The 576,716-nt window shown below is 43.6% G+C and overlaps 2 protein-coding genes across 2 annotated transcripts; both read left to right on the plus strand.

Annotated features, from left to right (window-relative positions):
* Nucleotides 1-238,856: 238,856 nt before the first annotated feature.
* LOC123428674 (60S ribosomal protein L27-3-like) lies at nucleotides 238,857-244,389 on the plus strand. Its single transcript, XM_045112862.1, has 2 exons — nucleotides 238,857-239,245; nucleotides 244,290-244,389. Exons 1-2 carry the CDS (start codon nucleotides 238,857-238,859, stop codon nucleotides 244,387-244,389), a joined length of 489 nt encoding a protein of 162 aa, XP_044968797.1.
* A 193,693-nt stretch (nucleotides 244,390-438,082) lies between these two features.
* Nucleotides 438,083-439,807, plus strand: LOC123427421 (B3 domain-containing protein Os02g0683500-like). The gene has a single exon (XM_045111464.1). The coding sequence runs from the start codon at nucleotides 438,392-438,394 to the stop codon at nucleotides 439,583-439,585; it is 1,194 nt and encodes a 397-aa protein (XP_044967399.1). The 5' UTR covers nucleotides 438,083-438,391; the 3' UTR covers nucleotides 439,586-439,807.
* The last annotated feature ends 136,909 nt before the right edge of the window (nucleotides 439,808-576,716 follow it).

Raw genomic sequence — 576,716 nt, forward strand, 5'->3', positions numbered from 1 at the left:
GGCGTGCATGCGCCATGCATGGCATGCGCGCGTGAACCGACCGATCGATCGCTGCTTTCTCTGATAGCACTAGCACTACGCACTGCTGCGGCCTCCCGAAAAGCTCAGGCGACACCGCTGTCACCGGGCCGGCCGCATGGCGACTTCATTGCTTCGATCTTCTCGTCCGTACGCGTGCATGCATGCATGCATCTCGCCGCGCCATCATCTAGGCGCGCGACCCCGGGAAGAACACCTTGTCAGTGCTCCCTGTACTGATGCATGCAAACGCAGGCATTGGATTCGACTGACTGCGCGGAGCATGCATGCACGCTGCCTCTCGATCTCTGTATACAATTGATCGTTAATCAGGCAACATCTTTTTTACCGTCTGGGGGCGAATGTGTAATGCTCGGCTTCTAGTATAGCAAATCCGTAGATACGTGTATGATAGCAAGTGTATCCTCCAAAATTCCTATAAAAACCCTTTAAATCTAAACCCTTAGAGCACCTATGGTCGGATTGGGCAAATCCGACAGCCTATACGCCTGGGGGCGCGCTTGTTCTATGACCAGGTGTGTTTTTTATTTGTCCGTTCGTATAGTCACACTCTTTATTTATTTTTATATATTCGATCACTTGCACGTGGTTAATGAAGAGAAAAAAAATGAATAATGAAAAAGAAAAGATGGTCCGGTATGGGATCGCGTCCTATATGACAGACTGAACGGACGCGTCCGCGAACCCTCATATCTTTCCTATATTTGTCCTTAATACGGGGATTCATGGATAGCCTAACCGTGTATGAATGATATAAGGGATCAGTTGTGTCGCTTTTTTCTTCTCTCTTATCAGGTCACTTTGCATACACTAGTGGGGACGGGGCCTTTAGCCCAACCGGGACTAAAGGGCGGGACTAAAGGCCTAACCTTTAGTCCCGGCCCTGTTACAAGCCGGGACTAAAGGTGCTCCACGTGGGCGCCTCGTAGCGCCCCAGGGGCAGGCCCTTTAGTCCCGGTTCGTACGGGGACTAAAGAGTTTCAGGGTTTAGGGTTTTTTGTTCATTATTTTAGGGTTTTAGGGTTTCAGATGCCTCGTTTGGTGTTCGGGAATTAGTTTTCATATAATTTAAATAGAAATAATTATGCATATATATAAGATTAACTTATCTTACAAACGAGCATATATATACAATTATATGGAGATCTGAATTATCGGGACTAGAGCCCGTCTATTCGATTACATGGACGAACATCAGTAATGGCCCCTAGCTACACTAAATCGTCCTTTGTCATCTATAGCTTCCGTCCTCAGAAAGGTCGCAAGCTCCTCTGCAACAGCAATCGCGCGTTGCTCTGGTATGACCTTCGTCCTCATGGCCGTGTACTATATAAGAAGAGGAGATGAATATGAATATCAATCATGATAACAAAGAATGACGGGTAAAAATAGAGGTGTGAATGTTCATTGCTTACGTCGAATCTGTGATCCTTGTGCTCACAGGTAAACGTGCGAATGGTCTCGCAAACATATTACAAGTGATTGTCGAACTTCATATGTATACCTCGCCGGACTTTATTATTTCTTCACCGGCTTCTCCACCGGCTTCTCCATCAGTGGAGCTATCACCTTCTCCGTCATTGGACCTATCTCCTGCCCCATCGGCTTCATCTTCGTGTCGCTCGACCTCCATTCCATATCCGGAGGGGTTTAGATATGATGACGGAGATTCAGCTGGTCCAACGTCGGGGCCGTCTTTGATTATATCTTCGAGAAGTTCTTCCTCTTCGAGGTTCCTGATATGTGGATCCATAGTTCTGCAAAAAATGGACATTTGATTAACTAATAAACTAACAAACTATATAAGAGGGGTTGGAAACTTCGAAGTGTCGTTTTATATAGGAGGATCTTTAGTCCCGGGTCTTGGCTAGAACCTAAACTTCGAAGTTCTATTAATTTTCTTACTAAAAATAAACTATTAACACTTAAGCATATACAATAACAAAATTAAACTATGAACACTTAAGCATATACAATAGAAAAATTAAGCAATAATCTAAGAAACACTATTAACACTTAAGCATATACACTATACAATAGCAAAATTAAATGACAAAAAATATATTTCTTCTTCTTGTAACCCTAAACTAATTTTTCCTCTTCTTCTATTTCTCCTCTTCTTCTACTTCTTCTTCTACTTATACTTCTCCTCTTCTTCTACTACTTCTCCTCTTCTCTTCTACTACTTCTCCTTTTCTCTTCTTCTACTTCTCCTCTTCTTCTATTTTTCCTCTTCTTCTCCTCTCCTCCTCTTCTTATTCTCCTTTTTCTTATTTTCTTCTCCTCCTCTTCTTATTTTCCTTTTTCCTAATTCTACATATTACTAACCCTAATAATCTAGCACAAACCTAATAACAATAGGAATTAAATGACAAAAAAATATTTTTCTTCTTTTCTTCCCTTTTTCTTCCTTTCTTCTCCTTTTTCTTCCTTTTCTTCCCTTTTTCTTCTTTTCTTCTCATTTTTCTTCTTTTCTTCTCCTTCCCTTTTTCTTCCTTTCTTCTCCTTTTTTCTTCTTTTCTTCTCCTTTTTCTTCCTTTCTTCTCCTTTTTCTTATTTTCTTCTCCTTTTTCTTCTTTTCTTGTACTGGCCGGAGTGTTGGGGAGGAGGGGGCGGGGGGCTTACCGGCCGGAGGTGTCGACGGTGCGCGGCGAGGAGGACGACGGCGCGCGGCGAGGAGGGCGGCGCGCGGCGAGGAGGACGGCAGGCGGCGGCGAGCAGGACGGCGGTCAGCCTGGCGACGTCGAGTTCGTCGGTGCCTCGCCGGGCAGGAGAGTCCGAGGAAGAAGAACGAAATGGCGATTTGGGTTGGAAATTTCCAACTCCCGCTTATATATTAGGATCTTTGGTCCCGGTTCGGTGCTCGAACCGGGACTAAAGACACCCTTTAGTCCCGGGTGGAGCCACGACCTGGGAATAAAGGCCCTTTTTCGGCAGACCAGAAGGCGGGAAGCAGGGGCCTTTAGTCCCGGTTTGTGGCAAGAACCGGGACTAAAGGTTAGGCTATTAGTCCCGGTTTTAGACAAAAGTCGGGACTAAAGTGTTGCCTATATAAACCCTCGCCCCTGCCCACCATCTCCCCTATTTTTTGGTTGTTGAAGTGTGACCATGCCATGCTCTTGCCACTCTAGTTCATGCACATGACGTGTTCGATGAAATGCCCGAGCCACTCTACTTAAGCTTTCTCCTCTCCAAGCTCGACCTCCAAGCTCCATTTTCCTTAATATTTGTCTAGGTTTGGTCGTGCACCAACTGCACAAGTGTTTTAAAAGGTTAGCTACTTCATCCTTTCATTTGTCACTGCTAGTGTAGCTCATTTGAAATGCTCAAATTAACTTTTTAGAGTTTGCACATGCGTAGGGTGTCGTCCCGTGCCCGTCCTCACCATTGTCGATCGCCCCGCGCCGATCTCGTCGCGAGCACCACCGTGGTGAGCCTCTTGTTCTTATCTTCTTTTTAAAAGAAAAAAATCTTACTTGTATGATTTAGATACATACTTATATAAATTACTCACTTTCATTATTTTTTGTTATTATATAGTGCGATGGTTTTGGTATCCGCCTCCGTCGGCCCTCGCCCTGTCTATGATTCGGATGTGGTATGTATTATCTTTTATAACTATTTGTTTTATTTAGTGTTTATGACAATTATGACAACCAACGTGACATATATGTTTTAATCTAGGAGGTATGTGAACCGGAAATTCCAACCCACATAGAAATTCTAGTCGAGAAGTTAAATTTGGTTGAAAAAGAAAACAAATACGTGAAGAAAAAATTGAAAATAATTGAGGATAAGAATATGGAACTGGAGTTGCATGTCGCCGATGTCATCGATGATCGCAAGATGAAGATCGATGCGATGCGGTTCAGGATGGATGCAATGCGCTTGAAGATGGATGAAATGCGCTTGAAGATTAGGAATATTAGAAAATATGTCATTGATAAAGAGGCTTGGTATCATTATGCCGTTGGGTCAATTGTTACCTTAGTTGCGATTTTGATCGCATTTTTTGTTTTATTTAAATGTTTTACATAGTTGTATGTTGTTTTATGAGAGAACTTTATGTATTTATTTTTTGCAATAATAACATTTGATCACTACTATTCTTTGGCTTTAATGTGATGATGAACTTGTATTAATTTGGTCATATGTTCTGCAATGGTTTTTTGATATATTTAATTTCATAATAGAGATGAATCGCCAATGATAATATTTAATTTCATAATATGGTTTTTTGAACTTATTTGAACTCCATACTTTTTGTGTGTTCAAAATGCACCATTCAAAGGCACATCACAAAATTTCAACAATTTCTGACTTCATTTGGTATATTTCGTGCATTTACTTATTTTTTTAAAAGTTGAGAGGGCTACGACAAAAACTGGATGCACTTCGTGTACAAAACGGACAATCTCTCTCGAAGTATCAGGGTTTCGAACGAGAACTCATCTCTTACAAAGGTTTATTAAAATTATTTTTGCGTATTTGAGAATTTGACAAAACTATGAAAATGAAAAGTGTTTGAAATTTAGTACATTCCATACATGCATTACATAAAAGGTTTAATACATTATTACATTATTGCACCAATATTCCTATCTATTATTTCTGTTTTCTTCTGGGTCGTAGCCATGGAGAATCTTCATCATTCAATAGGATGCTTGGGTCAGTTTTTACTTTGAAGGGCGAAATTTCATGAAACTTATTATAATCTTCTAACATGTCTGTCTTGTCATCTACTCCCACGATGTTTCTTTTCCCTGAAAGAACTATGTGGCGTTTTGGCTCATCGAACGATATCTTCTTTTGCTGATTTCTTTTTCTCGTTTTTGTAGACATGTCCTTCACATAGAGAACCTGAGCGACATCATTGGCTAGGACAAATGGTTCGTCCATGTACGCAAGATTGTTGAGATCCACTGTTGTCATGCCGTACTTTTGGTCTACAACTACCACGCCTCCTGTCAGCTTCACCCATTTGCACCGAAACAAAGGGATCTTAAAAGTAGGTCCATAGTCAAGTTCCCATATCTCCTCTATGTACCCGTAATATGTTTCCAAACAGTGCCCATTCTCGTCTGTTGCATCAAAGCGGACACCACTATTTTGGTTGGTGCTCTTTTTATCTTGGGCAACCGTGTAAAATGTATTCTCATTTATCTCATACCCTTGGAAAGTACATATAGTCGAAGATGGTGGCCTGGCCAAACAGTACAGCTCATCTCCAACGGTGTCGTCATTCATGAGATGTGTCTGCAACCAACTGCCGAAAGTCTTCTCGTGTTCCCCTTTAATCCAAGAGTCAGCCTTCCCCGAGTTTTCGGAGCGTAGAATATTCTTGTGTCTCACGATATACGGAGCCACCACGGTGGAATTGTGTAGAACTGTGTAGTGTGCTTGAGAGAAAGAATGCCCGTCCATACATACTTTTGCTTTCCTTCCTATTGTGCCTTTTCCTGTCAGCCTACCCTCATACCGAGATTCAGGAACACCAATCGGCTTAAGGTCAGGAAGAAAGTCCACACAAAACTCAGTGACTTCCTCTGTTCCATAGCCCTTGGAGATGCTTCCTTCTGGCCTAGCACGGTTACGAGCATACTTCTTTAAGACTCCCATGAACCTCTCGAAGGGGAACATATTGTGTAGAAACACAGGACCGAGAATTCTAATCTCTTCGACTAGGTGAACTAGGAGGTGTGTCATTATATTGAAGAAGGATGACGGGAACAACAACTCAAAGCTGACCAGACATTGGACCACATCAATCTGTAACCCTGATAGACTTTCTCGATCGATTTCCTTCTGAGAAATTGCATTGAGGAATGCACATACCTTCACAATTGTCAGGCGAACATTTTCCGATAGAATTCCCCTCAATGCAACCGGAAGCAATTGCGTCATAAGTGCGTGGCAGTCATGAGACTTTAGGTTTTGGAATTTTTTTCTTTCATATTTACGATTCCCTTTATATTCGACGAGAAGCCAGTCGGGACCTTGATACTGAAAAGGACTTCAAAGAAGATTTCCTTCTCTTCCTTAGTAAGAGCATAGCTGGCACGCCCTTGAAATTGCCCTGGATGCATGCCATCTCTTCCTTTATGACGTTCCTGGTCCTCCCGTGCTTCCGGTGTATCTTTTGACTTCCCATACAAGCCCGGGAAGCCTAGAATATTCACGCAGAGATTCTTCGTCAGGTGCATCACGTCGATTGCCGAGCGGACCTCGTAGACTTCCCAGTAGGGTAGCTCCCAAAATATAGATTTCTTCTTCCACATGGGTACGCGCTTATCAGGGCCGTTAGGAACAGGTTGGCTGCCAGGACCCTTTCCAAAGATTACTTTTAAATCTTTGACCATATCAAATACTTCAGCACCAGTACGGATGACAGGCTTCCCCCGGGGTTCCGCTTTGCCATTGAAATGCTTGCCTTTTTTCTTCAAGGGATGCTTGGTCGGAAGAAAACGACGATTGTACGGGTACATATTCTTCCTACATTTGTCCAGATATATACTTTCTGTCTGATCCAAACAGTGCGTGCATGCATTGTATCCCTTGTTTGACTGTCCTGAAATGTTACTAAGAGCAGGCCAATCATTGATGGTTACGAAAAGCAACGCTCGAAGGTCAAATTCCTCTTGTTTGTGCTCGTCCCACACACGTACACCTGGTTCGGCCCACAGCTGTAAAAGTTCATCAACTAATGGCCTTAGGTACACATCAATATCGTTGCCGGGTTGCTTTGGGCCTTGGATAAGCACTGGCATCATAATGAACTTCCGCTTCATGCACAACCAAGGAGGAAGGTTGTAGATACATAGAGTAACGGGCCAGGTGCTGTGACTGCAACTCTGCTCCCCAAAAGGATTCATGCCATCTGTACTCAGACCTAACCATAAGTTCCTTGCGTCAGCTGCAAATCTCGGGAACTCTCTCTCGATTTTTCTCCACTGCCGACCATCAGCGGTGTGCCTCAACTTATCGTCTTTCATACGATCTTCCATGTGCCATCGCAACAACTTCGCATGATATTTATTTCTGAACAGAAGTTTCAACCGTGGTATTATAGGAGCATACCACATCACCTTGGCAGGAACCCTCTTCCTAGGTGGCTCGCCCTCAATATCACCAGGGTCATCTTTTCTGATCTTATACCGCAATGCAGTGCATACCGGGCATTTATCCATATTCTCGTACTTCTCACCGCGGTAGAGGATGCAGTCATTAGGGCATGCATGTATCTTCTGCACGTCTAATCCTAGAGGGCAAACAAGCTTCTTTGCTTCGTACGTGCTGGCGGGCAATTCGTTCTTTCTTGGAATCATCTTCTTCATCAGTACCAGCAACTTTTCGCATGTCGACTCAGTCACACAGGTCTCTGCCTTCCACTTCGGCAATTCCAGTGTGCTACCCAGCTTCTTCTGGACATCTTCACAAGTTGGGTACAACAATTTGTTGTGGTCCTGTAACATCTGCTTGAACTGCAACCTCTCATTTTCTGTGTCGCAACCTCGCCGTGCATCAGAAATGACCCGGCCAAGATCATCAGCGGGCTCATCTGGTTCCCGTTCTTCATCCTGATCTTCTTCTTCATTGTCTTCCATTGCGGTATCAGCATACTCAGGGAACATAGATTGGTAGTTGTCATAATCGTTCTCTTCTTCTTCATCGTCGTCTTCCATCATAACCCCTCTTTCTCCGCGCTTGGTCCAAACATTATAGCCCGACATAAAACCGGACCGAAGCAGGTGGCTCTGAATGACTCTTGAGGAAGTGTAATCCTTCTCATTCCGACATTCAACACATGGACAAAACATAAAGCCACCACCATGCTTGTTCGCATCGGCTGCATCTCGAAAAGAATGCACGCCTTCTCTGTAAGCGGTTGTGCGTCGATCACCGTACATCCATGGATGACTCATCTGTGTTATACGACAGTATATCAAATACAATCACGATCCTAAAAATTAGTACCGCACGGTCTAAACGAGGAAATATAGTTGCTAACCTTTTAGAATAAGTAGAAATAAAGAGGAAGAGGTTTAAGCGTGGCTCAGGCATCTCATATCGTAGTTGTGTTCGGTGAACTGAAGCGGCATCGCTCTAACACACATTTCAACAAACACCTCTAGTGCATCAAAAAAAGTGGAGAGCTAGCACACACCCACAATCCTCCGTCCAAGAAAAATGCAAGGAAGAGGGGAGAGGGGGTTGTGCTATATATAGACAGAGGACTTTAGTCCCGGTATGAGACACAAACCGGGACTAAAGGTGGCGCACATGCGGACTGCCCACCGCGTAGCCCTTTAGTCCCGGTTTGGAACACGAACTGGGACTAAAGGATCCTTACGGGCCGGGACTAAAGCCTCGAGGGAGGCATTGAGAATTGGGGCGACGTGGCCGGGCCTTTAGTCCCGGTCCAGAGGCAGGCCGGGACTAAAGGGTCCCGGCCAAAGGCCCGTTTTCCACTAGTGATACCATGCTGGTGACAAAGCGGGGCTCATTAAAATGCAAAATCTAAGACTGCTATAAGAATACTAAAAATATAATAAGATACTCTTGAATATTATTGTGACAAAGCGGGGCTCACTAGAAAACCTGAACGATTTAGTTATTACTCTTGAATATTCAACTGACCGTTCTACTTCTTATAACATACTCAATTTTAGTTTGGCAAATAAACTACTACCTCTGTGTTGCGGTGTATAAGTCATTCGCGTAGTTTTACACCGACAATTTAAATATCTAAATATGTATTATACGTGACCAAAAATATATATATTGAAACTACTGTGTAGAAATCTAGTGATATAATTTTCATGACATATAACATATATTTAATTACTTAAATTGATGACCTAGAACTAGAAAATGACTTATACATCGGGACACCGGGACGAAGGTAGCAGCATATGTTGATGTTTTTACGCAAGGATTTTTAAGTTTGGAGCGAAAACATGTATTATTGTGCCTGCAAAAATAAATAGCATTAAATATACAAAAAGTTGCTATCCTATGTAAAATGCTTAATGGAGACACGTGGAGCCCGGTATTTCAATACCTTATATTTACAATGCAAAAGTAAGAAAGAAAAAAGTACATATAGAAATACATGTATAACACATTCATGAAAATTGTCATAACAATATATTTTTGTACGTTGCATGCATACGAAAGACAAATAATACATGAAAATGGGCCAACCTTTTCGTTGTTGTTAGGTTTAGATTTTTGTAGCTTACAAATCATAGTATTTTTGAATGAAATTTTATTGACCTATCGTGAACATATAGAGTTTTCATGATTTCTTTAAACAACAACAACAATAATAAAGCCTTTAGTCCCAAACAAGTCGGGATAAGCTAAAGATGAAATTCATAAGATCTCGCGATCAACTCATGGTTCTGGCACATGGATAGCAAACTTTTACGCACCCGTGTCCGTGACTAGTTCTTTGGTGATACTCCGGTTCTTCAGGTCTCTCTTTACGAACTCCTTTCATGTCATGTCTGGTCTATCCTGATCTCTTTTGACATTATCAGTATAGTTTAGCCGTCCGCTTTAAACTTGAAAATATTTTGTACAAATTTTAATTTAAAAAGCCCCTTGAGCCTGGGTGCTATAACTTCACACTCCTATTCTAGCCGCTTTCCACCAAAGCTAACTGCATATTTTCTGATGCAAACTTATAGGTTTGTAGTATTCTACCATATGTACATTACATATACTTTCTCCGTCCTAAAATAGCTGTCTTAATTTTATACTATCTCTAGTACAAAGTTATATTAAGCTTGAGACACTTATTTCGAAACGGAAGGAGTACCTTTTAAGCATTTTTTTGTAACTTTTAATATGTTTTTCTATTTTTCTAAACTGAAGGGCACAAGGGCATCCCGGAAGCACAAAATCCACTCTACTGGTGGAATATCACTATATGAAAGTCCCCATCTCCTGACATGATCTTACTCTTAATCCATCTACATGGCACACTGCCATTTTCTTACGCAACCATCTTTTTATTTGCAAATAAGTACGGTCTAAAACGAGTCTAGCTCGTACTTACTATTAGGCCGTTTGTTTAAAAAGTCCTAGGACTTTTTAGTCCCAATTAAAAAGTCTGTAGTTCCTACCTGTTTCTTTCGAGTGACTAAACAGAGATTAGAGGTCATTAAATGACATGTAAAAAGATCATGTTACCCTTAATAATGTACTAGAAGTTATTAAATGACATGTTGAAAGTAGAGACACTGTTGGAAAATGTGCCAAAAAAGTCCCAAAAAGTCCCTCCCATAGGGACTTCTTCCTTTAGTCCCAAATACCCTCTTTTAGAGCATCTTCAACAGACCGTATGTTCAATCGTTGCTATAAGTGTCAACATCAACAACCAACAGTACATCATACAAGCTCTTTAATGAAGTGTATGTTAATCGTATGTAAAATAACTAAACGGGTCCACTAAACATGAAAGAAATAACCATGCTTGCCTCGGAGCTTGTGCGTGAACCGTTGTTTTAAGTTCATACGATTTCATTCTCTCTCTTCTTTTATTATGTACCATGTCATCAAAATCATCTATGTGGTTATTTTACCAATGATGATCATACAATCATTGGAGATGCCCTTAGTCCTTAAAAATTCCTCCTATTTCTTTCATATGAGACTAAAAGAGACATTTTTAGTCCCTACAACAAAAAACAGCCCCTATATGTGCAGGCCGACGAGCAAACAGAGTCCTCATGCATGCATATGTACGTACTGTTACTTTGCGCTTAATAACAGGGCCTATATACTCGGGTTCTGGCCCTATAAGTGCTAGATCATAGATGTTTCACTTTCGAGAGCCTTGTTTTCCCCCACTCTAACGACCGGCATCATGTAAACAATCTTTGTACCAGTACCACTTCATCAGCTTTTTGCCCCACCCTTTATTTCTTTTGTTTTAAGGACCATCTTGAAGAAAGACAACAAAATAGGCCGGTTGTCAGCTAGGCCTAGATGACAAAGTGGTTATTTTACTAATAACACTAGCAGCGATCTTTACATGTCAAAATTGCTCGTTGCCCCTCAAATTAACAAGTTGCACAAAAATATACTTAAAAAACAAGTTGCATAAAAAATTATAAGGCTGTTTACATATTTCTCTAAACTGAAAAGGCAGCCAGGATTAGTTTTGTCTATTCCTCTAGCAAGGCAGCCTCCCCTCTAAGGAGCAAGCAGGTCCTAAGAATTCGATTCTTCAGCATACACATATAGCGCATTTCTGAATCCGATAGTAATTTTTGCCTGCATCACATACACTTTTCAGTTGAGCCGCGACCGAGAAAAATATATTAAAAAACGAATATATGCACCTAGTATGGTTGCATGCATACCCTCGAGGCTGCATGGGGCGTAACGAAAGGTAGTGTGTTCGGTTGCCCCCTTGTTTAGGCGCAAAAATAAGGCAATGCAATACTTGTTGTCTTTTAATCTCTTCGATGAGGTGGTGAGATTACCATCACACATGGACGTGTAGTACAACCTAAATACAAACAAAAGATGGCAATTAACATCATTCTAAACCATAGCAAGTAGTTTTAAACATAGTACCACACTCAAACATAGCAGTTTTGAAACAAAGCAGTACAATATAGTCGATACTAAACCAGCTAGAGCAACGAAGAGTTGTCCTAGACGGTCACTACGAAGACGTCGTCGTGCGTCCCGCACTTGGTCACCACTTCAATGTTGTCGTCGTCGACCTTGAGTGTGTCGGGAGTTAGCAACTTGAAGGTCACCATGTACCCGATCTTGATCTGATGGTCGGCGACGAAGGTGGCCCAACCCTGATCGAGAGTGTCTTTCCGTTCATCAGCCGGACAATGGTCCTCCATGAGCACCAGATATTCGTCTTCACCTTGAACTCTATCGACATGACCAGGAAGTGCTTCGTGAAGTCTAGGGGCATTAGTATGGCCTAGAGCTTTGGGTTCATGTTCACCTTATATAAGTGACTTGGCCCACCCTCCTCTTGGTAGTGCACGTAGTTCTGTTGCTTGCCGCTGGGGGGCTCCTCCAGCACCACATCCTCATCCATGAGCAGCACATGAACGGGCGTGTGTGGAACCACCTCGAAGGGCGGAATCACATCCTTCCCTTTGTCCATGGGCGGCACCATTTATTTGCCCTTCTCCATGGGCGGCACCACCTCTTTGCCATTGTTCTCTTTGTCGATCTGCATTATGAAGAGCACAAAGTTCAAAGGTTGATCTAGATTAAAACCTGTCATCCATAACCCATATATTAAAACCACATCACTCACTTAACTCTCTCTGCCTCTCACTCTTTCTCATATCCATCGCCATGAACTACAACAACAACTTCAACCCCCATCCCCAACCACTTCCCTTGGGCCATTCGATGGAGGGTTTTCATCCTTGGGTTCTCGTTTCATGACCACACGAAGTTTGAGAACACCATGGAAGCCTACTCAAACTTCAGCAACATGGAAGACATGCAAAAGGAGGTAGATGTTGTGGAGAAGAATGCGATAATGAAGGAGTTGAAGATGTTGATTCCCGACCCAAAAAAAGGGCGCTATGCCACTCGACATCCTTCGTTGGGTCATGAATCAGGCCAACTCCGGTGTCACTAGATAAAGGGAAAGGTGGGCCAAGTACATGCAGTACACACGTCTTCATGACTAGTGTGTCGTAGCGTACTGCATGACAAGGACTATGGTGGTGCCGGAGGAGGAGGAAGAAGCATTGGCGATGATTCTCAAGGCGCCATAGCGAGGACACTGAAGTATACCAATCCATCTAGACTCGGGCGAGGAAGACGAGACGATGGTCCAACACGAGGACAAGAAGAAGGCCAAGGGCACTAGTGCTGAAAAGCCTAGATATGGTGTGGCAAAAACAGCCTTGCTGACATGGACACCCGACGCTTCCAATATGGCACCACAGTAAAAAAAATGGTCCCATTGGGTGCCATACAAGCAGTATTTTTAATACCTATGGTGTTTTACAAAGTTACACGCCGACAATGTCATATTTACCTAATAAAATAATTGACAGTAGTGGAAATTTATTTCATATCTGTCGTAATATAAACATGTATTCAATATCTGCGGCGATGTAAACATATATACTAAGTTTCAACTTCACAAAATGTTAGTACTAATGAACTACCTAGTTCACATACTAAACGTTTCACTTCACAAAAGATACGTAATAGTTATAAACTACCAACTTCACAATCTTACTTTGAACTTTACTAATAGTTATAAACTACCAACTTCACAATCTTACTTTGAACTTTACTATCTCAGCACTATATTGTAAGGATTATCTTCATCTCATGAAGCTTATTCCTATGACTCTTTGCCTACCTTATGTAATGGACATTCTTCGTCAGTTGAGTCCTCTTGGCCTTTAGGAGTTGTATGCCCTTCTTCAACTCACCCATCTTGTGGATCAATGTGTCCTTCTGCTCTTACAGCTTGAATATCTTGTAATAGACATGAGCATTAACATCGATAACCTGATCCCTATCCTTTCGCAGGGAGTCATTCAACTCTATGAGGGCCTTGACGTTACTATCATGTGACGCGACCAGCTCCTAATTGAGCGCATCCATGTCACATGGCTGCTGCTCAAGGGGTGCTCGAGATGGCGGACGTTATATGTATTCCTAACAAATGTTTGAAATCATCAATATTTAATGCTTAGATATATGGATGTGTTCGCAATGCTCATGCATGTATTTTATAACCATACTTGGTTGGTGCTCATTTTTCCTTTCTCATCGGAAAACCCCTCAAAGTGGCTAGAGGACCAGTGGCTGCTCTGGATACTCATTGTATGTAACTACAATACAATAACAAATCATATGAGCAACTAAGGAATTAATCGCGTGGATTGCCTAAAAGTGATGTGAGCAATTGCCAACATTCAGAATTAATTCTATCAATGTAATTATCAACAATGCTACTCTGAATTGTACAATATCATGAACTTCTGATTTATAACTTCATAATTGCCATTCCATCGCAAAGGCAATATTTTTTTTGTTTTTCACAATGCTATTCTAAACAAAATATCAATGCTAATCTAAACTATTTGATGTTTCACTTTTGCTAATATTTCTTTTGAAAATACAACATAATTGCCAATCCATGGCAAAAGCAATAATTTTGGGGCATGTTTGGTTGGCATCCACAAGTGTGGCATGCCACAGTTTTTGTGGTGGACAAATTGGTCACCACACTTGTGGCAAAAGTTGGCTAGCAACTGAGTCTATGACAAGTGGGGTATGTGCCTAAAAAAGTATGGCAAGCCACAATTGTGGCTACAACCAAACGTTTTCCTCAATTTGCAACACTTGTGACACAATTATAAAAAAATCCCAACCCTAACCCTAACAATGCTACGAGGTTGCTACTATGAATTTAAGTTAATTACCTAACCTTAAACCTAACCCTAAGAAAAATGGGGAGGCTATCGAAGCAGAGAGAGAGAATAAAAGGAGAGAGGGAGGGGGCGCCAAACTTACAAAGGAGATGCTCAGTTCGAGGAGGTGCTCGGGGGCATGCGGGCGGTGGCAGCGTCCGATGGGGCGTTGGGGGGCGACGTCGGGGATTGAGAGGAGGAATGGGAAGGCATGGGGGATCAAGAGTGAGAGTGAAAAAGGATAAGATTCTTTCTTTACTCGGGTGGGCAGTAAAAATGGACTAGTGCTCGCGTGGGCCTAATGGGCCTAATGTGAAATGCCAGCACTAAGTAAGTAGTTATGGCATGAGAATTTAGCCAGCATCGGTACTATTTGAAAATATTAGTGTTGGCGTTGGAGGGAAATGATGCGACACCAACAAGCGTTGTGGCTTTCCATTTCTCCACTAGTGGGGCACCCACCGCTCCAACCGCGTGCAAGGTCACAAGGCTAAGATTTGAGACTATTGTGTAAGATTAACACCAATCCCCATTCCCCTTGTACTCAATCTGTATCAGATCCCTCAAATCCATCACTACTATGCACCCATGATGATTTTACGATCACTCATATGGCTATTTACCCAGATTCCCCATAACCTTAGAACACAGAGCGATTGCGAGATAGTAAGTAAGGAAGAGAAAAAAGTGCTTACTACCATTTCCCTAGTGTTGTGGGTGATGTGGAAAATGCCGGTGATGGAGGCTGGTGGCTGCCTTGCTGTTCTCCGATCTACTAGACGTTGCATGTGTCGTTAGTAAGAGTTGGGGAGTGGAGAGAGGAAAGAGAGAGTTGTCAGGGAAGGTGAGAGTAATTTTTGCTGACGCTTCAGGAAGCAACGCGGCTTCTCGAGTGTGGCTCCCCACGTGCAACCCTCGTCGCCCCCATGCATCGTGCGGGCCTTGTTCTAGAAAAACTGCCAATTGCAATGTTCCCAACAGGCCTAACAAGGAGGTGCTTTGAAGTCAATGCGATGCTGAAATCACAACTTCTCCTTAGATATTTTTGGTAGCTAACAACAACACGTAGTTCATTGAACCAATGAACCTAAAAAGTATTTTACAGGAATTTTTAATGAATGGATTGGCTAGGAATTATGAGGATCCTCTAAGATGCAAAGAACACCTATTAGCAAAAGCTTCAAGACTATACATTTTGTCTTATGCAAGCAATAGCAATTGATTCCATAGGAAAGCCAATACTATTAAAAGGGGATGAGGTAATGATGATGATCTGGTTTCTCAAGTGCTTAGAGATATGCCACCAAAAACCTCAAACAAATTCTCACAAAATATTCTTTCCAAAACCCTAAACTACCAAAATTGGTGGAACAAATATTTACACTTCGGTTCCACCAAGTTAGCCCCATCCAGAACCTATTCCAAATCCTAACAACTCGGTAGAACCGAGAGTGAGTTCGATGAAACCAAAAAGTAGTGACCAAGTTGCTAGAATCAAATTGTTCAAATTCGGAATTTCCGAGTTTTGCATTTCGACGCCACCGATGTACTGGATCTGTTTAGGTTAAGTCGAACTGGTCCCACCGAGATGTTTCCTTCGGTCTCACCAAAAAGCCAAAAGTTAGGAAAATTTTCACTAGTCCGTACAACCGAGTTTACACTTTTGTTTCACCGAGTTGGGCGACAATGTTGTAACAGTTGGATTTTTTGAGATGGCTATAAATACCACCCCCTCTCTTTTATGGAGAGAGGAATCGGAACGTAGCTATACTTCCAACATTCATTTTTGAGAGAGAGACACCCACTCATGTGTTGAGATAAATATATTCCATTCCCACCATATGAATCTTGATTTCTAGCGTTCTCAAGTTGTTTTCCACCCAATCAACCTCGTCTCCCGAGCCAAATTCCGTGAGAGAGTGTTTGAGTGTTGAGGAGACTATATTTTGAAGCACAAGAGAAAGGATTTCATCATCCATACACCATCTATTACCTTTTGGAAGGTGGTGTCTTCTAGATTGGTTAGGTGTCTCTTAGGATCCTTCAAATTGTGTGGAGTTGAACCAAGAAGTTTGTATGGGCAAGGAGATTGCCTACTTCATGAAGATCTACCTCGAGTGGGTATATCCCTTCATGGACGTAATCCATGGTGGAATAGACAAGGTTGCTTCTTCGTGGATCCTTCATGGGTGCAACCCTCCATGAACTCATGCAACCGTTACCATCCGTGGGTTGAATTCTCCATCAACATGAACGTACGATAGCACCACCTATGAGAACCACGCAAAAAATCTTCGCGTCTTCACTCCGTTTGATCTTCCTGGCCCTCCTTTACTTACACTTGCAATGTCACTATTTTCCGCTGCTATACTTGTAGACTTGCATGTGTAGGGTGTGCTAGACTTGGTAAAACCGCTAAAACTTCCAACCAATTAAATTGGGAAAAGGTTAAGTTTTAATTTCCTGAATTAGTATAATCACCCCCCTCTAGACATACTTTCGATCCTATAGGTGCGGGCCAAATAGTGGACACATGCAAACAAACAACCCATCTTTTCCCATGTGGGTCTGGTTAATCTATATGCAGGTTACCAAACACGCCCATATAGTTCCATTTTGATTAGGTATTGATTTGCATGGCAATGATGTTGGGGTGGCATTGGCACATGCTTCATGGTGATGGAATAAATTCCCTTGACCTTTCTATTTTTTTCATTCAGGCTATTGTGGTGATGTTTTCTGAAGCTGGCAGCATGCTTGTGGAGGCGCAATCACGTGTATCTTTACATCCACATCTATTGGATTCATAGTGTGTCAAGAGTTTCGTTCCAGCTAGTTCGACCTCTATGGATTGTGAGGACAATGGCACTCCAAATCAGATCTGAAATATCTTAGAGTGTTCCTCTAAAATGATATATGTTTTCAGATTTTAAGGTCCCGTACTTTCAAGTTGTTATATTGAATAGTCTCAAGGAACTAGTTTGGCCTCTTAAGGCTCGTCATAGTGGGAGTAACTTACATAGTAACATAACGTATTTCATCACAAATTTGCTTATGTGTCAGGTAGTTAATGAGGAGAGAGGTGTTTAGAGTAACATAATATGTTATTGTAACATAACACTTCCAGGGAAAAGATGAGTCTACAAGCTAATAAATAAATCTATATATGACACTACTATTATGTTACTTTGCACCATGGTATACGCCCCGCACGGCTATCAAGTCCCAAGCATTGGTCGACTTCGTCAATGATTGGACCGAGTTGCAGATTCCCGAAGACAGGCCTGATCTCACGTACTGGATCATTTATTTTGATGGGTCTAGGCAATTGGAAGGCTCGGGAGCTGGTGTGGTGTTGATTTCACCCCAGGGAGACAAGTTCTGTTATGTTCTCCAACTCATGTTCCCGTGTACCAATAATGCTGCGGAGTATGAAGCCCTACTTCATGGTTTGCGACTCGCCAAGGAGATGAACCTCACACGCGTTAGATGCTTGGGCGATTCCGATCTGGTGGCTCAACAAGTTTCAGGTACATGGGATTCCCGGGACCCCCTGATGGCGGCTTACAAAAGGGTTGTGTCTGATGTGGCAGGTCATTTCCATGGTTATCAAGTTGATCATATCGAACGGTGACTTACCGAAGCAGCTGATGCCCTCTCGCGTCTCGGCTCGCAACGTAAGCCGGTTCCTCCTAACGTCTTTCTGGATATTCTGCATAATCCTTCCGTGAGGTTGCCTTCAGAAGAGGAGTTGGCGATACCAGATCCTGAGTCCCAGTTTGTGGCGGCTCTCTGTGTTACATCAGATTGGGTTATTCCTAACTTGGCGTACCTCACACGAGGCGAGTTAACTTCGGATGAGGTGTTGGCCCGTCAAATCGTTCGTCGGAGCAAATCCATGGTCGTCATCAACGGCGAGTTATATAAGCGAAGTACTTCTGGGGTATTTCAAAGATGTGTTTCTTCTGATGAAGGGTGCGTAATTCTCAACGAAATCCATGTAGGAGATTGTGGGCATCATGCCGGGTCACGTTCCCTGGTTTCCAAGGCGTTCCGACATGGGTTCTTTTGGTTGACAGCTCATGCAGATGCAGAAGAGATAATTCGTCGATGTGATGGCTGTCAATGTTTTGGACGACAGGCTCATGTGCCGTCTCAAGAACTAAGGATGATCCCCATCACTTGGACTTTTGCGGTCTTGGGGTTAGATATGGTTGGTCCTTTTAAGATGTCATCCAATAAAAAAACTCATCTACTGGTGGCGGTTGATAAATTCACCAAGTGGGTCGAAGCAAAGCCTGTTGGCAGCTGTGACGCAGAAACGGCCATCAAATTCTTGAAAAAGTTGATCTTTCGGTTTGGATACCCATAGAGCATTATCACTGATAATGGTACCAATTTATCACAAGGGCGATGGAGGATTTTTGCAACCAGGAGCATATCCGGCTTGATGTGTCTGCGGTCGCTCATCCACAATCTAATGGGCGGGCAGAATGGGCGAATCAGGAAGTGTTGCGAGGAATCAAACCCTGACTTATGGTTCCCCTGGAACGCACCCCAGGGTGTTGGGTTGAGGAGTTGCCTTCGGTACTATGGAGCATTCGAACCACCCCGAATCATTCTATGGGTTTTACTCCTTTCTTCCTGGTGTACGGAGCAGAATCCGTTCTTCCCAGTGATATTAGGCATGACTCGCCCCGAGTCGCCGCTTATGTGGAATAGGATAATGAGTTGGCACGTCAGGATTCTTTGGATGCTTTGGAGGAAGCACACGATTTGGCTGCCTCCCGATCGGCTATCTATCAGCAAGACTTGCGGCGTTATCATAGCCGCCGGGTCAAGCGCCGAGCTTTTCACGAGGGCGACTTAGTGCTCCGTTTGATCCAAGACCGTACTGGCATGCATAAGTTGTCACCGCCATGGGAAGGACCGTTTGTCGTCAGCAAAAACCTTCGCAACGGGTCATATTATTTGGTGGATCTTCGGCCTGATCGGCCAACCAGGGAGGCTGAGTCAACTCGCCCCTGGAACATAGCCCATCTACGGCCTTACTACACTTGAGCTATTGGTTCCCCTTTTTCCTTTCTCTCCCATCTTTGAAAAATTGTAAGTCTTTCATTTATATAAAGCAATAAAGTCGATACCCACGAATTTTGGGTCTTTCCTGCCACTTCATCTTCTTGAAAGCATGGATCTTTATTGTTCTTCGACAAGTCGCCCAAACATGGACGCTATCAATACCACAGAGCATAAGTCGCCATGTTGCACTTATTACAACACTGGATATCGATAAGCCAAAGAGGATCAAGTCGCTACAAGCGCACGATTCAAACATGGGCGCCTTATATGATTCTGAGGATTAGGCCGGCTTACTTGGGGGTTATCAGCTCCCAAGTCATTTTGTGGTAAGAGCGTATACGCTTCTATAATCCTATGACCGGTCTTTCCCCTAATCATAGGTCACTTGGTGGCTTCCTCTCACTGAGATCAGCCTAACTACCCATTTGGCTAGAGAAAAATTACCGCACTACAAATGGTTATACTAGACTGTGTGTTGGCCAAGTCACCTTATGGACCCATGAACTCTTGGCGAGTCAATCCGCTATTTGGACCCTGAACTCACCTTGGTTAAAACATGCATGGTACCGGCTAGCGCCCCACATGGAAAATAGAGAAACCATTGGTCCATTCAACCTGCTTCACCGAAGCTTGACTCGCGCCTGATCAGCCGGTCTAAATACTTGAGCGTTTTTATACAAAAAGTCTCCCTTGGGTAGCAATTGAGTTTTTCTAACTCGTCCTATCCTGTCGCGACTTGAACGAGCCGACGAAATTCTTACTCTCACCTTCCTGGCACTGCCACAAGGTTTCACAGATTTATAAGACTCGCCGGATCTCGTTGAGCCGGGTTTCTTCATATTATTCGCCAAGACACCTTGAGTCGGTTATTATTTATTATCATCCATTACTCATTGAGATGGTTTGATGTATGCTTTTATTAGCCAAACAGGTTGGTGATCGAATCTTTACTGACATGGTAGGTCAAGCATCATGGCACCCCAAGGGCGGCACAAGGTTCTTCAAGGATCACAGAAGAGTTCCACAAACAGGCATAAGCAAGGGATTGTTTTCTACAATGACCTATTACATGGCTCAGATGGCCAAATCAGTAAGGTCTATTCTGCTGGTGCCTCCAGGTCAACTTGCCTCGAGTTGTGGCCGACTTCAAGTTGTAAATCACCCAGTACCCAATTACACTTGGATAGAGCGGCAAATTCGTCTTCATCATTCAAAAATGCCGAGAGATCCGACTCCAAATCAAAAGGGTTCTTGGGCCGACGAGGAGTTAAGTTGGTTGTCACAAATGCAGGCGGGTTTATTTTCTTGTTCTTGTCATCATAAGTGGCTTGGTACTTTGATAAATCCAAGCTTGCTGCTAGCTGAGTCACCGCCGAGCATGATTCCCTGACGACGCGCTGATAATCTTCTTGAGTAAATTCTGACTCGTCATCCTTGAGCTGTGGAAAGCCTGCTGCTACCTCTTCGGGCTTCAATTCTGGAGCATACGCCAAACACCCACTCAACGTAGTCATCGCCCACTTTCGGGCGGCGGATCAGGTTAGCTCACCTATCTGAGGCGGAAGGGTGGATAGGAAACCAAGCATCTTTTTGATTGACATGATTGGTTCCTTGGTACCCATCACTGCCTTCATGGTCAGCATGCTCCCAGTATACAGCTGCTCAGTCAGTGTGTAAATCCCCTTTAACTTCAAGATGCAGTCGTCCTGAAGGTTGGCGGCTCTCGGGTCTTTTTTGAGAGACAATGATGGTTAGTACTTTGTTTTTCACACTAATCTTTTCTTTCAGAGATACAAAACCAGGGATTTCTTTCTTACCAAAGATGGCATGTGTCATGCTGGAAATATGTTTCTTTAAACTGGCCAGCTCTTGTTGCACGGCTCCCAGTTTTGTTTCAGCCATTTCTGCTCGCTTTAGCGCGGTGACCTGATCAGCTTGAGACTTCTTGTTGGCGGCTTTCAACTTTTCCATATTAGCTAAGATCGCCTGGTATTTTTCTTCTGCTTGAGCCCGCGCGTCTTGCTGGTCGGCTAAACTTTTCTTTAAGTCGCCCAACGTCGACTCAGCTTGGGCCAGAGGTTCCTGTCAACATATTATCAAGGGACAAGTCTAAGAATTGTTGCAAGCAACATCCCTCACACTTGGGGGCTAATGTATAATTTTTTAGAGAAAATTATACTACAAGCAAGACCCGGCTCATCTTTCAAAAGATGAACCGGCCCTTGGGGGTTACAGGTCGAAGGTTTTTTCTACTTCAAGATCCGACTCATCTTTCAAAAGATGACCCGGCCCTTGGGGGTTACACGTCGAAGGTTTTTTTCTGTTGGATAACGTAACATAAATTCAAAATTTTCCTACGCATATTCAGATCTTCCTATGGAGAGACCAGCAACGAGAGAGGGGTAAGATCATCTTCATAACTTTGAGGATCGCTAAGCGGAAGCATTGCTAGAACGCGGTTGATGGAGTCGTACTCGCAGCGATTCCGATCTAGTGCTGAACTACGGCACCTCCGCGTTCAACACACGTGCAGCCCAGTGATGTCTCCCGCACCTTGATACAGCAAGGAGGAGGGAGAGGTTGGGGAAGAACTCCAACAACACGATGGCGTGGTGTCGATGGAGAGACGAGGTCTCCCGGCAAGGCTTCGCCAAGTACCGGCAGAGAGGAGGAGAAAGAAGAGCAGGGCTGCGTCGAGGGAGAGGGAAAAGCGTGTTCCCAATGGCCAAAGTGCCCACTATATATAGGGGGAGGGGAGAGGGGGTGCCACCCCTAGGGTTTCCACCCTAGGGGGTGCGGCAGCCCCCCCCAGATGGGAGGTGCGGCGGCCAAAGGGGGGAGGAGGGGGTGGCGCACCATCTGGTGGGCCTTAGGCCCACCTGGTTAGGGTTTGGCCCCCCTTTTCTCTCCCCTGCGCATTGGGCTAAGTGGGGAGGCGCACCAGCCCACCTAGGGGCTGGGTCCCACCCCCCTTGGCCCACCTTACCTCCCGGGGTCGTTGCCCCCCTTCGATGGTCCCGAGGGGCCACCACCGGTGGTCCCGGTACGTTACTGGTGACGCCCGAAACACTTCCGGTATCCGAAACCATCCGTCCTATATATCAATCTTTACCTCCGGACCATTCCGGAGCTCCTCGTGACGTCCGGGATCTCATCCGGGACTCCGAACAACTTTCGGTAACCTCGTATAACAATTCCCTATAACCCTAGCGTCATCAAACCTTAAGTGTGTAGACCCTACGGGTTCGGGAGACAGGCAGACATGACCGAGACACCTCTCTGGCCAATAACCATCAGCAGGGTCTGGATACCCATGGTGGCTCCCACTTGCTCCACGATGATCTCATCGGATGAACCACGATGTCAAGGATTCAATCAATCCCGTATAAGATTCCCTTTGTCTGTCAGTATAGAACTTGCCCGAGATTCGATCGTCGGTATGCCTATACCTTGTTCAATATCGTTACCGGTAAGTCTCTCTACTCGTTCCGTAGCACGTCATCATGTGACTAACTCCTTAGTCACATTGAGCTCATGATGATGTTCTACCGAGTGGGCCCAGAGATAACTCTCCGTCACACGGAGTGACAAATCCCGATCTTGATTCGTACCAACCCAACAGACACTTTCAGAGATACCCGTAGTGCACCTTTATAGTCACCCAGTTACGTTGTGACGTTTGATACACCCAAAGCACTCCTACGGTATCCGGGAGTTGCACAATCTCATGGTCGAAGGAAAAGATACTTGACATTAGAAAAGCTTTAGCATACGAACAATACGATCTATTGCTACGCTTAGGATTGGGTCTTGTCCATCACATCATTCTCCCAATGATGTGATACTGTTATCAATGACATCTAATGCCCATGATCAGGAAACCATGATCATCTATTGACTGACGAGCTAGCCAACTAGAGGCTTGCTAAGGACACATTGTGATCTATTTATTCACACATGTATTACTGTTTCCTGTTAATACAATTATAGCATGAACAATAGACGATTATCATGAACAAGGAAATATGATAATAACCATTTTATTATTGCCTCTAGGGCATATTTCCAACAGTCTCCCACTTGCACTAGAGTCAATGATCTAGTTACATTGTGATGTATCGAACACCCATAGCATTGTGGTGTTGATCATGTTTTTCTCGTGGAAGAGGTTTAGTCAACGGGTCTGCAATATTCAGATCGGTGTGTACTTTATAAATATCTATCACTTCACTCTAGACATGGTCCTGGATGGAGTTGTAGCGGCGTTTGATGTGCTTCGTCTTCCGGTGAAACCTAGGCTCCTTGGCTATGGCAATGGCCCCAGTGTTATCACAAAAGAGTGTCATTGGACCCGATGCGCTTGGAACCACTCCAAGGTCGGTGATGAGCTCCTTCATCCAAATTCCTTCATGAGCCGCTTCTGAAGCAGCTATGTACTCCGCTTCACATGTAGATGCTGCCACAACTTCTTGCTTGCTGCTGCACCAGCTCACTGCCCCACCATTCAACACGTATACGTATCCGGTCTGTGACTTAGAGTCATCCGGATCTGTGTCAAAGCTAGCATCGACGTAACCCTTTACGACGAGCTCTTCATCACCTCATAAACGAGAAACATTTCCTTAGTCCTTTTCAGGTACTTAAGGATATTCTTGACCGCTGTCCAGTGTTCCATACCTGGATCACTTTGGTACCTCCCTACCAAACTTATGGCAAGGTTTATATCAGGTCTGGTACACAGCATGGCATACATTAGAGAGCCCACGGCTGAAGCGTAGGGGACATAACTCATCTTCTCTCTATCTGCTGCCGTGGTCGGCGACTGAGTCTTACTCAATCTCATACCTTGCAAAACTGGCAAGAACCCTTTCTTTGAGTTTTCCATATTGAACTTCTTCAATATCTTGTCAAGGTATGTACTTTGCGAAAGACCTATGAGGCGTCTTGATCTATCTCTATAGATCTTGATGCCTAATATGTATGCAGCTTCTCCAAGGTCCTTCATTGAAAAACTCTTGTTCAAATAGGCCTTTATGCTCTCCAACATCTCTATATTATTCCCCATCAATAATATGTCATCCACATACAGTATGAGAAAAGCTACAGAGCTCCCACTCACTTTCTTGTACAGACAGGCTTCTCCGTAAACCTGTATGAACCCAAACGCTTTAATCACCTCATTAAAGCGGATGTTCCAACTCCGAGATGCTTGCACCAGCCCATAGATGGAGCGCTGGAGCTTGCACACTTTGTTAGCACCCTTAGGGTCGACAAAACCTTCTGGTTGCATCATATACAACTCTTCTTTAAGGTTCCCGTTAAGGAACGCTGTTTTGACGTCCATTTGCCAAATTTCATAATCATAAAAGGCGGCAATTGCTAACATGATCGGACTGATTTCAGCTTCGCTAAGGGAGAGAAAGTCTCTTCGTAGTCAACTCCTTGAATTTGTCGAAAACCCTTTGCGACAAGTCGAGCTTTGTAAACGGTTACATTACCGTTTGCATCAGTCTTCTTCTTGAAGATCCATTTATTTTCTATGGCTCGCCGGTCATCGGGCAAGTCCACCAAAGTCCATACTTTGTTCTCATACATGGATCCTATCTCGGATTTCATAGCCTCAAGGCATTTGTTGGAATCCGGGCCCGCCATCGCTTCTTCATAGTTCGAAGGTTCACCGTTGTCTAACAACATGATTTCCATCACAGGGTTGCCGTACCACTCTGGTGCGGAGCGTGCCCTTGTGGACCTTCGCGGTTCAGTAGTAACTTGATCCGAAGCTTCATGATCATCATCATTAACTTCCTCTACAGTTGGTGTAGGCGCCACAGGAACAACTTCCCGCGCTGTGCTACTATCCTGTTCGAGAGGGGGTGTAATTACCTGATCAAGTTCTACCTTCCTCCCACTTACTTCTTTCGAGAGAAACTCTTTCTCTAGAAAGGATCCGTTCTTGGCAACAAAGGTTTTACCTTCGGATCTAAGATAGAAGGTATACCCAATAGTTTCCTTAGGGTATCCTATGAATACGCATTTCTCCGCTTTGGGTTCGAGCTTTTCTGGTTGAAGTTTTTTTTCACATAAGCATCGCAGCCCCAAACTTTAAGAAACGACAACTTAAGTTTCTTACCAAACCATAGTTCATACGGTGTCGTCTCAACGGATTTAGACGGTGCCCTATTTAAAGTGAATGCTGCAGTTTCTAATGCGTATCCCCAAAATGATAGCGGTAAGTCGGTAAGAGACATCATAGATCGTACCATATCTAATAAAGTGCGATTACGATGTTCAGACACTCCATTGCGTTGCGGTGTGCCAGGCGGCGTCAGTTGTAAAACGATTCCACACTTCCTTAGGTGTGTGCCAAACTCGTGACTCAAATATTCTCCTCCACGATCAGATCGTAGACATTTAATTTTTCTGTCACGTTGATTCTCAACCTCACTCTGAAATTCCTTGAACTTTTCAAATGTCTCAGATTTGTGCTTCATCAAGTAGATATACCCATACCTACTCAAATCATCGGTGACAGTGAGAACATAACGATAACCACCGCGAGCTTCAACGTTCATTGGACCACACACATCAGTATGTATTATTTCCAATAAGTCGGTTGCTCTCTCCATTATTCCTGAGAATGGAGTCTTAGTCATCTTGCCCATGAGGCACGGTTCGCATGTGTCAAATGATTCAAAGTCAAGAGACTCTAATAGTCCATCAGTATGGAGCTTCTCCATGCGCTTAACGCCGATATGACCAAGGCGGCAGTGCCACAAGTATGTGGGACTATCATTATAAACTTTACATCTTTTGGTACTCACACTATGAATATGTGTAACATCACAATCGAGATTCATCAAGAATAAACCATTCACCAGCGGAGCATGACCATAAAACATATCACTCATATAAATAGAACAACCATTATTCTCTGACTTAAATGAGTAGCCGTCTCGCATTAAGCAAGACCCTGATACAATGTTCATGCTTAAAGCTGGTACTAAATAACAATTATTAAGGTTTAAAACTAATCCCGACGGTAGATGTAGAGGTAGCGTGCCGACGGCGATCACATCGACCTTTGAACCATTCCCGACGCGCATCGTCACCTCGTCCTTGGCCAGTCTCCGCTTATTCCGCAGTTCCTGCTTTGAGTTGCAAATGTGAGCAACAACACCGGTATCAAATATCCAGGAGCTACTACGAGCGCTGGTAAGGTACACATCAATAACATGTATATCACATATACCTTTAACGTTGCCGGCCTTCTTGTCCGCTAAGTATTTGGGGCAGTTCCGCTTCCAGTGGCCCTTTCCCTTGCAATAGAAGCACCCAGTCTCAGGCTTGGGTCCGTTCTTTTTCTTCTTCCCGGCATCTGGCTTACCGGGCGCGGCAATAGCTTTGCCGTCTTTCTTGAAGTTCTTCTTACCCTTGCCTTTCTTGAAACTAGTGGTCTTGTTGACCATCAACACTTGATGTTCTTTCTTGATTTCTATTTCTGCAGACTTGAGCATCGAGTACAACTCGGGAATGGTCTTCTCCATCCCTTGCATGTTGTAGTTAAGCACAAAGCCTTTGTAGCTTGGTGGGAGAGACTGGAGGATTCTGTCAATTATAGCATCATCCGGAAGTTCGACTCCAAGTGAAGTCAGACGACCGTGTAACCAGACATTTTGAGTATGTGTCACTGACAGAACTGTTCTCCTCCATCTTACAGCTAAAGAACTTGTCGGAGACTTCATATCTCTCGACACGGGCATGAGCTTGAAAAACTAGCTTCAGCTCCTGGAACATCTCATATGCCTCGTGTTGCTCAAAACGCCTTTGGAGCCCCGTTTCTAAACAGTATAACGTGCCACACCTAGCCAGAGAGTAGTCATCACTCCCCGTTTGCCAGACGTTCAGAATGTCCTGGGCTGCTGCGGGAGCAGGAGGGTCACCTAGCGGCGCATCAAGGACATAGGCCTTTTTAGCTGCTTCAAGGATGAGCTTCAAGTTGCAAACCCAGTCCGCATAGTTGCTACCATCATCTTTCAGCTTGTTTTTCTCTAGGAATGCGTTGAAATTGAGGTTGACGTTGGACATCTACAATATTTATAAAGACAACTTTTAGACTAAGTTCATGACAATTAAGTTCATTTAATCAAATTAAGTATGAACTCCCACTTAAATCGACATCCCTCTAGTCATCTAAGTGATACATGATCCATGTTGACTAACCCGTGTCCGATCATCACGTGAGACGGACTAGTCACCATGGTGAGCAACTTCATGCTGATCGTATTCAACCATACGACTCATGTTCGACCTTTCGGTCTCTTGTATTTGAGGTCATGTCTGTACATGCTAAGCTCGTCGAGTCAACCTAGGTGTTTCGCGTGTGTAAATCTGGTTTACACCCGTTGTATGCGAACGTTAGAATCTATCACACCCGATCATCACGTGGTGCTTCGAGACAACGAACCTTCGCAACGGTGCACACTCAGGGGAATACGTTCTCGAAATTTTAAGAGGGATCATCTTATTATGCTACCGTCGTTCTAAGCAATAAGATGTAAAACATGATAAACATCAAAATGCAATCATATAGTGACATGATATGGCCATTATCATCTTCGCCCTTTCGATCTCCATCTTCAGGCATCGCATGATCATCATCGTCACCGGCGTGACACCATGATCTCCATCATCGTGTCTCCGTGAAGTCGTCACGCCAACTACTACTATCACTACTATATAGCTAACCGTTAGCAATGAAGTAAAACTAGTAAGCACATGGCGTTGCATCTCATACAATAAATTAAGACAACTCCTATGGCTCCTGCCGGTTGTCATACTCATCGACATGCAAGTCGTGAAACCTATTACAATAACATGATCATCTCATACATCATACATGCAACATCACAACTTTGGCCATATCACATCACATGTCAAACCCTGCAAAAACAAGTTAGACGTCCTCTAATTGTTGTTGCAAGTTTTACGTGGTTGATTTGGGTTTCTAGCAAGAGCGCCTTCTTACCTACGTGACAGCCACAACGATGATATGCCAAAGCTATTTACCCTTCATACGGACCCTGTCGTGGTTTTGTCACGGCAGATGTCCTCGTGAAAGGACTTAGTACTGGAGCCATCGCACCTTGGTGGCGACTCAAAGGGGTTAAGCGGGAGAGACACGGCGATTTACCCAGGTTCGGCCCCTCGAGAAGAGGTAATAGCCTACGTCCTGCTTTGTGTGTATTGATGTGGATTCGATTACAAGGAAGGCGTAACTCGCCCTAACCTAGCACTCGATGATTTCTCACCCATCTCTCCCCCTCCAGACTCGCCTTTATATATAGGTCGAAGCCTTAGGGTTTACAAGAGTCCCTTCCTTTTTACAAATCGTGACCACCGCGATCTCTAAGTCGCCGTCTTGTCGAACCCAGAGTCCTTCCATAAATCATAACCATCCTGCAACTTCGAACCGCCCGGGCAGAGGCCCAAATAGCCTTAAAGGATGAATCGCCTTAAGAGTAACCCGACCCATATTTGGCGGGTCACAACAATAGGCAATATCCCCAACATTAGGCCCCAAATTGACTTGAATCTTCATGCCAATGCCTCCATTTTAGTCGAAGGCGATTCACTCTTCTGTGTTCCTCCTCGCATCAGAAATCTTAACTCGCCAATTGGTGCCGGAAAAAGTCTCTGAGCCGCCAACGCATTTCCCATCAGTACTCTCCTTAGCCCTCGATTTTCGGGAACTCCAACACAATCTCAACGGATCTTTTGGTGCGTCATTATCCCGAAATTTTCGGGCGCCATCATAGCGAATCTTTCCTTCCTCGACGGTTCCCGCTCATAGCGCCTCGATCTCCGCGCCTGCCCTGATAAATAGGCGGAAGGGACAGGGCTGACACCGGCCACCTACCAGTCCCATCAATCCCTTCACCATCATCTCGGCGAGAAGAAAACGTTCCGCATCCCGAAGGCTTTGCCGCCGGCCGCGAACTCCACCTCCGTCCGAAGAACTCCAGGGCTGCCCGCAGGCCGTTGCCGTCCGAGAAGCTCCGGCGCCGCCCGCAAACCGTCGCCGTTCGAGGAGCTCCGGCGCCACCCGCAAGCCGCTGCCGTTCGAAGAGCTCCGGCGCCACCTGCAAGCCGCTGCCGTTCGAAGAGCTCCAGCGCCGTTCGAGGAACTCCAGCGCCGCCCGCACGTCGTCGCCATCGCCAGGCTCCATCGTCACCAATCTTCTTCGACCAAGATCTTCAGGTTAGGCCACTGCTTCCTTCTTTAAGGGTAGATTTAGTTCTTGTTCTTGCCGCCACCATTGCCATAGCTCCGAAGCTCTATGTTCGCCACCATCTTAACTGTTGAACTGATTAGTCCGAGCGCCATTAGGGCACCTAGTGTTTCGGACAATGCTATCCATCTGTGCCGTTGCGAATTTTCGCAACAGACTAGTCTTTTTAAACATGAGGCACCATCCTGATCACACACCGTTCATGTTTTAGCCACGTTCGTAAGATTTTATATCTGTTGGATAGATCCATTCCTCTTTCACTGTTTGCAAAAAACCTGTTTGGAAACCTCGTCCTTCCCTTAGTGTTTCGGAAAGAATAAATTTTACCACCCACAGTAGCATCGCTTCTGAGAATAGCCCTGCTCCGATAGGTCGCCACATCAGTCCAACCCGGCCTCCCAATCCGGCGGGTTAAGCAAGAAGCTAGTCCCGACTCACATAATAAATGCTCGAGACACGTAATACCATTTTCTTGCCTATTTGTAGCATGGGTGCTGTTTTCAAGAGCGATTGGCTCCCCACCAAAGTTGACGATGCTGTTTTGGCGAATTACGTGAAAGCGGGCTGCTTGGATCCTCAAGACGTCATTGGATGGCACACCGGGTTAGGAGAAGACCTACCCAACCCTAAGGAAGGAGAGATAGTAGTTTTTGTGGAACACTTAGAACGGGGTTTTAAACCGCCCGGAACTAAATTCCTTAGAGACGCCCTGAATTTTATGAACGTCCGACTCCAGGATTTGGGACCCAATTCCATAAGCAACCTGAGTCAATTCCAAGTCCTTTGCGAAGCTTATTTGCGGATCGAGCCTTCCGTCCCTCTGTTTTGGTACTTCTTCCACTTGAATCGCCAGACGGAATTCCACAATGGCCCCAGTTTGGAACTCGACGGGGTCAACGTTCAGTGTCGCAGGGACAGTCCGTTCCCTGCACTCACTATGCCTAGCCATCCCAAAGGCTGGGGTGAATCTTGGTTCTACCGCAAGGAAACATCCCCTGCTGGCGAAAAAAACTTTAGGGTTACAGGCCAAGCCGCCTCCCAATCAACTTCAAGCTCCCTGACAAGCTCACCGAGGAAGAAGAGTCGGAATTCGTCCCAATTCTGTCCGAACTGAGATCCTTGACGAATAACGGTCTCACCGGGGTTGACTTGATTCGCTGCTGGGTCGAATGGCGGATCCTTCCTCTAAGCCGCCGAGACGGCCTGATGTGCGATTTTGACGGTACTCTGGATCATCCCCAATGCTACTTCCACACAGCATTAACGGAAAAAGACATAGCCACCATCATCAGGAAGCTGACCGGCGAACCTGCAGCGAAATGCGGCCAAATCGGCCTTAAGCCCTTCTGCAAGATTAACCCGGCACCCAAGGTAACCAAAGCTAACTTGCCCTCAACTTTTATTTCATCTGGTTTACTGTCATCATGACTTCATGCCATATCCCCTTCCAGAAAGGCGACAAGTTCTGGTCTAGGAGACCTAAGAAACAAGCCATGAAAAGTGCTAAGCCGCCTTCCAAGAAAAACAAAGGCAAAGGCAAATCGGCTGCGGCCGAGCCATCTGAAGTCGACGAATCTCAAGCTGGCGACGCACTCTCAGAGGTACCAATCCGTCCTCATTTTCACTCGCCACTCATCACCTTTTTAACTTTTACTTATCTCTCGCTCCTTTTATAACAGAATGAAGATAACGAGAGCCAGGAAGACTCTGTCGAGGTAATTTCCGTCTCTTCCGATTCATCTCCTTCTCCACCTAAGCCGGCCCGGCGAATATGTGGGAAAGTACCTCTCTCACATCCAAATGCCCATTTGGACCCAAATTTCTTACTGAAGAAAACGCAGCACGCCTCAAAACGGAAAACACGAAGTCATTCTGGCGACCTAACACCTGGCTTGCCAACAAGGAACAAAAGAAAACCAAGCGAGGTACCTCCTTTTCTTATTTGAGCAACCATTGTTCGTGTTGCTTTGGATCACAGTCCTAACCCGCCAGTATTATCAATGTACCAATTCTGCAGGATTCTCCCCCCACTTCTGGCGACTCAGTGATGTCGACCCTTCCACCAATGATCCGAGTCCCCGGGTAAGTTCCTTGTCCTGATCCTTGAGAATGATACTCTTTTTAATATTTTTTTAACATGCCTATCTCTGGTTTATTAGGGCGCAAGCCAAAAAGAGGAAAACCAGTGGATCAAACCCTGACACCACTCCTGAACCTCCAAGGAAAGCTACTCCGACTCAAGAGGATCCAAGTCAAAATAAGCCGACAATTCAAGCAAACCCTCCTGAGTCGCCCAAAGGATCAACGGATGTCCCTAGATCACCGGTCGTAATGGCGACAACTGACGACCCAGATGCTGTGGTCATTACTGGTTTTGGTTTCTCCAAGCCGGTAGATACAATCCTCTCCAAACATACAGCATCCCCTTCTCCATCAATTCTCGAGTCTGGGCCTTCCAAGGCGAAACTTTCTGACTATGCAGGTCTGGAGTTTAAAGAACTCTGTTCTGGCTTCGCAAGTCGCCTGGAAGCGAGTTACGAGATGGAAAAGAATCTGCTGAAGATGTTAAATAACAAACATGAGGTAAAATTTTATACTCTATATTATTCTCAGCAACCCCCAAGGGCCGGGTCATCAGTAAAATGATGAGCCGGGTCTTTTAAAAGCTTCGCGACCAGTAACCCCCAAGGGCCGGGTCATCAGTAAAATGATGAGCCGGGTCTTGATTTCTGTATAATTTCCCTTGAGAAATTATACATTAGCCCCCAAGTGTCAGGGGTATTGCCTTGCAATAATTCTGAGACTTGTCTCTGTTTTTAAATTTTGAACAGGAAAGCCTTACCCAGACCGAACTGGTCCTGGGCGACTTAAGGAAAAACTTGGCTGACCAACAAGATGCCCGAGCTCAGTCGGAAGACAAATATAAGCTGGCTCTGGTTGAACTGGAAAAGCTCAAAGTCGAGTTAGAAAGAACTCAGGCTGACCACAGCGCGGTTTTGACGAGAGCCGAAAAAGCAGAAGCAAAGCTGGCAACTGTGCAGCAGGAGCTATCCGGCTTAAAGCGCCATATTTCCAACATGACACAAGCCATCTTTGGTAAGCTTTACCTAACTCGCCAATCTTATCCTCTTCCTTGGGCGAATTCTTTAATGTTTAACTTACCGGTTATTTAATCACAGGCTCGAGAGTCGCCAATCTGTAAGACGACAGCGTGTTGATGCTGAAGGCGATCTATACACTGACGGAACAACTGTACACAGGCAGTGTGCTGACCGTCAAAGCTGTGATCGGTGCAAAGGAGCCCATAACTTCTATCAAGAAGGTGCTTGGATATCTATCCACACTGCCTCCCCAGATCGGCGAGTTAACCCGATCAGCCGCCTGGAAGGGTGTCCTGACGGCTCTGAGTCGCTGCCTGGCATATGCTCCAGAAATTAATTTGGAAGAAGTAGCTGCCGGCTTCCCTCAGCTTAAAGATGACGGCTCGGAGTTCGTGGAAGAAGACTACCAGAAGGTTGTCAAGGATTCTCGACTGGCCGCGACTCAACTCGCCGCCAGCCTTGACTTGACAAAATATCACGCGGCTTACGATGATAAGAATAAGAAAATCAGCCCGCCAACCTTCGTGGTGACCAACCTTATCCCTCGGCGACCCAAGAATCCCTTTGACTGGGAAACAGACCTGGCATCAATCTTGACCGATGAAGACGATTTTGCCTCTTTGTCCAGATGCAATTGGGTCTTGGGAGATTTACAAATCGAAGCTGGTCAGAGCTCACGCCAGAACTTAGCGGAATAGGTTTTCCTTGAATTTGGCCCAAGAGCCATGTTACAGTGAGTACTATCTTTTGATGACATCTTCTGCAAAAAAAACCCTTATACCGTTTTTGAGGCGGTTTAAAATATTTTGTTAACCCTTATCAGAATCGCGTGAAATGCTCAACCCGCCAAGGATGAAAACCTTGAGCACATCATCTGTGAAAAATGAAAGAACCACAAACAGTTTCAACGAGTAAGCAGTGAGGATAAAAATTTCCAAAGTCAAATCATAACACGAGCAATTTTGTTGGCTCATACGGTCACGACAGGGGGAGACGAGTCAGAAAGCTCGTGCACCCACCCTTAATGCAGGTTTCGTCGGCTCATACGGTCGCGACAGGGGGAGGTGAGTCAGAAAGCTCGTGCACCCACCCTTAATGCAGGTTTCGTCGGCTCATACGGTCGCGACAGGGGGAGGCGAGTCAGAAAGCTCGTGCACCCACCCTTAATGCAGGTTTCGTCGGCTCATACGGTCGCGACAGGGGGAGGCGAGTCAGAAAGCTCGTGCACCCACCCTTAATGCAGGTTTCGTCGGCTCATACGGTCGCGACAGGGGGAGGCGAGTCAGAAAGCTCGTGCACCCACCCTTAATGCAGGTTTCGTCGGCTCATACGGTCGCGACAGGGGGAGGCGAGTCAGAAAGCTCGTGCACCCACCCTTAATGCAGGTTTCGTCGGCTCATACGGTCGCGACAGGGGGAGGCGAGTCAGAAAGCTGGTGCACCCACCCTTAATGCATGTTCTGTCGGCTCATAAGGTCGCAACAGGATGTCATGAAATTGCTCTTTCTTTTTATTAAAGAAGAAGCCCCCCGAGTCAGGGAAACATTATATTATTCCATAATGAAAAACTGAAAAACTTACAAAGCATGGAGTTTTAAGAACTCAAGTGTAATAAGGCCGCAAATGGGCAATATTCCAAGGGCGAGTTGACTCAGCCCCCGTAGTCGGTCGATCAGACCGAAGATCCATCAAGTAGTAAGAACCATTGCGGAGGTTCTTGCTGACAACGAAAGGTCCCTCCCAAGGGGGCGAAAGCTTGTGCATGCCTGCCCGATCTTGTATCAGTCGAAGCACCAAATCGCCTTCCTGGAAGGTCCGACTCTTCACCCGGCGACTATGATAACGCCGCAGATCCTGCTGATAGATCGCCGAACGAGCCGCTGCTAAGTCACGTGCCTCTTCCAAGGCGCCCAAAGAGTCCTGACGCGCCAGCTCGTTGTCCTGCTCCACATATGCGGCGACTCTAAGAGAATCATGCCTTATGTCAGTAGGGAGGACGGCCTCTGCACCATAGACCAAGAAGAAAGGGGTGAACCCCGTGGACCGATTCGGGGTGGTTCGGATGCTCCATAATACCGAAGGTAACTCCTCCACCCAACATCCTGGAGTTCTTTCCAGGGGAATTATGAGCCGAGGTTTGATCCCTCGAAAAACTTCCTGATTCGCCCGCTCGGCTTGTCCGTTTGACTGCGGGTGAGCAACCGCAGAGATATCAAGCCGGATATGTTCACGGCGACAGAAATCCAGCATCGCTCCTTGGGACAAGTTAGTACCATTGTCTGTGATGATACTGTGCGGATATCCAAAACGGAAAATCAGCTTCCTCAGAAATTTTACCGCAGTCTCCGCGTCGCAAGCCCCAACTGGCTCCGCCTCAATCCACTTAGTGAATTTATCAACCGCCACCAATAAGTGAGTTTTCTTGTTGGAGGACATCTTAAAGGGACCGACCATGTCCAGCCCCCAGACCACGAAAGGCCAAGTAATGGGGATCATCCTCAATTCTTGAGCCGGCACATGAGCCTGTCTCCCGTATCGTTGGCACCCCTCACACCGCCGTACTATATCTTCTGCATCTGCGTGAGCCGTCAACCAGAAGAAACCGTGTCGAAAGGCTTTTGATACCAAGGAACGTGACCCGGCGTGATGTCCGCAGTCTCCAGAATGGATGTCATTAAGGATCGTGCATCCTTCCTCGGAGGAGACGCATCGCTGAAAGACCCCTGAAGCACTTCGTTTATATAGCTCGCCATTAATGATGACCATGGACTTGCTACGCCGAACAATCTGGCGAGCCAAAACTTCGTCAGTGGGTAACTCGCCACGGGTAAGGTAAGCTAGATAAGGAAGAGCCCAATTCGGAGCGACATGGAGAGCCGCCACAAGCTGAGACTCGGGATCCGGTATCGCCAATTCCTCCTCCGTGGGTACAGTCACGGACGGTTTATGCAAGATATCCAAGAAGACATTAGGAGGGACCGGTTTTCTCTGTGAGCCGAGTCGCGAGAGGGCATCAGCTGCTTCGTTGAGTCGCCGATCAACATGATCAACCTGGTATCCATGAAAATAGCCCGCCACGTCAGATACGGCTCGCCTGTAAGCCGCCATGATAGGATCTCGAGAGTCCCAGGTGCCCGAAACCTGTTGCGCCACCAGATCTGAGTCCCCAAAACATCTGACTCGGGTTAGGTTCATCTCTTTTGCTAGTCGCAAACCGTGGAGCAGAGCTTCATACTCTGCCGCATTATTTGTACAAGGGAACATGAGCCGGAGGACGTAGCAGAATTTATCTCCTTGAGGGGATATCAACACCACACCAGCCCCCGAGCCCTCCAACTGCCTGGATCCATCAAAATAAATAGTCCAATAGGTAAGGTCAGGGCGATCTTCCGGAGCCTGAAGCTCCGTCCAATCATTGACGAAATCAACTAGTGCCTGGGACTTGATGGCCGTGCGGGGGGTATACTGAATGTGATGTGACCCAAGTTCTATCGCCCATTTGGCGATTCGCCCTGTTGCCTTGCGGTTTTGGATGACGTCGCCGAGGGGCGCGGAACTGACCACGGTGATTGGGTGTTCTTGGAAATAATGTTTAAGCTTCCGACTCGCCATGAACACCCCATAGACCAATTTTTGCCAATGGGGGTATCGTTGTTTGGAGAGAGTTAACACCTCACTGATAAAGTACACCGGGCGTTGTACCGGGTATTCCTTTCCTTCCTCCTTTCTTTCGACGACCACAGCCACGCTGACCGCTTTGGAATTCGCGGCGATATACAGGAGCATAGGCTCCTTTTCAGTCGGGGCCGCCAGGACCGGCGGGTTAACCAGTTGATGTTTCAAGGCCTGAAGTGCCTCGTCGGCTTCCTCTGTCCACACGAATCGGTCAGACTTCCTCAACAATTGATAGAGCGGAATCGCCTTTTCTCCGAGGCGGCTTACAAAACGACTGAGAGCCGCGATACGACCCGCCAATCGCTGAACTTGGTTAACATTCGTCGGCTTGCCGAGGGAGGCAACCGCTTCAATTTTGTCCGGGTTAGCCTCGATGCCGCGCTCCGATACCAAGAAACCCAGTAGTTTTCCCACAGGTACGCCGAAAACGCACTTGGTAGGATTTAGCTTCATCTGATATACCCGTAAATTATCAAAGGTTTCCTTAAGGTCTTCCAGAAGTGTCTCCTCCCGGCGGGTCTTGATCACAATGTCGTCAACATAAGCATGGACGTTGCGGCCAATTTGGCTGTGAAGACAATTCTGGATGCAACGTTGGTAAGTCGCCCCTGCGCTCTTGAGCCCGAACGGCATGGACACATAGCAAAAGGCCCCGAAGGGGGTTATGAAAGCAGTATTTTCTTGATCTTCCACAGCCATTTTGATCTGATGATAACCTGAGTACGCGTCCAAAAAGCACAATCGTTCGCATCCCGCCACCGAGTCAATGATTTGGTCGATGCGGGGAAGAGCAAAAGGATCCTTGGGGCAAGCTCTGTTGAGGTCCGTATAGTCAATACACATACGGAAAGTGCCATTCTTCTTGAGTACTAACACCGGGTTAGCTAGCCATTTGGGGTGAAAGACTTCCACGATGAACCCGGCGGCTAAAAGACGGGCGACTTCCTCTCCAATCGCCTTCCGTCGCTCCTCGTTAAACCTGCGGAGGTATTGTTGGACAGGTTTGCATTTTGGGTCAATATTAAGATGGTGCTCAGCGAATTCTCTCGGTACACCCGGCATGTCAGAGGGTTTCCATGCGAAGATGTCCCGATTCTCACGGATGAATTCGATGAGCGCGCTTTCCTATTTGGGGTCCAGACCCGTCCCAATGGTAAACTGCTTGGATGAATCGCCAGGGACGAAGTCGACTGTCTTCGTGTCATCCGTTGGTTTGAACTTGAGGGGCGACTCAGAATCTGTAGTCCGTTTCTTGAGTGGTGTCATGTCCGCCGGGTCAACATTGGCCCGGTGGTTTTTGAGCTCTTCCGCCGCGCAGGCGACTTCCGCGTAGGCCGCGTCTCCTTCCTCACACTCCTTTGCAATCCTTCTATCTCCGTCGACCGTGATGGGCCCTTTAGGACCAGGCATTTTGAGCTTGAGGTAGACGTAGCATGGGCGGGCCATGAAGCGAGCGTAAGCCGGTCGTCCGAACAGCGCATGGTACGGGCTTTTTAATTTGACCACCTCGAAGACCAGAGACTCCGACCTGTAGTTCTGTGCAGTTCCAAACGCTACTGAGAGCGTGACTCGGCCAATCGGATAAGCGGATTTGCCCGGGACGATGCCGTGGAAAACCGTGGTTGAAGGCATCAAGTCTTTTCTCTAATAGATTCATCCTCCGGAAGGTGTCGAAGTATAGGATATTAATGCTGCTGCCGCCATCCATCAGTACTTTCGATAGAGTGTAGCCCGCCACTTGGGGAGCCACGACCAAGGCCAGGTCGCCTGGGTTATCTATTCTCGGCGGGTGATCCTCTCTGCTCCATGTTATGGTCTGTTCGGACCAGTGGAGATATCTGGGAACTGCCGGCTCAATTACGCTGTACGCCCGGTGATTTACCTTTTTATCACGTCTGCAAGCATTAGTGGTGAAAACATGGTATTGCCCATTACTTAGCTGTTTAGGATTGTTGCGGAAGCCCCCATGGTCATCCTGGTCCTGCGGAGCCCCCTGAGGGGGCGGCTGCTGGAAGACTCCTGGCGGGTTGTACCGCCGGTGGTGGTGCACCGGGTATTGGCCACCGCCTGGCTGCGGCCCCCCCTGAGCCTCTTGTTCGGGAAAACCGCCGAAGGGGTTGTGCCTTTGGTTGGGCGCGGCGAGTTGGTCTTGGCGACGGTTCGGGTCTTCGCTCTGGCTCTTCTTGATCGCCTCGGCCTGAAATTCCCGCATCACGAAGGAGTTCTCCCAGGAGTGGCCTGCCGGGCCGTCGGCCGTGGCGTGGTGCGGGCAAGGGCCTTTGAGCAGCTCTTCGTAGTTACACGGTCTTTTCCCGCTGAAGCCTCGATTCTTCTTTTTGCCGTCATTGGCGTTGGTGTTGGCAACCAGATCCGAGGGCTCCTCATGCGGCCTACGCTTGCCGTTGGTCCCCTGGTTATGACGGTTGCGGCCTTGGAGGCGGGTATGCTTATTCATTGAATCGCCCTTCTTGGGCGAGTTACCCTTACCATCCTCACCGGGATCCTTGGTATCATCGGCTTGGCGTACCTAGTGAGGGTATCCATCAGCTCGCCCATATCCTGAACTTTCCGTTTGAGTCGCCCCAGCTTCTGGACCAGCGGTTCGTAGTGGCAGTTGTGCTCGAGGATAAGCACAGCTTGCGCTGCCGTGATGCCATCCGATGAATGGATAATTTCCGCGACTCGCCGCGACCAATGATGCGCCGACTCATCCGGGCGTTGCACGCAGTGTTGTAAGTCGACGATTGTCATCGGTCATTTGCAGGTTCCCCGGAAGTTTTTGATAAAACGTTCCTTTAACTCGGCCCAGGACTGGATAGAATTGGGAGGTAAATTCTTCAACCAAGTGCGTGCCGATCCCTCGAGCATCATGGTGAAATATCTGGCGCAAACCGCCTCGTTTACGTCGAGCATGTCCATGGCGATCTCATAGCCCTAGATCCAAGATGTTGGTTCGAGGTCTGGTGTGTAATTAGGCACCTTTCTTGGTCCTTTGAAGTCCTTGGGCATTCTTTTGTTTCGAAGGGCCAGGGACAAGCAGGGCACCCCAACTCGCCCTCCGGTCCTCGCGGGAGGAGTCTGAGCCTCTTGAGTGTTGGGTGGACCTCCGCCCGGCGGGTCCCGCTCGGGCGGGTTGTCCTGCGGGAGGTGTCGCGGGGCGCTGTTTACGGCTGGCTGATCCTCCGCCCAACCCCTGGTATAGCTCGCCTGAGGGGTGGAGTGTAGCCGTTCGGGGCTGTGTGAGAACTGCGCGTTTTGGACCACCGCCGTTTTCAACATTTCAATGGCGTTCCTTGCTTCGATCTCAGCTGGGGTGTTGCCGTGGATCGGGAGGGACTCCAGATGGCGAGTTGCGGCGAGCACGTTATCCACCGGGTTAGAGAAGTGGCCTCGGGGGGTACGGAAACGAGGGATTTGACCCTCAGTCGGCTGAATCGGCAGGTTAGGAGGGCAGCCCATCCCTCCTGCTGGAGCGGCTCCCATCCCGGGCGTTTGGGGAGTGTCGAACAGGCGAGTCGGATTGAGATCATGGGGTAGGCGTCCCTGGTGCCTCCGCTGATGGACGGCGTCGGATGCGCGCTGCTGTCTTTCGAGCCGCCAATTGTCGGTGTTCAACCGCATCCTTTCGGCCGTAATCTGGGCCTGTCGAGTTTCCATCCTGGCGGACTCCGTCTCAGCATCCTGATGGGCCTTTGCCACCGCCTCCCTCAGTTTTGCTATCTTCGCATTTATCTCTCCTTGGTTCTCTGGCGTGGGGGGGGTTGACATTAGTCTTGTGATTTTCGCCGCTAAATCCACTAGGACTGCTGACGCACTTCTGGACGTCCCGCCGGTTCCATCGCCCCCGGCGGGGTTCGGTGCGGGTTGAGTCGCCCCAGCCAAGTAGATGGCGATCTGGCGGCGGGTTCGATCGAGGATTTCCGGATCCATGGCCAATGACAAGCCCCCAAGACCGTCTCCGTGGAGGGACTGGATGGAATCGGAATTGCCCATGGATGACTCGTCGTCAGAGTTGACGGGGGTGACCTCCTGAGCCGCCGCGCGCTCTCGCTCCTCCGACCCCTGTGTGAAACCCACAAAGACCGGGCGGGTCAGATTCTGGGTTATGACTGGATGAACGTACCTGGCCGGCTCGACGATGTCGGAGGAGGTGTCCGGCTCAGGAACGGATGACCCGATCATGCCGATGAAGACGTTGATCTTGCCGAAGGGGACCCTGTAGCCTGATTCGAGAGAATTTGCTTCAGGTCCCCATCGCCGGTTGTCGATGTAGGCTATGCCGCGTCGGCTCCAAGTCATGAGCGCCGCCGCATAACTCCCAGACCCTGGTAGGGCTCCCTTTGAGAACTCAACTCCACCGTGCGGAGGCCCCACGGTGGGCGCCAACTGTCGTGGTTTTGTCACGGCAGATGTCCTCGTGAAAGGACTTAGTACTGGAGCCATCGCACCTTGGTGGCGACTCAAAGGGGTTAAGCGGGAGAGACACGGCGATTTACCCAGGTTCGGCCCCTCGAGAAGAGGTAATAGCCTACGTCCTGCTTTGTGTGTATTGATGTGGATTCGATTACAAGGAAGGCGTAACTCACCCTAACCTAGCACTCGATGATTTCTCACCCATCTCTCCCCCTTCAGACTCGCCTTTATATATAGGTTGAAGCCTTAGGGTTTACAAGAGTCCCTTCTTTTTTACAAATCGTGACCACCGCGATCTCTAAGTCGCCGTCTTGTCGAACCCAGAGTCCTTCCATAAATCATAACCATCCTGCAACTTCGAACCGCCCGGGCAGAGGCCCAACTAGCCTTAAAGGATGAATCGCCTTAACAGTAACCCGGCCCATATTTGGCGGGTCACGAGAACAGGCAATATCCCCAACAGACCCTTTTCATCAAATCCAATCCGACTAGAGTAGGAGAGACAGACACCCGCTAGCCACCTTTATGCACGGTGTGCATGTCTGTCGGTGGAACCAGTCTCACGTAAGCGTACGTGTAAAGTCGGTCCGGGCCGCTTCATCCCACAATACCGCCGGAAAAGAATAAGACTAGTAGCGGCAAGCAAATTGACAAATCATCGCCCACAACTTTTGTGTTCTACTCGTGCATAGAATCTACGCATAGAAAACCTAGCTCGGATGCCACTGTTGGATAACGTAGCATAAATTCAAAATTTTCCAACGCATATTCAGATCTTCCTATGGAGAGACCAGCAACGAGAGAGGGGTAAGAGCATCTTCATACCTTTGAAGATCGCTAAGCGGAAGCGTTGCTAGAACGCGGTTGATGGAGTCGTACTCGCAGCGATTCCGATCTAGTGCCGAACTACGGCACCTCCGCGTTCAACACACGTGCAGCCCGGTGATGTCTCCCGCACCTTGATCCAGCAAGGAGGAGGGAGAGGTTGGGGAAGAACTCCAACAGCACGACGGCGTGGTGTCGATGGAGAGACGAGGTCTCCCGGCAGGGCTTCGCCAAGCACCGGCAGAGAGGAGGAGAAAGAAGAGCAGGGCTGCGCCGAGGGAGAGGGAAAAGCGTGTTCCCAATGGCCAAAGTGCCCACTATATATAGGGGGAGGGGAGAGGGGGTGCCACCCCTAGAGTTCCCACCCTGGGGGGTGTGGCAGCCCCCCCAGATGGGAGGTGCGGCGGCCAGAGGGGGGGGGGAGCGGGTGGCGCACCATTTGGTGGGCCTTAGGCCCACCTGGCTTAGCGTTTGGCCCCCCTTTTCTCTCCCCTGCGCATTGGGCTGAGTGGGGAGGCGCACCAGCCCACCTAGGGGCTGGTTCCCACCCCCACTTGGCCCACCTTACCTCCCGGGGTCGTTGCCCCCCTTCGGTGGTCCCCCGGGACCACCTCCGGTGGTCCCGGTGGTCCCGGTACGTTACCGGTGACGCTCGAAACACTTCCGGTATCCGAAACCATCTGTCCTATATATCAATATTTACCTCCGGACCATTTCGGAGCTCCTCGTGACGTCCGGGATCTCATCCGGGACTCCGAACAACTTTCGGTAACCTTGTATAACAATTCCCTATAACCCCAGCGTCATCGAACCTTAAGTGTGTAGACCCTACGGGTTCGGGAGACAGGCAGACATGACAGAGACACCTCTCTGGCCAATAACCATTAGCGGGGTCTAGATACCCATGGTGGCTCCCACTTGCTCCACGATGATCTCATCGGATGAACCACAATGTCAAAGATTCAATCAATCCCGTATACGATTCCCTTTGTCTGTCGGTATAGAACTTGCCCGAGATTCGATCGTCGGTATGCCTATACCTTGTTCAATATCATTACCGGTAAGTCTCTTTACTCGTTTCATAGCACGTCATCGTGTGACTAACTCCTTAGTCACATTGAGCTCATGATGATGTTCTACCGAGTGGGCCCAGAGATACCTCTCCGTCACACGGAGTGACAAATCCCGATCTTGATTCGTACCAACCCAACAGACACTTTCAGAGATACCCGTAGTGCACCTTTATAGTCACCCAGTTACGTTGTGACGTTTGATACACCCAAAGCACTCCTACGGTATCCGGGAGTTGCACAATCTCATGGTCGAAGGAAAAGATACTTGACATTAGAAAAGCTTTAGCATACGAACAATACGATCTAGTGCTACGCTTAGGATTGGGTCTTGTCCATCACATCATTCTCCCAATGATGTGATCCCATTATCAATGACATCTAATGCCCATGATCAGGAAACCATGATCATCTATTGAGTGACGAGCTAGCCAACTAGAGGCTTGCTAGGGACACATTGTGATCTATTTATTCACACATGTATTACCGTTTCCTGTTAATACAATCATAGCATGAACAATAGACGATTATCATGAACAAGGAAATATGATAATAACCATTTTATTATTGCCTCTAGGGCATATTTCCAACATTTTCTACTTCAAGACCTGGCTCATCTTTCAAAAGATGACCCGACCCTTGGGGGTTACAGGTCGAAGGTTTTTTCTACTTCAAGACCCGGCTCATCTTTCAAAAGATGACCCGGCCCTTGGGGGTTACAGGTCGAAGGTTTTTTCTACATCAAGACCCAGCTCATCTTTCAAAAGATGACCCGGCCCTTGCGGGCTAATGAGGAGGGTATGCATTAAGGTGTACCTCATGTTTATTCTTCATCATATGGAGCAGGTTCTTCTCCATTTCATAACTTGTTTCCAGGCGACTTGTGAAGCCGGAGCAGAGTTCATCAAACTCAAGTTTTTCATATTGAGGAAGTTTGGCCTTGGAAATCTCATGTCTGGTGGAAGGATGGGACGATGTTGATACATGCTTCGATAAGATTGCCGAAGCCGGCTCAGAGAAGCTAGTACCAGTAATGACCACAACATCAGGATCTTCAGCCGCCTTCAACGGATTTGGCGGGTTGGGCGCTTCCATGCCTTCCTTGGGAGAACTTGGAAGGTCAACTCGGTCATCAGGTATATCTTTTGCCAGGTCAGCACGAGCCGGTGCTGGGTTTTCCTTAAGTTCTGGAGCAGGAGTGGAAGTTGAGCCGCCGGTTTTTCTCTTCTTCGCTTGCGCTCTAAGAAAAAGAGGGTCATGTTTAAAGCAAGTATTATTATCATCAGGAAAAGACATAAGTATTATAAGGACTTACCCTTGTACGCGAATCATTGGCGGAAGGGCCGACATCACTGAGTCGCCCGATGAAGGGGGAGAGGTCTACAAAAGTAATATCTCAAAATGTGAGCGAATTACAAGTGTGATCCAAAAGAAGGCGAAGGTAGAAATTGATAGAGGGTACCTCATTTTGCCGTTTCTTGGTAGGGGTTTTTACTGGTAACCCGGACATCAAATCCCCTTAATGGCTTCGAGTTTTCTGAAAGGAAGTGTGTTGTGCCTTCTTCAAGAGGAAATTAGGGTCCAGACAAGCATTCGGGTGAGACATGGGAACTTTCCCACAAATTCGCATGGCCGGCTTAGGCGGGGGAGAAGTTGAGTCGAAAGAAATGGAAATTACCTCTACGACGTCATCCTGGCTTTCATTATCATCATTCTATACATGGAAATAAAGAGATATAAGCACAAATTAGAGTAAAAGGGCGTCAAGATAGAAAGGGTAAAATTTTACGTCTGAAGACGCTTCGCCGACTTGGGATTCGTCCACATCAGATGATTCAGCGACAGTGGTTTTGCTTTTACTCTTGGACTTCTTTTTTGGAGGCGGTTTGGTTTGCTTCAGGGCAATCTTTTTAGGCCTTTGTGACCAGAATCGGTCGCCTTTCTAAGGAATTGTCATTATGCAAGTCAGAATCCGGGTAAGTCGGAAAGAGTGAACCAAGGGTGGGTCAAATTATTTACCTTAGGAGCCGGGTTAATTTTGCAAAATGGCTTAAACCCTATTTGGCTACACTTGGCCAAAGGCTCGCCGGTTTGCTTTTTGATGATGCTCACAATGTCTTCCTCTGTGAGTGCTGTGTGGAAGTAGCATTGGGGATGGTTCAAAGTACCATCAAATTCGCACATCAAGCCGTCTCGGTGACTCAAGGGTAGGATGCACGATTCCACCCAGCAGCGGATCAGATCAACTCCAGTAAGACCATTGTTTGTTAAAGATTGTAACTCGGATAGCACTGGAATGAAATCCGATTCTTCTTCTTCGGTGAGCTTGCCAGGAAGTTTGAAATTTGTGGGCACACGCTCCTTCCTGTAGCCTAGGCGTTCGTTTTCACGTGGAGGAGAAGTGTCCCGGCAATAAAACCAAGACTCGCCCCAGCCTTTGGGGTGGTTGGGCATGGTGAGTGATGGGAATGGGCTGTCTCTGCGTCATTGAACGTTAACCCCTCCAAGTTCTAAGCTAGGGCCATTGGAGAACTCGGTCTGGCGATTCAGGTCGAAGATGTACCCAAACAAATTGACCGACGGTTCCATTCGTAGGTAAGCTTCACAAAATACCTAGAATTGGCACATGTTGCTGATCGAGTTGGGGCCCAGGTCTTGGAGGCGGACATTCATGAAGGCTATAGCATCTGTGAGGAACTTTGATCCTGGCGGCTTAAACCCTCGTTCGAGGTGTTCAACAAAAACAACTATTTCCCCTTCGCTCGGGTTGGGAATTTTGTCGCCTATTCCAGATCGCCATCCGATGACTTCCTTTGGCTCAAGGTTCCCTGTCTTTACGCAATCCTCGAGGAAGGCATCGTCAACTTTGGTCAGGAGCCAGTCGGCCTTGAAAACGGTACCCATAGCTACAGAGGAAAAGGTCATGGGTAAGTTAACCCGCCAAATTCTTGTTGAGTGGCTAAGAGAATCCATTAACCCGCCGGACACTTGTCGAGTGGCTAAGAGAATCTATTAACTCGCCAATAAGGGACCATATTTGGGCACAAGGGCGACTTAGGAATTTCCTATTACTCATAGAAGGTATACGAGGGCATCAAAGACGTGCGGAAAATGATGAAGTTTGTATCTACAAACAGTTTTCTACACTGTAGGCAGTGCAATGCGGATCTACGGGAAAGGTAAAATAACGGAAAAGGCTTGGATGAAGGAAAACGAGCTGTGACTAAGAATAAATATGGCAGAGATGATTTGGCCGAAGTTTTTTTTTGGTTTTCGAATAAGAAACTATTTAATCAAGGATGCGGTTAACGCTATTACATCAGCTATTACCATTGACTTATCAACATGCAAAGGGAAGCTCGAAGTGTTCTAAGAACATAGCAGGTGGCGAATGCCGAAGGATACGAATCTGATTGCAACTGATGAAGAACTGACCTGCTAATGGCGTCCGGAAGCGGCTGTGCGGGTCCGTGGCGAGGACGGCGTTCTTGCTAGGTTGGAGATGCGTCAAACACAGTGGGCGGCGATGGAGTCCCTCGAGCGGCGACAGAACTTCGCAGGCGGCGGCGGAGTCCCTCGGGCGGCGGCGGACTCCCTCGATCGGCGACGGAGTCCCTCGAGCGGCAACGGAGATCCGCAGGCGGCGGCGGAGTCCCTTGGGCCGAGACGGAATCTTTTGGGCGGTGTAGAAGTCCTTCGGGCAGCGACGGAGCTCTTCGGGTGGTGTCAGATTTCTTTGTGTGGTCGCGAGGAAGAATAAACTAATGGGACGAGTAGGTGAAGATTCCCTCCGCTCCTGTTCCCGAGCCTATTTAATAGGTCAGGTGCGGGGATCGAGGCGCCTCGCGCGGGAACCAAAGGGTAATCTAAAGATTCACACTTACGGCGCCAATATTTTCGGGATATTTGCACCACGAGATCCGCTAGAGATTGCGTCATCATTTTCCGAGGTTAAAGGGATAAGGTGATGTCATCAAGAAACGGTTCGGCAACTTGGATATTTCCATGGACGATGGCGGCTTAAGCGTATGATGCATGAAAGGAATGGAATGAGTCGCTCCTAAACTAGGTAAGAGTTTATTGGCGTGAACAGGTTCAAGTCAATCTGGGGCCTAATGTTGGGGATATTATCTGCGGCGTGACCCGCCCTAGTTGGGCTGGGTCACCAAGTGGGCGACTCATCCTTTGGCGGTTCATGCTTTGGCCCGGAAGGCCCAGGAGCTGGATGGCGGTTCAAGATCCACATGGAGGATAAATTATTGGGGAGTTCTCCAGTCTTGGAAAGCACGACGATTTAGAGATAGAAAGAATCACGACTTGTGTTATGGCAAGGACTCTTGTAAACCCTAAGGCCTCGACCCGTATATAAAGGAGAGTCCCTGGAGAGGAGAGGTTAGGTTAGAAATCATCGAGAGTTAGGTCACGCGAGTTAGGCCCTCCTTGTAATCGAAACATCATCAATACAACACAGAGCAGGACGCAGGCTTTTACCTCCTCACGAGGGGCCGAACCTGGGTAAATCTGAGTCCCGCTCCCATTCAACCCCTTTGAGTCACCACCAAGGTGCGATGGCTCCATCATTAAGTCCTTTCACTAGGACATCTGCCGTATCAAAACCACGACAGAGATAGTAAGTTAGACCAGTGTCATAAGCATGACATTAGTATAAGTTACTCCCCACTTTGACCATCCTTATTTTGAGAAATGTCCTCATATTGATCATGCATGGTTTACCCAACCTTCAAGATGATTAACATCAAAGAATTGTTGAGTTATGCTTGAACAATTCATATACTAGGTAGTGTAACTCAAGGTAATGGCCCGACGATAGTAATTGCTTTATACAGTTCATGTTTGGCTAGTACTTGTTCTTTACCTCAATTGTATCGTAAAATGTGGTGCATATACTATCAAATTTATAAAACGAAAATCAATTTCAAAGCATGAATTATTATGCTTGGTTTAGTTGAACTCTAAACTAGGAAATTGTCATATTAAACCCCACACTATCTTGTACTTTGTAAAATTGTTTTCAACATGCTCGTGTCTCAACCGATCTCACATACTGCAGGAATTCCCAGTAGTGGTGGGCACCAAAAGCCTAGATATGGCGGGCGAGGCTCACATGGACGCCTGTCACTGGTAACATTCCATCACTGGCGGTCATGGTGCCTGCCAGTGATCATATATGTACCCGTGGCAGGCGGTCATGAGCGTCCACCAGTTATATCTTATGCGAGAAAAAAATTGCTTCCATGACAACCTTTTTGGCTATCATGGCATCTTTTTTCAGTTTTGTAGTAATATTAGTATCTAAATTCATAAATAGAACAATTTAAATACACATTTTAGTTAAACAACTCTAATGTTTAATACTTACACACGGTAGCATAATTAATGATCAACACCGAAAATGCTATAATGACGGGGGGCTATCGTACCATAGATATATTGTGGTGGCCTCCTTTAATTCACGAAGAATTAGTTAGAACGACCTCCCAGCTTGCATCCTTAAATCTATGACAATCTCCATCCAACTTGAACCATTCAACTATGTTCTGTGTGCCTCGTTGGTGATACTAACTGTCGGTGTCAAAGCCGTCATATCTCAGTTAGGGGGGAGGGGTTGTTAGATCAGATCGATGGGTAACATGAGGCAAGGGACACGGTGTTTTTACCCAGGTCGGGACCTGTTGAAGGAGGTAAAACCCTATGTCCTGCTCTTGTTTGTAGTATGAATGTACATAGTTGATCTACCTCGAGATTGTAAGTTGTGGTATAAACACTAAGGATGATGATGACCAACTGATGTAGATTGTCATAGATAATACCACAAGTTGCATAGTTAAACCCTAAAGATGGTATAAACTGCACGTAACCAGTTGATATTCAACTAATGTAGTATCACATTTTAACAAGGGATCAAGCCGTCCAACCATGTGTTACCTCACAATGCGCCTCCGTCCATCCAAAGTGCGTAACTTCCTTACTCCTGAAGACTATAAGCGTAAGTGTGTTCGGCAGTAAATTACTGAAAACTTTTCCCGAAATGTCACTGATATATCTCCAATGTATAATCTCTCCAAACACTTTTGCTCTTGTTTTGGACTCTAATTTGCATGACTGGAACGAAACTAATGCAAACTCACGTTGTTTTCAGCAAAACTAACATGGTGTTGTTTTTGTGGAAAAATTAAATTCTCAGAATTGGATGAAACATTATGGAGATTTTTTCTGGAATATAAAAAATACTCAAGTGAAGATCCGCTAGAGGGGGCCACCAGCTGTTGCCAAGGCAACAGGGCGCGCCCACCCCCTAGGGCGCACCATGCTACCTTGGGAGGCCCGCGTGGCTATGCCGAACCTAATCCCAAGACTTTAAATTCCTATTTCCCAACAAAAAATAGGAGAGAAGTTTTCATTCTGTTTTAGGAGATAGAGACACCGCCACCTCGTGTTGTTCCTCGGGAAGGCTTGTCTGGTGTCCATTTGGGGCTCCGAAGAGGGAGATTTGTCACCGTCGTCATCACCAACCCTTCTCCATCAACACCACCATGATGCTAACCATCAGGAGTGAGTAATTCCTTTATAGGATTGCTGTACGGTGATGGTATGGGATGCGATTTATCATGTAATCGAGTTATTTTCATAGGGCTTGATCTCTAGTATCCACTATGTTTTAAGATTGATGTTGCTATGACTTTGCTATTCTTAATGCTTGTCACTAGGGCCCGAGCACCATGATTTCAAATCTAAACCTTTTATGTTTCCATGAATATGATAGTAGTTTTTACCCTATCTTGCAAGTTGTATGCACCTATTACGTTTCATGGTCTGCATGCCCCATGGTGACAATAATTGGGATTCTTTCTGATGATTACCGTAGTTTAAGGAGTTAATGTATTCACTATGTGTTAATGCTTTGTTCCGGTTCTGTATTAAAAGGAGGCCTTAATATCCCTCGGTTTCCTTATGAACCCTGTTGCCATGGGACGGTAGGACAAAAGATGTCATGCAAGTTCGTATTATAAGCACGTATGACTAAATACGGAATACACGCCTACATTAGATTGATGAATTTGAGATAGTTCTGTGTCGCGCTAGTGCGTAAATATTACACGATGAATGTTACCCATTATATTTATCGATCACCGATCCAAATGCCTATGCTTTTCATATATTCATTCTTGCTAAATTACTATTGATGCTCCTATTGTTACAACATTACAAAATTGTTGTTGTTACTATTACCGTACTACTACCATTTTGCTACGCTACTATTATTTTTTTACTACACAGGGATATCCCAGGTGTTTTGGAATTGAAAACTCAACTCCTAAGACTAATAAGTATTCTTTGGTGTGTCTAATCCATAAATTAGGATGTAATACTACCCGGGAAGACTGTTGCGATCCCCTACACTTGTGGGTTATCAAGAAAATTTTCTGGCGCCGTTGCCAAGGAGCATAGCTCCATTTATTTTGTTCACTTGAGGAAATCCAATTATCACTATGAATAATCTGAAAGATACCAGAAACAACATCATACCCACTAAGACGAGGGGAGGCAAGGAACTACCATCTAGCTCTGATTTTGATTCACCCACTGTTCTAAATGAGCTTATGACACCTCCACCCGTGATTCAGTCTGATACTGCTGTACTATGGAGGATGTTTATAATGATTCTTATACTATGCTCGATAACCGTGAAATATGCCACTTGGTGAATTGCTTGATGCTCATATTGCTAGATCTATAGAAATCGGAAATGTTGAAACTGATGAAAACTATGATTCACCTATTATGCGTAGCTCTCCTAATAGGTATGATATGCCTGAAGTAGCTGAGTGTTATGTTATGGATGGGGAGATAGCTAGAGACTTTCTTTCTTTTAAATATAGAGATGATTTAAAAAAATTGCTATATAAACTCAAAGAAAAATATATGTTGGAGAAAACGAAACATGATCTTGAATTTGCTACTTCTCCCATATGTGTTACTCATAAGAATTATGAATTGTGTGTTTATCCTAAGTTAATTACTTCTATAGAATCTAATCCTTTCCATGGTTATGAAACTAGAACTGTTGTTACACACCTTACCAAGTTACATGATATTGCCACTCTGTTTGCTCATGAGGAAAAGATGCACTACTTCTATATACTTATTTTTTCCTTTCCCACTAAAAGGTGATGCTAAGAAATGGTTTCATACTCTTGCTCCTCGTTGTGTGCGTAGCCCCCTAGATATGATTCGTTACTTCTGTGAAAATTATTTTCCAGCTCATAAGAAACAAGCTGCTTTACAAGAAATATTTAACTTTGTGCAAATTGAAGAAGAGAATCTCCCTCAAGCTTGGGGGAGTCTTCTCCGGCTACTTAAAGCTTTGCTTGATCATATTCTTAAGAAAAATGAAATAGTTGATGTCTTTTATAATGGACTAATAATTGCTTCTAGGGACTACCTAGATAGTTGTGCTGGTTGTGTTTTCAAGGAACAAACTATTGGACAAGTCAAAGAACTATTGAATAATATATTCTAGAATACCGATGATTGGACACTCCTTGAACCACCATGGGAACCTATCCAAAAGAAGAGAGGTATTCTATTCGTAAGTACAAAAGATACGCAAGAAGACAAGAAATCTATGGAAGAATAAGTTATTAAATCTGAAGATACCAAGAATTTACCACATATTGAAGAAATACATGGATTTGATATCCCTCGACAAGTAATAGGGGTAATTTCTCTCCGTAGATTTGATGAAAGTGATATAGCTTACACTAAAACTCCTAGTCCATGCATGAATGAATTTGATAAATACATTGTTAGGCAAGAACATTTTAGTAATTATGTTAAAGATCAATTACAACAAAATGCTATGATGATTGATCATTTGAGTGACTTAATGTATATAATTTCTAATGACGTTAAAGGTCTAGGTAAACATGCTTCTATGGTTCATACTCAACTAGGTTTGCTTGGTGAAATGAATGATAATATGAAAAATCATAGGACTTTGTATGCTTCTAGTGAACGTGTTAAAGAAAAACCTAGTGAGAAGCATAATGATGTTTCTATTTCTAATGTTGAGACGCAACCTAGTAGTGAATAGTCACCTTGAGACAGTGATAATAATGATATTATTGTTGAAGATCAACCAGAAAATGATAAAGAACCTAATGACAATGTGGAAACGGAACCTATTGAAGATCTTGATAACCCACATCTTAAAATAAATGTTTTGATAAGACGGACTCTGTTGCTAGAAAACATGGTCGAGAAAGAGAGCCATGGGTTCAAAAATGCATGCCCATCCCTCCACTACTGGAATTAGGGAATTTTCCATGAGCCAGTTCTTTGTCGTGTGCTGGCTGATGTCAAAGAGCCTCTTTGCCGTCAGCTGACAAAGAACGGACGACAAAGTAATGGCTGTTGGCAAAGATCCTATCTGCCATCAGCCAGCTCTTTGTTGTGAGCCAGCAGACGACAAAGAAGGTGCAGGAACACGACAAAGGCTTGGCTGTTGGCAAAGAATCTATTTGCCATCAGCCAGACCTTTGTCATTTGCCAGCGGACGACAAATAAGGTCGATGCAGCCGACAAAGGGGACGGCCGACGCCAACCCTAATGGCCGGCACCAAACCCACCCACCCCTTTGCCGTCTGCCTCCACACCTTTGCCATCCGCCTGCAGACGGCAAAGGGGACGACCCCCATAACGGTAAGCTCTCTCACACTCTCTATCTCACTCTCTCCACCCCAACCCACTCGCCTCTTCCCCACGCCACACCCCCCTCGCCACCGCAGCCTAACGGATCTCTCCTCCACCACCGCGCACCCCCTCCTCCCCGCGACCCCCTCTCCTCAACCACCGCCGCGACCCCCTCCTCCACCACCACGCTACCCCTCCTCCACCACCGTGTCGCACCTCCCCGAACACCCCATCCTCCTCTATGCCTTGTGCCGGCGGCCCTGCCCCCTCCTCCACTACCGCCGTGGCGCCCTCCTCCACCACCGCACCACCCCTCCCCATGCACCCCTCCTCCTCTACGCCCTGCGTCGGCCCCCACCCCACAGATCCCTCTCCCTGCGCTAGTACCCCTACCCTCACATGGCACCCCTGCCGCAGCCGTCGCCCTGCCCCCGCCCGATGCCCTTGCCGGCCACGGCGTCACACCGGCCAGGCCCGTGATACGTCTCCAACGTATCTATAATTTTTGATGGTTCCATGCTATTATCTTGTCAAACTTTGGATGTTTTGTATGCCATTTATATCTTTTTTGGGACTAACTTATTCACTCAGTGCCAAGTGCCAGTTCCTGTTTTCCGTGTTCTTGACCCTTTTCAGAGGAGAATTTTAAACGGTGTTCAAACGGAATAAAATTTCCGAAAATATTTTTCCGGAATAGAAGATACGCAGGGGACGTGAGAACCAAGGTAGAGTCCACCAGTGGAGGCCACAAGCCCCCTAGGCGCGACTAGGGGGGCGCGCCTAGCAGGCTTGTGGGCCCCCTGTGGCTCGTCTTCCCTACCTCTTCCGCCTATAAATTCCCGAAAAATCCAAAACTGCGGGGGAGATCAACGAAAATAGTTTTCCGCCGGCGCAAGCTTCTATCTCCGCAAGATCCCATCTGGGGCACAATCTGGTGCCCTGCCGGAGGGGGGATTCGGATATGGAGGGCTTCTTCATCAACACCATGGCCTCTCCGATGATGCATGAGTAGTTTGATACGTCCATTTTGCATCATGCTTTTAGGTTACTATTTATCGCTTCTTGGGCTGTTATTTCACTTCACGGTACAATACTTATGCCTTTTCTCTCTTATTTTGCAAGGTTTACTTGAAGAGGGAGAATGCCGGCAGCTGGAATTCTGGCCTGAAATTGGAGCAAAGTTGAGATACCTATTCTGCGCAACTCCCAACGCCATAAAAATCAGCGATGATTTTTTTCGGGAATTATAAAAAATACTGGGCCAAAGAAGTGCCAGAGGGGCGTTGGCAGGTGGCCACAAGCCTGCTAGAGGCGGCCACCCCCCTGGCCGTGCCTAGGGGGCTTGTGGGCACCCAGCTGGCCCTTTGCCCCCCCTCTTCTGCTATATGAAGGGTTTCGTCCGGAAAAAAATCAAGGGGCGTATTTTTCATGGATTCACCGCCGCCACGAGGCGGAACTTGAGCAGAACCAATCTAGAGATCCGGCAGGACGATCTTGTCGGGGAAACTTCCCTCCCGGAGGGGGAAATCGTCGCCATCGTCATCACCAACACTCCTCTCATCAGAGTGGACTTGTCACCATCAACATCTTCATCAGAACCATCTCATATTCAAACACCAGTTCATCTCTTGTAACCAATCTCCTCTCGCGACTCCGATTGGTACTTGTAAGGTTGCTAGTAGTGTTAATTACTCTTTGTAGTTGATGCTAGTTGGATTACTTGGTGGAAGAGTTTATGTTCAGATCCTTGATGCTACTCATTACCTCTCTGGTCATGAATATGATTATGCTTTGTGAGTAGTTACTTTTGTTCCTGAGGACATGAGATAAGTCATGCTAATAGTAGTCATGTGAATTTGGTATTCGTTCGATATTTTGATGTGTTGTATGTTGTTTTCCTCTAGTGGTGTTATGTGAATGTAGACTACATAACACTTCACCATTATTTGGGCATAGAGGAAGGCATTGAGAAGTAGTAAGTAGATGATGGGTTGCTAGAGTGATAGAAGCTTAAACCCTAGTTTATGTGTTGCTTCGTAAGGGGCTGATTTGGATCCACTAGTTTAATGCTATGGTTAGACTTTGTCTTAATTCTTCTTTCATAGTTGTGGATGCTTGCGAGAGGGGTTAATCATAAGTGGGATGATTGTCCAAGTAAGGGCAGTACCCAAGCGCCGGTCCACCCACATATCAAACTATCAAAGTAACGAACGCGAATCATATGAACATGATGCAAGTCCTCGGGAGCGTTTTACCTCCTATAAGACTTTGTCCAGGCTTGTCCCTTGCTCCAAAATGGATTTGGACACTTTGCTGCACCATTGCTACTTTGGTTAGTTGTTGCTTGCTACGAATCATCTCACCACACAACCACTTGTTACCGATTATTTCAGTGCCTGCAGATATTACCTTGCTGAAAACCACCTGTCAGATCCTTCTGCTCCTCGTTGGGTTCGACACTCTTAGTTATCGAAAGGACTACGATAGATCCCCTATACATGTGGGTCATCAAGACTCTTTTCTGGCGCCGTTGCCGGGGATTGAAGCGCCTTTAGTAAGTCAATTTGGTAAGGAAACATTCATATAGTATGTTGAATTTTATTGTCACTTGTCACTATGAAAACTAATCCTTTGAGGGGCTTGTTCAGGATATATTCACCTCGAATGGAAGCACAAAGAGTTGCTCCTCAACCTGCTGCGCCTACTGAAAATATTTTCTTTGAATTTCCTTCGGGTATGCTTGAGAAACTGCTGGCTAATCCTTTTACAGGAGATGGAACATCACATCCAGACTTGCATCTAATCTACGTAGATGAAGTTTGTGGTTTATTTAAGCTTGTATGTTTGCCCGAGGATGAGGTCAAGAAGAAGGTCTTTCCTTTATCTTTGAAGGACAAGGCGTTGACATGGTATAGGCTATGTGATGATACTGGATCATGGGACTACAATCGGTTGAAATTGGAATTTCATCAAAAGTTTATCCTATGCATTTAGTACATCGTGATCGGAATTATATTTATAATTTTTGGCCTCGTGACAGAGAAAGCATCACTCAAGCTTGGGGGAGGCTTAAATCAATGTTATATTCATGCCCCAACCATGAGCTCTTGAGAGAAATTATCATTCAGAACTTCTATGCTCGACTTTCTCATGATGATCGCACCATGCTTGACACTTCTTGTGCTGGTTCTTTTATGAAGAGAGATATTGACTTCAGATGGAATTTATTGGGGAGAATTAAACGCAACTCTGAAGATTGGGAGCTTGAAGAAGGTAAGGATTCAGGTCTGAATTTCAAGTTTGATTGCGTTAAATCCTTTTTGAAACAAATACCTTTAGTGATTTTAGCGCTAAGTATGGACTTGACTCTGAGATAGTAGCTTCTTTGTGTGAATCATTTGCTGCTCATATTGATCTCCCCAAAGAGAAGTGGTTTAAATATCATCCTCCTTTAGAAGTCAATGTAGTTAAACCCAATCCAGTTGAAGAGAAAGTCATTGCCTATAATGATCCTATTGTTCCCAGTGCTTACATTGAGAAACCACCTTTCCCTGTTAGGATAAAGGATCATTCTAAAGCTTCAACTGTGATACGTAGAGGCTACATTAGAACACCTACACCCCCTGAGCAAATTAGAGTTTAACCTAGCATTGCTATTATCAAAGATCTCCTGTCCGATGATGTTGAGGGACATAATATTCACTTATGTGAAGATGCTGCTAGAATTGTTAAACGTCACGCTAGAGACAAACATAGGCCTGTTGTTGGCACACCTGTTTTTTATGTTAAGATAGGAGATCATTTTTATCATGGTTTATGTGACGTGGGTGCTAGTTTTAGTGCAATACCTCAATCCTTATATGATGAAATCAAAGATGAGATTGCACCTGTTGAGATAGAGCCTATTGATGTCACTATTCAGCTTGCCAATAGAGATACTATGTGCCCTGTGGGAATTGCTAGGGATGTTGAAGTCTTGTGTGGTAAAACGAAGTATCATGCTGATTTCCTCGTTCTTGCTACCGCACAAGATAGCTTTTGTCCCATCATATTTGGCAGACCTTTTCACAATACCGTCAATGCTCATATTAACTGTGAGAAGCAAACTGTCATTGTTGGCTTTGAAGGTGTGTCACATGAGTTCAATTTCTCCAAGTTTGGTAGACAACCTCATGAAAAAGAGCTACCTAGTAAGGATGAAACTATTGCCTTAGCTTCTATTGCCGTGCCTCCTAATGATCCCTTAGAGCAATACTTGCTTGAGCATGAAAATGATATGCATATGGATGAAAGGGATGAGATAGATAGAGTTGTCTTAGAACAATATCCTATCCTTAAGAATAACTTGCCTGTTGAACTGCTTGGGGTCCACCCCCACCAAAGGGTGATCCTGTGTTCGAGCTTAAATAGTTGCCTGATACTCTTAAGTTTGCTTATCTTGATGAAAAAGAGATATATCCTGTTATTATTAGTGCTAGCCTCTCAGATCATGAAGAAAAGAAGTTACTAAAAAATCTGAGGAAGCACAATGATGCTATTGGATATACTCTTGATGATCTTAAGAGCATTAGTCCCACTCTATGCCAGGACAGGATTAAAACTGATCCTGATTTCAAACCAGTTGTTGATCGTCAAAGGAGATTAAATCCTAAGATGAAAGAAGTAGTGAGAAAAGAAATACTAAATCTCCTGGAAGCGGGTATTATCTATCATGTTGCTCATAGTGATTGGTGAGTCCGGTGCATTGCGTCCCTAAGAAGCGAGGCATTACTGTTGTCCCTAATGATAAGGATGAATTGATCCCACACAGGATTATTACTGGCTATAGGATGGTGATCGATTTTAGGAAATTGAATAAAGCCACTAGGAAAGATCATTACCATTTGCCTTTTATCAACCAAATGCTAGAAAGACTATATAACACACACACTTCTGATTTCTATACGGTTATTCTGGTTTCTCCCAAATACCAGTTGCACAGTCTGATCTGGAGAAAACCACTTTCACCTGCCCTTTTGGTACCTTTGCTTATAGACGTATGCCTTTTGGCTTATGTAATGCACCTGCCACATTTAAAAGATGTATGATGGCTATATTCTCTGACTTTTGTGAAAAGATTGTTGAGGTTTTCATGGATGACTTCTCCGTTTACGGGTCTTCCTTTGATGATTTCCTCAACAACCTTGATCGAGTCTTGTAGAGATGTAAATAAACCAATCTTGTCTTGAATTGGGAGAAGTGCCACTTTATGGTTAATGAAGGCATCATCTTAGGACATAAAATTTCTGAAAGAGGTATTGAAGTCGATAAGGCTAAGGTTGATGCGATCGAGAAAATGCCATACCCCACAGATATCAAAGGTATAAGAAGTTTCCTTGGTCACGCTGGTTTCTATAAAAGGTTCATTAAAGACTTCTCTAAGATTTCTAGGCCTCTTACCAATCTCTTTTAAAAGGATATTCCTTTTAATTTTGATGATGATTGTGAGGAAGCCTTCGAAATACTTAAGAAGGCTTTGATAACTGCACCTATTGTTCAACCACCTGATTGGAACTTACCTTTTGAAATCATGTGTGATGCTAGCGATTATGCTGTTGGTGTTGTCCTAGGGCAAAGAGTTGATAAGAAGTTGAATGTTATTCACTATGCTAGTAAAACTCTAGACAGTGCCCAAAGAAACTATGCCACTACGGAAAAGGAATTTTTAGCAGTCGTGTTTGCATGTGAAAAATTCAAGTCTTACATAGTTGATTCCAAAGTCACTATTCACACTGATTACGGTGCTATTAAGTACCTCATGGAGAAGAAGGACGCTAAACCTAGACTTATTAGATGGGTTCTCTTGCTACAAGAATTTGATTTGCACGTTGTCGATAGGAAGGGTGCTGATAACCCCGTATCAGATAACTTGTCTAGGTTAGAGAACGTTCTTGATGACCCACAACCTATTGATGATAGCTTACCCGATGAGCAACTGAATGTCATCAATGCCTCACGTAGTGCATCGTGGTATGCTGATTATGCAAACTATACCGTTGCCAAATATATACCACCTAGTTTCACATACCAGCAAAAGAAGAAATTCCTCTTTGACTTGAGACATTCTTCTGGGATGATCCTCACCTTTATAATGAAGGAGTAGATGGTGTTATTAGACGTTGTGTACCTGAACATGAACAGGGACAGATCCTACAGAAGTGTCACTCCAAGGCCTACGGAGGACACCATGCGGGAGATAGAACTGCACACAAGGTATTGCAATCAGGTTTCTATTGGCCCACTCTCTTCAAGGATGCCCGTAAATTTGTCTTGTCTTGTGATGAATGTCAAAGAGTAGGTAACATCGGTAAACGTCAGGAAATGCCTATGAACTATTCACTTGTAATTGAACCATTTGACGTCTTGGGCTTTGATTATATGGGACCTTTTCCAAAATCCAACGGGTATACTCACATCTTAGTTGCTGTTGATTACGTCACTAAGTGGGTAGAAGTTATCCCCACTAGTAGTGCTGATTACAACACATCTATTAGGATGCTTAAAGAAGTTATCTTCCCTAGATTTGGAGTCCCTAGATATCTAATGACCGACGGTGGTTCACATATCATTCATGGTGCTTTCCGTAAAACGCTTGCTAAGTATGATGTCAACCATAGAATTGCGTCTCCCTATCACCCTCAGTCCAGTGGTCAAGTAGAGCTAAGCAATAGAGAAATTAAACTAATTCTTCAAAAGACCATCAACAGGTCTAGAAAGAACTGCCTATAAGAATCCCATGGGCATGTCTTCGTACAAAATGGTGTACGGCAAAGCATGTCATTTACCTCTTGAGCTAGAGCATAAAGCTTATTGGGTAATCAAAGAGCTCAACTTTGATTTCAAACTTGCCGGTGAGAAGAGGTTATTTGACATTAGCTCGCTTGATGAATGGAGAACTCAGGCATATGAGAATGCCAAGTTGTTCAAAGAAAAGGTTAAGAGGTGGCATGATAAGAGGATAGAAAAGCGTGAGTTCAATGTAGGTGATTATGTCTTGCTATATAATTCTTGTTTAAGATTTTTTGCAGGCAAGCTTCTCTCTAAATGGGAAGGTCCCTATATTGTTAGGGAAGTATATCATTCCAGTGCTATCAAGATCAACAACACGGAAGGTAATTGTCCGAGAGTTGTAAATAGGCACAGAATCAAGCATTATATCTCAGGTACTTCCATAAATGTTGAAAGCAATATTATCAATACCATAACTCCGGAGGAGTACATAAGGGATATTTATCAGCCTGTTTCAGACTCCGAAAAGGAAGAGGTATGTGATTCGGTAAGAAAACAGACTCCAAAAGTTTTCCAGTAGGAATTTTTCTCCGTTTTGGAATATTTGAAAAAAATAGAAAAATTGGAAGTAGTCCGGAAAGCGTGCGAGGAGGCGACAAGCCTGCTAGGCACGGGCCCACCCCCTGGCCGCGCCTGGGGGGCTTGTGGCCACCTCATGTGCCTCCCAGACTCTGTTTTCGTGCAGAGTACTCCTTCTGGTCTGGAAAAAATCATTATATATTCTCCCGTGAGGTCTGACCCTCGTATCACGCGGATTTTCTTTGTTTTAGTTTCGAGCCTGTTTTCTGCCGCAAATTTAGGTCAAGATGTCTTCTCAGGATTCAGAGGGGGAGAGCTATGTGGCTGATTACCTCGCTAACCCCAAGGTCTATGGGGACTTGGATCCTTATGGCTGGACCACTTATGAGGAAGAAGATTATGATCCCAAGGGGAAGGAACAAACAAGTTCCTATGAAGAGGAGGCTCCTCTACCTCAACCTGGACACACACATGTGGAGTTCAAGAAGTCGAGCCTCCCTGATTCAAGGAAGAAGCCTAAGACTTTCCTTATCCCTTCTCGTTTCTTGCAGGAGAGTAAGCAGGAATTATGATAGAGGGTGTCGAAGCTTGAAGAGGAAAGTGATGATTTGAGGGAACAAAATTTTATGCTCAAGTGGAAATTAAACAAGGTCAAGACCTCTGCAATAACTCCACGACCATCACCTCCAAAGGAAGACAACTGAGCATGGGTATGGGCAATCCCCTTGGCTTGTGCCAAGCTTGGGGGATTTGCCCCGGTATCGTATCACCATCACATCTTTTGCCTTTACCTTTGTTTTAGTTTGTTCCTTTTCAGTTTTCTTTTTCTCTAGTAGTTTAAAACTCTTAGTGTTTTAGTCTTGAGTTTTGCTTTGTGTCACCCCTGATGTATTCGAGCTCGTGAGCCATATAATAAAGTGTGTCTTAGTTGAGGGCTTTGCCTCTTGCCATGATCAAAAGAGTGAGAAAAGAATAAAAGCATGAAAGATCATGTAATGATCTTATGGGAAGTGATGGCTTCACATATAAAAAGAATGTTGATTGAAACTTGTTGAGGGTAGACAAACGTAGACCTTGGCATTGTTGCAATTAATAAGAAGTGATAAGGAAGGAGAGGTTCACATATAAATACATCATCTTTGACACCATGTATGATTGTGAACACTCACTAAACTATTGCATGCCTAGAAGTAAATGTTGGACAAGGAAGACAACATAATGAATTGTGTTTGCCTGGCTCCAAACAATGTTATATGATTAGAGATCCCTTAGCATGTGACGATTGCTTCCACCTCATATTAGCCAAAACTCCCACACCAAGTAGAGATACTACTTGTGCATCCATAAACCTTCAACCCAGTTTTGCCATGAGAGTCCACCATACCTACCTATGGATTGAATAAGATCCCTCAAGTAAGTTGTCATCGGTGCAAGCAATAAAAATTTCTCCCTAATATGTATGATCTATTAGTGTGTGGAAAATAAGCTTTGTATGAACCTATGATGAGGAAGACATAAAAGCGATAGAGTGCATAATAAAGTTCTTTATCAAAGGAGGCAATATAAAGTGACGTTCCTCCACACTAAGAGGACACGCATCCAAACCTCAAAAGCGTATGACAACCTCTGCTTCCCTCTGCGAAGGGCCTATCTTGTACCTTTACTTTTAGCCCTTGAAAGAGTCATGGTGATCTTCACCAATTCCTTGTTTCGCCTTTATCTTGGCTAACGTCATATGCTAGGGAAAGATCTATATTCATATGTAAACTTGGAGGTAAGCATTCATGAATTATTATTGTTGACATTACCCTTGAGGTAAGCAGTTGGGAGGCAAAACTATAAGCCCCTATCTTTCTCAGTGTTCAGCTGAAACTTTGGTCTCATGAGTACCACGTGAGTTGTAGCAATTGTAGAGAACGAAAAGATGATTGAGTATGTGGATTTTCTTTACAAGCTCTTATTTGACTCTTTCTGATGTTGTGATAAATTGCAATTGCTTCAATGACTACAGGCTATCGGTTGTTACTTCTCGGTAAGGTTCTTGATCCATACTTTACCTTGTGAAGGAATTGTCACTTTAGCATCAGAGATTATATGTTGGTATTGTTGTTCTGATCATGATCATGATGCATACATGTTCGTATTTTGTTTTGTCGACACCTCTCTCCCTAAACATGTGGTCATATTTATTGAGCTCGGCTTTCGCTTGAGGACAAGCAAGGTCTAAGCTTGGGGGAGTTGATACGTCCATTTTGCATCATGCTTTTATGTTGATATTTATCGCTTCTTGGGCTGTTATTTCACTTCACGGTACAATACTTATGCCTTTTCTCTCTTATTTTTCAAGGTTTACTTGAAGAGGGAGAATGCCGGGAGCTGGAGTTCTGGCCTGAAATTGGAGCAAAGTTGAGATACCTATTCTGCGCAACTCCAAACGCCATAAAATCAACAAGGATTTTTTTCGGGAATTATAAAAAATAATGGGCCGAAGAAGTGCCAGAGGGGCGTTGGCAGGTGGCTACAAGCCTGCTAGGCGCGGCCACCCCCCTGGCCACGCCTAGGGGGCTTGTGGGCACCGAGCTGGCCCTCTAGCCCCCCTCTTCTGCTATATGAAGGGTTTCGTCCGGAAAAAAAATTCAAGGGGAGGCTTTTTTGTGGATTCGCCGCCGCCACGAGGCGGAACTTGAGCAGAACCAATCTAGAGCTCGGGCAGGACGATCCTGCCGGGGAAACTTCCCTCCCGGAGGGGGAAATCATCGCCATCATCATCACCAACACTCCTCTCATCGGAGGGGACTCGTCACCACCAACATCTTCATCAGCACCATCTCATCTCCAAACCCTAGTTCATCTCTTGTAACCAATCTCCGTCTCGCGACTTCAATTGGTACTTGTAAGGTTGCTAGTAGTGTTTATTACTCTTTGCAGTTGATGCTAGTTGGATTACTTGGTGGAAGAATTTATGTTCAGATCCTTGATGCTACTCATTACCTCTCTGGTCATGAATATGGTTATGCTTTGTGAGTATTTACTTTTGTTCCTGAGGACATGGGATAAGTCATGCTAATAGTAGTCATGTGAATTTGGTATTCGTTCGATATTTTGATGTGTTGTATGTTGTTTTTCCTCTAGTGGTGTTATGTGAACGTTGACTACATAACACTTCACCATTATTTGGGCCTAGAGGAAGGCATTGGGAAGTAGTAAGTAGATGATGGGTTGCTAGAGTGACAGAAGCTTAAACCCTAGTTTATGCATTGCTTCGTAAGGGGCTGATTTGGATCCACTAGTTTAATGCTATGGTTACACTTTGTCGTGGTTTTGTCACGGCAGATGTTCTCATGAGAGAACTTAGGTGTGAGGCCATCGCAACCATGTGGTGGCTTGAAGGGGTTGGTTGGATTCGAGAGACGCGAGTTTACCCAGGTTCGGCCCCTCCGATGGAGGTAAAAGCCTACGTCCTGCTTGTGTTCCATTGATGGAGATGATGATCTTGATTACAAGGATGCAGACTCGCCACCTCTAATCTCGTGGGTGTCTAATCTGTCTATCCCATGATCTGTCTTGTCTAAACCTAAGTTGTCTCTCTCCCCCCTCTTGGGGCACCTTACCTCTCCTTATATAGGTGGAAGGGGTAGGTTTACATGTAGAGTCCTACTAGGAGTAGGAGAAGGACTAGTCTCTCTTGAATCCTAATCCGGGTCTTGTTTCCTTTGTGAGGGAGTCTCTCCTCTTCTTGGGCCTTCTATGTGAGTCTGCCCTCCTGGCCTCTCTATGAGTCGCCTTATGCCAGGGTGTACGCCGGGCCCTGGGCCTTCGTCATTTATCTAAGTCGTCTGTGGGGACAAGTATGAGTCGCCCGCCAGGTCACTGCTGAGTCGCCAAGTCCTTTGGCGGGTCATAGTCCAAGCCGGGTTACACTACAGGGTATATCCCCGACATTACCCCTCAAGGTTAGCTTGAATTTATTCATGGTAAGCTCCTGAAATAAGAATAATAAATAAGTCAAGGGACCTGCTTGCTTCACTGGTCGGCTTGATTTATTGAAGTGGCTCTTTGAAAAATCCGGGTTTCTTCGAGTCGCCTTCAATCATCTCGTAGGTACAAGTCCTTTGCAATAAAATTTATATATATGCCATTGAGTCAGCCTCCAATGCTTTGGCTTAATGAAAATTTGGGGAATAAGAAATCCACACAATATTGAACCAGCTTCTCTTTCTTCGGCGGGTCATAATTGACAATGGCGGGTCATGATTGCTAATGGCGGGTCATGATTATTAGTAGTGCCCCGTCAAACAACTGAACTCCAATTGACAAATCCGTGTGATGTTGAGCCGGTGTTTCAATTTGAATCTCATGATCCATGAAACAACTTAGTGCTGTAACCCCCAAGGGCCGGGTTGTCTTGCCTGCAGCAACCTGGGACTTTAGAAATTATAATCTGAATAGTGTAACCCCCAAGTGACGGGTCGATTGCTTGCGGCGACTCGGGACTTCCATGTTCTTCTCTTGAATAAGGAGCGGTATGTAGCCTTCCAAGGCCGGCTTATCTCCTTGAGGTAGCCGGGTCTATTGATGATGTGATGATTTGAAAAGCAGATTGCATTAGCCCCCAAGTGTCATGGTGTATGCTTGCAGCGACATGGGACTTTCATACTTTGACGTAATCTTGATTTGAATAATTTAGCCCCCAAGTGTCGGGTTGTGTGCCTGCAGCGACTTGGGGCTATTCCTTCCATTGTAGAATAAAATCATATCCACTCTGTGAGCTGATGATGCCTTTGTGATAAAAGAAATCCTTGACCGTGGTTGCAATGTAACCCGACAAATATATCCTTGACAAATCCATAAGTGTTGTAGTTTACTACAGAACACAAGTTGAAGAAATCCAAGGGCCGGTCAATTAGATGACTCGGCATTATATGTGATAAGGCGGCTTTTTGACAATAGTCAATTCTTCCGAGCTGGCTTTAAAAACCCCCAATCATTTAACACTGGTTATGATAAACCATGATAAAAATCCAGCCAAATTGGCTATTCAAAGATTTATTTGCACCTGCAAGAATTTATGCTTTGACCCGGTTTGAAGACTGGCATGATATGTATGTACGATGTATGATGTAATGCAATATGATGCATGTATATGATATGATAAGTATGGCACAAGATATTTTGAGGCGAGTCAGAAAAAGGCCTGAAAAACCTTGTGGCAGTGCAAGGAAGGTAAGAAATAGTAATTTCGTCGGCTCATAAGGTCGCGACAGGATAGGGCGAGTCAGAAAGCTCAAGCGCCACCCTAATATGATGGTTTTGTCGGCCCATAAGGTCGCGACAGGATGGGGTGAGTCAGAAAGCTCAAGCGCCACCCTAAAATGATGGTTTTGTCGGCTCATAAGGTCGGGACAGGATGGGGCGAGTCAGAAAGCTCGAGCACACACCCTAAAATGCAGGTTTCGTCGGCTCATAAGGTCGCGACAGGATGGGGCGAGTCAGAAAGCTCGAGCACACACCATAAAATGCAGGTTTCCTCGGCTCATAAGGTCGCGACAGGATGGGGCGAGTCAGAAAGCTCAAGCACACACCCTAAAATGCAGGTTCCGTCGGCTCATAAGGTCGCGACAGGATGGGGCGAGTCAGAAAACTCAAGCGCCACCATAAAATGCTGGTTTCGTCGGCTCATAAGGTCGCGACAGGATGGGGCGAGTCAGAAAGCTCGAGCACACACCCTAAAATGCAGGTTTCATCGGCTCATAAGGTCGCGACAGGATGGGCGAGTCAGAAAGCTCAAGCGCCACCCTAAAATGCTGGTTTCGTCGGCTCATAAGGTCGCGACAAGATGGGCGAGTCAGAAAGCTCGAGCACACACCCTAAAATGCAGGTTTCATCGGCTCATAAGGTCGCGACAGGATGGGGCGAGTCAGAAAGCTCAAGCGCCACCCTAAAATGCTGGTTTCGTCGGCTCATAAGGTCGCGACAGGACGGGCGAGTCAGAAAGCTCAAGCGCCACCCTAAAATACTGGTTTCGTGGGCTCATAAGGTCGCGACAGGATGAGGCAAGTCAGAAAGCTCGAGCACACACCCTAAGATGCAGGTTTCGTCGGCTCATTAGGTCGCGACAGGATGGGGCGAGTCAGAAAGCTCAAGCGCCACCCTAATATGCTGGTTTCGTCGGCTCATAAGGTTGCGACAGGATGGGGCAAGTCAGAAAGCTCGAGCACACACCCTAAAATGCAGGTTTCATCAGCTCATAAGTTCGCGACAGGATGGGGCGAGTCAGAAAGCTCAAGTGCCACCCTAAAATGCAGGTTTCGTCGACTCATAAGGTCGCGACAGGATGGGGCGAGTCAGAAAGCTCGAGCACACACCCTAAAATGCAGGTTTCATCGGCTCATAAGGTCGCGACAGGATGGGTGAGTCAGAAAGCTCAAGCGCCACCCTAAAATGCTGGTTTCATCGGCTCATAAGGTCGCGACAGGATGGGGCGAGTCAGAAAGCTCGAGCAGACACCCTAAAATGCAGGTTTCGTCGGCTCATAAGGTCGCGACAGGATGGGGCGAGTCAGAAAGCTCAAGCGCCACCCTAAAATGCTGGTTTCGTCGGCTCATAAGGTCGCGACAGGATGGGGCGAGTCAAAGAGCTCGAGTGCCACCCTAAAATGCAGGTTTCGTCGGCTCATAAGGTCACGACAGGATGGGGTGAGTCAGAAAGCTCAAGCGCCACCCTAAGATGATGGTTTCGTCGGCTCATAAGGTTGCGACAAGATGGGGCGAGTCAGAAAGCTCAAGTATTTAGACCAGCTTAATTATTTTTGTAATGACCCGGGGTTCTTGAATTATTCATCCGAGTTGAGCTTGCCGAGCCATGTCCATGTAGCCCTCGAGTCTTAAGTCGACTCAAGGAGGCGGCTTGAGAGTCTCCATACTTTATTGTGGCATAAACCGGCAGAGAAAAGATACTGGTACTCGCTCCATCTGCGAGATATAAAGCCACTGCACCGACAAGTTGATGTTATCCGGACCGTGAGGGTGGCGACTTGCGTCCTTCTGTTAGGCAGCTCGTATAAGCGAGCACTGCACCGGCGGGTTGGTATAATCCGGTCCGTGAGGACGGCGACTTGCGTCCTTCTGTTGGGCGGCTCATACAGGCGAGCATTGCACCGGCAGGTTCATGTTATTCCGGGCCGTGAGGGCGGTGTCTTAAATGTGAGAGTTGTTTGGCGATTTGGCACGGACTCAAGAATCAATTGTGAAGTTGTAAGCCGTCTTGGTCGCGCAGATGTGAGAGTTGACCTCGTCATTGTAAATTTACACGGACGGTGAGCCGGCTGTGGCGTTGCAAGCTGGTGCAGACGAGGAGTTGACAACGTCATTTGTAGGTCGACGCGGATAAAAACCAGTTTAGGATGATTCCGACGCGTGCCCCATCTCCGCGGTATATTGCCACTTCGGTAAGAAATAATCGTCCTGTGCAAAAAATATCGCCAGCCAGAATAATTGTTCTTTGAACAAATGAACATGCACTAAAAAATAGATAGAAAGCATAGCACCTGATTTGTTAGGAGGATAGATGATCTTTCTGTACGTTTGCCCGCCGGATGTTCAGTTGACGAGATTCACTGTAGTATTTGATCAATCAATACCCGACATGGGATGAGCAGATGATTTGATGTCTTGATTGGGTGGAATCCAGCCGGGAAGAGCAATGGTTGCAGCGACCATGTTTTAAATATCCAGTGTACCATCCTAGTCAGTTTGTGCACCTTTGTTCTGATTGTTGGTAAACAACAGCAACATAGCAACCGGATTTGTGTTGGGCTTTTGTGGCATTAGTTTTTTCAGAAGTATAACAGCCTCGAGGTGCATCAAAGGCAAGTGGCATCCAGAGTCCCCATCGGTGATCCTCAACTCCTCGATGTGGTGCACCATCGGAGGGAAAGTGAGTCAGCATCCACGCCGACGCCGACACAACAGTTGTACTTGTCCCGGTAAGAAAGCTCCAGTCGCAGTTGGCCTTGTCACGAAAACTAAACCTTGTGTCTAGACCGCTGTCGGCAACGGCAGCTCGAAGGCCCGACCTAGCTTTGCAGATGAAGCGCAGAGGCGGCTCGTGGTGCGGATGGGGATTAGCCAGAGCAGAAGGCGGGCGGTAACGGAAACAAGGTACAGTTGCGGAGGGCATTGTCAAGCCCAGGCGAGGTGGCTCGAGGAGAAACAAAAGGTGTGACCTATCTGATGGCTTGATCTCATACGTGACCTCTTTTCAGCATAGTACGCCATGCATGGAATGCCACCATGTGCCATCCGGTGACTTTATGAGCTGATGCTTCTCTTCGTTCCTTTTTGCTTGTGACCTAGTGATTCTCCACGGTCGTAGATTTTTCTCTTGCATGGGGTTTGACTTGATGGCAGGTATGGCAGCAGCAGCGGTGGCGAGACAGAGCAGGGGCTCGGGTAGGTGGCGAGGCGATCGGCGTGAGGCAGCAGTTGCGGGCGCAACGCGCGTGGAGGCAAGGTGAGGTGGAGCCGAGCGACTGCGGCTGCAGTAGGCGAGGCGTCCGAGGCCGAGGCGACTGTGGCACGACGCAACAAGGCGAGGGCGATGGGCGGTTTGCGAGCCGTCGAGATCGAGAAAAGCACAGGCGGGGTGCGATGCCGTCCCGGCTGGGACGGCTTCGTCAGTGCTGGCCAACAGCAAAGGTGGAAGTCATGGCGGAGACCCGGCCGGGACGGTTGACGGCGTCGGCCCGCGGCGGAGGCGGAGGAGCAGCCCGGCGGCTCAACGGATGCGACGACGAGTCTGCCCTTCTTTCTTCTTCTTGATGTAAGCAAGGGTTGCCGGCTAATGGATGGATGCATAGGTTGCTCTTTCATCCAATAGGTGAGATGGAGGGAGCCTCCAGTGGCAGTGTACCAGGGCAGCTTCATGTCAGGTGCGGCCATGGCGGAGTGAGCAGGGCGGTGTGACCGGCAGCGCAGAGCCGGCTCGAGGTGAAGTTTGGCGAGCATGTCCAGGCGAGGTGGATGCGGCTCGATGCGCCAGCTGCCCGGAGCGGATCTATGAACGCGGCTTAGGCGAGATGGAGGCGGCTCGATGCGTCGGTCGTCTGGAGTAGAGTGGCAAGCACGACTGCGAGGTGGAGGCGGCTCGATGTGCAAGCCGCCCGGAGCGAAGCGGCGAGCACGGCGAGGCCGCGACGGCTGTGGCGGGTTGGCTCAGGACGAGGCCGACTCAAGGCGTCACGTGCCAGGGCAGATGCCTGGAGACTCGGGGTGACTCGAGGTGAATCCACGAAAGCAGGCGTGGTGGAATCTCGGCCGTGGCCGTATCCGGTTCCTGGCGCCTCTTCTTCATCATTTTTTCAGTGGCCTCGGGTGCGAACGCAGCTTGGATTGTATTCTTTTTCTTCTCCCGTACGTGACCTTGCCTTTTGTATTGATTAGCTCATGTATGTCTCCAACTTGTATTTTTATTTACCACCTTGATCATGTCTCCTACTAGGATACTTTGAAATTCTTGACTCGCGAGCAATGGGCTGGGAGCTCTTCAATCGAAATTACTTCCGGCGACTTCAGACGAACTGGATGCAGCGGCCAAGAGGCAATGAGGGCGTCGTGCCCTTGGGTGTCGATCCATTATGATGATGAAATCTCTTCTATTGACCTTGAGCGTTCCTTTACTTGATGTCTGCAGGTCGCCTGTGTGCCGCTGACACCCTTCTCTTTGTTTGTTTTCTTGGGCTAATAAATTCGTTGTCCAATTTGATCCTTCGTGAGATTCTCGATTCCTATGAGAGATCCCTCCAGCAACTTCAAATACCACTGTGCGAAGGCCCCACGGTGGGCGCCAACTGTCATGGTTTTGTCACGGCAGATGTTCTCATGAGAGAACTTAGGTGTGAGGCCATCGCAACCATGTATCGGCTTGAAGGGGTTGGTTGGAATCGAGAGACGCGAGTTTACTCAGGTTCGGCCCCTCCGATGGAGGTAAAAGCCTACGGCCTGCTTGTGTTCCATTGAAGGAGATGATGATCTTGATTACAAGGATGCAGACTCGCCACCTCTAATCTCGTGGGTGTCTAATCTATCTATCCCATGATCTGTCTTGTCTAAACCTAAGTTGTCTCTCTCCCCCCTCTTGGGGCACCTTACCTCTCCTTATATAGGTGGAAGGGGTAGGTTTACATGTAGAGTCCTACTAGGAGTAGGAAAAGGACTAGTCTCTCGTGAATCCTAATCCGGGTCTTGTTTCCTTTGTGAGGGAGTCTCTCCTCTTCTTGGGCCTTCTATGTGAGTCTGCCCTCCTGGCCTCTCTATGAGTCGCCTTATGCCAGGGTGTACGCCGGGCCTTGGGCCTTTGTCATTTATCTAAGTCGCCTGTGGGGACAAGTATGAGTCGCCCGCCAGGTCACTGCTGAGTCGCCAGTGAGTCGCCAAGTCCTTTGGCGGGTCATACTCCAAGCCGTGTTACACTGCGGGCTATATCCCCGACACACTTTGTATTAATTCTTCTTTCTTAGTTGCGGATGCTTGCGAGAGGGGTTAATCATAAGTAGGATGCTTGTCCAAGTAAGGGCAGTACCCAAGCGTCGGTCCACCCACATATCAAACTATCAAAGTAACGAACGCGAATCATATGATCATGACGAAAACTAGCTTGACAGAAATTCCCATGTGTCCTCGGGAGCGTTTTACCTCCTATAAGACTTTGTCCAGGCTTGTCCCTTGCTACAAAAGGGATTGGGACACTTTGCTGCACCGTTGCCACTTTGGTTACTTGTTGCTTGCTACGAATCATCTCACCACACAACCACTTGTTACCGATTATTTCAGTGCCTGCAGATATGGCCTTGCTGAAAACCACTTGTCAGATCCTTCTGCTCCTCGTTGGGTTCGACACTCTTACTTATCAAAAGGACTACGATAGATCCCCTATACTTGTGGGTCATCAAGTATCTTTTCCGGCGCCGTTGCCGGGGAGTGAAGCGCCTTTGGTAAGTCAATTTGGTAAGGCAACATTCATATAGTGTGCTGAAATTTATTGTCACTTGTCACTATGGAAACTAATCCTTTGAGGGGCTTGTTCGGGGTATCTTCACCTCGAACGGAAGCACAAAGAGTTGCTCCTCAACCTACCGCACTTACTGAAAATATTTTCTTTGAATTTCCTTCGGGTATGCTTGAGAAACTGCTGGTTAATCGTTTTACAAGAGATGGAACATCACATCCAGACTTGCATCTAATCTATGTAGATGAAGTTTGTGGTTTATTTAAGCTTGCAGGTTTGCCCGAGGATGAGTTCAAGAAAAGGTCTTTCCTTTATCTTTGAAGGACAAGGCGTTGAGATGGTATAGGCTATGTGATGATACTGGATCATGGACTACAATCGGTTGAAATTGGAATTTCATCAAAAGTTTTATCCGATGCATTTAGTACACCGTGATCGGAATTATATTTATAATTTTTGGCCTCGTGACAGAGAAAGCATCGCTAAAGCTTGGGGGAGGCTTAAATCAATGTTATATTCATGGCCCAAGCATGAGCTCTCGAGAGAAATTATCATTCAGAACTTCTATGATCGACTTTCTCATGATGATCGCACCATGCTTGACACTTCTTGTGCCGGTTCTTTTATGAAGAGAGATATTGACTTCAGATGGAATTTATTGGAGAGAATTAAACGCAACTCTAAAGATTGGGAGCTTGAAGAAGGTAAGGAGTTAGGTATGAATTTCAAGTTTGACTGCGTTAAATCCTTTGTTGAAACAAATACCTTTAGTGATTTTAGCACTAATATGGACTTCAATCATGAGTATGCGTGACCAGTATGTGTCTCCCATTCGAAAGGGTGGCATCTATAAATATGCATGTCTTTGCATATTTATAACCTCCATCCTTTCAAATTGTCCAACATTATCCATGGACAGCACGAGTATGTGTACATTGGGTTCGTTTTCCCTTATGCTCTGCTCCGGATCCAATGCGGAATTTCGTCAGTGCCTCCCTGTTGTTCTCCGGGTACACATCCTCTCTCCTTATTGCCGAGACGTGTATCAGGAGAACAGCGCGGAGGTGCTGCCGAAATTCTGCGTCGAATCTAGAGCAGAGCATGGAAAAATGAACCCAATCTACACATACTCGGGTGGGATTAGGATCTATCTCTACCTGTTAGCGTGTAGGTTGCATGGATGTAATAAAACTCACAAACTTGATTAACGGATGAATATAGATGATGAATTATATATATATATATTCATCATATATATATATATATCTTCTGTGTCCATAGGTAGGAAATATGAGTGATCGTGCTTGGATGTACACTGGTCACCCTAGTCAGAAAGACATGACCAATGAATGGTTAACAAAAACCAGGGGGTTTGTGAGAGCCGCATTTGCAAATGGCCCGGAAAAAATCATGGTTCCCTGTGCACACTACGACAACTGAAAAAAGAAGAGAGAGTTGAAAATGCTTAAACACCTGCAGAAGTGGGGTTTTACGCCTAATTATACGGTGTGGACTTTTCATGGTGAGACCAACGTGCCAGAGCTGACACGGTTCGTCGTTGCACCGACGAGCATAGTACGGGGATCGAAGACATGGTGCAAGACTTTGATGATGCTCGGGATTCGGACGATGAGATGGTGGAATCTGCAAATGCCTTCTATGAAATGTTGGAGTCTTCAAAACGTCCCCTCCACGAGCACACTAAGCTTTGTGAGATGGATGCCATCACGCAAGTAATGGCTCTGAAGGCTCAATTCAACCTAGGCAGAGAATGCTACAACGCGATGATGACGGTATTTGGACGCTTCCTACCCAAAGGCCATGTACTGCCTTCAAACCTGTACGAGTCAGAGAAAATCCTCCATGTACTTAAGATGCCCTATGAGAAGATACATGCCTGTGAGAATGGATGTGCCTTATTGAGGCTTGAGTATGCGGACTTGAACTATTGCTCCATTTTCAATTCTTCCAGGTATATTGTGGTAGACAACGGTATGGGTGAGAAGATTCAGACCAAAATCCCCATTAATGTTCTTTGGTATCTTCCAATCATACCAAGACTTCAACGTCTTTTCATGGTCGAATAGACGGCCAGACAGATGACATGGCACAAATTGGGCAAAAGAACCGAACTAGATGCAGATGGGAACAAGATGTTGGTACACACTTCAGATGCTTTTGCGTGGAAGTACTCCGATGCATTACATAAGGATAAATCAGAAGATCCAAGGCATCCTCGAGTTGCCATCAGCACAGATAGGTTCAATGTGTATGGTATGACTGAAACACAATACAGTTGTTGGCATGTATTTGTCATTCCACTCAATCTCTCCCTAGGAGAGATTATGAAAAGAAAGAACATTTTCCTGACGTTGATAATTCCAGGGCCCAACTATCCGAGGAAGAATATGAATGTGTACATGCAGCCGCTTAAGGATGAGTTGCAAGAAGCCTGGGATAATGGGATCAAGACATACGATGTCGCTACCAAACTTATTTTAATATGGTTATCAGTATGGCAACAACATTATTTCTGTCATATATATATATATATATATATATATATATATATATATATCCCTGATTTGTGTGAAAATTGCTGGATATAATAAAAAATAAAATAAATAGGGGCAGTTTGGAGCCTTTGCCGTCTGCCCACTTACGACAAAGGGGCTGCAGCACAAGGCAAAGGGTCCAAAGCCCTGGGCTGAAGCATACTGGGTGCCACCCTTTGCCGTCTGCCCACAAGCATGGCAGACGGCAAAGGGGGCAAGGGCAGATGGCAAAGGAGGCAGGGAAGACGGCAAAGGGTCCAAACCCTGGGCCGCAGCAGACTGGGGTGCCCCCCTTTGCCGTCTGCCCACAAGCATGGCAGACAACAAAGGGGCCAAGGGCAGATGGCAAAGGTTCGACGGGCCTAGTAGGCTGCCGTTAACACTTGACGGAGGTGCCCCGCGGATCTGCGTCCCATATTCTTTGCCGTCTGTCCGTCCACGACAAAGGTTCTTTGTCGTCCGTTGGCCCAAGGCAGAAAACAAAGAACCCCTTCATCGGATATTTCTTTACCGTCTAGTTTGCCGTCTGCTAGCGTACGGCAAAGGCTTTGCCGTCACGGGTGCCCCCCTTTGCCATCCGCCATGGCAGACGACAAAGTCTCTGATTCCTGTAGTGCTCGTAAGACTTCCAATAATAAGTATAAAGAGGATTTTGGGCGCTTTGCTGAAATGCTTATACCTACCTTTTTGCGCATGCTTGACTGATATTTTGAAGATACCTCCATATGCTAAGTATATGAAAGATATTATCACTAATGAAAGAATGATATCTGAAACTAAAATGTCCACCATTATTTCTAATTATTGTTTTGATGATGTTGTGCCTAAGAAGTTGGCAGATCCGGGTATGCCCACAATACCTTGCTCCATGAAACGAATTCATGTTAAAACTACTTTATGTGATCTAGGAACCGTTGTTTGTGTTATGCCTTTCTCTTTATTCAAAAGACTTGATTTGAATAAGCTTACACATACTATAATATCTTTGCAAATGGGGATAAATGACTTCTCTACCTATTGAAATTTGTGAGAATGTCCCTGTTGTGGTCGCAAATGTTACTATCTTAATGGACTTTGTTATTCTTGATATACCTGAGGATAACAACATGTCGATTATGTTTGGCAGGCCCTTTATAAATACATGGACTGTTATTGATTGCAATAAGAGAAAAGTTACTTTTCATGTCAATGGTAAACAACATATAGTGCACTTTATGAAGAAACAAGCTTTGATAAATAATATTAAGACCACTGAGCAAGTTGCCACAATTACTATTGAAGGGTTTAATTTCCTCTTCCTATTGCCAAGAAGAAATATGATATCCTTATTGTTGTGGAGATGCAAATCCCCATTGTGGTAACTTAGTTTTATACGAAAATTCTTCGGTTTCATGTATATCAGAAACGGTTGTTAATAAGACTTGATCAATCTTATTAATGGATCATTTTGACAAGGATGTGGTCCATTAATTTAGTAAGCACAACCTTTTGTACTTATAGTTTACTCTCTCATACTTATAGTTTAATAGAATAAATTGACATGATTATCTTCTTTTTTAAATTATCCGTACAATAGAAAATGGCCCAAAATTAAAAGTGCTTGGAATGTCGTTGGGAATTTACATGGATATTTTAGGAATATTTTAGAATTTTTGCGCCTAAAAATACACCACGGGGGGTGTAGTTGTTGCTCACAAGGCAACATGGCGCGACCACCACCCAAGGCATGCTAAGATTCCTTGGGATCCTAAGACGGCCCCCTCACTTATCCCTTCAGCCCACTTCATATCTTACCCCTAGAAGAATATCATGGTTTCTCTCTCCCTCGTGTTTTTGCTCCCAATCCTGAGATTTGCAATCACTTTGCTCGGAGGGCCGATTCTGAAACTATTTTGAGAGATTTCCCCTTTGTATGTGACTCCTCCTTTGCTCCAATTAGTTTTTGTATTAGTAGATTATATTTTGCATATTTTGCTTCTCTTCGTGCTACTCGGAATGAGCTTGCATATTGAATTCTTTGAGTTCAAGGTAGTTCGAATGCTTGATATAGCCTCTAGACATCCATATGAGTAGTTGCTATCGATCTTATAAAGTTTTTTTGACACAATTTTGTGGTCCAAAAAATTTAGAAATTTTTCCTTAGTAAAATGAACATATTTAGGAGGAGCTCTTCAAGGAGAAAGTCCTTCATAGAATCTTTGGGCAAGATATCGGTGCGATAAGCATTAGTTGAACCTAGGACGAGTTGAGTGTTGATGGCCGACACTAAGTCATGTCGGTGGCGAATCGACAAGTTCATGATAGGTGTTGATATTAAAGAAGAGTTTGATCAATATATTTATAATACTGACCTCACCGGTTTCCTCATAGATAAGTGCACTCATCATTATAATCTCACCCAATCATTCACAAAGAGGTTTGAGTATCACTCTCGTAATTATAGAGTTCTGTTTCACCTTTATAATAAATCACGTGGTATGTCTCTAGAAGAATTTTGCGATGAATGCAAATTTCCATGTTGGGTTTCAGTTGGAGAACCTCAAAAATTTGATTATGATATGTTCTTGAATAGTCTTTGCAATGGTGAGGGTAGAGGAATTCCTTAATAAAAAGTATTTAATTCCCTTCTATTCACTGCTTTGCACTGTTTAAGAGGAAATGTATTGTTGGTAAACAAGATTGCACTTCTCTTTGTGCCCCTGATTTTACCCTTATGCATACCACTTTAAGATGCAATAAAATGTATAATATTGGGGCAATTATTGCACATAGCCTACACTGCAATGCGTAAAATTTTGATGTGTATGGAGGAATTTATGCCTCCCGCTTAGCTGCAAAGCTAGGTGTCTTGCCTCTACCTAATGATCCTATCTTACGTGATCAATACTTGTACTTTAGGGCAATGTGGCGCCATGATTTCATTAGAGACAAATCTCAGGGCTATGGTTACAACTTGATATTTGATAAATACCGTGTTGTCTCTCTTATTTTGTCTACGCCTATTCTCTTTGACTTTCAGAACAAGCGGAGATATTTTATCTGTGAGGAGGAAGTGCATGACCACATCGAGGCAGTAGAGGCTGCCCGTGTGGTTGAGGAGGCAGCACAGAATTCCATCATGAGTTATCAATTCGACTATTATCCAAACTAGCAATGACGATTTCCAAGCTAGGCTAAAAGCCTAAGCTTGGGTGGTACATATTTCTCAACGAGTTTTCGTTCACGTTCACACATTTCATTTCAACTGTCGGTGTTTATCATCTTTCATTGTATATCCATGTTTAGTTTTTTTGCCTTCTTGTGTGTTTGAAAAACTTTGAAAACCTAGATAATATTTCTTGCTTCTTATTTTGCTTGTTGGGAGATTTCCTGTGTAAACATGTTTTCTCGCCTTTCATTTTACTTTTGTTTATATGCTTTCTTAAAAAAAACTAGTAACTCCAAATATATTTCAACGTGTTTCTCTGAATTCCTTTTCCTTTTATTGAGTCATTGGGCGGATAAGATCGTGATGAAAATGTTGATTGGCTCTCATATGCATTATTATTGATCTAACAAAGAGCGAATATTACCATGTCATCTCCTTTGTATATACTGTTCTGTAGATTGCAACTTAGTCCACGACACACTTGGACTATTATTATTTGCACATCATTCGGTCGTGCAAGTGAAAGGCAATAATGATGATAATTTGATGAAGTAATCATGGTAAAGGAAGCTGGTGCGAACTCTTCTTGTTTTCCGTTTTTGTAAAGTTTTTTAGCTCGTTCAATCTTGATTCAACATATTATGCATAAACATGTTTGTGATGACAATTAGAGAATATAGTTGCGCATGTCATGCTTAAATGACTAGGCGTGGATAATGGTTTATCATATGTGTCAACATGCATTAAAATGGTTGTGATGTAGTATGTTAGTATGGTATCCTCTTGTATGTAATTCGAGCGGCTTGACTTGGCTCATGTGCAAACTTGTACTTGATTCAAAACCAATGTATCCTTCATGATATCTAAATTTAGAGTGTTCATATCCTAATCATGCTGGTATTCAATGTTAATTATTCTGAATGCATGATTATGACCATTGTCGCTCTCTAGCTGGTCGCTTTTCAATCTATTGCTATACTTCACATGTACTAAGCGGGAATACTACTTGTGCATCCAAATTCCGAAACCCAAGTTGTTCCAAATGAGTCCACCATACCTAGCTATATGTGGTATTACCCTGCCATTCCAAGTAAATATGCACGTGCCACCTCGAAACATTCAAATAAACATCTGTTTTGTGTGCTCGTACCACTCATGGGGAGACGGGGAGGTCATATTCCATGCTAAGTAGGTTATTCTCAATATGAGAGTTTAGTCACCTGTCATTACACAAGAGAGGCTGGTAAATAGGATTCCGAGTCCCGCATAATCGGAAATAAAGTAAAAAAAACTCCCGGGACATTTCAAATGTTGGAGGGCACGTGTGAATTTAGTTAACCATTGCTTGTGTATGTATGGTGGATGGGAGTAATACTTATATTTCCGCTTGGGAATCACTAATAATGTGTTTAGCATGGAAGGTACTGAAATCTCTATTGTGACGTTAACAAGAAAAGCACACCACCCAAAATTACAATTTCAACTCAGTTTTATACTTTGACCTTTGGCACTTCTACAAGTCGATGCTTCCCTCTACGAAGGGCATATCTATTTACTTGTATGTTATTTACTTTGTTTTTTCCGTTTATTACTAAGTCATCATATTGTTACCAAAGCACCAGACTTGAGAGCACTATTGTCATCCTTATGCATTGATTCTAGTTAATGTTGGATGTGATCGTGACTGGATCTTTTCTACTCTGAATTAAAATGTTTACTCGCTTATTGAACCTCACATGTACTTTGCATTTATGTTTTGCAGTCTCAAAAATGACTAACAAGATACCATATCAACATATTATATCATGATTGTTTTAAAAATTGTTGGCATGTGAGATATTTTATTATTGCTTGCTACTTGGTTATGTTATTGCCATGACTGAATATAATGTTTAACTATTACCATCGATATGGTTATTTATGATCTTTGCTAAAGACTTGAACACTACTTAATATTATAAGATTATATATAGTATCTACTTTTCCACACACATTTGCTCTAGTTTCAGACACTAATTTGCATGATTTGAATGAAACTAATCGAGACGAGTGCTTTTTTCAGCAGAACTACCATGGTGTTGTTTTTGTGTAGAAATAAGATTTATCAGAATTGCATGAAACTTTTTTGAGAATTTTCTAGAATATAAAAAATATATTGGAGCAAAGATCCATTAGAGGGGGCCCACGAGCTGCTGCCAACGCAAAAGTGCCCGCCCACACCATAGGGCGCGTCATGTTACCTTGGGTGGCCCACGTGGCTACGCCGACCCTAATTCCTATTTCTCGAGAAAAAATAGGAGAGAAGTTATCATCACGTTTTATGAGACGAAGCTGCTTCCACCTGTGTTTTTCATGGGAGGGCTGATATCGAGTCCGTTTGGGGCTCCGGAGAGGGGGATTCGTGGCCATCATCATCACCAACCCTTCTGCATCGACACCACCATGATGCTCACCACCAAGAGTGAGTAATTTCCTTGTAGGCTTGTTGTACGGTGATGGGATTTGATGAGATTTATTATGTAATCGAGTTATTTTGATAGGTCTTAATCCCTAGTATCCACTATGTTCTCATAATGATATTGCTATGACTTTTCTATGCTTGATGCTTGTCACTAGGGCCCGAGTGGCATGATTTTAGATCTGAAAATTTTATGTCTCCATGAATACGAGAGTGTTTTGGATCCTATCTTGAAGTTGTATGCATCTATTAACTATCATAATCCACGTACCCCAAGGTCAAAATATTTGGGATTCCTTCTAGTGATTATCGTACTTTGAGGACTTCATGTATTCACTATGTGTTAATGCATTGTTCCGATTCTCTATTAAAAGGAGGCCTTGATATTTGTTAGTTTCCTTATGGACCATGTTTCCACGGGAGGGTAGGAAAAAATATGTCAAGCAAGTTCTTATTATTAGCACGTATGACTATATACGAAATATATGCCTACATTACGTTGATGAATTGGAGCTACTTCTGTGTCACTCTAGGGTGTAACTATCACATGATGAATGTTGTGCAATATACTTAACCATCACCGATCGAAATTCCTATGCTTTTTCTTATATTTATTCTTGCTAAGTTACTATTGCTACTACTTCAATTACGATAAGTAGAAAACTGTTGTTGTTACTATTACCGTTACTAGTACTATTTTGTTGTGATACTAGTACTTCTGATATAGAGAGATATCCCATGTGTGGTCGAATTTATAACTCAACTGGTAAGACCAATAAATATTTTTTTCTCCCCTTGTGCCGAATCAATAAATTACAGTGTAATACTACCTGTGAACACTATTGCAATCCTCTACACTTGTGGGTTATGAGTTGCGACATAACAAATTTGTATACATAAGTTATCGCTTATTCAAATCGCAGTTCGAGGCAACCCTCTTATTGGCACGTTATATCGAATAGAGATCATGCCCCATATTTTAGGTGATATCATCAATCGATTGTTTCACCCAAGGCGACGATACCGGCTCGCTTAGCCAAAATGTGACAATTTTTACGACACAATACGGGGGCGTTTTGTCTTATTTACTGAATTATAAATAGAAGGGTTCGTGAATATCTTACCCCACACCCTTCTTCTGCTCTAGCACCCAAACCCTCAAGCTCTTGTGTACCCAATCCTCCTTCCAAGCTCGAATCTTTTTCCCAATCTACCCAACCCAACGACATGGACAAAGCGGATCTGAAAGGAAAATGGATGGCCTCCAAGGTCACCGATGCTTGCATCAAGGAGCTCCATTAAATGGGGTACCTCCCCACCAAAGCCGCCTGTAGGGCTCCCAAGCTCAGCCAGCGCCCCCACTCCCAAGCATGGGGATCGTGTCATCTTCATTCCCCACCTCCTTTGAGGCATGGGATTTCCCGTGCACCCCTTTGTGCGGTGAATCCTTTTCTTCTACGAGCTAGATTTCTATAATCTAGCCCAAGAATCTATCATGCACCTCTATTTTTATCTAGGAGGTATGTGAACCAGAAATTGCAACCGACCCTCTTGTCGAGAAGTTAAATTTATTTGAAAAATAAAATGAGTATTTGAAAGAAAAATTGAAAATAATTGAAGAAGAGAAGATGAAATTGGAGTTGTATGTTGCCGATGTTGTCGATGATCTAAAGATCAAGATGGATGCAATGTGCTTGAAGATTAGGAAGATTAGAAAATAAGCCGTTAATAAAGAGGCTTGGTATCATTATGATGTTGGATCAATTATTACCTTAGTTGGGATTTTAATTGCATTTGTTATTGCATTTAAATGCTCTAGCTAGATAGTTTTATGTTGTTTTATGAGAATAACTGTGTATGAAGTTGTATTAATTTTGTCTTTTTGGTGTTGTGTAATGAAGATGAGTCCACAATGGATGTACAATGACCGACGCTATTCCCGGTTCATTGATGGCGTGCATAGTTTTCTACATGCGGCTGATGCAAACAAGTGGAATGGTTTTATGTGTTGTCAATGTGGTGTTTGTAAGAATGATAGGAATTACTCTAGCTCAAAAGGCATTCACATCCACCTGTTTACGTACGGTTTCAAGCCCGGCTATAACTGTTGGACCAAGCACGGAGAAAGAGGGGTTATAATGGAAGATAATGAAGAATAAGAGGACGATGAGAACTATCATGGGTTCCCTGAATACGATGGTACTATAATGGGGGAAGATAATGAAGAAGAAGAAGTTGAAGAAGAGGCATCGAATGAGCCCGCTAATGATCTTGGTCGGGCCATTGCAGAGGCAAAGAGAAACTGCGAAAGTGAAAAGGAGAAGTTGAAGTTGCAGTGTATGTTAGAGAATCACAAAAAATTGTTGTATCCAAATTGCAAAGATGGCAAGAAAAAGCTGGGTACCACGCTGCAATTGCTACAATGTAAGGCAGAGAATGGTGTATCTGACAAGGGATTTGAAAAGTTGCTAAAAATGTTAAAGAATTGCCCGATAGAACGTACGAAACAAAGAAGGTTGTGTGCCCTCTAGGATTAGATGTGCAGAATATACACGCATGCCCTAATGACTGCATCCTCTACCGTGGTGAGGAGTATGAGAATTTTAATGCATGCCCGTTATACGGTGCATTGCGCTATAAGATCAGCAGCGATGACCCTGGTGATGTTGAGGGTGAGCGCCCCAGGAATAGGATTCCTGCCAAGGTGATGTGGTATGCTCCTATATTACCATGGTTGAAATGGTTGTTCCAAAACAAAGAGCATGTCATGTTGTTGCAATGGCACAAAGAAGACCCTAAGGAAGATGGCAAGTTGAGAGTACTCGCCGATGGGTCGTAGTGGAGAAAAATCGAGAGAGGGTGGTCGGAGTTTGCAGATGACACAAGGAACAGTTGGTTTGGTCTGAGTGCAGATGACATTAATCATTTTGGGGAGCAGAGCAGCAATCATAGCACTTGTGGGAAACAAAACGTGTATGTTTGTGGGATGAGCACGAACAGGAGAAATTTGACCTACGAGTGTTGCTATTTGTAACCATCAATGATTGGTGTTCTCTTAGTAACCTTTCATGACACACAAACAAGGGATACAATGCATGCACACACTCTATAGTTGAGACCAATAGTATATATTTGGATAAATGTAAGAAGAATGTGTATTTGGGACATCGTCGATTTCTTCCGGTCAAGCATCTCTTAAGAAAGAAAGGCAAGCATTTCAAAGGTGAGGCGGATCACTGAAAGAAGCCTGACCACCGTACTGGTGATCATATACTTCATATGGTCAAGGATTGAAAAATAATATTTAGAAAGGTTCCTAGTAGATAATCTGTTCCGAATGACGCACACTGACACACACCCATGTGGAAGAAGAAATCTATATTTTGGGAGCTACCCTATTGGAAATTCCTAGAGGTCCGCTCTGCAATCGATGTCATGCACGTGACAGAGAATATTTGCGGAACCTGCTAGGCTTCTTGGGCGTGTATGGGAAGACAAAAGATACACTAGAGGCACGACAGGACCAACTACGTATGAACGAAAGAGATGACATGCATCCAAAGTAGTATCAAGGTCCTGCCAGCTACGCTCTTACCAAAGAAGAGAAGGACATCTTTTTTCAATGCATGAGAATATGAAGATCCCGCTGTCTTCTCGTTGAATATAAACAGAATAATAAATATGGCAGACAAAAAAATTACAAAACCTAAAGTCTCATGAGTGCCACGTGATTATGAGGCAATTACTTTTGGTTGCATTGAGGGGGATTCTACCGAAAAATGTTCGACTATCCATTGTGAAGCTATGTGCATTCCTTAATGCAATTTCTCAGAAGGTAATTGATCTAGAAATCATACCAAGGTTACAGAATGATTTGGTTCAGTGTCTTGTCACTTTTGAGTTTGTGTTCCCACCATCCTTCTTCAATATTATGCCACACATCCTAGTTCACCTAGTCGAAGAGATTAGCATTCTGGGTCCTGTATTTCTACACAATGTGTTCCCCTTTGAGAGGTTCATGGAAGTCTTAAAGAAATACATTCATAACCAGGCTAGTCCAGAAGGAAGCATCTCCAATGGCTATGGAAGAGAGAAGGTTATTGAGTTTTGCTTCAACTTTATTCCTTACCTTCAACCAATTGGTGTTCCTCAATCACGACATGAGGGGTACTGAGTGGAAAAGGCACGCTAGGAAAGAAAGCAGTAATAAGTATGGACGGGCATTCTTGGGCGCGACAACACTACATAGTTCTACAAAATCCTACCTTTATGACCCCGTATAACAATGAACACAAGAATATTCTACACTCCAAATACTCGGAGCAGTCTGACAACTGGATTACATGTGAACACATGGGGACTTTTGGTGGTTGGTTGCAAACACATCTCATGGGTAACAACACTATTGGACATGACATGTACTTGTTGGCCAGGACACCATCTTCGACTGTATTGAATTTCCAAGGGTAGAATATACATGGGAATACATTTTACACAACCACCCAAGATAAATGGAGCACCAACCAAAATAGTGGTGTCCGCTTTAATGCAGCAAACACCAATAGGGCAAAGGACACATATTATGGTTACATAGAGGAGATATGGGAACTTGACTATGGAGTGATTTTAAGTTCCCGTTGTTTCGGTGCAAATGGGTCAATCTGAGAGGAGGCGGGGTAATGGAGGACCCGCGGTATGAAATGACAACAATGGATCTCAGTAATCTTGGGTACACAGATGAACCATTCGTTCTAGCCAATGATGTGGCACATGTTTTATATGTGAAGGAAATGTGACACCCCGAGACCGATGCCCCAGAAGATTCCCCTTTTATTTCGTTCTCGTCGTGTGGTCCGTTTGTCTATCGCATTCATCATCACATCATGCGCATCATCTGCATTGCATCGGCATCCCGTTGCCACCAGTTTTCGAAACTTGCATCCGTTATTAGTTGCCGGTTCTCGTCGTTGCCCGTGTTGAGCCCGACCACACTCGCACGCGCCCGCGACATCGTTTAAACCTTCTTTTTAATAGTGTGTTTAAAACTTTCTCTGATTGGGTTGGAACTTGACGTGCGGTCTTATTTATTTATAGGTAGGCCGCCTGTCAAATTTCGTTGCAATCGGAGTCCATCTGGTACCTGAACGATCGACCGTAGCGGTACCGTCTCCGGTCTATCGTGAGACGTTTTTTCGGTATTTAAAATCACGTCGTCGGGTGCCGTTTCCCTCTCTTCCCCGGCTAACCCACTATACACGGCCACTTAGCCCGTCCTGCGTTTGAGAACGTTCGATTCCGACCACGCGGTTGAAACCGGGACGAAATTCTGCTAACCCTAGCCCCCTTTCCCTATATAAAGACCCCCCCTACCTATTTGAGCGCCCCCCTAATCCTCCTCGTGATCCGCGCCCGAAACCCTAACCTTCTCCCAGCTGCCTCTCTCTCCCCCTCCAGCCGCCGGGCTTGTGAAGCCCATCCGGGGCCCGCCCGAGCCCGGATCCGCCGCCGCCTGCCAAGCCGCGCCTCCCACAGCAGCCTACCCCACATCCTGCGCCTCGCGGCCCCGCAGCCGCCCCGGCCAAGACCGGCCTCGCCGCACCGCCGGCCAAGAGCTGCGTCACCTCCTCCCTCCGGCCACCTTCGACGTCGCCGGCCCCCGCAGCGGCTCGCCGGAGCACCATCGCCGGTCGGAGCCGCCGCCGCTGGAACACCCACCTCGCCATGTCGCCTCGGACCAGCAGCCCCAAGGCCAGCTCCGCCTCAACCCCGCCGGATTCGGTCGCCTGCGCCCGCCTGCGCCTTCGCCCGAGCTCGTCGGCCCTCTGCCTCGCGGGTGCTCTGCCGCTTCTCACTCCCGATCGGGAGGAGGACAACGAGGGGAACCGCCTCGCCTCGAGGCGCATGCGTGGGCCGGCCTCCCCAGCGTCTCCCCTTGGACGAGGAGCCCCAAGCCAGGCCGCCCTCTCCTCCAGATCCGGCCCACCGAGGTAAGAACTCCCTTCCGCCTCCAATCCTCGCTTAGGGGCATCTTAGTATATTACGCCCACAGTTTCGGCCCGTAGCATTTTAGGATTTTCTGGGAATTTAGTATTTTTTTGATAAATGCTATATTTCAAACGGCCGTAACTTTTAATCCGTATGTCGGATCAGAACGTATTGTATATGGATCTTGTGTAGTTTTGCACATAGATTCGTAATTTATAACTTGCATGCACGTTTGAAGTAGTTTGCCGTGCCGAATACCTAGAAACGCGTGCTGTCCTATTTTGTTTTGTCCCATATTAATTTTTTTCGTGCGTGTCCGGATTTCTCAAACTCTGTAGATATAATGTTCATGTTTTTAGGGGCCCTTTGCCATGTATTTTAGAGTAGTTTTTTGTATTTTTGCATATAGGATTCCTGCTAGTTTATTATACCGTGTTTAGGACATATTATCGCATATTCGTGTGGCGTGATTTTTGTTTTGCAACCGCACATGTTAGATATGTTTTCGGGGTAGGAAAGTCCATAGGATTTAACTGTGCATTTATTTTTAGTTTTTGAGCAATTTAGTTTGAGTGATATTTTGCCATGTTGCACTCTTGTCTATTTTGTGTGATTTAATCCGTGCTTCATTTGAAGGAGTTGTCAACTAGAGATATGCCCTTGGTGTTTAGTCTAGCCCCTAGTAATTTTGGTTGCAATAGAAATCCATGTTTAGGTGTGGTTTGCTTGTTCTCAACTTGCTAGAAAATAGTGCTTATTTGGAGATGCTGAAATATTATTATGTGTGAAATCTGTTATATTTTGTTGTTGTCTTTGCATGAGTTTATCTGATGTTCTGTAGCTCTTTTGAGGTTCGTGCAATGGAGTTAGTTGTAGACTTTAGGATTCTCTGGAATGCTGTCAATTTTCATGCCATTTGGAGTCTTGTAGCTTATGGTTTTGCTGCTGTCAATATGCCTTCAGATCGAAAACTGCACGTTCATAAACTGTGGTTTTCACTAAGTCTGAAACAGTGTGTGAGATGCCATTTTGTGACTTCTTTTCCTAGTGATCCATGCCTCCATGCTAGATGTTGTTGGTTGTATGTTGTAGTCCATCTTTCCCTCTATCGTTTCATGCCTTGGTTGAGCATATTGGATTTGTGTAGCTCATAGTTGTGGGCTGTAGAAAATGTTATGTGGTTGATTTTGGCAGATTGTAGTGATTTCTTGTTTAGCTCGTAGTTGTTGAACCGTTGCTCCGTTTCGATCGTATCCTATATGAAACTTGCTTAGAATCTCGTGTAGTTTCATATTAGCTTTCTGGTTGTATGTTTTGAAATGTTGTGGATGCCATTTGCACACATTTTGCATTCATGCCATCATATCTTGCGGTGTTTGTATCTTTTGAACCGTAGCTCCGTTGGAGATGTTCTCTATGTGTAAATTGCTTGTAACGACGCGTAGAATCACTTGAACCTATTTGTTTTGTTGTTTAACAGACATTTAAAAGTGTTAGTTCTGATTTGGACAGAATTATAAATTAACATATGAGGTCATCTCGGAGATGCTATATGTCGTTTCCGACCTCATTTAAAGTGCCTAGATAGTTAGTATAATTACGCTTCACCTCTTGCCATGTTTAATAACATTTAATACTGCAGTGTACCTAATCGGGATAGAACTAAATAATTCACATGTGGAGTTTCGTCAATATGCAACTCGTTGCATATTGAACTTCACTTAATGTGTAGTAGTTGATTGTTGTGAGTTGACATGCCAGGTCTTGCATCTGTTCAACCGTTCATGCATCATATGTGTTGTGCATCATGTGGTGAATATCGAGTGTTGATTCTTGTTTCCGGTTTCCTTCGTATCGATAGAGTTCCGCAAGCGTGTCGGAAAGTGAGGACCCGTTCGACTACATCGGTTCGTCTGCTTCACGGAGTCATTCTTCTTCCAAGCGGGATCTCAAGCAAGATGAACATTTCCCCAGATACCATTACTATCATTGCCATGCTAGTATTACCGTTTCTATCGTTTATGTCTCGTTGCCTACCACATGTTAAATATCAGCCTCCCAACATTGCCATCAAAACCTTCTACCTGTTCACAACCTAGTAAACCAAAGATTGGCTACGTTACCGCTTGCTTACCCTTGTGTTAGCGTTGCTAGTTGCAGGTGCAGTTGCTTCCATGTGATAACATGGGTTCCTTGTTATATCACCATATTAAATGCTATTTAATTTAATGCACCTATATACTTGGTAAAAGGTGGAAGGCTCGACCTTTCTAGCCTGGTGTTTTGTTCCACCTTTGCCCCCTTAGTTTTGGCGACCAGTGTTATGTTCAATAATTGAGCGCTCCTAACACAATCGGGGTTGTTATGGGGACCCCCTTGATAATTCGTTTTAGATTGAAGCTGGTCTGGCAAGGCCCAACATTGGTACTACTTTTCCCCAACATAATAACTTTGTTAATACTGAATGCATAGGGCGTCATGAACCCGGGGAGTAATTTTACATAATACAGGGGGGCCAGTGCTGGTCCAAAACAGAGCACTGTGCGGGGCCAACCCAGGGCAACTTGGGAGATTTCTATCAGGCCTCCGTACTCGTAGCTTATCCATCGTGTCCTGAGAACGAGATACACGGCTCATATCGGGATCGTCGACACGCCGAGCAGCCTTGCTGGATTAGTTTTAGCTTTGACGAATGTCTTGTGCATCGGGATTCCGGTGATGCTTTGGGTAATCTCAGAGTTGAGGTTTTCCACTAAGAAGTCCATCGAGATCATGAGTTTCGTGATCGAGGATTACTATGCAGCTTGTGGTAATTTGTGATGGATTAGTTGGAGCACCCCTACAGGATTAAACCTTTCGGAAAGCCGTGCTCGCGGTTATGTGGCAACGTGGAAACTTTGTTTAACACTGGTTCTAGATAACTTGAAGTTAACTTAATTAAAATATGCCAACTGAGTGCGTAACCCTGACTGTCTCTTTCGTGAGTTCCTTCTCCGATCGAGGACACGGTGGGGTTATGCTTGACGTAAGTAGGTGTTCAGGATCATTCATTTGATCATCAGTAGATCACGTCCACTATGCGTAGATAATCCCCCTCTTTATTCTTGTACTCGTAAGTTAGCCACCTCATATATGCTTAGTCGCTTGCTGGAGCCTCACCACTTAACCACGCCTCACCTAATAAGCTTTGCTAGTCTTGATACCTTTGGAAATGAGATTGCTGAGTCCCCTGTGGCTCACAGATTACAACAACACCAATTGCAGGTACAGGTAAAGGTTAGTTGACGCGAGCGTGTTGATTGTTCATTTAGAGTTGCTTCTTCTTCTTCTTCATCATCATCGATCTAGGATGGGTTCCAGGCCAGCAGCCTGGGATAGCAAGGATGGATGTCGTTCTTCTTTTCTCGTTTGTTTTCGTCCGTAGTCGGACCCTGCTCTTCTTCTTGATATTATGTATTGTACTGATGTGACCCTGATGTAGCTTGTGGCGAGTGTAAGCCAATTCCATATACCTCATATTTTCAGTACATGTACTTGTAACGATATCCATTCTTGCCAAACGACGAGATGCACTTCTATCCCTGACGAGGCCCCCATGCCAAACTGAGGATAGGATCGCATCTTGGGCGTTACAGGAAATGTCTACCAAACCGAGAAAAATAAAAGATAAGCAAGAGAATACATCATACGATGAGCCAAAGTGCCACACAGTTCTTTCAAGGAAAATAAAGATCGTGGGAGTGGAGGACAAGACACACATGTCACAAGATTATGAAAAGTTTCATCAAATTCCTCCCTTCACAGTGAAGACTGACCCAAGCATCCTGTTAAATGATGAAGATTGACCATGGTTACGGCACAAAGGGACACACGCGAAGAAAAAGTTTTATACCCCAAGTTCCCACTCTGGGATGTGACCAGTTTCATAGTCATCACTTTTTTCTCTAGTGAATTTCCGAACTTTGTAGTGCTTTTCTAGAATGTGCGTTAAATGATGATACCATGCCAAATTTCAACCTTTTCAAAGTTCATTTGTAGTGTTTTCAAATTGAGAGTCATTTAGCTCAAAAAAACCATTAAATGCATGATTTTTTTGGAAAATGAAGTTAGAAAGGGTTGAAAATTAATAATGTGGCTTTGAATGGTGCATATTGAACGCACAAAAATTCTGGAGTTGAAATAAGCTTAAAAATGAAATGCATTTGTAACAGGTGAATATTCGTCTGAAACCCTGATACTTTGAAAGAGATTATCCAGCTTGTACACGAAGTGCATATAGTTTTTGCCGTAACCCACTCAACTTTTTACCACATGCTATGTTGGTGAAATGATGATAACATACCAATTTCAACCTTTTCATAGTTCATTTGTAGTGCTTTTCAATTTCAGGATCATTCAGCTCAAAACAAATCACTAAATGCATGCAGATAGCAAATGAAGTCAGAAAGGGTTGAAAATTGATGATGTGTCTTTGAATGGTGCATATTGAACGCACAAAAAAGTCTGGAGTTGAAATAAGCTTAAAAATGAAATGCCTTTGTAACACATGAGTATTCATCCGAAACCATCATACTTCGAAAGAGATTATCTAGTTTGTACACGAAGTGCATCTAGTTTTTGCTGTAACACTCTCAACAATTTAGCACATGCTATGTAGATGAAATGATGATACCATGCCAAATTTCAACATTTTCAGAGTTCATTTCTAGTGCTTTTCAATTCGAGGGCCATTTAGCTAAAAAAATCATTAAATGCATGAAAATAGCAAATGAAGTGAGAAATGATTGAAATTGATGAGGTGGCTTTGAATGGTGCATATTCAATGCACAAAATTTCTGGAGTTGAAATAAGCTTAATAAATGAAATGCCTTTCTAACATTTGAGTATTCGTCCAAAATGATGATACTCCGAAAGAGATTGTCCAGTTTGTACATGAAGTGCATCCAGTTTTTCTATAGCCTTCTCAACTTTTTAGCACATGCTATGTGGGTGAAATGGTTATACCATGCCAAATTTAAACCTTTTCAGAGTTCATTTGTAGTGTTTTTCAGATTGAGGGTCATTTAGCTTAAAAAAATCATCAAATGCATGAAAATAGCAAATAAAGTGAGAAAGGGTTGAAAATTGATGAGGTGTCTTTGAATGGTGCATATTGAACGCGCACAGAGTCTGGAGTTGAAATCAATTTTAAAACTAAAGTTATTCACAAAGTAGTGATTCACACAAATTTCATAGAATTCGAATTTAAACTATTCAAATTTGAAAACTACTAGCACAAACAGAAAGTAAAATATTCACCCAAAAATCCTAAATATTTGGCTGTAAGGAGAAACAAAAGTAAAAACAGAGCAAAACAACAAAAACAAAAAACATGAAAAATACATTAATCCCGGTTGCCGCCACCAACCGGGACTAAAGGTCCGTCTTCCCGCGCTTAATTTCAGCCCCAAAACACACCTTTAGTTCCGGCCCGTGGATGCAACTCGGACTAAAGGTAGAGGCTATATGACCCCTTCGCGTTTCGGGGCCAAAAACACTCACAAAACACCCATGCCGTGAGGCCGCTCGTCTCCAACCTCCGACGCCGGAGATCGTCGATGTCGTCCCTCTCGCTCCGGCCCCTCCCCGAGCCACCTGACCAACCCCTCGACCTCGTGGTGAGCCCACCCCTCCGATTCCCCTTTGATTCTGTGCTCCTAAGCGCGTGCTCGACGTCGGCGCCGCCCATGCCCAAGCCCATCGTCGGGCTCGCCCACGCCCACGTCGCCGCTCGCACCCCGGCGACTCGCACTCCCTTGGTCGCGGGCGCCACCGCCTAGCTTGGTCACCGCCGCGCACGCTGCTGCTGTTGTCGCCTCCATAAGAGTTGAATTTGTATAGAAAAAAGTTAATGTTGAATTTGCACAGACAAAGTTGAATTTGCATAGAAAAAGTGGAATTTGCATAGAAAAAAGTTGAATTTGCATAGATAACAATTTTTTTAATGTTAAATTTGCATAGAAAAAGTTTTCATGTATTTTAATGTTAATATTTTAGAATCAATGCGCATTAAGAAAAAAAAAGTTGTCCTCGACTTTTTATTTTAGAATCATGAACACAAAAATGTCGTGGTCCAATGATGATAGGATCCCTGCATACCAGTTGTGCTGGGATGACAGGGGTATATGCGATCGTTATACTCACCTAGACAACGGTACGTCCTTCACCGTATAGGTGACTGATGACTTCGAGATTATTATAGTATCTAAAGACGACATGTATCTTTTGTTAGTGAAGTATAACGTGTGCTTTTTTGCTTTAGTTAACCTTTAGTTTTCTTTTGTACAATTCAACTAGTGTGTTCCCTGCCATGCAAAATTTGTTGTCTTCGGCATGTTTCATTTCAAAGGGAAGGATAGTACAAAGCCTAAGATAGCTCATCTAAGAACGGAGCATTTCACTTTTGTTGCCAAGGAAAAAAAATGAAGAAGATCATACATATTTTGGTTGTTCTACTTGGAGAGCATTTTGCAAGGCGTACGGGTTGAACGAGGACATGAATATTACCTTCGATCTTGGTAATGATGATGTCCGTGATAATAATATAGAAATTTGGTTGCATGCGGAGGATGACTGGATTCCAGTTCTACCTGCAGGTGCGCTTGTCAACAGATTTGTGAGGTAGTTTATATTGATTATTGAGAAGTATGTGGCACTCATCCCGACTAAATTTCTTTACTTTTAATTAGTAGCTTATTTCCGTGCAAGAAGAACTACACGGCAGATAATAGATCGGACCTACTACCGTTATGGCTCCGAGCTTACTTGGTTGGTGAAATAATATCTCATCTCAATTATTCATGATGTTGAGTATCATGCTAAAAATTACATGACTAACAACATTTATTATGGATATGTGCCACTAGTGCACAAATTGAGCCCTTATAACGTCACTTCAGATAACTTTGTAAGAAATGTTTTTACCATTGCATCACTAGTCCATCTTGTTCATACATTGTTCTTAAAAAAACTAGTTTAGCTAACTATGTTATTATTACTTATGTTCTTCAACACGTACTCCTGTGAGAGACCGTGCATAAATGGACGTTCACCATCGGTGATTTGCACAAGGTTAGCTTACCACCACTCCCGATTAATTACAATGGTAAATACACGATATCTCAAAGTGAAGTAATCCAGAAAATCAAAGGATGGAGAAAAGCAATATAAACATGCAGGCTACCACTTGGAGAGGAATATTTACGCATCCGGCAAGTTGGAGATAGGTTGATATGTGTTCTTCAATGGGAAGATGTCGGAGTTCGTATTTATTATGCTTTTTTACCTAAGAGAGAGCAATAGTAATTAGTGTTTCTACCTTGTGATAACTAGAATCATGAGGAGTTGATTAAGATGATGATGAGTTGTTGGATGTTGAATGATGATAAGTTGATTAAGATGGTGATGATGAGTTGTTATATGACATATACGAGTACAAATTAGATGGATGCAATAGATCAAGTTGAATTAGAGGAAAATACGATGTTGCGATCTAATTTGTACTGATGTTGGATGTTGTTCTTCCATAATTTATACTGATGTTGTATATTAATATGTGTAATCGCGTGAAAATACAATATAAGTATCAAAGAAACTGAAAACACAAAATGAAACACAACCTTTTAGTACCGGTTGATGTTACCAACGGGGACTAAAGGTTCTCCTGCCTGGGTACCCGACAGCGGTCACGTGGAGCTTCTTTAGTTCTGGTTCTTGTTCAAGTGTGACTAAAGGGGAGGGGCTTTTGTCTCACGGTTTGCAAACCGGGACTAAATACTTTTCTCAACCGGAATTATAGCCCTATTTTCTATTAATGAATTGGTCTGCAAAATGATTCGGACGTCCATTTTTTGTAAACTTCAAAACAAACATGAGGAAATGTAATATGCTCTTCGATGGTCCGGTCACTAGAAATGTACTAATATGCAAGAGTGGTCTAAAATATGGTTTTCTTCTTTTCATTCGCGGAACTAGAGCATGAGCTCGTGTATAAACAGAGGAAGCAGGTGCCGTTGTGTGATCTGCAGCTTAAAAACCAAGTTCTCACATTTGGTGCAGTGACCTGGTTCTACTGATGTAATCATCCGATTAGTGGCTGACATCACCAGTCTCGGACCAATAAAACTAAGCATTATCCCACTGGACAGTTACTGTGCGCGATTAATTTAACCACTAGTTTAGTGGCATGATTAAGGCATCATTTGACCTGACCGCCAAGTTGGAGCTCCGGAAGACTGAAGGGTCGTCGTTGCCCGCGCGCGGCGCCTCTGTTGGTAACCCCGACTGGTTTGTAGCTGCCTCCGCGTGCTTCCCCCGCTTAAACAAACAACTCCAGAGGTACACAGTGGCCGAGCACGAGCAGCCTCGGATCTCCCATGCCAACGACGACACGCTGCCAGCTTTTACAGGACACTTATCGGAACAGCATTGGGTGGCTTGTTTAGTGCAACTTGAAGCTGCGGGTGTACCGTGTGTCGGCATAGCTGCGTTGGCCGTTTAGGAGTCCCTGGTCATAGAGATTGTATTTTGCTGGTAGCCATGGGCGGCCCTGCCATACGTCAGTAATTTAGGGCATAGACAACGGTACCCGCAAATTCGTTTGGTATATGTTTGTTTTATCCGGATGTCATCCACGGGCATGATGCAGAAAAAAGCCATCTAACATTAATTACAAAATATCCGGATGACAGGAGAAAACATAGATGTGGACTATGCATGTGATTGGATATTGTGTGATGTTCGGTTGGAAGAAGAGAGAGACCATGCATGTGCGAAGAGAGATAAGAGGGGGGGGGGGGGGTGAAGGCTTTTGGTTGGTCAAGTCGATGTCCAGTTTTCGGTATAGCTCCTTCGTGTTTGTCTTCAAGTTTCTAAAAAACTAACATTCAAATTACTTAGCGGACCAATGTAAGACCACATTGAATTTTAAAAATGAATAAAAGTACCCGATCAAACATATACCGAAGTTTTGCGGGGCTCCGTTGAAGATGCCCTTACATTGAAAAGACATACCAAAGTGCAGGGTTTTCAAACTTTAGCTCCTACTACTTTCTTTAGCTCTCTTCTCCAAGTGGCCTATTTTTTCCGTGACTATGGGACTGTTTAAATAGAAATAGTTATTTTCATAAAATAAACTTAAACCGTAAGCCCTAACCGGTGAACCCAAAGCCCTAAACACTAAAAGCAAATGAAACTTGGTAAAATCTTAATATTACAACCATCAAGTTTTTAATAATTAAAGCTTAGTAAAAAATTGAAAAGTATCAAAATGTATTTAGGAGTGATCTTGTTTGAAAGTCCACATTGCGAGGAGTACAGATATGCAAATGAAAATTAAATTGGACTTTTCGTTCAAAAGGGATAATCAATTTAAACTTGAAGAAAATGTGAAAGAGTATCCGACGTGGGCTGGATGGATCCTCTCCGAGGTAACTAGTGGTAAAACACACGCAAATGACCAAATAGCTTTATGAATCTTGAAGCTACTCGGTAGCCGCATGGATGTGGGCCCTCGCGCGTGTGTGCCCCTACGAATATCTGAGTCACTTTAGAGATAAAAAATGACACTTATCACGTGATCTTTTCTCAAGAAGGTAAGTGGGATCAATCTCCGACATTCAGATATAGAGCTCAGCATTGGTATTGCATCTAATATGTCTCAGATGTATCTATTTTCTGAACACTTTTGCTTTTATTTTAGACTCTAATTTGCATGATTTGAATAAAAACTTACCTAGACTAACGCCGTCAGCAGAACTGTCATGGTGTTATTTTTACGCTGATTTTTTAAAAAAATTGAACGAAACTTGCGAGGATTTTTTATAGAATAAATAAAAAATACTAGAACAAAGATCTACCCAAGGGGCCCAACATGTCGTCCACAAAGAGCACGGCGCGCCCTACCCCCGAGGCCGTGCGTGTTGGTGTTAAAACCGGTTGATCTCGAGTAGGGGAGGGGGGCAAACTATGGATCTTGGGTCGATGGGTAACAAGAGATGAAGGAGATAATGTTTTATCCAGGTTCGGGCCATCTTGGTTGAGCTAAAACACTACGTCCTACTCTTGTTGGTATTGATGGAGTAGTATAGACTACATGTTGATCTATCTTGAGATCGGATGTTGTGGCCTAAACCCCAATTGTAATGAGCTTAATCTATGATACGAACTATGCCCCTGGTATATATAGATACCAGGGGTGTTATGCAGTTATATTTTTTATTGTGCAAAGACATGCAAGAAAAAAAAGAGTCATGTTCTATTAAATTGTTTGTTAATGTGCTTTAGTGACCACTCCATACTCTCTAGGCACTAATGTTAGAGCATCCATCACTGGACCCCTCATACCCCGTCAAACATCCGAGATGGCTGCCAGGCCATTAACCGGTTACGAAATTTTGACCCAACTAGGCCTCTTAAACCGGCCTCAAACGTCCGGGCTGACTAGCACCCTTCATATCCAGCCCAAACATGAGGGCGCGCAGGAATGCCCGTCATGTCGCCCTGATGGCATGACCCACACGGAATAGCCTGAAAACCTGGCAGTCCGACGAACGCCTCCTACATCGCCATAGTGTGAATGTCGCGTGGTGCCGCCTCGACGGACCGCGTAATCCTAATCCGGCTATTTAAGACGAACGACGTTACCCAAACCCTACACTCCACATTTTCCTATTCCCGTCCACCTCAGCCGTTAGCCATGCACCCATGCCCCCATACCATCGCCACTACATGATCGAGCACTGATTCTGGCTCCTTGAGCAGGTCCAGATCCCGAAGGTGGATTTCAAGGACTGGGAGGTTGAGGAAAAGAAGGAGGAGGAGCAGGAGCCGACGAAGGAGGTGTCAGCACTGGGTGTGGAGGAGGACGAGCAGGAGCCGACGGACGAGGCGTCGGTGCTGGATGTGGGGGCTGGATGTGCGGGAGGAGGATGCGCCGACCATGGAGGAGGACGTGAATTTGCGGGTGAAGCAGCAGGCCATCCTAGACTCTATGCACTCGGAGTCGGCTGCGAAGGCTAGGCTTCTTCGTCGACAGCAAATGGAGGTGGCGCGGGCCGCGATGGAGTCGACTCAGGCTACAGCGGACGCGTCGCACGCTGCGGCGGACAAAGATGAGCGAGAGGCCATTTCCAATGACGATGAAGAGTAGGATAGTACTTAGTACGTACATTTTTCTTTGGCATGACTTTGTATGGATTTCTGGAATGAAATATGAAATAGTTGGATGTTAACGAACTGATATAAGGGTTGTCTGTGTTCACGGACGCGCCCCCAATGCAATCACGAACGTTTGGAGATCCAAATTTATAAACCATGGATGTAGATGTTTTTATTTGTCTCGTTGATTATGGACCCGGCCCAGAATCAGGTGAAGTGCCAACCGACGGGGACAAAGGATGGTGGATGGTATGTCTACTGCAATATTACATTCAGCTAGTTGCTTCATGATTCTGTTCTTTCGAGAATGTATATTTTCATTCAATGATACAACCATATAAGACGCATACAACCAACACATCCAACAAAATAATTATATTATAGTTTTTTGCTAAAAAACGTGAGGCTATGGTGAAGTATTGAAGTCTTTGTGAGAATATTACACCATCATCCATGATCATGTTTTTATTGTACGTTCTAGCTAGGTAGACACCATCATATAAAGACCCATATCTTCTGGTCTTCGTTGTTCAAAAGAACTACATAATTCCTGCAAAGAACTACATAATTCCTGGAAAGACACCAAGCCCAACGAAGGGATGCCACCCCCCACAAGGAGGATATGAGTAGTAAACCATTTTATCGATACCCTATATCCGGGCACACTGCACAAACTAAACAATAAGTATTCGATGGACTCCTCATGGTAGCAAGATGCCCATTCCTTGTTACCCTTCTAGTTATGCTGCTCTAGGTTATCTCTAAGTCATAGTAAAGACTACTCGCCGGTGAAGAAAGCATACAAATAATTAGAGTTTAAGAAGTATTTTGCTTCTACATTTTTTAATTATCCACATGAATATAACTATGGGCGATCTCCACATGTAAGGACTTGCCGGTAACTTTGTCATTCTAATGCAAATTCGATCTAAGATCGTCTGATTTATTTGATAGTTGGATGAGATCCAAACGTCTAAGTAATTCGTTCTATGCCTAGAGATGAGGCCCAAATAAATCCATATGAGAACAAATATTAGGAACAACTTGACCCAATACCATTGTGAATGTTACGAATTTTGTGTCTAACAATCAAATATAGTCTTAGGTATTGCACTTTTAGTCGAATGTCCCTAGGCAAATATCCTCCTAGAATATAACCTCAAAACTGTCCTCGATGAGAATCTGTGAAATTGGAAAAAATAATTCATTGGTCTTAATCAAACCGTACCAAAAATGAGATTCCTAGATTTTTCTATATTTGTTTCCAAATCTGATGAATTTGATTCGATAGTTTGACGAAACATTTGAAAGAATTGGCAAAATAGTTTTTAGGGATCCATTTATAGGGCTCTCCTAGGTGAGGACAGGTTTGTCGTCTAATTTCTAAAAAAATTGTAATAAATGATATATTTGAAAGATATGGTAGAGATGCTCAAACAACTTTATTAGAGAGGTCCTTCTTAAGTCTACTTGGCTTCCAAACTTTTGGGGGGAATATATATTTTTACTGGAGGCGGCTGATTTATTTATTTTCCTCTTACATACTAATGGGTCATGTGTAACTTCTTTTCTCATGTATCACATCGGCCTTCTATTGAAACACGAACTCGTCATCGTGTATCCTCAACGCCGAGTGCGATATACTGCAGCTCACGTCGAAGGAGGTCCGACCAGTAGTGCGATACACAAGACAACAGGCGGACATTTTGTAGACCCAAAACCCCGCACGCGAGGGAAGGACCGACGGCTATGGGATGCCCTAGGTCGATTCGCTCGCCCATAGAGCCACGATATTCACAACTCTCGAACTCGATAAATTGCAAAGAACGAGAGAGAAAAACGAAGAAGATATAAAGCGTATATGAAAAAGTTGTATATTGACATGTCAGTTGTGTGTTCTTTCAATCGGTCGTCATCTCCACAATATATAAAAGGCGCCTGGACTTTCCGTACTAGAAAAAGATTCATCTAGGCTTTCCTTACAAGAAAATTACATCAATTCGCGTACGACCGTCCTAGTTCTAGTCTAACTCGGATTCAACCTGAATCTGGTCCAAACTTCTATCGTGCTCCTTGCACGATCATCCGGATATGCATATGACCTCCGATTCAGACGTTTTTGTGTTAAAACCAATCATTTCAATGAGAAAAAGAATTCTTATGTTGATCACTTTTCCAAATAAGGCCATCTTGAATACTCCACGGGGTCTTCTTTAACTTCCAGTCACACTCGGTCCTCTGGCTGACTAGGTTGTCCGAGTTTTTTAGAGATTTTGTAGGCCATATATTTTCTCAAAATTATGATGAATCCAGAAGAAAAGTTGAGCATTTCAGCGATACACACAATGTTTGTGTAGAACTCTTTTCCATACGCGGCCATCTAGATAGTCTTTTGAGCCAATCTTTTCTATACCCGGCAAGCTTTTCAATCGCAAGCATTCCACTCGGCCAACAGACTCTTCCCCGGCAAGCTTTCACCCGTCAAGATTTTCACCGACAAGGAATTCACTCGCCCGGCAACCTCTTCGCCGGCAAGCTTTTCTTAAGGTCAGCAACCTCTTTGGTGGCAAGCCTTTTCGCTCGGATTTTCCGACCGAAACTTTAGCATGATCTTGTTTTGCCTCTCAAAGTTCGATACAACCTCAGATTGAGACAATTTATGTATCAAAATCGATTGTCTCAACGACACGAAACCTTTTTGTGTTGTATGTTTTTCCACTCGAGGCCCTCTTGAGGGTTTCACAGCTCACGCGACCCACCAGACATCACCTAGGTGGTTGTCTAATCCCTCACATTATTTTTTGCCACACTCTGATGGTTCTACCTTTTGCATACAATGTAGGATTGAGATAATTTTTATATGAATATCGATCGTTTCGACGAGATAAAGACAATCCGTGTTGAATATTTTCTCATATGAGCTTTTCTTGGGGGGCTTAATCCATAGAAGAGTATTCTGGATATGAAATCTTAGTACCTTGTGCACAATTTAAGCCTCCGAGATGAGATCAGACATCCATGCCCTAAACTTCAAATATGTTCATGTAAATACTATGGATTTTTTTCGTGTAGAGTAGTTCTTCATTTGAATCCATCTTAATAAGGTCTTCTTCCGTGTTAAAAACTTCTGTCAACACATGCCCCCCTATATTTCGGCATGGCTTGTATGCCGAAAAACAAATCTGTAATGTATTTACTCTAAGGACGATGTCAACACTCCATCGGCCATTTATACTTCTCTGGGAGATAATCATGTATCGGCCAGTTTATTATTTAGGGCGATAATTGTATACTGGCCATTGCTTACTTTGGCTTCTTGCCAAACACTTGGGTGGTATCTTTTTAGATATTTGTCATTGAAAGCTCGAGGTAATATTGTCCCTCGGATGGATTCCACCAAATACGACTTTCCGGGAACTACTATTGATTTTTTGAAGGACCTTCCTAGTTTGGAGACCACTTCCCGATTTTTCTATTTCTTGAATCAATCGGCAGGATCTCTTTGCACACGAGATCGCCAACTTGAGAATTCTTCAATTTGATATTTTTAATTATAGGCTCTTCCCACACTCAAATTGTCTCTTTCTATGGCCTTTAAAGCAACCAAACTTTTATTGACCAGTTCATCGATATTATCCATCCTCAACTTAGAAAAGTCCTTTGTTTCGCTATTCTCAAAGCACTGAAATTCACTTCCACTATTAAAAGGGCCTCTTGATCATATACTAGCTCATAGGGGGTTACGTTTGTAGCACCATGCTTTGATATGCTATGTGTCCAGAAAGCTTCGGACAACAACTCATGCCATTTTCTTGAATTATCATCAATCTTCTTCTTGATAAGCCTGATTTATATTTCATTGCTAGACTGTGTATGTCCATTATCTTGAGCATAATATGGATAGCAATTGAGCAACTTTATCTTATAAGATTCAACAAATTCTCTAAATTGATGTTACATGAAACTTGAACCTTGATCTGTAGTTAATGTTTGAGGAATGCCAAATCTATGAATAATGTGCTATGTTATGAATTTGTTATGAATTGAATTACTACTATATGTGTCATGCTCCTAATAGTTACTGCTTTAAACCATTTAGTGAAATAATCGATTCCAATGAATACGAACTGATGCCCCTTTGAGGAAGGCGAATGAATTTCTTGAAAGAAGTCTAAACCCCACCCTCTCAGAGGCCATAGTTTGATAATAGGATGTAACATGGCAGCATGAGCTAGTTTAATATCACCAAACTTTTGACAGGCTTTACATCCTTTATAATATCTGAAGCAATCATTAATCATCTTCGACGAATAAAGCCAGCACATCGCAATAACCACTTCATCTTGGGAGCCGACTGATGAGTTCCACAAATACCATCATGTACCTCTCCCATAGCAACTCTAGCTTGGTATTCGTCCAATCACTTTAAAAGAAGATCATCAATTGTTCGGCGATAGAGGTCATCATCCCTCATCCTAAATTTGAAATCCATGCGCCAAACAACCCTGTCCACCCTTTTACTCGGACCACATAAATAATCATTAATGGGCTTCCTCTAGTCTAGATTTTTACCTGCGCTAGATTATTTGTTAGCAGTCGAAGTGGAGGAATTCGGTTCGTCCTCTCCTATGTTCGCAAAGCTAGACATCAACTTTTGAGAAATATGAAACATGCCATGATGAACATGATAACAAGATGCTTGTTCTGCCAAATCATTTGCTTTCCAATTATCATGTCTAGATATATGTGCAATGTTAAAACAATCCAAAGTAGAAATTATATCTAGACATTTATAAATATAAACATTAAGTGATTCGTCAAATCATTGAAAAACTCTGGATATTTTTTGTACCACTAATAATGAATCACCGAAAGCATCAATATGTGTAGCACCTATAGCCAACAACATCTCTAGGCCGAATAACTATGCTACATATTCGGCCTGATTATTCAAGGAAAAATACTGAAAGATACACGAGGCTTCACAAAGCAGCACCATGAGGAGATATATAAACAACACCAATACCTTGGTCATTGCTATAAACTAGACCATCAAAATATAACCTCGACGGTACTAACGGGACAAGGTTTACATCAACATCATGCTTGTCGTTAATCCGATGTTGAACATTAAAATTAGCAAGTATTTATCCTTTCATGGTGTTCATAGATTCATAGGCAAAATCATATTCAATTAAAGCTATCCCATTTACCAATTATACCACCAAGTATTAGTCCATGAAACATGTACTTAATGACATTGATTTGACAAGCTACTATGCAAGCACTCGACACTAGGTAATGTCTTAGTTTTGTGCAATCATAATATAAACATAGGCATAATTTTTTAATAAATGTATACCTTGTCTCGATGCCCAATAAACAAGGCTCAAATATGTGATAGCACGCTCTTTTCCTTCTGTATCATGAGTCAGATCAACACCAATAACACCTTCCTTTGTTTGCAATGTAAAGCTTAAATGAATCCTTATGCTTGGGCACTTTCATCACTTGAGGAGTGCACAAATAATTCTGGATCATATCAAATGGCTCTTGATGTTTTGCCCCCCCAGCAAATGAAATTAGCATCATTCTTTATCTAAAGGATGTGACTGAATGCATCAACTTTCCCTGACAACTTGGTTATGAATCTCCTCAAATAATTAACTTTCCACATGAAATTTTGCATATCTCTCTTTCATGTTGGGGCTTCCACTTTTTGTATAGCTTATATTTTTGGGATCAATCTCTATGCAGTATTCATGAATAATGAAACTCAAAAACTTGCCAACGGACTCGCAGAATGTACATTTTAAAGGTTTCATTAACACACAATGCTTATTCATTCTTTCAAATGTTAAAGGCAAATTGACTAGATGAGATTCAAAAGCATATGATTTGATAAGAATGTCATTACTATAATCCTCAAATATGAGTAAATCATGAAAAATCAAATTCATAGCCCTTTCATACGTGGCGCCAACATTTTTTAATCCAATGGTAATCACCATTGATGTCTAGTACACAACTTGTTCTTGTAGACTCGTGTTGGGCCTTCAAGCACAGATTTCTGTAGGATAGTAGAAAATTCCCCTCAAGTGGATGAACTAACGTTCATCAATCCATGGGAGGTGTAGGATGAAGATGGTCTCTCTAAAATAACCCTGCAACAAGATAACAAAGAGTCTCTTCTGTTCCCAACACACCCAATACGATGGTAAATTGTATATGTGCACTAGTTCGGCGAAGAGATGGTGATACAAGTGTAATATGGATGGTAAAAATATATTTTATAATCAGAATGAATAAAAAAAGCAAGGTAGCAATTCATAAAATGTATCATAAACGGTATTGCAATGCTTCAAATGAAGCCTAGGGTATGTACTTTCGTGTTGCCTAGGCTTTCATAAATACATAAACCCCAGAAATAACCCTAGATCGGAAGTTCCTTCAACATAACCTAGGGTATGCTTCAACAATACTAATATAATTGGATCACATAACAATCCTTCAACATGCGATAAAGAATAACTCCAAAGGTCCTCTTTAGCAGTGAACATAAGAAAAAAAAGTTTGTAGGGTACAGAACCACCTCTAAGTTATTCTTTCCAATTAATCTTTCCAATAGTTCATACTAAAATAACAAGTTATCCTTTCCGATCGATCTATCCAAGATTTCATACTAAAATAACACCATAACAAATTCAGATTCATAATACTCAATCCAACACAAATAACCTCAAAGAGTGACCCGAGATTTCTATCTCAGAAACAAAGACTAGAACGTGCATTAACCCCTATGCATAGATTACCCCATTGTCACCTCGAGAATCCGCGAGTTGAGTGCCAAAATATATATCAAGTGAATCAATATGATACCCCATTGTCACCACAGGTATTCATAGCAATACATAAATCAAGTGCTCTTAAATCCATAAAAATATTCAATCCGATAAAACGAAATCTCAAAGGGAAAATCAATTCATCACAACAAGATAGAGAGGGAGAAACACCATACTATCCAACTATATTAACAAAGCCTGTGATACATCAAGATTGTGCCATCTCAAGAACACGAGAGAGAGAGAGAGAGAGAGAGAGAGAGAGAGAGAGAGTTAAACACATAGCTACTGGTACAAATCCTCAACCCCAAAGGTGGAATACTCCCTCCTTGTCATGGCCTTTGCCGGGATGATGGAGATGGCCATCGTGCATGATTTCCCCTATCCGACAGGGTACTCGAACGTCTCCAGATTGGTTTTTCATCGATAGAGAGAGTTGCGGCGGCGGAACTTCCGATCTAGGGTTATTTCTGGGGTTTATGTATTTAAAGTATTTTTGGCTGTTGGAATCAGCCAAGATGGACCACGAGGTGTCCACTACCTGCCAACCCATGGGCAAGGCCTCTGGCGTGCCTTGGTGGGTAGTGGCCACCTCCTTCACCTTTTGGTCCTCCCACAAAGCTTCTAGTGCCTCTTTTGTTCAAAAAAAAGTTGTCAAAAAGTTCTGTTGCATTTGGAGAAATTTGTTTCTCCATAAAAAACAACACCACGATAGTTCTGCCGAAAACAACGTCAGTCCGAGTTAGTTCTAAATAAATCATATGAAGTGCATAAAAACCATATATAAGTATTGTAAACATAGTCAAACATGGAATGAATACTTCTAAATTATAGATACGTTAGAGACGTATCAGCATCTCCAAGCTTAATTCCTACTCGTCCTCGAGTAGGTAAATGATAAAAGAAATAAGTTATGAAGTGTGAATGCTAGTGTAGTGCATAAGTTTGATCAATGATAATTTCAATCACTTCTCCTAGAATCATAACAACAACTCTTCCTTATAAAATTCATCATGATAAAGTAGCAATTGAAAACGGAATTTTTGGTGTGGAATGCTACCTATGATATTCCTCATATACTCTTTTCTTTATGGCATGGACATGTGGACTTGTAGATGATTCAAAGCAATAGTCTATAATTTTACGTGAAAACTTTAATACTCAAGCATATCAACAAGCAACCAAGTCTTTCAAAATATCAATGCTAAAGAACGCTATCCATAGCCCATCATGCTCAATCATTGATCCATTCATGCAACACACACAAAAATAGCTACATCCAAAGCTCAATTATGATAACAGTGTTCCGTAGTTGGTGATTTATAAGAGAACATGTAGAATATAATAAAAATAGAAAATTGCATAAAAGTAAAAACATAGGCCCTTCGAAGAGGGAAGTAGAGATTTGTAGAGGTGCGAGAGCTCAAAGCTTAAATTGAGAGATAAAATTATTTTGGGTGGCATGCTTTTCCTGTCAACGAAAATGACTAAAATTTCTCAATATCTTCCATGCTAAACAAATCATAGGCGGTTCCCAAACTTAAACTAATTTTATTCCTTTTTCCACCATTCTTTCAGATTCCACGGCTAGCCGCATCCACGGGTACCATCCATACCAGCACTTACCAAGGAATTTATTATTTGACAACATAAAATAATTTTTCTTTGCATTTCGGGAATGGGCATCCCTATTAACGTCATACTCTCGTGTAATGACAAGTGAATAAACATTCATCTTGAGCATAACCTATTTAACATGGCAGATACCGGCCACCCCTCGCCGCTTCATGTGCGGTACGGGCACACAAAACAGAAGTTTATTTTGAACATTAGAGTTGGCACATACAAATTTACTTAGAACAACACTGAAATACCACATGTAGGTAGGTATAGTCGACTCATTTGGCACAAATTTGAGTTTAGGATTTGGGTGCACAAGAAGTATTCCCGCTTACTACAAGTAAAGGATAGCAAATAGATTGAGAAGCGCCCAACCAAGGAACGAAAACCATCATAAGAGAGAATTAAACATAACTAACGCCAAATAATGCAACACAAGTAGGATGTAATTTCATAGCATAATTATTGACTTCATGTGTATGCATAGGGAATCACAAACCTTAACACCAATATTCTTACTAAAGCATAATTAGTGATCAACACAACTCACATATCATTATCTTCATATCGCAAAACTATTGCAAAGAATCAAGTTTAACATCCAATGATCTTCATGAAACTTTTTATTATATCTCCCCGAGATATCTATTACTTTGGAACTAATTTCATTTAAAGCAAATTTCCATAGCTAATAACAAGCTCTCAAACAAATACAAGTGAAGAACGAGAGCACAAGTTTCTTTAAAATTATCAAATCTCAAAATAATACAAGTGCAGAGAGAGAGGATTTATTCAAAGTTTCTAGTAACTCTAAAAATAATCTAAGTGAAGCATGATAGCATATTTCTTCAAAATAAGCATGGCTCAAAAAGATATAAGTGAAGTACTAAAGCAATTCAATCAAACTACTCTCAAAAGATATAAGTGAAGACCAATGAGTAGTCAAATAATTAAGTAGCTATGTGAGGAATCTCTCTCAATAAAGATTTTTTAGATCTGATATTTTATTTAAAAGAGTAAATAAAACAAAAGACACTCCAAGAACAGCATATATTTTGTGGACGAATAAAAATTTAGGCTCAACATAGGCTAACCGATATTTGTTGATGAAAAAAGTGGAATACGTAGCACCCCAAAGCTTAGATGCTTGAGACTTCTTGAAATATTTTCTTGGGATGCCTTGGGCATACCCAAGCTTGACCTTTTGTATATCGTACAATCCTCTCATATACTGGTTTCACCTAAGTCTGAGAAACTATATCCACACAATAATTGAAAAGAACTCGTGAGATAGGTTAGTGCACATAAGCATAAATCAATTCTTTATGTACTCCAAAGACAAGTTGTATAATAATTTTCAAACATTAGGTACTGTATATTATAATTTCCAGAATTTGTATCAACCAATATAAGTTGTGGAAACTATAGGATAAGTAGACAATAAACTATGACAGCAATCTGTCTAAACAGGACAGTTTGTAGCAATCTACTTAAAACTTGTAATTCTGTAGCTCAAAAAAATCTTAAATTTAGTAAATGCTAAATAATTTGTATGAAAGTACTGTGTAAAAATTTCAGAAACTTTCCGTGTTCCAGTAAAATATGAAAATTTAAATACTAGAGACAATGTTTCTGTTTTTCTACAGCACACATCACACATGTAATTCAAGCATTCTAAAGGCCATTATTGGAACTTTTTATTGAAAAACAACATCAAAAAGAATATCTAAAAGAGGTAAATAAAATAAAATGATGCTCCAAGAAATACACATATCATCTGACGAATAAAAATATAGCTCCAAGAAAGATATACCGATAATGTTGGAGATGAAAGAGGGGATGCCTACCGGGCCATCCCCAAGCTTAGATACTTGAGTCTTCCTTGGATATTAATTTGGGGGTGCCTTGGGTATCCCCGAGCTTAGCTTGTTGCTGATCCTTATTCTCCTCATATTGGTATGTCACCCAAAACTTGAAAACTTCAATCATACAAAACTTAACGGAACTTCGTGAGATGGGTTAGTATGATAAATATAGATCATTCACTTAGGTAATGCCAAGACAATATTCGTATTTTTTCTCACATGATTCATATTGTATTATATCATTCCCATAATTTATATCTCTCAATATAATCTATGTAAACAATAAAACAAACAAACTATGCACGCAAAACAGAATCTATCAAAAATAGATTAGTCTGTGAAGATATGAATGAAAATCATACTTACATGTCTCTAAACATTCTGAAAACTTAGGACAACACAAATAATTGGCGTACAAAAACTGTGTAAAACTTTCAGATTTTTTTGATGCTCCAGTAAAATCACATGAATTCTTCACTAGACGTGAAAGTTTCTATTTTTGCACAGAATCAAACACGCAAGTATCCACACGATCCTAAAAGCTTTACTTGGCACTTTATTAAAATAAAAGCTATAAAACATGATTAAAAGAGTAGCTTAATCATGTGAACACTCAAAAATAGAAAGTGAAAGTGTTGGGTTTACTCCCAACAAGCACTTTCCTTTAATTCTTTTTAGCTAGGCATGATGATTTCAATGATGCTCACATAAAAAGTAGTAATTGAAACATGCAAGAGAGCATCATGAAGCACATGACAATCACATTTAAGTCTAACCCGCTTCCCATGCATAAGGATGTATCAATCAAAAAAATTGTTGTAGCAATAATAAACTTTCATAGGAAGGCAAAACAAGCATGACTTTGAAACTTTGAACACATGGGGAGGAAACTTGATATTATCGCAATACCTACAAGCATATGTTCCTCTCTCATAATAATTTTTAGTAGCATCATGAAGGAATTCAACAATATAACTATAACGTAAAGCATCCTTGTCATGATGCACAACCATATAATTTTATTACTACCCACACAAGCAAAATTCTTATCGTTCATAGTAGTGGGAGTAAACTCAACAAAATAACTATCATGAGATACTTGATTGATATAATCCATGTGAAAATTAAAATCATGTTGACAAGTTTCATGGTTATTATTAATCTTTATAGCAAACATGTCATCACAATAATCATCATATTCAATTGAAACCTCTTCCTAAATAGTCGACTCGTCACTAAATAAAGTCATGACCTCTCCAATCCACTTTTATCATTATGGAAAGATTTAACACCCTCCAAAATATTGGGATCATTAGTAACTAGAGTTTTCATTCTTCCAAACCCACTTTCATCAATATAATCATCATAAATAGGAGGTATGTTTTCATCATAATAAATTTGCTCATCTAAACTTGGGTGACTAAAAATATCATCTTTATCAAACATAGCATCCCCAAGCTTGTGGCTTTGCATATTGTTAGCATCATGGACATTCAAAGAATTCGTACTAACATTATTGCGAACATGCTCGCCATTCAAGGAATTCAAATTAAGAATTTTCATAAATTCTTCCTCTAGCAACTAAGCACAATTTTCTGAACCATCATTTTCACGAAAGACATTATAAAGATGAACAATATAGGACCACCTCAATTCCATTATTTTATTTTATTTTTATAAACAAAATTAGTGAAAAAAAACAAACTAAAATATTTAATCGCAAGATCTAAAGATATACCTTCAAGGACTCACCTCCCCGGTAACAGCACCAGAAAAGAGCTTGATGTCTACTACACAACTTGGTCTTGTAGACTCGTCTTGGGCCTCCAAACGCGGAGTTTTGTAGGACAGTAGCCAATTTCCTCAAGTGTATGACCTAGGGTTTATCAGTCTGTGGGAGGTGTAGGATGAAGATGGTCTCTCTCAAACAACCCTGCAACCAAATAACAAAGTCTCTTCTGTTCCCAATACACCCAATACAATGGTAAATTGTATAGGTGCATTAGTTCGACAAAGAGATGATGATACAAATGTAATATGGATGGTAGAAATATATTTTTATAATCTGAATAAATAAAAAGATCAAGGTATCAATTCATAAAATGTAGCACAAATGGTATTGCAATGCTTGAAAATGAGGCATAGGGTTCGTACTTTCGCTCGTGCAATCTCTCAACAATGCTAATAAAATTGGATCATAAAACAATTCCTCAACGTGTGATAAAGAATCACTCCAAAGTTCCTATTTAGTGGAGAACATAAGAATAAATCGTTTGTAGTCTATGAAACCACCTCAAAGTTATTCTTTCCGATCAAGCATTCCAAGAGTTCATACTAAAATAACAAGTTATCATTTCCGATCGATCTATCCAAGAGTTTGTACTAAATAAAAACCATGGCAAATTCAGAGTCATAGTGTTCATTCCAACACAAAGAACCTCACAGAGTGACCCAAGATTTCTACCAGAGAAACAAAGATCAGAATGTGCATCAATCCCTATGCATAGATTACCCCAATGTCACCTCGAGAATCCGCGAGTTGAGTGCCAAAACATATATGAAGTGAATCAATATGATACCCCATTGTCACCACTGATATTCCTAGAAAACATAAATCAAGTGCTCTCAAAACCATAAAAGTATTCAATCTGATAAAACGAAATCTCAAAGGGAAAACTCAATTCATCACGACAATATAGAGAGGGAGAAACACCATACGATCCAAATATATTAACAAAGCCCACGATACATCAAAATCGTGCCATCTCAAGAACACGGGATAGAGAGAGAGATTAAATACATAGCTACTGGTACAAACCCTCATCACCAAGGGTGGACTACTCTCTCCCCGTCATGTCCTCCTCCGGGATGATGAAGATGGCCACAAGAGATGATTTCCCCTCTCTCGCAGGGTACTGGAACATCTCCAGATTGGTTTTTCGTTGATACACAGAGTTGTAGCGACCGAACTTCCAATATAGGGTTATTTCTGGGGTTTCTATATTTATATGATTTTTGGGCGTTGGAATCACGCCAAGATGGGCCGCGAGGTGCCCACTACCCACCAGCCCACGGGCAAGGACTCTAGTGTGCTCTGGTGGGTAGAGGCCACCTCCTTCACCTTCTCGTCCTCCCATGAAGCTTCTAGTGCCTCTTTTGTTCCTAAAAACCGGCAAAAAGTTTCATTGCATTTGGAGAACTTTTATTTCCGTATAAAAAACAACACCACGGTAGTTCTGGTGAAAACAACATCAGTCCGGGTTAGTTCTAAATCAATCATATAAAGTGCATCAAAAGCATATAAAAGTATTGTAAACATAGGCAAACATGGCATGACTACTTCATAAATTATCAATACGTTAGACACGTGTCAACCGACCACTCAAATAATCCAAGGAAACCGGGGCACCGAAAAGCCGTTTGGGACATGTCTCTGGTAATACCACACATCACCATCAAGAAAGCTAATGACTTTATGTCGAGAAGCATCATTGATAAGAATATCAGCTATGGGCATGGGATACTAATCTTTGGGTGTAGCTCTATTCAAATCTTTGAAATCAATGCGCACCCTCAACTTGCAAGAGACTTTTTCTCCATTGTAACAATGTTAGAAATCCACTCGACATACCTACAAGGTCTATTTAAACTAGATTTAAGCAAACGACCGATATCTTCCTTGATCGGGTCATATGTTTTTGAATTAGACTTCATAGTCGATTGCATATAAGGTCTAAAACCGGCCTTTATAGGTAACCGATGCTCCACTAATTCTTGGCTTAAACCTGGCATCTCATGATACTCCCATGGAAAGCATCAAACGTATTCTTTAAACTACTCGGTTAACTTAGCCTTGTGCTCGACTCTTAATTGTTTTTACAAATGTCGGCCTAGGAATTGAACCATCTCATATATCTATCTCTTCTCATAGATCGACTCATGTAGAACCTTGTCCAAGTTTATACATGTCATCTAACTCTTTTATACATTCATACATATCATTATAAATGGGCCAATATTCTGTAAGTCGCTTTTGTAACCACTTAGAATTAGGATCCATTTGAATACATTATACATTGGATTCGATTGCCACCGACCGAATATAAAGAAACGGGCACAAAACCATTCTTTGTAGCACTGAGAAAATCAAACTCGGGTAGGTCACGCCCCATCAAGCAAGTAGCATCGGGATGTTGCCAATACACTGATGCATCAGCCAAGGCAACACTAGCCGAATTATCTGCATGAACCACTTCCACTTCATCATCAACCCACTGAATTAAAAGCTGGTGCATTGTAGATGGCACACACTGGTTCGCATGAACCGAATCACGGCCAAAAATCACATTGTAGTTACCTTGTACGTGAGCGACAAAGAATGCTCTAGCCAAAGTTTTGCTTTCGGTTGTAAGCTCCACATACATCACACCTTTAGCTTCAGTTTTCTCTTTGCCTTCAAATCCATTAAGCACCATATTGGTCTTTATCAGTTATTCATTGAGCAAGCCCAACATGTTGAAGACTGAGTAGGGGATACGATTCACCACAACACCACCATCAACAAGCATCCGAGAGATCGGTGAACTGTTAATATGACCTCTGAGGTACAATGGTTTCAAGTGCGTAACCGGTTCTTTTGGCTTCTCGAAGATAGCATTTTAGGACCAAAATCCACCTGAGCCACTTCTCCTTCTTCATCTATAACATGAAACTCAGTTGGTAAATAGTACACCATATTGATATGCATACCTTCATGAACTGATGTAGACCCATAGTCCAACATATCATCTTCCTCCTCTAGCGCGTCCATGGAATCTTAAATATGTTCAAGTGAAGTGGAAGTAATAGGTGACAGAGATGATGTAATAGCTGCATTGTCCTCCTTTGGTGGTGTAGGTGTTGTTGTGATATATATAGAAGCCACTTCATCTTGTATTTGTTTAGGCCTCCAAACTTGTTTCGTAGGTACCATGGGTCGAGTGCCACTGAACAACTTATCTCTTTGTTTCTCAGCCTCATGTTCTGTAATCTCTTGATTCCCCAACCTCTCTAGTTTCCTCTTGTGTGTGATTGTTAGCCCTGAAGGACATCACTTCAGCTGCATGTATCTAGGGTCCCATGCCACTTCAGTTGAGTGTATCTAGGGTCCCGTGGCTTTGCTTGAGTAGTGCTCGCTTCAGGGTCATTAGCCGAGTGCTTTGGCACGACAGAAAGTATCAACTTAGTCAAGTTGCTATGCAGAGTTGGTTGGCGTATGGTGAATGTTTTGGTGCGCAAGATGAGTGAGTTGGCATTACTTTTTCCTAGCCTTTTCCCGACTCGATTGCTGCATCACCAAGTGACTTAGCATTCCACACTTGATTGTTAACCTTCTTTTGATTATCTTGCATTGTCCGATTGACACCATTGTTCAAACAACCTCGTATGTGGTAAGAAAGCCTCTCACGAATTGTCCTTCTTGGTGTTACCCACCCCGGATGAAATGCATAAGGGGCCATTGGGGGTTGCCAACATACTCTATTGAAGTTTCCCATGTTTTATGGCGCATAAGGGGGTCGCACCATCCATGGTCCTGGTACCCACGACCCGTATGGCCTTGCATGATGCTGAAATTATTCCTCGGTGGTGATATCAAATGTTTAAATTTGATGACAGATTACACCTAGAACCGAACGCTTGATTGGCATACCTGGACAACAACATATCAAAGGATGGCTTGATTTTATTGCGGTGCACTTTAGCCTCATTTGTCTTCCACTTTCCAACCTCTCGACTCTTGGGCTTAACAAATTTGACATGAGTGTTCTCTAGAACTATTGGCTGACCACCGAGTGTTGGATTCTTGACAGTGATCTTAATTATCTCCTTGCCACCGGGTTGTTTATCAAGCACAACTTGTCCCCAAATACCTTTTCCCCTTCCTTGCTTTTCATGTGCTCACGTATGACAACATTTGACTTATTAGCAGATTCGGCTACCTCTAGCCGAATCAGAAGATTCTTCCCCTCCATATCCATTGCGTTCATAGGAAATGGCTATTTATCAACTTTCATCTCAGAAAAGTTCAATCAGCCATCATTAATGGTCGATTGTATCTGTTACCGATAGACATTCCAATCGTTAGTAGCATGCCAAAAAGAATTATGATAATTGCAATAAGTACGTCGTTTCATCTCTTCAAATGGCAGTAAAGTATGTCATATTTTGATAATCTAAGATTGCAATAAAACATCAAATATTTTATCACACTTAGCAATACTAAAGTAAACTTCATCTCTTCATGACGACTCTTATGAATCTCGGTTCCAGATCATTGCAAGCTTATTGTTTGGCCTTTGAGGGCCAAACAAATTTAGTAGCATAAATACCACCCTCATCGTCTGAGAGATCACTATCATATTCAACCATATTCATCTTTGGACGATTAGTTGATACTTCTTTAAACCATCGTTTGAGAGATCACTATCATATTCAACCATATTCATCTTTGGACGATTAGTTGATACCATCATCTGAGAGATCACTAAAGTAAACAAATTTTCAGTTCTTTAAGATCTTTGCTTTGACTTTCTTGAGCCCAATCAATTTGCAAGACTTTGTTGATACTTATAAACTCATAGCTTTCTAAATTTTCCCTTATTTGAGTTCTCAAACCGTTAAGCACAAGATCTGCCAAGTCTCTCTCAGTTATCAAACTATAATACGTGTTCTTTGTATCTTTAAATCACTTGATGCAGTCGGAACCCGATTCATCATGAGTCAGCTTAACCGATGTAAGATGTGACAAGTATGTTCATTCTCGCCACTATAAAAGTGATCATGAAATTTCTTTTCTAGCTGCGACCACACACAAATAGAACCATGTTGTTAAAAGTAAAACCATGAAAATGCGATACGAGTTAAGGACAAAGGAAATAAATGCACTTTGAGTTAATGTAGTGAACCTACTTCACCTAACTGTGCTAGTATTGACTAACATGCTCCCATGTGGCTTTTGTGTCCTTTCCATTAAACTTAACAAAATCTAGAATTTTATATCCTAGAGGGCACTGGATTGCATCAAAGTACTCGAGATACGGTTTTTGGTAAATCCGATTCCTAAGTAATTCAACACCAAAATTTTCCCAAAGCATCTTAGCCATCTCCTCTCTAAAATTACTAAAGCATCCATATTAGACGATGAAGTTTGCTGTAGTGGCATAGGAGGAGTAGGATCACTAGCTATGGGTAGCAACTGTGCCATGTATGTCGATCCATAGTTCGGCAGTGGTCTAGCAGCGTTTGCACCTACACGTAAGGCTTGCTTCGGCGTTGCCATCGAACTTGGCATGCTCACGATAGGATTAATGGATGCAGTCACAATATGATTTGTTTGAGCAGGATATTAATTCATATGCATGGGAAGCACCGATGCAATAGGTAAAGACAAATTAGTGATTTCTACGCTAATAGGAACACCAATATTATGATTAGATGATTGAGGCATATTTTTCTAAGCATTAGTATTTTATAAATAAAATGATAGACCAGATTGTTACCATCAGTAGTACAATTCTAAATCTCAGTCCATTGCTCAAGCAAAAAGGTGGTACTCGCAAGGGGTTTAACTTCCTCACCTTGAAGAGGAGGGAACTTGATTTCTCCAATCACAGTGATATTTCCTTGGTGATCCTTCTTGATGTTTCCAAGGAACTCCTCCAACTCCTTCATTTTGCACGCCTTCTTGTACTCCTCATAAGCTTGGCGATGGTCGGTGGATAGTTCATCAAGCTCGGGCTTAATGATGTTATTGGCATCTACCTCAGATGGGTTGGGAAGATCAAACATGATGGCTGATGATGATGATTGATCTTTAGTCCCCAACGGACTCGCCAAAAAGTGTGTTGACACACGAACACATCACCATGTACCCTCTACACCGGGGGTGACGCACAGCTCACGCTGAAGTAGGTCCGACCGACATCGCGATACACAAGACAACCGACGAACGTTTTTACAGACCCTAAACCTCGCACGCCCGGGAAGCACCCCGTCAGGGAGGGCAGCGGCTATGGCTTCCCTACATCGATTCGCTCGCCCCTAGAGCCTCGGGATTCACATCTCTCAAACTCGAGAAACAACGAAGAAAGAGAGAGAAAAACGATGAAGAGATAAAACATAGATGAAATAGTAGTATATTGATGTTTCGATTGTGTGTTGTTTCAATCGAATCTCACCTCCACTATATATAAGAGGCAACTCGAATTTCCATACAACCAAAAGATTCATCTAGACTTTCCTTACAAGAAAATTACAACAATTCACGTCCTAGAGTCCTAGTTCCAGTCTAACTCGGATACCACCCGAATCTGGCCCAAACTTTTGTGTTGCTTCTCGTGCGAGACTCAACATTTTCATATGACCTCGGACTGAGACGTCGTTTATATAAAAATCAATCATTTCAGCAAGATGAACAATTATTATGTTTATTACTTTTCCAAATAAGGACATCTTGAATACTCCACGAGGTCATCTTTGTCTTCTACTCAGATTCAGTCCTATGGCTGACTAGGTTGTCCGAGTTAAAGATTTTGCAGGCTGTATATTATGTCAAATGATGATATCGCCATAATCAAAGTTATCTATTTTTATGTTACACACAATTTTTGAGTAGAACACTTTTCCATACAAGACCATCTAGATAGTCTTTTCATACCGTCTTGAGCTTCTGGTCGGGTTCCAAAAATTAATATTGGACAAGCTTTTCACCGGCAAGCCTTTCACTCGGCCAAGAACCTCTTTCTCGACAAGCTTTCACCCGGCAATATTTTCACCGGCAAGCCTTTCACTCGCCCGACAAGCTCTTCGCCGGAAAATTTTCTTACGACCGACAAGCCTTTTCACTTCGATTACTCAATCGAAACTTCAGCCTCATCTTGTTTTGCCTCTTGAGGTTCCATATGACCTTGGATTGAGACAATTTATATATCATAATCTATTGGATCGACGAGATAAAAGTTTTTCATGTTGTAATTTTTTCCATTCGAGGCTGTCTTGAGGTCCTAACACCTCACGCAGCCCATTAGACATCACCTAGGTGGTTGTCGGATCCCTCGCGTCATTTTTTGCCACGTGGTAGGGCAGCACTCTCATGGCTCTAACTTTTGCATACAATCTCAGACCGAGATGATTTTTATATAAAAATCGATTGTTTCAACAAGACGAAGATAACGCGTGTTAAACATTATCAAATATGAGGTCTTCTTCGGGGCTTAATGGTCCAAACAATACTATGAATATGAAATCTTAGTACTTTGAGTACAGTTGCAACCTTCGAGATGAGATCGGACAGCGACGCCTCACACTTCAAAGATGTTCATGTCAGCACTATGTAAATTTATATGGAAGAGAACTTCTTCATTTGAATCCATCTTAATAATATTTTCTTCGGTGTCAAAATCTGGTGTCAACACCTTGGGGCACAATTGGCCTTTAGATTATCGTAAGAAATGTATGCTCGACTTGGGACGATACTATAAACAAAATAGAAATATTAGTATGATAGTACTACAGTATCACACACACTAGGCATGTTGAATAGTCCTCTCCGGAAGTTCATGTTACACTTATCCAGCCGAGTGGATATGGTTGGCCTCGACGTTCCCGTCACATCGCTGGCCTTCTCACATCCTATATATATTCATTCCTATCAGCATGTTGATCAAACGCTAGCCACTTCACTTCACTTCGCTCCACTCTGTCACTAAGCTACCTTTTGGAGATCTCCGGCATGGTGAGAGTGAATCTGAGTCTGACCTCTCCCCATCATTGGATTGGGAACTCGTCTCATGCGGTCCACAAAAGGAGATGGTCATTTGCATTGCTCTCCGCCGCTATTGGAAGCAGTCCGACAAACAATAGTTGGACTCGATCCGACGAGAATCTATTGCGTTGACACAAATGGCTCTGCGATGTGCCGGTCAAGGTGGTAGGAGGCACTTGCCCGCTGCCTCGCCACATGCAGTGTGGTTCATGACCCAAACACCATGGTGGTGGTGCAATCCCATCAATGGCGTGTCAACCGCACGGACTCTGAGCCGGAGGTAAATGTCAACATGACTCATGGCGCATCCACTGTCATAGAGCGATGTGGCCACCGTGCGAGGCGGAAGGCTTCGGGGGCGCGATAGCCCTAGCAGAGGTGGTGGCGAAGGCGGAGTCACATGCCGTTCCGGAACCAGTTCGGGTGACCGACACTCCTAGCACCGCAACCACGTTATAGTGGAGGTGTCTCGCTCCGATCACAAGGGTATATCGTGGACTTCACATGGACCGATGACGTCCAGGCCACGAGCTCCGACGAGGGAGAACTACAACAAAATTGACATACTGAGATGAAAATCACGATGGTGGACAACGTCGCCGAAGTTTTAATGTGTGATATTCTCGTAGGTGCCGTCACCAATTACCGCAAATCAATCATGTTAAACGTCACTCCAACACCTAGGGCTTTCAACACACCTGGTTGCCAATTTCGGTGACCATTTGGTATTTTGCATGACGATCTTCCTAGAGTCATCGAATACTATTCATGTGTGACGATCATTTTTTTGTCAAATACAGTATAGCAGTGGGGCCCACCATAGATTGTTCACGGGTTATTAAGAGTTAGGAGCCATTGGTCGGTTTTGACAGTAGGACCCGCCATAATTTATTCAAAGGCCATTGAGCGCTGTAACTATTTTTTTGTATCTAATATAAGTAGGTGGTGGCCATGAAGATACTTATAACTATTATATTCTTTTTGATGGGCTTATAACTATTATACTCTTGTAAGGGGAAACCTTTTTTGTTCTTTTTAATGGTTATTTTATTCTTTCTAATATACCCCGCCATCTTAAAATAAGTGTCTCAACATCACTATAACTTTATACTAAAGTTATATAAAGTTGAGATACTTATTTTGAGACGGAAGGAGTGGCTCCAAAAGAAAATTTAATCAGGCATTAAAAATAAAAAAAATAACACAAGTTTTTTGCTTGAGCCTTGAAGAGAAAATTTCACATATGTTCTCGTGATTTTCTCTTGGGGGCTCAAGCAACTCTGTAGTCTCAGTCCAAACCTGATGGTTCATGAATGACATCCTTACATTGCAGTCATCACGACAACATATGGGGTATTTAATTAATATTAGTTTGCGTCTTCTCTATTGTCTATGTCAAAATTGAATCAGTACTACTCCCTCCATCCCAAAATAAGTGTCTTAAACTTATATCATTTTGTACTATAGCTAGTACAAAGTTTAGACAGTTATTTTAAAACGGAGGGAGTATTTTTTAACGCCATTTTTGTTTACACAATGATTTGGATGAGACGATTTCATATATAATATGATTTATCTTTCATATCAATTTACGATCTGATTTTTCTCTTTAACTTTTTTATATAATATGACATGGTGTAATTAAATAGTTATTTTCATCGTAATTTAGATTCAAAAGAAAGTAAATATTTTGATGATGTCATCTTCATCCATAATGAAAGTAGTGGCACTAGTACTGGGATAGCCGCTCGAGTGTTGACGTGGCATAAAGTTAATGACGTTGCCTCATCACTATATATGGTACATTATGGCATATTTTTTCCTAACATGTGACATTATTGACCGTCATGGAAATAGCAAGTCAATCACGTTTTATATAACGTAACTGAATGTCCCAATTTTATGATGTTTTCGCGCGTGCGTTGTCACTAGGAGTAATCCATGACGGGATTCCATGACGATGCTTGTGACGCCCATAAAATGACAGGTGGGGGGAGGGGGGCGGAATTAGTTACGTTATTAGATATTCGATGACATTATTTAGCTCATCATAGTAGGCCTGAAATCTTGTAGTGAAGAATAGGGCACACCAGATGGCGACCACTCGAGTCCCGTGATGCAGTTCGTCTCTGAGGTCCTACTCTTCTTCGTGGCGACAACACATTTACTCTAGGGGCTCGGCTGTCCATCGGACATCGATACGGACATGGATACGGGCCAGCGCCCACAACGATTTAGACTAGAGTTTACGTTGCATGTAATTATATGAATTCAAGGATTTTATAATTATATATCATTGCGGAAGAGAGCATTTAGGGCCAGTTTCTTTTGATGGCCTTTAGAATATGCTCAAATAAGTTACCTTGCAGAGCATATTCTAAACACCCAGCCAAATTTATTCTTTTAGAAGCCTACTAATTAAGACTTAACTAGTAAACTTCTAAAAATATATTTTAATTAGGCTTCTAGAATAAGTTGGTAGGAGGCAACTTATTCTAGAAGCCTAAAAAAGCTACCAAAAGAATTAGCCCTTAAGGTGTGATCGGTTAGTGTCACGGACACGCCACGACGCGTCCGCATACGTTTGAGGGATCAGATTAGCTATATGCGTTTGTAGATGCTTTTATGAAACGGATCTTAAGAGATAAAGTGTAGAGATGATCCCTACCCGTTAGAGACGGCATGAGAGAAAGAATGTGTGAACATGATTACTAGCCATAGACAACACAAGTTGGGAAAAATCAGTCAAACACATTTGAAGCTTTTAATCAGTATTTAATAAGGTGATATGTGGATACTGGATTTTTGGTGTGCTGTACCTCTAAACTTCGATAATCTTTGGCACCCAAGATCACCGATTTCATATTCGATTTATGTCAAATAAATATTATCATTATCACTTGACTGATCTATTTATTTTTCATATATAGTTGAAGTTAGAAAAGTCTTAGATGTGATAGATAATAACGAAACTCATTGGTATTCTCCGTCCGTGAAGGTCTAATGGGACTGTAGATTGTAGATGCTCTATAGTTCTAGTTTCAGACTGGCCCCAAAGTCGTTGATGGCTTTATGCTAATATTAGTGGAAAGGAAAAGAAGGAGTGACACTTTCATAAGAACTTTTCGGCACCGGGCAGGTTCATTTTTCAGGGATCTAGCTTAAATTCAGAGTCAGTAACATTTGTCCTTCACCTAATTATGACAAAGGCTCCAAATTAATCCATCCTATTTGAAGACGTGGACAGTTCCAAGTCACATGTTGGCCTAGTAATTAAATCAACCATCGTACTCACTTTAATCTGCTCATCTCCCCTGGCTTGTTTGTCGAGAGTCGGACATGTATCTTTTGCTACTGCTCTAGTGATCTCTATCCACATGTGTAGTGTTTAAACGGACGGACGGTGTCTTATCGTTCTCTGTCTCGCTGATTTCTCTCTCCATTCAACCCGGGGCATCCGCAGCACTATGCCGCCCATTGTTCCCCACAAAAGTCAAATAAAGTACACCCTTTTTCTTGTGCATTATTCGCTTCGCCTGCCGGGATTTGTTGTAATTGTTGAAAGAAGGCCAACTTGTTTTTGCTCTTTCTAGTGTTGAACAGCCCGTACGAAAGTCTCACTGAGTCATCGAGTTATGTATCACACCTTAGATCGACGTCAGGTTTCGTATCCCTCGTCGGAGTAAAGCATCTTACTCTCGAGAATGACGTTTTGGAGCTCGGTCTTCATGAAGATTGGAATTTTTGAAAAAAAAATAAAATTCAATTTTTTTAAATATACAATTAAACAAGGATGTGATCTGTGTGTGTAAAATTTTAGGACGAAATAGTTTGAAACGCGACATGTGAAAAAAGATGAATAGTAATATGTGTTAAAAAGTTTTAGATTTGTCTTTTTTGCACAACCCTAATTTCAACGTATTTTGTTTTGAAAATTTACAAACTTGTGTATTCTACCTTCATCTATCTATGTATTTTTTTCAGATTTTTTTGAAATTTAAAATACGAATTTACACGAAATTTAAAGTTTGTATTTAAAAGCCTCCATGAAGCTCGGGAGCCAAAACCAATTTCCGCTTACTCCCTCCCTTCCTAAATATAAAACCTTTTAGAGATTTTATTAAAAACTACTCCCTTCGTTCATAAAAATAAGTCTTTTTAGTTATTTCACTAAAATACTACAAACAAATGTATATAGACATATTTTAGAATGTTCATTCACTCATTTTGCTCTGTATGTAGTTTCCTAGCGAAATCTTTAAAAAAAACTAATATTTAGGAATGAAGGGAGTACATACTAATAATAATAAAAAAGTTTGCGTTTTATTTGATAGCAAACAACCATTCTGTACGCACCGTCACGAACTGCTCTATGCATGAGGTGGCCGGTTGAGGCGGCCGCGACACGCTCTGCTCGCGTCCGTGCGCGCGCTCACCCACCATCCCTCCATGCTTCTGGCGCCACATGCATGTGGTTGTGCTACACCCGACGCCATCATGCAGTTATATGTGCGTCACCATGCAGTTAAGCGCTCCAAAAACTATCATGCGGACCTGCCCAAATTCCTGGCCGTCCGACACCATCCATTTATTCCCGTGGACATGTATCTTCATCTCTTCTAGCTTTCAATCGCGCCACACAACACAAGAAGCACACTAACGATGACAAATACTAGAGAGAGGATGCACATCTTTTCATCGCTTCAACCTTCCGGCGCAGATCCAATTACGGCTGCCGACGTAGAGCGGCAATTCGCCATTATTGTCAAAGTGGACACTCACATAAGGAAAGCGGACCTCTCGGTGGTTTACGCTAACGACCTGGTCCTTGTGGAGAAGTCCATCAACACGTTGGAGAAGCTGCTTGCTGAGAACTACACGTACAAAGTGATCGGCTTCGACCTCGAGTATACCGGCGGTCATGCCGGGCATGATCAGATGGTTGCTGTCGCCCAGTTGTGCGTGTGCCAACACGTGCTCGTCTACCACTACTGTCTGGTCACAAGGTGTTGCAAGCGTTTCCCAGGTTTGTTAACAGCCCCGATTGCAGGTTCACCCACGGTGGACACCACCAATAATCTCAAGGTGCTCAAGACTTCGGGCTTGTCCTACCAGAAGCTTGTCAACATCCAAGGTCAATATAGGGTCTGTGCGGCAAGAAAAGGAAGTAGAAGGACTCCCTGGTTAACCTCATCGCGACCATCATTGACTCCTACTACAAAGACATGAAGGGTGAGTGCGAAAATGACATGTATGGCACCAGGCGTGGGTGAACAAACGGGGTGAAGAACACATCAAGTACGTGGGCAAGGACACGTACACAAGTTACTAGATGTACAAGACGGCCGTTGACATGAAGAAGTGCTTCCTTCGTGTAGACGACGAGGAATAGCCACAATCAGAGCAGTAGCGACAACTGTCGTCTGAAGAACAATACGATTTGGTGATCGTCTACTTCTTATAAATTAATATTGAGGAATGTACATGTGTTGTGGAGTCGCTTATGTAATTGAATGTTAAAGTTCGTTATGCAACAATAATGTTGGGGTGTTTTGTAGTCAGAGCATAGATGTTGTGCAAACAAAGCAAATCACATCTAATATATTTGTTTAGCAGCAATCGTATGCCCACTACATACATAGGTTGTCAGTATGAATCGTTTGGGTTAATATTGGTGTTCCCACAAAATTCTGATGAATGAACTGTTTGCTGGATATCACACACACCTTGTTATGACAACTCTTTTGTGTTCTAGTTGTATCAAGACAAATATTTTGTCCGAGCGAACTGTATGCCGTACTTCGGACACATATCTATTTTGTGAATCGTTTGTGTTTTCTTGACTAATCACAAACAATTCACAAGAACCAAATGTTTGCCCTGCATCACACACACTAGTCTAATCTCAAACGTGCCTGATGGACCAGTCATTGCACACAATTTTCTTTATTGGCGGTGGAGCTATAAATATATCGTTTGCAATGGCTCGATCACACACAATTTAGGTGAAGGGTCTCTAAATGATGTGTCATCTTTGGACCTTCATGTAGTAGTGAAAACCAGAGCAAAATTGTTTGAAAAAGTAGATACGTTCGAGATGTATCACTTGATACAACCAAAAGGAAAATCAACAAACCAACAAAGTTTTAAAGATCACTTAAATGGAAGGAGTTCCGCTACTAGAACGAAATACGGTACGACAGAAAACTATTGATGAGCAAGGAGTGTGCTCATGGCACTTCATCTGCTTCTGGATGGAGTTGCTTGTGGTGTAGATCTTGACATTCACATTGTGAGCAGAAACCACCATGAAGGTGAGGATATCGCCCTTCCTGAGGTCACGGTGATCTACAAAACTCCACAAACCAGCTTCCACATCGTTGAAGACCAGATTGTCTTTGTAGTGGGTCATACGAATGTTCTAGTGGCTATGAGGGCTTGTGTACACCAGTATAACATGAGGGACAAATCCCTTGAAATGTTTCTCTATTGCTTTGGGCAATGCGAACATATGCAGATCGTTAAATTCATGTATCTGAATCGTAAAACGCCTAGGAGTATCAAAGTCATGAACATGCCCAGTCTTAAAAGGACTGCCCCTTCCCTTGGGCTGTGCCGGTGCCATGGGATAAGTGACGGCGGTCGTCTTCTTGGGGAACATGATTAGTGCCAGGTTGTTGTGAATTAGCACGGGAGTAGCTGGAGACGCCAGTCGAGTTGAAACAGAACGTGGAACCTGCAGATGCGTGAGGTTTACTTTGAATGTAGTTTCTAGAGACTAGAAAAGTGTGTGTATAATCTAGGGATGCCGGTTAATGACAGGTGTAGGCGCAACGCTAGTTCCTTCCTTGGCGGTACTTGGCAAAATTTCTCTGTGTCTTTTATTGTCCCATTGTGCTGGAAGGAAAGAACACTCCTTAGGAGTTACTATAGTCCTTGTTACGTCTTGCATTCATTTAGCAATGACGGAAAAAGGGGGATTAATGGAAGTACGAGTCAACGGATGAACTAAGGGGATCCTAATGCTTCAAGCACAACAAATCAACATGTTAGAAAACCCCAATTGCAAAAGTGAAGTGAGTAAAATGAGCAGCGAAGGGGATCCTAATGCTTAAAACACCAACAAATCAAAATCCTAGGGCCCCAGGATACATTGGAACATGCAAATCATTCTTTCTTCTAACTATTTCATAACAATCAAGGATGTTGATTATCACTTACAGTAGCGGGCACATTGCAGCTGCTGGACTGGACATCTCGATGACGATCGGCGGCAATCTTCGCCTCCAAGATCTCCCGCAGCTTGTACTGCGGTTTCTAGAAACTTTGAACCAACCCCCGCTTCTCTTGTTCTGGCAACGCCAAGAAATCCATTGCCGCCATGAGGGAGGTTGTAGTGGAGCGGTGGCGAGGAAGAGGATAGTAAGAACTGGTTTGTGTGCAGCGAGGAATGGGTTTGTGTTTAGCAAGGATCGCAACCGCACAAAATATAGGGTTAGCCTGCCCACGTTGTGCGACGTATTAAAAACGCCCAACCACTAGGCACATAAGTGTCCAATTAAAAGACAAACCAGTTGAAGGGCCGAACTAGAGGACGTGAAAGGGTTCAATTATACGAGCCATTCATTGAAGCACCGTACTACTAGGCATGCATAGGGAAAACACACTTGGACATACGCTTCCTTCGAAGACAGGACTGTAAAGAAAAGCCGTGATGACGAGGGGACCAAGATGCAACAGCCCGACCCAAGATGCAACAGCCTTTCCCAAAGAGGATGGATACCTTCCATGAGCAATATACATGGACGTAGAATAAATTAAACAAGAACTAAAATAAGAATTCTTACATCTCATGACCAGATTTAGTCTCAATTCGAACAAGTCAAAAGATGCTTATCCATTGTGGACACGGCTCTTACACGACTGTTACATCAATCATAAACAGTTAACGCAAATGACATAATGACTAAACATCTGATAACTTCTTGGCAGTTCACAAAAGTCACAAGCTAGACGGGGTGGCACGGCTCCTACAACAACATTAAGAAGTTCACACAACTAACAGAACAACTAAATTTCTTATATCTCATATAGTTCTTACAAAATTCTTAAATAGAGTAACTACCGGAATAGGCACACATGATGAAGGCTCACTTAAGAGGCTTAAACAGTTGTGCACTGCCACATTCTTTTTATATCATCTCCATTCTACTCTTGTCGCTGACGATCACCTTCATGAGTTGACACTACAACATGACCACACCTATAGCAACACTTTTTTCCGTATCTAAAAGTGCATATATGCGTTGCCAATGACTTTACCAACGGTTTGGGATGCGTTGCCTTATCCAGTGTTGCTAGCGCATAATGCAACGCTTATAGTATCGTTGGTAAAAGGAACCGTTGTAAGAGTACAACACATAAAATCGACTAGCTAGTACAACACTTCTATATGTTGGTGCTTAATGTACAGGAATCTAATCTCATTGGCTTCGGGTATTGGTACATATATTATTATTATTATTATTGCCAGCAATTGAATTAACGATCGACATAATTGTGATAATTATGTCTATCAACTGAGGAAAAAAGAAGAGAATCTACTCACGAGATCAAGAAATAATATATTGGATAAAACTATTGTATTACAATAGTGGATATTACATAAGGAACATCATCCAAATATGATGAATAATCTAAATATTTTCTTGACAACGAAACTTAGAATGAAAGCATCCATCAACATCCCTATAACTTAATCGAGGAACATCATCCAATAGGAACAACATCCATACAACTAACTAAAACTCGAAGCATCCTTCATCATCATCATGAACCAGAACATCATCATCATCATGAACCAGAACATCATCATCATCATCATCATCATTGCAGTATACTTGAAACGCACCCATATAATCATCCACATATGTGTCGACTCTACAAAGATAATAACAAAATGAATGGTTAACACACAATGCATTGACCTAATGCAAGTAGTGATAGAGGCATACTATTAGTTACATACAAAGGTTGAAGGCCATGCAATATTTTTCTGCATTACCAAGAGTACTACAATTTTTGCGACACCCCACCAAATCTACAGTTTTCACAAGTGTAGTATTGACATGCATCGTTCAAAATTCAATTCCAATTTCAACACCATCAAGTTTACATTTAGGATCACAACTTACAACTGTAGCAAGAGCTACTTCCCTGTTATGATTATGAAAATATACCAAAATTTGTGTTAGTTGTCATTGATGACTAATGCAGACACCACAATATATGACACAGACTACAGGATAACATGGCTCAGTAGAATTATATGGACAGTAGCCTAAGTGCTGATGTGCATTCAACAATACCACTTGTCTTCTCTTCTCCAATTAGTTAGCCAACTGAACCAAAACGGCTTTAGTCATCCAAAACTGAACCAAAAGATTTACCTCTAGTTGGTTTCAATCATCCAACAGAAAACAAACAAACCTACAAGTGCTCACCACCCTTTGGAACAAACCTATAGCCCCAAACACTGAAACGAATTTACATGGTCATCACCGGCCAAGAAATCCATTGATAATTTTGTACACCTACAACCAAACTGTTTTGTGTGAACCGATCATTTTATTTATTGCTAAATAAATCCATTGAAACCTACAACCCCAAATCGTAATTTGCATGGACAGTAGCATAGAACCTAGCACGGCTGAATGGTCATGGGCACAACAAGCAGTAGCTGGGCCGGGAGCAGGAGAGATTATACCTTCCATGGCATCATCCATGACTTTCTCATTGAACTCGACTTGCTCCATGGCGCCCCCACCATCGAGTTGGTGTGTGAAGCTGCAAAACCAAGGGAAAAAGGTTACATGTGTCTCATGCATCTCTAGATTAGCACAACACAAGTCAAGCTTCTTCAAGTTCCATTCCTACTTACTACTCTATAAAAGAAGAGCAAGCTATATTCTTATTATTCTACGTGTCCTAGTTACTACCTTTGTAACTTTATAACTTTACATCTGACTTTACAAAAGAAGAATTCAATATTGAGGAATTCAACTAGCATCATTACGGTTAAAGTTCCAAACTGCCTTGTAACACTAGGGGTTAGTCTGGTAGTTCAATCAAAGCATCAATTAACAATTTATCAGCATAACAAATCAAATTGATCTCAATCAGCCGGCACTTGAGCCCAAACAATGGCAAATCGTAACACCACCAGAACAACAATGGTTCCTGTCCTGGCACCAGCCCAAACATATTGCACTTGTGATCCCAAGACGATCATCCAAGCGGAAAAACCTACAGTATAAAATAATTTGCATATCAGCAAAGAATATTTGAAGATGGATAACATATCATTCATGTGTATGTATATACACATTTAGAAAAAAAGAAAAGATTCAGAACATTATTGCACTTGTATTTAGAAAAAACCTACAGTGCAAAAAATCTGCATATCAGCAAAGAATATTTGCAGATGGATAACACACCCTTTGTATTTATGTATATACACATTCATTCAGGAAAAAAACGAGTCAGAGCATTATTGTGTCAAGCAAAACATTCTCCAAAAAAGAAAAAGAAACAGAATTGTATGTATATACACATTCAGTGATAAAAAGAGTGAGAACATTATTGTTTCAAGTAGAACACTCATTTCTCAAGGTAGGAAAATCAATTCTAAATATGGATGTCGCAGGGACCAAGTGTTAACTGCCAATCCCTATAGTTTCTTGTCCATCCACCTACTTAAGTAGTACTACCTAACATCACAGTGCTATTAACCGAAGCAACCCCAGCAGTGTGGTGTCTAGGCATGATGCATGTTGACTAATGGTTACATATATGGAAGTCCACTTTGCAGGACACAACATATAGGTATGGCAGAAACTACATGCTGCATAGAGGGACAATTTTGGAGTTAACGACATCACATGCAAACACAACACACAAAATGGAAGGGCCTACACCAAATAGTCAGTTTTGCATCTCAAACTCTCAGCAACCAGAATTAACTCTAGATACCCGACAACGACTGATGCCATTTCGGTCAAACAAAGTTTCAAGACTCTCTCACAAAAAATCCAAAACTTTGTATAAACATTAACCTCAAGCAACCACTATAAATTATACAAAAATATCCAGAGAATAACTAGATAAAACTAATATGACAAACAAAGAACAACAATACAAGAGCAACTAGCAGTAGCCCCTGACTTTACTGAAGGCTTTTATCACATGCTTTAAGTGATGCTTTTTTATAAGACTTTGCTCTGTCAAATGTAAGTTGGATATTTTTTTACTATGAAGTGGAAACATTGCATGTACAATGAAATAATTCTTAGTCATCAATGAATTTGTTTTCAGTGAAATTGTAGAAATGTCAGTCAAGAGTGCTTACATATTTTTCATAGACATCTCAAGGAAGTTAAACAGATCATCCCAAGAATCAAACAACCATGAACGTAAATTTTGTGTGATATCCGACGCCATCAACCTCCATAGTGTCACCATCTGGTGGCTAGTCAATTAGAATATCTGGGATCAGGCTGCCGTCAAAGTCCATTTCCAAATCCCATGGGTCCTTGGGATTCGACGAGATGTTCTTTGGACTTGCATAAAAGGTTTACTTGTCACATTGATTTCTTTGTGCGTGAACGTGAAGCTCCTTGCTGTTCTCCCCAGCAATAACACTCTACGAGGGATCTATCCACACCTCTGCAATAGGAGGTAATGATAAATTTCAAACAACGAACAGATAATCGAGTAGAGCATAGGTCATGTTCCAGAGAACAACCTATTAAAATATAAGAATTAGAAAGTTATAAAAGCAAGAACATTTTACTCTCTGCACCAGGCAAAATGAAGTGGTATCAACTGGTAAGTTACTTGTATTTAATCTCAGCTGGCTAAAATAGCTCGATCCCATCATTCAACTCGTTGTTTTTCCATGTTAAGGTGTTTCTAACAAGATCCCCAGATTAGCACTTTTATTTATCAAGCGCAATTAATAAACGTCAATGTCAATTGTCAGGTAATATGTATTTCGCTGCAAATGAGTATCAAAATTTGAAGGGCCTACCACACATCAGTTTAATCTTCTTGTCCTAAAACCGTAACTGAAACTGAGCATCTTTAATATTATATATGCAGGTGCGATTGAATAGACCCGAGGTTAGATAAAAGAGAGAGAGAGAGAGAGAGAGCGGATGAAGGCAGGGGAGGGCATGTCCTCACCAGAGGAGAGGAGTATGACATAGACATCGCCCATCGGCGCCGGAGCCGACGCCTGAAACCCTAGACATGGGGGGGGGGGGGGCGAGGCCGTGGGTGGACCCTTGTGCTCGCGAGCGCCGGATTAATCTTGATGGGACGCCGTCGGGGTGCTAGGGGGCCTAGGGATTCAACAACCGTCACCGGAATCAGCCGCCGCAGGTGCCGCAACAACTAGCTCCATGAAGAGAGAGATGGGACGCGAGAGGGATGGGTGGGTAAGCGGTGCAGTTAATTCGGTGGCCTCCGATGCTGTGAGGTGTAAGGAGGGGAGGCGGACGGCTGGCGGCAAGGTTGGTCGGAGGAGGCAGACGATGCGGTGGGTGGCGGCGATTTCATATAGATGAATCTAGGGGTGTGTTTCTCGCGCGTCTCTCTCTCCTTTTCTCTGTTTGTTATTTTTACTCCCTCCTTTCCTCGGTTTTTTTCATATGTACCACGTGAGGGTCATGAGCAGCGGCAACGCATATGTGGCAATGCATATCTATTATGACTTCTGCAACAGATAGTTAAAATGTTGTAGAGATTATGTTGCTCTATAAGGGGTGTTCTTGTAGTGTGAGGGTCCAAAACCTCAAATTCCGCAACGCAGACAAGAACAAGGCCATGGAACTTGGCAAACACATACTGATACGTCCATTTGTCATCATGTTTTCATGTTGATATTTATCGCTTCTTTGGCTGTTATTTCACTTCACGGTACAATTCTTATGCCTTTTCTCTCTTATTTTGCAAGGTTTACATGAAGAGGGAGAATGCCGGCTACTGGAATTCTGGCCTGAAAGTGGAGCAAAGTTGAGATACCTATTCTGCGCAACTCCAAACACCGTAAAAATCAACGAGGATTTTTTCCGGATTTATCAAAAATATTGGGCCGAAGAAGTGCGAGAGGGGCGCGAGGGGGTGCCCACAAGCCTGCACGACACGGCCACCCCCCAGGCCGCACCATGAGGGCTTGTGGGCAGCTTGCTGGCCCACTTGCCCCCCTCTTTTGCTATATGAAGGATTTTGTCCAGGAAAAAATCAGGGAGGAGATTTTTCGTGGATTCGCTGCCGCCACGAGGCGGAACTTGAGCAGAACCAATCTACAGCTCCGGCAGGACAATCCTGTCGGGGAAACTTCCCTCCCGGAGGGGGAAATCGTCGCCATCATCATCACCAACACTCCTCTCATCGTAGGGGACTCGTCACCATCAACATCTTCATCAGCACCATCTGATCTCCAAACGCTAGTTCATCTCTTGTAACCAATCTCTGTCTTGTGACTCCGATTGGTACTTGTAAGGTTGCTAGTAGTGTTAATTACTCTTTGTAGTTGATGCTATTTAGATTACTTGGTGGAAGAGTTTATGCTCAGATCCTTGATGCTACTCATTACCTCTCTGGTCATGAATATGGTTATGCTTTGTGAGTAGTTACTTTTGTTCCTGAGGACATGGGATAAGTCATGCTAATAATAGTCATGTGAATTTGGTATTCGTTGGATATTTTGATGTGTTGTATGTTGTTTTTCCTCTAGTGGTGTTATATGAACGTCGACTACATAATACTTCACCATTATTTGGGCCTAGAGGAAGGCATTGGGAAGTAGTAAGTAGATGATGGGTTGCTAGAGTGACAGAAGCTTAAACCCTAGTTTATGTGTTGCTTCGTAAGGGGCTGATTTGGATCCACTAGTTTAATGGTATGGTTAGACTTTGTCTTAATTCTTCTTTCGTAGTTGCGGATGCTTGCGAGAGGGGTTAATAATAAGTGGGATGCTTGTCCAAGTAAGAGCAGTACCCAAGAGCCGGTCCACCCACATATCAACCTATCAAAGTAACGAACGCGAATCATATGAACATGATGAAACTAGCATGACAGAAATTCCTGTGTGTCCTCGGGAGCGTTTTTCCTCCTATAAGACTTTGTCCAGGCTTGTCCCTTGCTACAAAAGGGATTGGGACACTTTGCTGCACCGTTGCTACTTTTGTTACTTGTTGCTTGCTATGAAGCATCTCACCACACAATCACTTGTTACCGACAATTTCAGTGCTTGCAGATATTCCCTTGCTGAAAACCACTTGTAAGATCCTTCTGCTCCTCGTTGGATTCAACACTCGTACTTATCTAAAGGAATATGATTGGTCCCTTATACTTGTGGGTCATCAAGACTCTTTTCTGGCGCCGTTGCGGGGGAGCGAAGCGCCTTTGGTAAGTGGAACTTGGTAAGGAAACATTCATATAGTGTGCTGAAATTTATTGTCACTTGTTACTATGGATACTAATCCTTTGAGGGGCTTGTTCGGGGTATCTTCACCTCGAACGGAAGCACAAAGAGTTGCTCCTCAACCTGCTGCACCCACTGAAAATATTTGCTTTGAATTTCCTTTGTGTATGCTTGAGAAACTGCTGGCTAATCCTTTTACAGGAGATGGAACATCACATCCAGACTTGCATCTAATCTATGTACATGAAGTTTGTGGTTTATTTAAGCTTGCAGGTTTGCCCAAGGATGAGGTCAAGAAGAGGGTCTTTCCTTTATCTTTGAAGGATAAGGCGTTGACATGGTGTAGGCTATATATATGATGATACTGGATCATGGGACTACAATCGGTAGAAATTGGACTTTCATCAAAAGTTTTATCCTATGCATTTAATACATCGTGATTGAAAATATATTTACAATTTTTGGCCTTGTGACAGAGAAAGCATCGCTCAAGATTGGGGGAGGCTTAAATCAATGTTATATTCATGCCCCAGTCATGATCTCTCGAGAGAAATTATCATTCAGAACTTCTATGCTCGGCTTTCTCATGATGAACGCACCATGCTTGACACTTATTGTACCTGTTCTTTTATGAAGAGAGATATTGACTTCAAATGGAATTTATTGGAGAGAATTAAACGCAACTGTGAAGATTGTGAGCTTGAAGAAGGTAAGGTGTCAGGTATGAATTTCACGTTTGATTGCGTTAAATCCTTTGTTGAGACAAATACCTATAGTGACTTTAGCGCTAAGTATGGACTTGACTCTGAGATAGTAGCTTCATTGTGTGAATCCTTTGCTGATCTTATTGATCTCCCCAAAGAGAAGTGGTTTAAATATCATCCTCCTTTAGAATTCAATGTAGTTAAACACACTCCAGTTGAAGAGAAAGTCATTGCCTATAATGATCCTGTTGTTTCGAGTGCTTACATTGAGAAACCACCTTTCCCTGTTAGGATAAAGGATCATTCTAAAGCTTCAACTGTGATACGCAGAGGCTATATTAGAACACCAACACCCCCTGAGAAAATTAGAGTTGAACCTAGAATTGCTATTATCAAAGATCTTCTGTCCGACGATGTTGAGGGACATAATATTCACTTCTGTGAAGATGCTGCTTGAATTGTTAAACCTCACATTAGAGACAAACATAGGCCTGTTGTTGGCATGCCTGTGGTTTCTGTGAAGATAGGAGATCATTGTTATCATGGTTTATGTGACGTGGGTGCTAGTGTAAGTGCAATACCTAAATCCTTATATGATGAAATCAAAGATGAGATTGCACCTGTTGAGATAGAACCTATTGATGTCACTATTCAGCTTGCCAATAGAGATACTATCTCCCCTATGGGAATTGTTAGGGATGTTGAAGTCTTGTGTGGTAAAACAAAGTATCCTGCTGATTTCCTCGTTCTTTCTACTGCACAAGATAGCTTTTGTCCCATCATATTTGGCAAACCCTTCCTCAATACTGTCAATGCTCATATTGATTGTGAGAAGCAAACTTTCACTGTTGGCTTTGAAGGTGTGTCACATGAGTTCAATTTCTCTAAGTTTGGTAGACAACCTCATGAAAAGGAGTTGCCTAGTAGGGATGGAACTATTTCCTTAGCCTCTATTGCCGTGCCTCCTACTGATCCCTTAGAGCAATACTTGCTTGAGCATGAAAATGATATGCATATGGATGAAAGGGATGAGTTAGATAGAGTTGTCTTAAAACAATACCCTATCCTTAAGAATAACTTGCATGTTGAACTGCTTGGGGATCCACCCCCACCAAAGGGTGATCCTGTGTTCGAGCTTAAACAGTTGCCTCATACTCTCAAGTATGCCTATCTTGATGAAAAGGAGATATATCCTATCATAATTAGTGCTAGCCTCTCAGAGCATGAAGAAAAGAAGTTACTAAAAACTCTGAGGAAGCACCGTGCTACTATTGGATATACTCTTGATGATCTTAAGGGCATTAGTCCCACTCTATGCCAGCACAAGATCAAAACTGATCCTGATTTCAAACCACTTGCTGATCATCAAAGGAGATTAAATCCTAAGATGAAAGAGGTAGTAGGAAAAGAAATACTAAAGCTCCTGGAAGCGGGTATTATCTATCATGTTGCTCATAGCGATTGGGTGAGTCCGGTGCATTGCCTCCCTAAGAAGGGAGGCATTATCGTTGTCCCTAATGATAAGGATGAATTGATCCCACAGAGTATTATTACTGGTTATAGGATGGTGATCGATTTTAGGAAATTGAATAAAGCCACTAGGAAAGATCATTACCCTTTGCCTTTTATCGACCAAATGCTAGAAAGGTTGTCCAAACACACACACTTCTGCTTTCTAGACGGATATTCTGGTTTCTCCCAAATACCAGTTGCACAATCTGATCAGGAGAAAACCACTTTCACCTGTCGTTTCGGTACCTTTGCATATAGTAGTATGCCTTTTGGCTTATGTAATGCACCTTCCACCTTTCAAATATGTATGATGGCTATATTCTCTAACTTTTGTGAAAAGATTGTCGAGGTTTTCATGGATGACTTTTCCGTTTACAAGTCTTCCTTTGATGATTGCCTCAGCAACCCTGATCGAGTCTTACAGAGATGTAAAGACACCAATCTTGTCTTGAATTGGGAGAAGTGCCACTTTATGGTTAATGAAGGCACCGTCTTAGGACACAAAATTTCCGAAAGAGGTATTGAAGTCGATAAGGCTAAGGTTGATGCAATCGAGAAAATGCCATACCCCACAGATATCAAAGGTATAAGAAGTTTCCTTGGTCATGCTGGTTTCTATAGAAGGTTCATTAAAGACTTCTCTAAGATTTCTAGGCCTCTTACCAATCTCTTGCAAAAGGATATTCCTTTTGTCTTTGACGATGATTGTGAGGAAGCCTTTGAAATACTTAAGAGGGATTTGATAACCGCACATATTGTTCAACCACCTGATTGGAACTGCCTTTTGAGATCATGTGTGATGCTAGAGATTATGCTGTTGGTGTTGTTCTCGGGCAAAGAGTTGATAAGAAGTTGAATGTTATTCACTACGCTAGTAAAACTCTAGACAGTGCCCAAAGAAACTATGCTACTACGAAAAAGGAATTTTTAGGAGTCGTGTTTGCATGTGAAAAGTTCAGGTCTTACATAGTTGATTCCCAAGTCACTATTCACACTGATCATGCTGCTATTAAGTACCTCATGGAGAAGGAAGACGCTAAACCTAGACTTATCAGATGGGTTCTCTTGCTACAAGAATTTGATTTGCACGTTGTCGACAGAAAGGGTGCTGATAACCCAGTAGCAGATAACTTGTTTAGGTTGGAGAACATTCTTGATGACCCACAACCTATTGATGATAGCTTTCCGATGAGCAATTGAATGTCATGAATGCTTCACGTAGTGCACCGTGGTATGCTGATTATGCAAACTATATCGTTGCCAAATATATACCACCTAGTTTCACGTACCAGCAAAAGAAGAAATTCTTCTTTGACTTGAGACGTTACTTTTGGGATGATCCTCACCTTTATAAGGAAGGAGTAGATGGTGTTATTAGACGTTGTGTACCTGAACATGAACAGGGACAGATCCTACAGAAGTGTCACTCCGAGGCCTACGGAGGACACCATGCGGGAGATAGAACTGCACACAAGGTATTGCAATCAGGTTTCTATTGGCCCACTCTCTTCAAGGATGCGTGTAAGTTTGTCTTGTCTTGTGACGAATGTCAAAGAATAGGTAATATTAGAAAACGTCAGGAAATGCCTATGAACTATTCACTTGTCATTGAACCATTTGATGTTTGGGTCTTTGATTATATGGGACCTTTTCCAAAATCCAATGGGTATACTCACATCTTAGTTGCTGTTGATTACGTCACTAAGTGGGTAGAAGCTATCCCCACTAGTAGTGCTGATCACAACACTTCTATCAGGATGCTTAAAGAAGTTATCTTCCCTAGATTTGGAGTCCCTAGAGATCTAATGACTGACCGTGGTTCACATTTCATTCATGGTGCTTTCCGTAAAATGCTTGCTAAGTACGATGTCAACCATAGAATTGCGTCTCCCTATCACCCTCAGTCTAGTGGTCAAGTAGATCTAAGTAATAGAGAGATTAAACTGATTCTGCAAAAGACGGTCAATAGGTCTAGAAAGAATTGGTCTAAGAAGCTCGATGATGCACTGTGGGCTTATAGGACTGCCTATAAGAATCCCATGGGCATGTCTCCGTACAAAATGGTGTATGGGAAAGCATGTCACTTACCTCTTGAGCTAGAGCATAAAGCTTATTGGGCAATCAAAGAGCTCAACTTTGATTTCAAACTTGCCGGTGAGAAGAGGTTATTTCGATATACATGTTATTGATGTGTACTTAACCAGCTCTCGTAGTAGTGCGTGGGTATTCGATACCGGTTCTGTTGCACATATTTGCAACTCGAAACAGGAACTGCGGAATAAGCGAAGGCTGGAGAATGATGAAGTGACGATGCGCGTGGGAAATGGTTCCAAGGTTGATGCAATCCCCGTTGGCACAGTTCCACTTCAGTTACCATCAGGATTAGTTATGAACTTAAATCATTGTTATTTAGTGCATGCGTTAAGCATGAACATTATATCTGGATCTTGTTTATTGCGAGACGGTTACTCGTTTAAGTCAGAGAATAATGGTTGTTCTATTTCTAGGAGTAATATCTTTTATGGTCATGCACCCAATGTGAGAGGATTGTTCATATTGAATCTTGGTAGCGATGATACACATATACATAACATTGAGACCAAAAGAGTTAGAGTTAACAATGATAGCGCCATGTTATTATGGCACACCCGCTTAGGTCATATTGGTGTAAAGCGCATGAAGAAACTCCATACCGATGGACTTTTGGAGTCACTTGACTTTGATTTACTTGACACATGCGAACCATGCCTCATGGGCAAGATGACTAAGACTCCGTTCTCCGGAACAATGGAGCGTGCAAGTGACTTGTTGGAAATCATATATACCGATGTGTGTGGTCCGATGAGTGTGGAGGCGCGCGGCGGATATCGTTATTTTCTCACCTTCACTCACGATTTGAGTAGATATGGATATCTCTACTTGATGAAGCACAAGTCTAAAACGTTTGAAAAGTTCAAGCAATTTCAGAGTGAAGTTGAAAATCATCGTAACAAGAAGATTATATTCCTATGGTCTGATCGTAGGGGTGAATATCTGAGTTTCGAGTTTGGTGCTCACTTAAGACAATATAGAATTGTTTCACAGTTGACACCGCCTGGAACACCACAGCGTAATGGTGTGTCCGAACGTCGTAATCGTACTTTATTAGAGATGGTGCGATCTATGATGTCTCTTACCGATTGGCCATTATCGTTTTGGGGTTATGCATTAGATACAACTGCATTGACTTTAAATAGGGCACCATCAAAATCCGTTGAGACGATACCATACGAACTGTGGTATGGCAAAAGACCAAAGTTGTCGTTTCTTAAAGTTTGGGGATGTGATGCTTATGTAAAGAAGCTTCAGCCTGAAAAGATGGAACCCAAAGCGGAAAGTGTGTCTTCATAGGTTACCCAAAAGAGATAGTTGCGTATACCTTCTATCTCAAATCCGAGGGAAATGTGTTTGTTGCTGAAAACGGAGCTTATCTTGAGAAGGAGTTTCTCTCGAAAGAATTGAGTGGGAGGAAGATAGAACTTGATGAGGTTGTCGAACCTCTAATTCCTCTAGATGGTGGCGCAGGGCAAGGGGAAACCCATGTTGCTGCGGCGCCGGTTGAGGAGCAAGTTGATGATGATGATCATGAAACTTTGGATCAAGTTGCTATCGGACCTCGCAGGTCGACAAGATCACGTACTGCCCCTGAGTGGTACGGTAATCCTGTCTTAACGATTATGTTGTTGGACAACAATGAGCCTACAAATTATGAAGAAGCAATGGTGGGCCCGGATTCCAACAACTGGCTGGAGGCCATGAACTCCGAGATAGGATCCATGCATGAGAACAAAGTGTGGACATTGGAAGTACTACCTGAAGGCCGCAAGGCTATTCAGAATAAATGGATCTATAAGAAGAAGATGGACCCATACGGTAGTGTGACCGTTTATAAAGCTCGACTTGTGGGAAAGGATTTTTCACAAGTTCAAGGAGTTGACTACGATGAGACTTTCTCACTGGTAGCGATGCTTAAGTCTGTCCAAATCATGTTAGCATTAGCTTCCTTTTACGATTATGAAATCTGGCAGATGGATGTCAAAACGGCGTTCCTTAACGGTTTTCTTAAGGAAGTGTTGTATATGATGCAGCCCGAAGGTTTTGTCAATCCAAAGAATGCTAACAAAGTATGCAAGCTCCAACGATCCATTTATTGACCGGTGCAAGCATCTCGGAGTTGGAATAAGTGCTTTGATGAGGTGATCAAAGCATTTGGGTTTATACAAGTGGTTGGAGAATCTTGTATTTACAAGAAAGTGAGTGGGAGCTTTGTGGCGTTTCTAATATTATATGTGGATGACGTATTGCTGATTGGAAATAACGTGGAGCTTTTGGAGAGCATAAAGGATTACTTGAATAAAAGTTTCTCTATGAAGGACCTAGGAGAAGCTGCTTATATTCTAGGCATTAAGATCTATAGGGATAGATCGAGACGCGTGATAGGACTTTCACAAAGCACATACCTTGATAAAGTTTTGAAGAAGTTCAAAATGGATTAGTCCAAGAAAGGGTTCTTGCCATTATTACAAGGTATAAAATTGAGTAAGACTCAATGCCCAGCAACTGCGGAAGATAGAGAACAAATGAGTTCCGTCCCCTATGCTTCAGCCGTAGGTTCTATCATGTATGCAATGTTGTGCACTAGACCAGATGTCAGCTTGGCCATAAGTATGGCAGGCGGGTTTCACAGTAATCCAGGAGTGGATCACTGGATGGCGGTCAAGAATATTCTGAAGTACTTGAAATGGACTAAGGAAATGTTTCTCGTGTATAAAAGGTTACGTCGACGCAAGTTTTGACACCGATCCGGATGACTCTAAGTCACAAACCGGATAAGTATTTATTCTTAATGGGGTGCGGTAAGCCGGTGTAGTTCCAAGTAGAGCGTCGTAGCAGATTCTACATGTGAAGCTGAGAACATGGCTGCCTCGGAGGTAGCAAAGGAGGGTGTCTGGATGAAGCAGTTCATGACAGATCTTGGAGTTGTGCCGAGCGCACTAGATCCTTTAAGTCTGTTATGTGACAACACTAGTGTCATTGCCTTAGCAAAGGAACCAAGGTTTCACAAGAAGACCATATGCTACTTCAACAAAAGACCTTCCAAAGGCGCCAGAAATTGGCGTGTTGACGGGAGATTACTCTTGATCTTTCCTCGGCAAGCGATTCTCTTCCCCGGCAACGGCGCCAGAAATAGGAGTGTTGCTTGATACTCCTCAGCAACGGCACCAGGAATCCTTCAGCTGCGGCTACGCCTTAAGGGACTTCCTAGGCAAGTATGCAAAGGATTTCCCCCGTGGCCTTGGAGCCTTGCGTTGGTGTTCCCTCGAAGCGGAAAGGGTGATGTAGCATAGCGATGGTAAGTATTTCCCTCGGTTTGAGAACCAAGGTATCAATCCGGCAGAAGAGTATCTCAAGATCCTGGACAAACACAAAAACTTGCACCCAACGCTATGAAGGGGTTGTCAATCCCTTATAGATTGTTTGCCAAGTGAGAACTGGAAGCAACAAAGTAAAAAAGCAAAGTAAAAGCGGGGATGTAAACGATGGATGTGAATAGACCCGGGGCCGTAGTGTTTACTAGTGGCTTCTCTCATGAAAGCAAGTAGACGGTGGGTGAACAAATTACTGTCGAGCAATTGATAGAACTGTGCAGAGTCGTGACGATATCTATGCTATGATTATTTCTATAGGCATCACGTCCGAAACAAGTAGACCGATACTTTCTGCATCTACTACTATTACTCCACACATCGACCGCTATCCAGCATGCATCTAGTGTATTAAGTCCATAAGAACAGAGTAACGCCTTAAGCAAGATGACATGATGTAGAGGGATAATCTCAAACCAATGATAAAAACCCCATATTTTTACACTTGATGGCAACTGCTTGATGTGTGCCTTGCTGCCCCTACTGTCACTGGGAAAGGTCACCACATGGCAGAACCCAAAACCAAGCACTTCTCCATTGCAAGAATCATAGATCTAGTTGGCCAATCAAAACCCAAGACTCAGATAGACTTACAAGGATATCAAATCATGCATATAAGAAATCAGCAAAGAGTCAAATATATATCATAGATAATCTGATCACAAGTCCACAATTCATCGGATCTCGACAAACACACCGCCAAAGAAGATTACATCGGATAGATCTCCATGAAGATCATGGAGAACTTTGTATTGAGGATCCAAGAGTGAGAATAAGCCATCTACCTACTAACTACGGACCCATAGGTCTGAACTGAACTACTCACGAGTCATTGGAGGGGTGATGATGATGATGAAGAAGCCCTCCAGCTCCAAAGTCCCCTCCGGCACGGCGCCGGGAAGGGTCTCCAGATGAGATCTCGCGGAAACGGAAGCTTGCGGCGGCGGAAAAGTATTTTTGAGGCTCCCCTGATTTTTTTGCGGAATATTTGGGAATATATAGGCGCAAAACCTAGGCCAGGAGGCGGCCAGGGAAGCCACAAGCTTGCCCACCGCCGCCTCCCCCTGGTGGCGTGGTGCAAGCTTGTGGGCTCCGTGGGGCCCACCTGACTTGGCCCAAAGGCTCCCTGGTCTTCTTTCGTTCGGTAAAAAATCATTTCGGGGATTTTATTCCGTTTGGACTCCATTCCAAAATCAGATCTGAAAAGAGTCAAAAACACGGAAAAAACATGAATTGACACTTGGCACTGAATCAATAAGTTAGTCCCCAAAAAGATATAAAAAGGTACATAAAACATACAAAGAAGACAAGATAACAGCGTGAAACCATCAAAAATTATAGATACGTTTGAGACGTATCAAGCATCCCCAAGCTTAACTCATGTTCGTCCTCGAGTAGGGAAGTGATAAGAATGAATTTTTGATGTTTTCATGCTACCTAACATAGGTGTCCTTTGTAATTCCTCTTATGTGACGTGAATGTTCAGATCCATTAGATTCAAAACAATAGTTTTCTATTGATGTGAAAACAATAATAATTCAAGCAAACTAGCAAAGTAATCATGAACTTTCAAAATAACAAGGCCAAAAGAAAGTTATCCCTACAAAAGCATATTGTCTAAAAGACTACCAAGCCACGCACCGCTGCGGTCTAAAAGATATAAGTGAATCACATAGAGCAAAAGTATCTAGCTCAAAAGATATAAGTGAAGCACATGTGAGCTGAATTGTCTACCAAAAGATATAAGTGAAGCTCGACAAAATCACGGTGTGTGCATGTCTCTCTCCCTAAGTTTGCAGCAAGGATGATTGTGTCACAACAAAAATAAAAGACTCCTATGATACAAGACGCTCCAAGCAATAACACATAACATGTGGTGAATAAAAATATAGCCCCATGTAATGTTGCCGACGGATTGAAGACGAGAGTGGGGATGCCTTCCCGGGGCATCCCCAAGCTTAGGCTTTAACGACATCCTTGAATCTCTTGGGGTAGCTTGGGCATCCCCAAGCTTGAGCTCTTGCCACTCTTTATCTTTTTGTCCATAAGAACTTCACCCAAAACTTGAAAACTTCACAACACGAAACTTAAACAGAAACTCGTGATAACATTAGTACAAGAAAGCAAACCACCACTTCCTTAGGTACTGTAGAAAACTTAAATTCTACTTGTGCTGATGTTGGGTTACTTTACTTTCAATCTTCCATGGCTAATACCCCCCGATACTATCCATAGTTTCAGCAAAATAAGCAACCAACACAACAAAAACAGAATCTGTTAACAGCAGACCAGTCTGTAGCAATCTGTATGTTTCGTATACCTATGGTACCTAAAAAAATCTGAACAATTACGACAGTATGAAGAATTTTCCTAGAAATAAGGAACAAGAAGAATCAATTCAAAATATCTTACAGAAAAAAAACTAAAATTCTTTTCGTGAGAAGAAAGTTTTTGTCTTTTCCAGCATGACCAAACGATCATCCTCAAGACTAATCATAAAGGTTTTGCTTGGCACAAACGCAAAAAGTAACACAAAAAACACAATCATAACAGAATTATGAAAGTTTGGAAAACACAAAACATAAATAAAAAGGATATATTCGTTGGGTTGCCTCCCAACAAGCGCTTTTGTTTAACGCCCTTAGCTAGGCGAAAGTGATGGAATCATGTATAGTCATCTTTGGTGCTCAAACCATAGGTAGCCATCATCATAGATTCATAAGGCAATCTTATTTTCTTTCTAGGAAAGTGCTCCATGCCCTTCTTTAAGGGAAATTGAAATCTAATATTCCCTTCCTTCATATCAATGATAGCACTAATAGTCCTTAGGAAAGGTCTACCAAGAATAATGGGACAAGCTGGATTGCAATTTATGTCAAGTACAATGAAACCCACGGGTACATAGTTCTTATTTGCAACAATAAAAACATCATCAATCCTCCCCTTGGCTTCTTGATGGTAGAATCCGCAAGATGCAAATTAAGAGAACACTCTTCAATCTCATGAAAACCAAGAATAACACATAAAGACTTTGGAATCGCGGAAACACTAGCACCCAAATCAGACAAAGCATTGCACTCATAGTTTTTGATCTTGATTTTGATAGTAGGTTCCCACTCATCATGAAGTTTTCTAGGTATCGAGAATTCTGTTCGAGCTTCTCTTCAAGAGATTTCATCATAGCATCTACGATATGCGCGGTAAAGGCTTTACTGTGGCTATAAGCATGTGGAGAGTTTGCAATGGATTGCATCAAAGAAATGCATTCAAACAAGGTGCAATTATCATAATTGAATTCCTTGAAATCCAAAGTGGGAGTTTCATTACTACCCAAAATTTTGACTTCTTCTACTCCACTCTCCACACCTTTATCATCAACATAGGTGGACTCCGAATCACCGGGGAATTTTTCAACCAAAGTGTATTCATATCCAGCCCCTCCATAAGTAGGTTTGACACGTGAAAACAAAGATTCAAGAGGAGACACACCAAGCACTTTAAGATCTTCGTGATTTTCATCACTAGAACGCACCTTTTTAAACCACTCATGTCTAGCGCGAATTTGGGCGGTTCTTTCTTTGCTCCCATTCATGAAGATACGCATAGCTTTCAAAGTTTCATCCAAGTTGATCTTGGGAGGAGCGCATCTAACTTTCAAAGCATCAATATCTCAAGACATCCTATCAACGCTCTTAGCCAACTCGTCTATTTTGAGTAGTTTTTCCTCTATGGACGCATTGAAAATGTTTTGAGAATTGATGAACTCTTTGATATTACTCTCTAGATCAGAGGGTAATTTGTTGTGATTTCCATAAGTGTTGCCGTAGGAATTGCCATAATTGTTAGAGGAGTTACTAGGAAAAGGCCTAGGAACATAGTTTCCTCTAAAGGCATTGTTGTTGCCAAAATTGTTCCTACCAACAAAATTCATGTCCAAACTAGCGTTGCTACTCTCAATCAAAGAAGATAGTGGCATGTAATTAGGATCTATGGTAGCATTCCTACTAGCAACCAAATTCATCAACTCGTCCATCTTAGCACTAAGCGAGTTAATCTCTTCTATGGCGTGCACCTTTTTGCTAGCAGGCGACCTTTCAGTGTGCCACTGAGAGTAGTTGCTCATGATATTGTCTAGGAGTTTTGTAGCATCTCCTAACGTGATTTCCATGAACGTTCCACCAGAGGCGGAGTCAAAGATATTGCGAGAAGCGAAATTCAAGCCAGCGTAAAAGATTTGTATAATCATCCACAAACTCAAGCCATGAGCGGGACAATTTCTAATCATAAGCTTCATCCTCTCCCAACATTGTGCAACGTGTTCATGATCAAGTTACTTGAAATTCATGATATCGTTACGTAAGGAGATGATCTTAGCCTGCGGAAAATACTTGGATATGTAAGCATCTTTGCATCTATCCTAAGAATCGATACTATTTTTAGGCAAAGAAGAAAACCAAGTTTTTGCGCGATCTCGCAACAAGAAAGGAAAAAGTTTCAACTTAATCACGTCATTATCCACATCTCTTTTCTTTTGAATATCACAAAGCTCAATGAAGGTATTGAGATGGGATGCGCCATCTTCACTAGGAAGGCCAGAGAATTGCTCTTTCATAACAAGATTCAGCAAAGCTGCATTGATTTCATACGATTCCTCACTAGTGGCGGGAGCAATTGGAGTACTAATAAAATCATTATTATTAGTGCTCGAGAAGTTGCAAAGTTTTGTGTTTTTAGACAAGATGTCTTCAACAAACAAACAAGCACACAAGCAAGCAAGAAAACCGGCAAAGGGAAACGGCAAAAAGGCAAAAGAAAACGGCGAAGGAGAAAGGCAAATGAAAACGACAAATGTGAAGTGGGGGAGAGGAAAACGAGAGGCAACTCGCAACAAAAGTAAATGCAAGAGAAGAGTTTGTGAGACCTACTTGGATAGATCTTGATTTATCCTCCCCGGCAACGACGCCAGAAATACTCTTGCTACTGCAACAAAAGACCTTCCAAAGGCGCGAGAAATTGGCGTGTTGATGGGATATTACTCTTGTCTTGATCTTTCCTCGGCAAGCGATCCTCTTCCCAGGCAACGGCGCGAGAAATAGGAGTGTTGCTTGATACTCCTTAGCAACGGCACCAGGAATCCTTCAGCTGCGGCAACGCCTTAAGGGAATTCCTAGGCAAGTATGCAAAGGATTTCCCCCATGGCCTTGGAGCCTTGCGTTGGTGTTCCCTCGAAGCAGAAAGGGTGATGTAGCATAGCGATGGTAAGTATGTCCCTCAGTTTGAGAACCAAGGTATCAATCTCGCGGAAGAGTATCTCAAGATCCTGCACAAACACAAAAACTTGCACCCAACGCTATGAAGGGGTTGTCAATCCCTTATAGATTCTTTGCCAAGTGAGAACTGAAAGCAACAAAGTAACAAAGCAAAGTAATAGCGGACATGTAAACGATGGATGTGAATAGACCCGGGGGCCGTAGTGTTTACTAGTGGCTTCTCTCATGAAAGCAAGTAGATGGTGGGTGAACAAATTATTGTCGAGCAATTGATAGAACTGTTCAGAGTCGTGACGATATCTATGCAATTATTATTTCTATAGGCATCACGTCCGAAACAAGTAGACCGATACTTTCTGCATCTACTACTATTACTCCACACATCGACCGCTATCCAGCATGCATCTAGTGTATTAAGTCCATAAGAACAGAGTAACGCCTTAAGCAAGATGACATGATGTAGAGGGATAATCTCAAACCAATGATAAAAACCCCATCTTTTTACCCTTGATGGCAACTGCTTGATGTGTGCCTTGCTGCCCCTACTGTCACTGGGAAAGGTCACCACATGGCAGAACCCAAAACCAAGCACTTCTCCCATTGCAAGAATCATAGATCTAGTTGGCCAAACAAAACCCAAGACTCGGAGAGACTTTCAAGGATATCAAATCATGCATATAAGAAATCAGCAAAGACTCAAATATATATCATACATAATCTGATCACAAGTCCAAAATTCATCGGATCTCGACAAACACACCGCCAAAGAAGATTACATCGGATAGATCTCCATGAAGATCATGGAGAACTTTGTATTGAAGATCCAAGAGAGAGAAGAAGCCATCTAGCTACTAACTACGGACCCGTAGGTCTGAAGTGAACTACTCACGAGTCATTGGAGGGGCGATGATGATGATGAAGATGCCCTGCAGCTCCAAAGTCCCCTCCGGCAGGGCGTCGGGAAGGGTCTCGAGATGAGATCTCACGCAAACGGAAGCTTGCGGCGGCGGAAAAGTATTTTTGAGGCTCCCTGACTTTTTGCGGAATATTTGGGAATATATAGGCGCAAAACCTAGGTCAGGAGGCGGCCAGGGAAGCCACAAGCTTGCCCACCGCCGCCTCCCCCTGGTGGTGTGGTGCAAGCTTGTGGGCTCCCTCGGGCCCACCTGACTTGGCCCAAAGGCTCCCTGGTCTTCTTTCGTTTGGGAAAAAATCATTTCGGGGATTTTATTTCGTTTGGACTTCGTTCCAAAATCAGATCTGAAAAGAGTAAAAAACACGGAAAAAACAAGAACTAGCACTTGGCACTGAAGCAATAAGTTAGTCCCCAAAAAGATATAAAAAGGTACATAAAACATACAAAGAAGACAAGACAACAATGTGAAACCATCAAAAATTGTAGATACGTTTGAGACATATCACCAGACACATCAAACGACGCTTCAACCTCATCCGCGACTACGTCGAAGGAGAGGACATGAATATTTGCAAAGTGCACACAGATCTGAATGTAGTAGACCCGCTGACGAAACCTCTTCCACAGGCAAAACATGATCAACACCAGAACTGTATCGATGTTTGATTTATTACAATATAAATCGCATGGCGATGTGAGGACTAGATTATTGACTCTAGTGTAAGTGGGAGACTGTTGGAAATATGCCCTAGAGGCAATGATAAATAGCTATTATTATATTTCTTATTTAAAGATAATCGTTTATTCTCCATGCTATAATTGTATTGAATGATAACATAGATACATGTGTGGATACATAGACAAAACAATGTCCCTAGCAAGCCTCTAGTTGGCTAGCCAGTTGATCAAGGATAGTCAAGGTTTTCTGACTATGTGCAAAGTGTTGTTGCTTGATAACTGGATCACATCATTAGGAGAATCATGTGATGGACTAGACCCAAACTATGAACGTAGCATATTGATCGTGTCATTTTATTGCTATAGTTTTCTGTGTGTCAAGTATTTGTTCCTATGACCATGAGATCATATAACTCACTGGCAATGGAGGAATACCTTGTGTGTATCAAACGTCACAACGTAACTGGGTGACTATAAAGGTGCTCTATAGGTATCTCCGAAGGTGTCCGTTGAGTTAGTATGGATCAAGACTGGGATTTGTCACTCCGTGTGACCGAGAGGTATCTCGGGGCCCACTCGGTAATACAACAGCACACACAAGCCTTGCGAGAAATGTGACTAAGTGTAAGTCACAGGATCTTGTATTACGGAACGAGTAAAGAGCCTTGCCGGTAACGAGATTGAAATAGGTATGCGGGTACCGACGATCGAATCTCGGGCAAGTAACATACCGAAGGACAAAGGGAAAGACATACGGGATTATACGAATTCTTGACACTGAGGTTCAACCGATAAGATCTTCGGAGAATATGTAGGATCCAATATGGGCATCCAGGTCCCGCTATTGGATATTGACCGAGGAGTACCCCGGGGCATGTCTACATAGTTCTCAAACCCGCAGGGTCTGCACACTTAAGGTTCGGCGATGTTTTAGTATAGTTGAGTTGTATGTGTGGTTAAAAAATGTTGTTCGGAGTCCCAGATGAGATCACGGACTTCAGAGGGTTTCCGGAATGGTCCAGAGACGAAGATTGATATATGGGATGACTTCATTTGGTTTCCGGAAAGTTTTCGGGCATTACCGGGAATGTACTCGGAGTGACGAATGGGTTCCAAAAGTTCACCGGGAGGGGGCAACCCTCCCGGGGGAAGCCCAAAGGACCCAGGGGTGGCGCACCAGCCCTGAGTGGGTTGTCAGGACAGCCCAAGAGGGCCTATGCGCCAGGAAAAGAAAAACCAAAGAAAAAAAGGAAGGTGGGAAGGAAGAGAAGGACTCCACTTTCTAATCCTAGTTCGACTAGGATTGGAGTAGGACTCCTCCTCCTCCCTGGCCGGCGCACCCTTGAGGGCTTGGCCCTCAAGGAAAGCCTCCTCCCCCTCCCTCCTATATATAGTGGTAATTTAGGGCTGATTTAAGACAACTTTTGCCAAGTGCAAGTCAGATCTAGACACCATAGTTTTACCTCTGGATCGTATTTCTGTGGAGCTCGGGCAGAGCCCTCCAGGAGTAGATCCTTCACCACCACTGGAGCACCGTCACGCTGCCGGAGAAATCATCTACTTCTCTTTCTTTCTTGCTGGATCAAGAAGGCCGAGATCATCGTCGAGCTTTACGTCTGCTGAATGCGGAGGTGCCGTCCGTTCGACACTAGATCCGAACGGATCGTGAGACGGATGGTAGGACGGTTCGTGGGACGGTTCCCGGGGCGGATCAAGGGACGTGAGGACGTTCCACTACATCAACTGTGTTTCTTAACGCTTCGTGCTGTGCGATCTACAAGGGTACGTAGATCCAAATCTCCTCTCGTAGATGGACATCACCATGATAGGTCTTCGTGTGCGTAGGAAATTTTTTGTTTCCCATGCAACGTTCCCCAAGAGGGGGAGGGCCGGGGGCTTTATAGGCGGGGTGGGGACTTTCTAGCAGTCTCTCTGGGCGCTAGGGGGCCCCAGCATCAAATCGGTCTTGTCGCAGGTAGCGCCCGTCGGATGCGGGGTCTTGTCGAAGTGGTGACCCGTGGAGCATTTGTCGTGTCTGCCCGTGGTTGGTGGTACGACCGATTCCCTGGCCGCCACGTGTTAGTGGTATCACGGAGTAGGTGATGATGAGCAGTGAGTAGACCCACTGCCTCCTCGACCGGTGCCACGGCGTGTGATCCCCACGACCGTCGGGTAGGCCGTCTTCTCATGATTCGTTGGTTTTTGCTTTTTTTCCATGTTTCTTTCTCATCCTTCCCTTCCAGTTGCGTAGTGCCCCATGTTCCCTGGGAACGGCGGACGATGCGGGGGGACCCGCTTGTGGACCACGCGATGTGCCAGGAGGAGGCACGAGTAACACGGAGGAGCAGGAACGCGCCTCCTCACGGGAGCAGGAGCTCGTCGTGCGAGTGTGGTCGGACGAGCAACGCCGCCGATGGGAGGATGTTGTGAGGGGGTCCAGGCCCAAGGTAGAACGCACCGGAGGAGGGGACGACTAGACACCATGGGGGAATGCCCCAGCCGTGTCGTCATCCCGCACGGGAGGGTGGGTCGAAGCTGGCGCCCCCGCCACGATAGAGGGGCACATGACCACCGAAGCGGGGACAACCCCCTCCATGGATGTGCCAAACATGGAGGCCCTCATGAGGCCCGAGGGAGACCGTGTGAAGGACCTTGATGTGAGGTGGGATGATGATGACGCTAGAGGGACAAAGCCAGAGGTGGCGACGACGCCCGTGACGTCGTAGGGCCTGAGCCAGCGGGAGTTTCCCCGACTAGCTCTGGGCCAAAACCTCGTGGGCCCAGCACTACCGTGTCAAGCGGCGTGCCGCCATCCGGCACCGGGCTTCCCGTGTCGGTGCCGGGGCGTTCGACTCCGAGCGGGGATGGAGCTTCCTCCCGAATCCAGCTGCATGAGTCGTGGGCGGTGGCGAGCAACAGTACCAACGGGAGCGCCACCAGCAAGCTGGCGGAAAAAATGTGCATGGTCCAAGCTGAGTACACCGACTACCACGCGCAGGCGAGGTTGGATCCACATAGGGCGCTGGTCCAGATGACTCACCTGGAGTAGTCCATGGCAGTTAGTATTACGAGCCGATTTTATTCTCTTCATGCTTCTTCATTGCTTTCCACTTGGGGCGCGCTAGTGCACCCACTCGGTGAAGCCCCCGAGACACATGCCGGCAGCGAGCCAGTCGGGTCGAGTCTTTAAGCGGTGCTTTTCACACTTTGTCGCCTGCATGGCCTTCATGACCGTTGTGTAAGTGCCTACAACAAGCTTCTGGCCCTGAATCCAAAGGCCAAGGGCCACCTGGCCACCGCGGAGGCAGACCTGTAGCGGACACATGGTAAGTACCCGCTTGTGCTTCTTTTTGTTCTTCTGGCATATGAATCGTGAACTTGGCCTTGTGCTGGCTTGACAATAGAGTCAGAGAACCTTCGGCGCCTGCTGGCGACAGCAGGGCCGTAGCGCGACTATCTATCGATGCAGTGCAGCCGTCTACGCGCTGAGGCGGGCCGCCTCGACCGAGGCCACCGCCAAGGGGAATTGGATCACCTCAACCGAGCCCACCGCCAGGGGGAGCTAGCGGACAATGAGGCGGTGTTGTAGAGGACCCTCGAGGAGACGCGCACAACAAGGGACGGGTATGAGAAGGGAGTCTATGCCTGGTCCATGAAGGAGAATGGCATGTTGCATGAAGCGCACGAGCTCGACCGGCTCCTCACCCGTGAGTTCCATTTTCTTGTTTGTGTTTACCTTGGTCTTTGGGAGCTTTGGTTGTCTGCTCTTACTTCTTTCTTCCTTATCCCCCGAGGGGTCTTTCCCCATACCTAGAAATTGCGTACGTGGCCGTGGAGGCCCACTGAGAGGAGTTGTGTGCCGAGGGGGTCCATATCGGGCCACTCGCCAGCTGGACCATGGAAGAAGTTCGGATCGGCGCCCTGACCCATCTGAACCGGGTGGTGAGCATCATGCACCGTCTCCAAAGAGTCGGCCACAGTCTGGCTCGGACCCTTTGGCCCGGCATAGTGCGACCCAAGACCATGAGCCGGCTGGCTAGGTGGTTGGAGGGAGGGCCAGCGCGCGTCAACGCTTGGAGGGTTTCGATCGTGCAAGTAGTAGCAAAGATGGCACTTATCTTCATCATGTCCTTGCATTCAAGCCTAGACCTCAGGTTTTTGCCCGCCCGTCGGGCAGGCACGGAAGCAGAGCTCGTGACGACCGTCGAGCCCCGGGTGGCTCGGGCAAGCGACCTCGCGTCATACACCGTGTGGGACGTCTATGTCCTCGAATAAGGTGTTGACGGCGTGTCGCGCCCGAAAGATGACTATGCACTCGACCTCGGTGACCCGGTGGGCAGCGCGAGCGAGACAGGTAGCGAGGAGACCAGATCGAGTGCTGGCGCGTATGCCGACATTAAGGAGGCGGACACCGGTGCCACGAGCGGAGGAGATGGCGCCTGAACCAACTAGAGTTGCCTTCTTTTTCCTACTTTTGTTAGTACTAGTACTCACCCACTAGGGGCGTAAACTTTTGTTTGTATCAAAGTTTGAAGTCGTAGACCTATTGATGTATTGTAATATATACATTTATTTTACTTGAACAACTTTGCATGCTGGCTCGTCCATTACTTCTACCCCCTTATCTTTTTTCATGTGCGCTTCCTCTTCCGGCCTTGGTCCCGCCAGCTGTACAGCCGGGAGCCGGTCTATGACTGGGACGGGCCCCCGGCCTTTGGTGAAAGCAATGCAGTACTTAGGCTCAGGAGACATGAGCTAGGACGATCATGAGACGAGCCGGCTGGAGAGGACCCGGAGTGCCGAAGCCGACCGTCCTCCCTTAGGCGCTTTTTGCGTGTGAGTTCTTCCGACTTCCGGCTCTTGCGAGCCAGAAAGCTGGGAGCCAGTTTGTAGCTAGAGCAAAGACTGGGTTTTGGAGTTTCGCACACTACTTGGCCCCATTTAGGAGGGCGTAGCTTGGATTGACGAGCTATCCCTCGGAACAGGGGAGCCGGAGCCGAGGACCCAAAAACGAAAGACAGACACGCGCTCAAGAGAGATAATGAAAAGGTAGCCCCGGAGTCTGGCTTGGGTACATGCTGCATTCATAAAGCCCGAAAGGTAGTGGGGAATACATACATACATACATTTATCTAGCTATAAAATGGGCAGAGGAGCGTCGCGTTCCATGGGCGCTCCATTTCTTCACGAGAGGCATGTATCTGGTGCTCCTGTGGCAATTGGGCGTCTATGAGGTATCACGCGTTGTTGTGCAGCATCTTGCTGATGATGGAGGGCCCTTCCCATGGGGAAGCCAGCTTGTGTTGGTTGGCCGTCCAGTGGACCAGCCGATGCACCAGGTCACCCTCGCGGTTGGCGATAGGTCGAATCCTCTTGCTGTGGTAGTGCTGCAGCTTCTACTCGTAAATGGCCGACCGAATCAATGCCATCACGCGTGCTTCCTCAAGCAGGTCGATGTCGTCCTCCGTTTCTTCCTAGGATTCCACCTCCGTGTAGAGCGTCACACGAGGCGAGTCAAACTCGATATCTCTGGGGATGACCGCCTGGACGCATAGACCAGAAAGAACGGTGTGAAGCCAGTCGATCGGTTGGGTGTGGTTCAAAGTCTCGATTGCACGACCGACAAATCATTGATCCAGCAGCCGGCCAAGCACACCAGTGGATCGACTAGCCAGGGCTTGATGCTGGCCAGAATGAGGTCGTTGGCCCGCTTCGCATCAATACTAGGAAAAACCTTATATGCACGACCTCAGTAGTAGCGCTGGAAAAAAGGAAGCGCTGCTACTAATTCGTAGTAGCGCTGATTCGGCGAAGCGCTACTACTAACACCTTAGCAGTAGCGCTGGATATATACCCAACGCTACTGCTAAAGGAGGCCCAACGAGGTGCAACGATGGTTGCGTTAGTAGCAGCGCGCGCTTGTATAAAGCGCTACTAATAAGCTGAATAGTAGTAGCACTTGCCTTAAACGAGCGCTACTGCTAAGTATATCTACTCCACCTTATCCCACCGGCCGCCCCTCCTACTCCCCTCTCCACTCCAATTCACTCTCCCCCCGCACCCCCCGTCGTCTGCCACCGCCGCTGTTCCCGCCGCCCGTCGTCTATCGCAGCCGCCGTTCCCGTCGCCCGTCGTCCACCGCCGCCCTCCCGCTCCGATAAGCCCCCTCCCCACCCCACTCTGGTAAGCCCCCCACTCCCCTCCAAGCACCGCCGCCCCCTCCCGTCCCGCTCTAGGCACCCCAAGGCGGCTGCCATTTTGATTTTAGGGCCATCGGTTTGGTGAGATGGACAGTTTTTATTCCATGGTTGGAGCTGATGAATTTTTTATGTTACACTAATGTTCAAATGGTGTTTACGGTTCCAGTGGTGTTTTTGGTTACACTAATGATTTTTTGATGTTTAGGACAGTGGTGTTTATGATAGTTTTGATGGTTACACTAATGAATTTTTTATGTTACACTAGTAAAATAAAATGAGCACGAACCACGTGAACCTGGAATGATGAGCTAATGAGTAGGATCTATAGTTCCAGCGGTGTTTATGGTTCAAGATGTCATCTTGAGATACGTGTTAATAAGAAAATCAAGATATGTTTATTGAAGATCTTTTGATGGGCTAACTTTGGAGAGGAAAAAGGGCACATACATATTTCACCAACCTACAACACTTGCATGACATGTTGGACACTGTTCATGCAAGGGATAGAAAGAGTCACACAAAGATGATGAATGAGCTAATTAACCAACTAATTAACTAATTAGTTAATTAATAAATTAATGAAGACTACAAATATCATCCTTTTGTTGGTGTTAATGCATAAAACAATAGTAAGTTTCTCACTTTTGCTTGCTAAGTTATGCTAAGTTTTGCCGGAATGTCCGAGTGGCCTATGTTTTGCCGGAATGTTGATTCATTACCGTTCCAGCAAATTTCAGGCGCTCCATATGTCCACTTTTTAGCAAAGGTCATGCCAAAAATTTCCGTGAATTTCGACATGACTAGTGCTAGAAACTAGGACATATCGAGTGCTTGGGAATTGTCGGAAAGGGTAATGAATCAACATTACGACGAAATATAGGTCCCTTTTTATTATTCATGCTTCTGTTTATATATAGATGCTCAATTCTTTTGATATAGTGTCACGGTTGTGGTTTACACATTTACAAACATGTTCCATGGATTATTAGTTAAATTACCACATTAAAACAGGAAATGTCTGACGGTGAATATTGGAAGTGTGAATATTGCAGCGACTGTCGGGGTATTTGCGACACGCCTCACTTGCGAGACGATAGGTTCTTCAGCATGAAGCTTGACGAGAATGGAGATATGTTCCTCCCTTGCCATGCAAGAAGATATGTCTTGGAGAGGATCGATTTCGAAGACCAGAGAGAATGGAGACGAGGAGCGCTAACCTCAAGACTATACATGGTCAGACATTTGTTATCAAAGTATTTAATTTAGTTTTTCACACACAGAAATAGGGTGCCCAAATTGGGAAGATCTTGGCAAGGCATATGGATTTCAGGAGGGTATGGAAATAACCTTCGGTCTTCGTCCTGAAGATGATATGCGAGGCAACATCAACATTTGGGTGGTTGTCGATATGCTTCCTGTTTTACCTCCATGCGAGTTCCTCAACCATATTTGTCAAGTAATTTGCATTCTATATTTCGAAATAGTTGGTGTTCATCCATATACTAAATTTGTTAAATTATAATTTACAGCTTGTTTCATTTCTTCGAGTGAATTACGGAAATTAATTGACACGACACACTACACGTATGGATCACATCTAACTTGGGATGAGAAGGATGTTCTTCTATACTTTCTTGTTGGTGTCCTGGTTTCTAGGGATAACTTCCCGTATAATTTGGGAATTTGCCAATATTATACATTTTACTACCACTAGTGCATAGGTTGAGGCCGGATGACATTCGCCGAAATATCTTGGTAAGAGTTTCCTAATTAAGTACGCTCTACTATTGCATAAATGGTGTTTATTACATTGCTAACTAGGTTATTATTATGTTCTTCAACATCAACTACCAAATGATGTAGTGCCTCTGTTGATGCACCCAGAAAGTCAGATGAAAATTAAAAGCCCGCTGAGGGCTGAGTTCGATGCACCATACTCGAGTAATCGCAAATCAAAATAAAAAAGGCTCCAAATTGAAGCATGGAGAGAAATAAAGAAGGATTGCAAGCCACAAGTTGGAGACCGTTGGATCTTCTCAGAGACATAGGTGTTATTCTATTTTATGACATTATACCTAGGAGCGATGAGTAGGTCTTCTCAGAGACAAGTTATTCTGGTTTATATTAACTTGACACGATCAATTAGGATGCCAACATATGATGACTATTATGATGTTTTTTTGTTTTACGCGATTTTAACTTGGTATATGATTAAGATGATGATGAGTTGTTAGATGAGTACGTAAGATGATGATGAGTTATATGACATGATACTTTATTTGTATGATGTGATGCAAATTATGCATGTTTATTATGATATGATGAAACCACTGTATAGAGCATGCACAAATACGTAGGGGGGGGACATAAATACGATGCGAATTAAATATTAAAAGCAGGAATATTAGCAGTAGCGCTGGAATATTAACAGTAGCGCTAGTTTAGAAGTAGCTCTTTATTTATTCCAGCGCTACTGCTAACGTAGTTACCAGTAGCGCTTTCAATCGGGCGCTACTGCTTACAGGTTAGCTGTAGCGCGTTAGCGGTAGCGCTGGCTCCAGATCTACTAGTAAGGGTAAAACCAGCGCTACTCGTAGCCTTTCTCCTACTAGTGCGTGGGTGTTTGACTGAGGTTGGGCCACAGATGCGAGGTTGAGCCGGATGCCCTAGGTGGAGCAGAAGCATGCCAAAGCGCCTTTGGCAAAGTTGGTTCCATTGTCAGTGATAATGTTGTGATGAACGCCGTAGCGGACGGTGATGTCCTTGATGAATGTAACGGCCATAGGTCCGTCCATCTTCTTGATCGGTCTTGCCTCGATCCACTTGGTGAACTTGTCGACGACCACGAGAAGATGCGTCATGTCGCCTCGCATTGTCTTGCAGGGCCCCACCATATTGAGCCCCCACACGGCAAAGGCCCATGATATGGGGATGTTTTGCTATGTTGCCGCAGGCAGATGGCTTTGGTTGCTCAAGCGTTGACACCCGTCGCACCTGTCCACTAGGTCCATGGCGTCGTGCAACGCTGTTGGCCAGTAGAACACATGGCGAAGCGCCTTGGCCACCAGGGACCTCGAGGTGGCGTGATGGCCGCACTCGCCCTGGTGGATGTCCTTCAGGATCTCGTATCCTCTGGCCAACTCCATGCATCGTTCAAAGACGCCCGTCGCGCTGCGCTTGATGAAATTGAGGTTGTTGATGGCGCGTGAAGGAGCCCTATGTTGCACTTGTCGTACCCCGGCCTCATTGGGCGGGAGTTAGCCACGTGTGAGGAGAGCGAGGATGGTCTGAGCCCAGGTCGGCGTGGAGATTTCTGCTGGAGCCGGTGCTTGCTCGGAGCCAACCGATGCTTGGTTCGAGTTGGCAGCCTTTGGGTCAGGGTTGGCGGCAGTGCTTTTCCCACGGTGAGGACAGCGTCGGGATTGGAGCCGATCAAGACCACAGTCAGAGGGGGAGGCCCCAAGCTGGAGGGCATGCTCGTAGGGTCCGTCGGGACGAAATTGGACTCTGACTCGGGAGACGGCCTGGTCGATGACTTTTGTAGCCGCTTGAGGGAGTTAACTGTGAAACAATTCCGCATTGTCTTAAGTGAGTGCCAAAACTCATAACTCAGATACTCTCCTCCTCGATCAGATCGTAGGAATTTGATTTTCTTGGTACGACGATTCTCCACTTCTCTCTGAAATTGCTTGAACTTTTAAACATTTCAGACTTATCTTTCATTCAGTAAATATAAGCATATCAACTCTAGTCATCGATGAAGGTAAGAAAATAACGATATCCCCCACACGCCTCAATGCCCATCGGGCCGCACACTTCAGTATGTATAATTTCCAATAAGTTAGTTTTTCCCTCCAATGTTCCAGAGAACGGAGTTTTGGTCATCTTGCCCATGAGGCATGGTTCACATGTGTCAAGTGATTCAAAATCAAGTGACTGCAAAAGTCCATCAACATGGAGTTTCTTCACGCGCTTTACATCAATATGACCTAAGTGCCAAAAGAAAGTGGTACTATCATTATCAACTCTGCATCTTTTGCCATCAATGTTATGAACATGTGTGTCATTACTATCGAGATTCAATAAGAATAAATCCCTTAGATTGGGTGCATGACCATAAAAGATATTACTCATATAAATATAAAAACCATTATTTTCTGATTTAAACGAGTAACCATCTTGCAATAAACAAGATCGAGATATAATGTTCATGCTTAATGGAGACACTAAATAACAGTTATTCAGGTTCATCACTAATCTTGATGGTAATTAAAGTGAGAGAGTGTCGACGGCAATCACATCAACCTTGGAACCATTTCCCACACGCATCGTCACTTCATCCTTCGCCAACCTCCATCTATTCTGGAGTTCCTGTTTTGAGTTGCAAACATGAGCAACCGAACCGGTATCAAATACCCAGGAACTACAACGAGAGTTGGTGAGGTACACATCAATAACATGTATATCACATATACCTTGTTTGGCGTTGTCCGCCTTCTGGTCAGCCAGATACTTGGGTAGTTCCTCTTCCAGTGACCAGTCCCCTTGCAATGATAACACTTAGTTTTTGGCTTGAGTCTAGCCATGGGTTTCTTCATGGGAGGGGCAACAGCTTTGCCACTCCTCTTTAAGTTACCTTTCTTGCCCTTGCCATTTTTCTTGAAACTGGTGGTCTTATTGACCATCAACACTTGATGTTCCTTCTGAATTTCTGACTCAACGACTTTTAGCATCGCAAACAACTCATCGATTGATTTATTCATCCCTTGCATGTTGTAGTTCATCACAAAGCTTTTGTAGCTACATGGCAGGGATTGAAGAACTCTGTCAATGATTGTCTTTGGAGGGAGAACGATTCCCAACTCAGCCAGACGGTTGGAGTACCCAAACATTTTCAGTAGGTGCTCAACGACACACCTGTTCTCCTCCATCTTGCAGCCATAGAACTTATTAGAGGTCTCATACCTCTCGATTCAGGCATTCTTATCAAAGATAAACTTCAATTCTTGGAACATCTCATTTGATCCACGACATTCAAAACGTCTTCGAAGTCCCGGTACAAAGCCATACAAAATCAGACACGGAACTACTGAGTAGTCATCCAGACGCAACTACGAGATGTTCATAACGTCTTCAGCCGCCCGGAAGCGGGGCGCTATTGGGGAACATTGCATGGGAAACAAAAAAATTCCGACACACACATAAGATCTATCCATGGTGATGACCATCTACGAGAGGAGAGATCGTATACACATACCCTTGTAGATCGCTAAGCGGAAGCATATATACCTCGGTTGATGTAGTCAAACATCTTCGCGATCCAAATTGCAGTTCGTCCCGTGATCTCATCACGATACGTCCCGTGATCTAATCACGATCCATCTTGATCTAGTGTCGAACGGACGACATCTCCACGTTCAGCACACGTATAGCTCGATGATGATATCCACCTTCTTGATCCAACAAGAGGGGCAGAAGGTAGATGAGTTCTCCAGCAGCACAACGGCGTGGTGGTAGTGGCGGTGGACTAATCCAGTAGGGCTTCGCCAAGCTATGTCCGACTAATCTAGACAAAGGAGGCAATCTATGGGGGAGAGGGTAGCATGTGGCTTTTGCACGTGTGTGTTGCCCTCAAAAACCTCCATTATATATTGGAGGAAGAGGGAGGTGGGCTGCCTTTGTTGGGGAACATTTCTTGGGAAACAAAAAATTTCCTACGCACAAGAAGACCTATCATGGTGATGTCCATCTAAGACAGGAGATTAGATCCACATACCCTTGTATATCGCTAAGAGGGAAGCGTTAAGAAATGCGGTTGATGTAGTGGTATAGCTTCGTGATTCAAATCAATGTCGACCCACGATCCGTCCCACGATCCATTCCGATCTAGCACCGAACGGACGACACCTCCGCGTTCGGCACATTTACAACTCGATGACGATCTGGGCCTTCTTGATCCAGCAAGAGATATGGAGAAGTAGGTGAGTTCTCCATCAGCGTGACGGTGCTCCGGTGGTGGTGATGATCTACTCCTGCACGGCTCCGCCCGAGCTCCGCAAAAATCCGATCTAGAGGAAGAACTACATGGTATAGGTTTGAGTTGCATGTGGCAAAGTTGTGTCTCAAAAAGCCCTAAACGACCAATATATATAGGAGCAGGGGAGGGGCTAGCCTTGGGGTTCAAGGGAGCCCCAAGGGCGCCGGCCAAAGGGAGGAGGTGGACTCCCACCCCAATTCACTTTGGGGGAAGGAGTCCACTCCTTCCTTCCCACATCCCTCTTTCCTTTTTTTCTTTCGTTTGGTATTTTTCCCTTGTGGTGCCATGGCCCTATTGGGATGGCCTCACCAGCACAGTAAGGGCTGGTGCGCCATCCTAGGGTCACTCGACTCACTCCCGGGTGGGTGGGGCCCTCCCGGTGAATACCTGGAACCCATTCGTTACTCCCGATACACTGCCGGTAATGCCCGAAAGTTTCCGGTGACCAAATGAAACCATCCTATATATCAATCTTCGTTTTCGGGCCATTCCGGAAACCCTCGGGATGTTCGTGATCTCATCCAAACTTCCAGAAACCCTCGTGATGACCGAGATCTCATCCGGACTCCGAACAACATTCGGTAACCACACATAAAACTCAACTATACTAAAACATCATCGAACCTTAAGTGTGCAAACCCTGCGGGTTCGAGAACTATATAGACATGACCCGAGACACTCCTCGGTCAATATAATCCCATATGTCATTCCCTTTATTCTTTGGTATGTTACTTGCCCGAGATTCGATCGTCGGTATCTGTATACCTATTTCAATCTCGTTACCGGCAAGTCTCTTTAATCGTTCTGTAATACAAGATCCCATGACTTACACTTAGTCACATTGCTTGCAAGGCTTGTTAGTGATGTTGTATTACCGAGTGGGCCCTGAGATACCTCTCCATCACACGGAGTGAAAAATCCCAGTCCTGATCCATACTAACTCAACGGACACCTTCAGAGATACCTGTAGAGCACCTTTATAGTCACCCAGTTACGTTGCGACGTTTGATACACACAAGGTATTCCTCCGGTGACAGTGAGTTATATGATCTCATGGTCATAGGAATAAATACATGTCATGCAGAAAACAATAGCAATAAAATGACACGATCACATGCTACGTTCATAGTTTGGGTGTAGTCCATCACATGATTCTCGTAATGATGTGATCCAGTTATCAAGTGACAACACTTGCATATGGTCATAAAACTTTGACCATTTGGCTAGCCAACTAGAGGCTAGCTACGGACATTGTTTTGTCTATGTATCCGCACATGTATCTATGTTTTCATTCAATACAATTATAGCATGGATAATAAACGATTATCTTGAAACAGGAAATATAATAATAACTATTTTATCATTGCCTCTAGGGCATATTTCCAACAGTATCCCACTTACACTAGAGTCAAAAATCTAGTACTCACATTGCTATCCGATTTACATTGTTATGAATCTAACACCCATATAGTTCTAGTGTTGATCATGCTTCGCTCGTGGAAGAGGTTAGTCAGCGGATCTTCTACATTCATATCCGTGTCCACTTTGCAAATATTTATGTCCTCTCCTTCGATGTAGTCGCGGATGAGGTTGAAGCATCGTTTGATGTGGCTGGTATTCTTGTGAAACCTTGGTTCCTTTGCTAAAGAAATGGCACCAGTGTTGTCATAGAATACAGTTATTGGATTTAGTGCGCTCGGCACAACTCCAAGATCCGTCATGTACTCCGCTTCACAGTAGAATCTGCTATGACGCTTTGCTTGGAACTGTACCAGCTTACCGCACCCCCATTTAGAATAAATATGTGTCCGGTTTGAGACTTGGAGTCATCCTGACCAGTGTCAAAGCTTGCGTCGACGTAAACCTTTACGACGAGCTCTTCGTCACCTCCATAAACGAGAAACATTTCCTTAGTCCTTTTCAGGTACTTCAGAATATTCTTGACCGCCGTCGAGTGATCCACTCCTCGATTACTTTGAAACCCGCGTGCCATACTTATGGCGAGGTGTCGTCCGGTCTAGTGCACAACATTGCATACATGATAGAACCTATGGTTGAAGCATAGGGGACGACACTCATCTTTTCTCTATCTTCCGCAGTTGCTGGGCACTGAGTCTTACTCCATTTTATACGTTGTAATATTGGCAGGAACCCCTTCTTGGACTGTTCCATTTTGAACTTCTTCAAAACTTTATCAAGGTATGTGCCTTGTGAAAGTCCTATCAGGCGCCTCGATCTATCCCTATAGATCTTAATGCCTAGAATGTAAGCAGCTTCTCCTAGGTCCTTCATTGAGAACCTTTTATTCAAGTAATCCTTTACGCTCTGCAAAAACTCCACGTTGTTTCCAATCAGCAATATGTCATCCACATATAATATTAGAAACGTTACAGAGCTCCCACTCACTCTCTTGTAAATACAAGATTCTCCAACCACTTGTATGAACCCAAATGCTTTGATCACCTCATCGAAGCAATTATTCCAACTCCGAGATGCTTGCACCAGTCCATAAATGGATCGCTGGAGCTTGCATACTTTGTTAGAATTCTTTGGATCGAAAAAACCTTCGGGTTGCATCACATACAACTCTTCCTTAATAAAACCGTTAAGGAACGCCATTTTGACATCCATCTGCCAGATTTCATAATAAAAAAATGCACCTATTGCTAACATGATTCGGACGGACTTAAGCATCGCTCCCGGTGAGAACGTCTCATCGTACTCAACTCCTTGAACTTGTGAAAAACCCTTTGCCACAAGTCGAGCTTTATAAACGGTCACATTACCGTCCGCGTCCGTCTTCTTCTTAAAGATCCATTTGTTGTGAATAGCCTTGCGTCCTTCAGGTAATACTTCCAATCTCCACACCTTTTTTTTCATACATAGATCCTATATCGGACTTCATGGCCTCCAGCCATTTGTTGGAATCCGGGCCCACCATTGCTTCTTCATAATTCGCAGGTTCATTGTTGCCTAACAACATGATTGATAAGACAGGATTAATGTACAACTAAGGAGCAGTACGTGATCTTGTCGACCTGCGAGGTCCGATAGGAACTTGATCTGAAGTTTCATGATCATCATCATTAACTTCCTCCTCAACCGGCGTCGCTTCGACACAGGTTTCCCCCTGCCCTGCGCCACCATCTAGAGGGAGTAGAGGTTCGACAACCTCATCAAGTTCTATCTTCCTCCCACTCAATTCTTTCGAGAGAAATGCTACTTCTCAAACAACAGCGCCATAATTTGACACGTTGACGGAGACTTGCTTGCGTTGGTTTTTCCCTTGAAGAGGAAAGGGTGATGCAGCACAGGAGCAGTAAGTATTTCCCTCAGTTTGAGAGACAAGGTATCAATCTAGTAGGAGAATCTCGTCAAGTCCTGAGTACCTGCGCAAACACAAAAGAGCTTCCACCCAACTCTATAAAGGGGTTGTCAATCCCTTCAAGATTGATTGCGAAGTGAGATCTAAAGGCGGAAAGTGCAACAAAGTAAAAGAGTAAGGCCGAAAATATGGTGTGAAGTAGACCCGGGGGCCATAGTGTTCACTAGAGGCTTCTCTCAAAATAGCAAATATTACGATGGGTGAGCAAATTACTGTCGAGCAATTGATAGAACCGCGCAAAGTGATGACGATATCTAAGGCAATGATCATACATATAGGCATCACTTCCGAGACAAGTAGATCGATACTTTCTGCATCTACTACTATTACTCCACATATCGACCGCTATCCAGCATGCATCTAGTGTATTGAGTTCATGACGAACATAGTAACGCCTCAAGCAAGATGACATGATGTAGAGGGATAAACTCAAACCAATGATGAAAACCCCATCTTTTTACCCTTGATGGCAACAACACGATGCGTGCCTTGCTACCCCTTATGTCACTAGGTGAGGTCACTGCACGGTATGAACCCAAAACCAAGCACTTCTCCCATTGCAAGAATCATAGATCAAGTTGGCCAAACAAAACCCACAACTCGAAGAGAATTATAAGGATATGAAATCATGCATAAGAGAGATCAGAAGGAACTCAAATAAGATTCATAGATAATCTGATCATAAATCTACAATTCATCGGAGCTCGACAAGCATACCGCAAAAGAAGATTACATCGGATAGATCTCCATGAAGATCATGGAGAACTTTGTATTGAAGATCCAAGAGAGAGAAGAAGCCATCTAGCTACTAGCTATGGACCCATAGGTCTATGGTGAACTATTCACGCATCATCGGAGAGGTCATGGTGTTGAGGAACAAGCCCTCCATATCTGAATCTACCCTCCGGCAGGGCACCAGAACGTGTCCTAGATGGGATCTTGCGGAGACAGATGCTTGTGGTGGCGGAAAAGTGTTTTCGTTGATCTCCTGGTTTTTTCTGGGATTTTAGGGAATTTATAGGAGAAGGAGCTAGGGCAGGGGAGGCCCAGGGAGCCCACAAGCCTGGGAGGCGCGACCCCCTGGCCACGCCATGGGGGCTTGTGGCTTCCCCCGGGACTCCCTGCCTTGGTTCCCAAGCTTTCTGCGTATCTTCTGTTCCAGAAAAAAATCTTTTCAGAAGTTTTATTCGGTTTGGACTCCGTTTAAAATCCTCCTCTGAAAAGGGTCAAAAACACGGAAAAAACAAGAACTGGCACTTGGCACTGAGTTAATAGGTTAGTCCCAAAAAAGATATAAAAGGCATACAAAACATCCAAAGTTTGACAAGATAATAGCATGAAACCATACAAATTTATAGATACGTTGGAGACCTATCAAGAAACTCCTTCTCAAGAAAAGCTCTGTTCTTAGCAACAAACACTTTGCCCTCGGGTTAGAGATAGAAGGTGTACCCAACTGTCTCCTTTGGGTAACCTATGAAAATGCACTTTTCCGCTCTGGGTTCCAGCTTTTCAGGCTGAAGCTTTTTGACATAAGCATCACATCCCCAAACTTTAAGAAACGACAACTTTGGTCTTTTGCCATACCACAGGTCGTATGTTGTCGTCTCAACGGATTTTGTTGGTGCCCTATTTAAAGTGAATGCAATTGTCTCTAATGCATAACCCCAATACGATAACGGCAAATCGGTAAGAGACATCATAGATCGCACCATTTCTAACAAAGTACGATTACGACGTACAGACACACCATTACGCTGTGGTGTTCCTGGTAGTGTCAACTGTGAAATAATTCCACATTGTCTTAAGTGAGCACCAAACTCGAAACTCGGATACTCACCCCCAAGATCAGAACGTAGGAACTTGATCTTCTTGTTACGATGATTTTCAAGTTCACTCTGAAATTGCTTGAACTTCTCAAACGTTTCAGACTTGTGCTTCATCAAGTAGATATATCCATACCTACTCAAATCGTCAGTGAAGGTGTGAAAATAACGATATCCACCACGCGCCTCCACACTCATCGGACCGCACACATCAGTATGTATGATCTCCAACAAGTCACTTGCATGCTCCATTGTTACGGAGAACAAAGTCTTAGTCATCTTGCCCATGAGGCATGGTTCGGACGTGGCAAGTGATTCAAAATCAAATGACTCCAAAATCCCATCGGAATGGAGTTTCTTCATGCGCTTTACACCAATATGACTTAAGCGACAGTGCCACAAAAACGTGGCGCTATCATTGTTAACTCTACATCTTTTGGCTCAATGTTATATATATGTGTATCATCACTATCAAGATTCAATACGAACAATCCTCTCACACTGGGTGCATGACCATAAAAGATATTACTCATAGAAATAGAACAACCATTATTCTCTGACTTAAACGAGTAACTGTCTCGCAATAAACTAGATCCAGATATAATGTTCATGCTTAACGCTGGCATTAAATAACAATTATTTTAGTTCATAACTAATCCTGATGGTAACTGAAGTGAGACTGTGCTGACGGCGATTGCATCAACGTTGGAACAATTTCCCACGCGCATCGTCACTTCATCCTTCGCCAGCCTTCGTTTATTCCGGAGTTTGTGTTTCGAGTTGCAAATATGAGCAACAGAACTGGTATCAAATACCCAGACACTACTAAAAGGTTGGTTAAGTACACATCAATAACATGTATATCAAATATACGTGATTTTTGTTGGAATTATGCCCTAGAGGCAATAATAAATATAGTCATTATTATAATTCCTGTATCAAGATAATAGTTTATTATCCATGCTATAATTGTATTGAATGAAGACTCATTTACATGTGTGGATACATAGACAAAACACCATCCCTAGCATGCCTCTAGTTGGCTGGCCAGTTGATCAATGATAGTCAGTGTCTTCTGATTATGAACAAGGTGTTGTTGCTTGATAACTGGATCACGTCATTAGGAGAATCACGTGATGGACTAGACCCAAACTAATAGAGGTAGCATGTTGATCGTGTCATTTTGTTGCTACTGTTTTTCTGCGTGTCAAGTATTTTTCCTATGACCACGAGATCATATAACTCACTGACACCGGAGGAATGCTTTGTGTGTATCAAACATCGCAACGTAACTGGGTGACTACAAAGGTGCTCTACCGGTATCTCCGAAGGTGTTAGTTGAGTTAGTATGGATCAAGACTGGGATTTGTCACTCCGTGTGACGGAGAGGTATCTCGGGGCCCACTCGGTAATACAACATCACATACAAGCCTTGCAAGCAATGTAACTTAGTGTAAGTTGCGGGATCTTGTATTACGGAACGAGTAAAGAGACTTGCCGGTAAACGAGATTGAAATAGGTATGCGGATACTAACGATCGAATCTCGGGCAAGTAACATACCGAAGTAAAAAGGGAATGACATACGGGATTATGTGAATCCTTGACACTGAGGTTCAAACGATAAGATCTTTGTCGAATATGTGGGATCCAATATGGGCATCCAGGTCCTGCTGTTGGATATTGACCGAGGAGTCTCTCGGGTCATGTCTACATAGTTCTCGAACCCGCAGGGTCTGCACACTTAAGGTTCGACGCTGTTTTATGCGTATTTGAGTTATATGGTTGGTTACCGAATGTTGTTCGGAGCCCCGGATGAGATCACGGACGTCACGAGGGTTTCCGGAATGGTCCGGAAACGAATATTGATATATAGGATGACCTCATTTGATTACCGGAAGGTTTTCGGAGTTACCGGGAATGTACCGGGAATGACGAATGGGTTCCGGGAGTTCACCGGGGGGGGGGGGGGGGCAACCCACCCCGGGGAAGCCCATAGGCCTTGGGGGAGACACACCAGCCCTTAGTGGGCTGGTGGGACAGCCCATAAGTGCCCTATGCGCCAAGGAGAAGAAAATCAAGAGAGAAAGAAAAAAAGGAGGAGGTGGGAAGGAAGGGGGACTCCCTCCCACCAAACCTAGTCCAACTCGGTTTGGGGGGGGGGAGAGTCCTCCCCCTTGGACTCGGCCGACCCCCTTGGGGCTCCTTGAGCCCCAAGGCAAGGTCCCCTCCCTCCCACCTATATATACGGAGGTTTTAGGGCTGATTTGAGACGACTTTTCCACGGCAGCCCGACCACATACCTCCACGGTTTTTCCTCTAGATCGCGTTTCTGCGGAGCTCGGGCGGAGCCCTGCTGAGAAAAGGTCATCACCAACCTCCGCAGCGCCGTCACACTGCCGGAGAAGTCTTCTACCTCTCCGTCTCTCTTGCTGGATCAAGAAGGCCGAGATCATCGTCGAGCTGTACGTGTGCTGAACGCGGAGGTGCCGTCCGTTCGGTACTAGATCGTGGGACTGATCGCGGGATTTTCCGTGGGGCGGATCGAGGGACGTGAGGACGTTCCACTACATCAACCGCGTTCTCCAACGCTTCTGCTGTACGGTCTACAAGGGTATGTAGATCACTCATCCCCTCTCGTAGATGGACATCACCATGATAGGTCTTCGTGCGCGTAGGAAAATTTTTGTTTCCCATGAGACGTTCCCCAAGATTGGCATCATGAGCTTGGTTCATGCGTAGATGTCTTCTCGAGTAGAACACAAAAGTTTTTGTGGGTGGTGATGTGCGTTTTTCTGCCCTCCTTAGTCTTTTCTTGATTCCGCGGTATTGTTGGATTGAAGCGGCTTGGACCGACATTACTCGTACGCTTACGAGAGACTGGTTTCATCGTTACGAGTAACCCCCTTTGCTCAAAGATGACTGGCAAGTGTCGCTTTCTCCAACTTTAGTTGAATCGGATTTGACCGAGGAGGTCCTTGGATGAGGTTAAATAGCAACTCATATATCTCCGTTGTGGTGTTTGCGTAAGTAAGATGCGATCCTACTAGATACCCTTGGTCACCACGTAAAACATGCAACAACAAAATTAGAGGACGTCTCACTTGTTTTTGCAGGGTATGATTGTGATGTGATATGGCCAACGATGTGATGTGATATATTGGATGTATGAGATGATCATGTTGTAATAGAAATATCGACTTGCACGTCGATGGTACGGCAACCGGCAGGAGCCATAGGGTTGTCTTTATACTAACGTTTGTGCTTGCAGATGCGTTTACTATTTTGCTAGGATGTAGCTTTAGTAGTAATAGCATAAGTAGCACGACAACCCCGATGGCAACACGTTGATGGATGATCATGGTGTGGCGCCGGTGACAAGAAGATCGTGTCGGTGCTTTGGTGATGGAGATCAAGAAGCACGTGATGATGGCCATATCATGTCACTTATGAATTGCATGTGATGTTAATCCTTTTATGCACCTTATTTTGCTTAGAACGACGGTAGCATTATGAGGCGATCTCTCACTAAAATTTCAAGACGAAATTGTGTTCTCCCCGACTGTGCACCGTTGCTACAGTTCGTCGTTTCGAGACACCACGTGATGATCGGGTGTGATAGACTCAACGTTCACATACAACGGGTGCAAAATAGTTGCGCACGCGGAACACTCGGGTTAAGCTTGACGATCCTAGCATGTGCAGACATGGCCTCAGAACACATGAGACCGAAAGTTCGATCATGAATCATATAGTTGATATGATTAGCATAGGGATGCTTACTGCTGAAACTATACTCAACTCACGTGATGATCGGACTTGGGATAGTGTAAGTGGATCATGAACCACTCAAATGACTAGAGAGATGTACTTTTTGAGTGGGAGTTTAGCATATAATTTGATTAAGTTGAACTCTAATTATCTTGAACATAGTCTAAGTCCACTTTGAATATATTTGTGTTGTAGATCATGGCTCACGCGACAGTCATCCTGAATTTTAATACGTTCCTAGAGAAAGCTAAGTTGAAACATGATGGAAGCAACTTTGTAGACTGGGCTCGTAATCTTAAGCTAATCTTACAAGCTGGGAAGAAGGATTATGTCCTTAATGCTGCGCTAGGAGATGAACCACCCGCTACGGCTGATCAGGATGTTACGAACGCTTGGTTAGCACGTAAGGAGGACTACTCAATAGTTCAATGTGCAGTCTTGTATGGCTTAGAACCGGAACTTCAACGTCGCTTCGAGCGTCATGGAGCATTTGAGATGTTCCAGGAGTTGGAGTTTATCTTTCAGAAGAACGCCCGGATCGAGAGGTATGAGACCTCCGATAAATTCTATGCTTGCAAGATGGAGGAAAACTCGTCTGTCAGTGAACATGTGCTCAAAATGTTTGGGTACTCAAACCGTCTAGCTGAGCTGGGGATTGAACTCCCGCAAGAAGCTATCACTGACAGAATCCTTCAATCACTGCCGCCAAGCTATAAAGGCTTTGTGTTGAACTACAACATGCAAGGGATGAACAAGTCTCCCGGTGAGTTGTTTGCGATGCTGAAAGTCGCAGAGTCTGAACTCCGTAAAGAGCATCAAGTGTTGATGGTGAGCAAGACCACTAGTTTCAAGAGAAACGGCAAAGGCAAGAAGGGCAATTCGAAGAAGAGCGGCAAGCCTGTTGCCAATCCGCCGAAGAAACCCAAGGCTGGACATAAGCCTGAAACAGAGTGCTTCTATTGCAAGGGTATGGGTCACTGGAAGCGCAATTGCCCCAAGTATCTGGCAGATAAGAAGGCGGGCAAAGAAAAATCAGGTATATTTGATATACATGTTATTGATGTGTACTTAACCGGCTCTCGTAGTAGTGCCTGGGTATTCGATACCGGTTTTGTTGCTCACATTTGTAACTCGAAGCAGGAACTGCGGAATAGACGAAGGCTGGCGAAAGACGAAGTGACGATGCGCGTAGGAAATGGTTCCAAGGTTATTGCAATCGCCGTTGGCACAGTGTCACTTCAGCTACCATCGGGATTAGTGATGAACTTAAATAGTTGTTATTTAGTGCCTGCGTTGAGCATGAACATTATATCTGGATCTTGTTTATTGCGAGACGGTTACTCTTTTAAGTCTGAGAATAATGGTTGTTCTATTTCTATGAGTAACATCTTTTATGGTCATGCACCGAATGTGAGAGGATTCTTCATATTGAATCTTGATAGCGATACGCATATACATAACATTGAGACCAAAAGAGTTAGAGTAAACAATGATAGCGCCATATTTTTGTGGCACTGCCGCTTGGGTCATATTGGTGTAAAGCGCATGAAGAAACTCCATACTGATGGACTTTTGGAGTCACTTGACTTTGATTCACTTGACACGTGCGAACCATGCCTCATGGGCAAGATGACTAAGACTCCGTTCTCCGGAACAATGGAGCGTGCAAGTGACTTGCTGGAAATCATACATACCGATGTGTGTGGTCCAATGAGCGTAGAGGCACGCGGCGGATATCGTTATTTTCTCACCTTCACTGACGATTTTAGTAGATATGGTTATGTCTACTTGATGAAGCACAAGTCTGAAACATTTGAAAAGTTCAAGCAATTTCAGAGTGAAGTGGAAAATCATCGTAACAAGAAGATCAAGTTCCTACGGTCTAATCGTGGGGGTGAATATCTGAGTTTCGAGTTTGGTGCTCACTTAAGACAATGTGGAATTGTTTCGCAGTGAACACCGCCTGGAACACCACAGCGTAATGGTGTGTCCGAACGTCGTAATTGTACTTTGTTAGAGATGGTGCGATCTATGATGTCTCTTACTGATTTGCCGTTATCATTTTGGGGTTATGCATTGGAAACAGCTGCATTCACTTTAAATAGGGCACCATCAAAATCCGTTGAGACGACACCATACGAACTGGGTATGGCAAAATGCCAAAGTTGTCGTTTCTTAAAGTTTGGGGATGTGATCCTTATGTCAAAAAGCTTCAGCCTGAAAAGCTGGAACCCAAAGCGGAAAAGTGCGTCTTCATAGGTTACCCAAAAGAGACAGTTGGGTACACCTTCTATCTCAAATCCGAGGGCAAAGTGTTTGTTGCTAAAAACGGAGCTTTTCTCGAGAAGGAGTTTCTCTCGAGAGAATTGAGTGGGAGGAAGATAGAACTTGACGAGGTTGTCGAACCTCTCATCCCTTTGGATGGTGGCGCAGGGCAAGGGGAAACCTCTGTCGTTGCGACGCCGGTTGAGGAGGAAGTTGATGATGATGATCATGAAACTCCAGTTCAAGTTTCTGTTGAACCACGCAGGTCGACGAGATCACGCGCTGCTCCAGAGTGGTACGGTAATCCCGTCTTATCAATCATGTTGTTAGACAATAATGAACCTGCAAATTATGAAGAAGCAATGGTGGGCCCAGATTCCAACAAATGGCTAGAAGCCATGAAATCCGAGATAGGATCCATGTATGAGAACAAAGTGAGGACTTTGGAGATACTACCTGAGGGCCGCAAGGCTATTCAGAACAAATGGATCTTTAAGAAGAAGACGGACGCTGACGGTAATGTGACCATTTATAAAGCTCGACTTGTGGCAAAGGGTTTTTCACAAGTTCCAGGAGTTGACTACGATGAGTCTTTCTCACCCGTAGCGATGCTTAAGTCCGTCAGAATCATGTTAGCAATAGCTGCATTTTTCGATTATGAAATCTGGCAGATGGATGTCAAAACGGCGTTCCTTAACGGTTTCCTTAAAGAAGAGTTGTATATGATCCAACCCAAAGGTTTTGTCGATCCTAAAAATGCTAACAAGGTGTGCAAGCTCCAGCGATCCATTTATGGACTGGTGCAAGCATCTCGGAGTTGGAACAAACGCTTTGATGAGGTGATCAAAGCATTTGGGTTTATACAAGTGGTTGGAGAATCTTGTATTTACAAGAAAGTGAGTGGGAGCTCTGTGGCGTTTCTAATATTGTATGTGGATGACATATTACTGACTGGAAACAACGTAGAGCTTTTGGAGAGCTTAAAAGGTTACTTGAATAAAAGTTTCTCTATGAAGGACCTAGGAGAAGCTGCTTACATTCTAGGCATTAAGATCTATAGGGATAGATCAAAACGCCTGATAGGACTTTCACAAAGCACATACCTTGATAAAGTTTTGAAGAGGTTCAAAATGGAACAGTCCAAGAAAGGGTTCTTGCCAGTTTTACAAGGTACAAGATTGAGTAAGACTCAGTGCCCAGCAACTGATGAAGATAGAGAGCATATGCGCTCCGTCCCCTATGCTTCAGCCATAGGTTCTATCATGTATGCGATGTTGTGCACTAGACCGGATGTTAGCCTGGCCATAAGTATGGCAGGTAGGTTCCAGAGTAATCCAGGAGTGGATCACTGGACAGCGGTCAAGAATATCCTGAAGTACCTGAAAAGGACTAAGGAGATGTTTCTCGTATATGGAGGTGACGAAGAGCTCGCCGTAAAAGGTTACGTCGATGCAAGCTTTGACACAGATCCGGACGACTCTAAGTCGCAGACCGGATACGTATTTATTCTTAATGGGGGTGCAGTAAGCTGGTGCAGTTCCAAGCAAAGCGTCGTAGCAGATTCTACATGTGAAGCAGAGTACATGGCTGCCTCGGAGGCAGCTAAGGAGGGTGTCTGGATGAAGCAGTTCATGACGGATCTTGGAGTGGTGCCAAGCGCACTGAGTCCAATCACCTTGTTCTATGACAACACTGGTGCCATTGCCTTAGCAAAGGAACCACGGTTTCACAAGAAGACCAGACACATCAAACGACGCTTCAACCTCATCCGCGACTACGTCGAGGAAGAGGACGTAAATATATGCAAAGTGCACACGGATCTGAATGTAGCAGACCCGCTGACTAAACCTCTTCCACGGCCAAAACATGATCGACACCAGAACTGTATGGGTGTTAGATTTATTACAATGTAATTCACATGGTGATGTGAGGGCTAGATTATTGACTCTAGTGCAAGTGGGAGACTGTTGGAATTATGCCCTAGAGGTAATAATAAATATAGTTATTATTATAATTCCTATATCAAGATAATAGTTTATTATCCATGCTATAATTGTATTGAATGAAGACTCATTTACATGTGTGGATACATAGACAAAACACCGTCCCTAGCATGCCTCTAGTTGGCTGGCCAGTTCATCAATGATAGTCAGTGTCTTCTGATTATGAACAAGGTGTTGTTGCTTGATAACTGGATCACGTCATTAGGAGAATCACGTGATGGATTAGACCCAAACTAATAGACGTAGCATGTTGATCGTGTCATTTTGTTGCTACTGTTTTTCTGCGTGTCAAGTATTTTTTCCTATGACCATGAGATCATATAACTCACTGACACCGGAGGAATGTTTTGTGTGTATCAAACGTCGCAACGTAACTGGGTGACTATAAAGGTGCTCTACAGGTATCTCCGAAGGTGTTAGTTGAGTTAGTATGGATCAAGACTGGGATTTGTCACTCCGTGTGACGGAGAGGTATCTCGGGGCCCACTCGGTAATACAACATCACATACAAGCCTTGCAAGCAATGTAACTTAGTGTAAGTTGCGGGATCTTGTATTACGGAACGAGTAAAGAGACTTGCCGGTAAACGAGATTGAAATAGGTATGCGGATACTGACGATCGAATCTCGGGCAAGTAACATACCGAAGGACAAAGGGAATGACATACGGGATTATATGAATCCTTGACACTGAGGTTCAAACGATAAGATCTTTGTAGAATCTGTGGGATCCAATATGGGCATCCAGGTCCTGCTGTTGGATATTGACCGAGGAGTCTCTCGGGTCATGTCTACATAGTTCTCGAACCCGCAGGGTCTGCACACTTAAGGTTCGACGCTGTTTTATGCGTATTTGAGTTATATGGTTGGTTACCGAATGTTGTTCGGAGTCCCGGATGAGATCACATACGTCACGAGGGTTTCCGGAATGGTCCGGAAACGAAGATTGATATATAGGATGACCTCATTTGATTACCGGAAGGTTTTCGGAGTTACCGGGAATGACGAATGGGTTCCTGGAGTTCACCGGGGGGGGCAACCCACCCCGGGGAAGCCAATAGGCCTTGGGGGGAGACACACCAGCCCTTAGTGGGCTGGTGGGACAGCCCACAAGTGCCCTATGCGCCAAGGAGAAGAAAATCAAGAGAGAAAAAAAAGGAGGAGGTGGGAAGGAAGGGGGACTCCCTCCCACCAAACCTAGTCCAACTCGGTTTGGGGGGGGAGAGTCCTCCCCCTTGGACTCGGCCGACCCCCTTGGGGCTCCTTGAGCCCCAAGGCAAGGTCCCCTCCCTCCCACCTATATATACGGAGGTTTTAGGGCTGATTTGAGACGACTTTTCCACGGCAGCCCGACCACATACCTCCACGGTTTTTCCTCTAGATCGCGTTTCTGCGGAGCTCGGGCGGAGCCCTGCTGAGACAAGGTCATCACCAACCTCCGCAGTGCCGTCACGCTGCCGGAGAACTCTTCTACCTCTCCGTCTCTTTTGCTGGATCAAGAAGGCCGAGATCATCGTCGAGCTGTACGTGTGCTGAACGCGGAGGTGCCGTCCGTTCGGTACTAGATCGTGGGACTGATCGCGAGATTGTTCGCGGGGAGGATCGAGGGACGTGAGGACGTTCCACTACATCAACCGCGTTCTCTAACGCTTCTGCTGTACGGTCTACAAGGGTATGTAGATCACTCATCCCCTCTCGTAGATGGACATCACCATGATAGGTCTTCGTGCGCGTAGGAAAATTTTTGTTTCCCATGCGACGTTCCCCAACAATTTTTCCTTGGTCGCCTTCTTATCAGCCAAATACTTGGGGTAATTACGCTTCTAGTGACCCATTCCCTTGCAATAATAACACGTTGTTTCTGTCTTAGGTCCAGCCTTGGGTTTCTTCGTCGGATTGGCAACAGGCTTGCCGCTCTTCTTGGAGTTACCCTTCTTGCCTTCGCTGTTTCTCTTGAAACCAGTGATCTTGTTGCCCATCAAAACTTGATGCTCTTTCCGGAGTTCTGACTCTCCGACTTTCAGCATCGCGAATAACTCGCCGGGTGCCTTGTTCATCCCTTGCATGCTATAGTTCAACACAAAGCTCTTATAGCTAGGTGGCAGTGATTGAAGAGTTCTATCAGTGATAGCCTCTTGCGGGAGTTCAATCCCCAGCTCAGCTAGACGGTTTGAGTAGCCAGACGTTTTGAGCACATGTTCACTGACAGACGAATTCTTCTCCATCTTTTAAGCATAGAATTTATCAGAGATCTCATACCTCTCGATCCGAGCGTTCTTCTGAAAGATAAACTTCAACTCCTGGAACATCTCATATGCTCCATGACGATCAAAGCGACGTTGAAGTCCGAGTTCAAAGCCGTAGAAGATTGCACATTGAACTACTGAGTAGTCCTCCTTACGTGTTAACCAAGCGTTCAATACATCTTGGCTAGACATAGCGGGTGGTTCATCTCCTAGCGCTGCATTCATGACATAATCCTTCTTCCCAGCTTGCAGGAGGAGCTTTAGATTACTAGCCCAGTCTACAAAGTTTCTTCCATCATCTTTCAACTTAGCTTTCTCTAGGAACGTATTGAAATTCAGGGTTGCTACTGTGTGAGCCATTGATCTACAACATAAAATATTGCAAAGTGGACTTAGACTATGTTTAAGATAATTAGAGTTTAACTAATCAAATTACTGATAAACTCCCACTCAAAAAGTACATCTCTCTAGTCATTTGAGTGGTACATGATCCAAATCCACTATCTCAAGTCTGATCATCACGTGAGTTGAGAATAGTTTCAGTGGTAAGCATGTCCATGCTAATCATATCAACTATACTATTCATGCTCGACCTTTTGGTCTCTTGTGTTCCGAGGCCATGTCTGCACATGCTAGGCTCGTCAAGTTTAACCCGAGTGTTCCGCTTGTGCAACTGTTTTGCACCCGTTGTATGTGAATGTTGAGTCTATCACACCCGATCATCACGTGGTGTCTCGAAACGACGAACTATCGCAACGGTGCACAGTCGGGGAGAACACAATTTCGAGTTGAAATTTTAGTGAGAGATCACCTTATAATGCTACCGTCGTTCTAAGCAAAATAAGGTGCATAAAAGGATTAACATCACATGCAATTCATAAGTGACATGATATGTCCATGATCTTGTGCTTCTTGATCTCCATCACCAAAGCAGTTGCATGTTCTTCTTGTCACCGACGCCACACCATGATCTCCATCATCGTGTCACCATCGAGGTTGTCATGCTATCTATGCTATTACTACTAAAGCTACGACCTAGCAATATAGTATACGCATATGCAAACACAAACGTTTGTTTAAAGACAACCCTATGGCTCCTGCCGGTTGTCGTAGCATCGACGTGCAAGTCGATATTAACTATTACAACAAGATCATATCATACATCCAATATATCACATCATGTCTTTGGGCATATCACATCACAAGCATACCCTGCAAAAACAAGTTAGACGTCCTATAATTTGTTGTTGCATGTTTTACGTGGCTGCTATGGGTATCTAGTATGATCGCATCTTACTTATGCAAAAAACACAACGAAGATGTGCAAATTTCAATGTAACCTCTCTCCAAGGACCGCCTCGGTCAAAACCAATTCAACTAAAGTTGGAGAAACAGGCACCCGCTAGTCATCATTATGCAACGAGTTGCATGTTAGTCGATGAAACCAGTCTCTCGTTAGCGTACAAGTAATGACGGTCCGGGCCGCTTCAATGCAACAATACCGCCGAATCGAGAAAAGACTAAGGGGGGCAGCAAATCAAACATCAACGCCCACAAAACCTTTTGTGTTCTACCCATGATAACATCTACGCATGAACCTAGCTCATGATGCCACTGTTGGGGAACGTTGCATGGGAAACAAAAAATTTCCTACGCACACGAAGCCCTATCATGGTGATGTCCATCTATGAGAGGATATTAGATCCACATACCCTTGTAGATCGCTAAGCGGGAAGCGTTAAGAAACGCGGTTGATGTAGTGGTACATCTTCGTGATTCAAATCACCGTTGTCCCACGATCCGTTCGGATCTAGCGCCGAACGGATGGCACCTCCGCGTTTAGCACACGTACAACTCGATGACGATCTCGGCCTTCTTGATCCAGCAAGAGAGACGGAGAAGTAGAGGAGTTCTCCGGCAGCGTGACGGCACTCCGGCGATGGTGATGATCTACTCGTGCGGGGCTCCGCCCGAGCTCCGCAGAAATCCGATCTAGAGGAAGAACTACGTGGTATATGTTTGAGTTGCACGTGGCAAAGTTGTGTCTCAAGAAGCCCAAAACAACCAATATATAGGAGGAGGGGAGGAGCTAGCCTTGGGTCTCAAAGGAGCCCCAAGGGCGCCGGCCGAAGGGAGGAGGTGGACTCCCACCCCAATTCGGTTTGGGGGAAGGAGTCCACTCCTTCCTTCCCACCTCCCTCTTTCCTTTTTTTTCCTTTGGTATTTTTCCCTTGTGGCGCCATGGCCCTATTGGGCTGGCCTCACCAGCCCACTAAGGGCTTGTGCACCACCCTAGGGTCATTGGCTCACTCCTGGGTGGGTGGCCCCCTCCCGGTGAATACCCGGAACCCATTCATCACTCCCGATACACTGCCGGTAATGCCTGAAACTTTCCGGTGACCAAATGAAACCATCCTATATATCAATCTTCATTTTCGGACCATTCCGGAAACCCTTGTAACATCTAGGATCTCATCCGGGACTCCGAACAACATTCGGTAACCACACATATAACTCAACTATACTAAAACATCATCGAACCTTAAGTGTGCGGACCCTGCGGGTTCGAGAACTATGTAGACATGACCCGAGACACTCCTCGGTCGATATCCAATAGCGGGACCTGGATGTCCATATTGGATCCTACATATTCTACAAAGATCTTATCGCTTGAACCTCTGTGCCAAGGATTCATATAATCTCGTATGTCATTCCCTTTGTCATTCGGTATATTACTTGCCCGAGATTCGATCGTCGGTATCCGTATACCTATTTCAATCTCGTAACCGGTAAGTGTCTTTACTAGTTCCGTAATACAAGATCCCGTGACTTCGTGACTTACACTTAGTCACATTGCTTCCATGGCTTGTTAGTGATGTTGTATTACCTAGTGAAAGGATGTGGATGTCGCCTAGAGGGGGGGTGAATAGGCGCTTTAAAATAATTAGGGTTTAGGGTTGAACAAATGCGGAATCAAACTAATGTTTAATTTGTGAAGCACAAAACCTACAACAACTAGGCTCACCTATGTGCACCAACAACTTAGGCTAAGCAAGATAAACAACTAAGTGATAGCAAGATATATGACAATAAACAATATGGCTAAGTAAAGTGCATAAGTAAAGGGTTCGGGTAAGAGATAACCGAGGCACGCGGAGACGATGATGTATCCCGAAATGCACACCCTTGCGGATGCTAATCTCCGTTGGAGCGGTGTGAAGGCACAATGCTCCCCAAGATGCCACTAATGCTTGCGTAATCTCCTCACGCTCTCACACAATGCAAGATGCCGTGATTCCACTAAGGGACCCTTGAGGGCGGTCACCGAACCCGTACAAATGGCAAACCTTGGGGGCGGTCACCGATACCCGTATAAATTGCTCGGGGCAATCTCCACAACCTAATTGGAGACCCCGACGCTTGCCCGGAGCTTTACACCACAATGATTGAGCTCCGAGACACAACCAAGCTTCTAGGACGCCAAAGCAACCATGAAGAACAATATCTAGGGTACTAAGTACGAAAGGTAATAAGATTCTCAAACATCACTTCCACGTATCACCGTGGAGAACTCAAGCGATGCAACTAATTCAATGGCAAGGGCACACGGTGTGCCCAAGTCCTTCTCTCCCAAATCCCACCAAAGCAACTAATGCTAGCGAGGAAAATGAGAGGAAGAACAAAGAAAAACACGAAGAACTCCAAGATCTAGACCCAAGGGGTTCCCCTCACTTAGAGGAGAAAGTGATTGGTGGAAATGTGTATCCAGATCTCCTCTCTGTTTTCCCTCAAGAACTAGCAAGAATCATTGGAGGGATTGAGAGTTAGCAAGCTCGAAGAAAGTCAACAACAAAGGAAGAACACGAGCTCAAAAGATAAGGAAAGACCAAGGGGGAAGAAGAACTCCTTTATATAGTGGTGGAAGGAATCAGACCGATACCCCCACTTACAGCCCCAGCCCAGCGGTAATACCGCTGGCTGCAGCGATACTACCGCTGAGCCCATGGTAGCGCAAAGATACTACCGGGCCAACCACCGCCAAGAAATTCTTCGCAAAAAGTCCAACGTAGTACAGCCGCAAGGATGACGGTACTAAAGTCCTGGAGCGTTACTACCGCTAACCAGGGGCGGTACTACCGCTGGGCCAGCGGTACTACCGCCAGCTCTAGCGGTACTACCGCTAGGGCCAGCGTTACTACCGCTAGGTCCAGCGGTACTACCGCTCGCCACTGAAACAGCCATAACTTTTCCATACGAGCTTCGAATCGAGCAAACCCAAGCATGTTGGATTGAGGATGACAAGAGCTATCCAAACAGTGAAAATCTTAAGACCATGCAGATATGAAAATGCCAATGATATAGAGATGTGAGACCTATATGAATGAAGAACCGGCAAAAGCTTCAACATTGAAAACATCATAGTAGATGCATATGGATTCCGTTTTCGATGAACTCGAGCATGTCATGAAGATGACCATAAGCTCTAAAACTCACAAAGAGAAACACCAAATAAGAACCAAGAAGTATGATGCAAGGATGCAAATGGTTTGAGCTCTCAACGAATGATACGATGAAGCTACTCACTTGAGAGCCCCCCTTGAGAGTACATCAATCTATCCTAAAACAGAAAACTTATCAAGGGCAAACCTATACCTTGCACCTCGACCTCTTGAGCTAGATGATGATGATCTTGGCTTCCTTAAGATGGACCACCTTTCTTGATTGCGTTGGCTTGATGAAGACTAGTTGATTGCTCCCCCATACTCTCTATGGGTGAGCCACTCTTCAGCATATCTTCACAAGTCCATTGCCACCACAATGGACGGCAAGCTTCAATCTTGATATATTCGTGCTGATCCAGTTGAACTAGCACACCGCAATCTTGATGACGATCACCAATTGACGTCATTCTTCATGGGTTGTATGAGATCTTCCTTTTGACACAAGCCCATGGAAACACACCTAACCCCCACATAAAACTCCCACGAAGACCATGGCTTAGTACACAAACACGTAATGGACAATGCTTACAATACCATGGGATCACATGATCCCTCTCGGTACATCTTGTATGCTTTGTGTGTTGATCATCTTGATTTACTCTTTGTTTGAGATCTTGATCAACCTTGTGTCTCTATGACCATTCTTTGGATAATACCTTGAATACCATCCTGGTCATTATATAAACTACTTGAACCCAACAGATGGACTTCAAGAAGTGCCTATGGATAAATCCTATAAATATAACTTAGGGCAACCATTAGTCCATAGGAATTGTCATCAATTACCAAAACCACATATGGAGATATATGCTCTAACACCGAGTGGGCCCCGAGATACCTCTCCGTCACACGGAGTGACAAATCCCAGTCTTGATCCATACTAACTCAACGGACACCTTCGGAGATACCTGTAGAGCACCTTTATAGTCACCGAGTTACGTTGCGACGTTTGATACACACAAGGTATTCCTCTGGTGTCAGTGAATTATATGATCTCATGGTCATAGGAATAAATACTTGACACGTAGAAAACAACAGCAATAAAATTACACTATCACATGCTACGTTCATAGTTTGGCTCTAGTCCATCACATGATTCTCCTAATGATGTGATCCAGTTATCTAGTGACAACACTTGCATATGGTCAGAAAACCTTGACCATCCTTGATCAACCGGCTAGCCAACTACAGGCTTGCTAGGGACATTGTTTTGTTTATGTATCCACACATGTATCTATGTTTTCATTCAATACAATTATAGCATGGATAATAAACAATTATCTTGAAACAGGAAATATAATATTAACTATTTTATCATTGCCTCTAGGGCATATTTCCAACAGCGTTGCCCCTCCTCCAAGGAGTAGAGGTCCGGCCGAAGCTAGGGGAGACTCCTCCTCCAATTTGGTTTGGTGGAGGAGGACTCCTCTTCCTAGTTGGTCTCCTCCTTCCCTTTATTTTGCACTTGGCCGAAATAGGCCTTATTGGGTTGGCCGTACGAGCCCACCAGGGGCTGGTACGCCACATTTAGGCCTACTCGGTCCCCCTCCGGGTGGGTGGCCCCTCCCGGTGAAACCCCGGAACCCATTCGCCATTCCAGGTACTTTACCTGTAATGCCCGAAATCTTTCCGGAAGCCAAATAGAAATTTCCTATATAGAAATCTTTACCTCTGGACCATTCCTGAGCTCGTCGTGACGTCTGAGATCTCATCCGGGACTCCGAACAACTTTCAGTCAGCAACATACATAACTCAACTATACCGAAACATCACTGAACCTTAAGTGTGCAGACCCTACGGGTTCGACAACTTTGTAGACATGACCGAGACATTCTTCGGTCAATAACCAATAGCGTTATCTGGGCCCATATTGGCTCCTACATATTCTACGGAGATCATAGTTGGCCGAACCTCTATGTCAACGATTCAGTTAATCCCGTATACTGTTCCCTTTGTCATCGGTTTGTTACCTGCCCGAGATTCGATCATCGGTATGTCTATACCTAGTTCAATCTCGTTATCGGCAAGTCTCTTTACTCGTTCCGTAATACAAAATATCGTGACTAATTCCTTACTCACATTGCTTGGAAGGCCTGTTGTGATTTTATATTACTGAGTGGGCCCTAGAGATACCTCCCCGTCATATGGAGTGCCAAATCCGAGTCTTGATCCATGCCAACCCAACAGACACCTTCAGAGATACCTGTAGATAACCTTTATAGTCACCCAGTTACATTATGACGTTTGATACACACAAGGCTTTCCTCCGGTGTCCGGGAGTTGCATGATCTCATGGTCATAGGAACAGATACCTGACATGCAGAAAACAATAGCAACAAACTGACATGATCATATGCTACGTTCATAGTTTGGGTCTTGTCCGTAACATCATTCACCTAATGATGTCATCCTGTTATCAAACGACATCTCATATCTATGGTTAGGAAACCTTGACCATCTTTGATCAACGAGCTAGTCCATAAGAGGCTCACTAGGGACAGTGTGTTGTCTATGTATCCACACATGTATTTAAGTTTGCAATAAATACAATTCTAGCATGGATAATAAATGATTATCATGAGCAAGGAAATATAATAATAACTAATTTAGTATTGCCTTTAGGGCATATTTCCAACAGTCTCCCACATGCACTGGAGTCAATAATCTAGTTCACATCACTATGTGATTCACACCCAATAAGTTATGGGGTTTAATCATGTTTGCTTATGAGAGAGGTTTTAGTCAACGGGTCTTGTCGTGGTTTTCTCACGGCAGATGTCCTCGTGAAAGGACTTAGTATTGGAGCCATCGCACCTTGGTGGCGACTCAAAGGGGTTGAACGGGAGTGAGATGGCAATTTACCCAGGTTCGGCCCCGCGTGAGGAGGTAAAAGCCTACGTCCTGCTTTGTGTTGTATTGATAGAGTTTCGATTACAAGGAGGGCGTAACTCGCCAGACCTAGCACTCGATGATTTCTAACCTGTCCTCTTATTCCCTGGGACTCGCCTTTATATACAGGTCGAGTCCCTAGGGTTTACAAGGGTCCTTTACCCTGGGACTCTTACGATCTCTAAGTCGCCACCTTTCCAAAGCTTAGAGGCCTTCTCTGTCATGGACTCCTTCCGGAAGTTGTAAACCGCCATACAACCTTCGGTCCTACCAGGCCTAGGCCCGAACCATATTTTAGATGAATCCCTAGATTTGGTGACCCGGCCCAACTAGGGCGGGTTATCAACAGATAATATCCCCAACATTAGGCCCCAGATTGACTTGAATTTCCTTCACGCCAATATCCTTACTCAATTAAGGGTGATTCATCTTCACCCCTTTTATACGCCATGAACTTAACCCGCCATCTGTTGCGGAAAAACTTGAGTCACCAAACCATTTCTTGTTGGTACCTCCTTATCCCTTGAATCCCGGATAAGATAATGACGTAATCCCCAACGGATCCTTCGGTATCGTTATCCCAAAATTTTCGGGGCGCCATCATGGCGAATCTTTATCTTTTGGTGGTTCCCGCTCGTGGCGCCTCGATCCTAGCGCCTGCCGTGATAAATAGGCAGGAGGAAGGGACTGGGCGCATTCCACCTACCAGTCTTGTCGCCCTTCTCTTCCCCACTATCACAACGAAAACCCTCATCGTCTTCCGAGAGCTCCGCCGCCACCCGAGGACCTCGTCGCCATCCGAAAGCTTCGGTGCCGCCCGAGGACTTCGTCGCCGTCAAGCACTTCGCCTTGGCCGAGCAGTTCGCTGCCGTCGACTGTCTCGCCATCGTCGAGCACCTCGTCGCCGCCGAACACTTCGTCGCTGCCCGAGGTTTTCGTGCCCGTCCGAGACCTTCATCGCCGTCGACCGTCTCCAGCCAAATCCACCAGGTTAGGTTTCTGTCATTCGAGAGCAGATCCAAGTTCCTTTTCGAAGTTCATCACTGCCGCGTTCTTGGTGCTTCCCGAATAGCTTTACTTGTTCCCGATTAGTTGGCGGCGATGATAACGATAAAATCGATGTCTTTCATACCTTTATTTGTTCGGCCTCTACTTGCATACTTAAAGCAGGGCTTCACCAAATCAACAGTATTGTCCCACCTTAGTCGCAGGTTACTGTATCCAGTCATTTTCCGCGTTCATTTCCGTCTGCCCGGTAGATCCATAATCTACCGCTTGTTAGGTGAAAACTGCTTGTAGTCTCATACTTCACCATTTTGACAAATACCACTAATGCTTTGAAACACCGCTCCCTTAAGTAGCAAAAGTTTCGTAAGTCGCCCTGGCAACCTTTTTCAGTAGATGTTTGGCGTGTCAATTCACCCGTAATTTTATCCCTTTGTAGCATGGGCGCCGTTTTCAAAAGCGACTGGCTCCCCACCAAGGTTAATGATGCTATACTAGATGATTATGTGAAAACGGGAAATTTGGACCATGAGGAGATTATCGGTTGGCGCACCGGGTTAGGAGAAGAAATCCCCAATCCCAAGGAAGGGGAAATAGTTGTTTTTGTTGAACACCTTGAGCGGGGCTTTAAGCCGCCTGGATCGAAATTCCTCAGAGATGCCATGGCTTTTATGAATGTCCGCCTCCAAGATCTAGGGCCCAACTCGATAAGCAATCTAGGCCAGTTCTAGGTGTTTTGTGAGGCTTACTTTAGGATGGAGCCCTCAGTTCCCTTATTCTGCTACTTCTTCCACTTAAATTGCCAAACAGAATTTCACAATGGCCCAGCCTGGAGCTTGGTGGTGTCAATGTTCAGCGCCGCAGGGATAGCCCATTTCCGTCACTCACCATGCCAAGCCACCCCAAAGGCTAGGGCGAGTCTTGGTTCTATTGCCAGGAGACTTCGCCTGAGGGCGAGAACAAACTTCTGGGTTATAGGGAAGATCGCCTGCCAACAAATTTCAAACTCCCAGACAAGCTCACCGAAGAGGAGGAGTCAGACTTTATCCCAGTATTGTCCGAGTTAAGATCTTTGACAAACAACGGCCTTACTGGAGTTGACTTGATCCGCTGCTGGGTCGAATGGCGTATACTCCCTTTAAGTCGCCGGGACGGGTTAATGTGTGAATTCGACGGCACCCTAGATCATCCTCAGTGCTACTTCCACACGGCTCTGACGGAAAATGACTTTGTAACCATCATCAAGAAGCTGACCGGCGAGCCCGCGGGAAAATGCGGCCAAATAGGTCTTAAACCTTTCTGCAAGATTAACCCGGCACCAAAGGTAAATAACTTTAACCCGCCTTTTGTCTTCTACTCCTTACGTCTTATTCGAACTATGACCTCTTATAAAATATGCCATTTCAGAAAGGTGATAAATTTTTGTCCAAGAGGCCAAAAAAGTCAGCCATGAAGCAAGCTAGGCCGCCTCCAAAGAAGAAATCCAAGGGCAAGGGCAAATCTGCTGTTACCGAACCATCTGAGGGCGATGAATCCCAAGTCGGCGACGCACCTTCGGGGGTAAAAAAACGTATCCTCTTTTAAATCGCCATCCATTACTGATAACTTTGTATTTACACCTCTGCATCTCTTGTGTAGAATGAAGACAATGAAAGCCAGGAGGATTCTGTAGAGGTAATTTCTGTTTCCTCTGACTCATCTCCTTCTCCACCTAAGCCGGCCAGGCGAATTTGTGGGAAAGTTCCCTTCTGACACCGAAATGCTTGTTTGGATCCAAATTTTCTTCTGAAGAAAGCACAACACACCTCAAATCGAAAAACTCGAAGTCATTCTGGCGATCTGGTGTCCGGTTTACCACCAAGAAACAGGAAAAGGCCAAATGAGGTATCTTTTAATAACACTTCTTCGGGTCTTTTTGGATCATATTTGTAACTCGCTCATATCTTCGAAGTATAACTTTTTGCAGATTTCTCCTCCTACATCTGGCGACTCAGTAATGTCGGCACTTCCACCGATGATCCGTGTCCCTGGGTAAACCTTTGATAATTTTTACTTTTAGTCTAATGGTGATAAATTTTCAGTCCTTTAAGCGCACCCCTTCTCCTTTCAGGGCACAGGCGAAGAAAAGAAAAACTGGCGGGTCAACTCTCATTACAACTTCGGAGCCTATCGGAAAGTCGGCGCCGATCCAGGATAACCCGGACCAAGACAAACCTGAAGATCAAGTGGATCTCCCCAGCTCTCCCAAGGAAAACATGGATGCACCTAACCCGCCAAGTCCATTGACAACAGCAGAAGACCCGGACGCTGTGGTTATCACCGTTACTCGCTTCTCTAATCCGGCCACAACGGTTTTATCGAAGCATGTATCATCATCAGCTCAACCTATTCTTGAGCATGAACTTTCCAAGGCTAAGCTCTCCCAATATAAAAATCTGGAATTCAAAGAACTTTGATCTGGCTTTGCATGTCGCCTGGAGGCGAGTTATGAGATGGAGAAGAGCCTGCCTCGGATGCTGAAGAACAAACATGAGGTACATTTTGTTGTACACTATATTATCCTCATTAACCCCCAAGGGCCGGGTCATCAGTAAAAAGATGAGCCGGGTCTTGATGATTTGAAAAACTTTCAACCTGTAACCCCCAAGGGTCGGGTCATCAGTAAAAAGATGAGCCGGGTCTTGATGATTTGAAAAACTTTCGACCTGTAACCCCCAAGGGCCGGGTCATCAGTAAAAAGATGAGCCGTGTCTTGATGATTTGAAAAACTTTCGACCTGTAACCCCCAAGGGCCGGGTCATCAGTAAAAAGATGAGCCGGGTCTTGATGATTTGAAAACTTTCCGACCTATAACCCCCAAGGGTCGGGTCATCAGTAAAAAGATGAGCCGGGTCTTGATACTGTATAATTTTGTCTAAAAAATTATACATTAGCCCCCAAGTGTCAGGGATGTTGCTTGCAATAATTCTGAGACTTGCCCCTTAACTATATGCTTCAACAGGAATCACTTATCCAAACTGAATCAGCACTTGGCGACTTGAAGAAAAACTTATCCGATCAGCAAGATGCCCGGGCCAAATCAGAAGAGAAGTATCAACTGATCTTATCTGAGATGGAGAAGCTATAAGCCGACTTAAGAAGGGCTCAAGGTGATCAAGATGCTTTAACAAAGCGAGCAGAAAGAGCTGAAGCCAAGTTGGATAATGTGCAACAGGAGCTGTCCGGCTTAAAGCGACATATCTCAAACATGGCGCAAGCCGTCTTCGGTAAAAACCAAATCTTGACCTTTGTAAACAAATAGCTTTATATAAATCGGTGACTATCATCATCTCTTAAACAGGTCCGAGAGCCGCCAACCTTCAGGATGATTGCGTCCTGATGCTGAAGGCGATTTACACGTTGAGAGAGCAGCTATATACCGGGAGTGTGCTCACTGTGAAAGCAGTGATGGGCGCCAAGGAACCAATAACATCAATAAAGAAGATGCTTGGCTACTTATCCACTCTTCCTCCCCAAATTGGCGAGTTAACTCGGTTAGCCGCCCGAAAAGGAGCGCTGACTACACTGAGTCGGTGCTTAGCATATGCTCCAGAGATAAACCCAGAAGAAGTAGCGGTGGGCTTTCCTCAACTCAAGGATGATGGGTCAGAATTCGCGGAAGAGGACTATCAACGTGTTGTCAACGACTCCCGTTTGGCGGCGACTCGGCTTGCTGCAAGGCTAGATTTATCAAAATACCAAGCCGCCTACGACAACAAAAACAAGAAGGTTAATCCGCCAACCTTTGTGACGACCAGCTTAACTCCGCGTCAACCCAAGAATCCTTTTGACTTGGACGCGGATCTCTCATCAGTGCTGACCGATGAAGATGAGTTCGCCGTGTTATCCAAGTGTAACTGGGTACTGGGTGACTTACAAATTGAAGTTGGCCCAAGCTCGCAGCAGGCTGATCCAAGGGCATCAGCAGAATAACACCTCATTGATTTGGCCATGAGAGCCATGTAATAGGTCTCTTTAGGAGTCAGAACTGCTTCTGTGATATCTTAAAAAACCCTTATGTCGCCCTTAAGGCGTTTTTAAATAATTGATCCGCCGTTTGAGGCTTTTATCATAATACTTGACCCGCCATTGAGGCGTTTTTATGATGCTTGATCCGCCATGGCTAGAGTGATTTTGATCATCAACCTGTTCTAAACTTGAAAACATATATCAAACCATCTCAGTGATTAATAGGTGATAACAAATAGCAATCGCCCCAAGATATTTTGAGGCGAGTCAGAAAAAAAGTCTGAAAAACCTGGTGGCAGTGCCAGGGAGGTAAAAAATAGCAATTTCGTCGGCTCATAAGGTCGCGACAGGATAGAGCGAGTCAAAAAAGCTCAAGCGCCACCCAAGGGAGGTAAAAAATAGCAATTTCGTCGGCTCATAAGGTCGCGACAGGATAGGGCGAGTCAAGCAAGCTCAAGCGTCACCCAAGGGAGACTTCTGTATCAAAAGCTTAAGTAAGTATTTAGACGGGCTGATCAGGCACAAGTCAAGCTTTAGTGAAGCGGGTTCAATGAACCAATGGTTTCCCTATTTTCTATGTGAGGCGCTTGCCAGTACCAGACATGTTTTAACCAAAGCAAGTTCAGGGTCCATTAGCGGCATAACTCGCCAAGAGTTCATGGGTCCATATGGCGATTCGGCCATCACACAGTCCAGTATAACCATTTGTAATGCAGTAATGTTTCGCAGGCCAAATGGGTAGTAAAGCTGATCTCAGTGAGAGGAAGCCCCCAAGTGACCTATGATTAAGGGATAGACCATCATAGGAAGCGTATACGCTATTACCACAAAAAAACTTGGGCATACACTGTCCTCAAGTAAGTCGGTCTAATGCACAGAATCATATAAGGCGCCTATGTTTGAATCGCGCGCTTGTGGCGACTTCGATCCTCTCTAGCTTATCAATACCCAGTTTTGTAATAAGCGCATCGTGGCGACTTAAGCTCTTTGATATGGATAGCGTCCATGTTTGGGCGACTTGTTGATAAAATAATAAAGACCCATACCTTTCAATAAGATGAATTAGCAGGAAAACCCCCAAGTCGGGAGGCGTTTAATTTTATTGCTTTATAAGAAATGAAAAACTTACAAAATGTAGAGCTTAAGAGCTCAAGTGTAATAAGGCCGCAATTGCGCAATATTCCACGGGCGAGTCGACCCAGCCTCCGTGGTTGGCCAGTTAGGCCGGAGATCCACCAGATAGTAAGATCCGTTGCGAAGATTTTTGCTGACGACGAACGGTCCTTCCCATGGTGGTGATAACTTATGTATGCCAGCGCGATCTTGTATCAGCCGAAGAACTAAGTCGCCTTCCTGAAAGGTTCGGCTCTTGACCCGGCGGCTGTGATAACGTCGTAAGTCCTGCTGATAGATGGCCGATCGGGCTGCAGCCAAATCGCGCGCCTCCTCTAAGGCGTCCAAGTAGTCTTGACGCGCCAGTTCGTTGTCCTGTTCCACATAAGCGGCGACTCTAGGTGAGTCATGCCTTATGTTAGTGGGAAGAACAGCTTCTGCTCCATAGACCAGAAAGAAAGGGGTAAAACCCGTGGACCGGTTCGGGGTGGTCCGGATGTTCCATAGCACCGAGGGCAACTCCTCAACCCAACACCCCGGGGTTCTTTCCAAGGGAACCATGAGTCGGGGCTTGATTCCCCGTAAAACTTCCTGGTTCGCCCGCTCCGCCTGTCCATTAGATTGTGGGTGGGCAACCGCAGAAACATCAAGCCGGATGTGCTCTCGACGGCAAAACTCCTGCATCGCCCGTTGAGAAAAATTAGTGCCATTGTCTGTAATGATACTGTACGGATAGCCAAACCGGAAGATCAATTTTTTCAAGAATTTGACCGCCGTCCCCGCATTGCAAGATCCAAGAGGCTCTGCCTCAACCCACTTGGTGAATTTATCAACTGCCACCAGCAAATGGGTTTTCTTGTTGGATGACATTTTGAAGGGGCTAACCATGTCTAACCCTTAGACCGCGAAAGGCCAAGTGATGGGAATCATCCTTAGTTCTTGAGCCGGCACATGAGTCTGTCGCCCATAACGCTGGCATCCATCGCATCGACGAACTATCTCCTCTGCATCTGCATGAGCCGTCAACCAAAAGAAACCATGACGGAACCCCTTTGAAACCAAGGAACGTGACCCGGCGTGATGCCCACAATCTCCGGAATGAATGTCATTTAGAATTATGCACCCTTCTTCAAAGGAAACACATCGTTGAAAAACCCCGGAGGTACTTCACTTATATAATTCGCCGTTGATGATCACCATGGATTTGCTTCACCGAACAATTTGGCGGGCCAACACTTCATCTGTAGGTAACTCGCTTTGGGCGAGATAGGCCAGATAGGGAAGAACCCAATCCGGCGTAACGTGGAGAGCCACCACGAACTGGGACTCAGGATCTGGTATCGCCAACTCCTCCTCTGATGGCAAACTCACGGAAGGATTATGCAAAGTATTCAGAAAAACATTAGGGGGAACCGGCTTTCGCTGGGAACCGAGACGCGAAAGGGCATCAGCCGCCTTGTTAAGGCGCCGGTCAATGTGATCAACCTGATAGCCATGGAAATGACCCGCCACATCGGACACAGCCCTCTTGTAAGCCGCCATCACGGGGTCTCGAGAGTCCCAAGTGCCTGAAACTTGCTGAGCCACTAGATCAGAGTCGCCAAAACATCTCACCCGCGTAAGGTTCATCTCCTTGGAGAGTCGCAAGCCGTGAAGTAAAGCTTCGTATTCCGCAGCATTGTTGGTGCATGGAAATATGAGTCGGAGGACATAACAGAATTTGTCTCCTTGAGGAGATACCAGTACCATGCCAGCCCCGAGCCTTCCAACTGTCTGGATCCGTCAAAATAAATAGTCCAGTATGTAAGATCAGGCCTGTCTTCCGGGACCTGTAACTCGGTCCAATCATTGACGAAATCAACCAAGGCCTGAGATTTGATAGCCGTGCGAGGGGTGTACCGCATGTGGTGCGGCCCAAGTTCAATCGCCCACTTGGCAATCTGCCCCGTTGCCTCCCGATTCTGGATGATGTCCCCGAGGGGAGCGGAACTAACCACCGTGACGGGATGCTCTTCAAAATAATATTTAAGCTTCCGGCTTGCCATAAACACCCCATATACTAGCTTCTGCCAGTGTGGGTATCGCTGCTTGGAAAGAGTTAACACCTCGCTGATAAAATATACCGGGCGCTGCACAGGGTATGCATTTCCTTCCTCCTTCCTTTCAACGACCACCACCACACTCACCGCCTTGGAGTTTGCCGCAATATAGAAAAGCATGGGCTCTTTCTCAGTCGGGGCGGCCAGGACCGGCGGGTTGACCAGTTGCCCTTTCAAGGTTTCGAAAGCTTCATCGGCTTCATCTGTCCAAACAAAATGGTTAGATTTCTTAAGGCCGCAATGCGACCCGCCATTCGTTGGACTTGATTAATATTTGCCAGCTTCCCAAGAGAGGTAACCGCTTCGATCTTGTCCGGGTTAGCTTCAATGCCACGCTCAGACACCAGGAAGCCCAACAATTTCCCTGCAGGAACACCAAAGACACACTTGGTGGGATTTAGCTTCATCTGATATACCCGCAAATTATCAAAAGATTCCTTGAGATCTTCCAATAGCGTCTACCTCCGGTGGGTTTTAACCACAATGTCGTCGACATAGGCGTGAACGTTGCGTCCGATTTGGCCATAGAGGCAATTCTGGATGGAGCGGTGATAAGTCGCCCCTACACTCTTGAGTCCAAATGGCATGGACACATAGCAAAAAGGCCCAAAGGGGGTTATAAAACCTGTTTTCTCTTGATCCTCTACGGCCATCTTGATTTGGTGATATCCAGAATAAGCGTCCAAGAAGCACAAACGTTCGCATTCCGCCACCAAATCAATAATCTGGTCGATGCGGGGAAGAGCGAAAGGATCTTTTGGACAAGCTCTGTTGAGGTCCGTGTAATCAATGCACAGACGGAAGGTACCATTCTTCTTGAGCACCAAAACCAGGTTAGCCAACCATTTGGGGTGGAAAACTTCCATGATGAATCCGGCGGCCAAGAGACGGGCGACCTCCTCCCTGATTGCCTTGCGTCATTCCTCGTTGAACCTACGAAGATATTGCTGGATCGGTTTTGCCTTTGTGTCAACATTAAGATGGTCTTCAGCGAACTCTCTCGGCACACCAGGCATGTTAGAAGGTTTCCATGCGAAGATGTCCCGATTCTCACGGATGAATTCGATGAGCGCGCTTTCCTATTTGGGATCCAGACCCGTCCCAATAGTGAACTGCTTGGTTGAGTCGCCAGGGACGAAATCCACCGTTTTAGTGTCGTCTGTTGGTTTGAACTTGAGGGGCGGCTCAGCATCTGTCGTTGGCTTTTTTAGGGGTGACATATCAGCTGGATCAATATTGGCCTGGTGGTATTTGAGCTCCTCTACAGCACAAGCGACTTCTGCGTAAGCCGCATCCCCTTCTTCACATTCTCTTGCAATCCTCCTATCCCCATCAACCGTGATGGGCTCTTTAGGGCCAGGCATCTTGAGCTTAAGGTAAACATAGCATGGGCGAGCCATGAAACGGGCGTAAGCCGGCCTCCCAAACAGCGCATGATAGGGGCTTTTTAACTTGACCACCTCAAACATCAGCGACTGACTCCTGTAATTAGATGCTGTTCCGAACGCAACTGTGAGCCTGACTCGACCTATGGGGTACGCCGATTTGCCTGGGACGATTCCGTGGAATACCGTGGTTGAAGGCATCAAATCTTTCTCCAGTAGGTTCATCCTTTGGAAAGTGTCGAAGTACAAAATGTTGATGCTGCTGCCACCATCCATCAATACTTTTGACAAGGTATATCCCCTAACTTGGGGAGCCACGACCAACGCTAAGTCGTCGGGATTGTCAACTCTTGGCGGGTGATCCTCCCTACTCCGTGATATGGTCTGCTCGGACCAGTGGAGGTATCTAGGGAGTGCCGGCTGAGACACATTGTATGCTCGGTGACTCACCTTTTTATCACGCCTACAAGCATTGGTGGTGAAAACGTGGTACTGCCCATTGCTTAACTACTTAGGATTGTTGCGGAAGCCGCCATTATCATCCTGGCCCTGCGAAGCCCCCTGTGGGGGTGGTTGCTGAAAAACTCCGGGCGGGTTATACCGTCGCTGGTGATGCACCGGATACTGGCCGCTGCTCGGCTGCAAGCCCCGTGAGCCCCCGGTTCGGGGAAACCGCCGAAGGGGTTCTGACGCTGGTTGGGCGCGCCGAACTGTTCCTACCGTTGGTCCGGGTCACCGCTTTGCCCTTTTTTGATCACCTCTGCCCGAAACTCCCGCATCACGTAGCAGTCCTCCGAGGAAGGTGTCGCCGGGCCGTCTTCCATGGCGTGGTGCGGGCAGGGGCCTTTCAGTAACTCATTATAGTTGCACGGATTTTTGCCACTGTAACCCCTACTCTTCTTCTGGCGCTGGTTGCCATTATTGGTGTTGGTGTTGGCGACTAAGTCTGAAGACTCTTCCTTCTGCCTTCTCTTTCTATTTGCTCCCTGATTATGGCGGGCCCGTCCCTGGAACCGGGTATGATTTTTGGATGACTCGTCCTTTCTTGGTGAGTTAGTCTTGCCGCCATCCTCGCTGGGATCTTTGGTGTCGTCCGCCTCAGCGTACCTAGTGAGGGTATCCATTAGCCCCCCCATGTCTTGGACCTTTCGTTTGAGTCGCCCCAACTTCTGCACCAAAGGTTCGTAGTGGCAATTCTGTTCGAGGATCAGCATAGCCTGAGCCGCCGTAATACCGTCTGACGAGTGAATGATTTCCGCGACCCGCCGTGACCAGTGGTGGACCGACTCATCGGGGCGTTGAGCGCAGTGCTATAGATCGACAACTGTCATTGGACGCTTGCAGGTTCCTCGGAAGTTTTTGATGAAGCGCTCTTTCAATTCATCCCAAGTCTGGATGGAGTTGGGAGGTAAGTTTTTTAACCAAGTACGCGCTGTCCCTTCGAGCATCATTGTGAAGTATCTGGCGCAAACTGCTTCGTTTACGTCGAGCGTGTCCATGGCGATGTCATAACTCTCGACCCATGACGCCGGCTCAAGGTCCGGAGTGTAGTTAGGCACCTTTCTTGGCCCTTTAAAATCTTTGGGCATTCGCTCGTTGCAAAGGGCGGGAGCCAAGCACGGCACCCCGACTCGTCCGTCGCTCCCGACAAGAGGGGCTGGGGCGACTTGGATGTCCGGATGATCCCGGCCTGTTGGGTCTTGATGATCAGGCAAGTTGTCCTGGGAGATGAGCCGCGGTCCGCTGTTTACAACGGGCTGGTCCTCTGGCCGACTCCTGGTGCGCTTGCCTCAGGAGTGGAATGCAGCCTATCTAGGCTATGTGAGAACTGGGCATTTTGAACCACCACCGTCTTCAAAATCTCAATGGCGTTCCTTGCCTCTATCTCGGCAGGAGTGTTGCCGTGAATCGGAAGGGATTCCAAATGGCGAGTTGCGGCAAGGACGTTGTCCATCGGGTTGGAAAAGTGACCTTGAGTGTCCGGAATCAGAGGACGCGATCAACAACTGGCTGGACCGGGGGGTTAGGCAGCTGACCGGGTCCTCCCCCCGGGGCGGCTCCCGTCCCGGGAGTTCGCGGAGTGTCGAACAGGCGGGTCGGGTTGAGATCAGGGGGCAGGCGACCCTGGTGCCTCCGCTGATGGACGGCGTTAGATGCGCGCTGGTGCCTTTTGAGCCGCCAGTTGTCAGTATTTAAGTGAGCTATCTCAGCGGTAATTTGAGCTTGCCGGGTCTCGATCCTGGCGGACTCCACCTCGGCATCCCGGTGAGCCTTTGCCACTGCTTCCCTTAGTTTCGTCAATTCCGTGTTTACTGCCTCCTGGTTTTCCGGTGTGATGGGGTCGGCATGAGCCTTGTAATTTCCGCTACTAATTCCACCAAGATAGCGGCCGGGCTTCTAGACATCTCGCCGGTTCCATCTCCGCCTGCCGGGTTTGGCGAGGGTTGAGTCGCCCCAGCCATGTAAACGGCAATCTGACAGCGAGTTCGGTCAAGAACTTCGGGGTCCATGGCCAGCGACAAGCCACCAAGGGAGTCCCCATGTAGAGACTGGATTGAATCCGAATCGCCCATGGACGATTCGTCGTCGGTGTTGACCGGCGTGGTTTCCTGGGTCGCTGAGTGTTCTGGCTCCTCAGATACCTGCGTGAATCCAACGAAGACCGGGCGGGTTAGGCTTGGCGTCACGACTGGGCGAACGTACCTGGCCGGCTCGACGATGTCGGAGGAGGTGTCCGGCTCAGGCACGGGCGATCCAATCATGCCGATGAAAACGCTGATCTTGACGAAGGGGACCCTGTAACCAGATTCGATCGAATCCGCCACGGCCCCCATAGCGAGTTGTTGATGTAGTACTTCCCACGGCGGCTCCGAGTCATGAGCCCCATCGCGTAGCTCCCAAACCCTGGTAGGGCTCCCTTTGAGAAATCAACTCCACCGTGCGCAGGCCCCACGGTGGGCGCCAACTGTCGTGGTTTTGTCATGGCAGATGTCCTCGTGAAAGGACTTAGTATTGGAGCCATCGCACCTTGGTGGCGACTCAAAGGGGTTGAACGTGAGTGAGACGGCGATTTACCCAGGTTCGACCCCTCGTGAGGAGGTAAAAGCCTACGTCCTGCTTTGCGTTGTATTGATAGAGTTTCGATTACAAGGAGGGCGTAACTCGCCAGACCTAGCACTCGATGATTTCTAACCTGTCCTCTTCTTCCCTGGGACTCGCCTTTATATACAGGTCGAGTCCCTAGGGTTTACAAGGGTCCTTTCCTTCATATAAACCGTGACTCTTACGATCTCTAAGTCGCCACCTTTCCAAAGCTTGGAGGCCTTCTCTGTCATGGACTCCTTCCGGAAGTTGTAAACCGCCATACAACCTTCGGTCCTACCAGGCCAAGGCCCGAACCATATTTTAGATGAATCGCCATATTTGGCGACCCGACCCAACTAGGGCGGGTTGTCAACAGATAATATCCCCAATAGGTCTGAACCTTTTAGATTCGTGTGTGATTTACAAATCTCTATGTCATCTTATAGATACTGCTACCATGCGCCATTTGGAACCATTCCAAACGACTGATCCAATATACGAATCCGGTTGGCTACTCAGAGTCATCCACATTGGTGTCAAAGCTTGCATCGACATAACCCTTCATAACGAACTCTTTCATGACCACCATAATCGAGAAAGATTTCCTTAGTCCTCAAGTTACTAAGGATAATTTTTACCGTTGTTCAATGATTCATTCTTAGATCACGCTTTGTACCCTTGACAAATTCATGGCAAGGCACACATCAGGTGCCGTACACAGTATGGAATACTATAGAGCCTATGGCTAAGGCATAGGGGATGGCCTTCGTCCTTTCTCTTTCTTCTGCCATGGTTAGGCTTTGAGTCTTACTCAAAGTCACACCTTGCAATACAGTCAAGAAGTCCTCCTTTGACTGATCCATTTTGAACTCCTTCAAAAAAATTGTCAAGGCATGTCTTTATTGAAAGTTTTATCAAGCATCTTGATATATCTCCATAGACCTTGATGCTCAATGTTCAAGTAGCTTACTCCATGTTTTCCTTTGAAAAACACCTTTTAAACAACCCTATATGCTTTCTAGAAATTCTACATCATTTTCTATTAATAATATGTCAACTACATATACTTATCAGAAATTCTAGAGTGCTCCCACTCACTTTCTTCTAGATACAAGTTTCTCATAAGCTTTGTATAAACCCAAAAGCTTCGATCATCTCATCAAAGTGAATATTCCAACTCCGAGATGCTTGCTCCAGTCCATAGAAGGATCGCTAGAGTTCGCGTACTTGTCAGCATCCTTAGGATCGACAAAACCTTCTGGTTCTATCACATACAACCTTTCCTCAAGGAAACCGTCGAGGAAACAATGTTTTGACATCCATCTACAAGATTTCATGATTGAAAAATGCAACAACTGCTAAGATATTTCCAACAGACTTTACCATCGCTACGAGTGAGAAAGTCTCATCGCAGTCAACTCTGAATTTGTCGAAAACCTCTTTGCGACAAGTCGAGCTTTCTAAATGGTGGCATTCACCATCATCGTGTGTCTTCCTTTTAAAGATCCATTTGTACTCAATAGTATCACGACCATCAAGTAGTTCTTCCAAAGTCTATACTTTGTTTTCATACATGGATCCTATCTCAAATTTCATGGCCTCCAGCCATTTGTCAGAATCTGGGCCCACCATTGCTTCTCCATAGCTCGTAGGTTCATTGTTGTCAAACAACATGACCTACAAGACAGGATTACCGTACCACTCTGGAGTAGTGTGTGTCCTTGTCAAACTATGAGGTTTGGAAGTAACTTGATCTAAAGGTTGATGATCATCATCATTGTCTTCCTCTTCAATTTGGTGTAGGCGCCATAGGAACAACTTCGTGTGCCCTGCTACACTCTGTTTGAAGTGACGGTTCAAGAACCTCATCAAGTTCCACCATCCTCCCACTCAATTCTTTCGAGAGAAACTCTTTCTCGAGAAAGGACTCGTTTCTCGAAACAAACACTTTGCTTTTGGATCTGAGATAGGAGGTATACCCAACTATTTTAGTTATTCTATGAAGATGCATTTATCCGCTTTGGGTTCGAGCTTATCAGGCTGAATCCTTTTGACATAACCATCGTAGCCCAAAACTTTAAGAAACAATAGCTTAGGTTTCTCCGAACCATAGTTCATATGGTGTCATCTCAACAGATTTAAGTGGTGCCCTATTTAAAGTGAATATGGTTGTCTCTAATTGATAACCCCAAAACAATAGTGGTAATTCGATAAGAGACATCATAGTATGCACCATATCCAATAGGGTGCTGCTATGACATGAGGACACACCATCACACTATGGTGTTCCACGTGGCATGAGTTGTGAAACAATTTTCACATTGTCTTAAATGTGTACCAAACTCACAACTCATATATTCATCTCTACAATCACATCGCAAAAAATTTATCCTCTTGTCACGACGATCTCCAACTTCACTCTAAAGTTGCTTTAACTTTTCAACAATTCAGACTTGTGATTCATCAAGTAAATTCACCTATATATAGTCAAATCATCTGTGAAGTAAGATCATAACGATATGCACTTCGTGCCTCAACACTCGTTGGACTGCATACATCAAAATGTATTTATTTCCAATAAGTTACTTGCTCGTTCCATTACTGGAAAATGAGGCCTTTAGTCATCTTGCCCATGTGGCATGATTTGCATGTCTCAAGTCATTCAAAATCAACTGAGTCCAAACGATACATATTCATGGAGTTTCTTCATGCGTTTACACCAATAGGCATGGTTCGCATGTCTCAAATGAAAAAATGAGTGAGTCCAAAGATCTATCAGCATGGAGATTCTTCATGCGTTTTTGTACCAATATGACTCAAGTAGCAGTGCCAAAAGTATGTGGTACTATCATTACTACTTTGTATCTTTTGGCATTTCATATTATGAACATGTGTATCACTACAATCGAGTTCAATGAACCGTTCATATTAGGTGCATGACCATTGAAGGTTTTATACAAATAAACAGAGTAACCATTATTCTCTTTAAATGAATAACGGTATTGCAATAAACACGATCCAATCATATTCATGCTCAACACAAACACCAATAAATTTTTAGGTTTAACACTAATCCCTGAAGGTAGAAGGAGTGTCGGATGGTGATAACATCAACCTTGGAAACACTTCCAGCAAACATCGTCACCTCGCCTTTAGCTAGTCTTCGTTTATTCCGTAGCTTCTATTTCAAGTTACTAACATTTAGCAACTGAACCGGTATTTAATACCCATGTGCTACTAGGAGTACTAGTAAAGTACACATCAATAACACGTATATCCAATATACTTTTGTTGGCATGGCCAACCTTCTTATCTACCAAGTGTCTAGGGCAGTTCTGCCTCACTAATCATTCCCCTCTTCATAGAAGCACTTAGTCTCAGGTTTGGGTTCAACCTTGGGTTTGTTCACTGGAGTGACATCTGACTTGTCATTCTCGAAGTTCCCCTAAATTCCCTTTGCCCTTCTTGAAACTAGTGGTTTTCCTAACCATCAACAGTTGATGCTCCTGCTTGATTTCTACCTTCGCGGTTTCAAACATCGCAAATAGCTTAGGGATCATCATCTCTATCCCTGATATGTTATAGTTCATCACGAAGGTCAGTAGCTTGGTGGTAGTGACTTTGGAGAACTATATCAATCACTATCTTGTCTGGAAGATCAACTCCCACTCGATTCAAGCGATTGTAGCACTTAGACAATCTGAGCACATGCTCAATGATTGAGGTTCTCTCCCTTACTTTGTAGACAAAGAATATTGTTGGAGGTCTCATACCTCTCAACACGGGCACGAGCCTGAAATCCAAATTTCAACTCTTATAACATCTCATATGTTCCGTGACATTTCAGAACGTCTTGGGCGCCTCAACTCTAAGCTATAAAGCATGACGCACTGAAATATCACGTATTCATGAAAAAACGTGTATGTCAGATGTTTGAAGCATCTACAAACGATGTTGGAGGGTAGCACACCGAGCGGTGCATTAAGGACATAAGCCTTCTATGCAGCAATGAGGATAGTCCTCGGTTTACAGACTGAATCCGTATAATTGCTACTATAATCTTTCAACTTAGTTTTCTCTAGGAACATATTAAACAGGAGAGCTACAGCGCAAGCTAATCATCTTCTACACAATTTAAAAAGACATTTTGACTATGTTCCCGATAATGAGTTCAATTAATCATATTATTTGAGAACTTCCACTCAAGTTGACATCCCTCTGGTCATTCGAGTGGTACATGATCCAAATCCACCAACCCAAGTCCGATCATCACGTATGATGAGTTGATTTCACTCGTGAACATCTCTATGTTGATCATATCTACTATATGACTCATGTTCGACCTTTCGGTCTCTTGTGTTATGAGGCCATGTCTATACATGCTAGGCTCGCCAATTTTAACCCGAGTGTTCCACATGTGCAAAACTTTCTTGCACCCGTTGTATGTGAACTTAGATTCTATCACACCCGATCATCATGTGGTGTCTCGAAACGACGAACTATCACAACGGTGCACACTCGGGGAGAACACAATTTTATCTTGAAATTTTTGTGAGGGATCACATTATAATGCTACCGTCATCCTAAGAAAAACAAGGTGCATAAAAAGTATTAACAACACATGCAAATCATAAGTTACATGATATGGGCATGAACTTGTGCTTGTGATCTCCATCTTACAAGCACCAGCATGATATCCATCGTCAGCGGCACCACACCATGATATCCATCATTGTGCTGCCATCGAGGTTGTCGCGTGAACCATGCTTGTACTACTATTGCTACTGTTTAGCTATAAAGTAAAGCATTACCTAGCGCTTTAATGAGTGACACGAAGGTCATACAATAATTAAAGACAACCCTATGGCTCATGCCGGTTGCCGTAGTATCAACATGCAAGTCTATATTAACTATTACAACATGATCATCTCATACATCAAATATATATCATCATGTCTCTGGCCATATCATATCAAAACATACCCTGCAAATACAAGTTAGACGTGCTCTAATTTGTTGTTTCATGTTTAACGTGGCTGCTATGGGTATCTAGCAAGAACAATTCTTACCTACGCAAAACCACAACAGTGATACACAAGTTGCTATTTGACCTTCTCCAAGGACCACCTTTGTCAAATCCGATTCAACTAAAGTAGGAGAAACAGACAACAGCCAGCCATCTTTATGCAACAAGTTGCATGTGAGTTGATGGAACCGATCTCCCGTAAGCGTACGAGTAAGCTTGGTCCGGGCCGCTTCATCCCATTGTACCGCTGAACCAAGAAAAGACTAAGGAGGGAAGCAATCTGAATATCAACGCCCACAAACTCCTTTGTGTTCTACTCGAGATTTCATCTATGCATACACCTAGCTCTGGTACCACTGTTGGGGAATGTTGCATGGGAAACAAAATTGTACGCACACATAAGATCTATCCATTGTGATGACCATCTACGAGAGGAGAGATCGGATCCACATACCCTTGTAGATCGCTAAGCGGAAGTGTATATAACGCGGTTGATGTAGTCAAACATCTTCATGATCCAAATCGCAGTTCTTCCCGTGATGTCATCACGATCCGTCCCTAGATCCCATCACGATCTAGTGCCGAACGCACGGTACCTCCGTGTTCAGCACACGTATACCTCCATGACGATCTCCGCCTTCTTGATCCAGCAAGATGGGCGGAGACGTAGATTAGTTCTCCAGCAGCACGACGGCGTGGTGAAGGTGGTGGTAAACTAATCCAGTAGGGTTTCGCCAAGCTATGCCGGACTAATCTAGATTAAGGAGACAATCTATGGCGGAGAGGGCAACACGTGGATTTTTCAGGTGTGTGTTGTCCTCAAAAACCTCCACTATATATAGGAGGAAGAGGGAGGTGGGATTCCTTGGACCCTCCTCCAAGGAGGATAGGTTCGACCGAAGCTACATGGAAAGTCCTCCTCCAATTCGGTTTGGTGGAGGAGGACTCCTCTTCCTAGTTGGTCTCCTCCTACCCTTTCTTTTGCACTTGGCTGAAATAGAACTTATTGGGTTGGCCGCACCAGCCCACTAGGGGCTGGTGCGCTACCTTTAGGCCTAATTGGTCCCTCCGGGTGGGTGGCCCCTCCCGATGAAACCCCAGAACCCATTCGTCATTCCGAGTACTTTACTCGTCATGGACGAAATCTTTCAGGAAGCCAAATACAGCTTTCCTTTATATCTATCTTTACCTCTGTACCATTCTGAAGCTCCTCGTGATGTTTGGGATCTCATCCGGGACTTTGAACAACTTTCGGTCACCAACATCATAACTCAACTATACCGAAACGTCACCGAATCTGAAGTGTGCAGACCCTGCAGGTTCGAGAACTATGCAGACATGACCGAGACACACTCCGCTCAATAACCAATAGCGGGACCTAGATGCCCATATTGTCTCCTACATATTCTACGAAGATCTTTATTCGGCAAACCTGTATGTCAAGGATTCAGTTAATCCCATATACTATTCCCTTTGTCCATCGGTATGTTACTTGCCCGAGATACAACCGTCAGTATCTCCATACCTAGTTCAATATTGTTACTGGCAAGTATCTCTACTCGTTCCGTAATACAAAATCCTGTGACTAACTCCTTAGTCACATTGCTTGCAAGGCTTGTTATGATGTTGTATTACCGTGGGCCCTAGAGATACCTCCCCGTCATACGGAGTGATAAATCCCAATCTTGATCCATGCCAACCCAGCAGACACCTTCAGAGATACCTATAGAGCACCTTTATAGTCACTCAGTTAAGTTGTGACATTTGATACACACAAGGCATTCCTCCGGTGTCCGGGAGTTGCATGATCTCATGGTCATAGGAACACATACTTGACATGCAGAAAACAGTAGCAATAAACTGACACAATCGACATCTCATGTCTATGGTTAGTAAACCTTGACCATCTTTGATCAATGAGCTAGTCCATAAGAGGCTTACTCGGTACAGTGTGTTGTCTATGTATCCACACATGTGTTTGAGTTTCCAATCAAATACAATTCTAGCATGGATAATAAAAAATTATCATGAACAAGGAAATATAATAATAAATAATTTATTATCTCCTCTAGGCCGTATTTCCAACAAGTGCATCGCCTAGCGGTGTATCCAGGACATAGATCTTTTGGGAAGTCGAGAGGACAAGTACCAGATTATGGGCCCAGTCTACAAAGTTGCTCCCATCATCTTTTAGTTTGGCTTTCTCTAGGAACGCATTAAATTTAGGGGAACTACTGTGTGGGCCATTGATCTACAACATAAATTTGCAAAGATTACTTAGACTATTGTTCAAGAAAATGAGTTTAGTTAATCATATTACTAAAAAATCCCACTCAAATTGAGATCCCTCTAGAGTGACACATGATCCAAATCCACCAACCCAAGTCCGATCATCACGTGAGATGAGCTCGTCTCGATGGTGAACATCTTCATGTTGATCATATCAATTATATGACTCGTGTTCGACCTTTCGGTCTCTTCGGTTCTGAGGCCATGTCTCTACATGCTAGGCTCGTCAAGTTTAACCTGAGTGTTATGCATGTGCAAAACTATCTTTCACCCGTTGTATGTGAACGTAGAATCTATCACACCCGACCATCACGTGTTGTCTCAAAACGACGAACTTTTGCAATGGTGTACACTCGGGTAGAACACAATTCTATCTTGAAATTTTAGTGAGGCATCACCTTACAATGCTACCGTCATCCTAAGCAAAACAAGGAGCATAAAAGGATTAATATCACATGCAAATCATAAGTGACATGTTATAGCCATGATCTTATGCTTTTGATATCCATCTCCAAAGCACCAGCATGATCTCCATCGTCCTCGGCACCACACCATGATCTCCATCATTGTGTTGCCATCGAGGTTGTCGTGCCAACCATGCTTGTACTACTATTGCTACCATTTAGCAATAAAGTAAAACATTACATAGCGCTTAATGAGTGACACGAAGGTCATACAATAATTACAGACAACATTATACCTCCTGCCGGTTGTCGTAGCATCGACATGCAAGATGATATTAACTATTACAACAAGATCATCTCATACATAAAACATATGTCATCATGTATTTTTCCATATCATATCACATACATACCCTGCAAAAACAATTTAGACTTCCTCTAATTTGTTGTTCCAAGTTTTATGTGGTTGTTGTGGGTATCTAGGAAGAACGTTTCTTACCTACAGGAAATTACAAGGGTGATATGCAAGTTGCTATTTAACTTTCTACAAGGACCGCCTTTGTAGAATCCTATTCAACTCAACTAGGAGAGACAAACACCCGCCAGCTATCTTTATACAACAAGTTGCATGTCAGACGATGGAACTAATCTCTCGTACGTGGACGAGTAAAGTTGGTCTAGGCCGCTTAATCCAACAATACCGCTGAATCAAGAAAAGACTAAGGAGGGAACCAATCTGAATATCAACACCCACAAACTCCTTTGTGTCCTACTCGAGATGCCATCTCTGCATACACCTAGCTGTGATACCACTGTTGGGGAATGTTGCATGGCAAACAAAAAATTTCCTACACACATAAAATATCTATCCTTTGTGATGACGATCTACGAGAGGAGATATTGAATCTACATACCCTTGTACATCGCTAAGTGGAAGCGTTCAAGAATGCGGTCGATGTAGTGGTACGTCTTCACGATCCAATCACTAACCGTCCCGCGGTTTCCTGGTCAAGTGCCGAACGGACGGCACCTCCTTGTTCAACACACGTACATATTGGTGATGCCTTCACCTCCTCAATCCAGAGAGCGATGGTGAAGTCGCAGACCGAGTCCTCCGACAACACGACGGCGTGGTGAGGTGTTGGTGGTGATAGCTGAGCAGGGCTTCGCCATAGGGTATTTGGAGGAGAGAAACTAAGAGGGGGAGGAGGTGCAACACCGTGGCAAGTTGCCTTATGGCTGCCCTCTCTCTACCTCTTTATCTATAAGGGGGAAGGGGGAGGGGAGGGCGCCCTAGGGTTTCCCCTACAGGCCGGTGGCCAAGGGGGTGGCGGCTAGGGTTGGTGGCCCGTCCTGTTGGGTGCCTTGCCACTCAAGTTGGGCTAGCGACGCCCTAGGAGGAGGCCTCCTCCTCTTTGGCCAAAGTGGGCAGGGGTGAGGAGCTGCGCCTAGCCCCCTATTGGGCTGCAGTGCCCCCTCTCCTTGGCCCTTGAGGACCCCAACAATTGTCGAGGCCTCCCGAAACCCCTTTGGCACATCTTCATTCCCTCGGTACACCCCAGAACACTTCTGGACTCTGATGACCTTCATCCTGTATATCAATATTCACCTCTGGACCATTCAGGAGTTCCTCGTCATGTTCGGGATCTCATCTGGGACTCCGAACAACCTTGGGTCACCAACAAAATGACTCAATTATGCTTATATCATCACCTAACCTTAAGTGTGTAGACCCCGCGGGTTTGAGAACTATGCAGACATGACCGAGACACTCTCCGGTCAATAACCAACAGCGGGACCTGAATGCCCATATTGGCTCCCACGTATTCTACGAAGATCTTTATTGGTCGAACCTGAGTGTCAAAGATTCAATCAATCATGTATGTTATTCGCTTTGTCCATCAGTATGTTACTTGCTCGAGATTCGATCCTTGGTATCTCCATACCTAGTTCAATCTCGTTATCGGCAAGTCTCTTTACTCGTTTAGTAATACAAGATCCCGTAACTAACTCCTTAGTAACATTGCCTACGAGATCGTTATGATGTTCATTACGAAGTGGGCTGAGAGATACCTCTGTGTCATACAGAGTGACAAATCCCAGTCTTGATTCACGCCAACCCAACAAACACCCTCGAAGATACGTGTAGGGCATATTTCCAACACTCGCCTCTCTTCTTCCACCTCCGTCATTACACCAATGGCCTTAGCTTTCTCGAGGTTAGCAACGATGAATTATTGCATGTCCTCATGGTGTTGCTTTAGAAGAGCGACACACTCCTCTATTAGCTCATCGGGCTCGATTGTGAGCTTCACATGTCAATGTCAGTTTATTGCTACCGTTTTCTGCATGTCAATGTATCTCTTCCTATGACCATGCGACCATGCAACTCCCAGACACCGGAGGAGTACCTCGTGTGTTATCAAATGTCGCAACGAAACTGCTGACTATAAAGGTGTTCTATACGTATCTCCAAAGGTGTATGTTGGGTTGGCATAGATAAAGACTGGGATTTGTCACTCCATGTGACGGAGAGGTATCTCGGGACCCACTCGGTAATACAACATCACAACAAGCCTTGCAAGCAATGTGACTAAGGAGTTAGTTACGGGATCTTGTATTACTGAATGAGTGAGGAGACTAGCCGGTAACGAGATTGAAATATCGAATCTCGGGCAAGTAACATACCGAAGGACAAAGGGAACAACATACATGATTAACTGAATCCTGGACATCGAGGTTCAATCGAGAGAGATCTTCGTAGAATATGTAGGAGCCAATATGGACATCGAGGTCCCGCTATTGGTTATTGACCAGAGAATGTCTCACGTCATGTCTACATAGTTCTCGAACCCGCGGGGTGTGCACACTTAAGGTTCGGTGACGTTTCAGTATAGTTGAGTTATAGGTGTTGGTCACCGAAGGATGTTCGGAGTCCTGGATGAGATGATGGACGTCATGAGGAGCTCCGGAATGGTCCGTAGGTAAAGATTGATATATAGGAAGTCCTGTTTTGGTCACCAGAAAAGTTTCGGGCTCATCGGTAGTGTACCGGGAGTGCCGGGAGGGTACCGGGGACCATCGGGAGGGGTGTCAGGCCCCGAGGGGCCTCATGGGCTATGGAAGGAGACAAAACAGCCCCTAGTGGTCTGTCCTAATCCCCCACTAAGGCCCATGAGGTTTGAGAAGGAAAAAACCCAAAGTTGGAAGAGGAGGAAAGGGTTTCCAAGTGGAGAGGAGGAATCCTACTCCTAGTAGGATTGGAGTACGACTCCTCCACCTCCAATTTTGGCCAAACCTTGGGGGTTTGAGGCTGCCTCCTCCCCGCCCTCCCTCCTATATATACTAGAGGAATTTGAGGCAGCCCTAACCCTAATTTCCACGTGCTCCCTCTACTTCTCTCTAGATTTGTTTGTCCTCTAGTCTACTTCGGCGGTGCTTAGGCGAAGCCCTGCTGGATTAGTTCACCACCACCACCACCACCACATCGTGCTTGAGAACTCATCTACCTATCTTCCCCTCTTGCTAGAATAAGAAGGCGGGGATCTTCATCGAGGTGTACGTGTGCTGAACGTGGAGCTGTCGTCCATTCGGCACTAGATCGGGATGGATCGTGATGTGATCGCGGGACGGATCGTGATGAGATCACGGGACGGGCTGCGATTTGGATCGCAAAGATGTTCCACTACATCAACCGCGTTATATATGCTTCTGCTTAGCAATCTACAAGGGTATGTAGATTCAATCTCCCCTCTCGTAGATGATCATCACCATGGATAGGTATTGCGTGTGCGTAGGAAAACTTTTGTTTCACAAGCGACGTTCCCCAATAGTGGCATCATGAGCTAGGTTCATGCGTAGATGATATCTCGAGTTGAACACAAAATAGTTTTGGGGCATTTGAAAGGACGTGGATGTCACCTAGAGGGGATGAATAGGCGCTTTAAAATAATTACGGTTTAGGCTTGAACAAATGCGGAATAAAACTAACGTTTAATTTGTCAAGCACAAAACCTACATCCACTAGGCTCACCTATGTGCACCAACAACTTACGCTAAGCAAGATAAACAACTAAGTGATTGAAAGACATATGACAATAAACAATATGGCTATCACAAAGTAAAGTACATAAGTAAAGAGTTCGGGTAAGAGATAACAGAGGCACGCGGAGGCAATGATGTATCCTGAAGTTCACACCCTTGCGGCTGCTAATCTTCGTTGGAGCAGTGTGGAGGCACAATGCTCCCCAAGATGCCACTAAGGCCACTGTAATCTCCTCACGCCCTCGCATAATGCAAGATGCTATGATTCCACTAAGGGACCCTTGAGGGCGGTCACCGAACCCGTACAAATGGCAACCCTTGGGGGCAGTTACCGGTACCCATACAAATTGCTCGGGGCAATCTCCACAACCCAAGTGGAGACCCCCGATGCTTGCCCTGAGCTTTACACCTCAATGATTGAGCTCCAAGACACCGCCAAGCTTCTAGGACACCAAAGCATCCACAAAGAACAATCTCTAGGGTACTAAGTACCAAAGGGTAATAAGCTTCTCAACTTCTCACTTCCACGTACCACCGTGGCGAACTCAAACCGATGCAACTAATGCAACGGCAAGAACACACGAAGTGGTCAAGTCCCTCACACTCAAATCCCTCCACAACAACAAAAGCTATGGAGAAATATGAGAGGAAGAACAAGGAGCTCACAAAGAACTCCAAGATCTAGATCCAAGGGTTCCCCTCACATAGAGGAGAAAGTGATTGGTGGAGATGTGGATCTAGATCTCCTTTCTCTTTTCCCTCAAGAACAAGCAAGAATCATTGGAGGGATTGAGAGTTAGCAACCTCTAAGAAGGTCAACAATTGGGGAAGAACATGAGCTCAACGGATAGAATTAAGACAAGGGGGAAGAAGACCCCCTTTATATAGTGAGGGAAGGAATCAGACCGTTACCCCCACTTACAGCCCGAGCCCAGCGGTTCTACCACTAGCTGCAGCCGTACTACCGCTGACCCTCCAGCAGTACTACCGCTGACCCTCCAGCGGTAAAACCGCTAGCTGCAACGGTACTACCGCTAAGCCCATGGTAGCGCCAACCACCGCCAAGAAAGTCTTCGCAAAAAGTCCGACGTAGTACAGCCGCAAGGATGACAGTACTAAAGTCCTGGAGTGGTACTACCGCTGACCAGGGGCGGCAGTACTGCTGGGACAGCGGTACTACCGCCAGCTCTAGAGGTACTACCGCTAGGGCGAGCGGTACTACCGCTCGCGACTCAAACGGCCATAACTTTCGCATACGAGCTCCGAATCGAGCAAACCCAAGCTTGTTGGATTTAGGAAATCCTAAGACCATGCAGATATGAAAATGCCAATGATATAGAGATGTGAGACCTCTATGAATGAAGAACCGGCAAAAACTCCAACATCGAAAACGTCATAGTAGATGCATATGGACTCTGTTTTTGATGAACTCGAGCTTGTCATGAAGATGACCATAAGCTCTGAAACTCACAAAGAGAAACACCAAATAAGAACCAAGAAGTATGATGCAAGCATGCAAATGGTTTGAGATCTCAACGAACGATACGATCAAGCTACTCACTTGAGAGCCCCCCTTGACAGTACAACAATCTATGCTAAAACAGAAAACCTATCAAGGGCAAACCTATACCTTGCACCTCGACCTCTTGAGCTAGATGACGATGATCTTGGCTTCCTCAAGATGGACCACCTTTCTTGATTGCGTTGAATTGATGAAGACTAGTTGATTGCTCCCCCATACTCACTATGGGTGAGCCACTCCTCAGCATATCTTCACAAGTCCATTGCCACTACAATGGACAGCAAGCTTCAAGCATGATATATTCGTGCTGATCCACTTGAACTTGCACACCGCAATCTTGATGACGATCACCACTTGACGTCATCCTTCATGGGTTGTATGAGATCTTCCTTTTGACGCAAGCCCATGGAAACACACCTAACCCCCACATAGAACTCTCACGAAGACCATGGGTTAGTACACAAACACGTAATGGACAATGCTTACCATACCATGGGATCACTTGATCCCTCTCGGTACATCTTGTACGCTTTGTGTATTGATCATCTTGATTTACTCTTTGTCTGAGATCTTGATCAACCTTGTGTCTCTATGAACATTCTTTGGATAATACCTTGAATACCATCTTGGTTATCATATAAACTCCTTGAACCCGATAGATGGACATCAAGAAGTGCCTATGGACAAATCCTATAGATATAACTTAAGGCCACCATTAGTCCATAGGAATTGTCATCAATTACCAAAACCACATATGGAGATATATGGTTTAACAACGTTTATGTTCATTTTTCTGCCCTCCTTAGTCTTTTCTTGATTTGGCAGTATTATTGGATTGAAGCGGCCCGGACGAACTTTACTTGTACGCTTACAAGATACCGGTTTCATAGACTGACATGCAACTTGTTGCATAAAGATGACTGGCGGGTGTCTGTTTCTTCAACTTAGTTTGAATCGGATTTGACCAGGGCGGTCCTTGGAGAAGGTTAAATAGAAATTTTCATATCACCGTTGTGGCTTTCGTAAGTAAGATGCAATCATACTAGATACCCATACCAGCCACGTAAAAATGCAAGAACAAATTAGAGGACGTCTAACTTGTTTTTGCAGCATATGCATGTGATGTGAAATGGCCAAAGACATGAAATGACATATTGGATGTATGATATGATCATGTTGTAATAGTGAAATACCGACTTGCACGTCGATGCTACGGCAATCGGCAGGAGCCATAGGGTTGTCTTTAAATTTATTTTGCGCTTGCAGATGTTGTTGCTATATCGCTAGGCAGTAGCCTTATTAGTAACATCGTAGATAGAGCGATAACCTCGATGGTGTTCATGATGGTGCAGATCATGGTGCGGAGCCGGTGATGATGGAGATCATGCCGGTGCTTTGGCGATCGAGTTCAAGAAGCACAAGTTCATTGCCATATCATGTCACTTATGATTTGCATGTGATGTTAATACTTTTATGCACCTTATTTTGCTAAGGACGACGGTAGCATTATAAGGTGATCCCTCACTAAAATTTCACTGTAAAATTGTGTTCTCCCCAACTGTGCACCATTGTGACAGTTCGTCTTTTCGAGACACCACGTGATGATCGGGTGTGATAGACTCAACGTTCACATACAACGGGTGCAAAAAAGTTGCACACGCGGATAACTCGGGTTAAACTTGACGATCCTAGCATGTACATACATGACCTCGGAACACAAGAGACCGAAAGGTCAAGCATGAATCACATAGTTGATATAATCAACATGGAGATGTTCACCATTGAAACTAATCTCGACTGATGTGATGATGGGACTTGAGTTAGTGGATTTGGATCATGCGTCACTCAAATGACTAGAGGTATGTCTATTTGAGTGGGAGTTCTTAATTAATATGATTAATTGAACTCATTATCATGAACATAGTCAAAAGGTCTTTGCAAATTATGTTGTAGCTTGAGTTGTAGCTCTACTGTTCTAAATATGTTCCTAGAGAAAATTTAGTTGCAAGATGATAGTTGCAATTATGCGGACTGGGTCCTCATTGTTGCACACAAGGTTTATGTCCTTAATGCACGGCTCGGTGTGCTGAACCTCGAGCGTCGTCTATGGATGTTGCGAACATGTGACATACACGTTTTTATCACTACGTGATAGTTCAGTGCGTAATTCTTAAACGGCTTAGAATTGAGGCGCTGAAGACGTTTCGAACGTCACGGGACATACGATATGTTCCAAGAAATGAAATTGGGATTTCATGCTCGTGCCCATGTTGAGAGGTACGGGACCTCCGGCAAGATTCTTTGTCTACAAAGTAAGGAAGAAAAGCTCAACCATTGAGCATGTGCTCAGATTGTCTGAGTGCTACAATCGCTTTAGTGGAGTGGATTTAATCTTCCAGATGAGATAGTGATGGTTCTCCAAAGTCACTGCCACCAAGCTACTAGAGCTTCATGATGAACTATAACATCTCGAGGATACATATGATGATCCTTGAGGTATTCGCGATGTTTGACACCATAAAAGTGGAAATCAAAAATGAGCATCAATTGTTGATGGTTCGTAAAACTACTAGTTTCAAGAAGGGCAAGGGCAAGAACGGATACTTCATGAAATGACAAACCAGTTGGTGCTCTAGTGAAGAGACCCAAGGTTGAACCCAAACCCGAGACTAAGTGCTTCTGTAATGAGGGGAAGAGTCACTAAAGAGAAACTACCCTAGATACTTGGTAGATGAGAAGGCTAGCAAAGTCGATAAATATATATTTGATATAAATGATATTGATGTGTACTTTACTAGTACTCCTAGTAGCACCAGGGTATTAGATACCAGTTCAGTTGCTAAGTGTTAGTAACAAAAAATAAAATCTATTAAATAAACGGAAACTAGCTAAACGCGAGGTGACAATATGTGATGGAAGTGTTTCCAAGGTTGATGTGATCAAAATCGCACGCTCCCTCTACCATCGGGATTAGTGTTAAACCTAAGTAATTGTTATTTCGTGTTTGCGTTGAGCATTGATATGATTAGATTGTGTTTATCGCAACACGGTTATTCATTTAAAGAAAATAATGGTTACTCTGTTTATTTGAATAATACCTTCAATGGTCTTGCACCTAAAATGAATGGTTTATTTAATCTCGATCGTAGTGATACACATGTTCATAATATTGTTGCCAAAAGATACAAAGTAGTAATGATAGTACCACTTACTTGTGGCACTGCCGCTTGGGTCATATTGGTGTACAACACATGAAGAAGCTCCATACTGATGGATCTTTGGACTCACTCGTTTTTGAATCGTTTGAGACATGCCAACCATACCTTTTGGTGTAAATACATGAAGAAACTCCATGCAGATGGATTGTTTAGACTCACTTGATTTTGAATGACTTGAGACATGCAAATCATGCCACTTGGGCAAGATGGCTGAAGGCCTCGTTTTCAATGAGATGGAACAAGAAAGTAACTTATTGGAAGTAATACATTTTGATGTATGCAGTCCAATGATTAGTAAGGCACGCAGTGGATATCGTTCTGTTCTAACTTCACAGATGATTTGAGTACATACTAGTGTATTTTCTTGATAAAACGCATGTCTGAATTATTGAAAGGTTCAAGTAATTTCAGAGTGAAGTTGAAGATCGTCCTGAAATGAGGATAAAATGTCTACGATATGATCATAGGGATGAATATCTGAGTTGCGAGTTTAGTACACAATTAAGACAATCTGAAAATTATTTTGCAACTCATGCCGCCTGGAACACCATAGTGTGATGATGTGTCTGAACGTCATAGCCGCGCCCTATTGGATATGGTTCACACTATGATGTCTCTTATGGAATTATCACTATCATTTTTTGGTCAGGCCTTAGAGACAACCGCATTCACTTTAAATATGGCACCACATAATTCCATTAGAATGACACCGTATGAACTATGGTTTAACCTAAGCTGTCGTTTCTTAAAAGTTTGGGGCTGCGACGCTTATGTGAAAAAGTTTCTGCCTAATAAGCTCGAACCCAAAGTGGATAAATGCATCTTCATAGGATACACAAAACAGTTGGGTACATCTCCTATCTCAGATCCGGAAGCAAAGTGTTTGTTTCTAGACACGGGTCCTTTCTCGAGAAATTGTTTCTACCGAAAGAATTGAGTGGGAGGATGGTGGAAACTTGATGAGGTTATTAAAGTGTCACTTCTACCAGTGTGTACCAGCGTGGAGGAAGTTGTTCCTGTGGCGCCTACGCCAATTGAAGTGGAAGCTAATGATAGTGATCATGAAGCTTCAGATCAAGCTACTACAAACCTCGTAGGTCGACAAGGTCACGTACTGCTTCAGAGTGATACGGTAACCCTATCATGGAGGTCATGTTGTTGGACAACAATGAACCTACAAACTATGGAGAAGTGATGGTGGGCCCATATTCCGACAAATGGATGGAGGTCATGAAATCCGAGAGAGGATCCATATATGAAAACAAAGTGTAGACTTTGGAAGAACTACTTGATGGTCGTAAGGCTGTTGGGTACAGATGGATTTAAAAAAGACAAACGATGATGGTGAAAAGTCACCATTAAGAAAGCTCGACTTGTCGTAAAGATGTTTCCGACAAGTTCAAAGAGTTGAATATGATGTGACTTTCTCACTCATAGCGATGCTAAAAGTCTGTTGGAGTTGCTTAGCAGTGGCTGCATTATTTATGAAATCTTGTAGATAGGATATCAAAACATTGTTTCCTCGACGGTTTCCTTGAGGAAAGGTTGTATGTGATACAACTCCTAAGGATGCTAACAAGTATGCAAGCTCCAGCGATCCTTCTATGGACTGGTGCAAGCATCTCGGAGTTGAAATATACGCTGTGATGAGATGAACAAAGCTTTGGGGTTTATACAAGGTTTATGAGAAACTTGTATTTCCAAAGAAGTGAGTGGGAGCAGTATAGAATTTCTGGTTAGAATATGTAATTGACATATTGTTGATCGCAAATAATGTTGAATTTCTGGAAAGCATAAAGGATTTTTTGAAAGGAGTTTTTCAAAAGATAACCTGGATTAAGTTACTTGAACATTGAGCATTAAGATCTATAGAGATAGATCAAGTCGCTTGATAAAAAACTTTCAATGAAATGCATGCCTTGACAAGTTTTTGAAGGACTTCAAAATAGATCGGCAAAGAAGGAGTTCTTGGCTGTGTTGTAAGGTGTGAATTTAAGTAAGACTCAAAAGCTCGACCACGGCAGAAAAAAGAGAAAGGACGAAGGTCGTCCCCTATGCATTAGCTGTAGGCTCTATAGTATGCTACGTTGTGTACTGCACGTGATGTGTGCCTTGCCATGAATCTGTCAAGGGGTACAAAAGTGATCCACGAATGGATTACTCGACAGCGGTCAAAAGTTATCCTTAGTAACTATTGGACTAAGGAATTTTTCTCGATTATGGAGGTGATAAAAGAGTTCGTCGTAAAGGGTTACGTCGATGCAAGCTTTGACACTAATCCGGATGACTCTGAGTAGTAAACCGGATTTGTATAATGGAGCGGCCATTTGGAATAGTTCCAAATGGCACATGGTAGCAACATCTATAGGTTGACATAGAGATTTGTAAAGCACACACGGATCTGAAAGGTTCAGACCCGTTGACTAAAAACCTCGCTCACAAGCAAGACATGATTGAACCCCAGAATTGTATGGGTGTTAGATTCATTACAATCACACAGTGATGTGAACTAGATTATTGACTCTAGTGCAAGTGGGAGACTATTGGAAATATGCCCTAGAGGCAATAATAGATTGGTTATTATTATATTTCCTTGTTCATGATAATCGTTTATTATCCATGCTAGAATTGTATTGATTGGAAACTCAAATACATGTGTGGATACATAGACAACACACTGTTCCTAGTGAGCCTCTAGTTGACTAGCTCATTGATGAAAGATGGTCAAGGTTTCCTCGCCATAGACAAGTGTTGTCACTTGATAACAGGTCACATCATTAGGAGAATGATGTGATGGACAAGACCCAAACTATGAACGTAGCATATGATCGTGTCAGTTTATTGTTACTGTTTTCTGCATGTCAATGTATCTCTTCCAATGACCATGCGATCATGCAACTCCCGGACATCGGAGGAGTACCTTGTGTGTTATCAAACGACACAACGTAACTGGGTGACTATAAAGGTTCTCTACAGGTATCTCCAAAGGTGTATGTTGGGTTGGCATGGATCAATACTGAGATTTGTCACTGCGTGTGACGGAGAGGTATCTCGGGGCCCACTCGGTAATACAACATCACAACAAGCCTTGCAAGCAATGTGACTAATGAGTTAGTTATGGGATCTTGTACTACGAAACGAGTAAAGAGACTTACCGGCAACGAGATTGAACTAGGTATAGAGATACCGACGCTCGAATCTCGGACAAGTAACATACCAAAGGACAAAGGGAACAACATATGGGATTAACTGAATCCTTGACATAGAGGTTCAACCGATAGAGATCTTTGTATAATATGTAGGATCCAATATGCACATCCAGGTCCTGCTATTGGTTATTAACCGGAGAATGTCTCAGGTCATGTCTACATAGTTCTCGAACCCGCAGGGTGTGCACACTTAAGGTTAAGTGACATTCAGTATAGTTTAGTTATAGGTGTTAGTCACCAAAGGTTGTTCAGAGTCCCATATGAGATCCTGGACGTCACGAGGAGCCCCGGAATGGTCCGAAGGTAAAAATTGATATGTAGGAAGTCCTGTTTTGGTCACCGGAAATGTTTCGGGCTCATCGGTAGTGTACCGGCAGTGTCGGGAGGGTACCGAGGACCATCGTGAGGGGTGTCACGCCCCGAGGGGCCTCATGGGCTGTGGGGGGATATAAACCAGCCCCTAGTGGGCTGGCCTAAGCCCCCACTAAGGCCTGTGAGGTTTGAGAAGGAAAAAACCCAAAGGTGGAAGAGGAGGAAAGGGTTTTCAAGCGGAGAGGAGGAATCCTACTCCTAGTAGGATTGGAGTAGGACTCCTCCACATCCAATTTCTGCCAAACAATGAGGGTTTGAGGCTGCCTCCTCCCCTCCCTCCCTCCTATATATACTAAAGGAATTAGAGGCAGCCCTAACCCTAATTGCCACGTGCTCCCTCTACTTCTCTCTAGATTTGTCTCTCCTCTAGTCTAGTTCGGCGGTGCTTAGGCGAAGCCGTGCTGGATTAGTTCACCAGCACCACCACCATGCTGCCGTGCTGGAGAACTAATCTACCTCTCCTCCCCTTTTGCTGGATTAAGAAGGCGGGGATCATCATCGAGCTGTACGTGTGCTGAACAGAGAGGTGTCGTCCGTTCGGCAGTAGATCAGGATGGCTCGTGATGGGATCGCGGGACGGATCGTGATGAGATTGCGGGATGGGCTGCAATTTGGATCGTGAAGAAGTTCCACTACATCAACTGCGTTATATATGCTTACGCTTAGTAATCTACAAAGGTATGTAGATTCACTCTCCCCTCTCGTAGAAGATCAACACCATGGATAGGTATTGCGTGTGCGTAGGCAAAATTTTGTTTCCCATGCGACGTTCCCCAACACATTATTATCCTCTAGGACATTTACGACAACGACGACACCCAGATTCGCCATAGCAGGGTTGTCTTTTTCTGCATCACGAATCTAAGGACGGATGGTCTACATTCAATTAACAATTCCTTGTGCCACATATCTAACTATAGAGTGATAACTACACCTGTGTGGATCAGCAATCTATGCATTCAAAACATACAAAATATGACCTGGCTGAATGTTAGAAAACCCGGATATGACCGATTTGAATTGTTAATGCCAGGTCCATATATATTTTGCATCATAAAAATATAAAAAGATTGGTACAAATTTATCGACCCCCACCAATAATTCACGCCCTCCTCCAAACCTATGATTTAAACTATGTTGTGGCATGCATGCTCAAAAATAGTAACCACGAAAAATATATACACTAGTAGAAAACGGGGCTATAGTTCCGGTTGGTAAGGTCGTATAGTCCCAGTTTACCAAACAGGGCTATTAACCCGCTTAGTCCTGGTTTGCTACGAACCGGGACTAATACATTTCCACGTGGCTGGCAGCGTGCGTGGCGTGGCCGGCATCTTTAGTCCCGGTTAGTAACACCAAGCGGGGCCATGCTTTGGTGATTTTGTGTTTTGGGGTTTTGGGGTTTATTGTTTATTTTTATTTTCATTTTATGTTTTCCATTTAATTATTTTTCATTTAGAACATATCTTATGCTAGTACATACCGTACATGTTATGCATATATCATAGGATTTCTCGTTGGACCAATCATATATCATAGAATTTCGAGAGGGACAATATGCATGCGCATATTATATAACGCACACACACATATATATATATATATATTGGTATATACAATGTCTCCTACAACTTGCGGGTTAGTTACATGCATGCATTAGTTGGTGATGTATTATCCTTTGGGATCTATGGCCTGCTCCAGCTAAAATTCTAAAATTTCCTCTTGAAGTTCTCGTATGCGTTCTGTTCGGAGGAGTTCCTCCCGCTTCTCCAACATATTTTTAAGAAGGAGACCAATATGAATATTTTATATGTGCGTATATATATTATACCATGATATAAAAATTGTGAATACTATTTACGTACCTCAAGATTTCCGGGAGTTTTGATATCCCGTTCGATTATAAAGCGAATGTTCTCACAAACATAGTATGCTTTTAGATTATTCCCCGGTTGCTGCTTCATGCAATACTTTACGAGAATAGAATTCAGTCACATAATAATCAAGCATTATAATGGTACTGAAACTAGAACTAAAGAGATGCACGGACGTAGCTAGTACTACTTAATTACCCTGGACGTTGTCCATCGCACCTTTGGTTCCCATTCACCGTGAACATTCTTGATGAACCGGCTCCAAACCCTGCCCGACTAAGAAAAAGAATAAAAGGAGTCATTGATTAATTGATATCAAGAAATGAACTAAACAGGCCGACATAGCGCGATAATGATAGAAATTACCGGTTGAGCATCAACTTCACGGACATGTACTCGTCCTCGTGTTTTGTTAGTCAGTCCAGTACGTGAATGGTTCCCTCGTCAACCGTAATGATTAGAAGGATCCAGTGGAATCTACGATGTTTAAGCGGGCATGCATGCAACTCATCAAGCGCTATATGTAAACTTAACATCGATCGGGTAAGCAAAATAGAATTTATAGTAAAACACAGTAACACTGACATGAAGTTGTAAGGAAATAATATTTTTTCATTGTGACTTAGTATCCCCAAAAACCGGAACAAGTGCTCCTCTGTATCTTTTTGGAATTCTACTAACGCCTTCTCATAAATGCAATTTGGGTCAATGAAGCCAATGCCGTATGGTCCATCTTTTTTCATTCCAACATCTTCATTCTGTATAACACCACACAAAAGACTGTAGTGAGGATAATTAGAGGCAAATGAACGAGCCGATGAGCTAGGGACTTGAATTACATAAAGAAATCACTTACAGACAACATCAACTGACGATCGATTTGTCTAGTGCGTCTTGATTGTATAACTCACATAATTCTGGATTTTCAATCCACAAATCTTTTGCAATGAAGAAATTCCCTTCCTTGACTTTCACCATGAGAGACGTACGCCGAGTTCTGCTTCCTTCATGTACCAGGTATGTAGTCTCTACATTTGCATTGATAGCTCCTTGACAAGATCAGGCCTGACGAGAGGTTTCTTGGGTTGAAATGTCCATACTAGTTGGTTATCCCCTTCGACCGTGGGAATGTTCTCGTTGGCTAGGAGTTTGGGATCTATAGCCATCTCTTTAGCAACATCGGGATCATATACCAACTCATTAGTACCCACCTTCAGCGGCAGGATCGATTGCACTGACTGTTCTCCCAGCTGGGGAAGTGTTTTCCTCCTTCTTTTAGTAAGGAGCTTCCCCTTCGTTTGCACTTTTCGATGTGACTTGATAACAGAGTAGTCATAGTCTGATTTAATTCTCTTGATAGGCGACGGATCCGAAAGATTGGCCAAAACGCACTTGAAGGTTTCCACAGGTATTATCTCCTTTGGCGGGGGCTTTCTCCTCGCAAAATGGGCCTACAACTCATCATCCACTTTCTCGTCTCTTTCCTCCGCGGTCTTCTCGTAAGCCAACTTTGGCGAGAGAGGAGGGGCGCATTTCTTCCTTGGCTTATTCCGCTTCGCACTCTGATTCTTCATAAGAAAATGAAATGGACGCCAGGTGGCGGGTTGGCGGGCTGGAGTCGGCTGATGCGGTGGCGGACTCGCGTTGGGCTCCATGTCGGGGGATTGAGTCGGCTGACGTGGTGGCGGACAAGCGTCGGGCTTTATGCCAGGGTGGGATGGAGTCGGCTGACGCGGTGGCTGACTAGTGCTACACTCCATGTCGGGCTGGCGGGATGGAGTCGCCTAACACGGCGGAGTTGGAGGAGGAGTCGGTGGCCTTGGAAAGACGATGCAGTCCTTTCTCCATGAGCAGAGACCACGTAAGACTTCTTGGAGTGTCTGCTGCCCTTCACCTCCAGGAATGTCGAGCTCTAGTGACTCATACCCCGACATCACTTCATCCACCCCGACACGAGCAAAGCCAGGTGGAAACGGAGTGCAACGGAAGGTTGCATCAGGGGGACTTGTTAAAGCATAGCCGACCACTGCCTTGATGGATATGTTCTTGAGTTTCATGTGTAGCTCACAACTTTTCGTCTCTCTGATTTCATCCACGGGATAGCGAGCCAGCAGTGCATCATCGGCAAGGACCCCTGTGGAACCCACACTGCTCTTCGGTATCGATGGGACGGTACTATCCAATGTTGGATCTGTTGGTTGCTCTGGCAGCTGAGGCGTCCTTTGCTGGCTAAGTGTGTCGATGTGCTCCTGCTACCGCAAGAATTTGTGTTCCAAATCCGGAAGCCGGTCAGCATCCTATTTCTTATTGGCTGCCTCTTGATTCTTCTTTCTCGAACGATTTTGTAAGAGTCGCTCCAGTCCTTAAACCCCTCAATCCACAGAATAACACATTCGCCTCGTGTTCATCCCGGGTGTTGAGGATTCTTGAGGGCATGTGTAAGCTCGTCGTTCTCTCTCTCTCGGGTCAAAACACTCCCGTTCGAGCATCTTCTATTGTAGCAAGTATATCTTGAGATGCATTTTTAAGAGTTGCCTGCTCCACAAGCAACCCTGTCTTTGGGTCCAACTTTCCCCCATGCCCATAAAACCAATTTCTGCACCTTTCACACCAAGTGGATGTTTGCGGAGTGACCCGTGCATCAATCATATTCTGCTTGAATTCATCCCACTTAGGAATGCCACTCTTGTAGCCACCTCGCCCTAGAGAATGGTGATTTTATTTTTTCTGGGCATTTTCTATGTTTATCCTCGCTCACTCCTTAGTTGTTTCTGATTGCTTGAACTGCAGAAATAAGTCTGAGTGATCTTTTATCTTCTCGTATTGTCGAGTGAATTCTGGAGTCTTGCCTTGTTTGTCGAAGTCGGCCCATAACCTTTTCTTCTAGTTACAGAACTGGGTGGCCATCTTCTTAAGATCAAACTACTTGACTCTCTCACGTTGTTGATCTGAGAAATCCAGTGGTAGGGTGAAATGTGTCATGAGTGTATCCCAAAGCAGATTTTGTGCTCTTCCGTCCATAAAACTAACTTCTCGATCTTGCTTTGGCCTATGCCATTCTTCAATGGAGATAGGGATTCTGTCCCTCACAATAACTCCACATTGACGTACAAATTTGGATGCATTCTTTTTGGGACCAGTTGGTTCTCCACCTAATGTTATCGCATCAATGTTGTAACTTGTGCCCTCGGCAACTTTTTGGCCGGGCCTCCTACTGCGCTGCTCGTAGAAGATTTGCTCCATCCGGAGGGATAAAAGAGGAGATTCTTTTATATATATATATATATATACATATATATATATATATATACATATAGATCATTAGTACACATCTAATGATCACCACAGGCCAAATATATACCTCGCCGGACTTTGATAATTCGAGAAAAAATTCTTGAGCATCATTGTTTGGTTCCCCTTTGTCTCTTGGTTGTTCTTCCTGAATTCCCTCACCGAATGGGTTAAGGTATTGTGAGCAATCTTCTTCTTCTTCATTCTCTTCATTTTGAGAGCGTATCATGTCGTACAAGACATGCTCTTGATCATGGTCTCTGTCTCTACCATCCATAGCTTAACTAACAGACAAAAAGGCAAAACAATTTAGTATTCACTTTAGCTAGCAAGATCATCATGTATATATAATATCACTAATACATCGAATAATCCACTTAATTAATGCATCATCAAATAATCCACTTAATATTATCCAATATATAATCTCGAATACATCACTAATACATATCTCGAATACACTAATACATCTCCCGGATAATATCTAACTGATCGACCAACAAAGAGTTGTCGTTGTACTGAATCGCGGGCGATGGACACCCAAAGAGAAGGAACCATCACCAGATCATAGCTCGGGTGACATCCCTGAAGAACCTCCAAGGTATTAGAGAACCTGGCGTCCAACCCCTCCATCTAGCGACGGACGTGTTCGTCCTCCTCCCTGACACGGCGACGTACCTCCTCCTCGGGGGTCGACCGCCTCGTCACCGAAAGTGGCCCACATGTCCGCCACCAAAAAAGCTCCAGGTCGACGGCAGGAGCCTCGTTCCTCACCAAGTTCCACGCCCCGGAAGGTATCTCCTCCCAGTGCCAGCCCGGCGGAGCCCACTCCCGGACATGCTGGCACCTCTCAAGCAGGTGGTCGCCACTAAGTCAACAACGAGGATGCGGGCTAGGGATCATCGACGTCGAGAACCAATTCTACAACTATTTAAATTCCTACTATTTAATAAACTTTAATAAACTTTTATGATTATTTTAGTGCAAAAATTGTACCATATGTTTGTGTTCTTATTTACAAGATATTATCTAGAAAGTATGCATCTTGTAATAACTAAATAAAATTCCATCGCGTATTAGTTTATTAAGAACAAGAAAGGAGATATTGACAATTTTCCATAACAGGTACAAGTAATTCTTTAAGAAATTCCATGGAATGCATACTGTTGTAAAAGAAGTGACAATTTATGAACTTCATTTGCTCCGTGTAATTCGACATGACAATGCAACATAAAAATCACCTAGAATTAACACTTGGGATTACAATTATGATTAACTTCATTTATATTTAACTTTCACACCTCCAAAAACTATAATAAATGGTAGTAATTAATATTCACCTCAGAAGGTCGGCGAAAATATTATATCATTCTTTACCACTCAGATATTTGCAATCATCCAACTAAACAAAAGGACATTTGCAGCTATTGCTACTGACTCAAAATTTTATTAGATTCAACTTGAATGGCATAGTTATCAGCATAAGATTTTTAGGAGGTTAAGAACAGAGCATCAAAACCACTATTAAGATCTGGTTCGGTTTCGATAATATGCATTTGAATTCGGTTTGGTTTCGGTAATAACCATAATAACCATAAATTTGGGCAGTTTTTATGAAAAAAATATATCACTAGAACTTGTAGAAATTAGGCAGTTGTTATGCAAAAATGGGAGGAAGTAGAGAGGTGGAGGGGCTCTCATGGGAGGTGGGAGAGAGCAGCAGGGCTCGTCGGCGGCGGCGCGGGAGGAAGACGATGACGGCGATGTCGGATGGCAGCGTGGGAGGTAGACAACGACGGTGCACTCGGACGGCGACGCGGGAGGAAGACGATGACGCGGGAGGACGACAAGCACCCTGGCGATGTGGGCGGCATCGGTGCTCGTGGAGGATTCACGGGCGGTCGGCGTCGGGGGCAGCGACGACAATGATGGATTCGGGTGCACGGCAAGCTCCAACAGCCTGGCGGCGTCGGGGAAGGGCGTCCGGGCAGGGCATCGGTGTGGGTGGAAATGGGGACATTTGGGGCCGAAACGGGTGTGGGGATTTATATGTAGGGACCTTTAGTCACGGTTGGAGTAACAAACCGGGACTAAAGGGTCTTTAGTCCCGGTTGGTGGCTCCAACCGGGCCTAAAGATGGGGTGCGTGGCCCACTCGCAGGGACCTTTAGTCCCGGTTGAAGCCACCAACCGGAACTAAAGGCCTATTTTTTGCGACCTAAATTCCGCGCGGGAAGGGACCTTTAGTCCCGGTTGGTGTCTCCAGCCAATTTTCTCTTTTTTATTGTTTTTGTTTTTCTAAAGATGAGAGTTTCTGTTTTTGAATTTGAAATAACTGTTAGAGTATTTATAGTTTTTGAATGGATCTTTTTGCTTCATTTAAATAAAACTACAAAATTTATATTAGTCCTAGTAAATTTCAAATTTACAAAGTTTAATTTGTTTTTTTTAAATTTGTGTGAATCATTAGTTTGTGAATAACTTTACCTTAAAAATAGAATTTTTAGTCATTCTTTTTTCTGATGTTTAATATTAGTGTGTTTTATCATTATATTAAATTTGGTAATTTTTAGCCTATTAAAAAATTAAATGCCTTTGTAAGAGACGAGTCTTCGCCCGGAACCCTCATACTTTGAAAGAGATAGTCCAGTTTGTACACGAAGTGCATCCTGTTTTGGCCGTAACCCTCCAAACTTTTTAGCACATGCCATGTGGGAGAAATGATGATACCATGCCAAGTTTCAGCCTTTTCAAAGTTGATTTGTGGTGCTTTTAAACTTAAGAGTCATTTAGCTCGAACAAATCATTCAATGCATGGAAAATAGCAAATGAGGTGAGAAAGGGTTGAAAATTTATGAGGTGGCTTTGAATTATGCATATTGAGGGCACAAAAAGTGTGGAGTTGAAATAAGATTAAAAAATGAAATGCCTTTGTAAGAGATGAGTATTCGTCTGGAATCCTGATACTTCGGAAGAGATAGTCCGGTTTGTACACGAAGTGCATTATGTTTTTTCCGTAACCCTCCCAACTTTTGAGCGCATGCCATGTGGGTGAAATTATGATTCCATGCCAAGTTTCAGCCTTTTTAGAGTTCATTTGTAGCACTTTTCAATTTAAGGGTCATTTAGCTCAAATAATCATTTAATGCATGGAAAATAGCAAATGAGGTGAGAACGGGCTGAAAATTTACGAGGTGGCTTTGAATGATGCAAATTCAGGGAACAAAAAATATAGAGTTGAAATAAGATAAAAAATTGAAATGCCTTTGTATGAGATGAGTATTCGTCGAGAACCGTGATACTTCGGAAGAGATAGTCCAGTTTGTACACGAAGTGCATCCTGTCTTTGACGTAACCCTCCCAACTTTTTAGCACATGCCATCTGGGTCAAATGATGATACCATGCCAAGTTACAGCCTTTTCAGAGTTCATTTGTAGTGCTTTTTAATTTAAGGGTCATTTAGCTCAAATAAATCATTTCATGCATGGAAAATAACAAATGAGGTGAGAAGGGGTTCAAAATTTATTTGGTGTCTTTGAATGATGCATATTGAGGGCACAAAAATTTTGGAGTTTAAATAAGATTAAAAAATGAAATGCATTTGTAAGATATGAGTATTCGTCCGAAACTGTGATACTTTGGAAGAGATGGTCCAATTTGTACACGAAACGCATCCTGTTTTTGCCGTAACCATCCCAACTTTTTAGCACATACCATGTGGGTGAAATTATGATACCATGAAAAGTTTCAGCCTTTTTAGAGTTAACTTGTAGCGCTTTTTAATTTAAGGGTCATTTAGCTCAAATAAATCATTTCATGCATAGAAAATTGCAAGTAAGGTGAGAAAGGGTTGAAAGTTTATGAGGTGGCTTTGAATGATGCATATTGAGGGCACAAAACATCTGGAGCTGAAATAAGATTAAAAATGAAATGCCTTTCTTAGAGATGAGTATTCGTTCGGAATCGTGATACTTTGGAAGAGATAATCCAGTTTGTACACGAAATGCATTCTGATTTCGCCGTAACCTCCCAACTTTTCAGCACATGCCATCTGGGTGAAATGATGATACCATGCCAAGTTTCAACCTTTCAGAGTTCATTTGTAGCGCTTTTAAATTTAAGGGTCATTTACCTCAAATAAATCAATTAATACGTGCAAAATAGAAAATGAGGTGAGAAAGGGTTGAAAATTTATGAGGTGTCTTTGCATGATGCATATTGAGGGGATAAAAAGTGAGGAGTTGAAGTAAGATTAAATAATGAAATGCCTTTGTAAGAGATGAGTATTCATCGAGAACCGTGATACTTCGAAGACATAGTCTAGTTTGTACACGAAGTACATCATGTTTTTTCCGTAACCCTCATTATTTTTAGCACATGCCATATGGGTGAAATGATGATACCGTCCCAAGTTTCAGCCTTTTCAAAGTTCATTTGTAGCGCTTTTCAATTTAAGGGTCATTTAGCTCAAATAAATCTTTCAATGCATGGAAAATAGCAAATGAGGTGAGAAAGGGTTAAAAATTTAAGAGGTGGCTTTGAACGATGCATATTGAGGGTACAAAAAGTCTGGAGTTGAAATAATATTAAAAAATGAAATGCCTTTGTAAGAGATGAGTATTCGTCCGGAAATGTGATACTTCGGAAGAGATAGTCGAGTTTGTACACGAAGTGCATCCTGTTTTTGCCGTAACCCTCCAAACTTTTTAGCACATGCTATGTGGGTGAAATGATGATACCATGCCAAGTTTCACCATTTTCAGAATTCATTTGTAGCGCTTTTCAATTTAACGGTCATTTAGCTCAAATAAATCATCTAATGAATGGAAAATAGCAAATGAGGTGAGAAAGGGTTGAAAATTTATGTGGTGGCTTTGAATGATGCATACTGAGGGCACAAAAAGTCTCGAGTTGAAATAAGATTAAAAAATGAAATGTCTTTGTATGAGATGAGTATTCGTTCGGAACTTTGATACTTCAGAAGAGATAGTCCAGTTTGTAGAGGTAATGCATCTTGTTTTTTCCGTAACCCTACCAACTTTTTAGCACATGCCATGTGGGTGAAATGATGATATCATGCCAAGTTTCAGCCTTTCAGAGTTCATTTGTAGCTCTTGTCAATTTAAGGGTCATTTAGCTCAAATAAATCATTCTATGCATGGAAAATAGCAAATAAGGTGAGAAAGAGTTGAAAATTTATGAGGTGGCTTTGAATAATGCATATTGAGGGCACAAAAATTCTGGAGTTGAAATAAGATGAAAAAATGAAATGCCTTTGTAAAAGATGAGTATTCGTTCGGAACCTTGCTACTTTGGAAGAGATAGCCAGTTTGTACACGAAGTACATCCTGTTTTTGACGTAACCCTCCCAAATTTTTAGCACATGCCATGTGGATGAAATGATGATACCATGCCAAGTTTCAGCCTTTTCAGAGTTTCTTTGTAGTGCTTTTCAATCTAAGGGTCATTTAGCTCAAATAAATCATTTAATGCATGGAAAATAGGAAATGAGGTGATAAAGAGTTGAAAATTTATGAGGTGGCTTTGACTGATGCATATTGAGGGCACAAAAAGTCTGGAGTTGAAATAAGATTGAAAAAATGAAATGCCTTTGTATGAGATGAATATTCGTCCGAAACCGTGATACTTAGGAAGAGATAGTCCAGTTTATACACGAAGTGCATCCTGTTTTTGTCGTAACCCTCCCAACTTTTTAGCACATGCCATGTGGGTGAAATTATGATACCATGCCATGTTTAAGCCTTTTTAGAGTTCACTTGTATCATTTTTCAATTTAAGGGTCCTTTAGCTCAAATAAACCATTTAGTGCATGGAAAATAACAAATGAGGTGAGAAAGGGTTGCCAATTTATGAGGTAGCTTCGAATGATGCATATTGAGGGCACAAAAAGTCTGTTGTTGAAATAAGATTAAAAAATGAAATACCATTGTAAGAGATGAGTATTCGTCCGGAACACTAATACTTCAGAAGAGATAGTCCAGTTTGTACACGAAGTGCATCCTATTTTTGCCGTAACCGTCCTAACTTTTAGCACATGCCATGTGGGCGAAATGATGATACCATGCCAAGTTTCAGCCTTTTCAGAGTTCATTTGTAGTGATTTTCAATTTAAGGGTCATTTAGCTCAAATAAATCATTTAATGCATGGGAAAATGCAAATGAGGTGAGAAAGTATTGAAAATTTATGAGGTGGCTTTGAATGATGCATAATGAGGGCACAAAAAGTCTGGAGTTGAAATAAGATTAAAAAATAAAATGCCTTTGTTAGAGATGATTATTCGTGTGGAACCGTGATAATTCGAAAGAGATAGTCCGGTTTGTACACAAAATGCATTCTGTTTTTGCCGTAACCCTGCCAACTTTTTAGCACATGCCATGTGGGTGAAATGATGATACATGCCAAGTTTCAGCCTTTTCAAAGTTCATTTGTAGCACTTTTCAGTTTAAGTGTCATTTAGCTCAAATAAATCATTTAATACATGGAAAATAGCAAATGACGTGAGAAAGGGTTAAATATTTATGAGGTGGCTTTGAATGATGCATATTGAGGAGACAAAAAGTCTGAAGTTGAAATAGGATTAAAAATGAACTACCTTTGTAAGAGATGAGTATTCGTCGAGAACCGTGATACTTCGGAACAGATAGTCCAGTTTGTACACGAAGTGCATCCTGTTTTTGCCGTAACCCTCCCAAGTTTTTAGCACATGCCATGCGGATGAAATGATGATACCATGCCAAGTTTCAGCCTTTTCACATTTCATTTGTAGCGCTTTTCAATTTAAAGGTCATTTAGCTCAAATAAATATTTCAATGCATGGAAAATAGCAAATGAGGTGAGAAAGGGCTCAAAATTTATGAGGTGGCTTTGAATGATGTATATTGAGGGCACAAAAATTCTGGAGTTGAAATAATATTAAAAAATGAAATATCTTTGTAAGAGATGAGTATTCGTCCGGAACCGTGCTACTTCGGAAGAGATAGTCCAGTTTGTGCATGAAGTGCATCTTGTTTTTGTCGTAACCCTCACAACTTTTTAGCACATGCCGTGTGGGTGAAATGATGATACCATGCCAAGTTTCACCCTTTGAGAGTTCATTTGTATCGCTTTTGAATTTAAGGGTCATTTAGCTCAAATAAATCAATTAATGAATGGAAAATAGCAAATGAGGTGAGAAAGGGTTTAAAATTTATGTGGTGGCTTCGAATGACGCATACTGAGGGCACAAAAATTCTGGAGTTGAAATAAGATAAAAAAAATGAAATACCTTTCTATTGAGTTGAGTATTCGTTCGGAACCGTGATACTTCGAAAGAGATAGTCCAGTTTGTACACGAAGTGCATCCTGTGTTTGCCGTAACCCTCCCAACTTTTTAGCACATGCCATGTGGGTGAAATGATGATACCATGCCAAGTTTCAGCCTTTCAGAGTTCATTTGTAGCGCTTTTCAATTTAAGGGTCATTTAGCTCAAATAAATCATTCAATGCACTGAAAATAGCAAATAAGGTGACACTAGTAGAAAAATTGTCCATTTGTCCTCGTTCCAGAGGTCCATTAGCCACGGTTCCGGAACCGGGACTAAAGGGTCGGGACTAAATCCCAAAACCTTTAGTCCCGGTTCCTTTACCAATCGGGACACAAGGGCCTCTACGTGGCCTCTACGGGGAGCCAAGGCAGGAGGGCATATAGTCCCGGTTGGTAATACCAACCGGGACCAGGAGGTGGGTTTCTTTTGAATGGGGGTGTGTTGGGGGTTTTGGATGGTTAATTTAGGGGTTTCACATTGTGTTAGCTAGCTAATAGAGAGAAGTGTTCTCTCTTTCTTCATGATGTAGAAGTAACGACTTTAGCAAGTTATCCTCGGTCTCTTAAGTATTGTGGCATACCGACCAATCATTTACAACATCTGGGCTAATGAACCCAACGTTCAAGATTCATCCACACATGAATCTAATCCGCTTTCCTTCCCCCAATGATATAATAACCAATCATGATCATAATAACAAATCATCATGATAATCATGATCAACATCATCATCATATTAATATAAAACTCTTGCATCACTATAGCTAATAATCATCATAGTCATTACCACCAACACTATTTAATCATCATTTTTGTCAATGAGACATCATATATATAACAAAAGTTGGTCACTAGTCATAATCACAACTCCTCCTCCTCATCATCATCAACTATAACACATTGTAGCACATAATAACACATTGTACCTAGGACCTACTCCTCTCTCATAGGACCTACTCTACCCTCTCTTAGGTAGAATATCAAAAAACTAGATAGGCCCTGACTCTCCATTATGGATAATGGACATCATTTTATGTCCCATTCTTGGCCTACGCACAATGTTGCTTCCAAGTAGCTCTCTATGATTGACCATGCATTTTTTTTCCAATCTTTGGTTGTCATTTCATCAGTTTTAGAAATCCGGTATGGACAGGAGTGATGCAGATACCTAGGCTGACCTGGCCGTGCTAGTCGTATGCTCATAACATCAACGTGACCTCTTGGAAACATCAGATGAGGCACACAATCTTGTGGGATTTTTTGTTGAAAAACATAGTATTAACTTTGTAGTTAGCAATGTAGTTTAGTTTTACAAGAATTTATGCAAAAGATGCACGGATGTCATAATAGTAGAAAATCTTACCATGCAATCTCCATGCATGTTACCGTAGTTCACCACGTGCACTAGTGGCACATATTGACCATAATGTGGGGGAGTTTGCTGATAGATTTTGTAATTCTCAAGATCATTGATAAATACGTCAAGATGATGTTTCTCCTTACAAGTTAATTCCGCTTCATCATTGTAGTAATAGGTTCTATCTACCATCTTCCGTACATTTTTTAAAGAACGAAAATAAGTTGTCAACTATTTTTAAATAAACAATATAAATTACTTAATAAATATGGTTGAGAAACTCACATAATAGTAGAACTAGAAGCGTGTGCACATCAACCCAGATGTCGATATTACCTTCAATTTCATCTTCCGGAAGATTATCAAAGGTGATAAGCATATTAGGCTCAAATGCATAAGCCTTGCATAGTGCTTGCCAATTTGTGAATTCAAAATAGGAGTAGGTGTCTGCATTGTACAACTTTACAACAAAAGTTTAACCATGCTCGTTCCTCAAGTGAACTCTCTTTACCTCCATAGTTTTTTTAGTACTGAAACCAATCTTATCCAAGACATAAATTCTTGCTTGGCAGGGGATACGCTAGTAGAATAGTAAAAAATAAAAATTATAAGTTGAATCAAAAGAAGTCATGCTTAATTACAAAAAAAGACTTGTCGTTGTGACTTACTATATCCACTTCGAAGTCCTCATCCAGCATGATGCTGAAGCACCTACCATCAACTAGGTGAGGCGTGTCGCACTTGCCGCGCTCGTCTTGGCAGTATTCGCACGTGGCAAATTTCCTTTCGTCGTCAGACATTTCCTTCCTAAAACTGATCAACACACAGATCACTATTACTCAATATGCAACGGGTTGACTTTAGGTCTGTCGAGTCTTTCCTTCCTAAACTCTCATCTCATGTATATGGTGGGCACTCCCTCTGATATTTCGACCGTCGGTGATGGTCGCTACTCCCCCTTTCCCTAGTGCATTACAAATATGTAGCACAAGGAAAAGAAGGAGAAGCGACCCCCACGACAATAGTCCGACTTCTTCCTCTATCTAGAACACAAGGAAAACAAGGAGAAGCGACCCCCGCGACACATAAAGTCAACCCGTTACATACATCAAATAAATGACATATAACTCATCATCATGTTACTCATTTAACAACACATGAAAGTCATACAAGGAGCAACGACAAACCGAAACATAACCGATATTATCACTAATACATCTCGAATATTATCATACAATATCACTAATAAAAACCCAGTTGACGTCTCATGGTGCAGGCGGTGGCAACCCAAAGATAAGGAACCATCACCGGATCATAGCCCGGGTGATGTCCGTGGAGAACCTGCAGGTATTGGAGAACCTGGCATCCAACGCAGCCATGTAGCAACAGACGTGCTCGTCCTCCTCCCTGACACGGCGACGTACCACCTCCTGTTGGGGAACGTCGCATGGGAAACAAAAATTTTCCTACGCGCACGAAGACCTATCATGGTGATGTCCATCTACGAGAGGGGATGAGTGATCTACATACCCTTGTAGACCGTACAACAGAAGCGTTAGAGAACACGGTTGATGTAGTGGAATGTCCTCACGTCCCTCGATCCGCCCCGCGAACAATCCCGCGATCAGTCCCACGATCTAGTACCGAACGGACGGCACCTCCGCGTTCAGCACACGTACAGCTCGACGATGATCTCGGCCTTCTTGATCCAGCAAGAGAGACGGAGAGGTAGAAGAGTTCTCCGGCAGCGTGACGGCGCTGCGGAGGTTGGTGATGACCTTGTCTCAGCAGGGCTCCGCACGAGCTCCACAGAAACGCGATCTAGAGGAAAAACCGTGGAGGTATGTGGTCGGGCTGCCGTGGAAAATTCGTCTCAAATCAGCCCTAAAACCTCCGTATATATAGGTGGGAGGGAGGGGACCTTGCCTTGGGGCTCAAGGAGCCCCAAGGGGGTCGGCCGAGTCCAAGGGGGAGGACTCTCCCCTCCAAACCGAGTTGGACTAGGTTTGGTGGGAGGGAGTCCCCCTTCCTTCCCACCTCCTCCTTTTTTTCTGTCTCTCTTGATTTTCTTCTCCTTGGCGCATAGGGCACTTGTGGGCTGTCCCACCAGCCCACTAAGGGCTTGTGTGTCTCCCCCAAGGCCTATGGGCTTCCCCGGGGTGGGTTGCCCCCCCCGGTGAACTCCCGGAACTCATTCGCCATTCCCGGTACATTCCCGGTAACTCTGAAAACCTTCCGGTAATCAAATGAGGTCATCCTATATATCAATCTTCGTTTCCGGACCATTCCGGAAACCCTCGTGACGTCCGTGATCTCATCCGGGACTCCGAACAAACATTCAGTAACCAACCATATAACTCAAATACGCATAAAACAGCGTCGAACCTTAAGTGTGCAGACCCTGCGGGTTCGAGAACTATGTAGACATGACCCGAGAGACTCCTCGGTCAATATCCAACAGCGGGACCTGGATGCCCATATTGGATCCCACATATTCTACGAAGATCTTATCATTTGAACCTCAGTGTCAAGGATTCATATAATCCCGTATGTCATTCCCTTTGTCCTTCGGTATGTTACTTGCCCGAGATTCGATCGTCAGTATCCGCATACCTATTTCAATCTCGTTTACCGGCAAGTCTCTTTACTCGTTCCGTAATACAAGATCCCGCAACTTACACTAAGTTACATTGCTTCCAAGGCTTGTATGTGATGTTGTATTACCGAATGGGCCCCGAGATACCTCTCCGTCACACGGAGTGACAAATCCCAGTCTTGATCCATACTAACTCAACTAACACCTTCGGAGATACCTGTAGAGCACCTTTATAGTCACCCAGTTACGTTGCGACGTTTGATACACACAAAGCATTCCTCCGGTGTCAGTGAGTTATATGATCTCATGGTCATAGGAACAAATACTTGACACGCAGAAAAACAGTAGCAACAAAATGACACGATCAACATGCTACGTCTATTAGTTTGGGTCTAGTCCATCACGTGATTCTCCTAATGACGTGATCCACTTATCAAGCAACAACACCTTGTTCATAATCAGAAGACACTGACTATCATTGATCAACTGGCTAGCCAACTAGAGGCATGCTAGGGACGGTGTTTTGTCTATGTATCCACACATGTAAATGAGTCTTCATTCAATACAATTATAGCATGGATAATAAACTATTATCTTGATACAGGAATTACAATAATAACTATATTTATTATTGCCTCTAGGGCATAATTCCAACAGTCTCCCACTTGCACTAGAGTCAATAATCTAGCCCTCACATCACCATGTGAATTACATTGTAATAAATCTAACACCCATACAGTTCTGGAGTCGATCATGTTTTGGCCGTGGAAGAGGTTTAGTCAGCGGGTCTGCTACATTCAGATCCGTGTGCACTTTGCATATATTTACGTCCTCTTCCTCGACGTAGTCGCGGATGAGGTTGAAGCGTCGTTTGATGTGTCTGGTCTTCTTGTGAAACCGTGGTTCCTTTGCTAAGGCAATGGCACCAGTGTTGTCACAGAACAAGGTGATTGGACTCAGTGCGCTTGGCACCACTCCAAGATCCGTCATGAACTGCTTCATCCAGACACCCTACTTAGCTGCCTCCGAGGCAGCCATGTACTCTGCTTCACATGTAGAATCTGCTACGATGCTTTGCTTGGAACTGCACCAGCTTACTGCACCCCCATTAAGAATAAATACGTATCCGGTCTGTGACTTAGAGTCGTCCGGATCTGTGTCAAAGCTTGCATCGACGTAACCTTTTACGGCGAGTTCTTCGTCACCTCCATATACGAGAAACATCTCCTTAGTCCTTTTCAGGTACTTCAGGATATTCTTGACCGCTGTCCAGTGATCCACTCCTGGATTACTCTGGAACCTACCTGCCATACTTATGGCCACGCTAACATCCGGTCTAGTGCACAGCATCGCATACATGATAGAACCTATGGCTGAAGCATAGGGGACGGAGCGCATATGCTCTCTATCTTCATCAGTTGCTGGGCACTGAGTCTTACTCAATCTTGTACCTTGTAAAACTGGCAAGAACCCTTTCTTGGACTGTTCCATTTTGAACCTCTTCAAAACTTTATCAAGGTATGTGCTTTGTGAAAGTCCTATCAGGCGTTTTGATCTATCCCTATAGATCTTAATGCCTAGAATGTAAGCAGCTTCTCCTAGGTCTTCATAGAGAAACTTTTATTCAAGTAACCTTTTATGCTCTCCAAAAGCTCTACCTTGTTTCCAATCAGTAATATGTCATCCACATATAATATTAGAAATGCCACAGAGCTCCCACTCACTTTCTTGTAAATACAAGATTCTCCAACCACTTGCATAAACCCAAATGCTTTGATCACCTCATCAAAGCGTTTGTTCCAACTCCGAGATGCTTGCACCAGTCCATAAATGGATCGCTGGAGCTTGCACACCTTGTTAGCATTTTTAGGATCGACAGAACCTTCGGGTTGCATCATATACAAGTCTTCCTTAAGGAAACCGTTAAGGAACGCTGTTTTGACATCCATCTGCCAGATTTCATAATCGAAAAATGCAGCTATTGCTAACATGATTCTGACGGACTTAAGCATCTCTACGGGTGAGAAAGTCTCATCGTAGTCAACTCCTGGAACTTGTGAAAAACCCTTTGTCACAAGTCGACCTTTATAAACGGTCACATTACCGTCAGCGTCCGTCTTCTTCTTAAAGATCCATTTGTTCTGAATAGCCTTGCGGCCCTTAGGTAGTATCTCCAAAGTCCACACTTTGTTCTCATACATGGATCCTATCTCGGATTTCATGGCTTCTAGCCATTTGTTGGAATCTGGGCCCACCATTGCTTCTTCATAATTTGCAGGTTCATTGTTGTCTAACAACATGATTGATAAGACGGGATTACTGTACCACTCTGGAGCAGCGCGTGATCTCGTCGACCTGCGTGGTTCAACAGAAACTTGAACTGGAGTTTCATGATCATCGTCATCAACTTCCTCCTCAACCGGCGTCGCAACGACAGAGGTTTCCCCTTGCCCTGCGCCACCATCCAGAGGGATGAGAGGTTCGACAACCTCATCAAGTTCTATCTTCCTCCCACTCAATTCTCTCGAGAGAAACTCCTTCTCGAGAAAAGCTCCGTTTTTAGCAACAAACACTTTGCCCTCGGATTTGAGATAGAAGGTGTACCCAACTGTCTCTTTTGGGTAACCTATGAAGATGCAATTTTCCGCTTTGGGTTCCAGCTTTTCAGGCTGAAGCTTTTTGACATAACGATCACATCCCCAAACTTTAAGAAACGACAACTTTGGCCTTTTGCCATACCACAGTTCGTATGGTGTCGTCTCAACGGATTTTGATGGTGCCCTATTTAAAGTGAATGCAGCTGTTTCTAATGCATAACCCCAAAATGATAACGGCAAATCAGTAAGAGACATCATAGGTCGCACCATCTCTAACAAAGTACGATTACGACGTTCGGACACACCATTACGCTGTGGTGTTCCACGCGGTGTTAACTGCGAAACAATTCCACATTGTCTTAAGTGAGCACCAAACTCGAAACTCAGATATTCACCCCCACGATCAGACTGTAGGAACTTGATCTTCTTGTTACGATGATTTTCCACTTCACTCTGAAATTGCTTGAACTTTTCAAATGTTTCAGACTTGTGCTTCATCAAGTAGACATAACCATATCTACTTAAATCGTCAGTGAAGGTGAGAAAATAACGATATCCGCCGCGTGCCTCTACGCTCATTGGACCACACACATCGGTATGTATGATTTCCAACAAGTCACTTGCACGCTCCATTGTTCCGGAGAACGGAGTCTTAGTCATCTTGCCCATGAGGCATGGTTCGCACGTGTCAAGTGAATCAAAGTCAAGTGACTCCAAAAGTCCATCAGTATGGAGTTTCTTCATGCGCTTTACACCAATATGACCCAAGCGGCAGTGCCACAAAAATATGGCGCTATCATTGTTTACTCTAACTCTTTTGGACTCAATGTTATGTATATGCGTATCGCTATCAAGATTCAATATGAACAATAATCTCACATTCGGTGCATGACCATAAAAGATGTTACTCATAGAAATAGAACAACCATTATTCTCAGACTTAAAAGAGTAACCGTCTCGCAATAAACAAGATCCAGATATAATGTTCATGCTCAACGCAGGCACTAAATAACAACGATTTAAGTTCATCACTAATCCCGATGTTAGCTGAAGTGACACTGTGCCGACGGCGATTGCATCAACCTTGGAACCATTTCCTACGTGCATCGTCACTTCGTCTTTCGCCAGCCTTCGTCTATTCCGCAGTTCCTGCTTCGAGTTGCAAATGTGAGCAACAGAACCGGTATCGAATACCCAGGCACTACTACGAGAGCTGGTTAAGTACACATCAATAACATGTATATCAAATATACCTGATTTTTCTTTGCCCGCCTTCTTATCTGTCAGATACTTGGGGCAATTGCGCTTCCAGTGACCCATACCCTTGCAATAGAAGCACTCTGTTTCAGGCTTAGGTCCAGCCTTGGGTTTCTTCGGCGGATTGGCAACACGCTTGCCACTCTTCTTCGAATTGCACTTCTTGCCTTTGCCGTTTCTCTTGAAACTAGTGGTCTTGCTCACCATCAACACTTGATGCTCTTTACGGAGTTCAGACTCTGCGACTTTCAGCATCGCAAACAACTCACCGGGAGACTTGTTCATCCCTTGCATGTTGTAGTTCAACACAAAGCCTTTATAGCTTGGCGGCAGTGATTGAAGGATTCTGTCAGTGATAGCTTCTTGCGGGAGTTCAATCCCCAGCTCAGCTAGACGGTTTGAGTACCCAGACATTTTGAGCACATGTTCACTGACAAACGAGTTTTCCTCCATCTTGCAAGCATAGAATTTATCGGAGGTCTCATACCTCTCGATCCGGGCGTTCTTCTGAAAGATAAACTCCAACTCCTGGAACATCTCAAATGCTCCATGACGCTCGAAGCGACGTTGAAGTCCCGGTTCTAAGCCATACAAGACTGCACATTGAACTATTGAGTAGTCCTCCTTACGTGCTAACCAAGCGTTCTTAACATCCTGATCAGCCGTAGCGGGTGGTTCATCTCCTAGCGCAGCATTAAGGACATAATCCTTCTTCCCGGCTTGTAAGATTAGCTTAAGATTACGAGCCCAGTCTACAAAGTTGCTTCCATCATCTTTCAACTTAGCTTTCTCTAGGAACGTATTAAAATTCAGGATGACTGTCGCGTGAGCCATGATCTACAACACAAATATATTCAGAGTGGACTTAGACTATGTTCAAGATAATTAGAGTTCAACTTAATCAAATTATATGCTAAACTCCCACTCAAAAAGTACATCTCTCTAGTCATTTGAGTGGTTCATGATCCACTTACACTATCCCAAGTCCGATCATCACGTGAGTTGAGTATAGTTTCAGTGGTAAGCATCCCTATGCTAATCATATCAACTATATGATTCATGATCGACCTTTTGGTCTCATGTGTTCCGAGGCCATGTCTGCACATGCTAGGCTCGTCAAGATTAACCCGAGTGTTCCGCGTGCGCAACTGTTTTGCACCCGTTGTATGTGAACGTTGAGTCTATCACACCCGATCATCACGTGGTGTCTCGAAACAACGAACTGTAGCAACGGTGCACAGTCGGGGAGAACACAATTTCATCTTGAAATTTTAGTGAGAGATCACCTCATAATGCTACTGTTGTTCTAAGCAAAATAAGGTGCATAAAAGGATTAACATCACATGCAATTCATAAGTGACATGATATGGCCATCATCACGTGCTTCTTGATCTCCTTCACCAAAGCACCGGCACGATCTTCTTGTCACCGACGCCACACCATGATCATCCATCAACGTGTTGCCATCGGGGTTGTCGTGCTACTTATGCTATTACTACTAAAGCTACATCCTAGCAAAATAGTAAACGCATCTGCAAGCACAAACGTTAGTATAAAGACAACCCTATGGCTCCTGCCGGTTGCCGTACCATCGACGTGCAAGTCGATATTTCTATTACAACATGATCATCTCATACATCCAATATATCACATCACATCGTTGGCCATATCACATCACAATCATACCCTGCAAAAACAAGTTAGACGTCCTCTAATTTTGTTGTTGCATGTTTTACGTGGTGACCAAGGGTATCTAGTAGGATCGCATCTTACTTACGCAAACACCACAACGGAGATATATGAGTTGCTATTTAACCTCATCCAAGGACCTCCTCGGTCAAATCCGATTCAACTAAAGTTGGAGAAACCGACACTTGCCAGTCATCTTTGAGCAAAGGGGGTTACTCGTAACGATGAAACCAGTCTCTCGTAAGCGTACGAGTAATGTCGGTCCAAGCCGCTTCAATCCAACAATACCACGGAATCAAGAAAAGACTAAGGAGGGCAGCAAAACGCACATCACCGCCCACAAAAACTTTTGTGTTCTACTCGAGAAGACATCTACGCATGAACCTAGCTCATGATGCCACTGTTGGGGAACGTCGCATGGGAAACAAAAATTTTCCTACGCGCACGAAGACCTATCATGGTGATGTCCATCTACGAGAGGGGATGAGTGATCTACATACCCTTGTAGACCGTACATCAGAAGCGTTAGAGAACGCGGTTGATGTAGTGGAACGTCCTCACGTCCCTCGATCCGCCCCGCGAACAATCCCGCGATCAGTCCCACGATCTAGTACCGAACGGACGGCACCTCCGCGTTCAGCACACGTACAGCTCGACGATGATCTCGGCCTTCTTGATCCAGCAAGAGAGACGGAGAGGTAGAAGAGTTCTCCGGCAGCGTGACGGTGCTGCGGAGGTTGGTGATGACCTTGTCTCAGCAGGGCTCCGCCCGTGCTCCGCAGAAACGCGATCTAGAGGAAAAACCGTGGAGGTATGTGGTCGGGCTGCCATGGAAAAGTCGTCTCAAATCAGCCCTAAAACCTCCGTATATATAGGTGGGAGGGAGGGGACCTTGCCTTGGGGCTCAAGGAGCCCCAAGGGGGTCGGCCGAGTCCAAGGGGGAGGACTCTCCCCCCCCCCCCCAAACCGAGTTGGACTAGGTTTGGTGGGAGGGAGTCCCCCTTCCTTCCCACCTCCTCCTTTTTTTTCTTTCTCTCTTGATTTTCTTCTCCTTGGCGCATAGGGCACTTGTGGGCTGTCCCACCAGCCCACTAAGGGCTGGTGTGTCTCCCCCAAGGCCTATGGGCTTCCCCGGGGTGGGTTGCCCCCCCCCCCTCGGTGAACTCCCAGAACCCATTCGTCATTCCCGGTACATTCCCGGTAACTCCGAAAACCTTCCGGTAATCAAATGAGGTCATCCTATATATCAATCTTCGTTTCCGGACCATTCCGGAAACCCTCGTGACGTCCGTGATCTCATCCGGGACTCCGAACAACATTCGGTAACCAACCATATAACTCAAATACGCATAAAACAGCGTCGAACCTTAAGTGTGCAGACCCTGCGGGTTCGAGAACTATGTAGACATGACCCGAGAGACTCCTCGGTCAATATCCAACAGCGGGACCTGGATGCCCATATTGGATCCCACATATTCTACGAAGATCTTATCGTTTGAACCTCAGTGTCAAGGATTCATATAATCCCGTATGTCATTCCGTTTGTCCTTCGGTATGTTACTTGCCCGAGATTCGATCATCAGTATCCGCATACCTATTTCAATCTCGTTTACCGGAAGTCTCTTTACTCGTTCCGTAATACAAGATCCCGCAACTTACACTAAGTTACATTGCTTGCAAGGCTTGTATGTGATGTTGTATTACCGAGTGGGCCCCGAGATACCTCTCCGTCACACGGAGTGACAAATCCCAGTCTTGATCCATACTAACTCAACTAACACCTTCGGAGATACCTGTAGAGCACCTTTATAGTCACCCAGTTACGTTGCGACGTTTGATACACACAAAGCATTCCTCCGGTGTCAGTGAGTTATATGATCTCATGGTCATAGGAACAAATACTTGACACGCAGAAAAACAGTAGCAACAAAATGACACGATCAACATGCTACGTCTATTAGTTTGGGTCTAGTCCATCACGTGATTCTCCTAATGACGTGATCCAGTTATCAAGCAACAACACCTTGTTCATAATCAGAAGACACTGACTATCATTGATCAACTGGCCAGCCAACTAGAGGCATGCTAGGGACGGTGTTTCGTCTATGTATCCACACATGTAAATGAGTCTTCATTCAATACAATTATAGCATGGATAATAAACTATTATCTTGATACAGGAATTACAATAATAACTATATTTATTATTGCCTCTAGGGCATAATTCGAACACCTCCGTGGGGGCCAGCTCCCTCGGCACCGACAATGGCCCACGCGACCGCCACCAAAGAAGTTCCGGGTCAATGATGAGACCCGTATTCCTCACCAAGGTGCGCCCCCGGAAGGTAGCACCTCCGAGTGCCAGCCCGGCGGAGCCGTGTCCTGGACATGCTGGCGCCTATCAAGTAAGCACTCGATGACCACACGACGACGAGGATGCGGACCGGGCATCATCGACGTCGAGACAAATTCCTCTCAGAAAATTTTATTATTGTTTAATGTTTTACTTTCTAGTTATTATTTATACAATAATCATCTCATTTGAATTTAGCTAGCGCCCACTACCTATTTTTCACAACATGCAAGTATGACACCAAATATACAATAATAAAAAACAATATGTATATTTTGCAAATATTTCCGCAACAAAATTCGGGGCTTGAGCAAATATTTTGCAAATATACAAGAATCATATCCTAGCAAGAACCCTAGGCATGGGGATGTCTCACCACAGGTTTGAGTCGGTGTCGGGGTCGAGGCCGGAGTCGAGGTCGACGACGGGCTCGGGGCGGGGGCGGTGGCGACGACGGGCGCGGGGCGACGATGGCAACGGGCGCGGGGCGGGGCCAGCGACATCGCCGGGCTCGGGTGCGGCGACAGCGATGGGATCGGGGGCGGCGACGGCGACGGGCTCGGGGCTGGGGCGGCGACGGTGATGGGCTCAGGGGCGTCGACAACGACGGGCTCGGGGACGGCGGCGATGACGAGGAGGAATGGATCGGCGACGGCGGCGCGGGGCAAATGGGAGAGGTTAGGGAAAATTCGATAACTCCCGCCTTATATGCGAAAACCTGTTGTCCCGGTTCGAGGAAAAAACCCGGGACTAAAGGTCTATTTTGCAGCAGCCTAACGGACAGGAAAAAGAGAACTTTAGTCCCGGTTTGTGCCGCAAACTGACACTAAAGAGAGTCGTTGGTCCCGGTTTGTACCACTAACCGACACGAAAGCATGTCTTTGGTTCCGGTTTGTCCCACAAACCGACACGAATGACCTGTGCCTGCCACGGCCGAGGTGTTTGGTGAAGAACCACCAAAAACAAGATCTATTCTTCACATGATTCGGCAAAACCCTAGCGCCGCCAACCCTATATAATCTCCTCCCCAACCACGCCGCCAAATTTCCCCCGCCCACAGCCTCCAACCCCTCCCCCAACCCAAAACCCATCGACGGCGGCGCAGCGCGAGGAGAGGAGAAGGAAGATGGCGAAGTTCCTGAAGCCGGGCAAGGTGGTGAACCTACTGCAGGGTAGGTACGCCGGGAAGAAGGCGGTGATCATGCGCATGTTCGAGGAGGGCACCCGCGACTGCCCCTACGGGCACTGCTTGGTCATCGGCCTGGCAAAATACCCGAAGAAGGTGATCTGTAAGGACTCGGACAAGAAGTCCCGCGTCAAGGTCTTCCTCAAGCTCGTCAACTTCACCCACCTCATGCGCACCCGCTACACCCTCGACGTCGACCTCAAGGAGGTGGTCTCCGGCGCCCTCGACTCCCTCACAACCATGGACAAGAAGCTCACCGCAGCCAAGTCCGCCAAGGCCAAGCTCGAGGAGAGGTTCAAGACCGGCAAGAACAGGTGGTTCTTCACCAAGCTCCACATGATTCGACATGATTCCACATGATTCAAGAAATTCCGACAAGATCTATTCTTCACATGATTCGACATGATTCAAGAAATTCCAACAAGATCTATTCTTCACATGATTCAACATGATTCAAGAAATGCCAATAAGATCTATTCTTCACATGATTCGACGTGATTCAATAAATTCCAACAAGATCTATTCTTCACATGATTCAACATGATTCAAGAAATTCCAACAAGATCTACTCTTCACATGATTCGACATGATTCGACATGATTCCACATGTTTCGACATGATTCAAGAAATTCCAACAAGATATATTCTTTACATGATTTGACATGATTAAAAACTGGATGCACTTCGTGTACAAATCGGACAATATCTTTCGAAGTATGAGGGTTTCATACGAAAAATCATCTGTTACAAAAGGCATTTAATTTTTTCGAACTTATTTCATTTTTTTGCATGGGTGCGTGTATTAAAAACCATTACAACATATCATAAATAGAGAAGTGACCAAATTAATAGAAATTCATCATCACATTAAAGCCAAAGTATTGTGGTGACCAAAATAAATACATAACGTTCTTACATAGTTCTCATTATTGAACAACATATAGCTCTATAGAGCATCTAATTAGAACATACATTGAAACTACTAAATTTAAATGCAACAACAAATGCGATATTAACCGCAACTAAGGTATAAATTGATCTAACAGCATAATGATACCAAGCCTCAGTATGAATGGCATATTTTCTAATGTTTCTAATCTTCAAGCGCATTGCATTCATCTTGATCTTGTGATCGTCATGCACATCGGCAACATCCAACTCCAATATCATCTTCTCCTCTTCAACTCTTTGTAATTTTTCTTTCAAGTTACTGTTTTCTTTTTCAACCAAATTTAACTTCTCAGCAAGAATTTGTATGTCGGTTCGAATATCCGGTTCACATACCTCCTAGATAAAAAATCTATGTCACGTTGGTCGGCATAATTGTCATAAACACTAAATAAAACAAGTAGTTATAAAAGATAATATATACCACATCCGAATCATAGACAGGACGAGGGCCGACGGAGTTGGATACCAAAACCATCGCACTATATGACAACAAACAATAATAGAAGTGACAAAATTGCACAAGTATCTATCTAAATCATACAAGTAAGAACTTTTTTCTTTTAGAAAGAAGAGAATAAGAAGAGAATAACCACAGTGCTGCCGACGCCGAGATGGGCACGGGCGATCGAAGGCGGTGAGGACGGGGACGGGACACGGACGGGCCGCCAAAGCTACACAAAACTAGAGGAAATGGAGCTTGGACAAGGAGCTTCGAGAGAAGAAAGCTTAAGTGTGGCTTGGGAATTTCTTCGAACACCTCATGTGCATAGGAGGTGAGCTAGAGCACCACAAAGCTCTCCCACAGCCGGCCATAAAAACAGAGCAGTGCACTTCTCTTCTCGCGGGCAGGGGGTATATATAGGCCAAGCGTTGCTCCTGGTTTGTGGACAGAACCGAGACTAAAGTTCAACATAGGGTCCCGGTTCCAGCCTAAAACCGGGACCAATGGTTGTGGGCCAGGAGCGAGGCACATTGGTCCCGGTTCGTGTCCGGAACCGGGACCGAAGGTGACAAACGAACCAGGACAAATGGCCAAGGAGGCCCGGCCGGCGCCCTGACCTCACGAACCGGGACTTATGCCCACATGGGTCCCGGTTCGTGAGTGAACCGGGACTACTGGGATTTCATCAAGTGGACCTCTAGTAGCGTGAGAAAGGGTTGAAAATTTATGAGGTAGCTTCGAATGATGCATATTGAGCGCACAAAAAGTATGTAGTTGTAATAACATTAAAAATTGAAATGCCTTTGTAAGAGATTAGTATTCGTCCGGAACCTTGATACTTCGGAAGAGATAGTCCAGTTTGAATACGAAGTGCATCCTGTTTTTGCCGTAACCCTCCCAACTTTTTAGCACATGCCATGTGGGTGAAACGATGTTACCACGCCAAGTTTCAGCCTTTTGAGAGTTCATTTGTAGTGTTTTTTGAATTTAAGGGTCATTTATATCAAATAAATCATTTAATGCATGGAAAATAGTAAATGAGGTGAGAAAGGGTTTAAAATTTATGAGGTGGCTTGGAATGATGCATACTGAGGGCACAAATAGTCTGGAGTTGAAATAAGATTAAAAAATGAAATGCATTTGTAAGATATGAGTATTTGTTCGGAACCCTAATACTTCGGAAGAGATAGTCCAGTTTGTACACGAAGTGCATCCTGTTTTTGTCGTAACCCTTCCAAATTTTTAGCACATGGCATGTGGGTGAAATTAAAATACCATGCCAAGTTTATATGAAATGCCTTTGTAAGAGATGAGTATTCGTCCGGAACACTGATACTTCGAAAGAGATAGTCCAGTTAGCTACATAATGTTTCTTCGCTTTTCAAATGCCAAAACTCACACATATATACCCGGAAACTAACTAAGAAGAAAGTGATGACAGTGCAAGCCGGTCACATCCGAGATTGGGATGTTCGGGTATAAAACTTTTTCTTCGCCTGTGTCCCTTTACACCATAACCATGGACAATTGTCATCATTTAACATGGTGCTTAGGTCAATCTTCACTCTGAAGGCAGGAATTTCATGAAACTTTTCATAATCTTGTGCCATGTTTGTCTTGTCCTCCACTCCCACGATGTTTCTTTCCGTGAAAGAATAATGTGCCGCTTTGGCTAATCGTATGATGTACTCGCTTCCTTACCTTTTATTTTTCTCGGCTTGGTAGACATGTCCTTCACATAGAAAACCTGCGCCACGTCATTGGCTAGGACGAATGGTTCACATGTGTATCCAAGATTGTTGAGATCCACTGTTGTCATTCCGTACCGCGGGTCTTCCTTCACCCCGCCTCCTTTCAGATTGACGCATTTGCACCGAAACAAAGGGACCTTCAAATTGTTTCCATAGTCAAGTTCCCATATCTCCTCTATGTAACCATAATATGTATGCTTTGGCCTATTGTTGGTGTTTGCTGCATCAAAGCGGACACCACTGTTTTGGTTGGTGCTCTTTTTATCTTGGGCGATCGTGTAAAATGTATTCTCATTTATCTCATACCCTTTGAAAGTCGATATAGTCGAAGATGGTGACTTGGCCAGCAAGTACAGGTCATCTCCAACTTCAGGGTCATTCATGAGACGTGTTTGCAACCAACCACCAAATGACGACATGTGTGTATGTTTGATCTAGGGATCATACTGCTCCGGGTTCTTGACTTAGACAGTTATAGCCGTACATGAAACCGGACGTAAACAGTTGGACGTGAATGACTGTTGACTTAGAGTATGTTTTATCATTCTTACACACAGCACATGGACAACACATAAAACAATCCCGCTGGTTTACCTCAGCCGTACGCAGAAAACTCTGCAAGCCATTAATGAAATGGGGAGAGCGTCGGTCATCGTACATCCATTGTTGGTTGATATTCATTAGACAACACCGAAAAGACCAAATTAATAGAAGTTCACACATAAGTTTCATACACACTTATTCTCATAAAACAACATGGAAGAGTTTCTAGCTAAAACATTTAAATGCAACAACAGATGCAACCAAGATAGCAACTAAGGTAACAATTGATCCAACAGCATAATGACACGAAGGCTCTTTATTAATGACATGTTTTCTAATATTTCTAATCTTCAAGTGCATTGCATCCATCTTGATCTTTTTATCATAGACGACATCGGCAACTACAACTCCAATATCATCTGCTCTTCTTCAACTCTTTTTATTTTTCCTTTCAAATCCTCGTTTTCTTTTTTAACTAAATTTAACTTCTCGACAAGATTTTGTATGTCCGTTAGAATTTTTGGTTCAACTACCTCCTAGATAAAAATATCTATGTCAACTTCATGGGCATAATTGTCATAAACATGAAATGCAACAAATAGTTATAAAAGAGAATATACCACATCTGAGTCGTAAACCGGACGAGGGCCGACGGGCTGGAATATCAAAAATATGGCACTATGTATAACAAATAATCATACAATTAAGAAAATTATGCAAATAACTATCTAAATCATACGAATAAGATCTTTTTTGAAAAAAGGATAAGAACAAGGGGCTCACCAAGGTGGTGCCGACAACGACGGGACGGTGCGGGCGATCGACGGTGCTTAGGCCGGGGACGACACTAATTAAAACACGCCTACACATATGCAAACTAGCAAGTTAATTTGAGCTCAAATTGCATATAAATCAAATAAACTCCCGCATAATTACTCCCAAACTAAAACACACAAATCACTATACTTATAGAGCATTGCATGAGCCGATCTAGCAATGAGAGATGAAAGGACAAAGTTGCTAACCTTTGTGAACACTTGGAGAGATGGGGTGCCTCAAATCTTGACAAATCTTGGCAAACAATGGAGGGTGAGATCGAGCAAGGGGAAGAACAGAGAAGAGTGGAGAAAACAGAGCAATGAGCTAGGGATAGACGAAGGGGTTTATATAGGAAAATCTTTAGTCCTGGTTTGTATCATGAACCGGGACTAAAGGTCCACATATAGTCCCGGTTTGTGATACAAACCGAAGCTAAAGGTGCTAGGGGGGCCCAGCCTGACACCACACTGCCACCACCCCTTTAGTCCCGGTTTGTGTCACAAACCGGGACTATAGGTCCAAACTGAACCGGGACTAATGATGCTCGTGCTCGCCGACGGATCCTAGCCGTTGGAACAGGGACTAATGATCACATTAGTACCATTAGTACCGGTTCAAAACCAAACCTTGACTAAAGGGTCAAACGTAAGACCTGTTTTCTACAAGTGATAGGTCCTACCGATTCGAAACCATCGAACGGTACGTATGGTGCGTCGGGATTACTTACATGGCCACAAGGATTGCTGGATCCTTCCTCCATGGGGGTGGCACCAACATCTTTCCGGCCATCTTTGCATGAACTTGTCGCTCCAGATCTTTCATGTGCCCATGAATCAACTCCTTCCTTGTCTTTGTGGATGGATTCAGCTTGTTGTTCGTCGAGATCGATTCCTGCACGCCGAAGGCGCGTGTAGGCGGCTGCATCGGCGATGGTGAAGAGGAAGACGCGTGGCTGGAGGAAAGATGATAATGAGTGGCGGCGAGCGGGGGCGGTGAGTAAAGACAAATTGTTTCAACGAAAAAGGGTTTCGGAAGCTAAATAGGACGAACCAAATGGCATCGGGGACCCACAGAGCATTCAAAGAGTAATGGGGAGCTAGAACGTCTGAAACTTTAGGTCAATTTTCCTTTTGCAGTTAAGTGCCTAGTGTGCAGGCACGACGAAGTGCGGCGCAGGCCCACAAAGATGGATCACGTCTAACCGACATGCGGGGTCCTTGCAGCACACAAGACTATTGAATATGTTTGTGTGTTGGATCTACGAGAGCAACTAGTAGTTCGATATATCAGACGGCCTGAACGAGACCAGGGTTAGAAATGCGGATCATGCGGCTATATGACGCCGACATGGGTGGCGTGTTCGGTGTTTGCCTCGCTTTGCCACGCTGTCGATTGGTCGTCGTTGACGGTCAAAGGCGCTAAAATGGAAGGCGTGCGTACATGCAATCGAAATGCCTATCGATAAGGCGCTAAGGGCGGGGGGTCAGGCGACAAAATTAGGTTCTTGAGGGGACGACATAAAATCCTCGGGGACACTTAGTAAAAATAATGCATGGAAACTCTTTGGTTGAAGTTCTCTAGAAACCCACCAATGGCCTTTTTGTCTCACGGCAGCCGCCTCACTTGCAGGTACACCCGGCCTTCTCGACAGCGTGAACCCGGTCCATGCACCCGCACACGTAGAGTATCAATCATTTCCTCCACTCGATGAACCCATACAATATTTGGAAGCTAATTGTTCCTGCACTATTTGGAAAGCTGCACACACAAAAGTACAGTGTGTCGTTGGCCAGCCACCACTATCTATCTCGTCACGCTATCCTTCACCATGCGTCGTCCTTGGTATAGTATGTGCCACTTTGCTTCGTTCCGCACCGGCATAATGGTACTCTGGTAATCCCTGACATGAGAGATCGACAGCATTTTTCTCGAGGATGTTAAACATCTGACGCCAAATTTTTTACATCGTGAACGCCCAAAATTTATCATACAAAAACAGATAGATCTATTATGCTTGTGTATAAGGATATGTCATGTTCATTCTAAAATTTGTGGTATAGTGAAAAAGAATTTTCATGCTTCAGCGAGTATTTGTCATGCATATGATAAGGATCTGAGGTATCCGAGGGCGTCGGGATTTTAATGGAGGTTTCTTACCTAGGTTGTGGGTCCACGACCAGTGGAGGTGAACTTAGCCCTGTCCATGATTTAAGGAATTTTTGTGTGATTCGCAAAAAATGCCTTCTAGTATGGGGGTGATCTGCGCCGGCGCGCCGGTCCAGATTTAAGACCGGCCGCACGCGGGTCGCAGGATCCACCAACCCCGCGTCGTCCGCACCGTTGGATCCGCATGCAACATTTTTCTCCCTATGCAGCAAAATTTCGATGCTATTCAGCAATTTTTTCAAGGATTGCAACAGAAAACAAAATTTGTAGCAAAAAAATATCTACGTGATCGTAGCAAAAAAACGAAGCTGATGGTACGTGGTAGCAAAAGTCAAACGCCGGTTGTAACAAAAATTTACGTGACGTGTATGCAACTTTTTGGTTGTAGCAAAAAGTAAAAAACATTGATTGTAACAAATAATCCGATGACCTAGAGTTGCAACCAAACGTATATGCAGCTTTTTTACTGAGACAAAATATAGTAAAAAGACGCTTGCAGCAAAAATGACGCAGGTTGCAACATATTTAGACGAAAAATGTTGCATCCATTGACCGGAGAAGCGCGCGGATGGGGAAAATGTTGCAAGGACCCGCGCGCGCCAGGGGGCGACCGGCGCGTATGTTCCGCCGGCGCGCGGGTGGGAAACGGTTCCTTCCAGTATGCAAGTTATATTACCATGTTGTATTAAGCTACTTTCTTCGTCAACTAATATAAAAACATTTAGATTACTAGAATAGTGATCTAAACACTAGTAGAAAAAGGGCCATTTGTCCCGGTTCTTAAGGGCCTTTTGTCCCGGTTTTGGAACCGGGACAAACAGGTTGTTACTAATGCCCTTAGCCTTTAGTCCCGGTTCTTACACGAACCGGGACAGATGGGCCTCCACGTGGCCGCTGCGGCCAGGCCAGGCAGGGGGGCCTTTAGTCCCGATTGGTGACACCAACCGGGACCAAAAGGAATCCACGCGTCAGCACCTGGCTGGAGCTGAGGTTTTTTTGAAAGGGGATGGTTTAGGGGTTAATTTAGGTTGTTATTAGCTAGCTAATAAAGAAAAGTGTCATCTCTTCTATATCTCCGTGCTTGGTTTACCAACACTACTGCTATGCCTAACGTTAAGAGGGCTTAGATTGAAAAGTGTCCTCCCTCATATATCTCCGTGCTTGGTTTACCAACGCTACTGCTACTACTATGGCTAACGTTAACACGGCTTAGAAAAGTGTCCTCTCTTATATATCTCCGTTCTTGGTCATCCGTCGTGCTTTGTCGAACATATTTACAAAATGTAGACACGAGTTACATGCACATATATGCATTGTTTTACACTATATCATTTTATATCATTTCCGTTGAATGGCAATAGTATTCTAATTGATCATCTAACAACTCATCATCAACTTAATCATATACCAAGTTATTATATGATACACATAAAATAAAACAGAGAAACATCATAATATATATATAGTCATCATATGCATCATGCATCCTATTTTATCGATCATGTCAAGTAATAATATAAACTAGAGTAACTTGTCTCTCATAAGACCTAGTCCTCGCTCTTAGATATAATGTCATAAAACAGAATAAGACCTATGGCTCCATGATGAATCACAGAGATCCAACGGTTTCCAACTTGTGGCTTACGAACCTTCTTTATTTCTCTTCATGCTTCAATTTGGAGTCTTTTTTATCTTGATCTGAAGTTAATCAAGTATGGAGCATAGAACTCAGCCCTCAGCGGGCTTCTAATTCTCATTTGACCTTCTGGGTCCATTAACGGAGGCACTACATCATGTGGCAGCTGCTGTTGAAGAACATAATAATAACCTAGTTAGCAATGTAATCAACACCATTTATGCAATAGTGGAGCGTACTTAATTAGGAAACTCTTACCAAGACATTTCGGCGAATGTCATCTGGACTCAACCTATGCACTAGTGGCATGTAAAATGAATAATTTTGGCCAATTTCAAAATGATACGGGAAGATATCCCTATAAGCGAGAACACCAGCAACAAGAAAGTGGAGAAGATCATCCTTCTCCTCCCTAAGTTAGATGTGATCCATACGAGTAGTGTGTCGTGTCAATTAATTTTCGTAATTCAATCGAAGCAACAAAATAAGCTGTAAATTATAATTTAACAAATTTAGTATATGGATGAACACCAACTATTTCTAAATATAAATGCAAATTACTTCACATGGAGGTAAAACAGGAAGCATATCATCGACAACCACCCAAATTTTATAATAATTTAATGTTTCAAAAATACTTAGAAATTTTGTAATTGTCCACAAGATATGAGTATAATTTGTTAAAACATCAAATTCAATTTTTTAATAGTATACTTTGAGCTCTAAACAGTTCCACGCAATGTGGGCATTACATAAACCATTCAAAACAACCACATGTGCTACGATCATTCAGAGGACAATTTGGGTTGTTGTTGTTGTTGTTGTTTGTACAACATGTAACATGAGACAATTATAACTATGGCCCAATAACTAGGAACCTGCAATGTGTGGTCAAAGTTTTAATAGACGATGAATACCACATGACATGTAAATTGCGAGAGTAAAACACGTTGACTACACCAAATATTTCTAAATATAAATGCAAATTACTTGACAAATATGGTTGAAAACTCACATGGAGGTGCAACAGGAAGCATATCATCGACAACCACCCAAATGTCGATGTTGTCTGGCATATTATCTTCAGGACGAAGATCGAAGGTGATTTCCATACCCTCCTGAAATCCATATGCCTTGCAAAGATCTTCCCAATTTAGGCACCCAAATTTTGTTTGAAAAACTGAATTAAATACTTGGATAACAAATGTGTGACCATGTATAGTCCTCAGCTTAGCGCTCCTCATCTCAACTCTCTTGTGGTCTTCGAAACCGAGCCTCTCCAACACATATCTTCTTGCATGGCAAGCGAGGCACATATCGCCGTTCTCGTCAAGCTTCATGCTAAAGAACCTATCGTCTCGCAGGTGAGGCATGTCGCACATACCCCGAGAGTCGCTGCAATATTCACACTCCCAATATCCATCATCATACATTTCCTGTTTTAATGTGGTAAATGTGTGTAAACAACAATATAATCGTGACACACTATATATATCGAAAGAATTGAACATCTATATATTCTGATCGACAAAACTTAGCACAATTTAGCAAGCAAAAGTGAGAAACTAACACTAGTGGGGAGAGGGCCTATAGTCCCGGCCCGTAAGGGGATTTAGTCCCGGTTCACCAACCGGGACCAAAGGGGCGGGACTAAAGGCCTAACCTTTAGTCCCGGTCCTGTTCCAAGCCGGGACCAAAGGTGCTCCACGTGGGCGCCTCGGAGCGCCCTCAGGGGTAGGCCCTTTAGTCCCGGGTCTTAACACGAACCGGGACTAAATAGTTTATGCAGATTTTGTTTATTTTAGGGTTTTAGGGTTTTAGGGTTTAGGTGTTCGGGAGATTAACGTGATGCCTCGTTTGGTGTTCGGGAATTAGTTTTCATATAATTCTAAATATACATGTTTATGCATATATATATAAGATTAACTTATCTTCGAGCATATATATACAATTATATGGAGATCTGAATTATCGGGACTAGAGCCCGTCTATTCGATTACATGGACCAACATCACTAATGGCCCCTAGCTACACTAAATCGTCCTTTGTCATCTATAGCTTCCGTCCTCAGAAAGGTCGCAAGCTCCTCTGCAACAGCAATCGTGCGTTGCTCTGGTAAGACCTTCTCCCTCATGACCGTGTACTATATAAGAAGAGGAGATGAATATGAATATCAATCATGATAACAAAGAATGACGGGTAAAAATAGAGGTGTGAATGTTCATTGCTTACGTCGTATCTGTGATCCTTGTGCTCAGAGGTAAACATGCGAATGGTCTCGCAAACATAGTATCCGCATAGATGTGTCCCCCGTGCCTGCTGGTTGCACTTTACGAGAATAGAATATATATAATCAAAATAATAATCTAGCATCATAAGTGTATTGAAAATAGAAGTATATCATACTACTACTTACCTGAGCCGCTCTAAAGGTCAGCTTCTCATGCTCGATACCGGGAGTCACGCACTTGAACCGCTTCGAAACCCTGCCCGACAAGGAAAATGATTTGCTAAGTTTTTCAGTAATTGATATATCAGAAAATCATCGAAAGAGACCGATAGAGCGCAAGAATGATTGAAATTACCCTTGGAGCATGTCCTGCAAGCTTTGGAACTGTTCCAAGGGTCTCGATAATGGGTCGAAGGCATCAACTCTTCCCTTATCAATTTGAATGTCCAACAAAATCCAATGGTAGATGTGTATATATATATATATATAAATGCGTCAGTAACTTATCAATTACACTTATAAGTGAATGGACACAACAGAGTAAAGACCCTCACCTGAAGTTGTATGGAAACAGTATGTGGTCACAGAAATTTTGATCTGTTAGAAACCTTAGAAGGTTTTCCTCCGTCTCCTTGGGTTTATCAGTTAGCGTTGCTATATGTATTTTATCTGGGTCAATAAACCCAATACTTAGGATGTTCCTACTTTTACATTCCAGAATCTTCATTCTGCATAATAGAGTACAAGTTATATGTAGCAATGAATTGAAATAACTAAACAAGTTATATGTAGACAACGAATTGAAAAACTTACAGACAATAGCAACTCATAAGCGATTTGTCGAGGGCGTCGGCATTGTACATCTGGAAGAGTTCATCAAAGTCGATATGGATTTCTTCGGGGCGGCCGTAGTACTCCCGTGGGACACGCGCCACGATCATCGTTCTCCCATTCTTTGATTCACTTAAGTACCATGTATGCAAGTAACGCATATTTGTTGGGAGATCATCTTTGCTGACCAAAGGCGCTCCCATGACAAACTGTGGCTTAGGGGCTACCACAGCCTTGCGTAACCTATTGTCTTGGGAAGCCAGAACGTCTTCAACCGGGATACCCCATTCATCCGCCCACTTCTTTGCTAATTCCAAATCTTGCCCCTCCACCAGAGGGGGAACATTCTCGGGTAACACCCTGAGGGGTGGGATCGACTGTTTGGCCTGTTGTCCAAGCTGAGGAACGTCTGATCTTTTTTTGCTTGTAGTTGAACTTGATTTGCTCCCACTTGCACTTGCACGTGATCTGCTCTTTTTCCCTTCCTTCTGCAATATGCGTGTATAGTCATCAGGCTTATGGTGTAAGTCATACTGTGATGGAAGGGTCGTGAAGTATTTTACATATGCTATTTGCTTCTCGGTGTATTCCGGGCGGGGCTCGGGTCTTATTTTTCATCTGCGCATCATAATGTTCCTTTGCTCTCCTGGCATTTTCCTCGTCGCTACGATCATAAGGTCTGATAGGAAGATTAGCATGAGGTACCTTTGGGAGGGGCGACAGTTTGCGCTTTGGGGAGCTCTGTTGCTTAGAACTCATCGACGAAGCGTTCTTGCTGGCACGCTTCCGCTTAGTATCCTTAGCGGGCGGCGGCGGAGACGGACGACCCAAGTCTGGCGGCGGTGATCGAGATAGACTCGTCTTGTGCTGGCCGTCGTCATGTGGAGGGCTTGGAGGTGATGGAGGTGTAGGTGACCTGCGACGACTCGGAGGCGGTGTTGTCCTTGGGGCCGAGCCTGGAAGCTTGATGTAGTCCTTGTCCCATAGGATGACTCCACCCAGTACTTCTCCGAGTGTCCTCTCATCTTCGGGTCCAGCTATGTCGAGCTCCATATCATGAAACCCCGCCATGATTTTATCCACCCCGACTTTAGCAAAGCCAGCTGGAATCTCATGGCCATGCCAGCATGCATCAGGGCCAGAAGGTAAAGCTTGTCCGACGGCCACCTTCATGGATATGTTCTTGAATTTCTGATGGAGTTCACCATGATGTTGACTCCTTGATTGCATCCACGGGGTAGCCGGGACCACCTTCTATCATTCTTCGTGCATCGTCGGGCGGGGCCTCAGATTCAGCCACGCTGCTTTTCCGCTTAGATGGGGCGCCGGTAATATCGAGTGCAGGATCTTCCTGGCGCGCTACTCCTCTAAGCTCCTCAATCTGCTTATGTTGCTCGTTAAGCCTCGCAAGCAACTGGTTGAACTTGTCATTCTCCTCATCCTGCTGTCGCTTCTTTGCTCTTGCTCGGCTTCTGTAAGTGTCTTGGTCTCTGGCAAACCCAAGCCACCACGGGTAAGAAGGACCGAAGCCTCGCGTTCGTCCTCCATGTTCGTCATTGCTGAGGACCAGTGTGAGCAAATCTTTCTCTCTATCTGCAATGAACTGTCTTTTTCCCTCCTTAATTTCTTTCACTATCTTTTTCCAATTCTCCCTGGGTATCCTAAGACCGTCACTGCAGATGAGTTCCCCTGTTTCTTCGTCGTACGAACCACCATGCGCAAGGAACCAATTTCTTGCTCCCAATTCCCACTCATCACGGATGGGGTCAGGTATGATGCCTTTAGCTAGCAGATCTTGCTCTTTCTTATCCCACTTTGGGAGGGCAGTCTCATAGCACCCTGGCCCCAGCGTGTGGTGATATTTCTTCTTGTCGGCATTTTTCTTGTTCTTTTCTGATAATGCCTTGGCATCTTCTGACTCCTTGTACTCTTGAAATGCCTTCCAGTGATTCGCCTGCTTGGCTAGATACCCCTCGAATACTGGCACTTTCTTTGTCTTCCGATAGTTTTTCCATAGCTTCTTCTTCCAGCTACGGAACAGTTCGGCCATCTTCTTTCGAGTCCACTGCTTGACTTTGGCCCTCAGTGTTTTTGCGGCGTCTTCATTCTCACATTCTGACAGGTTGAAATGTGACATGAGATCATTCCAAAGAATATCTTTGTACCTTTCGGCGATATAGTCACTATCGGCTGCCCCTTTGCTCTTGTTCCACTCCCGAACGTTGATCGGGACGTGATCCCTAACGAGAACTCCGCATTGCTTCTTGAATGTGTCAGCGGCATTCTTAGGAAGCTTGGGTTCGCCCATAGGCAATATCACCTCAAAGGTGTAATGCGTCCGTGCATCCAACTTTTTAGTCGGGCCTCGTTTCGTAGCTTTGCTCGATGTGCATGCCTAAGAGGGAGAAACATTCATCAAATGAATGTATATGTATACAATATAGAGCTATCTCCAATATTTTTCACATATTACAAGTGATTGTCGAACTTCATATGTATACCTCACCGGACTTTATTATTTCTCCACCGGCTTCTCCACCGGCTTCTCCATCAGTGGAGCTATCACCTTCTCCGTCATTGGACCTATCTCCTGCCCCATCGGCTTCATCTTCATGTCGGTCGACCTCCATTCCATATCCGGAGGGGTTTAGATATGACGACGGAGATTCAGCTGGTTCAACGTCAGGGCCATCTTTGATTATATCTTCGAGAAGTTCTTCCTCTTCGAGGTTCCTGATATGTGGATCCATAGTTCTGCAAAAAACGGACATTTTATTAACTAATAAACTAACAAACTATATAAGAGGGGTTGGAAACTTCGAAGTGTCGTTTTATATAGGAGGACCTCTAGTCCCGGGTCTTGGCTAGAACCTAAACTCTAAAATATGTCTAACGGATTCTCTTAACCTTTAAGGATTTAACAAAATGGCGACATTCTAGATGTGTAGAAAATGATCCTATTTTTTCTGATCTCATCTACCCTTCTATATGTATCATTGTCTAGTGTCAAAGGACTTTGTTGAACTTTGTACCAAAAAAGAATTATTCTATCAGGAACTCCATTCCAAAACAACTTTAGTCCCGGGTCGTGGCTTTTCCAATCTGAGCATTCAATAAGCAAAACCAAATCGTAAAATAAAGTAGTATTCAAATTAGCATGCATTCAATTATAAGCAAAACTACATCATCTCTTGTGTCCGTACATCGTCGAATATTATCACTAATACTCCTCGAATACTATCATACATATAGCATCACTAATACAGCTAGAACCGTAGCACCTGACGGGTATCGTCGCGGGCGGTGGACACCCAAAGAGAAGGAACCATCACAGGATCATAGCTCCAGTGAGATTCCTGAAGAACCTACTAGGTATGGTCGAACCTGCCCTCCAACGCAACCATGTAGCGACGGACGTGCTCATCCTCCTCGTTGACACGGTGACGTACCACCTCCGCGGTGTCCGGAAGCCTCGGCACCGCCACTGGCCCACGCGACCGCAACCAAACAAGGATCGGGTCAACAACTGGTTGGCTCCTCACCAACCTACGCCCCCCGGAAGGTAGCACCTCCCAATACCAGCCAGGCGGAGCCCAGTCCCGGACATGGCCCCTCTAATCAAGCAGGTGTCCTCCGCCGAGTCGACGACGAGGATGCGGGATAGGCATCGTAAAATGAACTAAAAAATAAACTAGTTCTATTAATTTTCTTGCTAAAAATAAACTAATTGTATATATAGTAAAATAAAGTAGTTTTATTAAATCAACTAGTTCAACTATATATTGACAAAAGTTTTAAGTGTGTGTAAAAATTCGTGTATGTCAGCATCTGCAATTGTATTGTTTTTAAAAAATTCGTGTTTTGTAACGGAATACCGAATAGGATAATTAGATTTTTGGTACGCAGTTCAAAAAGAGCCATCCGAATATCGCTATTTGGAAGGACTTTTGTTGAACTTTGTACCAAAAAAGAATTATTCTATCACGAACTCCATTCCAAAACAACTTTCGAGAGCTTGACAGCGCCATGCGTCTGTTACTACCAGGTAATGATGGAGCCATGGACCGACCCTAAACTAACTTACTTAAATTTACATAGCCTTAAACTAGCTAACACTAACCTAATTAACACTAATTTATATGCTTAAGTGATTTAACCTAGGACACTAGCTAACCTATTTCTTCTTCTCCTCTTCTTCTTCTTCCTTTTCTTATCTTCTTCTTCTTCTTCTTCTTCTTCTTCTTCTTCTTCTTTCTTATTTTCTTCTCCGCTTCTTCTTCTCCTACTTTTCTTCAACTTCTCTTCTTATACTTCTCCTCTTCTTCTATTTTTCCTCTTCTTCTCCTCTCCTCCTCTTCTTATTCTCTTTTCTCTTCTTTTCTCCTCCTCCTCTTCTTATTTTCCTTTTTCCTAATCTTATTTTCTTATTTTTGTTCATCTTTCTTCTTCTTGTAACACTAACCTAATTCTAAATATTACTAACCCTAATAATCTAGCACAAACCTAATAACAATAGGAATTAAATGACAAAAAAAATCTTCTTCTCCTCCTCTTCTTCTTCCTTTTCTTCTCCTCTTCTTCTACTCCTCCTCCTCTTCTTCTACTTCTCCTCCTCCTCTTCTTCTACTTCATCTCCTCACCGGCACGACGGAGGCGGTGGCGTCCCCGCCGGCGGGCGCGGGCGGCTCGTCCTTCGTGTTCGGCATGGGGAGGAGGGGGCAGGGGGCTTACCGGAGTGGGAGGGTGCCGGCGAGCAGGACGGCACGGCGTCGACGACGGGGACAAGGGCGCGCGAGGAGGTCCGGCGCCAGCGAGGAGGACGGCAGGGCGACGGCGAGGAGGACGGCAGGGCAATGGCGACGGCGTGCAGCCTGGCGGCGTCGAGCCGTTCGTCCGGTGCCGCGCCTGGCAGGAGAGGCGAGCGAGAGGAAGAAGAGAACGAAAATGGCGTTTGGATTTGGATTTTCGTCGGGGCCGTATATATAGTAGGATCTTTAGTCCCGGTTTGGGGCTCGAACCGGGACTATAGACACCCTTTAGTCCCGGGTGGAGCCACGACCCGAGACTAAAGACCCTTTTTCGGCAGACCAAAAGGCGGGAAGCACGGGCCTTTGGTCCCGGGTCGGGGCTTGAGCTGGGACTAAAGACACCCTTTAGTCCCGGGTCTAGCCACGACCCGGGGCTGAAGACCACTTTTCGGCAGGCGGCAGGCGAGGGGCTTTAGTCCCGGGTCGTGGCTCCACCCGGGACTAAAGGTGGTCTTTAGTCCCGGTTCATGCCACGAACCGGGACAAAAGGCTTGGGCTGGCGGCATTCCAAAGTTTAGTCCCACCTCGCTTGTCGAGAGGAGCCGCCACTAGTTTATAAGCCCCGTTGTCCCAACCGTGTCGAGCTCCTCTCTAAAGCAGGCTTACGGGCCTAAACAGACTGTAAATTGAAAAATTGAAAATATATTTGAAATTATGGACAAAATTCAACCTGAATTCAAAGTGAGGTCACTTTGAATTTTGGTTGAATTTTCTCTATAAATCCTCATATAGTTTCAATTTTTTTCTATTTTCAAAATTAATTATTTTGACTATCCAAACTATTAACTATTTTGTTATTTTCAATTAAAAACTGTGTTTATTAAAAATTCTTTTTGCATATTTGAGAATTTGACAAAACTATGAAATTGAAAAGTGTTTGAAATTTAATAAATAATTCAAAACTATTTTCTATTTTCAAAATTAATTATTTTGACTATCCAAACTATTAACTATTTTGTTATTTTCAATTGAAAACTATGTTTATTAAAATTCTTTTTGCATATTTGAGAATCTGACAAAACTATGAAAATGAAAAGTGTTTGAAATTGAATAAATAATTCAAAACTATTTAGTATTTTCAAAATTAATTATTTTGACTATCCAAACTATTAACTATTTTGTTCCTTTCAATTAAAAACTATGTTTATTAAAATTCTTTTTGCATATTTGAGAATTTGACAAATCTATGAAAATGAAAAGTGTTTGAAATTGAATAAATAATTCAAAACTATTTTGTATTTTCAAAATTAATTATTTTGACTATCCAAACTATTAACTATTTTGTTATTTTCAATTAAAAACTATGTACAAAACGTGCATTTACTTTTGTTTTTTTGGGCTAGTTGACCCTAAAATTGAAAAGCACTACAAATGAACTCTAAAAATGTTGAAAGTTGGCATGCTATCATCATTTCACCCACATAGCATGTGTTAAAAAGTTGAGAGGGCTACGACAAAAACTGGATGCACTTCGTGTACAAAACGGACAATCTCTCTCGAAGTATGAGGGTTTAGAACGAGAACTCATCTCTTACAAAGGGATTTCATTTTTTTGAACTTATTTAAACTCCATACGTTTTGTGTGTTCAAAATGCACCATTAAAAGGCACATCACAAAATTTCAACAATTTCTGACTTCATTTGGTATTTTTCGTGCATTTACTTATTTTTTTGGAGCTAGTTGACCCTAAAATTGAAAAGCACCACAAATGAACTGTGAAAATGTTGAAAGTTGGCATGCTAACATCATTTCACCCACATAGCATGTGTTAAAAAGTTGAGAGGGCTACGACAAATACTGGATGCACTTCGTATACAAAACGGACAATCTCTCTCGAAGTATGAGGGTTTCGAACAAGAACTCATCTCTTACAAAGGGATTTTATTTATTGAACTTATTTAAACTCCATACCTTTGGTGTGTTCAAAATGCACCATTCAAAGGAACATCACAAAATTTCAACAATTTCTGACTTCATTTAGTATTTTTCGTGCATTTACTTTTTTTTGAGCTAGTTGACCCTAAAATTGAAAAGCACTACAAATGAACTCTGAAAATGTTGAAAGTTGGCATGGTATCATCATTTCACCCACATAGCATGTGCTAAAAAGTGGAGAGGGTTACGACAAAAACTGGATGCACTTCGTGTACAAAATAGACAATCTCTCTCGAAGTATGAGGGTTTCGAACGAGAACTCATCTATTACAAAGGGATTTCATTTTTTGAACTTATTTGAACTCCATACTTTTTGTGTTTAAAATGCACCATTCAAAGGCACATCACAAATTTTTCAACAATTTCTGACTTAATTTGGTATTTCTCGTGCATTTACTTTTGTTTTTTGGGCTAGTTGACCCTAAAATTGAAAAGCACTACAAATGAACTCTGAAAAAGTTGAAAGTTGGCATGCTATCATCATTTCACCGACATAGCATGTGTTAAAAAGTTGAGAGGGCTACGACAAAAACTGGATGCACTTCGTGTACAAAACGGACAATCTCTCTCGAAGTATCAGTGTTTCGAACGAGAACTCATCTCTTACAAAGGGATTTCATTTTTTTGAACTTATTTAAACTCCATACTTTTTGTGTGTTGAAAATGCACCATTCAAAGGCACATCACAAAATTTCAACAATTCCTGACTTCATTTGGTATTTTTCGTGCATTTACTTTTTTTTGAGCTAGTTGACCCTAAAATTGAAAAGCACTACAAATGAACTCTGAAAATGTTGAAAGTTGGCATGCTATCAACATTTCACCCACATAGCATGTGTTAAAAAGTTGAGAGGGCTACGACAAAAACTGGATGCACTTCGTGTACAAAACGGACAATCTCTCTCGAAGTATGAGGGTTTAGAACGAGAACTCATCTCTTACAAAGGGATTTCATTTTTTTGAACTTATTTAAACTCCATACGTTTTGTGTGTTCAAAATGCACCATTAAAAGGCACATCACAAAATTTCAACAATTTCTGACTTCATTTGGTATTTTTCGTGCATTTACTTATTTTTTTGGAGCTAGTTGACCCTAAAATTGAAAAGCACCACAAATGAACTGTGAAAATGTTGAAAGTTGGCATGCTATCATCATTTCACCCACATAGCATGTGTTAAAAAGTTGAGAGGGCTACGACAAATACTAGATGCACTTCGTATACAAAACGGACAATCTCTCTCGAAGTATGAGGGTTTCGAACAAGAACTCATCTCTTACAAAGGGATTTTATTTATTGAACTTATTTAAACTCCATACCTTTGGTGTGTTCAAAATGCACCATTCAAAGGAACATCACAAAATTTCAACAATTTCTGACTTCATTTAGTATTTTTCGTGCATTTACTTTTTTTTGAGCTAGTTGACCCTAAAATTGAAAAGCACTACAAATGAACTCTGAAAATGTTGAAAGTTGGCATGGTATCATCATTTCACCCACATAGCATGTGCTAAAAAGTGGAGAGGGTTACGACAAAAACTGGATGCACTTCGTGTACAAAACAGACAATCTCTCTCGAAGTATGAGGGTTTCGAACGAGAACTCATCTATTACAAAGGGATTTCATTTTTTGAACTTATTTGAACTCCATACTTTTTGTGTTTAAAATGCACCATTCAAAGGCACATCACAAATTTTTCAACAATTTCTAACTTAATTTGGTATTTCTTGTGCATTTACTTTTGTTTTTTTGGGCTAGTTGACCCTAAAATTGAAAAGCACTACAAATGAACTCTGAAAATGTTGAAAGTTGGCATGCTATCATCATTTCACCGACATAGCATGTGTTAAAAAGTTGAGAGGGCTACGACAAAAACTGGATGCACTTCGTGTACAAAACGGACAATCTCTCTCGAAGTATCAGGGTTTCGAACGAGAACTCATCTCTTACAAAGGGATTTCATTTTTTTGAACTTATTTAAACTCCATACTTTTTGTGTGTTGAAAATGCACCATTCAAAGGCACATCACAAAATTTCAACAATTCCTGACTTCATTTGGTATTTTTCGTGCATTTACTTTTTTTTGAGCTAGTTGACCCTAAAATTGAAAAGCACTACAAATGAACTCTGAAAATGTTGAAAGTTGGCATGCTATCATCATTTCACCCACATAGCATGTGTTAAAAAGTTGAGAGGGCTACGACAAAAACTGGATGCACTTCGTGTACAAAACGGACAATCTCTCTCGAAGTATGAGGGTTTAGAACGAGAACTCATCTCTTACAAAGGGATTTCATTTTTTTGAACTTATTTAAACTCCATACGTTTTGTGTGTTCAAAATGCACCATTAAAAGGCACATCACAAAATTTCAACAATTTCTGACTTCATTTGGTATTTTTCGTGCATTTACTTATTTTTTTGGAGCTAGTTGACCCTAAAATTGAAAAGCACCACAAATGAACTGTGAAAATGTTGAAAGTTGGCATGCTATCATCATTTCACCCACATAGCATGTGTTAAAAAGTTGAGAGGGCTACGACAAATAATGGATGCACTTCGTATACAAAACGGACAATCTCTCTCGAAGTATGAGGGTTTCGAACAAGAACTCATCTCTTACAAAGGGATTTTATTTATTGAACTTATTTAAACTCCATACCTTTGGTGTGTTCAAAATGCACCATTCAAAGGAACATCACAAAATTTCAACAATTTCTGACTTCATTTAGTATTTTTCGTGCATTTACTTTTTTTTGAGCTAGTTGACCCTAAAATTGAAAAGCACTACAAATGAACTCTGAAAATGTTGAAAGTTGGCATGGTATCATCATTTCACCCACATAGCATGTGCTAAAAAGTGGAGAGGGTTACGACAAAAACTGGATGCACTTCGTGTACAAAATAGACAATCTCTCTCGAAGTATGAGGGTTTCGAACGAGAACTCATCTATTACAAAGGGATTTCATTTTTTGAACTTATTTGAACTCCATACTTTTTGTGTTTAAAATGCACCATTCAAAGGCACATCACAAATTTTTCAACAATTTCTGACTTAATTTGGTATTTCTCGTGCATTTACTTTTGTTTTTTTGGGCTAGTTGACCCTAAAATTGAAAAGCACTACAAATGAACTCTGAAAAAGTTGAAAGTTGGCATGCTATCATCATTTCACCGACATAGCATGTGTTAAAAAGTTGAGAGGGCTACGACAAAAACTGGATGCACTTCGTGTACAAAACGGACAATTTCTCTCGAAGTATCAGGGTTTCGAACGAGAACTCATCTCTTACAAAGGGATTTCATTTTTTTGAACTTATTTAAACTCCATACTTTTTGTGTGTTGAAAATGCACCATTCAAAGGCACATCACAAAATTTCAACAATTCCTGACTTCATTTGGTATTTTTCGTGCATTTACTTTTTTTTGAGCTAGTTGACCCTAAAATTGAAAAGCACTACAAATGAACTCTGAAAATGTTGAAAGTTGGCATGCTATCATCATTTCACCCACATAGCATGTGTTAAAAAGTTGAGAGGGCTACGACAAAAACTGGATGCACTTCGTGTACAAAACGGACAATCTCTCTCGAAGTATGAGGGTTTAGAACGAGAACTCATCTCTTACAAAGGGATTTCACTTTTTTGAACTTATTTAAACTCCATACATTTTGTGCGTTCAAAATGCACCATTAAAAGGCACATCACAAAATTTCAACAATTTCTGACTTCATTTGGTATTTTTCATGCATTTACTTATTTTTTTGGAGCTAGTTGACCCTAAAATTGAAAAGCACCACAAATGAACTGTGAAAATGTTGAAAGTTGGCATGCTATCATCATTTCACCCACATAGCATGTGTTAAAAAGTTGACAGGGCTACGACAAATACTAGATGCACTTCGTATACAAAACGGACAATCTCTCTCGAAGTATGAGGGTTTCGAACAAGAACTCATCTCTTACAAAGGGATTTTATTTATTGAACTTATTTAAACTCCATACCTTTGGTGTGTTCAAAATGCACCATTCAAAGGAACATCACAAAATTTCAACAATTTCTGACTTCATTTAGTATTTTTCGTGCATTTACTTTTTTTTGAGCTAGTTGACCCTAAAATTGAAAAGCACTACAAATGAACTCTGAAAATGTTGAAAGTTGGCATGGTATCATCATTTCACCCACATAGCATGTGCTAAAAAGTGGAGAGGGTTACGACAAAAACTGGATGCACTTCGTGTACAAAACAGACAATCTCTCTCGAAGTATGAGGGTTTCGAACGAGAACTCATCTATTACAAAGGGATTTCATTTTTTGAACTTATTTGAACTCCATACTTTTTGTGTTTAAAATGCACCATTCAAAGGCACATCACAAATTTTTCAACAATTTCTAACTTAATTTGGTATTTCTCGTGCATTTACTTTTGTTTTTTTGGGCTAGTTGACCCTAAAATTGAAAAGCACTACAAATGAACTCTGAAAATGTTGAAAGTTGGCATGCTATCATCATTTCACCGACATAGCATGTGTTAAAAAGTTGAGAGGGCTACGACAAAAACTGGATGCACTTCGTGTACAAAACGGACAATCTCTCTCGAAGTATGAGGGTTTCGAACGAGAACTCATCTCTTACAAAGGGATTTCATTTTTTTGAACTTATTTAAACTCCATACTTTTTGTGTGTTGAAAATGCACCATTCAAAGGCACATCACAAAATTTCAACAATTCCTGACTTCATTTGGTATTTTTCGTGCATTTACTTTTTTTTGAGCTAGTTGACCCTAAAATTGAAAAGCACTACAAATGAACTCTGAAAATGTTGAAAGTTGGCATGGTATCATCATTTCACCCACATAGCATGTGCTAAAAAGTGGAGAGGGTTACGACAAAAACTGGATGCACTTCGTGTACAAAACAGACAATCTCTCTCGAAGTATGAGGGTTTCGAACGAGAACTCATTTATTACAAAGGGATTTCATTTTTTGAACTTATTTGAACTCCATACTTTTTGTGTTTAAAATGCACCATTCAAAGGCACATCACAAATTTTTCAACAATTTCTAACTTAATTTGGTATTTCTCGTGCATTTACTTTTGTTTTTTTGGGCTAGTTGACCCTAAAATTGAAAAGCACTACAAATGAACTCTGAAAATGTTGAAAGTTGGCATGCTATCATCATTTCACCGACATAGCATGTGTTAAAAAGTTGAGAGGGCTACGACAAAAACTGGATGCACTTCGTGTACAAAACGGACAATCTCTCTCGAAGTATCAGGGATTCGAACGAGAACTCATCTCTTACAAAGGGATTTCATTTTTTTGAACTTATTTAAACTCCATACTTTTTGTGTGTTGAAAATGCACCATTCAAAGGCACATCACAAAATTTCAACAATTCCTGACTTCATTTGGTATTTTTCGTGCATTTACTTTTTTTTGAGCTAGTTGACCCTAAAATTGAAAAGCACTACAAATGAACTCTGAAAATGTTGAAAGTTGGCATGCTATCATCATTTCACCCACATAGCATGTGTTAAAAAGTTGAGAGGGCTACGACAAAAACTGGATGCACTTCGTGTACAAAATGGACAATCTCTCTCGAAGTATCTGGGTTTTGAACGAGAACTCATCTCTTACAAAGGGATTTCATTTTTTTGAACTTATTTAAACTCCATACGTTTTGTGTGTTCAAAATGCACCATTCAAAGGCACATCACAAAATTTCAACAATTTCTGACTTTATTTGGTATTTTTCGTGCATTTACTTATTTTTTTTGAGCTAGTTGACCCTAAAATTGAAAAGCACTACAAATGAACTCTGAAAATGTTAAAAATTGGCATGATATCATGATTTCACCCACATAGCATGTGTTAAAAAGTTGAGAGGGCTACGACAAAAACTGGATGCACTTCGTGTACAAAACGGACAATCTCTCTCGAACTATCACGGTTTCGAACGAGAACTCATCTCTTACAAAGGGATTTCATTTTTTTGAACTTATTTAAACTCCATACTTTTTGTGTGTTCAAAATGCACCATTCAAAGGCACATCACAAAATTTCAACAATTTCTGACTTCATTTGGTATTTTTCATGCATTTACTTTTTGTTTCGAGCTAGTTGACCCTAAAATTGAAAAGCACTACAAATGAACTCTGAAAATGTTGAAAATTGGCATGATATCATCATTTCACCCACATAGCATGTGTTAAAAAGTTGAGAGGGCTACGACAAAAACTGGATGCACTTCGTGTACAAAACGGACAATCTCTCTCGAAGTATCAGGGTTTCGAACGAGAACTCATCTCTTACAAAGGGATTTCATTTTTTTGAACTTATTTAAACTCCATACGTTTTGTGTGTTCAAAATGCACCATTCAAAGGCACATCACAAAATTTCAACAATTTCTGACTTCATTTGGTATTTTTCGTGCATTTACTTTTTTTTTTTGAGCTAGTTGACCCTAAAATTGAAAAGCACTACAAATGAACTCTGAAAATGTTAAAAATTGGCATGATATCATCATTTCACCCACATAGCATGTGTTAAAAAGTTGAGAGGGCTACGACAAAAACTGGATGCACTTCGTGTACAAAACGGACAATCTCTCTCGAACTATCACGGTTTCGAACGAGAACTCATCTCTTACAAAGGGATTTCATTTTTTTGAACTTATTTAAACTCCATACTTTTTGTGTGTTCAAAATGCACCATTCAAAGGCACATCACAAAATTTCAACAATTTCTGACTTCATTTGGTATTTTTCATGCATTTACTTTTTGTTTCGAGCTAGTTGACCCTAAAATTGAAAAGCACTACAAATGAACTCTGAAAATGTTGAAAATTGGCATGATATCATCATTTCACCCACATAGCATGTGTTAAAAAGTTGAGAGGGCTACGACAAAAACTGGATGCACTTCGTGTACAAAACGGACAATCTCTCTCGAAGTATCAGGGTTTCGAACGAGAACTCATCTCTTACAAAGGGATTTCATTTTTTTGAACTTATTTAAACTCCATACGTTTTGTGTGTTCAAAATGCACCATTCAAAGGCACATCACAAAATTTCAACAATTTCTGACTTCATTTGGTATTTTTCGTGCATTTACTTTTTTTTTTTTGAGCTAGTTGACCCTAAAATTGAAAAGCACTACAAATGAACTCTGAAAATGTTAAAAATTGGCATGATATCATCATTTCACCCACATAGCATGTGTTAAAAAGTTGAGAGGGCTACGACAAAAACTGGATGCACTTCGTGTACAAAACGGACAATCTCTCTCGAACTATCACGGTTTCGAACGAGAACTCATCTCTTACAAAGGGATTTCATTTTTTTGAACTTATTTAAACTCCATACTTTTTGTGTGTTCAAAATGCACCATTCAAAGGCACATCACAAAATTTCAACAATTTCTGACTTCATTTGGTATTTTTCATGCATTTACTTTTTGTTTCGAGCTAGTTGACCCTAAAATTGAAAAGCACTACAAATGAACTCTGAAAATGTTGAAAATTGGCATGATATCATCATTTCACCCACATAGCATGTGTTAAAAAGTTGAGAGGGCTACGACAAAAACTGGATGCACTTCGTGTACAAAACGGACAATCTCTCTCGAAGTATCAGGGTTTCGAACGAGAACTCATCTCTTACAAAGGGATTTCATTTTTTTGAACTTATTTAAACTCCATACGTTTTGTGTGTTCAAAATGCACCATTCAAAGGCACATCACAAAATTTCAACAATTTCTGACTTCATTTGGTATTTTTCGTGCATTTACTTTTTTTTGTTTCGAGCTAGTTGACCCTAAAATTGAAAAGCACTACAAATGAACTCTGAAAATGTTAAAAATTGGCATGATATCATCATTTCACCCACATAGCATGTGTTAAAAAGTTGAGAGGGCTACGACAAAAACTGGATGCACTTCGTGTACAAAACGGACAATCTCTCTCGAACTATCACGGTTTCGAACGAGAACTCATCTCTTACAAAGGGATTTCATTTTTTTGAACTTATTTAAACTCCATACTTTTTGTGTGTTCAAAATGCACCATTCAAAGGCACATCCCAAAATTTCAACAATTTCTGACTTCATTTGGTATTTTTCATGCATTTACTTTTTGTTTCGAGCTAGTTGACCCTAAAATTGAAAAGCACTACAAATGAACTCTGAAAATGTTGAAAATTGGCATGATATCATCATTTCACCCACATAGCATGTGTTAAAAAGTTGAGAGGGCTACGACAAAAACTGGATGCACTTCGTGTACAAAACGGACAATCTCTCTCGAAGTATCAGGGTTTCGAACGAGAACTCATCTCTTACAAAGGGATTTCATTTTTTTGAACTTATTTAAACTCCATACGTTTTGTGTGTTCAAAATGCACCATTCAAAGGCACATCACAAAATTTCAACAATTTCTGACTTCATTTGGTATTTTTCGTGCATTTACTTATTTTTTTTTGAGCTAGTTGACCCTAAAATTGAAAAGCACTACAAATGAACTCTGAAAATGTTAAAAATTGGCATGATATCATCATTTCACCCACATAGCATGTGTTAAAAAGTTGAGAGGGCTACGACAAAAACTGGATGCACTTCGTGTACAAAACGGACAATCTCTCTCGAACTATCACGGTTTCGAACGAGAACTCATCTCTTACAAAGGGATTTCATTTTTTTGAACTTATTTAAACTCCATACTTTTTGTGTGTTCAAAATGCACCATTCAAAGGCACATCCCAAAATTTCAACAATTTCTGACTTCATTTGGTATTTTTCATGCATTTACTTTTTGTTTCGAGCTAGTTGACCCTAAAATTGAAAAGCACTACAAATGAACTCTGAAAATGTTGAAAGTTGGCATGCTATCATCATTTCACCCACATAGCATGTGTTAAAAAGTTGAGAGGGCTACGACAAAAACTGGATGCACTTCGTGTACAAAATGGACAATCTCTCTCGAAGTATCAGGGTTTTGAACGAGAACTCATCTCTTACAAAGGGATTTCATTTTTTTGAACTTATTTAAACTCCATACGTTTTGTGTGTTCAAAATGCACCATTCAAAGGCACATCACAAAATTTCAACAATTTCTGACTTCATTTGGTATTTTTCGTGCATTTACTTATTTTTTTTGAGCTAGTTGACCCTAAAATTGAAAAGCACTACAAATGAACTCTGAAAATGTTAAAAATTGGCATGATATCATGATTTCACCCACATAGCATGTGTTAAAAAGTTGAGAGGGCTACGACAAAAACTGGATGCACTTCGTGTACAAAACGGACAATCTCTCTCGAACTATCACGGTTTCGAACGAGAACTCATCTCTTACAAAGGGATTTCATTTTTTTGAACTTATTTAAACTCCATACTTTTTGTGTGTTCAAAATGCACCATTCAAAGGCACATCACAAAATTTCAACAATTTCTGACTTCATTTGGTATTTTTCATGCATTTACTTTTTGTTTCGAGCTAGTTGACCCTAAAATTGAAAAGCACTACAAATGAACTCTGAAAATGTTGAAAATTGGCATGATATCATCATTTCACCCACATAGCATGTGTTAAAAAGTTGAGAGGGCTACGACAAAAACTGGATGCACTTCGTGTACAAAACGGACAATCTCTCTCGAAGTATCAGGGTTTCGAACGAGAACTCATCTCTTACAAAGGGATTTCATTTTTTTGAACTTATTTAAACTCCATACGTTTTGTGTGTTCAAAATGCACCATTCAAAGGCACATCACAAAATTTCAACAATTTCTGACTTCATTTGGTATTTTTCGTGCATTTACTTTTTTTTTTGAGCTAGTTGACCCTAAAATTGAAAAGCACTACAAATGAACTCTGAAAATGTTAAAAATTGGCATGATATCATCATTTCACCCACATAGCATGTGTTAAAAAGTTGAGAGGGCTACGACAAAAACTGGATGCACTTCGTGTACAAAACGGACAATCTCTCTCGAACTATCACGGTTTCGAACGAGAACTCATCTCTTACAAAGGGATTTCATTTTTTTGAACTTATTTAAACTCCATACTTTTTGTGTGTTCAAAATGCACCATTCAAAGGCACATCACAAAATTTCAACAATTTCTGACTTCATTTGGTATTTTTCATGCATTTACTTTTTGTTTCGAGCTAGTTGACCCTAAAATTGAAAAGCACTACAAATGAACTCTGAAAATGTTGAAAATTGGCATGATATCATCATTTCACCCACATAGCATGTGTTAAAAAGTTGAGAGGGCTACGACAAAAACTGGATGCACTTCGTGTACAAAACGGACAATCTCTCTCGAAGTATCAGGGTTTCGAACGAGAACTCATCTCTTACAAAGGGATTTCATTTTTTTGAACTTATTTAAACTCCATACGTTTTGTGTGTTCAAAATGCACCATTCAAAGGCACATCACAAAATTTCAACAATTTCTGACTTCATTTGGTATTTTTCGTGCATTTACTTTTTTTTTTTTGAGCTAGTTGACCCTAAAATTGAAAAGCACTACAAATGAACTCTGAAAATGTTAAAAATTGGCATGATATCATCATTTCACCCACATAGCATGTGTTAAAAAGTTGAGAGGGCTACGACAAAAACTGGATGCACTTCGTGTACAAAACGGACAATCTCTCTCGAACTATCACGGTTTCGAACGAGAACTCATCTCTTACAAAGGGATTTCATTTTTTTGAACTTATTTAAACTCCATACTTTTTGTGTGTTCAAAATGCACCATTCAAAGGCACATCCCAAAATTTCAACAATTTCTGACTTCATTTGGTATTTTTCATGCATTTACTTTTTGTTTCGAGCTAGTTGACCCTAAAATTGAAAAGCACTACAAATGAACTCTGAAAATGTTGAAAATTGGCATGATATCATCATTTCACCCACATAGCATGTGTTAAAAAGTTGAGAGGGCTACGACAAAAACTGGATGCACTTCGTGTACAAAACGGACAATCTCTCTCGAAGTATCAGGGTTTCGAACGAGAACTCATCTCTTACAAAGGGATTTCATTTTTTTGAACTTATTTAAACTCCATACGTTTTGTGTGTTCAAAATGCACCATTCAAAGGCACATCACAAAATTTCAACAATTTCTGACTTCATTTGGTATTTTTCGTGCATTTACTTATTTTTTTTTGAGCTAGTTGACCCTAAAATTGAAAAGCACTACAAATGAACTCTGAAAATGTTAAAAATTGGCATGATATCATCATTTCACCCACATAGCATGTGTTAAAAAGTTGAGAGGGCTACGACAAAAACTGGATGCACTTCGTGTACAAAACGGACAATCTCTCTCGAACTATCACGGTTTCGAACGAGAACTCATCTCTTACAAAGGGATTTCATTTTTTTGAACTTATTTAAACTCCATACTTTTTGTGTGTTCAAAATGCACCATTCAAAGGCACATCCCAAAATTTCAACAATTTCTGACTTCATTTGGTATTTTTCATGCATTTACTTTTTGTTTCGAGCTAGTTGACCCTAAAATTGAAAAGCACTACAAATGAACTCTGAAAATGTTGAAAATTGGCATGATATCATCATTTCACCCACATAGCATGTGTTAAAAAGTTGAGAGGGCTACGACAAAAACTGGATGCACTTCGTGTACAAAACGGACAATCTCTCTCGAAGTATCAGGGTTTCGAACGAGAACTCATCTCTTACAAAGGGATTTCATTTTTTTGAACTTATTTAAACTCCATACGTTTTGTGTGTTCAAAATGCACCATTCAAAGGCACATCACAAAATTTCAACAATTTCTGACTTCATTTGGTATTTTTCGTGCATTTACTTATTTTTTTTGAGCTAGTTGACCCTAAAATTGAAAAGCACTACAAATGAACTCTGAAAATGTTAAAAATTGGCATGATATCATCATTTCACCCACATAGCATGTGTTAAAAAGTTGAGAGGGCTACGACAAAAACTGGATGCACTTCGTGTACAAAACGGACAATCTCTCTCGAACTATCACGGTTTCGAACGAGAACTCATCTCTTACAAAGGGATTTCATTTTTTTGAACTTATTTAAACTCCATACTTTTTGTGTGTTCAAAATGCACCATTCAAAGGCACATCACAAAATTTCAACAATTTCTGACTTCATTTGGTATTTTTCATGCATTTACTTTTTGTTTCGAGCTAGTTGACCCTAAAATTGAAAAGCACTACAAATGAACTCTGAAAATGTTGAAAATTGGCATGATATCATCATTTCACCCACATAGCATGTGTTAAAAAGTTGAGAGGGCTACGACAAAAACTGGATGCACTTCGTGTACAAAACGGACAATCTCTCTCGAAGTATCAGGGTTTCGAACGAGAACTCATCTCTTACAAAGGGATTTCATTTTTTTGAACTTATTTAAACTCCATACGTTTTGTGTGTTCAAAATGCACCATTCAAAGGCACATCACAAAATTTCAACAATTTCTGACTTCATTTGGTATTTTTCGTGCATTTACTTTTTTTTTTGAGCTAGTTGACCCTAAAATTGAAAAGCACTACAAATGAACTCTGAAAATGTTAAAAATTGGCATGATATCATCATTTCACCCACATAGCATGTGTTAAAAAGTTGAGAGGGCTACGACAAAAACTGGATGCACTTCGTGTACAAAACGGACAATCTCTCTCGAACTATCACGGTTTCGAACGAGAACTCATCTCTTACAAAGGGATTTCATTTTTTTGAACTTATTTAAACTCCATACTTTTTGTGTGTTCAAAATGCACCATTCAAAGGCACATCACAAAATTTCAACAATTTCTGACTTCATTTGGTATTTTTCATGCATTTACTTTTTGTTTCGAGCTAGTTGACCCTAAAATTGAAAAGCACTACAAATGAACTCTGAAAATGTTGAAAATTGGCATGATATCATCATTTCACCCACATAGCATGTGTTAAAAAGTTGAGAGGGCTACGACAAAAACTGGATGCACTTCGTGTACAAAACGGACAATCTCTCTCGAAGTATCAGGGTTTCGAACGAGAACTCATCTCTTACAAAGGGATTTCATTTTTTTGAACTTATTTAAACTCCATACGTTTTGTGTGTTCAAAATGCACCATTCAAAGGCACATCACAAAATTTCAACAATTTCTGACTTCATTTGGTATTTTTCGTGCATTTACTTTTTTTTTTGAGCTAGTTGACCCTAAAATTGAAAAGCACTACAAATGAACTCTGAAAATGTTAAAAATTGGCATGATATCATCATTTCACCCACATAGCATGTGTTAAAAAGTTGAGAGGGCTACGACAAAAACTGGATGCACTTCGTGTACAAAACGGACAATCTCTCTCGAACTATCACGGTTTCGAACGAGAACTCATCTCTTACAAAGGGATTTCATTTTTTTGAACTTATTTAAACTCCATACTTTTTGTGTGTTCAAAATGCACCATTCAAAGGCACATCACAAAATTTCAACAATTTCTGACTTCATTTGGTATTTTTCATGCATTTACTTTTTGTTTCGAGCTAGTTGACCCTAAAATTGAAAAGCACTACAAATGAACTCTGAAAATGTTGAAAATTGGCATGATATCATCATTTCACCCACATAGCATGTGTTAAAAAGTTGAGAGGGCTACGACAAAAACTGGATGCACTTCGTGTACAAAACGGACAATCTCTCTCGAAGTATCAGGGTTTCGAACGAGAACTCATCTCTTACAAAGGGATTTCATTTTTTTGAACTTATTTAAACTCCATACGTTTTGTGTGTTCAAAATGCACCATTCAAAGGCACATCACAAAATTTCAACAATTTCTGACTTCATTTGGTATTTTTCGTGCATTTACTTTTTTTTTTTGAGCTAGTTGACCCTAAAATTGAAAAGCACTACAAATGAACTCTGAAAATGTTAAAAATTGGCATGATATCATCATTTCACCCACATAGCATGTGTTAAAAAGTTGAGAGGGCTACGACAAAAACTGGATGCACTTCGTGTACAAAACGGACAATCTCTCTCGAACTATCACGGTTTCGAACGAGAACTCATCTCTTACAAAGGGATTTCATTTTTTTGAACTTATTTAAACTCCATACTTTTTGTGTGTTCAAAATGCACCATTCAAAGGCACATCACAAAATTTCAACAATTTCTGACTTCATTTGGTATTTTTCATGCATTTACTTTTTGTTTCGAGCTAGTTGACCCTAAAATTGAAAAGCACTACAAATGAACTCTGAAAATGTTGAAAATTGGCATGATATCATCATTTCACCCACATAGCATGTGTTAAAAAGTTGAGAGGGCTACGACAAAAACTGGATGCACTTCGTGTACAAAACGGACAATCTCTCTCGAACTATCACGGTTTCGAACGAGAACTCATCTCTTACAAAGGGATTTCATTTTTTTGAACTTATTTAAACTCCATACTTTTTGTGTGTTCAAAATGCACCATTCAAAGGCACATCACAAAATTTCAACAATTTCTGACTTCATTTGGTATTTTTCATGCATTTACTTTTTGTTTCGAGCTAGTTGACCCTAAAATTGAAAAGCACTACAAATGAACTCTGAAAATGTTGAAAATTGGCATGATATCATCATTTCACCCACATAGCATGTGTTAAAAAGTTGAGAGGGCTACAACAAAAACAGGATGCACTTCGTGTACAAAACGGACAATCTCTCTCGAAGTATCAGGGTTTCGAACGAGAACTCATCTCTTACATAGGGATTTCATTTTTTTGAACTTATTTAAACTCCATACTTTTTGTGTGCTCAAAATGCACCATTCAATGGCACATCACAAAATTTCAACAATTTCTGACTTCATTTGTTATTTTTCGTGCATTTACTTTTTTTTTTTGAGCCAGTTGACCCTAAAATTGAAAAGCACTACAAATGAACTCTGAAATTTTTGAAAGTTGGCATGGTATCATCATTTCACCCACATAGCATGTGCTAAAAAGTGGAGAGGGTTACGACAAAAACTGGATGTACTTCGTGTACAAAACAGACAATCTCTCTCGTAGTATGAGGGTTTCGAACGAGAACTCATCTATTACAAAGGGATTTTATTTTTTGAAATTATTTGAACTCCATACTTTTTGTGTGTTGAAAATGCACCATTCAAAGGCAAATTACAAATTTTCAACAATTTCTGACTTAATTTGGTATTTTTCGTGCATTTACTTTTTTTTTGGTCTAGTTGACCCTAAAATTGAAAAGCACTACAAATGAACTGTGAAAATGTTGAAAGTTGGCATGTATCATCTTTTCACCCACAGAGCATGTGTTAAAAAGTTGAGAGGGCTACGACAAAAACTGGATGCACTTCGTGTACAAAACGGACAATCTCTCTCGAAGTTTGAGAATTTGACAAAACTATGATAATGAAAAGAGTTTGAAATTGAATAAATAATTCAAAACTAAAAGGTTTAGTACATTCCATACATGCATTACATAAAAGGTTTAATACATTATTACATTATTGCACCAATATTCCTATCTATTATTTCTGTTTTCTTCTGGGTCGTAGCCATGGAGAATCTTCATCATTCAGTAAGATGCTTGGGTCAGTTTTCACTTTGAAGGGCGGAATTTCATGAAACTTATTATAATCTACTAACATGTCTGTCTTGTCATCTACTCCCATGATGTTTCTTTTCCCTGAAAGAACTATGTGGCGTTTTGGCTTATCGGACGATATCTTCTTTTGCTGATTTCTTTTTCTCGTTTTTGTAGACATGACCTTCACATAGAAAACCTGAGCGACATCATTCGCTAGGACAAATGGTTCGTCCATGTACGCAAGTTTGTTGAGATCCACTGTTGTCATGCCGTACTTTTGGTCTACAACTACCCCGCCTCCTATCAGCTTCACCCATTTGCACCGAAACAAAGGGATCTTAAAAGTAGGTCCATAGTCATGTTCCCATATCTCCTCTATGTACCCGTAATATGTTTCCAAACAGTGCCCATTCTCGTCTGTTGCATCAAAGCGGACACCACTATTTTGGTTGGTGCTCTTTTTATCTTGGGCAACCGTGTAAAATGTATTCCCATTTATCTCATACCCTTGGAAAGTACATATAGTCGAAGATGGTAGCCTGGCCAAACAGTACAGCTGATCTCCAACGGTGTCATTATTCATGAGATGTGTCTGCAACCAACTGCCGAAAGTCTTCTCGTGTTCCACTTTAATCCAAGAGTCAGCCTTCCCCGGGTTTTCGGAGCGTACAATATTCTTGTGTCTCACGATATACGGAGCCACCACGGTGGAATTGTGTAGAACTGTGTAGTGTGCTTGAGAGAAAGAATGCCCGTCCATACATACTTTTGCTTTCCTTCCTACTGTGCCTTTTCCTGTCAGCCTACCCTCATACCGAGATTCAGGAACACCAATCGGCTTAAGGTCAGGAAGAACATCCACACAAAACTCAATGACCTCCTCTATTCTATAGCCCTTGGAGATGCTTCCTTCTGGCCTAGCACGGTTACGAACATAGTTCTTTAAGACTCCCATGAACCTCTCGAAGGGGAACATATTGTGTAGAAACACAGGACCGAGAATTCTAATCTCTTCGACTAGGTGAACTAGGAGGTGTGTCATTATATTGAAGAAGGATGGCGGGAACAACAACTCAACGCTGACCATACATTGGACCACATCAATCTGTAACCCTGATAGACTTTCATGATCGATTACCTTCTGAGAAATTGCATTGAGGAATGCACATACCTTCACAATTGCCAGGCGAACATTTTCCGGTAGAATTCCCCTCAATGCAACCGGAAGCAATTGCGTCATAAGCACGTGGCAGTCATGAGACTTTAGGTTTTGGAATTTTTTGTCTTTCATATTTACGATTCCCTTTATATTCGACGAGAAGCCAGTCGGGACATTGATATTGAAAAGGACTTCAAAGAAGATTTCCTTCTCTTCCTTAGTAAGAGCGTAGCTGGCACACCCTTGAAACTGCCCTGGATGCATGCCATCTCTTCCTTTATGACGTTCGTGGTCCTCCCATGCTTCCGGTGTATCTTTTGACTTCCCATACAAGCCCAGGAAGCCTAGAATATTCACGCAGAGATTCTTCGTCAGGTGCATCACGTCGATTGCCGAGCGGACCTCATGGACTTCCCAGTAGGGTAGCTCCCAAAATATAGATTTCTTCTTCCACATGGGTACTTGCTTATCAGCGCCGTTAGGAACAGGTTGGCTGCCAGGACCCTTTCCAAAGATTACTTTTAAATCTTTGACCATATCAAATACTTCAGCACAAGTACGGATGACAGGCTTCCCCCGGGGTTCTGCCTTGCCACTGAAATGCTTGCCTTTTTTCTTTAAGGGATGCTTGGGCAGAAGAAAACGACGATTGTACGGGTACACATTCTTCCTACATTTGTCCAGATATATACTTTCTGTCTGATCCAAATAGTGCATGCATGCATTGTATCCCTTGTTTGACTGTCCTGAAATGTTACTAAGAGCAGGCAAATCATTGATGGTTACAAAAAGCAACGCTCGAAGGTAAAATTCCTCTTGTTTGTGCTCGTCCCACACACGTACACCTGGTTCGGCCCACAACTGTAAAAGTTCATCAACTAATGGCCTCAGGTACACATCAATATCGTTGCCGAGTTGCTTTGGACCTTGCATAAGCACTGGCATCATAATGAACTTCCGCTTCATGCACAACCAAGGAGGAAGGTTGTAGATACATAGAGTAACGGGCCACGTGCTGTGACTGCAACTCTGCTCCCCAAAAGGATTCATGCCATCTGTACTCAGACCAAACCATAAGTTCCTTGCGTCACCTGCAAATCTCGGGAACTCTCTCTCCATTTTTCTCCACTGCCGACCATCAGCGGTGTGCCTCAACTTATTGTCTTTCGTACGATCTTCCATGTGCCATCGCAACAACTTCGCATGATCTTTATTTCTGAACAGACGTTTCAACCGTGGTATTATAGGAGCATACCACATCACCTTGGCAGGAACCCTCTTCCTGGGTGGCTCACCCTCAATATCACCAGGGTCATCTTTTCTGATCTTATACCGCAATGCAGTGCATACCGGGCATTTATCCATATTCTCATACTTCTCACCGCGGTAGAGGATGCAGTCATTAGGGCATGCATGTATCTTCTGCACGTCTAATCCTAGAGGGCAGACAAGCTTCTTTGCTTCGTACGTGCTGGCGGGCAATTCGTTCTTTCTTGGAAGCATCTTCTTCATCAGTACCAGCAACTTTTCGAATGACAAGTCAGTCACACCGGTCTCTGCCTTCCACTTCAGCAATTCTAGTGTGCTACCCAGCTTCTTCTGGCCATCTTCACAAGTTGGGTACAACAATTTGTTGTGGTCCTGTAACATCTGCTCGAACTGCAACCTCTCCTTTTCTGTGTCGCAACCTCGCCGTGCATCAGAAATGACCCGGCCAAGATCATCAGCGGGCTCATCTGGTTCCCGTTCTTCATCCTGATCTTCTTCTTCGTTGTCTTCCATTGCGGTATCAGCATACTCAGGGAACATAGATCGGTAGTTGTCATCATCGTTCTCTTCTTCTTCATCGTCGTCTTCCATCATAACCCCTCTTTCTCCGTGCTTGGTCCAAACATTATAGCCCGACATAAAACCGGACCGAAGCAGGTGGCTCTGAATGACTCTTGAGGAAGTGTAATCCTTCTCATTCCGACATTCAACACATGGACAAAACATATAGCCACCACCATGCTTGTTCGCATCGGCTGCATCTCGAAAAGAATGCACGCCTTCTGTGTAAGCGGTTGTGTGTCGATCACCGTACATCCATGGATGGCTCATCTGCGTTATACGACAGTATATCAAATACAATCACGATCCTAAAAATTAGTACCGCACGGTCTAAACGAGGAAATATAGTTCTAACCTTTTAGAATAAGTAGAAATAAAGAGGTAGAGGTTTAAGCGTGGCTCGGGCATCTCATATCGTAGTTGTGTTCGGTGAACTGAAGCGGCATCGCTCTAACACACATTTCAACAAACACCTCTAGTACATCCAAGAAAAATGGAGAACTAGCACACACCCACACTCTTCCATCCAAGAAAAATGCAAGGAAGAGGGGAGAGGGGGGCTGTGGCCAATATATATAGGCAGAGGACTTTAGTCCCGGTTTGAGACACAAACCGGGACTAAAGGTGGCGCACATGCGGGCTGCACACCGCGTAGCCCTTTAGTCCCGGTTTGAGGCACAAACCGGGACTAAAGGCTCCTTACGGGCCTGGACCAAAGCCTCATGGGCGGCATTGCGATTTTGGGCGACGTGGCCGGGCCTTTAGTCCCGGCCCAGATGGAGGCCGGGACTAAAGGGTCCAGGCCAAAGGCCCTTTTTCCACTAGTGTAACTAATGTTTTATGCATTATATTAACACCAACAAAAGGCTGATATTTGTAGGTTTATGCATTATATTAACACCAAGAAAAGTGTCCTCTATTATATATCTCCGTGCTTGGTTTACCAATGCTACTACTATGCCTAACATTAACACGGCTTAGATTGAAGTGAAGGCAACATGTGGTGCATGTCGAAAGTAATACTAATCCTAACTTGATCTAGTTTGGATTGTACTACTTTCGACATGCACCACATGCATGTTGCCTTCACTTCAATAATCCAATCCATGTTCATTTCACCCGTTGATATATAACAACTCTTCATGCTCGCATCATGCATCATCATATATAATAACAAGTCCTACTAATTAATCATCATCATACAACTTCTACTCGTTATTAATAACAAGTCATATGATCATCATCCTCATACTCATCGAACCAACCCTACTTAATTGTTCCTAGCACATGATCATCAGTATTAGGTAGGACCAATAAGCAAAACCAAATCGTAAAATAAAGTAGTATTCAAATTAGCATGCATTCAATTATAAGCAAAACCACATCATCTCTTGTGTCCGTACATCGTTGAATATTATCACTAATACTCCTCGAATACTATCATACATATAGCATCAGTAATAGAGCTACAACCGTAGCTCCCGACGGGTATCGTCGCGGGCGGTGGATACCCAAAGAGAAGGAACCATCACATGATCATAGCTCCAGTGAGATCTCTGAAGAACCTGTCAGGTATTGTCGAACCTGCCCTCAAACGCAACCATGTAGCGACGAACGTGCTCGTCCTCCTCACTGACACGGTGACGTATCACCTCCACGGTGTCCGGAAGCCTCGGCACCGTCACTGGCCCACGCGACCGCTACCAAACAAGGATCGGGTCAGCAATGGGTTGGCTCCGCACCAACCTACGCCCCATGGAAGGTAGCACCTCCCAATACCAGCCAGGCGGAGCCCAATCCCAGACATGGCCCGTGTGATCAAGAAGGTGTCCTCCGCCGAGTCGATGACGAGAATGCGGGATAGGCATCGTAAAATGAACTAAAAAATAAACTAGTTCTATTAATTTTCTTGCTAAAAATAAACTACTTCTATAGATAGTAAAATAAAGTAGTTTTATTAAATAAACTAGTTCAACTACTAAGCACTTACTATAAATAAATAAAATAAAGTAGTTCTTACTAAAAATAAACTACTTCTATATATAGTAAAATTTAATAAAGTAGTTTTATTAAATCAACTAGTTCAATTATTAAGAACTTACTATAAATAAATAAAATAAAGTAGTTCTTACTAAAAATAAACTACTTCTATATATAGTAAAATATTAACTCTCTTCTGATGATAATGTTTGTACAACAAAGGATACTAGAAAACTTCCTATAACATTTCTGATATTATTATTTCACAGCACCCAAAAACAGTCCAGTTTATAAAGTCTATTGCTAAAAAGCTACCACTAGTTACTTGTAGTTTCACTTTTCTTTGCAAAAAGCAGAATTTCAAGAAATTAGAAGTTTTTCTTTCGAACAGATATTTCAAGAGTAGTCAAAGTAATAACTACTTGACAATAAAACATCAAGCATCATGTACAATAATGAAAGCACTGCTGTGTAACACAATGAACTGGCTATAAACGCAAGCATGCTTTCAGCGCTTATTCTCTTCGGCATAGCATATAAAAGTAGTCTAAAACAATGGAAGGACAATAATGATTTGATTGCTCTATAATTTAGTTTGCAGTGCTACTAGAAATTATTGGGGCACAACCTGTTCAACTGTTATGGTTATAAACTTCTTAACACACTAATATGGAAAGACAACACAATTAAGAAAATTCAACGCCATAATGATCACTAAAGGTAGAGAACAACAATCATCAAGATAACTAAACATTGTACACAAGGATAGCACATATATACAACCAAGTCTTGAAAATAGTCACTAAAGGTACTTTATGTACATTTAACAAATTACACATCACCGTTCCAGTATGTATATCTTACAAGAAATGGTTGTATAAATAAACAATAAAGTAGAAGAATTTGCTGTAGGGAAACCTGGTTGAATGATTTATGTAAGTACATAAGTAGACGAGAAATTGCAAAAAAGGGCATGTGTGAGGGTTTCTGATCGAAAGCATAGAACATTACTTTTTGACTGACATTCTTTTTCTATAAATTTAGTATGAAATATATCTTTCCAAAATATAAGAACCAAACAATATGACACGTGGCCATGGCTCAGTATCCAAAGGTGATCATCCTTGCAATATTTATGGAATAACTCATCTAAAATAGGAAAGAACTAAAACCTTAAGATCGATATTGAGATGCTTTATATGTTGTATATGTTATTGAAATGCTTTAAGAAAGGAAAGGAGTCATTTGCTAACAATTGGGTAAAATGCTTATGAGCTGAAACGATTGCAGACATGTGAGAGTTGTCGTCAATGAATAAAATGGCACCTGAGTGTGGGGGTGCATGACACCGGTGAGGGGAGAGGATGGGGGCGCCTGAGCGCGGCGTGGGGAGAGGAGGGGCGCCAGAGCGTAGCCCGACGGGAGGAGGCCGGAGCTAGAGGAGGAGAGGGAGGAGTGGCGGCGGATCTCACCATGGGAAGCAGAGGAGGGCCGGGCTGCTCGTCGGCGGACAGATGGAGGAGGTGCAGGTGGCGGCGACGACAAGGACGGCTTCAGGGGCGGCAGTCACTCCGGCAGCGACTCCGGCAGCCTGGGAGCGTCGGGGGCAGGGGCGGCGTCGGCGTCGGGATCGAATGGAGAGCGGGGGAGATATCAAAATTTCTAAACTGCCGCTTATATAGCCCCACCTTTAATCCCGGTTGGTGGCACCAACCGGGACCAAAGGTCTCTTTTCAGCAGCCCGAAGGGCGGGAAGTAGAGGCCTTTGGTCCCGGTTGGTGGCACCAATCGAGACTAATGGCTGCATTGGTCCCGGTTGGTGTCACCAACCGGGACCAAAGGTCTCTTTTCAGCAGCCCAAAGGACGGGAAGCACAGGCCTTTGGTCCCGGTTGGTGGCACCAACTGGTACCAATGCCCCCCTTTAGTCCCGGTTGGTGCCACCAACCGGGACCAAAGGCCTTGCACTCGCGCGGTGCTGTGCTATGTTTAGTCCCACCTCGCTAGCCGAGAGGGGCTCGGAGTGGTTTATAAGCCCTGCCGAACCAACCACTTCGAGCTCCTCTCTACTGTGGGCTTACGGGCCTAAAATCACTCTATGTGCTTGTGGGTCTATTGGGCCTACTGCGGGCCTGCATCCTCGCCCTAGTAATGGGTTTCTGGTCCTATGCAGGCCGTGGTGGCCGTGTAGGTGGTACTTTAAAAAAAATTCAGTTTTTTGCTTTTTTTTGTTTCTAATTACTTATTTATTTTTCTTTTATGATAATTCTTTTTTCTATTAAAGTTTGTAACAAAATTTTCATTAATTATTTATTTTCTTTTATGATAATTATTTTTCCTTTTAATGTTTTGAACAGAAAATAGTTTGATAATTTTAGTTGAATAAATTCTATATAATTTTAGTTTCAATAATACTAGAGGTTTATAAAAGCTTTTTAGTATGAGTTCTAAGGCTGTTACAAAGGCATTTTATTTGGTACAGGTTCTAAGGCTGGGGCCCACGAGCACCTTTTAATACCGGTTCGTGTCATGAACCGGTAAAAGAGTTTTTTAGTTGATTCTTTCTGCAGCTGTTTTTTAGTCCCACCTCGCCAAGCTAGAGGCACTCACAACGGTTTATAAGCCATGAGTGTAGAGACGATGAAGGGAGAGGCGCAGTGCTCACCTGCACGTTGCTTAGCTTCAAGCCTTGAGTAAGTGGTGTAGACTGCACGGAGCTATCAGGGTTTTGGACAAAAACTACACATAGCTCCGTGCAGTCTACACTATTTCCTCAAGGCCTCAAACTAAGCAACGTGCAGGTGAGCATTGCGCCTCTCTTTTATTTTTAATAACTTATTACAACTCCGGACTTCTTGTTTTAATACAGTTTATTTTATTTTATTTGGTTTCTACTTACATCATTAATTTTCATCCCTTTCTGACTTCATATGTTATTTTTCATGCATTTACTGATTATTTTGAGCTATACGACACTAATGAGGAAAAGCATTTCAAATGAACTCTGCAAAAGTTGAAATTTGGCATGGTATCATCATTTCATCCACATAACATATGCAAGAAAGTTCAGAGGGTTACGGCAAAAACTGGATGCACTTCGTGTACAAAACAGACAATCTCTTTCGAAGTATGAGGATTTCATACGGAAACTCGTCTGTTACAAAGGGATTTCATTTTTTTGAACTTTTTTGAACTCCATAGTTTTTCTGTGTTCAAAATGCACCATTCAAACCCACATCATCAATCTACAACCCCTTTTGACTTCATTTGTTATTTTTCATGCATTTACTGATTATTTTGAGCTATAAGACCATGAAATTGAAAAGCATTTGAAATGAACTCTGAAAAGGTTCCAAGTTGGCATGGTATCATCATTTCACCCACATAGCATGTGCGAGAAAGTTGAGAGGGTTTCGACAAAAATTGGATGCACTTCGTGTACAAAACGGACAATCTGTTTCGAAGTATCACGGTTTCATACGGAAACTTGTCTATTACAAAGGGATTTCATTTTTTTGAACATATTTGAACTCCATAGTTTTTCTATGTTCAAAATGCACCATTCAAAGCGACATCATCAATTTACAACCCTTTCTGACTTCATTTGTTATTTTTCATGCATTTACTGATTATTTTGAGCTGTAAGACCATGAAATTGAAAAGCATTTGAAATGAACTCTGAAAAGGTTCCAAGTTGGCATGATATCATCATTTCACCCACATATCATGTGCGAGAAAGTTGAGAGGGTTACGGCAAAAAATGGATGCACTTCGTGTACAAAACGGACAATCTGTTTTGAAGTATCACAGTTTCATACGGGAACTCGTGCGTTACAAAGGGATTTCATTCTTGAACTTATTTGAACTCCATAGTTTTTGTGTGTTCAAAATGCACCATTAAAAGCCACGTCATCAATTTACAACCCTTTCTGACTTCATTTGTTATTTTTCATGCATTTACTGATTATTTTGAGCTACAAGACCATGAAATTGAAAAGCATTGGAAATAAACTTAAAAAGGTTCCAAGTTGGCATGGTATCATCATTTCAGCCACATAGCATGTGCGAGAAAGTTGAGAGCGTTACGGCAAAAACTGGATGCACTTCGTGTATAAAACGGACAATCTCTTTCGAAGTATCACGGTTTCATACGGAAACTTGTCTCTTACAAAGGGATTTCATTTTTTTGAACTTATTTGAACTCCACAGTTTTTCTGTGTTCAAAATGCACCATTCAAAGCCACATCATCAATTTACAACCCTTTCTGACTTCATTTGTTATTTTTCATGCATTTACTGATTATTTTGATCTATAAGACCATGAAATTGAAAAGCATTTGAAATGAACTCTGAAAAGGTTCCAAGTTGGCATGGTATCATCATTTCACCCACATGCATGTGCGAGAAAGTTGAGAGGGTTACGGCAAAAACTGGATGCACCTCGTGTACAAAACGGACAATCTCTTTCGAAGTATCATGGTTTCATACGAAAACTCGTCTCTTACAAAGGGATTTAATTTTTTGAACTTATTTGAACGCCATAGTTTTTCTGTGTTCAAAATGCACCATTCAAAGCCACATCATCAATTTACAACCCTTTCCGACTTTGTTTGTTATTTTTCATGCATTTACTGATTATTTTGAGCTATAAGACCATGAAATTGAAAAGCATTTGAAATGAACTCTCATAAGGTTCCAAGTTGGCATGGTATCATCATTTCACCACATAGCATGTTTGAGAAAGTTGACACGGTTACGGCAAAAACTGGATCCACTTCGTGTACAAAACGGACTATCTGTTTCGAAGTATCAGGGTTTCATACGGAAAGTCGTTTGTTACAAAGGGATTTCATTTATTTAAACTTATTTGAACTCCATAGGTTTTTCTATAAAAAATGCACCATTCAAAGCCACATCATCAATTTACAACCCTTTCTGACTTCATTTGTTATTTTTCATGCATTTACTGATTACCTTGAGCTATAAGACCATGAAATTGAAAAGCATTTCAAATGAACTCTGAAAAGGTTCCAAGTTGGCATGGTATCATCATTTCACCCACATAGCATGTGCAAGAAAGTAGAGAGGGTCACGGCAAAAACTGGATGCACTTCGTGTACAAAACGGACAATCTCTTTCGAAGTATCACGGTTTCATACAGAAACTCGTTTGTTAGAAAGGGATTTTATTTTTTTGAACTTATTTGAACTCCATTGTTTTTCTACATTCAAAATGCACCATTCAAAGCCACATCATCAATTTACAACCCTTGCTGACTTCATTCGTTATTTTTCATGCATTTACTTATTATTTTGAGCTATAAGACCATGAAATTGAAAAGCATTTGAAATGAACTCTAAAAAGGTTCCAAGTTGGCATGGTATCATCATTTCACCCACATAGCATGTGCGAGAAAGTAGAGATGGTTACGGCAAAAACTGGATGCACTTCGTGTACAAAACGGACAACCTCTATAGAAGTATCAGGGTTTTATACGGAAACTCGTCTCTTACAAAGGGATTTACTTTTTTGAACTTATTTGAACTCCATAGTTTTTCTGTGTTCAAAATGCACCATTCAAAGCCACATCATCAATTTACAACCCTTTCTGACTTCATTTGTTATTTTTCATGCATTTACTAATTATTTTGAGCTATAAGACCATGAAATTGAAAAGCATTTGAAATGAACTCTGAAAAGGTTCCAAGTTGGCATGATAACATCATTTCACCCACATATCATGTGCGAGAAAGTTGAGAGGGTTACGGCAAAAAATGGATGCACTTCGTGTATAAAACGGACAATCTCTTTCGAAGTATCAGGGTTTCATACGGAAACTTGTCTCTTACAAAGGGATTTCATTTTTTTTGAACTTATTTGAACTCCACAGTTTTTCTGTGTTCACAATGCACCATTCAAAGCCACATCATCAATTTACAACCCTTTCTGACTTCATTTGTTATTTTTCATGCATTTACTGATTATTTTGAGCTATAAGACCATGAAATTGAAAAGCATTTGAAATGAACTCTGAAAAGGTTCCAAGTTGGCATGGTATCATCATTTCACCCACATGCATGTGCGAGAAAGTTGAGAGGGTTACGGCAAAAACTGGATGCACCTCGTGTACAAAACGGACAATCTCTTTCGAAGTATCACGGTTTCATACGGAAACTCGTCTCTTACAAAGGGATTTAATTTTTTGAACTTATTTGAACGCCATAGATTTTTTGTGTTCAAAATGCACCATTCAAAGCCACATCATTAATTTACAACCCTTTCCGACTTTGATTGTTATTTTTCATGCATTTACTGATTATTTTGAGCTATAAGACCATGAAATTGAAAAGCATTTGAAATGAACACTCATAAGGTTCCAAGTTGGCATGGTATCATCATTTCACCACATAGAATGTTTGAGAAAGTTGACACGGTTACGGCAAAAACTGGATCCACTTCGTGTACAAAACGGACTATTTGTTTCGAAGTATCACGGTTTCATACGGAAAGTCGTTTGTTACAAAGGGATTTCATTTATTTGAACTTATTTGAACTCCATAGGTTTTTTCTGTACAAAATGCACCATTCAAAGCCACATCATCAATTTACAACCCTTTCTGACTTCATTTGTTATTTTTCATGCATTTACCGATTACCTTGAGCTATAAGACCATGGAATTGAAAAGCATTTGAAATGAACTCTGAAAAGGTTCCAAGTTGGCATGGTATCATCATTTCACCCACATAGCATGTGCAAGAAAGTAGAGAGGGTTACGGCAAAAACTGGATGCACTTCGTGTACAAAACGGACAATCTCTTTCGAAGTATCAAGGTTTCATACAGAAACTCGTTTGTTAGAAAGGGATTTTATTTTTTTGAACTTATTTGAACTCCATAGTTTTTCTGCATTAAAAATGCACCATTCAAAGCCACATCATCAATTTACAACCCTTTCTGACTTCATTTGTTATTTTTCATGCATTTACTTATTATTTTGAGCTATAAGACCATGAAATTGAAAAGCATTTGAAATGAACTCTAAAAAGGTTCCAAGTTGGCATGGTATCATCATTTCACCCACATAGCATGTGCAAGAAAGTAGAGATGGTTACGGCAAAAACTGGATGCACTTCGTGTACAAAACGGACAATCTCCATCGAAGTATCACGGTTTTATACGGAAACTCGTCTCTTAAAAAGGGATTTACTTTTTTGAACTTATTTGATCTCCATAGTTTTTCTGTGTTCAAAATGCACCATTCAAAGCCACATCATCATATTACAACCCTTTTTGACTTCATTTGTTATTTTTCATGCATTTACTGATTATTTTGAGCTATAAGACCATGAAATTGAAAAGCATTTGAATTGAACTCTGAAAAGGTTCCAAGTTGGCATGGTATCATCATTTCACCCACATAGCATGTGCAAAAAGTAGAGAGGGTTACGACAAAAACTGGATGCACTTCGTGTACGAAACGGATAATCTCTTTCGAAGTATCACGATTTCATACGGAAACTCGTCTGTTACAAAGGGATTTCATTTTTTTGAACTTATTTGAACTCCATAGTTTTTCTCTGTTCAAAATGCACCATTCAAAGCCACATCATCAATTTACAACCCTTTCTGACTTCATTTGTTATTTTTCATGCATTTATTGATTATTTTGAGCTATAAGACCATGAAATTGAAAAGCATTTGAAAGGAACTCTGAAAAGGTTGCAAGTTGGCATGGTATCATCATTTCACCCACATTGCATGTGCAAGAAAGTAGAGAGGGTTATGGCAAAAACTGGATGCACTTCATGTCCAAAACGGACAATCTCTATCGAAGTATGACGGTTTTATACGGAAACTCGTCTCTTACAAAGGGATTTCATTTTTTTGAACTTATTTGAACTCCATAGTTTTCCTGTGTTCAAAATGCACCATTGAAAGCCACATCATCAATTTACAACCCATCCTGACTTTATTTGTTATTTTTCATGCATTTACTGATTATTTTGAGCTATAAGACCATGAAATTGAAAAGCATTTGAAATGAACTCTGAAAAGGTTCCAAGTTGGCATGGTATCATCATTTCACCCACATAGCATGTGTAAGAAAGTAGAGAGGGTTACGAAAAAAACTGGATGCACTTCGTGTACAAAATGGACAATCTCTTTCGAAGTATCAGGATTTTATACGGAAACTCGTGTGTTACAAAGGGATTTCATTTTTTTAACTTATTTGAACTCCACAGTTTTTCTGTGTTCAAAATGCACCATTCAAAGCCACATCATCAATTTACAACCCTTTCTGACTTCATTTGTTATTTTTCATGCATTTACTGATTATTTTGAGCTATAAGACCATGAAATTGAAAAGCATTTGAAATGAACTCTGAAAAGGTTCCAAGTTGGCATGGTATCATCATTTCACCCACATGCATGTGCGGGAAAGTTGAGAGGGTTACGGCAAAAACTGGATGCACCTCGTGTACAAAACGAACAATCTCTTTCGAAGTATCACGGTTTCATACGGAAACTCGTCTCTTACAAAGGGATTTAATTTTTTGAACTTATTTGAACGCCATAGTTTTTCTGTGTTCAAAATGCACCATTCAAAGCCACATCATCAATTTACAACCCTTTCCGACTTTGTTTGTTATTTTTCATGCATTGACTGATTATTTTGAGCTATAAGACGATGAAATTGAAAAGCATTTGAAATGAACTCTCATAAGGTTCCAAGTTGGCATGGTATCATCATTTCACCACATAGAATGTTTGAGAAACTTGACACGGTTACGGCAAAAAGTGGATCCACTTCGTGTACAAAACGGACTATGTGTTTCGAAGTATCAGGGTTTCATACGGAAAGTCGTTTGTTACAAAGGGATTTCATTTATTTGAACTTATTTGAGCTCCATAGGTTGTTTATGTACAAAATGCACCATTCAAAGCCACATCATCAATTTACAACCCTTTCTGACTTCATTTGTTATTTTTCATGCATTTACTGATTACCTTGAGCTATAAGACCATGAAATTGAAAAGCATTTGAAATGAACTCTGAAAAGGTTCCAAGTTGGCATGGTAAAATCATTTCACCCACATAGCATGTCCAAGAAAGTAGAGAGGGTTACGGCAAAAACTGGATCCACTTCGTGTACAAAACGGACAATCTCTATCGAAGTATGAGGGTTTTATACGGAAACTCGTCTCTTACAAAGGGATTTACTTTTTTGCACTTATTTGAACTCCATAGTTTTTCTGTGTTCAAAATGCACCATTCAAAGCCACATCATCATATTACAACCCTTTCTGACTTCATTTGTTATTTTTCATGCATTTACCGATTATTTTGAGCTATAAGACCATGAAATTGAAAAGCATTTGAATTGAACTCTGAAAAGGTTCCAAGTTGGCATGGTATCATCATTTCACCCACATAGCATGTGCGAGAAAGTAGAGAGGGTTACGGCAAAAACTGGATGCACTTCGTGTACAAAACGGACAATCTCTTTCGAAGTATCACGATTTCATACGGAAACTCGTCTGTTACAAAGGGATTTCATTTTTTTGAACTTATTTGAACTCCATAGTTTCTCTGTGTTCAAAATGCACCATTCAAAGCGACATCATCAATTTACAACCCTTTCTAACTTCATTTGTTATTTTTCATGCATTTACTGATTATTTTGAGCTATAAGACCATGAAATTGAAAAGCATTTGAAATGAACTCTGAAAAGGTTCCAAGTTGGGATGGTATCAGCATTTCACCCACATAGCATGTGCAAGAAAGTAGAGAGGGTTACGGCAAAAACTGGATGCACTTCGTGTATGAAACGGACAATCTCTATCAAGTATCAGGGTTTTATACGGAAACTCGTCTCTTACAAAGGGATTTCATTTTTTTGAACTTATTTGAACTCCATAGCTTTTCTGTGTTCAAAATGCACCATTCAAAGCCACATCATCAATTTACAACCCATTTTGACTTAATTTGTTATTTTTCATGCATTTACTGATTATTTTGAGCTATAAGACCATGAAATTGAAAAGCATTTGAAATGAACTCTGAAAAGGTTCCAAGTTGGCATGGTATCATCATTTCACCCACATAGCAGGTGTAAGAAAGTAGAGAGGGTTACGAAAAAAACTGGATGCACTTCGTGTACAAAACGGACAATCTCTTTCGAAGTATCAGGATTTTATACGGAAACTCATGTGTTACAAAGGGATTTCATTTTTTAACTTATTTGAACTCCATAGTTTTCCTGTGTTCAAAATGCACCATTCAAAGCCACGTCATTAATTTACAACCCTTTCTGACTTCATTTGTTATTTTTCATGCATTTACTGATTATTTTGAGCTATAAGACCCTGAAATTGAAAAGCATTTCAAATGAACTCTGAAAAGGTTGGAATTTGGCATGGTATCATCATTTCATCCACATAGCATATGCAAGAAAGTTGAGAGAGTTACGGCAAAAACTGGATGCACTTCGTGTACAAAACGGACAATCTCTTTCGAAGTATCAGGATTTCATACGGAAACTTGTCTGTTACAACAGGTATTTCAAATGAACTACGAAAAGGTCGAAAGTTGGCATGGTATCATCATAATAGTTGTGGAGAAAGTCTTCACTTTTTCTTCGCTTGTGTCCTTTCCTTATTGCGCCGTAACCATGGATAATCTTCATCATTTATCAGGATGCTTGGGTCAGCATTGACTTTGAAGGGAGGAATTTCATGAAACTTTTCATAATCTTCGGACATGTCTGTCTTGCCCTCCACTCCCAAGATGTCCCTTTTTCCTGAAAGAACTATGTGGCGCTTTGGCTCATCGTATGATGTATTCGCTTCCTTATCTTTTCTTTTTCTCGGTTTGGTAGACATGTCCTTCACATAGATAACCTGTGCCACATCATTGGCTAGGACAAACGGTTCGTCGGTGTACCCAAGATTGTTCAGATCCACTGTTGTCATTCCGTACTGTGGGTCTACCTGTACCCCGCCTCCTGACAGATTTACCCATTTGCACTTAAGCAAAGGGACCTTAAAATCATGCCCGTAGTCAAGTTCCCATATGTCCACTATGTAACCATAATATGTGTCTATTCCCCTCTCGGTTGCTGCATCAGAGCGGACACCGCTGTTTTGGTTGGTGCTCTTTTGATCTTGGGCGATCGTGTAAAATGTATTCCCATTTATCTCGTATCCTTTGTAAGTCAATATAGTCGAAGATGGTCCCTTGGACAACGAGTACAGCTTAGCACAAACAGTGTTGTCACCTCTGAGACGTGTTTCCAACCAACTGCTGAAAGTCCTGATGTGTTCACTTGTAATCTAGTCGTCGCACCGCTCCGGGTGTTTGGAGCGCAGACTGTTCTTGTGTTCATCGACATACGTGGTCACCAAGGTAGAGTTCATTAGTACTGTGTAGTGTGCTTGAGACCAAGAATATCCGTCCCTGCATATTATGGAGTCCCCTCCAAGCATACCTTTTCCAGTCAGTCTCCCCTCATACCGCGATTCAGGGAGACCTATCTTCTTAAGGCCAAGAATGAAGTCAACACAAAACCAAATGACATCCTCTGTTTGATGGCCCATGGAGATGCTTCCTTCTGGCCTAGCGCGGTGACAGACATATTTCTTTAGGACTCCCATGAACCTCTCAAAGGGGTACATATTGTGTAGAAATACGGGGCCCACAATGACAATCTCGTCATATAGATGATCAAGGACGTGCGTCATGATATTGAAGAAGGATGGTGGGAACACCAGCTCGAAACTGACAAGACATTGCACCACATCACTCCTTAGCCTTGGTATGATTTCTGGATCGATCACCTTCTGAGAGATTGCATTGAGGAATGCACATAGCTTCACAATGGCTAATTGGACGTTTTCCGGTAGAATCCCCCTCAATGCAATCGAAAGCAGTTGCGTCATAATCACGTGGCAGTCATGAGACTTTAGGTTCCGGAACTTTTTCTCTGCCATATTTATTATTCCCTTTATATTTGACGAGAAGCCAGTCGGGACCTTCATACTAAGCAAACATTCAAAGAAGATTTCCTTCTCTTCTTTGGTAAGAGCGTAGCTAGCAGGACCTTCATACTACTTTGGAGGCATGTCGTCTTTTTCATGCAAACGTTGCAGGTTCTCCCATGCCTTAGCTGTATCTTTTGTCTTCCCATACATGCCCAAGAAGCCTAGCAGGTTCACGCAAAGGTTCTTTGTCACGTGCATCACGTCGATGGAAGAGCGGACCTCTAGGTCTTTCCAGTAGGGTAGGTCCCAAAATATAGATTTCTTCTTCCAGATGGGTGCGTGTCCCGCAACGTCACTCGGAACAGATAGTCCGCAAGGACCCTTTTCGAAGATTACTTTTAAATCATTGACCATAGCAAGTACGTGATCACCGTTACGCATGGCGGGATTTTTTCGGTGATCTGCCTCGCCTTTGAAATGCTTGCGTTTCTTTCGACATTGATGGTTGGTGAGAAGAAATCGACGATGGCCCAGGTACACATTCTTCATGCATTTGTCCAGGTATATACTTTCGGTGTCAGCTAAACAGTGCGTGCATGCGTGGTATCCCTTGTTTGTCTGTCCTGAAAGGTTACTGAGAGCGGGTCAATCGTGGATGGTTACAAACAGCAACGCGTGCAGGTCAAATTCATCCTGTCTGTGCTCATCCCAAACACGTACACCGTTTCCATTCCACAGCTGTAAAAGTTCTTCAACTAATGGCCTTAGGTACACATCAATGTCGTTGCCGGGTTGCTTAGGGCCTTGGATGAGAACTGGCATCATAATGAACTTCCGCTTCATGCACATCCAAGGAAGAAGGTTATACATACATAGAGTCACAGGCCAGGTGTTGTGATTGCTCCTCTGCTCCCCGAAAGGATTAATGCCATCCGCGCTTAAACCAAACCATACGTTCGTTGGGTCACGTGCAAACTCAGCCCAGTACTCTCTCTCGATTTTTCTCCACTGCGACCCGTCAGCGGGTGCTCTCAACTTCCCGTCTTTCTTACGATCCTCACTGTGCTGTCGCACCAACTTGGCATGCTCTTTGTTTCTGAACAGTCGTTTCAACAGTGGTATTATAGGAGCATACCACATCACCTTCGCAGGAACCCTCTTCCTGCGGGGCTCGCCGTCAACATCACCAGGGTCATCTCGTCTGATCTTATACCGCAATGCATCGCATACCGAGCATGCGTTCAATGTTGGAATTATGCCCTAGAGGCAATAATAAATATATAGTTATTATTATAATTCCTGTATCAAGATAATAGTTTATTATCCATGCTATAGTTGTATTGAATGAAGACTCATTTACATGTGTGGATACATAGACAAAACACCATCCCTAGCATGCCTCTAGTTGGCTAGCCAGTTGATCGATGATAGTCAGTGTCTTCTGATTATGAACAAGGTGTTGTTGCTTGATAACTGGATCACGTCATTGGGAGAATCACGTGACGGACTAGACCCAAACTAATAGACGTAGCATGTTGATCGTGTCATTTTGTTGCTACTGTTTTCTGCGTGTCAAGTATTTATTCCTATGACCATGAGATCATATAACTCACTGACACCGGAGGAATGCTTTGTGTGTATCAAACGTTGCAACATAACTGGGTGACTATAAAGATGCTCTACAGGTATCTCCGAAGGTGTTAGTTGAGTTAGTATGGATCAAGACTGGGATTTGTCACTCCGTGTGACGGAGAGGTATCTCGGGGCCCACTCGGTAATACAACATCACACATAAGCCTTGCAAGCAATGTAACTTAGTGTAAGTTGCGGGATCTTGTATTATGGAACGAGTAAAGAGACTTGCCGGTAAACGAGATTGAAATAGGTATGCGGATACCGACGATCGAATCTCGGGCAAGTAACATACCGAAGGACAAAGGGAATGACATACGGGATTATACGAATCCTTGGCACTAAGGTTCAAACGATAAGATCTTCGTAGAATATGTAGGATCCAATATGGACATCCAGGTCCCGCTATTGGATATTGACCGAGGAGTCTCTTGGGTCATGTCTACATAGTTCTCGAACCCGCAGGGTCTGCACACTTAAGGTTCGACGTTGTTTTATGCGTATTTGCGTTATATGGTTGGTTACCGAATGTTTTTCGGAGTCCCGGATGAGATCACAGACGTCACGAGGGTTTCCGGAATGGTCCAGAAACGAAGATTGATATATAAGATGACCTCATTTGATTACCGGAAGGTTTTCGGAGTTACCGGGAATGTACCGGGAATGACGAATGGGTTCCGGGAGTTCAGAGGGGGGGGGCAACCCACACCGGGGAAGCCCATAGGCTTTGGGGAGACACACTAGCCCTTAGTGGGCTGGTGGGATAGCCCCAAGGGGGCCTATGCGCCAAGAGAAGGAAATCAAAGGAAAAGGAAAAAAAAGAGGGAAGAAGTGGGAAGGGAGGGGGACTCCTCCCACCAAACCAAGTCCAACTCGGTTTGGGGGGGGAGTCCTCCCCCCCTTGGCTCGGCCGACCCCTTGAAGGTCCCTTGGACCCCAAGGCAAGGTCCCCCTCCCTCCTCCTATATATATGGAGCTTTTAGGGCAGATTTGAGACGACTTTCTCACGGCTGCCCGACCACATACCTCCATAGTTCTTCCTCTAGATCGCGTTTCTGCGGAGTTTGGGCGGAGCCCTGCTGAGACAAGATCATCACCAACCTCCGGAGCGCCGTCATGCTGCCGGAGAACTCTTCTACCTCTCCGTCTCTCTTGCTGGATCAAGAAGGCCGAGATCATCGTCGAGCTGTACGTGTGCTGAACGCGGAGGTGCCGTCCGTTCGGTACTAGATCGTGGGACTGATCGCGGGATTGTTCGCGGGGCGGATCGAGGGACGTGAGGACGTTCCACTACATCAACCGCGTTCTCTAATGCTTCTGCTGTACGATCTACAAGGGTACGTAGATCACTCATCCCCTCTCGTAGATGGACATCACCATGATAGGTCTTCGTGCGCGTAGGAAAATTTTTGTTTCCCATGCGACGTTCCCCAATAGTGGCATCATGAGCTAGGTTCATGCGTAGATGTCTTCTCGAGTAGAACACAAAAGTTTTTGTGGGCGGTGATGTGCGTTTTGCTGCCCTCCTTAGTCTTTTCTTGATTCCGCGGTATTGTTGGATTGAAGCGGCTTGGACCGACATTACTCGTACGCTTACGAGAGACTGGTTTCATCGTTACGAGTAACCCCCTTTGCTCAAAGATGACTGGCAAGTGACGGTTTCTCCAACTTTAGTTGAATCGGATTTGGCCGAGGAGGTCCTTGGATGAGGTTAAATAGCAACTCATAGATCTCCGTTGTGGTGTTTGCGTAAGTAAGATGCGATCCTACTAGATACCCTTGGTCACCACGTAAAACATGCAACAACAAAATTAGAGGACGTCTAACTTGTTTTTGCAGGGTATGATTGTGATGTGATATGGCCAACGATGTGATGTGATATATTGGATGTATGAGATGATCATGTTGTAATAGAAATATCGACTTGCATGTCGATGGTGCGACAACCGGCAGGAGCCATAGGGTTGTCTTTATACTAACGTTTGTGCTTCAAGATGCGTTTACTATTTTGCTAGGATGTAGCTTTAGTAGTAATAGCATAAGTAGCACGACAACCCCGATGGCAACACGTTGATGGATGATCATGGTGTGGCGCCGGTGACAAGAAGATCGTGTCGGTGCTTTGGTGATGGAGATCAAGAAGCACGTGAGGATGGCCATATCATGTCACTTATGAATTGCATGTGATGTTAATCCTTTTTATGCACCTTGTTTTGCTTAGAACGACGGTAGCATTATGAGGTGATCTCTCACTAAAATTTCAAGACGAAATTGTGTTCTCCCCGACTGTGCACCGTTGCTACAGTTCGTCGTTTCGAGACACCACGTGATGATCGGGTGTGATAGACTCAACGTTCACATACAACGGGTGCAAAACAGTTGGGCACGCGGAACACTTGGGTTACGCTTGACGAGCCTAGCATGTGCAGACATGGCCTCGGAACACATGAGACCGAAAGGTCGATCATGAATCATATAGTTGATATGATTAGCATAGGGATGCTTACCACTGAAACTACTCTCGACTCACGTGATGATCGGACTTGGGATAGTGTAAGTGGATCATGAACCACTCAAATGACTAGAGAGATGTACTTTTTGAGTGGGAGTTTAGCATGTAATTTGATTAAGTTGAACTCTAATTATCTTGAACATAGTCTAAGTCCACTTTGAATATATTTGTGTTGTAGATCATGGCTCACGCGACAGTCATCCTGAATTTTAATACGTTCCTAGAGAAAGCTAAGTTGAAAGATGATGGAAGCAACTTTGTAGACTGGGCTCGTAATCTTAAGCTAATCTTACAAGCTGGGAAGAAGGATTATGTCCTTAATGCTGCGCTAGGAGATGAACCACCCGCTACGGCTGATCAGGATGTTAAGAACGCTTGGTTAGCACGTAAGGAGGACTACTCAATAGTTCAATGTGCAGTCTTGTATGTCTTAGAACCGGGACTTCAACGTCGCTTTGAGCGTCATGGAGCATTTGAGATGTTCCAGGAGTTGGAGTTTATCTTTCAGAAGAACGCTCGGATCGAGAGGTATGAGACCTCCGATAAATTCTATGCTTGCAAGATGGAGGAAAACTCGTCTGTCAGTGAACATGTGCTCAAAATGTTTGGGTACTCAAACCGTCTAGCTGAACTGGGGATTGAACTCCCGCAAGAAGCTATCACTGACAGAATCCTTCAATCACTGCCGCCAAGCTATAAAGGCTTTGTGTTGAACTACAACATGCAAGGGATGAACAAGTCTCCCGGCGAGTTGTTTGCGATGCTGAAAGTCACAAAGTATGAACTCCGTAAAGAGCATCAAGTGTTGATGGTGAGCAAGACAACTAGTTTCAAGAGAAACGGCAAAGGCAAGAAGGGAAATTCAAAGAAGAGCGGCAAGCCTGTTGCCAATCCGCCGAAGAAACCCAAGGCTGGACCTAAGCCTGAAACAGAGTGCTTCTATTGCAAGGGTATGGGTCATTGGAAGCGCAATTGCCCCAAGTATCTGGCAGATAAGAAGGCGGGCAAAGAAAAATCAGGTATATTTGATATACATGTTATTGATGTGTACTTAACCGGCTCTCGTAGTAGTGCCTGGGTATTCGATACCGGTTCTGTTGCTCACATTTGCAACTCGAAGCAGGAACTGCGGAATAGACGAAGGCTGGCGAAAGACGAAGTGACGATGCGCGTAGGAAACGGTTCCAAGGTTGATGCAATCACCGTCGGCACAGTGTCACTTCAACTACCATCGGGATTAGTGATGAACTTAAATCATTGTTATTTAGTGCCTGCGTTGAGCATGAACATTATATCTGGATCTTGTTTATTGCGAGACGGTTACTCTTTTAAGTCTGAGAATAATGGTTGTTCTATTTCTATGAGTAACATCTTTTATGGTCATGCACCGAATGTGAGAGGATCGTTCATATTGAATCTTGATAGCGATACACATATACATAACATTGAGACCAAAAGAGTTAGAGTAAACAATGACAGCGCCATATTTTTGTGGCACTGCCGCTTGGGTCATATTGGTGTAAAGCGCATGAAGAAACTCCATGCTGATGGACTTTTGGAGTCACTTGACTTTGATTCACTTGACACGTGCGAACCATGCCTCATGGGCAAGATGACTAAGACTCTGTTCTTCGGAACAATGGAGCGTGCAAGTGACTTGTTGGAAATCATACATACCGATGTGTGTGGTCCAATGAGCGTGGAGGCACGCGGCGGATATCGTTATTTCCTCACCTTCACTGATGACTTAAGTAGATATGGTTATGTCTACTTGATGAAGCACAAGTCTGAAACATTTGAAAAGTTCAAGCAATTTCAGAGTGAAGTGGAAAATCATCGTAACAAGAAGATCAAGTTCCTACGGTCTGATCGTGGGGGTGAATATCTGAGTTTCGAGTTTGGTGCTCACTTAAGACAATGTGGAATTGTTTCGCAGTTAACACCGCCTGGAACACCACAGCGTAATGGTGTGTCCGGACGTCGTAATCGTACTTTGTTAGAGATGGTGCGATCTATGATGTCTCTTACTGATTTGCCGTTATCATTTTGGGGTTATGCATTAGAAACAGCTGCATTCACTTTAAATAGGGCACCATCAAAATCCGTTGAGACGACACCATACGAACTGTGGTATGGCAAAAAGCCAAAGTTGTCGTTTCTTAAAGTTTGGGGATGTGATGCTTATGTCAAAAAGCTTCAGCCTGAAAAGCTGGAACCCAAAGCGGAAAAGTGCGTCTTCATAGGTTACCCAAAAGAGACAGTTGGGTACACCTTCTATCTCAAATCCGAGGGCAAAGTGTTTGTTGCTAAGAACGGAACTTTTCTCGAGAAGGAGTTTCTCTCGAGAGAATTGAGTGGGAGGAAGATAGAACTTGACGAGGTTGTCGAACCTCTCATCCCTCTGGATGGTGGCGCAGGGCAAGGGGAAACCTCTGCCGTTGCGACGCCGGTTGAGGAGGAAGTTAATGATGATGATCATGAAACTCCAGTTCAAGTTTCTGTTGAACCATGAAGGTCGACGAGATCACGCGCTGCTCCAGAGTGGTACGGTAATCCCGTCTTATCAATCATGTTGTTAGACAACAATGAACCTGCAAATTATGAAGAAGCAATGGTGGGCCCAGATTCCAACAAATGGCTAGAAGCCATGAAATCCGAGATAGGATCCATGTATGAGAACAAAGTGTGGACTTTGGAGATACTGCCTGAGGGCCGCAAGGCTATTCAGAACAAATGGATCTTTAAGAAGAAGACGGACGCTGACGGTAATGTGACCATTTATAAAGCTCGACTTGTGGCAAAGGGTTTTTCACAAGTTCCAGGAGTTGACTACGATGAGACCTTCTCACCCGTAGCGATGCTTGCTTGACTTGTTGTACGATGAGAAAGGGTTCTTGCCAGTGTTACAAGGTACGAGATTGAGTAAGACTCACCATGATAGGTCTTCATGTGCGTAGGAAAATTTTTGTTTCCCATGCGACGTTCCCCAACATTCAAATCCTTGTACACACTTCGAAACTGGCAAGAACCCTTTCTTGGACTGTTCCATTTTGAACCTCTTCAAAACTTTATCAAGGTATGTACTTTGTGAAAGTCCTATCAGGCGTTTTGATCTATCCCTATAGATCTTAATGCCTAGAATGTAAGCTGCTTCTCCTAGGTCCTTCATAGAGAAACTATTATTCAAGTAACCTTTTATGCTCTCCAAAAGCTCTACGTTGTTTCCAATCAGTAATATGTCATCTACATACAATATTAGAAACGCCACAGAGCTCCCACTCACTTTCTTGTAAATACAAGATTCTCCAACCACTTGTATAAACCCAAATGCTTTGATCACCTCATCAAAACGTTTGTTCCAACTCCGAGATGCTTGCACCAGTCCATAAATGGATCGCTGGAGCTTACACACTTTGTCAGCATTTTTAGGATCGACAAAACCTTCGGGTTGCATCATATACAACTCTTCCTTAAGGAAACCGTTAAGGAACGCCGTTTTGACATCCATCTGCCAGATTTCATAATCGAAAAATGCAGCTATTGCTAACATGATTCTGACGGACTTAAGCATCGCTACGGGTGAGAAGGTCTCATTGTAGTCAACTCCTGGAACTTGTGAAAAACCCTTTGCCACAAGTCGAGTTTTATAAACGGTCACATTACCGTCAGCGTCCGTCTTCTTCTTAAAGATCCATTTGTTCTGAATAGCATTGCGGCCCTCAGGCAGTATCTCCAAAGCCCACACTTTGTTCTCATACATGGATCCTATCTCGGATTTCATGGCTTCTAGCCATTTGTTGGAATCTGGGCCCACCATTGCTTCTTCATAATTTGCAGGTTCATTTTTGTCCAACAACATGATTGATAAGACGGGATTACCGTACCACTCTGGAGCAGCGCGTGATCTCGTCGACCTGCGTGGTTCAACAGAAACTTGAACTGGAGTTTCATGATCATCATCATTAACTTCCTCCTCAACCGGCGTTGCAACGATAGAGGTTTCCCCTTGCCCTGCGCCACCATCCAGAGGGATGAGAGGTTCGACAACCTCGTCAAGTTCTATCTTCCTCCCACTCAATTCTCTCGAGAGAAACTCCTTCTCGAGAAAAGTTCCGTTCTTAGCAACAAACACTTTGCCCTCGGATTTGAGATAGAAGGTGTACCCAACTGTCTCTTTTGGGTAACCTATGAAGACGCATTTTTCCGCTTTGGGTTCCAGCTTTTCAGGCTGAAGCTTTTTGACATAAGCATCACATCCCCAAACTTTAAGAAACGACAACTTTGGCCTTTTGCCATACCACAGTTCGTATGGTGTCGTCTCAACGGATTTTGATGGTGCCCTATTTAAAGTGAATGCAGCTGTTTCTAATGCATAACCCCAAAATGATAACGGAAAATCAGTAAGAGACATCATAGATCACACCATCTCTAACAAAGTACGATTCCGACGTTCGGACACACCATTACGCTGTGGTGTTCCAGGCGGTGTTAACTGCGAAACAATTCCACATTGTCTTAAGTGAGCACCAAACTCGAAACTCAGATATTCACCCCCACGATCAGACCATAGGAACTTGATCTTCTTGTTACGATGATTTTCCACTTCACTCTGAAATTGCTTGAACTTTTCAAATGTTTCAGACTTGTGCTTCATCAAGTAGACATAACCATATCTACTTAAGTCGTTAGTGAAGGTGAGGAAATAACGATATCCGCCGCGTGCCTCCACGCTCATTGGACCACACACATCGGTATGTATGATTTCCAACAAGTCACTTGCACGCTCCATTGTTCCAGAGAACGGAGTCTTAGTCATCTTGCCCATGAGGCATGGTTCGCACGTGTCAAGTGAATCAAAGTCAAGTGACTCCAAAAGTCCATCAGCATGGAGTTTCTTCATGCGCTTTACACCAATATGACCCAAGCGGCAGTGCCACAAAAATATGGCGCTATCATTGTTTACTCTAACTCTTTTGGTCTCAGTGTTATGTATATGCGTATCGCTATCAAGATTCAATATGAACAATCCTCTCACATTCGGTGCATGACCATAAAAGATGTTACTCATAGAAATAGAACAACCATTATTCTCAGACTTAAAAGAGTAACCGTCTCGCAATAAACAAGATCCAGATATAATGTTCATGCTCAACGCAGGCACTAAATAACAATGATTTAAGTTCATCACTAATCCCGATGGTAGTTGAAGTGACACTGTGCCGACGGCGATTGCATCAACCTTGGAACCGTTTCCTACGCGCATCGTCACTTCGTCTTTCGCCAGCCTTCGTCTATTCCGCAGTTCCTGCTTCGAGTTGCAAATGTGAGCAACAGAACCGGTATCGAATACCCAGGCACTACTACGAGAGCCGGTTAAGTACACATCAATAACATGTATATCAAATATACCTGATTTTTCTTTGCCCGCCTTCTTATCTGCCAGATACTTGGGGCAATTGCGCTTCCAATGACCCATACCCTTGCAATAGAAGCACTCTGTTTCAGGCTTAGGTCCAGCCTTGGGTTTCTTCGGTGGATTGGCAACAGGCTTGCCGCTCTTCTTCGAATTGCCCTTCTTGCCTTTGCCGTTTCTCTTGAAACTAGTGGTCTTGCTCACCATCAACACTTGATGCTCTTTACGGAGTTCAGACTCTGCGACTTTCAGCATCGCATACAACTCGCCGGGAGACTTGTTCATCCCTTGCATGTTGTAGTTCAACACAAAGCCTTTATAGCTTGGCGGCAGTGATTGAAGGATTCTGTCAGTGATAGCTTCTTGCGGGAGTTCAATCCCCAGTTCAGCTAGACGGTTTGAGTACCCAGACATTTTGAGCACATGTTCACTAACAGACGAGTTTTCCTCCATCTTGCAAGCATAGAATTTATCGGAGGTCTCATACCTCTCGATCCGGGCGTTCTTCTGAAAGATAAACTCCAACTCCTGGAACATCTCAAATGCTCCATGACGCTCAAAGCGACGTTGAAGTCCCGGTTCTAAGCCATACAAGACTGCACATTGAACTATTGAGTAGTCCTCCTTACGTGCTAACCAAGCGTTCTAAACATCCTGATCAGCCGTAGCGGGTGGTTCATCTCCTAGGGGGGCACCGTGTGAGCTTGTGGGCCCCTCGCGGCTCTCCTGCACCGCCTCTTCCTCCTATAAATTCACATATATTCTAGAAACCCTAAAGAGAGCCGAAACAATTTTCCCTGTGTCACAATCCTTTGTTTGTCCTCGATCACATCTGGAGGCCTCCACCGGTACTCTGCTAGAGGGAGAATCGATCACGGAGGCCATCTACATCAACCTTACTGCCTCCATGATGATGCGTGAGTAGTGGACCACATACCTACGGGTCCATAGTGATTAGCTACATCTCTCTCTCTCTCTCTCTTTGATCTTCAATACAATGCTCTCTTTGGAGATCAATTCGATGTAATCCAGTTTTGCGGTGTGTTTGTTGCGATTTGATAAATTCTGAGTTTGTGATCAGATTATTCATTGAAATTAATTGAGTCTTTTCTGAAATCTATTATGAATTTTTATGTATGAATGTTATAGCTATGTATGGTTTCGATCTATGAGTATTCTTTGGCCAAGTAGATGAGTAGATCATAAGAGGGACTAGCGCATAGTAGTAGGTGCAATCTTGCGGTGTGCTCACCCGGTCACAGTAATGGTAGCAAGGCATGCATTTGTATTCTTCCTACTAAGGATAAAATAATGGGTTTTAATCATATTGATTAAAAATATTTCGTCTACATTATGTCATTTCGCTTAAGGTGTTGCTTTGTTTGTATAAACTTAATATGTGATACATCTATGTCGTATCTATAATTTTTTACTATTTCATGCCATTATTTTAGAACTTTCACGTACTTTTGGCACACATTTATTTGATTTTCTTGGACTAACATATTGATCTAGTGCCTAATGTCAGCTCCTATTTTTTGCATGTTTTTTGTTTTGTAGAAAATCCATATCAAATGAAGTCCAAACGTGATAAAATTTTACAAAGATTTATTTTGGAATATATGTGACTTCAAAAAAAGAAACAACGCTTGGGTGGGGGCGCGCCGGGTGAGCTTGTGATTCCCTCTTAAGTTGGTTGGGGTGTCCTTTAGCCGCAAGGAAGCTAATATCTGAGAACAAATCATGTTAAAATTTCAGCCCAATCGGAGTTAGGGATTTCCTAATATTTAAAATAGTGAAGGGCTAGAAAATAGGGCCGCGAAACAGAGAAGAAACACATAGAGAGATCCAATTTTGGAGGAGGTTCCTCTCCTCCAGGAGACATGTCGGCCATGGACGATAGGGGGGAGAAGACCAAGCAAGAGTAAGAATGAGGGGTGCTCTCTCACCCTCTCTTCCGGTGGCACCGGAGCACCGCTGGGGGAATCATCGTGGCGATGATATACACCAACAACTCTTCTGTCTTCCTCAACACCATCATCACATTCCCTAATCTAGTATCAGCTGTCCACTCTCCCACAACCTAATGTACCACTACTTGAACATGGTGCTTTATGCATCATATTACTATCCAATGATGTGTTGCCATCCGATGAAGTTTGAGTAAATATGTTTTGTCCTATGGGTTGATTGATTGGTTTGAGTTGGTTTGAGGTGTATGTTTTATTATGGGGTTGTCCTTCCATTCCTTCCGTGTCGCGCACATGTCGGTGATTACCATTGTAGGGTGTTGCAATATGTTCATGACTTGCTTATTTTCAAGGTAGCATGAGTAACGGAAAAACAAACTTCAATAAGTTGGTCGTTGCGTATGGGATAAAGGGAACTTTACAATTAATGCTATGGTTGGATTTAACCTTAATGTATTTCTAGTAGTTACGGATGCTTGTTAGATTTCCAATCATAATTTCATATGATCCAAGTAAGGAAAGTGATTTAGTATATGCCTCTCCCTCATATAAAATTACAATAATGATTACTCATCTTGTTATCAATTGCTAAGACAATCTCGCAAATCCTACCACTACTTTTCCATACTCGCTAAACTAACCTAATTGTTCTTTTATTAAAGAACACCTAGCTTTTATTTCCATGTTCTTTATTATCTTGCAAAACTATCTTATTACACATGCAAAGTACTTATAGTTTTATTCTTGCAACGCAAAGTAAGTTTTATTCTTGGACAAGATAAAGAGAACATTGATGCGTGTAGAGTTGTATCAATGGTTGATAGAATTTGAGAGAATACCAATTCCACCTTTAGCTGCTTGTTGGGTTCGACACTCTTATTTGTTGAAAAGGATATGAATGATCCCCTACACTTTTGGGTTATCAATACCATAGATGCATGCTGGACAGCGATCGACTCATGCAGTAATAGTCGTATATGCAAGCAGGAGTTGGTATACTTGTCACGAACGTAATGCCTATATACATGAGAATACCATTAATACCATCATAATTATGGGTTTTTCTATTATTTGCCCAACACTAATTCATTTACCATCGCGTGCTTTGTTCTTGAGAGAGGTGCCTCTAGTGAAAACTATGGTCCACCGCGTCTATTCCACATATTTATTAAAATTCTATTTACCTTTCTATAATTTATTTTCATTTAACTTAATTTGAAATTTATCTATCAACCACTATCAGATTTGATCCTTGTAATTAACGAGTACGAGGGGATTGACAACCCTCTTGCCCGCGTTGGCTGGAAATATTTTCTCTCGTATGTTTTGGTATTGTCGATAGTTTATTCCATGATTCACCTATTGGTTCTATAAAAATTGGTTCTTAACCCAGGTAAATACCTTTTTCTACGTTACTACTTCATCCCTTCCTCTTCGGGGAAAAAACCCAACGCATCTACAAAGTAGCAAAAGTATTTCTACCTTCGTTTCCATGGAATATTATCAACCAACCTAAGGTTCCTTCACACACATTATGTTTTACTAGTTATAATTTTTATCTTCTTTTAATTTTGTTTTATATGAAAATTAGAAAAATCTTGCTTACTTTCCTAAAATTGCTATCATGTGTGAGTTTGAGAAAGTTGTTGAATCCTCTAGTGAAGATAGTCCTATTGATACTTACGAAGAAATGCCAAAATGGGTTAATATTGATGATGAACCTCATGATAGTAAGTCACCACGGGTTATGGACACTAAAACCATATATGTTGGAAGTGGGAATATTATTGGGAAAATACTATTCAAGAAATTATTCATGTGCACGGGGACTATTGCGACAAATGAAGTATCTATCCTTAAAATTATGAAAAATTATGGAAATTATATTTGTGCTCTCATAGTTTAACTTGAGATAAAATTGATTCACACACATCCCACCTTGCAATGATTGCTCCTTGAGTTACCAAACTTTAGTGATCATAAGTAAAAAAAAGTTGCTACTATTATCCTAATGAATGATTTTGACTATGTACATAATTCAAGAAGCTAGAGAAATATTTGACCAGTATGATATGAATTATGAATGCCCTTTAATAGATGAAGTTATGCATGATCAAGAATATGAATCTTGCATGAAGTTAAAAATAAAGTTCCACCTTTTCCTTTAATCCAACCTATATTCAATAGTTTCAATGATCGATATGATTGGACTATTAAAGGAAACCAACAAGGATTTTATGTGTATTACTTTGAAAAAGTGAATATCCATTTAGAAGATCAACTCACCGTCGCGTAAGAAAGATCACTTGATGACCATGCCGATCCCATTGAAATTAAAATTGATGAGTATAGACTTTTCAAGTACTTGAGCTTACTTTATAGGGAAGACGATATCTTTAAAACTCCCATAGATTTGGATAAGGAGGACAAAACGTGAAACTTCCATTATGCCTAGATAGGGGCATAAAACAATAGCGCTTGTTGGGAGGCAACCCAATAGTTATCTTGATTTTTTTTCTTTTATTTTTTGTTCTTGTGTGATGACATGATTATTGATATTGTAATCATATTGTTTTTATCTTTTAATTAGTGCTTGTGCCAAGTAAAGCCTTTGGCATGAGTTGTATGATAGTTGAATTGATGCGGTGCAAAAACAAAAACTTTTATGTCCAGCTATATTTGTTTTAATGAAACGTGATCCTAATCTTAAATTTTTACACATTATTATCCTACAAATTTCCGAGCTCTTCCTAATGTTTCCTAATTTTCAGAGTTACATAAGTATGGTTTTAGTACACATCATTATAGACTCTTCTCTTTTAGACAGTTTTGTTTTTTCACTTGGATAGTGTGCTTGTTTTGATGACTCTATGGATTTCATCGGGGGTCATAAGTCATGGGAGACTTAAATTTGATAGGAATTATGCAACAACAATTACGAATTGGTCAACAACACCTAAGCTTATTGTTTGCTGATTATACTAACGGATCTCATGAGGTTTCTCTTTAGTTTTGTGTGCTAAAGTTTTCAAGTTTTGGGTGAGATCACGATGCATGAAGGAATTAGGAGTTTCAAGACCATAAACTTGGGGATTCCCTAGGAACCCCCGAGGTACTAGCCAAGGAAGACCCAAACGTCTAAGCTTGCGTATGCCATGGCATCCCCTCTTCCGTCAACAATCCATCGGTATGTTACTCGGAGCTATATTTTTATTCATCACATGATATGAGTTTTGCTTAGAGTATCGTATATTAATTTTTTTGGTTTTTTACTTTGCCACAATCATGGCTTGTTGTACAACTTTTGAGAGGGAGACATGATCATCATAACTTATTTGAATGCTCATTATGCTCCACTTATATCTTTAGAGTTAATGGAATTATGCTCATGTGCTTTACTTATATATTTAAACCATGACGGAAATTATATTTTGTAAAAAACCTAGAACTCTCACGCTTCACTTAAATCTTTTTAACAGTCCCTAAAATAGGAAGTGGTAATTTTCACGGGTTATATGTTTAGTCAGAAAATGATAGGTGTACATGTGGCATACAATTTAAACAAGCATCTACATCACTAAATATGAGAGTATCACTAGTAGAGAAATGGCTAGCCACAACTTTAATTATTGGCGCCTCATTTTCAATCCACGCCACCACTATGTTTTTAAAAAAATTGGTGGTGTTGGCATATTTGGTACGTCACCAGTAATAGGTTACTCATGGCGTGCCGCTTAAAATCCACGCCACCAGTATTTGGGATCCAAAAGTATGGCCTGACGCAACTTATTGATGGCATGTGAAAATATGCCACGCCATTGACATTTTAAGTAGTGGTGGCATAAGTGAATAGTGACACACCACTAGTAATCAGACCAGTCTGTTTAAATTTTGATTTTTTTTAACCAATTAATGGTTGCATGGGTGAATAGTCCCACACCACTAATAATAAACACATGTAATTTGTGTTCATGCCACCAACAAAAGTATAACATTTTTAGTAGTAATAATCAAATTGTAGACTAGAAAGGCCGAAATTGCCACGAGGCCCAACCCTGTTGGCAAAGCACATCTTTCTTTTCTCTCTCTCGTTCGCTCTCATCTCTCTGTGTCAATCGAACTCTTTGTCTCCAACTCCCAAAATCACCGCCACCAGCTCAATCGCTACCCATATCGCATCCCTCTCTCCTCTCCTGTCCCACCCAAGCCACACAATTCATCCACGCCAAGCACCTCACCTAGCCATCTCCTTGCCAGCCTTCTCTATCTCTCCTGAAACCCCTCGTTGCAGCCACCAACGCCGACCGATTCCGACGAGCTTCGATGTGTCCCTAGCGCACACCTCAGCATGGACCTCGCTTACCTCGATGTGTCCTTTCCTCCGGTCAGATTTGGGGCACACAGCATCCGGTGCTCATGCCCAACCCCTCCCCGCAATGGGATTCCGGGCACGGCTCCGCCTTCATCGTCGGTGTGGCTCTAGTGTCCCTAGCGGCTCATGTCTGGTGGCGGTTGTGCACAACATGTGCTACAAACTTTCCATGGCGATCCTCTCTCCTTCCTTCTTTCTCCGGTAGTGTGTGTACACTATGTAGTTTTGCTCATTGCCATGTTTATGTTCATGTAGGTGTAGATGTGCGTACACCACCTCAAAATGAAATCATTTTCCTTCCTTCGCAGTGTGTGTACATCATATGGATGAATGTATGAATTATATAACTAATATATATGAATATATGGAGGAATGTATAAATATTTTGATGCATGAGTAAATTTTATAACTATTACATTAATCCATAAATATATAGTGGTGGCGTTGGTTGGTTTTGCTGACGTCACTACTAGTTGTTAATAGTGCCGATAGGTATAAATATGAACGCCATTGCTATTTTAAATAGTGGTGGCATGAGGAACAATGACATGCCATGAGTATGTAATATATCGATGGCGTGGCGGCATGAGCGCCAATGGTATTTCTGTAACAATGGCACCATATTGGTTGCGTCGGGTACCTACTCCAGTAAGGCCCTTTGTAAAACCACACCAGGCTTTCTACACTAGTGTATGATCAACAATATTGAGGTTAGGACCTTATTAGCTTGTGAAAACTGATTAGTAATAATAATTATATTAAGGTTTGTAATTCACTATTCATTAAAGTGTGTGTCGTGGCATGACAAGAAAGTTGGAGTGTTTTGTATCCTTGATTCAGAACCTTTGTGTGTTATCCGACCAAGGGCGTCTGGAGGTTAACTACTCCCAACTTCTCCCCTAGGGCATGGGATGAATGTTTTGATTCGAGAGAGCCAATGGAGGACACAATAAGTATCTAAGTTCCTTGTGACTAGTCTGAGTTTGTGCGCCATAAGCACTTCTATCCTTTCCGTATTTTTCTAGCCTCTTAGGTACCGTGCATTGCCCGTTCTCACCTTGACATTTGGCGCATACTTCTGTGGTCCATCCACACCCCCATGATATGATATGCTCTATCACATATAAGCATTATTAAATCTTCATCTAAACAGACACTATACCTACCTATCATGGCATTTCCATATCCATTCCTCTATTTATTGCCATGCAACTCCTATAATTCTTATGAATTGCGTGTTCATTGTTATTTTGCTTTGCATGATCATATAGCTAACTTTATATGTGTGCCGGGACCACCGTTCATCATTGTATACATGTTGCGCTAGTGTCATTGCACATCCTGGTATACTACGAGCAGCATTCATATGTAGCCATAATGTTCTTCAGTTTTATCGAGTTGTAAAGTAAATAAAAATATATGATCATCATCATTACAGCATTCCCAAATTCCTCCAAAGAATGAGGATGGGTTTTTATTACATTTGTTCTTTCAAGTTGCACCATATTCTTAATATAGAGAGTCTCCATGTTTTGTCACTTTCATATTCTAGTGTAGGGCTGGGGAAAAACTCGAAGCTCTCGAGCTAAAAGAGTAGCTCATGAATTGCCTCGAACCGACTCAAACTCTAACTGAACGATTCAAGTCAAGCTTTATTGGAAGATTGTTCATAGACCAAGTTAAACGAGCTAAGTTTACAAGTACTCATGTAACTCGTTAGACTCGGTATAAAAAACAGTTACCGAACACCACCTTGCATCCCATACTAGTCACATACGCACTATACAGGGCTCACCGCAAAACACTAGGCTCAGCCTCCAATGAGACGCGTGCCAAGATTCGTGTTCTTCCATTCCTTGTGAAATAGTGATACACGAGTATTTTGATTCTACACATGTAACCTTTGTTTCTGAATCGTGAGTTTGCGAGGGTAGTGGTGTGACGTAAGCCCACCTCTTAGGTCATGTACATGTCACAAACTTGCTCATTATTTTGTTCATGTACCATTGTATGTAGAATTTTGTCGATGTACATGTTACTAACTTGCTGATTATTGTGGTCAATACATCTTACTCGCTTGACTTTCTAACATGTTGATAGTACTCACAGTTTGAAGTTAAGCTAGTTACAATTATTTGTGAACATCATACATGTTTAATATGTACATGTTACATTCCCATCTAGTAAATAAATTATCATATTAATAAGGTCTTATGTTCATATCTATAACAAGCTTAACAAGCTAAACGAGCTAGGTCGCGAGCTATACGAGTCGAGCCAATCTTGGATATGAGCTTGTTATAGTAACGAGTCGAGTAAAGCTAGCTAGTTAACGAAACGAGCTCTAGAGAGTCGAGCTAGCTCACTAACGAAATGAGCTCTAGCGAGTCGAGCCGAGCTGGCTCGATTCGGCTTGAATTATAGCCCTATACTATTGGTAATCAATGTATCTCTTAGCTTGCATTTCATTTACACGTTCCTCAATTGCCCAAGGTCTTCACGATGCATTTATGTATATGCACATCTCAGTTACATTCAGTACAAGGATTTCATAAATTTACAGCTATAGTGCATCAAAAGTTGCATGGAAATCCCTACTCCTCACATCGATATCGATTGGAAGGCACCTCCATAGCCTAACGATCCGCCTAGTTTGTGTGAGACTATCCAAACTTTTGTCTTCCCTTATTTATCAGTATCACCATTCTATATCACTTCGAGTGCTCAAAGTCCATGGATCATGCTCAGGTATTGGGTGAAGTTGAAAAAGTTGAAGCACATGTAAAAATACGAGTCAAGTGTTTGGTTAGGCACCAGGGTGATCACGATTTATACTTAACGTTCGAAAGACAGAGTTATGCCATTAGTTACATGATTAACTGAATTTGGGGATAACGTTCTTTAGTGTTGTTATTTTCACAAGAAATTGTCATTTGCTAGAATTCGTCTTTACTATCGTTTCAATATTTCTAAGTCATAGTTTCTCAACATTTATACCATAAAGGATTACATGATAAACATGCTATGTAGCATTCAGCGTTGAAAATTCTACTATTATGACTTACTTACTCGAGGACGAATAGGATAACATGATAACGAGAATTACATGATAAACATGATACGTAGCATTCAACGTTTCATGCTACTATTTTATCAATCATTTATACTTTAGAGTCCATTTTATATCATTTTTGGGACCTAACCTATTAACCTAGTGCCAGTGCTATTTTTTTGTCTATTTTCTTGTTTAGCATAAAATCAATACCTAACGAAGTTCAAACGAATGAAACTTTACGGTGGTTTTTTAGGACTAGAACACACCCTCGGAGCATTGAGAGGAGAGCAAAGAATGCACGAGGGATCTATAAGCTCAGGTGGCATGCCCAGGAGGGCGCATCATGTGAGCTTGTGTTCCCCTCCTATAAATTTACATATATTTTGGAAACCCTAAAGAGATCCCAAAAATATATTTTCCACCGCTACAAGTCTCTATTCTTCCGCGATCATATCTGGAGGCTTCAGCGGTACTCTGCCAGAGACAAAATTGATCATGGAGGCCATCTACATCAACCTTGATACCTGCATGATCATGCGCAAGTGGTGCACTACCTACATCCGGGCCCATAGTGATTATTTAGATGGCTCTCTCTTTCCATTTGATCTTTATTACAATGTTCTCTTCGGAGATCAATCCGATGTAAATCCTCATTTGCATTATGGTTTTTGGAATCCGATGAATTGTGGGTTTTTGAGAAAATTATTCATTAAAGGTAACTGAGTCTTTTTTGAAATCTATTATGACTTTATGATGTATGATTGTTGTAGCTATGTATGCTTTCTGATATATGAGTCTTCTTTGTCCATGTAGATGAGTCGATCATCACAAGGAGTGGTGCATAGTAGTAGGTTCAATCTTGAGAGAGATGCCTCTAGTAAAAACTATGACCTAGGTCTATTCCACATATTAACTAAAAACCTATTTTAATGGCTTTAATTTATTTGCAATTTATCTATCAACCACTATCAGATTTGATCCTTGAAACTAATGAGTACAAGGGGATTGACAACCCTCTTGCCTGTGTTGGGTGCAAGTGTTTGCTCTTGTGTATGTAGGGGTTATCGACGGTTGATTGCGTGATTCTCCTATTGGTTAAATAAACCTTGGTTCTTAACTTAGGCAAATATTTATTGCTAATTTACTACTTCATTCCTTCCTCTTTGGGGAAAACCCAACGCCAGTACAAAGTACTAGAGATGGATGAGATTAATCATGTAAAAGAGTCAGCCTCTTAGGGCTTGATCCCTAGTATCAACTATGTTCTATGAATGATGTTGCTATGACTTTCCATGCTTAATGCTTGTCACTAGGACCTAAGTGTCATGATTTTAAATTTGAACCTATTATTTTTTCATGAATATAAGTGTGTTTTGGTTTCTATGTTGCAAGTGGTACGCACCTATTACAAGTTATGATCTGCGATACGTCTCCATCGTATCTATAATTCCTGATTGTGTGATGCCAATATCCTACAACTTTCATATAATTTTGACAACATTTTATAATATTTTTGGGACTAACTTACTTATCCACTGCCTAGTGCGAGATCCTATTTTTTGTGTGTTTCTTCATAGAAAATCCATATCAAACGGAGTACAAACATGACAAAAATTTATGAAGATTTCCTTATCATATATGTGAATTTTGGGAAGAAGAATCAATGCTGCATGGTGCCCAAGGTGCTCCCAAGCCAATAGGTCACGACGACGGGGTCGCGCTCTCATGGCTTGGGGCCACCCCATAAATAGGCCGGAGACCGTATTTTGCTGCGAGAATTCAAATTTCCCGATAAAAATCCACTCAAAATTTCAGCCCAATCAGAGTTAATAATCTTCGTGTATTTAAGAAACGGTGAAGGGGTCAGGAAACTATTACAAAAACAAGAGAGAAACAGAAAGAGAGATCCAATCTCGGAGGGGCTCTTGCCCTCCGGGAGCCATGGCGTCTATGGAGGAGAGGTAAGACCAAGGAAAACAAAGAAGGAGTGGGGGCTCTCCCCCTCTCCCCCGGTGGCGCCACCGGGGCAACCATCATGATGGCGGTCTACACCAACAACTTCACCACCGTCACGACCAACTCTCTCCTACTCTATGAAGAGGTGTAAAACCTCTTTTACCCAATGTAATCTCTACTGAAACATGGTGCTTAATGCTACATATTATTATCCAATTATGTGTGGCTCTCCCATGATGTTTGAGTAGATTTCTTTTGTCCTATGTATTGATTCATGATCGTGATTGGTTTGATTTGTATGTTGTATTTTTATGTTGTCCTGTGGTGCCTTCCGTGCCGCACACACGTGGATGATTGTCGTTGTAGGGTGTTGCAGTACATTAATGGCTCGCTCATAGTGGGCGGGTAGAGTTCGAGAAGCATACACCCGAGTAAAGGGGTTGTTGCGTATGGGAGTAAAGGGGACTTGAAGTGTCAATGCTATGGTTGGGTTTACCATAATGATCCCTATTAGTTGTGGATGATTTCTAGATGTACAATCTTAATTTCATGAACAAAGTACGGAAAGTATGTTAGCGTATGCCTCTCTCTCATATAAAACTGCAATAATGATTACCGATTTAGTTATTTATTGCCTAGGGGTAAATCTTTCTCTTGTGTTACAAAAAGATTTCTACCAAACAACTAACTTAATTAATCTTTATATAAACAGCCCCTAACTTTTATTTTATTTTCATTTATTTTCTTGCGGAACTATCTACTAGAGCTACGAATTACTTCTAGTTTTGTTCCCGCAAAATAGTTCCATACTTGTTCTAGGTAAAGTAAGCGTCAGCGTGCATAGAATTGTATAGGTGGTCGGTAGAACTTGAGAGAATATTAGTCTAATTTTAGCTCCTCATTGGGTTTTATGCTCTTACTTCTCGAAAAAGGTTACAAACGATCCCCAACACTTGTGGGTTATCAAGACCTTTTTCGGCACTGTTGTCAGGGAGCAATAGCGTAGCGGTTGATATTCTCATATATGTGCTTGTTTTCTTTATCACTAAGTAATTTTATTTTTTAGTTATAAGTTGTTTTGTATCTTTATAGATATGGAACACGAAACACCAAAAAAATTACTTGTACTTGCTACTCATGGAGATGGAGAACCTCCTAAAACCCTAGATGATGGTTATGTGGAAAACATTAAATACTAATTTGATAATCCTGAGAAATCCCCATTCAACTTGATAATGGGAGACACGTTGGATCAATGTGAATACTTTAGGGATTATCGCTTGACTCAAAAAGGAAAATGATTATGGGATCAAATTAAAATCTTGTGTTGGTATGCTTGGAATTTATGCTTGAGATGAGATTATACTTGTTGCTGTAAGACGGAGGCTCCATACCTTCCCTTTCAATGTGAATTTTATGATAATGAAACATTGTCTTATTATGCTAATGGTGTTTATGATTAATATGATGTCTAACAAATAGAAGAATTTGTTGATTTTAAGGGTGCATATGAAATAGCTTCTTTGAGTGAAAAGTATGATGTTATTCTTTACAAATATGAAAACTTTTCCATACTTAAATATTGCTATAAGAATTACGAATACAATGCCTATATTGATGAATTTATTGATAGAATATCTGCTGCCTTGGAAGAGATTAATATTTTGCAGGAATATATGGAAGAAGAAATTATTGAAATTATGTGCTCATTGGATGAAAAAGATGAGGATGAGAGCGAAGAACAAAAGGAGGAGGAGTGGATTAGCTACCTGTGCCCACCTTCTAATGAGAGTAACTCTTCAACTCATAAATTTTTCAATTTCCGTTTGTGCTTACTGAAGAATGAATGCTATGATCCCTTGGATTCATTTGAAATATCCCTTTTTGATGAAGTTAATGCTTGCTATGCTTGTGGCCATGATGCCAATATAAATAATGCTTATGGAGATGACATTGCTATAGTTCCTTATGTTAAGCATGAAAATATTGCTATTTCACCCACACATGATAATTTTGATGAATATACTATGCAATTGATTGCTTCTCCTACTTGCAATTATTATGAAACAGGAACCAAATCTTCACCTCTCTATGTTTCCAATATGATAAAATTGCAAGAAACTATTTATGCTATGCATTAGCCTTTACTTTGTGTGAATGAATTGTTCTTTTATGACATGCCAATGAAATATGAAGAGAGTTACACTTCCTTGTCACACGATATATATCACTTTGTGCTCACTACTTAACTACAAATCATTGTTAATTCAAATTGCCTTTGATATACCTTGGGATCCGGGTGGATCAATTACCTAAGCACTATATGCCTAGCTTATTGGATTTAAAGAAAGCACTGACAAGGAGGCAACCGAGAAGTTTTGGAGGGTCAATTTATTCTATTGTGTTCTTCAAAATAATTAAAAACAAAAATAAATAAAGTGGAGAACAAAAAACTTTTTCAAAAAGAAAACTGAAAGTGAGAAGGACGAACACGGTTGAAGTATGGGCTAACCTTGAACTTAGTTCATGCCCATGGAAACTTTTTGAATCTTGATTATAGGAACTTTTCAACAACAAAAAATTGTCCTCTTGTAATAATCAATTGTATTATAAAAAATAATGTGCCAAGATTTACCTTTAGCATGTTTAAATTGGTTGTTTGATATGTGCTACGCAAAAACAGAAACTTTGCCTGTACTATTTGATTTTTCCTATTTTAGTGGTATGTCAAAAAATTCTTAAACTTATACACAATACTGCTATACAAATTGTTAAACACGTCCCAATTTCTCAGATTTTTCTGAGTTACATAAGTATACATTTCATCTGCATCTTTCCAAATTGTCCTGTTTTTTACATATTGTTGTTATAGTTGCTTTGTCTGCTTATGATTGAGTTCTTGTTGAACCCCATTGACTTAGCTGCCATAGTATTGTAATACAATACCGCGGGTAATGTTTTATTATAATTTTACAATAATGTTATGGCAGGGACATTGTGAGATTTGATGTTATATATACTAATCTTTCTAATAGAAGTTCTAACAAGTTGTGTGTGGAACAATTGTTCAAAGATCGAAGAGGTATCGATATGAGAAGAATAAAGAGAGACAAGAGGTTAGCTTGGGGATGTCTAAGGAACCCGAAGTAAATATTCAAGAATACTCAAGCATCTAAGCTTGGGGATGCCCCGGAAGGTATCCCATCTTTCTTATTCAACAATTATCGGTACGTCTCGGTTTTTGTTTGGTACACATTATATGCATAAATTCTTGAAGCTTCGTGTTCCTTTTATTTTAATTTTAGCAATGCATCATGCTGGTATGGGAAACTCCATGGTTGTTTTATAGAATGCTCTTTGAACTTTTCTTATATCTTTTGAGCATGGCTTTATAAAATGCTTCATGTGCATCATTTATATCTTTTGAAGTTTGGATGCATGTTTCTATACATATAGAAAATCGTTATTTGTAGAATGCTCTTTTGCTTCAGTTATATATATTAGTGTGTGGTCTTTCGTATGAATAAACTAAACACGCATGCTTCACTTATACCTATTTATAGACACAGGAATTGGTCATTCACATGGTTAGTCGTAAACTCCTACAAAGAACTTGTAGATCACTGAATATGATATGTTTGATTCCTTGCAATAGTTGTGTGACATTAAGATGGTAATATGTGGGGGCACTAGTGGCTGATTGTGGATTAGTAGGAATATCGGTGTTAAGGTTTGTGATTCCCGAAGCATGCACGTATAGTCTCTAATTATGCGATGAAGTCGGAGCATAATTTGTCCTTGATTGAAATTCCTTGTGTTGTTATAATCAAGGGCGTGCGATGTTTAACTCCTGCGAACCTCCTCCCTAGGGGCATGCAAGTAGTACTTTCCTTTGAGAGAGCTAATGAAGCTTTGCAATAAGCATATGAGTCCTTTATGACTAATGTGAACCCATGGATGCATGCACACTCCCTTTCCACATATTTTCTAGCCTCTTCAGTACCGTGCATTGCCCATTCTCACCTCAAGGATCAGTGCAAAATCCTCCACCAAACCCCACGACACGATACGCTATGTTGCACATAAGCCACCTCATATCATCCTCAAAAGAGCCACCATACCTACCTATCATGGCATTTTCATAGACAATCCGAGATATATTATCATGCAGCTTCCACCGTTACATCATATGACTTGTGTGTTCATTGTCATTATGTTTCGTATGATCATATAGGTGATATAATATTTGTGGCAAAGACACCATTCATCATTGTTTACATGTTACGCAAGATTATTGCACATCATGGTTCACCGCGAGAGGCATTCATATAGGGTCATCTTATTTAGTAGTTTTTTATATCGAGTTGTACATACATAGAAGTGTGATGTTTATCAGTATTAGAGCACTATCTTAGTAAGGAAAGTATGATGTAGACAATAATTCCCACACAAGTTGGGATAAGGCTCTCGATAAAAAAACAGAAAAGGAAATAAAAGAAAGAAAAAAAGATAGAAAAGATAGAAGGTACAGTGCTACTACCTCTTTTATACACGTATGCTTCAAAGTAGCACCATGTTTTCCATGTAGAGAGTTTCCTCATTTCTCATTTTCATATACTACTGGGATTTTCTCATTATAGAACTTGGCTTGTATATTCTGATGATGGGCTTCCTCAAATGTCCGAGGTCTTCATAATCAAGCAAGTTGGATGCACCCCAACTTAGTTTCATTTGAGCTTTGATACACTTATAGCTCTTAGTGCATCCATTGCATGGCAATCCCTACTCCTCGCATTGATATCTATTGATGGGCATCTTCTTAGCCTGTTGACCCCCTAGTTGATGTGAGACGTTATTCTCCAATTCTACTCCTTTTAAACCTACCACCGTACTCTATTCCACCTATATGCTATGTACATGGTTCATGCTCTTGTATTGAGTGCGGTATAAAAAGCTCAAGCGCATAAAAAAGTACAATCCAATTGCTTGGTTTGACACCAGAGTGCTCATGATTTATACTTTATGCTAGGAACACCAAGCATGGAAGGCTATATGATATTGTAGGGTTAGCGTTCTTTAGCATTGTTAATTTGAAAGGACATGATCGTTTGTGAGTAAACCTAAGTATTGATGTCTTCATGTAAAATGATAGACTATTGCCTTGAATCACTTGTATGTTGATATTTTCATGCCATGATTAGACATTTCTTCAAGTTTATGTTAGGTAGCAATCCACATCAAAAATTATCTTTTTCTCATTTACCTTCTCGACGACGAGCAGGAATTAAGCTTGGGGATGTTGATACGTCTTCGTCGTATCTACAATTTTTGATTGTTTCATGCCAATATTCTACAACTTTCATATAGTTTTGGAAACATTTTACACTATTTTTAGGACTAACTTACTTTTCCAGTGCCCACTACTAGTTCCTATTTTTTGTGTGTTTTTTGTTTCATGGAAATACCATATCAAACGGAGTCCACACACAATAAAAATATATGGAGATTTTTTTGGAACATATGTAATTTTTTGGAAGAAGAATCAACGCCACACGGTGCTCGAGGAGCTCCCAAGCCAACAGGGTGCGGCTAGGGGGTGGTCGCGCCCTAATTTCTTGGGGCCACCCCGTAAATCGTATTGAGCCCTTCTTTCGCCGTAATAAAGATAATTTCTTGATAAAAATCCCCTCAAAACTTCAACCTAGTCGGAGTTACGAATCTTTAGATATTTAAGAAATGGGGAAGAGGGTCACAAAATAGTAGCGAAAACAGGAGAGAAACACACACACACACACACAAAGAGAGAGAGAGAGAGAGAGAGACAGGGAGGGAGAGGGAGGGAGAGAGGGGGAGAGAGAGAGATCCAATCTTGGAGGGGCTCTTACCCTCCGGGAGCTATGGAGGCCATGGACCAGAGGGGAAACTATCTCCCTAGCTAGGTAGAAGACCAAGGAACAAGAAGAAGGAGGGGGACTCTCTCCCCTCTCTCCCGGGGGCACTCGAGCACAACCATGGCAACCATCGTGACGACGATCTACACCAACAACTTCGCCGTCGTCACCACCAACTCTCTCTTCCTCTATGCGTTGGTGTAAAACCTTGTTTACCCGCTCTAATATATACTTAAACATGGTGCTTAATGCTATATATTATTATCCATGATGTGTGGCTATCAATTGATATTTGAGTAGATTTTTTTAGTCATATGGGTTGATTGATGATCGTGATTGGTTTGAGTTGTATGTTTTATTTCCGTATTGTCCTATGGTACCTTCTGTGTCGCGCACACGTGGATTATCCCCACTGTAGGGTGTTGCAATACGTTCATGACTTGCTTATAGTGGGCGGCTAGACTGACAGAAGCTTACACCAAAGTAAGGGGGTTGTTGCGTATGAGAGTAAAGGGGACTTGAAGTATTAATACTATGGTTGGGTTTACGTTAGTGATATCTAGTAGTTGTGAATGCTTGCTAGAGGTCCAATCATAAGTTCATATGATCCAAGTACGGAAAGTATGTTAAACGTATGCCTCTCCCTCATATAAAACTGCAATAATGATTACGGTCTTGTTATCGATTGCCTAGGGAAAAATCTTTTTCTTGTGTTACAAAAAGCTTTCTACTAAACAACTAACTTGATTAATATTTATCTAAATGTCGGGCTACACAAAGCAGGGGTGTTTATTTCCCCTGACTTGTGCACGGGCAGCAGAGCTACATCCCTTACGAGCAGAGCCTATCGGGGGGAAAGCAACCAACGACCCAAGCTACTACCCGGAACCAGACGCCAGCAAGACCTACAAACCAGCCCAGGACGGTCCCAAGACGCGCCAAGAACCATCGACACCTGCCGGGCACCAAGGCACTTGCATCCTCAAGAAGACCCGACAAGTTACCCCTCCGGCAAGCGGGAGCCAATCTACCACCACTCCACCTCATCGCCACACCAGTCACTTATCAATGAGGTGTAAAGCTTCCAGATAGCTAAGTGACTCTTGCCGACCATGTGTTGACATGCTGGAAGACATATTATGTCCCCTTGACACCCGTCCATAGGCGTGTCAAGCTATGGTGCAATAGTTAGCTAGAGCGGTGGAAGGAGCTTGCCGGGGACACCCCCCCGCATGCCACCTAAGGATGCATTTCTGGCATTTTGTCTTGAGTGCCAGAGTTAGGTATGAGAGCACTGTTAACTATCTAATCATGTCTGTTTGCCAGTATGGATGCCGCTTGAGCTATAAAAGGAGGCCCAAGGCAACCTAGCACACGATTCAGACCCTAGAACATTTGTACGCACATAGTAGCTCTCCACGGTAACCCTTGCCGCAACAGAACACTATGCGAGCTTCATGTTCCCCAAATCAATCCACAAAATCAGGAGTAGGGTTTTACGCTTTCAGCGGCCGAACCTAGGTAAATGCGTCGAGTCCCATCGTCATGCTGCCTTGTAGTTTCTACTCTTTGTGCAACATGATCTCCCCGTCGAACCATGAAGGGGCCAATGGCCCCATAGGTGATCGAGTGCAACCTGCCCCGACATCTTTGGCACGCCAAGCAGGTGGAGTCGTTCGCGCAAACGTGAGCTTATGACCAGCATGTTGATCTTGGTCGATGTTCTCTTTACTCATGGCTCCCAAGAAGAAGACCGACATAGTCGCCCATACTTCTACTTCCAAGGCCACGACGCTTGTAGCTGCGAACAGTGTTGGCACCGTAGCGGCGTCAGGCGATGCGGGCGCCGCGGGCGACCCGATCGGCGCAGGAGGCGCCACCGTCGTCTCCCCGTGGCCGAAGCTGGAACAAAGAGCACCAGAGGCGAGCAACAGCGAGGTCCTGGCGAGCTTGGCCCTGGTGCTGCGAACGAAATGGACATCCACACTCTACCCTTCCGCCGCACTAGTGGCCACACTCACAATAGCGGCGCCCAATCCTAAGCAAGCCGTGATCCATCGACTATGCGTGTCACGGGTGCGATTGCTGGGCGCGTGCCTCATCGAGAGAAATACGGAGTGCTGAGCGGAGCCTCAGATCCACGAGCTCAGCTCCCCCACGTCACACCGCCTCGGCGATCTGTGCACGACGATAAGGGCGTGAGGACGCTCCTCTTGGTTCCACCAGGAGTCAAGCAACCTCGCGGTCCGCCTTGATACGTCCATTTTGCATCATGCTTTTATATAATTTTTTATTGCGTTATGGGCCGTTATTACACATTATGGTACAATACTTATGCCTTTTCTCTCTTATTTTACAAGATTTACATGAAGAGGGAGAATGCCGGCAGCTGGAATTCTGGACTGGAAAAGGAGCAAATCTAAGAGACCTATTCTGCACAACTCCAAAAGTCCTGAAAAGATACACAGAATCGTTTTGGAATATATAGAAAATAATGGACGAAAGAATAACGGAGGGGACCCACCAGGTGGCCACAAGCTAGGGGCGCGACCTACCCCCCTGGTCGCGCCCTGCAGGCTTGTGGGCGTCCTGGCAGGCCGACGGTGCCTATCTTCTCCTATATGAAGGGTTTTGACCTGGAAAAATAATATTAGAACTTTTAGGACGCGACGCCTCCATCTCGAGGCGGAACTTCGACAAAACCAATCTAGAGCTCCGTCGGAGCTATTCTGTCGGGCAAACTTCCCTCCCGGAGATGGGAAATGGAAGCCATCATCATCACCAACGATCCTCTCATCGAGAGGGGGTCAATCTCCATCAACATCTTCATCAGCACCATCTCCTCTCCATACCCTAGTTCATCTCTTGTATCCGAATTTTGTCTCAAAACCTCAGATTGGTACGTGTGGGTTGCTAGTAGTGTTGATTACTCCTTGTAGTTGATGCTAGTTGGTTTATTTGGTGGAATATTATATGTTCAGATCCTTAATAATTATTAATACTCACCTAATCATGAATATGAATATTCTTTGTGAGTAGTTACATTTGTTACTGAGGACATGGGATAAGTCTTGTTATAAGTAATCATGTGAATTTAGTATTTGTTCGATATTTTGATAAGTTATATGTTGTCTCTCCTCTAGTCGTGTCATGTGAACATCGACTACATGACACTTTACCATTATTTGGGCCTAGAGGAAGGTATTGGAAAGTAATAAGTAGATGATGGGTTGCTAGAGTGATAGAAGCTTAAACCCTAGTTTATGTGTTGCTTCGTAAGGGGCTGATTTGGATAATTTAATGTTATGGTTAGGTTTATCTTAATTCCTATTTCTTAGCTGCGGATGCTTGCGATAGAGGTTAATCATAAGTGGGAGGTTTGTCCAAGTAAGGGAGCACCCAAGCACCGGTCCACCCAGATATCAAATTATCAAAGTAACGAACCTGAATCATATGAGCATGATGAAAACTAGCTTGACATAAATGCCCATGTGTCCTGGGGAGCGCTTTTGTTTATATAAGAGTTTGTTCAGGCTTGTAATTTACTATAAAAAGGATTCGGATATCTTGTTGCACCTTAGTTACAACTGTTAATTGTTACCCATTACAAATTACCTTATCATAAAACTATTTGTTACAGATAATTTCAGTGCTTGCGGAGAATACCTTACTGAAAACCGCTTGTCATTTCCTTCTGGTCCTCGTTGGGTTCGACACTCTTACTTATCGAAAGGACTATGATATATACCCTACACTTGTGGGTCATCATGCCTCTCTTCCCATGTCGGACATAGTCGCGGAGGCAAAGGCGCGGGCTCAGTTGCTGTTAAGTTTTCCACCAGCGGCTGAGAAAATGGACGAATGGAGGGCCACCATCTAGAGTTTGATTGCCTTCGCCGAAGCAAACAAATCGCAACATGGAGGACCACCTCGTCGTCCATGGACGATGACAACGACCTGGATTAACGGTCGTGTTGAGGGGGGCACACCAACGGTGCAGTCCTCACCTCGACAGAAAACCCAAGGGCGGCCGCAACAAGCTCCACGCGCTGATGAGCCCGATAAAGCATCCATGGCCTCGTCTGGACCACGCGAGCAGCGAGTCCAGTGATGTGTCCTGGAAGACCAGCATAAGGATGATGCGCGTGTCACCATTGAACAGCGTCGGGAAACACACCGTCAATCTGACAGGCGCAATGGCATAGACGCTCACAACCCCGCGTCCAGTGCTGGCGGATACCTACCTTACAAGGCCGGGTGTCCCGCCTTTACTCGCGACCTACGACAGGTCCGCTGGCTGTTGAGCCGAGCTTTCAAGCCTGAACTAACGAAGAAGTATGACGGAAAGCTCAACCCGACAGAATTCTCGTGCCTCTACACGATAGCCGTCGAAGCTGCTAGAGGAAGAAAAGAAAGCTAAAATCCAGCAAACATTTCATGGTAGGGCTTCCTGAAGCCTCCGGTAGAGAAGTTGCCGGAGGCGGTTTCGTTTCTCCTGGTGAGCCGCTCCCTCCCACAGAACCTCACGTTCTCGCGGTAGAGGTACGCGCTCCCATGAACGAGGAGATTCCTTTAGTCCTTGTTGTTGATTCACATGCTCCAGCTTGGGCACGTCATAGCCTCCGATAGAGAAGTTGTCAGAGGCGGTTCTGTTTTGCATGGTGAGCCACTCCCTCCACCGGAACCTCAGGTTCTCGCGGTAGAGGTAAGTGCTCCCACGAATGAGGAGATGCCTTTTGTCCTTTCCGTCAAGCCACACGCTCCAGCTTGGGCACATCATAGCCTCCCATAGAGAAGTTTTCGAAGGCAGTTCTGTTTTGTGTGGTGAGCCGCTCCCTCCCATGGAACCTCAGGTTCTCGCGGTAGAGGTAAGCGCTCCCACGAACGAGGAGATACCTTTAGTTCTTGTTGTCGAGCCACAGGCTCCAGCTTGGGCACAACATAGCCTTCAGCAGAGAAGTTGTCGGAGGTGGTTCCGTTTCCCCTAGTGAGCCGCTACCTCCCACGAAACCTTAGGTTCTCGCAGTAGAGGTCAGTGCTCCCACGAACAAGGAGATTCCTTTAGTCCTTGCTGTCGAGCCACATGCTCCAGCTTGGGCACAACATATAGTCCGACTCCTTCAAACATGAGAACTTCCCAAAGAGTAAGAAGAGGCTGAAAAAGTAGCCCTTCTGTCTAGTATGTACCAGTTTGTTGGCGACACTTTGTATAGAAGGTGACCCAACAACGTGAAATTAAGGTGCATCTACCGGGACGAAGGACTAAAGCTAGTGGTAGAAATTCACGAAGGCGTATGTGGATCACATATAGGATCAAGGGCCCTTTCCATAAAAGCTTTTCGGCAGGGTTTCTATTGGTCCACGGACCTCCAAGATGCAACTGATCTAGTCACTAAGTGTGAGGCCTGCAAGTTCCATTCCAAGAATATGCATCAACCCACACAAGCCCACCAGACGATCCCTTTATCCTGGCCATTCTCATTATGGGGGCTCAATATTCTAGGCCCCGTTACCAGCGCTTTTGGGGGTTTCGAATTCTTGTATGCAGCAATCGACAAGTTCATGAAATGGCCTGAAGTGGAACGAGTGAGAAAGTTGACCACACAGTTAGCTATCAAGCTCATGAAAGGACTGGTATGCCTCTTTGGAGTACCCAACAGAATAATCACTGATAACGGCACCGAGTTCATGAGTCGCATATTCATGCAGTAGATCCGGAACCTTGGAAGCGAGGTCTCCTTCGCCTCTGGTTCCCACCCAAGGAGCAACAGGCAAGTCAGGACTATGAATGCTAAAGTGTTGCATGGGACTCAGAACAAGAACTTTCAATAGACTGCGAAGATTCGACAAGCACTGGGTTGATGAGTTGCCGGTGGTTCTTTGGTCCCTCAGAATGACACCGAATCGAGCTACCAGCTAGACACCCTTCTCAGTAGTATATAGGGCGGAAGCAGTTATCCCTACGGAACTCATATACAGGTCACCTCGAGTACTTGCCTACGATGAAATAGAGTAACAATAGCTACCACATGACGATGCCATGCTCCTCGAGGAAGATCATCTCCGAGCCGTTGTGCGTGTCGCATGCTATTAGCAGGCCCTGTGCCGCTATCATATCCGCAGGGTCCACACCCACAACTTTGAGGAAGACGACCTTGTCCTTTGGTGTGATTAGTACGCCAAGGGTTCTAACAAGTTGACGCCAAAGTGGGAAGGCCCTTACCGGGTAGTACATGTCACCAGACCTGGCGCGGTCCGTCTGGAGACCGAAGATGGCATCAAAATGCTTAACTCGTGAAACATTGAGCATCTTCGTAAGCCCGGCAATCACATTTTGTAAAAGCTTTGTCGCAGTGCATATAACCCTTCATACAAAGCCAAGCACAGGCCGTGTGCACAGATAAATCTAGGCATTGCATCAAATCATCATTTGCATGTTCATTATGCATTTACTTGGGTTATGATGTCACTACTACCTTAGTTTACAAGTTATTAAGAGTGCTTGATGGACCTATAATCCTTGTTATTGCATCTTCCATCTTTCCAGAGGATGGAGCCTGTTTTTTGCTTTTTATATTTAACCTCTAGGTAAATAGAGGACAACGGAGAAGCAAGGACGGCGAACCATCACACCTTCAAAGGGACCTCCCCTAAAGAGTAAATGCGCAGATTGGATGTGGGTTAGGAGTACAATAGTTTCTTGACGCATGTCCGTGCATAGAGGGAGCCTAACCCAACATGCTCAGCGACACGAAACGTATGGATCACGCCCGGGTGCTTTTGTCGGGGTACATAAACATGGGCTTTTATTCCCCTTGACTTGTGCACGGACACGAACGCTACATCCCTTACGAGTAGAGACTGTAGGGGGAACGCAACCAACAACCCAACCAAGTAACCGGAACTGAACGCCGGCAAGACCTACACAGCTGCCCAGGACGGGCCCAAGATGCGCCAAGAACCCCCCCCCCCCCCTCCCACACACACACACACCTCTTCCGGGGACCAAGCCACATGCATCCTCAATAAGACCGGGCAAGTCACCCATCCGGCAAGCGTGGGCCAATCTGCCACTGCCCCACCACTTCGTCATACTAGTCACTTATCGATGAGGTGTTGAGCACCCACACGGATAAGTGACTCTAGCTGAGCACGTGTTCACATGCTGGAAGACAGATTATGCCCCCTTAACACCCGTCCATAGGCGTGCCAAGCTGTGGTGCAATAGTTAGCTAGAGTGGTGGAAGGAGCTTGCCACGGACACACCCCCGCACGCCACCTAAGGCTGCATGTATGGCATTTTGTCTTGAGTGCGAGAGTTAGGTATGGTAGCACTATCAGCTATATAATCATGTGTGTTTGCCACTTTGGATGCTCCTTGAGCTATAAATGGAGGCCCAAGGCAACCTAGCATAGGATTCGAACCATAGAACATTTGTGAAAGTGCGTTATATCGACTAGAGGGGGGTGAATAGGAGATTTTTAGAATTTCATCACTGAGGAAATTCCTTTTGAGGAAATTCCTCACTGATGACTAACTTACAGCGGAAACAGTTAAGGATCAGTCATGCAAACGTTCACCACAGTAGTTTTACAGAGTGAAGATCATGATAACCGATTGCACAGTAAGCAGGCACGCAGAATAGAGATGATGATTAACTCAAGTGAAGAATTGGGGTTGAGGAAATTCAGAGAAAGTCTTCAGCAAATTCTTCAAACAGTCACAGTGAAAGTCATCAACACATAATACAGAGAATGTAAAGAGTTGAGGAATTAGAACCCGATTCTTGGTGAAGACTGTTGTTGATGACCCAGTTCCAACTGCTGTGACAGTTGTACATCTGGTTTGGAGCGCCTTGGTATTGAAACCAAACTACACTCAATCCCAGGACACACAGTCCCTACCGTATTCTCCTTGAGCTAAGGACACACAGTCCTCGCCCAACACTCGTGGTAAGTCTTCAGGGCAGACTTCCAAACCCTCACAAACTCGGTCACCCGGCGATCCACAATTGACTGCTGGATTGCTCTAGACCATGACGCCTAACCGTCTGGAGGATGCACAGTCCTCAAAGGTAAAAGGCTTCAGTCCCACACAGGAACAACTTCTTCAGTGATGCTCAATCACTAGGTTTGGTTTGTGGTTTCGGTGGGTGGTGTATTTCCTCACTGATGATTTACTCTCAAAGGCTCTGAGGAATTGGGTTGCTCGTATGACAAGTGTCAGTTTCTAACGGAGCATCCAACCAGCTAGTGGTTGTGTGGGGCGGCTATTTATAGCCTGGGAGCATCCCGACATGATTTGACACTAATGCCCTTAAATAATATGACCGTTGGAGTGGATAAGACCAGTGACTTGGCATGGTTATCGAAACGGTCGGGACCCTCAACTGTGAGAGTCCTCATGTCACTCATATTCCTCACTTGAGGCTTTTGGTAGGATTTGGCTTGGGTTGAGCATCATGAGGAAATTCATTCCATAGTGTTACTTTGACCCCCTTTAACAGTACGGTGTTCCTATTCATCAAATGCGAAGAAAGTAAACAGAAAGCGAAAATCTTCACGCTTCAATTTCTTCAGAATGATTTTCTTCAGGAACCACCAGTCTTCTCAATATCAATATCTTCATGAGGAATATCAATTTCATCGCAGATTCCTCGCGATTCATTTCTTCAGCTTCAGACCAATTTCTTCAACTGAAGATACACATATTTAGGGGTCGATATTCTTCAAATATCTCAAACTCCTCAATGACTTATAGATCCTGTGTACACTTATAAACACATTAGATACTTAACCTATAAGTCTTCAAACCACCAAAATCACTAAGGGGCACTAGATGCACTTACAATCTCCCCCTTTTTGGTGGTTGATGACAATAAGGTTAAGTCTTCAACAGGGATAAAAAATATGAAGTGTAAATACTCAATTGAGGACTTTGAAGACAAGATTCACAGAGACTCCCCCTGAAGATGTGCATACCTTGAGGATTTTTCTTTTATAGCATATGCACATTGATGATTTATATCATGGAGATCTCCCCCTGAATCTTGTAAATCATGCATACATATAACATATCATATGAAGAAAATGAAGATGCATGATGGAAAATGGTATCTGATGAATTCCAGCATGCGTGCATTAAAACTTGAGGAAAAAGCATGCAAAGAAAAACGTTCAAAAAGCGTCAGAGTACCATCGGGCTTAAGTTACAACTCATTACATAAAAACTTCAGAAGAGCCAAGAGTTTGTAACTTAAATATAGTTCATAAGCCCCAAAAATAAATCCCGTTTGAAGACTAACTCTCAAGTTTCTCCCCCTTTGTCATCAAGTGACAAAAAGGAACAAACTGAGGACTAAAGCCCGTGAAGACTTCATTTCTTTGCGGTTGATGAAGATCCTTGGCGCTTCTTGGGTGTAGTCTTCTTCCTTGGGCCTGTTGCGGTGTCGAGTTGTTCCTCATCAGATTCGGCGGTGCGGAATGACGAGAAGGAGCTGTCTTCAAGATCTGGCACTGGAATGGGCCTGAACTTCTTCTTGGGAGGCCACGACCACTCAAAGTCTTGCTCAAAGTTCATTTCTTCAAGCTCAGTCCGCGTCTTCACATGTGCGAGGGTAGCCCAGGTGCGATCGAAAACCTCATGCAGATAGTGATGATTAAGTTTTACAGAGTTCTATGTCTCAGTGAGGGTTTTCACAATGGCACCAAACTGGCGTTTGACCCATTTGTGGTTGTGATCTACCTTCTGATGAAGACTGAGAAGAAGCTCTCTGGTGTTTAGCACGCGAGGAGGAATAGGGCTGGGTGGACGAGTCTCAGTATCGTCCCATGAAGAATATGCGTCTGGCTCTTTAAACTGGCCATCAAGAGGCCTGCTGCCTTCATCAATCATAGACTTTCCTTTTCCCTCAATGGGCTCGAAAGTCTTCTTGTTGACCCGGATAGGAGGCATATAACCAACATGGTTCTGGAAATCTGCGTGGAAGTTGATGCCTGTCCTTGTCCTGAGGAATCTCATGATCCATGGTGCATAAATTTTGTGATCATAGGGGCACATTGCATTGTCAGCCAAAGTCCTCAAGAAGAAATCATGGATATTCATGGGGATACCGTGAATGATGTTGAAGAGGATATTCTTCATGAGGCCGACAACATCTTCTTCATCGTCATGGCCTTTGATTGGTGCAAGCACACTGCAGAGAATGCGGTAGACAGACCGGGGTGTGTACTTGAGCTCATGGACGAGGAATGTGGTTCTTGAGGGTTTTCCTGCAGCCAAAGGGTTCATGAGGACTTCCGTCATTCCATTTGGCAGCTCACGCTCACCATAAAGTTTCACTGCCCCGTCTGAAGGAATTGGTACGGGCAGTTCTCTAAGGAGTTCAGACGCTGGAGCCTTGTAGTGAGTGTTTTGGGTCATCCAGTCAAACACCCAAGTGTTGATGTCATCAGCATTGCCCGAGATGTGCAGAGTTGCATAGAACTGAAGAATAAGCTCACTATTCCAATCTGATATGTCTGAGCACATAGGGAGCAAACCTGCATCATGGAGTACACTGAGGACTGGTTCCATGCAGGGAATTTCTTCAAGTTCATCATGAGGAATGTGTCTGTGCTGGAATATCTTGTTGCGTCCACAGAGCACAGAAGCATAGTAGTTCATCTGAGTCCTTGTCCAAAACTTCAGATGCCTCATTTGAGGCTTGTCATAGGGATTCTCTCCGATGAAATACATGCGTTCCTCAAAGAAATTTTCTTTCTGAAACTTTGGCCGTTTCGAGAATGGCTGGCGCTGAACTGGCTTGATATTGTGCTCAGGAATGGGAGGGGAAACAACCATGGCAGTCTCTGGGTTGAGCACAATGAAGTCATTGTCAGGGGCGGGAACATTTTCTTCAGCAGTTTCCTCAGGTCGAGGGATTTCATCAGCTGGTATTTCTTGCTCTGGCTGAGCTTCAGGCTAAGGAATTTCTTCTTCCTTCTCAGCTTGAGGAGTTTGGTCAGCCTGTTCAGTGGGAGGAGCCTGCTCAGACTGGACATGTTCTTCAGCTTGGTTTTCATCAGCTGACTTTGTGGCAGAAGCAGATTCATCAGCTGCTGCAGCTGAAGCTTGAGTAGTCTCTTTCTGAGGAACATGAGGTTGAGGACTTCCATCAATCTAGATTTCCTCATCAGTATGCTCCTCAGAGGCAGCATCCTTCATTTCCTCATCTGCCCCTGTAGTTTGGTCACCAATGACGACCATTTCATATGAAGGTGCAACATTTAGAGGCACCGGGTCCAGAGGGGCAGATTCTTCAGTTTCCTTGAGGCGTTTTGCCTCAATCTTTTCTTCTGCTGAGGAAGCTTTTCTCTTCTTCGCTTCCTTCTCAGCAGCTCTTGTCTTTTTTGCGTGTGATGCAGACGGGATTAACTTCTTCACCTTTGAAGCTTTTGGTGAAGGTGTTTTCTCTACAGATTCTTCAGCTGGTAGTGAGGAACCAGCTGGAACAGAGTCATCAGCCTGCTTTGGTGAAGCAGCTGGATCAGGAGCAGTTGCATCAGGGGTTGCAATTTCATCAGTGGCGGTCTCGGTGATGATTTCTTCAATGGCTGGCTCATCAGCACGGCGCTCTTGGTGTTGTTCCTCATCTTGAGGAATTTCCTCCTCATCAAGAGATACATCTTCTGGCTGCTCAACCAGGGGCTGAGGAGTTGGTGCTGGTGGTGGATGTCGTTTGTTGTAGTCATCAACAACACTATTGGCTAGCTTGATGAAATTGCGCTTGATGCTTTTGCGGTCTGACAATTTGTCACACTTGTCAGTCAAGACTTGCAGCTCTGCCTGGGTTGACACCAATGCTTCAGGCGTCAGCTTGAGGAGATTTTTCCTGAGGAATTTCTCCTTTTTGGCCTTTGCAATCTTTTCCTGTTTGGCCTTCTGTTCCTTCCACTTGGCTTCGTTTATGAAGGTGGCCACCATGTGGCTGATGCCAGGAGGAAGTTTCAAGTCATCAATGGGGGTGTTAGGGTCCTCATACCATATGTTGATGTAGTCGAGGAGGACCTTGGGGTCCATGGCTAGAGGAATAGCTCTACCTAATGCTTGTGCTACCCGTTCTTGCTTGTTCCTGATGATGGCTTGCAAGGTTTCATCATCATACTCATCACTTCCCTCTGATGCAGATGGGACTGTGATGATTTTGCTGGGGCTGGGCAGAGGTGCAGGTTCAGTAGTTGCCAAAGTCTTCACAAGGGGTGTTGAAGACTTTGTCTCCGAGCTAGTTGCAGCTGGGAGTGAGGAGCTGGAGCTGGCAGTCGTAGGCTTCACGACTTTCTTCTGTACTGGTTTCGGAGGTGGAGCTGAGGACTTTGGTGTAGATGAGATGGGTGCTGAGGGTTTTGGCGCTGATGGTTTTGGTGTTGACGGTTTTCGAGCCGAGGGTTTTGGAGCTGAGAGTTTTTGAGCTGAGGGTTTTGTGACAGAAGCCTGTCCAAACTTCTCTTGAGGCTTTGGAGCCTTTGGCTTTGATGGCGTAGACTGCTTTTGAGGAATCTCTGAGACTGAAGTTTCTGCTGCTGAGGAATGAGCAGCACCGAAGGCAGCATCTGAGGATTCATTAAATTTCTTCACTGCTGTTTGGCTTGCTTCTTGAGCTTGGCCAGATGCCTTTCTTTTTCATCTGGGTAGTCATCAAGTGTCATAAGACTTGAGAGATGAGCGACTTGATGATCCTCAAGTGGATCCCTTCTACCAGGAGGTTTCAAAGCGAATTTCTTCGCATATTTTGGAGTCACAAATCTGTACTCCTTCCACTCCTTTGCCCATCTCCGTTCAATTTTCTGCAGCCTAATCTTTCTTTTAGCCATTGTCTCAGGTTCTTCATCAGGCGTGCAATAGTCCATGTATATGTCATCACGAATATCAACAGCTGTGTTCTGCTCCAGTTTCTTTCCTCCCTTCTGTTTCCTTTCTTCCTCCATTTTCTTCAGACGAGGAATTTGCTGATGATTTTGAACTCTTGAAGGTTCTGATGAGCCTTGAAGAGTTTCTTCCAGAAACGCTGCAAATGAGTTAATGTGATGAGAACCGAGAGATTCATCAGCTGACATGTGTGTACCTGTGAACAGAGTATAGTTGCGAGGAATTTGGAGAGGTCATATGCGTTCTCAGATTTGAAGAAAATGAAAAAGTTTGACAGTTTGAGGAATATAACCAGTGGTTGAGGAATTTTCTTAAGCATACCGTTCTTGGGTTCCAGAGTTGTACAGATCCGAAATTTTGCACAATTGAGGAATCTCGTGAAAATCTTAGATGCTTAGCTAGTTCATCAATGATTGTGGTGATGGATAGTGTTTGAGGAATCATGTGCCCATCGTGTGTTGAGGAAACACAGATTTCACATGGGAGAGGTAAAATTTCAGATCTGATCTGCTGTAAAGATGGAGTATACTTACCCTAGAAGGTGCGAGCGAAGAACACAAAAGGTGGTGTTGGAGAGTCTCTTCGGTCAAGTGTCCAATTCACCCTAACTTGGCAGCAGAGGACGTCTACGGCGGCGGCGGACGTAGATGTTCCGACTCCGGCGTGATCCTGGCGGCGAAAAGGTTGAGGCAGTGAAGCTCTTCCTTGCCGGCGACAAGACAACCAGCGGTGGCGCTAGGGTTCGATGGAGCGTGTGATGGCAAGAGAGCAATGAGGCGAAGAAGAATATACCGAGGGGGATAAGGACCTATTTATAGCCCGAAAGTTACTGTTTGGCGCGAAAGTTTCGGACCGAATAGCCCTTGCCTCTACGTCTCCGCAGGACACGTGTAGCTCCCGTACGATGCGGTAGAGATAGTGGAGATCGTGGTTATCCGATCGTGGGAAGTGGAGTTCAGTTACTGTTCCTTTTTAAGAAAACAATTTTTGAAGATTTGAGGATTTTTGTTACAAAATCATCAGCTGCCAAGGATACAGTGAGGATTTTGAACAAAGTTTCAAGTAGAACGCATATGAAGAATTGAATAGACTGGATAAGTATAGCATAGAGGGAAAATAGGGTCCGATCACATTCACTTACAGAAACATCAACTTGAAGAAATAGCAATAAGTGAATGTTGTTGAGGACTAGAAATCACAGTCTACCTAGGTAAATGAAAGTCATCAAGTGTTTTTGAAGATTTTGCAATAGATCATCACAATGAAGAACAGCTGTTTTGAAGAAAAATGCATTGTGATGAAATTTATCATTTGAAGAAAATCAACTTGAGGAATTTCACATTGGGCGGTGGCGTTACCCACCATATAAGAATGTTGATTACAGACGCCGCGTACAATTGTCGTGGGGCCCTGAGAATCAATTTCTTCGTTAATTTCTTCACATTCAGAGTGATTTTCTTCATGAGTTGAAGAAAATCGTTTCATCATGTGTTGCACATCTAAGTCATCAACTTTGCATAAGTGTTAGGATGTGTGCATGTTTTTACAAAACATTTGAAGACTCTAAGATATTTAGCTCACACCGCAACTTGCAAAACATTTTCTCATCCAAGGGCTTAGTGAAGATATTAGCCAGTTGATCATCAGTCTTCACATGGTCGATGAGGATATTGCCCTTGATGACATGGTCCCGAAGAAAATGATGACGAATCTGGATGTGCTTGGTCTTCGAGTGATGCACTGGGTTGTAGGCAATCTTGATAGCACTCTCATTGTCACAGTAGAGAGGCACATTCTTCATGTTGATGTCGTAGTCCTTGAGGGTTTGCTTCATCCATAGTAATTGAGCACAGCAAGAACCAGCAGCAATGTACTCAACTTCGGCAGTGGAGAGTGATACGCAGTTCTGCTTCTTTGAGGACCAGCCAACTAGTGATCTTCCGAGGAAATGGCATGTGCGAGATGTTGACCTGCGATCCACACGGTCACCGGCATAGTCTGAATCGGAATACCCTACCAGGTGAAGATTGGAGCCCTTGGGATACCACAATCCTAGTGTTGGTGTGTGAGCTAAGTATCGAAGAATATGTTTCACAGCCTTATGGTGTGATTTCTTCGGTTTTGCTTGAAAACGTGCACACATGCAAACACTAAGCATTATATCTGGCCTAGATGCACATAGATACAATAAAGAGCCAATCATAGAACGGTATACCTGCTGATCGAAATCTTTACAATTTTCATCAGTGCCGAGGTGACCGTTGGTAGGCATTGGAGTCTTGGCACCTTTGCATTCATGCATGTCCAATTTCCTCAGAACATCCTTGAGGTATTTCTCCTGTGATATGAATATTCCATTGTTTTGTTGACGAATTTGAAGACCTAAGAAGAATTTCAGCTCCCCCATCATGGACATCTGATATTCTTCACTCATCATATAGGCAAATTCATCACTGTATCTTTTGTCAGTACAACCAAATATGATGTCATCAACATATATTTGACATACAAATAGCTCATTATCATAAGATTTTGTGAAAAGAGTTGGATCGAGTGAACCAGGTTTGAAGCCTTTCTTCATGAGGAATTCCTTCAATGTATCATACCATGCCCGAGGGGCTTGCTTGAGGCCATACATAGCCTTTTTGAGTTTGAAGACTTTGTGTGGATTCTTTGGATCCTCAAAACCTGGGGGCTGAGCAACATATACTTCTTCCTCAAGCTTAGCATTGAGGAATGCACTTTTCACATCCATTTGATATAAGATGATGTTATGATGATTAGCATAAGCAAGTAGAATTCGAATAGCTTCAAGTCTAGCAACAGGTGCAAAAGTTTCATCGAAATCTATTCCTTCAACCTGGGTGTAGCCTTGGGCTACAAGTCGTGCCTTGTTCCTCACCACTTGACCGTCCTCATCTTGCTTGTTTCGGAAAATCCACTTGGTGCCGATGATGTTATGCTTGCGAGGATCTGGTCGTTTGACGAGCTCCCATACATCATTCAGCTTGAATTGAAGAAGTTCGTCTTGCATGGCTTGGATCCACTCCGGTTCCAGAAAAGCCTCAGCTACTTTTGAGGGTTCTGTGATGGATACAAAGGAAAAATGCCCACAAAAGTTAACTAAGTGTGAAGCTTTTGAGCGAGTGAGAGGACCTGGCGCGTTGATGTCGTTGAGGATTTTGTCAAGTTCTACTTCATTTGCAATCCTCGGATGAGCTGGTTGAGGATTTTGTCTGGGCTGAGGAAGTGGTGCTGTTGCAATTTCCTCAGGAGCATCTTCTTGGCTTTCATCAGCGATGGGGATCGTTTCTTCGTCAATTTCCTCAGTGGGGACAATGTCTTCAGTAGGCTTAGGCTTTATTGCTTCTTCACGAGACAGCTTATCTGGATCAGAAGGCAACTGCTCTCTTTGCGAGCCATTAGTTTCATCGAACCGCACATCTACAGTCTCAACAACTTTTTTGTGATAGTTGTTGAAGACTCTGTAGGTGTGCGAGTCCTTTCCATAACCGAGCATAAAACCTTCATGTGCATTAGGTGCAAATTTTGAGCTATAATGAGGATCTCTAATCCAGCATTTTGCACCGAAGACTTTGAAATAACTTACATTGGGTTTCTTGTCAGTGAGGATTTCATATGAGGTTTTCTTGAGGAATTTGTGAAGATATACCCTGTTGATGATATGACATGCAGTGTTGATTGCTTCAGGCCAGAAGCGACGAGGAGTGTGATATTGTTCAAGCATAGTTCTTGCCACTTCAACCAAAGTCCCGTTCTTTCTTTCTACGACACCATTCTGCTGAGGAGTATAAGGAGCAGACAATTCGTGAGTAATACCAAGTTCATCAAGATAATCATCAAGACCAGTGTTTTTGAACTCGGTTCCATTATCACTCCTGATATGTTTGATCTTGATGCCGTAAGTTCGTCGAGGCCCTTGAAGAAAATCGTTTGAAGATTTCCTGCACTTCAGTTTTATACACTATAATATGCACCCAAGTGTATCTGGAATAATCATCAACTATGACAAAGCCATATAGAGATGCTGCATTGGTTAGTGTTGCATAGTGTGTGGGTCCAAATAAATCCATATGAAGCAATTCAAATGGACGTGTAGTGGTCATGATGGTTTTGGAGGGATGCTTGGATCTGGTCATTTTCCCAGATTCACAAGCACCGCAGAGATGATCCTTGAGGAATTTGACTGATTCGATGCCAATGACATGCTTCTTCTTTGCAAGTGTGTGCAAATTCCTCATGCCTGCATGACCTAGTCTTCGGTGCCATAGCCATCCTTCTGAGGTTTTTGCTAGTAAGAAAGTGGCTGGTAGAGGACCTGTAGAGAAGTCAACAATGTACAAATCCCCTCTTCTTACACCTTCGAATACTTTGGATCTGTCAGATTCCATGATGACTACACATCTATATCTACCAAAGATAACAATCATATCAAGATCACAAAGCATCGAGACTGACATGAGGTTAAAACCAAGGGATTCAACAAGCATCACTTTGTCCATATGCCTATCCTTGGAAATAGCTACTTTTCCAAGTCCCAATACCTTGCTTTTACCTTTATCAGCATATGTGATTTGCTTCAGAGGTGATGGAGTTAGTGGCATATTCATCAGTAGGCTTTTATCACCAGTCATGTGATGTGTGCAGCCACTATCGAGAACCCACTCAGTATTTTTGGGTTTGTCATCCTGCAGATGAATTAGTACAGCTTACCATCTCATATGCTTCAGATTTGAAGAATATGATACTAATTTCATCAGTTCAGTGATTTCATCATAACAAAAATATAAGGACGTATGAAATATTTCTATTTCATCAATCATTAGCTTGCGTCCTATCAAGCATTTCCTCAGGTCTCCAGCAAATTCTTCAAATGATGATTTTCATCTGGAGACCTGTCCTGCAGAAGTGATTAGTTTGATTTTTTCACCACCCACATCTGAAGGGGTGGCAAAGTGTTCATCATCCTGCGAGCACCATATGAGAAAGGTGGCATTGAAGCTAATGCACTTCTCTTAGCAGTAGGGGGGTTAAAGTACTCATATGAGTATGCAGAGAACTTGTTTGAGGATTTATGAACATAATGATTTGAGGAGTAGCGCTCATAATCATATTCCTTGTAGTTTCCCTGCATGTTAGACGCATAAGCATGGGTACGAGCATAGTTTTGACCAGTTGAGGATTTTGATCCTCTTGAAGACTTTGGTCCTCCTGAGGAATTTGATCTGGGGTTCAGATTCTTCAGAGGTGATGTCATGAAAACATTCACTTGAAGATTTTCAAGACAACTTTTGGGAACCCAGATTTTCCTCAGAGGAGGGCCATTCCTGCAGTTAGTTCCAACATATCGAGCAAATACTTCACCAGATTGATTTTTGAACAGTTTATAGTTCGAATCAAATGAATCATCCGAGGAATAGGATAATTCACATGAGAAGCCAGTTAGATTAGATGGATCAAAAGGAGGCCCGGTAGCAGCAACCCATGAGGTTTTGGGATACTGCTCAGGTTTCCAATAAGATCCATCAGCATTTAGTTTTCTCTCAAAGGCAATTCCTTCTTTCCTTGGGTTCCTGTTCAAGATCTGCTTTTTGAGCACATCACAAAGGATTTGGTGTCCTTTGAGGCTTTTGTACATGCCTGTCACATACAATTCCTTCAACCCTGCATTTTCATCAGTAACATTTGTGTTTTCCTCAAGTGAGGAAATAGACACAATAGGTGCAGTTGAAGAATTTGTAGCATTTGATGATTCTGGTGAGGAATTTGCAGTTTCACGTTCAATGCATTTAAGACATGGAGGAATAAATTCAACTTGACTAGCGCTAATCTGTTGAGCTAGTAATGAATCATTTTCCATACGAAGATCATCATAAGACATCCTCAGCTTCTCAAGATCAAGCTTCCTTTGAAGAAATGCGTAGGAAAGCTTCTCATGATCAGTGAGGAGTGTATCATAACGATCCTGAAGAATATCAAATCTAGACTGAATATTTTTCATGTCATCAGCGATGATTTGATTAAGATTCATTTCATCATTCAACAGATCATCACTTTTGTCTAAGAGTTTTTGAAGCTTTTCTAGAGCAGTTTGTTGTTTAGTGGCAATGATGGCAAGTTTACTGTAACTGGGTTTTTTGTAATCATCTTGTTCACAGTCACTCGAATCAGAGGAGGAGGCATTATTTGATACCTTTGAACCTTTCGCCATGAAGCAATAGGTTGGAGCGAAGTCATCAACATATTCATCAGAATGGATGGTGCAATCATTTTCTTCAAGATTGAAGATTGTCTTGCTGACGAAAGTGGTTGCTAGTGCAAGACTAGCCTGTCCGGATTCTGAGTCTTCTCCAGAGCCTTCTTCTTCATCACATTCCTCTGATTCTGCCTCAGAATCCATTTCCTTGCCAATAAGTGCCCGAGCCTTTCTGACGCTAGTCTTCTTGTGTGAGGAGGACTTTGAAGATGAAGATTTTGAAGATTTCTTCTTCTTCTTTGAGTCATCAGAACTGTCATCCTTGTATTTCTTCTTCTTTAATTCCTTTCCCCAGCGAGGACAATCAGCAATGTAATGACCTGATTTCTTGCACTTGTGACAGGTCCGTTTCTTGTAGTCCTCAGATGCAGATTCTGATTTCCTCATGTCTCTTCTTGATGATTTACCGAACTGACCTCGTCGTGTAAATCTCCGGAATTTCTTCACAAGCATTGCAAGTTCCTGCCAAATTCTTCAGGGCCACAACTGCTGTCATCTGTGTCTTCTTCTTCAGATGAGGAAATTGCTCTTGCCTTCAGTGCACGTGGTCTGGAATAGCTTTGTCCATATAGATCTCTCTTTTCTTCTAGCTGGAATTCATGAGTATATAGCCTTTCGAGGATATCAGCAGGATCTAGCATCTTGTAGTCTAGTCTTTCTTGAATCATCAGAACTAAAGTGTCCAATGAAGAATCCAAAGATCTCAGCAGTTTCTTCACAACTTCGTGATCAGTGATGTCTCGAGCTCCCAGTGCTTGCAGTTCATTTGATATGTCAGTGAGGCGATCAAAGGTGTCTTGGCAGCTTTCATTGTCATGTCTCTTGAAGCGATTGAAGAGATTGCGAAGAATATCAATACGAGAGTCACGTTGGGTTGATATTCCTTCATTTACCTTGCACAGTCTCTCCCAGATCAGTGTTGCAGAGCCTAAGGCACTTACTCTTCCAAACTGGCCAGGGCTCAGATGACCACAGATGATGTTCTTTGCTTGAGAATCGAGTTGCTTGAATTTCTTCACATCAGCTGCAGTGACACTAGCAGAAATGATGGGGACACCATTTTCCACAATATACCAGAGATCATTGTCTATAGCTTGTAGATGCATTTGCATTTTGTTCTTCCAGAAGGGAAAGTTCTTTCCCTCGTAGGTAGGACATGCTGCAGTCACCTTAAACATGCCTGCAGTCGACATAACTAAAACTCCAGGTCGTTAAACCAAAATCACACAGAACAAGGGAGTACCTTGCTCTGATACCAATTGAAAGTGCGTTATATCGACTAGAGGGGGGGTGAATAGGAGATTTTTAGAATTTCATCACTGAGGAAATTCCTTTTGAGGAAATTCCTCACTGATGACTAACTTACAGCGGAAACAGTTAAGGATCAGTCGTGCAAACGTTCACCACAGCAGTATTACAGAGTGAAGATTATGAGAACCGATTGCACAGTAAGCAGGCACGCAGAATACAAATGATGATTAACTCAAGTGAAGAATTTGGGGTTGAGGAAATTCAGAGAAAGTCTTCAGCAAATTCTTCAAACAGTCAAAGTGAAAGTCATCAACACATAATACAAAGAATGTAAAGAGTTGAGGAATTAGAACCTGATTCTTGGTGAAGACTGTTGTTGATGACACAGTTCCAACTGTTGTGACAGTTGCACATCTGGTTTGGAGCGGCTTGGTATTGAAACCAAAGGACACTCAGTCCCAGGACACACAGTCCCTACCGTATTCTCCTTGAGCTAAGGACACACAGTCCTCGCCCAACACTCGTGGTAAGTCTTCAGGGCAGACTTCCAAACCCTCACAAACTCGGTCACCCGGCGATCCACAATTGACTGCTGGATTGCTCTAGACCATGACGCCTAACCGTCTGGAGGATGCACAGTCCTCAAAGGTAAAAGGCTTCAGTCCCACACAGGAACAACTTCTTCAGTGATGCTCAATCACTAGGTTTGGTTTGTGGTTTCGGTGGGTGGTGTATTTCCTCACTGATGATTTACTCTCAAAGGCTCTAAGGAATTGGGTTGCTCTTATGACAAGTGTCAGTTTCTAACGGAGCATCCAACCAGCTAGTGGTTGTGTGGGTCGGCTATTTATAGCCTGGGAGCATCCCGACATGATTTGACACTAATGCCCTTAAATAATATGACCGTTGGAGTGGATAAGACCAGTGACTTGGCATGGTTATCGAAACGGTCGGGACCCTCAACTGTGAGAGTCCTCATCTCACTCATATTCCTCACTTGAGGCTTTTGGTAGGATTTGGCTTGGGTTGAGCATCATGAGGAAATTCATTCCATAGTGTTACTTTGACCCCCTTTAACAGTATGGTGTTCCTATTCATCAAATGCGAAGAAAGTAAAACAGAAAGCGAAAATCTTCACGCTTCAATTTCTTCAGAATGATTTTCTTCAGGAACCACCGATCTTCTCAATATCAATATCTTCATGAGGAATATCAATTTCATCGCAGATTCCTCGCGATTCATTTCTTCAGCTTCAGACCATTTTCTTCAACTAAAGATACACATTTTTAGGGGTCGATATTCTTCAAATATCTCAAACTCCTCAATGACTTATAGATCCTGTGTACACTTATAAACACATTAGATACTTAACCTATAAGTCTTCAAACCAACAAAATCACTAAGGGGCACTAGATGCACATACAATTTGTACGCACATAGTAGCTCTTGTCGGCAACCCTTGTCGGGGGAGAACACTGTGCGAGCTTCTCATTCCCCCAAACCAATCCACCAAAGCAGGAGTAGGGTTTTATGCTTCTCGGCGGCCCAAACCTGGGTAAATGCCTCAAGTACCATCGTCGTGCCGCCTCGTAGTTTCTGCTCTTTGTGCAACGCAATCTCCCCGCCAAACCAAGAAGGGGCCAATGGCCCCATAGGTGATCCTGTGCACCCTGCCCCGACACTAAACAATCCCTAACTTTTATTTACTTGTTCTTTATATTCTTACAGAACTATCTCTTACACCTACTAAGAACTTCTAGTTTTCTTCCCGAAAAATAGTTTCATTCTTGTTGTAGGTAAAGAAAGCGTTAGCATCCGTAGAGTTGTATCGGCGGTCGATAGAACTTGAGAGAATATTAATTCTACCTTGAGCTCCTCATCGGGTTCGACACTCTTACTTACTAAATAATGCTACAAACGATCCCCTACACCTGTGGGTTATCAATCTATTGACCCTAACACTGGTGCAATGATGTGCTATACAAATGGTGTCAACACCTTTCCGCGATGCAGTTTTAAACTATCGCCTAGCCTATGTGGGCGATAGGGGGGAATCCCACACGACACGAAAAAACCAGCCATGATGATGACCAATGAATGCAAACATTTGGCAAAACTATGTGTATGCATTGTCAGCATCTATCACAAACGAGAGTTACTGGTCAACCGTTTGAGATATGGCATACTTCCCATACGGCCCATCCTTGCAGCTCGTGTGAGATCACACTAACATTACATGCACTATTATGTGGCGCACCGTTTACTATGTGATCCGAATCACAAACAGTTCATAATTGTAAACTGTCTATGATAAGGAGACAATCACACACATTTTGTCCTACCGTGTCGTTTGCGATATACCAAGATTCCCAAAAGCTTTACCTGTCGTACTCGTGTCGGATGCATGTGACATAACAAACAGTTAAACAATATAAATCATGTATGATAAGGAGACTATCACAACATTCTTTTTTGTATCTATGGTGGGCTCATTTTGCCTCCTCCATCTTTATTTCCTCACTAGGACAGTGTCTAACAATGATGGTCATCACACTTTTATTTACTTACAACTTGTGGATAACTCGATGTGACGAATGAAGCAGTGTACGAGGATGTGCAATAATCTAGCGTGACATGTATTTAGCATATAATTTTTGTGGCTTTTCCACAAATGCTATTATGAATGGTGTCTTTGCCACAAATACTATGTCAGCTCTATATGATCATGCAAAGCAATATGATGATGAACTAACTACTCATGTGAAGTCACGATGGAATTTGCATGGCAATATATCTCATAATGGCTACGGAAATGCCATAATAGGTAGCTATGGTGGCTGTTTTGAGGAGTATATAATAATTCTTATGTGCAACAGAGTGTATCATGTCATGGGGTTTGGATGCACCGGCGAAAGTCGCACCAATCCATGAGTTGAGAATGGGCTATGCGCGGTGCTAAAGAGGCTAGCAAATATGAGGAGGTGAGATTGAGTATGTCCATGGTGTCACATTGGTCATAAAGAACTCATATACTTATTGCAAAGCTTTGTTAGTCTTATCACAAATCAAAGTACTACTCACAAGCCACGAGGGAGAGGGTTGGTAGGAATTAACCATGGCACGACTCCGACTCGAAACAACACTAGGTTTTCAACGAGGGCTAGAAATGCTCCAACATCATCACCATGCCTTTTTAATTTTTCAGATGTTCAAGAAGTTTTAACATCTCCTAATATCAACACCTCTCTGGATTAATAGTCATACACACACACTTTTTTCATATCACCGCATCAATATTCATTAACCACATTTTATCTATATGTGCTACATGATGGCTTTAATTATCACTTATTGAACACTCATTATTTTTTATCTAGTCTTATGACCCATGCAAATTACCGTCACTATTTTTCTAGCTCTCAAATAAATATAAGTGAAGAACGAGAGGATAATATTTCTATAGAATCTACACGTCAACGTGCTCGAAAAAATATAAGTGAAGCACTAGAGCAACTCCTAAGCTCAAAAGATATAAGTGAAGCACATAGAGTATTCTAACAAATCTTGAAGAAGGTGTATCTCTCTCAAATATGTGTGTCCAGCCAACAATGATTGTGACAAACTGAAAGTAAAATTAAACAAAAGCAAACGACGCTCCAAGCAAAACTCATATCATGTAATGAATAAAAATATAACTTCAAGTAACATACCAATGGATTGAGACGAAAGAGGGGATGCCTTCCCGGGGAATCCCCGAGCTTAGACACTTGAGTCTTCCTAAAATATTACCTTGGGGTGCCTTGGGCATCCCCAAGCTTAGGCTCTTTCTAATTCTCATTCCTTTGTCCATCGAAATAATACCCAAAACTTGAAAATTTCAATTACACAAAACTCAACAAAACTTCGTGAGATCCGTTAGTATAGGCAATATAATAAACACTTTTAGGTACACACTTTTAGGTACTGTTATAAATTGATTCTTCTTTTATTTTAGCATAAGGTACTATATCTAAATTTTCCATGACTTATACCCCACATTATAATTTATAGCATAATCAAAACAAGCAAAGTATGCATGCAAAACACAATCTGTTTAAAAAGAACAGTCTATAGTAATATATTTAATTGCCATACTTCTGTAACTCCAAAAACTCTGAGAAATTAGGACGATGCAGGTAATTTGTGACTAGTGTGTAAAAAATTCAGCTTAAAACGATGTTCCAGTAAAATCAGAGAAATTCTACACTGGGCGTCAAAGTTTTGGTTTTTGCACTGTATCAATTCTACTCATTAAGCAAATCATCCCAAAGGGTTTACTTGGCACGCACACTAATTAAAAACATAAAAACACAATCATTACAGCAGCAATAATCATGTTATCACACACTAAAATAAACAAATGATAGCTATTGGGTGGTCTCCCAACAAGCTCTTTCTTTATAGACATTAAGATAGGCTTGAAATTTCAATGAGGCTCACATAAAAGACAAGATTTGAAGCACAAAGAGAGCATCATAAAACATGTGACAAGCGCATTTAAGTCTAACATACTTCCTATGCATAGTAATTTTATAAGCAAACAATTTATCAAGACAAGAAATGTCTAGCATAAGCAAATAGAAAGAATGAAGCGTTAACAATTTGAATATCAAGAGAGGTAAGTGAGTAATGTGAAAATTTCGATAACCATATTTGCCTCTCTTATAATGATTACATGTAGGATCACATTAAAATTCAACAATATAGCAATCATGCTTTTCATTCAAGTAACTATCATGAATCACTTTGAATTTCACGATTTTAAGATTCATGATTCTCAAGCAAGACCTCATTAGGATAATCTAGTGCACTCTCACTAGCAATTATTTCAACTAAAATAGGTCTTTTGACAAGGTTAGCTAGTGGATGAGGATCCATTTATCTTTAAATTTGTTTCTTTACTTTATGTTAGTGTGTGGTAAAGATAAAGGCAGCATAGCTAAGCAAGTAAACTAGAGAGCAAAGATGCAAAATAGTGACAAGCAAGACAAGCAAACTAGAGAGCGAAGATGCAACCTAGTGACAAGCTAAGTAAGCAAAGATGAATATATTTGTATTTTTATTTTTTATGAGACATACTAAATATACTAGCAAGTAAAAAGAGGAGCAATTGAATGAAATTTTGTGTGGAGTTATTTGATAGTCGGTGATGATATTACCCGGCAGGGGCGCCAGAAATCCTTCCGAGTACTCGTGATGTGCGTTGGTTTTTCCATGAAGAGGAACGAGTAATCTTAGCACAAAGTGGGTAAGAATTTACCTCAGTTATGAAACCAAGGTTTATAGAACCAATAGGAATATTAATCCACAACCATCTTCAGCGGCTGCACACATAAGAACAACCAGCTTGTACCCAACGCGGGCAAGAGGGTTATCAATCCCCTTGGTCTCGTTATTTGCAAACGAATGAGGAGTGTAGATAATTGTATAATGAAAACAAAATAAAAGTAAATAAATGGCAGCAAGTTGTTGGCGTCTTAGCAATATGTTGTGAATAGACCCCGGGGCCATAGCTTTCCCTAGTGGGATCTCTCATGAAAATAAGCATACGATGGGTAAGCAAATTATTGTTGGGAAGTTTATAGAAGAGCGGATAGTTATGCAATTTTTACGACAATGGTTATGTAAATATAGGAATCACGTCCATAAACAAATAGGCTGACTCCTGCCTGCATCTGTTACTATTACTTCACTTCAAGAGCACTTCTATGCTTGCCTCTCTACATATTAAGTATATGACAAATCAATAATTCTTGGAGTAAGATGACATGATGTAGACAAAGTAAACTCAACCAATATGAATAAACCCCGTCTTTTTACCATCAGTAGCAGCAACACAAAGACACATCTTTCCCCTTCTATCACTGGGATATAGACACTCGTCAGGTTGAACCTACTACAATGCACCTCTCTCGCTGAAGAAATACCAATCTAGTTCGCCAAACTATTTCAACAGATCGGAGAGAAGTACAAAGCTATTATAATCATGCACATAAGAATCATATTATATATCAGAGAAGGCTCAAATATTTATCGTGAATAATCTATACATAAACCCACAATTCATAGGATCCCAACAAATGCACCGCACAAAAGAGTTACATCACATGGATCAACGCGAAGATGCGATGATCATTGTATTGAAGATCAAAGAGAGAGAGAGAGAGAGAAAGAGATGCCATATAGGTACTACTATGGACCCATAGGTCTATGGTGAACTACTCACACATCATCATGAGGGTAGCAAGGTTGATGAAGAAGCCCTCCAACAGGGTGCCGGAAGAGAGCTCTAGATGGCCTCCCATCAAAACAGAGACTTGTGGCGGCATAAAAAGTATTTGGGACCTCGTTGTTCTTTGGGTAAATAGGAATTTATATGCGATAGAACGGGGTCGGGGGAGCCACGAGGTGGCCACAAGCTATCAGGTCGCCCCCCTCCTAGGGTGCAGCCAGATGGCTTATGAGAGCCTCGTGTGCCACCTGGCCTTCTTCCAATGCTCCATGTTGTTCTTTTGGTCCAGAAAAAATTCACAAAAATTTTCAGGTCCATTGGGCTTCGTTTGGTACTAGAACCTGAAACATCCCTCGATCCGCCCCGCGAACCGTCCCGCGATCAGTCCCACGATCTAGTGCCGAACGGACGGCACCTTGGCGTTCAGCACACGTACAACTCGACGATGATCTCGGCCTTCTTGATCTAGCAAGAGATATGGAGAGGTAGAAGAGTTCTCTAGCAGCGTGACGGCGCTCCGGAGGTTGGTCATGATCTTGTCTCGGCAGGGCTCCGCCCGAGCTCCGCAGAAACGCGATCTAGAGGTAAAGCCGTGGAGATATGTGGTCGGGCTGTCGTGGCAAAGTTGTCTCAAATCAGCCCTAAAACCTCCGTATATATAGGGGGAGGAGGGGGAGACTTGCCTTGGGGTCCAAGGACTCCCAAGGGGGTCGGCCAAGCCTAAGGGGGGAACCCTCCCCTTCCAAACCGAGTCCAACTAGGTTTGGAAGGAGGAGTCCTTCCCCCTTTTCCCACCTCTTCCTTTTTTTTCTTTTCTCTTTGATTTTCTTCCTATGGCGCATAGGGCCTTCTTGGGCTGTCCCACCAGCCCACTAAGGGCTAGTGCGCCACCCCCAAGGCCTATGGGCTTCCCCGGGGTGGGTTGTCCCCCCGGTGAACACCCGGAACCCATTCGTCATTCCCGGTACATTCCCGGTAACTCCGAAAACCTTCCGGTAATCAAATGAGGTCATCCTCTATATCAATCTTCGTTTGCGGACCATTCCGCAAACCCTCGTGACGTCCGTGATCTCATTCGAGACTCCGAACAACATTCGGTAACCAAACATATAACTCAAATACGCATAAAACAACGTCGAACCTTAAGTGTGCAGACCCTGCGGGTTCGAGAACTATGTAGACATGACCCGAGAGACTCCTCGGTCAATATCCAATAGCGGGACCTGGATGCCCATATTGTATCCTACATATTCTACGAAGATCTTATCATTTGAACCTAAGTGCCAAGGATTCATATAATCTCGTATGTCATTCCCTTTGTCCTTCGGTATGTTACTTGCCCGAGATTCGATCGTCAGTATCCGCATACCTATTTCAATCTCGTTTACCGGCAAGTCTCTTTACTCGTTCCATAATACAAGATCCCGCAACTTACACTAAGTCACATTGCTTGCAAGGCTTGTGTGTGATGTTGTATTACCGAGTGGGCCCCGACATACCTCTCCGTCACACGGAGTGACAAATCCCAGTCTCGATCCATACTAACTCAACGAACACCTTCGGAGATACCTGTAGAGCATCTTTATAGTCACCCAGTTAAGTTGTGACGTTTGATACACACAAAGTTTTCCTCCGGTGTCAGTGAGTTATATGATCTCATGGTCATAGGAACAAATACTTGACACGCAGAAAACAGTAGCAACAAAATGACACGATCAACATGCTACGTCTATTAGTTTGGGTCTAGTCCATCACGTGATTCTCTTAATGACGTGATCCAGTTATCAAGCAACAACACCTCGTTCATAATCAGAAGACACTGACTATCTTTTATCAACTGGCTAGCCAACTAGAGGCTTGCTAGGGACAGTGTTTTGTCTATGTATCCACACATGTATATAAGTCTTCATTCAATACAATTATAGCATGGATAATAAACAATTATCTTGATACAGGAATTATAATAATAACTATATTTATTATTGCCTCTAGGGCATAATTCCAACAGTATCCCACTTGCACTAGAGTCAATAATCTAGCCCTCACATCATCATGTGAATTACATTGTAATAAATCTAACACCCATACAGTTCTGGTGTTGATCATGCTTTGCCCGTGGAAGAGGTTTAGTCAGCAGGTCTGCTACATTCAGATCCGTGTGCACTTTGCATATATTCACGTCCTCCCCTTCGACGTAGTCGCGGATGAGGTTGAAGCGTCGTTTGATGTGTCTGGACTTCTTGTGAAACCGTGGTTCCTTTGCTAGGGCAATGGCACCCGTGTTGTCACAGAACAATGTTATTGGATTCACTGCGCTTGGCACCACTCCAAGATCCGTCATGAACTGCTTCATCCAGACACCGTCCTTAGCCGCCTCCGAGGCAGCCATGTACTCCGCTTCACATGTAGAATCTGCTACGACGCTTTGCTTGGAACTGCACCAGCTTACTGCACCCCCATTAAGAATAAATACGTATCCGGTCTGCGACTTAGAGTCGTCCGGATCTGTGTCAAAGCCTGCATCGACGTAACCCTTTACGGCGAGGTCTTCGTCACCTCCATACACGAGAAACATCTCCGTAGTCCTTTTCAGGTACTTCAGGATATTCTTGACCGCCGTCCAGTGATCCACTCCTGGATTATTCTAGAACCTGCCTGCCATACTTATGGCCAGGCTAACGTCCGGTCTAGTGCACAACATTGCATACATGATAGAACCTATGGCTGAAGCATAGGGGACGGTGCTCATATGCTCTTTATCCTCATCAGTTGCTAGGCACTGAGTCTTACTCAATCTCGTACTTTGTAAAACTAGCAAGAACCCTTTCTTGGACTGTTCCATTTTGAACCTCTTCAAAACTTTATCAAGGTATGTGCTTTGTGAAAGTCCTATCAGGCGTTTTGATCTATCCCTGTAGATCTTAATGCCTAGAATGTAAGCAGCTTCTCCTAGGTCCTTCATAGAGAAACTTTTATTCAAGTTATCCTTTATGCTCTCCAAAAACTCTACGTTGTTTCCAATCAGCAATATGTCATCCACATATAATATTAGAAACGCCACAGAGCTCCCACTCACTTTCTTGTAAATACAAGATTCTCCAACCACTTGTAAAAACCCAAATGCTTTGATCACCTCATCAAAGCATTTGTTCCAACTCCGAGATGCTTGCACCAGTCCATAAATGGATCACTGGAGCTTGCACACCTTGTTAGCATTCTTAGGATCGACAAAACCTTCGGGTTGCATCATATACAACTCTTCCTTAAGGAAACCGTTAAGGAACGCCGTTTTGACATCCATCTGCCAGATTTCATAATCGAAAAATGCAGCTATTGCTAACATGATTCTGACGGACTTAAGCATCGCTACGGGTGAGAATGTCTCATCATAGTCAACTCCTTGAACTTGTGAAAAACCCTTTGCCACAAGTCGAGCTTTATAAACGATCACATTGCCGTCAGCGTCCGTCTTCCTCTTAAAGATCCATTTGTTCTGAATAGCCTTGCAGCCCTCAGGTAGTACTTCCAAAGTCCACACTTTGTTCTCATACATGGATCCTATCTCCGACTTCATGGCTTCTAGCCATTTGTTAGAATCTGGGCCCACCATTGCTTCTTCATAATTTGCTGGTTCATTGTTGTCTAACAACATGATTGACAAGACGGGATTACCGTACCACTCTGGAGAAGCACGTGGTCTCGTCGACCTGCGTGGTTCGACAAAAACTTGAACCAGAGTTTCATGATCATCATCATTAACTTCCTGCTCAACCGGCGTCGCAACGACAGAGGTTTCCCCTTGCCCTGCGCCACCATCCAGAGGGATGAGAGGTTCGACAACCTCATCAAGTTCTATCCTCCTCCCACTCAATTCTCTCGAGAGAAAATCCTTCTCGAGAAAAGCTCTGTTTTTAGCAACAAACACTTTGCCCTCGGATTTGAGATAGAAGGTGTACCCAACTGTCTCTTTTGGGTAACCTATGAAGATGCACTTTTCCGCTTTGGGTTCCAGCTTTTCAGGCTAAAGCTTTTTGACATAAGCATCACATCCCCAAACTTTAAGAAACGACAAATTTGGCCTTTTGCCATACCACAGTTCGTATGGTGTCGTCTCAACGGATTTTGATGGTGCCCTATTTAAAGTGAATGCAGTTGTTTCTAATGCATAACCCCAAAACGATAACGGCAAATCGGTAAGAGACATCATAGATCGCACCATCTCTAATAAAGTACGATTACGACGTTCAGACACACCATTACGCTGTGGTGTTCCACGCGGTGTCAAATGTGAAACAATTCCACATTGTCTTAAGTGAGCACCAAACTCGAAACTCAGATATTCACCGCCACGATCAGACCGTAGGAACTTGATCTTCTTGTTACGATGATTTTCAACTTCACTCTGAAATTGCTTGAACTTTTCAAATGTTTCAGACTTGTGCTTCATTAAGTAGACATAACCATATCTACTCAAATCGTCAGTGAAGGTGAGAAAATAACGATATCCGCCGCGTGCCTCTACGCTCATCAGACCACACACATCGGTATGTATGATTTCCAACAAGTCACTTGCACGCTCCATTGTTCCGGAGAATGGAGTTTTAGTCATCTAGCCCATGAGGCATGGTTCGCACGTGTCAAGTGAATCAAAGTCAAGTGACTCCAAAAGTCCATCGGCATGGAGTTTCTTCATGCGCTTTACAGCAATATGACCTAAGCGGCAGTGCCACAAAAATATGGCGCTATCATTGTTAACTCTAACTCTTTTGGTCTCAATGTTATGTATGTGTGTATCACTATCAAGATTCAATATGAACAATCCTCTCACATTGGGTGCATGACCATAAAAGATGTTACTCATAGAAATAGAACAACCATTATTCTCTGACTTAAAAGAGTAACCGTCTCGCAATAAACAAGATCCAGATATAATGTTCATGCTCAAAGCAGGCACTAAATAACAATGATTCAAGTTCATAACTAATCCTGATGGTAACTGAAGTGAAACTGTGCCGACGGCGATTGCATCAACCTTGGAACCATTTCCTACGCGCATCGTCACTTCATCTTTCGCCAGCCTTCGTTTATTCCGAAGTTCCTGTTTCGAGTTGCAAATATGAGCAACAGAACCGGTATCGAATACCCAGGTACTACTACGAGAACCGGTTAAGTACACATCAATAACATGTATATCAAATATACCTGATTTTTCTTTGACGGCCTTCTTATCTGCCAGATACTTGGGGCAATTGCACTTCCAGTGACCCATACCCTTGCAATAGTAACACTCTGTTTCAGGCTTAGGTCCAGCTTTGGGTTTCTTCGTCGGATTGGTAACAGGCTTGCCGCTCTTTTTTGAATTACCCTTCTTGCCTTTGCCGTTTCTCTTGAAACTAGTGGTCTTATTCACCATCAACACTTGATGCTCTTTACGGAGTTCTGACTCTGCGACTTTCAGCATCGCAAACAACTCGCCGAGAGACTTGTTCATCCCTTGTATGTTGTAGTTCAACACAAAGCCTTTATAGCTTGGCGGCAGTGATTGAAGGATTCTGTCAGTGATAGCTTCTTGCGGGAGTTCAATCCCCAGCTCAGCTAGATGGTTTGAGTACCCAGACATTTTGAGCACATGTTCACTGACAGACGAGTTCTCCTCCATCTTGCAAGCATAGAATTTATCGGAGGTCTCATACCTCTCGATCCGGGCGTTCTTCTGATAGATAAACTTCAACTCCTGGAACATCTCAAATGCTCCATGACCCTCAAAGCGATGTTGAAGTCCCGGTTCTAAGCCATACAAGACTGCACATTGAACTACTGAGTAGTCCTCCTTATGTGCTAACCAAGCGTTCTTAACATCCTGATCAGCCGTAGCGGGTGGTTCATCTCCTAGCGCAGCATTAAGGACATAATCCTTCTTCCCAGCTTGTAAGATTAGCTTAAGATTACGAGCCCAGTCTACAAAGTTGCTTCCATCATCTTTCAACTTAGCTTTCTCTAGGAACGCATTAAAATTCAGGGTGACTGTCGCGTGAGCCATGATCTACAACACAAATATATTCAAAGTGGACTTAGACTATGTTGAAGATAATTAGAGTTTAACTTAATCAAATTACTCGCTAAACTCCCTCTCAAAAAGTACATCTCTCTAGTCATTTGAGTGGTTCATGATCCACTTACACTAGCTCAAGTCCAATCATCACGTGAGTTGAGCATAGTTTCAGTGGTAAGCATCCCCATGCTAATCATATCATCTATATGATTCATGATCGACCTTTCGGTCTCATGTGTTCCGACGCCATGTCTGCACATGCTAGGCTCGTCAAGCTTAACCCAAGTGTTCCGCATGCGCAACTGTTTTGCACCCGTTGTATGTGAACGTTGAGTCTATCACACCCGATCATCACGTGGTGTCTCGAAACGACGAACTGTAGCAACGGTGCACAGTCGGGGAGAACAAAATTTCATCTTGAAATTTTAGTGAGAGATCACCTCTTAATGCTACCGTCGTTCTAAGCAAAATAAGGTGCATAAAAGGATTAACATCACATGCAATTCATAAGTGACATGATATGGGCATCATCACGTGCTCCTTGATCTCCATCACCAAAGCACCGGCACGATCTTCTTGTCACCGGCGCCACACCATGATCTCCATCAACGTGTCGCCATCGGGGTTGTCGTGCTACTCATGCTATTACTACTAAAGCTACATCCTAGCAAAATAGTAAACGCATCTGCAAGCACAAATATTAGTATAAAGACAACCCTATGGCTCCTGCCGGTTGCCGTACCATAGACGTGCAAGTCGATATTATCTATTACAACATGATCATCTCATACATCCAATATATCATCGATGCCATATCACATCACAAGCATACCCTGCAAAAACAAGTTAGACGTCCTCTAATTTTGTTGTTGCATGTTTTACGTGGTGACCATGGGTATCTAGTAGGATCGCATCTTACTTACGCAAACACCACAACGGAGATATATGAGTTTCTATTTAACCTCATCCAAGGACCTCCTCGGTCAAATCCGATTCAACTAAAGTTGGAGAAACGGACACCCGCCATTCATCTTTGAGCAACGGAGTTACTCGTAGCGATGAAACAAGTCTCTCGTAAGCGTACGAGTAATGTCGGTCCGAGCCGCTTCGATCCAACAATACCGCAGAATCAGGAAAAGACTAAGGAGGGCAGCAAAACGCACATCACCGCCCACAAAAACTTTTGTGTTCTACTCGAGAAGACATCTACGCATGAACCTAGCTCTGATACCACTGTTGGAGAACGTCGCATGGGAAACAAAATTTTTCCTACGCGCACGAAGACCTATCATGGTGATGTCCATCTACGAGAGGGGATGTGTGATCTACGTACCCTTGTATACCGTACAGCAGAAGTGTTAGTGAACGCGGTTGATGTAGTGGAACGTCCACACGTCCCTCGATCCGCCCCGCGAACCGTCCCGCGATCAGTCCCACGATCTAGTGCCGAACGGACGGCACCTCCGCGTTCAGCACACGTACAGCTCGACGATGATCTCGGCCTTCTTGATCCAGCAAGAGAGACGGAGAGGTAGAAGAGTTCTCCGGCAGCGTGACGGTGCTCCGGAGGTTGGTGATGATCTTGTCTCGGCAGGGCTTCGCCCGAGCTCCGCAGAAACGCGATCTAGAGGTAAAACCGTGGAGATATGTGGTCGGGCTGCCGTGGCAAAGTTGTCTCAAATCAGCCCTAAAACCTCCGTATATATAGGGGGAGGAGGGGGAGCCTTTCCTTGGGGTCCAAGGACTCCCAAGGGGGTCGGCCGAGCCTAAGGGGGGAACCCTCCCATTCCAAACCGAGTCCAACTAGGTTTGGAAGGAGGAGTCCTTCCCCCTTTTCCCACCTCTTCCTTTTTTTTATCTTTGATTTTCTTCCTATGGTGAATAGGGCCTTCTTGGGCTGTCCCACCAACCCACTAAGGGCTGGTGCGCCACCCCCAAGGCCTATGGGCTTCCCCGGGGTGGGTTTCCCCCCCCCCCCCCCCCCGGGTGAACTCCCGGAACCCACTCGTCATTCCTGGTAACTCCGAAAACCTTCCGGTAATCAAATGGGGTCATCCTATATATCAATCTACGTTTGCGGACCATTCCGGAAACCCTCATGACGTCCGTGATCTCATCTGGGACTCCGAACAACATTCGGTAACTAACCATATAACTCAAATACACATAAAACAACGTCGAACCTTAAGTGTCCAGACCCTGCGGGTTCAAGAACTATGTAGACATGACCCGAGAGACTCCTCGGTCAATATCCAATAGCGGGACCTGGATGCCCATATTGGATCCTATATATTCTACGAAGATCTTATCGTTTGAACCTCAGTGCCAAGGATTCGTATAATCCCATATGTCATTCCCTTTCTCCTTCGGTATGTTACTTGCCCGAGATTCGATAATCAGTATCCGCATACCTATTTCAATCTCGTTTACCGGCAAGTCTCTTTACTCGTTCAGTAATAAAAGATCCCGCAACTTACACTAAGTCACATTGCTTGCAAGGCTTGTGTGATGTTGTATTACCGAGTGGGCCCCGAGATACCTCTCCGTCACATGGAGTGACAAATCCCAGTCTCGATCCATACTAACTCAACGAACACCTTCGGAGATACCTGTAGAGCATCTTTATAGCCACCCAGTTACGTTGCGACGTTTGATACACACAAAGTATTCCTCCGGTGTCAGTGGGTTATATGATCTCATGGTCATAGGAACAAATACTTGACACGCAGAAAACAGTAGCAACAAAATGACACGATCAACATGCTACGTCTATTAGTTTGGGTCTAGTCCATCACGTGATTCTCCTAATGACGTGATCCAGTTATCAAGCAACAACACCTTGTTCATAATCAGAAGACACTAACTATCTTTGATCAACTGGCTAGCCAACTAGAGGCTTGCTAGGGACAGTGTTTTGTCTATGTATCCACACATGTATATAAGTCTTCGTTCAATACAATTATAGCATGGATAATAAATGATTATCTTGATACAGGAATTATAATAATAACTATATTTATTATTGCCTCTAGGGCATCATTCCAACACTAAAATGGTTACATAATAGCATGGAACAACAAAAAATTATAGGTACATTGGAGACATATCACGTGGCGAAGACGGCTGAGGCAACGGAGATACAACTAGATTGCTACCGTGAGGAGTATGTTGAGGGGCCTCCTACGGCAGAGTCTGCTAATGCAGCGTCCAATGTGGAAGCATGTATGTGTTCCTTTTCCCATAGAATGGTAGTTTTTCTAGCATATTCCAATGCAATCTCCCCTTCGCCTGTAGGGTAGTCAATCTCCAGCTGCTCAAATCCGTTGATAAGTTCATCCATCTCGGCAACAACATAGCCATCTAAAATCAGAGAGGAATGGCAAGTTCCATCAGGTACAAGAGGTAAGGCAAAGCCGATCGCCACCTTCACGGATATGTTCAGGTATTTCGCATGTAGATCACAATGTTCCCTCTGCATTATATCATCCATGAGGTAGTGAGGAGCCATGATATCAACCATGGGGCGAACGAGCTCCGTGGAAGCCATGCTGCTTTTCGGCTAAGATGGTGGGCCGACAATATTGAATGCAGGATATTCGTGCCACTCAGATGAACCGGTAGCCTGATGGCTGGTAAGTGCCTCTATTTTCTTTTGTTGCAACGCTACTATTTCTTCTATCTTTTGCATCCGTTCTGCATCCTCTTTCTTTTTTCTCCCTCTGCTTCTATATGTGTCACTGCTTTCGGGAAACCCAATCTTCCATGGAAAGGAGCCCGGTGTGACTCGTGTTCGTCCAGTGTGTTCAGGATCCCCGAGGGCGCATGTAAGATCGTAATTGTCTTTGTCGGGGTGGAATTTCCCGTCCTACACGTCCTGCATTGCTTCTTTAATGGCTTTGAGGGGTGTTGCAAGTTGCACTTTTGTATAAATACACTTCCGTATTTCTGGGTTCAACTTTCCCCCATGCCCGTAGAACCAATTCCTTACATGTTCGGTAAACTTCAATGGCTCTGGATCGATCCCTTTAGCAATCAAGTCATTCTCGGTTTTCTCCCACTTAGGCATGTCAGCCTTATATCCACCTGACCCCATAACATGGTGATATTTCTTCTTTGCAGCATTCTTTTTATTTGTTTCTCATCTTTTCTTAGTTGCATTTGATTTCTTGTACGCCACAAATGCGTCCCAGTGATCTCTTGACTTCTCAAATGCTTTGGTGAATGCTGGAGTCTTGTTTTTATTGATATAATCTTGGTCCAATCTTTTCTTCCAGTTGCAGAATTGTTGGGCCATCTTCTTAAGATCCCACACCTTGACTTTTATGCTCTATAACATTGTTATTTGGATCCACCTCTGGCGGTAGGGTGAAATTTATCATGAGCGTTTTGCAAAGCATTTCTTTGGATCTATCATTGACATAAGTAACACCAACCGCTTTTGTCTTATTACATTCTTAAATGTTGATCGGGATGTTGTCCCTAACAACAACTCTGCACTGATGTATAAACGGTTTGCGTTCTGCGCGGGAAGAGTTGGAGTACCATCTGAAGTGACCTATTTGATCTTGAACCTCTCATTCTCGCCCAACCTTTTTTCGGGCCTCGTCTCTTTATAGAAGATTGGCTTGATCCGGAGGGATATATAAAAGAAGAAAGAAGCATTAATATATGCACATACAAATCAATTAATGCATCTAGCTAGTCAACAGAGGCTTAATTCATATACCTCATTGAACTTTGTACTAATAATTAAGGTTCCAACACCGGAGTTGTCATCTTCTCTCTCCAAATCCTCACCGGGGCCATCATCTCCTGCCAGGTCTACTCTCTCACTGGAGTCGTTCAGAAACTATGTGGTGATATCATCATCTCCCTTGTGGATTATTTCCCCCATGATATCTTCTTGTTCTTTGTCGTTGCCGTGTTCCATAGTTTCTGCAGATATTACAACATGCCATAAATAATAGGAGCAACAGGTTCATGGGAATCATCAAGGCAATATACAACCATGAGATAAGCTGTTTTTCACACTTAATGAAATCATATGCATATGAGCAACAAATTAGTGGCAAATATCATGCAAAGTTGACAAGTTTTATAACACGCAATTTAGACTTAGTTGTTTTTTAGCAAGTGTAAAACAACAACAGTATCATAGCATGTTTGCAAGCTTGTTACAATGCCTAAACCGGTGATATCGGGGATTCCTCACCCGTGTTCATTGGGGACTCTCCTCACCGGCGATCGTCGAGGACTCCTCCGGCGAGCATCATCTAACTGATCCTTCTCCCGAGCATAGTTGCTAAGAGAAACCACAACATTTTTTAACCAAATCATATTACCTCCACAGTAATGTTTAGTATTCACAGTAGCCAAACTAATTACATGATTGGTCCATTAATCCATCCATCTACGAAATACCTAGCACCATGCATCCATCCATCAAGGAAATCATGTACTAAGCATCTACATACATACATGTTATCCAAATTCCATCATTACAAGTACAAGATAGAAAATAAGATGCACAATCCGAAGGAGGAGGACAGGCTCACCAGGCTCGTTGGCGGACGAAGGAGGTGGCCAGCGGGATGGGCTCGTCGGGGCGGGGGAGGACTTGGGGCTGGCGGGATGGTGCATGGGGGGCGTGCTCACCGGCTCATGTAGGACGGCAGAGAGGATGTCGATGGATGGAGTACGGGCGATGGCACGTGGGTGGAGGAGCACGGACATGGGCTTGGGTGGTGCATTGAGGAGAGCGGCAACATAGAGGCGGGGGCAGACGCATGGAGGAGCGGCGATGGGAGCAGACACGTTGACGGCATTGTCGGGCAACGTGACAGCTTCGCGTGGAGGCCGGTGGCGGGAGTAGCGTCGACGACGCGGTCGGGCGTGGGAATGGAGGAAGATTGGGGGAGGGAGAAGGGGGCGGTTCAAATACCGCAAGGCCTTAAGTCCCGGTTGGGGCCACCAACTAGAATGAAAGGGTCTTTAGTCCCAGTTGGTGGCTACAATCGGGACTAAAGGTGAGCCTATTGGGGAACGTTGCATGGGAAACAAATAAAATCCCTACGCGCATACAAGATCTATCCATGGTGATGAGGATCTATGAGAGGAGATATCGGATCCACAACCCTTGTAGACTGTTAAGCAGAAGCGTTAAAGAATGTGGCTGATGTAGTGGTACGTCTTCACGATAAACGGCATAAACTCCCGAACAAGCGTCGAACGAATGGCACCTCCGCATTAAGCACACATACAACTCGATGACGTCTCCACCTCCTCGATCCAGCGGGTGAGGGTAGAGTATTATATGATTTATCCAGTAACACGATAGTGTGGTGGCGTTTGTGGTGGTGCTATCCCCGCAGAGCAACACCTAGCGCTATCAAAACCTTAAACGGAGGAGCAAAACGATCTAGGGATAGAGAGGGACGCCAAGGGCTTCATGTGTGCTCTTGGGGCGGCGCCTCCTCTCTATATAAAGGTGGATGGCCATGGTTAACAGCCCCTCCAAGCCCTAGGGCGCAGCCAAGGGGGAGGAGGTGGAATCCTAGTCCCCTTCCTTCCCTTCCATACAAATGCCACCACGATGTCGTGTTGCTGGATAAATCATCTAATACTGTACCCTCACCCGCTGGATCGAGGAGGTGGAGACGTCATCGAGTTGTATGTGTGCTCAATGCGGAGGTGCCATTCGTTCGACGCTTGATCGGGAGTTCATGTCACGTATCGTGAAGACGTACCACTACATCAGTCACATTCTTTAATGCTTCTGCTTAACAGTCTACAAGGGTTGTGGATCCGATCTCTCCTCTCATAGATGCTCATCACCATGGATAGATCTTGTATGCACATAGGGATTTTTATTTTCATGCAATGTTCCCCTACGAGCTGTACGTGTGCTGAACGCGGAGGTGTCGTCCGTTCGGTGCTAGATCGGGACGGATCGTGGGACGGGTCGTGGGACGACGGTTATTTGAATCACGAAGCTATACCAATACGTCAACCGCGTTTCTTAACGCTTCCCGCTTAGCGATCTACAAGGGTATGTGGATCCGATCTCCCTCTCCTATATGAACATCACCATGATGGGTCTTGGTGTGCGTAGTAATTTTTTTCGTTTCCCATGCAACGTTCCCAAATAGAAAGATGATAGTAGAAATTATGCAGACTAGGTCCGTAAACGGAGGATTGTCCTCATTGCTGCACATAAGGCTTATGTCCTTAATGCACCGCTCGGTGTGCTCCCCAAGCGTCGTGTGTGGATGTTGCGAACATGTGACATACATGATTTTGATGATTATGTGATAGTTCTGTGTGTCATGCTTTACAACTTAGAATTGACGCACCCAAGACGTTTTGAACGTCACGGAACATATGAGATGTTCCAAGAGCTAAAATTAGGATTTGAGGCTCGTGCCCGTGTTGAGAGGTATGAGACCTCCGACAAGATTCTTGGCCTACAAAGTAAGCGAGAAAAGATCAATCGTTGAGCATGTGCTCGGATTTTCTAAGTGCTACAATCGGTTGAATCAAGTGGGAGTTGATCTTCGAGATAAGATGGTGATTGACATAGTTCTCCAAAGTCACTGCCACCAAGCTATTGAGCTTCGTGATGAACTATAACATATGAGGGATAGAGATGATGATCCCTAAGCTATTCGCGATGTCAAGCAGGAGCATCAAGTGTTGATGGTTAGTAAAACCACTAGTTTCAAGAAGGGCAAAGGGAATGAAGGGAAACTTTGAGAATGACATGTCAGTTGTCACTCAATGAAGAAACCCAAGGTTGAACCCAAACCCGAGACTAAGTGCTTCTATGATTAGGGGAATGATCACTGAGGCGGAACTGCCCTACACACTTGGTAGATAAGAAGGATCGCAACGTCAACAAAAGTATATTGGATATACGTGTTATTGATGTGTACTTTACTAGTACTCCTAGTAGCACATGGGTATTAGATACAGGTTCAGTTACTAAATGTTAGTAACTCAAAATAAAAGCTACGGAATAAACAGAGACTAGCTAAAGGCGAGGTGACGATGTGTGCTGGAAGTATTTCCAAGGTTGATGTGATCACCATCACACGCTCCTTCTACCTTCGGGATTAGTGTTAAACCTAAATATCGATTGGTGTTTGCATTGAGCATGAACATGATTGGATCGTGTTTGTTGCAATACGGATATTCATTTAAAGAGAATAATGATTGCTCTGTTTACTTGAATAAAACTTCAGTGGTCATGCATCTAATATGAACGGTTTATTGAATCCCGATCGTAATGGTACACATGTTCATAACATTGATGCGAGAAGATATAAAGTAGTAATGATAGTACCACTTACTTGTGGCACCGCGGCTTGAGTCATATTGGTTCAAAACGCATAAAGAAGCTCCATGCTGATGGATCTTTGGACTCACTCGTTTTTGAATCATGTGAGACATGTGAACCATGCCTATTGGTGTAAAGGCATGATGAAACTCCATGCAGATGGATCTTTTGACTCACTTGATTTTGAATCACTTGAGACATGCAAATCATGCCACATGGGCAAGGTGACTAAAGGCCTCGTTTTCGAGTGATGGAACGAGCAAGTAACTTATTGGAAATAATACAATTTTTATGTATGCAGTCCAATGAGTGCCGAGGCACACAGTGGATATCGTTATGTTTTTGCTTCACACATTATTTGAGTAGATATTGGTATATTTACTTGATGAAACACGAGTCTGAATTATTGAAAAGTTCAAGCAATTTCAGAGTGAAGTTGAATATTGTCATGACAAGAGGATGAAATGTTGTAGAGATGAATATCTGAGTTGCGAGTTTGGCCCACATTTAAGACAATGTGGAAATTGTTTCTCAACTCATACCACGTGGAAGACCATAGTATGATGGTGTGTCCGAACATCGTAGCCGCACCCTATTAGATATGGTGCACACTATGATGTCTCTTATAGAATTTCCACTATCGTTTTGGGGTTATGCATTAGAGACAACCACATTCACGTTAAATAGGACCCCATTTAATTCTGTTGAGATGACATCGTATTAACTATGGTTTGGAGAAACCTAAGGTGTCGTTTCTCAGAAGTTTGGGGCTACAATGCTTATGTCAAAGGTCTTTAGCCTAATAAGCTCGAACCCAAAGTGCATAAATGCATCTTCATAGGATACCCAAAAATAGTTGGGTATACCTCCTATCGAAGTGTTTGTTTCCGGAAATGGGTCCTTTCTCGATAAAGAGTTTCTCTCGAAAGAATTGAGTGGGAGGATGGTGGAACTTGATGAGGTTGTTGAACTGTCACTTCGAACAGTGTAGCGGGGCGCAGTAAGTTGTTCGAGTGGCGCCTACACCAAATTGAAGAGGAAGCCAATGATGATGATCATGAAGCTTCAGATCAAGTTACTTCCAAACCTCGTAGGTCCACAAGGACACGTACTACTCTAGAGTGGTACGGTAATCCTGTCTTGGAGGTCATGTTGTTGGACAACAATGAACCTACGAGCTATGGAGATGCGATGGTGGGCCTAGATTCCAACGAATGGCTGGACGCCGTGAAATCCGAGATAGGATCCATGTATGAAAACAACATGTAGACTTTGGATGAACTACTTGATGGTCATAAGGCTATTAAGTAGAAGTGGATGTTTAAAAGGAAGACACATGATGATGGTGAATGTCACCATTTAGAAAGCTCAACTTGTTGCAAAGAGGTTTCCGACAAGTTCAAGGAGTTGACTACGATGAGACTTTCTCACCCATAGGGATGCTAAAGTCTATTAGAATTATGTTAGCAGTTGCTGCATCTTTCAATTATGAAATCTTGTAGATGGATGTCAAAACATTGTTTCCTCGAAGGTTTCCTTGAGTAAAGGTTGTATGTGATACAACCAGAAGGTTTTGTCGATCCTAAGGATGCTGAGAAGTATGGAAGCTCCAACAATCCTTCTATGGAATGGAGCAAGCATCTCAGAGTTGGAATATACGCATTGATGAGATGATGAATGTTTTTGGGTTCATCCAAAGTTTATGAGAAACTTGTATTTACAAAAAGGTGAGTGGGAGCACTATTGAATTTCTGATAAGTATATGTAGTTGACATATTATTGATTGGAAATGATGTAGAATTTCTGAAAAGCATATAGGGTTGCTGGAAAGGTATTTTTCAAAGGAAAACCTGGAGTAAGCTACTTGAACATTGAGCATCAAGATCTATGGAGATAGATCAAGACACTTGATAAAACTTTCACTGAATACATACCTTGACAAGTTTTTGAAAGAGTACAAAATAGTCGGTCAAAGAAGAAGTTATTGGTTGTGTTGTAAGGTGTAAATTTGAGTAGGACTCAAAGCCCAACCACAGCAGAAGAAAGAGAAAGGACGAAGGTCGTCCCCTATGCCTTAGACATAGGCTCTATAGTATGCCATGTTGTGTACCGCACCTGATGTGTACCTTGCCATGACTTTTTCAAGGGGTACAAAGAGTGATCCAGGAATGAATCACTGAACAGTCGTCATAGTTATCCTTAGTAACTAGTGGTCTAAGGATTTTTTTTCATTATGAAGGTGATAAAAGAGTTCGTCGTCAAGGGTTACGATGATGCAAGCATTGACACTAATCTGGATGACTCTGAGTAGTAAACCGGATTCATATAATGGAGCAGTCAGTTGGAATTGTTCCAAGTGGAATGTAGTAGCACCATCTACAGTAGGACATAGAGATTTGTAAAGTACACATGGATCTGAACGTTTCACACCCGTGGACTAAAACCTCTCTCACAAGCAAAATATGATTAAACCCCAAAACTTATTGGGTGTGAATCACATGGTGATGTGAACTAGATTATTGACTCTAGTGTAAGTGGGAAACTATTGGAAATATGCCCTAGAGGCAATAATAAATTGGTTATTATTATATTTCCTTGTTCATGATAATTTTTTATTATCCATCTTAGAATTGTATTGATTGGAAACTCAAATACATGTGTGGATACATAGACAACACACTGTCCCTAGTGAGACTCTAATGGACTAGCTCATTGATGAAAGATGGTGAAGGTTTCCTGAAAATAGACAAGAGTTGTCATTTGATAACGTGATCACATCATTAGGAGAATGATGTGATGGACATGACCCAAAATATGAACATAGCATGTGATCGTCTCAGTTTATTGTTGTTGTTTTCTGCATGTCAAGTATCTGTTCCTATGACCATGAGATTATAAAACTCTCGGACATTAGAGTAATGCCTTGTGTGTATCAAACGTTAGAACGTAACTGGTTGACTATAAAGGTGCTCTACAGGTATCTTCGAGGGTGTGTGTTGAGTTGGCGTGAATCTAGACTGGGATTTGTCACTCCGTATGACGAAGAGGTATCCCTAGGGCCCACTCGGTAATACAACATCACAATAAGCTTGCTAGCAATGTGACTAAGGAGTTAGTCACGAGATCTTGTATTATGAAAAGAGTAAAGAGACTTGCTAGTAATATTCCAACTCTGAGATGCTTGCTCCATTCCCTAGAAGGATTGTTGGAGCTTGCATACTTGTCAGCATCCTTAGGATCGACAAAACCTTCTAGTTCTATAACATACAACCTTTCCTCAAGGAAACCTTCGAGGAAACAATATTTTGACATCCATCTACAAGATTTCATAATTGAAAGATGCAGCAACTGCTAACATAATTCCAATAGACTTTAGCATCGCTACGGGTGAGAAAGTCTCATCGTAGTCAACTCCTTGAACTTGTCGGAAACCTCTTTGCAACAAGTTGAGCTTTCTAAATTGTGACATTCACCATCATCATGTGTCTTCCTTTTAAACATCCACTTCTACTTAATAGCCTTATGACCATCAAGTAGTTCATCCAAAGTCTACATGTTGTTTTCATACATGGATCCTATCTCGGATTTCATGGCGTCCAGCCATTCGTTGGAATCTAGGCCCACCATCGCATCTCCATAGCTCGTAGGTTCATTGTTGTCCAACAACATGACCTCCAAGACAGGATTACCGTACCACTCTAGAGTAGTACGTGTCCTTGTGGACCTACGAGGTTTGGAAGTAACTTGATCTGAAGCTTCATGATCATCATCATTGGCTTCCTCTTCAATTTGGTGTAGGCGCCAGTCGAACAACTTACTGCGCCCCGCTACACTGTTCGAAGTGACGGTTCAACAACCTCATCAAGTTCCACCATCCTCCCACTCAATTCTTTCTAGAGAAACTCTTTATCGAGAAAGGACCCATTTACGGAAACAAACAATTCGCTTTTGGATCTGAGATAGGAGGTATACCCAACTATTTTTGGGTATCCTATGGAGATGCATTTATGCGCTTTGGGTTCGAGCTCATTAGGCTAAAGCCCTTTGACATAAGCATTGTAGCCCCAAATTTCTAAGAAACGATACCTTAGGTTTCTCCAAACCATAGTTAATACGATGTCATCTCAACAAAATTAAATGGGGTCCTATTTAACGTGAATGTGGTTGTCTCTAATGCATAACCCCAAAATGATAGTGGAAATTCTATAAGAGACATCATAGTGTGCACCATATCTAATAGGGTGCGGCTACGATGTTCGGACACACCATCATACTATGGTCTTCCACGTGGTATGAGTTGAGAAACAATTTCCACATTGTCTTAAATGTGTGCCAAACTCGCAACTCAGATATTCATCTCTACAACATTTCATCCTCTTTTCACGGCAATATTCAACTTCACTCTAAAATTTCTTGAACTTTTCAATAATTCAGACTCGTGTTTCATCAAGTAAATATACCAATATCTACTCAAATAATGTGTGAAGTAAAAACATAATGATATCCACTGTGTGCCTCGGCACTCATTGGACTGCATACATCAAAATTGTATTATTTCCACTAAGTTACTTGCTCGTTCCATCACTCGAAAACGAGGCCTTCAGTCACCTTGCCCATGTGGCATGATTTGCATGTCTCAAGTGATTCAAAATCAAGTGAGTCAAAAGATCCATCTGCATGGAGTTTCTTCATGCCTTTAGACCAATAGGCATGGTTCACATGTCTCACATGATTCAAAAACGAGTGAGTCCAAAGATCCATCAGCATGGAGCTTCTTCATGCGTTTTAAACCAATTTGACTCAAGTCGCGGTGCCACAAGTAAGTGGTACTATCATTACTACTTTATATCTTCTGGCATCAATGTTATGAACATGTGTACCATTACGATCGGGATTCAATAAACCATTCATATTAGGTGCATGACCATTGAAGTTTTATTCAAGTAAACAGAGCAATCATTATTATCTTTAAATGATTAACCGTATTGCAACAAACATGATCCAATCATGTTCATGCTCAACGCAAACACCAATCGATATTTAGGTTTAACACTAATCTTGAAGGTAGAAGGAGCGTGTGATGGTAATCACATCAACCTTGGAAATACTTCCAGCACACATCGACACCTCGCCTTTAGCTAGTCTCTGTTTATTCCGTAGCTTTTATTTTGAGTTACTAACATTTAGCAACTGAACCTGTATCTAATACCCATGTGCTACTAGGAGTACTAGTAAAGTACACATCAATAAGACGTATATCCAATATACTTTTGTTGACGTTGCGATCCTTCTTATCTACCAAGTGTGTAGGGCAGTTCCGTCTCAGTGATCATTCCCCTAATCATAGAAGCACTTAGTCTCGGGTTTGGGTTCAACCTTGGGTTTCTTCATTGAGTGACAACTGACATGTCATTCTCAAAGTTTCCCTTCATTCCCTTTGCCCTTCTTGAAACTAGTGGTTTTACTAACCATCAATAATTGATGCTCCTGCTTGACATCGCGAATAGCTTAGGGATCATCATCTCTATCCCTCATATGTTATAGTTCATCACGAAGCTCAATAGCTTGGTGGCAGTGACTTTGGAGAACTATGTCATTCACCATCTTATCTCGAAGATCAACTCCCACTTGATTCAAGCGATTGTAGCACTTAGAAAATCCGAGCACATGCTCAACGATTGATCTTTTATCGCTTACTTTGCAGGCCAAGAATCTTGTCGGAGGTCCCATACCTCTCAACACGGGCACGAGCCTGAAATCCTAATTTTAGCTCTTGGAACATCTCATATGTTCCATGACGTTGAAAACGTCTTGGGTGCCTCAATTCTAAGTTGTAAAGCATGACGCACAGAACTATCACGTAATCATCAAAATCATGTATGTCACATGTTCGCAACATCCACACACGACGCTTGGGGGGGCACACCGAGCGGTGTATTAAGGACATAAGCCTTATGTGCAGCAATGAGGACAATCCTCCGTTTAAGGACCTAGTCTGCATAATTTCTACTATCATCTTTCTGTTAGGGAACGTTGCATGGGAAACAAAAAAATTACTACGCACACCAAGACCCATCATGGTGATGTTCATATAGGAGAGGGAGATCGGATCCACATACCCTTGTAGATCGCTAAGCGGGAAGCGTTAAGAAACGCGGTTGACGTAGTGGTATAGATTCGTGATTCAAACCACTGTCGTCCCACGACCCGTCCCACGATCCGTCCCGATCTAGCACCAAACGGACGGCACCTCCGCGTTCAGCACACGTACAGCTCGATGACGATCTCCGTCTTCTTGATCCAACAAGACAGATGGGGAAGTAAATGAGTTCTCCGGCAGCGTTACGGCACGCCGGTGATGGTGATGATCTATTCCTGCACGGCTCCGCCCGAGCTCCACAGAAAAACCGATCTAGAGGAAGAACTACGAAGTAGAGGTTTGAGTTGCACTTGGCAAAGTTGTGTCTCAAAAACCATAAAACCTCTAGTATATATAGGAGGAGGGGAGGGGCTAGCCATGGGGCTCAAGGGAGCCCCTAGGGCGCCGGTCGAAGTGGAGAGGAGGACTCCAACTCCAATTCGGTTTGGGGAAGGAGGAGCCCTCCTCTTCCTTCCCACCTCCCTCTTTTTTTTCTTTTGGTTTTCTTTTCCTAGCGCCATAGCTCACTTGGGCTTGCCTCACAAGCCCACTAAGGGCTTGTGCGCCACCCTAGGACTATTGGGCTCACTCCCGGGTGGGTGGGACCCTCCTGATGAAAACCCGAAACCCATTCATGACTCCCGGTACACTGTCGGTAATGCCCGAAATCTTTGCGGAGACCAAATGAAACCATCCTATATATCAATATTCATTTCTAGACCATTCCGGAAACCCTTGTGACGTCCGTGATCTCATCCGGGACTCCGGAAAACCTTCGGTCACCAACACCTATAATTCAACTATACTGAAACATCATCGAACCTTAAGTGTGCAGACCCTGTGGGTTCGAGAACTATGCACAGATGACCTGAGACACTTCCTGGTCAATATCCAATAGCGGGACCTGGATGTCCATATTGGATCCTACATATTCTACGAATATCTTATCGGTTGAACCTCTGTGCCAAGGATTCGTATAATCCCGTATAACATTCCCTTTGTCCTTCGGTATGTTACTTGCCCGAGATTTGATTGTCGGTATCTCTATACCTATTTCAATCTCGTTACCGGCAAGTCTCTTTACTCGTTCAGTAATACAAGATCCTGCTACTAACACTTGAGTCACATTGCTTGCAAGACTTATATGTGATGTTGTATTACCGAATGGGCCCCGAGATACCTCTCCGTCACACGGAGTGACAAATCCCAGTCTTGATCCATGCTAACTCAACAAACACCTTCGGAGATACCTGTAAAGCACCCTTATAGTCACCCAGTAACGTTGTGATGTTTGATACACACAAGGTATTCCTCCGGTGTGAGTGAGTTACAAGATCTCATGGTCATAGGAATGAATACTTGACACGCAGAAAACAATAGCAACAAAATGACACGATCATATGCTACGTTCATAGTTTGGGTCTTGTCCATCACATCATTCTCCTAATGATATGATCCAGTTATCAAGTGACAACACTTTGCATAAGGTCAGAAAACCTTAACCATCCTTGATCAACTGGCTAGTCAACTAGAGGCTTACTAGGGACATTGTTTTGTCTATATATCCACACATGTATCTATGCTTTCATTCAACATCATGGATAATAAACGATTATCTTGAAACAGGAAATATAATAATAACTATTTTATCATTGCCTCTAGCGCATATTTCCAACAGTCTCCCACTTGCACTAGAGTCAATAATCTAGTCTCACATTGCTATGGGATTTACATTGGAATGAATCTAACACCCATACAGTTCTGATGTTGATCATGCTTCGCTCGTGGAAGAGGTTTAGTCAGCGGATCTGCAAAATTCATATCCGTGTGCACTTTGCAAATATTTACTTCCTTCCCCTCGACATAGTCGCAGATGAGGTTGAAGCGTCGTTTGATGTGTTTGGTCTTCTTGTGAAACCTTGGTTCCTTTGCTATACCAATTGCACCAGTGTTGTCACAAAACAGAGTTATTGGATTTAGTGCGCTCGGCACAACTCCAAGATCCTTCATGAACTACTTCATCCACACAACCTCCTTAGCTGCCTCTGAGGCAGCCATGTATTCCGTTTCACATGTAGAATCTGCTACGACGGTTTGCTTGGAACTGCACTAGCTTACCGCACCCCCATTAAGAATAAATACGTATCCGGTTTGAGACTTAGAGTCATCCGGATCAATGTCTAAGCTTGCATCAACGTAACCCTTTACGACGAGCTCTTCTTCACCTCCATAAACAAGAAACATTTCCTTAGTCCTTTTCAGGTACTTCAGAATATTCTTGACCGCTGTCCAGTGATCCACTCCTGGATTACTTTGAAACTTGCCTACCATACTTATGGCCAGGGTGATTTCCAGTCTTGTGCACAGCATTGCATACATGATAGACCCTATGGCTGAAGCATAGGGGACGGTACTCATCTTTTCTCTATCTTCCGCACTTACCGGTCACTCAGTCTTACACAATTGTATACCTTGTAACACTGGCAAGAACCCCTTCTTGGACTGCTCCATTTTGAACTTCTTCAAAACTTTATCAAGATATGTGCTTTGTGAAAGTCCTATTAGGCGCCTCGATCTATCCCTATAGATCTTAATGCCTAATATGTAAGCAGCTTCTCCTAGGTATTTCATTGAAAAACATTTGTTCAAGTAATCTTTTATGCTCTCTAAAAACTCCACATTGTTTCCGATCAGCAATATGTCACCCACATATAATATTAGAAATGCTATAGAGCTCCCACTCACTTTCTTGTAAATACAAGATTCTCCAACAACTTGTCGAAACCCAAACGCTATGATCACCTCATCAAAGCGCTTATTCCAACTCCGAGATGCTTGCACCAGTCCATAAATGGATCGCTGGACCTTGCATACTTTGTTAGCATTCTTTGGATCGACAAAACCTTCGGGTTGCATAATATACCACTCTTCCTTAAGAAAACCATTAAGGAACGCCGTTTTGACATCCATATGCTAGATTTCATAATCGAAAAATGCAGCTATTGCTAACATAATTCGGACGGACTTAAGCATCGCTATGGGTGAGAATGTCTCATCGTAGTGAACTCCATGAACTTGTAAAAAATCCTTTGCCACAAGTCGAGCTTTATAAACGGTCACATTACCATCCGCGTTCGTCTTCTTCTCAAAGATCCATTTGTTCAGAATAGCCTTGCGAACTTGAGGTAATACTTCCAAAGTTCACACTTTGTTTTCACACATAGATCCTATCTCGGACTTCATGGCCTCCAACCATTTGTTGGAATACGGGCCACCATTGCTTCTTCATAATTCGCAGGCTCATTGTTGTCTAACAACATGATAGATAAGACAAGATTACCGTACCACTCAGGAGCAGTACGTGATCTTGTCGACCTGCGATGTCCAGTAGTAACTTGATCCGAAGCTTCATGATCATCATCATTAGCTTCCTCCACAACCGGTATTGCCTCGACAGTTATTTCTCTCTGCCCTGCGCCACCATCCAGAGGGAGCAGAGGTTCCACAACCTCATCAAGTTCTATCTTCCTCCCACTCAATTCTTTCGAGAGAAACTCCTTCTCAAGAAAAGCCCCGTCTTAGCAACAACTAGTTAGTCCTCGGATCTGAGATAGAATGTGTACCCAACTGTCTCTTTTGGGTAACCTATGAAGACGCACTTTTCCGCTTTGGGTTCCATCTTTTCAGGCTGACGCTTTTTTGACATAAGCATCGCATCCCCAAACTTTAAGAAACGACAACTTTGGCATCTTTCCATACCATAGCTCATATGGTGTCGTCTCAATAGATTTTGATGGTGCCCTATTTAAAGTGAATGCGGCTGTCTGTAATGCATAACCCCAAAACGATAAAGGCAAATCGGTAAGAGACATCATAGATCGCACCATATCTAACAAAGTATGATTACGATGTTTGGACACACCATTACGCTGTGGTGTTCTAGGCGGTGTTAACTGTGAAGCGATTCCACATTGTCTTAAGTGAGCACCAAACTCGAAACTCAGATATTCACCCCGTCGATCAGATCGTAGGAACTTGATCTTCTTGTTATGATGATTTTCAACTTCACTCTGAAATTGCTTGAACTTCTCAAACGTTTCAGACTTGTGCTTCATCAAGTAGATATATCCATACCTACTCAAATCATCAGTGAAGGTGTGAAAATAACGATATCCGCCGCGCGCCTCCACACACATTGGACCGCACACATCAGTATGTATGATCTCCAACAAGTCACTTGCATGCTCTATTGTTCCGAAGAACAGAGTCTTAGTCATCTTGCCCATGAGGCATGGTTCGCACGTGTCAAGTGATTCAAAATCAAGTGACTCCAAAAGCCCATCGGTATGAAGTTTCTTCATGCGCTTTACTCCAATATGACCTAAGCGGCAGTGCCATAAAAACGTGGCGCTATCATTGTTAACTCTACATATTTTGGTCTCAATGTTATGTATATGTGTGTCATCACAATCAAGATTCAATATGAACAAACCCCTCACATTGGGTGCATGGACATAAAAGATATTACACATAAAAATAGAACAAACATTATTCTCCGACTTAAATGAGTAACCGTCTCGCAAGAAACAAGATCCAGATATAATGTTCATACTTAACGCAGGCACTAAATAATAATTATTTAAGTTCATAACTAATCCTGATGGTAACGGAAGTGAGACTGTGCCAACGGCGATTGCATCAACCTTGGAACCATTTCCCACGCGCATCGTCACTTCATCCTTCACCAGCCTTCGTTTATTCCGCAGTCCCTGCTTCAAGTTGCAAATATGAGCAACATAACCGGTATCAAATACCCAGGCACTACTACGAGAGTTGGTTAGGTACACATCAATAACATGTATATCACATATACCTGGTATGGTGTTGGCCGCCTTCTTATCAGCCAAATACTAGGGGCAGTTGCGCTTCCATTGACCCATCCCCTTGCAATAATAGCACTCTGTTTCCGGCTTAGGTCCAGCCTTGGGTTTCTTCGTTGGATTGGCAACAGTCTTGCCGCTCTTCTTTGAGTTACCCTTCTTGCCTTTGTCGTTTCTCTTGAAACAAGTGGTCTTACTGACCATCAACACTTGATGCTCTTTCCGGAGTTCTGACTCTACGACTTTCAGCATCGGGAATAACTCATCGGGTGAATTGTCCATCCCTTGCATGTTATAGTTCAACACAAAGCTCTTGTAGCTAGGTGGGTGTGATTGAAGAATTCTGTGAGTGATAGCCTCTTGCGGGAGTTCAATCCCCAACTCAGCTAGACGGTTTGAGTACCCAGACATTTTGAGCACATGTTCACTGACAGATGAATTCTCCTCCATCTTGCAAGTAGTGAATTTATCGGAGGTCTCATACCTCTCGATCCGGGCGTTCTTCTGAAAGACAAACTTCAACTCCTGGAACATCTCATATGCTCCATGACGTTCAAAGCGTCGTTGAAGTCCCAGTTCCAAGCCATACAAGACTGCACATTGAACTACTGAGTAGTCCTCTGATGAGTCCATTTTGCATCATGCTTTCATGTTGATATTTATCGCTTTTTGGGCTGTTATTACATTTCACGGTACAATACTTATGCCTTTTCTCTCTTATTTTGCAAGGTTTACATGAAGAGGGAGAATGCCTGCAGTTGGAATTCTGGCCTGAAAAGGGAGCAAGTTTGAGATGCCTATTATGCGCAACTCCAAAAGTCGTGAAAATCAACGTGAATTTTTTTGGATTTATAAAAAATACTAGGCCGAAGAAGTGCTAGAGGGGCGCCAGCAGGAGGCCACAAGCCTGTTAGGCGCGGCCTCCCCCTGGTCGCGCCTAGGGGGCTTGTGAGCTCCCTGCTGGCCCACTAGCCCCCCTCTTTTGCTACAATGAGGGTTTCGGTATGAAAAACAAATCAGGAGGAGGCTTTTCGGAGGATTCGCCGCCGCCACAAGGCGGAACTTGAGCAGAACCAATCTAGAGCTCCGGCAGGACGATCCTGCCGGGGAAACTTCCCTCCCGGAGGGGGAAATCGTCGTCATCGTCATCACCAACACTCCTCTCATCGGAGAGGACTCATGACCATCAACATCTTAATCATCACCATCTCATCTCCAAACCCTAGTTCATCTCTTATAACCAATCTCCGTCTCGCGACTCCGATTGGTACTTGTAATGTTGCTAGTAGTGTTGATTACTCTTTGTAGTTGATGCTAGTTGGATTACTTGGTGGAAGAGTTTATGTTCAGATCTTTGATGCTACTCATTACCTCTCTGGTCATGAATATGATTATGCTTTGTGAGTAGTTACTTTTGTTCCTGAGGACATGGGATAAGTCATGCTATAAGTAGTCATGCGAATTTGGTATTCGTTTGATATTTTGATGTGTTGTATGTTGTTTTTCTTCTAGTGGTGTTATGTGAATGTCGACTACATAACACTTCACCATTATTTGGGCCTAGAGGAAGGCATTGGGAAGTAGTAAGTAGATGCTGGGTTGCTAGAGTGACAGAAGCTTAAACCCTAGTTTATGTGTTGCTTCGTAAGGGGCTGATTTGGATCCACTAGTTTAATGCTATGGTTAGACTTTGTCTTAATTCTTCTTTCGTAGTTGCGGATGCTTGCGAGAGGGGTTAATCATAAGTGGGATGCTTATCCAAGTAAGGGCAGTACCCAAGCGCCGGTCTACCCACATATCAAACTATCAAAGTAACGAACGTGAATCATATGAACATGATGAAAACTAGCTTGACAGAAATTCCCATGTGTCCTCGGGAGCGTTTTACCTCCTATAAGACTTTGTCCAGGCTTGTCCCTTGCTACAAAAGGGATTGGGCCACTTTGCTGCATCGTTGTTACTTTTTTAACTTGCTACTTGCTACGAATCATCTCACCACACAACTACTTGTTACCGATAATTACAGTGCTTGCAGATATTACCTTGCTGAAAACCACTTGTCAGATCCTTTTGCTCCTCGTTGGGTTCGACACTCTTACTTATCGAAAGGACTACGATAGATACCCTATACTTGTGGGTCATCAAGACTCTTTTCTGGCGCCGTTGCCGGGGAGTGAAGCGCTTTTGGTAATTGGAACTTGGTAAGGAAACATTTATATAGTGTGCTGAAATTTATTGTCACTTGTCACTATGGAAACTAATCCTTTGAGGGGCTTGTTCGGGGTATCTTCACCTCGAACGGAAGCACAAAGAGTTGCTCCTCAACCTTCTGCACCTACTGAAAATATTTGCTATGAATTTCCTTCGGGTATGCTTGAGAAACTGCTGGCTAATCCTTTTACAGGAGATGGAACATCACATCCAGACTTGCATCTAATCTATGTAGATGAAGTTTGTGGTTTATTTAAGCTTGCAGGTTTGCCAAAGGATGAGGTCAAGAAGAAGGTCTTTCCCTTATATTTGAGGGATAAGGCGTTGACATGGTATAGGCTATGTGATGATACTGGATCATGGAACTACAATCGGTTGAAATTGGAATTTCATCAAAAGTTTTATCCTATGCATTTGGTACATCGTGAAAGGAATTATATTTATAATTTTTGGCCTCGTGACAGAGAAAGCATCGCTCAAGCTTGGGGGAGGCTTAAATCAATGTTATGTTGATGCCCCAACCATGAGCTCTTGAGAGAAATTATCATTCAGAACTTCTATGCTCGGCTTTCTCAGGATGATCGCACCATGCTTGACCCTTCTTGTACCGGTTCTTTTATGAAGAGAGATATTGACTTCAAATGGAATTTATTGGAGAGAATTAAACGCAACTCTAAATATTGGGAGCTTGATGAAGGTAAGGAGTCATGTATGAATTTCATGTTTGATTGCGTTTAATCCTTTGTTTAAACAAATACCTTTTGTGATTTTAGCGCTAAGTATGGACTTGACTCTGAGATAGTAGCTTCATTGTGTGAATCATTTGCTGCTCATATTGATCTCCCCAAAGAGAAGTGGTGTAAGTATCATCCTCCCTTAGGAGTCAATGTAGTTAAACCCAATCCAGTTGAAGAGAAATTCATTGCCTATAATGATCATGTTGTTCCCAGTGCTTACATTGAGAAACCACCTTTCCCTGTTAGCATAAAGGATCATTCTAAAGCTTCAACTATGATACGTAGAGGCTATATTGGAACACCTACACCCCCTGAGCAAATTAGAGTTGAACCTAGCATTGCTATTATCAAAGATCTCCTGTACGACAATGTTGATGGCCATGATATTTACTTCTGTGAAGATGCTGCTAGAATTGCTAAACCACACGCTAGAGACAAACAAAGGCCTGTTGTTGGCACACCTGTTGTTTCTGTTAAGATAGGAGATCATTGTTATCATGGTTTATGTGACGTGGGTGATAGTGTTAGTGCAATACCTCAATCCTTATATGATGAAATTAAAGACGAATTTGCACCTGTCGAGATAGAACCCATTGATGTCACTATTCAGCTTGCCAATAGAGATATTATGTGCCCTGTGGGAATTTTTAGGGATGTTGAAGTCTTGTGTGGTAAAACAAAGTATCCGAAGTCTTGTGTGGTAAAACGAAGTATCCTACCGATTTCCTCGTTCTTGCTACCACCCAAGATAGCTTTTGTCCCATCATATTTGGCACACCCTTCCTCAATACCGTCAATGCTCATATTGACTCTGAGAAGCAAACTGTCACTGTTGGCTTTGAAGGTGTGTCACACGAGTTCAATTTCTCCAAGTTTGGTAGACAACCTCATGAAAAAGAGTTTCCTAGTAAGGATGAAACTATTGCCTTAGCTTCTATTCCGTGCCTCCTACTGATCCCTTAGAGAAATACTTTCTTGAGCATGAAAATGATATGCATATGGATGAAGGGGGTGAGATAGATAGAGTTGTCTTAGAACAATATCCTATCCTTAAGAATAATTTGCCTGTTGAACTGCTTGGGGATCCACCCCCACCAAAGGGTGATCCTGTGTTCGAGCTTAAACAGTTGCCTGATACTCTTAAGTATGCTTATCTTGATGAAAAAGAGATATATCACGTTATTATTAGTGCTAGCCTCTCACAGCATGAAGAAAGGAAGTTACTAAAAACTCTGAGAAAGCATTGTGCTGCTATTGGATATACTCTTGATGATCTTAAGGGCATTAGTCCCACTCTATGCCAGCACAAGATTAAAACTGATCCTGATTCCAAGCCAGTTGCTCACCATCAACAGAGATTAAATACTAAGATGAAAGAGGTAGTAAGAAAAGAAATACTAAAGCTCCTGGAAGCAGGTATTATCTATCCTCTTGCTCATAGTGATTGGATGAGTCCGGTGCATTGCGTCCCTAAGAAGGGAGGCATTTCCATTGTCCCTAATGATAAGGATGAATTGATCCCCCAGAGGATTATTACTAGCTATAGGATGGTGATCGATTTTAGGAAGTTGAATAAAGCCACTAGGAAAGATCATTACCCTTTGCCTTTTATCGACCAAATGCTAGAAAGACTGTCTAAACACGGTCACTTCTGCTTTCTAGACGGTTATTCTGGTTTCTCCCAAATACCAGTTGCACATTTTGGTCAGGAGAAAACCACTTTCACCTACCCTTTCGGTACCTTTGCTTATAGACGTATGCCTTTTGGCTTATGTAATGCACGTGCCACCTTTCAAAGATGTATGATGGCTATATTCTCTGACTTTTGTGAAAATATTGTTGAGGTTTTCATGGATGACTTCTCCGTTTACAGGTCTTCTTTTGATGATTGCCTCAGCAACCTTGATCGAGTCTTGCAGAGATGTAAAGACACCAATCTTGTCTTGAATTGGGAGAAGTGCCACTTTATGGTTAATGAAGGCATCGTATTAGGACATAAAATTTCTGAAAGAGGTATTGAAGTCGATAAGGCTAAGGTTGATGCAATCGAGAAAATGCCATACCCCAGAGATATCAAAGGTATAAGAAGTTTCCTTGGTCATGTTGGTTTCTATAGAAAGGTTCATTAAAGACTTATCCAAGATTTCTAGGCCCCTTACCAATCTCTTGCAAAAGGATATTCCTTTTGTTTTTGACGATGATTGTGAGGAACCCTTCGAAATACTTAAGAAGGCCTTGATAACTGCGCCTATTGTTCAACCACCTGATTGGAACTTACCTTTTGAAATCATGTGTGGTGCTAATGATTATGCTGTTGGTGCTGCTCTAGGACAAAGAGTTGATAAGAAGTTGAATGTTATTCACTATGCTAGTAAAACTCTAGACAGTGCCCAAAGAAACTATGCTACTACGGAAAAGGAATTTTTAGCAGTCGTGTTTGCATGTGAAAATTTCAGGTCTTACATTGTTGATTCCGAAGTCACTATTTGTTGGGGATATTATCTATTGATAACCCGCCCTAGTTGGGCCGGGTCACCAAATCTGGTGATTCATCTAAGCATGGTTCGGGCCTTGGCCTGGCAAGACCGAAGGTTGTATGGCGGTTTACAACTTCCGGAAGGTGTCCAAGCTTTGGAAAGATGGCGACTTAGAGATCGTAAGAGTCACGGTTTGTAGGAAGGAAAGTACCCTTGTAACCCCTAGGGACTCGACCTGTATATAAAGGCGAGTCCTAGGGAAGAAGAGGGCAGGTTAGAAATCATCGAGTGCTAGGTGTGGCGAGTTACGCCCTCCTTGTAATCGAAACTCCATCAATACAACTTAAAGCAGGACGTAGGCCTTTACCTCCTCATGAGGGGCCGAACCTGGGTAAATCGCCATCTCACTCCCGTTCAACCCCTTTGAGTCACCACCAAAGTGCGATGGCTCCAATACTAAGTCCTTCCATGAGGACATCTGCCGTGACAAAACCACGACAGTTGGCGCCCACCGTGGGGCCTGCGCACGGTGGAGTTGAGTTCTCAAAGGGAGCCCTACCAGGGTTTGGGAGCTACGCGACGGGGCTCATCACTCGGAGCCACCGTGGGAAGTACTACGTCAACAACCTGCTATGGGGGCCCGAGGCGGATTCGATCGAATCTGGTTACAGGGTGCCCTTCGGCAAGATCAACGTCTTCATCGGCATGATCGGATCATCCGTGCCTGAGCCGGACATCTCCACCGACATCTTCGAGCCGGCCAGGTACGTCCGCCCAGTAACGACGCCAAATCTAACTCGCCCGGTCTTTGTTGGGTTCATGCAGGGATCGGAGGAACCAGAACACTCAGCGATCCAGGAAACCACACGGATCAACAGTGATGACGAATCGTCCATGGGCGATTCAGATTCAATCCGGTCTCTACATGGGGATTGTCTTGGGGGCTTGTCGCTGGCCATGGACCCCGAAGTCCTTGACCGGACCCGCCGTCAGATCGCCATTTACATGGCTGGGGCGACTCAACCCTCGCCAAACCCGGCAGGCGGGGATGGAACTGGCGAGACATCTAGAAGCCCGGCCGCTGTCTTGGTGGAATTAGCAGTGGAAATTACAAGGCTTATGGCGTCCCCCATCACACCAGAAAACCAGGAGGCAGTAAACACGGAATTGGCAAAACTAAGAGAAGCAGTGGCAAAGGCTCATCGGGATGCCGAGGTGGAGTCCGCCAGGATCGAGACCCGGCAAGCTCAAATTACCGCCGAGATAACTCGCTTAAATACTGACAACTGGCGACACCAGCGTGCATCTCACACCGTCCATCAGCGGAGGCACCAGGGTCGCCTACCCCCTGATCTCAACCCGACCCGTGTGTTCGATACTCCGCGAACTCCCGGGGCAGGAGCGGCCCCAGGGGGAGGACCGGGCCAACCGCCTAACCCGCTGGTTCAACCAATTGTGGATCGCATTCCCCGATTCCGGACACCTCAGGGTTATTTTTCCAACCCAGTGGACAACGTCCTTGCTGCAACTCGCCATTTGGAATCTCTTCTGATTCACGGCAATACTCCTCCCGAGATAGAAACAAGGAACGCCATTGAGATGTTGAAGACGGCGGTGGTTCGAAACGCCCAGTTCTCACATAGCCTAGATAGGTTGCTTTCTACTCCCCAGGCGAGTCACACCAGGAGTCGGCCAGAGGACCAGCCTGATGTAAACAGCGGACCGCGACCCATCCCACAGGACAACCCGCCTGATCATCAAAACCCGTCGGGCCGGGATCTCGCGGACATCCAAGTCGCCCCAGCCCCTCTCCTCGGGAGCGTCGGACGAGTGGGGGTGCCGTGCTTGGCCCCCGCCCTTCGCAATGAACGAATGCCCAAGGATTTTAAAGGACCAAGAAAGGTGCCTAGCTACACCTCGGACCTTGAGCCGGCGTCGTGGGTCGAGAGTTATGAAATCGCCATCGACATGCTCGACGTAAACGAAGCAGTTTGCACCACATACTTCATGATGATGCTCGAAGGAACAACGCGTACTTGGCTAAAAAACTTACCCCGAACTCCATCTAGACCTGGGCTGAGTAGAAAGAGCGCTTCATCAAAAACTTCCGAGGAACCTGCAAACGTCTAATGACGATTGTCGATCTGCAGCACTGCGCTCAGCGCCCCGATGAGTCGGCCCACCACTGGTCACGGCGGGTCGCAGAAATTATTCATTCATCAGACGGTATTACGCGGCTCAGGCTGTGTTGATCTTTGAGCAGAATTGCCACTACGAACCCCTGGTGCAGAAGTTGGGGCGACTCAAGCGAAAGGTCCAAGACATGGGGGAGCTAATGGATACCCTCACCAGATACGTTGAAGCGGACGACACCAAAGATCCCGGTGAGAATGGTAAAGCTAACTCGCCAAAGAAGGGCGAGTCATCCAAAAATCATACCCGGTTACAGGGACGTAACCGCCACAATCTGGGAGCCAATGGCAAGAGAAGGCAGCAGGAGGAATCTTTGGACTTAGTTGCCAATACCAACACCAACAATGGCAACCAACGCTAGAAGAAAAACAGGGGATATAGTGGTAAAAAGCCGCGTAACTATGAAGAGTTACTCAAGGGCCCTTGCCCACACCATGCCATGGCAGACGGACCGGCGACTCATTCCTGGGAGAACTGTTTCGTGATGCGGGAGTTTCGGGTGGAGGCGATCAAAAAAGGGCAAAATGGTGACCCGGACCAACGATAGGAGCAGTTTGCTGCACCCAACCAACGTCAGAACCCCTTTGGCGGTTTTCCCGAGCCGGGGGCTCAGGGGGGCTCGCAGCCGAGAAGCGGCCAGTATCCAGTGTATCACTAGCGGCGGTATAACCCGCCCGGAGTTTTTCAGCAACCGCCCCCACAGGGGGCTTCGCAGGGCCAGGATGACAACGGCGGTTTTTGCAACAACCCCAAACAGTTAAGCAATGGGCAGTACCACGTTTTCACCACCAATGCTTGCAGGCGTGATAAAAAGGTGAGTCACCGGGCGTACAGTGTGCCTGAGCCGGCACTCCTCAGGTACCTCCACTGGTCCGAGCAGACCATATCATGGAGTAGGGAGGATCATCCGCCAAGAGTTGATAATCCTGGCGACTTAGCATTGGTTGTAGCTCCCCAAGTTGGGGGGTATACCCTGTCAAAAGTACTAATGGATGGTGGCAGCAGCATTAATATTTTGTATTTTGACACTTTCAAAAGGATGAACCTATTGGAGAAGGATTTGATGCCTTCAACCACGGTATTCCATGGAATCGTCCCACGCAAGTCGGCGTACCCCATAGGCCGAGTCAGACTCACAGTTGCATTTGGAACAGTATATAACTATAGGAGTGAGTCGCTGATGTTTGAGGTGGTCAAATTGAAAAGCCCCTACCATGCGCTATTTGGGCGTCCGGCTTACGCCCGGTTCGTGGCTCGCCCATGCTATGTTTACCTTAAACTCAAGATGCTTGGTCCTAAGGGACCCATCACGGTTGACGGTGATAGAAGGATTGCAAAGGAATGTGAAGAGGGGGACGCGGCTTATGCGGAAGTCGCCTGCGCTGCAGAGGAACTCAAATATCATCGGGCCAATGTTGATCCGGCTGACATGTCACCCTTAAAGAAGCCAACGACAGATGCTGAGCCGCCCCTCAAGTTCAAACCAACGGATGACACTAAAACGGTTGATTTCGTTCCTGGCGATTCATCCAAGCAGTTCACCATTGGGACGGGTCTGGATCCCAAATAGGAAAGCGCGCTCATCGAATTCATCCATGAGAATCGGGACATCTTCGCACGGAAACCTTCTGACATGCCTGGTGTGCCATGAGAATTCGCTGAGCACCATCTTAATGTTGACCCAAAGGCAAAACCTATCCAGCAGTATCTTCGCAGGTTTAACGAGGAACGGCGCAAGGCAATCGGGGAAGAGGTTGCCCGTCTCTTAGCCGCCGGATTCATCGTTGAAGTTTTCCATCCCAAATGGTTGGCTAACCCGGTCTTGGTTCTCAAAAAGAATGGTACTTTCCGTATGTGCATTGATTACACTGACCTCAACAGAGCTTGTCCAAAAGATCCTTTCTCTCTTCCCCGCGTCGACCAGATTATTGACTCCGTGGCGGGATGCGAACGTTTGTGCTTTTTGGACGCCTACTCTGGATATCACCAAATCAAGATGGTCGTGGAGGATCAAGAGAAAACAGCTTTTATAACCCCCTTTGGGGCTTTTTGCTATGTGTCCATGCTGTTTGGACTCAAGAGTGCACGGGCGACTTATCAGCGCTGCATCGAGAATTGCCTCCGCAGCCAAATCGGACGCAACGTCCACGCCTATGTCGATGACATTGTGATTAAAACCCGCCAGGGGGAGACGCTACTTGAGGATCTCAAGGAAACTTTCGATAATCTGCGGGTGTATCAGATCAAGCTGAATCCCACCAAGTGTGTTTTTGGTGTTCCTACAGGGAAATTGTTGGGCTTCCTGGTGTCTGAGCGTGGCATTGAAGCTAACCCGGACAAAATCGAAGCAGTTACGTCCCTTGGAAAGCCGGCAAATGTTAACCAAGTCTAACGAATGGCGGGTCGCATTGCGGCTTTAAGTCGCTTCCTAAGCCGCCTGGGAGAAAAGGTGATTCCCCTTTATCAATTACTAAAGAAATCTGACCATTTTGTTTGGACAGATGAAGCAGATGAAGCTTTCGAAGCCTTGAAACGGCAACTGGTGAACCCGACGGTCTTGGCCGCCCCGGATGAGAAAGAACCCATGCTTTTGTATATTGCGGCAAACTCTAAAGCAGTAAGTGTGGCGTGGTCGTTGAAAGGAAGGAGGAAGGAAAGGAATACCCAGTGCACCGCCCGGTGTATTTTGTCAACGAAGTACTAACTCTTTCCAAGCAACGGTACCCACATTGGCACAAGTTGGTGTATGGGGTGTTTATGGCGAGTCAGAAGCTTGAGCATTATTTTCAAGAACATCCCATCACGGTGGTTAGTTCTGCCCCCCTCGGGGACATCATCCAGAATCAGGAGGCAACAGGGCGGATTGCCAAGTGGGCGATTGAACTTGGGCCGCATCACGTACGATACACCCCTCGCACAGCCATCAAATCTCAAGCCTTAGTTGATTTCGTCAATGATTGGACGGAGTTGCAGGCCCCGGAAGACAAGCCTGATCTTACATACTGGACTATTTATTTTGATGGATCTAGACAGCTGGAAGGCTCGAGGGCTGGTGTGGTACTGGTGTCCCCTCAAGGAGATAAATTCTGTTATGTCCTCCGACTCATGTTTCCGTGCACTAACAATGTTGCGGAATATGAAGCTTTGCTTCACGGCTTGCGACTCGCCAAGGAGATGAACCTTACGTGGGTCAGATGTTTTGGCGACTCTGATCTGGTGGCGCAGCAAGTTTCAGGCACTTGGGATTCTCGAGACCCCGTGACGGCGGCTTACAGAAGAGCTGTGTTCGATGTGGCGGGTAATTTCCATGGCTATCAGGTTGATCACATCGATCGGCGCCTTAACGAGGCAGCAAACGCCCTTTCACGTCTTGGTTCCCAGCGAAAGCCAGTTCCCCCCAATGTTCTTATGGATATTTTGCATAATCCCTCCGTAAGTTTGTCGTCAGAGGAGGAGTTGGCGATACCAGATCCTGAGTCTCAATTCATGGCGGCTCTCCACGTCACGCCGGATTGGGTTCTTCCCTATCTGGCCTATCTCGCCCGGGGCGAGTTACCAACAGATGAAGTTTCGGCCCGCCAAATTGTTCGGAGAAGCAAATCCATGGTGATCATCAATGACGAATTATATAAGCGGAGTGCCTCTGGGGTTTTTCAACGATGTGTTTCCTCCGAAGAAGGATGCATAATCCTAAATGACATTCATTCCGGACATTGTGGGCATCACGCCGGGTCACACTCTTTGGTTTCAAAGGCATTCCATCATGGTTTCTTTTGGTTGACGGCTCATGCAGATGCAGAAGAGATAGTTCGTCGATGCGAGGGATGCCAGCGTTATGGACGACAGGCTCATGTGCCGGCTCAAGAACTAAGAATGATTCCCACCACTTGGACTTTCGCGGTCTGGGGGTTAGACATGGTTGGCCCCTTTAAAATGTCATCCAACAAGAAAACCCATCTGCTGGTGGCAGTTGATAAGTTCACCAAGTGGGTTGAGGCAGAGCCAGTTGGAACTTGCGATGCGGAGACGGCGGTCAAATTCTTGAAAAAGCTGATCTTCCGGTTCGGATATTCACATAGTATCATTACAGATAATGGCACTAATCTGTCTCAAGGGGCGATGCAGGAGTTTTGTCGTCGAGAACATATCCGGCTTGATGTTTCTGCGGTCGCTCACCCACAATCTAATGGGCAGGCGGAACAGGCGAATCAGGAAGTTTTACGGGGAATCAAGCCCCGGCTCATGGTTCCCTTTGGAAAACAACCCGGGATGTTGGGTTGAGGAGTTGCCTTCAGTGTTATGGAGCATCCGGACCACCCCGAACCGGTCCACGGGTTTTACCCCTTTCTTTGTGGTCTATGGAGCAGAAGCTGTTCTTCCCACTCACATAAGGCATGACTCGCCTAGAGTCGCCGCTTATGTGGAACAGGACAACGAACTAGCGCGTCAAGACTCTTTGGACGCCTTAGAGGAGGCGCATGACTTGGCTACGGCCCGATCGGCCATTTATCAGCAGGATTTACGGCGTTATCACAACCGCCGGGTCAAGAGCCGAACCTTTCAGGAAGGCGACTTAGTGCTTCGGCTGATACAGGATCGTGCTGGCATGCATAAGTTATCACCACCATGGGAAGGACCGTTCGTCGTCAGCAAAAATCTCCACAACGGCTCTTACTGTCTGGTGGATCTCCGACCTAACCGGCCAACAACGGAGGCTGAGTCGACTCGCCCCTGGAATATTGCCCACTTGCGGCCTTACTACACTTGAGCTTTTAAGCTCTGCATTTTGTAAGTTTTTCAGTTCTTATTATAAAGCAATAAAATTAAAACGCCTCCCGACTTGGGGGCTTCCTCTCATTGAGATCAATTTTATTATCCATTTGGCCTATGAAATCATTGTCTTGGGTGGCGCTTGAGCTTGTTTGACTCGCCCTATCCTGCTGCGGCCTCATGAGCCGATGAAATCATTATTTTGGGTGGCGCTTGAGCTTTTTGACTCGCCCTATCCTGTCGCGACCTTGTGAACCGGCGAAATCATTATCTTGGGTGGCGCTTGAGCTTGTTTGACTCGCCCTATCCTGTCGCGACCTTATGAGCCGACGAAATCATTATCTTGGGTGGCGCTTGAGCATTTTGACTCGCCCTATCCTGTCGCGACCTTATGAGCCGATGAAACTGCTATTTTGGGTGGCGCTTGGGCTTTTTTGACTCGCCTTATCCTTTCGCGACCTTATGAGCCGACGAAATTGCTATTTTGGGTGGCGCTTGAGTTTTTTTGACTCGCCCTATCCTGTCGCGACCTTATGAGCCGACGAAATTGCTATTTTTTACCTTCCTCGCACTGCCGCAAGGTTTTTCAGACTTTTTTCTGATTCGTCTCAAAATATTTTGGGGCGACTGCTATTTGTTATCACTTATTATTCATTGAGATGGTTTCATATATGTTTTTGAAGCTTAGAACAGGTTGATGATCAAAATGACTCTATCCCTCGCGGATTAAGCATCATAAAAAAAGCCTCAAATGGCGGATCAAGTATTTCAAAACGCCTTAAGGGCGACATAAGGATTTTTAAGGTGTCACAAAAGCAGTGTCGATTCCTAAAGGAGACCTATTACATGGCTCTCATGGCCAATTCAATGAAATTTTATTCTACTGACGCCCTTGGATCAGCCTGCTGCGAGCTTTGGCCAACCTCAATCTGCAAGTCGCCCAGTACCCAGTTACACTTGGACAGAGCGGCAAATTCATCTTCATCGGTCAGGATTGATGAGAGATCCGCGTCCAAGTCAAAAGGATTCTTGGGTCGACGCGGAGTTAAGCTGGTCGTCACAAAGGTTGGCGGATTGACCCTCTTGTTCTTATTGTCATAGGCGGCCTGGTATTTTGATAAGTCCAGGCTTGCAGCAAGCTGAGTCGCCGCCAGACGGGAGTCCTTGACAACACGCTGGTAGTCCTCTTCGGCGAATTCTGACCCATCATCCTTGAGTTGAGGAAAGCCCGCTGCTACTTCTTCTGGGTTTATCTGTGGAGCATATGCTAAGCATCGACTCAGTGTAGTCAGCACTCCTTTCCGGGCGGCTGACCGAGTTAACTCGCCAATCTGGGGAGGAAGCGTGGATAGGCAGTCAAACATCTTCTTTATTGATGTTATAGGCTCCTTGGTGCCCATCACTGCTTTCACAGTCAGTACATTGCCGGTATATAGCTGCTCCGTCAGCATGTAAATCGCCTTCAGCGTCAGGACGCAATCATCCTGAAGGTTGGCGGCTCTCGGACCTATATAAGGGGTAAAGATAATCAGCGACTTAGATAAGAGTTATTTGTTTACAAAGTCCAAGAGTTAGTTATTTACCAAAGACGGCTTGCGCCATGTTTGAGATATGACGTTTTAAGCCGGACAACTCTTGTTGTACAGTATCCAATTTGGCCTCAGCCTTTTCTGCTCGCTTTGTTAAAACATCTTGGTCAGCTTGAGATCTTTTTAAATCGGATTTTAGCTTTTCCATCTCAGCTAGGACCAGTTGATACTTCTCCTCCGATTTGGCCCGGGCATCCTGCTGATCAGATAAGCTTTTCTTCAAGTCGCCAAGTGCTGATTCAGTCTGGTTTAGAGATTCATGTTGAGACATATGGTTAAGGGGCAAGTCTCAGAACTATTGCAAGCAACATCCCTGACACTTGGGGGCTAATGTATAATTTTTTCAGACAAAATTATACAGCATCAAGACCCGGCTCATCTTTTTACTGATGACCCGGCCCTTGGGGGTTACTAGTCGAAAGTTTTTCAGGTCATCAAGACCCGGCTCATCTTTTTACTGATGACCCAGCACTTGGGGGTTACTGGTCGAAAGTTTTTCAGGTCATCAAGACCCGGCTCATCTTTTTACTAATGACCCGGCCCTTGGGGGTTACTGGCCGAAAGTTTTTCAAGTCATCAAGACCCGGCTCATCTTTTTACTGATGACCCGGCCCTTGGGGGTTATTGGTCGAAAGTTGTTCAAGTCATCAAGACCTGGCTCATCTTTTTACTGATGACCCGGCCCTTGGGGGTTAATGGGGATAATATAGTATACAACAAAACGTACCTCATGTTTTTTTTCAGCATCCGTAGCAGGCTTTTCTCCATCTCATAACTCGCCTCCAGGCGACTTGCAAAACCAGAACAAAGTTCTTTGAATTCCAGATGTTCATATTGAGAGAGCTTAGCCTTAGAGAGTTCATACTCACGAACAGTTTGAGATGATGATGATACATGCTTCGATAAAACCGATGTGGCCGGTTTATAGAAGCTAGTACCAGTGATAATTACAGCGTCCGGGTCTTCTGCTGTTGTCAATGGACTTGGCGGCTTGGGGGCATCCATCGTTTCCTTGGGAGAGCTAGGGAGATCCATTTGATCTTCAGGTTTGTCTTGGTCCGGGTTATCTTGGATCGGCGCCGACTTTTCGGTGGGCTCCAAGATTATGATGGGAGTTGACCCGCAATTTTTCTTTTCTTCGCCTGTTCCCTGAAAGGAGAAGGGGGTGCGGTTAAAGGACTGAAAATTTATCACCATCAGATTAAAAGTAAATATTATCAAAGACATACCCAGGGACACGGATCATCGGTGGAAGTGCCGACATTACTGAGTCGCCAGATGTAGGAGGAGAACTCTGCAAGAATTGTACTTTGAAGATATAAGCAGGTTACAAATACAATCCAAAAAGACATAAAAAAGTGTTGTTAAAGGATACCTCATTCGGCCTTTTCTTGTTCCTTGTTGGTAAGCCGGACACCAGATCGCCGGAATGACTTCGAGTCTTCCGATTTGAAGTGTGTTGTGCTTTCTTCAGAAGAAAATTTGGGTCCAAACAAGCATTTGGGTGTGAGAAGGGAACTTTCCCACAAATTCGCCTGGCCGGCTTAGGTGGAGAAGGAGATGAATCGGAGGAAACAGAAATTACCTCTACAGAATCCTCTTGGCTTTCATTGTCTTCATTCTATTCAAGAGATGTAGAGGTATAAATACAAAAGTTGTCAGTAATGGATGGCGAGTTAAGAGAGGATAGGTCTTCACCTCCGAAGGTGCGTCGCCGACTTGGCATTCATCGGCCTCGGATGGTTCGGTCACAGCAGCTTTGCCCTTGCCCTTGGATTTCTTCTTTGGAGGCGGCCTAGCTTGCTTCATGGCTGACTTCTTCGGCCTCTTGGACCAAAATTTATCACCTTTCTGAAATGGCATAGTTTATAAGAGGCCATAGTTCGAATCAGACATAAGAAGGAAAAGACAAAAGACGGATTAAAGTTGTTTACCTTAGGTGCCGGGTTAATCTTGCAGAAATGTTTGAGACCTATTTGGCCGCATTTTCCCGCGGGCTCGCCGGTCAACTTCTTAATGATGGTGACAATGTCATTTTCCATTAAAGCCGTGTGGAAGTAGCACTCATGATGATCTAGAGTGCCGTCGAATTCACACATTAACCCGTCCCAACGACTTAAAGGGAGGATGCGCCATTCGACCCAGCAGCGAATCAAGTCAACGCCAGTAAGGCCGTTGTTTGTCAAAGATCTTAACTCGGACAATACTGGGATAAAATCTGACTCCTCTTCTTCGGTGAGCTTGTCTGGGAGTTTGAAATTCGTTGTAAGGCGATCTTCCCTATAACCCAGAAGTTTGTTTTCACCCACGGGTGAGGTCTCTTGACAATAGAACCAAGACTCGCCCCAGCCTTTGGGATGGCTTGGCATGGTGAGTGACAGAAATGGGCTATCCCTGCGGTGTTGAACATTTACACCGCCGAGCTCCAGGCTGGGGCCATTGTGAAATTCTGTTTGGCGATTTAAGTGGAAGAAATACCAGAATAAGGGAATTGAGGGTTCCATCCGCAAATAAGCCTCACAAAACACTTGGAACTGGCATAGGTTGCTTATCGAGTTGGGCCCTAGATCTTGGAGGCAGACATTCATGAAAGCCATGGCGTCTCTGAGGAACTTCGATCCAGGCGGCTTAAAACCTCGCTCAAGGTGTTCAACGAAAACAACTATTTCCCCTTCTTTGGGATTGGTGATTTCTTCTCCGAACCCGGTGCGCCAACCGATAACATCCTGAGGGTCCAAGTTTCCCGTTTTCACATAATCCGCTAGTATGGCGTCATTAACCTTGGTAGGGAGCCAGTCACTTTTGAAGACGGCGCCCATGCTACAAAGGGATAAAGTATGGGTGAATTGACACGCCAAAACATCTACAGTAAGAGGTGAAACGTTTTCATTTGACTCGCCAAGTAATTTGTCCGCTGGCTGAGGAAATTTTTTGATCCGCCAATGAAGGCCTAGGTCAGGTTGCTAGGGCGACTTACGAAACTTTGACTACTTAAGGGAGTGGTGTTTCAAGGCGTCAGAGGCATTTATCCAAAACTGGCGAAGTATGAAGACTACAAACAGTTTTCACATAACAAGCGGTAGATTATGGATCTACTGGACAGATGGAAATAAACACGAAAAATGACCGGATACGGCAACCTACGACTAAGATGGGATAATACTGTTGATTTGGTGAAGTACTACTCTAAGTGTGCAAATCAAGAGCGGACAGATAAAGGTATCAAAGACATTTGTTGTCTCGTCATCATCGCCATCAATTAATCAAGAACAAGTAACAACTATTTTGGAAACGCCAAGAACGAGGCAGTGATGAACTTCGAAAGAGAACTGGGATCTGTTCTTGAGTAATGGAAACCTAACCTGGTGGATTCGGCTGGAGATGGTCGACGGTGATGAAGGCTTCCGGATGGGCGTGAAAACCTTGGGCGGCGACGAAGTGTTCGGCGGCGACGAGGTGTTCGGCGACGATGAGACGGTCGATAACGGCGGACTACTCGACCGCGGTGAAGTGCTTCGCGGCGACAAGGTTCTCGGGCGGCGCCAAAGTTTTCGGACGACGGCGAGGACCACGGTTGGTCGCGGAGCTCTCGGAAAATGATGAGAGTTTTTTGCTACGATAATGGGGAGAAGGGCGACAAGACTGGTAGGTGGAATGCGCCCAGTCCTCTCCCCCACCTATTTAACATGGCAGGCGCTGGAATCGAGGCGCCACGAGCGGGAACGACCAAAAGATAAAGATTCGCCATGATGGCGCTCTGAAAATTTTGGGATAACGATACCGAAGGATCCGTTGGGGTTACGTCATTATCTTTTCCGGAAATCAAGGGATAAGAAGGTACCAACAAGAAATGGTTTGGCGACTTAAGTCTTTCCGCAACAGATGGCGGGTTAAGTTCATGGCGTATAGAAGAGGATGAAAAATGAATCGCCCTTAATTGAGTAAGAATATTGGCGTGAAGAAAATTCAAGTCAATCTGGGGCCTAATCTTGGGGATATTATCTATTGATAACCCGCCCTAGTTGGGCCGGGTCACCAAATCTGGCGATTCAGCTAAGCATGGTTCGGGCCTTGGCCTGGCAAGACCGAAGGTTGTATGGCGGTTTACAACTTCCGGAAGGTGTCCAGGCTTTGGAAAGATGGCGACTTAGAGATCGTAAGAGTCACGGTTTGTAGAAAGGAAAGTACCCTTGTAACCCCTAGGGACTCGACCTGTATATAAAGGCGACTCCCAGGGAAGAAGAGGGCAGGTTAGAAATCATCGAGTGCTAGGTCTGGTGAGTTACACCCTCCTTGTAATCGAAACTCCATCAATACAACTAAAGCAGGACGTAGGCCTTTACCTCCTCACAAGGGGCCGAACCTAGGTAAATCGCTGTCTCACTCCCGTTCAACCCCTTTGAGTCGCCACCAAAGTGTGATGGCTCCAATACTAAGTCCTTTCACGAGGAAATCTGTCGTGAAAAAACCACGACACTATTCACACTGATCACGCTGCTATTAAGTACCTCATGGAGAAGAAAGACGCTAAACCTAGACTTATCAGATGGGTTCTCTTGATACAAGAGTTTGATTTGCACGTTGTCGACGGGAAGGATGCTGATAACCCCGTAGCAGATAACTTATCTAGGTTGGAGAACGTTCTTGATGACCCACAACCTATTGATGATAGCTTTCCCGATGAGCAACTGAATGTCATAAATACTTCACGTAGTGCATTGTGGTATGCTGATTATGCAAACTATATCGTTGCCAAATATATACCACCTAGTTTCACATACCAGCAAAAGAAGAAATTCTTCTTTGACTTGAGACATTACTTTTGGGATGATCCTCACCTTTATAAGGAAAGAGTAGATGGTGTTATTAGACGTTGTGTACCTGAACATGAACTAGGACAGATCTTACAGAAGTGTCACTACGAGGCCTACGGAGGACACCATGCGGGAGATAGAACTACACACAAGGTATTCCAATCAGGTTTCTATTGGCCCACTCTCTTCAAGGATGCCCGTAAGTTTGTCTTGTCTTGTGACGAATGTCAAAGAATAGGTAATATCGGTAAACGTCAGGAAATGCCTATGAATTATTCACTTGTCATTGAACCATTTGATGTTTGGGGCTTTGATTATATGGGACCTTTTCCAAAATCCAACGGGTATACTCATATCCTAGTTGGTGTTGATTACGTTACTAAGTGGGTAGAAGCTATCCCGACTAGTAGTGCTGATGACAACACCTCTATCAGGATGCTTAAAGAAGTTATTTTCCCGAGATTTGGAGTTCCAAGATATCTATGACCAACGGTGGTTCACATTTCATTCATGGTGCTTTCCGTAAAACGCTTGCTAAGTACGATGTCAACCATAGAATTGCGTCTCCCTATCACCCTCAGTCCAGTGGCCAAGTAGAGCTAAGAAATAGAGAGATTAAACTAATTCTGCAAAAGACTGTCAACAGGTCTAGAAAGAATTGGTCTAAGAAGCTCGACGATGCACTGTGGGCTTATAGAACAGCCTATAAGAATCCCATGGGCATGTCTCCGTACAAAATGGTGTACGGTAAAGCATGTCATTTACCTCTTGAGCTAGAGCATAAAGCTTATTGGGCAATCAAAGAGCTCAACTTTGATTTCAAACTTGCTCGTGAGAAGAGGTTATTTGATATTAGCTCGCTTGATGAATGGAGATCTCAGGCATATGAGAATGCGAAGCTGTTCAAAGAAAAGGTTAAGAGATGGCATGATAAAAGGATACAAAAGCGTGAGTTCAATGTAGGTGATTATGTCTTGCTATATAATTCTCGTTTAAGATTTTTTGCAGGCAAGCTTCTCTCTAAATGGGAAGGTCCTTACATTGTTAAGGAAGTATATCATTTCGGTGCTATCAAGATCAACAACACGGAAGGTAATTGTCCGAGAGTGGTAAATGGGCAGAGAGTCAAGCATTATATCTCACGTACTCCCATAAATGTTGAAAGCAATATTATCAATACCATAACTCCTGAGGAGTTCCTAAGGGATATTTATCAGCCTGTTTCAGACTCCGAAAACAAAGACGTATGTGATTCGGTAAGTAAACAGACTCCAAAACTTTTCCACTAGGAATTTTTCTCCGTTTTGGAATATTCAGAAAAATAGAAAATTTTAAGTAGTCCGGAAAGCACACGAGGAGGCGACAAGCCTGCCAGGCGCGGGCCACCCCCTGGCTGCACCTGGGGGCTTGTGACCACCTCGTGTGCCTTCTGGACTCCATTTTCTTGTGGAGTACTCCTTCTGGTCGAAAAAAATCATTATATATTCTCCCGAAAGGTCTGACCCTCGTATCACGCAAATTTCCTTTGTTTTCGTTTTGAGCTTGTTTCTGCTGCAGATCTAGATCGCTATGGCGTCCCCAAAAGCTCTGAAGGACAATATCTTCGAGAAGGTCATCAATCCCTACCTCGCTCAAAGATTGATGGCGCTCTTGGAATCAAAGGACAAAACAACTCCACCACCATTACCATTGAAGGAAGACAACTAAGCATGGGTATGGGCAATCCCCTTGGCTTGTGCCAAGCTTGGGGGAGTTGCCCCGGTTTCGTATCACCATCACATCTTTTGCCTTTACCTTTTCTTAGTTCGTTCCTTTTTGGTCATATCTTTCTCTAGTAGAATAAATTTCTTAGTGTTTTAGGCTTGAGTTTTGCTTTGTGTCACCCCCGATGTATTCGAGCTCGTCAGCCATATAATAAAGAGTGTCTTAGTTAAGGGCCTTGCATCATGCCATGATCAAGAGATTGAGAAAAGAACAAAAGCATGAAAGATCATGCAATGATCTTATGGGAAGTGATGGCTTCACATATAAAAAGAATGATGATTGAAACTTGTTGAGGGTAGACAAATGTAAACCTTGGTCATTGTTGCAATTAATAGGAAGTCATAAAGAGAGAGAGGTTCACATATAAATATATCATCCTTGACACCTGATACGTCTCCGTCGTATCTACTTTTCCGAACTCTTTTGCCCTTGTTTTGGACTCTAATTTGCATGATTTGAATGGAACTAACCCGGACTGGCGTTGTTTTCAGCAGAATTGCCATGGTGTTGTTTTTGTGCAGAAATAAAAGTTCTCGGAATGTCCTGAAAATTTACGGAGAATGTTTCTGGAATAAAAGAAAAATTCCTGCGCAAAGATCCACCGGAGGGGGCGTGCCAGTGGGCCACAAGCCCACAGGCCGCGGCCACCCCCCTAGGCCGCGCCGTGATGGCTTGTGGGGCCCACGTGGCACCACCGCCCCCAAACTCAGCTCTATATCTTCCGTCTCGCCCGGAAAAAAATCAGAGAGAAGGTTTCATTGCGTTTTATGATACGGAGGTGCCGCCACCTCGTGTTCTTCATCTAGAGGGCAGATCTGGAGTCCGTTCGGGGCTACGGAGAGGGGAAATCATCGCCATCGTCATCATCAACCTTCCTCCATCGAAAATTCCATGATGCTCTTCATCGTGTGTGAGTAATCTCATCGTAGGCTTGATGTACGGTGTTGAGTTGGATGAGATCTATCATGTAATTGAGTTAGTTTTGATGGGGATTGATCCCTAGTATCCACTAGGTTCTAGATTGATGTTGCTATTACTTGGCTATGCTTAATGCTTGTCACTAGGGCCCGAGTGCCATGATTTCAGATCTGAACCTATTATGTTGTCGCCAATATATGTGTGTTTTAGATCCTATCTTGCAAGTTGCATTCACCGACTATGTGTTATGACCCGGCAACCCCGGAGTGACAATAGCCGGAACCACTCCCGTAGATGACCATAGTATGAGGAGTTCATGTATTCACCGCATGTTAATGCGTTGGTCCGGTTCTTTATTAAAAGGAGAACCTTAATATCCCATAGTTTCCATTAGGACCCCGCTGCCACGGGAGGGATGGACAATAGATGCCATGCTAGTTCTTTTCCCTAAGCACGTATGACTACATACGGAATACATGCCTACATTAGATTGACGAACGGGAGCTAGTTACATATATCTCCGTGTTATAGCTGTTACATGATGAATCACATCTGTCATACTCATCCATCATCGATCCACTGCCTACGAGTCTTTTACTATTGGTCCTTGCTACGTTACTTTGTCTAGGCTTGTCCCTTGCTACAAACGGGATTGGGCCACTTTGCTACTACTGTTGCTACTGTTGTTACTCTGTTGCTGCTGCTACTGCTGTTCCTTGCTACTTTGATGTTACTTGTTGCAAGATCCTTTTCCGACACATTTGTCGGGGAAGATTAGTTACTCGCCCACGTGCAACTTACTGGCGCCATTGATACAACAGTTAGGAATAGTCTGCCGTCAACAGATCATTTCTGGCACCGTTGCTATCATACCACATTGCTAATGATACTTTGCTTGCAAACACTAATCTTTCAGGTGTGTTTGAATCTGACAAACTCAGCTGCTAATACTTGAGAATATTCTTTTGCTCCCCCTTTGGCAAACCAACAAATTTGGGTTGAATACTCTACCCTCGAAAACTGTTGCGATCCCCTACAGTTGTGGGTTATCAAGACCTTTTTCTGGCGCCGTTGTCGGGGAAGCACAACTATATTCTCTGAGTCACTTGGGATTTACGTCTGCTGGTCACTATGAGGAATCCGATAGATCCAACAACTAAAATCTTGCCTTCCACTACGAGGACGGGTAAGGAACTATCATCTAGCTCCGCACTTGATTCACCTTGAGTTATGAGTAAGTTTGCGACTTCGCCTCCTGCTAGAAATCTTGATATGTCGCCTGTGCTTGATGATGCTACTTCTGCTGCCCATGATGCTTATGATGATGCTATGCTTGATACTATGCCTGATGATGCTATGCTTGATACTATGCCTGATGATGCCATGCTTCATACTATGCGTGATGATGCTATGCTTGATACTATGCCTGATGATGCTATGCTTGATACTACTTTGCCACTAGGTGCATTCCTTGATGCACAAATTGCTAGAGTTGATGCTAGATGTGATGATACTTCTGAAACTGCTGATGCCATTGAAGTAGAACCTGCTATTTTGCCTGCTAGAACTAGCTCTCCTATGCCTGAATTGCCTGTTATGCCTGATATGCGTTATGTTATGGAGGGAGAGATAGCTGAGGACTTCCTTGCGTGTAAGGATAGCTATGATGCTGAGAAATTACTGCGCAAGTGGAAAGAAAAATCTCTGAACGCTAGGATGAAATACGACCCGAAATTTGCCACTTCACCTATATTGTGACCGGTAAGGATTATGAATTCTCTGTCGATCCTGAGTTAATCACTCTGGTCGAATCTGATCCTTTTCACGGTTATGAGTCTGAAACGGTTGTAGCCCATCTTACCAAACTGCGCGATATAGCCACCCTATTCACTAGTGAGGAAAAGATCCGCCACTACCATATCCTCAAGTTGTGTCCTTTCTCACTAAAGGATGATGCTAAGACCTGGTTCACTTCTCTTGCTCCTGGTTGTGTGCGTAGCCCCCAGGATATGGTCTACTACTTCTCTGAAAAATATTTCCCTGCCCATAAGAAGCAAGCTGCCTTGTAGGAAATATACAACTTTTCTCAAGCGGAAGAAGAGAGTCTCCCACAAGCTTGGGGGAGGCTCATCCAGCGACTGAATGCTTTGCCTGATCACCCTCTTGAGAAGAATGAAATACTTGATATCTTCTATAATGGACATACTGATGCTTCTAAAGACCACCTAGATAGTTGTGTCGGTAGTGTTTTTAGGGAACGAACCGTAGAACAAGCTGAGATTTTGTTGAATAACATCTTGTGCAATCAAAATGCTTGGACTATTCCTGAACCACCTCCTAAGCCAACTCTGAAGATATGCAAGAAGCTCAGAAATCTATGCGAGAGAAAGAAATTAAATCTGAAGATGTCAAAAATCTACCACCTATGGAAGAGATCCATGGTCCTGATAACCCGATACAGGTAGTAGAAGTAAATTCTCTGCGTAGGTTTGATGAGAGCGATATTCCTTTTGATAAACCCGCTAGCCTATGCATGGATGAATTTGATAACTTTGTTGCCAAACAACAGAGTTTCAATGATTATGTTAGCAGACAATTGGGACAACATGCTCGTATGTTTAGTCATTTAAGTGCTTGTGTGGACAGAAACGTCAATGGTCTTAAGCTTTTGAGTAAACATTCCTCTATGGTTACTACTCAGGTAGAACAAGTACTTAAAGCTCAAAATGACTTGCTCAATGAGTTGAATGATAATTCCGTTAGAGTCGTCACTAGAGGCGGTAGAATGACCCAGGAACCCTTGTATCCTGAGGGTCATCCGAAGAGAATTGAACAAGATTCTCAAGGAGTTAGCACTGATGCACCTAGTCATCCTAGGAAGAAGAAGAAAGATGATAGGAACCTGCACGCTAGCAACCCTGTTGCTGCTACACCTGAGAGTCCAAACGATGCCTCTATTTCTGATGCTGAAACACAATATGGTGATGAACATGAGCCTAATGATAATATCAATAGTGATGTTCATGAAGATGCTCAACCTAGCAATGATAAGGATGTGGAGATTGAACCTGATGATCTTGATAACCCACATCCTAAGACTAAGAGATACGATAAGAATGACTTCGCTGCTAGGAAGCACGGTAAAGAAAGGGAACCATGGGTTCAAAAACCTATGCCCTTTCCTCCCAAACCTTCCAAGAAAAAGGATGATGAGGATTTTGAGCGCTTCATTGAAATGATCAGACCCACCTTTCTGCAAATGCGTTTGACAGATATGCTCAAAATGTCTCCGTATGCTAGTACATGAAATATATTGTGACTAATAAGAGGAGGATACATGAGGTTGAGATTTCCACCATGCTCGCTAATTATACCTTCAAGGGTGGAACTCCTAAGAAACTAGGTGATCCCGGTGTGCCCACTATACCTTGCTCCATTAAAGGCAACTATGTTAGAACTGCGTTATGCGACCTTGGAGGCGGTGTTAGTGTTATGCCTCTCTCTCTTTATCATAGACTTGAACTGGATAAGTTGACACCCACTGAAATCTCTGCAAATGGCCGACAAATCAACTGCTTTCCCTATCGGCATTTGCGATGACGTGCCTGTTGTGGTTGCTAACACCACTATCTTAATAGACTTTGTTATCTTGGATATTCCCGAGGACGATGCCATGGCTGTCATCCTCGGAAGACCCTTTTTAAACACTGCAGGGGCTGTTATAGATTGCAACAAAGGCAATGTCACTTTCCATGTCAACGGTAATGAGCATACGGTGCACTTTCCGAAGAAACAATATCGAGTAGATTGCATCAATGCTATCGAAAAAACTTCATTGATTCTTATTGGGAGCTTTGAATGCCCTATTCCTCGTGTCAAGATGAAGTATGATTTGCTTATTGGGGAGATACACATCCCCATTGAGGTGACCTAGTGACTATTCGAAAATTCTCCGTTCTCTTTTGCGATTCGAAAAGGTTTGTAGAGGAGACTTGATCAACCCCACTGACGGATTTTCTTTCGATGACCATGAGATGGATGAATCGAGGAGTCACAAACCTCTCTTCCAAGCTTTCACTTTAGGTTGCTTAGAAGACAAAATAATAGATTTAGTTTAGTTTTCCCTATATTCTGTTTTAGCGTCCGGTCGAAAAGTACCACGAAAATAAAAGTTCTCCGAACGTCCTTAAAATCAAGTATGATTTTTTCTCGAATTTTTAAAAAATTCTGAGACAAAGAGCTTGTCTCGAGGCTATACCAGTGGGCCACAAGCCCTGACGGCACGGGTGCCCCCCTGGCCGCGCCACCCAGGCTTGTGGGGCCCACAGGCACCCCCTCCACTAATTCTTGCTCTCATCTGGTTCTCCTACCTCCAGAAAAAATCGTTTCGCAGCTCAAACCCGTGTTCTTGCTCCTCTTGCTGGGATTTACGATCTCTTTGCTCAAATCACCGTTCTCCGAACTGTTTTGGGGAAATTACTCCTTGATAAGTGACTCCTCCATTGGTCCAATTCGTTTTTGCTCTAGTGCCTTATACTCCGCGTATTTTTGTTGCCTTGGTGACCATGTTCTTGAGCTTTGCATGCTGATTCTAGCTGGTCCCAAGTAGTTTTGATGTGTAATATGGCCTCTAGGCACTTGTCGGAGTAGTTGCTATGAGCTTTGTTGAGCCTTATTCACTTTTCCTTAGAATCACAAAAAATTTCAGAAATTTTCACAGATAGAAAAGGGAAATGATGACGAGGTTCTTAAGAGGCTCTTCAAGCCGTGACCCCAAGGATGATGGGAGTGAGAAGAAGGCCAAGTATTTGGTCCCTCGAGTCGCAGAAGTTCGAGCGTGCGAGTGGTCAAGCGACGTGTTCTTAGGCGCCGCTGGAATTTATGAGGACTTTTATCACTTGGTGGAGAACGCAGGCCTTACCGCCTTCGTTGAAGATAAGTTTATGCAATACCTCCTCCTCAGTAATATCTTCGTACAAAGCTTTCACTTCTATCCGAGGAAGAATCCTCCTATGGTTGAGTTCAAACTTTATGATATCCCCCAGCGCATGTCACTCCAGGATTTTTGCAATGTTTGCAAATTACCTTACGTTAGGGATATTCATGAACCTCGTCCATGGGACTTGGAAGCTTTCATTGGTACAATTGTTGTAGGAGAGGAGAGATGAGTGTCTTGCGCTAGAGCTGCTAGCATTCATTTTCCTGTGCTTCGGTACTTCTCATTATTTGTGGGAAAATGTTTGATTGGTCGTGGGAAGGCTGGATCCCTTAGTTCCCCAGATCTTGTGATCTTGCGCGAAGCCCTTTATAACGATAAAACTTATAACTTGGGTGCTATAGCAGCTCAACAGTTGAACCTGAACCGTTCTAAAGGTGTTGTCTATGGAGGTATCTATGCTACTCGTCTTGCTAGACACTTTGAGATACCTATTAGACTGGAGGAGGAAGAAGAGATTCTTCTTCCCGAGAGATATCTAGATTACGATAGCATGGTTCGCCATGACTTTCTTGATAGAGATATAAATAGAAGGATGATTTATAACTTGGTGTTTAGTGAGGGTACTCGTGAGACTATTACTTTGCCTGCTCCTTCTTTGTTCAATCTTCATGCAGGCAGGTACATTATTATGCCCTCGGACATCTACGCATAGTGGGGCCTAGCCCAACCACAGGTGCCCGTGCCCGAGCCGCTAGTCGAGTACCAGACGTCAGTTTATCAGTGGGAGCCAGAGGAGCTCACACAACAGTGGCATCCTCAGTCCACTCCGGAGTACCCCGGAGCTGGTTATTTCCCTCCTTGGGAGTAGACCAACTTAGGTCAAAAGCCTAAGCTTGGGGGAGTACGTGTTCTCACCGACTTTACATCCTTGCTTATGCTTTCACTTTGTTAGCCGGTCTTCACACTTTGCCACTATATCATCCATGCTAGTTTATTTTCTTTATCGCGATTTATTTTCGTGTGTATGTTTAGTTTAAGAAAAAACAAAAATATTTTCTTTTTCTTCTTTTGCTTGTTGGGATCTTTCCCGTGTAGATAGTTTTCTTTTTTCTTTGGGTCAAGGTAGAAGATATTGGTTACAATGTTTAGTGGTTCTTGCATGCATACCTGTTTAGCTTTCATAGAGCCATATTACTTTGTCTTCTCCTTTGTGTTTGCCTGCAGATTCCAGCTTTAGTCCAATGCACGAGCACGCTAATTATTGTTGACATCGTTCGGTCGTGCAAGTGAAAGGCAATAATGACGATATATGATGAAGTGACTGAGCCTGGAAAAGCTGGTATGAACTCGATCCATTTTGTTTTTGTAAATATGACTAGCTCATCATGCCCGATTCAGCTTTGTTGTGAGAGAAACATGTTTGCAATGACAACTTAGAGATCATAGTTGCTTATGCCATGCTTACTTAGCTAGGAGCTTATAATGGTTTGTCTTGGTTGCCCACATGAATGTTGAGATGACTATGATGTAGTACGATAGGGTGATATCCTCGTTTGAATGATTCAAGTGGCTTGACTTGGCACATGTTCACGCATGTAGTTGAAACAAAATCAACATAGCCTCTATTATGTTCATGTTCATGGTGATTTATGTCCTACTCATGCTTGCACTCAATGTTAGTTAATCTCAATGCATTTTGATGATTGTTGTCGCTCTCTAGTTGGTCGCTTCCGAATCTTTTGCTAGCCTTCACTTGTACTAAGCGGGAATACTGCTTGTGCATCCACTTCCATAAACCCAAAATTGTTACATATGAGTCCACTATATCTACCTATGTGCGGTATCTACCTGCCGTTCCAAGTAAATTTGCATGTGCCACTCTCTAAATCTTCAATAAATAATCTGTTTTGCATGCCCGAACCGCTCATGTGGTCACACGGGGCTATTGGTATCTGATATGTCTCCAACGTATCTATATTTTTTTATGGTTTCATGCTATTATCTTGTCAAACTTTGGATGTTTTGCATGCCTTTTATTTATTTATTTATTTTGGGACTAACTTATTAATCCAGTGCCAAGTGCCAGTTCCTGTTTTTTTCATGTTTTTGACCCTTTCACATGAGTTTTTGAAACGGAGTCCAAACGGAAGAAAATCCCCGAAAAGATTTTTTCTAGAACGGAAGAAGATCGGAGAGCTTGGGGGCCAAGCCAGAAGAGCCCCAGGGGCCCCACGAGCCCCCACCCCGCGGCCAGGGGGTCGCGCCATGCAGGCTTGTGGCCCCCCTGGAGGTCCCCTGACCTAGATCTTGCCCTATAAATTCCCAAAATTCCCCAAAAAATCAGGGGAGCATCGTAATCACTTTTCCGCCGCCACAAGCTTCTGTCTCCGCAAGATCCCATCTGGGGCACGTCCTGGTGCCCTGTCGGAGGGGGATTCGGACATGGAGGGCTTCTCCATCAACACCATGACCTCTCCGATGATGCGTGAGTAGTTCACCATAGACCTACGGGTCCATAGCTAGTAACTAGATGGCTTCTTCACTCTCTTGGATCTTCAATACAAAGTTCTCCATGATCTTCATGGAGATCTATCCGATGTAATCCTCTTTTGCGGTGTGTTCGTCGAGTCCGATGAATTGTGGATTTATGATCAGATTATCTATGAATCTTATTTGAGTTTCTTCTCATCTCTCTTATGCATGATTTCATATCCTTGTAATTCTCTTTGAGTTGCGGGTTTTGTGTGGCCAACTAGATCTATGATTCTTACCATGGGAGAAGTGCTTGGTTTTGGGTTCATACCATGCGGTGACCTCACCCAGTGACAGAAGGGGCAGCAAGGCACGTATCGTGTTGTTGCCATCAAGGGTAAGAAGATGGGGTTTTCATCATTGGTTTGAGATTATCCCTCTACATCATGTCATCTTGCTTCAAGCGTTACTCTGTTTGTCATGAACTCAATACACTAGATGCATGCTGGATAGCGGTCGATGTGTGGAGTAATAGTAGTAGATGCAGAAAGTATCGGTCTACTTATCTCGGACGTGATGCCTATATGCTAGATCATTGCCTTAGATATTGTCATGACTTTGCGCGGTTCTATCAATTGCTCGACAGTAATTTGTTCACCCACCGTAATACTTTCTATTTTGAGATAAGCCTCTAGTGAACACTATGGCCCCCAGGGTCTACTCCACACCATATTTTCAGCCTTACACTTTTTACTTCATTGCACTTTCCGCCTTCAGATCTCACTTTGCAAACAATCTTGAAGGGATTGAGAACCCCTTTGAAGCGTTGGGTGCAAGCTTGTTTGTGTTTGCGCAGGTACTCTGGACTTGACGAGACCCTCCTTCTGGATCGATACCTTGGTTCTCAAACTGAGGGAAATACTTACTTCTCATGTGCTGCATCACCCTTTCCTCTTCAAGGGAAAAATCAACGCAAGCCCAATCTCCGTCAACGTGTCAATTTCTGGCGCTGTTGTTTGAGAAGTAGCAGAAGGATTTCTGGCGCCGTTACCGGGGAGGAAGATCAAGTCAAGAACTCATCCAAGTAAGTGTCGCAAACTCATATCTTGCGTTTACTTTGTTTGCCAGTTGCCTCTCGTTTTCCTCTTCCCCACTTCACCAATTTGCCTTTTTCGTTCGCCTTTTCTCTCGCTTGCTTTCTGTTCGCTTGTGTGCCATGTGTCTTCAATATAATTGCATCTTCGCTTGCTGAAAATCTAGTGATATGGATCGTCACCCACTTGCTAATCTCTTTAAGAGATCTACTTATGTGGAACCAATTGCTAGTGAGTTGAGTGCACTTGACTTTCTCTATGGAGTTTTGCTTGAGATGCGTGAATCTAAAAATCTTGATGAAGAAATTTATGAAATGATTCACGAGGGCTCCTTGAATGAAAAGCATGATTGCAATGATTTCATTACAAATTCTATTAATGACAATCATGCTAAAAATATGCAAAACCCTAAGCTTGGGGATGCTAGTTTTGCTATGTCCACTACTTGTTGCAATGATATTTGCAATAATATTGAAAGTGGGTTTGGAGAAGTCATGACTTTAGTTGATGATAATCCCACTATTTTTGAAGAGCGTCAACTTTGCATGCATGTGGATCATGAAAATAATATCCTTTGTGATAGCTATTTTGTTGAATTTGATTATGATCCCACATGTAATTGCTATGAGAGAGGAAAATAGTGTGGTAGAAACTTTCATGTTACCAAATTACCTCTCGTTATGTGGAGATTGCTATTGTCTCTTTCTTCTTCCTTGCATATGGCAACTATTGGTTGTCTTGAAAATCTTTTTTCCTATAAAATTCCTATGCATAGGAAGTATGTTAGACTTAGATGTGATTTTCACATGCTTTATGATGCTCTCGTTGTGCTTCAATTCTTGTCTTTTGTGTGAGCATCATTGAATTATCAATGCCTAGCTAAGGGCGTTAAACAATAGCGCTTGTTGGGAGGCAACCCAATGAATTTATCTTTTTTTCTATTTTGTTGCGTCCACACTTTCATAATTCTGTCGTGATTGTGTTTTTTGTGTTTCTTTTTTTGTTTGAGCCAAGCAAAGCCTTTATGATTAGTCTTGGTAATGGTTGTTTGATCCTGCTGAAAAAAGACAGAAACTTTTCGCTCACGAGATGATTTTTCATTTTTATTCAGAAAGAGCTTTCGAGTTGATTATTTTTGCTGCTGATTTATATGCTTTTTCCCCAGACCGTCATAATGTTTCAGATTTTTTGAGGTACGATAAGTATACGAAGTATACATATTGCTATAGACTGGTCTGTTTTTGACAGATTCTGTTTTTGTTGAGTTGGTTGCTTGTTTTGATGAAACTATGGTTAGTATCGGGGGGTACTAGCCATGGAAAAGTGAGAATACAGTAGCCCATCATCAATATAGATGGAATTCAAGTTTACTACAGTACCAAAAGAAGTGGTAGTTTGTTTTCTTGTACTAATGTTATCACAAGTTTCTGTTTAAGTTTTGTGTTGTGAAGTTTTCAAGTTTTGGGTGATGTTCTCATGGACAAAGAGATAAGGAGTGGAAAGAGCTCAAGCTTGGGGATGCCCAAGGCATCCCAAGCCAAATTCAAGGACACCAAAAAGCCTAAGCTTGGGGATGCCCCGGGAAGGCATCCCCTCTTTCGTCTTCAATCCATTGGTAACATTACTTGGGGCTATATTTTTATTCACCACATGATATGTGTTTTGCTTGGAGCGTCTTGTATCTTAGGAGTATTTTCTTATTGTTGTTTCACAATAACCCTTGCTGCACACCTTTTTGAGAGAGAGATACATGCACTCATCGTGATTTTGCTAGAATGCTCATAGTGCTTCACTTATATCTTCTGAGCTAGATACTTTTGCTCAGAGTGCTTCACTTATATCTTTTTGAGCTAGATACTTTTGCTCTAGTGCTTCACTTATATATTTTTGAGCTAGATACTTTTTCTCTAGTGCTTCACTTATATCTTTTTGAGGTAGATACTTTTTGCTCTTGTGCTTCACTTATATCTTTAGAGCACGGCGGTGTGTGATTTGGTAGTTGGCTTATGCTATGAAAGTAGTCCCATGTACTAGGTACCCAAAGAGGATGCAAAAACCTCCATCTTCATGTGCATTGAGTAGAAAGAAAAGTTTCGATTCCTCTCAATTAGTTTTGAGACATGGATTCAGGAATATCAAAAGCTATGTTAGTAGGGTGTTGTGGATCTAGAAATACTTGTGTTAAAGTTAGTGATTCCCGTAGCATGCACGTATGGTGAACCGCTATGTTAGGAAGTCGGAGCATAATTGATCTACTGATTGTCATCCTTTGTGTTGAGGTCGGGATCGCGCGATGGCTTACACCTACCAACCCTTCCCCTCCGAGTATGCGTTTAGCACTTTGTTTTGATTACTAATAAAAACTTTTGCAACAAGTATGTGAGTTCTTTATGACTAATGTTGAGTCCATGGTATAGATGCACTTTCACCTGCCACCATTGCTAGCCTCTCTAGTGCCGCGCAATTCTTGCCAGTGCACAAACCCACCAAATTCCTTCCTCAAAACAGCCACCATACCTACCTACTATGGCATTTTCATAGCCATTCCGAGATATATTGCCAAGCAACTACCACTGTTCTATCTCATGACTTGTGCCGTCACTCTCATATTGCCATTGCATGATCATACTAGATCGTTGCACATCCCGGTACACTGACGGAGGCATTTCCTATGGAGTCATCATTATTGTGATCTTTGAGCTTTGAGTAACTAAAAGTGTGATGATCATCACTATTAGAGCATTGTCCCATGTGAGGAAAAAAAAGAGGCCAAAGAGCCCAAAAACAAAAAAGAAGAAGAGAAAAGAAAAAAGAGAGGCCCAAGAGCCCAAATAAAAAAAAGAGAAATGAGAGAAAAAGAGAGAAGGGACAATGCTACTATCTTTTCCACACTTGTGCTTCATGTTAGCACCATGTTCTTCATGATTGAGAGCTTCTTGGTTTGTCACTACCATATGCTAGTGGGAATTTTTTATATAACTTGGCTTGTATATTCCAATGACGGGCTTCCTCAAAATTTCCCTAGGTCTTCGTGAGCAAGCAAGTTGGATGCACACCCACGAGTTTTCCTTTCGAGCTTTCACATACTTATAGCTCTAGTGCATCTCTTGTATGGCAATCCCTACTCATTCACATTGATATCTATTAATGGGCATCTCCATCTATTGATACACCGAGTCAATGTGACCATCTCCTCATTTTTGTCTCACAACCACCACCACACTCTATTCCACCTATAGTGCTATATCCATGGCTCGCGCTCATGTACTGCGTGATAGTTATAAAAGGTTTGAGAAAGTAAGAGTGCGAAAACAATTACTTGGCCAATTCCGAGGTTGTGCATGATTTACATTAGTTGTGTGAGGATGATGGAGCATAGCCAGACTATATGATTTTGTAGGGATAACTTTATTTGGCCTTGTTATTTTGAAAGTTCATGACTACTTTGCTGGTTTGCTTGAAGTATTACTGTTTTCATGTCAATAGCAAACTATTGTTTTGAATCGTACGGATCTAAACATTCATGCCACGTGAAAGAAGTTGCAAAGGACAACTATGCTAGGTAGCATTCCACATCAAAAATTCATTCTTTATCACTTCCCTACTCGAGGACGAGCAGGAGTTAAGCTTGGGGATGCTTTATACGTCTCCAACATATCTATAATTTCTGATGGTTTCATGATATTATATTGTCAAACTTTGGATGTTTTGCATGCCTTTTATTTATTTATTTATTTTGGGACTAACTTATTAATCCAGTGCCAAGTGCCAGTTCCTGTTTTTTTCATGTTTTTGACCCTTTCACATGAGTTTTTGAAACGGAGTCCAAACGGAAGAAAATCCCCGAAAAGATTTTTTCTAGAACGGAAGAAGATCGGAGAGCTTGGGGGCCAAGCCAGAAGAGCCCCAGGGGCCCCACGAGCCCCCACCCCGCGACTAGGGGGGGCACGCCATGCAGGCTTATGGGCCCCCTGGAGGTTCCCTGACCTAGATCTTGCGCCTATAAATTCCCAAATATTCCCAAAAAAATTAGGGGAGCATCGTAATCACTTTTCCGCCGCCGCAAGCTTGTCTCCGCAAGATCCCATCTGGGGCACGTCCTGGTGCCCTGCCGGAGGGGGGATTCAGACACGGAGGGCTTCTCCATCAACACCATGACCTCTCCGATGATGCATGAGTAGTTCACGATAGACCTACGGGTCCATAGCTAGTAACTAGATGGCTTCTTCTTTCTCTTGGATCTTCAATACAAAGTTCTCCATGATCTTCATGGAGATATATCCGATGTAATCTTCTTTTGCGGTGTGTTTGTCGAGATCCAATGAATTGTGGATTTATGATCAGATTATCTATGAATCTTATTTGAGTTTCTTCTCATCTCTCTTATGCATGATTTCATATCCTTGTAATTCTCTTCGAGTTGTGCGTTTTGTCTAGCCAACTAGATCTATGATTCTTGCCATGGAGAAGTGCTTGGTTTTAGGTTCATACCATGCGGTGACCTCGCCCAGTGACAAAAGGGGTAGCGAGGCACGTATCGTGTTGTTTCCATCAAGGGTAAAAAAGATGGGGTTTTCATCATTGGTTTGAGATTATCCATCTACATCATCTCATCTTGCTTAAATCGTTACTTTGTTCGTCATGAACTCAATACACTAGATGCATGCTGGATAGCGGTCGATGTGTGGAGTAATAGTAGTAGATGCAGAAAGTATCGGTCTACTTGTCTCGGACGTGATGCCTATATGCTAGATCATTGCCTTAGATATCGTCATGAATTTGTGCGGTTCTATCAATTGCTCGACAGTAATTTGTTCACCGACCGTAATACTTGCTATTTTGAGAGAAGCCTTTAGTGAACACTATGGCCCCCAGGGTCTACTCCACACCATATTTTCAGCCTTACACTTTTTACTTCATTGCACTTTCCGCCTTCAGATCTCACTTTGCAAACAATCTTGAAGGGATTGACAACCCCTTTGAAGCGTTGGGTGCAAGCTTGTTTGTGTTTGCGCAGGTACTCTGGACTTGACCAGACCCTCCTTATGGATCGATACCTTGGTTCTCAAACTGAGGGAAATACTTACTGCTCCTGTGTTGCATCACCCTTTCCTCTTCAAGGGAAAAACCAACGCAAGCCCAATCTCCGTCAACGTGTCAATTTCTGGCGCTGTTGTTTGAGAAGTAGCAGTATCTTCCATGCTAGGCGTGTTATCCTCGATATGTGTTTATTCACTATCATTCACGAAAAAGGGGCCGGTAATTGGAATTCCCAGTTCCATGCTCAAATCGAAAAGATAATTGCAAACAAAACTCCCCCAGGATTGATGTTGGTATGGACGATACCCGAGGATTCGGCTAGCCGTGGAGTGTGATTGATTGGTGGTGGGGGAGTCAAAACTTTACATTTCTATTTGGGAACCGCCTATAGCATGTGTAGCATGGAAGTTGTTGAGAACTCTTAGTCATTGAATTGACAATGAAAGCATGCCACCCAAAATTAGTATCTCTGTTTTCAAAGCTTGAGCTTTGGCACCTCTGCAAATCAATGCTCCCCTCTACGAAGGGCCTGTCTATTTATGTTCCTGTTGAGTCATCCTCCTCTTACAAAAGCACCAATTAGAGAGCACATCTGTCATTTTTATGCTTTGCTTTTAACTTTGTTGAGTATGACTGTGACTGGATCTTCATTGCATTGAATTACAATGTTTAGTCAGCCTTTGGTCTTTGAAGGTGCTCTGCATTTATGTTTTGCAGTCTCAGAAAGACCTAGCGAGATACCATCTGTTCGTACTGCTTCATGTTGTTTTGATTGAAGTATTGACATTTGAGACTTATTATTATTTTCTTGCTAGTTGATTATACCATTGATATGAGTTTACCGTGAGACCTAGATGTCATTTGCTTATGTGGTTTGCTTGTGATCTTGCTGAAACTCTGGATATGAGTTAGACACAGTTGCAACAACAAGATCAAACAGAGTTCGTCAAAGTTTTTCTTTTGTCTCTTTCAGTTTGTCAACTGAATTGCTTGAGGACAAGCAAGGCTTTAAGCTTGGGGGAGTTGATACGTCTCCGTCGTATATACTTTTCCGAACTCTTTTGCCCTTGTTATTGACTCTAATTTGAATGATTTGAATGGAACTAACCCGGACTGACGGTGTTTTCACCAGAATTGCCATGGTGTTGTTTTTGTGCAGACATAAAAGTTCTCGGAATGTCCAGAAAATTTACGGAGAATTTTTCTGGAATAAAAGAAAAATACCTGCGCAAAGATCCACCGGAGGGGGCGTGCCAGTGGGCCACAAGCCCACAGGCTGCGGCCACCCCCCTAGGTCGCGTCGTGAGGGCTTGTGGGGCCCACGTGGCGCCACCACCCCCAAACTCAGATCTATATCTTCCGTCTCGCCCGGAAAAAATCAGAGAGAAGGTTTCATCGCGTTTTACGATATGGAGGCGCCGCCACCTCCTGTTCTTCATCTGGAGGGCAGATCTGGAGTCCGTTCGGGGCTCCGGAGAGGGGAAATCGTCGCCATCGTCATCATCAACCTTCCTCCATCGACAATTCCATGATGCTCTTCATTGTTCATGAGTAATCTCATCGTAGGCTTGCTGGACGGTGATGACTTGAATGAGATCTATCATGTAATCGAGTTAGTTTTGACGGGGATTGATCCCTAGTATCCAATATGTTCTAGATTGATGTTGCTACTACTTGGCTATGCTTAATGCTTGTCACTAGGGCCCGACTGCCATGATTTCAGATCTGAACATATTATGTTGTCGCCAATATATGTGTGTTTTAGATCCTATCTTGCAAGTTGTGGTCACATACTATGTGTTATGACCCGGCAACCCCGGAGTGACAATAGCCGGAACCACTCCCGGAGATGACCATAGTATGAGGAGTTCATGTATTCACCGCGTGTTAATGCGTTAGTCCGATTCTTTATTAAAAGGAGAACCTTAATATCCCGTAGTTTCCATTAGGACCCCGCTGCCACGGGAGGGATGGACAATAGATGTCATGCCAGTTCCTTTCCCTAAGCACGTATTACTACATACGGAATACATGCCTACATTAGATTGACGAACGGGGGCTAGTTACATATCTCTCCATGTTATAGCAGTTACATGATGAATCACATCCGTCATACTCAACCATCACCGATCCACTGCCTACGAGTCTTTTACTATTGGTCCTTGCTACGTTACTTTGTCTAGGCTTGTCCCTTGCTACAGAAGGGATTGGGCCACTTTGCTACTACTGTTGCTACTGCTGTTACTCTGCTGCTGCTGCTACTGCTGTTCCTTGCTGCTTCTTTGTTACTTGTTGCAAGATCCTTTTCCGACACGGTTGTCGGGGAAGAATAGTTACTCGCCCACGTGCAACTTACTGGCGCCATTGATACAACAGTTAGGAATAGTCTGCCGTCAACCGATCGTTTCTGGCACCGCTGCTATCATACAACTTTGCTACTGATACTTTGCTTGCACACACTAATCTTTCAGGTGTGGTTGAATCTGACAAACTCAGGTGCTAATACTTGAGAATATTCTTTCGCTTCCCCTTTGGCGAACTAACAAATTTGGGTTGAATACTCTACCCTCGAAAACTGTTGCGATCCCCTACACTTGTGGGTTATGAAGAACACCATTTATGATTGTGAACACTCACTACACTATTGCATGCTTAGAAGTAGATGTTGGACAAGGAAGACAACATAATGAATTGTGCTTGCTTGGTTCCGAACAATGTTATATGACTAGAGATCCCTTAGCATATGACGAGTGCTTCCACCTCATATTAGCCAAACCTGCCGCACTAAGTAGAGATACTACGTGTGCATCCACAAACCTTCAACCCTGTTTTGCCATGAGAGTCCACTATACCTACCTATGTACTGAATAAGATCCCTCAAGTAAGTTGTGATCGGTGCAAGCAATAAAAATTGCTCCCTAATATGTATGATCTATTAGTGTGTGGAAAATAAGCTTTGTACGAACCTGTGATGAGGAAGACATAAAAGTGACAGACTGCATAATAAAGTTCTTTATCACAGGAGGCAATATAAAGTGACGTTCCTCCGCACTAATAGGACACACATCCAAACCTCAAAAGCACATGACAACCTCTGCTTCCCTCTACGAAGGGCCTATCTTGTACCTTTACTTTTTGCCCTTGAAAGAGTCATCATGATCTTCACCAATTCCTTATTTCGCCTTTATCTTGGCTAACGTCGTATGCTAGGGAAAGATCTATATTCATATGTCAACTTGGAGGTAAGCATTCATGAATTATTATTGTTGACATTACCCTTCAGGTAAATGGTTGCGAGGCGAAACTATAAGCCCCTATCTTTCTCTGTGTCCGACTAAAAATTTGATCTCATGAGTACCACGTGAGTTGTAGCAATTGTAGAAGACAAAAGGATGATTGAGTATGTGGATTTGCTTTACAAGCTCTTATTTGACTCTTTCCGATGTTGTGATAAATCGCAATTGCTTCATTGACTAAAGGCTATCGGTTGTTAATTCTTGGTAAGATTCTTGACCCATGCTTTACTTTGTGAAGGAATTGTCACTTTAGCATGAGAGATGATATGATGGTATTGTTGTTCTGATCATGATCATGATGCCTACATGTTCGTATCTTGTTTTGTCGACACCCCTCTCTCTAAACATGTGGGCATATTTATTGATCTCGGCTTTCGCTTGAGACAAGCGAGGTCTAAGCTTGGGGGAGTTGATACGTCCATTTTGCATCATGCTTTCATGTTGATATTTATCGCTTTTTGGGCTGATATTACACTACACGGTACAATACGTATGCCTGTTCTCTCTTATTTTGCAAGGTTTACATGAAGAGGGAGAATGTCGGCAGCTGGAATTCTGGCCTGAAAAGGGAGCAAGTTTGAGATGCCTATTCTGCGCAACTCCAAAAGCCGTGGAAAATCAACATGGATTTTTTTGGGATTTATAAAAAATAATGGGCCGAAGAAGTGCCAGAGGGGCGCCAGCAGGAGGCCACAAGCCTACTAGGCGCGGCCTCCCCCCTCGCCGTGCCTAGGGGGCTTGTGAGCTCCCTGCTGGCCCACTGGCCCCCCTCTTTTGCTACAAGAAGGGTTTCGGTCTGAAAAAAAACAGGAGGAGGCTTTTCGGAGGATTCGCCGTCGCCACGAGGCGGAACTTGAGCAGAACCAATCTAGAGCTCCGGCAGGACGATCCTGCCGGGGAAACTTCCCTCCCCGAGGGGGAAATCGTCGCCATCGTCATCACCAACACTCCTCTCATCAGAGAGGACTCATCACCATCAACATCTTCATCAGCACCATCTCATCTCCAAACCCAAGTTCATCTCTTGTAACCAATCTCCGTCTTGCGACTCCGATTAGTACTTGTAAGGTTGCTAGTAGTGTTGATTACTCTTTGTAGTTGATGCTAGTTGGATTACTTGGTGGAAGAGTTTATGTTCAGATCTTTGATGCTACTCATTACCTCTCTGGTCATGAATATGATTATGCTTTGTGAGTAGTTACTTTTGTTCCTGAGGACATGGGATAAGTAATGCTATAAGTAGTCATGTGAATTTGGTATTCGTTCGATATTTTGATGTGTTGTATGTTGTTTTTCCTCTAGTGGTGTTATGTGAACGTCGACTACATAACACTTCACCATTATTTGGGCCTAGAGGAAGGCATTGGGAAGTAGTAAGTAGATGATGGGTTTCTAGAGTGATAGAAGCTTAAACCCTAGTTTATGTGTTGCTTCGTAAGGGGCTGATTTGGATCCACTAGTTTAATGCTATGGTTAGACTTTGTCTTAATTCTTCTTTCGTAGTTGCGGATGCTTGCGAGAGCGGTTAATCATAAGTGGGATGCTTCTCCAAGTAAGAGCAATACCCAAGCGTCGGTCCACCCACATATCAAACTATCAAAGTAATGAACGTGAATCATATGAACATGATGAAAACTAGCTTGACATAAATTCCCATGTGTCCTCGGGAGCGTTTTATCTCCTATAAGACTTTGTCCAGGCTTGTCCCTTGCTACAAAAGGGATTGGGCCAGTTTGCTGCACCGTTGTTACTTTTGTTACTTGCTACTTGCTACGAATCATCTCACCAGACAACTACTTGTTACCAATTATTTCAGTGCTTGCAGATATTACCTTGCTGAAAACCACTGGTCAGATCCTTCTGCTCCTCGTTGGGTTCGACACTCTTACTTATCGAAAGGACTACGATAGATCCCCTATACTTGTGGGTCATCATCCTCCTTACGTGATTGCCAAGCGTTCAAAACATCTTGGTCACACGTAACGGGTGGTTCATCTCCTAGCGCAGCATCAAGGACATAATTATTTTTCCCATCTTGTAGGATGAGCCTAAGATTACGAGCCCAGTCTACAAAGTTGCTACCATCATCTTTTAGCTTAGCTTTCTCTAGGAACTTATTGAAATTCAGGGTTGCTACTGCGTGAGCCATTGATCTACAACATAAAATATTGCAAAGTGGATTTAGACTATGTTCAAGATACTTAGAGTTTAACTAATCAAATTACTAATAAACTCCCACTCAAATAGACATCCCTCTAGTTACTTGAGTGTGGCATGATCCAAATTCACTAACTCAAATCCGATCTTCACATGAGTTGAGCGTAATTTCAGTAGTAAACATCTCTATGATAATCATATCAACTATACAATTCATGCTCGACCTTTCGGTCTCTTGTGTTCTGAGGCCATGTCTGCACATGCTAGGCTCGTCAAGTTTAACCCGAGTGTTCCGCGTGTGCAACTGTTTTGCACCCGTTGTATGTGAACCTTTAGTCTATCACACCTGATCATCACTGGGTGTCTCGAAACGATGAACTGTTGCAACGGTGCACAGTCGGGGAGAACACAATTTTATCTTGAAATTAAGTGAGGGATCGCCTTATAATGCTACCGTCGTTGTAAGCAAGATAAGGTGCATAAAAGGATTAACATCACATGCAATTCATAAGTGACATGATATGGCCATGATCTTGTGCTTCTTGATCTCCATCACCAAAGCACCGGCATGATCTTCATCGTCACCGGCGCCACACCATGTTCTCCATCATCGTGCCGCCATCGCGGTTGTCGTGCTATCTATGCTATTACTACTAAAGCTACAACCTAGCAATATAGTAAACGCATCTGCAAACACAAACGTTAGTTTAAAGACAAGCCTATGGCTCCTGCCGGTTACTGTAGCATCGACGTGCAAGTCGATATTAACTATTACAACATGATCATCTCATACATCCAATATATCACATCATGTCTTTGGCCATATCACATCACAAGCATACCCTGCAAAAAAACAAGTTAGACGTCCTCTAATTTGTTGTTGCATGTTTTACGTGGCTGCTATGGGTATCTAGTATGATCGCATCTTACTTACGCAAAAACCACAACGGAGATGTGCAAATTGCTATTTAACCTATCTCCAAGGACCGCCTCGGTCAAATCCAATTCAACTAAAGTTGAAGAAACCGACGCCCGCCAGTCATCTTTATGCAACGAGTTGCATGTTGGTCGATGAAACCGGTCTCTCGTAAGCGTATGAGTAATGTTGGTCCGGGCCTCTTCAATCCAACAATACCGCTGAATCGAGAAAAGACTAAGGAGGGCAGCAAATCGAACATCAACACCCACAAAAACTGTTGTGTTCTACTCAGATTACATCTACGCATGAACCTTGCTCATGATGCCACTATTGGGGAAGGTTGCATGGGAAACAAAAAAATTCCTACACACACGAAGACCTATCATGGTGATGTTCATCTATGACAGGGAGATCAGATCCACATACCCTTGTTTATAAGCGGGAAGCGTTAAGAAACGTGGTTGATGTAGTGGTACAACTTCGTTATTCAAATCACCGTCGTCTCACGATCCGTCCCACGATCCTTCCCGATCTAGCACCGAACGGACGACACCTCCACGTTGAGCACACGTACAGCTCGATGATGATCTCTGCCTTCTTGATCCAGCAAGAGAGACGGGGAAGTAGATAAGTTTTCCGGCAACGTGATGGAGCGCCGATGATGGTGATGATCTATTCCTGCAGGGCCCCGCCCGAGCTACGTAGAAAACCGATCTAGAGGAAGAACTACGAAGTAGAGGTTTGAGTTGCACTTGGCAAAGTTGGGTCTCAAAAAACCTAAAACCTCTAGTATATATAGGAGGAGGGGAGGGGCTAGGCTTGGGGCTCAAGGGAGCCCCTAGGGCGCTGGCTGAAGTGGAGAGGAGGACTCCAACTCCAATTCGGTTTGGGGAAGGAGGAGTCCTCCTCTTCCTTCCCACCTCCCTCTTTTTTTTCTTTTGGTTTTCTTTTCCTAGCGCCATAGCCCACTTGGGCTAGCCTCACCAGCCCACTAAGGGCTGGTGAGCCACCCTAGGACTATTGGGCTCACTCCCGGCTGGGTGCGCCCCTCCCGGTGAAAACCCGGAACCCATTCGTCACTCCCGGTACACTCCCGGTAATGCCCAAAATCTTTCCGGAGACCAAATGAAACCATCCTATATATCAATATTCGTTTCCGGACCATTCCGGAAACCCTCGTGATGTCCGTGATCTCATCCGGGACTCGGAACAACATTAGGTCACCAACACCTATAATTCAACTATATCGAAACGTCACTGAACCTTAAGTGTGTAGACCCTGTGGTTTCGAGAACTATGCAGACATGACCTGAGACACTTCCCGACTAATATCCAATAGCGTGACTTGGATGTCCATATTGGATCCTACATATTCTACGAAGATCTTATCGGTTGAATCTTTGTGCCAAGGATTCATATAATCTCGTATAGCATTCCCTTTGTCCTTCGGTATGTTACTTGCCCGAGATTTGATCGTCGGTATCTCTATACCTATTTCAATCTCGTTACCGGCAAGTCTCTTTACTCGTTCCGTAATACAAGATCCCGCGACTAACACTTGAGTCACATTACTTGCAAGGCTTATATGTGATGTCGTATTACCGAGTGGGCCCCGAGATACCTCTCCATCACACGGAGTGACAAATCTCAGTCTTGAGCCATGCTAACTCAACGGACACCTTCGGAGATACCTGTAGAGAACCTTTATAGTCACTCAATAACGTTGTGACGTTTGATACACACTAGGTATTCCTCCAGTGTCAGTGAGTTACATGATCTCATGGTCATAGGAATGAATACTTGACCCGCAGAAAACAAAAGCAACAAAATGACACGACCACATGCTACGTTCATAGTTTGGGTCTTGTCCATCACATCGTTCTCCTAATGATGTGATCTAGTTATCAAGTGACAACACTTTGCATATGGTTAGAAAACCTTAACTATCCTTGATCAACTGGCTAGTCGATAACCCACAAGTATAGGGGATCAATTGTAGCCTTTCTCGATAAGTAAGAGTGTCGAACCCAACGTGGAGCTAAAGGTAGGACGAATATTCCCTCAAGTTCTATCGACCATGATACAATTCTACGCACACTTTACATTCGCTTTACCTAGAACAAGTATGAAACTAGAAGTACTTTGTAGGAGTGATAGGATAGGCTTGCAAGAAAGTAAAGAACACGTAAATAAAACTAGGGGCTGGTTAGATAAAGAAACAACTACAAGTGTCTAACGAGTGTGGAAAAGTGGTGGTAGGAGTTGCGGAATTGTCCTTAAGCAATTGACTACGTTACTAGATCGATAGCAAGTATCATGTGGGAGAGGCCTCTGCTAGCATGTCATCCCTTACTTGGAATTCTATACACTTATGATTGGAACTATTACAAGCGTCCGCAACTACTAACTTTCATTAAGGTAAAACCAAACCATAGCAATAAGATATATTGGTCCCCCTTCAATCCCATATGCATCAATTTCTATGCTAGGTTTGAAGCTTCTGTCACTCTAGCCTGCCAATACATAGTCCTATCAACATAGAACTAACCCTATGGTGTGATCCACGCGCGCGATCATATGATGGGCACCAAAGGACATCAACATAACCACAAGCAAATTAAACCAATCATAGAAATTCATCAATCACCGATAGGACAACGATAATCTACTCAGACATCATAGGATAGCAACACATCATTGGATAATAATATGTAGCATAAAGAACCATGTTCAAGTAGAGGGTACATCGGGTTGCGGGAGAGTGAACTGCTGAATATAGATGGGGGAAGATGATGAAGATGTTCGTGAAGATGACGGAGGTGTTGGTGTAGATCGCCATCACACGATGATGTTCCGTGCGGCGTTCCCGCACCGCCGAGAGAGAGGGGGAGAGAGCCCCCCTCCTTCTTCTTCTTCCTTGAACTCCTCCCTAGATGGGAGAAGAGTTTCCCCTCTGGTCCATGGTCTCCATGGCGGCGGAGGGGCGAGAGCCCCTCCGATATTGGATCTCTCTCTGTGTCCTTATGTTTCTGCGCTCCCAGATTCTGTGTTTCACCGTTTCTTAAATTCCCGGAGATCCGTAACTTCGATTGGGCTGAAATTTTAACACGATTTCTGCCGGATATTATCTATCTTGTGGCGAAAGAAGGGTTCCAACCGCCTTAAGTAGTGGCCACAAGCCTGCCTGCCATGGGCCCACCCCCTAGTCGCGACGACAGGGCTTGTGGGCACTCCGTGCATCGCCTCGCGTTGATTCTTCTTCCCAAAAATCATAAATATTCCAAAAAAATCCTCGTAAGTTTTTATTACGTTTGGACTTCGTTTGGTATGGATAATCTTCGAAACAAAAAACATGCAACAAACAGGAACTGGCACTGGGCACTGGATCAATATGTTAGTCCCAAAAATAGTATAAAAAGTTGCCAAAAGTATATGAAAGGTGTAGAATATTGGCATGAAACAATCAAAAATTATAGATACAACAGAGACGTATCAGCATCCCAAGCTTAATTCTTGCTCGTCCTCGAGTAGGTAAATGATAAAAAAGATAATTTTTGATGTGGAATGCTACCTAGCATAATCTTGATCATATAATCTAATCATGGCATGAATACTAAAACACGAGTGATTTGAAGCAATAGTCTATCATTTGACATAAAGTCAATAATATTTCAAGCATACTAACAAAGCAATCATGTCTTCTCAAAATATCATGGCCAAAGAAAGTTATCCCTACAAAAATCATATAGTCTGGCTGTGCTCCATCTTCCCCACACAACGTATTTAAATCATGCACAACCCGGTTTTAGCCAAGCAATTGATTCATACTTTAGTGTCCTCAAACTTTTTCAAGTTTCACGCAATACATGAGTGTGAGCCATGGACAGAGCACTATAGATGGAATAGAATATGGTGGTCGTGGAGAAGACAAAAAAGGAGGAGATAGTCTCACATCAACTAGGCGTATCAACGGGCTATGGAGATGCCCATCAATAGATATCAATGTGAGTGAGTAGGGATTGCCACGCAACGGATGCACTAGAGCTTATAAGTGTATGAAAGCTCACAAAATAAACTAGTGGGTGTGCACCCAACTTGCTTGCTCACGAAGACCTACGGCAATTTTGAGGAAGCCCATCATTGGAATATACAAGCCAAGTTATATAATGAAAATTTCCCACTAGTATATGGAAGTGACAACATAGGAGACTCTCTGTCATGAAGATCATAGTGCTATTTGAAGCACAAGTGTGGAAAGAGGATAGTAGCAATTGTCCCTTCTCTCTTTTCTCTCATTTTTTTGTGGGCTCTTTGGCCTATTTTGTTTTTTATTTTTTTATATTTTGGTGGGCATCTTTGGCCTCTTTTTTATAAATGGGCTTCGCTGGCCTCTTTTATTTCCTCACATGGGACAATGCTCTATTAATGATGATCATCACACTTACAACTCAATACTTAGAGCAATGATGACTCTATATGAAATGCCTTCGGTAGTGTACCGTGACAATGATCTAGCATAGCAATGACATCAAAAAAAACGGACAAGCCATGGAAACATCATGCTAGCTATCTTACGATCATGCAATGTCAATATGGAAGTGGTGGCACATGTCATGAGACGGAACGGTGGTAGTTGCATGGAAATATATCTCGGAATGGCTATGAAAATGCCATAATAGGTAGGTATGGTGGCTGTTTTGAGGGAGGCTATATGGTGGGTGTAATGCACCGGCGAAAGTTGCGCGGTACTAGAGAGGCTAGCAATGGTGGAAGGGTGAGAGTGCGTATAATCCATGGACTCAACAGTAGTCATAAAGAACTCACACACTTATTGCAAAAGTCTATTAGTCATCGAAACAAGGTACTACACGCATGCTCCTAGGGGAAAGGTTGGTAGGAGTTAACCATCACGCGATCCCGACCTCCACACAAAGGACGACAATCAATAAATAAATCATGCTCCGACTTCATCACATAACGGTTCACCGTACGTGCATGCTACGGGAATCACAAAACTTAACACAAGTATTTCTAAAAACACACAATTACTCACTAGCATGACTCTAATATCACATATTCATGTCGCACAACTGTTGCAAGGAATCAAACATATCATATTTAGTGATCTACAAGTTTTATGTAGGATTTTATGACTAACCATGTGAATGACCAACTCCTGTTAACTCTCTAAATAGGTATAAGTAAAGCATGAGAGTTTAATTCTTTCTACAAAATATATGCCCCGCTCTAACAAATATAAGTGAAGCAAAAGAGCATTCTACAAATGGCGGTTTTCTATGTGTAGGGAAACATGCAATCCAAACTTCAAAAGATATAAGTGAAGCACATGAAGCATTCTATAAAGCCAACCAAGGACTATCTCATACCAGCATGGATCAAAAAAGAAAAAGGAAAAAAATAGACACAAAAGGCGCTCCAAGCAAAACACATATCATGTGACGAATAAAAATATAGCACCGAGTAAAATTACCAATAGATTGTAGACGAAAGAGGGGATGCCATCCGGGGCACCCGCAAGCTTAGACGCTTGATTCTTCCTTGAATATTACCTTGGGGTGCCTCGGTCATCCCCAAGCTTAGGCTCTTGCCTCTCCTTATTCCTTCATCCATCGTGCTCTCACCCAAAACTTCAAAACTTCAATCACACAAAACTCAACAAAACTCCGTGAGATCCGTTAGTATAATAAAATAAATCACCACTTCAAGTACTGTTGTGAACTCATTCTAAATTCATATTATCATTATATCTACTGTAATCCAACTTCACCATGGTTCATACCCCCCGATACTACCCATAGCTTCATCAAAATAAGAGAACAATGTATAGAAAACAGAATCTGTCAAAACAGAACAGTCTGTAGCAATCTGTATATTCTGTATACTTCTGATATCTCAAAAAATCTGAAAAATTACGAACGACTGGAAAATTTGCATACCAATCAGAAGCAAAAAGAATCAACTCAAAAGCTCTTCCATAATAAAAACGAAAATTAATTTCGTGAGCAGAAATTTCTGTCTTTTCTCAGCGTGATCAAACAACTATCACCCAAACTAATCGTAAAGGCTTTACTTGGCACATTATTTTTATAATACAATGGAATTTTACAAGGGGATAATTATTTTTGTGAGAAAATTCCATGAAAAAATATATATTGTTTCCATGAGCATGAACACAAGTGTTCAAGGTTGACCCTCACTTCCGCAATGCATCACCTTTCAATCGCTTCTCTTTATGAAAAAGTTTTAAGTTCCCCTCTATTTTTTTAAAACTAAATAAAAGCACTCAACAGAAATAAATGACTCTCTAAAACTTCCGGGTTGTCTCCCAGGCAGCGCTTTCTTTAAAGCCATTAAGCTAGGCATAAAGTGCTCAAGTAATGGATCCACCCGGATCCCAAGGTATATCAGAGCCAATTTTAATTAGCAATGATTTGAAATTTAGTAGTGAGCACAAGGTAACATATATCATGCAATGACGAAGTCTAACTCTCTTCCTATGCATTGGCATGTCATAAAAGAACAATTCATGCACATCAAGTAAAGGCCAATACATAGCATAAGCAGTTTCTTGCAATTTTATCGTATTGAAAACATAGAGAGGTGGAGATGTAGTTCCTCTCTCATAATAATTGCAAGTAGGAGCAGCAAGCACATGCATATTGTATTCATCAAAATAATCATGTGTAACATAAGGAACTATAGCTAGCTCATCTTTATAAGCATCATTCATATTGGCATCATGGCCACAAGCATAGCAAGCATCAAGTTCATCAAAAAGGGATATTTCAAACGAATCCAAGGGATCATAGCATTCATCCTTCGGTAAGAACGAAGGGAAATTTAATAATGTATGAGTAGAATAGTTACTCTCATTAGAAGGTAGACACGGGTAGCTAGTCCGCTCTTCCTCCTTTTGGTCTTCGCTCTCCTCTTCATCTTTTTCATCTAATGAGCTCATAATTTCAGCATTTTCTTCTTCCATAGTTTCCTGCAAAATAATAGTCTCTTCTTGGGCAGCATAGGATTTCTCCTTAAATCGTTCAATATGGGCATTATATTCATAATTAGTATAACAATAACGAAGCATAGCCAAATTTTTAGATCGGTAAGGAGCATCATCATTATCATCACACCTTTTAAAGTGAGCCTCAATTTCATAAGCACCCATAAAAGAAACAAACTCTTCTATTTGATCCACATCATAGTAATCATATATACCATTAGCATAAGAAGCCAAGGTTCTATGATCATTAAATTCACAAGAAAAGGGAAGGTGTGGAGCCTTCATCCTAGAGCTATAAGTAACACCATATCTCTTGCATAGTTCCCAAGAATACCATTTCAACAAATGGATTTGATCCCATAAAAGTTTCCCTTTTTGAGTCAAGAGTTAATCCCTAAAGTATTCACGTTGATCCAACGTGTATCCCATTATATAATTGAATGGGGCTTTCTCAGGATTATTAAAGAAGTGCATAATATTTTCCACATAACGAGCCTCGAGGGTTTTAGGAGGTTCCCCATCTCCATGACTAGCAAGTACACCTAATTTTTTTGGTATTTCGTGTTCCATAACCATAACTAAAGATAGAGAACAACTTAGAACAGAAAATAAATCTACTTAGTGATAAAGCAAACAAGCACACACGAGGATATTCACCCCACGCTATTGCTCCCCGGCAACGGCGCCAGAAAAAGGTCCTGATAACCAACAAGTATAGGGGATCAATTGTAGCCTTTCTCGATAAGTAAGAGTGTCGAACCCAACGAGGATCTAAAGGTAGGACGAATATTCCCTCAAGTTCTATCGACCACCGATACAACTCTACGCACACTTTACGTTCGCTTTACCTAGAACAAGTATGAAACTAGAAGTACTTTGTAGGAGTGATAGGATAGGCTTGCAAGAAAGTAAAGAACACGTAAATAAAACTAGGGGCTGGTTAGATAAAGAAACAACTACGAGTGTCTAACGAGTGTGGAAAAGTGGTGATAGGAGTTGCGGAATTGTCCCTAAGCAATTGACTACGTTACTAGATCGATAGCAAGTATCATGTGGGAGAGGCCTCTGCTAGCATGCCACCCCTTACTTGGAATTCTATACACTTATGATTGGAAGTATTAGCAAGCGTCTTCAACTACTAACGTTCATTAAGGTAAAACCCAACCATAGCAATAAGATATATTGGCCCCCCTTCAATCCCATATGCATCAATTTCTATGCTAGGTTTGAAGCTTCTGTCACTCTAGCCTGCCAATACATAGTCCTATCAACATACAACTAACCCTATGGTGTGATCCACGCGCGCGATCATATGATGGGCACCAAAGGATAGCAACATAACCACAAGCAAATTAAACCAATCATAGCAATTCATCAATCACCCATAGGACAACGATAATCTACTCACACATCATAGGATAGCTACACATCATTGGATAATAATATGTAGCATAAAGCACCATGTTCAAGTAGAGGGTACAGCGGGTTGCGGGAGAGTGAACCGATGAATATAGATGGGGGAAGATGATGGAGATATTGGTGAAGATGACGGAGGTGTTGGTGTAGATCGTCGTCACACGATGATGTCCCGGGCGGCGTTCTGGCGCCGCCGGGAGAGAGGGGGAAAGAGCCCCCTCCTTCTTATTCTTCCTTGATCTCCTCCCTAGATGGGAGAAGGGTTTCCCCTCTGGTCCATGGTCTCCATGGCGGCGGAGGGGTGAGAGCCCCTCCGAGATTGGATCTCTCTCTCTGTGTCCTTCTGTTTCTGCACTCCCAGATTCTGCGTTTCACCGTTTCTTAAATTCCCCGAGATCCGTAACTCCGATTGGGCTGAAGTTTTAACACGATTTTCTTCTGGATATTATCTTTCTTGCAGCGAAAGAAGGGCTCCAACCGCCTTAAGGCGTGGCCACAAGCCTGCCTGCCGCGGGCCCACCCCCTGGCTGCGGTGACAAGGCTTGTGGGCACTCTGTGCATCCCGGTAAGTTTTTATTACGTTTGGACTTCGTTGGATATGGATAATCTGCGAAACAAAAAACATGCAACAAACAAGAACTGGCACTGGGCACTAGATCAATATGTTAGTCCCAAAATATTATAAAAAGTTGTCAAAAGTATATGAAAGTTGTAGAATATTGGCATGAAACAATCAAAAATTATAGATACGACGCAGACGTATCACTAGTCAACTAGAGGCTTACTAGGGACATTGTTTTGTCTATATATCCACACATGTATTTATGCTTTCATTCAATACAATTATAGCATGTATAATATACGATTATCTTGAAACAGGAAATATAATAATAACTATTTTATCATTGCCTCTAGGGCATATTTCCAACACTTTCAACTTAGTTTTCTCTAGGAACATATCAAAATACACGCGAGCTACAACGGAAGCCAATCATCTACTACATAATTTGCAAATACATTTTGACTATGTTCATGATAATGAGTTAAATTAATCATATTACTTAAGAAATCCCACTCAAATTGACATCCCTCTCGTCATTCGAGTGGTACATGATCCAAATCCACCAACCCAAGTCCGATCATCACGTGATATGAATTGGTTTCAATGGTGAACATCTCTATGTTGATCATATCTACTATATGACTCATGTTCGACCTTTCGGTCTCTTGTGTTTTGAGGCCATGTCTGTACATGCTAGGCTCGTCAAGTTTAACTGTTGTATGTGAACGTAGAGTCTATCACACCCAATCATCACGTGGTGTCTCGAAATGATGTCGCAACGGTGCACACTCAGGGAGAACACAATTTTATCTTGAAATTTAGTGAGGGTTCACCTTATAATGCTACCATCGTCCTAAGCAAAACAAGGTGCATAAAAAGGATTAACATCACATGCAAATCATAAGTGACATGATATGGCCATGATCTTCTGCTTTTGATCTCCATCTCCAAAGCACCGGCATGATCTCCATCGTCACAGGCGCAACACCATGATCTCCATCATTGTGCTGCCATCGAAGTTGTCGCGCAACTATGATGTTACTACTAAAGCTGTTGAACTAGCGATAAAGTAAAGCATCACCAAGCGCCAAAAAAATTCAAGACAACCCTATGGCTCCTACCGGTTGCCGTAGCATCGACATGCGAGTCGATATTTTACTATTACAACATGATCATCTCATACATCAAATATATAACATCATGTTCTTGGCCATATCATATCACATCATACCCTGCAAAAACAAGTTAGACGTCCTCTAATTTGTTGTTGCATGTTTTACGTGGCTGCTATGGGTATCTAGGAAGTATGATTCTTACCTACGCAAAACCACAACGGTGATATACAAGTTGGTATTTAATCTTCTCCAAGGAGCGCCTCTATCAAATCCGATTCAACTAGAGTAGGAGAAACGGACACCCGCCACCCAACACTCAATTACCCGCGGAGTAGTAAATGATTTCTTCGGCAACATGACAGCGTGGTGCCAGTTGTGGTGGTGCTTTCCCGGCATGGCTACACCTAGCGCTGCCGAAACTGCAAAAGGAGGAGAAAACGATCTAGGGAGAGAGAGGGGCGCCAAGGGCTTCGTGTGTGCTCTTGGGGCACCCCCTCCTCTCTACATATAGGTGTAGGGGCGTGGGGAACAACCCCTCCATGCCCTAGGGCGCAACCAAGGGGGGAGGAGGTGGAATCGGGACCTCCTATTCGGCGCCTTCAGCGCCGGTTAGGGAAACCGGCGCCTCTAGCTTTCCTCCAAATGGGTCGTCCCATGTAAAAAATGCATTGGTCAATAAAAAATTGAAAAAAGTTCACATAATTTCAAAAAGTCCAGATTTGCAAAAAAAAATCAATTATTATGGAAAATTTCATCGATTTTTTAAAAATATGTACATGGATTTTAAAAAAATTCACAGAATCTGAAAAAATCATCGATTTTGAAAAAAGTTCATCGTTTTTTAAAACAATTCAGTGATTTTGGAAAAAGTTCATCAATTTTTAAAAACAGTTCACCGATTTTGAAAAAAGTTAATGAATTTTAAATTTTGTTCATCGATTTTCAAAAATGTTCACGAATTTCCAAAAAAAAATGTCGATTTTCAAAAAAGTTCACTGATTTCAAAAAAATTCACGGGCTAAAAGAAAGTTCATGAAAGATCCCTACATGTGCCGGCCCATTGTGGAGCGCTGCAAGCGCCGGTTAGCGAATTTTGCCTTTAACCGGAGCCTGTGGCGCTAAATAGGTTTTCCCGGTGGAATCCTAGTCCCCTTCCTTCCCTTCCATACAAAGGTGGACTTTCCACCTTTCCGTCCTCCAAGGGTTCCACCACGTCCCAAGGGTTTGCATGGGCTGAGGGGAGAGGTCGTGGCCTTATTGTGCCAAGTGCACAAGTCCCTTAAGGCCCATCCAGTTGGATGATCTCATGGTGAGGAAACAGATACTTGGCATGCAGAAAATAATAGCAATAAACTGAGACGATCACATGCTACGTTCATAGTTTGGGTCTTGTTCATAGGAACAGATACTTGCCATGCAGAAAACAATAGCAATAAACTGAGACGATCACATGCTATGTTCATAGTTTGGGTCTTGATGGGGTTATAGTCCTAGGGTAGGGTCATAGGCCTACCCTAAAGGTCCAATCCAAGGACTACCCCTCATAAGGGACAAGGCCCTTAGTCAGTTCCGACTGAACTAAGGAGTTCCCTTCATCCAGTCGGTAACAGATCCTCGACCGTCCAGTCAGAGATTAGCATTCGGAGTTTATAAAACTAACCGACTGGATTCCACTCTGTGCATCGTAACCCCCGTGGAGGGAAACGGTCATACGTTTCCATGTGCCTTTATTAGCATTTAAGACGTACGTTACCTGTAACGTAGACATTTATTCGCCACTACTCCACTCCTGTGCACCGAACCGTTGTGGAGGGCAGCGCACTCTATATAAGCCACCCTCCCCCCACTGGTGCAAGGGTTAGCAATTCACTGTATTCGATGTTCCACTCGACAACAAGCTCCCTGAGCACTGAGAGGTAGGGCTATTACCTCCACCGCAGAGGGGACTGAACTCATACAACCTCGCCGTAACTAAGGCTCTGCCCATCCCTTTCGTACCCTACACATCTACTGTCAGGCTTATACCCACGATAGTTGGCGCCCACCGTGGGGCAGGCGTCTAAACGACTTCCGGCGAGTTCGCGACTACATCACTTCGTCATGTCGTCCGGTGGAGATTCGAGCATGGGTCACGAGATCCTCTTCGACGCTCTCTCCTTCATCATCGACGATTCGGCATGGCTTCGGGACGCCCCTCTCGACGTCGAGGCGCTTCCCCGCCGCGGGGCTACGCACTTCCGTGCTGGCGCCCGCGGCATTCTTCTTCTCCAGCAGTCGGCTCCAGTGTCGACCTACACCGCCGTCACGCGCCGCAACAAGCGGTCCCGCCGTCCGCGGCTCCAGCATTGGGTGCAACACGCCCAGGCGCGCCAGAACGCGTCTTCACAAGTGGCGGTTCTAGAGTCAGTTGTGGTTGCCCCGCCGTCCCAGCGCTCGGGCTCGGTTCCGACTGAGTTTCCTTCCGAGTACGCGGGTCGCGGGCCTGCAACAGAAGTACACATGGCCAATTCCCATGAAGATCCCCGTCAAGCTGGCCGGAACGAGCACGAGATCGGCGAAACGTCCGGCGCGCGTCGTCCGCCTCGCCGTTCTGCCAGTCGGCACACTCGGCGGAGCAACATGGAGCTGTTCCACACACCCCTCCTCAACTTGGCTGCGGCTGCCAAGATAGCCGATTCCCTTCAGCCGACTGATTCAGAGGCTGGCAAGGGGATCGAGCAAATCCGCGCCCTGTTGCACACGGCGCAGCAGCAAAATTCGGCGGTCTCCCAGTCTCACAATAGGATCTACAATAGTTCTGTTCATGCGAATACGCATCGGTCAGTTCATAGCCCTGGTTCTCATCAGTGACACAGAGGAGGCAGTCGTTCCATAAATCCCGAAGATCGTCGCCGTTCATGCACCCCTCCGCGGGGTGGGCCCTACGGGCCCCGACATCATGATGATCGGCGTTCAGTCGGCGGCACTTACGACCCAAGGCCCGACGCGAGAGGGCATATCGCCCAGCGGAGGGTCGACAGGGGCCGAGCCCACCACGATGGTTACGATATTAACCGTACGAGTGGAAGCAGGACCATCGTTTCTGGTCCCGAGTGTTTCAGTCGAGCCATCCGTTCGGCTGACATCCCTCCCAACTTCCGATTGGCGACAAGAATTAGCAAGTTTACAGGAGAGTCCAAGCCAGAAACATGGCTGGATGATTACCGAGTAGCAGTCCAGATCGGAGGAGGAGACGACCATGTCTCCATGAAGCACCTCCCTCTGATGCTCGACGGCTTGGCGCGAGCGTGGCTGAACCAATTGGCCCCCTCAAGCATCTACAGCTGGGCAGATCTGGCCCGAGTGTTCATCAGGACCTTCGAAGGGACGTGCAAGCGCCCTTCTGGCCTCGTGGAACTCCAGCACTGCGTCCAGAAGCAGAATGAGCCCCTGCGTGATTTCATTCAGCGTTGGACAACTCTCTACCACACGGTGGAGAACGTCATAGAGCATCAAGCAGTCTGCGCCTTCAAGGCAGGCGTGCGGTACAGAGATCTGTACCTGAAGTTCGGCCGAACAGGCGACATCTCCATGAGCAAGATGATGGAGATAGCAACACGCTATGCAAATGGCGAAGAAGAGGACCGCATCTGAAGCGGCAAGCACAAAACAGTCGCCGATGGAGATGGGAATAACACTCGGAAGCAGAAGCAGAAAGCTCCGTCCGCTCCGCAGGCAGAAGCTGCAGCCATAACCAATGCCAAGTTCAAGGGCAAAGGGAAGGCTCAGTTCACCCCCAAGAAGAAGCAGTTCAATAACCCCATTCTGGACCAGCCATGTCTGGTTCATACAAAGATGGATGAAGAGGGCAACCCCATATATGCGAAGCATACCACTCGACAGTGTCGCCTCCTGATCTAGGGGTTCAGCGAAGGGCAACCGAGTGAGAAAGACAATGAACAGGATGAGGAGGATAAGGAGGATCCGTTCCCCCAAGTCCATGCAACACTGATGATTTTCGCTGACGTTGAGAGCAAGAGTCGACTGAAGCTGGTGAACAGGGAGGTGAACATGGCCACCCCTACCAACCCCAAGTTCCTCAAATGGTCTGAGACTGCGATCACCTTTGACCAGTCAGACTATCCAGCACATGTACCCACCCCAGGAAGACAGGCTCTGGTCGTCGACCCGGTGGTGGAGGGAGTCCGACTGCGCAAAGTCCTCATGGACGGCGGCAGTGGCTTGAACATCATGTACGCCGACACTCTCAAGGGGATGGACATTCCGATGTCCGAACTCAGCGAGAGCAGCATGCAGTTCCATGGAGCCGTCCCTGGACGAAAGGCCAAGTCACTCGGCCAGATCGCGTTGGACGTCGTTTTCGGCTCTGACAAGAACTTCCGCAAGGAAAAGCTGACGTTCGAAGTGGTGGACTTCCGGAGCGCTTACCACGCAATTCTGGGCCGCCCAGCGTATGCGCGTTTCATGGCCCGTCCGTGTTACGTATACCTGAAGCTGAAGATGCCAGGCACGAAAGGTGTGATCACCATCACCGGCAATCGACAGCGGGCCGAAGAGTGTCTGCAGCAGGGATCAAGAATCGCCGACCAGCAGATGGCCGTCCTCGAGCTTGACGAGTACAAGAAAATAGTCAACCCCGCTGACTTGATGCGTTCGAAGAAGCCAGCTTCGGAGTCTGCATTCCAGTCGGCGGGAAAGACGAAGAAGGTCAGCATCCACCCGACGGACGCCACTGCCGCCCCGACGAACATCTCCACCACCCTCGATCCTAAATAGGAAGCCGAGCTCACCCAATTCCTCCGTGAGAACTGGGACATCTTCGCATGGAAACCCTCTGACATGCCAGGTGTACCCAGGGAGTTGGCTGAGCACCGACTGCATGTGGATCCCACCGCTCGGCCTGTCCGAGAACGCCTGCGTCGGTCCGCCGCGCACAAGTGGAAGGCAATCGGAGAAGAGGTAGCCAAGCTTTTGGCAGCCAACTTCATTCGCGAGGTTCACCACTCCGAGTGGCTCGCTAATGTTGTCATGGTTCCCAAGAAGGACAAGTCGCTCCGAATGTGCATCGACTTCAAACACCTCAATAAGATCCGTCTGTATGGCCCCGATGAATTAAAAACAGCCTTCATCACCCCATTCGGGTGCTTCTGCTACATCACCATGCCATTCGGTTTGAAGAATGCAGGAGCTACCTTCATGTGCATGATGCAAAAATGCCTCCTTGACTAGATCGGTCGGAATGTGGAGGCGTATATGGATGATATCGTAGTCAAGTCACTCAAGGGTTCCGACCTGCTGACTGACTTGGCAAAAACATTCGCCAACCTTCGTAGGTACGATATCAAGCTCAACCCCGCCAAGTGTTCATTCGGCGTTCCCAGCGGAAAGTTACTCGGTTTCTTCGTTTCCGAACGAGGGATCGATGTCAACCCCGAAAAGATCGGGACCATCGTCCGAATGGAGAGGCCGGTCAGAATACGCGATGTTCAACGGCTCACTGGTTGCCTAGCGGCTTTGAGCAGGTTTATCAGTCGACTCGGCGAGAAAGCACTTCCTCTGTACCGACTCATGAAGAAATCAGATACTTTCGAGTGGACAGATGAAGCCCAAGTCGCATTCGACGACCTCAAAGTCCTACTTTCCACCCAGCCGGTTCTTACTGCCCCGCTCAGTAAAGAGACCCTTCTTCTGTATATCGCGGCTACAAATCAAGTTGTCAGCACTGTTCTTACAGTCGAACGAGAAGAAGAAGGCAAAGCATACAAAGTTCAGCGGCCAGTGTATTACGTCTCCGAAGTCCTGACTCCTTCCAAGCAGAGGTATCCCCACTATCAAAAACTTATCTACGGGATTTACATGACTGCGAAGAAGGTGGCCCATTATTTCCAAGACCACTCGGTGTCTGTCGTTTCTGATGCTCCGTTGTCGGAAATCCTCCACAATCGAGACGCATCAGGCCGAGTGGCGAAGTGGGCAATGGAGATGTTGTACTGCAATATCAAGTTCGAGGCGAAGAAAGCTATTAAGTCTCAAGCTCTGGCTGACTTCATAGCAGAATGGGTAGAACAACAGCAACCGACCCACATCTACTCGGCTCATTGGACAATGTTCTTCGATGGGTCCAAGATGTTGAATGGCTCCGGCGCTGGCGTTGTGATCGTATTGCCAAAGGGCGATAAACTCAAATATGTGCTGCAGATACACTTCGATTCCTCCAACAATGAGGCAGAGTACGAAGCTCTCCTTTATGGACTGCGTATGGCCATCGCACTCGGCGTCCGTCGCCTGATGGTCTATGGTGATTCGGATTTGGTGGTTAATCAAGTGATGAAAGAGTGGGACGTCAGGAACCCCACCATGACCACATACTGCAATGCGGTGAGGAAGATCGAGAAGAAGTTTGAAGGTCTAGAACTCCACCATGTTCCGCGACTGAAGAACCAAGCAGCTGATGAGTTGGCAAAACTCGGATCCACTCGGAAACCAGTCCCGAGTGACGTCTGCCTCGAGCACATCCACCTTCCCTCAGTCAAAGAAGATCCTTTCACAGAGGAACCAGTACAACCAAAGAGTTCGACAGATCCGAGTGAAGTCGACGTACCTGCTGTGGTTGATCTGATCATGGAGATTCTTGCTGTCATCCCTGATTGGACTCTGCCGATCATTGCATATATCCTGAGGCAGGAATTACCAGAAGACGAAGTCCAAGCCAGGTAGATAGTCCGTAGGTCGAAGTCGTTCACTGTCATTGATGGCCAATTGTACAAGGAAAGTGTTTCAGGCGTTCTTCAATGATGTATCTCCCCAAAGGAGGGACAGTTAATCCTGGAAGATATTCACTCGGGAACCTGTGGTCATCACGCCTCTTCGAGAGCGATCATCGCCAAAGCATTCAGAGCTGGTTTCTTCTGGTTGCAGGCAAACGAAATGGCTAAGGATATGGTCGACTGATGTGAAGGCTGTCGGTTCTACTCCAACAAGTCCCACAAGCCAACATCTGCGTTGAAGACAATCCCTCTTGTGTGGCCATTTGCAGTATGGAGATTAGATACAGTCGGTCCATTCAGGACAGGCCAAGGAGGATACACACATTTGTTGGTGGCAGTCGACAAGTTCACAAAATGGATCGAAGCCAAGCCCATCAAGAAGCTCGACGCCCTAACAGCCATCAAGTTTGTCAGGGACATCATCTCCAGATTCAGTGTACCTCACAGCATAATCACGGACAAGGGAACAAACTTTGACTCGGACAGATTCAAAGCTTTCTGTGCAAACCAAGGAATCCGAGTGGACTTTGCATCCGTGGTGCATCCTCAATCCAATGGACAAGCAGAGTGGGCGAATGGACTTATTCTGCAAGGTTTGAAGCCCCGACTCCTGCGAGAGGTGGGACATGCCGCTGGCGCATGGGTCACCGAGCTACCTTCAGTGCTTTGGGGTCTTTGCACAACCCCGAACAGATCTACAGGGCGATCACCATTCTTCCTCGTTTACGGAGCAGAAGCAGTCCTTCCGAGTGACTTGCTTCACAATGCTCCATGAGTCGAACTCTTCTCCGAAGCCGAAGCGGAACAAGCAAGGCAAGACAGAGTGGACCTTCTAGAGGAGGAGCGCGAGATGGCACTGACTCGCTCAACCATTTATCAACAAGATATATGGCGTTTTCACGCACGACACGTTAGGAGCCGCACGTTCCAAGCAAGCGACCTGGTGCTCCGAGTGGATCAGCAAAGACCTCACAAGTTGGCTCCTGCCTGGGAAGGACCTTTCATCATCTCCAAGGTGCTGAACAACGGAGCATACAGACTCTACAACATCGACAGGGAGACAGACGAGCCGCGAGCATGGAACGGAGATCTCGTGAAGCGCTTCTACACGTGACCGTCGACTGAAGCAATGTAAAGAACAAGTATTGGTGAAATAATATAAAGCAGATTGAGATTTTGCAGATCCAAAATTCTTCCGCGTTCGCAGACTCCGGTCTCAAAAAAAAACTTAGCCGCGATCCAGAATCGCCTAAGTACTAACTTTCTTCGAGTGTGCACTAAGCGTCGCACTCGGGGACTTAGCTGAGATCCAGAATCGCCTAAGTACTAACTTTCTCTGAGTGTGCACTAAACGTCGCACTCGGGGACTTAGCTGCGATCCAGAATCGCCTAAGTACTAACTTTCTCCAAGTGTGCACTAAACGTCGCACTCGGGGACTTAGCTGCGATCCAGAATCACCTAAGTACTAACTTTCTCCGAGTGTGCACTAAACGTCGCACTCGGGGACTTAGCTGCGATCCAGAATCGCCTAAGTACTAACTTTCTGCGAGTGTGCACTAAACGTCGCACTCGGGGACTTAGCTGTGATCCAGAATCGCCTAAGTACTAACTTTCTCCGAGTGTGCACTAAACGTCGCACTCGGGGACTTAGCTGCGATCCAGAATCGCCTAAGTACTAACTTTCTCCGAGTGTGCACTAAACGTCGCACTCGGGGACTTAGCTGCGATCCGGAATCGCCTAAGTACTCTCTTTCTCCGAGTGTACACTAAACGTCGCACTCGAGGACTTAGCTGCCATCAAGAATCGCCTAAGTACTCTATTACCTTCGAGTGTATCCTACAGATCCACTCGGGGACTCAGCAGACCCTCATTGAGGCTCATGTGGATGTCAAGACAACTGACAATTACATGAGTAGCAGACCCTCATTGAGGCTCATGTGGATGTCAAGACAACTCACAATTACATGAGTAACAACTCGCTCCGAGTGCAGCATGTCCGTCGCACTCGGGGACTTAGCTGCGATCAAGAATCGCCTAAGTACTCTATTACCTTCGAGTGTATCCTATAGATCCACTCGGGGAGTCAGCAGACCCTCATTGAGGCTCATGTGGATGTCAAGACAACTGACAATTACATGAGTAGCAGACCCTCATTGAGGCTCATGTGGATGTCAAGACAACTGACAATTACATGAGTAACAACTCGCTTCGACTGCGGCATGATCGTCGCGCTCGAAGACTTAGCCGCGATCATGAATCGCCTAAGTATGCTATTACCTCCGAGTGTATCCTAAAGATCCACTCGGCGACTCAGCAGACCCTCATTGAGGCTCATGTGGATGTCAAGACAACTGACAATTACATGGGTAACAACTCGCTCCGAGTGCGGCCATATCGCTGACCAAGTGTCGCCTTCATCAATTATTTGCTATGAAGGCGCTGACACGCCCTAAGCCTTTTCTTGGCTTGGAGGTCGCACATTCTCCTCGTGGATATTTGGTATCTCAGATCAAATAACGTCATGACTTGATCACTCGAGCTCAACTCCGCATATCTGTCGCACTCGAAGACTTAGCCGCGATCATGAATCGCCTAAGTACTCTATTACCCTCGAGTGTATCCTACAGATCCACTCGGTAACTTGGCAGATCCTCAGAGAGGTTCACACATATGTCAAGGAAACTGACAATTACATGCTCCGCATGTTTTCCATTGGTTTCAACAAGAAAAGCCAAACAAAAACTCGAGCCAAAATGGTGTCAACAGCTCTTTGGCAACAGAAGAGCAAAAGATTTGATTTAAATTCGAAGTTCACCTAAGGATAGTTGACTCGATGCGGATCTAGCTTACCCGCACCGAACCAAGAATGTGACGGCCAACAGTAGTGGCCAAGGTTTCTTACAACCAACACTCGGCATACCGAGGTAAAAGTTTTCTTAAGCGTCGTCCGGATTGGCGCCAGGACTGGAGGGCTCGACGAATGTGTCCAAGTCGATCCCATCGGTGATGCGGGTGGCACTCTCAAGGAAGGTTTCCATGAAGTCTTCGAATCGAAGTTTCTTCGTGTTGGCGACCTTCAACGTTTTCAGCTTATCTTCGTGCACCTCCTTGCAATGCACTCGGACCAGGGACAGCGCAACGTCTGCACCACAGCGAGTCGCAGACTTCTTCCATGACTGCACTCGGTTTGGGATCTCCTCCAGCCGAGTCATCAAGCCTTCCATCTCATGCTGAGACTCATCTTCAGGCCAAAGCTCCTTGTCGATCCGGTCGACGACTTCTCTCAGTCGACCGATGAAAGGCCCAACTCGGAGTAGATCTCGATTGGCGTCCTCACCGAGTGGAATGTTCTCGCGAATCGACCGCTCCACGTCAGCTGCTTCAGCCTCCGCGTCCATGCAAAAAATCTGCAAACACAGGACAAGCAAACAATAAGCGCCGAGTGTAACGCACATACCACAAGCACTCGGAAAAACAGGACTTACCACCCAGACGCGTTATCATCTTCCGGGCCCAGTCACTGACGTATTTTTCCTGCGCTATACACCGCTTGTTCAGCACATTCATTTGCCCCATCAGATCAGACCTTTGCGCCTTCATCTTCTCAACTTCAGCAGTCAATGCCTTGTTCACTTCACGGGCCTGCTCCAACGACTTCTCCCGTTACACCAGAACATCCTTCATGCCAGCCATTGCAACCAGTGCCGCATCCAGCTCACCAGCAAACTGAACCTTCTCAGCCTTGAGAGTCTCATACGCCGTCCCCATCTCGCAAGTTTTCTGCCAGCGCCAAGAGACGATCAGCCAAATCCAACAATAAAAGGTCTAAGTTCTTCAGACCCCTGCCGACGCAAGCAGTCGACAGCGGTCTTGGGGACTACACCCAGTGGGTTCACTGAGAGTGACCCCACTGGCATGAAACTCAAACAGGTCCGCCCTATTGAGCTACATGACAACACCTAAGCCTGTGAGGCTACTACTACCCGACCTGAGTAAAATTACTCTCGGAGACTCATCCAGTAGGTACACTCCGAGTGCCCCAACTGTCAGCATTCGAACAGATTAACTTGTGATCTGATCAAGTCAAAGACAATGCGTATAAAGACAACTGCCGGTGCAAGCACTCGACAGAAGTCTCGGGGACTACATCCACTGGGTTCACTAAGAGTGAACCCATTGCAAAAATCATACGATATCCGAACACACCCAGTGGGTTACAAGAGAAAAGTAAATACTTACTAGCCCACTTACTCGGATATCGTCCCGCAGTTCCAAGCTTCGCTGGTACAAGGACGCGATGGAGTCGTACGCCTTCTTGGCTTCTCCCGCCATTAGCTCCGCCTGCACCATGGCCCCCTTGGCTGCTCCCACCTGGTCTTCCGAGAGGTGCTGCACGTTGTACTCGATGTTCGACGGGCCTGGCATCGTTGAAGGCTCCTTCGGCATCCCAAGGCCCGCTCCAGTCGATTCAGCAGCAACCAGCGCCGTTTCAATCGACGGCATCGCCTCAGTCGGCGGCACGTCCGCGAAGGGAGCGGTAACTGGTGGAGCAGCCTCAAGGACAGGCACCACAGCTTGCTCAGACCTTCCCTGGTCACCCTCATCTGCATAAATCGCCCCTGAGAGAAACCCGACCAAACGGCGTGAGATCACAGAAAAAGGGCAAGACCGAAGACAGAATTCAAGATGCAATAATATAAACTCTCGGAATCGCTACGACGCACCTGGCTGGGACGAGACAACATTGTCCGTGTCCATAGGATCATCTCCCTGGCGCGCCGGAGAGGTGGCAGAGGTGGCGATCCTGTCGAGTGAAATTCATTCGACCATCAAATAGGAGTTTAATCGAATATCAGAAGAAGTTATAAGAACAATGCACTTACGTTGAGGTGACGGAGACGATGACCCTCATCCGCGGCAAAGCCTTCCGAGGTTTAGATCCGCTCGGTTTGGCCACCTTGGAAGACTGACCCGCAGGTTCGGCAGCAGCGTCCCTGGTCCTCTTGGCGCTCCGAGCACCCGGGACCACGGGAGCAGTTGGCGGAGCACTCGAGGATGCTGGAAGGGCCGAGGGAGCTGCAGGTTCATGTCGGCGCTTGGTTCGGTGCTCTGGTGGCGGGGGTGGCGAGTTCTGCTCTTCGTCTTCCTCCTCTTCTTCACCAGACTCCTCCTCCGTCTCCCGACTGTCAGAGACGTACTCGACGCTCTCCACGCTGCCCTCCTGGCTGCCCTCTTCCTCCTCCTCAACCGGGTTCCAGTTCGAGACAGGGGAGAACCAGTTGGTCCACTTCTGCATAAAATACAGTCGGTGACATCAGACATCAGACGGAGATTCAAAGATAGCGATAAATCTAAGACAGTTATGTGCACTCGGCAAGTTGTACTCACCTCATTCGGAGGAGGGTTGTCCGCGCGGAAAGCCTTCACTCGTCGGGACCCTCTGGGGTTCTCGCAGGCACCTGTGATCTGGAGCACCCACGACACTGCCGTCTCCCCAGTCACGCACTCGGGGTTGGTCCGAGTGGAGTCTTCGGGTCCCGTTTAATGCCACATGGCGTGGTCTCGAGCCTGCAGTGGTTGGATGCGTCGGCCGAGGAAAACCTCCAGCAAATCTATGTCGGTGACTCCCTTTCTGACGATATCTATGAGTGCGTCGACCAGGGGCTGGATACGGATCTTCTCCGCCTTTGTGAGCGCGAGCTGCTTAGGTGGAGCTGGTCGATCTAAGATAAAAGGAGGTAGCCCTGTCGTGGCATTCGGGCAAGCGACGTCCTGGCAGTAGAACCATGTCGACTGCCAGTTCCTAACCGATTCACTCAGCTGAAGAGCGGGATAATTACTTTTGTTCTTCTTTTGGAAGCCCAAACCCCCACAGAGCTGGAGAAGGTGAGTCTTATCATCCGACTGATCAAGTCATTTGATGGTTTGGGACCTAGCAGAGAAGATATGTTTGAAAAGCCCCCAATGGGGAGGACAACTGATGAAACACTCGCACAAGACTACGAAAGCAGAGAGATGGGCGATGGCATTCGGGGGAAAGTGGTGGAGCTGCGCCCCAAAGTGGTTCATTATGCCCTTGAAGAAAGGATGCGGGGGCAGGGAGAAACCTCGATGCACGTGGCTGAGCAGCAGGACGCGCTCCCCCTCCCGAGGCGCCGGCTCGGTCTCACCCTCCTCCGGCAACCTCCATGACTTTGTGCGCGATCATCCCGTGCTCCACCAGCTCCAGCAAGCTCTCCTCCGTCACCGTGGAGGGGAGGAAGTCCCCCTGGATCCACCCCGCCGGTAACGCCCGCTGCCGCCGCTGCGCAGGAGCCGCCGCCTTCCCCTTCTTCTTCTTCGCCTCCAGCTTGCTTGTCTGTCCCTTGGTCATGGCAGAAGCTGCAGGTCTGCGGGGGAGAAGGAAAGGGAAGGAGCTTGGGTGCGCAGGAGGAGGCAAGAGGAGTGGAGCAATCAAAGGCAAGAGATCCGGCGAGCGCAACGAGAAAACCCTCGCCGCTGAGGTTTAAGTAAGGTTCCGACTGCGTCACTGGCAGGTGGCCCCGAAACATTATCCCCCGACCAACCGCGGCGATATCAGTGGAGAAGATGAAGGCCCAGGAATCGAGGCGTCAGGCGCTACTCGAGCGCGATGTCATCATCCCCGCTGAGCGCGCGGTAACCAAAATTTGAGGATCCCGGAAAATCCGCCGCTGTCAGTTGACTGGTCACGTCAGAAGATGCCGCGGAAGCACTCGGTTTCCGACGGTTTGTTTCACAACTACTTCCACTCGGACCATTGGTCAAAGAAGATAAAATGGATCGAGGCAAGCAACGCCAAAGTCACATCCGTTCCAGTCGGATCCAAACTTCAAGCATCGCTTCGTCGTTCCAACCCCAATCCATTCGGGGACTAATGATGGGGTTATAGTCCTAGGGTAGGGTCATAGGCCTGCCCTAAAGGTCCAACCCAAGGACTACCCCTCATAAGGGACAAGGCCCTTAGTCAGTTCCGACTGAACTAAGGAGTTCCCTTCATCCAGTCGGTAACAGATCCTCGACCGTCCAGTCGGAGATTAGCATTCGGAGTTTATCAAACTAACCGACTGGATTCCACTCTGTGCATCGTAACCCCCGTGGAGGGAAACAGTCATACGTTTCCATGTGCCTTTATTAGCATTTAAGATGTACGTTACCTGTAACGTAGACATTTATTCGCCACTACTCCACTCCTGTGCACCGAACCGTTGTGGAGGGCAGCGCACTCTATATAAGCCACCCTCCCCCCACTGGTGCAAGGGTTAGCAATTCACTGTATTCGATATTCCACTCGACAACAAGCTCCCTGAGCACTGAGAGGTAGGGCTATTACCTCCACCGCAGAGGGGCCTGAACTCATACAACCTCGCCGTAACTAAGGCTCTGCCCATCCCTTTCGTACCCTACACATCTACTGTCAGGCTTATACCCACGACATGTCTTTTCCATGACATCATTCTCCTAATGATGTGATCTCGTTATCAAATGAAAACTATTATCTATTATCAGGAAACCTTGACCATCTTTGATCAACGAGCTAGTCCATTAAAGGCCACTAGGGACGGTGTGTTGTCTATGTATACACACATGTATTTGAGTTACCAATCAATACAATTCTAGCATGGATAATAAACGATTTATCATGAACAAGGAAATATAACAATAACCAATTTATTATTGCCTCTAAGGCATATTTCCAACAAAGTCTTTCGTCCCGGTTGGAGCCACCAACCAGGACTAAAGCTAAAATTCAACAACCCGAAAGGGCACGAAAGCTTAGGCCGATAGTCCTCGTTGGTGCGAGCAACCGAGACGAAAAGCTCACCTTTAGTCCCGGTTGGAGCCACCAACCGGGACTAAATTTATTTTTCCTTTTATCAAAAACAAATTTTCTTTACCTCTTTTAGTTTTATACATTTTTTCCTTTGTTCTAATTATTTTAGTTTATATTAATTCTACAAAATGGATTCTCCTTTAGCTCAAAATTTTACCAGAGCTCATCCTAGTTATATTAATTCTACCTCGAGTAACTCTCTCTCTCTCTTACATAGCTCAAAATATTGGTCAAAACACCCAATTACCCTTTGTGGTTTTCATCAAGCTTTTGAAATATTTAGAAAGGAAATATTCACCATAAATTCCAAGAAAATTCTAGCATGTCACAAATGCCATATTTGATGCTCTTGCCAAGTCTCATTTGTTGGAGAACAAGATAACATCATCAAATTCCCTGGAAACCATCTTTGTCCATTTTCTAGTTTGAACAACTTTACATTGCCAAACATGTTCAAATGAGCTCAAACTTGGTACACGTGCTACAATGGTCTAAATATTCATCTAGGCCAAGTGGTGCATCGAGGAGAGCAAATTAGCTTGGTCAAAGTATGCCAAAACCAATTGTGCCCATCTCTAGGGTTTGACAAAATTACATTGGCAACTTTCTCCCATTGTTCTCAAAGTTATATGACATTGCCATATGGTCATGAGCATCACCCACAGCAAGTGTCGCGATTTGGAGAACAACTTAACTTGGTCAAAGCTTGCCAAGACCATTTCTTCCCATTTCTAGGGTTTGAAAAAATTACATTGCAAAGTTTCTTCAGATGAGCTACAAATTTTCACACTAGCTCAAATTGATACCAAACTCATTCTTGTTAAATTTCAAAGCCATTGGATTCCTCTAAGTACCTTTATTCATCATCAAACACCTTCTGCCAAAATCATGTGGTCAATGATTGTGGTACCAAATGGATTGTCCTTTAGCTCAAATTCTTACGAGAGCTCATCCTAGTCGTATTAATTCTACCTCAAGTAACTCTCTCTCTCTCTCTCTCTTACATAGCTCAAAATATTGGTCAAAACACTCAATTACCCTTTCTGGTTTTAATCAAGCTTTTTAAATATTTAGAAAGGAAATATTCACCATAAATTCCAAGAAAATTCTAACATATCACAAATGCCATATTTGATGATCTTGCCAAGTCTCATGTGTTGGAGAACAAGATAACATCATCAAATTCCCTCAAAACCATCTCTGCCCATTTTGGTTGAAATAGTAAAAGGATAGGAACAATTGAAAATTTTAAAACGACATTTAGTCCCGGTTGGAGACACCAACCGGTACTAAATGGTATCGTTCCTGTCGCAACCCCTTTAGTCTCAGTTGGCATATCCAACCGGGACTAAATGGTATTGTTCCTGTCGCAACCCCTTTAGTCTCGGTTGGCATATCCAACTGGGACTAAATGTCCCATCCGAACCGGGACTGATGCCCGTCGAACCCCGTTCGACGTCTCCACCGCTCGAACCAGGACTAATGCTCACATTAGTCCCGGTTCGTAACGCGACCTAGACTATTGCTCCGATCCGGCTAGAATGAAAGCCATGTTTTCTACTAGTGTGATAGATTATCTGAAACGCTCAAGGCACACGATTAGTCCGCAAAGCATATTATCAATCACCAAAACCACAAAGGGAGAAATATGCCCTAACACATGTGAGTACCACTCATACCCGAGTGATCCTCGTTCGTTCGAGTGGATGGTACTATTCCTGTCCGAGTAACGATGGTTTGGGTGTCGTCCGAGTGACTTGCATATGGTTCGAAGTTTGTGTTGGGCCTGCCTATCATGTGGGCCCCATGTTATGAGAAAAATAGGCTCTTCATGGGCCTACCTATTACAGGCATCCCTATCAATATCCTCATCCTTCAGGATCAAATGCATCACTCTTTTGTTCATGCCACCAGGTACCACCAGTGCCATCAACACTGTGTTAGTGTGTTGCTACTACTTTGATGCAAATTTTACATCTGAATAATACTATACAGTTTCATTTTCACTACCGTCACCATCCCTTGTGATGCTTCACCACGGCTCCTTGCAGGCAAATTCGACCCGACAATCTCATGTACTTGGAATGTTGGGACTTCAGGAGTCTATTGTTGTTGCATGTTCCTATGTTTGGTGGCAACAGTGGGAACTTGTGAAGGGTGAACCCGCTCCAATACCCCCACAAACGGCGTTCTCTATTCTAGCTCTGACCGCAAACTTTCGTTCAATGTCTCCCTTTAGCCAATCACATGAAATCATGTGTTCAAAATCAAATCCAGGACTTTACAAACTCAATATGGATGCATCTTTCCATGAGTATGGTTCTGGACCAGTGGGGGTTGTTTTTTTTGTCAAAATATTGGTGAATATGTTGCGGTTGCGGCGTGCCTTTTGAAGAACATGCTTAATGCAGCACAAGAGAGGCACTTGCGTTGTTTAAAGGAATCAAGTTTCTCAAACATTTGTGCTACGCAGGGGTGAGGTAACCATTGAGTCGAATTCTTTAGAACTTATCAATACATGCGATGGAGATATGGCGGTGTTGAGTCCCCCATTCAAAAACTATGGGCGAATGCTTTTCTGCATGAGTGCAGTCGATCGACATGATTTATTTCCAACATTGCTCGAGGAATGCCAACCTCATGGTGCGCCATCTTGCTAAGTACTCTTATGGGTCGCAGTCTGAATTGTTTCAGGATGGTGATCCAGCCTCTTTCTTATTGCCTTCCGTAGCCAAAATGATGTAAATCTATTGGGATTTTGAAATAAAAGGGCCAAGAGGCATTCCCTTCAAAAATAACAATATCCGCAGCTAACTTGAGAGTCAGCGAGCTCCTCCTATACCCATGATGCTTCTAACCGGTGCTAGCCCCGTGGTCAAGGGAACGGGAGAGCACAGACACGGAGCACCCGCGAGAGCACATGGCACACTCTTGAGTTTCTTTTTTATTTGACGCAAGCAGGTGAGCATCATGCTGCTAACACGTACAGCTCGACGGGTTACTCTACAGGAGCGCGGATCATCCATTCCTAGGTTGGATAGGGCCAAAAATACAGAGGAAATGAGGGGGAAAAATAGGACCGACGCGACCAATACAATACTCCTGCGCCAGAAGAATAACGCAAACACTCGGCTCCCGGCCCTGCCGCTGGTCGCCTTCCAGGAACCTTCTTGGGTAGCCAGCCAGCCATCTCTCCTGTGGGAACTGGGAACGCCACCGCTACATCAGCAGCTTTCTCTCTCTCTCTCTCTCTCTCTCTCTCTCGCACACACGCACAGCTACAGCTTTTACTAACCACCAAAAACAAGCAGAAAAGTTATAAAAAAATAACGACCGCTTAATTACCACGCCCCTTCACCTACCCAGGGTACCCCATCCGGCGTCTCATCTCATCTCATCTCATCCTCCCCACCCCACGCCGATCGAAGCGAGATCCAGCCAGCCAGCCAGCCAGCCGCGCTGGGGGGTCAATGCTGGCTCCCATGAATTCCTTCCCGTCTCGTCATCTCCTCTCCTGTCGTCCCAGCTGGTCAAAATCCTTCGCGTACACACCCACGCGTATTACTACCATGTATACATAGCCTCGCCCCCGGCGTCCCCGTGCGCGACTGCGATAGATCCCACCCTCACCCTCTCCCTCCCCGCTCGCCCTCCGCCCCGCCGCCTCTCCCGCCCTCATCTACACCAGCAGCCCAGCGGAAACCCACGCTGGGAAGCGGAGGGATCCGCCACGAGCCGGGCCGCGCTGCGAGTGCGAGGAGGAGCCATGGAGTTCACTGCTGCGTCGAGCAGCAGCAGGCTGTCCAAAGAGGGGGATGAGGAGGAGGAGGGGGAGGAGATGGAGGACGAGGAGGCCTCCCCGCGTGAGATCCCCTTCATGACGGCCATGACGGCGGCCGCCTCGTCCGCCTCCCCTTCCGCGGCCGCGGCTTCCGCGTCGGCGTCGGCGTCGGGCTCGGGCTCCCCCTTCCGCTCGAGCGAAGGCGCTGGGGCGGGCGGCGGCGACGTGGAGGTGATCGACAAGGAGCACATGTTCGACAAGGTGGTCACGCCGAGCGACGTGGGGAAGCTCAACCGGCTGGTGATCCCCAAGCAGCACGCCGAGAAGTACTTCCCGCTGGACGCGGCGGCGAACGAGAAGGGCCTGCTGCTCAGCTTCGAGGACCGCGGGGGCAAGCTCTGGCGCTTCCGCTACTCCTACTGGAACAGCAGCCAGAGCTACGTCATGACCAAGGGCTGGAGCCGATTCGTCAAGGAGAAGCGCCTCGACGCCGGGGACACCGTCTCCTTCTGCCGTGGCGCCGCCGACGCCACGCGCGACCGCCTCTTCATCGACTGGAAGCGCCGCGTCGAACTCCGCGACCCGCACCGCCTCGCGCGCCTGCCCATGCCCATGCCCACCTCCTCGCCCTACGGCCCGTGGGGCGCCGGTGCGGGCGGTTTCTTCATGCCGCCTGCGCCTCCAGCCACGCTCTACGAGCACCACCGCCTCCGCCAGAGCTTCGACTTCCGCAGCATCAGTCCCGCCGCGCCGCAGAGGCCGCAGGTGCTCTACTTCGGCTCCGCGGGAATTTTTCCGCACGCGTCCATGCCCCCTCCGCAGCAGCAACCTCCGCTGCACATTGCCGTGCAACCGAGCCCGCCGGTCACGGTCGGCATGCCTATGGTCCTCGATTCCACGCCACTCGTCAACAGCCCGACGGCGGCCGCGAAGCGCGTGCGGCTGTTCGGAGTCAACCTCGACAACCCTCACACCCAAGGCGGCGAGTCAAGCCATGATGCCAACGCATTGTCGCTGCGGATGCCCGGATGGCAAAGGCCGACACCGTTTAGGTCGCCGGAATTGCCCCACCATGGAGCGGTCGGTGCAGCCGGAGCGGAGTCCTCTGCTGCCTCTTCGCCATCGTCATCATCATCCTCCAAGCGAGAAGCGTATTCCTCCTTGGATCTCGATCTGTGAACGATATTTGGTGAGCTCGATCGGGAGCGTGCCCAAGGAAAGTTCAACAATTCCTTCTTCAGTTTGTCACCTTCCTTTTCTTCTCCATCTTTTGCGGTCCCGTTATAACATTGATAGAAGCCAGCATTTAACATTTTGTTTTCGTTTTCGTTTTGGCCATTCAAATTCTTGGCGCTGTTGGTTTGAGAATTAATATATAGAGAGAAACTAGCGAATTAATCAGTTCTTCATGCGTTCGATTGGTTTCAAATGAGATTCCTTCATCTTCGGCCTTCCCCGTTATCCCATTATAGCTTGTGATTTCTTCGTAATATTCTTTTCCTTTACTAATTGCTTGGTCCGCAGTTTGGTTGACCAATTCCTTTTGCCCCCACATATGATAACACACCTCCACATTTGCAACCCCCCAACAGCATTATTACTTCCAAGATCTGAATCGTATGACTACAAGCACACAGCGTGATACACACATCATCCTGAACTTGCATCATATATGAATGATCTTCTCCTCTAGACAGAAGCTTCAACGCAGCTCTCAGAAACAATGGCGAGGCAAAGACACTGACGCCGGATTAGCCATGCCAGCAGCTGCCACCGGAGAAGCTACATACGACATACGAGCATTGCAGGTCAAATCCTTCACTTCTGATCTGAGAGATCCTTAAATTCCTGTAGTTTCCTCCTCTTCATTGGTACTGCTATATGGTATCTTATATTTATGTGCTTGGCTTTCTTGCTTTTAATTCGTGAGTCTGCTGATGCTTTATGTACCGTTCCATTCTCCATGTGCATAATTAGCTGATCGTAATGGCAAAGATCATAGACGCTGGGTACAGGCAAATTTAGGGAATTTCTGTCGTGGTTTTTACCCAACGGGAACTGGAAACTAAACCCCCATATATGTATATACTGTGGGCCAAATTATACGTCTAATTTTGTTTGTCTGGGCCTGTAGTGTTATACGCTCCAAGAGTTCTTTTATGTTCTTGGCAGTCTGTAAAGAGGGGTGCAGTGCACTGGGCACTTGCCACTGGCCTTAACTTCTTTGTACGTCTGTTAAAAATTTATGGGGTAAGGAGGGACCTCAGCACTAGGTCGACTGTTGCTGTAACAGTAGGAACAGTAAGGTGTGAGTATATGCACATCTCTTGGGGTAGTACGTCTTGCTCGATCGGAATCGCTCTCCCTTGTTGTCCTTTCTGTGTGAGGCAGTGAGAAAGACAAAGGCCTCTCTCTATATTTAACTTTCTTCCTTCTCCTTTTCACTGCAGTGAGTAGGTACGGGGTGTGCGCCTGCTGCTGGGAGCAATGGGGGCAAGGCCACGTAGTAACTCCGAATAGGTATCCATAACTAGCAAGGTGTAGGATGGGTATCCTTTTGCACTGGCATGGCCGGAATAGATATATAGATGCTGTGCCTGCAAACGAAAGTACTTTTGGTCCAGTGTAAGCTCGAAAAGGAATGGGAGTTAATGGGGAAGTAAATAATGGGCAGGAGATGGAGCGAGCAGAGTGTGATCTATATATCACTATAAGTGTGTTTCTTCTTCTTCTTCCTCTTTTTTGCTTGCTTGGTGCTCACTTTGGTTTTTTGCTTTGCCAACTGACACATTGCACTCACTCCATACAGTTCCTTTGATATCAGCTGATTGATAGTTCATAGTGCTAACATACCTTGGGCTCAAGGTTAATCCATGTCTTCTGATGGTGTCCACCCTTACAAAAAGCTTACAAGTATCTAGCCCACTCTACAAATCAGTAGTTGATGTACCTCTTGTGTGGCCTGTAATTTCTGAAACAGCAGATATTAACTTTGAATAAAAGCTTTAGCTAAGGAATACTCTACAAGTTACGAATAAAAATTGTTGTAGCAAAGATCAGTAGAAAACATCCGCAAATACATGTTGATATTTTGTATTATATTGTAGCACGATTAAGAACATTATAAACATCCGCAAATATTACCCTTTGGTTAATCACTGTATATTTTACTCCAAATAGTCATACATCCTCCATTTATTTATTTACACATATTTAATCCGTCTTGTTTTTTAAAGTTACAGTATTTGTTACTGTTATTATGCCATGATTCCTTCGTGGTACAAGAAATTTGACACTAATTTCTATTATGAATCTCATACTCCCTCCGTCACAAAATAACTGTCTCGACTTACTAGGCTTAAGACAGTTATTTTGAGACGGAGGGAGTATGTATTCTCTTGCTGCATAAACATGGATGATTTAGTCTAGCAAAAGAATGCAGGCGATTCAACATTTTTACATTATACAAAACATTTATTCAAATGGACAGTGGCGGAGCACCCAGGTGGGCAAGGTGTGGCAGCCGCCACACCTTGATTTGCTCCAAATTCTGTTTATACATACGGTCATTCACCCACACTGTAGGAATACATTGCCAGGATTAAAGAAATAAATGTAACCTGTGATGGCGATTCATCCGATGCAAGGAATAACTAAGATTATGTTTGCTACCTGATGTTTGGATGGAATGTGAGCTACTCGCAGAGCATGTGCGTTTGTCTTTTTCATTATGGAAGATTCGCGTGATTCAGTCGTGTCATGGGAAGAAAATCTACCGAGTCAGGATTAAGGAGCTAGCTAGCTAGGTAGTCAGTAAGACATTCATGTGTTTGTTGTGTGTTTGTTGCGAGCAAGCGGGGCGAACCAGTGAGGGTAGATGTGGGGATCGAGCAAGCGGCGGGCGGCTTGGCCGTTGGAAGCGGTACACCTAGCGGGCGGCGGCAACGAGTGATGATGAAACTGCGTGGACTCCGGCAAAGGGTCTGTCTTGAGGTTCGCCCCACCTTAAATTTTTTTCGTCCTCCGCCACTGCAAATGGATATAACAGAAGAAAAATGTTCTCCTAATTAATTACTATGGTTTCTGGCTGTTTTACAACCTGCACACCATCTTGTTTTTAGCAGTAGTATGATCATTGTTCATACGACAACCTTCCAGTCCATATGTCTTTGTGCTTATTTTTTTCAAAAAAATAATTTGACAACCTTCCAGTCCATACAGGAATCGATGTAGTATTGTGCATGCATGACTGCTAAACCAACTAGTAGAATAGGGAAATTGACAGAAATGTATTTGTGATGCATAACAGAAGATGCTTATCAGGATCATACGGAATTGTAATGCCACAATCCAAAATAATTCCTATTAGATCAAGTACGTAGATATACACCAGCTTAGAGTGGTATGGATTTATGGATGTATTATTTTGAACTTTATGGTTATGTAGAAGAGAGTTATTAATACTACCTTCTTTGGTGTTTATGTTTCAGTCTTCTATGTACCAATTAGTTACATATGCGAACCTTATTTAGTTGTTGCTTGACATTTAAATTTTGTAATTTTCTACCATGTCTCAAATATATAATATGACAAGTACATATACAAGCTGTGTTGTCTACTAACTTTTAAGCAGGGGACGTTAGCTTCTTTCTCCACTCACATTCAACTTCCTTCTTAATTTCCGCATGCACTTGTATATTTAGCAAACCCAAATGAAGCTATAGTGAAAATATTAACACCCTGTAAGGAAAATTTAGGCTGCATGCATGCCATTTATTTCAATCTCTATAAGTGATTTTCTTTTGTGGAAAGAAGCTTCTCTAAGTCTTAATTAATTAGCTGCAAAATATTGATATCAATGTGCAGTAGTTTTAAGCATGTATTGATTTTAGCACACAAGTTAAATCTAGGGAAATAGAAGGTATTGATCTTCAAACTTAATTTAATTAGAAACATTTAACTGCACCTAGCATGGCAGAGGAGTAGCTAGTCAGATATGGTTCATCATGTTTGCTTATATTTGTGTCTTACTGTCATCCATATGCTCAAAGTGTACTTTGTCCGTCTCAAAATAAGTGTCGTTGTTTTAGTACTGTATTTATACTAACTTAGTACTAAATATGCGACATTTATTTTGGAACGAAGGGAGTAGATTACATTAGCACTAAATAGAGCTAAAACAATAATCATTGGGTGTGCCCTTGTATGAATTAGATGGACTAGCAAAAGTATTGAGGCTGTGTAGGGAATATTTCCTTAGATGGAAAAATGTTTTTTTGGCAGAAGGTTTATATGCGTGATATATACTCCCTCTGTACCGAAATATATGTTGTTGGAGTAGCTGAACTTTAGCTATTCCACCGACATATATTTCATTATAGAAGGCGAGTACTAGGATTGGACACCAATTTTTTGTTTCATATAGTATATGAGTGAAGATTATATATGTATTTAGAGTTTTGATCACAAAAGTACCGAATAGGCTCTCATAGTTGACAACAATGCATCATACTGAGTATATGTTATCCTCAAGTGTAAATATTGAGGGGATGCATGGACTCATGTGCCGTGCGGAACAGTAGTGAGTAGTGTTCATTTCTGAACCTGCCCATTTGGATATGTATATGCATATGCACGCAGCAGATCAATTTATGATATTGTTTCCATGAACATGCAAGACCTTACCTTGAAAGTTCTACAGTTAGTCATTTTTTTTAAACTAGTTATTATTTTTATTTTATTTTTTGGAACTAGACTGTTAGTCTTCTACTCTCCTTTGGCATTTGACTGTCATTTTAAGCGATAAAACCGTGATGTCTGATTGCTGCAACCATATCCACAACTCACTGAGAAGTCCACATATCGTGCTGTATTGTATATTTGGCATTTGTCAGCAAGTAGTCATGAGAGAGAAAGTGATGTTCGTGGTTTACGCGTGTGTGCAGAAAGATAGATAAGGATAATGCATGTATTAATTTCTTCTGTAGAATCTGGTGCAGTGTATTACAGAGCAGTTATTTTCTACTATGCGCAGGTTTCAATAACATTTAGTATCTCTGACCCCTTTTAACTATGCGTGCCAGGTCCTGCATGCATGGCTTGGTTGAAATTGTCTCTTATGTGGTCAGTGGATTTTGTTCGTACAATTGGTGGTCTCCACGCCCCCAGCAGCTAAGTTAACATATTCTTATTTATTTATGTTGGTTTCACCGACGAGTTCGGGAGCATCCATGAGAATATCATAGAGATAGAAATTGCTAAGAAATTTCACTCGTGGCTAATGGGGATAGACCTGTAATTATGTTATGAAACCCTAACGGGCACACTTTAGAAACATTATGACCGGTCGGTGGACTCCGTTCCATAATACTCCCTCTGTTTCAAAATAAGTGTCTTAACCTTAATACAATTTTATATTAGCGTTAGTATAAAGTTGAGACAGAGGCAGTACTTGATTAAACTAAAACCATGACAAGTCATCCCTTTTTAAATATAAGTCTTTTTAAAAATTATACTATGAAGCACGTAAAAAAATGAATGAACTTATATTTTAAAATATGTTTCTCTATATCTATATGTGGTTTCAAATGAAATTTTAGAAAAACATATATTTAAAAACAAAGAAAGTAGTATTATGGAATGGTACGAGTAGATTTGTGCTGATTTGCCTTGCCAATTTGCCGGAAGGGAGGTCGAGAGGTGGGGGGATCAATTTCGTTGGGTTACCCTTTTGGACGCGTTCCTAATTTTTATGCCGTAATAAGGAGCATAGTATATCAAAGCCAGACATCAAAAAGAAAACCCGGAGCTGTTTAAGGCTTGTATCAATTCATCGTTTTCCTAGCACATTATCATAGGAGCATTTAATAACTTAAGAGATTAGTCTTCTCTCTCATCATTATCTAGTATGACACATCAACAAATCGTCTATATAAACCCACGCTAAGAAATCTTCATTGATAGAGGCCTAAGATCTCTCACCGTCTCCAATTGATGCCTTCATTAATTGAGACAGTCACTGTACATGATACTCTAGCCATTGTCTTACCTGTTTGTTACATCATATACAGCCGGGCCCCTCAAATGACCCCTCATTCGCCTGTCGGCATGTTTGATCAGTGACCGGACAGAAGAGAGAAGGAAAAAAGTGATCGAACCGTGCCCTTCATATAGTCCCTATATGCTTGGGTTGTCCGCAAACTCTCATATTCATCTCAAATATGGAGAGGATATGAGAGCTTGCATACATGCTCGGGCGTGCTCGGTCAGTCCGTTACATAGGACGCGACCTCATGTCGAACCACCTTTTTACTTATTTGTTATTTATTTATTTTTCTTTCTCTCTCTTCCTCTCCATCAATAACGTGCAAGTGACCGAACATATAAGAAAGAAAATAAAGATTGTGGTTACGCGGACGCACAAATAAAAGATGTTCGTGGAAGTTTAGGAATCATATTTGTAATGTCCGGTTGTATATGCTCTTATAAGCGACCACATTCAGGATATAACCCATATCTGCTTCCGACCTACATGTACGTATATCCAATATCTACGAATTGCACACTTCTCACTTTTGGCTTGTGGCATCCTTCAGTAAAATTTGACGTGACAGGAGAGCATGCAATGAATTGACACGAAGACCCTTTGTGTATATTTACTACTCTAGCACAGTACTTTACCTGTCCTACACGACATAAATCCGTGGCATACCGTACGCCTACATGTCGAAACTGAGCAGCTGAGCCTGAGCTAGCCAGGCAGAACCAACATCTGTGCGACAAGTGCCCCAGCCTTTTGCGGCCGCATGCTCCAAGAAAACACACAAAAAGAGCTGCCACTGTGCTCCGTAACCTCAGCGTGGCATGCATGAGCTGATCGACGCCAGAGGCAAAAACTGCAAAAGGAAGGCCGGGGTATGCACGTACAGTAGAGTAGCTCCACCTAGCTACCTAGCTAGCTTGCTAGTCCATGCTCAAGACAACTAGTCCAAGCGCAGGCCGGCCGCAGCTTTAACTTGCGTGCTCCAGCTCCTATATCAACAGCTTTTTCCTTGGCAGATGTTGTACGTGTGTATAGGCTTCAACCCCAGATGTTGTACGTCCAGTTTCAGGCAAGTAGTAACCCTAATCCCAGTTTCTACGTGAGTATAGATCCGCTGAGACAGTATTTCTTGTGGCTTTATCACATGTCGGCATGAACTCCCGTCGTACCAATAATCCCCGTCATGTGATGCGACCCGACTAAGTAAATTAGCATCAGCTACTAGCTTTGCCCTCTGGAAAGCTAACTGGAAAATAGTTTAACTCGATACGGCACGCACGATATCACATGGCAGATAGTACTACAAATCAAGATTCACTGGATACAGAAGCTGGACCGGTCTATGTGTCGTAAACCTACCACTAGCTAAGGACGACATGATGGGTGGGTTTAATTATCTCCCTGAAGTTTCAACGCCTGTCAGTCTAATTGCAGCCGTGGAGGGGCAGGAGGTGACCAGAGAGGCGGCAGCTGCTGAAGCGGTAAGAGACAAAGTCGCATGGCAGATGGAGAAAGCCCCATGCTGCTGCTGCCGCCGCTGCCGCCATGGACATAAGTCTGAGAGGAGATGTTTGTAGCGGCGAGGCGATCGAGACGAGGAGATCAGATGCATGGATGGATAGAAGCATCAGGCACAATGATATGATGGCGCTTCCTCGTCACGCCTTGTGTGGAGTAAAGATAGGAGGGATGGTTCAGACTTCAGAGCTTTGGCCCGAACGAATGGGCGGATAACTAACTGGCGGGCTGGGCGAGATCTCCGAATTGTTTTTGACCCCCCCGAAGCTAGTGAAAACGACGGCTCAGCGGAAAGAGCGAGTGGCCAACCAACTGTTCAAAGATGCCATCGATCCAGTCCAGGCGCATCCATCGATTGGTTTGGCAAACATAGCTGGAGGGCGGGCCCACCTAAGAAAAGGCTAGCCTGGCGCTGACACGTGGGCCCGCACCGCAACAGAAGGAAGTGTGGTCCTCTGTAAAATTATTGTAGTAAGACGAAAGAAATATATCAAGGCCGACTGCAAGAACAGCAATCGGAAACACCTTTTGATAATCGTTTGGGCAAATAGGGATGTAAGACATGTGTCAATGCATCGTACTTTATCATGTTATTATAGGAGCATTAATAATTTAAGAAATAAACATGTCAATGCATTATTTCTTACTCCCTCCGTTCCTAAATATAAGACATTTTAGAGATTGTACTATAAACTACATACGGATGTACATAGACATATTTTAAAGTACAGATTCACTCATTTTACACCGAATGTAGTCTCCTAGTGAAATTCCTAAAATGTCTTATATTTTGGAACAGAGAGAGTATGAGTTGTATCTACATTTCATAATTTGAGCTAATATATGCATATGATTGGGCTAGAATTATTTTTTACCTATAGCCACGTGCAAGAGCTGTATGTTAGCTACTTCCTCTGTCACGGTTTAGAAAGCGCGCATGAGCAATTTCTGGGACCAAGGTGAATCTTGATTGGATCTAAATTTTTTGCAAGTGCTCACACAATAACCGCACGACGCCTAACTATTTGAGAAGATAATGCAGAGTAACTCACACAACCACTAAACGAAGAGTGCATGTAGCCTACTAGTACTTCTAATTAATTAAGCATTAAATGCCACACGCCATAATCCTCTTCTATTATGGAAATGCATGTAAACGGAACCATGCCTTCTAAACCGTGACGGAGGAAGTACAATACAACCTTACTCTCTTTCTTCATTAACTAATATGGCATGCCACCAAAATGGCTATGAAATCACGCTAAGAAACTAGCATTGACACATGTCTAAGGCCTCTTGCAATGCACAAGTGCTTCAATGAAGTGCTAAGCACATTAAATACTTTAGCAACCAAAGCTTCCAATGCATAGGTGTTTAGTTTGTTGTAGCTAAGCCCATTTTATTAAATGATTTAGTAACTAAACTAGTTCATGCATTGGTGGGCTTCCTTCATCTAAGTGTTTTGCATAGGTTCCAGCGCTTGATATTGTTTCTTTTTACGGTAACCAAACTTACCTCTCTCCTTTTAATTACACTGTCATGTCAGATTTTTCGCCTACATGACATCCTTAGCACCGGTACAAGGTGGAGCACTGGAAAGGGCCTAACGACATCTCCAACACCGACCTCTAAAACGTACATGGTATTTAACCTTTCATGGACAAAGATGTAGAAGTCGGCCATTCAATTATGTTTGGGTACATTTCGGTATTTAACCTTTCATGTACATTTCATACATTATTATCATGATACTACATCTGTAATGCATAGTACTACCTCCGTTCCGGTGTATAAGTCATTCGTGCAGTTCTAGGTCATCGATTTAAGAAATTAAATGTGTGTTATATGTCATGAAAAGTATATCACTAGATTTTTACACGGATGTAGTTTCTAAATATATATATTTTTGGTCACATGTAATACATATTTAGATAGTTAAATTATCGATGTATAACTACGTGAATAACTTATACATCGGGATGGAGGTAGTAATCCCTTACTCCACGTGTGTAGTGCACCTAAGGAGGAGCATTGCAATCTAGGCACAAGGAGATTGGGCAAGGTAAATAATTCGAACCATAAAGGAAGCCAATCACCACCCGAATCTCTCTTTACAAAATGTTGCAATTAATCGAACAATAATAGCTGGCACGGTTTAGCTAACCCATGAATTTAAATTTATAACATGCAACCAAACCTCACACTAGATATATTGTTACCTAATTAATTGGGATTAAGTTTAAGAGGAGGAGGATTGCATGCGTTGGTATAACATTTTTCAAGGGAGTGTTAATTATGAAGATTAATGCACCTATAATGACTTAGGCGACTTATACTTTTGGAATTCCAGGCTTCTCTTAGGTGCCCAACACACTTGAACGGAGGGAGTATCATATGTTAGTGTTTTAAGATAGTTCATTTGTTACCATGCATGCCACATAATAGTACATCATTTAATATGATAAGGTATCATGATATGATACTCAATTCTCTCTTTAATATTTTAATTCTATGTCACCTCATCAAAATTGTTACTCCCTTCGTCTCGGTGCATTGGGAATCTTTGAAAGTGCACGGGAACCTAGGCACATAAAGATTGGTAGGAGAAGAAATTGAATTGCGGAGGAAGACAATCACATTATTCTTTTCTCAACTGAAGACGTGCTATTAATTAAGAGACCTCTTCAAATCCAAAAAGTGTGCCGCATAAATTGCATGCATTGGTCCTCAAATTAATAGATGGGTTCAAATTAATTTGCATGCAACTAGTATAATGTAATGTGCCTTAGCTTTTTCAGACTATTTGATTTTCGTAAGATGCCTAATACACCGAGGCGGAGGAGTAGTTAGTGTTCAGATTAAATTACAATATGTAAATAAGGGGAATTTCCCCTTGCCCAACAGACAGGCGGTTGCACCTGCAGGGGCGCTTGTGTTTCTCACAACCGTCATGTTTCCTCGAATCAACGGACCCCCTCGGACCGTCGCGTCTTTCCTTCGTGTATAAATTACAGATTCTTACACATCGATGGATTAGAGATTTTTACTTTCTCAAACCTCAGCACGTAGAACAACCCGCGAGAGTAAGAGAAAAACGAGAGAAGGGGGGAGCGAGACTCACCAGTGAGAAGCCCGACTTCATTTCCTTCTTCCTCCCTCTGATCCTCGAGGACGGTCGCCGCTACCGCCTCGTTGCCCTTCGCCGCCATGGAGTTGGTGGCCTCCACCTTTTTCGTCGACGGATGCAAGCCATCTGACGTTTCGGCATCAGCATCGCTGGACGCGTCCATCGCGGTGCCGCTGGAAGCGCCCGTCGTGGTGCTCACCACGCCACTGGACACGGTCATCGTGCTCGTGGACGCACCCACCGCGGTGCTCCCCGCGCTCGTGATCTGGCGCCCATGGGGTTGGCCGGCCCGAGCACCCACATGGCACACGGGGCCGCTGCCGCTCCTGTTCTGCCATCTTTATCAATTCTCTCTTTAATATTTTAATTCTATGTCACCTCATCAAAATTGTTACTCCCTTCGTCTCGGTGCATTGGGAATCTTTGAAAGTGCACGGGAACCTAGGCACATAAAGATTGGTAGGAGAAGAAATTGAATTGCGGAGGAAGACAATCACATTATTCTTTTCTCAACTGAAGACGTGCTATTAATTAAGAGACCTCTTCAAATCCAAAAAGTGTGCCGCATAAATTGCATGCATTGGTCCTCAAATTAATAGATGGGTTCAAATTAATTTGCATGCAACTAGTATAATGTAATGTGCCTTAGCTTTTTCAGACTATTTGATTTTCGTAAGATGCCTAATACACCGAGGCGGAGGAGTAGTTAGTGTTCAGATTAAATTACAATATGTAAATAAGGGGAATTTCCCCTTGCCCAACAGACAGGCGGTTGCACCTGCAGGGGCGCTTGTGTTTCTCACAACCGTCATGTTTCCTCGAATCAACGGACCCCCTCGGACCGTCGCGTCTTTCCTTCGTGTATAAATTACAGATTCTTACACATCGATGGATTAGAGATTTTTACTTTCTCAAACCTCAGCACGTAGAACAACCCGCGAGAGTAAGAGAAAAACGAGAGAAGGGGGGAGCGAGACTCACCAGTGAGAAGCCCGACTTCATTTCCTTCTTCCTCCCTCTGATCCTCGAGGACGGTCGCCGCTACCGCCTCGTTGCCCTTCGCCGCCATGGAGTTGGTGGCCTCCACCTTTTTCGTCGACGGATGCAAGCCATCTGACGTTTCGGCATCAGCATCGCTGGACGCGTCCATCGCGGTGCCGCTGGAAGCGCCCGTCGTGGTGCTCACCACGCCACTGGACACGGTCATCGTGCTCGTGGACGCACCCACCGCGGTGCTCCCCGCGCTCGTGATCTGGCGCCCATGGGGTTGGCCGGCCCGAGCACCCACATGGCACACGGGGCCGCTGCCGCTCCTGTTCTGCCATCTTTATCAATTCTCTCTTTAATATTTTAATTCTATGTCACCTCATCAAAATTGTTACTCCCTTCGTCTCGGTGCATTGGGAATCTTTGAAAGTGCACGGGAACCTAGGCACATAAAGATTGGTAGGAGAAGAAATTGAATTGCGGAGGAAGACAATCACATTATTCTTTTCTCAACTGAAGACGTGCTATTAATTAAGAGACCTCTTCAAATCCAAAAAGTGTGCCGCATAAATTGCATGCATTGGTCCTCAAATTAATAGATGGGTTCAAATTAATTTGCATGCAACTAGTATAATGTAATGTGCCTTAGCTTTTTCAGACTATTTGATTTTCGTAAGATGCCTAATACACCGAGGCGGAGGAGTAGTTAGTGTTCAGATTAAATTACAATATGTAAATAAGGGGAATTTCCCCTTGCCCAACAGACAGGCGGTTGCACCTGCAGGGGCGCTTGTGTTTCTCACAACCGTCATGTTTCCTCGAATCAACGGACCCCCTCGGACCGTCGCGTCTTTCCTTCGTGTATAAATTACAGATTCTTACACATCGATGGATTAGAGATTTTTACTTTCTCAAACCTCAGCACGTAGAACAACCCGCGAGAGTAAGAGAAAAACGAGAGAAGGGGGGAGCGAGACTCACCAGTGAGAAGCCCGACTTCATTTCCTTCTTCCTCCCTCTGATCCTCGAGGACGGTCGCCGCTACCGCCTCGTTGCCCTTCGCCGCCATGGAGTTGGTGGCCTCCACCTTTTTCGTCGACGGATGCAAGCCATCTGACGTTTCGGCATCAGCATCGCTGGACGCGTCCATCGCGGTGCCGCTGGAAGCGCCCGTCGTGGTGCTCACCACGCCACTGGACACGGTCATCGTGCTCGTGGACGCACCCACCGCGGTGCTCCCCGCGCTCGTGATCTGGCGCCCATGGGGTTGGCCGGCCCGAGCACCCACATGGCACACGGGGCCGCTGCCGCTCCTGTTCTGCCATCGTGTCCCCGCCTCCACACCCTCCTCCGTCGGCCACGTGGATCCCGTCGTCGACGCCGATGCCAGATGTCGTGGTCGCTGGCTCGAGTATGTGCCCGCCTGACTACGCCTTGGTTCCAATGCACTCGATGGTGAACAAGGAGGAGGCGCTCGCCTTCCTCTCCGCGCCAACCGGCACCTCCGACGCTGTTTGCCGTGGAGCCGACATGAATGGCGCCACACCTCTATAGGAGATGATCGCGAGCTCGCGCAGCCACGCAGAACGACGTCTTGGACGGCTCTTCGGGCGCACCGTCGCCGCCCCGGCCGCCGTGTTGGCTCGTGGGATCCGACGGGTCTGAGCGTCGCCCCGGCCTGCCGCGCGGTGTGCGCCTCGATCCCGTCGTGGTCCCCTCTTCCTCTGACGAGGAAGACTCCCTCGTGGATTGCCGCTGACCGACCGGAGTGGTGCAAGGTGGCGCAAGCGGATTTGCTGGGATCGGCCACATCGAGGTGGTCGAGTACTGGTGGTCGTGGGTGGTGCGGGAGAGGCTGTTGTCTGGTCATGTTACCGCCCCCTCCCCTCTCCCTTATGCGGCGGCTGATTTGGGCCGGCCAAAGGCCGTGGCGGCCTAGGCCTACGCGCCCGACTGCCGTCTGTTTTCATTTTTCTTCTTCTCTGTTTTAGTTAATTTTAGTATTAATTATTGTATAAGTGCAATATTAGACTATATCTATCACTGTTTAGTAACTATTTTGACTATTTACATTTAGTTCAGTTATAGATTTATTGATTAGGACTTGTGTAATTATTATAGTGTTTATATTATGCAATGGCTCGATAGTATAAATAAAGTATCAGATTTTCATCTGGGAAGAATGACAAGTTCTATGTGTTTACCACATATCAAGTTCTCTTGAACATGTTTCTGCGATTGAGATCAGTTTCTCTCGCGTATCAAACTTGTATTTTTTTAATGTTTTCTCCCTTATTATATTTGGAATCACAAGGTAATGAGTTTGGATCTACTGCTCATTTGCAGACTATCCCCTCTTACTGTGAGGTCTACGTTTTGTCAATCTCGATAAGCGATTACCTTCAAAGTGTATTCCCTATATCTAAATTGTAGCATACACAAGGTAATGGCCATTGAGCCCATTACTGTGAGATCCAAGTGATCATCAATGTGTTATCTTCACACAATTGAGGTTTAGAATTTTTCAAGTTTTCACTTGAGTATCAATTTTTTTGCATTCTTATTACACAACCATGATGGTTTTTAATTTACCGCCCGTAAATTAATTCTCTCTGGTTCCCCATGTAGGAAAATCTGACTGCCAAAGTGTTTGAGGAACTTGCCCTCAATGGCCATAACTACCCTACATGGGCTATGGACATCGAGATCAGTCTTGCGTCCCATCGGAGCGCGTGCAATCCATCCCCTAGAGACTCCTCTCCTGGCTGGAGCCACGCCGTTGACAAAACAGCAAAATTATGCTGCCTTATTCATCATAAGGCACCATATTCATCCAGATCTCAAGCCTGAGTATTTACAGAAGGAATCTCCTAGTACTCTGTTTCTGGCCCTCAAAACGAGGTATGAACAGCAGAAGGCAGTAGTCTTGCTAGAAGCACTCCATGATTGGACTCATCTCCGCCTTCAGGATTTCAAGTTCATTAGTGAGTACAATCATATTCTTCATAAGATATGTTCCAAACTGTGTTTTTGTGAGAAGGAACCTACTCAGGGGGAGAAGATAGAAAAAACTCTGTCTACTATGCTCCCTTCACACACGATCCTCCAACAGCAATACCATGCTCGTAACTGCACCGTCTATTCCGAGCTTATTCACATGTTACTTCGTGCTGAAAAGCATGATGAGCTACTCGCTAAGAATGGCTCCCAGCGCCCGGTTGTGGCACAACCTTTACGTGAAGTTCATCTGAATGTCGTGAATAGACAGAAGCTTAATGGTTCCTTTTGGGGTAAACAGTCCAATCAAGAGGACAAGAGAAAGCGCAAATTCAGAAACTCAGGCAAGGGAAAGGGAACTACAGATCCAAAGTTTGATAAATCTAAGCTTTAGAACAAGTGTGGATGCCACGCACATTCTACTGAAAAGTGGTCAATGCCCAAGCATTTGGTTATGCTGTACCAGCAATCTCAGGGACGCAAAGCACCTCAAGGGAAAAGGCTTGAAGCCAACTTCGACCTTCATCCGCATAGCGCAAATGGAGCTGGCGATTTGCATGTTCCTCCCAGACCGAGCAACGCCATGATTCCTTATCCTGTTGAGGACCCTGGTGAAACGAAGGCCATGTTACTTGAGTACACCACAAACAATATGTTTGACGACTTTGACTAGTCCCTCAATCTCCTTAGTGATCTACTTAATTATGTCCAGTTGTGATGATTGTAATAAGAACATAAGTTTGTTGTTGTCTTTGTATTACATTGTATCAGCACATTTCATATAATAAGATTGTGTTCTATGTATTGACATAAGGTTTTCTAATTGAAAATTCTTTTGTTTTATATAGTTTTCTACGGGAACAATCTGATAGAAGAGGAATTATGCCTTGTGGATAGTGGTACAACAAACTCCATACGGAGGGAGATGAAATATTTCCAAACTATGAAAAATATGAATGTAGATATTCTAACTATCGCTCGACACGGTACATTGATTGTTGAATTATGCCTTGTGGATAGTGGTACCACAAACTCCATACCGAGGGAGATGAAATATTCCCAAACTCTGAAAAAGATGAATATAGATATTCTAACAATCGCTCGACGCGGTACATTGATTGTTGGTACTGGACGTTCCATATTCACCCTCCCTAGTGGTACACAAGTGACGATCGAGGATGCTTTATTGTATCCTGACTCATCTCGTACCCTCATCAGTTATCGAGATATCCGTAAGAATGGTTTTCATATTGAAATGAAGACAACAAAGAGGTGTATTTACTCTTTACTAAAGATCACAGATATGGCAAAAAGGCACATGAGAAAATTCCTTCTCTATCGTCTGGTTTGTACTATACGTACATCAAACCCATGGAACATGTTGCATACAAAGTAAGTGTTCAGAATGTTGACACATTCCAAACCTGGCATGATCACCTAGGCCATCCCGGTATCGGGATGATGAGAAAAATTTCTAGCAATTCCATTTTCTTGAGTTAAAATTTCCTCAATCTTCTGATTTTGTATGCATATCTTGTGCCACAGGAAAGCTAGTTTTGAGACCCTCGTATCTCAAAATACAAGCTGAACCACTTTAGTTCCTTGAACGTATTCAAGGAGACGTGTGTGGTCCCATTCAACCATTATTTTGACCTTTCCGGTATTTCATGTTTCTGATTGGCGCATCTACACGATAGTCACATGTGTGTCTCCTATCCACATGGAACCATGTATGTGCCAAGATAATGAGGCAAGTCATTAAGTTGCAAGCCCATTAACCTAAAATTCAAATTAAGTCAATTCGAATGGACAATGCTGCAGAATTCTCCTCAGGTGCTTTCAGTGATTATTGCATGTCTTTGGGGATTGAAGTTCGACACTCTGTTCCATATGTCCATACACAAAATGGTTTGGCTGAAGCATTGATTAAGATGATTAAACACATTGCAAGACCTTTGTTGATGAATTGCAACTTGCCAACCTCTTGTTTCAGTCACGTTGTTTTACACCCTGCTCAGTCGATACAATTGAGGCCAACTGCATATCACAGTTCTTCCCCTCTGGAATTGGTACGTGGAAATCCTCCTAGCATTTCCCATCTGCGTAAGTTTGGATGTGCTGCATACATCCCGATCTCACCACCACAACAGATATCCATGTTCCCACACAGATAGTTGGGGATCTATGTGGGGTACAAATCGACGTCGATTATTAAGTATCTGGAACCCTTTACTAGGGATCTCTTCACAGCCCGTGATGCTGATTGCATATTCAATGAGGAACGTTTTCCAGCATTAGGGGGAGATTTTAAGATTGCCCGGAAATTGATTGGAATGCTCATGCCATTTCATCCTATGATCCACGTACCCATGAGACCGAGGTTCAAGTTCGGAAGATCATTAATTTGCAACATCTTGCAAATAATCTGCAGATTCATTTACTAATCTGGAAGGTGTTACAAACTCCTTAAATTCGGACAGAAACGCACTAGAAAGAGTGGAGGTACGAATCAAAACCACTCAACTTCATGTTCCTAAAAAGAGGGGGAGTAGTACGACCTCTCACTTGGAGCAAGCTTCTAGCAAGGAGCAAAGGAAATCGAGGAGAAAAACCTTGGAATTAGTAAATGCACATCAACTCAACGTTGACAAACACCTGATGGGTAGTATACACCCAGTCGAAGGGCAACCTCCACAACCCATCTCTAATGTGCACAAACTGGCTGGAACATCGGAACACCCAGACTCAATCGTATTGGGAAATCACGAAGAGTATGTAGGGGTGCAGGAAATTTCCATCAACTATGTTGATTCTGGAGAATCATTTGACCATAAGACTACGACTGTCGACATATATTTTTCTGAAAAGATTGCAGCTACCCTTCTCAGTGATCATGATCCAAGGTCTATCGTTGAGTGCCAAAGGCGCTCCGGCTGGCCTAAATCGAAGGGTGCAATGGAAATAGAAATTTCCTTGCGTAACAGAGAAAGGTATTCACTGAAGCAATACCTACACCTCTCAATGTTTTTTGTGTGGGATTCAAATGGGTTTTTATCCAAAAACGAAATGAGAACAATGAGGTGGTGAGATATAAAGCAAGGATCGTAGCACAAGGTTTCACGCTGAAACCAGGTATTTGATTGCAATGAAACATGCTCTCCACTAATGAGTGGAACCACTTTCCGATATCTTATATATTTGGCAGTGAAAAATCCTCTATCCATGCAGTTGATCGATGTCGTGACCGCATATCTTTACGGGTCCCTAGATTCAGACATATATATGAAGGTTCCTGACGGAATCTTTGTCTCGAACAACAGTGCAAAACACAACATGTACTGTGTAAAGCTGAATAATTCATTATATGGCTTAAGACACTTGGTACGGATGTGGTACAACCGACTAAGTGAGTTCCTTCTTCGGAAATATTACTCAAATTGTGATGATTGCCCATGTGTCTTTATCAAGAAGTCCTCTACAGGATTTTGCATCATTTCTATGTATGTTGGTGATCTCAACATCATCGGCAGCACACCAGACATTGATGAAGCTCGCAATCACCTAAAGTTGGAATTTGAGATGAAGTATTTGGGTAAAACCAAATTTTGCTTAGGGATCCAACTTGAGCACCTTTCCTCATGAATCATGGTACACCAAGCTGTCTATGTCGAGAAAATATTGGAGAAATTCAATATGGAGAAATCCTATCCATATAAACTCCTATGGTGGTTCGATCTCTAGACATAGAGAAAGATCCGTTCAGGCCAAGGGATGATGGAGAAGAGGTGTTGGGACTTGAAGTTCCATACCTGAGTGATGTTGGAGCGCTTATGTATATTGCAAATTGCACAAGACCTGATATTACATTTGCAGTGAATCTACTTGCTAGACACACCGCAGCTCCCACCAAACGTCATTGGTTTGGAGTGAAGAATATCTTTCTATATCTCCAAGGCACAAAGGATCTTAGCCTATTTTTTCAGTTCCAGAGAAATCTGGACTCTGATATGATTGGATATGCACATGCTGGCTATTTGTCTAATCCCCATAATGTCGGATCACAAACCGTCTTTGTGTTCCTACATGGTGGTACTATTATATCATGGAAGTCTTCAAAACAGACTCTGGTGGCAACATCTACAAATCATTCTGAAATAATTTCATTATTTGAAGCATCAAGTGAATGTATATGGCTTCGTAGAATGATAAACCTCATACAACTGTCATGTGAAATTGGTTCGAGAGAATCACCCACCATTATCTATGAGGATAATGCGACATGTGTTGCACAGATGCAAACAGGATACATCAAGAGTAATATTACTAAGCGTATTTCTCCTAAGTGGTTTCCCCCATAATCCTCAGAAAAGCGGTAAAATAAGCATCTTGCAAGTCAAATCATGCCATAATCTTGCTGATCTATTTACTAAGTCTATACCAAACTTAACATTTTAGAAATATGTTCATGGAATTGGTATGCGATGACTTAGGGACTTGCAGTTATCAAGCGGATTATCTTCTTGAGATATCCTTGTTTATGACACGACATTATGCTATATCTTTGTGAATTTATGTTTCGGGTTCTCATCAAGTTTTAATGAAGAAACTTTTTGGAGGAGAATCCTTTTGAGATGATAGCACTACCTAGACAATCATAGGATGATTCTACATGGTCAAGCATAGATTAGGGGGAGTGTTAATATTAAATCATAATATATAATTAAGGGGAATTTCCCATTGCCCAACGGACAGGCGGTTGCACTCGCAGGGGCGCTTGTGTTTCTCACAACCGCCGTGTCTCCTGGAAGCGACAGATCCCCTTGGACCTTCGTGTCTCTCCCCCGTGTATAAATTGCAGATTCCTGAACATCAATGGATTAGAGATTTTCACTTTCTCAAACATTTAGCATGCATGATACTACCTATGATACTTCCATTACTATTAGAAATTAATTAATTAGATTAATTGGAAGATAATCCTTGCTTATGTCCGTTGATTAGTTTGGCAATCGCCCTTTGTAAACCACCTTTATACCGGATATACCTACCCAAATCTTCAATCAATGACGTAACAATTCAATAATTTGCTCTCCTCCCACTAATGGAGAATGGGACTTTAGTCCCGGTTGGGAACGACCTTTAGTCCCGGTTCGCCAACCCAGACTAAAGTGTAACGCCCATGACGCGATCCTATCCTTAATTTGGCACGAGGACCTCGTCAGGGATAGAAGCGCATCTCGTCATTTCGCAAGAATGGATATCATTACAAGTACATGTACTGAAAAGATGAGATATATGGAATTGGCTTACCTCGCCACAAGCTACATCAGAGTCACATCAGTACAATACATAAACATCATGAAGAAGAGCAGTGTCCGACTACAGACGAAAACAAATGAGAAAAGAAGAACGACGTCCATCCTTGCTATCCCAGGCTGCCGGCATGGAACCCATCCTAGATCGATGAAGAAGAAGAAGAAGAAGCAACTCCAAATGTACAATCAACGCGCTCGCGTCAAGTAACCTTTACCTGTACCTGCAACTGGTGTTGTAGTAATCTGTGAGCCAAAGGGACTCAGCAATCTCATTTCCAAAGGTATCAAGACTAGCAAAGCTTAATGGGTGAGGTATGGTTAACTGGTGAGGCTGCAGCAAGCGACTAAGCATTATATGAGGTGGCTAACTTACGAGTACAAAATTAAGAGGGGGATGATCTACGCATAGCGGACGTGAACTGCTGATGATCAAATGAATGATCTTGAACACCTACTTACGTCAGACATAACCCCACCGTGTCCTTGATCGGAGAAGGAACTCAAAAAAGAGACAGTCACGGTTACGCACACAGTTGGCATATTTTAATTAAGTTAACTTCAAGTTATCTAGAACCAGTGTTAAACAAAGTTTCCACGTTGCCACATAACCGCGGGGACGGCTTTCCGAAAGATTTAACACTGCAGGGGGTGCTCCAACTAGTCCATCACAAATTACCACAAGCCGCATAGAAATCCTCGATCACGAAGGTCGCGATCTCGTCGGACTCCTTAGTGGAAAACCTCAACTCTGAGATTACCCAAAGCATCACCGGAATCCCGATGCACAAGATATTTCGTCAAAGGTAAAACTAATTCAGCAAGGCCGCCCGACGTGTCGACGAACCCGATAGGAGACGCGTATTTCGTTCTCAGGACACGACCGGATGGGAAAGCCTACACGTACCAAGCCTCGAGTTGCCCCGTGGTGGCCCCGCAGTCTGCCCTTTTTGGACAAACACTCATGAGGAGCACTGGCCCGGGGATTGATTAATTACTCCACGGGTGTTGGCAGGTCCCTATGCATTATTTAGTTATTAGGCAAAAGTAAAACCAAAGTTGGGCCTTGCTAGACCAGTCTTAATCTAAAATGAATTATCAAAGTGGTCCACATAACAACCCCGATCGTGTTAGGAGCGCTCAATTATGGAACATAACACCGGTAGCCGAAACTAATGGGGCAAAGGTGGAACAAAACACCAGGCTAGAAAGGTCGAGCCTTCCACCTTTTACCAAGTATATAGGTGCATTAAATTAAATAGCATTAATATGGTGATATAACAAGGAACCCATGCTATCAATGGAAGCAACTGCACCTGCAACTAGCAACCTAACACATGGTTAAGCAAGCGGTAACATAGCCAATCAGTGGTTTGCTAGGTTGTGAACAGGTTGAAGGTTTTTTTTCATGGCATTGTTGAGAGGCTGATATTTAACATGTGGTAGGCAACGAGACATAGCAACAGAAACGATAATACTAGCATGGCAATGGTAGTAATAGTATCAGGGGAAATGGTCATCTTGCCTGAGATCCCGCTCAGAAGAAGAATGACTCCATGAAGCAGACGAACCGACGTAGTCGAACGGGTCCTCACTTTCCGACATGCTTGCGGAACTCTATCGAGACGAAGGAAACCGGAAACAAGAATCAACACACGATATTCACCACACGATGCACAACACATATGATGCATGAACGGTGAACATAAATGCAAGACATAACATGACAATTCACACAATCAAACAATACACATTAAGTGAAGTTCAATATGCAACGAGTTGCATATTGACGAAACTCCACATACGAGTTATATGGCAAAATAAATAGGTTCACGTCATTCTACGCGTCGTTACAAGCAATTTACACATAGACAACATCTCCAAAGGAGCTACGGTTCAAAAGATACGGGCACCGCAAGATATGATGACATGAATGCAATATGTGTGCAACGACAGTCAAAAGCATTTCAAAACATACAACCATCAAGATAATGTGAAACTACACGATATTCTAAGCAAGTTCCATATAGGACACGATCAAAACGGAGCAACGGTTCAATAACTACGAGCTAAACAAGAAATCACTACAATCTGTCGAAATCAGCCACATAGCATTTTCTACACCCCACAACTACGAGCTACATAAAACCAATATGCTCAACCAAGGCATGAGATGATAGAGGGCAAGATGCACTACCACATGCAACTTATAACACCTATCATGGAAGCATGGATCACTAGGAAAAGAAGTTACAAAATGGCTTCTCACACACAGTTTCAGACTTAGTGAAAACCACAGATATGAAAGTGCAGTTTTTGATCTGAAGGCATATTGACATCAGGAAAACCTTAAGCTATAGGACTCCAAATAGCATGAAAATTGACAACATGCTAGAGAATCCTAAAGTCTACAACTAACTCCATTGCCTCAACCTCAAAAGAGCTATAGATCACCAGATAAACTAATGCAAAGACAACAACAAAATATAACAGATTTCAGACTTAGAAATATTTCAGCATCTCCAAATCAGCACTATTTCCTAGCAAGTTGAGATTAAGCAAACCACACCTAAACATGGATTTCTATTGCAACCAAAAATACCAGGGGCTAGCCTACACATCCAAGGGCAAATCTCTAGTTGACAACTCCTTCATGTCATGCACGGATTAAATCCCACAAAATAAACAAAAGGGCAACATGGAAAATATCACGCGAACTAACTTGCTCAAAAGCTAAAACTAAATGCATAGTTAAATTCTATGGATTTTTCTACCCCGAAAACATATATAACATGTGGGGTTGCAGAAATAAAGCAACGCCACACGTATATGCGGGAATATGTCCTAAACACGGCATAATAAACTAGCGACGGAATGCTACGTGCAAAAATACAAACAACTGCTCTAAAATACATGGAAAAAGGTCCCTAAAAACATGAGCATTTTATCTACGGGGTTTGAGCAATCCGTACACGCACGAAAAATTAATACGGGACGATCCCCTATTGGGACAGCATGCTAAACTAGGCACATGGCAAGCCAAACTACGTCAAACATGCATGCAATTTATAAATTACGAATCTACATGCAAAACTAAACAAGATTCATATATAGATCATATCGATCCGACGCTGGGTTGATAAACTACGGGCGTTTGAAATATAGCCTATTTTCTGAAAAAGAATTAAATCACAGGAATTATAAAAACCCTACACGGGCCGAATTCGCATCGAGGCCCAAACAAGGCATGAGCGCAGGATAGCCACACTCGCCGGCGGCGCATAATAGAGGGCCAGGAGGGTTAGCTCACCTTCGGGCCTTGGTCCGGCTGGAGGTGGGCCGACGCGGGAGAGGCCGAGGGCGAGGCGCTGGCCACGGAAGTCGGCACTGGGCCGGTGGCACGGGGGATGGCCGATGGGCCTTAGGGCGCTAGCCCACTTGAGCGCGCTGGCGCGGGCGCCTCGTCGTTCCTCCCGTCGGGGCGAGCAAGGAACATGGAGGCGCTGCAGCGAGGGTGCAGGCGGACGGGGAGGGGATCCAGCAGGGCAGGGCAGGCGAGACCTACGGCGGGTCCAGCGAGGGTGCACGCGGCCGGATCCTGGCGGCGGCTCGCCGGATCTTGCGCGAGGCGGCGGCGCTAGCTCCTCGCAGCAAGCGGCACGACCACGGGAGGTGCTGGCCGGCGAGGCTAGCCGACGGTGGACTGGTGGCCGTCGCGGGGTGGCGGTACCCCGGCTAGGAACCGGCGGCGACGGGATGAACAGGGCGGCGGGGCGCAGGGCCTCTTGATCGAAGCTCCTCCCCGATCTGGAGCTCGGGCACGAGGGCGACTGGCGCGACACGGACGAACCGGGCTCGAGCGGGCCTGCCGTGGGCTCACGGGCCCGACAGCTGGAGGGGGAGAGAGAGAGGTGGGAGGCTAGGGTTTTGGGGGCACGAATTTTGAGGGAGAGAGAGTGTGGTTGTCTAAATTGATTTGGGGGTCTATTTATAACAATGGGGGGCTAGGTTTAGCAGTTTTTTGCCCCGGTTTCAACCGCGCGATCGGAATCAAACGGTTTCACACGTGGGGACGGGTAAGTGGCTGTGTAGAGTAGGTTAGCCGGAGATGAGAGGGATAACGGGCACCGACAACGCATTTTAAAACACCGATAAAACGTCCGACGTTAGATCGAATACAGTGCCACTACGGTCGACCGTTCGGGTACCAGACGGACTCCGATTGCGACGAAATTCGACAGGCGGCCTACCTATATTAAAATAAGACCGCACGTCAAGTTCCAACCCAATCAGCGAAAGTTTTATACACACATTTAAAAACAAGATTTAAACGATGCCCCGGGCGCGTGCGAGTGTGGCCGGGCTCCGAACGGACAACGACGAGAATCGGCAACTAACAACGGATGCAAGTTTTGAAAACTGACGACAACGGGATGCCGATGCAATGCTGATGATGCGCATGATGCGATGATGACGCGTCAAATAAAATAAATCACACGACGAAAACGGAATAAAAAGGGGGAATCTTCTCGGGCGTCGGTCTCGGGCTGTCACGTAAAGGGTCCGACCACGTAGAAGCGAGCATGTGGCGGGGGCAAGAGGACCTTTAGTTCCGGTTGGTGTTACCAACCGGGACTAAAGATTTTTTTGTTTTTTGTTGGAGTTTAGGGTTTTAGGGTTTAAGGTTTATAGTTTATTTTTCCTTTTCATTTTGTTTTTTCAATTCAGTTCTTTTTCATTTCAAACATATTTTACGCTACTACATATTGTACACGTTAATGCATATATAATATAATTTCTCGTACGACTATATATATATATATATATATATATATATATATATATATATACAATTTCTCCTATACAATTTGGAGATCGTTTCATGTAATGGTATTCTCCGCCTCTAGGTATGAACTCATTAAGAAAAAAATCTAACAATTTCCTCTTGAATTGCTCGTATGCGGTTCTCCGGTAGGAGCTTCTTTCGTAGTTCATTAATCTTTAAACAAAGGAGATCAATAAAATATACTAGGTTGTATATATATTAGCTCATCATAAAAAAATGTGAATAGTGTTTATATACGTGACGTTGTTGTTTATTAAAGCGCTGGCTTTTCACTGCAATGCGAATATTCTCGCAAACGTAGTATGCTCATAAATTAGTCCCATGTTCGTGCCTCATGCACTTTGCTAGAATGAAATTCAATCAGATAATAATCAACCAAGATAATGGTATTGAAACTGGAATTAAAGAGATGCGCGGACCTAGCTAGTACTACTTAATTAATTACCTTGACCACTTTCGAACACAGCTTCGTATGCCATTCATCCCTAACCGCTTTGATGAACTGTTTCCAAACCCTATCGACAAAGAAAATGAATAAATGAGTTATTAATTACTTGATACATTAGGAAATGAATGAAAGAGGCTGATATAGCTAGTGCAATAATGATTGAAATTACCTGTCAAGCATTTTAATTACCGTGGTGTAATCTTCAGGATTTTTACATAGTGAGTCTTCGACTTCAACAATTCCAACATCAACTCTAATGTTTAGCAGGATCCAATGGAACCTGCGCATGTGTAATTATATAAGCAAGCATGCATAACTCATCAACTACACTTAACATCGAGTAAGTAAAATAATATTTGTAGCACAAGACAGTAACACTCACTTGATGTTGTAAGGCCATATTATTTATGTTTTGGTATTTTTTTTCCTTTAAGAACCTTAGCAAGTTCCTCTCTGAGTCTCCGGGGAAGTCTTGTATCAATTATTCAGAAAGGGTATATGGGTCAATGAACCCAATGGCATACATTCGCTCTCTTTTGCATTCGAGAATCTTCATTCTGCATGATAGCGCAGAAAATAATATAATATGGATAATTACAGGTAATGAACGAGCTGAGCTAGAGACTTAAATTACAGAAATAAATCACTTACACACAATAGCAACTAATGAGAGATTTGTCGAGTGTGTCTTGATTGTATAACTGAAACAATTCCTAAACTCAATGAATAAACCGTTTTCATATAAGTAATGCTCTTTCTTGACTTTGACCATGAGGTGCAATCTGCCGCTGGCATCTGCTTCCATGTATCACTCATGCAATCTTCGCATTTGTGTTGTTAGCTGCGGGATCTGCTTAGGTTTGACTAGAGGTTGCCCGACGGCATATCGCCATGCTCCTTCAGTCATGGGGATATCCTTGATGCCTTGGAGTTGATTAAAATTTAGACCGATGTCCGTAGGAGCGTCGCTCATCACCTTGAGCGAGGGGATCGATTGCATTGCGTGTTCTCCAAGCTAGGGAATTGTTTTCTCGCTTTTTTACTATGTGTAGGTCTAGACTCCTCCATTTGTTTTTGATGTAACATCCTAATAGAGTGGTCATAGTCTGATGGCCTTTTCAACACATGTGTGGGAGTCGCTCAAGAAATTCCTGAAAAGTGGTCTATAATTTTCTCACATAATTTATCCTTTGGCGGCGGGGGATATTTTGATGCAAAATGAGCTTTCACTTTGGAATCCACGACCTCATCCAGTTTCTCGTTAGTCATATGGTAAGATCACTTCTTTTCGGCAACATGCTCTTTAGGTTTCTTCTTTGTAGCTTTCTTCTGAACAGGATTAGTTCTCGATGGAGCGGTGGTTTTTCGCTTTTGGCCGTGCTGGGACATAGGGGGTGGAGTCAGCTGACGTGGTGGAGAATGACGTGGACTCGCGCTGGGATCCATGATATCAATGTGGGGTACTGGAGTCAGCTCACGTGGCGGAGACCGAGGTGTATTTCTACTCGGAGGAGTCGGTGGCCTTGGCGCCAAGTCTGGAAACACGGTGAATTCCTTTCTCCATAAAATGAAACAATGTGAGACCTCTCCTAGTCTCTCCCCCTTCACCTCCAAGAATGCCAAGCTCTAGGGAATCATATCCTAGCAGAATTTCATCGACCCCGGCTTTAACATAGCCAACCAGAATCGAATTTCCATGGCTAGTTGCTCCAGGTGCACTCGGTAAATCAAATCCAACACCACCTTCATGGATATGTTCTTAATTTTCTGGTGTAGCTCACAACTTGTCCTCTCTTTGATATCATCCATGGGGTAGCGAGCAAGCAGTGCATCATCGGCGAGGACCCCCGTGGAACCCATCCTGCTTTTTCGCATAGATGGGACGGTATTATCATCCAATGCTCGATCTGCTTGATCCTCCCACGGAGATGCCCTTTGGTGGCTAATTGTGTCAAGTTGCTCCTAATGCCGCTTTACTATGCGGTATAACTCTTGGTTACTTATTTCTACCATGTGAATACGGTCTGCATCCTGCTTCTTTTTTCCTTTGTCGGCTTCTATAAGTGTCGTTCCATTCTGAAAACCCCTGAACCCACGGAACGACGCTTTTGCCTCGTGTTCGTCCTCCGTGTTTAGGATTCCCCATGGCATGTGTAAGCTCATCATTCTCTCTCTCGCACTAGAACACCCCATTTTGAGCATCTTCTACAGCCTTAATTATAGCGCTTGAGGCTTTTCTAAGATGTGCCTTAACAATAATCTGCCCTATCACTGGGTCCAACTTTCTCCCATGTGCATAAAACCAAGCCGTGGACCTATCGAGCCAATTTGTTGTAGCTGGAGTGACCCCTTATGCAACCATCTTGGCCTCAGATTCTTCCCACTTAGGCAGGGGTCTCTTTTAGCCACATGTCCCGAGAACATGGTGATACTCATTTTATCAAGATTTCTCTTATTTTTTATTGACCTTTCCAGAGCTTCATCTCATTCCTTGTACTCCACAAATTTGTCTGAGTGATCTTTTATCTTCTCTAGTGCTCTAGTGAATTTGGAGTCTTCTTTTGTGCCTTGATGTAGTCGTTGTATAATCTTTTCTTCCAGGTCTCGAATTGTGTGGCCATCTTCTTAAGAGCCCATTTCTTGACTTTCAACCGTTGTCTATATGTGAGACCCCGTGGTAGGTTGAAATGTGACATGGTCGCATCCCAAAGCAGTTCTTTCGATGTTTCGTCGACGTAACTAACTCCTATATCTACCTTTGGCCGATTCCATTCTCAAATGGAGATCGGGATTTGGTCCCTAACAATAATTCTGCATTGATTTATAAATTTACGAGCATTCTTAGAAGGATTAATTGGTTGTCCATCTTTTGTGACTTCATCGATCTTTAACTTTATGCCATCGCCCAACTTTTTGGTCCAGCCTCGTACCCTTCTAGAAGATTGGCTAGATCCAGAGGGCTAAAAGAATAAATATTCATTAATATATATACACAAATCAATTAATATAGCTAATGATCATCAGGCTTTATAAATATATATATATGACTTTGTTAATTGTCTTACATTTTTTTCGTCTCTTGGTTCTTGCTCAAGTCCCTCAACAAATTCGTTCAGAAATTCTGAGCCATCATGTCATTCATTCTGTTCATTTGGGGAGCAGTGTATGATGTCGAACATGTCATTTTCATGGTATTTGCCGCTATTGTCCATGGCTTACATAATCCAAAAAAGATAAAATAATTTAGTATTTAAATTAGAATACATTCAATAAACAAAAAGCATCTCGAATAATCCAGTTAATGCAATAATATATAATATCACCAATACATCTCAAATAATCCAATTAATGCAACAATAATATCACATAATATCAATATTACACCTCACCCAATCGATCTGATCACCCAAAGAGCAGCTGCTATACTGAGCCGTGGGCGATGTACACCCAAAGAGAAGGAACTATCACAAGATCATAACTCTCGTGAGATCCCTCAAGAAACTCCCAGATATCGGAGAACGTAATGTCAAACGCAACCATGTAGGGACAGACATGCTCGTCATCCTCCATGACACGGCGACGTACCACCTCCTCGGGGGTTGGCTCCCTCTGTATCGTTACTGCCCCAAGCGACCGCAACAAAAGAAGCTTCGGGTCGATGACAAGACCTCGATTCCACCAAGCTACACTCCCCGGAAGGTAGCACCTCCTAGTGCTAGCCCGGCGGAGCCTAGTCTCGGACATGACGTCTCTCAAACGGGTCGACGACGCCAAGTCCCTCTTTTTAATTTGTTTTCTTATTTCTTTTCCTAAACAAACCAATTTTTTTTAGATTTGGAATAACTTTTAGAATATTTAGATTTTTTGAGTGAATGTGTTTTCTTTAGGTCACAAAAATTGTAAACTTTGTGTTAGTGCGAGTAGTTTTCAAATTTGAATTCTTTGAAATTTGTGTGAATCACTCGTTTGTGAATAACTTTAGTTTAAATTAGTTTTTTGAATGATTCTTTTTCCTGTTGTTTAGTATTAGTGTGTTTTATGAGTATATTCAATTCGGGAATTTGTAGGATATTTGAAATAGGTGTTTTATTAGTATGTTTCAAAATATTGGACAAATCCCTTCAAATCCCTTTCTTTTCATTTCAAATATCTGAAATATTTTTATAAAAAATATTATCAAATAATTCCAGGAAAATTCTAGCAAGTCATTAGTGATATATATGGTGACCTTACCAAGTTCAATCTTGACCCAAATTGATTTGATTCACCAAAATATTCCAAGACCATCTTTGTCCAGGTCCAATCTTGGACAAGTTTACATTGTAAAGTTTCTCCAACTATCTCAAACATTGTGGACATGTGCTAATACCCTAATAACGCATCCACACCAAGTGGTGCATCAAGGAGAACAGATCCATTTGTCCAAATCCCCCCAAACTCATTTCAGCTGATTTCTAGAATTGAGAAATTTTGCATTATCAAGTTTCCCCAATTGGACCCAAACTTTTTGGTCACACTCTAATATTCAAATAATGCCACCACACCAGGTGTTGCATTAGAGGGAATATATTTGCATAACCAGATCTAGGAAAATCTATTTCTGCCCATTTCTAGGGCTTATAAAGTTTACATTGGCAACTTTCATCATATAATACCAAAATGGTTGATGAACCTCATTTCCATCCACCATTTGATCCTGTTAAATCTCTAGACAAGAAGAACCCTTTTACTTTCCCAAAACGGCATCAAACACCTTTTGGTGATTTGGTAAAAACCTTTTTTTAATCCCTCTTACTATTCCCCTTGATCTCAAAAGTTTACGAGAGCTCATCCTAGTTACCTTGCATCTCTAGTAAACTTTGCTTGGCCATAGCTCAATTATTGGTGGTGAAACCCCTCCCTTACCATACCTCGATAGCAAGAGCAGCTTTGTCCCGCTCCTGAGTGGAATTTAATCCATTGTAAAATGCATAACAATATGAAAAATAAACCAAATGCATAACAATATAGTATCATTTTAACTGGAAGTTGCATAATTAATTTTGCACTTATTAATTAAATGTTTCAAAGGACAAAATGCCCTAGCTCTTACAAAGATTCCGGCGTCAAAAAGGGGTAGCAAAGTGAAACTTTTTTGCTTGCCTCTGTTAGGGCCTAACCCCTAGGAATACCCAAAACACATGTATACCCTAACTCTTACAAAGATTCCCTCCAGTTTTTCCTAAATGAGCCTTTCCAGCTATAGCATGATGACGGTGAAGCCAAACACATCCCAAAGTGGGATCTTGGGGTATAAGACTTCTTCTTCGCGGATGTCCCTTGCTTATTATTGTGCCATAACCATGGAGAATCTTCATCATTTAACATGATGCTTGGGTTAGTGTTCACTTTGAAGGGAGGAATTTCATCAAACTTATTATAATCTTCAGACGTGTATGTCTTGTCCTCCACTCTCATGATGTTTCTTTTCCCTGAAAGAACTATGTCGTGCTTTGGCTCATCGTATGATGTATTCACTTCCTTATCTTTTCTTTTTCTCCATTTGGTAGACATGTCCTTCACATAGAAAACCCGAGCCACATCATTGGCTAGGACGAATAGTTCATCTGTGTACGCAAGATTGTTGAGATCCACTGTTGTCATTCCGTACTACGGGTCTACCTTTACCTTGCCTCCCATCATATTGATCCATTTTCACCGAAACAAATAGACCTTAAGTAAAGTTCCGATATCTCCTCTATGTAAACATAATATCTGTTCTTTTCACTATTGCTGTATCAAAGCGGACACCACTGTTTTGGTTGGTGCTCTTTTTATCTTGGGCAGTCGTGTAAAATGTATTCCCATTTATCTCGTACGCTTGGTAAGTCAATATAGTCGAAGATGGTGACTTGACCAACACATACATGTCATCTTCAACAATGTTGTTATTCATGAGATGTGTTTGCAACCAACCGCCGAAATTCGCCATGTGTGCATGTTTAATCCAGGGGTCAGACTACTCCAGGTTCTTGGAGCGTACAATATAGATTTCTTCTTCCACATGGGTGTGTGTCCATTAGCGTCATTCAGAACAGATTATCCACCAGGACCCTTTCCAAATATTACTTTTAAATGCTTGATCATATTAAATATATGATCGCTAGTACGGTGGTGAGGCTTCTTCCGGTCATCAACATCACCTTTGAAATGCGTGCCTTTCTTTCATAAGATATGCCTGTTGAAAAGAAATCGACGATGTCCCGGGTACACATTCTTCTTACATTTATCCAAATATATAATATCAGTCTCATCTAAACAGTGTGTGCATGCATTGTATCCATGGTTTGTGTGTACTGAAAGGTTACTAAGAGTAGGCCAATCATTGATGGTTACAAACAACAACGCTCGTAGGTCAAATTCCTCTTCTTTGTTCTCATCCCACACATGTACACCTTTTGTATCCCATAACTATAAAAGTTCTTCAACTAATGGCCTTAGGTACAAATCAATGTCATTGACGGGTTGCTTAGGGCCTTGGATGAGCACTGACATCAAAATGAACTTTCGCTTCATGCACAACCAAGGAGAAAGGTTATAGATACATAGAGTCACATGCCAGGTGCTATGACTGTAGCTCTGCTCCCCAAAAGCATTCATGCCATCTGTACTTAGAGCAAACCATAAGTTCGTTGCGTGAACTGCAAAGTCTGGGAACTCTCTCTCGATTTTTCTCCACTCTGACCCATCAGCGGGTGCTCTCAACATCGTGTCTTTATTATGGTCTTGTTTGTGCCATCGCAACAACTTGGCATGCTCTTTGTTTAGGAATATACGTTTCAACCCTGGTATTATAGGAGCACACCACATCACCTTGGCACGAATGCTGTTCCTAGGGCACTCGCCCTCAACATCACCAGGGTCATCGCGGGTGATCTTATAGCGCAATGCACCACACACCGGACATGCATTCAAACTATCATACTCCTCACCGCAGTATAGGATGTAGTCACTAGGGCATGCATGTATCTTCCGCACCTCTAGTCCTATAGGGCAGAAAACCTTCTTTGATTCATACGTACTAGCAGGCAATTCGTTATCCTTTGGAAGCATCTTCTTTATCATTTTCAACATCTTTTCAAATCCCTTGCCAGATACACCATTATTTGCGTTCCATTGCAGCAATTCCAGTGTGGTACACAACCTTTTCTTGTCATCTTCGCAATTTGGATACAACATTTTTTGGTGATCCTCTAACATGCACTCCAATTTCAACCTCTACTTTTCACTTTCACATTTTCTTTGTGCATCAACAATGGCCTGACCAAGATCATCAACAGGCTCATCTGGTGCCTCTTGATATTCAGCTTCCCCCGTTGCAGTATCACCGTATTCATGGAACATAGGATAGTTGTCATCGTCACTTTTTTCCTCATTGTCTTTAATCATAACCCCTCTTTCTACGTGCTTGGTCCAACAATTATAGCCGGACATGAAACTCGACCGGAGCAGGTGGATGTGAAGGATTTTTTGAGTTAGAGTAATCCTTATCATTCTTACAGACACCACATGGACAACACATAAAACCATTCTGCTTGTTTGCCTCAACCACATCTATAAAATTATGCACACCATTAATGAACTCCGAAGAGCGTCGGTCATCGTATATCTATTGCCATCTCATCTTCATTACACAACATCGAAGTGACAAAATTAATACAAGTTCATCACATTAAAACCAAAGTAGAGTAGTGACCAAATGTTATTACTGCAAAAATATATATACATAAAGTTCATGCATATATACTTCTCATAAAACAACATACAACTATCTAAAGCATTTAAATGCAACAACAAATGCGATCAAAATAATGATAACATACAACTCCAATTTCATCTTGATCTTGTGATCATCGAGGACATATTTAAATGCAACAACAAATGCGATCAAAATAATGATAACATACAAATCCTCTTTATTAATGGCATATTTTCTAATCTTTCTAATATTCATGCGCATCACATCCATCTTGATCTTGTGATCATCGAGGACATCGACAACATACAACTCCAATTTCATCTTCTTTTCTTCAATTATTTTCAATTTTTCTTTCAAATAATTGTTTCCTTTTTCAACTAAATTTAACTTCTCGACATGAGGGTCAGTTGCAATTTCCGGTTCACATACCTCCTACATAAAAATATCTATGTGAACTTGATGGGCATAATTGTCATAAACATGAAATGAAACAAAATAGTTATATATAAAAGACAATATACCACATCCAAATCATAAACTGGACGAGGGCCGGCGGGGACGGATATCAAAACCATGGCACTATATCTTCTATTCTTAAATAGCTAGAACTCATTACCCAATTTCCTCTCCATGCAACAATGCCACATCATCAAATCATGCATGTAGTCATAATTTACTTTTTTCATTAATCTCTTCATGCAAAACATACCCTCATGCATGAATTTTTTTCTAGGTAATTAAGCAAGACATTTTTATAATGGTTTTTTGCATTAGCATTAGTTTTCTAAGATTTATTATATATTATTTTATAAGTTTTCCGCAGCAATGCGCGGGGCATCGTCTAGTATAACAAACAATCAGACAAGTAAGAAAATTATACAATTAACTATCTAAATAAAAAATTACAAAAAAAAGAACATGACGCTCACCAAGGTTGTGTGAGGGACGGGATGGTGCACGTGATCGATGGCGGTGAGGACCAGGACGGGGACGGGATGGCACTAAGTAAACCACACCTACACATATGCAAACTAAGAAGTTAATTGGAGATCAAATTGAATATAAATCAAATAAAATCCATAACCATTACTCCCAAACTAAAACCCCCAAATCACTATTCTTGCACGAAATGAGCTAACTAGCAATGAGGTATGAAAGGATGAAGTTGCTAACCTTTTAGAACCCTTGGATACATGGGGTGCCTCCAATCTTGAACAAATATGGACAAAAATGGATGATGAGCTCGAGCTAGGGGAAGGAAACAAAGAGGACAGAAAAGGAGAGCTTGGACTCGGGATGGAAGAAACATCTATATATAGGGATATCTTTAGTCCCAGTTGGTGATACAAACTGCAACTAAAGGTCCATCTCTAGTCCCAGTTGGGATACCAACTAGTACTAAAGGGGCTCACATTTGCAATTCGAAACAGGAACTGCGGAATAAACGAAGGCTGGCGAAGCATGAAGTGACGATGCGTGTGGGAAATGGTTCGAAGGTTGATGCGATCACCGTCGGCACGCTCTCACTTCAGTTACCATCGGGATTAGTGATGAACTTAAATAATTGTTATTTAGTGCATGCGTTAAGCATGAACATTATATCTGGATCTTGTTTATTGCGAGACGGTTACTCATTTAAGTTAGAGAATAATTGTTGTTCTATTTATATGAGTAATATCTTTTAGTGCATGTGAGAAAATAACATTGAGACCAAAATATGTAGAGTTAATAATGATATCGCCACTTTCTTGTGGCACTGCCGCTTAGGTCATATTGGTGTAAAGCACATGAAGAAACTCCATGTTGATGGACTTTTGGACTCACTTGATTTTGAATCACTTGACACATGCGAACCATGTCTCGTGGGAAAGATGACTAAGACTCTGTTCTGTGGAACAATGGAACGTGCAAGTGACTTGTTGGAGATCATACATATTGATGTGTGCAGACAGATGAGCATAGAGGCGCACGACGGATATCATTATTTTCTCACCTTCACTGATGATTTGAGTAGGTATGGTTATATCTACTTGATGAAGCACAAGTCTGAAACGTTTGAAAAGTTCAAGCAATTTCAGAGTGAAGTTGAAAATCATCGTAGCAAGAAGATCAAATTCCTACGATCTAATCGAGGAGGTGAATATCTGAGTTACGAGTTTGGTGCTCACTTGAGACAATGTGGAATTGTTTCACAGTTGACACCGCCTAGAACACCACAACGCAATGGTGTGTCCGAACATCGTAATCGTACTTTATTAGATATGGTGCGTTCTATGATATATCTTGTTGATTTGTCGTTATCATTTTGGGGCTATGTATTGGAGACAGCTGCATTCACTTTAAATAGGGCACCATCAAAATCCGCTGAAACGACACCATATGAGCTGTGGTATGGCAAGAGGCCAAAGTTTTCGTTTCTTAAAGTTTGGGGATGTGATGCTTATGTCAAAAAGCTTCAGCCTAAAAAGTTGGAACCCAAAGCGGAAAAGTGTGTCTTCATAGGTTACCCAAAAGAGACAGTTGGGTATACCTTCGATCTTAGATCCGAGGGCAAAGTGTTTGTTGCTAAGAACAAAGCTTTTCTTGACAAAGAGTTTCTCTCTAAAGAGTTGAGTGGGAGGAAGATAGAACTTGATGAGGTTGTGGAACCTCTACTTCAACAGGATGGTCGCTCAGGGCAGAAAGAAATTTATGTCAAGGCAACACCAGTTGAAGAGGAAGCTAATGATGGTGATCATGAAGCTTCAGATCAAGTTGTTGTCGGACCTCGGAGGTCGACAAGGGCATGTACTGCTCCTGAGTGGCACGGGAATCCTGTCTTGTCAATCATGTTGTTGGACAACAATGCACCTGTGAATTATGGAGAAGCAATGGTTGGCCCAGATTCCAACAGATGGTTAGAAGCCATGAAATCCGAGATATGGTCTATGTATGAAAACGAAGTATGGACTTTGGAAGTATTACCTGAAGGTCGAAAGGCTATTCAGAACAAATGGATCTTTAAGAAGAAGACGAACACAAACGGTAATGTGACCGGTTATAAAGATCGACTTGTGGCAAAGAGTTTTTCACAAGTTGAAGGAGTTTACTATGATGAGACATTCTCACCCGTAGCGATTCTTAAGTTCGTACGAATCATGTTAGCAATAGCTGCATTTTCCGATTATGAAATCTTGCAGATGGATGTCAAATTGGCGTTCCATAACGGGTTTCTTAAGGAAGAGTTGTATATGATGTAACCCAAAGGTTTTGTGGATCCAGAGAATGCTGACAAAGTGTGCAAGCTCCTGCGATCCATTTATAGACAGGTGCAAGCATCTCAGAGTTCGAATCAACGCTTCGATGATGTGATCAAGGCGTTTGGGTTTATACATGTTTTTGGAGAAGCTTGCACTTACAAGAAAGTGAGTGGGAGCTCTATAGCGTTTCTAATATTATATGTGGATGACATAATGTTGATTGGAAACAATGTAGAGTTTTTGGAAAGCGTAAAGGATTACTTGAATAAATTTTTTCCAATGAAGGACCTAGGAGAAGCTGCTTACATATTCGACATAAAGATATGTAGAGATAGCTCAAGGCGAGTGATAGCTCTTTCACAAAGCACATACCTTGATAAAGTTTTGAAGAAGTTGAAAATGGAACAATCCAAGAAGGGGTTCTTGCGTGTGTTACAAGGTATAAAGTTGAGAGTAACTGCAAAAGATAGAGAAAAGATGAGTGTCGTCCCCTATGCTTCAGCCATAGGGTCTATCATGTATGCAATGATGTGCACAAGACCGGATGTCAGCGTGGCCATAAGTATGGCGGCCAGGTTTCAGAGTGATCCAGGAGTGGAGCACTCGGCGATGGTCAAGAATATTCTGAAGTACCTAATGATGGGGAACGTCGCATGGGAAACAAAAATTTTCCTACGCACACGAAGACCTATCATGGTGATGTCCATCTACGAGAGGGGATTTCCGATCTACGTACCCTTGTAGATCGCACAACAGAAGCGTTAAGAAACGCGGTTGATGTAGTGGAATCTCCTCACGTCCCTCGATCCGCCCTGCGAATCGTCCCACGAACCGTCCCGCGATCCGTCCCACGATCCGCTCCGATCTACTGCCGAACGGACGGCACCTCCGCGTTCAGCACACGTACAGCTCGACGATGATCTCGGCCTTCTTGATCCAGCAAGAGAGACGGAGAGGTAGATGAGTTCTCCGGCAGCGTGACGGTGCTCCGGAGGTTGGTGGTGATCTAATCTCAGCAGGGCTCCGCCCGAGTTCCGCAGAAACGCGATCTAGAGGTAAAACCGTGGAGGTATGTGGTCGGGCTGCCGTGGCAAAAGTTGTCCCAAATCAGCCCTAAAAGCCCACTATATATAGGAGGTAGGGATGGGAGGAGGCGTCCTCAAAACATAAAGGTTTGGCCGAAATTGGAGGTGGAGGAGTCCTACTCCAATCCTACTGGAGTAGGATTCCACCTTCCCACTTGGAAACTCTTTCCATCTTGTGTTTTTTCCTTCTCAAACCTTATGGGCCTTAGTGGGAACTTATTCCAGCCCACTAGGGGCTGGCTTATATCTTCCCATAGCCCATGAGACCCCTTGGGGCGTGAAACCCCTCCTAATGGTCCCCGGCACCCCTCCCGGCACTCCCAGTACACTACCGATGAGCCCGAAACTTTTCCAGTAATGCATGAAAACCTTCCGGTAACCAAATGAGGTCATCCTATATATCAATCTTCGTTTCCGGACCATTCCAGAAACCCTCGTGACGTCCGTGATCTCATCTGAGACTCCGAACAACATTCGGTAACCAACCATATAACTCAAGTACGCATAAAACAACGTCGAACCTTAAGTGTGCAGACCCTGCGGGTTCGAGAACTATGTAGACATGACCCGAGAGACTCCTCGGTCAATATCCAATAGCGGAACCTGGATGCCCATATTTGATCCTACATATTCTACGAAGATCTTATCGTTTGAACCTCAGTGCCAAGGATTCATATAACCCCGTATGTCATTCGCTTTGTCCTTCGGTATGTTACTTGCCTGAGATTCGATCGTCAGTATCCGCATACCTATTTCAATCTCGTTTACCGGCAAGTCTCTTTACTCGTTCCGTAATACCAGATCCCGCAACTTACACTAAGTCACATTCCTTGCAAGGCTTGTGTGTGATGTTTTATTACCGAGTGGGCCCCGAGATACCTCTCCGTCATACGGAGTGACAAATCCCTGTCTTGATCCATACTAACTCAACGAACACCTTCGGAGATACCTGTAGAGCATCTTTATAGTCACCCATTTACGTTGCGACGTTTGATACACACAAAGCATTCCTCCGGTGTTAGTGAGTTATTTGATCTCATGGTCATAGGAACAAATACTTGACACGCAGAAAACAGTAGCAACAAAATGACACGATCAACATGCTACGTCTATTAGTTTGGGTCTAGTCCGTCACATGATTCTCCTAATGATGTGATCCCGTTATCAAGTAACAACACTTGCCTATGGCTAGGAAACCTTGACCATCTTTGATCAATGAGCTAGTCAACTAGAGGCTTACTAGGGACAGTGTTTTGTCTATGTATCCACACAAGTATTGTGTTTCCAATCAATACAATTATAGCATGGATAATAAACGATTATCATGAACAAAGAAATATAATAATAACTAATTATTATTGCCTCTAGGGCATATTTCCAATAGTCTCCCAATTGCACTAGAGTCAATAATCTAGTTCACATCACCATGTGATTTCAACGAATCCAACACCCATATAGTTTTGGAGTCTGATCACGTCTTGCTCGTGAGAGAGGTTTTAGTCAACGGTTCTGAAACTTTCAGATCCGTGTGTTCTTTACAAATCTTTATGTCATCTTATAGATGCTGCTACTACGTGATATTCGGAAATGCTCCAAATATCTACTCTACTATACGAATCCGTTTCACGACTCATAGTTATTCGGATTAGTGTCAAAGCTTGCATCGACGTAACCCTTTACGACGAACTCTTTAACCACCTCCATAACCAAGAAAAATTCCTTAGTCTATTTAGTTACTAAGGATAACTTTGACCGCTGATCAGTGATTCAATCCTGGATCACTCTGTGTACCTCTTAACAGACTTGCTGCAAGGCACACATCAGGTGCAGTACTCAGCATGGCATACTTTAGAGTCTACGGCTAAGGCATAGAAGACGACCTTCGTCTATTCTCTTTATTCTGCCGTGGTCGGGTTTTGAGTCTTACTCAAATTCACACCTTACACCACAGTCAAGAACTCCTTCTTTGCTGATCTATTTCGAATTCCTTCAAAAACTTGTCAAGGCATGCATCTTGTTGAAACTTCTATTAAGCGTTTTGATCTAACTCCATAGATCTTGATGCTCAACGTTCAAGTAGCTCAACCCAGGTATTCCTTTGCAAAACTCCTTTCAAACAACCTTTTATGCTTCACAGAAATTCTACATTACTTCTGATCAACAATATGTCAACCACAGATACTTATGAGAAATTCTATAGTGCTCCCACTCACTTCTTTGGAAATACAAGTTTCTCATAAACCTTGTACAAACCCAAAATCTTTGATCATCTCATCAAAGTGTATATTCCAACTCCGAGATGCTTGCACCAGTCCATTGAAGGATCGCTGGAGCTTGCATACTTGTTAGTATCTTTAGGATCGACAAAACCTTCTGGTTGTATCACATACAATGTTTGCTCAAGGAAACCGTCGAGGAAACAATGTTTTGACATCCTATGTGCAATATTTCAAAAATAATGCAACAACTACTAACATAATTCTAACAGACTTTTAGCATCGCTACGAGTGAGAAAGTCTCACCATAGTCAACTGTTTGATCATGTCGGAAACATCTTTGCGACAAGTCAAGCTTTTCTTAATAGTGACTTATCACCATCGTCGTCTGTCTTCCTTTTAAAGATCCATCTTTACTCAATAGTCCTACGACTATCAAGTAGTTCTTCCAAAGTCTATACTTTGTTTTCATACATGGATCCTCTCTCGGATTTCATGGCCTCCAGCCATTTGTCGGAATCCGGGCCCACCATCGCTTCTCCACAACTCGTAGGTTCATTATTGTTCAACAACATGACCTCCAAGACAGGGTTACCATACCACTCTGTAGTAGTACACGGCCTTGTCGACCTACGAGGTTTGTAGTAACTTGATCCGAAGCTCAATGATCACCATCATCAGCATCCACTTCAATTGGTGTAGGCGCCACAGGAACAACTTCCTGTGCCCTGCTACACACTAGTCGAAGTGATGGTTCAATAACCTCATCAAGTTCTATCACCCTCCCACTCAATTCTTTCGAGAGAAACCTTTCCTCAAGAAAGAACCCGTTTCTAGAAACAAACACTTTGCTTCCGGATATGAGATAGGAGATGTATCCAACTGTTTTGGATATCTTATGAAGATGCATTTATCCGCTTTGGGTTAGAGCTTATCAGAATGAAACTTTTACACATAAGCATCGCAGCTCCAAACTTTCAAGAAATGATAGCTTAGATTTCTCTAAACCTTAGTCTATACTGTGTCATCTCAACGGAAATACGCGGTGCCCCATTTAAAGTGAATGTGGTGTCTCTAATGCATAACCCATAAACGATAGTGGTAATCCGATGAGAGACATCATAGTATGCACCATATCAAATAGGGCGTGGCTAAGACGTTCAGACACATCATCACACTATGGTGTTCCAGGTGGCATGAACTGCGAAACAATTTCCACGTTGTCTTAACTGCGTACCAAAACTCGTAACTCAGATATTAATCTCTATGATCATATCGTAGACTGTTTATCCTCTTGTCACGGCGATCTTCACTCTAAAATAGCTTTGAACTTTTCAACATTTCAGACTTGTGATTCATCAAGTAAATACTCCTGTATCTACTCAAATCGTCAGTGAAGTAAGAACATAATGATATCCACTGCGTGCCTTAGCACTTATTGGACTGCACACATCAAAAATGCATTACTCCCAACAAGTTACTCTACTTGTTTCATGTGGCATGTTTTGCATGTCTCAAGTGATTCAAAATAAAGTGAGTCCAAACGATCCATCAGCATGGAGCTTCTTCATGCATTTTACACCAACATGACTCAAGTGGCAGTGCCACAACTAAGTGGTACTATCATTATTACTTTTTATGTTTTGGCACAATTATATGAACATGTGTAACACTACGATCGACATTCAATAAACCATTGATGGTAATTATTCAAGCAAATAGAGTAACGATTATTCTTTTAAATGAATAATCGTATTGCAACAAACACGATCCAATCATGTTCATGCTCAACGCAAACACCAAATAACAATTATTTGGGTTTCACCACCAATCCCGATGATAGAGGGAGCGTGCGACGTTTGATCATATCAACCTTGGAAACACTTCCAACACGTATCGTCACCTCGCCTTTAGCTAGTCTCTGTTTATTCCATAGCTTTCATTTCGTGTTACCAATCACTTAGCAACTGAACCGGTATCCAATACCCTCGCGCTACTAGGAGTACTAGTAAAGCACACATCAACATCATGTATATCAAATATACTACTTTCGACTTTGCCAGACTACTTATCTACCAAGCATCTAGGGTAGCTCCGCCTTAGTGACCGTTCCCCTCATAACAGAAGCACTTAGTCTCGGGTTTGGGTTTAGACTTGGGTCTCTTCATTAGTGTAGCAACTGTTTTGCTGTTTCACGAAGTATACCTTCTAGCCCTTGCCTTTCATGAAACTTAGTGGTTTTACTAACCATCAACCATTGATGCTCCTTCTTGATTTCTACTTTCGCAGTGTCATACATCATGAATCTCTCAAGGTTCATTGTATCTATCCTTGATATGTTATAGTTCATCACGAAGCTCTCACAGCTTGGTGGCAGTGACTTTGGAGAACCATCACTATCTCATCTGGAAGATTAACTCCCACTTGATTCAAGTGATTGTCGTACTCAGACAATCTGAGCACACGCTCAACGATTGAGTTTTTCTCCTTTACTTCATGGACAAAGAATCTTGTCGGAGGTCTCATACCTCTTAACAAGGGCACAAGCATGAAATCACAATTTCATCTCTTTAGAACATCACTCATGTTCCGTGACGTTTTAAAACGTCTTCGGCGCCACGCTTCTAAGCCATTAACTATTTTGCACCAAACTATCGCGTAGTCATCAGAAACGTATATCTCGGATATTCACAACATCCACAGACGACGCTCGAGGTGCAGCACACTGAGTGGTGCATTAAGGACATAAGCCTTCTGCGCAACAACCAGGACAATCCTTAGTTTTACAGACTCAGTCCGCAAAGTTTGCTACTATCAACTTTCAACTAAATTTTCTCTAGGAACATATTAAAAACAGTAGAGCTATAGCGCAAGCTACATCGTAATTCGGAAAGACCATTAGACTATGTTCATGACAATTAGTTCAATTAATCATATTACTTAAGAACTCCCACTCAAAAAGTACATCTCTCTAGTCATTTGAGTGGTACATGATCCAAATCCACTATCTCAAGTCCGATGATCACATGAGTCGAGAATAGTTTTAGTGGTAAGCATCTCTATGCTAATCATATCAACTATACGATTCATGCTCGACCTTTCGGTCTCATGTGTTCCGAGGCCATGTCTGCACATGCTAGGCTCTTCAAGCTTAACCCGCGTGTTCCGCGTGTGCAACTGTTTTGCACCCGTTGTATGTGATAGTTGAGTCTATCACACCCGATCATCACGTGGTGTCTCGAAACGAAAAACTGTCCCAACGGTGCACAGTCGGGGAGAACACACTTTCGTCTTGAAATTTTAGTGAGAGATCACCTCATAATGCTACCGTCGTTCTAAGCAAGATAAGGTGCATAAAGGATTAACATCACATGCAATTCATAAGTGACATGATATGGCCATCATCATGTGCTTCTTGATATCCATCACCAAAGCACCGGCACGATCTTCTTGTCACTAGCATCACACCATGATCTCCATCATCATGATCTCCATCAACGTGTCGCCATCGCGGTTGTCGTGCTACTCAAGCTATTACTACTAAAGCTACGTCCTAGCAATATAGTAAACACATCTGCAAGCACAAACGTTAGTTTAAAGACAACCCTATGGCTCCTGCCGGTTGCCGTACCATCGACGTGCAAGTCGATATTAACTATTACAACATGATCATCTCATACATCCAATATATCACATCACATCGTTGGCCATATCACATCACAAGCATACCCTGCAAAAACAAGTTAGACGTCCTCTAATTGTTGTTGCATGTTTTACGTGGTGACCATGGGTATCTAGTAGGATCGCATCTTACTTACGCAAACACCACAACGGAGATATATGAATTGCTATTTAACCTCATCCAAGGACCTCCTCGGTCAAATCCGATTCAACTAAAGTTGGACAAACCGACACTCGCCGGTCATCTTTGAGCAACGGAGTTACTCGTAGCGATGAAACCAGTCTCTCATAAGCGTACGAGTAATGTCGGTCCGAGCCGCTTCGATCCAACAATACCGCGGAATCAAGAAAAGACTAAGGAGGGCAGCAAAACGCACATCACCGCCACAAAAAAATTTGTGTTCTACTCGAGATTACATCTACGCATGAACCTAGCTCATGATGCCACTGATGGGGAACGTCGCATGGGAAACAAAAATTTTCCTACGCGCACGAAGTCCTATCATGGTGATGTCCATCTACGAGAGGGGATTTCCGATCTACGTACCCTTGTAGATCGCACAGCAGAAGCGTTAAGAAACGCGGTTGATGTAGTGGAATGTCCTCACGTCCCTCGATCCGCCCTGCGAACCGTCCCACGAACCGTCCCGCGATCCGTCCCACGATCCGCTCCGATCTAGTGCCGAACGGACGGCACCTCCGTGTTCAGCACACGTACAGCTCGACGATGATCTCGGCCTTCTTGATCCAGCAAGAGAGACGGAGAGGTAGATGAGTTCTCCGGCAGCGTGACGGCGCTCCGGAGGTTGGTGGTGATCTAATCTCAGCAGGGCTCCGCCCGAGTTCCGCAGAAACGCGATCTAGAGGTAAAACCGTGGAGGTATGTGGTCGGGCTGCCGTGGCAAAAGTTGTCTCAAATCAGCCCTAAAAGCCCACTATATATAGGAGGGAGGGATGGGAGGAGGCAGCCTCAAAACCTAAAGGTTTGGCCGAAATTGGAGGTGGAGGAGTCCTACTCCAATCCTACTCGAGTAGGATTCCACCTTCCCACTTGGAAACTCTTTCCATCTTGTGTTTTTTCCTTCTCAAACCTTATGGGCCTTAGTGGGAACTTATTCCAGCCCACTAGGGGCTGGTTTATCTCTTCCCATAGCCCATGAGACCCCTTGGGGCGTGACACCCCTCTTGATGGTCCCCGGCACCCCTCCCGGCACTCCCAGTACACTACCGATGAGCCCGAAACTTTTCCGGTAATGCATGAAAACCTTCCGGTAACCAAATGGGGTCATCCTATATATCAATCTTCGTTTCCGGACCATTCCAGAGACCCTCGTGACGTCCGTGATCTCATCCGGGACTCCGAACAACATTCGGTAACCAACCATATAACTCAAATACGCATAAAACAACGTCGAACCTTAAGTGTGCAGACCCTGCGGGTTCGAGAACTATGTAGACATGACCCGAGAGACTCCTCGGTTAATATCCAATAGCGGAACCTGGATGCCCATATTGGATCCTACATATTCTACGAAGATCTTATCGTTTGAACCTAAGTGCCAAGGATTCATATAACCCCGTATGTCATTCCCTTTGTCCTTCGGTATGTTACTTGCGTGAGATTCGATCGTCAGTATCCGCATACCTATTTCAATCTCGTTTACCGGCAAGTCTCTTTACTCGTTCCGTAATACCATATCCCGCAACTTACACTAAGTCACGTTGCTTGCAAGGCTTGTGTGTGATGTTGTATTACCGAGTGGGCCCCGAGATACCTCTCCGTCATACGGAGTGACAAATCCCAGTATTGACCGGAGAGTGTCTCGATTAATACTATTGGATATTGACCGGAGAGTGTCTCGATTATGTCTACATAGTTTTCGAACCCACGGGGTCTGCACACTTAAGGTTCGGTGACGTTTTCGGTATAGTTGAATTATTGATGTTGGTAACTGAATGTTGTTCGGAGTCCCGGATGAGATCCCAGACATCACGAGTGTCTCCGGAATGGTCCCAAAACGAAGATTGATATATAGGATTGTTGCATTTGGCTTCCAGAAAGATTTCAGGCATTACCGGTAACGTACCAAGAGTGACAAATGGGTTCCGGTGTTTTACCGGGAGGGGCCACCAACCCGGGAGAGGACCTAATAGGCCCATGGGTGGACCACTAGCCCTTAGTGGGCTGGTGAGGCCAGCCCAATAAGCCTATTTTGGCCAAGGAAAAAGTAAAGAAGGAAAAGAAAGAAAAAAGACAAGATGGGAAGGAGTCCTCCACCAAACCGAATTGGAGGAGCACCCCTCCCTCCTTGGCTCGGCCGACTCCTCCTCCTTGGTGGACAAGGCAAGACACCCTCCCCTTGGTTCCTCCTATATATAGTGGAGGTTTGAGAGGGTTTTCGCACCTCAAGCCTTTGTGTAGCCCTCTCTCCCTCCACTACTTCGTGACACCTGGTAGCTAGTTCAGCACGACATGACGTAGCCCTGCCGGAGTAGCTCCACCTTCATTACCGCCATGCCATCGTGCTGCCGGAGAATTCAGCTACCTCTTTGTCTCTCTTGCTAGATCAAGAAGGCGGAGATCGTCATCGAGCTGTACGTGTGCTGAAGGCGGACGTGCCGTCCGTTCGGCGCTAGATCGGGACGGATAGTGGGACAGTGGCGATTTGGATCGCGAAGACGTTCGACTACATCAACCGCGTTTCTTATCCCTTCCCGCTTAGAGATCTACAAGGGTATGTGGATCCGATCTCCCTCTCGTAGATGATCATCTCCATTCTAGGTCTTCGTGTGCGTACGAAATTGTTTGTTTCCCATGCAACGTTCCCCAAGACGTTGTTCATGGTCTTGTTCAAGATATTCGTAGCAACAAACTCATCCAACACTTCACTTTAAGACAAGGTGTGGAAGCCCGGTCTTTGATGAATCACAGAAGACATGCTTTCGTTGAATGACATGATGGCCTTAAGGAACTTATGCTTGAACGAAGTGTCATCCGTGTGCTTGCTCCCATGATCTCGGAGAGAGACGACAATGGTGGTCAATCTTTGGTAGAGCTTTCTTGGGTCTTAATCTTTCTTCATCACAAACTCATCCGCTTCATCAAGAACCACCTCAAAGTTGCATTGTTGAATGCTTGAGCTCCCTTTGTACAAGGAGTTGATCTGCGACCATGCATCTTTGGCAATGGTGAATGGGAGCAAGTGGGAGAGCTCTTCGGGTGGCAAGGAAGATTGAATAATGAACAAATCTGGAGCATTGATTTGGTTGTCCACTTCTTCTCTTGGTGTCATGTTGTTGGGATCATGAGAGTGAAAGCCTCGCTCGATCACTCTCCATAGTTGTGTTGAGCTGTGATTCACATGAGACTTGATACAAAAACCCAATCAAGAAAGTTAGTCAAATCAATCTTGGGTGGGGGGCCATTAGAGTTAATATGAGATGAGGGAACCGGTCCACCATAGGATTGGGGAGGGGCAACCGCGACATGAGTGCGTGATCCATTTACTCCATGAGAGGATTTGGGTAGATCGGTACTGAACGTTTCCTTTGCAGAACAGACATCCTTCTCAAAATGGGAAGGATTATAATCCTTCTAGTCGGTGGGGAGTTTGATATTCTGAAGGAATTTATTTAGTGTGTCTTTGACCACGTTCGCCATGGGTGTTTTTTGCAAGGCGATGAGCTCGTTCAAATCATCATGGGTTACCACGGTATTGGACCCGGCCACGGAGTCCTCCACTTCATCCCTCACTTCATCAAGCATACTCTTAGGGTGGTTAAGGCTTTAAAAGAGACGTAGCTCTAATACCAATTGAAAGAATCAATATGGTTGACTAGAGGGGGAGTGATTCAGCAAATACCAATTTTTAGCTTTCCTTAACAAATTAGGTTTAGCAACAGATAGGTTGTCTAGATATGCAACTAGGTGAACAACCTATATGATGCTAGCAACAACACCAATACAAGCAAGCAGAGGATACAACACAAGTAAAGCTTGCATAAAGTAAATGTAATAAATGACCACAAGTGGAACTGATGGAGATGAGGATGTCTTACTGAAGTTCCTTCCCCTTGAGGGGAAGTACATCTCTGTTGGAGTGGTGTCACTATTAGGGAAAAGCCTATAGGTGGAGATTTAGAAGTAGCGCGTTGTAGAGGAACACGCTACTGCTACTTTTCAGTAGCGTGGGTAATTAAAACACGGTATTGCTCCATGTTTAGCAGTAACGCAGGTGAAGAAGTGGCGCAGATGGTATGATTACCCACCCGACTATGCAGGTTAGCTGCGTACATCCAGGAACCGCGCTACTGCTAATTAGATTAGGAGTAGCGCATTTTGGGAAGATTCACTTCAAGTACTCTCGCACTGTGCCACCTGGTCGTGTCTTTATTTGCCGCGCTACTTCTAGTGCTCATAGCAGTAGCGGATCTCCATGAAGCGCGCTACTGTTAAGGTGCAGCAACCACATGTCCCCACCCCTCCCCCTCCCCCTTCCTCTCTCCCTCACTTTCTCACTCAATTTCTTCTCCCCCATTACTACCACCTCAGATTTCTTCTCTCTTCCTTCTCCTACCTCTCTTCCCTCTACTTTAATACCCCTCCACCATCTCCATTAATGCACCCCTTTCCTCTCTTAGTTAGCTTCCTCACTTTTCTCTCTCCCTCCCCTAGTTAGATCTAGCCATATCTCCTTCCCCTACAAGCTAGATCTATCCATTTAGGAAGTGGAACCTATCAACTCCCTAACTAGATCTATTATTTAATGAAGTAATAAAACCATCTAATCACCGTGCTATACGTCCATGTGGAGATAGCTAGGTGAGTATGTAAAAAATTACGCTTTCGAAGAATTAAAGGAAAATATGTGTGCGATATGACCGAATCCGGCGATATGATGGAAATTGTGCCTTTGGCATGAGTTGCCGCATATATGTTTATTTGTCAAATTGTGTGTGACATGATGAAAGTTGCTTATGTTTTGCCAAAATGTTGATTTATTTATGTTTCGGTGAATTCCAGGCGAACTCTAGATGTCCTTTTTTTAAGAAAGGTCATGCCAAAAATTTATATGACTTTGATGCATGCATGCATGGACGGATGCATCTATATCTATATCTATCTATATCTATATCTACTAGCAAAAGGGCCCATGCGTTGCAACGGGAGAAAAAAATACCACACGTTTTACATCTTTTTATAATCATTTTGATTTATTAAAATAATAAGCTAACTAACTAATGTAGTCAGTCCTATCCTGTTTTGTTGAGAAATTAACCCGTCCATTGTTAATTCCACCATGATGAGAAATTGAGCGGGACAAGCAAAGCAAAACAAAGAGGCTACGTGTATTGATCAATGGACTGCTATCTTATTTCACTCATGGGGTAGAGAATGTGGGATCAGATGACAAATTGAAGGTGGTGTTCCATTCTCTGTCTCTACAATAATACAATCTTACATTCAATACATTCATTCATCAGCAAACAAATCCCCACAAAACAAAAGTTCTTGCCGGTGCTTGGCACACGGTTGGAGACATGGGGAGGGGATCTCACCAGATGATGAGTTCCTGCCGGAGGAGGGGATACGATGAGGGGAGCAAGGGTTAGACGCCTCTATCTGGCCATAAGGAGTCGCCGTTGCCACGCCATAACCTCGGAGTTCCCCGTGTGAGACATGGAGGTCCGCCTCCACCTCCAAGTACTTCGCTCCGCCGCGCCTTATCCGCGCGCCGCCGCCGTTCTGCATCGAGCAGACGCATCATCCCCACTCATTGTAGCTGTCGCGTTGATTTGATCCAGAAGCTGTGCTCGAGCGCCGAAACGGGGGCAGCAAGCGGGCAGAGGTACGACCGTGGAGGCGGGTGGGTTGAGATCGACAACAGTGGTGGTTGAGGTCGGCCGCGGCGGCGAGTGGTGTGGCAGCGGCCTGGGCACAGGCCAAGGTGGACCAGGGTCGACGCGATGTGCTCGAGCGCCGCAACGGGGGCAGTGAGCGGGGAGAGGTACGGCCGCGGAGGCGGGTGGGTTGAGATCGGCAGCGGTGGCGGTTGAGGTCGGCCGCGGCGGCGAGTGGTGTGGTGGCGGCCTGGGCACAGGCTAGGGTGGCCCAGGGTCGACGAGAGGAGACGATGTGTACGGGTATAATTTTTGCTGCGAATCGTTTTTTCCTTTTGCGTTGCAGATAAATGATGGAGCGCGGGTTGAATAACCAAAATTACAGGGGCTTTTTTATAAAAATATCGCGGTGGGTTTTCCGACGGAAGCAATAGCCGCTTTATTATTAGGTATAGATATCTATACTAACTAATTAGAGACTCTCTAAAAATTCCGACGTTAATTAGAATATATGAGCCATTAATCTGGTGGGACCGAGTTATTACGGTGTAGATTAAGCCATATAATTGTGAGCTGAAATTTCACTCATCTTGGTTGAAAAGATTGCCTCAAAGACTCATCACGGTTGCAGATGTAGAGTCTTTTCCTTTCAAGGTTGTAGGATTATAAACCAAGTAGATATATAAATGTTTAAAAAAACTAGCAAAAGCGCCCGTTCGTTGCAACTGGAGAAAAAATACCACACGTTTTACATCTTTTTATAATCATTTTGATTTATTAAAATAATAAGCTAACTAACTAATGTAGTTAGTCCTATCCTGTTTTGTTGAGAAATTAACCCGTCTATTGTTAATTCCACCATGATGAGAAATTGAGCGGGACAAGCAAAGCAAAACAAAGAGGCTACGTGTATTGATCAATGGACTGTTATCTTATTTCACTCATGGGGTAGAGAATGTGGGATCAGATGACAAACTGAAGGTGGTGTTCCATTCTCTGTCTCTATAACAATACAATCTTACATTCAATACATTCATTCATCAGCAAACAAATCCCCACAAAACAAAAATTCTTGTCGGTGCTTGGCACACGGTTGGAAACATGGGGAGGGGATCTCACCAGATGATGAGTTCCTGCCGGAGGAGGGGATACAATGAGGGGAGCAAGGGTTAGACGGCTCTATCTGGCCATAAGGAGTCGCCGTTGCCGCGCCATAACCTCGAAGTTTCCCGTGTGAGCCATGGAGGCCCGCCTCCACCTCCAAGTACTTCGCTCCGCCGTTCTGCATCGAGCAGACGCATCATCTCCACTCACTGTAGCTGTCGCGTTGATTTGATCCAGAAGCTGTGCTCGAGCGCCGAAACGGGGGCAGCAAGCGGGCAGAGGTACGACCGCGGAGGCGGGTGGGTTGAGATCGACAACAGTGGTGGTTGAGGTCGGCCGCGGCGGCGAGTGGTGTGGCAGCGGCCTGGGCACATGCCAAGGTGGACCAGGGTTGACGCGATGCGCTCGAGCGTCGCAACGGGGGCAGTGAGCGGGGAGAGGTACGGCCGCGGAGGCGGGTGGGTTGAGATCGGTAGCGGTGGTGGTTGAGGTCGGTCGCGGCGGCGAGTGGTGTGGTGACGGCCTGGGTACAGGCTAGGGTGGCCCAGGGTCGACGGGAGGAGACGATGTGTACGGATATAATTTTTGCTGCGAATCGTTTTTTCCTTTTGCCTTGCAGATAAATGATGGAGCGCGGGTTGAATAACAAAAATTATAGTGGCTTTTTTATAAAAATGTCGCGGTGGGTTTTCCGACGGAAGCAATAGCCGCTTTATTATTATTATTACTATTATTATATTATATATATATATATATATATAGGTTTAGCTTAACTTTTTTTTTTTGTGTGGAAGCAAAACACGGTAGCGCCAACGTGCAGGACGAATAGACGCCGGGCTGTGCGCCGGCGTTGGCTAGGGCACCCGGTGGAACGAGAGGCCGGCCTCAGCCTGAGACAGACTCGAGGTACACTGCAATTATAGCCAAGAAAATTCAAGGTACGTTGTTAATTTCTCACGTTCTATTGATTTATGTTGACTCAAGCTCGATCACACGTCGGACGTCGCTCTTGAGCAGTTCTTTCGGTCGGCTGCTTTCCAGCTAGACGTGCACATACACAAATCAGGCTTTATTAATACTCTCTGGAGAAGCTTACGTACAAGGAAGCAGTCAGACAGGATGGTGGATTGATTCTGGAGCATGTGTGAGCTAGCTTGCATAGCCTTGATGCTCATCGAAGTAGCAGCTGCCGGAGCCACAAAACGCACCGCGTAAGGTATAGTTGGTTACACAGCAGCCATTGTACAGGTATACATAGAGCATATTCTACTCTCTCTGTTATTAAATATAAAACCTTATAAATTATATATGGAACAAAATAAATAAATCTATACTCTGAAGTATGTCTATATATATCCGTACGTAGTCTATATTAAAATCTTTAAAAGAGTTTATATTTTGAAACAAAGGGAGTGCCTAATAATGTGACAGAATCGGCCAAGGCAAGAATCCGTGCCGGATAAGCTAACTTAATCATGTGAAAGACCTTGTGTATATTAGTTATGTATAAAAGACCTTTCGTACAGATAGAAATAAAATTCGGCAAACTATATGGAGTACATGTTCATGTGTTTGGTTTGGATATTGTACGTTTGAACAGAAGAATCAACCCAATAATCCAGTGCTTAATATATTTTACATTACCGAACAACTTGAGTGCATTCTAATTCTTCATCGTTTTTTAGGAGAACTTGCTGAGGTTATTCGTGTCATCTCTATATCGGTAAAGGGCGAAGAGGACTACATTTAGAATATTCGAATGTGAGGTTGATCTCTTCTGCTTCAACATATGCATTCCTTATAATTAGTTGATCCGGCAATACAATTATATCATAAAATCAATTAACTATAGTATCTATGTTTAAGTAAATTTGACCAGGTTGCTTCGTCGTATGTAATTATGAGAGTCTTGAAGGCAATGCTGGTGCTGGGAGATTTTGATTGTGCGTAAATGTAGTAGTTCTCCTTTGTATGATTTTTACTTCTAAAAAAATCTTCGTAGAACATTCGCACCTACATGCTTATTTCTTAATCATATGCAAAAACTAGAGCGCTATTTGCACACTACTCAATGTGCAAGCTTTTGGCACATAACATAATTAGTTGTTGTTGCTAGATCTACATGACCACGCATTTACATTGTGGGTTTTCTTTAATACAAGTAGTATACATTTAGCATCTCACCTCAAATATATTTCTATTTCCAATTACTCGAGTTTAGGTCACTTTGATAATCAAAGTTATCATACAAATCTACAAGTTCGTGATGTTTCTCAAATTTCTACCATTATATTTCTCTGTACACGTTTGATTCCACAGGTAGTCAATAAGTATCTCAGCTATTAGTAAAACCAACATGATTAAGCCTTCCTTTGGAATTGTGGATTGTCATGCACCTATTTACCCAACAACCTTTTGACTATTTCAGTGTTTTTTGACACACACTTTTCTTATTTTGCTTGTTATGTTTTCAGAAACAATTATAAAATAGCCACATCACAACACTATATATCGACTGTAGACTGAGCATAAATGAACACAGTAATTATTCAAAATTTTATATATGCATTTTACCACATAATTTTGTTGGATTGAAGGAATATTATTTATATATGCTATATGTCGCATAATTAATTATGAGTAAAATTGAGTTTTTACACATATTGCATGTTCCCAAAAATGCAATAGAATAAATGTTTTCCATGAATTTATTATTAAGGTTATGTATAATGCTAGCCCGTGCACATGCACGGGTTGACGACTAGTTTATTATAATCCTTTGGCATATTAATTATACTATGCATGCGATCATGAAGGTTAGTGGAACGATGGTTGCGATCCGCGGTGCATGGTATGTATGAAAATAACCGAAAGGAGATTAAATGTTTGTGACGAAGATGCAAAGGAGGAGTCTTGCACGACCCCTTTAAGGTAGGTCGTTTGAAAGCACACCTGCTGATGACTGGTTTCATGGATGGCTATCTTAGTGGATAAGTGAAGATGATGACGTCGATGTGGCAGTCAATGATGACATTGGACTAGATGAAGATATGACAGATAATGGCGGCGGATAAGAGGCCGTACATGGTGAGGGAGTTCTGGATTAAGGGGTCCTCGGGCGGTCGGTTTATCCCCTATGGGTCGACTATATGGGTTGTATCATTGAAGACCGGATTGTCTAACAACTTCGTAATTAAGATGGAAAGCTTTGAAGACTAGACGTGCACTCCAAGTCACGAGGACCAATTCGGCCCATCTACCCCCCGCTAAGGTCGGTAGCATGTAACCCTAGGAACACTCGCGTCTATATAAACCAAAGGTTCTTATGCATAGAGGGAGGTTATCTCACCTACTGTTTTAGCTCATACGATCTCGAGGTAGATCAACTCTGTAATCATCGTTCCCCATCAATATAATCAAGCACGAAATAGGGTTTTACCTCCTCAAGAGGGCTCGAACATGGGTAAATACCGTCTCCCTCTCTCTCGTGCAACCCATCGATCCCATGTCTACTGTTCCGGACCCCCTACCCAAGATCTACCGATTTTGACGCTGACAATGGTAATTTCATTAAGAGTTACGCTGTTGGATCACTCGAAGGATTGATGGCTCGCATGATCATCAGTGATCGAATCTACAAAGGGGCATCTTGTCCCCCGGACATGTCCCCACGCTCGGCAACATCACGCTGCGCGCGTCTCAACTGGACCTCCTGGCCCGATCGGATGTTTCGTCCCCGGTGAGCAAATAAGGTTTGGAGACTTTGAATTCTCTGCTGACTCGCTGGGAAATCTGTTCCCTACCGAAGTCACGGCCTCGGCCGATGAAACTGAAAATCCCGAAGCCTTGACTCCGGGTCCCTTGTCCGGTCACGGCCTCGGTACCATCTTCGTTGAAGAGTTAACCTTAAGCTCGGACCCGACCACCATATCCAGACAACAAAACAGAACCATTGCCAAACTTGCATGCCTTGCGGAAGCCACGGAGGTCAACTCCAAAAATCTCAAATATATCGATGAGGACAGCATGTGTATCTTAAACGAGACGCTCAACCAGATCCAGTGACTTCAAATCTCATATAACCGGAGCCCAGGGTGTGCGAAGATCGGCTCCGAGGTGGACTATATGGACTTTTATGGCCCACCCACCACCCACTTGATCGCCACCGTTGAAGACTTAACCGTCGTATTGGACTATGCCTCTGAAGAGCTCGAGGACATGGACGATGAGGCCTAGAACCCCACCCCGTAAACATTGGGCGGTGGACCAAAACGTCCACCTGCGACGTTTACATGGTAGACACGCCCCATGACACGAGCGACGTCACACCCTAGCAAAACGTCGATAAGCCCGCGGAGGAGCCCTCAAAGCGTCGAAAACCGCGTAAGCACGCCAAGGCAAATAAGGGTTGGGGCTCCGCACAAGCTACAGGGGAAAACACGACCCTAGAAGATCACAACAACCCCGAAGCACTCGAGCAAAACCAAAGATCCGGCCAATGCCGACCACGACGATCTCAACAATTCGGACGACAATGATGACTTCCCTCCCATAGACAATGAAGACGGCCTTGAAGCCGAAGACCTCGTAATCCCCGAAGACCCCGAAGTCCATGAGTAGTTCCGACAACAGCTTATAGCCACCGCTCAGAGCCTAAAAGAAAAGCTATGGCAGCTCTAGGCCGAACAGGACACCACTAAAAGCAAGTGGACCAAAATTCTGGCGCCCGAAGAAGGATACAACATGTAGTGTCCAGATCAAAAGAAAACCTACCCGCGCCGATGCGTGCTCCCTCAGTTCGACGACGAGGCTCCAAAACACGTGTCCCCCGGCGCACAGACTATGACCAGCCTGACCGCCCGCCCCGAGGGCGTGATAGAGCGCCTGGAGAGAACGGGTATAGACCCGAGCCTCCCCGTAGAAAAGGCAAAAAGCATATGCACCCTCCGACAGACCTTACCCACAATACATCAGATCAAGTCGCAACAGATCCATCTACGGATCCACGAGGTACTCCCCCACTCGATGGGACGACAAACCACCTCGGGTTGCTTACAAAAGCAGAGGCCGGGGACCATACCGGGCTCAACCCGGAGCCGATCTCCGGCACAGCATAGCCCGGATTAGAGGCGCCGCTCACCCATTGTGTTTCACAGATGAGGCCATGCAACACCAATTCCCGGAAGGCTTTAAACCCGTAAACATAGAGCAATACGACGGGACGACCGACCCCGTTGCATGGATAGAAGATTTTATTTTCCACATCCATATGGCGAGAGGAGACGATCTCCACACCATAAAATACTTACCCCTAAAACTCAAAGGACCGGCACGGCACTGGCTAAACAGCCTACCCGAAGACTGCATTGGAAGCTCGGAAGCTCTTGAGGAGGCTTTCCCATCTAACTTTCACGGAACCTATGTTCGTCCACCGGATTCATCTAACCTAAGCAACATCATTCAAAAGGCGGGAGAATCGGCCTGAGAATTCTGGAATCAATTCCTCACCAAGAAGAATCAAATCGTGGATTGTCCAGATGCCGAAGCAATAGCCTCTTTCAGGCACAACATCCAGGACGAATGGCTGGGTAGACAACTCGGCCAGGACAAGCCTAGAACAATGTCCGCTCTTACTTCTCTCATGACCTGTTTTTGCCATGGGCGAAGATAATTGGCTAGCTCGGCGCAGCCAGAATGCGGACGGCCCCGGAACCTCTGAACTTCAGTATGGAAACGACAAGCCAAGAAAAAACAATAACAAACGCCGCCACCATAACGGTGTTGCCGACGACTGATACGTCTCAAAAGTATCTATAATTTTTATGGATTCATGTTGTTATCTTGTCAACTTTGGATGTTTTGTTTACCTTTTATATCTTTTTTGGGACTAACTTATTAATCCAGTGCCAAGTGTCAGTTCCTGTTTTTTCTGTGTTTTTGACTCTTTTCAGATCTGATTTTGGAACGGAGTCCAAACGGAATAAAATCCCCGAAATAAATCTTTCCAGAACGGAAGAAGATCGGGGGACTTGAGGGCCAAGGCAGGGGGGCCACAGGGAGCCCACAAGCCCTGTTGCCGCGGCCAGGGGGCCCGCGGCAACCAGGCTTGTGGCCTCCCTGGCGCTCCCCTGCCCTAGCTCTTTGGCCTATAAATTCCCTAAAATCCCAGAAAAAATCAGGGCATCCACGAAAACACTTTTCCGCCGCCGCAAGCTTCCTTTTCCGCGAGATCTCATCTGGAGACCCTTCCCGGTGCCCTGTCGGAGGGGACTTTGGAGTTGGAGGGCTTCTACATCAACATCATCGCCTCTCCAATGACTCGTGAGTAGTCCACTTTAGACCTACGGGTCCGTAGTTAGTAGCTAGATGGCTTCTTCTCTCTCTTGGATCTTCAATACAAAGTTCTCCATGATCTTCATGGATGTCTATCCGATGTAATCCTCTTTGGCGGTGTGTTTGTCGAGATCCGATGAATTGTGGATTTGTGATCAGATTATCTATGAATTATATTTGAGTCTTTGCTGATTTCTTATATGCATGATTTGATATCCTTGTAAGTCTCTTCGAGTCTTGAGTTTTGTTTGGCCAACTAGATCTATGATTCTTGCAATGGGAGAAGTGCTTGGTTTTGGGTTCATACCGTGTGGTGACCTTTCCCAGTGACAGAAGGGGCAGCAAGGCACGCATCGTGTTGTTGCCATATAGGGTAACAAGATGGGCTTTTATCGTAGAGATGAGATTGTCCATCTACATCATGGCATCTTGCTTAAGGCGTTACTCTGTTCTTTTGGACTTAATACACTAGATGCATGCTGGATAGCGGTCGACGTGTGGAGTAATAGTAGTAGATGCAGAAAGTATCGGTCTACTTGTTTTGGACGTGATGCCTATAGATATAATCATTGCCTTAGATAATGTCACAACTTTGCGCGGTTCTATCAGTTGCTCGACAATACTTCGTTCACTCACCGTCTACTTGCTTTCATGAGAGAAGCCACTAGTGAACACTACGGCCCCCGGGTCTATTCACAACTATCGTTTCCACTTTCAGTTTTACTTTGCTTTGTTTACTCTTTGCTTTCAGTTCTCACTTTGCAAACAATCTATAAGGGATTGACAACCCCTTCATAGCGTTGGGTGCAAGATCTTTGTGTTTGTGCAGGTACTTGTGACTTGAACGCTCCTCCTACTGGATTGATACCTTGGTTCTCAAACTGAGGGAAATACTTACCGCCGCTGTGCTACATCACCCTTTGCTCTTCAAGGGAACACCAAGGCAAGGCTCCAAGGCCGCAGGGGAATCCTTTGTATATTTGCCAAGGAAGTCCCTATAGGCGTAGCCGTAGCAGCAGGATTCCTGGCGCCGTTGCCAGGGAAGGTCTGTTGTCGCAGTAGCAACGACACACAGTAAATGATGGATTCCACAGTTCAAAACCTGGACAGCGGAAGATACCCTTCAAAGGGAACAGAGACGGGCCGACCCCATGGGATAAAATCATGGAACAACCCTGCCAGATCCATAGCACCCAAGAGATGCATGTCACCCACACCAACCATAATTGTTGGGTGTTCAAATAGGCTGGCAAGCTGGCCACCGACAAACAGAACATGGGCCACGAAGTGAAGATGATGAGGAGCCCCGCGGCCCGAACAATGGAGGCCAAAAAAAGTTCCCTCCTGAGGTCAAAACCATGAACATGATCTATGTCGCCCATATACCCAAAAAGGAGAGGAAGGGGGCCCTTCGGGAGGTATACGTCGTAGAGCCCGTAGCACCAAAATATAATCCATGGTCGGTGCTACTTCAACAAAAGACCTACCAACGGCGCCAGAAACACGTGCTAACGGGAGACTGTTCTTGTCTTGATTCTCCTCAGCAACGGCACCAGGAATCCTTCTGCTACGGCTATGCCTTTAGGGACTTCCTAGGCAAATATGCAAATGATTTCGCCATGGCCTTGGAACCTTGCATTGGTGTTCCCTCGAAGCGGAAAGGGTGATGTAGCGCAGCGGTGGTAAGTATTTCCCTCAGTTTTGAGAACCAAGGTATCGATCCAGTGAAGGAGTATCACAAGTGCCTGCACAAACACAAAGAACCTGCTCCCAATGCTATGAAGGGGTTGTCAATCCCTTATAGATTGTTCGCAAAGTGAGAACTGAAAGCAACAAAGTAACAAAGAAAAGTAAAAGCGGAGGTGTAAATGATAGATGTGAATAGACCCGGGGGCCGTAGTGTTTACTAGTGGCTTCTCTCATGAAAGCAAGTAGATGGTGGGTGAACAAATTACTGTCGAGCAATTGATAGAACCGCGCAAAGTCGTGACGTCATCTATGGAAATGATTATATCTATAGGCATCACGTCCAAACCAAGTAGACGGATACTTTCTGCATCTACTACTATTACTCCACACGTCGACCGCTATCCAGCAAGCATCTAGTGTATTAAGTCCAAAAGAACAGAGTAACGCCTTAAGCAAGATGACATGATGTAGATGGACAATCTCATATCAACGACAGAGCCCACCTTGTTACCCTTGATGGCAACTACTCAATGTGTGCCTTGCTGCCCCTACTATCACTGGGAAAGGTCACCACATGGTAAGAACCCAAAAACAAGCACTTCTCCCATTGCAAGAATCATAGATCTAGTTGGCCAAACAAAACCCATGACTCAGAAAGACTTACGAGGATATCAATTCATGCATATAAGAAATCAGCAAAGACTCAAATATATATCATAGATAATCTAATCACAAATCCACAATTCATCGGATCTCGACAAACACACCGCCAAAGAAGATTACATCGGATAGATCTCCATGAAGATCATGGAGAACTTTGTATTGAAGATCCAAGAGAGAGAAGAAGCCATCTAGCTACTAACTACGGACCTGTAGGTCTGAAGTGAACTACTCACGAGTCATTGGAGGGGCGATGATGATGATGAAGAAGCCCTCCAACTCCAAAGTCCCCTCCGGCAGGGCGCCGGGAAGGGTCTCCAGATGAGATCTCGCGGAAACGGAAGCTTGCGGCGGCAGAAAAGTATTTTCGAGGCTCCCTTGATTTTTTTTATGATTTGTAGGGAATATATAGGCGTAAGATCTAGGTCAGGGGGGCGCGAGGGAGGCCACAAGCGTCCCCACTGCCGCCTCCCCCTGGTGGCCGAGTGGGGGCTTGTGGGCTCCCTGCAGCCCTCCTGGCTTGGCCCGCAGGCCCCCTGATCTTCTTCCGTTCGGGAAAAAATATCATTTCGGGGATTTTATTCCGTTTGGACTCCGTTCCAAAATCAGATCTGAAAAGAGCCAAAAACACAGAAAAAACAGGAACTGGCACTTGGCACTGAATTAATAAGTTAGTCCCACAAAAGATATAAAAGGTACATAAAACATCCAAAGATGACAGGATAACAGCACGAAACCATAAATAATTATAGATATGTTTGAGACGTATCAGTCGGCGTGCCCGATCACTTTTGACCATAGGGAACATCCGACCAGTATCCGTCATGGAGGGTCGGCCGCCCTCGTCCTAGACCCCATTGTAGATGGATACCACCTCACTAGAGTCCTCATGGACGGAGGAAGTAGCCTTAATCTGATTTATTTAGATACGGTGAAAAATATGGGAATACACCCATCACGAATCAAACCAAGTCGCACTAATTTCAAGGGAGTGATTCCAAGCGAGGAAGCCCGCTGCTCTGGTATGATAACACTGGAGGTTAGGTTCGGCTCACCCGACAACTTCTGCAGCAAAGACTTGATTTTTGACATCGTCCCCTTTCACAGCGGATACCATGCACTGCTCGGTCGCAAAACTTTTGATGGCTTCAATGTTGTGCCCCACTATGCCTACATGAAGCTCAAAATGCCCGGACCCAAGGGAGTCATCACCATCAATGGCAATGTAGAGCGCTCTCTCCGGACCGAGGAACACACGGCTGCACTGGCAGCTAAATGCCAACATGACAGCGAAACATCAAGCCACATGTTGGCAATCTTGGCAGGGAAGGAAGGCAAGCGACCCCGAGCTTAATCAGATCTGCCAGAGGCTTCTTCGGTTGAGAGTAAATAGGGATACGCCTCCCATGGCACAGCCTGAACACCATCAAGGTATGTCCCTCGTAGACACAATTTCATCCTTAAAATTCCATGGGCTATCGTGGGAGCCATCTGCCAGGGATCATGTGATCGGTTCAACCAAGCCATGTTCCAAAACACCTCTATGGACAAAAAGCAGGGTATCATAAGGAACCCTTGAACGTCAAGCTTTTGTGTTTCATCAGCACCTTCTCAAGACTATCTACCCAAGGTCCACCTGCTGATAGCAACTTCCTTCAAAGGGCAGTACCTCCACCTCTACCAAGGGTAATAGATATAGTACACCCAAATGGGGCGGACGTTAAGCCGCCCATGGAAGGCCAATGGGAAAAAGTTGCTTTAAAAACGTGTATCCCAAAAAAACGATAGTTACCTGTAACAGCTGCCTTGGTGCCACGAGTTATAAAAATTCCTCGCACACATTATTTATAAGCCTTTTTACAGTATTTTTGTATGCACATGTTTCATACTCATCGACACTGACAGGTCAAATTTATTTCTACACATGCCAAAGTGCTATCAACCAATACACCGGGGCTGGGTTGGTAATACCACCCCGAGCACTACGCTGTCACTACTTCTTAAGTGTCGAGTCCCTCGGGTTTTGTGTTATATGCATCGGTTGAGAATTATGTCTTAGGTCTATAGTTGGTTTGCCCTGCTCCTGTTCTTACATCCTTCAGTTCCGCTAGTTCGGCTAAGGGGTAAAGAGAGAACCACTATGATTGTATTACCAAATAGTCTGGCTAAAAATACCTCAGTGGAGAAAGCCAAAAACTAACCGTCAGAATGAGCGAGAACTGATGTGCATCCCGAGCTCAGAAACAAAAACAGTTGGAGGTTATTCCATGTTATACGGTGGGGTCACACGTTTGCGGACCCTGTGGTAGCTATTTCAAAATTCGGCTTATCAGGTTACCATGAAAGCTGGGGGCTCTCGATCAACCCCCGAATTAAAACTCATAAGGCTAAGTAAAAGCGATAAGGCCGCATGTCTGATTGCCTCATTTTCATCGCACACTACCACCTTCCGGCACCGACACATCAGCTAACGGTAATAGTGCAGACAATGAAACACCCCAAGTAGTCTCTACCCGGGGGCTGAAGCCGACGACTGGTAACTTTCACATTAAAAGGCAAAAAGACAAGAGTCAAAATAAAACAGAAGTGCATCCCATTCAAAGACTAGCATCATAAATATAAATTGTTCGGGGGCACATGACAGTACATTCAGTCAAAGAGTTCATCTTTGGAGCTTTGAGCTTCTATAACCCAAGCATGCTCCATCGCAGAGGGAATATACAGCTCGGGACGTCTGTGCTCCTTCCCGACAGGTGGAGGTGTGATTGCCATCGTAAGGGGCTTCAGCCCCGGAAAATGCACCATGGTCCTCGCAAAGGCCATTCGAGCTCCTTCTACGCAGAAGGAACACTTCAGGACCTTGATCCGGGGCACGACATCAACCAACTTCTGGACTAAGACAAAGTAGTTGCTCGGCAGAGGCGTCGTAGGCCACAGCTGGACACAGAGATCCTTCATGGCCGGCTCTGCCATCCTATGCAGCTCCATGAGCTATTTCATCTGATAGATCAGACTAGGGTTAGTCTGAGGAGTCTCAAACTAAGCCCAAAAAATCCTCCGCTCAAGATACCCATCATGGACCGAGTAGTGCATGGTTGCTTCTGCCACACTCCGCAGGAGGTCCGTGAAGGCGCATGAGGAACGCCATATCCGCGTAAGAAAGGCATACATGTCTCCACCCAAGGCACATTGCAATAAGTATGGCTTACCGTTTGCCATCAGCTTGGCCTGGCACACCTCTTCTTCAAAGAACCTCCGGTCCACCCGCTCTGATTTGAGCTCGGTGGACAGCTTGGAGAGCTCGGTCATCTGCTCCCGAGATTTCTGCCCCAAGGCCTCACACTTAGAGATGGACTCTTGCAGCTCCTGTTGAATCTCCGCCACCCTAGCCTCATGTTTGCTGCTATCGACCTTGAGGGAGCTCAGCCCCACAGCTACCTGTTCGGCCGCCACCTTCTGAGCAGCAGCCTCCTTCTTGGCTTCCTCTAGTTCGGTCTTGAGTTTTTCAAACTCTCTATCCCAGGCTGCTGGCCAAATCGATATCACGGGGTCAAATATTAAAAATTAGGACCACCCTTCTTTACTAAGGGCAGTAATAATTTTTACATCACTTCGTGAAACTTACGCTGCCTTTAACCGAGCTGGACATTCACGCGATTGAGCTCTTCATTGAAAACCTTGAGTTTTTGGTTATCTCTGCTATCTCCAGAGCGTTGGCATCAGCAGCAGAGGATGGGGCCTGCACGGTAGAATTCTGCATTTAGAACACTCCACCTATCGGCATGCAAGACACTTTGGTCGGAATTTCTCCACCAAGCCGTTGTAATTGAAAAATCTACGGATTATTCGTATCCCTAGGAGTTATTTTGAGCGAAGGATAAGCTTCTCAAACTTACCCATGGCTCGGGGGATCTTATACCCATAAATGTTGGGGAACGTCGCATGGGAAACAAAAAATTTCCTACGCGCACGAAGACCTATCATGGTGATGTCCATCTACGAGAGGGGATGAGTGATCTACGTACCCTTGTAGACCGTACAGCAGAAGAGTTAGTGAACGCGGTTGATGTAGTGGAACGTCCTCACGTCCCTCGATCCGCCCCGCGAACTATCCCGCGATCAGTCCCACGATCTAGTGCCGAATGGACGGCACCTCCGCGTTCAGCACACGTACAGCTCGACGATGATCTCGGCCTTCTTGATCCAGCAAGAGAGACGGCGAGGTAGATGAGTTCTCCGGCAGCGTGACGGTGCTTCGGAGGTTGGTGACGATCTCGTCTCAGCAGGGCTCCTCCCGAGCTCCGCAGAAACGCGATCTAGAGGAAAAACCGTGGAGGTATGTGGTCGGGCTGCCATGGAAAAGTCGTCTCAAATCAGCCCTAAAACCTCCGTATATATAGGTGGGAGAGGGGGGCCTTGCCTTGGGGCTCAATGATCCCCAAGGGGGTCGGCCGAGCCGAGGGGGGAAGGTCTCCCCCCAAACCGAGTTGGACTTGGTTTGGTGGGTGGGAGTCCTTCCTTCCCTTCCCACCTCCTCCTTTTTTTTCTTTCTCTTTGATTTTTCTTCCAGTGCGCATAGGGCCCTTTTGGGCTGTCCCACCAGCCCACTAAGGGCTGGTGCGCCACCCTCAAGGCCTATGGGCTTCCCCGGGGTGGGTTGCCCCCCGGTGAACTCCCGGAACCCATTCGTCATTCCCGGTACATTCCCGGTAACTCCGAAAACCTTCCGGTAATCAAATGAGGTCATCCTATATATCAATCTTCATTTCCGGACCATTTCGGAAACCCTCGTGATGTCCGCGATCTCATCTGGGACACCGAACAACATTCGGTAACCAACCATATAACTCAAATACGCATAAAACAACGTCGAACCTTAAGTGTGCAGACCCTGCGGGTTCGAGAACTATGTAGACATGACCCGAGAGACTCCTCGGTCAATATCCAATAGCGGGACCTGGATGCCCATATTGGATCCTACATATTCTACGAAGATCTTATCGTTTGAACCTCAGTGCCAAGGATTCATATAATCCCGTTTGTGATTCCCTTTGTCCTTCGGTATGTTACTTGCCCGAGATTCGATCGTCAGTATCCGCATACCTATTTCAATCTCGTTTACCAGCAAGTCTCTTTACTCGTTCCGTAATACAAGATCCCGCAACTTACACTAAGTTACATTGCTTGCAAGGCTTGTGTGTGATGTTGCATTACCGAGTGGGCCCCGAGATACCTCTCCGTCACACGGAGTGACAAATCCAGTCTTGATCCATACTAACTCAACTAACACCTTCGGAGATACCTGTAGAGCATCTTTATAGTCACACAGTTACGTTGCGACATTTGATACACACAAAGTATTCCTCCGGTGTCAGTGACTTATATGATCTCATGGTCATAGGAACAAATACTTGACACGCAGAAAACAGTAGCAACAAAATGACACGATCAACATGCTACGTCTATTAGTTTGGGTCTAGTCCATCACGTGATTCTCCTAATGACGTGATCCAGTTATCAAGCAACAACACCTTGTTCATAATCAGAAGACACTGACTATCTTTGATCAACTGGCTAGCCAACTAGAGGCTTGCTAGGAACAGTGTTTTGTCTATGTATCCACACATGTAAATGAGTCTTCATTCAATACAATTATAGCATGGATAATAAACGATTATCTTGATACAGGAATTATAATAATAACTATACTTATTATTGCCTCTAGGGCATAATCCAACAATAAAGGCATATAAAACCTTATAAATATAACTTAAAACTTTACACGGCTTACCTTAAAACCCGCCAGCAAGCCATTGAAGGCTTCGCTCAGTCCGCTGTTAACACACTGAATTCTCTCCAAAACCGCACCCATAATGGTGTGATCTTCTTCGTCAATGGAGGAGACGGTCAAGGCGTCCTCAATCATGGACGCTCACCCAGCTGTAGTCTGTTCTGCTACGGGGGGTGCTGGAGGCGGCACCGAAGACACAAAACATCAAGGCTCCCGAAAGCTTTATCTGGGCATAGCTCGGAGGGAATCTGGTTCCCCTCTCCACTTGCGGGGAGGGAACCAATCTCCTGGCCCCGATGACCGAAGCATGGACCTCGGACAGGATCTCCCGTTCTTCGGTGGCTGGTGTATCAACACCAGCCAGGGCCTCCCGGTCTTCGGAGGTTGGTGTCTCAACTTCAGCCGGGACCTCCCGGTCCTTGGCGTTTGATGTACCCACCTCGGCCATCACCACCTCGACACTGGTCGGCGGGGCTTGATGGGACATCACCTTAGCCGCCTCATCTGAGGCCTGAGAAGGGGTATTGCGGGACGCATTCCCACTCTCCGCCAGCTTTCCGGGCAACAAACCCCCCTGTGAGACCTGGTCCATTGGAAGGTCTCGGACAGGGCTATGACAAGAGCAGGTCGTTGTTCATTATTATAAAAATCCCGTGTAATTCTGCTAAATAGAAAATGGGATTCCGTACCTTTGGGCCGGGGGCTTGACCCTAGGGGTTCCGCAAGGAATGGCCCCGAAGGCTTCGAGATCGTCATCGGAATCCGCGCTAGCGCCGAGCAGGGCGACCTTGCTCTTGCAAGGTCTCTTCGGAGCCCGAGGAGGTAGCCCCTCCTCGGACCCCTTTAGCGCCTCCCTCTTCCTCGTGTGGAGAGAATCCTTCTCTTCCTCGTCTTCTACATCCTCCCCCTCGTAGGTGGAGGAGGCATGGGTTTCCCCGGACTTGGTATTTGGGGACCCCTCGAACGGAGACCCCCGTGGGTCTCTTCTTCTTATTTTCTGGCGCCGTGTACAACGCCACCACCAACATCATGCTCAGCAGAGGAGACCGGGGTTCCTCAGGCAGGGGAGCTAGGTCGTCTATGTTCTCGGCTAGGGCCAACCAAACCTGCAGGGAAGGAGAGACAGTAAGGCTTTCAATAAAACGAGAACTTCAAGTAATTATAAGAGCTTGGAAGTACCTCCAAAGGAGGGGTCTTGGCATACATGCCGGTGTCTTCGTCCTTGGCGGGCCACTCCCGCTGTGGCTTGAGCGGTATCCACCACAAGTTCTCAAGGGTGGTGTGATAGAACTCGTGCACCAACCAGGGGTCACTGGGCTTGTAAGACCACATCGGGTTATCCCGACGCTGGCAGGGAAGGATGTGGCGATGGAGCATGACCTCGACTACGTCAGTCAGCTGGATGTTCGTTGCCACCATCTGATAGATGCACTTTTGCAGCAGCTTCACATCCGAAGCCGAGCCCCGGTCTAGGCCCTTCTTAACCCATGAGGTTAGCCTCACCTGGGGCCCAGATTTGAACGCGTTGGGAATTGCCCAGTTTGCTTCTCGTGGCTCCGTGATGTAGAACCACTCCTTCTGTCAGCCCTTGATGGTGTCGATCAAGGTGACCTCCAGCCATGGCACACAACAAATCTTGCTTATCACAACCCCACCACACTTGATGTGATGGCTGCTAACTGACTTTGGCTTAACATTGAAGACTTTCAGCCAAAGGCAAAAGTGCATGATATAATTAGGGGGAAGATCATGGAAATCTAACTCGTAATAAAACATCAAACCCCTCATGAAGGGGTGAAATGGGAAGCCCAGTCCTCGGAGAAAGTGGGGGACGAACACCACCCGCTCATCGGACCTTGGTGTAGGTTCCACCTGGCCCTTTCCCGGTGCTTGGTGGGTGATGTCGACCGCAAGATAGCCGCAACGCTTCAATTCTTGGATGTCCCCGTAGGAGGGACACAAGACCTCCCACTTGCCCTGAGAGCCCGAGCCAACCATTGCTGAGCTTGGAAAGGGGGCGACTCGAAAGGGTGGGAGATGAAATGGATCTCGGTGCTTGAGCTTGGAAGGATGGGGAGTCATGTCTCGAATGCTTGTGGTGAGCTTTGGATCTTTTCTTTCTTTTTATAGGAGGGGTAAAACCAAGGGTTTCCTCTTACTACGTTGTTGGCTCCGCCACTTCCCGAAGTGACCGCACCATTGTGAGGGCGTGGGGTGGCCCGTATCTATATACAAATCCCCTTAAATGTGAGGCACGATCTCTTTCTTGATAGAATGTGCCTCGGGAAAAGTGGCCTCCGGCTGGAATTCGAGTTTTTCTCATTATTAGTTATCAAGACTTTTCGTCACAAGAATCACTAGATCAGGGATTGTTAACCTATGGGCTATTAAGCCTTTAGATTTAATGACGCCTATTTTAAGAATGTGATGTAATTGGAGTGACTAAACCGATGCGAGCCGAACATAATAGGAACTCGCCATGCAAGCCGATTATTCTAGGTGTCTGGCTGCCAAAGACCGTACACATCGGCGTTGAAGGCTAGTTCGGGGGCTACTGAGGGAGTTCTGGATTAAGGTGTCCTCGGGCGGTCGGGTTATCCCCTATGGGCCGACCATATGGGTTGTATCATTGAAGACATGATTGTCTGACAACTTCGTAACCAAGATAGAAAGCTCCAAAACTAGACGTGCACTCCAAGTCACGAGGACCAGTTTGGCCCATCTATCCCCGACTAAGGTCGGTAACATGTAACCCTAGGAACCCTGGTGTCTATATAAACCAGAGGTTCTTATGCATAGAGGTAGGTTATCTCACCTAGGGTTTTAACTCATACGATCTCGAGGTAGATCAAATCTGTAACCATCATTCCTCATCAATATAATCAAGCAGGACGTAGGGTTTTACCTCCTCAAGAGGGCCCGAACGTGGGTAAATACTGTGGCCCTCTCTCTCCTGCAACATACTGATCCCAGGTCTACTGTTCGGGACCCCCTACCCGAGATCTACCGGTTTTGACGCTGACACATGGCGGCTGAGAAGAGGCCAGACATGGCGGTAAAGATGAGGTAGGGCATGGAGGCGAAGAAGAGGCTAGACATGGCAGCGGAAAATAGGCCGGACATGATGTTGCGGACACGCTACAACATTCTTTGCTACTTAGTTCAATCCTGCAGGACAATCATGTTTGAGACCTACTTCACAAGTAGATGACTAGCGTTGGTGCTTCTTCTGGAGAGGAGTCCAAGCTGGAGCAACTGGAGGTAGACTCGAAGACTCCATTTTATGGTGGTTGCGATCCAGAGGTGACCCGCCTGAGTTTCACGCTCGAACTTCTAAAGACGAAGGCTAAAAACAAATGGACCGACAGAAGCCTCGATGAGCTTCTTGTTGGGGAACGTTGCATGGGAAACAAAAAATATGAAACACTCAAGATCTATTCTATGGAAATGCTAGAAATGAGAGAGAGAGAGAGAGAGGTGTCTACATACCCTTGTACACCAAAAGCATTAACGATCTAGAGATGGTGGTTGGTGTAGTCATACTCGCGTTGTGATCCAATCCGGTCCAAGCACTGCATGTGTGGCACCTCTGAGTTTAGCACATGTCCATCTCGGTGATGCATCCTCCTTCTGATACATCAAGAGAGGGAGAATGGGTAGATGAGATATGAACCAACACAAGAGCACGCTGGTGGTGATGGAAGCGAAATTATGGCATGGCTTTGCCAAGCGCGTACTAGAGAAACGTGGGAGGACTTGGGAGTGCCCATGGGCAAGGGTGAAGGGTTGGCTGCCCCCATGCATCTCCCCCATCTATATATAGGCTAGAGGGTAGGGGAGGGTATCCAAAACCATTGTAGGTCCAACCACAAGGTAGAAAACCCTTTAAACATGAAGATAACATCTTATCTCTAGATTCAACCCTTTTAAATTTACACATAAGATCTTATCTCTTGATTTAAACGACATGTGCCTTGGGGAAAGGTGCAGCCAGCCCATGTGGTATGTAGCCCCACCCCTTGGTCCATGGGTGACCTTTCTGGATCATTGGGCCCCACTGTGTAACCCTTGGAACCTTCTATAACCTTCTCGATACTCTACCAAAAAATTCCTGAACTTTTTCGGAACCCTGAATATGACTTCCCATATATAAATGTTTACCTCTGAACCATTCCACAACTCCTCGTGATGTCCCGGATCCCGTCCAGGACTTCGAACTACTTTCAAACTTTCCACTATTAATATCTTAACATTACCCTAGTGCTACTGAATGTTAAGCCTGCGACCCTATGGGTTTGAGAATCATGTAGACATGACCAAGACACCTCACCGATCAGTAACCCATAGTGGGACCTGGATGCCCATATTGGTTCCTACATATCCTAGGAAAAACTTCGTCGGTCGAACCATGATGCCAATGATCCAATCAATCGCGTATGAGTTCCCTTTGCCTATCGATATGTTACTTGCCCGAGACTTGGTCGCCGGTATCTCCTATGAAGTTCAATCTTATTACCGACAAGTCTCTTTACTCATTCCATAATACAATATCACGTGACTAACTCCTTGGTCACATTGCTTGCCAGCTTCTTACGATGTTGTATTATTGAGAGGGCCCAAAGATACCTCTCCGTCATATGGAGTGAAAAATCCAAGTCTCGATCCATGCCAACCCAACAACCACCCTTGGAGATACCTGTAGAGTACCTTTATGATCACCCAGTTAAGAAGTGACGTTTGATACACACAAAGCATTCCTCCGGTGTTAGGGAGTTGCATGATCTCATGGTCTTAGGAACAGATACTTGAAATGAAGAAAGCAATAGCAATAAACTTAGTGATATGATAAAATGCTATGCTTATGGTTAGGTCTTGTCCATCACATCATTCTTATAATGATGTGACCCCGTTATCAAATGACAACTCATGTCTATGTTTAGGAAACCATAAGCATCTCTGATCAACGAGCAAGTCTAGTAGAGGCTTACTAGGGACACAATGTTATTTATATATCCACACATGTATCTGAGTTTTCTATCAATACAAATATATCATGGATAATAAAAAATCATCATGAACAAGGAAATATGATAATAACCACTTTATTATTGCCTCTAGGGCATATTTCGCACACTTCTCAAGTATCTAAAGAAGGTTCTCCCTGCAGGGAACCTATGTCCTACTATTTTCGATGATGCCAATAAAATCGTTTGCCCTCTTGATCTGTTGCACATTATATATCACACATGTATCAACGATTGCATAATTTATTGAAGAAGCACGCGGAAAAACCCAACTATCCGGTGTGCAATGCTTCTTGATACAAGAAATCTGGAAAGAAATATCCTCAAAAAGTTGTATGGTACTTACCGATCACTCCCCATCTGCAGCGTTATTTCATAGATCCTAAGTAAGCAAAGCTCATGCGTTGGCATGAGGAATAGGGTGAAGCCCGATGATGGAGATGATCCAAAGCTGACATCTCACGGACGCAAGCCAGTGGAGAGCGTTCAATGCCAAATATCGATATTTCGTAATAGATCTAGTTACATCGTGCTTGGCATGAGTACCAATGGCATGAATTCGTTTGGCAACCACAACAATAACCATATAACATGGCCCGCGTTTGTATGGATGTACAACCTCCCCCTGGATGTGCATGAAGTCAAAGTACATACACATGAGAATGCTGATTCAAGGGCCAAAACAACCGGGACATAATATCAATCTATATCTCGGGCTACTGAAAGAGGAGTTAGACACGGTATGGAAAACACCGGTCAAGTCATGGGACGCCAACAAAGGAGAGTATTTCTATATGAGACAATGTTTGGGATATCGCTTCTCGTTAACTTATCGGTCGACCCAAGATAAGAGATAAATCGGCTTATCGGCCGATTTATCGATTTTATTGGTCGACTATTTATCGGCAAGGTTTTGAAGAAACCTCAGGTTTTCATATCATCGGGATCGATCAACATGGAAAACCTGTAAGCCATGTCATCCATATTCCACATAAGAGACCCGAGATGTACCGGAACAAGCCATCTACATACATAGAAGGAATCAACCATGTATCGGACTACAAAAACTCAACCAAAATAAAAAATAAAGAGCTAAATTGGTTGGGTGCCCGTAGATTTATCGACGAATACCGGCGAATATCGGTGATATATTGGTTGTCAGACCGATAAATGCCAAAGATATTCACTTATCTTATCAGTCTCACCTCGATAAGCGATAAATCGGCCGATAAATCGGTTTATCGGCCGATATTTTGAACAGGGATATGAGAGCCTCTCTGATGACGACGGTGCATGACTATCTCGGTTTTGGATATTTCACAGGACAAGTGTGCCACGGATATTGTGGATGCACCCGATGCATCGATGATACAGTGTCTCGGCAGCTAACTTCAGCGAAAGATGGTGAGTCTTGGAAAATAGTGTACATGGGGCATCGAAGATGGATCGAGAAGTATGACCCGTGGAGATCTATTAAATGGTGACGCTGAACATCGAGGACCTCCACATAAGAGGAGCGACTCCGAAATCTATGATTTGTTGTAAAACTGGGAAGAGCGCCCCGCACCGAGAAAGATGGAAAAAGCGTCAGAGTCGTTGCTGAAGGTATGGAAAACAAGGTCAGTTTTTTGGGACTTGGAGTACTGTCCCAAACTCGACACGCCTCATTGCCTTGATCAAATGCATACCACAAATAATGTCCTCGAGAGTTTTCTTGGGACACTGATGAACTTGAGGGACAATACCAACGATGGGCCGAAGGCAAGAAAAGACTTGGAAGATATGGAAATCAGGGCTGATCGCCACATGCCCCATAAAAAGTCATCGACTGATACATAGATGGATATGGATTGGGTGGGGGACGGGGCAAAAAAGTCAACAATAAGGAAGAGAAATAATGCCCCTTCTTGCTTCACCTTAAGTCTGAAGGAGATCGATCAATTCTTCAAGTTGCCTACTAGAATCAAAGTTAGTTCTTGTTACTGTGGGAAGATAAGTAGATTTCTAGACACGAAGAAGAAAAGGTTTAGCGGCATGAAGTCTCATGACTGTCACGTGATGATGACACAGATACTACCTATTGCCATTAGGGGGATAATGGACCGGCATGTCCATGAGACACTTACTGATCTCTGCAACTTTTTTGACGTCATCTCTCAAAAGTTGATCAGTGTGAAGCAACTCTGAAGTCTAGAGGAAGAGATCGGTTTCATACTAAATGAGCTTGAGATGTAATTTCCCCCCGTGTTATTTGATGTCATGGTGCATCTATGTGTCCACATTGTGGACGACATCATCGACCTCGGCCAACATTCTTGCACAACATGATGTCGTTTGAGAGGATGAATGGGGTCATCAAAGGATACATTCCAAACATGACCCGTCCGGATGGAAGCATCGTCCATGGCTTTTTGACTGAAGAGTGCCACTAGTAGAAAAAGGGCCTTTAGCCCCGGTTCGGTCGGGCCATTAGTCCCGGTTATCGAACCGGGACTAATGCTAGCCCCGGTTTGGCCCCGAACCGGGGCTAATGGCCTTCCACGTGGCGGTGCTGGGAGCGAGGGGGAGGGGTATTAGTCCCGGTTCGTATTACAAACCGGGGCTATTTCATCGTTGTTTTTCTTGAGCAATTTTTGGGTTTAGGGTTTTGCACTAAATTGGATGGGCTATTTTGCTGCCCCTTATTTTCCCATTTATTTGTTACATATATATTGCACATCGTCACGAATATATTACACCATCTCATCCGTCGTGCTTTGTCGAACATATTTACAAAATGTAGACACGAGTTACATGCACATATATGCATCTTTTTTACACTATATCATTTCCGTTGAATGGAAATAGTATTCTAATCAATCATCTAACAACTCATCATCATATTAATCATATACCAAGTTATCATATGATACACATAAAATAAAACAGATAAACATCATAATATATATATAGCGATCATGCATATATGCATGCATCCTAATCGATCATGTCAAGTAATAATATAAACCAGAATAACTTGTCTCTCATAAGACCTAGTCCTCCCTCTTAGATATAATGTCATAAAATAGAATAACACATATGTCTGCATGATGAATCGCAGAGATCCAACGGTCTCAAGCTTGTGGGTTGCGAACCTTCTTTATTTATCTCCATGCTTTAATTTGGAGCCTTTTTTATCTTAATTTGAGGTTACTCGAGTATGAAGCATCGAACTCAGCCCCAAGCGGGCTTCTAAATTTCATTTGACCTTCTGGGTGCATCAACAGAGGCACTACATCATGTGGCAGTTGCTGTTGAAGAACATAATAATAACCTAGTTAGCAATGTAATCAACACCATTTATGCAATAGTAGAGCGTACTTAATTAGGAAACTCTTACCAAGACATTTGGCGAATGTCATCCAGCCTCAATCTATGCACTAGTGGCATGTAAATGAATAATTTTGGCCAATTCCAAAATTATACGGAAAGGTATCCCTAGAAACCAGAACACCAGTAACAAGAAAGTGGACAAGAACATCCTTCTCCTCCCAAGTTAGATGTGATCCATACGTGTAGTGTGTCGTGTCAATTAACTTCCGTAATACAGTCGAAGCAACGAAATAAGATGTAAATTATAATTTAACAAATTTAGTATATGGATGAACACCAACTATTTTTAAATATAAATGCAAATTACTTGACAAATATGGTTGAGAAACTCACATGAAGGTAAAACAGGAAGCATATCATCGACAATCACCCAAATTTTGTAATAATTTAATGTTTCAAAAATACTTAGAAATTTTGTAAATGTCCACAAGATATGAGTATAACTTGTTAAAACATCAAATTCAATTTTGTAATAATACACCTTGAGCTCTAAACAGTTCCACACAATGTGGGCATTATATAAACCATTCAAAACGACCACACATGTGGTGTCGTGGTTTTGTCACGGTAGATGTCCTCGTGAAAGGACTTAGGTGTGATGCCATCGCAACCATGTGGCGGCTTAAGGGGTTGATCGGAATCGAGAGACGCGAGTTTACCCAGGTTCGGCCTCTCCGATGGAGGTAAAAGCCTACGTCCTGCTTGTGTTTCATTGATGAAGATGATGATCTCGATTACAAGGGTGCAGACTCAGCACCTCTAATCTCGTGGGTGTCTAATCTGTCTATCTCATGATTTTGCTAGACCTTACTTGTAGATCTTGTCCCTCTTGGGGTGCCTTACCCCTCCTTATATAGGTGGAAGGGGTAGGTTTACATGTAGAGTACTACTAGGAGTAGGAATAGGACTAGTCTCTCTTGAATCCTAATCCGGGTCTTGTTTCCTTCTTGTGGGAGTCTTTCCTCTTCTTGGGCCTTCTCTTGTGAGTCGGCCCTCCTGGCCTCTCTATGAGTCGCCTTATGCCAGAGTGCACGCTGGGCCTTGGGCCTTCGTCATTTATCTAAGTCGCCTGTGGGGACAAGTATGAGTCGCCCGCCAGCTCACTGCTGAGTCGCCGGTGAGTCGCCAAGTCCTTTGGCCGGTCATACTCCAAGCCGGGTTACACTGCGGGGTATATCCCCGACATTAGCCCGCAAGGTTAGCTTGAATTTATTCATGGTAAGCTCCTGAAATTAGAATAATAAATAAGTTAAGGGACCGGCTTGCTCCTCTGGCCAGCTTGATTTACTGAAGTGGCTCCTTGAAAAATCCGGGTTTCTTCGAGCCGCCTTCAATCATCTCGTAGGTACGTGTCTTTTGCAATAAAACATATATATGCCATTGAGTCGGCCTCCAATGCTTTGTCTTGTTGAAAACTTGGGAAATAAGAAATCCACACAATGTTGAACCAGCTTCTCTTGCTTCAGCGAGTTATGATTGACAATGGCGGGTCATGATTGCTGTAGCCCCCAAGGGCCGGGTCATCAGTGTGTGATGGGTCGGGTCTTCAACTTGAACCTCATGATCTATGAAACAACTTAGTGATGTAGCCCCCAAGGGTCGGGTTGTCTTGCCTGCAGCAACCTGGAATGTTAGAAATTATGACTTGAATGGTGTAGCCCCCAAGTGACGGGTCGATTGCTTGCGGCGACTTGAGACTTCCACGTTCTTCTCCTTGAGCAGCAATGTGTAGCCCCCAAGGGCCGGATCATTATAAAAATGATGAGCCGGTGCTTCCTTGAATCCATACTTGAATAAAGAGTGGTATGTAGCCCTCCAAGGCTGGCTTATCTCCTTGAGGTAGCCGGGTCTGTTGATGATGTGATGATTTGAAAAGCGGATTGCATTAGCCCCCAAGTGTCATGGTGTATGCTTGCAGCGACATGGGACTTTCATACTTTGATAAAATCTTGATTTGAATAATGTAGCCCCAAGTGTCGGGTTGTGTGCCTGCAGCGACTCGGGGCTATTCCTTCCATTGTAGAATAAAATCATATCCACTCTGTGAGATGATGATGCCTTTGTGATAAAAGAAATCCTTGACCGTGGTTGCAATGTAACCCGGCAAATATATCCTTGAGAAATCCATATGTCGGAGAAATCCATAAGTGTTGTAGTTGACTACAGAACACAAGTTGAAGAAATCCAAGGGCCGGTCAATTAGATCACTCGGCATTATATGTGATAGGGAGGCTCTTTTGACAATAGTCAATTCTTCCGAGCTGGCTTTAAAAACCCCAATCATTTAACACTAGTTATGATAAACCATGATAAAAATCCAGCCAAATTGGCTATTCAAAGATTTATTTACACCTGCAAGAATTTATGCTTTGCCTCGGTTTGAAGACCGGCATGATATGTATGTATGATGGATGATGCAATGCAAGATGATGCATGTATATGATATGATAAGTATGGCAACAAGCTATTTTAAATAAGCCGGCTCAATGAGTCACGGCGGTTAGGACGAGCTCATACGGCTCTAGTGCTACACCAAGAGGCTATTGTAGCTGCCTTAGCTGTGTTTGGACCGGCTGATCAGGCTCGAGTCAAGCTTAAGTGAACCAATGGTTTCTCTATTTTCCATGTGTTAGCTCTTGCCGGTACCTTTCATGTTTTAACCAAGGCAAGTTGAGGGTCCAGAAACAGAATAACTCGCCAAGAGTACATGGGACCATGTTGCGATTTGTCCAACACACAGTCGAGTATAACCATTTGTAATGCGGTAATTTTTCGCAGGCCAAATGGGTAGTAAGGCTGATCTCAGTGAGAGGAAGCCCCCAAGTGACCTATGATTAAGGGAAAGACCGGTCATAGGATTGTAGAAGCGTATACGCTATTACCACAACACGACTTGGGAACAAATACCCCCAAGTAAGCCGGCCTAATCCACAGAATCATATAAGGCGCCCATGTTTGAACCGTGCAACGTGGAAACTTTGGTCCTCTTTGGCTTACCAGTATCCAGTTTGAAATAAGTGCAGCATGGCGACTTATGCTCTTTGATACTCATAGCGTCCATGCTTGGACGACTTTATGAATCATCCGCCAATAAGGCCGGGCACCCATGTTTGGGCGGTCGTATCATGGCGACTTGTATTCTTGGCGATCTTAAATCTTCTCGTCAATGAAGCAGCAGCCCCCAAGACCGGTTCAATTTTCCTGTAACAACCCAGGGTTCTTGAATTATTCATCCCAGTTGAGTCTGCCGAGCGATGTCCATGTAGCCCCCGAGTCTTAAGTCGACTCAAAGAGGCGGCTTGAGAGTCTCCATACTTGATTTTGACATAAGCCGGTATAATGTTGATGGTTGCACACGTCTGTTGGGAGGCTCATATAAGTGAGTACTGCACCGATATGTTGATGTCGTCCGGACTGTGATGGCGGCGTCTTGCATCCGTCCGTTGGGCGACTCGTATGAGCGAGAAATGCACCGATGGGTTGATATAAACCGGACCATGGGGTCGGCGACTTGCGTCCGTCTGTTGGGTGGCTCGTATAGGCGAGCATTGCACCGGCGGGTTGACATAATCCGGCCGTGAGGGCGGCGTCTGGCGTTTTGGCATGGACTCGAGAATTGGTCGTGGCGTTGTAAGCCGTCTTGGTTGTGTAGACATGAGAGTTGGCCGCGTCATTGTAAGCCGTCTTTGTTTGCGCGGACGTGAGAGTTGGCCGCGTCATTGTAAGTCGCCTCGAATGGCGAGTCGCCCGTGTCGTTGCAAGACGGAGGGGACGGCGAATCGCCCATGGCGTTGTAGGTCAGCACGGACGGCGAGTTGGCTGTGGTGCGTCGATTGACACGAGTTTCGTACTCGTAATATGACGTCATTTTTAATAAACAATCGACCTGCATAGTAACATATTACAAGCCAAAAGGAATTATTTTCAAAGGAATTTAATATATATGGAAAAATAGATAGGAGAAATATCACCTGATATTTTGTGGGTTGAACACGGACGCTGGTATTAGATAATGATGGACACAGTCGGACGACCGCTTAAGATGTATTTTTAATTGTAGTTGTTGTATCCACGTGATCTTCTCTTTTTTTAGTAATGACTGCCTGGGAGCGTCATATTGAAGTAGCGGCCAATTGATTTTTCCTCTGTACGCAAGTACTGCCTCAGGCTTTAGATTTTCAGACATGTCCTGATGACATGATCAATTCTTGATACTATTCTGCTTGGAGATTGTCTCACGTGGTGATGGACTGGGTGATCTATTAAATGTTGATTTTTGTGTCACCGCTTGCAAACCAACTAACAGTAAATACCTTGGGACTTGACAGCTGATGATTGGCTTGTACTGTTTTTGGAGCTCAGCGTATATATGCATGACGCACTCGTACGCTTCATACGCGAGCAGAACTAGCTCATGTACAGCTTCCAAGTTTCTCCACGTAGTGCCTTATTCTTCTTCTTTTCTTTTTGCTGATGGGAAAGGCAACCAAGACTCGATCGCAACACGACCGTGAGGCTTGCTGAGTGTGTTTGGCGTCTGGTGTTTGGGCTCCATGCACGCGCAAGGCTCTTGCAGCTGGTGGTCCTGGTCCCCAGCGACAAGGAGGTGCGAACAACGGGCCATGGCTGCTCGGATGGGAGGTTCAGCACAGGCCCAGGCCGCTCGGAGGTGAGGACTGCGACTGAAACAACGGCGGATCAGCGACAGGAAGCCGACGGCATCTTTATCGGCGACGTGTGATTGGAAGCGAGGCAGCTGAGGCGGCCGGGCGGATCAACGCGCGACGGCCGGAGCGACCAAGATGGCCCACGGCGGTTCGGAGACGCATCCATGACGGCAAGAACGACTGACACCGGCGGGCCATGGAAACGGCGGCTCAGAGTTGGCTGGCTCAATGCAAAGGCTTGGCAGGTTGATGTTTGACAGTAGATGCAGCGAGGCGGGATGACTGGATGGATGTGTGTGCAGCATGAGCACGGATGCAGCGAGGCATTTGATTTCTAATCAAAGGATTGTGGGCTACTCTGGCTTGAATATGCGGCAGCAGGAAAAAGGCGCAACGGGGCGACTCGGACTCGGATGCTCGGCGCAGGCCGACGCGACGACGGCTTCGGGTGTGGTCGACAATGTGGCGGCTCAAAGCACGGCGTCTTGACGAGCAGGTGCGTCGGCGAGGCGATTCGACGGCAATGAAGTAGTGAATCCGTGTCCTTTTCTATCTGGTCAAATCAAACACGTTTTTTTCCTCTCTTGCAATGACCTTCATGACAAGAACTAGTACTAGTAGTTCTACTTGATGTGTAGAAGCAACAATGCTTGATAGGATTTGAGGTGCTCCAGTGCTTGCCTCTGTTGAGTAAATCAATCTTGATGTGATTTTGGGGAGAAGCGGCGGCCAGAGTAAATCAATCTTGATGTGATTTTCGGGAGAAGCGGCGGCCACAGTAAATCAATCTTGATGCAGCTGGAATATATCTGTTTTGGCCTACACAGGAATCTTTCAATTTTGATCTGGACGCGGTCGACTACTCGCGTAGAAACTTCAGTTGGCAATCTCGGCGGAATCCTGCGATTTGAGGAATCATACGGCCACAACAGCAGATAGACCGTATACCTGATCTTCCCTCGTCTCAAACTAATCTTGTACAAGTTGTTCGCCAGCTCACGAAGATGACGTAGATCCTTTCGTGTCTCGATCCTTTGAAAAAGGTCCCTCCAAGAACACAATATCACCATACGATCAGCCCCACGGTGGGCGCCAACTGTCGTGGTTTTGTCACGGCAGATGTCCTCGTGAAAGGACTTAGGTGTGAGGTCATCACAACCATGTGGCGGCTTGAAGGGGTTGGTCGGAATCGAGAGATGCGAGTTTACCCAGGTTCGGCCCCTCCGATGGAGGTAAAAGCCTACGTCCTTCTTGTGTTTCATTGATGAAGATGATGATCTCGATTACAAGGGTGCAAACTCGGCACCTCTAATCTCGTGGGTGTCTAATTTGTCTAGACCTTACTTGTGGATCTTGTCCCTCTTGGGGCGCCTTACCCCTCCTTATATAGGTGGAAGGGGTAGGTTTACATGTAGAGTCCTACTAGGACTAGGAATAGGACTAGTCTCTCTTGAATCCTAATTTGGGTCTTGTTTCCTTCTTGTGGGAGTCTTTCCTCTTCTTGGGCCTTCTCTTGTGAGTCGGCCCTCCTGGCCTCTCTATGAGTCGCCTTATGCCAGAGTGCACGCTGGGCCTTGGGCCTTCGTCATTTATCTAAGTCGCGTGTGGGGACAAGTATGAGTCGCACGCCAGGTCACTGTTGAGTCGCCGGTGAGTCGCCAAGTCCGTTGACGGGTCATACTCCAAGCCGGGTTACACTTCGGGATATATCCCCGACATGTGCTACATCATTCAAAGGACAATTTCATGATTCACTATCAGTCTGACAACTAATTATTCTCTTCAGCCTAAGAGTCCATACACCTGCAAACTTAATTATGGTATTAAACACGACTGTATGTTGTGTACGCATCGAGTACAAAATCCTAGTCTAAAACGTTTGTACCACCTATTTATCTTCCTTGTTAATGACAAGTCCATGACGATTTTCAATCATCTTGTCATGTGTTACTCTAGTTAGTAGGTTGCATCCCGACGAGTGATGACATCCTCCGCCACTCAAGCCGGTGTCCAAACTAAGAAGTTAGAGCATCCCTTTTCATCGACCTATATAGGGAGTTTCTTCATATTACGATGGTGAGCTGCTAGTCTATAATAGCATCTCGACGTTTCCACGTCCCTAAGCACAATGTGTTGTTGTTGTTGTTGTACAACATGTAACATGAGACAATTTAGTACAGTAGTAACTATGGCCCAATAACTACGAACCTGCAACGTGTGACCAAAGTTTTCAATTGTTTAATTTTCAAGGCATATCACTCGTTATTCGGGGCCTAAATATTCTTATAATTTTTACAATATTGAGAAGATATGTGTATAACTTGCTAAAAACTTCAAATTCAATTGGGAAATAAATAGAGAGAAAAACAGGTTGACACCAACTATTTCTAAATATAAATGCAAATTACTTGACAAATATGGTTGAGAAACTCACATGGAGGTAAAACAGGAAGCATATCATCGACAACCACCCAAATGTCGATGTTGTCTGGCATATTATCTTCAGGACGAAGATCGAAGGTGATTTCCACACCCTCCTGAAATCCATATGCCTTGCAAAAATCTTCCCACTTTGGGCACCCAAATTTTGTTCGAAAAACTGAATTAAATACTTGGATATCAAATGTGTGACCATGTATAGTCCTCAGGTTAGCGCTCCTTGTCTCAATTCTCTCGTGGTCTTCAAAACCGAGCCTCTCCAACACATATCCTCTTGCATGGCAGGGGAGATACATATCTCCATTCTCGTCAAGCTTCATGCTGAAGAACCTATCGTCTCGCAGGTGAGGCGTGTCGCACATACCCCGACAGTCGCCGCAATACTCACACTCCCAATATCCATCGTCAGACATTTCCTGTTTTAATGTGGTAAATGTGTGTAAACAACAATCGTGACACTATATATATCCAAAGAATTGAACATCTATATATATATAAACATAGCTAGCTAGGCCACTCGGACATTCCGAAAAAACTTAGCACAATTTAGCAAGCAAAAGTGAGAATATATAAACTATTGTTTTATGCATTATATTAACACCAACAAAAGGATGATATTTGTAGGTCAGTGAAATATGTGTATGTGACTTTTTCCTCTCCAAAGTTTAAATAGACCACTGGTTGTCTAATTCAAACCTAATGTGTGCCTACTTACATGAAATTTATAAACATGATTTTTTCCTTTTTTCTAGTTAGCCCATCAAAAGATCTTCAACAAACATATATATCTTGATTTTCTTATTAACATATGCATCTCAATTTCCATTATTCCAATTTGTTCTAGCTTGAACCGATGGCCCAAATCTAAATGGCAGCAGCCTTGGGGTGCTAGAGCGGGGGGAGGGGGGCGGTGGCGCCTGGAGGGAGTGGGCTTACCAGAGCGGGATGGGGAGCGAGGGGGCTGGCCGGCTTACCGGAGTGGGAGAGGCAGAAGGGGGCTTACCGCGGGAGGGGAGGGGGCGACGGCGACGGCGAGGGAGGCGGCGGCGACAATGATGACATTGACGGCGAGGGAGGCGGCGGCGGGGAGGAGCGCGGAGATGGCGACGGCGTCGGGGAAGAGTCGATGTCAATCGAGGGTTCGTCCGCGTCGCGCGCTAGTGGAGGAAGAACATGGAAACCGTGATTTGGACATCACAAATTTCCAACTACCGCCTATATAGGCGGAGCTTTGGTCCCAGTTCGTGGCACGAACCGTGACTAAAGACCCCTTTAGTCCTGGGTCGATCCACAACCCAGGACTAAAGACCCCTTTTCGGCAGGCGGAGTGGCGGGAAACGAGGGTCTTTAGTCCCGGGTCGTGGCTCGACCCGGGACTAAAGGGGGTCTTTAGTCACGGTTCGTTCCACGAACCGGGACTAAAGGCCTGGGTTTGCGGCATTCCAAAGTTTAGTCCCACCTCGCTTGTCGAGAGGAGCCGCGATTGGTTTATAAGCCCCGCTATCCCAACCGTGTCGAGCTCCTCTCTAAAGCAGGCTTACGGGCCTAAACGCACTATAATTTAAAAATTGAAAATATATTTGAAATTATGGACAAAATTCAACCTAAATTCAAAGTGAGATCACTTTGGAAAGTGATGTCACTTTGAATTTAGGTTGAATTTTCTCTATAAATTCTCATATAGTTTCAATTTTTTTCTATTATTTTTGTTTTGTTCCTTCCTTTATTTATTTTGTTCTTTTCTACTTACAGCTAAATATTTAGTTTTCAAATTTGAATTCTTTAAAATTTGTGAATAACTTTACTTTTATTTATTTTTTCTATTTTAGTTTTCTATTAAAGATTTTATTTAAAAAACTTTATGAAAATTCTTTTTAGTTGATTTTTTTGTTTCTTTTTAGTTAATGTTTTACTTGATTCTTTTTAACAAATAAGCACTTTGATAATTTTAGTTCATTATTTTTTCGTGCATTTACTTTATTTTTTGAGCTAGTTGACCCTGAAATTGAAAAGCACTATAAATGAACTCTGAAAATAGTGAAAGTTGGCATGGTATCATCATTTCACCCACATAGCATGTGCTAAAAAGTTGAGAGGGTTACGATAAAAATGGATACACTTCGTGTATAAAACGGAGAATCTCTCTCGAAGTATCAGGTTTCGAACGAGAACTCATTTGTTACAAAGGAAATTCATTTTTTTCTGAACTTATTTGAACTCCATACTTTTTGTATGTTCAAAATGCACCATTCAAAGGCACATCACAATTTTAAACAATTTCTGACTTCATTTTGTATTTTTCGTGCATTTACTTTATTTTGTTTAAGCTAGTTGACCCTGAAATTTAGAAGCACTACAAATGAATTCTGAAAATGTTGAAAGTTGGCATGGTATCATCATTTCACCCACATATCATGTGCTAAAAACTTGAGAGGGTTACGACAAATACTGGATGCACTTCGTGTACAAAACGGGCAATCTCTCTCGAAGTATGAGGGTTTCGAACGAGAACTCATCTGTTATAAAGGGATTTCATTTTTTTGAACTTAATTGAACTCCATACTTTTTGTGTGTTCAAAATGCACCATTCAAAGGCACATCACAATTTTTCAACAGTTTCTCACTTCATTTGGCATTTTTCGTGCATTTACTTTATTTTTTTGAGCTAGTTGACCCTGAAATTGCAAAGCACTACAAATGAACTCTGAAATGTTGATAGTTGGCATGGTATCATCATTTCACCCACATAGCATGTGCTAAAAAGTTGAGAGGGTTACGACAAAAACTGGATGCACTTCGTGTACAAAACGGATAATCTCTCTCGAACTATCAGGGTTTCGAACGAGAACTCATCTGTTACTAAGGGATTTCATTTTTTGAACTTATTTGAACTCCATACTTTTTGTGTGTTCAAAATGCACGATTCAAAGGCACATCACAAATTTTCAACAATTTCTGACTTCATTTGGTATTTTTCGTGCATTTACTTTATTTTTTTGAGCTAGTTGACCCTGAAATTGAAAAGCACTACAAATGAACTCTGAAAATGTTGAAAGTTGGCATGGTATCATCATTTCACCCACATATCATGTGCTAAAAAGTTGAGAGGGTTACGACAAAAACTGGATGCACTTCATGTACAAAACGGACAATCTCTCTTGAAGTATCAGGGTTTCGAACGAGAACTCATGTGTTACAAAGGGTTTTTATGTTTTTGAACTTATTTGAACTCCATACTTTTTGTGTGTTCAAAATGCACCATTCAAAGGCACATCACAAATTTTCAACAATTTCTGACTTCATTTGGTATTTTTCGTGCATTTACTTTATTTATTTTGAGCTAATTGACCCTGAAATTGAAAAGCACTACAAATGAACTCTGAAAATGTTGAAAGCTCGCATGGTATCATCATTTCACCCGCATAGCATGTGCTAAAAAGTTAAGAGGGTTACGACAAAAACTGGATGCACTTCTTGTACAAAACGGACAATCTCTCTCGAAGTATCACGGTTTCGAACGAGAACTCATCTGTTACAAAGGGATTTCATTTTTTTGAACTTATTTGAACTCATCTAGCACAAGGAGAAGAAGGAAAAGCGACCCCCACAACAACAGTCGGCATTCTTCTTATCTCATATATGGTGGACACTCCCTCACCTGATTTTTCGACCGTCGATGATGGCCGCTACTCCTACTTCCCCTAGTGCATAACAAATATCTAGCACAAGGAGAAGAAGGAAGAGCGACCCCCACAACAACAGTCGGCATTCTTATTCTCTCATATATGATGGACACTCCCTCACCTGATTTTTCGACCGTCGATGATGGTCGCTACTCCTACTTTCCCTAGTGCATAACAAATATCTACCACAAGGAGAAGAAGGAAAAGCGACCCCCACAACAAGAGTCGGCATTCTTCTTCTCTCATATATGGTGGACACTCCCTCACCTGATTTTTCGACCATCGATGATGGTCGCTACTCCTTCTTCCCCTAGTGCATAACAAATATCTAGCACAAGGAGAAGAAGGAGAAACGACCCCCACAACAACAGTCGGCATTCTTCGTCTCTCATATATGGTGGACACTCCCTTACCTAATTTTTCGACCGTCTATGATGGTCACTACTCATACTTCCCCTAGTGCATAACAAATATCTAGCACAAAGAGAAAAAGGAGAACAACCCCCACAACAACAGTTGGCATTCTTCTTCTCTCATATATGGTGGACACTCCCTCACCTGATTTTTCAACCGTCGATGATGGTCGCTATTCCTTCTTCTCCTAGTGCATAACAAATATCTAGCACAAGGACAAGAAGGAAGAGTGACCCCCCACATCAATAGTCGAAATTCTTCTTCTCTCATATATGGTGGACACTCCATCACCTGGTTTTTCGACCGTCGATGATGGTCGCTACTCCTTCTTCACCTAGTGCATAAAAAATATCTAGCACAAGGAGAAGAAGGAAAAGCGACCCCCCACAACAACAGTCGGCATTCTTCTTCTCTCAGATATGATGGACACTCCCTCACCTGATTTTTCGACCGTCGATGATGGTCACTACTCCTTCTTCCCTAGTGCATAACAAATATCTAGCACGAGGAGAAGAAGGAAAAGCGACCCCCACAACAACAGTCGGCATTCTTCTTATCTCATATATGGTGGACACTCCCTCACCTGATTTTTCAACCGTCGATGATGGTCGCTACTCCTACTTCCCCTAGTGCATAACAAATATCTAGCACAAGGAGAAGAAGGAAGAGGGACCCCCACAAAAACAGTCAGCATTCTTCTTCTCTCATATATGGTGGACACTCCCTCACCTGATTTTTCGACTCTCGATGATGGTCGCTACTCCTACTTCCCCTAGTGCATAGCAAATATCCAGCACAAGGAGGAGAAGGAAAAGCGACCCCCACAACAACAGTCGGCATTCTTCTTCTCTCATATATGGTGGACACTCCCTCACTTGATTTTTCGACCGTCGATGATGGTCGCTACTCCTTCTTCCCCTAGTGCATAACAAATATCTAGCACAAGGAGAAGAAGGAGAAGCGACCCCCACAACAATAGTCGGCATTCTTCTTCTCTATATATGGTGGACACTCCCTCACCTGATTTTTCGACCGTCGATGATCGTCACTACACCTTCTTCCCCTAGTGCATAACAAATATCTAGCACAAGGAGAAGAAGGAGAAGCGACCCCCACAACAACAGTCCAGATTCTTCTTCTCTCATATATGATGGCTCGGGCATTTCATCGAACACCTCATGTGCATGAACTAGAGTGGCAAGAGCATGGCATGCATGCTCACACCTCAACGCCCAAAAACACAGGAGAGGGTGGACAAGGGCAAGGGTTTATATAGGCAACACTTTAGTCCCGGTTTTTATCTAAAACCGGGACTAATAGCACACCCTTTAGTCCCGGTTCGTGCCACAAACCGGGACTAATGATCCACGGCACGCCACGTGGTTCCATGGCACGCCACGTGGCCGGCGCTGGATCGTTAGTCCCGGTTTTTGCCCCGAACCGGGACTAATGAGATGAACCGAACTGGGACCAATGCCCCGGCAAACTGAACCGGGACCAATGCCTGGTATTGGTCCCGGTTTTGGTTTGTACCGAGACTAATGGTCTTTCGGCCCTCGGCCGAAAGACCCTTTTTCTACTAGTGTGCATCTCCGTCTACGAGAATTATCTAGGTGTCATCGAAGACCCTGTTGTTGGTTTGCGTGTCAACAAGCACCTTAGGAGGCTCGGAGGTGAAGGTCACACTAAGAGCCGGAGAGAAATGCATGTGGACCACCCGAGTTGATGCAAAGACTTTGGCATAACAAACTTGCTATTGTTACATCACTTAAACATGGTAGATCCTTTCGTGACACTGCACAAAGAAACCATCGCTAAGAAATATCGTGACAAGGGGATGCGCAAGACGGACGCTGAAGTTATTAGAGAGCACAACCTCCTTTCTTGACTTGGTTCAAACAACATGTTCTTGCTAATCCCGCGAATGAGGGCTCTACTAACGGATTGCTCATATACGCCTTAGCACATGGTCCCGCGCCCACCCTCGCAACCTATCAAGCATACAATATAAATGGATACACGTTCTACACGGAGGCCAAAGATTTAATGAGTGATCACCAGAACTCAGGGATGATGACGGAATGCATGACCGACAACAAAGGTGCAACTAAAAGATTCTATGATAGAGTTGAAGAGGTGTGGGAGCTTGACTATTCTGGGCTGCATAGTGCGACGATGTTTCATGTGAGATGGGATGAGTCCGTCCAAAGAGAAAACCAGATTTTCACTACCTTCTCCATACCCAATTCCAACAGAGCTACCATTAATTCATCGCCAAAAATGAGCCATGGGTACACGCTAAGCACATGACGCAATGCATCTTCCTAACCCACCCGAGAAATCTGACCCATGTTGTCGTGAGGAGAGGCAAAATGAGTATCGTCCGAATGGATGGAGTTGCCTACATGGAAGACTAAGAATAGTAAGGCAAACCGATGAGGGAAAATGACAATGACGATGAAGCGTACGTTAAAAGAAGAATGAATACTACATTATCGAAGAAAAATCGTACTCCATGGAAAATAAAAATTCACAAGGAGGGGCTCAATTATTCGACACCGAACAAGAAAGGAAAGAAGCTCACTCAGAAACGGAAACGTCAACCGTGAGAAAATAACATTTTATATTTGTACCTATTTTGTCAACCGCGTTATCGGTCAAGTGATGTAATTATATCGCCTGAGTTATATATATTGTAACCGGTCCCTTCTCCCACCACATGCACATGGTTTTGGCTCGGTCGTCTTTAGAAAAAGAAAAGGGAGAAAGAAAAAATGAAAAAAATGAAAATAGAAAGAGAAAGGAGAAAATAAAAAAGAAAATGAAAAGAAAAATTAATAGCAGAAAATGAAAAGAGAAAGAAAAGGAAAAAATGCAAAGAGAAAGGAAGAGCAGTAGCGCATTTTAAAAGTACGCACTACACCTACGTTAGCTATAGCATTTCATGAACACTCCCTACCGCTATTGACAATAGCAGTAGCACTGTGTTTTAGAACACGCTATGGCTAACTTAGTTGTAGCACGAATTACTTAAACTCGCCACTGCTATTATTAACTTAATCTAACTGACGTTCTCCTTCTCTCCATTCCCCTCTCTCACTCTCCCGAGCGCCCTCTCCATCTCCCTTTCTCGGGCGCCACACCATCGAAGGAGCATCGCCGCCATCCGCCCATCCACACCGCTCATGCCTTGTCGCTGGCCCCCACTCGAGGCGGCAGTGCCCCTGCCTTGTCTTTGGTCCCCACATGATCCCTCGCCATCGTCGTTCAAGCCCACGACACCCTACATTGCCCTGTCATGTGTCCTCCTCGACAAGCTCACCGACTACACTCCCGTTGCCGAGGTATGCCCTACCCTCCTTCCATTCCCTCCCATCCTCACAAACCCTAGGTGTTCATATGAACCCTAGAATTAACCCTAAGAGATAGATTTTATTCTAGGAATTAAATTATGACATAATTTTTTCTAGGAATTTTGCTAGGAATCAAATTTTCTCTCTTTATGTGTTATACATTCAATGCTCTCGATGGCCACTTTGTATCATTTATATCATATGTGGGATGTCAAAGCAAGTGGTTTGATGTGTATGTGGTGATAGAGATGTACCTTTCTATTATATCTTTGCACTGAAAATGATTCGAGTGGTCTATGTGTAAGTGGCCTATATATGAATGTGCCAAAGTGGCCTTTTGTCTTCTGTTGAAAAAATTACGCGAGTGGCCTATGTTTTGCTGGAATGTTGATTCATTTCTGTTTTGACAAATTTCAGACGCTCGATATGTTTACTTTTTAGCAAAGTTCATGCTGAAATTTCCCGTGAATTTCGGCATGACTTATGCTAGAAAGTAGGACATATCTAGTGTCCAGGAATTGCCGGTACGGGAATGAAACGACATTCCGACAAACCATAGGCCTTTTTATGTCATTGATTATTTATTTGTTATAGTTTGAGAGTTAAACGAGAAAACTTAACCGTACATAGGAAACATGTCGAACAAGGACGAAGCCGGGGCTTGTGATCATCATGAGGTCGACGATCCCTTACAGCATGAACATGATTATCTCGACTTTTTGTGTAATCACGTAGACAAAGGTTTGTGAGGCCCTTTTGCGGACGGTCCTACTGCCGCCGACCCTGACACTGACACCTCCACCGACACCAACACCGACACGTGGGCTGAAGCACCGAGGCCAAAGTAGAAGTGTACGAGGTCACGAAAACCTAACAAGCTCGACACTGGCAGAGTGGTGGTGACAGCGGTGCACCCAGGCAAATTTGAGCCAACAGAGGTAGTGGAAGCTTGCAAGAACTATGACAACCAACTCACATGCATCCTACGAGACGTCTCTAACATCAACACCATGCAGTTAAGTAGTAAACAAAAAATATGGAGTACCTCCTCTTAACAAAGTTGCACTACAGATACCAGATCCCCGACCAGGATGAAAAGATACTTCTGTGCGAAGATGCTGCCAGGAAGAAGATAAACAACGCCTCCATGTGGAAGTTCAACGATGCATTGTTTGTGTGGAATACTCGGGTGAATCGGTCGATTGACAAGACAGAACGATACTCCAAGATTTTTGCAAAAAATCCCACACTTACGAAAGAGGACTACGAAAAATCAAAGGAAACTTGCGGTACCAAAGATGACAGGCGTATACATGAGAAATTCAAGGGGCTTTAGCAAAGGAACACTCGGAACCACCGCCTCGTACGCCCTTGCTACATTGGCAAGAAACCCAGATGGGATAAGGACGACGTAGAACGTGAAGCCCATGGGATCCTAGACCCCTTGGTGTAGTTCATCGACCCGCTGGGGCATGACTTCATCTGGGCTCGGTACAAGTGGGACAAATAAAAAAAGGTTTTCTAAATGGACGAGCCCACAAGAAAGTTGATGAGAATACTTTAATTACCACATTACTCATCAATTCGACTGCATGTTGTATTAACATTTGTAAATGGTCAACGTTCCATTTGTAAAAATAGCAACACAAGCTTGCGGCTGAAAGCGACTTGTCATCTTAGTCCTCGCAGAGGCCCATGTGGGACACCCTTCTCAACCGGTCCTTGAACATACTGAAGGGACTCCCTCCGGGCAAGCAGCCTTCATATGGACATGTGCACGTCGTCGGAGACGACGCCACATGGAAGTACTACTACCACGAGGACGCGGAGGCCAGAAGGGAAGAAGGAAGTTTAGTAAGGTGAACATCAATGAGAAGGTAGCGCTTGCGGTAGACAAAAAGAGCAGATCAGACCCAAGAAGTCATCAAATCAGAGGTGAGCAAAGCAACAGTCGAGGTGGCATTAGCATCCTATAGAGTGGACTTGGTATCTTCAATTAATGCCTTGGTTCCATATATTATTTACTGGTCGAAGAAAAACGCAAACAAAGGGCAAGATGACTTTCCCATTCCTAGCTTTGTTGGGAGAAACTCGGTGAACATCGCACCACCATCACCTGCTTCCGCTACCGCACAAGGTCCCGCACCCGCTCATAGCAGACTGGCCTCCGTCTCTGGTGTGCTAGGAGGGGCTTCAACTCTGGACGAGTGCGTCACCCTTACGGTAATTACGCGTCACACCAACATATATGTAATCTTCTACTTCCGTTGCCTTTTGGATGGCTGATGCCACAGACATGTCTTTGCAGGCTGACAAAACTCCATGCACAGTACTGTACATGATCAACAGTCAGAAGGTGGATGTGGGAACCACGACAATAGAGAAGCCCAATGAATGCTTGTTCCACGATCGGTCTATCCCCGTTAGCACCTTCATGGTTTCTTTGGTTAGTGTCAAAGCGAGCCATGAGTATTTGGCTCCTTAAGTAAGGCTCGGGGAGAGGAGGACGAGACCGTGGAACAATGCAAGGGTTGGATGTTGTTGTGGCTGAACAATCTTCTTCGTGTGAAGGTGGCCGAGAGTACCCCAACGACAACATCACATCGTCAAGGTATGAACAGCACACTGCATATGCAACTACCAGCGCCTGATCTCATGTCGGGTGAGAGGGGTTGTTGGGGATATACCCCACGGGATAACCCGCCAGGGAAATAACCCGAGTGACAAGGTGGTAGTCCAGAGCTTGGTCTCTACGCAAGCCATAGAAGTTCAGAAGCCCAAGGCCAAGGAGGCGACGTATCCAAGAAGGCTGGCTCATGGGCATATACTTGGCTGGCGGGCTCAGTGAAGGAAGATGCAAGGTGCTTTCCGTACTCGATAGACAAGATGAGTAGGAATTAGACTAGGTCACGAGTTGCGGTATGACCCGGACTATGTTGTATTCTTAGGTCCTCCACCTATATATAAAGGGGAGACCCTGAGGTAAAAGAACAATTTAGAAATCCTCAAGAGCTAGGTTAGCGATTTTGTACCCTTGTAATCGAGGTCATCATCAATAACAATACAAGAATGACGTAGGCTTTTACCTCCATTGGAGGGAACGAACCTAGGTGAACCCTTGTCTCTCGTTCCCGATCAACCTAGTACAAGAAACCACCTAGTTGCGATGTCTCCTAGACTTAGTCCTATCATCAGGAAATTTGCCATGACAAAACCACGACAGTTGGCGCCCGCCGTTGGGCCATCGCATGGTGGTGTTGAGTTCTTGAAGGAAGATGTCCCAGGGATCGAGAGATACACGATCATCTAGATGACCAAGAGCCTCCGCGGCAAGCTCTACATCGATGATTCAGGCTGGGGATCCAAGGTCGGCTCAATCGAGTATGTGTACCGGGTCCCCTTGGGCAAGATCCACGTGTTCATCACCAAGATCAACGAGTCACGACCCAAGTTGGACCTCTGCACCGACATCGTCGAGCTGGATCGGCGTACTCAATCTGTACGGTATCAATCTAGGTGGAGGCATGCCTTCATTGGGTTCACTCACGGGGTCAACTTTGCAGATAATTATATGACTATTAGGGACACTCTCATCCACTCTGATGGTGAGTCATATGTCAGAGACACCGAGTCAATTTCCCCGCTTCTTCATGGTAGGCTTGGGGGGTATCCTAATGGTGAGGCTGACCCGGAGACCCTCGATCCGCCTCAGCAGGCCACCACTTACATGGTAGGGACCATAGCGGCTCACGATTCCATGGAGGCTAGAGTGGTGAATGGCTCTGGTGGCTCGGCACCACCTCCAAACGTTGGTGGGTCGAGCAAAACGCCGGCTCAAGCCATGGCCGACTTGATGGCAGAGATGACGAACCTTATGGGCTCACTAGTGGTCGTGAAAATCAGGAGGAGCGTAATATAGAGTTAACCAAACTTTGCGGACAGATGAGTAAAGTTTAGGAGGAGATCAATGCCGAGAGTACTTGCATGATGGATTTACATGCTCAGATCCACAACGATGCAGAAAGCTTGAAGGAAGAAGTGTGGCAACTAGGTCTTCATCGAGACGCCTTAGAGGCAGTTCACTGGAGGAGGCACGAGAACTGCTTGACCCCTAACCTCGAGCCAGCATGTTTGTTCAACACCCCGCACTACACGCGAGGGACTCGACAACCACGGGAGGAACAACCTCATCAACCGGCTCGACAACGCCAGATAGTTGAGCCACCAGCGTCACCGGCTTGTTGTTTCCATATGACGGCGGGTCAGTTTTCCAATCCAGTGGACAACATGCTTGCAACGACTTGTAACCTCGAAGCACTCCAGATCACAAGAAACACTCCAATTGAAGTTGAAGCCAGGAATGCCATTGAGATGTCGAAGACTGCAATCACTCAATAGGCGTGGTATTCTTATAGTTGAGATCGGGTTCATTCTACTTCTTATGCAAGTCATAGCAAGAGTCGGCACATAGAGTCTCACACGGTTTCTAGCAGTGGTCGGAGGCAACAGGCTCAAAATTCCCTAACCCGGCATGTGGTTTCAAAGGCACAAGCAATTGTTGCTGCATCTCGAACTTTGCATGAAGCGGAAGCAGCAGCCGCAGCGGCGGGTCAAGTGCCTCCCTGTACACTCCAAACAGTCTTAACGGGGGCGGTTCTAAGCAGCAGGACGATTGGCATACCATTCCTTACAGCGGCTCTGCGCAATGAGCGTAAGCCCAAGGATTTTAAGGGTCCTCGCAAGCTCCTGAACCACAGAGCTGACTTTGAGCCGGCTGCATGGATTGAGTACATGGTTGAAATACCTAACCATGATATGATGGATGTGAGTGATGCGGTCTGTGCTAAATATCTAACCATGATTTTGGAAGGATCGTCTCATACATGGTTGAAAAACCTCCCCCCAATTCAATAAATACTTGGGCAGAGTTGAAAGAACGATTCATCAAAAAAATTCAAGGTACCTACAAACGCCCAATGACGATTGTTGATTTATAGCATTGTATTCAACGGATGGATGAATCTGCCCACCACTGGACTCGTTGGGTCATAAAGAGCATTCACTCTTCGGACAGTATAACAACTGCCAAGGTTGTGTTGATTTTGGAAAAGAATTTCCACTTTCAGCCTCTTGTCCAGAAGCTTCGCCTCCTCAAGCCAAAGGTTCAAGATATGGGAGACTTCATAGATGTCCTTACTAGATATATTGCATGGGACATCACACAAGATCCTAGTTCAAATGATGATGAATATAGCAAAGGAAAGAAACATGATAATAGTAAGGGTCATCACCAACACAACTCCGGGCACAACAGGGATTATAACAATCAAGGAAAAGGTGGAGAGCGCAAGCATCCTAATGGCGGGTCAAATTTTGTTGCTAACACCAATACTGGTTTTAAGAATCAGCGACGAAATAATAACTCTCGCAAAGCTTACAATGGGAACAAGCCTTGTAACTATGAAGAAGCACTTAAAGCTCCTTGTCCCAAACATAGTTTCCCAGATAAGCCGGCCACTCACTCGTGGGAGAATTGTTACATCATGCAATAATTTCGCAACCAGGCATATCAGAGTCACCATGGAGGTGGTAGTGGAAGAAATCTGGGTCATCCCTGCGCGGGCGGCTTTGGTGCCGGCTCTGGTCAAGGTTTCCAAGGATCAGGTGGCTATCAGGAGCCGGTTCTCAGAGTCACGACAACAACAATGGTGGTCATCAACGATCTGGGTAGGGAAATCACCAACAGAATGACCAAGCCAGTTTCCAGAGCAATCCAAAGCAATTAAATGGCAAACAATATCATGTATTCACCACCAGCACCTGCGGACGTGTTTGCAAGCTTCATAATAGAGCCATCAATATGGTCGAGCCAGCTATACCTGCATATTTAAACTGGTATGAATGCCTAATCACTTTGAGTAGAGAGGATTATCCTCCCCAGGTTGACAACCCAGGTGGTCTTGCTTTGGTGGTGGCACCTCAAGTTGGTGGTTATACACTCACGAAAGTACTCATGGACGGGGGAAGCAGTATCAACATATTGTACTATGACATGTTCCGACATATGAATCTTTCTAAGAAAAAATGGAGTCTTCTGCCATAGTTTTCCACGGATTATTGCATGGGAAGTCAACATATCCAATTGGGCGGATCACGCTTGAAGTTGCATTCGGTATGGAGTTTAATTACCAATGTTAGTCTCTGAATTTTGAGGTAGTCAAAATCAAGAGCCCTTATCATGCACTCTTTGGATGACTGGCTTATGCATGCTTCATGGCATGACCTTGTTATGTCTTTCTCAAACTCAAGATGCTCACGAAGAATGGAACCATTATTGTTGATGGAAGCTAGAAAATTGTTGAGGAATGCGTGGAAGGATATGCAACCTATGCTGAGTCTGCTTGCGCAATAGAAGAGTTGAAGTTTTACACAACTAATGTTGACCCGATCGACATGACCTCCCTTAAGAAGCACACCACGGAGTGTGAACCCGCCATCAAGTTTAGGCCGGCAAAGGATACCAAGCAAGCTGATTTTACTCTAGGCAATTCGTCCCAACAGTTTACTAATCGGACCAGCATGGATCCCAAATAAGAAAGCGTGCTCATCGAGTTCATCCATGAGAATCGGGACATCTTGGCATGGAAAACTTCTAACATGCTTGGTGTGCCGAGGGAACTTGCTGAGAACCACCTAAATTTGGATCCAAATATGAAACATGTTTGACAATACCTCTGTCATTTTGACTAGGACAGACGAAAAGCTATTGGTTAAGAGGTTGCCCCGCTCTTTCCTATCGGGTTCATCATCGAAGTATTTCACTGAGAGTGGGTGGAAAATCCAGTGCTTGTTCTGAAGAAGGGCACTTGGTGTATGTGTGTTGAATACATTAATCTCAACAAAGCTTGTCCCAAGGACCCGTTTTCTCTTCCTCGCATTGACCATATTATCGACTCTACATTTGGTTGTGAGTGTTTAGGTTTCCTGGATGCTTACTCTGGTTATCATCATATCAAGATGGCTATTGAGTATCAAGAGAATACGACTTTCATCACCCCTCTTCGAGCTGCTACGTTTCTATGACTTTTGAGCTTAAGAGCGTGGGGGCTATATATCAACAGTGTGTTCAGAACTGACTACACGACCAGATTGGGCACAATGTTCATGCTTATATTGATGATATTGTGGTTAAATCCCAGAAAAAGGAGACTCTGTTGGATCACCTCAAGGAAAGGTTTGACAACCTTCGCATATAAAGAATGAAGCTTAACACGTTAAAGTGTGTTTTTGGTGTTCCCATGGGCAAACTACCGGGATTCCCGGTCTTAGAGCGTGGCATCGAGGCTAACCCGAACAAGATCAAAGCGGTCACCTCACTCGCTAAGTCGACAAATATCAACGACGTCCAGCGCATGGCGGGTCGCATCGGGGCTTTGAGCCGGTTTATAAGCCGCATCAGCGAGAACACGATTCCTCTTTACCAATTATTAAAAAAGACTAACAATTTCGTATGGACTAATGCCGTCAACGACGCTTTCGAGGACCTCAAGAAGCAGCTGGTCGAGCCGCCCATTCTAGCCGCCCTGATTGACAAAGAACCTATTGTTGGGGAACGTCGAAAATCAGCCCTAAAACCTCCGTATATATAGGTGGGAGAGGGGGAGCCTTGCCTTGGGGCTCAAGGAGCCCCAAGGGGGCCGGCCGAGCCAAAGGGGGGAAGGACTCCCCCCAAACCGAGTCCTACTTGGTTTGGTGGGTGGAGTCCTTCTTTCCTTTCCCACCTCCCCTTTTTTTTCTTTTCTCTTTGATTTTTCTTCCAATGCGCATAGGGCCCTTTTGCGCTGTCCCACCAACCCACTAAGGGCTGGTGCGCCACCCTCAAGGCCTATGGGCTTCCCCGGGGTGGGTTGCCCCCCCCCCCCCCGGTGAACTCCCGGAACCCATTCGTCATTCCCGGTACATTCCCGGTAACTCCGAAAACCTTCCGGTAATCGAATGAGGTCATCCTACATATAAATCTTCGTTTCCGGACCATTCCGGAAACCCTCGTGACGTCCGTGATCTCATCCGGGACTCCGAACAACATTCGGTAACCAAACATATAACTCAAATACGCATAAAACAACATCGAACCTTAAGTGTGCAGACCCTGCGGGTTCGAGAACTATGCAGACATGACCCGAGAGACTCCTTGGTCAATATCCAATAGCGGGACCTGGATGCCCATATTGGATCCTACATATTCTACGAAGATCTTATCGTTTGAACCTCAGTGCCAAGGATTCATATAATCCCGTATGTCATTCCCTTTGTCCTTCGGTATGTTACTTGCCCGAGATTCGATCGTCAGTATCCGCATACATATTTCAATCTCGTTTACCAGCAAGTCTCTTTACTCGTTCCGTAATACAAGATCCCGCAACTTACACTAAGTCACATTGCTTGCAAGGCTTGTGTGTAATGTTGTATTACCGAGTGGGCCCCGAGATACCTCTCCGTCACACGGAGTGACAAATCCCAGTCTCGATCCATACTAACTCAACTAACACCTTCGGAGATACCTGTAGAGCATCTTTATAGTCACCCAGTTACGTTGCGACGTTTGATACACACAAAGCATTCTTCCGGTGTCAGTGAGTTATATGATCTCATGGTCATAGGAACAAATACTTGACACGCAGAAAACAGTAGCAACAAAATGACACGATCAACATGCTACGTCTATTAGTTTGGGTCTAGTCCATCACATGATTCTCCTAATGATGTGATCCCGTTATCAAGTAACAACACTTGCCTATGGCCAGGAAACCTTGGCCGTCTTTGATCAACGAGCTAGTCAACTAGAGGCTTACTAGGGACAGTGTTTTGTCTATGTATCCACACAAGTATTGTGTTTCCAATCAATACAATTATAGCATGGACAATAAACGATTATCATGAACAAAGAAATATAATAATAACTAATTTATTATTGCCTCTAGGGCATATTTCCAACAGTCTCCCACTTGCACTAGAGTCAATAATCTAGTTCACATCACCATGTGATTTCAACGAATCCAACACCCATATAGTTCTGGGGTCTGATCACGTCTTGCTCGTGAGAGAGGTTTTAGTCAACGGTTCTGAAACTTTCAGATCCGCGTGTTCTTTACAAATCTTTATGTCATCTTATAGATGCTGCTACTATGTGCTATTCGGAAATACTCCAAATATCTACTCTACTATAAGAATCCGTTTCACTACTCTTAGTTATTCAGATTAGTGTCAAAGCTTGCATCGACGTAACCCTTTACGACGAACTCTTTAACCACCTCCATAATCGAGAAAAATTCCTTAGTCTATTTAGTTACTAAGGATAACTTTGACCGCTGATCAGTGATTCAATCCTGGATCACTGTGTGTACCTCTTAATAGACTTGCTGCAAGGCACACATCAGGTGCGGTACTCAGCATGGCATACTTTAGAGTCTACGGCTAAGGCATAGAAGAGGACCTTCGTCTATTCTCTTTATTCTGCCGTGGTCGGGTTTTGAGTCTTACTCAAATTCACACCTTACAACGCAACCAAGAACTCCTTCTTTGATGATCTATTTTGAACTCCTTCAAAACTTGTCAAGGCACGCATCTTGTTGAAATTTCCATTAAGCGCTTTCGATCTATCTCCATAGATCTTTGATGCTCAACGTTCAAGTAGCTCAATCCAGGTATTCCTTTGAAAACTCCTTTCAAACAACCTTGTATGCTTTACAGAAATTCTACATTACTTCTGATCCACAATATGTCAACCACATATACTTATCAGAAATTCTATAGTGCTCCCACTCATTTCTTTGGAAATACAAGTTTCTCATAAACCTTGTACAAACCCAAAATCTTTGATCATCTCATCAAAGTGTATATTCCAACTCCGAGATGCTTGCACCAGTCCATTGAAGGATCGCTGGAGCTTGCATACTTGCTAGTATCTTCAGGATCGACAAAACCTCCTGGTTGTATCACATACAATGTTTGCTCAAGGAAATCGTCGAGGAAACAATGTTTTGACATCCTATGTGCAATATTTCATAAATAATGCATCAACTACTAACATAATTCTAATAGACTTTTAGCATCGCTACGAGTGAGAAAGTCTCATCATAGTCAACTGTTTGATCTTGTCGGAAACATCTTTGCGACAAGTCGAGCTTTTCATAATAGTGACTTATCACCATCGTCGTCTGTCTTCCTTTTAAAGATCCATCTTTACTCAATAGTCCTACGACCATCAAGTAGTTCTTCCAAAGTCTACACTTTGTTTTCATACATGGATCCTCTCTCGGATTTCATGGCCTCCAGCCATTTGTCGGAATCCGGGCCCACCATTGCTTTCTTCATAACTCGTAGGTTCACTGTTGCTCAACAACATGACCTCCAAGACAGGGTTACTGTACCACTCTGCAGCAGTACGCGACCTTGTCAACCTACGAGGTTTGTAGTAACTTGATCCGATGCTTGATGATCACCATCATCAGCTTTCACTTCAATTGGTGTAGGCGCCACAGGAACAACTTCCTGCGCCCTGCTACACATTGGTTGAAGTGATGGTTCAATAACCTCATCAAGTTCTACCACCCTCCCACTCAATTCTTTCGAGAGAAACCTTTCCTCGAGAAAGGATCCGTTTCTGGAAACAAACACTTTGCTTTCGGATCTGAGATAGGAGATGTACCCAACCTTTTTGGATATCCTATGAAGATGCATTTATCCGCTTTGGGTTCGAGCTTATCAGACTGAAACTTTTTCACATAAGTGTCGAAGCCCCAAACATTCAAGAAACGACAGTTTAGATTTCTCTAAACCTCAGTCTATACTGTGTCATCTCAACGGAAATACGCGGTGCCCTATTTAAAGTGAATGCGGTTGTCTCTAATGCATAACCCATAAACGATATTGGTAATTCGATAAGAGACATCATAACATGCACCATACCCAATAGTGCATGGCTATGACGTTCAGACACATCATCACACTATGATGTTCCAGGTGGCATGAACTGCGAAACAATTTCCACATTGTCTTAAGTGCGTACCAAAACTCGTAACTCAGATATTCATTTCTATGATCATATCGTAGACAGTTTATCCTCTTGTTACGACGAACTTCACTCTGAAACAGAATTGAACTTTTCAATATTTCAGACTTGTGATTCATTAAGTAAATACTCTTGTATCTACTTAAATCGTCATTGAAGTAAGAACATAATGATATCCACTACATGCCTTAGCACCCATTGGACTGCATACATCAAAATGTATCACTTCCAACAAGTTACTATCTTGTTTCATCTCAATGAAAACAAGGCCTTGCTCATGTGGTATGATTAGCATGTCACTAGTGATTCAAAATCAAGTGAATATAAAGATCCATTAGCATGGAGCCTCTTCATGCAATTTATACTAACATGACTCAAGCAGCAGTGCCACAAGTAAGTGGTACTATCATCATTACCTCGTATCTTTTGGCACCAATATTATGAACATGTGTAACACTACGATCGATATTCAATAAACCATTGAAGGTGATTATTCAAGCAAATAGAGTAACCATTATTCTCTTTAAATGAATAATCGTATTGGAATAAACACGATCCAATCATGTTCATGCTTAACGCAAGCACCAAATAACAATTATTTAGGTTTAACACCAATCCCGATGGTAGAGGGAGCGTGCGACGTTCTGATCATATCAATCTTGTAAACACTTCCAACACGTATCGTCATCTCGCCTTTAGCTAGTCTCCGTTTATGCCGTAGCTATCATTTCGTGTTACTAATCACTTAGGAACCGAACCGGTATCCAATACCCTCATGCTACTAGGAGTACTAGCAAAGTACACATCAACATCATGTATATCAAATATACTCCTTTCGACTTTTGCCAGCCTTCTTATCTACCAAGTATCTAGAGTTGCTCCGCCTCAGTGACTGTTCCCCTGATAGAAGCACTTAGTCTCGGGTTTGGGTTTAATCTTGGGTCTCTTCATTAGTGCAGCAACTGTTTTGCCGTTTCACGAAGTATCCCTTCTAGCCCTTGCCTTTCTTGAAACTTAGTGGTTTTACTAACCATCAACTATTGATGCTCCTTCTTGATTTCTACTCTCGCAGTGTCAAACATCGCGAATCACTCAAAGATCATTGTATCTATCCTTGATATGTTATAGTTCATCACGAAGCTCTCACAGCTTGGTGGCAGTGACTTTGGAGAACTATCACTATCTCATTTGGAAGATTAACTCCCACTTGATTCAAGTGATTGTCGTACTCAGACAATCTGAGCACACGCTCAACGGTTGAGCTTTTCTCCTTTACTTTGTGGACAAGGAATCTTGTTGGAGGTCTCGTACCTCTTAACAAGGGCACAAGCATGAAATCACAATTTCATCTCTTTAGAACATCACTTATGTTCCGTGACGTTTCAAAACGTCTTCGGCGCCTTGCTTCTAAGCCATTAAGTATTTTGCACTGAACTATCGTGTAGTCATCAGAAACGTGTATGTCGGATGTTCACAGCATCCACAGACGACGCTCGAGGTGCAGCACACTGAGTGGTGCATTAAGGACGTAAGCCTTCTGCGCAGCAACGCGGACAATCCTCTTCAAAGTTTGCTACTATCAACTTTCAACTAAATTTTCTCTAGGAACATATAAAAACAGTAGAGCTATAGCGCAAGCTACATCGTAATTCGTAAAGACCATTAGACTATGTTCATGACAATTAGTTCAATTAATCATATTACTTAAGAACTCCCACTCAAAAAGTACATCTCTCTAGTCATTTGAGTGGTACATGATCCAAATCCACTATCTCAAGTCCGATCATCACGTGAGTCGAGAATAGTTTCAGTGGTAAGCATCTCTATGCTAATCATATCAACTATACAATTCATGCTCGACCTTTCGGTCTCATGTGTTCCGAGGCCATGTCTGCACATGCTAGGCTCGTCAAGCTTAACCCGAGTGTTCCACGTGTGCAACTGTTTTGCACCCGTTGTATGTGAACGTTGAGTCTATTACACCCGATCATCACGTGGTGTCTCGAAATGAAGAACTGTAGCAACGGTGCACAGTCGGGGAGAACACAATTTCTTCTTGAAATTTTAGTGAGAGATCACCTCATAATGCTACCGTCGTTCTAAGCAAGATAAGGTGCATAAAGGATTAACATCACATGCAATTCATAAGTGACATGATATGGCCATCATCACGTGCTTCTTGATCTCCATCACCAAAGCACCGGCATGATCTTCTTGTCACCAGCGTCACACCATGATCTCCATCATCATGATCTCCATCAACGTGTCGCCATCGGGGTTGTCGTGCTACTCATGCTATTACTACTAAAGCTACGTCCTAGCAATATAGTAAACGCATCTGCAAGCACAAACGTTAGTTTAAAGACAACCCTATTGCTCCTGCCGGTTGCCGTACCATCGACGTGCAAGTCGATATTAACTATTACAACATGATCATCTCATACATCCAATATATCACATCACATCGTTGGCCATATCACATCACAATCATACCCTGCAAAAACAAGTTAGACGTCCTCTAATTTTGTTGTTGCATGTTTTACGTGGTGACCATGGGTATCTAGTAGGATCGCATCTTACTTACGTAAACACCACAACGGAGATATATGAATTGCTATTCAACCTCATCCAAGGACCTCCTCGGTCAATTCTGATTCAACTAAAGTTGGAGAAACTGACACCCGCCAGTCATCTTTGAGCAACGGAGTTACTCGTAGCGATGAAACCAGTCTCTCGTAAGCGTACGAGTAATGTCGGTCCGAGCCGCTTCGATCCAACAATACCGCGGAATCAAGAAAAGACTAAGGACGGCAGCAAAAGGCACATCACCGCCCACAAAAACTTTTGTGTTCTACTCGAGAAGACATCTACGCATGAACCTAGCTCATGATGCCACTGTTGGGGAACGTCGCAAATCAGCCCTAAAACCTCCGTATATATAGGTGGGAGAGGGGGAGCCTTGCCTTGGGGCTCAAGGAGCCCCAAGGGGGTCGGCCGAGCCAAAGGGGGGAAGGACTCCCCCCCAAACCAAGTCCTACTTGGTTTGGTGGGTGGAGTCCTTCTTTCCTTTCCCACCTCCCCTTTTTTTTCTTTTCTCTTTGATTTTTCTTCCAATGCGCATAGGGCTCTTTTGGGCTGTCCCACCAGCCCACTAAGGGCTGGTGCGCCACCCTCAAGGCCTATGGGCTTCCCCGGGGTGGGTTGCCCCCCCCCCCCCGGTGAACTCCCGGAACCCATTCGTCATTCCCGGTACATTCCCGGTAACTCCGAAAACCTTCCGGTAATCAAATGAGGTCATCCTATACATCAATCTTCGTTTCCGGACCATTTCGGAAACCCTCGTGACGTCCGTGATCTCATCCGGGACTCCTAACAACATTCGGTAACCAACCATATAACTCAAATACGCATAAAACAACATCGAACCTTAAGTGTGCAGACCCTGCGGGTTCGAGAACTATGCAGACATGACCCGAGAGACTCCTCGGTCAATATCCAATAGCGGGACCTGGATGCCCATATTGGATCCTACATATTCTACGAAGATCTTATCGTTTGAACCTCGGTGCCAAGGATTCATATAATCCCGTATGTCATTCCCTTTGTCCTTCGGTATGTTAATTGCCCGAGATTCAATCGTCAGTATCCGCATACCTATTTCAATCTCGTTTACCGGCAAGTCTCTTTACTCGTTCCGTAATACAAGATCCCGCAACTTACACTAAGTCACATTGCTTGCAAGGCTTGTGTGTGATGTTGTATTACCGAGTGGGCCTCGAGATACCTCTCCGTCACACGGAGTGACAAATCCCAGTCTCGATCCATACTAACTCAACTAACACCTTCGGAGATACCTGTAGAGCATCTTTATAGTCACCCAGTTACGTTGCGACGTTTGATACACACAAAGCATTCTTCCGGTGTCAGTGAGTTATATGATCTCATGGTCATAGGAACAAATACTTGACACGCAGAAAACAGTAGCAACAAAATGACACGATCAACATGCTACGTCTATTAGTTTGGGTCTAGTCCATCACATGATTCTCCTAATGATGTGATCCTGTTATCAAGTAACAACACTTGCCTATGGCCAGGAAAGCTTGGCCATCTTTGATCAACGAGCTAGTCAACTAGAGGCTTACTAGGGACAGTGTTTTGTCTATGTATCCACACAAGTATTGTGTTTCCAATCAATACAATTATAGCATGGACAATAAACGATTATCGTGAACAAAGAAATATAATAATAACTAATTTATTATTGCCTCTAGGGCATATTTCCAACACCTATGCTCGTGTACATCGCTGCAAATAACAAAGCGGTAAGTGTAGCAGTTGTTGTCGAGCGGAAGGAGGCAGGGAAGGAGTACCATTTGCAACGGCCTATCTATCAAGTCAGTGAAGTATTGAGCTTATCAAAGCAGCGGTACCCACATTGGCAGAAGCTGGTATTTGGCATCTTCATGGCTAGTCATAAGCTCAAACATTATTTCCACGAACAACCAATCACCATGGTCAGTTCAGCTCCTCTTGGAGTTATCATTCAAAATAGAGAGGCTACTCACTGGATCGCTAAATGGGCGATCGACCTTGGACCACACCAGGTGAAGTATGTGCCTAGGACATCCATCGAATTCCAAGCATTGGTGGACTTCATTAATGACTGGACTAAGTTACAAGTCCCCGAGGAGAGGCTAGATAACACGTACTGGACAATACACTTTGATGGCTCCACGCAGTTGGAGGGCTCGGGGGCTAGAGTTATTCTATCTTCCTTGCGAGGTGACAAATTTTGTTACATCTTACGACTCATGTTCCCTTGTACTAACAATGCAGTTGAGTATGAGGCTCTCCTCCATGGCCTCCGGATGGATAAGGAGATGAACTTAAGCCGGGTCAGATGTTTGGGTGACTCAGATCTAGTGCCTCAGCAAGCATCATGAACTTGGGATTTAAAAGATCCTCTCATGGCGTCATGCCGGCTAGCAGTCACGGTCGGTGCAGGCCATTTCCAAGGTTATCGGGTTGATCACATTGGTCGCCGACTTAATGAGGATGTAGATGCTTTGTCACGACTCGGCTCGCAGCGTAAGCCGGTTCCACCCAATGTTCTCCGTGACGTGCTTCAGAACCCCTCGGTCAAGTTGGCATCAGAGGAGGACATAACTATTCTTGACCCGGAGGCACGGTTGGTGGTTGCTCTACATGCTATCCCTCATTGGACTATCCCCTACTTGTCTTACTTGACCTGTGGCGAGCTCCCTGATGAGGAAATCATCGCCCGACAGATTATGAGGCGTTGCAAGTCCATGACTATCGTCAATGGTGAGTTACACTGAAGAAGCATTACCGATGTGTTTCAACGTTGTGTTTCTCCTACAGAAGGACGAGAGATCCTAAATGAAATCAACGCTGGAGATTGTGGTCATCATGTCGGCTCAAGATCATTGGTGGCCAAGGCTTACCGAGATGGTTTTTATTGTCTTACCGTTCATGCTGATGCCGAAGACATCGCGCAAAAGTGCGATGGTTGTCAAAAATTTAGACGACAAGCTCATGTACTAGCTCAAGAGTTGCAGGTGATCCCTATTACTTGGCCGTTTATAGTGTGAGGGCTTGATATGGTTAGTCCATTCAAACCATCATCACATAAGAAACCCCACCATTTGGTGGCACTTGATAAATTCACCAAGTAGGTCAAAGCAGAGCCAATCGGCAACTATGATGCCAAGACAGTGGTGAAATTTTTGAAAATCTGATTTTCTTTTTTGGATATCCACATAGCATCATTATGGATAACGACACAAACTTGAACAAAGGACCAATGGATTAGTTTTGTCAACGAGAGCATATCCGGCTTGATTTAGCCTTAGTTGCGCATCCAGAGTCTAATGGACAAGCTGAACGAGCTAACTAGGAGATATTGTGTGGAATCAAACCCCGGCTTATGTTTCCACTCGAGCGAACTCCTCGCTGTTGGGTTGAAGAGCTTCCAGCAGTACTTTGGAGCATACGAACTACTCCAAATAGATCCACACGCTACACGCCATTTTTCTTGGTTTATGGAGCAAAAGTTGTTTTGCCAGGTGACATCACACACAATTCCCCCATGGTTACCACTTATGTTGTGGCTGATAATGAACATGCTCGTTAGGATTCCTTAGATGCATTGGAAGAGGAACGTGATCTCATAGCCTCCAAATCATCTATCTATCAACAAGACCTACATCTCTACCATAGCTATAGAGTTCGCAACCGCACTTTCCAGGAAGGTGACTTAGTGCTCCATTTGATTCAAGACCAAACATGCATGCATAATATTTCACCACCATTGAAAAGACCTTTGGTCATCAGCAAGAACTTAAACAATGGGTCATTTTATTGTTGGGGAACGTTGCATGGGAAACAAAAAAATTCCAAGCACACGAAGACCTATCATGGTGATGTTCATCTACGAGAGGGAGACCAGATCTACATACCCTTGTAGATTGCTAAGAGGGAAGCGTTAAGAAACGCGGTTGATGTAGTGGAACAGCTTCGTGATTCAAATCACCGTCGTCCCACGATCTGTCCTGATCTAGCACCGAACGGACGTCACCTCCGCGTTCACCACACGTATAGCTCGATGACGATCTCCGCCTTCTTGATCCAGCAAGAGAGACGGGGAAGTAGATGAGTTCTCCGGTAGCATGACAGCGCGCCGGTGATGGTGATGATCTATTCCTGCACGGCTCCGCCCGAGCTCCGTAGAAATCCGATCTAGAGGAAGAACTACGAAGTAGAGGTTTAGGGTTGCACGTGGCAAAGTTGTGTCTCAAAAATCCTAAAACCTCTAGTATATATAGGAGGAGGGGAGGGGCTAGCCTTGAGGCTCAAGGGATCCCCAAGGGCGTCGGTCGAAGGGAGGAGGAGGGACTCCTAGTCCAATTCGGTTGGGGAGGTGGAGTCCCTTCCTTCTTTCCCACCTCCTCTTTTTTTCTCCTTTGATTTTTCCCTTGGCCGAAATAGTCCTCTTGGGCCGGCCTCACCAGCCCACCAAGGGCTGGTGCGCCACCCATGGGCCTATTAGGTCCTCTCCCAGGTGGGTGGCCCCTCCCGGTAAAAACCCGGAACCAATTCGTCACTCCCGGTACATTGCCGGTAATGCCCGAAATCTTTCCGGAAGCCAAATGAAACAATCCTACATATCAATCTTCGTTTCTGGACCATTCCGGAAACCGTTGTGACGTCTGGGATCTCATCCGGGACTCCAAACAAAACTTCGGTCACCAACACCTATAACTCAACTATATCAAAACGTCACCGAACCTTAAGTGTGCAGACCCTACGGGTTTGAGAACTATGCAGACATGACCTCAGACACTCCCCGGTCAATATCCAATAGCGGGACCTAGATGTACATATTGGATCCTACATATTCTACGAAGATCCTATCGGTTGAACCTCTATGCTGAGGATTCATATAATCCCGTATACCATTCCCTCTGTCCTTCGGTATGTTACTTGCCAGAGATTTGATCGTCGGTATCCCTATAACTATTTCAATCTCGTTACCGGAAAGTCTCTTTACTCGTTCTGTAATACAAGATCCCGTGACTAACACTTTAGTCACATTGCTTGCAAGGATTATATGTGATGTTGTATTACCGAGTGGGCCCCGAGATACCTCTCTGTCACACGGAGTGACAAATCCCAGTCTTGATCCATGCTAATTCAACGGACACCTTCGGAGATACCCGTAGAGCACGTTTATAGTCACCCAGTAACATTGTGACGTTTGATACACACAAGGTATTTCTTCGGTGTCAGTGAGTTACATGATCTCATGATCATAGGAATGAATACTTGACACGCAGAAAACAATAGCAACAAAATGACACGATCACATGCTACGTTTATAGTTTGGGTCTTGTCCATCACATCATTCTCCCAATGATGTGATCCAGCCATCAAGTGAAAACACTTGTATATGGTCAGAAAACCTTAACCATCCTTGATCAACTGGCTAGTCAACTAGAGGCTTACTAGGGACATAGTTTTGTCTATATATCCACACATGCATTTATGTTTTCATTCAATACAATTATAGCATGGATAATAAACGATTATCTTGAAACGGGAAATATGATAATAACTATTTTGTTATTGCCTCTAGGGCATTTTTCCAAGAGTCTCCCACTTGCACTAGAGTCAATAATCAAGTCTCACATTGTTATGTGATTTACATTCGAATGAATCTAACACCCATACAGTTCTGGTGTTGATTATGCTTCGCTCGTGCAAGAGGTCTAGTCAGCGGATCTGCAACATTCAGATCTGTGTGCACTTTGCAAATATTTACGTCCTCTCCTTCGACATAGTCGCGGATGAGGTTGAAGCGTCGTTTGATGTGTCTGGTCTTCTTTTGAAACCTTGGTTCCTTGGCCAGAGCAATGGCACCAGTGTTGTCACAGAACAGAGTTATTGGATTTAGTGCGCTCGGCACAACTCCAAGATTCGTCATGAACTGCTTCATCGAGACACCCTCCTTAGTCGCCTCTGAGGCAGCCATGTACTCCGCTTCACATGTAGAATCTGCTACGACGCTTTGCTTGGAACTGCACCAGCTTACCGCACCCCCATTGAGAATAAATACGTATCCGGTTTGAGACTTAGAGTCATCCGGATCAGTGTCAAAGCTTGCATCGATGTAACCCTTTACGATGAGCTCTTCGTCACCTCCATAAACGAGAAACATTTCCTTAGTCCTTTTCAGGTACTTCAGAATATTCTTGACCGCCGCCCAGTGTTCCACTCCTGGATCACTTTGAAACCTACCTGCCATACTTATGGCCAGGCTGACGTCCGGTCTCGTGCACATCATTGCATACATGCTAGACCCTATGGCTGAAGCATATGGGACGGTACTCATCTTTTCTCTATCTTCTGCAGTTACTGGACACTGAGTCTTACTCAAGTTTATACCTTGTAACACTAGCAAGAACCCCTTCTTGGATTGCTCCATTTTGAACTTCTTCAAAACTTTATCAAGGTATGTGCTTTGGGAAAGTCCTATTAGGTGCCTCGATCTATCTCTATAGATCTTAATGCCTAATATGTAAGCAGCTTCTCCTAGGTCTTTCATTCAAAAACTTTTGTTCAAGTAATCCTTCACGCTTTCCAAAAACTCCACATTGTTTCCAATCAGCAATATGTCATCCACATATAATATTAGAAACGCTACGGAGCTCCCACTCACTTTCTTGTATATACAAGATTCTCCTACAACTTGTATAAACCCAAACACCTTTATCACCTCATCCAAGCGCTTATTCCAACTCCGAGATGCTTGCACCAGTCCATAAATGGATCGCTGGAGCTTGCATACTTTGTCAGCATTCTTTGGATCGACAAAACCTTCGGGTTGCATCATATACAACTCTTCCTTAAGAAAACCATTAAGAAACGCCATTTTGACATCCATCTCCTAGATTTCCTAATCGAAAAATGCATCCATTGCTAACATGATTTGGACGGACTTAAGCATCGCTACCGGTGAGAATGTCTCATCATAGTCAACCCCTTAAATTTGTGAAAAAACCCTTTGCCACAAGTCGAGCTTTATAAACGGTCACATTACCGTCCGCCTCCGTCTTCTTCTTAAAGATCCATTTATTCTGAATAGCCTTGTGACCTTCAGGTAATACTTCCAAAGTCCACACTTTGTTTCCATACATAGATCCTATCTCGGATTCCATGGCCTCTAACCATTTGTTGGAATCCGGGCCCACCATTGCTTCTCCATAATTCACAGGTTCGTTGTTGTCTAACAACATGATAGATAAGACAGGATTCACGTACCACTTAGGAGCAGTACGTGATCTTGTTGACCTGCGAGGTCCGACAGTAACTTGATTCGAAGCTTCATGAACATCATCATTAGCTTCCTCCTCAACTGGTGTTGCCTCGACGGAGATTTCCCTCTGCCCTGCGCCAACATCCTGTTGAAGCAGAGATTCCACAACCTCATCAAGCTCTATCTTCCTCCCACTCAATTCTTTCGAGAGAAACTCTTTCTCAAGAAAAGCTCCGTTCTTAGCAAGGAACACTTTGCCCTCGGATTTGAGATAGAAGGTGTACCCAACTGTCTCCTTTGGGTAACCTATGAAGACGCACTTTTCCGCTCTAAGTTCCAGCTTTTCAGGCTGAAGCTTTTTGACATAAGCATCACATCCCCAAACTTTAAGAAACGACAACTTTGGCTTCTTGCTGTACCATGGCTCATATGGTGTCGTCTCAATGGATTTTGATGGCGCCTATTTAAAGTGAATGCAGCTGTCTCTAATGTATAGCCCCAAAACGATAATGGCAAATCGGTAAGAGACATCATAGATCGCACCATATCTAACAAAGTATGATTACGACGTTCGGACACACCATTACGCTATGGTGTTCCAGGCGGTATCAACTCTGAAACGATTCCACATTGTCTTACGTGAGTACCAAACTCGTAACTCAGATATTCACCCCCTCGATCAGATCGTAGGAACTTGTTCTTCTTGCTACGATGATTTTCAACTTTACTCTAAATTTTTTTGAACTTTTCAAATGTTTCAGACTTGTGCTTCATCAAGTAGATATATGCATACCTACTCAAATCATCAGTGAAGGTGAGAAAATAACGATATCCATCACGCGCCTCCACACTCATTGGTCCGCACACATCAGTATGTATGATTTCCAACAAGTCACTTGCATGCTCCATTGTTCCAGAGAACGGATTCTTAGTCATCTTGCCCATGAGGCATGGTTCGCACGTGTCAAGTGATTCAAAATCAAGTGACTCCAAAAGCCCATCAGCATGGAGTTTCTTCATGTGCTTTACACCAATATGACCTAAGCGGCAGTGCCACAAAAAGGTGGCGCTATCATTGTTAACTCTACATCTTTTGGTCTCAATGTTATGGATATGTGTGTCATCACAATCAAGATTCAATATGAACAAACCCCTCACATTTGGTGCATGACCATAAAAGATATTACTCATATAAATAGAAAACCCATTATTCTCTGACTTAAATGAGTAACCATCTTGCAATAAATAAGATCCAGATATAATGTTCATGCTTAACACAGGCACTAAATAATAATTGTTTAAGTTCATAACTAATCCCGATGGTAACTGAAGTGAGACCGTGCCGACAGCGATTGCATCAATCTTGGAACCATTTCCCACGCGCATCGTCACTTCATCCTTCGCCAGCCTTCGTTTATTCTGCAGTTCCTGCTTTGAGTTGAAAATGTGAGAAACAGAACAGGTATCAAATACCCAGGCACTACTACGAGAGTTGGTTAAGTACACATCAATAACATGTATAAAACATATACCTTGTTTGGCGTTGGTTGCCTTCTTATCAGCCAAATACTTGGGGCAGTTGCGCTTCAAGTGACCCATCCCCTTGCAAGTTATAGTTCAACACAAAGCTCTTGTAGCTAGGTGGCAGTGATTCAAGAATTCTGTCAGTGATAGCCTCTTGCGGGAGTTCAATCCCCAGCTCATCTAGACGGTTTGAGTACCCAGACATTTTGAGCACATGTTCACTGACAGACGAATTCTCCTCCATTTTACAAGCATAGAATTTATCAGAGGTCTCATACCTCTCGATTCGGGCATTCTTCTCAAAGATAAACTTCAACTCCTGGAACATCTCATATGCTCCATGACGTTCAAAGCATCGTTGAAGTCCCGGTTCTAAGCCATACAAGACTTCACATTGAACTACTGAGTAGTCCTCCTTACGTGTTTGCCAAGCGTTCAAAACATCTTGTTCGGACGTAGCGGGTGGTTCATCTCCTAGCGCTGCATCAAGGACATAATTTTTTTCCCGGCTTTTAAGATAAGCCTTAGATTACGAGCCCAGTCTACAAAGTTGCTACCATCATGTTTCAGCTTAGCTTTCTATAGGAACGTATTGAAATTCAGGGTTGCTACTGCGTGAGCCATTGATCTACAACATAAAATATTGCAAAGTTTACTTAGACTATGTTCAAGACAATTAGAGTTCAGCTAATCATATTACTAATAAACTCCCACTCAAATAGACATCCCTCTAGGCATGATCCAAATTCACTAACTCAAGTCCGATCATCACGTGAGTTGAGTGTAGTTTCAGCGGTAAACATCTCTATGTTAATCATATCAACCATACGATTCATGCTCGACCTTTCGGTCTCTTCTGTTCCGAGGCCATGTCTCTACATGCTAGGCTCGTCAAGTTTAACACGAGTGTTCCACGTGTGCAACTATTTTGCACCCGTTGTATGTGAACGTTGAGTCTATCACACCCGATCATCACGTGGTGTCTCGAAAAGACGAACTGTCACAATGGTGCACAGTCGGGGAGAACACAATTTTATCTTGAAATTTAAGTGAGGGATCACCTTATAATGCTACCATCGTTCTAAGCAAGATAAGGTGCATAAAAGGATTAACATCACATGCAATTCATAAGTGACATGATATGGCCATGATCTTGTGCTTCTTGATCTCCATCACCAAAGCACCGGCATGATCTTCATCGTCACTGGTGCCACACCATGATCAACATCATCATGATCTCCATCATTGTGCCGCCATCGAGGTTGTCGTGCTATCTATTCTATTACTACTAAAGCTACAACCTAGCAATATAGTAAACGCATCTGCAAACACAAACGTTAGTTTAAAGACAACCCTATGGCTCCTGTCGGTTGCCATAGCATCGACGTGCAAGTCGATATTTAACTATTACAACATGAGCATCTCATACATCCAATATATCGCATCATGTCTTTGGCCATATCACATCACATGCATACCCTGCAAAAACAAGTTAGATGTCCTCTAATTTGTTGTTGCATGTTTTACCTGGCTGCTATGGGTATCTAGTATGATCGCATCTTACTTACGCACAGCCACAATGGTGATATGCAAATTGCTATTTAACCTTTCTCCAAGGACCGCCTCGGTCAAATCCGATTCAACTAAAGTTGAAGAAACAGACACCCGCGAGTCATCTTTATGCAACAAGTTGCATGTTAGTCGACAAAACCGGTCTCTCGTAAGCGTACGAGTAAGGTTGGTCCGGGCCGCTTCGATCCAACAATACCGCCGAATCGAGAAAAGACTAAGGAGGGCAGCAAATCGAACATCAACACCCACTTTTGTGTTCTACTTGAGATTACATCTACGCATGAACCAAGCTCATGATGCCACTGTTGGGGAACGTTGCATGGGAAACAAAAAAATTCCTACGCACACGAAGACCTATCATGGTGATGTTCATCTACGAGAGGGATATTGGATCTATATACCCTTTTAGATCGCTAAGCGGGAAGCATTAAGAAACGCAGTTGATGTAGTGTAACAGCTTCATGATTCAAATCAGCGTCGTCCCACGATCCGTCCCGATCTAGCACCAAACGGACGGCACCGCCACGTTCAGCACACGTACAACTCAATGACGATCTCCGCCTTCTTGATCTAGCAAGAGAGACGGGGAAGTAGATGAGTTCTCCAGCAGCCTAATGGCGCGCCGGTGATGGTGATGATCTATTCCTGCAGGGCTCTGCCCGAGCTCCACAGAAATCCGATCTAGAGGAAGAACTACGAAGTAGAGGTTTAGGGTTGCACGTGGCAAAGTTGTGTCTCAAAACCCCTAAAACCTCTAGTATATATAGGAGGAGGGGAGGGGCTAGCCTTGAGGCTCAAGGGAGCCCCAAGGGCGTCGGTCGAAGGGAGGAGGGACTTGATACGTCCATTTTGCATCATGATTTCATGTTGATATTTATTGCTTTATGGGCTGTTATATTACTTTGTGGTACCATATTTATGCCTTTTGTCTCTTATTTTGCAAGGTTTGTTTGAAGAGGGAGAATTAAGGCAGCTGGAATTTTGGACTGGAAAAGGAGCAAATCTTATCCACTATTCTGCACATCTCCAAATGCCCTGAAAAGTTACGTGGATTTTTTTGGGATTGAATAAAAAATACTGGGCGAAAGAAGTACCGGAGGGGGGCCACAAGGGCTCCACAAGCCCTGCCACCGCCACCCCCTGGTGGCGGAGGGCAAGCTTGTGGGCTGCCTGACAGCCCACTAGCCCCCCTCTTTTGCTATATGAAGGGTTTTGGTCCATAAAAAAATCAATCGGGAGCTTTTTCGTGGTTTCACCGCCGCCACGAGGCGGAACTTGAGCAGATCCAATCTAGAGCTCCGGCAGGACGATCCTGCCGGGGAAACTTCCCTCCCGGAGGGGGAAATCGTCGCCATCGTCATCACCAACACTCCTCTCATCGGAGGGGAGGCATCTTCATCAACATCTTCATCAGCACAATCTCCTCTCCAATCCCTAGTTCATCTCTTGTAACCAATCTCCGTCTCACAACTCCGATTGGTACTTGTAAGGTTGCTAGTAGTGTTGATTACTCTTTGTAGTTGATGCTAGTTGGATTACTTGGTGGAAGAGTTTATGTTCAGATCCTTGATGCTATTCATTACACCTCTGATCATGATTATTATTATGCTTTGTGAGTAGTTACTTTTGTTCCTGAGGACATGGGATAAGTCATGCTGATAATAGTCATGTGAATTTGATATTCGTTCGGTATTTTGATATGTTTTATGTTGTCTTTTCCTCTAGTGGTATTATGTGAACGTCGACTACATAACACTTCACCATATTTAGGCCTAGAGGAAGGCATTGGGGAGTAGTAAGTAGATGATGGGTTGCTGGAGTGACAGAAGCTTAAACCCCAGTCTATGCATTGCTTCGTAAGGGGCTGATTTGGATCCACTAGTTTAATGCTATGGTTAGACATTGTCTTAATTCTTCTTTTGTGGTTGCGGATGCTTGCGAGAGAGGTTAATCATAAGTGGGATGCTTGTCCAAGTAAGGGCAGTACCCAAGGGCCGGTCCACCCACATATCAAACTATCAAAGTAACGAACGTGAATCATATGAACATGATGAAACTAGCATGACAGAAATTCTCGTGTGTCCTTGGGAGCGTTTTTCCTCCTATAAGACTTTGTTCAGGCTTGTCCCTTGCTACAAAAGGGATTGGGCCACTTGCTGCACCGTTGCTACTACTTGTTACTTGTTACTTTTTGCTTGCTACGTTTCACCTCGCTACACAATCACTTGTTACCGCTACTTTCAGTGCTTGCAGTTATTACCTTGCTGAAATCGGTTTATCAGAGCCTTCTGCTCCTCGTTGGGTTCGACACTCTTACTTATCGAAAGGACTACGATTGATCCCCTATACTTGTGGGTCATCAAGACTCTTTTTTGGCACCGTTGCCGGGGAGTGAAGCGCCTTTGGTAAGTGGAAATTGGTAAGGAAACATTTTTATACTGTGCTGAAATTTATTGTCACTTGTCACTATGGAAACTGTTCCTTTTAGGAGTTTGTTCGGGGTATCTTCACCACAAACGGAAGCACGAGGAGTTGTTCCTCAACCTGAGGTACCTACTGAAAATATCTTTTATGAAATTCCTTCGGGTATGCTTGAGAAACTGCTGGCTAATCCTTTCACAGGAGATGGATCTTCACATCCAGACTTGCATCTGATCTATGTAGATGAAGTTTGTGGTATATTTAAGCTTGCAGGTTTGCCCGAGGATGAGGTGAAGAAGAAAGTCTATCCTTTATCTTTGAAGTATAAGGCGTTGACATGGTATAGGATATGTGATGATACTGGATCATGGGCTACAATCGGTTGAAATTGGAATTTCATCAAAAGTTCTATCCTATGCATTTAGTACATCGTGATCGGATCTTTATTTATAACTTTTGGCCTCGTGACAGGGAAAGCATAGCTCAAGCTTGGGGGAGGCTTAAATCAATGCTATATTCATGCCCGAATCATGAGCTCTCGAGATAAATCATCACTCAAAAATTTTATGGTCGGCTTTCTCATGAAGATCATACCATGTTGGACACTTCTTGTACCGGTTCTTTTATGAAGAAGGATATTGATCACAAGTTGGATTTATTAGAAAGAATCAAACGCAACTCTGAAGATTGGGAGCTGGAGGAAGGTAATGAGTCAGGTATGAATTTCCAGTTTGATTGCGTTAAATCCTTTGTTGAGACAAACACTTTTAGAGATTTTAGCGCTAAGTATGGACTTGACTCTGAGATAGTAGCTTCTCTTTGTGAATCTTTTGCTGCTCATGTTGATCTTCCCAAAGAGAAGTGGTTTAAATATCATCCTCCTGTAGAAAGCAACATAGCCAAAGCTAATCTAGTTGAGGAGAAAATCATTGCTTTTAGTGATCCTATTGTTCCTTGTGCTTACACTGAGAAACCACCATACCCTACTAGGATAAAGGATTATTCTAAAGCTCCAACTGTGATACGTAGGGGTTACATTAGACCACTTGCACCCCCTGAGGAGATTAGAGTTGAACCTAGTGTTGCTATTATCAAAGATCTCTTAGCCGAAAACATAGATGGGCATGTTATCAAATTCTGTGAGGACTCCGCTAGAATTGCTAAACCTCACGCGAAGGACAAACACGGACCTGTAGTTGGCCTGTCCGTTGTTTCTGTCAAGATAGGAGATCACTGTTACCATGGTTTATGTGATATGGGAGCTAGTGTTAGTGCAATACCCCGTTCCCTATATGATGAAATCAAAGATGAGATTGCACCTGCTGAGTTGGAACCCATTGATGTCACTATCACGCTAGCTAATAGAGACACTATATGCCCTCTCGGAATCGTGAGAGACGTAGAAGTCTTGTGTGGTAAGACGAAGTATCCTACTGATTTCCTCGTCCTTGGTACTGCACAAGATAGCTTTTGTCCCATCATATTTGGTAGACCCTTCCTCAACACTATCAATGCTCACATTGATTGCATTAAGCAGATCGTCACAGTTAGTTTCGAGGGTGTGTCTCATGAATTTAACTTCTCCAAGTTTGGAAGACAACCCCATGAAAAAGAGTCGTCTGGTAGGGATGAAATATCTGCTTGAGCATGAAAATGATATGCATATGGAGGAGAGAGATGAGATAGATAAAATTGTCTTAGAACAATATCCTATTCTCAAGAATAATCTGCATGTTGAACTGCTTGGGGGTCCTCCCCCACCAAAGGGTGATCCTGTGTTCAAGCTAAAATAGTTGCCTGATACTCTTAAGTATGCCTATCTTGATGAGAAGGAGATATATCTTGTTATTATTAGTGCTCTCCTCTCAGAGCATGAAGAGAAGAAGTCACTAAGAACTCTAAGGAAGCATCGTGCTGCTATTGGATATACTCTTGACGATCTTAAGGGTATTAGTCCTACTCTATGTCAGCACAAGATTAAAACCGATCCTGACTTTAAACCAGTTGTTGATCATCAAAGGAGATTAAATCCTAAGATGAAAGAGGTCGTTAGAAAAGAAATATTAAAGCTTCTGGAAGCAGGAATCATTTATCCTGTTGCTCATAGTGATTGGGTAAGTCCAGTACATTGCGTACCTAAGAAGGGAGGTATCACCGTCGTTCCTAATGATAAGGATGAACTAATCCCACAGAGGATTATTACTGGCTATAGGATGGTGATAGACTTCCGGAAATTGAACAAGGCAACCAGGAAAGATCATTATCCTTTGCCGTTTATCGACCAAATGCTAGAAAGGCTATCAAAACACACACACTTCTGCTTTCTAGACGGTTATTTAGGTTTCTCACAAATACCTGTTGCACAATCTGATCAGGAGAAAACCACTTTCACCTGCCCCTTCGGTACCTTTGCTTATAGACGTATGACTTTTGGTTTATGCAATGCACCTACCACCTTTCAAAGATGTATGTTGGCTATATTCTCTGACTTTTGTGAAAAGATTGTCGAGGTTTTCATGGATGACTTCTCCGTTTACGGGTCTTCCTTTGATGATTGCCTCAACAACCTTGATCGAGTCTTACAGAGATGCGAAGATACCAACCTCGTCTTGAATTGGGAGAAGTGCCACTTTATGGTTAATGAAGGCATCGTCTTAGGACACAAAATTTCTGAAAGAGGCATTGAAGTTGATAAAGCTAAGGTTGATGCAATTGAGAAAATGCCTTGCCCCACAGATATCAGAGGTATACGAAGTTTCCTAGGTCATGTTGGTTTCTATAGAAGGTTCATTAAAGACTTCTCTAAGATTTCTAGGCCTCTTACCAACCTCTTGCAGAAGGATGTTCCTTTTGTTTTTGATGAGGATTGTGAGCAAGCTTTTGAAATACTTAAGAAGGCTTTGATAACCGCACCTATTGTTCAACCACCTGATTGGAACTTGCCCTTTGAAATCATGTGCGATGCTAGTGATTATGCTATTGGTGCTGTTTTAGGACAAAGAGTTGACAAGAAGTTGAATGTTATTCACTATGCTAGTAAAACTGTAGACAGTGCCCAAAGAAACTATGCCACTACGGAGAAGGAATTTTTAGCAGTCGTGTTTGCATGTGAAAAGTTCAAATCTTATATAGTTGACTCTAAAGTCACTATTCACTCTGATCATGCTACTATTAAGTACCTTATGGAGAAGAAGGACGCTAAGCCTAGGTTGATCAGATGGGTTCTCCTGCTACAGGAATTTGATTTGCATGTCGTTGACCGAAAGGGTGCTGATAACCTTGTAGCAGATAACTTGTCTAGGCTAGAGAATGTCATTGATGACCCAGTGCCTATTGATGACAGCTTTCCTGATGAGCAATTAAATGTCATCCGCACTTCACATAGTGCATCGTGGTATGCCTATTATGCAAATTATATCGTAGCCAAATACATACCACTCAGTTTCACCTATCAGCAAAAGAAGAACTTCTTCTTTGATTTGAGACACTACTTTTGGGACGATCCTCACCTTTATAAGGAAGGAGTAGATGGTGTTAATAGACGTTGTGTGCCTGAACATGAACAGGGACAGATCTTGCAGAAGTGTCATTCCGAAGCCTACGGAGGACACCATGCTGGAGATAGAACTGCCCATAAAGTATTGCAATCAGGTTTCTATTGTCCCACTGTCTTCAAGGATGCCCGTAAGTTTGTCTTGTCTTGTGACGAATGCCAAAGGATAGGGAACATCAGTAAGCGTCAGGAAATGCCTATGAACTATTCACTTGTCATTGAACCATTTGATGTCTGGGGCTTCGATTATATGGGACCCTTCCCAAGTTCCAATGGATACACTCACATCTTAGTTGTTGTGGATTACGTCACTAAGTGGGTAGAAGCTATCCCCACTAAAAATGTTGATCACCACACCTCTATTAAGATGCTTAAAGAAGTCATTTTCCCAAGATTTGGAGTCCCTAGATATCTGATGACTGATGGCAGTTCACACTTCATTCATGGTGTTTTCCACAAGATGCTCGCTAAGTATGATGTCAACCATAGAGTTGCATCTCCTTATCATCTTCAGTCTAGTGGTCAAGTTGAGTTGAGTAATAGGGAGATCAAGTTGATCCTACAAAAGACCGTCAATAGATCTCGAAAGAACTGGTCTAGCAAACTTGACGATGCACTATGGGCTCATAGGACTGCTTATAAGAATCCCATGGGCATGTCACCGTATAAAATGGTTTACGGTAAGGCCTGTCATTTACCTCTTGAGCTGGAACACTAAGCTTATTGGGAAATCAAAGGGCTCAACTTCGATTTCAAACTTGCCGGTGAGAAGCGGTTGTTTGATATCAGCTCGTTAGATGAATGGAGGGCCCAGGCATATGAGAATGCCAAGTTGTTCAAGGAAAAGGTTAAGAGATGGCATGATAAACGAATACAGAAACGAGAGTTCAATGTAGGTGATTATGTCCTGCTATACAATTCTCGTTTGAGATTCTTTGCAGGCAAGCTTCTCTCTAAATGGGAAGGTCCCTATGTTATCGAGGAAGTATATCGTTCCGGTGCCATCAAAATCAATAACATGGAAGGAAATTTTCCTAGAGTGGTAAATGGGCAAAGAATCAACCATTACATCTCTGGTACTCCCATAAATGTTGAGACCAATATCATCAATGTCATAACTCTAGAGGAGTACATAAGGGATGTTTATCAGCCTGTTTCAGACCCTGAAAACGAAGAGGTATCTGTTTCGGTAAGAAATTGGACTCCGACGCTTTCCCAATAGGAAATTTCCTCCGTTTTGGATTTTTTGGAAAATTAGAAAAATAAAAAACAGTCCGGAGAGCGCATGAGGCGGCCACAAGCCCTGCCACCGCCCCCTACCCCCGTGGTGGCGGAGGGCAAGCTTGTGGGCACCTCGTGTGCCTCCCGGACTCCGTTTTCTTGCGGAGCACTCCTTCTGGTCTAGAAAAAAAATCAATATATACTCGTCCGAAGGTTTTGATCTCCGTATCGCGGAGTCTTCCTCTGTTTTCGTGTCTAGCCTGTTTCTGTGGCAGATCTAGATCATCATGACTTCCCCAAACGCTCCTAGGGACAAGGTCTTCGAGAAGATTATCAATCCCTACCTCACGGAAGTGCTGAAATACCCTCAATCTATCAAGATGAGCGAGGGGATGTTGCACATCCGTGATGTTGAGGGGCCTAAGAAGACCGGAAGCATGGAGACGAGGCTCGAAGCAATGGAGCAACAAGTCTTCAAGTGCCAAGGGATGGTGGAGCGTGGACTCAACGCCAACCACATCATGATCACGGAGTTCACTAGCAATCACAAGATGGATGCCATTGACATTGGGAAACACCTCTCCAGGCTCAATGACAAGGTTGATCAACTTCAGGGCCAGATCTATGACCTGCAGAACCAAAATTGTGAGTATGAGTACAGATTTAAATCAATAAGGTTGGCTGCAGATTTGAGGATTCCGGCGACTCGTTCATCCTGCCATGATGGAGCACCTATGCCTTGAAAGACGGAGGATCAGACTACTCCAACAACTCCACCACCATCACCATCGAAGGAAGACAACTAAGCATTGGTATGGGCAATCCCCTTGGCTTTTGCCAAGCTTGGGGGAGTTGCCCTGCTATCGTATCACCTTTATATCTTTTGCTTTTACCTTTGTTGTAGTTCTTTCCTTTTCAGTTTTTATTTCTTCTTTTAGAGGAATAAGTCTTTAGTATTTAGTTTGAGTCTTTTTCTTTTGTCTCTCCCCCGATGTATTCGAGCTTGTGAGCTATATAATAAAGAGTATCTTAGTCAAGGGCTTTGCCTTGTGCCATGATCAAAAGTATGAAAAGAACGATAGCATGAAAGATCATGAGACGATCTTATGGAAAGTGATAACTTCACTTATGACACATATGATGATTGAAACTTGTTGAGAATAAATCAACATAGATCTCAGTCATTATTGCAATTAATAAGAAGTAATAAGGAAAGAGCAGTTCACATATAAATATATCATCTTAGACACTTTTTACCATTGTGAGCACTCACCAAACTATTACATGCTTAGGAGTAGATGTTGGACAAGGAAGACAACATAATGAATTGTGATTGCTTGGTTCCAAACAATGTTATATGATTAGAGATCCCTTAGCATGTGAAGATTGCTTCCACCTCATATTAGCCAAAACTCCCGCACCAAGTAGAGATACTACTTGTGCATCCATAAACCTTCAACCCAGTTTTGCCATGAGAGTCCACCATACCTACCTATGGATTGAATAAGATCCTTCAAGTAAGTTGTCATCGGTGCAAGCAATAAAAATTGCTCTCTAATATGTATGATCTATTAGTGTGTGGAAAATAAGCTTTGTACGAACCTGTGATGAGGAAGACATAAAAGCACAGACTGCATAATAAAGTTCTTTATCACACGAGGCAATATAAAGTGACGTTCCTCCACACTAAGAGGACACACATTCAAACCTCAAAAGCGCATGACAACCTCTGCTTCCCTCTGCGAAGGGCCTATCTTGTACCTTTACTTTTTGCCCTTGTAAGAGTCATGGTGATCTTCACCAATTCCCTATTTTGCCTTTGTCTTGGCTACCGTCACATGCTCGGGAAAGATCTATATTCATATATCAACTTGGAGTTGAGAACTCATGCTTTATTATTGTTGACTTTACCCTTGAGGAAAATCGTTGGGAGGCAAAACTATAAGCCCCTATCTTCCTCTGTGTGCATCTGAAACTTTGACACCATGAGTACCACGTGAGTTGTGACAACTGTGGAAAACAAAAGAGATGATTGAGTATGTGGTTTTGCCTTACAAACTCTTATTTGGCTCTTTCTGATGTTGTGATAAATTGCAATTGCTTCAATGACTTTGGACTGTTGTTGGTTACTTCTCGGTAAGGTTTTTGCTTCATGCTTTGCTTTGTGAAGGAATTTTTACTTTCCCATAAGAATCTTTATGATGTATTAATGTTCTATGTGTGATCATGATGCCCTCATGTCCGTATTAGGTTTTATCGACACCTTCGTCCCTCAACATGTGGACATGTTTATGGAACTTGGTTTTCGCTTGCGGACAAGCGAGGTCTAAGCTTGGGGGAGTTAATACGTCCATTTCGCATCATGCTTTCATGTTGATATTTATTGCTTTATGGGCTGTTATATTACTTTGTGGTACCATATTTATGCCATTTCTCTCTTATTTTGCAAGGTTTATTTGAAGAGGGAGAATTCAGGCAGCTGGAATTCTGGACTGGAAAAGGAGCAAATCTTAGTCCACTATTCTGCACATCTCCAAATGCCCTGAAAAGTTACGTGGATTTTTTTGGGATTATATAAAAAATACTGGGCAAAAGAAGTACTGGAGGGGGGCCACCAGGGCTCCACAAGCCCTGCCACCGCCACCCCCTGGTGGCGGAGGGCAAGCTTGTGGGCTGCCTGATGGCCCACTAGCCCCCCTCTTTTGCTATATGAAGGGTTTTGGTCTAGGAAAAATCAACCGGGAGCTTTTTCGTGGCTTCGCCGCCACCACGAGGCGGAACTTGAGTAGACCCAATCTAGAGCTCCGGCAGGACGATCCTGCCGGGGAAACTTCCCTCCCGGAGGGGAAAATCGTCGCCATCGTCATCACCAACACTCCTCTCGTCGGAGGGGAGGCATCTTCATCAACATCTTCATCAGCACCATCTCCTCTCCAATCCCTAGTTCATCTCTTATAACCAATCTCCGTCTCACAACTCCGATTGGTACTTGTAAGGTTGCTAGTAGTGTTGATTACTCTTTGTAGTTGATGCTAGTTGGATTACTTGGTGGAAGAGATTATGTTCAGATCCTTGATGCTATTCATTACACCTCTGATCATGATTATGATTATGCTTTGTGAGTAGTTACTTTTGTTCCTGAGGACATGGGATAAGTCATGCTGATAATAGTCATGTGAATTTGATATTCGTTCGGTATTTTGATATGCTCTATGTTGTCTTTTCCTCTAGTGGTGTTATGTGAACGTCGACTACATAAAACTTCACCATATTTGGGCCTAGAGGAAGGCATTGGGGAGTAGTAAGTAGATGATGGGTTGCTGGAGTGACAGAAGCTTAAACCCCAATCTATGCGTTGCTTCATAAGGGGCTGATTTGGATCCACTAGTTTAATTTTATGGTTAGAAGTTGTCTTAATTCTTCTTTTGTAGTTGCGGATGCTTGCGAGAGAGGTTAATCATAAGTGGGATGCTTGTCCAAGTAAGGGCAGTACCCAAGTGCCGGTCCACCCACATATCAAACTATCAAAGTAACGAACGTGAATCATATGAACATGATGAAACTAGCATGACAGAAATTCCCGTGTGTCCTCGGGAGCATTTTTCCTCCTATAAGACTTTGTTCAGGCTTGTCCCTTGCAACAAAAGGGATTGGGCCACTTGTTGCACCGTTTCTACTACTTGTTACTTGTTACTTTTTGCTTGCTACATTTCACCTTGCTACACAATCACTTGTTACCGCTACTTTCAGTGCTTGCAGTTATTACCTTGCTGAAATCCGTTTATCAGAGCCTTCTCCTCCTCGTTGGGTTCGACACTCTTACTTATCGAAAGGAATACGATTGATCCCCTATACTTGTGGGTCATCAGGACTCCTACTCCAATTCGGTTTGGAAGGTGGAGTCCCTTCCTTCCTTCCCACCTTTTTTTCTTTTCTCCTTTGATTTTTCCCTTGGCCGAAATAGTCCTCTTGGTCTGGCCTAACCAGCCCACTAAGGGCTGGTGCGCCACCCATGGGCCTATTAGGTCCTCTCCTTGGTGGGTGGCCGCTCCCGGTAAAAACCCGGAACCCATTCGTCACTCCCTATACACTACCGGTAATGCCCGAAATCTTTTCGGAAGCCAAATGAAACAATCCTATATCAATCTTCGTTTCCGGACCAGTCCGGAAACCCTTGTGGCGTTCGGGATCTCATCCGGGACTCCTAACAAAACTTCGGTCACTAACACCTATAACTGAACTGTACTGAAACGTCATCGGACCTTAAGTGTGCAGACCCTACGGGTTCGAGAACTATGCAGACATGACCTGAGACACTCCCCAGTCAATATCCAATAGCGGGACCTCGATGTCCATATTGGATCCTACATATTCTACGAAGATCTTATCAGTTGAACCTTTGGGCCAAGGATTCATATAATCCCTTATACCATTCCCTTTGTTCTTTGGTATGTTACTTGCCCGAGATTTGATCATCGGTATTGAAAGGACATGGATGTCGCCTAGAGGGGGGTGGGTGAATAGGCGCTTTAAAATAATTACGTTTTAGGTTTGAACAAATGCGGGATAAAACTAACGTTTAATTTGTCAAGCACAAAACCTACAACAACTAGGCTCACCTATGTGCACCAACAACTTATGCTAAGCAAGATAAACAACTAAGTGATAGCAAGATATATGACAATAAACAATATGGCTATCACAAAGTAAAGTGCAGAAGTAAAGGGTTCGGGTAAGAGATAACCGAGGCACGGGGACGAAGTTCACACCCTTGCGGATGCTAATCTCCGTTGGAGCGGTGTGGAGGCACAATGCTCCCCAAGATGACACTAAGGCCACCGTAATCTCCTCACGCCCTCGCACAATGCAAGATGCCGTGATTCCACTAAGGGACCCTTGAGGGTGGTCACCGAACCCGTACAAATGGCAAACCTTGGGGGCGGTCACCGAACCCGTACACGTGGCAACCCTTGGGGGCGGTTACCGGTACCCGTACAAATTGCTCGGGGCAATCTCCACAACCTAATTGGAGACCCCGACAATTGCCCGGAGCTTCACACCACAATGATTGAGCTCCGAGACACCACCAAGCTTCTAGGACGCCAAAGCATCCACGAAGAACAATATCTAGGGTACTAAGTACCAAAGGTAATAAGCTTCTCAACTTCTCACTTCCACGTATCACCGCGGAGAACTCAAACCGATGCAACTAATGCAATGGCAAGAACACACGAAGTGGTCAAGTCCCTCACACTCAAATCCCTCCACAACAACGAAAGCTATGGAGAAATATGAGAGGAAGAACAAGGATCTCACAAAGAACTCCAAGATCTAGATCCAAGGGGTTCCCCTCACATAGAGGAGAAAGTGATTGGTGGAGATGTGGACCTAGATCTCCTCTCTCTTTTCCCTCAAGAACAAGCAAGAATCATTGGAGGGATTGAGAATTAGCAAGCTCTAAGAATGTCAACAATGGAGGTAGAACAAGAGCTCAACCGATGGATAAGGCCAAGGGGTAAGAAGACCCCCTTTATATAGTGGGGGAAGGAATCAGACCGTTACCCCCACTTACAACCCGAGTCCAACGGTACTACCGCTGACCCTCCAGCGGTACTACCGCTGGCTACAGCGGTACTACCGCTGAGCCCATGGTAGCGCAGGGATACTACGGGGCCAACCACCACCAAGAAAGTCTTCGCAGAAAGTCCGACGTAGTACAACCACAAAGATGACGGTACTAAAGTCTTGGAGCGGTACTAAAGCCCGAGATTATTAGAAATAAAAGAGGATTGATATAAAAGAAAGACAAGTTATCATAGAACAATAACACATCAAAAGTATTATGTGCACGATGGCACATCAGACGATAGAGGTTGGTTAGAATTATTACACTCTCGTTTTAGAGCCACAAAATCATGAAAGTTTTTTCACTAAGAATAAACAAGCTATTCCTGTGCACCGGCTCGCGAATCCTCTCGGTCGATCTTTGTGTGGTGGTCCTCCTTGTCACCTCCTTCATGCTCATCCTGATCAATCTGGGGTCTTTTGACGTCCACTGGATAGTAGATAAAGCAGGAAAAATTGAGTCGCCATGAGTGATAATGGAGGAATCGACATCAGGAACAAAGTTTTTCTTACGCCGAGGAGGAACAAGTTCAATAGGTTGATCTCCGGCGGGTTGACACGCTTATTGTCCCTGGTGTAGCCAGGTTGATACTTCGTTGGGTCTAGCTCAGCAAGTTGAGTGGCCAACATGGACGTCTCCTTCACACATGTGGCAAAGTCTTGATTTGAGAATTGTGAGCCGTCGAGATTGTATTCATGAAATCCAGCTTCCAATGCAAACGCATCTAATTCCGATAGATATGCCTTAGCACGCACAAGAGCAGTGCCGACTCCAACACGAGCCACCTATTTCTTTAGTTCTTGGATTCACTAAGAAAGAGTTCACAAATCTATGAGGAGGCTTTTGAGTTGGTTAGGTGTCTTGACACAGTTGGAGGACTAATTGAAATACACTATAATTTTTTAAATTGACAAGAGCTTTTTTTTTGAATTTATGAACAAAATTTGACAAAGAGAACATTTTTTGAAATTTGAACAATATTCTTAATCCGAGAACCTTTTCTGAAATTCTTAAACAATTTTTGAAACATGGACATTTTTTGGAATTGTGAACAAATTATGACAGTCAGGATTTATTTTTAAACAATATTTGAATTTTTCAAACTAGTTTGAAATGTAAAATAAGTTTGAAATTTAAAAGGAAAAAAAGAGGAAACAAAAAGGAAACACAATAAACAAAAAATATATAAAAAGAAACAAAAGAAAGAAAAATAAAAATAATAGAGAATAAATAAATTAAATTAAAGAGGAAAAAAGGTTCACAGAATCTTCTAGAAAGTTTCCAAAACAGAATAACCAGATACAAACCTGCTATAAGGTTCCCGTAACTGGATCGACCCAGTTTGCTTGATCCCGCTCGCTCCTATGCATGAAGATTCCTATTTGACGCTCTCTGCATCAAGATATCAAGGATTCAGTAAACTCCTACCTACCGCTCTCTGCGATAGGTTGGTGCTCATTCGCACAGAGCGTGACGAACTGGCGATCGAAAATGGGACGGCGCAATTAAGAGAGTATGCCCAAGCTACACTGTTTAGTTTTGGGACCCTTCTAGAAGACTCCTGACCAGTTTTGGATACCCTCTAGAAGGATCTTAAACTAGTATTGTTGACTAGCTTTTCTGTTTTTTTCTTTTTTCAGTGCCATTATTTTTATTTTTCCTAATCCTTTTTCACCTTTTTCCTTCTCTGATATTTATTTTATTCTCAATTTATTTTTATTTACTTTTTCTTCTCTTTCTCGTTCTTCAAAATTTCACAAACAAACAGAAGCTAAATATGAGCAATTTTGAAAAATATACTATTTTTGAGAATGAGACTATTTAAAAATGAAATTACCCCTCTTTTGGATAATGTTTCTCATTTCAAAAAATGTTACTTTCTTCACGCGGGGACATTTTTGAATATTAGAAAAAAATTGAAACACGAAATGTCTGAAAATTTGCGAACAATATTCGAAGCAGAAACATTTTTTGAACTTATGTACACTTTATGAACTAGTTATATTTTTGAACTTATGTACATTTTTGAGAAGACAAACATTTTTCAAAAAATAAATATTTTTAAAAATTCCCGACCATTTTCAAATCATAAACATTTTTAGAATTGATGAACAAAATTGGAACAAGTTTTCAATTGGTTAACAATTTTTCAAAAATAGAGAAATATTTTTCCTAAAATAGGAACATTTTTTCACAAATTTTCAAAAAATATTTGTTTGTCAATTCTTGATTCTGATTATTTTTTAAGCAAGAAAATTTCAATATAAATAGTGAACAAAATTTTAAAGACGGGAACATTGTTCAAAATTCAAAACAATATTATGAAAATATCAAACAAAATATAAGAAAAGGTAAATAGAAAAAAGTGAAACAATAACATTTCTTTTTAAGAAGAACATTTTAAGAAAATCCTGAACATTTTCAAAAATACCCTAACATTTATTGAAGTTATGATTTTTTTGGAAACCCTAATCACTTTTTCAATGATTGAAAAACAAAAAAAATTCAAAATGTGTAACATTTTTTAAAAGCGAGAAATTTAAAACATTTGCGAAAAAGAAAAAAATCTAATTTCGAAGAAAAATTTGTGAAAATCTAGAAGATTTTTTAAAAATCAAGAACATTTCGTGAAACAGAAATTGGGAAGAGAAAAATGAAAAAAAAAAGGAAAAAAAGTAAAACTAGTTGAGGGAACCTTCTATAAGTTTTCCAAAATCAGAAAAAACCGGCAAGAACATCTAGAAGGTTCCCAAAACACACAAAAATGGCTGGTGATGTTCGACTCGAATGGACCGGCCTAGTTAAAGGATTGCTAGATCTTCCAAGCCTATACTCCTTGCCCCCGAATGCTAGAGCGCCTAATCGGCGCTCCAGGCGCCCGATCAAGAACTGGCGCCTGCAGTAGCTCAGGTTTGGGCCGGCCCAGTTACGCGAGCAACGGGCTCCCGCGCTCCTCGCTCCGCGTGGTCGCTCGCACGACATCGGTTTCATCCGTTGACTTTAAAAACCAAGGAAAATCAATAAATTTTAAAAAATTAAAAATAAATTAACAAAAAAATTGAGAGTCTAAAACGGTTCACAAAATTTGAGATAGTTCATTAAAATTTTAGAAAAGTTCATCGAATTTGAAAAAAAATCACTTATTTTGAAAAAAGTTAATCGCTTTTGAAAGAAATAAACGAATTATGAAAAAACTTCACTGATTTTGAAAAAAGTGCATCGATTTTGGAAAAAATGTCATCGTATTAGGAAAGAGTTCATTAAATTTGTAAAACAGTTCATCTGTTTTGAAAAAAAAATCATGGAATTTGAAAAGAGTTCATCAAAATTGAAAAACGGTTCATCGAATTTCAAAAAAGTTCATCAAATTTTTTAAAAAAATTAGTGATTTTGCCAAAAAGTCATTAAATTTGAAAGAATTTTATCATTTTAAAAAAGAACAAATTCAATGACATCTTTTGAAATGGTTGAACCAGGTCAAAGAAAAAAAGGAAACAACCGTTGAACCAGGTCAAAGAAATAAAAGAAAAAGACGAATGAAAGAATAAAATAGAGAAATGTTTTAACCTATTAGAACGTGCTTCGTGGTGGGATGGTTGCGTGGCCAATGCGTTAAATTTTTGCAAATGAAAACAAGAAGAAAAACCTACATGGACCGGCTCAGCGCGGAGGCGCCTGCAAATAAAAACATGAGAAAAACCCTAAATGGGCCGGCACGTGCGGAGGAGCAGCAGGCGCCCGTTTGTAAAATTGTACAGTAAAGAACGTCCGAAATCATTAGTTAGCGAATACATATTTCAACGATTACTCACACTTTCACAGGTTACGACAAGTGGCGCACTGTATGCGTGCCACTTGTTGCAACCGGAGACTTTTCCCTTTTTTCGTAGATCCGTATTTTTAAAACGTTTTATTTCCTAAACCGGTGCGTCCAAATCTCGAACCGTTTTCACTGTTGGCTTTTTCGCGTCGAGATCTTCAAAACTAGATCCCATGTTGATAGGTTTTGACGAACTTTTTTTTTCATGAAAAACCCGGACGAAAAAACCGTGCCTCACGGGATAGAAAAAACCAAACAGAAAACGCGTTTTTTTTCCTTCCCAGAGGCACTGGTCGTGCCTCTCGCGCAGGCAAAACCGTGCCTCTCACGGAAGCAAAACTGTGCCTCTCGCAAAAAAAATCCCGGAAAACGCGTTTTCCCCTTTAGGGAGCGTGCCTCTCGCGAAGGCAAAACCTTGCCTTTCACGGAAGCAAAACCGTGCCTCTCGTAAAAAAATGAAAACGCATTATTTTCCTTTTCAAAAGGCACGGCCGTGCCTCTCGCGAAGGCAAAACCGTGCCTCTTGCTGAAGCAAAACCGTGCCTTTCGCAAAAAAACAGAAAACGAGTTTTCGCGTAAAAAAACGCATTTTTTCGCGAAAAGTTACGAAAGACCAATGAAAAACCATAACACCAAAAAAAATCAGAAAAAATCATTCAAAAAGGCGAAAACGCGTGCAAAAATATACAAAAAACAAAATCCAAAGAAAACACTGAAAACGCGAAACGTGACGGCGGCTGAAAATGCGCCAAGTGGCAGCGTGCGGAAGCGATCGCTGGAAAGGTCCTGAGGGACCGCTCGCCAGTTAGTTGCTCCCACGAACGACTGTGGCGTCAAATAGGATTTGCCGTAGAATGCGGTAAACAAGGATTTCCGAGGAGTCGCACAGGAAGCGTACGAGCGATGCAATATGGGCCGGCCTGTTAATCGGCCATGAAGCACTTTGATTCTCCAATGCGTTTTTCTGATATTCCACGCCACCTAGCCACGCCTTCGCACAGCGCATGGCCCGACAGTTGCATTGGAGCGAGTACTGTAGCATGCTGCTACTGCAACAAATCGACACAGTTATAGAAATTTAAAATCTGATTATTTTTATGAACATATTTGAAAACTGGTTAAATGTGAAAAAAATTCAACTCTTGACATATATTTAAGAACCTGGACATTTTTTGAAATTTTGTACTTTTGAAAATTGGAACATATTGTGGAACTTCAAAAAACTGAAAACGTGAACATTTTTTGAAACAGGAACATTTCTTCCAAAGTTGTGAAATTTTCCACCAAAAGCATTCCAAACATTTTTTGCAAAAACACAAAATATTTTTGAAAAAGCAAACATTTTTTTTAAAGGAAATTATTTTTAAATTGACAAGCAGAATTTGAACAAGCGAATATTTTTTGTAATTTCTGATTTCCTTTTTCTTCTTCCAACTGGAACATTTTTTAAACTTAAACAAAATTGAAAAGGTGAACCTCTTTTTAAATGGGAACATTTTTTGAAAAGTTTTTCAATTTCGGAGCAGAAACATTCCTAACATTTTTTGAAAAAATAGAAACCATTTTTTGAATAAGCAAACCTTTTTTCAAAAAGGTAAATAATTTTTGAGTTTTGGACAAATTTTGTAAACAGGAACTTTTTTATAAAAATGCGATTGTTTTCTGAAAAATGAAGAATTTTAGCAATACGTGAACATTTGATGTAATTTTCCAAATATTATGGAATTTCCGAACAAATTTTGAAAAGTTGAACACTATTTAATTTGCAAACAATTTTGAAAACAAAAAATACTTTCTGAAATTCATGAACATTTTTGAATATTTTAATATATACTTTTAATTTGTGAACATGTTTTAAAAAAAAGTGAAATTTTTTTAAGTGCAAAAACGTGTTTCGAATTAGTGAATAGAATTGGAAAATAGCAACAAAATTTGGCTAATGAATTTTTTTATGGAATATGAATACTTTTAAGTTCCAGAGAATTGGTTTAAAAAATAAATAAAAATGAAATCAAATTGAAGAAACAAAAAAACAAAAAAAGAATCAGAAAGATTAGGAAAAGAAAAGAGATAGAAAAATAAAAATGGAAAACAATTAAATAAAAATTCGTGTATTTTTTGAAATACGTTTATTTTTAGAAATTCTCACACATTTTTACGAAACCCATGATTTTTTTTCTAAATATGTGAAATACGCATAAATTGTCAAATCCATGATTTTTTTTCAAATATGTTACCTTATTTCAAATTTGTATTTTTTTGAAATTCATGGACCTTTTGAAAATCCATGAATGTTTTTTCAGTGCGTGAACTTTTTTCCAAATTCATGAACCTTTCTTTCAAACCCACTAAGTTTTTTACAATCCATGCAATTTCTCATTTTTTTTCAATTCCATGAATTTTTGAAATAAAAGTCAATGGTCAACCGAGCGAGCATTACCGAGTGAACTGCTTGCTACCTAAATGGGCCACGGTCTACTAGGCGCATGCCTGAGCGCCAACCTATATTCGAGCACTTAAGGTGCCAAACAGGAGTTGTGAGATTTGAGGGCTTCTAGTGGACGCTCGCGAGCGTGAAGCAGAGGAACTTTCGTGCAGTAGTTCATCTGAATGGGCAGGCCTGTTTGGTGACGTTAATGCCTGTAGGAGTCGAACACACCACCGTTGATAGAGAGTAGACGTTGTTCACCACTTCAGCTCATCAATGTTAGTGTTTAACAAAACGTTTGAATATTTAAGAAAAAAAGGCAGCAGGCGTCAGAACGAGCAGAGAAAAAAGAACGAAGGAAGAAAAGGCAAAATACAAATTCACGGATTTTCTAATTTTTTTGAACCTTTTATTAATTTACGATGAACATTTTAAATAAATACATGATGAAATTGTCTAAAAAATTGAACGTCTTCGAAACAATATGACGTATATCCGTTGAACAGTTTTTGAATTCACATTGAACATTTGTAAAGTACGTTGAACAATTTTCGAATACACATTGAACATTTGTGACAATATACACAGAACAAGTTTCAGAAATACAAATGAATATGTTGAACAATTTTTGAATACACATTGAACATTTGTGGTAATATACACTAAACAAATTTTAGAAACACAATGAACAATTATATATGGACCGGACTAGGGAGCGGCGCCGCAGGAAAGCCTTGCCGTGCGGCGGCTCCAACAGACTAAGCACGACCTGCCATATGCAAGATTCACTTTGATGTTTGAAAATTCAAAAAGTTTTATCTACAAAACCGTTAATTCAATCGATGATCCGTTTTCACCATTGACTTTCTCGCGACGAGTTCTTCGAAACTAGATCCCATGTCGGCATGTTCCATCAACTATTTTTTTTCGTTCATACTTGCCACATTTTTTAACTCACTTGCCATATTATTAACCACTTACTTGTCTAAAAAAATAACTTGATTGTCACTTTTTAATATTGTTTTGTACAAAGCCTTGTAGTAGTTTTCATCATACATGATATAAAAAGCATGTAGTAGGTTGTGTTTGTCAAATTAAATATGTCAACTTGTCGTAGTTACATATAAATTTGCCAGAAAACTATTTTGTGTGCTTCTTAGTTTTACTGTGCCAAGTTGTCATATTTACAAACGATGACCAAAAAATATTTCTTGTGGTCATCGGTTTTAAATATGTTGAGTTGTCATATTTTTGCGCGTGATCGCCTAAAAAAAGTTGTTTGTGCTTGCTCGTTTGATTATGTCGAGATGTTATATTTATACGCAATTTCCAAATAATATGACGATTAAGTTATTTTTATCACACAAGTAAGTACTTACTAATATGACAAGTAAGTGCAACAAATGTGGTAAGTACGAGAAACAAAAAAGTTGTCGAAACATGTCGACATGGGATCTAGTTTTGAAGATCTCGTCGCGATAAAATCAGTGGCAAAAACGGATCATCGATCAAATTAACGGTTTGAAAGATAAAACTTTTTAAATTTCGGTCATTCAAAACAAATCTGCATGCATGCATGCATGACGGAGAGTGTGCCAGCCGCCGCATGCTAATAACAATATGCAGCGCAGTTAGTTAGATTTTCCCATTATATATTGCTTGCACAATTTCTAATACACGCAATGAACATTGTATAGAAACACGAAAAAAGTAAATAAAAAGGAAAAAGGAAAACAGGAAAACAGGAAAATGATAGGAAGAGAAATAAAAACCGAAACAGAACAAAAAAAAACAAAAAAAAGATAAACAGCATAGCGATTATGGGCCGGCAGCGAAGCCACGCCTGTTTGTCGTTAAATAGGATTTGCCGTGAGATATGTTGGGGTCTGTACTTAATGGGATAGGAGTTGTAACGTCAATGGGCTGAGCCGTTGGATTCTCTAATTCTTCTCCACTTGACACATCAAAGTAACCGTGCTATTTTCTCATAGTAGCCCAGTTATAGGAATTACTCGCTCAGTTCACAAATATAAGATGTTTTACATATTTTAATACTAAGTTACATGCAGTCTTGAATAAGTGTGCAAACATACTAAAGTCTACATATATCTAATTCTAAAAAATCCACTTATTTTTTTTTTCTAAAATGTTAGAATACCTTACATTTGTGAGCGGTGGTAGTTCAGTAGGCTAGCTAGGTATATTTTCTGAATGGAAGTTGCTTGCACTTGCCTACCTGGCTTCCTGCAGCATAGTCGTTACATGCTCCTTGATTTCTTTTTTTGATATTATACACAGGCCTTTATCCTTACTACGTACGAGTATTATATTGAATGATTGGAAGATTGCCACGTGGTCTTTGAGTTTTATTCTGCTTTTTTTCTGAGAGACCCCTGCCTGCTCTAAAAAAGATTTAAATTACGGCGCCGCCCAGGGAACAGGCAGTATTCTCGTTATCAGTCACGTGGAAATCAGGTGTGCTGTTCTAATATGTGCAGATATTTTTCCACGGACAAAGTGACAGGTCACAGGAGTAGAAAATCCCGGCTGGCTATTGTTCGCCTTCCACTAGAGCTTCTTTTATTCAGGTTCCCGCACATAATCATTCTCTCAAGAGTAGTGGCGAATTCGGCATGCTCGTTGACTCCATGAAGTATTATTAAACACATCAACTGGAAGAAGTTTGGGCATGTACATAGCAATGCCAAACATCCATTTTATCAAAAAGCAAGACCGATTTGAGAGGTATATCATTTTTTAAAAACGCTTTATTACTTAAAAAAATTAATCATTATATCGGCCTCTACATAACTGAAATGCATACAACCCATCAATATTCTATCACACAAACAAAAACTAAAAAGGGGAGATAAAAATACACATGTAGAGTTCGTATACCGCCTAAAGCGGAGGGAAATAATCCTAAGATCATGCTGCCACCTATGTTGGGTAAAAGTATCATTCGTCGTAGCCTTCAATCGTATACGCACCTTCGTAAATAGGTCTTAATTCTCCACGCTTTATAGAGAGGACAAAAAACAAAGAGTCCTAATACATCTGTAAATAACCTGCATAAAAGATATACTTCTATCTTAAAACCTTATCATTTCTACATAACCAAAGCTATCAAATGACGACAAACGCTCCTACTCTGATAAGAGTTCTAAACCTATAACCAATCCCACGTAACCAGTTGCCAAATACGTTAGCAACACTACCAGAAGGATACAAGTCAAAAGCTCATTGGATGACTTACAAAATAGAGTGAGCCAATTTGCAATGGAAGAATAAATGTCTTATTGTATCATCATGGTGACAAAAGACAAATTGTAGACTTCCATGCTAATTCCTCTTAATAAGATTATCTTTAATAGGAATTACTCTTCGACGAAGATAACATGCAAATATTTTATTCTTAAGAGGTATTTTGATCTTCTAGATCTCTTATTATTATCTAGTGGCACATCAGACTGGATTAACATTCTATACATAAACTACACAGAGAATTGATCATTTCCATGTAGGTTCCATCAAAATACATCGGACCCATGTGACAATTGCACCGTGGACAACCGCTCGAGTAGTATGATCAAGGATTGGAGTCTCGGTCCAATTAAATTCCTTCTGAACGTCACTTTTGGCGGGAATGATTTCAATACTATGGCGATAGTGTCCCCCTTGTGACGCATAATGTTGTATAGAGTCGGATATTGTTCCCGAAGTGTGCCATTTCCTAGCAACTTGCCCTCCCAGAATCAAATTCCCGAGCCGTTCTTAATCCGAAAGGAACCGTAGCAGAAGAAATATTTCTTCGTAGCCATAAGCCCTGCCTAGAAGTGAGAATCCCCAAGCTTCAAGTATACTTGAAATACAGCCTTAGAACCCACATATTTCCTCTTGAGAAGGGTTTTCAATACACCGTCTTTCGATAGTAACTTAAACAACCATTTGCCGAAGAGAGCCCTATTCTTAACCTCAAAGTTATGTGTGCCCAACCCGCCTTGGTCATTTGGACGGCAAACCACACTCCATTTAGCTAGTCGATATTTCTTTCTCTCGTTATCTCCTTGCCAAAATAATCTTGATCGAAGATAATTCAATCTATGTAAAACTCCTTTCGGCAAGTGGAAGAAGGAAATCATATATAGTACCATATTATTTAGTGCTCCATCCGTCCGAAAAAAGATGTCACCGAGGTATTTTTTCAAAAACCCCCTTCATGTTTGCCTGACCGAACCCGCGCTCTCCTCCATCTTCCTCCACCGTGCGCCGCGCTGCGCAACTCCTGGTGCCACCGCGCCGCACCGCCTCCCAAGCTCCGGGCCTCGTCTCGCCGCCGTCTCTATCGCCCCACCGAACACCGACTGCCTTCTCCCGCTCCTCTCGCCGCTGTCTCTATCGCCCCGTCGACCGCCGGCCTCTTCTCTTCTTCCTCATCAGGAGCTCAAGATGGAAGGAGCCCCCTTTTCTTCAAAGCTCACGATTTGCCGGCTCCGGCGGCGGCACTGCCCGATACATACTCCAGCTCCGGTGAGGCTCCGGTAAGTCCCTCCACTCTTTCAAATTCCATACTCTCTTCCTCACCCCCATCCTCTCTCCCACTCAGATTCACTATGCGGCTCTGCAGCTCGCTCGTGCATCGGGACTCGACTCGACTCGCAGTCATGGCTGCCGTTCTAAGAGCACAAAGACACCACAGACAGCTCCATACTACCTTCCCAGTCTCTATTGCTGCTCCTATCCGACACGCGCCATGGATCAGGCGGTACATCAAAAGTGCCTGGTCACTGGACACCGAACATCGTCGGAGATCCGGAGATGGAGGAGGCACACGAGAGCGGTGGAGGCATCCGCTCCGCGCTCCCTCTCGGCTCGCTCATCTCTCCTTCCGGGAACGAGGTGCTTCTCCAGCTTCATGGATCTGCTACTTTTTCTTTGGCTCTTGGTCTTCTTTGCCCTGCTCGAGCCTGAAGGTAATGAAACTGAAACTGATCCAAACTGAAACTGAAACTGCTCCAAACTTTCACTGAAGTAAAACTGGGTAGGAGCAAAGGTAGAAAAAGGAAGGAAATAAAATGAGTTGGAAAAGTGGTTTCTTTATCTCAGAGTTGCTGATGAGTTGGGCATGTCCATGGCAGTGAAAGCAAGCCTTCTGCGCTCGCTCTGCTATTTAGAGATGTCAATACTTTATCAGAGTTACTGATAAGTTTATCTTTAACGCCATTTTTAGACATTTTATATAGTTTTCCATATTATCTTCTTTGTTCAAGAGGTTGGCATGTTCCAGTAATGTTACAAGTTGCTTCCAGTACAATGTGTCCACAAAGATCAAGTCGCAAGAGTAGATGTGGCTGCTCCTTGCTTTGCATAGAAGAGTTGCCATGTTGACTCTGCTTATCGACTTGCGCATGAAACATGGACACAATTTTTCTTTGTTGGGCAAACAAACAGGTTCATTGAGACGTTGTGCCACTTGTTAACTTTGCTACGTTTAGAAGATTTGCTTGAAGCTTGTGTGTATGCAATGGTTCAGTGAAGTTGGTAATGCTAGTACACAATTATATGCAATCTTGGATGATTTGGAAAACAATCCTTGCGTGGCTTCAAAAGTTGTATGCTAACTTTAGAGTTAAACATGCTTTGTCCTGGACATGATCAAACATTTCTACAGATTTGGGTGAAGTTATTCAGGCTAAAAGTTTGGCTGAGCTCGTGTTGTTTCTTGCCAGTACCTCATGTTAGGCAAATGTCACCGCTACCGGTAAGAGTGGGTCTATCTGGTGCTTACAGGCAACCAATAAGAGTAGGTCTATCTGGTGCTTACAGGCAACCAATAAAAGTAGGTCTATCTTGTGCTTACATGCAACCAATAAGACTAGGTCATGAAATAAAATGAGTTGGAAAAGTGGTTCCTTTATCTCAAAGCTGTTGATGAGTTGGAAAAGTGGTTCCTTTATCTATAGCAGCACTTTTGTGAATTTAAGATCTGTTGTTTTCAGTTTATAACTGTGCAAGTGCAAGTCTCTTGTATGTTTGGTACTCATGTGGTCAGTCAGTTTGACAGCTTGTCTTTTTCACCAAATTCATTTTTAACTGTGAATGCAGAATTTTTTGGAGAATAGGAAACTATCATGTGTATTTCAAGTACTAAATGTTGAGTTGCGTAATCATCAGTATTGAAGAAGAAGAAGAACAAGAAGAATAAGAAGAATATGAAGAAGAAGAAGAAGAAGAATCTGAAGAAGAAGAAGGAGAAGAATTTATTCTAATGATCTTGTACAACTTGTAATGACCCTTGATGAAGATATTATTTCTCTTCTTCCAACTCCTTGTAATGACCTTCTACATCTTGTAATGACCCTTAATGAAGATATTATTTCTCTCAACTTGAGTTTTGTCTTTATATCTTGTCATACAATTTTACTGTCAAATTAATTTAAATAATTCAAATAAATCCAAATAAATTCATATAAACCAAATAAATCCAAATAATTTCATATAAATTCATAAAAATCCAAATAATTCAAATAAATCCAAATAAATTCATAAAAATCCGAATAATTCAAATATATCCAAATAAATTCATATAAATCCAAATAATTCAAATATATCCAAATAAATTCATATAAA

The sequence above is a fragment of the Hordeum vulgare genome, chromosome 2H (assembly GCF_904849725.1).
Source record: "Hordeum vulgare subsp. vulgare chromosome 2H, MorexV3_pseudomolecules_assembly, whole genome shotgun sequence".
Taxonomy (NCBI): domain Eukaryota; kingdom Viridiplantae; phylum Streptophyta; class Magnoliopsida; order Poales; family Poaceae; genus Hordeum; species Hordeum vulgare.

Bases quoted from the DNA above. Each gene is read 5' to 3' on its own strand.
- LOC123428674 (XM_045112862.1), top strand. From the start codon at position 238,857: ATGGCGAAGTTCCTGAAGCCGGGCAAGGTGGTGAACCTACTGCAGGGT. The intron at 239,246-244,289 runs GCTCCACATGAT...GGATGGATTCAG, and splicing joins AACAGGTGGTTCTTCACCAA to CTTGTTGTTCGTCGAGATCG.
- LOC123427421 (XM_045111464.1), top strand. From the start codon at position 438,392: ATGGAGTTCACTGCTGCGTCGAGCAGCAGCAGGCTGTCCAAAGAGGGG.